This window comes from Molothrus ater, chromosome 11 (genome assembly GCF_012460135.2).
Source record: "Molothrus ater isolate BHLD 08-10-18 breed brown headed cowbird chromosome 11, BPBGC_Mater_1.1, whole genome shotgun sequence".
In the NCBI taxonomy this organism is placed as follows: Eukaryota; Metazoa; Chordata; class Aves; order Passeriformes; family Icteridae; genus Molothrus; species Molothrus ater.
The window spans coordinates 11,960,507-12,397,408 of record NC_050488.2 but is presented as its reverse complement, the minus strand read 5'-3'; the positions used below and the strand labels follow the sequence as shown (position 1 = coordinate 12,397,408).

The following is a 436,902-nucleotide window of genomic DNA, read 5'->3' as shown; positions in this document are numbered from 1 at the left end:
GCCTGGATGGTTCCGCTCTCTGGAAGACTGATGGGCGCCCGCCGCTCTGCGCCCGCCGGAGTCGTTAAACCCCGGTCACAGCGGGTTGGGCCGGCTGCGGGCGGTGTTGGGAAAGCTCCGGGCCACAGCTGGCGGCGGCATGTGGGGAGGGGCGCAGGTCAGGCAGGCGCCTCCCGGCCGTCGCTGCTGCGTCTTTATTTTTCTCTGATTTCACATCAGTGGCCCCGTACATTCATTCCTTGTCAGAATCACAGAACAATTAGGCTGGAAAAGTCCTCTGACATCAGCGAGTTCAGCTTTGACCAAACACCACCGTGTCTAGACCATGACACCGAGTGCCACATCCAGCCTTTAATCCTTAAACACATCCAGGGACGGTGACGCCATCTGATAATAATAAAGCATTACAGATAAGAATTTCAGAAAAATTAAACACAGAATCATAGAATGGGTTGGAAGGAACCCTAAAGGTCACTTAGTTCCAAACCCTCTGCCATGGTCAGGAGCACCTTCCACAAGACCAGGTTGCTCCAAGCCTCATCCGATCTGGCCTTGAACACTTCCAGGCATGGGGCATCCACAGCTCTGCATGACCTGTGCCAGTGCCTCATCACCTACATCACTGCTAATATATTTAAGGCCATTCAAATGTCCTTAAATGCTCTTTATTCAGATTTTTTCTTGTGCTTGTTGTACAAAACCTGTTATCTGTGTGTACAAGGGAGGTTTGGCAGATGCCCAGGGGGTGCTGAGAAGCTCCTCTTGGGACAAAACAGACCTGTGCAAACATGACTCAAGGAGAATACGGACGTTGGCTTAGTGACACCGCTGCATGTTGTCACTGTACGTATTTTTATTTAATTCTTCTTTTGTTTCAACAATAAAACACAAATCAACTCGTTCTCAAAATATAAAATTTCACTTAGAAGCCCAGAATTGGCTGAGGCAGCGTACTGTGTGTTTTGGTTTTGTTTGCTCGTGTGCCAAAGAGTCCCCTCGCTCATCCAGCTGGTTCTCACTGCACTCCCAGATCAAGGCAGCCTGTGCATCCCTGCTGCATGGAGGGCACTGTGGCAGTGCCAGAGCACCACATCCAGGGCTTTTCCTGGTGGTTCTCACTGAGGGAGGCCACTTGCAAATCTCATGGCACATAAAGGTGTTCTTTGTGATGCAGCTCCCATATTTGGATGCGGAGTAAGATTACATTGTGTATCCATACAAAGTGAAAAAAATTTTTTAAAAGCACAGGAGTTAGATTTGCCACATCTCATCAGTTTATCCAAAGATTTTGTATGAAGTCATTTCTCTTAATTTCTATTCTTTTCTACAGCAAGAACAGCATTTGCTCTATTGCCTTTTTCAAAAGATAATTGATGCTGATTTTTTGTTTGCCATTCCTACCATTATTATGTGTCTGATGGTCTCAAACATTACGAGAGCACATTTACCTGCTCAATAAATGTACTTTAGCTATTGACACAACTGGTACAGAGAAAGATTCTGATCAATGTGAAAACTATGGTTAGTCCCCCCAAAAAGTTAAGATTTCTGACAAGATCTTCCCTTTGCTGATTGGGTGCTGAAGATATTGCTGGTGATGAAGAGGTAAAAATGAAATTTTAAAAATTCTGTAAAAATGTTAAAACAAAATATCAGTAAAAAGCACTGGCAAGAAGGTTCAAAGGAAGAAAGGGAAAGTCTAATTCCAAGGGAGTACACTTATTTTTCTTTCCCACTTTTTTGCACAACAGCCTTACAATTGCCTGCTTTTGGCATTAGTCAGCTCTTGTATTAACTTTTAATATTTATTGATAATTTTGTGTCATTTGTGCCGTGAATAGTAATCTAGTTATTTATTTGAAAAAAAAAGTGTTACCAGTAAATATTGTTAAGTCTCTGAAGGGCTACATTGTATTGGCCTTCTGATATTTATATGTCCACACACAACTAATCAGCTTCAGGGGAAAGTAAAGAGCACAGCTCTGTTTATTCTCTTCCTGAAGGTCAACGGACAAAATCAAAAGCATCCAAGGTCACACAAAGTGCATTTTCAAGTTGATTTATGCCACAGTTTATCCTGGTTTTTATATACCTTTTTTTTTTGGTAAACATCAGAACTGAAGGCACAAATATGCAAGAAGCTTGTCGGCAATGAACTAAATTGTTACAGTGCCTGCTGTGCATACAGAGAGCACATCATGTGCTTGCTTTCTCCCTGAATTTGCATAACTTTTAAAATTATTACTATAATAAGCATTCACATTAAAAGAATGTTAGAAAATAAATTAGAAAATCCACTTGCAGCCTTAATTTGATCCTCTTTGTAATAACATTTTTAATTCAGGCAGCATGACCAATGCAATTTCTTTCCTCTGGCTTCATGGCATGTTCAGCACCTAGTATGGAGTTAGATAAGACTTGTGAGGCTGATGAAGCTGGTCCCCACAGCATTCCTATCAATATATATATATATATATTTCAGTATAGAGTTCTCCTAATTATTTCTTAGCTATTCCCATATATACTATGTGTCTGTGCTCCCAAATGGTGAAGTCTCTTCCCTTTACTCTGCCTGTTCTACCCAGGTCTGTGTGACTTTGATGTGTCATTAGTGAAACTGTTGTGGAGCTCCAGTGCTTGTCCTGCTCAGGCAGGAGCTGCAACGTTGCCAGCAGAGAAAGCAAAATGGTCTGTGTAGTCTTGCACTGGGGAAAAATAATCAGATTAAACTTCCCGACTGGCTCCTTAAAAAGTAAAATAAATCCTTTTATAATGAGTAATAATTCACTTCTCATAAACCTGTCAGCACCAGCCAGAGCTCAGACACTATATAAACATATGTACATCTTGGATGAATTACAATTGCCTTCAAATTCCATACAAGGATCATGCAAGAAAACACTAAATATTCTGATGACAGTTTTTAGTGAACACAGCCTCACGTTTTCCACATCCCCCTGGTGCTGAAGCCAGCAACCAAGGTTTGTCACAGCAGCAAGTTCCAGAAGTTAAATACCTGTTAGATAAAGCAGCACTTCTTTTCTAAGATCTGGAGCACTCTTCCCAGATTTACGAAGTTCCTCCTACTCCTGGTACTGCAGGATTTGGCAAATTATATTTCTACCTGTGTTTTATCTGCTACTTTGTGATTTTGTAAACCTCGATCTTACCTCAGCCCTCTCAAAATTAAGGTCTGACAGTCCTACTGGTCTCTCCTCCAAAAGCAGCTGCTTCCCCAGGATGACATGAAATGTTCCTTTCTGTAGCTGCTCAGCTCCTCCATGCCTTTCATGAGCTCTGTGTGCAGTTCTGGTCTCCACAGCCCAAAACGTGGGCTCACCCTGGTTTTACACAGCTCTGTCTATTTTGTTCTCCAACGCTTTTCCTTGGATTTTTTGGCTGCCACATCATTATGAACTGAATGTATCCAGTCTTCATTTTAAGATATAAAGAGATGAAAAAAATCCCAAAAATCCCATTTCCCTTGCTCTGTTGCTCCTATGGCTGACCACCCCCGTTGTAAAAAAACATGCTGAGTTTTGCATTTGAAGTTTTCTATGTTTAACATTCAAATGTTTTTCTACCCACTGCTTGTTCCAGTTGCTGCAAATGTGCATAAACGTCATGTAACTTTGTGCATAATGTACACAAACCTTCTGAGTTTGCATTTTACCAGGAGTAATAGCAACAAACAAGCGATCCTGGGCTTAAAAACCAGGATGTGGGGATCCTTGAACACCATGTGCTAGATGAAACTGCTTCTCCTGCCTCTCTGTGGTTCCTTCTCAGGAAAGTGCTAAACCTCAGAAACCAAACTTAGGTGCTCTAACCAGTAGGTTTGCTTGTGACATTAAGCAAGATTTAGTATGTATTTTGTTAGCATTTAGAGTGAATAGCTTGAGTACTGTATACTTTAGCAAATCATGCGGGACTGTCTATCAATAGTACAAAGACAGGAGAAAAAAATCAACCTTTTTTTAAATAAATGCATATCAATACTTGTGTCAGCTTGAAATTTGTTACCTTGACCCTACCTTTAGTCCATCAAAAATATTTTGGGTAATTTTAAGAAAGATACCTTGCTGCATTTGTTGATAAATGTCAGAGTATCAAGTTGGGAGAAACATCTGTATAAATGTCCAGATTTTCATTGGTATATTTTAGTTTATGAACACAGAAAGCGCTAATTCTGTTGGTAACAATTACAAATTTTCAGGTGGTAGAAAACACCAAGCTTAAAATACCTGATTTTGTAAATCATCTGACCTAGGTGTTACCTAGATGTAAAAAGAAATACCTCTGACTATCATGTCATATTTGTGATGTAAAATGGCACGTGTTTGAATCTAGATAAAAGTAGTATCTGTGACATAAGACGTGTGGGATGACCACATTGTTTAAACTCCCCTGAGCAACACTGCATAGCAGATGTAGAGATTATGGTTGCCACGTCACAGCAGCCCTGAGCAACGGCCCCGCTGTGCAAACAGGGGATATTCAAATAAGGACTTGGCTAAGCCCTTGCTTCTCTTGCATACAAAGTGGTAGCTGTACCCATTTTGGTTGTACTTTCATTTCTGGCCCCAGCACTGCAAACATTACATTAAGACCTCCTCCACAGAGGTTGGTGTGAGTTCTGGGCAGGGGGAACTGCTGGGAACAGACCTTTGTGTGTGTCCTGTTGTAGCCAGTCCCTCACTGGGTAGCCCTGATCCTGCTGGAGGGCTGTGTTGGCCTTAGAGACACAGACATGGCTACTAAACAAAGATAGAAGGTTTTCAGATTGCTTTGTTTTAAGAGAAGAAAGAAAATTAACCTCCCTGTGACTTGTTCAAAGACTAATCTGAATCCAAACTATCAATTGCTGTCTGTGTTTTCCAGCAGAACCTGTTCAAACACAAACTGGTTGATGTTGAGGGGTTTGTCATACAAAGAGCTCTGAAATTTATTTTTCCCTTGAGCCTTTGCTTGAAAATCAGCAAAATCTTTTGCTGGCTGTACAAACTTCTCCCATCCCCATCTTCTCACATTTCCACCTGACAGAGTTCAGGTTATGAGCATTTCTGTACTGGATCCCAACCTGCCACTACCCAGACATTTATGGCTTTGTCACTGTTGCTACAGCTCCTGTTTTCACATCTTCTGTTGGCCCCTTTGTAGACTGATTGTTATTAACCGTTACTCACACTTGGCATTTGCCCATTTGTCATGTATCTTCACCAGATGCTTGTAAAATAACAATTGCCCTTCCCCTCACCTCCAAGGTTTATCCTATATCCACAATCTATCCCTCACCCCAGCTTGCTTATCTCCCCTGGGGGCACCTTGAGCCTCCTTCCAGATCTCTCTCTCCACTTGCAGAACCTGATCTCCCACTGAGACAGAAGCCACTGCTCCTTTGCTCTTTGGCCATGTTTTCTGGTGTCCAGCAGAAGCCATTGACACATTTCACTGTTCCCAGTGTTTGTGTCCTGCCCTTTGGTGTTCACAGATCCATCCCAGGCACAAAAGTGCTGTACACAAACATTGGGCAATATTATGATGAAGGGCTCATTTTTCAGGTCAGCATGGTGCAAATTTTGATATTTACCTCTGAAAACCCTTTTGTTGGCTTCATTACAGCTGTTAGCACTTGTTTTAATTAAACTCATAGTGCAGTATGAAGATCAGTTAACCAGTTTTCAGAGAAAATCAGTAAGCAGTTCCTATTCTATTTTACTGTCATTCTTCACATCCTGTGCTTTGGTGTTCATTATGAAAATGCTGGTAGAGAATTCTGTATCTCAGGGGAGGATAATCGAGCCATGAAACTTCTCACTTCTAGGCTGGTTCTCCAATTCAGTTTAGGTTCTTAAGTTTTATGCAAGTATTTGATGCTTGACTGCAGCTTGGATGTCTTCATTCAAGGAAACAGGTGGTCTTATCATCCAAGGCAGAGGATTATAAGGCCACCTCACCATGTCCAGATCCCTCTTTGTCAGTCTCAGCAAAAAATGATTGGTTTGTAGAGCTGAAAAATGCTTGCTGCCTTCAACTATGACTTAAATCATGTCTGTATATGAAACTAATTGAATGGGTGTTCTGTGTAAAGTGCTGCTCCTGAGGGGGGTTTTGACTTTAATTCCCAAGGCTATCAGCCCAGAAGAGTTGCATTAGGAAAAGAAGAATCTGGTTTTAGAGAATGCAGCAGCACTGCCTTTTGTTGCAGTTGCTTTGAAGTGTCTCTCCATTGACATCTAGTGTCCGTGAAGGAAGATCTTTAGATTCCTCACAGCCGTGCTGGCAATATTTATCTATAATTTTTTAATTTTTTTTCCCTGTGTAGTTATTAAAAGCTCTTATTGATCATACCAAGTCAGCCAGTATGTGAGACTGAGGGTGCAAACACAGCAATCTCCCTACTCCTGACAGTGACATCAGAGACATTCTTGTATGTCTATGTTCTGAATGGCTACAGGAATACTTTTCAATGCTTTGCAGTACAAAAATATTATCCCTTTTTAATTTTTTCTGTAAATACCTGCAAAATATTTTAAATCTGTATATCTTTCCTCAGAGCATGCAAGCAATTGTGAACCAATGAGTATTCAATATAGGTCTTAAGAAGTATTGTACTTTGTAGTCAGGCATTATTCTAATCATATTTAATTAAAGAAGAGTCTTTTAAATTATAGAAATCTCTTTTTTACACTCTATTTTATCACTGAAAGATACTTAATAAAGTGTCTTTATTCTTCAAATGGTGGGAGTTATTTTCATATTTATTTATTTATACTGTTGGAATCCCAAGTTTTTCCAAAACCATTTGTTGTTCTGCTTTTGCAAAATCTTGAACAATGGCGGTGAGCAATTAATCGTGTTATTACTGTGCACTTTGCTCTGTGAGCAGCTCTACCTTTGCAGTACTTCCTCGTGCTGCTCCAGTCAGCCTGAAGTGCTTCTGTTGGGCTGTGCCAGAGTCACAGCCACACCATGCTTGGTCCTAGACTGATGTGAAGTCCTCCCCTTCCCCCTGATGTGAAAACACCCTGTACATCCATACTTGGATCATTTCCATTGTTATCTGCTCACAAAGGCAGTTATTCCAAATAAGTTATATTATGAAAGCTTGAAAAGATGTGTTATCCTAAACTTTGTGTTGCAGCTTCAGGAAAAGACAACTGGTTCAAGGATGCACAACAGACACAGCTTCTGTCCATGATGGACTCTGTGTATCCAGGGGGCTCAGGGGCTCCATCATTTCTTGGCAGTGAATGATTCATCCCTTTCCAGCCTTTCCTCAATGTCTCATAAGCCCTAGGTGAGCTCTCTCTTGTGAGAGAGCTGGTGATACCTGACATAGTAGGGTCCTATCCTTGCTGTCTGGTGGAAGTTACTAGTGTGAAAATAATAGATCTTTGCCTTGGAACAGCAGGAAACCTGCTGGAAAAGAGCTAAAACAGCCTTGAAATTCTCCTGTGAAAGTCAGAGGAGAGTGAAGCAGTATTTTCCACCATTTCTGGAAAAGGAGCAGTCATCAGTTTCTGTGGATGGTCACATATTTTCCCTCTTTCTCCTTTCAGTGTTCTGTTATTTAAAAATGCTCATTACATTAACTGTCAGAGAGTCTGTGTTGAAAGAACCTGCTGAATCAATACATCCAGAATAAGAATGACAGCATCATTAAGATGTATCCTGCTTGGATTATTCATAATTTAACTATAAAGCAAAACATGTGATCGTGAGTAATAAAGGAATGTGACATAAGTGATTTCATTCAGAGCAGTGCATTAATGCAGGCACTGGCAAAGCTGCTGCAACAGCAGCTGGAGCCTTTAATTGCAGCTGCTTTAATTGAGGTTACAGATAGGTGTTAATGCCTGGTTTTGCCATGATCCTTTGGCCACCCCAACTTTTCATCCCCAATAGGACTCGGTGCTTCCAGCAGCCCCAGATTTTCCCTCCATGGCGTCAACGGAAGGAGGCAGGAGCCAAGAGCATCGTGTTGCTATGGCAACGCATCCCACTTCCCTGGGGACGATGTTGCCTCGGCGACACCGGGCGGGCAATGCCGGTGGATCAAATCGCCTTGGAGCAGCTGCTGTGGAGAGCAGGACAGGCCCCGGAGAGCAGGACAGGCTCTGGAGAGCAGGACAGGCCCTGGAGAGCAGGACAAGCCATGGAGAGCAGGACAGGCTCCAGAGAGCAGGACAGGCCATGGAGAGCAGGACAGGCCATGGAGAGCAGGACAGGCCCCAAAGAGCAGGACAGGCCATGGAGAGCAGGACAGGCCCCGGAGAGCAGGACAGGCCATGGAGAGCAGGACAGGCCATGGAGAGCAGGACAGGCCCCAGAGAGCAGGACAGGCCCCAGAGAGCAGGACAGGCCCCAGAGAGCAGGACAGGCCGGGGAGAGCAGGACAGGCCATGGAGAGCAGGACAGGCCCCAGAGAGCAGGACAGGCCCTGGAGAGCAGGACAGGCCCTGGAGAGCAGGACAGGCCATGGAGAGCAGGACAGGCCGGGAAGAGCAGGACAGGCCATGGAGAGCAGGACAGGCCATGGAGAGCAGGACAGGCCGGGAAGAGCAGGACAGGCCGGGGAGAGCAGGACAGGCCATGGAGAGCAGGACAGGCCATGGAGAGCAGGACAGGCCCCAGAGAGCAGGACAGGCCATGGAGAGCAGGACAGGCCCCGGAGAGCAGGACAGGCCATGGAGAGCAGGACAGGCCATGGAGAGCAGGACAGGCCATGGATGCAGGACAGGCCCCAGAGAGCAGGACAGGCCATGGAGAGCAGGACAGGCCGGGGAGAGCAGGACAGGCCATGGAGAGCAGGACAGGCCCCAAAGAGCAGGACAGGCCCCAGAGAGCAGGACAGGCCATGGAGAGCAGGACAGGCCCCAGAGAGCAGGACAGGCTCTGGAGAGCAGGACAGGCCATGGAGAGCAGGACAGGCCATGGAGAGCAGGACAGGCCCCAGAGAGCAGGACAGGCCCTGGAGAGCAGGACAGCTCCAGCTCCTGACCCAGAGCAGCTGCCATGGAAAGCAGTGCAGCCCCTGAGGAGCAGGACAGCCCCGTCTCCAGTGGCATGGGAGCCCAGAGGTTCCTGGCTGCTGCATTTAGGACCCTGCACCCACAGCAGGCTCTGGGCAGAGAGGCTGACTTGTCTGTGTGCTCCTTCACGTACTGAGCCAAAGCTACAGCCACAAGGAGCTTCCCATCATCACCTGGTGTGTTAAAGTAAGATGGATGGCAGGAAAGGCAGTGTCAGTGGGAGGGTTCTGCTGAAGGCAGCAAATGCTTGGGGCCACTGTCCTTGGTTTGTATGATCAGCACCTGCAAACATAACACAACACCAGAAGTCATTGTTGCACAATCCATCTGTGAATGGAGGTGAACTTGTACACTGATTTTCGGGTGGTCCAGTGCTGCTTTTCACTGTGTCACATCCAGTACCCAGCACCAGGTAGGCAGAGGATTAAAGATCAATTTACATAGGCAAATGCCTGTGCTAATGCTTTGAGCACAGAGCCTCCCTCCTGTGTGCCTGCAGGCACTCCAGCAACCAGCCCCAATCCACAGGAAAGCAGTGACAGGATCTCAAGAGCCCCCAGACCCTTTGTCACAAAAGAGGTTTTGGATATCTGCACCAAACCTTCTCTGGACTTCACTGGAGCCCTCTGTGTAGCTGCCAGGAAGAAGAGGGGGTTCAAAGCTCAGTGCATGGACTCCAGTTATGGACACCAGTGATCCACAGCTCCTGGAGAGCTATTTGAGAAGCAGGAAGATGATAAAGGACAGACAAAATTGCACAAGACAGGTAAATTCCTTCTAGTTTGTCTGTTCTTACAAGAGTCTATTCTCCCTTCACGCTGTTGCATTAAGAAGCCTCTTGCCTACTGTAATTAGCCCTTGAATAAACACCATGTCTGCAACACAAGCCTCTTGTCCTGATTTTGTGAGTTAGCAGTGTTTTGCTTTTTTTTAAACCTTACACTAATTATTGCAGAAGAGCAGAGCCTGCTGCAGGGAGTCTGGTGTTACTTTTTGCCTGTGGAAGTATTACCAAATGCTGCAGAACTGTGCTCAGTGGTGTTAACACACCTGGCTTTAAGCAGATATTGTTTGTACTTGCAGCTACGCCACACTACTTGCTCTATCCTTGTATTTCTGTATTTTTTACTCTCTCTGAGCCATTCTGTGTGCATTTTCCACACAACATTAGCTCTCTTTCTTCTCACAATCAGAGCTGTGGTTAATTGTGTTTACAAAGGATTCCTGAACTGTGGGAAATATTCCTCAGAATGTGCAGTTTTGCATCATTTAGCCTTGAAAGGATGCTGCTTCCCCTGACCTCTTGTTGATTTTTTCTCAGTGACTCTGGTAATTACATCAGTAGCCTTGGGAATCACATTTTCCTTTCACATCTAGGAAAGATCCAACCCTTTCTTACCCTTTCTCAGTGGGATCACATGTCCAGTCCCTCCTGTTTTCTGTGGATCAACCACACCAGCTCTTTTTCTGGCTTCTTGTTTCACCCTTGTCCTAAATAAACTCTGCCACTTTCCTGGGTCATCATTTCCACCACTCTACTTTTCTATGAAATTCTCAGTCTTTCTTCTCCTCTCCTGCATCAGACACATTTCTTATCTTCTCCTTTGGCTTCCTTTGCAACCAATCTTCAGTTAGGTCTGTCAGCATTTGTTCTCACAGCACTGTCCCCAAAATTCTGACAGCGTTTTGACACCACATCAAACAGATGTGTCAGTGGTTTTCCACACCTCCCAACTACAGCTGGGCAGAGCTCTCCAGAAACATCTGCAAGGAGGATTTGGGGCACAAAGACCAGCATGGTCCCACATGCTCCCTCCTGCTGAGGGGATTCATCTGCCGTGTTTCACTTATATTTAAAATCAAACTCCCTTGAGAAAGGGCTTTTTTTGCTTCAGCACACTGAGAAAGTGAAAATTGGCAGCCAGGAGTGCCCCTCAAACCCACACATTTCAGGTTCTGATGTCACCTCACAGCCCCTCAGTCCCCACCCTGCTGTTCCACACTCTCTGCAGTTGTGTATGGGAGTTCCCTTTCAAACACACGCAAGCAATGTCAGGTCCTTGAGGCTAAGCTGCACTCAGCAAGAAGCTGTAGGCAACATGCAGAGAAAAAACCTGTTTCCTCTCTCTCTTCACACCTCTTTAAAGGAGACTGGTTTTTCTGAGTCACAGCTAATGCAAACCTGTTGGAAAAGATTCAGTCTAGATTTACATCATGGCTCAGAGGAACATGAAAGACCATTTAGTGTTCAAAGTATTATTTTTAATTATTAATCAAGCTCCCTGTCTGGCTGAGCTCTGTCAGGCCCTTCTTTGGGTTTTGTAGAGTTTATTCCTCTTGTCATCCTGAGCAGCCTGATGTGCAGAACATGGGCTTGCTGCTGAAATGAGAAGATTGCTGGCAAAGTTTGGCTCTGTCTCTGCATTTGCAGTAGGATCTCAGTGCAGGGGATATGCACTGCAGTAGTTCTTTTGTTCATATTTAATCATACAAGAAAGAAGAAAGTAATTAAGGCCTGTCTCCCTCAATCTCCTCCCTGCCTCAGAGTATTTCAACCCTTTGAGATAAAGGAAATGGAGCTTTTTCTGACAGCAAAGTGCAGCCCAGAGCATATCAGGAGTGATTCTGCCCCCATCATTCCACAGTTTCCATTTGACAACATTTTCCCTCTGAGCAGTTTCCTATTTGAAGGAGCACAACCATTAGAAACAGCACTGCAAGTACCAAAATCTGATCAAAGCTGGAAGCACAATGTTTGCTCTTGGTTTTCTTTGCACCTTTGACAGCCCAGCTTGCTTCACTGTCCCCCTCAATAGCTGACTGATTTCTCTTTAGCTGAAAACACCCTTAGGCAGTTACTAGATTTCAGGATGCAGCATCAAAAGGGGTCTTGGCTCAGAAATATCTTTTTTTTTTTCCATTTAGCTATTTTAGCTGTTTATTGTCTGTTTTGCTTTTTATCTCAAGTTAAAATCACTTCATTTGTGCTCTAAACCCACCAAATGCTTCAAAGCCCAGCACAGGGTTATGAAAAATTTACTGCTGAAGAATCCTGAAAATTGGAAATGTTTCATTGAAAAGGGTGTTTCAAGCCTGCAATTTTGGTTGGCCTTGGGCTGAAATGAAACCTTATCAGCAAAGACAAGAAATGACTGGAAGGGGCAGAGAAGGATGAGTGGACCCACCTGGCCCCAGGCTGAGGAGTTGGGCAGGCAGCAGGGGGAGGTGGCCCAGGATGGGGAGGGATGGTGTTCCACCAGACCAAGCAGAAACATCCCAAGCCTGAGTGAACCCTGCCAGAGAGCTACAGAAAAACAGTCAGTGAGAAGACTGTTGATTGGTGATTTGCCTGAAATGAGGAAGGAAGGAGGAGGCTCTAATGTGTAAACACCTTAATTGCAATGTTGTTTATTCTGAGCTTTCCTAAGAACTGACAGGGTAAGTGTTATTGCTGCTTCCCAGGCTATATAACAGGCACAAAGACTGACAGAGAAGTTTTCCACTTAGTGGCAGGGTTATTAAATTATAAAAAAGAAAAGGGTTTATCACAGAAGCAATAAGCTGCTATTCTCTCAAGACTTTGCTGCTGAACTTTGGAAGAAATGCTGTGGAAATCAAAGCAGTACTCAAAAGGGAGAAATCTGCTACAGAAAAAAATGCTGATTTAAATCTTGCTTCAATTTGCAAAACTGTTTTTACCTACAGAGAGGCTTTAAAAAAGGGAAAAATACATTGCAGTTGCTTGACATCAAAATCCAAGTCTCAGAAACACAAAGACTAGTCCAGAGGGAGAAGCTGCTGAAAAAAGCCATGGCAAGTGAGGGACTCAATGGGCATGTAAAGTGAAGGGGAAAAAAAGGACAAAACAATAGAAAATGTTCTTGCAGTAGCAAAAGTGCAGTTAAAACATGAGATTTGACTATGTGGAGAAGAAACAAATGGTTATATGGGAGGATTTCTTGGGAGTTAGGGGGTCTGAAGGTTGCACAGTGGCAGTGCTGGTGCTTAGAAGGAAATCTGCAAGAAGGTTGGTTGGGCTGGGAAGAGGTATTCCATGGTGGAGGAACACAGACATGATGAGCCCAGGAAAGATGAGTAAATCAAATGGAAAGGATAACATGAAATGGAAGTAGAGGCCAGTGCTGGGTGCCCACAGTGGGAATGTGTGTCCTGCTGCAGCCAAGCTCAGGCAGGGAGCGTGGCCATGCCTGGGTCTGCCTGGGGCAGGGGTCACAGCCCAGCACTGCAGGGGTGCACAGGGAGCTGGACCAGGCTCTGCTGCTCAGCATCCTGCCATTGGCACAGTCCTCCTGTCTGCTCAGACCTCCTTGGACCCCCCTCAGGCATGGGGCAGCCCCTTCCCTCACAGGGGTTGTCTCTATCCACAGCAGCACATCTGAAGCTTTAAAAAAAAAAAAAACCCAAATAATTATTAACTAGCCTTTAAACTTAGATATTAGAAGATCAAAAAAAAAATAAAGCAACAAAGGCAAAAATGACAAAACTGAAAAACTGTTAGCCTACTTCAGGAAAGTATTTGATGAAGTGGCAGACAAGGAAGGTCTGCTCCAGCTGCTGTTTTCTGCAGCTGGAGCAAAGAAAGACTTGCACTGTGCTGGTGGCCTTCAGACTGAGGCTGTGTGTAAGAGTAGTGATGGTATCTCTTGTTAAAGGACGCAGTTTCTTTCCCAGTTATCCCTATCACAGGACTCAGTTTCTGCTCACAGTCAAAAGCAAACAGTTTAAAATACACATTAAACTAGGCCAGTACTTTGGGAAAGGTCAAATTCTGTTTGGAATTCCGAGGAGTATATATTTTTACAGGAAAAGACCCAATAAAGAAGGAAAAATAGAGGAGGCAGCAGGCACTCACTGTATCAGCAATTCAGGCTCCCAGACTGCTGAGGCAAACTGCCTTCAGGGAAATGAGATTATACTTTACCTCTGACATATATGGAATAACAGATTTCTCATTCATCTCTAAATTCATATTCAAACCGATTAGGCAAGAGCTCCTGGAACAGGAGGAAAATCATGACCAAGCCTTAGAAGCAGAATTTGTTTGCCAGATGAAGTCTCAGGGAACATTCTTTTGGAAATGAATACTGCAGTCCCTGGAAGAAGTTAGAGAAATTAAGGATGACTGCTTCATGCTTTCTGTAAACGGAAACCTACTTATTTACTCATTTTTATGAAGACAAATTGCTTAAGCAATATTTAGGGTAAAGAAGGTCCTTATTTATTTTAGAGAAAAAAAAATAAGGGTAATCAAGAATGAGTAAAAAATTAAATAGTAAATAAATTCTTAAAATCAGAATTTTTTTGAAGTTTATTTAGAATGAATTTAATTTGAGCTTCATGGCATATGACAAGAAAATCTGGTCTCTTACGAAAATGGAAATCAAGTGGTAAGGATCATTATTGTCAACATTGAAGAGCACCAGTGTTTTCAGTAACATAGTTACATATTGTAGCAAAATGTGTACTGGTGTTGATTACTTACTCAAAAAAAGGTTTATATTTGAGATATTTTGACAAAAACAAAAAAGATGTAACAGGAAAATAAGAAAAAAACCACCCAAATTTAGAATGCTGTAAGAACAGAGGATGTTATGGATTATGCCTTCCCAGCTGGATTCTACCAAGCATTTTAAATTTTGAGGGGCACTTGAGTTGGCATCCTGTGTGCCACAAGCTTACACGTGAAAATGAGCCTCTTCCCCCCAAGATATGTCACCTCCTAATTCACCTGTAGCCTTTGTGGAGTCTGAGAAGGTGCCCTGTCCTGTCAGAGGCAAATGGTGCTGCAGAGTGCCGAGGGGAGTCGTGTCCCCTGCAGGAGCTGCAGGCTGTGCCCTGGCTCTGAGCAGAGCCCAGGGGGCTGTGCAGAGCTGGGCAGGGAACCTGCAGCCACAGCTCCAAGAGCTGGTTCTGACATTTGGCACAGAAAAGGCTCTGAAGGGCTGGGGCAGAGTCCCCTCCAGAGAATTTCCTCCTCATCCTCCCCATCAGTAAATGATGCAGACAAAGTGGGTCACTGGTTGACAAGGCTTCGGCCAAATGTTCTGTGGATCTAAGGGTTTATGAATCCCAGAGTTATTATTCATCTGTGTACATAGCAAAGCTGAAATTCTTGTTTTCATCACCAGGTCACCCATGTGGGGTGGGCACTGCAGCTCACCCTCACATTCCTGGACACATTCATCCCAGGATACCAGGGATTTTGGAAAGATCTTTTCCTTAGAAGCTATATTGTAGGAAATTTCAGAAGTGACACCCAATTGCCAAAGATCTTGGGAAAATACTTGTGGGCAAACATTTAACAGTTCTCAAGGCTCCTAGCAATCATGTTTCAGGGAGGGTAAAACTGCCATGTGGCTAATGTGATCAGCAGCTCTGCCTGCAAGTAAAACATGAGAGACATGAGAATCAAGATGAGCCTTTTCCATGGGCACCTCACTTCAAGATCTTGCCATTATTCTGAGCAAAGCTTTAGCAGGTGAGTTGAAGTGTGAATAAAAGGGACACCAAGCAAGAAGGAAACACCCTAAATGCAGCAGGCTGGACTTTGTCAGTTTTGCCACCACCAGCAACAGTCAGGATGGAGTAAGGCCAGGCAATCTTTTGTTCAGAAAAACAGAGCTTGTTTATTGATGGTGTAAATGTTGCTAAGCAATATGAATTAAATTAAACCCCTCATCCTTCCCCAATGTGTACACCACGTTCAGCAAAGAATGGTCTGTGAATATAGTAAAAGTTGGGGTGTTATTCCAGATCAGTCTAATTTAATTATAGAGGAACCTATAGAAGACAGATTATCAGCCAGCTACTCAATAAAGACACTTTTAAGCATATTTAGAGATCAATACCCGTTTTGTTAACCAGATGTGCCAGTGCAAGAGGAAACTAATAGAGAATAGAATAAAAATATCAATATGGCTGGTAAAATTATATTTTTATTAAAAAATGGTATGTAGAATAAATACAAAATAGGGGGAAAGGCATTATATAAGGATAGGCTAAATAAGACATCAGCTTGGAAAAGAACCCAAAGGAGAAGGGCCCAGAAAGTTAAAAACTATTGCAGGAAGGACAAAGGGAAACAATATGTTATTATTTCTCACAAGACAAAATTTAAGTAATGTCAGTGAAACCATTCAGCCAATCTGAAACAAAGCAGCACATAATTAAACAGTGCTGCTCACTGCCATCAGACACTGGACAGGCCAAGCCCAGCAAGGTGTCTGGAAGATAATTGTATTTAAAACAAGCCCAGAGCTCTGGGTGTGGATTCAGGCTGCAGCCCAGTAAATCCCAGCCGGTGGCTGTGGAGGGCAGAGCTGATGGCAGCACCCTGGGGAGGCACAGCTGGGTGCTTTGTGCCCCCTGCTCTTCCCTCTGCAGGCAGAGCTTTGGGCTGGGACACCCTCAGTCTGAGGCCCAAACCCATTCTTAATGGCACAGCCTGCTTTTATCTTTCCCAGAAAGAGTACCCTGAGCTGTACTAAAATTCTGTTTGCTGAGGGAGGGAGGTGGAGGAGCCGTGCTTCACCCCCCAGCTCCCTTTGGGACAGGTCTCTGCAGACATTCTCACCAGCCCTGTGCCCGGAGGAGCACGGAATGAAGCAGGGGAGAGGGGAGAGGTCAGCACAGAGCTGTCCTCGGGAAGGGCTGCTTTTCTGGGAAGGTCTGCTCTCCCAAAACAGCAGGCAGCTCTGGCATCTCTGGACATGCCCACACTGGAGAGCAGGACAGCTGCAAGCTGCATTTTGTGAGCATTCATGAGAGAAATGCCAAGAACAGTCTGTGCTTTTGGGGCAAACCCTGTGGATGCTTCATCCTCTGAGCTGCACCCATAGAGAAGGAAATGGGGAAACCCCCAACAATTTGTCACCAGCACCTCAGAGATTCATCCACAGCACAAGGAATTGCTCGTGTTGGGAGAGAGGGACATTTCACAGCAGTGCCATGTCACCGTGCCTCATCCATCATCCCCAGCAGGCACAGAAACACCCACAGGGGCCTCCCCAGCCCGGGCAGCCAAGCTGCCCTCCATGGAAGCCTGATGGAGTTTGGGTGGGGGCTCTGAACTTCCCTGTCCGATGGAGTTTGGGTGGGGGGTCTGGACCAGCCTCTTCCCCCTGCAGTGGGTGAGCAAGGACAGAGATACCCAGGGGTACCCAGGGCTGTGCCCGCTGGCAGTCCCTATTGGAATATTTCCCAATATAGCCGGATGGGACATGCCTGAGCTTGTCTGGCCCTTGCTGCTGAACCAGATATTGGCACTGTGGTGTTTTTATCCCAGAGACACCTTTGGCTATACTGGGTGCTGCAGCTGGGCACTTGGGGACAAGTCCAGGCTGGCAGGAGCTCAGGTTTACCTTGGTGGAGAAGTTTAAGGTGATGGTGAAGGAAAGGGTTTGGATCCAGAGCTTTATTCCTGGCCCACAGGCCTCTGAATCCAGCAACAGCTCCAACAGAACTCCCAAACCGCGTGGTTGCTGTTCCTTTTAACCCTGGGGAGAGGGAAGGGGTAGAAATCCTACTAACCATATACATAGAAGGAGGTCTCAAGGAAAGGACACCTGGATGGCCCAATGTCCCCCAGGGGTAGGGGGCATCCTTTGAATCTGCCCAATCACTCGATGCCCTTCTGGAGTGCCAGGATTGACAGACAGAGCTCGGCAGGGTCAGGGGAGGGGGAAGGAGAGGAGACTGACACACCTGGCAGGGAATTATCTGGGAGGAACCCGGGGTATCTGAGACAAACCACGACATCACAAAGCAACAATTCCCCATCTCGGCAGATGCTGCTCCCGGGGATGCTGGCAGAGCAAGGGGAGCCCCTGCTCGGCTCCTGCCCACCGCATCCAGGCTCCTTCCCGGGAGAGGCTCTGCAGCAGGAGCCAGGGCAGGAGCTGGGCTCACAGCTGGGCACGGCTGCTCCCATGGGAGATGGGTGCCGGGCCGGGAGAACAGCGAGTTCCCTCCGCCGAGCGATCTCCTGCCATCCGCTGCCAGATCCTGAACTTTGGCTCGGGCCAGGAGGCAGCGAAGGGAGCAGATAATTGCTTGGCAGGGAGCGATAGGGAGCCAAGGGTGAGCGGGCAGGCAGGGGCGGGGGATGAGCCGCAGGATTATGTTTCAGAGGGAAGTATTTTTTTAGGATTTGTCTATGCAGGCATTCAGGAGCTTTTCTGAATCACATGGGCTTAGCCCCAGGAGAAGGAGAACTCGCTGTAATTTTACACCTTTTCAGCGTTTCAGCTGATTCTGCTGAAATCTGTGTAGGGATTAAAGATGGGAAGGGACAGAGCATTGATTTCCTCGCCTTTAGTCTCCAGGACAAACATTCAAAGCTAAATCACAGTTTAGAATTTTTTGACGGCGTGAGCGGAGAGAGGAAGGAGCCAGCAGCTGACAGTAATAAATAACTATTAGGAAACAGTATTAGGAAATAGTACCAAGGAGAAATGTCTCTGCTGGGATATGCTTTCAGCCTTGGGGAATCCATATCCAGGCAGCTCAACATTTACTTCAGTACCCAGAGCTTGTGTGCAGCTTCTCTCAGGCCCAGCAGGGCTGAGGGAGCAGCCTGAGCTCAGGGCTCCAGGGAAGGAGGGAAGTCAGCTCATTGCACACACAAACATCTCAGGCTTCCACCCTCCGTGCCAAGGGTCAGCAACAGCCCCGTGTCCTTCAGCAAACCAACACTCCAACTGTCACCTGCAAAGGGAAATGGAGCTTATCTGCAGCCTATTGCTAAAACTTTGATACTGATCTTTACAGCCATGTAAGCCTAGGGACAGCCTGTGCATCATAAACTGCTGAAAAGGATCTGTCTGAGCTTGAACTGAACTGTCTCAACTTAAACTGGTGTCCGAATTCAGGGACAGATGTTAGTAAAAATCCAGTCCAATGTCTCCTTAATGGTTACATTTTTACCAGGTTTGAGACACACTTGCAGAACTATTCTAATACATTGAGGTAACGGAAAATGTCCTCGGTTTTATACACAAATCTCCCTAAATTAGAAATGGTTTTCCATTTCAAGCATCCAGCACCAGGCAGCCTGTTTCCCCCCTTCCCTGGACAGTTTTCTCAGGGCAGGGTCTGCTGGGCAGAAAGACAAAGTGTGGTAAAATGGGGTCAGAGAGAGCCAAACTCAGAGCCCAACGTTGTGAATGAGCACAGCTGCCTGTGATCCACTCACCCAAAAGGCATCCTGGAGAGCAGAGAAGAGGCAGAAATCCCAGCAATCCCTACACCCACCCTCCTGGGAAGCCCCCAGCTCCAAGGCAGGCATTTCCCTGCCATCATCTGAGTCAGGAGCAAAAATCCCCAGGATGCAGCTGCCAGGGCAGCCAGGTCTATTTTCAGCCAGCACCATGGAAAGCCTTGGGTGCAGAGCACCCTGGGTGCCACTGTCACAGTGCCACTGTCACAGTGCCACAGCATGCATGGCTTCATGCCACTGACTCAGCAGGCATTTTAGCCTGTGGCCTGGACAAGCCTGGACCAGCAGCGGGGTCACACCTTCCAGCTGGAGCAGGATGTCATGAGGAGGAGAACACAGGCCACCAATATGCCCTTGTGGCAAAGAATGCCACCAGCCTGCTGGGCTGCTCTAGGAGAGCATCACCACCAGGCCTGGGGACAGGAACCTTCCCTGCTCTGAGCGCTGCTGGAGTGCAGGGTCCAGCTCTGGGCTCCCAGCACAGGAGAGGCATTGATGATACACTGGGCAGTCCAGGGAGCCCTGCAGAGAAGGAGAAGGAACTGGAGCATTTGCAGTATGAGGAGACCAGGAGAGATGGAATTGTTCAGCATGGAGGAGGCTTCATGAGGATCTTACTGATGGGTATGGATCCCTGATCAGAGAAGGTTTAGAAGGTGGAGCCAGACTCTTCTCAGTGATATCTAGTGACACTGAAATACATCAAGTTCCTCTTAGACATAAGAGAACTTGTTTTTTTTTTATGAAGCTGGAACTGGTTGCCCCAAGAAGCTGTGAAGTTTCTATCTTTGGAGACATTAAGAACCCAGCTGAACCTGGGCAACCTGCTCTAGTGGGCCCTGCCCTGAGCAGGGGGGCTGCACTGGACGGTCCAGAGATGCCTTCCAGCCTCAACTGCTCTGTCATCCTCTGAGCTACATGGTGGTGAAAACCACTTTGCTCAGGCTGTGCACAAGGCTGGTCTCTCACTGGCACAAACAGGATATTGACATAGCAGTCCTCTTGTCCAAGAGGCAGCAGATAAAAAGAACAATGTAGAAATGGAAAACTGAACCATTAGAGGCCAACTGGGCACATGCAAAGCTATAGGTGGTGCTGTGTCCTAGTGCATGTTGTTATTTGAAGGTACATAGCAGCTCAACCTCCTCTGTGCAGACCCCACAGAACTAGTCATTGTTTGACCATAATTTTGTAAAAACACCAGCCAAACTGATGAAGATCAGATTGGAAGCCTGTCTCTTCCTCTGCCCAGCAGTGTTCAGCAGCAGATGCTTACAGAAATAACACAAGAAATAAAACACTTGTGCCTTCCCTAGCACACCCTCCAAATCCCATCAACAGCAATTCAGGAACACCCTGTGCCAAGGCTTTGCAGCCCTATCAGTTTTCAGTAGATCCTGATGAACTGTTCTTCTGTGATTTTTTTTTTTTTTTGCATTCTGTTTAAATATTGCTTGATCTCCTCATTGTATATCTTGTCCTGTGAGAAATATGAGTAAATGCACCCTCTTGACATTGCTCACCATTTGTAAGATCTACCTTGCAATGCCCTTTTTCAAACTGGAGAGTTTGTACTGAATGTGCCTCCCACAGGCAGCTTCCTTTAATTAGACAAATTTGATCAAGACTGACTTGTCAGGGGTGTTCCAAGGACCTTTCTGTCACTGTAGCAATGCTGAGTGTGCACAAAAAAGTCACTCACCCACAATGGGCAGAGAAATGCAAGCACAGATTTATCTGTCATGGATTACTTCCAGACACCTTGAATCACCACTGGAAAAATCACTTGCATCAAAGCAGAAGGGGCCAGGAGGATGGACAGCACAGGAGTCTCGGGGCACTGATTTTGATATAGCAAACCAAGATGTTATCAGCACAAGGAGCATAAAGAAAATTATCATTGGTATCACTGGCTGGCACCAGTGTACCAGCTGCTGCTGTGTGCCCTAAACAGCAGATACACTGCCTGAATTCACACAAGAACCTGGGCAATTAGAAAATAACATTTGAATGCAAATCTAGGCCTCTGAAAGCAAAAGAGTCCTCAGGGTATAGAAAATTATGCTTGTGCTAAAATCCTTCTCTCTTTCTGAGGCTGCACACATTAGAGGCAAGGAATTGGCAAATTTTGTATGGCAGAATCTTTAGAGATATGAGCAGCTTTTTAAATATTTCCAGGGTGCCTGGGTTTCAGTTTTTGAATAAGCAAGCAGATGTGTCTGATGAGCCTTTGCAAAGCTCTTCTTCTTCTGCCATTGCTGTTGGAAAGCAGCCCCTCATTCCTGATTGTCTTCTGCCATATTTTACTTAGCTAAAAGCACCAAATTAAATCAACCATGGTAAACAACAGAATGTTATCACACAAAATACAAAGCTCTGCAAAAACCTTAGAGTGGGGAAGATATAGAATAGAATATAATTAGGAGAAGTCAGGATCTGAAATGTTTAAGAAAAAGTGTTAAAAGGGATAGTTTGGCAGAAGAAAAAGTCTACAATTACTGCTAACAACTGAAAAAGTAGAGAGTGAAGGGAACATTTCAGTCTTCAGAGCAAGGACTGCCTAAGGCCACAGACTGGAGAGACTCAGCTGGTGACAGCAGAGCCAAGGTAAAGTTTGCTAAGCACCAAGCCAGAGGCCAGGACACAGACTGAGAGTGGGCTCCTTGCTGCTCAAATGCAGGAGCTGTGCTCTCAAACCCAGCAGCTCAATCCAAGGCACTACTTGTCCCTGATTTGATCTCCAAGAATTTTGTTTTTCACAGTCTGCAACACTTGGGATTGATAGGACTGGGGTGGGAGAGAGCACTAACCACAGAGCACAGCTCATGACCAAGCCTTGGGGATCTCAGCCTTCCTCTGCTCCAGCTCTCCCAGCTTTCTGGGAGCTTAGGAGGTCAGCAGGATGCAGGTGACAGGGCAGCTGGAATGGGCAGCTTTAAGCATCACTGCCTGCAATTTTATGAAAGAATATACACTTCTGCTCCTCCCAAGAAGTGTCAGTATTTCTGAGCACATAAATAGAATTGAAAATAAAATTCAGCTTTATAATACTACTTAAAGCTGGAAGTTGCTCCTAGGTACCACAGCCTCAGCATGAAAATCAGAAAGAAGCCAGAGCAGCCACCAAAGCAGCACAGGGCAGCATTCTGTGGTGAGGCAGCACAGAGCCATCAGAACAGACCTGATCAGCTTGAAACTAGCTGGGAATTGGCCTCAGTAAACCCAGAACTGTGTTTAAAACCATTTGAGAGGTTTATATCCTGTAATCACTTCCCCAAATCAGTACTAACTCAGTGTTCACACTAAGTATTGCAGTCACCAGAGGAGGGACAGCAGCTGCTCCTGAGCACTGAGGAGCAGGGAAGGCCCTTGGTGGGTACAGTGGCAGTGAAATGCAGAAGCAGCTCCATGTGACTCAGATTTTCCCACACCAGGGCCACCCCTCCTGCCCTGTAAAACACCAGAGGTGGACTCTGAGGAAGGCAGGTTTCCTTCTGGTCTTTCCAAAAAAACTGGGAAGGAAAGTAGAATTCAAGGCTTCTCCACAGCATGGGGTAGAAGTTTTTAGGGCTGTCCTGCCTGTGGAAAGCTGAGGTGAAGGCTGTGTCCTCATGGTACAGGTCAAGAGACCACTCCAGGTACTTTCCACAAAGTATGTGTTATTTGTTCCAAATGTGCTATTTAGTGTGTTGCTTTATAGCTAAAAATTTGCATCCACAATGCAGCACCTAAAAGGACTTTTATGGCAAACATGCCAAGTGCAGAATATTCCTTTCCATAGCTCATGTCAGAAATTGAAAAGCTAAAAGGCAAAGGGTTAGCAATCAAAGACAGCACAGCACAGCTTATTTACCAACCAATCTGGGAATTAAGAATTGGAAAACTTTTGCAAAACTAAGCATGCATGACCATGCAAAAAGTAAATGAACCAAAGCACACATTCTAGCCAAGCAGCACCTAGTTTTATTGAGTTCCAGTAACACTGCATCACAACAAAAAGAAATTAAAATTTGCTATTTGCTTCTCAGTATTAGTCACTTCTCAAATGAAAATGTGATCATGTTTAATAAGAGAAAACCAAAGAATAGGAGAAAGAATAAAGTTAGTCAAAATTGCAGAGCCAGTGTCCTCTTCATGTGTCCCCCTCATGTCAGAGAAATTCAGTTCTTGGATGTGCCATTAAATTTTCTCACGTCGGTGTCAGGGATTGAATGCCAGCACACAGTATTTGATGAATCAAACATATCACAGATCGCTATGAGCTGTGCTATACTTTTGAAATCAGATTTGGGTTCTCTTCAATGGGACAGAAAGGATTTGAGAGAACAGTTCAGGTTAATCAAACACATTTCCCCACTGGCTCCCTCAGTAAAGCTTAGTACAAATGTTAAACATAATGCATTTTGTGTCCTAGTTCCACAGAAAAGATCAGTGTGCAGGACCTGATATGGTACCTGCAACACCTCTAAACCCACTGGGACATAGCTCTGGCCTCCCCTGCTGAGTTGTGTTTGCTGCTGCACATGCACAGGAGATTAAAACCAGTGTTAACACAGAAACAGCCACAAGTGACAAACTACAGGAGATGAGAACATTGCCTGACATTGCCTGCAGACACAACCACGTGCAGCTGCTGACTTATGCCCTGAGAGTTAAGTACATGCTGCCAAAAATAATTTAAAGGAGGTTTTTCAGCATTAATGCTACATGTTTCTTCAGTAAATAAAGAACTACATTTTAAGATGTGTCCCCTTCTTCCATGAGGAAGTACTTAAGGTAGCACGTGTGATAGTGACAGCTGTGTGTTAGCAGTGTCACTGCTGTGGTTGGCTCAGGAGATTTGTCACCCCTAGCTCCTCACCAACTCTGTCAGAGTTACAGCTTGCATTTCTGACTGGCACATAGCACCACCTAAAGAATGTGAGAAAGGCAAAAAGGCATTAGGCAAACAATTATTCCTGAAATATTAAGTGATCATTAATTTATTCCTGTGAGGCAGATTTGCACTCTCTTCCTTCTCCTCTCTCGTTTCCAGACTTCCTAGTCTTCATAGACCAGGTGCAACCCAGTTAAGAAACTTCATAGCGACTTCAAAACCAAGAAAACATGCCTGGAAAAGAGAACACAGAACAAATAAGGATTCTAACAATCTCTTTCAAGCAAGGCTTTTGAACTGCTGCACTATGAACACCTAATGTGCTTTATATGGAAGGAGGAAGAGGACCAAAAAAGTCTTGACCCAGAAGCAGGAATTCTACTGTATCCCTCCACACAAAGGCTGAACTTTGGCTCTGTTAGGCTCATTATTTATTGAAGGGAAAGTGAGTCCAAACTTATTCCATCTTCTACAGCTAAAAACCAGTAGCTAAAAACTATCAGAGAAAGTCAACACAGAGCTTTCATGCAAAGCTTTGAAGAAAGATTTACTTGTTGCTCCTAGATTAAAGCACAGTTTCAGAATCTGAACACCAACAGTCAAAAGTACCTGCAGTGACAAGAACCTCTCTGGAATGGTGCACTTGTGTCCCCTCCAGACTGCAAACACTCACTGTGAGCACCCCAAGCCCAGCCGGGATCCCGGCGCACTCACCGCGTTGGCAGGAAAGGCCCTGATCATCACAGCTGTGAAGCCCTTGTACAGAGATGCAACTCCTTCCTCTCTGATGAGCTCCCTCAGCACATCTCTAAAGCCATTGGGGTATTTTCCTGCAGGAGCTGAAAGGGATGCACAACACATTAGTCCAGATGTGTGGCAGTGGCGAGGGCTGAAGGCTGTGCCACAGGTAACAGCCCAGGGTTTTCTAGAGGTTCTCACTGCTACAGCAAACAGACAAGAGAGCTCAGCAAGGCTCAGTGAACAGAAGTTGGTTTGTAAACCAAAGAATTTACACCATCAAGTCATTGCAGGCAGGGAAGAAAGGAGAGTAACTTTTGTCAGGGTTGGAAGTCTGAGCTGTTACTTGCACTGCTGATCACAGCTCTCTCAAGAGCTGCACTTAGGTGATAGGAATGTCAGATACAAAAACTGATGAAGCTGGTTAATAAGAAAATGATCCTATCATATGCCCCAGCCAAGAGCACCGACAGACTTCAAATGAAAAGCACAGGATGTTCCAAAGCTGATGTTACGTGGATATGCTGAGGTGTTTTTTAAAAGCTACTCTATTCAAAACACAATTTCTTTCTTCTCCTGACACTGCCCTGGGAAATTCTGCCTCTGCCAGCCCTCTGAAAAGGTAGCCACAGATCAGCCCAGTTAAACTGAACCACCATGAACCCATGTCATCCACACAGCAGCACTGGAGACTGTGTGGAGACTCAGTAGAACAAAGCTGTGATGGGCTTCCCTCTCAGCCCTTGGTATGGTACAAACAACCACAGCAGCCATTGCTCAGAGAAAAAGAAATGAGGTTTCCTCATGATAATCATGAGGAAATGATTATCATGATTTGTGACTCAAGAAAAATGGTCACTATCCAATGGAGAGTTGAGTCCACAGAGACCATGGGGAGCCTTAACAAAAATATTCACTGACAGGACTGGCAGAGAAACCAAGGAAAAACCTGTCCAACTCTGCTGAAGCACAAGGTCTGGGGTCATTCTAACTGTAATTAGGCCACAGACATTAAAGAGCAGAGCTGCCAGTCCAAAAGCAATGTTCTCAGCACCCTGTTACTATAAACTGCAGATAGCACAGGCTACAATTTATACAATTGTGTCTGAGGTGAAATAATAAAACTTCTCAAAAAATTACATTTGTTATAAAACAGCCATTACAATTCTACTATTATGAGTTCTATGCTTAGGTTTCAAATCAGGTACCTCAAATCAAGATCATTATATTATCAAGGATTCAGAAACAGAGCAGTGCAGCCTGATGTGCCAAAAATTTGTGAGGAAACCAACTAGAATGCTAGGAACACCCGTGGGTTTTCATGCAGTTGTCTCAAGCACCACTCAAGACCTTCCATCCCTGCCCAGCCCATTCCCAGGAGCACCACAGGAGTGTGGCTGTGACACCCTGGAATGCAACTCACCAGTCTGGAAACGTGATTTCAGCACGTCTGGTGGGATGGCAACTGCCCAGTTGAAGATCCCAGCCAGGCCTCCAGCAAAGAGGATCCTAGGCACACTGAGGTCACTCACACTGTGGCAGGATCAGAGTGGGGTGGGAGGAAAAAGTGAAAAAAAGATTTAAAAAGGAGAAAAAGTAAAACTTTTTGTTTTGACTAAGGTGACAATCAAAAAGACAGCCTGGCTGGCAGCCAGAAGGCAGCACAATGCTGCAGACAGAGACAGTGCAGTATCTGAGCAACCTTTCCAAGATGGACCAACTACACCCTAAAGATTCAAATATTTTTATTTAGCAGCACACACACACATGCTCTGGGGAAAAAAAAAAAAAAAAACCAACAAAAAAACAAAAACCAAACCAACCAACCAACTAAACCCCCCAAAAAAATCCAGCAAAGCTCTCCAGCATTTCCAAATCTCACACAGCTCTCTGTGTGCATACAGGGTTGAAACTACTTTAAGTATTCCTTACTTGGCTAATAAGATCCAAACTGGAATCTGAGAGAAACTCAGAATATTATTTTAATTGTCAGCTAACCCCAGACCAAACCAGTTCAACTCACTAGATGAGCAACCATTCTTCTCTTTTTAAAATTTGTTTTGATGATACTGCTGTAAATCTCTTCGTAGCTGGGGAGATGAATCAGCAGTGTCTGGGAAGTGCAGAGAGTGGTGACTGTGAGATTTCACTGACCTCTTTCCCTGAGGGGTCAGAATGTTCTTGAGCCACTCGTACGTCATGAAGTACATTCCGCTGGCCGGGACGTCTGGTGGGTAAACAGCAAAGGCTCTGAGGAGTGGGAAACCAAAGGAAGCCCAGAGGCACCAGCCCCATGCCAGCCCAGCAGCACCACTAAGCACATACAGATTTTTTTTCTGAACCTCTTCTACAAACAAAATAAAAATCTTCTGCTGCCTTAGACAGAGGAGGCTGAACTTTCCCATGGAGAGCAGGTGCTAATGGCAAGAACTGGAAAATAACTTTTCTGTCAGCAGCCTATCAAGCCAGGCTGTAACCTGGTTACATTACACTAATGATGAGACAGCTCTAAACTGTCCAAATTTCTGCACAGCACATCACAGCAGCGCAGGAACTTCATGAATTTTGCACACTATTAGTTCTAATGATTCTGTTTGGGGATTTCTTTCTGCAGGTGATGGGTCTTGTTTTGGTTTTTTTTAAGCTACTCCCACAGCCTATTCTTATCCCGTGCCTAAACTGGAGAACCAGCCCCTATCTAGGGACACTGCCAGAGTTACACTGCAGGCTGCTACACTTGTGTGAGAAGCAGAGGATAGAACCAATTCCTAAACTGAAGTAACAAAATACAGAAATTTCAGTTTTTCAAAGTGGAATTACTAAAATACATAAAGGATTCTGGGTCTGGCACAATTACTTAGTTGTTGTTGTATTTGAGAGAGGGGTCATGACATCCCAGTTCAAAATAACCCAGTCTCAAAAGGGTAGAAAGCATGACTGCTGCCACCACATTTTTTAAAGCAGTCAGTATTATACAGCAACAGTAACAGACAGGCACAATCTTTCTCTCAAGGAGAAAAAAAGAAGAAAAAAAGAAGAAAATAATTTTTTTAAAAGGCCCACTTCTGCATTTTTCTCTTCTCTTTGTTCTCTCTGCTCCTCTCCTGAAGTCTCTCATTCCTCTTGGCTCCTCAGATCTTAATTACTTCCTATATCCCTCTGATCCTTGTCATCTAATCTCTTCCTCACCCACTGAGAATCTCATGTTTATTTCTCAGGCCCTTTGAGGCACTGGAGTAGCTCTGCAGACTGAAAAAAAAAAAAAAAAAAAAGAAAAAGAAAAAAGAAAATGGGTGACACAACCCCTCCAATTGCCTAAAGGGACAGTGAGATCTCCCATCCTGTGTCAGGCTTGCCATCCTGCAGCCCCCCAGCAGGGATGGGCCAGCCCTGTCCCTCACCTCTCATGAGGGTCAGCACGGTTCCCTTGTACACGCCGCGGATCCCGGACTCGCGGTACAGCTGCTTGGCACAGTCCAGGGAGCCACTGTACTTGGTTTCACCTGTAGCTGCCTGGATCTGCAGGGTTAAAGTGAGAGTTTCTGACCACTGAAGGTTTCTGGTCAATGCAGAATTGTTCAGCCAAGGGTTAGAGAGCCTCACATGTGTTTCCAGAGAGGAAGGAGCACACGCTCCTGCCTAGGGAGCCTCTGCCTCACTTCCTCCAGCAGCTCTCACGTTAAAGCTGAGGCTGTGGTTACTGCTCCATGCAGAGAATAGATTCTCCTTTATTTTTTTCACAGTGTAAGTTTGAAATAACTCAAGTCACTTAGATAATTCCACACAGAGAAAAAGTAGTCTTCAAATAGTGAAATTCAAAGCCATTTGTATGTGTATAAAACCTTCCATGATAATATCCTGTCTGTCAGAACTAACATGTGACCACCCATCACTGTATTAACAGAGTTCAACACAGTCTGAAACAAGCAGAACTTCCCACACCTGCTAAAGATGGCATTTCATTTGTTCAGGTTTGCATTTTTCAACAATACTTTCAAACCCCCGCAGAAGGTGCAGAGCTAACAGCCACCCAAATGTCAGAACACTGTTTGGAAATGCATTCCTTAACTCTGCATGGGAACTGTCAAGGTAACAGAACTTCTTTGCACCAGAAAGAGTCTCATGATCTAGCAAGTTTACACCTTTTTTTTTTTTAAGGAAAACTTTCATTCAAAAAAAGTTGACTTTTCCATACTTTGAAGTGGACTGAGGTATCTATGGAAGCCTCATGTAGTGTCCCACAGCATAAGGCTTGGGCTGTGTAAAATGAATAGAGCAACTAATGCTGTGTGTACTTATACTGTCATGGTGGGTTTGTTTAATGCTTCTTCATGACACAGCTGCATTAAATGACAGTTGTCTCAGTCCTGTCAAAAAACAGAACAGAGTAAATGCACTAACCAAAGAAATTCCTGCTATGGAAAGACAAGACCCCTAAAATTAAATTCCCATCACCACCATCCAATGCCTTACCTGTAAAAGGCACTTGATTCTCTCTCCTGGAGCCATGATTACTGTTGTGAACACTCCTGACAACATGCCAGCAGCAAACAGCTGAGGATATCTGCCCCAAGGAAACAGAAAAGACCCTAACACAACACAGCACACAGGAAATGAAGGGCAGAAAGATCCCTACATCCCCAGGTGATGCTGCTCCACATCAGTGGAACTTGAAATGCAAACACTGCTTTTATCAGTGCAGAAGTGCCTTGTCAATGCAGAGCTAAACATTTAAGATCTCTAGGACTCAAAGCACTGGTTCCTACAGCAACCACAACTCAGCTCTTCATATCCATTCTATTTGCTAATACCCCTTCTACTTACATTTTTTGCTATAGCATTCCCCATTCATTTTTATTCCCTTTCACTTCAGTCTCTTCCTCCTCCAATCCCCCATACTCTTCTCAGTGACCCCAGCAGCCTCCTTTCCATAATCTCTCACTCCTCCAGCCTCTGCCAAAGTTGAGTCTTTCCTACCAACCTGTCATTATCCCAAACACTCAGCACCTGCTTTCACATGGCAAAGTCTCCATGACAAGAATCCCTTAAACAAGTTGAGTTTCTCCATCACAAAACTATCTTTACATCCAGCCTCCTACTACCTCCCCTAGGAAGAAGGCCTAACATCTCAATGTAATCAAATTCCACACCTTCCACTTCTCTCCACTTGCCCAAGAGATGGCATTCTATTCCAATTCTTGCACCTTTCTCTACTCTAATTCCCATGATATCTTCCAGACCATTCAGACCTCCCTTGCCACTCCACACCTCCTACTCAAACTAAGTTTAGAGGTTTTTAGCTCACCTTGGGATCATTCAGCCCCAGAAAAGGCAGGATAGGCTCCTCAGGTTTCTCTTCATCTTCTTCCTTCCACAACTTCCCTTCAAAATCAGCATGGGAAATACAACCATCCAGCCTGCCTCTAGACCCATAACCACAGCACCAGGAGTCTGACCTTTATTTTTGGGTCTCATGTCCCAAGCTCACTGTACCTTCACTGTGTCAGGTCTGCACCCACAGAACAGCTCAGCTGAGCACAGTGACACTACATACACTATTTGTACTTTTCCACTGCTCTGCTCTGTAGAATTCCTCTGCTGAGAGGAATTCTACATAAAGACTCCAAAAACTACTGTCCTTCTCCAGCTTGCTCCTTAAAACTTCCTGTGGGCACCATGTGTATAAAACACAAGGCACTGAGGTGATAATAAGTTCATGGTGCACTTGTTGTTCAGTCCCTACTGTTGCCCTGTCCTTTCCCTTCAGTCTTGCCTGCATGAGGACACTGCCATGGTGTGAGAGAGGGTAAGTGAGAGTTCCCCAGCACCTCAGCACTGCTTCACCCTGAGCAATGGCAGCTGTGTTGGCAGCAGCTCGTGTTGCAGGGCCAGCTGTGCTCACACTAGCCCTATGCAGACAAGGCTCCAACAGAAACCAAAACACCCCACCACAGCTGGCTTTACATGATGGGCTCCTGCTTTCTGACAGAGCTCCTACCTAGCACACAAATAATGGGATAAAATCTTGCTAAGCTACAGCCCAGTCCCTGTGGAGCTGTAAATCACAGCTCAACAAGCCCATTACAGGAGTACCTAATGGCAGGGGGGCTTTCTTCATGCACAGGTTGGCTTGTAGAAAGCCCCACCAAGTTTTCTGAGCTTCCTATTGCTGTTTCTGAAGGTCAGGCATGCCTGAGAGGAGGGCTGCTCATAAACACCTCTTTTCAGAAATACTAATAAAACATTTTATAGCTGTTTTCACATCCTAATGAAGGGCCACAAGAAGACTCATAACTAACAGGGAAAGGAGAATCAGGGCTGTAAATGTTATCAATTCATCCTTGACCATGAATTTATTGCTCCCATAGTTTCTGTTAATAGCAAGCCTGTTGGCAGGCAATCATTACATAACTCTCACTGTGCTCATCCACACCGGAATTGTTCCTTCATGGCTCCTTCTTGCGTAGAGAGGGAATTGCATCTCACCTGCCCACACAGTGCCTGTTTTAGCCTGTGCTATCACTCCCACGCTTCCAGAAGCATTAAAACATGAGTGGTTTATCTTTCAGAACTATATTTATAACCTAGGAGAAGACACCAATTTACACCACAACTCAACGTGTGACAATGCAGCCTCAGAATGCCTTTCCCAACCGTCTGATTAACCAGGAACTCACGTCAAAACATCGTCAGGATTTCTCTGCTGGAGTCTCTTTCCCAAGCCAAATCCAAAGAAGCACACAGCAAACATGGGTGTCACCCCGATGATAGGAGCTGCCATTCCTCTGTATAAGCCTTGGACTCCCTGCAAGAAACATTATCACAGGAATTACTTGGTTTGGCATAAACTTTGCACACATTTCAGCTTGTTGAGAAGGGAAAGGCAACAATCCAGGATAGGATCTATCTAACAGTCAAATTGATCAGAGGAATAAAGGGGCTTATTGCTCATTTGCAGTTATACATGTTTAGCTGAGGCTCAGGGACTGCTGCAGAGGAAAGCTATCCTTCCTGGGAAACCCTGGGACCACTGATGCCCTTCTAGAGCAATACTCATCATCTGCACGTTCATCTCAGGTATGAGGAAGTGAAGTCAAAAGCCCCCTGAATAAAAGCCTTAATAGATATGTCAAGAGAGAGCACTCTCAGCTGCACACCTGTGTTTTATTGGTAACTTGTCAAATGCAGTAGTGTAAAATCCTGACACTGAACCTGAGAACACTGAAAGGAATTCACTTTTTAACTAAAGGAAGAGCTGGGGAGAGCAGCTGGAATTCCTTCAGTCCCCACATGAATTCACTTTGCAACAGAGTCAAGAGCAAATTATTTTTTGTTTCCTACGCTAAATCAAAACTTTTCCCCCACACACCATCATATTCCTGATGTTTCCTTCCATAGACTACACATATGAAAAAGTACTAATGCAGACCCCAGCAGCTGTATTATTTTCACTTATCTTGCCTTTAAGTCGAATTTTGTCCAATAAAAAGGAGAGTTATCTTCCTAGATAAAGGCTAGACATATAAATCAAATATTTGCTGGTCTCTGCACCCCTTTCTTCCCCCTGTCCCAATAAACCAGCTCATCCCAGTACCTTCTGAAGTCTTACAGGCACAACTGGCTCTGCCATGAAATTGCACCTGGCTGAGAGATCAGCCACTGCTGCTCAACCTCCCCTTGGGCACTGGGAAGCAAAAGGCCTTGGCAGAGAGGGTTAGTAGTTTTCCTCACAGAAATGGATGAGTATTGAGTAGGAGTGGAGAGGCAGCAGTGCTTTTGAACTTCCCATCACAAGGCTGTTATTATGGCTCAGCTCTGACGTCCGTGCTGCAGCAGGGGTGTTAAAAACTGCCAGGGATTCAGAGCTGGCACAGCATTCCACTCCTTTGTGGGAGAGACCAGGCAAACAAGATTTGGTTTGGTTATATAACAACCTGTTAATACCACAATGGAAGGAGATTTCAGATTTTGAGGCAGATCTTTCATTCAACAAGGAGTTACCTAACGAGATCCAGCACTTAGAAATGAGACTTTAGGCAAGCAAATAAACAGCTGGGCTTTACAGCCATAATTTCCAAATGGTAAATAGCTGCTGAGAAAACTTAAAAAGCAGAAAATTGGACTATCTGTCAATTAAAGACTTTAAAGCAAGGCTGTGTGCCTTTCTAAAAGCAAAACAAGACTAGCTCAACAGCATGATCATGATGATTCAGGAGTAAAAAACACTGTCCACCTTCTAGAGAAGGTTGAACAATTACTATAATTGACACTCTGCTCTCAAAGAAAGAAAAAGAAAAAAAAATCTATAAATTAAAGATCTTCTGCCTTCTCATAGGTGGCATTTCTTAGCAAAACAAAGATACATATACCAGGAGCACGTGTATACTAAGTATTCCCCAAGCTTTGTAATCTGCTTAAAAATGTTAATTTAACTGACAACCCAGGAACTGTAGGGTTTCTCTGTAGGATTCATTCCTACAATGTACAGAAACAACTGATACATCTGGCAGGTGTCACAGTACCTCTCCAACAAGAGTCTTTCTGAAGCAGTCAAAGGTCCCAGAATAGAGCGGGGCCTGGCCAGGCTGTGGCTTAGGCTGGGTTTGCAGTCGGACCTAGTAAGAGGGAGAGGAAAACATGATTTGATTAAATATTTCATTCTAAACTTTGCTCGACAGAAACACCTCTGGCTACTATGGAGTACGTTTTGTGACTGGACCTAAAGATCATGATAGAAACACCGACATCACTTTAGCCCTCTACAGAAGAGAAGAGGTTGAATTTTAATGTCATGAGTAGTGAATGTATTTAACTAATTAATTGCTGGGATAATGTCCGGATGAGGACCCCAGCTCCCTGGACCCCACAGGGTCACTCGGGGCCTCCCCCTGAAGCAAGGGAGCGGGGTCCCGCCGGGCTGGCGGGCCCATCCCATCTCCCATCTCTCTCCAGCACCGGGAGCACCGAGGCTCTTTAACCGCGGCTCTTTTGCCGGTTTTTCACTAAAACCGGCATCGCCACACGCCCGGCCACCGCGCCGCCAGGGGGCGCCCTAGAGAGGCCCGGCGCGGCCTCCCCGCGGCGGTACCGAGCCCCGCCCCCCGCGCAGTGCCTGCCGGGAGCTGTAGTTCTGCCACAGCGCCCACCGGGACCCGCGCCGCTCCCGCGCAGTTTCTGCCGGGAGCTGTAGTCCATCCTCCGGTGCCCCGACCGCACCGAGCACCGGCCGCCTCCCTCGTTCCCGGGCGCCCCGCGCCACTTTACCTTGATGGTGTCCAGCGGGTGCCCGACGAACACCAGGCAGACGCCCCCGAAACCGCCAGCGAAGAAGTTCTTCAAGGGGCTGATGGGCTGCGGCTGCTTCGCCATGGTGGCGGCGGCGGCGGCGGCGGCGAAGGGTGAGAAGCGGGACCGGGACCAGGGTCGGGGCGCTGCGTCCCCGCCGAGCCAATGCTGCCCCCTCCGCGCCGCGACCTTTAGCCCAGTGCGGGGCACGCCGGGAAGCGGGCGCGGGGCGGGCCGGGACGGCGGCGGTGCGAGGGGCCGCTCCCGGCGCGGCCACTGGGCGCTGTCACCGGCCGAGCCCGGCCCGGGGGCCGCTCCTCAGGCCGCGGGGCCGCTTCCCCCCGCACACCCGCAGTGGTTCAGCCGCTCCCCCCCCCCCGCCCCAGAGCCGTGGCCCGGCCCGGCCCCGCCCCGCCCGGCGGAGGTGACGCACCGGGCCCGGCGGTTCCGGCGCGCTGAGGGAGCCCGGGGCGCCGCTCTCGCCGCCCGCCCGGTAAGTGCGGGGCCCGGCCGCGCCGGGGCTGGCGCGGGTCCGGCGGGAGGGATGCGGGGCCGCTTATCCGTGCCCGGTGCTGAGCTCGGCGCTCCGCCCCGGCGGAAGCCGCAGCCCGAAGCTTTCGGGCTCTGGGCGGCCGTGCGGGGGCCCCTCCTCGCCCCGCCGCCGCCCGGGCTTCCCCGCGCGGCTTCTCTCCCGCCGCGCTCCTCGCTGCCCTCCCGCGAGCCTGCGGCGCTCCGGTGTGCGGGACGGGCGAGGGACTGGTCTCGATCCCATTCCGAAAGAATGGAGCCGAGGTAACTTAAACGCGCTGGGTGCCCGAGCCCGGAGGTGCCCTGGAATACGCAGGTATCCGTAAAACAACTTGTTAAAAGTGACGGTAGGTTAGAAAGGGCAGGAGTGAAATGGATAAGTTGGCAAAGACAAGGCAGCCGTGGGAATGTGAACCAAGGCTGGCAGGAGGAAGGAAAGCAGGTTTGTCCCTGGGGAAGTGCGGTACAGCTGCAAGGAGGTCCCTGCAGTCATCTGTGGTGAAAAGGGTCAGGCATCTTCTGGTTTCTCAGTCTTGGATGAAAAATTCCTACCTAAAAAACAGTGGAGAAGGAACAGCGAGGTGTGCACTGCATAGGTGAGGAGGCAGTTGGGGATGATCCACAAATTATGGGTTTGGGTGGCATAGATGAAGATGCAGTTAGCGTTGATGGCCACCATGGAGCTGAGGCTGTGGATGGTTTCAGGGAAAAGGAAGAGTGTTAGCCTGTCTAAAGGTTACATGGATAAGGAGTCCAGGAAGCAGACTTAAGTTGCACTTTCTCTGTTTCAGATAAATAAGGAGGTGAAAGAAGAAAAAAACGTATGAAATGGTTGTGAAATATCAACAGAAAAAGAGGAGGAGCATTCTCCAATTGGAGGAGTCTCCACCAAAAGAGTTATTAGAGGAATCCCACAAGGGTCTGAATAAGAAAAGAGTGATGTAGTTGGACTAGGAATGAGGTGGTATCACATAATGTGGTGGAAGGCATTTTGTTTCAATAGACCTTGTTAAGAATTGTGTTGCAAAGCAGGAGTCAGGGAAAGGGCACTGTTGGAGGTGATAGATAGCAGAGGGTAGGGGTGGGTGTGTTCAGGAGTTCCTGCAAGAGACTGGAGCGAGAGGTGACTAAATTGTATCAGTGTTAGTGAAGATACAGGAGTATCTTGGATTAAGGTGGTTAAGGAGGAGATCATCCTCCCTTGGATTGGAAAGTGATCTAAGTGTGGTTTAAAAATTTATAATTTGGTCTTGGGAGTTATGGTCGTTATTTAATCTAAATAAACCTGGCTTTTTGACCCTATCTTTTGAGCTTAACATCTTTATTATCTTAAAAATTAGTGCTATCAAGTAGTAGCTCTGCCTTGTCTTTGTATTCAAGGAGTTTGATTTGGGCATTGGGCTGAGTATAGGTGAGGTGAGTTTTGTTCCTGGTTTTCCAAGTACCCTCCTTTGCTTTGTCCACAGAGCATGTGCCTTATGCTTCCTTTCCCTTCACTTGTGTCACTGTGGTGTCCAGTTATGCTGGAAGTGAGCTCTTTCCTAGAATCTTGGGACAGGAGTCACAGAAGTCACCCAGTCCTGCAGACTGCTTTCCACTTGATAAATCCACGTGTCCATTTCCTGTGCAAACAGTTCCTCTGTTTGCTCACAAAACTGTGCCAGTGGCACGCTGAGACATCTCTGCACTCTTCTGAGCCCCTTCCCAGGGACTGGTGTGCAACTGGGAGGTACTGGGCAGGCCCCTGTTCTACCTGGATATCTACAAACATCTGAGTGCTTGGGTGTGACTTGCCATGTGTTGGAATAGCAGAGGGCCCAGTGTTTTCATGGGTTTTTTCTCTCTCTAGAGTGTGGAATGATCTGAGTGAGTTTGAGAAGTTCCCTGGCCTGTGAGACTTGCTCAGGCTTTGTGGTGGCTGAACAAAGTTGTTGCACTCTGAGCTGTTGATGGTCCACACTGGGGTTAGAGGCTCAATAAGTAATTCTTTCAACATAAGTTTTAGCAGGTAAAGATCCATTACTCCTTTGATGCAAGAGCTCAGTGTCAGTGCAGATTAAGCCCAGACTCTAAGCAGGGTAGAGGGAATGATGAGGGTTTGCCTTGTGTCTGCCAAATCAGATTTCACATCTGCCTCCTTCCAGTATGGAGAGACTGTGTCTGTTCCTCTGAAGTCCTGTGGAAAGCAGTGCTGTAAATTGTTTGTGTGCTGCATATGCTGTGGATAGCTAAGGAATCAAGAGGCAAATGAAAGGAATGAAATACCTCCAGAATTCAGGAGGTAATTTAATTAGGTACTAGTCTTCAGCCTCTCTGGAGGTTTGTACCTCCTGAAATCACTGAAGCCCCTCAAATTAATTGTACATCACATCTCTTCCTGGTTATTCTCTGCTGCCTGGTCAAGTGACTGGAAACAGGAAAAAAAAAAAAAGAGTTGAGGAAAAATAATGAAAATTTGTGGTTAAGATTTCCTGTACTCTAAAGTCAGGATTATCAAAGCTTGATTATGGTTTCCCCAGCAGCTACAAATTGCAATACTGAGGGAATATATTTGAGTGGCAGAGCTGACAACATAGTCATGCAGAATGGGAGTGTTTTTAAGGAACCAAATACATGCTGCTTGTGGAAAATAGACCTTTGATTTTAATACATGTTTTTATATGTAAAATATGGTTACAGCATTGTTTTAATTCTTCTCTATTTAATATATTCTCTCTAAATGAAATAATTTGGTTAAATGGAAATTTACGACTAAATATGAGATGACCATAATTCAAGGTTGATTCATGCTTTACTGCTGAATCTTTTAGAGCTCAAATTCATATGGTTCAGTTACACAAGCAGAAGATTTGTAGTTCAGATAAGTATCAGATGTGTGAATTTTCCAAAACAAGTGACAATCTTAAAAAAAAAGTTAGCTGTTCTGATTCTTCTTCAATAACAGCTATCAACACCTGAGCATAAATTTGTACATTCAAAAGGTAAGAAGTATATCTTGGGAAGGCAATAAATAATAATTTTATTTCCCCCTTCAGATATAAGGTCCAAGCCACATCACATCCAGTAGAACCAATTTAAAGGGATGAACTAGCATCACAATTTCTTTTGAGATGATATTGAAGACTGTTAAATTGGGTGCATGTGAGAGATCTGTTTGCTGGTCTTATTTTCCTAAGTCTCACTTAATGTCTGTGGTCCTGAAGCAATATGGATTTGTACAGAATATCACAGGTTGCCTTTCTAGCTACTATGGCCATAGTTAAGGGGTTTGTGTTTTTCCTGTTAATTAGAGAGGATGCTACAGTATTGCAGGCTGTTGATAAAGAACTTTGTGATAAATTCAGTTTTTTCTCTGAGAAGATCTTTAGTGAAGGTTATGCAGCCAGTTTCCAAGTGTCAGAGTCACGGGGCCTGCACTGGGGACTAGGATGCAGTGTAATAACCCAATCTCCAAGGATCTGAACCTGTCCTGTAAGAGCAGCCTTGCTTTGGAGGTGCAAGAGTCACAATGGATCCAAACCAGGGACATGCACAGCAGAATCCTCTTTACTGGGCCCTTGGGTTGGTCTGTTCCTACCTGCTTGATCACCTATTTGTTGTTGACGTGGCACCTCTTACAATTTCTTAGGCACAGAAAAAACTGTTTTTCCTCCCTTAGGAGACAGAGCTCAGATGAAATCAAAAGAACGATAAAGTTTGGAGGAAAAAAAAGAAGCTGCACTTGCTTTCCTGGTCTGCAGTTGGGCAGGGCATTAAGATGTCCGTGGACATGAACAGCCAGGGCTCTGACAGCAATGAAGAGGATTATGACCCTAATTGCGAGGAGGAGGAAGAGGATGAGGATCCTGGGGATATTGAGGATTATTATGATGGGGTAGCTAACGACGTGGAGCAGCAGGGAGCAGATGCCTTTGATCCAGAGGAATATCAGTTCACCTGCTTGACTTACAAGGAGTCGGAGAGCACTCTCAATGAACACATGGCCAGCTTGGCTGCCACGTTAAAGGTGAGGAAAGGTTTCTGCATTCACACAGCTGTGAGCCACGTCTGTGGTTGAACAGGCAAACGCTGAGATCACAGTTCTAATGAAAGCTGTGGCAACATTGCTGTTCCGGGGGGTTGGAGGAGCGTTGTTGAAGGTCCCTTGTTCCAAACTGACTCAAAGCTTTACAATTGTGACATACTGGGGCCTGAAAAATCTTCCTTATTGAATGTTGATTCTTTTTTTTTTTACAGAGCTGAGCTTCATGACCAAAATGCCTGAGTTATAACTCTGCATTAACACAGTGCAAAGAGGGTATATAGAAAAGAAACAAATCAAACCATAAGTGGTGCAGTTTGGTACACCTGTGTTTGAGAAGATAACTGACAAATAGGAAGACATGCTAAAACTCTGTAATTCTAACAAAACCACTTTTCTTGGTTGGTTCTGAGAGAATAATCACAGTTTTTCAAAGACAGATCAGCTGTCATGCCAGTTGTTAACCCTGCTGTTGCAGTGACAGTTCCAGTACAGTGAACTTGCCACCTCTTGGAGCAAGTGTGACTTAATTCATCACGGAAAAATCTCACTCAGAGCCAGCTCCATTGTATTATGCTCAATAAGATTTTTGTGATGTCTTCTTTCTCTTTTTGTAACTGATTAGTGTAGTGTCAGTCAAAAGAGGAGTCAGGCCCGAGGAAAGCAGAATTTTCTAGGCTCTAGATGTGGACACTGGGTTGAAATTACTGCTGCATCTACTTTGTAACAGACCAGGTCTTCTAGTGCTTGCTCTTGTCTGGAGCAGCCCCTGAAAGCAGGACAGGTGATGACTGCAGCATGTCAAAAAAACGTGTTGGGTAGGTTTTGATTCCAACTCATTCTGTCTGAATCAAATCTAGTTTTAAAAATAAGAGGGATCTCTTGATCTTTATTTGCACATCAATGTCCCGTAGAAGGAGTATAACCATAAAGCCTGAAGTCTGTGAACCATAAACAACAGGTTTTAAAAAGCACCCATAATTTGGTGATTTTGCCATCTGTTGTGCTTGTTCCCAGCATTTACCACCTCAGAAAATGAAGTTGTACTTTTTCTTGCTCTTAAACTTCTCTGTAATTACCTCAAAATATGCATTCTGAGCTCTGAATGCCTGCAGTTCGCTACATATTGTCAGAAACTGGAGGCAATAGAAAAGTACAAATGAGAATAGTTGGTCAGCACTTGTGGTCCAGCTGCCTGTTGCTTTTGGTTCTTAGCAATTAAGATTTAGAACAGCTTTTCTGTGCCTTATTTTCTGCCTTCAAATGGAACACCTCCCTAAAAGGTGACCCCTGCCATACTGTTCTCTTGAATTAAATTACAGAAAGCAGTAGTTTTTGTCCTTAAAATCAGGCTTCCAGTGTTAAAATAAAATTTTCAGGAGTTTTGAAGGTCTCATTGAGCATATGTTGTAGTTGCCCAGACTATACCAACCTGCTAGCTCAAATCTCATCCCAAATGGTACTCAAGGAGAGAAAATCTAGATATTTTTAATATCAGAAATATGCCTGCATATTTACTGTTAAAATTAAGTGCTACAGACTTTGGTTTGTGCCTAAGAAGATGAAATTGAATTTGGGTAGCAGTTTGGAATGATGTGATCTTGTAAGCCACACACTCAGGCTTTAACCCTTGAAGTGCCACATTAACTCTTTTCTCCAGCAGCAATAGTCCCACAGTTGCACTTTTATTGGATATCTCTTATGTGTCTGCAATATTTGCTTTTTGCTTCCTGGCATACTTGCTTACAATTCTTCAACAACCCTGTCTTCCTTCCCCTCTCTCTTCCCAAAGGAAACTTGTGATTTTGTTAGTTTTGAGCCAAAATGGAATAGAAAGAATTAGTATGGAATTAGCAAGCAGAGAAAAGAAAGAAATGGTATGGAGCATGCTGAACTATTTATCATAATTATTTTCAATGGACTTAATGGATATGAGTAAACAGGGGTAGGCTTTTAAAGAATTGTATTAACTTCTTTTCTATTTGCTTGAGCTGTAAAAACTGCTTTTTCTTTTTAAAACTGCCTTTCACAATGTCTCAGGTTTCCTTGGATAGTGATGATTGTTCTTCTGGAGCATCTAGTTAATTTTGATTTCATCTCCTTTACTCCTTTATGATAGATACTGATTACATGGTGCTTTTTCAGCACTAGCCTGTATTTAAGGCAGAGTGTTTGCCCCAACAGGGAAGGCTGAAGGTAAATGAAATATTATCTTCAGGAGGTACAGTGTTGAAGCCAATGGATGACTTGGTATTTGAGTGATTTACTATCACAGATTAATTGATTAACACAATTCCCTAAAGGGGATAAAAAATAAATGCAATGAATGGGCTTAAAGCTGGGTTGGAATGTTCTACCACTGTCTGTTCTCAGGAGGTGTTTCACTTTCTGAAGGTTAAACTCCAGGACACAAACATGTGTATTGAGTGGCTTTTTTCTTTGTGACATATTGTCTACACACTTTAAAGACCAGAAACAGAATTTCAGAGCTTTACATCTTCATATTTGCTATCTGTGCTGGTAGTGGCTAATAAGAGTTTAAATAGATAGTATTTCATTTGCTCTGCTCATTAACCTCAATACTTGTTTTTCAAATTGTTTTGCTCAGCTATTTCAGACTGATTGTTAAATTCCTATTTTATTTTAAAGCATTGTAGTGAAGGGTGGTCTTTGGAAACCTTCTTGGCTGTTTGCATTCCCCATGAGTTATAGCTGACCTTGTTCTCATTCTTGCTGAAGGCACTGAACTGAGCAAACCTTGCACTGGCTGGTTAATGTCAGGTCAGGTGTGAGCACCCTGCACATGTTTAAAAGTTTTCATGAAATATTGAAAGAGAATCTCTCTTAAACAAAATGCTTGTGTTTTGTTTACCTCAATTAGAAACAGCACTCAGTTAAAATCTGGAGTCTGATACAAGCATGAGACCCTGCATGTAGGTAAATGTGTGTCCTTGTATCTCTTACTGTTGTAGGAAACTTTTGCCTCAAAATCTTCTGACTTGCTTTTTGTCAGTGGGGAAATCTGAATAGAAACATTGGTGCAAACAAGGCAGCAGTAGGTCAAACCAGCTGTGCTGTGTGACAGGCCTGCAGCTGCATTAGTGGTTATTCCAGAACCATACAGAAGCTGGAGAGATAGAATAAGTGTTACTCTGAAAGTTTCTCCTTAATTTTGGTTTTAGTAAGAACTGTGAGTTCATTGGTGTTCAAGGAAAAGAAGAGGAAATCTTTGCTCCTTGGTTGGAGCTGTTAATATGAAGATCTGAGGAAGGTTCTGTTAATACCCTGAGTAAAATTAAGACAGGCTATCTCTGTTGAAACATACCAGAAGAAAATCTTGAACGAATACCCAAAACTGTGCTTCTCTGACCAAAAGGCCTGTGAATTGAAGCAGGTCACTTTTAATTCCTCAAGAGGTCACTTGACTGCAGTCAACACTTGCAAAGGACAATGCTCACAAAAGCAGAGTGGCCTGTATTGCCTGCAGACCAGCAAGTGAATTCACAACAGTTCTTTTTAAGAAATACATAGAATTATAAGATACAGTATCTTTCAAAAATAATGAATTAAAATGGTATAGTAGTAGCTATGCTTTCGAGATAACTCTGTCAGTTGTCATTGAGGGATTGTGGCTTCTGGAGTGGCTTATCAGTACATGCAAACAGTGTGATACTCAGCAGTTGTACAAACAAAGCTGAGCCTGTCACTGGCAAGCAGTAAAGTGTGTGATGATGTCATATTGTTTTTGTTTGTTAATGATGCTTCCTGGCTCTGCTGAGGGTCTCCATACATGCATGGAGTATCTAATGTTTCAAATAACTGGCAGTGGTTCTCTGTTCCAGTGATGAGGTGGATTTTTCTAGTGTTACCTTTTTTTATTTTCTTGATAAACCACTAGATAAAACAACTGCAATTAGAATTTATGAAAAAAAAAATTTACCTTGACTTTAGGTGTTAGCTGATTGTCATGAGGAAGCTGTGATCTTTCTGCATATGCAAGCTAGCAAGGGAAGGTAGTCATGGGGTTCTACAGGCAATTGGAACTGATGTCTTTCCACTAAAACCAAAGAAATTGTAAGGCTGAAGAACTTGTACTTCTCACTTCACTAATTTGAGTGATCTGCAAGTATTTATCAGAGAGCAAAAAGCTTATTTCCTGTGCTTCCTGAAATTACAGCTTTTGATGTGGGTTTTTTTAGCTCTGTCCCTTGAAGAGTAAATCTTGGTAGATGCAAAAAGTATTTGATATCATGATATAATTATGTTATTCTATGTTATCTCTACTGATCTTTCAGAGATAAACCAGTTTTCATATATTCTGGCTCACCATACTGATGTTGCATCTTTTCATGGAACCAGATAAGTTTTTACTCATGAGGCTGCTCCACACACTCAAATTGCCCTGATACAGAGCAGTTAGTTTGTAGAGCTGCTTGGTGAGAGCTGGCAGTGCTCCTTTGGAAATGCCGTCTCCAGCAGAGCCAGGGTCATGTGCATGGGGCTGGCAGCCCTGTGTGAGCAGCCCTCCTGAAGGAGCCTTGTGCAACCACAAAGTGTCTGTAAAGAGCTCTGTGCCAGGAGCCTGGTGTCTGTGTGTGTCTGTGTCTGTGTCTGTGTCTGTCTCTGTGTGTTTGTCTGTGTGTGCCCTGCTGTATTGCTGTTCAAACCGTGCCCCAGAGTCTGCTGTGGGTGCTGCTTATCTGAACCAACCTGCAGTGCCATCCTTTCAATGCCGTAAGGACTTCATGGAACTTTCTGCAATGTAAAATGCCACTGTTAAAGCCTCACTGTGCCTGGGTACCTCATGTGCAGGAGAGGGGATTAAAGGCCCTTAATGTATTAAAATGCATGTACATAAGAGCAGTGTTTCAAAAATTTATGTTCAAAGTTTAAATCCATAAGCAACAACATTGGTAAGCATTAGTAAGCAGCAAATATTTAAATATATTTTTTTATAAATGGCAGAACCTGATAGGCAAATTTGACTTTTTTACAGAACCCCTGTGGTGCTGTTTGGCAAAGATAACATGCTGTATTAAAGTACCAATAAACCCCCAGATGAGTCAGGGCGTGCAGGTTTATATCTATACTGTGCTCTGTATTTAACACCAAGCCAACATTATGTGGGACATCCAGTCTGAAGCTGTAACCGTTAGGATCACTGGTATTTGAGACATACCTTTGTCCTTTACCTGTTTTTTCTTCCTGAACAGAAAGATCCTGAAAGTTCTGCAATGCAAAGTTTTGGTTTTGCCTACGCATTCACAATGCCTGTACTTCAGTAGTATCAAGAGGATATAAATGTGTCAAATATTTTTGTTTTTTTAAAAATGTATTAAATTTTTGTAAACTTCCGGTCTGCAGAACAAGAGAACTGGCCCAGACCTTGCAACCTTGTGACACTTTCCTGGAGTCATTTGAGGAGAGAAAACAATTTTGTTACTTATTGCCCAGGACTGCTGAAATTCTCAACTTGACTGAAAAAATGAGCCACAAATGTGTAGGGTGATTACAGCCCACACATTTCTTTGTGATTCACACCTTAAGTGTATTTTAGCATTAGTATGACTCTGCAGCGAGGAGAATAATCTGTTCACAGCTGTTGATGAGTGTGATCTTGGTGGGAGGTAGAGGCAAGACACAAGTCAATAAAAATGCCAAAACAATCTTTCAGTAACTGTTTCAGGTTGCAAGCTTACAGCTGGACATCACGATCACAGCAGCAGCATGGAGCAGCTGAACACTTTGCCAAGTTTGTGCTGTGCCTATTAAGGATGGTGCAGCAGAAAGGAGCTGTGCTGTGCACTGTGAAACATGGTTGTGCAAAGCAGATGTTCCTCCTCTTCATCTTTGTATATCACCAGTAAAATGCCTCAGAGCTGGGGTTGTTGAGTGAAGGACTGTGTTATTTGGGGCTGAGCAGGGATTACTCACTGCAAAGTTCCCTAAGCCCTGCCCCACTGTGGCTGTGTGCACACACCAGTGCTCCCAGTTTGGAGCTGGCTGCCCAGTGTTCTGAGCCACAATTCTGTGGGTTCAGGTTATTACCAGACCTTTGCTTCTTCCCTGTGCACCTTCTGCATCATCCTCTCTGTCAGCCAGAAGGAATTGTCCCCTCGTGCTGTGCTGGGAGAGCACCTGGGCAGGGGCTGTGCAGTGGGGTGAGGTGCTGGGGTTGGCAGCACTCAGGGAGCTCAGTGCAGCACTGGTGTTTCACACTGTGTTGCTTTGGGAATAATAACTGCAGGGAGGACAGCTGGGGACTCTCATGTCAATCTTATATCTGTGTGCTGTCTTACAGCTCTCTTGCTGCATTTCTCTCGCTCTAAATCTTTCAAAGAAGGGATCTCATAGCTGTTTTGTAATAATGCCTTCTGGCATACCAGCTTGCTTCAATGTTTCTGTTCTTTTAATATTTATTTCTGAATTTCCTCAGGAAGAATAGCCTAACAGCTTGAGAAATACGTATGTTGAAATTTCCTAGCTGAGTCCTACTGATCCTGTTTGCTGGCAGCTGCAGCTGAAAATTGTTGCTGTCCTTGTGTAGGAGAGCAGATGGATTAAAGCCATGTGTAAATGTGGGGAAAGAGGTAGAATTTAACCCCAGATCCCCTTTCTTCAGTATGTGGCCAACTAGGTTATGCACCAACAGCTTCTCAACAGTGGTGTAACCCCAGCAGTGTTTGTCATCCCCAAAATGCAGTCTGCCTCCTAAATATGCTTCTAATCTTGCAGACTGGCACCAGGTCTCTGCATGCCAGAAGGTGAGTGACAGGGTACAGATTAAAACCCTGTGATGAAGCAGAGCTTATGGAGTGCTGGTTGACAAAACCTTTCCATGGTATTGAGAGTGCAGCTACAGTCTCTTAAATGGCATTTCTTACCTGCTGCAGCCCGCAGTCTGTAATCAGGAGAGGGCCTGAAATGTCAGACAAATCATAATCTATCCTCTGTGTGAAACCTAAAGGTGAAGGGCTTTTTCTCACTTTTTAAAAAAATTGACTGAACACAGGAGAAAAAAGAAATACAGTATATATGTTTTTGTTGTAAGACTATCTGGTTTTCCTGTTAGATGAAATTAATTTGAGTTCAATTTTGAAAACAATCTTCTTATGCTCAGAAACCTGTAATAGATATGAAAGATTTTGCTACAAGACTGAACACTTGGGATGTTTATGGCAGGTGATGTGAATCTTCATCAGTTTTCTACAAGGATTACATATTGGAAGTCTGCTTACAAGAGGTAGATCAAAGGACAAAGTATGGTCCAAAAAAAAGCTTTAGGTTGCCCTTTCTTAATTCTTGATACTGCAACAGTTTTTTGACAAACCCTCCAGTAAAAACAGGGCAGTCACATAAGTTTTCCAGTGGGGCATGGAGGGAGTCAGATCTACTTTCCACAAGAAAAAACAAGTATAAAATTATTTTTTTCCATTTGTGGGTTACTTTCCTTACCTCAGTGTACTGAAGTAAAGCATGTCTGAAGGGATTTTTTTCTTCAGTGAAATTACTCAATACAAATTATGGTTTCTTTATAAGGTGTTACTCTACTGCCAGCTCAGCTCAGTCTCTATTTTGCCATAGTTTCTCACCAACAGAAACAATTTCAGAGGCTTTTGCTCTGTGTGCCTTTCCTGTTGTAAAGAATTTTAGTGTGTTTTTAGAGGTTTGGGTGCAACACACAAACTAGTATCTTTTGAAGTTCATCCTTTCATTGTAGAACTAGCAAAAACTATTTGTGGATTAAAGCAAATACTTCTCAAGATTAATCCTATTTGTTTAAATCTATTCGTATAAAAACCTTTGATTAGGGAAAATAAAAGAAGTGGAAGCTACATTTCTTTATGCCAGATTTGTGTTCTTCTTGGGCAGACATTTCAGTGCAATCCTGATCTAACAGGAATTGTCAGCTTGGTGCAAAGCTGTGGGGTGTCAGCTCCAACCAGACTCTATCATCACCAACTCATTCTGAATTGAATCTTTTTAAGAATCATGTGATGATCATTGTTTTAAATTCCTGATACCACCATATCTCTGTAAAAATGAGGATTGAAATGCACCTCCAAAAAATAGGCCTTCCCTTTGAGAAAATGAGTGAACTGATGAGATATGCATGTGATATAAATATGCTTGAGCAATTTCTGTAGAATATAAGCTCTACAAAAGATGGTGGTTTTTTTAGCTTTCAGGAAACATTTTTGTCTGATTTAGCAATTGTTAAGGTGGCATGGCTGAAAAGATTTTCTGTTGTAAAGAGATGAAATATCAGCTCTCCAAACACCTTGGCTTATCTAAGGCAGCAAGTTGAGACAATTGTTTTAGATCCCTCTGAACACAGCAAGGGACCTGCACAAATTCTTTGCAAAGTCTTTTGATATTGTCTTATCCTAAAGAGTGCTAGACTCTCTTTCACACTTCAGAAGTGTGAGAATTTTGCTTATCTTGGAGACTAAAGAACCTAGAAGATAAATGGAGATGGAAATAATAATGAAAAAAAAATATTGTGCAGTCTTCCAGAAAATGGATGCATTTGTGTTTGATGCAATGGCATTATGATTTTGTTCCACTTTCAGAATCTGATTTTGTTCAGCATTATGTAAAATCTTCGACTTTTTCTACAATTCCTGTAGAGCCTTTTTCTTATGCAGAACAGCTTCCTCATGGCACCCTTGCTCTGTGCAGAGGCACTGTGCCCCTTTTCCAGTGCACTGATCAACATTTGGTGCCATTCCTGGCAAACAGCAGCCCTCCATAAATCAGAGTTAAACTGGTGGAGGTTTGGAAGAGGCTTTGGCGATGATAAAGTTCCTGTTTTAAAATAAAGCTGGAAATGGCAGATTGGATGAGATTCAGTCTGTTCAGCTTTGCTGCCACATCATGGAGAAAGAAGTTTGGTCTTCAGTCTGACATGTTCCAGGTTCAGATTTGGACCGGGCTTATCTTTGATATTAAAGTTTTAAGCTGTTGGTGCAGAAATGAGAATGAGGAAAAGAAAAAAAAAATAGCATGAATATTGCTTTCAGCTTCTAAACTTTAATAAATTTAATCCCAGATAGAGGAGTTTGGGAGAAGTCAGGCTGTATAGAAGTCCTGGCTGGGACAAATAATTGATGGGTTGCAGGCAAATACTGGAAGAGTGCAACATATAGAATAAACATTCCCCTTTGCACTGGGGTCTGTAGAAGTATTTCACTGAAAGAAGCTGCTGCCAGCAAGACACCAAGTGGGCTGTGTTACTGCCTTTTTTGGTTCTTAGGATTCTGAAATGAGAATAGAAAAGTTTAAACAAAGCAGACAATTTATCAGAGGCCTATTTTTTTTAATGTGTTTTGTCTGAGACAAAGCATTTCTGTTCCTGAGATCTTGTGGCACCCAGTGATTGATAGGGGACTGAATCAATGCTCTTTCTGAAGTGTTTTGTAAGTTTGAGATACTTCATTGGGTGAAACTTCTGCCTGTCAGGGAAATGCTTCATTGGACAGTGTGCCAGCAGTATCAGCTTCTGTATGTTGCTTCTTCAGTACTGTAAGATACTGAGTATGTACACATGGACCAAACTTCTGATTGCAATGGTGTTTTTCTGTGTTCAGCATGTTTTTGCTCCTGCTTACAAAGAAATACTTCAACTGCTCTGGGGTGTTATTGTGGAAGAACTGGCTGACTTGGTACAATCATTCAGTCATTGTGAGTATGCAGTCATTGAAGAGAGGCTGGGGAGCGCTGCTAATCAATAGAAGCAGGCTTTTGTTAAACAATTGTTTTTCTTCTCATGCTTGTTTTCTGGAATCTCCTCAGTAGTGTTGGCCCCTGATGGTATTTACATTTGTAAATTCTTCTGAATTCCCAGCCTTGCTGTCGGTGAGCAGGACATAGCATGTGGTGAGACTCCACTCAGCAGGCACAGCCCCGGCATCATCAGCTGTTTGCTCCTCTCCCATCCCTCGTCCTTACAGTCTGAATGTAACCTGTCTTTAATCTGTGAGAACTGGTGCTTTGTGCCAAGGAGAGTGTGCATTTGTTGCTGCAACTCTCTGACTCTGGGACTTCTGTTTTGCTCTGATCAGGTAGTATCAAACATTTTTCTGCTTTAGGGCTTTTATGAAAGTGGTCTAATGTCATGGATCAGGCTTTATGAATTGAAAATTTCTGGTTTTTGTATTCTTGTGTGCTTTTATGATGAAAGTACTAAAATTAGCACTAGAGCTGATCCAGTCAGTGCTTGTAGTTGGAGTTAAATAGGAATAGTCACAGAAGCTTTGTTATTCTTCTAGATCTGTTAGTCTGGCATCCTTTTGGAACATTAATTCCACATTTTGCCTGATGTATAATTTGGCTCAAAAGCATTTGTGCATATTGTGTTAGGATAGTTTGTTAGATTTCAGAAATGTCTACTGGTATTTGTCTTTCTCTTTCCATACATCTTCAGTCTTAAATGCACTTGACTCCTCCTCAGGGAACAACTAATTCCATGGAATTGTGATGCTGCAACAAATGCTATACCTCAGGCTCTGAAAATCCTACTGAAAAATACTAATTTTCCTATGTTACAAATCAGCTTCCCATTTAAGTCCAGCAGTTTGTTTTCTTCTGTCAGTTCTTCCTTCCTGCTTCTGAGAAATAGTTTCATTACTGCTAAAGAATGATTCATTAGCATGTGGTTTGCATTTGTAGGAAGCCAGTCTTGTAGAGACCGCATTCCTGGTGCTTGTTTGTTTTACAGACTCGAATGCAGATGTTTTCCTTGTACAGACAAGTCAGAGGTGTCTGTCTGGGTCTGCCAGGCTGGGGGCTTAAGATAACAACCCATCCCAGGCTGGCAGTGTCACTGCATCCATGCAGACTGTGTGTGTTGGCAGCAGCAGCCCCGTGTGCCACGCTCCATCTAATCACAGGCTTCTGTGCTGGGAGGGAGGGAGGGCAATGCTGCCTGGCAGCCTTTGTTTTCAGAGGGTCACATCACATTGCTGCTAAAGTTGAGGAAGGTGACATGTCAGATCTTGCACAGCATGAGCTAATGCTTTGGTTCTCCTAGAAAAAGGGTTATTTGTATATTGAAAATTGCTCTTTTGTTAGTGGGATTTCTTAGTGGCCAGCAAAGTGGGCACATCAGAATGTAGAGATGATAGGAGTCAATTAAAAACCACATCTGCTTTGTGTGTTGGTGTTGCCCTGGTTTAATTCACTGACCCAACTGTCCAGCACTGAAAAATGCCAGTGCAGGATCAGGGCAGTATCATGTGGCAGCAATAGGTCAGTTGTGTTGTGAAACTGCACCTCTTCAGCTGGGTTGACTTAGGAAAGCAATGAATATGCTGCTTCTGGGTGTGCAGAGCCTGACTGTTTTTGTAGGAGTGACCATTGCTTGTTTTTCCTTCCAGTATTGTGTTGGTGTGCTGTCTGTACTACATCACATGCTGTGATTCACCTGTAGCAGGGTTCAAGAGGGCCTGTGGCATTTCAGCCAATGATTGGGACTGACAGCTTCTCTAGGAGAAAAAAACCCCAACTTTTCCTGCAGCTAGAACAGAAGGAGTTGTTTTCTGTGAGCAAAGTAGAGAGATGGCTTGGTGATAGCTCATCTTGGAGTGAGGGAAGCAGAGCCCTTTAGTGTCAGAGGGTGTTTGAGTGCAGAAGTGCAGACACTGAACTTGCCCAGGTGCTTCCTAGCACAGATAGCAGTGAGGAGACAGGCATTGTCAGCCCTCTGAATTCCCCTGGAAAAGGTCTGTTGTTTGGAGGACACCTGCTTTGTTTGAGCTCTAGGACCTGAAGGGCTTGAGAAGCAGGGTGAAGGTCTATCAGCTCAGCAGATGTCTGTCCTCTTGGTGGCTAGGAGTCTTTTTGTGCAAGCAGGGAAGTCTTTTTTCTTCTGAAATAAACTAATACATAAAATGAAGGAGAACTTGTTTGCTTGTACCCTTGTAGCATGACTTTAAATGTCACATTGCATACTCTGGTGGTGCTCAGGCTAGCACGGATTGTGCTGCTGTTTGCCAAGAGTCCACGTAATGCAAGCAGCTCTCATGGAAACAGGGCCTGTCGCTGGAGTTTTCTATCTTCCTCTCCACTCCAGCATGTAACTTTCTTCTCTACAGTGAAGGGTTGGCAAAATGTTTTGTCTTTTCCCCATACCCTTTGCTGTCACAGTTTGCCTGTCACATTTGCTGTCACATTTGCAACCTGTTGCTGCTTCTCCACCTCATTAAGGGGTATCTGTCTGCCCTGGGGTTCCTACTTTGCATTTTTGGTGAGGACCCTGATTGCAGTCTAGTGTGGCCCTCTGGAGTGGTGCTGACAGTTAGGACTGAATGTGGGGCTCCCATGAGCAGTTAAGCTAATCCAGTGCATTCTTGATTCCTTCCTCTCTGTGCTATTGTAACCAAGTACATGAGTTAGTTTTTGGTACACCCATACTGCATTCCAGCTTTTGTATTGCAGATGTTGCTGGCTGTGAGCATCATGTCCAGCAATTTGATATGAATTGGTTATCACTGGGATACTGTACTGAGATTGTACAATTTTTATATGAAAATCATAATCCTAAGCAGAAGTGTGGCTTCAAAATGTGCGAAGTTTGACCTTTTATTTCTTTTATTTTCCACCTAGGTATCACATGCTGTTGCAAAGCTAGTATTAGTTAGTTTCCACTGGCAAATCTCAGAGATTTTGGAAAGGTAAGTGTAAATAGTCTTATCTCATCTGTGCTTAGTGCTTTCCCTCTGGCTTTGCAGAAATGCTCAGGGTGCTCCATAGGTATTTTTGGCAAGTGTCTTTGGACCTGGAAGCAGGACACACAGTACATTTTAGGGAGCAGAGGAAAGCTACTGATTTGTTGAGGCTACACTGCCTGTAAGAAATTTTTAAGCAGGGAGAGGGTAGTAATAGTAAATGTCTTTCAGTTTAGGAATTATTGTTATGCTAGGAACCCTCTAGATAGATTTATCTTAAATTTTGAGATAGCAGATTGAGAGTGCTGCATCTATATTTATTTAATAGACATAAAGATAACATATGTTCTGCTTTGAACACAGGTGCCATAAATCATAAAGGAGCACTGACCCTATACTGATGTAGTCTTTAGTAGTACACTCACACTGAAGTTTTTGTTCCTTTTGACCTTAAGTGATGTTTTTTTTCCCGAGCTGGCCAGCATTTGGAGAGCAGAGAAGATAAAGTGAGAGAACTGAGCACTGCAGCTCCCTTGTTTGGTCAGTGTCACTGTAATTAACAAAGCTCTCCAGCTGATTTCAAAAAGAGGGTTCAGACTCAACCCAAACATATGTGGGAAGTGCATTGGGAGGCACTGCTGGCTGCAGCCCCACCACAGAACATTGGCTCAGAACTGAACATTGTCTGAAAATAGAGAGCATATCAGCTTGACTCATTCTGCCCAGACATTTTTGGCCCTGTAGCCAGCAACTTTATCCAGAGAATGTATGGAAAATGCATCCTGTCTATGGATGCTGTTGCCTCCTTGGTTACCCTGGATCCTGTGAAACCTTTCCCTGGTGTTCAAGGAGGGTGAGATTCCTGCATAGCAGCTCTGGGTGATACTGTAGGTTAACTGATAAGGCTTAAACAAGAGGAAATTTGGGGAAGGGTTTACTTCTAAAGTGATGAATTTCTCCAGTTGATCTAGTCCTCAAACTTCTCTCTTGGTAGAAAATGAATTGTCGAAAGAAAGCTCACTAGTACAACTAAGAAGTGCTGGTGAGGAGGGAGGACTTACAGCAAGGCCACAACAGTGATGCTGCTGTTTCTGAATTCAGTGGGATATAAACATTTGTCTGCAAAGGAAATCACAAACAGCAAAATGTGTTTAATTATATGGCTGCTGATAGACAGCTTCATATGCCCAAAGGGTGATAATCTGTCACAGAGTAATCACTTAAATAGAAAATAGTCTGGAGTTAAAGTGAGACTTAACCAGGACAGCTTAATTTTGCAGAGGAATAGGAGACAGTCCAGAGCCTCACTGATGTGGGTTATTGTGGACAGTGGCTTAGGACTGCTCTAGGAGTGTAGATAGAAAATCTTAGCTTAAAAATAATTTTTCAGGGAAGGGAGATAGTTGTAGAAAAATATTCATCAAGATATATAAGGGAAAAGTTAATCCATTACCAGGAGAAGTAGTATTTCTGGTTCTGAATAAAATCTCATAAGGTTTTGTTGATGAGAGCTCAGCTCTCTGTATGAAGGAGCCCTCACACAGGAGACATTTCCACTTTCCTTGTTGAAACCTACCCTACTATTTGCACAGAGACAACTGTTTATTCAGGCAAGAAGGATCAATTCAACAATGTAAAATGTATTCAGAACTTGATTTGATCATTCTTCAATTGCCTTTTCAGGCACAAGTCTAATCCTGCCCAGTTGCTAGTAGAAGCTCGAGTTCAGCCCACCTCATCCAAACATGTAAGTATGCAAACCATCCCGTCTGTTCCCTTGGCAGACACCTCTGACCCCCCTCCTGGGGGATTGCATTACTAATGGCATCCTCTGCCCAATGTTAACCCTTTGCAAGCTCTGGTCTGACACCCTGATTCATTGCTGGGTTTACTTCTGAAATGAGAATGCATTCAAGAGGTCTCTAATATTTAAATAGCAGCTTTGCTCTTGGCTTGCAGGTAGTGTTCAAGAATTACTTTCTTCAAGAAAATTAGGATCTTTTTTTGGCACAAGTGATGGCAGACAATGGAAGGAGCAGAGTGCAGGGGCTTGGCTGCCTTTTCCAATTCTGTAAAGACACTGAAGGGAAGTTCTGGCTGCACAGAGTGAGCAGAGCTTGTCTGTGTCTGGAACAGATTTTTTAGATTTTTTTTTGTCTTTTACCTTTTTTATCTTTTTTATCTATTTGCACTGCTCAGCTCAGGGATGCTTAAGCTAAATTTCCCAGTGAATTGTGTTGCTGCTGAGTCAGTCAGTGCTGATATTTGAAACAGCAACTTGTTTTTTGTAGCTAGGGCTACACAGATCTTCAGATACTTCCCACCCCCTTTAAATAGAAACTTCCTGTTGCATGCTTATGGATTTCGTTCACAGTGGGTGTCTTGGTACAATGAAGAATTACCCTAGGAACACATTGCCATGTGTCAGATTATGGGTGATAAAATACTACATCTGGGAAGCATTCAGGGTTGTGGGGGAGAGGAGATCTTAAAAGTCTGATTTGGCATCTGAGCTCTCTTGTAACTAGCAGATAGTGAAAAAGCTAAGTTGACAGAAGTGTAAGCTTCATGGGCTCAAATTATCTGCTAAAAGTCCAGAAAAATAAAACCTTTCTAATTTGACATACCTGAAAATTAGTCTGTGTATTTCAAGATTTATCCAAGTCTTGTATCAGCTGTCCCTTGATTATTCCCCCTGCAATGGGCCATTCCAACCTCCTTGGCAGGCAAGGTGAAGACCACCAGCACATCATTTCAGTCAGGGTCCTGGGTTTGGACCGAACACTTTCCCAAATTTAATTTACAATAACTTCATATTTTGCTCCAAGGAGGTAGGAACTGGTATGGGAATCTTTTTCACCCAATATGGCAACCCAAAACAATGCTTGAGGCAAAACTGCTAAACTGAAACAAAACATTACAAATATAAACATGACAAAACTACTGAGACAAAATGCATGCAAATAATCCATGCATTGAAGGACAGTGTAACTCTTCAGTCCTGTTGCCACTTCATCTTCTCATGAAATACCTGTAAGAGGAAAGAGAAAAGAAATCCCAGTCCCACTTGGACTGGTTTTAAAAAGAAAGAACTCTCCATCTGGTGTTAATTTTGTGTTCTCTGCCATGGGTATCTGTGGCTACCCATGGGATCCATGAGCTTTGCCCTTTGTACAGCAGTCTGACTCCTCATTTGCAACAAATCCTACTTATGACAGCTGGCATAGGTTACCAGCTGTCCCCATGTAAGAGCAGGTCCTGTCTGCAGTCCACCCTCACAAGCAGCTCTAAGCAGTTGAGTTGCCTAAAGCTTCATGAGTCAGGTAGTCCTTTAATCAGGGGGTTTATTCTCTGGCTCAGCAAACAACAGCATGGGAGAAGACTGAGAGGTTGCAAGACCCCCCCTCATGTATCAGTTGGAGGCAAGCAGCCTATTGCACACCCTTGGTCGGATCACCCAGTGCTGGAGTGGGGGTACAGATGGGTTCTCCCCTCCCCAGGAGGTCTAAACCTCCTGCCCAGTGAGCTGTCCTGTGGGTCAGAGACTGGGGCTCTCTGCCATTATGCATTGTGAAGGACACTCTGGGACCCCAGGGTCCTTGTGTTTCATCCTCCAACAGCTTTATGCTGTCTCCCCCATCAGTGAAATCCTCCACACATAATGTTTTAGTTTCCTTTGCATGCCTGCTGTATTTTTCTTGCAGCTGAGCCAGCTCAGTTGCAGAATAAGGCATTTGTTTAGTTGTTGCAGTGGGTGCTGCCTCTTCATGCTCCATCTCATAAACAGCATCAGTCTTTATAAGTGGGCAGAGTTTAGGGAGAGGTTGGGGGTCTGACTTTGCTGTATCAAGCTCCTCCCAAGGATAAAGGCAAGTGACATCATTGTCAGTAAGGTGTCCCTCTTAAGTGAGTCTGGAAAGCCTCAGAGGCTCCAGGCTCCAGTAGGTGGGATGTGGAGCAGTGACCACCCCACCTTCACAGACCTTGCCCTGCCCCCACCCAAACACACACTTTAGTTGTTTTGAGCTAGTCATAATTTCTCCAGTCTCCTACAAACTCTGATTTTATTTTAGGGAGAAAGATGATATGGTTAAAAGGTTAACTTAAACTTGATTTGCTAGGCAATTCATGACAGTCTGTGTGTGCTAGAGCTTTGTGCTTCAGCTTGTAATGCAGGATGATTCTGGGGACAGATGCTCCTAGTGAGTGTCTGTAGAGGGACTGACCCTGTAGGGAGAAGCTGTAGTGGTGAGCTCAGGGAGGCAGTTGCAAGAGTTTGAGGTAGCACATGAGCTTTTCAGGCTGAGCAGCTGATCCAGGTAATCAGTGCAATTACAGACTCAGTGAATCTTGTTCTGGTCTGGAAGTGAGGCCATTTAGAACAAATTTTCATTACTTCCTCTTTGATGTGGCCATGCCATGGAATCAAGCTCTGTCAGTCATGGTGCTGCTGCTCCATGTCTCCAGCACAGAGGTCAGCCTGGAAACTGATGGCAGGCTGACACCAGCTTCTCCACCAGAAGCAAAGTGATTATATGACTTCTTTGTGAAAGGAAGACTGCAGCTGACAGCTTTGTAGAGCCTTGGTTTTGATGATGCTGGGCTAGACCTAGTTCTGCAGGCCCCAGGGGTGAGTGGAGCCGTGTTGAAGGCTGGATCTGTTGTCTAGGGATCAGCTCTGCACTACATAGGAGGAAACCAGACTACTTTCAGTGGTTTGGTGAAGCAATAACAGTTCTGCCTGATTTGAAACAAACCCTCTTAATCCTTTTCAGCTGAGGGGACGATGCCTGTTTTGCCAAATGTAGCATAGGCAGAAGATAAGAGATGGGAGGTGATAGTTTGTGAATTCCCTTTCCTCTCCATATAAACACTCTACAATTATGTCTTCCATTACTCTAAATTACTGTCTGGTAAAAGGGCATTGCTAAGCCTGTTTGCAGTGACAGCTGCTCTCCAGAGCCTGTGGAGATAGTCTGGCCCAGCTAACAAAGAATATCAGTAAATCCAGGGAAGGACTAGCACAATGACATATTTCAAACAAGGACCAGAGTAAGAACCAGAAAAGTAAAGGGGAGTTCTGGGCAGCACTAGAGGAGAGGCAGACACTCTTCAGTGACTGTCAGCTTGTGCTCTGTGAGATTAGAGGTTCTTGAGAAGGACCGACTGTTTGGGGCAGTGCAGCACCTTAGCACACCAGCTGCTCATGAACCTGTTCTGGCCTGGACCTCCATGGAGACCATTGTCACAGTGAGGGTGATGCAGGTGTGTGAGGATGAGCTGAAGACGCTCTGGGAGCTCTGGGATGCTTTCCCTGCATTGCTGATTTGTCTCTCCCCAGGCAATGGTACATTCCTCCCACCACTGCGCCGTGTGCATGCAGTTTGTCCGGAAGGAGAACTTGCTCTCCCTGGCCTGTCAGCACCAGTTCTGCCGCAGCTGCTGGGAGCAGCACTGTACAGTGCTCGTCAAGGATGGCGTTGGAGTCGGTGAGTTCAGGCTGGATCTGCCCCACTGGCCATTCTGATGAGTCAAGAGCATGACTGTAACAAGTTAAAAACTGCAAATCTGTTGAACAGAATTTGCATCTGTGATGATGTACTGTTGCAATGCCCCTGGAGTGCTTGTGGATGCAAACATCTGTTCCCTTTGTGCTGGGGAGAAGCCAGTAGTTGCCAGAGCTGCTTTGGGCTTTTCCAAGCCTGTCTTTCATGTTGGCATGGCAGTAACATGTAATTTTCTAATTTAAGTATCTGACCTTGTAAATACTGGTTGAAGCACTCACTGGTCCTGGATGCACATGTGCCCTGTCATTTTTTTGGTGAAGACAGTTGGGCTTCAGCTTTTCAGCCGCCCTGATTTGTTTCACAGTTATATCCCTCTTGCCACAACAACAGATGGCACTGAGGAAACTGTGCTGAGTGCTCTCTGTGCATTCACCCCTTAGTATAAGCTGCACTGTTCTAAGATGCTGCTTTCTCTTCTCAGGGGTGTCCTGCATGGCTCAGGACTGTCTACTCCGGACACCAGAAGACTTTGTGTTTCCATTGCTGCCTAGTGAAGAGCTGAAAGACAAATACAGGCGCTACCTCTTCAGGGACTATGTGGAGGTCGTAGATTTTTTCAGTTTTAAAATACCCTGGGTCAAATCACCAATGACTTGCAGAAATTTTGTTTGAAGTGTCTTGCATTTTTGATTAGAACTGCAGTAGCTGCAGCAAAATTGTCCTCAATAGACATGATCTGGCTGCTTCTGTAGGACAGGTTCACTGACAAAATGCTCTAGCAGGTTGCCAAAGTAAATTCTGCTGTAAGGTCATCTACTAACTCCTTGGCTGGGGCTTCAGAATTCTCAGAGTGTTGCAGCTGAGAATTTCAAAACTTCAATCTGATTATTCTAGTCCTTCTTGTTCTTACATAAATATTTTTAGGTTCAGAAAAACAGGTCCCTCAGCTTAGGGTAGTCCAGCTGAATTGGCTTACTCAATTACATTTTATGTGAGTTTTTTTTTAATTAAAGCAGCAGTTGTTAAGGTTAAATATGCAGGAGTATTCTGATAACTGTAAACAGACAAGGAACACTAAAAAAGCAGCAAAGCAATATGAAAGCATGGTGTCACCTCTTCTTGATAAGAGACCCTTTGGGAAGAAATGGCCACTACAGGAGAGCAGCTATATAGCTTCTGGAAGATCAGGATAAGATGGGGAAAGAGCTCAAATGGAGTAAAATAGTTTGTTTAGTGTCATTGTGGGGTTTTGTTTGTTGTGCTGACTTAGTTTTTAACCATCCATTTGAATTCCCTGTTCTAGAGAAGCTGTAAGTAACTAACAAACCTCTTCCATACTCGGAAGGGCAGGATCTGCTCTGATAGCCAAGACCTGGTGACACTTTCCACTAATTTTTAACACAAAACAACTGCCTTGTATGTTTTTGAGGATAGGAATGGTTAAAATTGAACAGATAATGGTCTCTTCCACCCACTGCTGATGTTACTCCCTTGTTGTGTCCACAGAGCCATTACCAGCTGCAGCTGTGCCCTGGTGCAGATTGCCCTATGGTCATACAGGTACAAGAGCCAAAGGCCCGGCGAGTGCAGTGCAATCGTTGCAATGAGGTCTTCTGGTAAGAAACAGAGAAGGTTACAGATCACAGGGAAAGTGTGTGCTGTCCTCAGGGCCAACCCTTTCGCTTGCCAACAGTTTGGGTGTGTAGAAGCATCTGAAATGCTTTGCTAGTGTTGTTTGTAACTTGAGTTAGCCTGGGTAATTGGATACTTGTGATCTGACTTCTGCAGGTGGTCACATGTCCCCTTGCTTCCTAAACTCCTGGGAACTTGGGTGTTCTGACAACCAGGGAGCACAGCTTGAGTAACCAATCTACAAATCTACCATTCTCACATTTTGGCTAGGTTAAAAATTTTCCTACAGAGACATTGATTGATATAGATTCTGGTAGTAAACATGGAGTCCTTCTTGCTATCTGCTGGTATTGAGTTTTTAAGTTTATTAAAAACCGTTGACTCTCAGTTTAGAGACCCAGCTTTCTGGTATCTCCATGCAATGGCCCTTACTCACCTGGGGTTGTCAAGTTGTGCTAATACAGATGCCTGATATCTGCCACTGGAGTCAGGCTACTTGTAAGTGACTGGTCCACCCCAGAACTCTGCAGTCATGTTAGAGGAGACATAGGTGGGCTCTAGGAAGGGACAAGTCAGCCCTCAGACACATGATTTGTCAGGCCTGGGTTCACTTCCATCCTCACTCTTCCTTTTACACAAGAAGGGGGAATTGGAGTTCAGTTTTGGTCTTCACGCTCTACTAATAGACAAGAGCATTTCCATCCCTTACTGGGCCCCCAGATTTTGGTCAGGAAAACCTCAATCCTTGAGTCATTTCTGTAGAAATTGATATGTCTTTTTCTTTTTTCCCCCCCCTTTTAAGCTTTAAGTGTCGGCAGATGTACCACGCACCCACAGACTGCGCTACCATTCGGAAATGGCTCACCAAGTGTGCAGATGACTCTGAAACAGCCAACTACATCAGTGCTCACACTAAAGATGTAAGGACAGGCACCTGCATGTTATTTCTTGTCCTCTTGCCTTGCCTGGAAACCAGGATAGAATTCTATACACACATAGCATTGTGTTCTTCTTTTTTGCAGACTGCAAATCCTTACAGCTCCCTAGGGACTGTCAAGAAGCTTCTGTCAGAAGCTACTGTCATATGTGAGCTAATTACATCCCTATGGCAGTGGTGTAACTCAACTGAATGCCTTGGGAAAGCTTTGTGTGGGAGGCTCAGCTGCCCTCCTGCAGTAAGGACCTGGTGGTCCTTATTCCAGACCTGGTGTGAATGTCTTTGACTGCCAAGTTTGTTGTCCTCCCACACGCAAAAGAACTGTGGGTACTTTGAAATGATCAGTGGAGATGTATTTAAAATGGAAGGAGAGGCTGTGCAAAGTCAGTACCAAATAAGGCACCAGTGGTGTTTAAGTCTGCAAAACTTTGTGCAGTACTGTTAGCTGGAGGGCAAGGGAAAAAGTCTTGATTTGGCAAGGACTGCAAAATGGAGTAGTTGAAATCTGTAAATTAGACATTGGAGTACTTCTAGTAGGTTTAGACCCAAGACAAAGAAATAGTATTACATATGGTGCACACTAGCCTACCTACTATAGAATTGTTGTATAAATATACTATCTTTATCCTCTAAATTACCTGTCTGAGATTGAAACTTTTAATGTCTTTTGGGTATTTTGTGGCCTGACTTCAAAATAGTTCTTGGCTACATTTGTGCTGCCATGGCCAGTGGCAATTGTGACAGTGGTGATTAGCTGCAAGCTTCAGTTATGTTAGGAAAGGGGGTCAGAGATTAGATGGACCAGAGATTTCAAGTTCCCTTCCTTCTCTGGAGAAGGTGTCAGCACCTGATGGTATTGTTTCTGCTATGCTTATTTGTAGAAATTTTATTTTATTGAGCACTGTCCTGACATACATTTTGCCTGACATGAAAATTTATACAAAGTAGCAGAACTTAGTTCCTCCTTTTTACCTATGCAGCCCAAAAAATGTATCTGGACATTCCAGGGTATCTGTGGAGTGGGGATATGTGCAGCTTTCCTGTGGTTAGGCAGATTCTGTGCAGGTAGCTGAGATGTCATTTGTTAGTGGCTGCTGAAGGCAGAATATAGTGACAATTATCTGTAGTCAAATGATACACTGTCAATCATGTCCCTGTGCCTGAGTAACTGCAGAGGGGTAACTCAGCAAGACCTTCAGTTTTACATGGAGTAACAACAGTAAATTTGTTTTCTTGAGCAAACAGTCCAGTGCTGCTGTGAAACTTCCTGACTTTGCCTTTCTGCCATCTTTTAAGTGGAGCTGTCAGGAGCTGGTGGGAAGCAGGGTGAAAATGCTAATATTCTTATATGAGAATATTTCTCATACATGAATTCATATTTTTAAGAAAAAAAGGCAGAGAGGAATAATCACACAAGTGCTGTCATTCTTCAGAAGGTTGCTAGAGTTGGATCTAACAATTGTGTCTGTTTCCTCAGTGTCCCAAGTGCAATATCTGTATTGAAAAGAACGGAGGCTGCAATCACATGGTGAGTAATTCCCTGAACACGTCAAACCTCCCTTGTTCTAAGTGGAATTTTTTTCCCACACTTTCTGCTAACCAAATGCCTCTTGTCTCTTCTTTTTCAGCAATGTTCCAAATGCAAGCATGGTAAGTTGGGCTTGGAAGCTGTTTTCTCTGCAATGTTTGTCAGTGGTGATGATCTCTTCTATTTTTTTTGTGATATTAAGACAAATTGTGAACACAGGCTGAAATATTTTGTCCCTAGTAAAAGCTGAACAGGATATTAATTACAGATTTCTGTGTGATAGCTTTTTTTTCTCCCCACTGGCTGTGATCTCAGCTGAGTTCTGCAGTGCTGTTTTGGCTTTTGCCCCTGATGTCTATTGGATATGAGAAGTCTTCATAATATTAACAGTGGAATCCATCTCACAGGAGAGCTTTCCATATAATTGTGTTTTTAATCAGCTGAAAATATTGTCAAACGTAGCCATTTACTCAGATCAGCTTAAGTCCTTCTGCTTAGTGATGGAAATAATGAGCTTCAGCTCAGATGAAACTGCAGGAGCTGTGAATTGTTATATGGAGCAGCAGATATTGAACTTCTCAGTCCACTCTTGTGCAATTAGCAGCCTGAGTGTCTTTGGCCCATTGTGTGGCCCTGTTCTTGCACTTACCTTTTCATGGCAGAATTAATTTCTGTTGCCTTGGAGTGAGATAACTCAGAGGGCTGAATACAACTAAGTGTACCCCTAGAAACTATTGTAATATCAGAACCTTATTGGGAAGGTGATTAAAGATAACTGTCCTCTCATTTCCTTTGGGGTTCTTGGCAGCACTGGATGTGCTTTGATGGAGCTCTGTGACAAGGGGGAGCAGGCAAGTGCCAAGATACCATGGTGATTTAGCACTTGAGAAGGCTGATGAACTTGGAATTACAGTTTTCAGTCTCATTATCATAAGTAACACAGAAGGGATTCTTATTGTAGCAACTTAGTCTCTATCTTTTTTCCTTTGCAGCAGAACACTCACAGCCTCACTCCGAAATCAGAAAATTGCCATGTTTTGCTATTTTTATTATTGCTCTCTTTACTCTGCCTTCTTCCTATTTCAGCTGCTTCTAACTCGAAGTGTCATAAGCCAGTGGCATCTGACCTGGGTTGTTCCCTCCTGGAGAGAACTGAGGGCAGGCTTTCTTTTGCATTACTTAGTTCACTTTTGGATCCAATTGTTTTATTCAGACCGAGGTTTGCATGGGGCAGTGTGCCCATGGTGGGGAGGGTGCAACTCACAAAAGAGACTGCCAGCCTCTTTTCTAACCCAGTGACAGTATGTGCAGGGTGCAAGTGCAGTTCTGCCCAGTGGTTTTGGTGTACAGGATGCAGAGCTTCAAGATTTACTTTCCATAGTTGAATGAGAGGCTGTGCAATTAAAAATCTTCAAGACAGGCTGGTATTTTTGGCTCACTGTTGAGTTCTGTTTTGCAAGATGATACAAAACGTGTGTGTTTCTTGGCTTAGCAGAAATATCTGAACACAGATGGGCTCTGTCTCCTGAAGTTTTTCTTTCTCAGAGATTTTTTTTCTGTGCATCACAGTGGGTTTTTTGCTGTTTTCTACAGACTTCTGCTGGATGTGTCTGGGAGACTGGAAGACTCATGGCAGCGAGTACTACGAATGCAGTCGGTACAAAGAGAATCCTGATATTGTAAACCAGAGTCAGCAAGCACAGGCCAGGGAGGCCCTTAAGAAGTACTTGTTCTATTTTGAGAGGGTAGGAGACATCTCCTTGGCCAGAGCTGCTGTAGCCTTTTAATGCTCCCTGCCTGGTGCAAAGGTCATTGCCAGCAATCTCCGTGCAAGAAAGTGCCCAAAGAGAATCTGTGCAGAATTTTCAGGCCCTGTTGTTTTTCACTCAAAATCCTGCCCTGAAAGTCCCATCCAAACCAGTGATGTCATACCCAAAGCAATTTGTATTCACTCCTATATTCCCTTGTGCTAGAGAAAATGAGAATTATCTATGTGCCACTGTACTATGTACCTGCAGGCTGAGTGCTGCTGCAGTAGATAGATATTGCTCCAATCATTTCCTTTCAGGACTGAGGAACTTCTGTTCCTTGCAGTACATCTTTATACAGATAAAAACTAAATAAGTTGTACCACATTCAAAGCTCCATTGGCTGTAGCAAAGTCTTTACTAAAATTTCATGTAATCACATTTTTAAAAGTTGCTATCAGAGCATGTCTGTCCACACAGCAGGCTCCATGCACCTGGCCATGCAGAGCAACTCTACAGCAGTGTCTCTAGAAGAGAATGTGGTAGATGTTAAATACTGCTGCGTTTCAGTTTCCCCATTAAAATGAGTTTATCCTTCACAGCATGAGCCAAGTACTGTCATAAAATAAATGCCTTCATTCCTGGCTCTCCAGACCAACAGGCTTTGGGAAATAGCCATGTTTACAATGTGCACATGGATACTGGAGTTCACTGAGCCCATGTCAAATGTTAATTTAATCTCTTGACCTTCCTATAGAAATCCTTTAAGTAGAGGAATCACCATGACTTTCCCCTTGTTAGACACGAGGTCACTGTGTGACCAGAGGGCATTCCCACTCGGAGGAGCTGGGTTTGCTCCCTGTTCTTGCTGCTGTCAGTCTGTTGTCTACAGCCTCTGCCACTTGCTACTGGAGGTGCTGTCTTGCCATTCTTTCCCACAGCATGTCTTGCCTTGCTGGACTCCTGCCCCACTCCAATTTCTGCTTGCTAGAGCTTGTGCTTTTACAGCAGTAGTACTCTGTTCTCATGCTGGTTTTTTCCTTTCCCTGTCTCCCCACCTCTTGCAGTGGGAGAATCACAATAAAAGCCTACAGCTGGAGGCACAGACATACCAACGAATCCAGGAGAAAATCCAAGAAAGAGTTATGAACAACTTGGGCACATGGATAGATTGGCAATACCTACAGAATGCTGCAAAACTACTTGCAAAGGTGAGGAATTGTCTCTTGTTCGGCACAGCGAAGAGAATACCTGCCAGAATGCTAAATTCATGACGCCAAGTGAGGCAGGAAATTTAAGAGTTGTGGTTATCTGGGACAGTACTTCTGGTGTAGGACATGAACAAACCAAAAATCATCTAGGACTGACCTCTGTGAAGTCATGCTCCACAGCACACAGACCTTCCAAGGAAGGTGTAGTAAATTCTACCTGCACAAGTCCTTCCAAGGAAGGTGTAGTAAATTCTACCAAGAAGTCTCCAGTTGTCAGGAGGTAGCTTCTTAGCCTGTAGTGGTTGCATAAATATGACTGTGCTGACTTCCAAGACTGAGACTCCTGTCTTTTCTCTCTCTCTCTCTCTCCCACTCTTGGACAGTGTCGTTACACCCTGCAGTACACATATCCATATGCCTACTACATGGAGTCTGGTCCCAGAAAGAAGCTGGTAAGATGTTCTGCTCTTATTTTGCTGATAACTTTTTGGGGTATAGCTGGCAGCATGCTGGGCTGAATTCCAGAGCTGGGCAGTGTCTGAAATACTAGTCCTGAGTCTGAGGTAAGGACAGGATAAATAGGTGGGTTTGCACCTTTCTTCTTCACTTCAAGTCGACCAGCAGCTCTGTCCTCTTATACATTACATTATTTTCCCAGGGGACTTCACTGCACTTTCACTAACAAGCCATTTATCCAGAATGTTTTGAGGCTGGAAGTGTGCATTTATTTCTTGGTAAGATTTATCACAATGCTGTGGCCATATTTCCTGTGAAGAGCTGCTGGAGGAGAGCTTTTCCTTGGATCAGGGTGTAGCTTTGCTTTTTATTCCTGCTATAAGTTCCTTGCTAACTTGGTGCATCTCATGGGCTGAAAAAGTACAAAAAAACCCCTTGAATTCAGGAAAAGTTTTTTCTTTGACTCAGCTGTCCTGTAAAACCTGTTACAGAATCTTTCTTCATGGCATCCCGTGTTCTCTAAGGCTGTGGACAGATGTTCTCTTCTGGATCTGACTGTGCCTGTGGAACAAGTTGCTGCTCCCAGCAGTGGTTAACAGTCCCTTCACTCTGCCTGCAGAGCTACTTATGAGAGCATCTTGTGACCTGTTTATGGCAAAATAAGCTGAATTAGAAGATACTTGTCACGTGCAGTGTTTTTAGGCTGACTGGGTTAATTTTGAGTGATGCAGGTTGGGGAGTGCTTACACAAGAAAAGCCCAAAAGGGGTGATCCCATCTAGGTGAAGGTGGATAAGGAGGAGACACAATCCTGCTCTGCCAGCACAGCAGGACACATTTGTCTGCTCCTCAAGTGTAATGAAACTGCTCCACTAAACTAGTTTCTTGTTGATATCTCTTATTTTGCTCTTTGCAGTTTGAATACCAGCAGGCCCAGCTGGAAGCTGAAATTGAAAATCTCTCATGGAAGGTGGAGCGAGCAGACAGCTATGACAGAGGGGTGAGTGTTCTGATTGCTTGAGCTTGTTGGCCAGATTTTGTTTGTTGGGCTTAACGCTTCTGCAGGAGCACTGAGGCTGTCAGGTGAGGGTCTGAGAAACTAGATCCAGAAACCACCTTTAGCCAGCAGATGATGTAGAAGCAGAGTGCTCACTGCCTTGTGGGAGAGGAGGGAGGGCTGCAGGGATTCCTGCACAATGAAACAAGTCCCATGCAGCTCTGGAGGAGACTGCGTGCAGCCTTGTGGTGAAAAGCAGGTTTCTTAAGTGTGTGTAGCATTTTAGACAGAGCTAGGTAACTGCAGAGGGAGCCCACATAAAAAGGAAGAGGATCTGGGATCTTGTAATCCAGAGTGTGCATGAAGTGTGTGATGGTTCATGCTTCTCAAGCTGGAGTTCAGTGTCCCCTAAGGCAAATGAGGTCTTCTCCAGGGATTTTATGCTAACAGTTTGTACCTTCTCTTTTACCAGGACTTAGAGAATCAGATGCACATAGCAGAGCAGAGACGGAGGACCCTGCTGAAAGACTTCCATGACACATAAGAGAGGAGGAAGTGACAGTGCAGGGGTGAGAGCAGCAGTGAAGTGATGGTAGCTTCACTGGGATAAGCAGGCACTGCCTCTGGGAGAACACGGCCAAGGACAAAGCCACCCCTCCCCTTGCAAGTCAGACACATGCAAACACCACCTCTTAGTCCAGTTTGTTCTCTTATCTTTCTGTTTCTGTTTCTGCCAGGCTAGAGGCCAGAGCTCAGATTGGCATATTTCCTGGGCCATTTCCCTCCTGCCCTTGATGGTTTCAGAAGGGGAGGGAGTTTTTTTCTGAATGGCTGTTAATAGTGTTAGATCATTACAGTTTATGTAATTTTCAACGGTTGTACAATTATACAGACAAACCTTAGAATAACACAAAACCCTTTTTAAAAATAAATTGGCAGTGGAGTGTTTTTCCTTAATCTGCTTGTAAATTTAATGGGCTTTTCCCCCTCTCCTTCTCCCTTCCTCTGACCCAAAAATCCTCCTAGTCGTTGAAGGAGGTTAAAAAATATCTCAGCTAGATTTTCCAATGCTCCTTTAACCAGGGCGTTGCAGCATTGGCATTGCATGAGGAGAGTGGCTGGTGTTAAGGGTGGCTGCTGCTGTGTCTGGTCTGACAGTACCAGCAGTGGCTGTGATTCAGTATGATCACATGTGACATCTCTTTTTCTTGTAAATCAGCTGTGCAAAATCCAGCTACACAAACAAAAGCAAACAGAGGAATTGTAGGGGACAGACCGGGTTAACATTGGGGAATATGCTTGAGTTTGAGAGAAATTGAGAGAAATCAGATTCTGCATTTGATGAATTTAGGTCTTCCATGTAGATTTTTGCTTTACTTGTTTTTGTGGGGAGGATGTTGTATTGCCAAAGTGAGTGATGAGGGAGTAGTAGCATACAGTTGTTAATCAAGGCTTGGGGCTTTTGCAGAGTGAAAGAATCCATGTTATAACAGTGCCATGCAGCCTGATAAAGATTATTTGTGCCTGCTGGGTAGCATGGCTGAGAAAAATTGATCTCGTTCATCAAAGTGAGACTAAACACCACTACATTGAGGAGGAAAGATAATGTACAACACACTCCCTGGCACGTGTTGGCAATGTGGACGGGCACTTGAATACAGGTGCCCTGCTTGTGCAGAGCCTGCACCAAGCCAGGCAGAAAAATAACTAGCAAAATTAATTTATTTGTATATTAGTATTGATGCTGGTGGGAATTTATCAGAAAATTGATTGTTAGGAGCATGTGGAGCTTTTTTATTAACATTCTCTTTTCTAATGTAAAATATACACTAAAATAAAAATATGAAAAACCTAGTTCATCTTAGTAGGGGTTAACATGAAAAAGGTTACTTAAATGCTGACTCTTGCCTGTTTGCTACAGGAAGCAGGCCATATATTAGGATTTCACAGATATCTGTGTCACTTGCACCAGGAACTTCTTGTTTGCAGCCAGATGCAGCTGGAGTCTGATTCGAGGAAATTTTCACCTCTGTGGGGAACTCATGGGATTATCTTCTATGCTGTATTTGGAAGTGTTGCCTTTGATGCATCCCTGTATTGTTCTTATGCAATGTCACTTGATAAAGATTAAACTGGAGGGGGGAAAAGTGCTAAATTCCTCGTGTCAGAATAAGCTAACTCTGCTGTTGGAGCCTCTTTCATGTACCTGAGACGTGCCCCAGGTATTTGCAGCAGGTGCAATTGGGCTTATAGATTTTATCAAGACTGATGCATTAGTTTAAACAAGGAGTAGCTGTCATAGGAGCTAATCCTGTGGCCATGCTTGTTGTACACAGCAGAAAATTTCAAACTTAGAGGCCTTTTCCTTCCTCCCTCCCATCCCTGGTGTGGGATCTATCCTCAGGGAACGAGGGGATGCACTGCGAGGAGCTGCTGGCCTTGGAGTGAGTGTTACAGCAGAAGCAGCTGAGGTAGGGCAGGTTGTGGAGGGATGGCTGGAGCCAGGGAGAGGGCAGGGAAGGGAGCTGTGGTTTCTGGGAGCAGCACTGCTTGCTGTGCAGGAAATCTCCATAGCCATGGCTCCTTACGTTCCTGCTCTGTCCTGCTCTGGCTCCCCTCGAGGCTGGAGCTGTAGAGATAGATCTGGCCTTGCTCCAGCCACTGTCTCTTGATTTCATTCCTTACTCTGCACCCAGCAGCAGCCTCTCTGTGCCCTCCTCATGATATATCCTAGAGGTCAGTCTCTCTTCCTCTCCCCTTCCCAAATGATTGTCTTGGCATGCTGCTTCCACGGGAGGGGATAGTGGAGGGAGGAAGGTTTGCTGAGACCCAGCAGTTTGCAGTGAATACAACCAATGTTTAAACTATTCTTTAAAAATGTAATGTGCAAAATACTGATTAGGATAAAAGCTGGTGTTCTTGTTGTCTAAACATAACTATTTTAACACCTAATCCCTTTACAGAGCAGGTATGTGGAGTTTCCTAATCCCAAAGAATTTTCACTTCTGTTACATAATTGTCCAGCTTTGAGCTAAATGAGAATGAGGTTTTGTCTCTCCTTCTCTCTTTCCTTCCCTCCCTCCCTCTTCTATGCCCCCACAAAATATTTTGCTATGAATTCTTGTTTGTAGACAAGCCAGACCATATAGCTGTGGTGAGGCTTACTGAACAGGCTGCTGAGATGCTTGGCTGAGGAACAGTAATAAAGATTGCACAGTGCACCCACTAATTCTTTCAAATTTTCTGAAACTACAGCTTTGTCAACAGTTCCATTTATTATTAAACAAACCATCCTTTCTGAAAATGGTGAACGCCCTGGGTTGCACCCACAAATCCTATTGCCATACTCTGGGAAAACAACAGGAATTGCTTTTGCAGCCCAGGAAGGACCACTTCTGTGTTGGTGTTGTACAGAAAGTCGTGGACTGCAAGACAAAGTGTGCAGGGCACAGGGGCTGCTGGCTCTGTGTGTAAGGTGAATGACACTGCTCAGGAGGCAGGCGACAGGAAGGAAATGAGGGTTCTCAACACCAGAAGAAAAGGCCATTTCCCCCCATGTAATAAATACATGGCCCTCTTTGAGTTAGCAAGGTTATATAGATGTAGGTAATAAAAAGTGGCTCAGGAGTCATTAATTCTGAGGTACAAGTTTCCCTTTGATGCGTTAACTGCTACAGACGTGGAATGTTTGCTCTCTTTTTTCTTTTTTGCACTTGTTTCCAGCTCCTGCGCCAGCCCGACACCTCTCCATCCTTGCATCTGGTACTCTTTTATTTGGGCCTCGCTTGTGTTAGTGCATTGGCTGCCTCATCTCTGTTCGTCCTCAGGCTTCCCAGACTGTAACAAAACGTTTTCTACTGACACCATAAACTGCATGACTGCTGCCCCGCGCAGCGAAGTCTCTGTGCCCGCCCGCAGAGGGGGCAGCAGGAGGTTTCTGTACTATAGTCTTGCACTCTAAATTTTAGACTTTTTAAGCAGGTGAAAAATAGAACTTTATTTTTAAATGAGGCACTTGTTCTGGGAATTCCTTTCTCGGCCCCGGTCTGGTTGGGGCTGTGGGACAGCGCTGAGGCGTGTGGGAGGGCACAGGACTGCTCCCACCCCTCGCTTTTCTTCGCAGGCACCAGAGAGGGGCAGGGGCGGCGGAAACCGCCCGGGAGACGGTTGCCAGAGGTGTGCCCGTGGTTTATTTGAAATAAATTGTGACTTTCTAACTTCGGCAGTGTCCCGGCTGTTCTTATCGGTGGCGCGGGGAGGGCCGGGGGGGGCTCGCGTCGCTGTCCCCGCCCCGCTGTCCCCGCCCCGCGGTGACGCAGCCCCGCCGGGCCGTTGCCGTGGTGACGCGGGGCCGGGCGGGCCGGGGCGATGGCGGCGGCGGAGGCGCGGGCCGAGGGGCCCCCGCTGCCCGGCCCGCCGGGGGGCCGCCCGCGGCCCGTCTGCTCCCGGCCCTACTTCCTCGTCCTCATGGTCTTCGCGCACCTCTACGTCCTCAACGTCCTGGGGCTGCTGCTCTTCGTGCACCTCAGCGCCGGCGAGCCCGGCGGGCCGCCCGCCGCCCCCCCGCCGCCGCCGCCGCCGCCCGCCCGCGCCCTCCCGCGCCTCGAGGGCATCAAGGCAAGGCCGCGACCGGGGACCGGGGCCGGGGCCGCCGAGCGCTGGGCGCTGACCGCTGCTCTCCCCGCAGGTGGGCCACACGCAGCGGGTGGAGCTGGTGCCCGGCAGGGCCCACGCCGTGCGCACTCTCAGCCTCAAGCCGCTCCTGTTCGGTGAGTACCGGCCCCGCCGGGGCAGCGGCTGCCGGGCCCGGGCACGCCGGTAGCGGGGGGGTTTCCGCCCTGCCGGCGGGGCGGGGGCTGTGTGCGTGTCTGTCTGACACCGCCGCTGCCTTACACCCACCCGGGGGAACATGACTCCCCGCGCCTCGGCATCACCGCCCGGTGCTGATGTTCCTCGGGGCTGCGTTAAACTGAGTGTGGTATCCTTCAAGGTATGTTGATGTTGATACAAAATTGGCAGAGGTTACGTGTTCTGGATGGCCCACTTTGAAGAATTTGGAAGATGAACCTTTCCAGGTTTTTCAGGTTTCTGTAAAATACTAGTTATAGACAGCAGATCGCTGGCAAGAACCTTGAAGAAGCTGCTCAATACAAGGAAAAGACAAACTTTTGTTAATAAATTATTAAAAAACAATTTAGTATTGATGCTTCAGCACTGAGGAAATGAATAACAGGAGAATTGGTGGATTTAAATTCTTCCACCATTTTGTGTCCTGTTCTAGATTTATCTCTATTTTTGGCTTCTCTGATGCACAACCACACAACATCTGCCTTTCAGATATTTTTAAATCTTCTTTACCTTTCTGTGATGCTTTGCTGTCACTGGTCAAGTCTCACTAATTGAACTCTGTGTTCTGGAAAGTCACTGACAACATGCTAAATAATTTGAGGGGTAGGAGTCAATCATTACAAAATTCCTACTATTGCAAAGTCAGAGAAAACCTGTTGTTTCTGAAAAGATAGCACAGAGAATCTTTCAGATTCTCAATAAAGGGATTTTTTCTGATTCCAAATAGATCATATACACTGAAAACCTCACCATGAATTTCTGTCTGACATTCACTAAACAGACACACCAACCTTGAACTGATAACCCCACAGCATCACAAAACTGGTGTCATTTCCAGAACCACAGTCTGAGGCAATTGCTTTGGTTCTCACTGGGGAAAACTCCTGTTTCCTCTTTCCCTGCCTTTCCAGTACCACTGAAGTGAAACAGTTGGTCCTGGCCCCCAAGGAAGGTGCTGAAGATGATAAAAGGCAGGTTTGTCCTGGCAGCAGTAATCCTGCAGTTTTTGGCTTCTTGTTCCAGCACCTCCATTGGTTTTGAGGGAAACTTTGCTCCCTGAGGATGCCATCACAGACAGTGACAGACATTCTCCATTTGAGATGCCATGAGTCTGTTCTCCTTTGTCCTCTGATAAGGAGTCCCTTATTTAGAAACTGCAAGTTGCAAGACAGTTCTTATCTCCTGGATGAACCTGCCAGGAGCCAGCTCTGACTTTAAAAGACTTCCAGAGACTTCTCTATCTATGCAAGCAGTACCAATATATTTCAACTGGTTTAAAAAAAATTCATTGTATCTCTGTTACTTAAATTAGTGGAAGTGTGTATTTAACTTAATTGTGTTTGGTGAATACAGAAGCCCTTAGCAAAGACTCTTGAATTTCTGGGGATTTAACACAAAATGCGGCAGCATACAAGAGCCAATTTAAGGAAACAGGAAAGTGCCTGATCTGTCATCTTTGCTTTCAGCAGAGCAGGCTGCAGTGGGACCACAGCAGCAGACACTCATGAATGATTTAATGTGTTCTCTGGGCTTCAGAGCATGGGCTGGGCACTGTAGGGGAACTTTAGGTTTGGTTTTTAGTTGTGGCTAAGTCACATCTGCATGGAACCCAAGCGTATTTTATGGAGCTATGAAAAAATCCCTGCCCTATTTTCCCCCCCTCTGTCTACAAGGCATCATTTCTAAAGCTTGTAAATCAGACCATCTGTGCAGTTTTCAGTTGGGAAACTCTAGTAATCAAACAACCCTACTAATGGAAAACAAATCAGACAAAGCCTTTTCAACCTTCAGAGCTTTTATGTGTTTTGTTTTGCAAACGCAGTCTGTTCAGAAGATACTGCCATTGCAGGGACCACCTGACAGCAGATTCAGTGGATTGGGCAGCAGTTTCTAAGACAAGACAGTGGAGAGGAATAAAAATAGGAAATTTGGTTGTATTTTTCTTCTGAGCCTCGGGGAAGAGAAGTAAGCACTGCACAAATGTCAGGGCGTAGCTGAATTGCAGTGTGTGTGTCTGAGCGCTCGTTCCAGCCCGCACCAGTGTGAGGAGGAGCTCGCAGCGAGGGTTGCCGGTGTGCCCTGTGAACACGGGGAGGCGATGTGTGCCCTGTGAACACGGGGACAATGTGTGTGTGTGCCCTGTGAACACCGGCACAATGTGTGTGTGCCCTGTGAACACGGGGACAATGTGTGTGTGTGCCCTGTGAACACCGGCACAATGTGTGTGTGCCCTGTGAACACGGGGACAATGTGTGTGTGTGCCCTGTGAACACGGGGACAATGTGTGTGTGTGCCCTGTGAACACGGGGAGGCGATGTGTGCCCTGTGAACACGGGGACAATGTGTGTGTGTGCCCTGTGAACACGGGGACAATGTGTGTGTGCCCTGTGAACACCGGCACAATGTGTGTGTGCCCTGTGAACACGGGGACAGTGTGTGTGTGTGCCCTGTGAACACGGGGACAATGTGTGTGTGCCCTGTGAACACCGGCACAATGTGTGTGTGTGCCCTGTGAACACGGGGACAATGTGTGTGTGTGCCCTGTGAACACGGGGACAGTGTGTGTGTGTGCCCTGTGAACACGGGGACAATGTGTGTGTGTGCCCTGTGAACACGGGGAGGCGATGTCTCCCCAGCAGACCGATGTGTCCCCAGCAGACCGATGTGTCTCCCGCAGACTGGCTGTCTCTGCACGGCGTCACCAGCAGGGCAGAAAGCATTCCTCCCAAAGGCTGCTTTTCCCGCTTGTTTTGGTTTTTTATTTCAGCCACAGGTTTCAACCAATATAGAAAACTTTCCATGGACAGTGCTTTGTAGAAATCCTACTTGTTTCCTCATTTGGGGGTTTGCTCTTTTCTGCTCTGTGGTCTGGAGCACAGAGTGTGCCCCTGCAGGGAGTGACAGTCCTGCTCGAGTGAGACAGTGAGCTGCAGAGAGACTGAGTTTTCCGATATTTTTCCCATATTTTCTATCTTCCTTATGTACAGATGGAAAGCCAGGCAGCTGTGAAAGGTTTCTCCCCTGCTCCCATATCAAAACTGCAATATCCTACTGTGCTTGGGCTGGAAATCACCTCCCAGTCCCGAGCAAAGCTGCTGTTCACACCAGAGCAGAGCTTTGAACAGCTGATGTCTCACTCCTGCTCTGCTTTTCTCAAGGTTCTTGTGATATCCCCAGTTACCAGAATCTTCTCATCCACACTGAATTTCTGATGTTGAAAAACAGGTTTTTTCCCTGTTATGTAGAAACCCTCAGCTATCTGCTCTGTGCCTTTCCTGTTTGAGAATGGCTCAATTTCCTTTTGCTTGTGTGGGTGCTCATCAACTCTCAGAGCAGGAAGCTGAAGGGACAGCCTGAATCAAGAGCAGACTTGAGCATGCAGTTTTTAAGGGGCTGGGCATAGCCAGGGTGGGTTCCTCTCCCCATTAATTTACCTCAGACTGTTCAAGAGTAAAGTATTTGCTCCATTACGTAAAAAGTATCACTTCACAGTCAGGGAGACTCATGTAATCTCTGGACAGAAAATAAGCAGGCACTTGGACAGCATCAATGTCTCAGGGTCAAATAATGAATCTGAAATACCAGCTCTGATAATGAGAACGAGAAGGAACTGTTATTAAACGTTTCTTCTAGTTTGTCCTCACCTGCATAGTTTTGTTGTGATGTTGGATCCTATGCAAAGCTGAACATAGCACATACTGGATCTACAGAGCATTGTGAGAGGAACATGTTAAACCTGCATCCTTAAGCTCTGTCTTGGTAAAACAGGGATCTGTAGTGAAGCCCTATCTGTGCACTATGACTGCTTCAAATCACCTAGAAATATCACTGTACATCTCCAAAACACCACCTGCCAGGGAAAGGAGTTTTCTAGCCATAGGGAGGGGAGCAGTTTCTTGTTGCTGGAGTTGAGCTTTTTCAGACCTTCCATCCTGCCTGTTCAGGGCAGCGGTGATGTTTCCACCTCCTCACTGCCTGGTGCAGGTTCCTGTTCCTCTTCTGCCAGGCATAGGCCTTGTTCACCACCACTTTGTCACTCTGCACGTCACCACTGACAACGAAGACCCCTGCCTGAGTGCCTCGCATGATGTTGTGGGCGCAGGTGGCATCTATGTCCAGCCACTGCTGGAGCCTGGCAGGGATTTCAGTTCTGAGCAGTGGGCCGTGCTTCAGCACCTCCACTTTGGAGGGGTCCAGGTCAAAGTCTGAGATGGTGGTGGTGGTGTTCCTCCTCAGGATTCGGATTTTCACTGCTGCAGGGGTTGGAAAAAGAGCTGTGAGTTCTGTTTACTCTTCATAGCTCTCTCCTACCTCAAGACATAGAGCCAGCTCAAGGCTTCTCTGTTGTCTCTGTAATGTGAGGAAGTATCTCTCCAAGCTTTTCCAATTGCAGTGAACTTCTAAAAGTTCTCATTTGTGGTTAGTCTCCAGTACTGAACACTGTTCATAGAGTCACAGAATTATTTAGGTTGGAAAGTACCTCAGAGATCAAGTTCAACCACTGACCCAGCGCTGCCCAGTTCACCACTAAACCATGTCCTCAAGTGCCACAACCACATGTCTTTGAAATACCTTCGGGGTGGTGACTCAAGCCCTTCCCTGGGCAGCTGGTTCCAGTGCTTGATAATTCCTTTGGTGAAGAAATTTTTCCTATTACCCAATCTGAACCTCTCCACTGCAACTTGAAGCCATTTTCTCTTGTTCTTGTTACATGGGAGAAAAGGCCTCCTTCTCCTTCTCAATCCATTTCCCTTCTAAGAGTGGCAAAGATGTATCAGTACCACTGCAGAAACCCTGGAGGAATCATGGGCACAAGCAGGCAGATGCATCAAAGTCCTGGTCTTGTGCAAATTACTTGACTTTTCTCTGAGCAGAGATTTCAGGAAGTGACATGAATGACAGCTGCTCAGGATTTGTAACCTTTTTTATTGAAAAATATCTTTATTTTGCTATATATGTGCCTGTATTCAGGACAGTATCTTGAAAACTTCCTGCCATGTGATTGAGCAGCACCAGTGCTGCTGCTTGCTTGGGCTAGGAGAGGAAGAGTCACAATACTAGAACAACACTATTAAAGTTTGAAATAGCTAGTGTGGAATTTGCTAAAGATTCTTATAGGCACTGATTGAAATGTTTGTCTGCAAGGGAAAACTAGAGTACTGCTTGTTTTTAGCACTCACAGACCAAAACCAAACCAGAGCCCACAGAAATAAATCAGATCTTCACTTTCAGTGCTGCAGGAGCTGGGTCCTCCTGCTACCTCACAGGTAAGGTGGAAACTGAAAATCCCTGAGATCTGCTGTAAAAGTTGCAGTTTCTCCAAGTCAGTGTGTTATGGCAAAGCTATTTTCTGTCCATGGCACTGCTTGGCTGCTGGAGGGAGTGGTGGCAGTTGAGAGGAAAAGGAGTGTACTCACCAAAATCATTTGCACAGAGGCTTTCCAGGATCTCCCTGGCAGTGCTGGCCTCCTCAAGCTCACAGTCCTTGCAGCTGGCTCGGGGCACTGCTGCAACAGAAATGAGGTTATAACACCCTTGTCAAGCTTCACTGGAAAAGGCACAATGAAATTTTGAGATCTGCAACTGGTGGCTTGCTGTTTATTAGTGATGCTTCTTCCTAAGCTACCCAAGCCCTGGAGAAGTACCTCAGACAGGCAAGGTGGGAAATATTAGACTCTCCTTCCTGTGAAGGCAGACACTGCTTGTCAGTGCTTTGTTCAGGCTTGTGTGTGTTGCTGCATGTTAAAGCAGCAGTGAAAATGCGTAATGAAGATCTCCTAATTTGGATGAAACAGCAAAACCAGTGGTATGGCCAGACTCCATCCAGTGATGCTGAAATGATGTTGAAATATCTGTTCTCCCCTTAACTGCTCTTGAATCTCCCCAGTGTTCATCAGGATCTGGGTGTTAATTGAGTCCTTCAGACAGACTTTTTTCCAGTGTAACTCATGTCTGCAGAGGCTCATGTCCCTTCATGATGTTTCTAATGTTTAGAGAGAAAGCTTGCAAAACATTTCTTTTTGCATGTTTTTAAGCCCTAGACACAGCTGAAAGATCCAGGCTGCAGCTCCATAGCTGCACTGGAAGCACATCTCACTCACTGCTGGGAGTCTGCACTCCATGAGCTCTCCCACTGTGCCTGGGCCGGAGGCTTTGCAGCCTTTCCTCCCCCCTGCCCCAAACCCTGCGGGGTCTGATGGCACCCAGGGAGATAATGAATACAGCAGAGAAAGGAACAAGCCACAGCCAATGTTATGCTAATTTTCTATACACGGTTCCCAGAGAGAACAAAACCAGAATTTGTATTTTTTTTTAAATACAGCTTAAAACCAGAAATATGCAGAATAGAAACAAATATGCAGAATAGAAACAAGTCATAGGATCATCCTTTTGAGCTTTCAGTGTTATATATGGGAAAATACATGAAGAAAAAAAACCTCTTACTTCTCCTGCTTGAGGAATTTTCATCCATGGAGACTGCTGCAATGCACAGCTCATGATCTGCAGGGAACTTGTTGCAGTTGAGGATTTCGGGCCAGGGGTAGCCGTAACAAGCCATGACGGGCGCACAGCTTCTCTTGACGGCTTCGCAGAGGCTGCGGCAGGGAAAGATGAGCCTGGGGAGGGGATGGGCATTCAGCGCCTCCGTGTGCCTGCCCGGAGGCTGAGGGTCGAGCCCTAACACTGCTGCCTAACAGGGCTGTGTGAAGGGTTAGCAGGCAGTTTGGGGATCTTTGACTTTTTTTTTTGAACATTCATGTCCAGGAAGTAAGTGAGGAATTTTTGAGGACAGGAGGGATGAGGCAAGCTGCCAGAAGCCCTTCACCTTAGGGGTCTTCTCTAGTTGTGCAAAGACTGCTTACCTGGTGCCTGATTAAACACCAAATTTCTTAGCAGCTTTGTACTTTGAGAACTGCACCAAAACTGGGGATTTCTTTCTACTGCTGGAACTGTTGGGAAACTGAGAAACCATATGTTGGGGACAGGAGCTGGGGTGAGGGGCTGCACAGGAGGTGGGAGGTGGAGCTGGTGTGTGCCAGCAGCTACTGCAGTGTATGAGGGGCTGGCCAGGGCATGTGGCAGCAGTGCCTTGGGTGAGAGAGCAGAAGAACCCCAAGGAGGGAACGTATTTCTGCTCCTGTGATGTGAAATGCTCATGTTTTGCTTTCAGAGGAATGATCCCTGCTGAGTAATCCAGTTGTCCCTTGCCGAGAGCAGCAGCACTGCTTGTTGGGCACTGCACAGATCACATTGAATGCATTTTCTCTCGGGAGGCACACGGAGTCATGCTCCTGCAGGGAGTTAACTTACACTGAAATAACTCATAAAAGCATCTTACCTGTCCAAACAGATGGGTGCAAAGAGGGAGCAGAGGAAAATCCTAGCGTCTGGGTGGCACTCCCTGGCTAGCAAGGGCAGCCAGCTGGAAGACTGCTGGATGACTTCTGTCATGGTCTCATGCTCCAGCAGGTTGGGGATCCTCATGTCGGAGTAGCCGATGTCGTAGCACAAGGCCATGCGCTGAGGGATGGGCATGCAGCTGGAGGATCTCCTCAGGTAGCTCGCCCAGGCGCCTGGAGAGCCCCAGAGCAGCAGGCGGGCCAGGAGACCCAGCAGCCACGGGCCACCCAACCTCCAGGGGTGCCTGCCAAGGGACCTGACCATGCTTGGAGCGAGTGAACCAACAGCACACCCCGGACTGAGCTGCTCCTGACTGTGGAATGCCTTTTATAGCCTACGAGCCACCTCTTTGTCAATCCAACCTCATTAAGTGCGGCCCTTTCAGAGCCCTCATGGGGAAGACAATGCTCCAATTTTCATTTGCCAGAGGCCCCGATTGTTTGTATTTTAGCAGGGGTTTGGCTTAGATCAGCAGGTGTGGAAATGAGGGCAGTTGGGGAGGGGTGAATGACTTGGCCCATGTGTCTTGGGGCTCTTTCAGCCAAGATTGAATCTCTGTTTGACACCAGCGCTCCAACCCATCCCCTTTCTCTTGCTCCAGGATTAGTCATTATTTCATAAACTGTAATGTTTTCCTCTCTTTTGTTTTTTGTAAAAGCAATCAAGTGTTGCTTAAAGTCAATTAGGAGGCATTTGTTTAGCTGGATCTATTGTTGAGCAGGCAGGGAGATAGGATGGTCTCACAGCCACAAGTTAACTGTTTGGGAGAGCTTAGGGCAGAGAGGAACTAATTTGCAGCTGTGGAGCCAAGTTGTTTGCAGACAGATTTGGCAGCACTCAGCTGGAAACCCCTCACCTTGCAACCCTGCATGACCACACACTTTCCAGTTAACAGAATTCCTGCTTCATTCTGAAATCCCCTTACTGCCACTGAAGAATGGAATTGTCCTTCCTCCAGCATGTAATTAAGGTTCCGTCAGCCATCATTATTGTAGCCCAGTTTGGGGAACTGGAAATACTGGGGGTGTTGGTTGCCAGTGCACATGGTTCATTTGGACCTGGTGCTGTGCCATGGGGTTCAAACTGGTCAGTAGAAGCTCCAGCTCTGAAGCACCCTCTGGCACAAGGACCCTGTGCTGCCTGTGGCAGAAATTGTTTCCTTGGAGTGTGTTATGGATACAGCTGGCTGCATTGTGTTCCTGGGACTTCCCAGGAACAGCTCATTTTCTACAGGCCTGGTTCTGGTCTGTGCTTAGCAGGAAGCCAACTGCTTATTGACAGCTTGAGCCGATAGGGTTGATTTCAGGTCATGAAAGTAATTAATTTTTCCCTCCATTTGAGGACTGCTGCTGTAGTTGATCTATAACATGTCCTTGGCACATACCTGCAGGAGCTCTAGGGAGCTGCAATTTGGAGAGCAGGACCTTGGGTCTGGGAGCACTTAACCTGTCCTGCATTGGTGGTTTTCCTTTCCCTTTTCAAAAGTCTCAGCAGCTCATAACAAGGTCACCATAGCTGTGACAGACACCAGCCAGGAGGATCCTCTGAACCTCCTGGGCCACAGTGCAACTGTGCTCTGGAATGGGACCTTGCCAGTGCTTTCCAAGTGTGTGCCCAGTGTACCATGCAGCTAGAATTCTCCCAGCCTCATGGCCATCCATGGATTTCTCTGCACTTTAATTTGCTTGGGATTGTGGAATTGCCTGATTGCTGCTGGGTTTGTGCTGCAAAGGAAAGCTGGAGATACCCGAGTATGGAGTCTGGCATCATCCACATCCAATATTTTCCTCTTAACACTGCATTTGAAGACCATTTTTAGTGGGAGAATCAAGAGAATGAGTGGGAGTAAGTTAGAATTTTTCTCCTTTCTGTTTGAGTTTCATAATAGAGCACTGTGCCATGCTCCCCTGAAAGGGATTTGGTTTTGTGCACACTGCCATCCTCTCCACATGAGAGCAAGGAAGTCTGAAACCCTGGCCATCACCACTGCCCACTGTAATGATTTTTGGCCTCCCTTCCGGTAAAGCAGCAGTTCCCAGACTGTGATCCACATGGCACCTTTGAAATGGTAATATGCACTGATATGCACGTGTTTGTTCACTCCTTTGTCCATTGTGGTATCTGTGAGAGAGTTTAAGGGCTTGACCCCAGGATCCAAACATTTAGGAACTGCTGCTATAAAAATACCTGCCTCCAGCAGCTCAGGTGTGTGGTGTATGCTCTTTGAGAGCCCTTTTGGTAGAAGGGTGGATGTTTTTGAAAGTCCCAAACTTAGTTCCTAAATTTTCCCCCTACTTATTTTGATTTTTTTTCCTGAGAGTCCTGCTACCAGCATGGGATCCCACTGCAACAGTTCCTCAGTCTCTGTTCCTGCTCACACTTTTGCTGCAGAAATCCCTGACTTCCTGACAGAGGAGGAGTGCAAGCTCATTGTCCATCTGGCAAAGCTAAAGGGACTACAGAAGAGCCAGATCCTACCAACAGAGGACTATGAGGAAGCCATGGAAATGATCGAAATCAGCCAGATGGACATTTTCAATCTGCTGGATCACAATCAGGATGGGCAGCTGCAGCTCAAAGAGGTAGAGTGTGGGCAGACTGGGGAAGGTGTGCTGGAGACCCTCTGGCACATCCCCTCATCAGATGCTTTCTTGGTTACTCATGTGCTTGGGTGGGGCCAGACCCCAGGATATACCAATCACAATTTGCTTAATTTTAATGCCTCAGAATTTGTGCTGGCCTTCAGAATGGAAGCTTCTGGGCAATGTGCAGCAGCTGTCATGCTATTGGGAGGCAGCAACAGTCCTTGGCAGCATATTTTGAATATGCTGGATAAAATGTTCCTGTGCTGTGGGTTGTTGCCTCTTGCTGTGTGTCCTGGGAAGTGAGTTTGTCACGTAGACCCTGCTTTGTGCAGCTTGTGGGGAACTTACTGTGTGAATTCACAAGCCCCAGCAAAGCCACCCCTATTGATGAGCCAAGGGGAATAATAAGCCTCTTGTCCACAGCTCTTCAGCACCCTTGTCCTGCATGGCAGGGTGCATCAGGGCAGGTACTGACAGTTCAAGTGTCTCCCTCCTCAGGCTCCCATTCCAGGTGAAGCTGGGAGTCTGAACCTCCCTGTGCACCATGAGTGCTGTGGAGTATGGGGAGCTGTACCAGTGACAGCCCAGGGCAAGGCTCCTTTCTCTCAAGGTCAGAGCCTGCTGAGAGCTGTTCAGGCTTCTGCCTCTCTCTGTTCATGTTGAAGGGAAGAATTTTGTTCCAAGCCCTTACCTTGGATAAGTAAAAGCATTCACTCATCAATATCAATATTATCAATAGCTTTACTTTCCCTTCAAGAGAAAGCTGTGCTCTCTCCACCTCAGGGCTGGTTAACCAAGTCCCAGCAGTCATTTGCCATGACCTAAACTGGAAATAACAGCACTCATCAGCAGCACTCTGTGTGTGGCTGCCAGATGATTCTCACTGCAGTCGTCTTTCTGCAGAAATGTGCTGATGCCTGTCTGGCTGATGTGCTGTGGAAGAGATCCCACCAGGCCTCCTGCAGGGAATCTGTAGGGTCTCAGGAGTGCAAGAAACCAGTGGGTTTTTTTGATCCATTTATGAATTTCAGGTGTTGACCCATACCCGACTTGGAAACGGCAGGTGGATGACCCCTGAGAACATCCGGGAGATGTACACAGCGGTCAAAGCTGATCCTGATGGGAATGGTAAGAGCAGCTCCATGGAAATCCCTTTACCCTCAGCACCTTGGACACCTTGCACAGCCATATGGGACAAAGCAAGAGCTGTGTCCCTGCCCAGGCCTTTTTTTCTGGCTGAATTCTTTGAAGGGAAGTAGCACTGCCCTAGACACCTTCTCAGGGAAGTACATGCAGGGTAACCCTCTTACTGCAGCACTCCTGCATCACCACTCTAGTGACTAACTGGTCCCACTACCTGGGCTTGGATCTTGCTGGAGCAGGACCAGACCACAACTCTGCACTCCCTTTCCCCTGTCAGACCTGCCTTGGTTCATGCCCTGCTGCAACAGGGTCTTAGGATCTTCTGATACAGAGCTTTTGTTACCTGGGATGCAGGTGTTCAGGCACACATTGCATGTGCCCCCGTTTTCAGGGAGACCTTTGCAGCAGGCCAAGAGGCCCATGTCACTGTGAGGGGAGAGGGGAATAAGTGGAGGTGGGGGTGATCTTGTCTGTCAGCCTTTGGGGCTGAGTCCCCTCTCTGCCACTGCAACCTCTCTGTATTCCATGAGGCCACTCCTGCCCCTGGCCTCCCAAGGGCTCCTGCTGGTCCGGACATACACTCTAACCTCTGCTGCTCTAATTAGAGTGGCCTCAATTAAGCAACACTCCATTTCCTAATCAAATTAAGTGAATGCACAGTCTCTTCCAGTGACCTGGCATTGAGAGCTGCCCAGGAGGAGCTGCTTTGGAGTTGAAGCAGTAGCAGTGTGAAAGCATAAATATCCGGAGGGCACCCTGTGCAACTCTCCTTCAGGCTGGTGGCATTCTTGGCAGGGGTCTGACTGAGTCCTCAGTGGCTTTTCCACCATTCTGGACATTAACAAATGAAAGGTCCTGTTAAAGGGCTATTGGCAGGACCTTGCTTCCAGAGTGCTGCTTCTCTCTGTTGTTAGATTGGTACATGACACTGGGAGACCAGGTCACAACCTGGATGTGGCACTGCGTCATGAAAGACTGTGGGAAGTAAGGGGAAGTGCAGACAGAGAGACACTAGGAATAATAACAGTGGATCATTTGGTCATGACCTGAGGATATGGCACCTGAGGAACTGTCCCTGGCTGACCCTTGTGGCTGGTCCTTCCTCCTGCCAGGGGGTGCTCGTGCCCAGGGAGCAGAGCTGGCACCCAGCAGCACTGGGTTTGCTGCCTGAGTGAGCTCCTCTCCCAGCCCAGGGTGTGTGCAGGGCAGCCCAGGGCAGTGCACTGCTTGCTGCTATCAGGGAGCTGTGCAAGGCTTCCCTTCTCCAGAAAGAGGAAACAACAAATGTAAGGATTTTCCTGAAGCTGAGAAAGAGTCCACCCCTTGCTGATTCCAGCTGAGTGCAAACAAGAAATACCTGTTTTAGGAGAAACTGCTTTATACTTCTTTCTTTTCTGTTACTTCTATTTACGCAAGACCATACTGTCATGCATTCCTCATTTATGTTTTGAAGTTACACAAATGCAGGAGAATGTACTGCTTGTTTTGGGTTTGGCTTTTTCTTAATTACCCTGCAAGATCATATAGAAAATGTGGTGTGAGGTCCCACTCTGCCCTTAAACATGTTGATTTAAATATCTAAATAATAAGCCTCAGGACACTGGGTGGCACAGACTTTCTTGTGCATATCAGAACTGTAGTGTCTGTTTCTCTCTTTTGATACATTGATTTGTGGGTTTCAGGAGCTTTTTAAAGTTTAAAATGGTGTTTTGCCTGTCCCAGTTCTGACCCTGCACAGTTCACTTTGGCAGGTTGCTCTGTGTCCCCTGCTGCAGGCGAGAGCACTGCTGGAGCCCATGATCATGGGCAGAAGGGGTTCAGCCTGTGCTGCACACAGTGAGCCCTGACTGGGGTCTGTGTGAGGAAGGCAGTTTCTGCAGTGCCCTCAGCTGGTGGTTCTCCAAGTACAAGATGCAAGAACCGTTACCTGCACCAGAGTCAGGTGGCTTTTCCTGTGTTCCCATAGGTGTGCTAAGTTTGGAGGAGTTCAAGCAGTTGAATATCCGTGATTTCCACAAGTACATGGGAAGCCAGAAAGTGAAGATGAGTGACTTGGTGCGCAACAGCCAGCACACCTGGCTGTACCAGGGCGAGGGGGCACACCAGGTCATGAGAGCCATTCGGCAAAGGTAAGGGCCAGGGAGCTGAGGGGAGGTTGGGTTTGGGTAGGCACAAGCATCACCTATGTGCTGGGAGAGGCAGTGGCAGACTTGCTAATATTCACACTTCCTAATTGTGTGAAAAGTCCTTGGAGTATAAACAATGAACACAGACACAAAATGGAGAGAGGAGGTTTTCATTAGAAGAAGAATTTGCATTGTCCTGTGGAAAGGGAAAAAGAAAAAATCGAGCCTTTCAGCATCTCCATTCACTTTTGGGAACAGCCCTATAAAACCAGGAAGATTTGGCAGTATATGAAGTCATTCATTCTAATTAGTAACTGAGCTTACTGGGAGAAACTGCCCGGTTCCAATGCTGTCTAGGTGCCAGCAGTTACTGTCATTTGCTTTAGTTACTCATGCATTTCACTGAAATTTGTCTTTGCTGTTCAGAGCTGACTTTTTAAAAAGCACGACTTCACCTTAAATTAGTCAAGTTAGTTTAATCCTCCAAGCACACATATTGTAGGGCAGCTCATGGCAGATGGGAGAACTTCTTACCTTTCCCTTCATCTCAGATTTGGTACTGAGAAGAGCTGAAGCTCAGCACAAAGGCCAAATCATGTAGCTGTAGTGAGTTTCAGATAATTGGCTGGAGACTCGCTTGTTCTTGTGGTGCTGGTCCTCACCCCAGAACATGGGTGGGTAAAATCTGTCCTGAGGCCTGAAAAACAGCTGTTGGCCCCTCCTTTTCTTCAGTGCATGCCAGTGGGAAAATAGGGTCACATATTGCCTTGATTAGAGCAGACTGTGGCTGTCACCTTCTCTATGCCAGCTAGCCAGCACACACAGGCATTGGCATTCTGCTTGCACGCTCTGCAGTTGGCCACTGTCAGGAGGATGTGAAGACACAGCACTGAAGGAGGCTGTTGGTCCTCCTGGGACCAGGCAGCGCCTGCAGGGGCTTTGCCATCCTGCCCAGGTGCCACATTGTCCTCGCACCTGCCCCAGGGGCTTCACCAGTCCGGATTCTCAGAGCTCTGAGTGTTCTTTGGCAGGTCTCAAGACGTACCTGCTTGCCTTGGGGATGATCTCAGATGTAGCAGTGGAAAAATCCCAGAGCAGGAGGGCTCCGGTCTCCTTGATCACTTCCAGTGCCCCTCTGCCCTGGGGGAGGCTGCTGAAAAGGCAACAGGGAAAGGTGAGTTAGGTGACAAGACTGTTCCTAGAGCTAGTCTCTCGTTCACTCTCAGCAGGGGTCCTGTGCTTTGCTAACTGTCCCTGAGGTCTGTAGGTGGTGTGCAGGAGTCCAGAGAAGTGATGAAATGGCACATGAAGGCTCCAGGGACATGCACAGAAGGGATCTTGCTGAGCAAGCAAAGTCTTCCTGAGAGCAGTCCTGCTAGAGATGCTTCCTTCAGTTTTGTTTTGGTTTTTTATTAACCCTGATGAGGGTTTTCTGAGCCGATGCTGATGGTCCAACAGATGAGTAAGGACCTGGTTGTCTCTTGGCATGCTCGCTGCAGCCCATCCGTCTCTCCGGTCTTTTGGGAAGGGGGTTCTCTTTCTCTGGGTTTATTCACTGCTTGGGAGTAGTGGCTGACTGGGGTGAGGGTGGCTTTGCACTCAGCAGCTCTGCTCCTCCCCAGGGTAATGCGCCTCACTCGCTTGCCCCCCGAGATCGTGGAGCACAGCGAGCCCCTGCAGGTTGTGCGCTATGACCAGGGAGGGCACTACCACGCCCACATGGACAGCGGCCCCGTGTTCCCCGAGACTGCCTGCAGCCACACCAAGCTTGTTGCCAATGAAAGTGCTCCCTTTGAGACCTCCTGCCGGTAAGCTCTGCCCTGAGCACCTTTGACAAGGGGTGTGAAGAGCCATTTTGCCTTGCCTCATCTCACCTGGGACTCAGTGCTCAGGTTGTGGGCTCACAAACCAGCTCAGGACATCACAGGCATGAAGGGGTTTTAAAGGGGACGTGGGCAAATCCCACCTGGGTCCATGCAAGGAAGGTGGAGTGGGTTGGCCTGTCCCAGCAGAGCCTACAAGCACACTCCTTACTCTGGGTATGGGTTTTCTTTGTTGTCCTTGTGTTACTCTTGGAGCAAAGCTGATGGCGTAAATCACGTGCAGTGTGATGTCTTGGAGGAGCCACGGTATTTATAGAGGAGCAGCTTGGCATGGGGAGTCCCTGTGCATCTCCTCCTGCTCCAGGTGTGTCTCCTGACAGTCTCTTCTTGCAGGTATGTGACCGTGCTGTTCTACCTGAACAATGTGACTGGGGGAGGTGAAACAGTCTTTCCTATTGCTGATAACAGGACGTACGAAGAGATGGTAAACTAACCTCCCTACGTGTTACCCCTGGGGATTCTGAGTCCCTCTTGGAATGTCTTTATTCATTGTGGCTGCAGAAGGGGTCTGGTGTGTTGGGTTGGTGTGCATTAGCATTTGCAGCTAGAGCACTGGGGAGACCATGCTCCACTTAGAGTCTTTTTCCTCTGAGGACAGGGGAGGAGGCACAGAGCTTTGACAGCTCAGCTCTCCCTGCTCAGAGGTGTGAGGTGTCAGGCAAAGTGTTAAGAAATGGCAGCTGCTCAGAAACAGGTTATGAACCTCCTGGGGCCTGAAACTGGCTGCTCCAGGGAGGTTATGAAAGCTCCTGCATCAACCTTAAGCCATCCTGTGGAACACTCAGGCAAGGGTGAAGGGCAGGGGCAACCCAGTGCTTGTGCCTTGTTCCAGCCCTGTTTGTGACATCTTCCCTATGGTTTCTGTCCAGTCTTTGATCCAGAACGACATTGACCTGCGAGATACTCGGAAAAACTGTGACAAGGGCAATTTGCGAGTGAAACCTCAGCAAGGCACTGCTGTCTTCTGGTACAACTACCTGTCAGATGGAGAAGGTACAGGCTCACTTCAAAACTGGGATCTTGGGAGGGGTGGGACTGCAGTAGGTGACAGCCATCATCTCCTTGCTGCAGCTGGGAGCTCGAAGAGCAGCCAGAAAAAGGGTGGTAGCTGCCTGCTAGTGGGAACTGTAGAGTCTTTTTGTCAACAGCTGAGTAGGAGCTTCCTGACTCTGAAAGGCCTTTGTTTACAGGCAGTAGGTCAGTGGCTCCTGATGTCTTTGGGGGACAGGACTAGCTAGCAAACAAAGACCTTGGCTGCACTCGCCATCACCAGCTGCCTTCCATCCCACTGTGCAAGCTGAAACTCCTGCTGGAACTTGGTCTGCAATTCAAAATGTGTCACTGATGTGGTGTTGCCCAAAGGGGTGGGGAGGGGAGGTAGACAAAGGCACAACCATCAGCTCTGCAGCATGAGGACACATGGGCCACCCCATGCCACGCTTGGGGCCAGTGCCTGCTTTGTAGCTCAGCCGCAGCCCCACAATGTGTCCTTGGGCTGTTTTTGTCACGAAGCGCAGTGCGGTTTTCCCTGACATGCTGGGAATGAACATGAATCTTTAGGGCTGCTGGTGAGTTTGGCTCCAGAGGATTTCCATGGCAGATTTTGAGCTTTGGTTGGAGGAAGGAGTGTAATGTCCCAGGTCCCCTGAGAGCAGCCCATGTTTCCATCTCCAGAAAATCCACAGAGGAGGTCACAAGACCAGTGTTTGGGGTGTTGGGTGGTAATAGCAAGAATTGTCGCTCTCCTACTAGAAGAGCCCTGTTGTGTTTTTACGAGCAATTTGTTCCTAAATGGAAAGTGGCTGCTGATGCAAGTCTGCCACAGAAAAACGATAGGGTCATTGTAAACAGATCATTTAGAACTGCTGAAATGCAATCTCTAAAACGGCTTCAAGCCTCTGGCTTCTTCAGGCCTTCTAGTGGCAGAACCCATCTCTTCTATTCCAGCCTTCCTTTTTCCAAGAGAGCTGAAAAAGACAGGCTGTGATCAGGATCACAATCTGGGGGATTGTGAGAGCCACTTGTGCTGAGTGCAGAGATGGAGGCAGTGGGCATTTTGCACTCAGGGAGCCTGCCCTGATGAACTCCTTGCAGGCGCTAGGGTGAGATAGCGCTAAGATGAAGGGGTGCAAGGAAAAGTAACTGCTGGAAGATGTATCTGAGCTCAAATCCAAGCAGATAGTGCAGGCAGGAGAGATGGAATCGGTGTTTGCTGGCCTTGTGTTCCTGTGTGGTCCCAGCTGTGTCTGCCTTCCTAAGCCACAGTCTAACTCTGCTCCGCAGGCTGGGTGGGGGAGCTGGACGACTTCGCTCTGCACGGGGGCTGCCTGGTCACCCAAGGCACCAAGTGGATCGCCAACAACTGGATCAACGTGGACCCCAACCGCCGGCGGCAGCAGCAGTTCCAGCAGGAGATGGAGCGCTTTGCGGGGTCCGAGCCGGGGCCCGGGGCCGGAGCCCCGGGCGAGTGGACAGTGGACAAGGCCTACAGCGGGGTGCACCTGGAGCTGTAGTGCCGGGAATGCTGCGCGTGCCCTTTTTCCGCGCAGGGCGGGGGGGGCGGGGCCGCGGGCCGAGTGCGCGGCGGGGCCGCGTCGCGCGCCAATAAAGCGTGGAAGACACCGGCGGCGCCTCCGCGTGCTCGGGGCGGGGCGGCGGGACCGGCCAATGGGCGGGGGCGGGGCGGGGCAACGTGGGACTCGGCCAATGAGCGCTGAGGGGGGGCGGGGGCGGGGTTGGTGCGGCCAAGATGGAGTCGGTGGCTCTGGTGGCCCCGGTGACAGCGCTGGAGTTCGCGGGGGACGTGCTGTTGGCGGGTGAGCGCTGGGACCGTACCGGGGCGGGCGGCGGGGCCAGCGGCAGCGGCTGACGCGGTGTCCCGCAGGTACAGGCCCGGAGGTGGTGGCGTTTCGGCTGAGCGGCGGCGGGCCAGCGGCGGCGGCGGGCCGGCGGAGCGTGCTGCGTGAGGCCAGCGTGCAGGGGCTGCGGACCGAGCCGGGGCCCGGACCGGCGGCGCGAGTAGCGGTGTTCGGCGGGCGCTGGCTGGCAGTGCTGGCGGTGCGGCGCGGCGGAGCGGGCGCTGGGCCGCTGCTGGCGGCGTGCGGCGGCGGGGCCGCGCGCGAGCTCCGGGCGCGGGTGTGGGAGGCGCGGTGGGCGGCGGGCGGGCGGCTGGCGCTGGCGCTGGGCGGCGGGACCGTGGCGCTCTACGAGTGGTGGGGTGGCGGGCGCTGGCTGCGGCAGGCGAGCTGTGGCGGGGCCGGGGCGCTGCGCTGCGCCGTGCTGGCGGGGGTGAGCTGGGGGCGGCTGGCGCTGGCGGCCGGCACGGCCACGGGGAACGTGGTGGTTTGGCGGGCGGCGGCGGCCACGGCCCCGCAGCGTCAGCTGTGCGGGCACCGGGGCGCGGTGCTGGCGCTCTGCTACGCGGCGTCGCGGGGGCTGCTCGCCTCCGCCTCCGAAGACCGCAGCGTGCGCCTGTGGGCCGTGGGCGAGTTGGGCGGCGGGGACGGGGCCGGCACCTGCCTGCTGGTGTGTTACGGGCACGGGGCGCGAGTGGCCGCCGTGGTGCTGCGGGGGCCGCTCCCGGTCAGCGCTGGGGAGGACGGCGCCTGCCTGGAGTGGGGCGGCGGCGGCACCGTGCGGCGGGCGCGGCGCGGGCACCGCGGGGCCCTGCGCGCCCTGGCCCTGCGCCCCGCCGGCGGCCGCGTGGCCACGGGCGGCGACGACGGCGGCGTCCGGCTCTGGCAGCCCCGGCGGGAGGCTACGGAGGCGGTCCCCGCGGTTGCGGCGCTGGGGGCCCGGGAGCGGCCGCGGGCCGTGCTGCTGGTGGGGCCGCGGCGGGTGCTGGTGCTGGACGAGGCGGGCGGGCTGGAGGCATTCGAGGTGGCTCAGGGTTGCTGGACGCCGGTGCTGCACCCCGCTGCCAGCGGGCCCCGCGCCGTGCTGGCGGCCGCCCCGCTGCACGGATGGGACGAGACGCTCTGCGCCGTGGCCGGCGGCGACGGGCGCCTCCTCCTTTTCGCCTTGAGCTGCCCCGGGGCCGCCACCAAGCTCACGCTGTTCGAGGGGGCCGTGCACGGGCTGAGCTGGGCCCCCAGTCCCGGGCTGCCCCCCGACACCGCTGCTGCTCTTCTGGCCTCTGGTCCCGACGGGGAGATGCTCTGGCTGGACGTCACGCACCGCCCCGGGCAGGCACCTTGGGTGCGGCTCATGGGTCGGTACCTGCTGCCCCCCTGCAAGCAGCGCTGGCACACCTGTGCTGCCTTCTTGCCCCAGGAAGGGCTCCTGGTCTGTGGGGACCGCCGGGGCTCCCTCCTCCTCTTCCGTTGCAGCAGTTCCTTGGGGTGGGCTGCAGAAAGCACCAGCATTGTCAATGGTGGCACTGACCCCGTTATTAAGGACTCCAGTAATGAGCTGGAGCCCTCTTGCTCGTTGCACAAAGGATCTCTTCCTCTTGAGTCCCCACTGTCAGTGCTCTTTGGACTCCACGGGAAGACAGGAGTTACCTCGGTGACCATCCACGGGGGCTACATTTACAGCACAGGCCGGGATGGTGTCTACCGCCAGCTCCGCCTGCGGGACCAGCAGCTGGAGGTCCTGCAGAAGCACAGGCCCTGCAAAGGGCTGCAATGGATTGAGGAGCTGCACTTCACCTCGGATGGGGACCTGCTTGTGCTGGGCTTTCACGCTGACAACTTTGTGGTGTGGAGCAGCAGGACCGGCGAGAACATCCACTGCATCCCCTGCGGGGGTGGGCATCGCTCCTGGAGCTACTGCAGCAGCCCCTCGACCGAGGTGTTTGCCTTCATCAAGTCTGGGGATGTGATGCTGTACCACCGTGAGGCCGAGCCCTGCGAGCAGCAAGTGCTGCTGGAATCCCTGCACGGGCGGGAGATCACCTGCGTGCGGCGCCTGGGGGCCGTGCAGGTGCCCGGCCGTGCCACCGTTAACATGTTTGTCACCGGCAGTGAGGACACCACGACCTGTGTCCTGGTGCTCAGTGAGAACTCTCGGGCAGCTGTGCCCCTTGCCCGCCTCAGTGACCACATTTCCAGTGTGAGGACGTTGGCATTCGCCATGGGACCTGGAGATGAGGGCTTTGGTGATGAGGGCTTGTCTGCCCTGCTCTTCTCTGCAGGCGGCCGCGCACAGATCGAGTGCTACCGGCTGCTGTGCACTGGGGACACGGCAGCTCAGAGTGCTGTGGCCTGCCAGGTCATGCATGTGGCCTCCCACCGGCTGGACAAGCACTGGGAGAAGAAGAAGAACAGGCACAAGCTTGTCAAGATGGACCCAGAGACAAGGTGATGATCAGGGACTGCCCAAGGCAGGATTAGTAGTGATCACAGTGTGGGAGGGTGTTGGGAGCTGTACAGGCCTCCACTGGAATACCTGCTCTGTGCAGCTGTAGGTTCAGCTGAGGCAAAGAGGGCCGGCGTGGCTTCGTGTGTGATTCCTGGTGTGCAGTGCCCTGTGGGCCTCAAGGGGCTTTTGGTGTAAGGGAAAGGCTCAGGGCTGCTCTCCTGGGCCACCCAGCTCCATGGGGCCAGAGAGGTGTTGGTGAATGTTGTGTCTTTGCTGCAGGTACATGTCCCTGTCAGTTGTGCCTGGGACGAGCACCAAGCAGCTGCCAACACCCTGGAAATTCCTGGCTGCTGCCTGCAGCGATGGATCAGTCCGGTGAGGAGCCATCATGGGGCCTGACAGGGAGAATGGAGCTGGTGATGGCAGCAGAGCAGGCTCAAAACAGGAGGCTGCTGCCATGGGATGTGGCCTGCTCTGAGCTGGCCATAAGACAGCGCATGGTGGGAAATGGGCCAGAAGCTCCTACACTCCCACAGCCCTCTGCTCCATTACAGGATCTTTGGGCTGCTAGAGGCTGCTCGGAAGTTGGTGCTGGTGGCAGAGTCATTTCACCACCAGCGCTGCGTGCTGAAGGTGGAAGCATTCTGCACACATGGGCAGGAGGAGAGAGGTGAGCCCTGAATGCTGGGCTGCCATCGATGGGCTCTGGGTAGAAATGTCAGTCCTTGCAGAGATGGCAGCTCTGCAGGCAGAGGGAAGGGAGAAGTTAATCCCTGGGGGCTGTTCTGCCATTTCCATGGATCTCAGTGGGAACCCCCAGGGCTGCAGCCACAGACTCCCTCTACACTCCCCATTCTAGGAGGCACCTCCTGTGCAGCGCAGCCACTGATGGCAGCATTGCCTTTTGGGACATCACCGGCCCCATCATGGATGCGGCAGACGCCCTGCACCAAGCAGAGGGAGAGATGCAGCCCTTGGGTGAGTGCTGCTGCCCAGCAGCTCTTCTGCTCCCTCTAACAAGGTGAGCATTGCTCTCCTGACCCAGCCCGTTTTTCCCAGCTCTGGAGGCCCCGCTGGTCACGGTCATGGCGCACAGCTGCGGTGTCAACAGCCTTCACATCCGCCAGACGCCCGAGGGACGGTACCTGGTGGCCAGCGGCAGTGACGATGGCTCCATCCATGTCTGCCTGCTGGAGGTAGCCCTGGGCAGGGCTGAGGCCACGGCAGGGACCTGCCTGCGGGTCCTGGAGCGGGTGTGCAGGCCCTGTGCCCACGCTGCCCATGTGACGGGGATCCGGGTGCTGCGGCCAGACCTGCTGCTCTCTGCCTCGGTGGACCAGCGCCTGACGCTGTGGAACTGCTGCCCAGGCGAGCTGGTGCCCCTCAGCACCACCTTCTTCCACGTGCCTGACCTAGCTGAGCTGGACTGCTGGGAGGTGGACGAGGCCGGGGGGCGAGCTGCGGTACTACTGCGTGCTCTGTGGGCAGGGCCTGGAGATGCTGTGTGGCACAGCCTCCCCCAAACCTCCTCCACAAAAGGCTCCTCAGTAATGGGGCAGGTGTATGACACATCTGGGTCCCTGCCTGCATTTGGAGGGCACCCTGCATGTGGGCTTTGCCCGTCACTGTGGTCCCTGCCTCCAGCCTGCACACTCATGTGTCTTGTCCTGAGGGGACAGACATACTTGGCTCCTTCAAGCACATGCCATAGTTGTGGTGCTCGAGGCCAGTGGTCTCTGGGAAGAAGGCAGATGTGATCCCTCCAGACAAGCCTAGGGCTTCCCCATGCAGTAAGGAAGTGGGGCTGTTAGCCCCTGCTGCCCAAGAGCAGCTCTTCCTCTGCAAGGTGTGAAGGATCAATGTCAGCTTTCCAGTCTTGGTCTCAGAGAGGAACCATGCTTGGGAGGCACTGAAGATATGGCCTAGTCCTGGGAGCTTGAGAGCAGTAGGAGGCCAGGAAGGGTCAGGGACTGGTGTGACACATGGTGGGCTGCAGTCCTGTGTGTCCACAGACAGCCCTGTGTGACAGTCTTGACCCTGCAGAGCTGAAATCCACAGGGACACTGATCCTCCACAGCAGCACCCTTGTGGCATGGGGGTGGCTGGGCTGCCCACAAATACCACCCCACTCAGGCCAAGTGGGTTTTTCCTGCATAGAAACAGGATCCAGGACAGTCAGACCAAAGAAAGGAAGGAAGGACAAACAACCCTGAGGTCAGACACATAGAGGAGTTGTCCAGCAACAAGTGTATTGGACCCCAGTACTGGGGCCTGGCTCAGAGCCCAACAGGAGCAAAGAGCCTCAGGAGCTCCCTGCCAGCACAGAGCACCTTTCAATAAAGTTTTGAGGGAAATGAAGTTGGCATTTTTCTTTGTGGTGACTGGTCCCTGCTGCCACCTCCCCAGTAATCCCAGCCCAGCTTCTGGGGTGCCACAGGAGCCCTTTTCCCTTCTGCTGGTGTGGATGTGGAGGGGCACCCATGTCCCACACTGGACAAAGCTGCAGAGAGCACAGACCAATCCCCAAACACCATGGGAAGGGAAATGCCTCCATGGGGCTGAACTGTGCCTTGCTGCCACTGGAGCAGCCCTTGCCCTGCCAGGACAATGTGCCCTGTTCTCCCCCCCAACGTGTGGTGTGTAGGTGACTGTCACACCATGGTCTAGCTCTTCAGGGGTGGCTCAGATCTGGCTGAGAGGAGGGAGGTGCAGGGTTGCCAGGGCACTGTGGAACACATCTCTCACTGCTCCCAGCAGCTGGAGGCGAGCAAACATCTGGTCAAAGAGATGAGGGAATGGCTCCTGCAGGGAGAAAGGCAGCTTGGGACTGGTGGCCAAACTACCCCTTGACAGGCTGGCCCTGCAGGCACTGCTGCCTGTGCTCTCTTGGAGGATGGGACAGGGGGACATCACACTCCTGGCACCATTCCCCACATGGCTGCCCCCCAAGAGCAGTGCAGCCCCAAAAGGACTGCAGGGGCACAAGGTTGAGGCTGGCACACCTAACTCACCCCCAGGATGTGCACCCGGTTGTAGTAGGAGCTGAAATCCATGCTGAGCTGGATCAGGAACTTGCACACCTACAAGGCAGAGACATTCTCATGGTACAGTGAAGTCTGGCTGGTCTTGGGCCCTCACCCACCCCAAGCAAAGCAGGAACTGCCCCAGGGGCATGGCCATCTATTCTCTCAGCACTGTGCCTGTCTTGCTCACTGATGGGGAGCACCTGTTGGCCTGAAGCTTTGCCCTGGGCTGGGACTGCTGGAGCAGCAGCCATGGATGCTGTGGCACATGGCACTTACTGTCTCTGTGCTGGCAGTGATCCGGATCCCCTTGGAGGGTGGGGGCAGCTGTGCTGCCTGCTGCAGGACTTCAGGGAAGGGCAGGAGATAGTTGAAGAGTAGGAGCCATTCACCCTGTGAAGGGATTACATGTCTAAGTGTCAGATCCTCTTGGGCCACAGCATCCATCACCAGAGCCAAGAGTGCACAGATCCCCCCATTCCTCATCTCAGCACTCACCTCTTCTCGGAGGCAGGAGAAGTTCAGTTCAGACACTGGTGGCAGAGGTGGATATGTGCCTGGAAAGCAGGGAGACTGTTGTGCCCAAAGAAGCCCCTGTGGCTCCAGCAGTGGCTGTCAGAGGAGGGTGTTGAGGCTGGTGCTCACCCTGCTCCACAGTCCGCTGGAAGGTGCTGAAGAGCGTGGCCAGTCGGGCACAGTTGTACATCACAAAGGCACCACTCTTTGTTCCTTTTGTGGAGATGCTGTTGTTCTCCAGGTCCAGGGTGATCTGAGGGCAGGCAGAAGCCACAGTCCAGGCTGCTCAGCACAGATCCACTCCACTCTTCCCACAACCCGCCAGCCCTGGCTCCATGCAAGCCACTGTCCTACCTGACTCCGGTGAGCAGTGCTCAGCATCTCAAACCTGATGGCAGCCACTGTCAGGGTATCAATCACCTCTGTCCAGGCCTCATCTGTGGAGAAGGCAGGTGCCATCAGGGACAGCTTGCTCCATTCCCATGTACTGATATCCCCAGCACCCAGGCAGGACACCCCTGGTTGAGCACCACCACAGCACCAGCCCTGGCTCCCATCAGGAGTTGCTCTGTGCCAGTGCCCTGAACCTTCAAATGCCTTCCCAAAGCGAGGGCAACACCTGGCTCGGTCCTGGAGGGGAGAAGGAGCACCCTGCAGGTGCAGCCCCACTCATGGGAGCAATGAGGATGGGATGGAGCAGCATCCCCATGGAGCCCCAGCTCTCACCTTGTGCAAGCTCCCCATACTTGATCACAGAGGCCTCATACATCTGGCGCCTCCGGAGTCTGGGACAAACACAGACAGAGCCACCCACTGTGGGCTGAGCTGGCCCACAGGGAGCCTTAGCAGCAGAGAAAGCAGCAGGTGCCTTGCACAGCAACTTACTGGAAGTACTGGTCTGCCCCAATGGGTGATGAGGGGCTGGTCACCTTCACTGGCCCACAGACAAGGTGTTTCTGAAAGACACAGAGGCTGAAGCTGGGAATGGAGTGAAATCCAGCCCTGTTCTAAACCTAGAGCCAAGGATGGATGCTGGGGGCCACACTGAGAAGGGTTAGAGGTTGCTCTTGCTCACCTGCAAAGCTGTGTGGGCTCCCGGATCCAAAATCCTCCAGAGCACATCCAGCTGCTGCTGCTGGAATTCCTCCTCACAGTTCACCACATGCACGATGCTGCAGCAACTACTCTGGCCTTTGGCCTGCAGCAGAGCAATACAGGGAGCTCAATCCCATTGCCTGCCAGAAGGAAGGGACACTTGGGAAGCGAGAGGCAGGCAGTGCTGTGGGGTCACTCACTGGGCACTGCAGAACAGCTTCCTGCAGCTCAGCCAAGGACCGCAGTGTGCTCTCTGTCACTGAAAGAAGGAGGGACACACAGTGGGACATGGCGTTCTCCACCCTCCAGCATCGGGTCTGCCCCAGGATCAAACCAGATTGAAGGAGAACAAGAGGGGCAAGCCACTTGTGTCCACCACCCCACCTTATTTTTGTTAAAAACAGCTTAAAGGAAACAGGCCTATTTGCACCCATTCCACCCCCACTGCCACACCTGAGCTGCTGTACATGTGAGGCTCACCGAGAAGCACATCTAGATTGGGGTCGTAGCCCAACAAGCCCTGCTGCTCCACGAAGCTCTTCAGGTGCACCTTTGAGAGGACACCTTCGGCTGTACCTGGCCCCTGCTCACAGGCTGTGGCACAGGGGCACCGGCCCAGCGCTGCCTTCAAGGTCGAGATGGCATCAGTGAGGGCCGAGCCACCGGAGCCGGAGGGCCAGCAGATGCGGAGCTGCCGCAGGACGTCCCAGCTCCTCTCCTCGCTGAGGGCAGGGACCAGTCGCACGTCGACCCTGCGAGAGAGGGCAAGGCAGGCGCTGAGAGCGGCGGGCGCTGCGGCGGGGACCGGGAGCAGGACTGGCCGGAGGCACTCACCCCTGGGCGCGCAGCAGCTGGGCCAGGTGGTCGGCCAGCAGGACGGAGCGGAGGTGGCGGGGCCGCAGGGCAGCGGGGCTGCTGCGCAGGGCCGGGCAGTGCAGCACCACGCAGCCCGTGCGCGGCCCCGCCGCGGGGGCAGGCGGGCCGGGCAGAGGCCCCAGCAGGCGCTGGAAGGCCTCGGGGCGGTGCACCTGCACCGCCAGCCCCGCCGGCGTCTGCCGGCAGATCCGCAGCGGCAGCACCGCCGGGCCTCGCAGCGACGGCACCGCCGACACGGCCTCGGGGGGCACCTGCGGGCGGAGGGCGAGGAGCGGTCCGGGCTGCACGGGCACAGGACGGCCCCAGCCCCGGCCCCATCAAACCGCTCCCGCAAATCCCGCTCCCTACCCAGCCCTGCCCACGCCGCCACGGCCTACCTGCCCTCCGGGAAAGGCGGCGCTCAGCGCGGCCCGCGGCGCCAGGAAATCCCGGTGGCGCAGGTTGCGGGCGCCGCTCTCCTTCACCCAGAGCGCGGCGGGCCGCCCCAGGGCCCCGTTCAGCGCCCGCAGCGTCGCCGCCACCCCCGGGCGGCCCTCGCCCATCTCCTCGCCCATCGCGCGCTTCCGTAACCGCGGCCGGAACTGATGTCACGCCTCCCCCAGAAGGCCGCCATGTTGCGTGCGGCGCTCCCGGGCGGCCATCTTGGTGACGGGCGCGTTGGCCGGGCAGGGCGGCCATCTTGGGGGGACGGGTGCGGAGCCGCCATGGTGGGTGTGGCGGGCAGCGGGCGCCGCCATGATGGGTGTGTCAGGTCAGGACCACAGAGCTGCAAGCAGGCACCCCGAATGGCCCGAAAGGGTGTCAGTCCCGCTCAGCCTCACCCCAGCGGGGCCATGGTGTCACCCTGAGGTGTGTAGGAGTGGTGTCCTCTCTTCTCCAAAACCGGGGAGCCCAGACCTAAAACCCTAAGGAACTGAGCAGGAGCAGGAGCCAGAGGCTGTGCCAGGATCAGAGAGGCCCGGGCAGAAAGGGCTGCCCGGGGCAGGGAGTGCAGCACAGCCGTGGGCATGGCCCAGCCCAGAGCACAGCCTGGTGGTCCCTGGGCTGCTGGGGACAACAAGGGGCCCTGGGAGCAGGTCCAGCAGCCTGAACTGTGGTGGGAAGGGAGGTTTGGATGGGCTGGAGTGTGTGAGACCAGCTGTGGGCATGGTGTCACTGGCAGGCCCTGGCTGGGCAGTCCAGCCTGTCCACCATGAGCCCCAGGGCTTGGCTGGACTCTGACACGATGGCTGAGGAACGTGAGCAGCACCCACGTGCCTGCGGCATGGCCTCTGCGTGGCACAGCGATGAGCAGCTGTGCATGCACGCCCTGCCGTGTTCTCCAGGCCCACCCTAGAGGGCTGCTCTCCTGTCCAGCACATGAGCACTGTCCCCCTTATCAGCCCCAGGAAGGAAGGGGAAGCGATTAGATCGTGGTCTTGATTACATCTGCAGAGCTGAGCTGCTCCACAGCAATGGTTGAAGCACAGATCTGACAGAGAGCTCACACTGCTGGCAGCCCCATGACAAGTGTGCCAGTGGCTGCTGAACTGGCGACAGGCCAAGGGCCCAGCACAGCCCCAGCCCCATGGCACCAAACCTGACTGACAGGAGGAGGAAGCGCCAAACCCCACCACAGCACAGAGTTAGGGACCTCCCTTTCTGCTGTGCCCTTCCTGCCCTCCCCGTTAGGCAGGTGGGGGCTGCGGGGAAAGGAAGGAGCTCTGCCCGCAGGGCCCAAACCGGTTCCTCCAGGGCTTGTGTGCGTGGGGGAAAGAGGGGGGAGCAGGGTGAGGGCAGATCCTGCTGCATGGGCTCTTCCAGGAATGCAACAACTGCCTTTGGGGCTCCTCAGTCAGCTCTGGAGCCCCAGGGCTGCAGCCCACAGCCAGTGAGAATCTGCAGCCCCAGGGCAGGAGTGAGAACACGTCCATGCCATGGTGGGGTGCTCCCTGCACCACCCACAGCCAAGAGGTGATCTGAGAATCGCTGCTCACACCAGACCAACTGCTGACTGTCCGCAGTGCAGGAGCTGCTCAGGACCCCTGCCCGGCCAGGGGGACTTGCTGGACCTTGTGTCACCACTCAAGATGGGTCTAGGCTGGATCCGTCCACATCCTCAGAGCGTCTCGCAGGCCGCCCACATGGGCCCCGGCAGCGCAGTGGCCCGGGGAGGGCTCTCGGAGGCGCCGAAAGAGCTTTGGAAAGACACGACATCCCCGATGGCTCTCTGGCTGCTGGCTCAGCGGGAGTGATCGTGTCATTCCAAAGCCATCTCTCTCCAAGGGCTGGATCCTGCCCAGCCCTGCAGGCACTAGGGTGCTGCGAGGGCCAGGGAGAGCCGGCATGGGCAGGAAGTTTGGCAGTGTCACAGCCTGCACCGCCGTGGTTCAGGGGACCACATCCACGCTGTGGCAAAGCAGCCATGCTCCCCATACTCTCCCAGGAAGCCAGCTGCTATTTTTAGCTGTTGGGGGCACAAGAAACAGAAGCGCCCCCCAGCCCGGTGCAGGGGCTGAGCCACGAGGCTGGGCACCGGCGATCCCCCATTCTGACACCACCCTTCTTCCAGCGTGGCCCCAGGCGCTGCCCCAGCCCCGGCAGGGGCTGCAGTGGGACACGCGGCTCTTGCCCAGCACGGGGAGGTGGGCAGGGGTGGGGTGGGGGGGTGTGCGGCGAGGCGGTGGCGGGAGCGCGGGTAACGAAACCCCAGGGCAGCTGGGCACAGTGGGAACAGCTGCTTTTGGGATTCCGTTGCCCGCGCTGGCGCCGCGGAGGGATGGGCACGGGCACCACGGCCATGCCACCCCAACCCTGGGGCAGTCGGTGGGCCAGGAGGGGAGAGGGCGACTTACCGGCGGGGAGCGGGGCGGAGGAGGTGAGTGGGAGCCACCGCCGGGCCGTTGTGATCGGGGGTGTCGACAGAGACCGGGGTTGTGCTGCCGGCTCCCCCCGCGCCGCGGGCCGGGTGCCAAGGGGAGGGCGGCACGGCCGAGCCAAAAGGAAACGGCTCCGAACAAAGCCCCGGTGGGGCTGGAGCAACTGGTGCCAGCCCATCAGCCCCCGACGGGGCCCGGAAACACGAGCCGTCCCCGAGGGAGGGCACCTGCCCCGGCACCTGCGCCTAGAGGCGGCACGGCCCGGCCCGCCGCTGCCAGCGCCTCCGGCCCCCGCCCCGGCGAGGAGCCCTCGGCAACGCCACGGGGGGAATTCAAACCGCGCGGGGAACCCCACCGGCCCCGTGCGGAGCTCCCGCGGTGCTGCCCGGGGATCCCTGGGACCCTGCGCTGGCCAAGGCTGCCGGCTGTGGGAATTCCTGATGCCTCCGGCACGGCACGGTGGCGGGAAATGCTCCGCCGCCACTGCCAGGGAGCTTCCCGGTGGCCCCCGCAATGTCAGGCTACGGCTGGCCCCGGGGGGGGTGACACAGGTGGGGACGTGGGTCCCCTGTCCCAGGGCACCTCTGAGCCCGAAATGCCACCGGCCGCACCGAGCGCGGCAGGAGGAGGGTGAGGGTGCAGCGGGAGGTGCCGGCGGCGGCGGCTCCGGGCGTTCAGCCCCGACTGGCAACAGCCGCCCGCAGCGAGGCACACGGGGGCCCAGGGCGCCGTGCCGAGCCTGGGGCAGCCCAGGGGCACCGGCGGGGCCGGGCCAGGAGCGCAGCCGAGACCCGGGCCCGCTCCCTCCCGCCCGGGGAGCCGCCCGCTCCCCTCTCACCTCCGGCCCCGCAGCCTTCGGCACAGCAGCCCCTCCCGGCGGCGGGGTCGGGGAGGCTCCAGCGGGACACCCCGCTCCCGCCGTGCCGCTCCCGCCCCGCCACCGGCCGCTTTCGGTTTCGCTCCGGCGCCCATCTGGGCTCTGCAGGTCGGGGCGCGCCCGGGCCCGGAGGCAGCAGGTGTGTGAGTGTCGCCGCCCTCCCGTCCCTCAGGACCCCGGGCGGGGGGACCCCGAGGGCTCCCTGGGAGCCCCACTCCGATCCCTCTCCCCCAGTGGCGCTGTCCCGGCCCCGGCCGCCAGTGGGCAGTAGCGGCGGGGGCGGGGCCGCCCGGTGGTTCCGGCGGGGTCGCGGCCATGGCGGCGCTGCGGCGGCTCGTGCCGGCGGTGGGGCGGGCGGCGGGCAGGTACCGGCACCGGCAACCGGCACCGCCGCTGCCCTGCGACCGGGGGAGGTGCCTGTGGGATGCCGTAGGGTGTCCGGGAGGTGTCCGTGGGTCCCCCGTGTCCCAGCTGCTCACTCTCCCCGCAGAGCGCCGTACCGGGGTCACCGGCTCACTCCGGCGGATGATGAGATGTACCAGCGGACGCGGGTGATGGTGCTGCAGCCGGAGTCCCCCAACATCATGTTCATCGAGGGCTACAGCACCCGCGGCTTCACCATCAGCGGAGACCTGGTGGTGGGGCCCTGCGCCGTCCTGCCCCGCAGCATCCTCCAGTGGAACGTGAGTGCCCGGCGGCGGGGCCGGGGCTGCCGGGCGCCACCGCGCGCCGGGGGCAGCTCCCCTCAACGCCCGCCGTGTCCCCGCAGGTTGGCTCCCACCGCGACATCTCTATCGAGAGTCTGTCGCTGTTCCGGCTGCTGGAGCCCCAGATTGGTACGCGGGGCAGGAGGGGCGCGGGCTGCCCCCCTTCGGGCTCCTGTAGGGGTGGCTGTGCGGGAACCATTGGTGCCTGCAGGAAGGGCAGCTCTGGACCGAGGCAGCTCGAATGCTGCCCTGCTCACCCTTGTCTTGCCCTGGTTGCAGAGATCCTGGTGCTGGGCACGGGGGACAGGGTGGAGCGGCTGCACCCTGCCATGATGAAGCAGATGCGGGAGTGCGGGATTGCTGTGGAGGTGCAGGACACGGTAAGGGTGGGCATAGGCAGCACCCCACTGAAAGGGAGGGAGGGAAGGAGGGAGGGGGTCATGTGCCATGTGGGGAAGGGCCGAGTCTCCTTTCTGAGGGCCGGAGCTTCGCTCACTCCCTTTTCTATTCACAGGCGAATGCATGTGCAACCTTCAACTTCCTCATGAATGACAGGCGCGTGGTGGCTGCTGGGCTCATCCCCCCGCGGGGCACCTAAGGCGTGTAGGCACTGCCTGCCATGCCCATGGGCTGAGTGGTTCCTCCCCTGCCCGCCTGAAGCCCGCGAGGGTCACTGCTCCATAGTGAACTGTGGAGCTGTCGGCTCAGTGATGACTCTACCACAGGAGGGATGTGAAATACACGGGCTTAGCTCCTGCCTGCAGTCTCTGGCTTCTTGGCCTCCCTGCCAAATCTGAGCTGGAGACTGTGGGGCACAGCACAAGGCTTTGCTGGTGGCACTGCTCCCACAGCCCTGCCAAGGTCATGCCCCACACCTTGGCAGCAAGAGGCCTCACCTGAGGGAGGGTAAAGGCTGGTGGGGTGAGCTGTACATCCCCAGGCACACCCGGAGCTCCACGAGGAAAATAAAAGTAAGCGGGAAGTACAAGAAATTGTGTGGTGGTTAATGCACAATGCATTGAGGCTGTAACAAATTGAGGGGGCATGTGCTCACCTTGGGCACTAGGCAGCATGTGTGGTGGTGGGATGCCATGTGCCAGCCAGCTTCCTGACCACAGCACAAGCAACTTGTGTGTCCCAGGTGGTGCTGCATCCTCTTTCATCTCAAGCTCCAGCAGGGGACTTGGAAAGGGTCCGTGTCCTGAACTGGATGGTTCATAGTTGGGGATGTCACCTCTGGGGAAGAGGGTACATGTACCTAATGGAAGCCTCATGCCCTGAACTCTGCCACCTTGCCAGGCAAAGGCAGGGGATGCAGCTGCAAGGTTTGGGTGGCTTTGCTTAGCAAGTGTCTCACAGGTAAACCTGCCAAGCCAGGGAAGGTTGCACTGCTCAGGCCTGCAGAAATGCAGACCAGCTCCTTTATAAACTTGTGCCCCTCCCAGTGCATTGCCCACCTTCCAGCAAACAACTGCTCTGTTGGAGCCTGGGCAGGTCCTCCACAGTGAACAGCCCAAGGGGGTGCAGCCACTGAGCCTGGAGGTGTGGCAGCTACAAGATGTTTAGGGGAAGAATGAAGCAGCTGCACCAGGAATGGGGGCCTGCAGCATCCTGGCTGCTGCCACAGCTGGGTTTGGCAGCTGCTAGCAGGAGATGATGGCAATGTTAAACTGTTTGCTTTCTTGCCCAGCAGTCCAGCCCTTGTTTTCTGCTCTCAGGAAGGATTTGTAAAGAAACCACACTGTTACCCACTCAGCCCTGTCTCAGGGCTCTCCCTTCCCTGCTGCCCTTCACATGCACAAAGTCCCTTCTGGGGTTATCAGCTGCCTCTGACAGTGTGGGAAGCAAGGGACAGAGCCAAGGACAGAGACCAAGGGAGGTAAAGAAGGAAGAGGGGCTCTGGGCTGACACCAGCTGCACATCTTTTCATTTTTTTATTGTAAAACATGGCCAACACGTGCAAGGCTCCAGCCCAGGCTCAGCTCCTGGGTGGAAGGCGGGCCCCGCAGGTGGTCAGAAAGCAGCCAAGGGACAGCAGGAGCTCCAGGCAGCCCAGAATAATGGCACTTCTGCAGCAAGAGCAGCTCCCACGCAGAGCAGCGCAGGGCTGGGTGGCACAGGGACAGACACAGATCTGTCTCAGAAGAGGCGTTTCTCATACCTGTGAGAAAGCAGCACCAGGGAGCCCCTTTATGACCCACCTCACTCAGGGCAGGGACCAAGGTGCAGTATGGAACAGATCCTCCCAGCCCAGGGAGGGGAACAGCCTCAGCACCCTGAAAGGCCAGGGCTTGGCCCAGCTGTGGTGCCAGGGCAAGCCAATGAATGGCACACCAAGCCAAGGGCATGGCAGCTGAGGTACAGAGTGGCTGTTCCTCACCCCAACAGCCCCCAGGGTGACAAGGATCCTGCCAGAAGCACTTACGAGTGGAGGCCGTGCACCCCTCCTTCAACCTGGGCAGATGTTGTCCTCTTCTCAAATTTCAGCTCTCCCGAGTACATCATGGCTCTGAGGGGGAAGAACACCTGTCACAAGCCAGGCAGAGTCCAGGGAAGACAGTGCTCTGGCACATGCTGAGCTGGAACATCTGGGATGAGGGTCACTGGTTCCTCCAGCTGTGGCCAGAATGGTCTTTGCTGTGCTCCCAAGAACCAGATTGGGTAATGTAATCCCAACATTTGAGCCCAGCCAGCTGAATATGCCACAACAGACCATACTCCTGTGTCCCTGGGGCTGGCAGATCCATTATGCACTGCCCACTGGAGATGAGGGAAGAGAGCTACAAATTATACAAATTATACACACCACAGCTTGAGTACAGCTACACAGGGACTCCAGACAGCAGCACCATGACCCAACCAGAGCACAGGCAGGGGGGAAGCACTCACCGGACTTGGGTCAGGCTCTTGGCACCGATATCCTGGCAGGAATGCTGGATCCCAGCAATTAGGTATGGAATGAATTTATGGATAGAGCCTTTGTCTTGCACTGCACCGGAGACCCCCTGGGCCACTTTAATTTTGTCTGTCTCACTGCATGAAAGCACAAATCAAGAATATTTGTGAAGCATAGAAACCCCAAAAGCTTGATCTGCTGCCCCAAAGCACCATCTCTGACCTGAAATACCGATTCTGGCTGCCCAAGTTCTTGTCCATGGCATCTAGGGAGCCCATGCCGCGGTATTTCTTCAGCCTGATGCCATCCGAGAAGAAGTACTCGCCTGGGGCCTCCGTGGTGGCAGCCAGGAGAGAGCCCATCATCACTGGACAAGATATCACCAGGAACAGCACATCAGTGGCAGTGGCTGCAAAACCCCTCAGGGTTCCTGGCCACAGCACTGGCTGCAGCCCTGTGCCCCCAGCCACCTGCAGGTAAAGGCCCTCATGCCCAGTGTGATGCCATATGGAAACACCTCCTGGGAGATTGCCCACAGTGGAGCTCACCTGTGGAGGCCCCCAGTGCCAGGGCCTTGGCGATGTGCCCAACCGTCTGGATGCCTCCGTCGGCGATGACGGGGACGCCGAACCTGCGCGCGTACTCGGACACCTTGTACACCGCCGTGGCCTGGGGACGGCCGCACGCCAGCACTGCAGGGACAGACACACAGCTCAGCCCCAGCCTGCAGCACGGCCCCGTCCCAGCAGGCTCGCTCAGGCTCCCGGCACACACATGCTCCAGCACTCAGAACGCACAAATCCCTGGGTGCTCCTTCCCTAGGCTGAGTCCAAGAGAAGCAGATGCCCGGGAGGTGCCTGCTGAGACGTCCTCACAGCCCTTGGCTCCAAAAAGCTGGGAGTGACCTCAGGACTGGGGGCTTTGGTTGGATGCCTGGGATCAGACAAGACTCGTGGCTCAATCCTTGTGCAGAGCAGACATGTGGGGAGCTTGGGAAGGAAATAAAGCAAACTCCAAAAGCCCCTCTCCAAAGCATCCCTGGCATGTAGCCATGTCCCACTGCTGGCTCTCTCCTGGAGCTGCCAGACCCCTTGTCCATGTACCCAGCATCTGTAAGATGTGCCTCTTGAATGGAAAGGCAGTTGGCTAGGAGAGAGCTCATATGCCTGTATATGCTATAGATATAAATATATCTATGCATACAGGTCTGCATATACACACAAACACACATGCAGCAGTGGAAAAGGAAAGAGGCAGAATGGTTTGGTAATAATTTATCTTCCTGCCCTGCAATGTAGCAAGGGATCTATCAAGTTTAGCTGCCCCATGAGGAGAGAGTTTGGATTTACTTGTTCTTCCCAGTCAGTAGCAGTTAAGCTTCCCGTTATGTGAGGAAAACCAGCACAAGGCATGTCTTGTAACATGTTTGTCAGCCACAGGCATGCAAGAACACTGATATAAGCTTCTCTCAGGGAGACGTCCCTTCCCCACCATCAACTGGAAGCCTTTTCTTCAGTCATGGTTAGTCCCATAAACTGGGAAAGATTAAGGCCATTCAGTATTAGTACTTTGGAGTGTGAAATCCGGGTGTGGTTCAGCCTGCACGCGGCAGTGCTGGCAGCATGTCCCTGGCAGAAGCCTGCAGAGGCCAGGAGGCTACAGTTTCTCTACTCCCAGCACTCAGCAGCAGCTGCTGAGGAGGGCAGCCAGACTGCAGACTGAGATTGTGACAGAACTAAATTTAATCAGACCCCAGCGTTCAGCTCAGGCTCAGCCAGCCAGGGAGAGGCTGCCAGCTTCATCATCAATGCCCTTAAAGAGATGGTCTTGCAGTTCTGCACTGCTGAAGGCCACAGTGCAGCTGCAAAATGCTGCTGTGGAGAGAAACACCCATTTCTGAAGGGTTTTGAGTCCAGGGTCTATGGGAGTGTGCCATAGACAGTGCAGGGCCTGCAGAAACCTCTCAAGCACAGAGACCAGCCCTTTTAAGGCACAGCTGGGCTCAGGGCCCCTGGGAGCATCCGAGTGTCCCAGTGCCCAGTGCCACAGCCCCGCAGCGCAGGCGTCCCAAGCAGGGTTCTGAGCACACACACACATCACACGGTCAGGGAAGGGTTTGTCCCTTTCAGTGCATTGGCAAAGGGTGGCCCTACAAAATCATCTGCTAGAGAAAACCTTCCAGGATCTGCAAGAGTAAACCTCTCCCTTTGGGGTGTGTCAGAACTAGGAGAAAGGACAAAGCCTAAGGCTTGCCTTGCAGGGGCTGCTTGGTCAGAGCATCAGAGCAGAGAACCCTGCACCCTGTGCTGGGCAGGCAAAAGCTCCTTCTCTCCACAGGACTTGGTGGGGAAAAGATGGAACACAGCTGCCAAGGTGGCCATGTGCAGTGAATTCCCTCTGTAACTCAGGGGAGCCAGCTCCATGGGAAGGGAGCACAACTTGCCCAGAACTAGGGCTACATTTTGAGCACGATCAAGAACTGCTCAGGGATCACCTCCCAGTACTGGATCAGCAGGAGCATGCCTGGCTAGGGATCCAAAAGGTGCAGTCAGGCTCCTAACTGGAATTTGGAGTGGAGAGAGGACAGGCCTGAGTTCCTTCAGCTTGGACGGTTCAGATTCTGCTTTATGAAATTAGAGAGGTTTCTCAGATTTAATTTTAGATTCAAAACCAGTATCCAAAGCCACAAAACCCCAAGTGCATCTACAGCTAAATTATTCTCAAACAAGCAGTAGGGCCATGTGCAGCCAAATCAGGGTCCTGCTTCAAGACACATAATTAGGGTTGGGAACAGGGCAAGTGACTTACTATAGGTGCCCGTGACAGTAGAAGGGCATTTGGGGCTGTGGGACTTTAGGTCTGGAGGGATCTTTGGAGCAGCTAAACAAAAACAAACACACACATTTTAGAGACAGAAGAACAGCAGCAGAACAAAGGACCCCAGAAATGACCTGCTACTGGGCAGAGCATACGGTGTGGGACAGAGCTGACTTTGCAGACCCTTCCTAGCCTGAGCCAAGCCAGAGGCCAGATCCAAGGCAGCCAGGCCTGGCTGTGCACAGCGCATGCTCGCCCTACCCCAGCAGCCACCCAGAGAGGTGACCCCTACCCCAAAAAGTCAGAGTTCTTTCCCTTAGCAGTGCCAAAAACCTGGGAAGCTGCAGGCAAGAGTTCTGCAACCACATCTCCTGTGAAGTGCCACATTCTACCTCTGCTCTACACCTTCACCAAAACCAGCACCCAAGCCCATTCCCAGGGCAGCTGGAGGAACCCCAGGGACATTCACCAGTCTGCAGATCAGAGCATGCCTTTGCCTCAGAGCCAGGGTAGGACATGTGTGTCCTGGCTCTGCTCTGGCTAAGGAAGTGTCAGCCCAAGGATACTCCTCCCTCCTCAGAAAGCTGACCTGAAACACACTGCCCTGACTGGGAACTCCTGCAGCCAGGCAAAGCAGGAACACAGCACAGGTCCAGGGCTGCTCACAGGCTCCATGCTGGAAAGGGCAGAGCGAAAGCAGCTCCTACAGCCAAGCAGCTGCTCACTTGCTGCCTCCTGTGGCACAGGCTAAGGACCAAAGCAGTGAGGGGCTGTGCTCATGGACTGCAGCGCCTTGCTGCACCACCACTCTGCACAAGGACTGAGTCTGTCCTCAAGACAGACTTTCTTCAGGCCCTGGGGGATGCCCCTCTTCCCTTTTAGCTAAGGGTGGAACAGCCTCTGCTCCACACAAGCTCTAACTGCAGAGACAAACGCAAGAAATCCCATTTTGGCCTGGAAACTGCAAAGGCATCAAGCCCAGATCAATAGTCAAGCATCACGCACACTGCTGCCAGAGGAAAGGGAGCACAGACAGCCCAGTGTGCTTCACCCATCAGCACTGGGGATCCAGTAAGCCCCTCTCCCTGCAGAGCTGCCTGCCAGCCCCATTCCACACCGAGCCAACAGCTCCCCTCGGGCAAAGCCACCATCTGCCACACCGGCTCTACTCAGTCTCGGTCAGTCCTGGGAAATGCCTTTGCTGCTGCTGCCACCCCAAGGGTTGGAAGTCCTGGACAAAGGGGGTGAAAGACGTCTTCCTGATGGACACTGCCCTCAAAGGAAAATTCCATCCCAGCCATGCTGCTTTTCAGCGGGGAATTTCTACTAAACATGTGTCTTCAGCCTATTTAGGAGGCAGGCGGATCTCTCTCACCTTCCTGTGTGATGCAGATGGAGCCACTGCCCATCCCGACCCTCAGGGCATCAACCCCCGCGTCAATCAGGTTCTTGGCCTGAGCTGCAGTCACCACTGTGGAGAGCAAAAATCGGTTTGAAAACAGAAAAACACAGCAAACAACACTTCTCTGTCCTGGAGGTTCCCCCACCCTGGGCAAGAGCCTGTGGCAGAGCCAGGCCTGTCAGGGAGAAGCAGTGAGTTTCTGTTCCAGTGGCCACAGTGGATGAGGTGACACTGCCCCTTTAGGCTATTCTGCAACTTCTACCCAAAGGCTGAGGCAGCAGAAGTCATGGCACGGTCCCAAACACTCTGCACCGCACGAGGTAGGGAGGGCAGAGTACAGGGTAACAGCAGCATCAAGTAAAGACAAGGACCACTGGGCTCTGCTGTCGAGAGACAGGGAAAATTGCCACTAGATTTCCACATCAAGCAGTATTCATTACTAAGCAAAATTTTAAACTGGTGTGTAAAATAAGCTAATGCATAATGTGCTATGGAGGACTGTAACACACTGTGCTGCAGAACAAAGGTTTCTAAGTACCTGCAGCAGTAAGGTACTGCCCTGTGTCTGCAGTGGTCCTGCTCCATTCCACAAGTCAGAGGAAACCATTTTAAGCTCACAGAAATGTATCAAGATGATAGTTTCATTCACATTCCTGCAGCTCCCTCTGTGTCTAAGAAACAAATGTCATTTAAAGACAAGAGTCTTCAACACATGCCTACCATTTCCTCCAATAACTTGTAGGTTGGGATATTTCTCCTTAATATATTTAATCATATTGATCTGGAAGATGGAATTCCCCTGAGAGGAATCCTGCAACAGAAAGAAAATCAGTTTCAACCACAATTTCTGCAGATTACAAATGCAGCTTCAGAAAAGTTTCAGATTTTCACTCTGCTTGCTGGGGTCTCTGCTAAGCTGAGTAATGGGCAAAATGACTCCCTAAATTGGGCATGGAACCCCAGCAGAAGCTGCTGCCAAGACAGGAATGTACTTCCCTGCACAAGGGAAGCACATTGTAAAGACTTCAGTATTGTAAAGACTTCAGTAATATCCTTCAGGTTTAATCCTGTAGCTTCTACAGAAGGCAACAAGCAGAACATCTGGCTGTGCATAAGAACCATCTGGCTCTATCAGCAGGACACTGTCAGCCCTGTCTCAAACTACAGGTGAAATGGAGAATGTTCCTTGTGAAACCCAGGAGGGCTGGTGGGGGGATGCACCTCCTTACTGTGCAGCAGAGCAGCTCAAATACCAGATGTGGGGCACTGAGCCCTCAGTCCCTGCCAATCTCTGTGACCCAGTCAAATGATGTCTGTTAAACATTTCCCACTGCACAGCCGTGCCCTCAGAGCACAGCACACCCACAGTATCACAATCGATGAGAAAACCATGTGCAAATACAGGCACTGACAACTGTGCCTGAAAGTTTACAGGCCAGAAAGGGAGACCAGCAGAGCAGCTCTGGGCTCACTGATCACTCCTGAACATCAGTAAGAGAGAAACACAGTAACAAACACCAAAGGGACGAAGGGAAACTGATAAGCTGAATATTCAAAACTAGTCAGGAACATCAGAGAAGCTGGTGGCAGAGTGCAAGAGGTATTTGTAGAAGATTCTGCATTAACTGACAATGTTTCTCTTCACAGCCTTCAGGGCTTCAATGCACCCTACCAACTTCTTCAGGTCACATAAATCTCCAAGGAAGAGGAATCCCTCCAATCTGAGGATTCTAACCTGAACAAGACTGAGAGGTCAACAAACTGCCACATTCTAACACAGAAAGGCCTGTGACAAAGACAGTGACATTCATCCAGCCTGAGGACTCAACCCCCAGGGTGCCAGGCTGACACAGTGCCCATGGGTGCCCAGGGGTGCTCACCAGCACGACAGCGTCCACGCCAGCCTGCACCAGCAGGTCCAGCCGGTACTTGTCATCCTCATGGGTCCCGATAGCGGCACCGCACAGCAGCTGCTTCTTGGAGTCCTTGGAAGCCAGAGGGTAATCCCTGTTCTTCTTGAGATCAGTGCGGGCAATGATCGCCACCAGCTCGTCATCTTCATTAACAATTGGCAGCTTGCCTGGAAACAGACAGAAAGAACATCACTGCAGATTTCTGCAGGAGACAGGCATTAGCTCAGAGCAGTGCAGCAGTGGGCAGGCAAAAACTGCTACAAGATGGAGACTCAGATGTGTTACCAAATCTTGCTTGGCCATGGATGCCAGCAGCTCTGGCTCAAGAAACAGAGAAAGGAGTTTATAGGACTGGAGAAGGACTCAGTATTTTTACATCAACCATAGGAAACGTGTGCATTTTTTAATAATTAGACGCACAACACCCTATTAAAAGTCAAACTACTAAACCCTAAGAGGGATGAACTGAGCACTGAAATGCGAAGGCCAGGCTAGAAAATCAAAGACATATGGCTGGACAGCCGAACACTGGGCTGCCAAGAATCCCTCAACTCCAAACACATTTGAGATGAAGGCATGTGAACTCTGTACCCAAGCAGAGGGCTGCAGGCACTGTGTTCACCGTTGTCTCCCATGTTTCACCCACACAGGGACTGTGTGCCCACATTCACCCAGCACTTCCACAGCTCTCCCTTGTGCCACAGACAGCCACAGGTACCTTTTTTACTCCTTTGCAGAATTTCATTCGCTTCCTTCAACATTACACCAGCTGGGGCCACAACAAGATCCTCCCGCTTTGTCATAATCTAGTGGGTGGGAGAAGATAAAAAGTCACAAGAACTCCTTCACACTGATCTGAAAATACCAAACCCCCCCGCCCACGTGAAACATTCTGCAGTGGCCGTGCAGGAGTGCTCCTCAAAGAGCCCACAGCACAGCAACACGCCTCCAGGAACACACAGGAAAAGCCTCCAGTGTGCTGTCCCCATGCAGGCTCTGGCATCAGGCCCCAAGCCCATCAGTGCACTGAAAACAGGAGATGGCAGAAGGCCTCAGGAAGACAAGTGAAAGCACCTGGAAACAAGGGACAACTCTCAGATGACCCTTGTTTGATATATCACCCTAAGAGCTCTCCCTTTCATTGGAGCACACGCAAATAAGGGCTGGAGACGCCTTGGGAGTCTCATGCTGTGCTGGCAGAAAGGCAGTGCCCTCAATCTTGTTTTCAGGCAGCATCTCCAGTGCACAGGCCCTGGAAGGGCTCCGCCCAGAATAACCCACTGCTGCTGCTGGTAAGGTCAGTGGGGCAAATATGCTCAGCCACACTCACTCTGACAAACAAGCACCAAAACACAGTGGAAAGCAAAGGGCAGTGCTGAACATCTGACCTGGTATGGTGGTTTTCATCACAACAGTACTCTCCCACTGGGGGAGCAGCTCAGAGAGATAATGAAATCTCCATCCTTGGAGATTTAGACACAGCCCCACAAAACCTCCTTGGAGATTTAGACACAGCCCCACAAAACCTCCTCCAGCTCAACGTGCCTTGAGCAGGTGGCTTGACAAGAGACCTCCAAGTCCCTTTCCAACCACAGCATTCTGTGATCATCAAGTCCCCATGAAAGGTTATTTGAGAACGCTGGGCAAAGCTAAAAGGGAGCATTCTCTAACCCTTCAGGAAGGTAGGTCAGTTGTATACAAAGAAGGAGCATTTCAGTTATTTATACCTTAAGAACAGACATTTTGTATCAGAAAGAGGCTGACCATGCCTCCATCTACCGAAAATGCTGTGACAGAACCCACATTTTAAGAGAAGCCTGAGACATCACAGACATATCACAGAACCACTAGGTTAGAAGAGACCTTCAAGATAATTGAGTCCAACCCATGCCCTAATACCTCAATTAAACCATGGCACTGAGTGCCACGTCCAGTCTTTTTTAAAACACATCCAGAGATGGTGACTCCACCACCTCCCCAGGCAGACCAGTCCAGTGCTTTATCACTCTTTCTGTAAAAATCTTTCCTAATATTCAACCTAAATTTCCCTTGGCACAGCTTAAGACTGTGTCCTCTGGTTCTGTCAGTGCTGCCTGAAGAAAGAGACCAACCTCCATCTGACTACAGCCACCTTTCAGGGAGTTGTAGAGAGTGATAAGGTCACATCTGAATCCCTTTTTCTCCAGGCTGAACACTCCCAGATCCCTCAGTCATTCCCCACAGGGTTTGTGTTCCAAGGCCCTCACCAGCCTTGTTGCCTCCTCTAGACATACTCCAGTGTCTCAGCATCCTTCCCAAACTGAGGGCCCAGAACTGGACACAGCACTCAGGGTGTGGCCTCACCACACTGAGTGCAGGGGCAGAATGACCTCCCTGCTCCTGCTGGCCACACCATTCCTGATCCAGGCCAGGAGCTGTTGGCCTTCTTGGCCAGCAGGGCACACTGCTGGCTCGTGTTCAGTCCGCTGTCACCAGTACCCCAGGTCCCTTTGTGCCTGGGCACTGTCCAGCCAATCCATCCCCAGCCAAGAGCACTGCAGGGTTATTGTGGCCAAATGCAGGACTGGGCACTTGGACTTATTAAACTTCATCTTATTGGACTCTGCCCATCCATCCAACTGTTCCAGGTCTCCCTGCAGAGCCCTCCTACCCTCGAACAGATGGACATGTGCTCCCAGCTTAGTGTCATCCACAAATTTACCAATGACAGACTCAATCCCCTCATCCATGTTGTTAATGAAGATATTGAACAGAGCTGGCCTCAGCATAGAGCCCTGAGGGACACTACTGCTGACTGGCTGCCAGCTGGATGCAGCACTGCTCACCACCACTCTGGGCCTGGCCATCCAGCCAGTTCTGAACCCAGCACAGAGTGCTCCTGTCCCAGCCCTGGGCTGCAGCTTCTCCAGGAGTGTGCTGTGGGACACAGTGCCAAAGGCCTTGCTGGAGTCCAAACAGACACATCCACAGCTCTTCCTGCATCCACCAGGAGGGCCACCTGGTCATGAAAGGAGACCAGGTTGGTCAAACACGACCGTACCCCTCCTAAATCCCTGCTGGCTAGCTCTGATACCCTGGCCATCCTGTGAGTGCTGTGTGATGAAACTCAGTATAAACTGCTCCATTACCTTACTGGGTACTGAGGTCAGGCTAACTGGCCTATAATTACCAGGATCCTCCTTCCCACCCTTGTTGTGAATGGGTGTCACATTGGCCAGCTTCCAGTCATCTGGAACAAGCACCACACACTGACAGCAGAAAGTTTCCTGCTCTGCAGTGCTGAATGACCCAAAGAAAGTATGAGGAAAGATCCTTATCTGGCTCCTCTGATAGGCAGCATTGCCTCAAAGGGCCACATGCACTTTTATAACCTGCTCCTAGTCTAAGGCTCTTGTATCATTATCTTGTATTTATAGCTGATTTCAAACCAAACAGGGATCAGCATGTGACACCACGTTTGGTCAGCAAGAGCTAAAAATATTTGTGAGCCAAGAGGAAAGCATGGCCAAGAGGCACTGGTGGTGTAACCTGACAGCACCGCAGATCTCCAGTTACACAGCTTGTGTAACTGGAATCACAGAACGTTGTCCTGCATGAGGGGAGTCTGACAGTGAAGCATTATGAAAGCCAGACTGCCAGTTAAGGGGGTTATTTGAAAGAACAAGTAATCCAGATGATGCACAGAGGGAGAGGCAGTCCAGAAAAGGAAGCTCAGCACTTGGAGGGTTTGCTGGGCAGAGCACAGCTGCTACAAAGCTGGCCAGTGCCAGCATGTGGGACTACAGCAGCAGCCATAAATGCCAGCAATTAATTAGTGAAGCAGGGCTGAGGTTCCACAGCACTGAAAGATAATCCTTATGATTCACATGAACTGCATGGTCTGCACTGCAGGAGTCGCTCAGAGAGTGCAAACAAGCAAGACACTCTCTCCTGGAAACGCACTCACAGACAGATCTGCTGAGCTAAGCTGGAGCTGCTCCCTCCCACTGGCAGAACACCCTCACAGCCACACACTCACCCTTATCCTTATCACAGGCCACATGGCTTCCTAACATAGTGTTCACACCCCTCAGGTGTGAGCACTTCTCACCTCACCGAGGGGCAGGTCATGCTCTGACTCTTTCAGGAAATCAATATCTCTGGACGAGATGATCCCAACCAGCTTGCCCCCCATCTTCCCATTGTCCGTGATGGGAATCCCACAAAATCCATGACGAGCTTTTGCTTCAAACACATCTCGCACTCGGTCATTGGGGCTCAGCACCACGGGGTCTGTGATGAATCCTTGCTCGTATTTCTGAAAGGAAGCAGATCCAGCAGCCAGGCTGAGTGGCACTGCCAGGCCAGACAGGAGCGAGGCACGTGCCTGCAGGTTACTGCAGCCACTCACACGGGTCTGCCATCACCCAGCCTAGCCACATGCTCACCAACAGGACGACTCTCAAACCAGCAACAAGGCTCACCCAAATAACGCTAACATCGAAGAGCTTCCAGGCTAACCTCCTCCCTGAAATGATGGGGAATATTCCCACACCAGGAGGACTCAAGTCCCAGGCTGACCACAGACAGCGCCTGGCACACAACAAGAGGGCTGTGCCTGCAAACCCTGGCGGCACTACAGCTCTGAAACACGAAGATCGGGCACACGTCAGCAATCTCCTCACACAGCTCATTCAGCGAGGCCAGACCCGCTCCCACCTCCACAGAGCGCCCTGTGCCAGCACGGTTTGGTGCTGCCGTTACAAGCACTCACCTTCACCTTCCGCACCTCGTTGGCCTGGAACTCCGGGGTGCAGTTGTGGTGGATGAACCCGATTCCTCCGGTCAGCTGGGGACACAAAGGCGGCTGTGAGTCACCGCAGACCCTGCTGCCCGGTGCTGCACCAGCCGGCTGCAGCAGCGGGGCCGGCACCGATGGAGCTCCGGGCCCGGCCTCGCTCCGAGGCGCTGCGGGACCCCGGGGCAGCCACGCGGGCGCCTCAGGCCCCACCAGCCCGGTGAGGGCGGCACAGGGGACCCGCCCGCGGGGCCGCACTCACCGCCATGGCGATGGCCATGCTGGCCTCGGTGACCGTGTCCATGGGCGAGGAGACCAGCGGTGTCTTCAGGGTGATTCTCTTGGTCAGCGCCGAGGTCAGGTCCTGGCGGGGAGGCAGGCGGCGGCGGCGGGTGAGCGGCGGCACCGGCGCAACCCCCGGCCCGGCCCCCGGCCCGCTCCCCCGCCCCGGCCACTCACCACCTGGTCCGCCGTGAAGTCGATGTACCCCGGGAGGATGAGGAAATCGCTGCGGAGGAACGAGGGGAGACGCGTCAGCCACCGCGGCGGCCCCGCGCCCCAGGTCCCGGTCCCGGTCCCACCCCCGTGCCGGCCGCACTCACTTGTAGGTGAGGCCATCGCCGCAGCTGAAGAGCTGCTGAGCCGTCAGCCCGTCGTCGGGCACGTAGCCGGTGCCGCCGCTGATCAGGTAGTCCGCCATGGCCCCGCCGCGTGCCCGCCCCGCCACACCGAGCGCACGCGCGCCCCGACGGCCGCCGGGAGGGACCCGCTGTGCCCGCCCCGCCACGGCGTGGACAGAGCGCCTCCGGCAGGGTCGGCGCCGACAGCGCCCCCTGGCGCCGCGGAGGGCCCCGGAGCGGAGGAGCACAGCCGCGGCCCTCGGCCTGCGCTGCGCCGGGCGGCAGCGGGCACACACCGGGCACACACCGGGCACGGCTGTCGCTCTCAGCACCTCCTGAGCAGCTTCTCAGCATCGAGCCCGTACGTCTTCAGCCCGGTGACATCGGGTCATGGCGGCTGTTCCGTGCTCAGGCCGAGCAGCTGGGTCCGTATACCGGCAGGAGGCAACAGGAGAGAGCTGAACTCCAGTGCAGCCCAGTGGGCACTGCATGCCAGGCTCTGCCTTAGCTGGCACCAGCTTGTGGCACCAGTACAGTGCGATACCTGCTATAAGACCACCTAAGAAAGCCCAGCTACGGGTAGCATGGTGACATGCACAGACTGAGTTGGGAGCTGAGTCCAGGTACTCCTGCAGCTTGAGAAGACAAGAATGGACTTGTTGGGTTGGTGAATGCAGAGCTGGGACAAACCAGCAGAATCCAAAGCAGTTTTGTAAGTCAAAGGGAGCTACACGAAGGATGAAAGTCAAGAGGCAGCAGCGAGGCCAGTCTTGCACCTTGAGGGGAATGAAAGGCAGAGAGGCAGCAGTCTCACCAGAGAGGATCCAAGGTGATCCCAGCTAGGCATTAGCCCCCTCTTCCCAAAGTCACCAGGCCAGGCTGTACAAACAAGCAGTGTGAAGAGGACAGCTGCACACTGGGGATGGGGGTCTAACACCTTTAAATTTGTGCCACAGACTGGGGCTAGAGGGAGGATTTTGGAGAAGAGCAGGGGGACTGTGCCAGGAGGAGCAGAACAGGCACAAACACAGATCTGCCTCAAAGGAGCCTTACAGGACAGAGCAGTTGGCTTTTTCCAGGATGAGATGTTCCCATCCCTGCAGTTCCACTTGAGTATCAGGAAAAGTTCCTGTACTGCAGGGTTACTGAACAACTTCCTCCTCCTGGTTTACTTGTGACATTCCAGATTCAGCCTCAGAGCATGAGGTACATGAGACAACCACACCCCTTCTGATCTGCTCCCCATAACACCCTGCCCAAGGCAACCCCCTGTCTAACACTAACTATTTCAGGGACTAAAGTACAGTGCAGTGCTCCTGTGCCTACAGCTCCCTGCTGTTCAAAGATTAGAAAGCAGCTTCAAGAAATGTGTTCCTCATGTTGCCCTGTAGGACACAGGAAATGTGAACAGAGATCGGAAAGCGCCGCCTGCCAAGGACACGCACTCTCGAGTCAGCATCACCTGTCACAGGATCAGCACAACAGGAGGCATTGTGCCAGACCAAGATCAGCATGACAGGTCTCTCTACCCTTATTTTAAAAAAGAACAGGCTAACAAAGGTTTGCTGAGCCTACCTGGGAGGGACACACGGATCTGAGCTGTTGTGCTACGGGCACAGGCACAGCAGTAAACAGGCGTGTTGGCTTCTGTTCCAACAGAAACATCAGGCAAAGTTTAATGGTTCTCAAACAGACTACAACAAAGGCTGCAGGGAAAAACATTTTATTTCCAAGCAGATTACAAAGAGCAGAGAATATAAGAGTAAAATTAAATTAAAAAAATAGTTGAGTGCATCTCTTTAAAATGATTTGTAGTGTGAGTTACTCACGGGGCAAAGCTACTGGAGAGTTCTGAAGGTCACTTTGCAGGATGCCAATCACATGTGCTGTTTAGACCTGGGTCAACACAGGAGGGACAGACAAGATGTATTTTGCATATAGGCTGCACACTCATTATCAAGCGAGGTTTTGGGCTGCAACTGGACCCTGCCTTTTTGAGACATCCCCTCCACCTCATTCTCTCCTGCAGTTCCCTCGAGCTCTAGACATGGTTTATTGCTGCTGTAAGTGGGTTTAATCTGCCTTCCCGTTCTGATGAGCTCCAACGCCAAAGGAGAAGCAGGCAAACGTGTCTGCCATGCACAAGGTTACAGGGAATGTGACTGCAGTGTCAGAGCAGAGCTTCAGCCACGCAGCAAAGGAAACCGACAAGTAGGGACACAGCAATCGCTTCAGAGATTTGGGGGAAGCATGGCAGCAAGACTTCTGGAAGAATTGAGATGTTCCTTAAGGTAGGAAGAGGTATAAGCAAGAAGGGCTCTTTCCTAAGCATTGGCACCAACGAAACAGAAGAGGCTGAATCATCAGGATAAGGTGCATTCCCTGTAATGTTTTAGAGGAGCAGCTCCAGCAATAAGATGGGGAGAAAAGCCCCATATAGGGTGGAAGACAGTTGATATCCCACTTTAATAGTGATTTAGGAGTCCAAGCACTAATTCCAAGTCAGTCAGTATTAAACTTGGGTAAGAATGTGGTATGGCTGGACAGCTGCACAGCCATTCAGTGTCCAGCAGCACTCAGTCCAGCAAGAGGATGAGCAACTACAGTACCAGCAATCCTCCACCCCCTCTACACTCAACGGGCTCTTTTCTACCATTTCTGGATCTGCTCTTATCACAGCATAGGAATATTTGAAGCCTCATCCCTTCTATGTATGCCAAGGCAGACAGTAGCCCTGATGCAGCTGAGAACAAGACTGGCTTAATTTCTGCCCTAGCAGCAACAGTGCAGGAGAGGATTCTTATTTAGAAATCAGATTAAGTCTTTTTGTATTGTCCAAGGCAGAACAGTTCAGGAACTACTTCAGATCTTGTGACCCGTCTGAAGTCTAGACCTCTAGGGGAGAGGCAGCCAACAGGTGAGAGCCCAATGAAGTTCTTAGACCATTCCCTTTATACACTGCTTTAGACAGGAGTGAAGAACCACTCCCTAGTCTGCTCTCCGCTGCTTCAGCCATTACCACCTAAAGAGGAAATGCTTGACCTCTTGAAAGCAAATGAAAATCTAATGGTGCTGTGGACACGTGTAAGAGGCTACAAGTTTCCTAAAGAAAGCAACACTGTTAAATGTCAAGAGCTTGGACAATACATAAGTCTTATGTCAGAATGTGAGGTGCTTTACAACAGTCAGTCTCTGCTTTCTATGGTTCCTTTCACACCAAAGTGACAAGATGGGCACAGTTCAAAATCAACAACACAGGGTCTCTAGCTTGACTTCTCAGCTCTATTTATTTAGAGATGGATGCATTTTGAGCCTGTCTCGTACAAGGCATAGGGCACGGAGAGTTCCTGTCAATATATACACACATACAAGAGCAGTACAAGCAGTTTGGCACTCTCAGAGCCAAGGGGGAATGCCCTTTAAGCAGCAGTCAAGCTGGTTATAGGAAAGTGTTAAAAAGCTATTTTACATGTTTGACTGGGAACATTTCCCAGAATGTGGATAGCAACCCTAAGCCACAGCACTCTTCTGTGCTACTCTGTGCACATCTTCCTACGAGCCCCTACAAGGGAGCAGATCATGTTCTTCACTAGCAAAGAACATAGTATTTATATTCTAGAAATACTGTACCTTTTAAACTAGCTCCAGAGAGACAGACTAGAAGCCAGATCCAGGAAAATAATCCTTAAGTCACAGTATATCGATTGTCTCTAAAAATAGGGAATGAAGTGAACACAGTGGACATTCTGATGAGACAGTACAGAACAGTGCAGCAGTCCACGTCTGCATCAGCAGATCCTCTCCTATGTACATGTGGACAATGAGAAAGAAATGGAAACGCTCCAGTCCATCAATCATCAGGAGATCTCCATAGCTCACCATGTGCCTAGTTTCCCTGTTCTTAACCAGTATCCTCCAAGGAGAACTCTTCCCCCTACAAACACTTGAGATCATCTTGCAGGTAAGAGTAGTAAGGAAAGTGCACAATCTAGAATTTTAAGGTAACATGGAATTTTGTTTCCCCAGAAAGCTCAGCTGAAGTTCCTGTCAATGTGTAGTGTTAAGACGTGACTCTCAAGGCTGCCCAGTAAAGCAACTGGTACAGTGTGTATTGGGCAGATTGTTTAATATCTGCTGTATTTTGATAGAGACAGCCAAGGCAGCAGGATTTCCAACTCTGCTCTGATGATGGGACAAACTGCTCAAAAGAAAGGGAAAGCCACTCTGTGCATGCCTATTGAGCATACTCTGTGCAGCAGGCACATGCAAACTGCTTGGAATAATGGAGCCTGCCCCAACCATGTCTCCAAAGACTTAAAACAGGGACAAAGATGGACATGCCAGTCACTACGATATGGTGAAAGGATTAGAGGTTTCTGACAGCTGAAGTACTGGTGATCCGAAGAGCCACCCTACAATGGGGCAACTGCTGGCTCCCAGCAGACAAACTGAGATCTCAGTACTTGCTGCCAGCACTACACCCACCCTAAGCACCATCTTCCCAGCTGACCCACTGGGATCTGGGCAGTGATCCCAGGCTGTTTTCCTCTGGCCTAGTTCTGAGGGCAGACACTGAGCTAAGAGTCTAAAACAAAACAACAGTGCATTGCTACTTCACCTCTCTGCACACACCTACTTGAGCACAGAGTCCTGTAGAGGGAACAAACTGCTCATACTGACACTAACTCAAGCACACCTGCCTCCTCAGGAACACCAACATCAATGTGAAGCATCAGGGGCTTGGGAAGTCTCTCTAAGCTGCACACCTCAACACTGCTCACAAGCACAAAGACAGGAAACATTGGCTACTCTCATCAATTTACACTCTTGCACAACCAACAGAGAGGGCAGACCTTCCTTCTCAGTACAGATAGGTGCTGGACAACAGAGGCTTCAGGAAAGTTGCTTGCCTGTACACAAGTTTAAGTTATTTTACTGTAATATATATCTAAATATTTATCTGTGTATTTTGGAACAGGGAAGGGACGTGAGGTGGAGAAGCAGGGAAGACAATTTCAAGAAGCAGAGTCATTTCTCTGCATCCAAGAAGCTGGTGGCACAAGTAACAAGCCTGGCAAGTGATCTCCCATTTCAAGCACAGTTGGCTACCTGCTGGCTTCAAAAGAGCAGACTATTTGTTAATGATATAAAATACAGCAACCATTTAAGATGCAGCAAGGCAAGGCTACAGGGCTGGGGATTATGATCATGAATGATGCCAAAAGCTACACAGCTGTGTTAAAAACTGTGAAAAGGCTGTTAAACAGCAGGAGTAAGCCATATGCTGCTCCTGGAAGGCCTTTTCCCTCCACTACCCCTCCATCATGCCGTTGTTGTGATGCATTTGAAAAGGTGGAAAGAGGGGGATTTGCCTAGGGGTAAAGCCACAGAATATTAGGACAGTCTGATCTGGTCTCACAGATCCCACGTTCCTAGCCTGGAACTGAGCTTCCATCAGCAAGCAGACATTCAGGTCCTTCAACAGAAGTGTATGCCCTTCTACCTTCGTAAGTTGTAGGGGTGAAAGAAATCCAGCAGAGTTGAGCTGGAAAGCATGAACAGGGATGAAAACAACCAGTTTGCATACTGATCTTTGTATAATGACCCCCCCCACCCTCACAGCTCACTCTTCCCCAAATAAAGACACATTGTTCAATGGCATGTTGAAAAGACGTGCTCGTCATTCTTAATAAACAACTAGAGTAAGAATACATAAGAGAAACAGGGTGGTATCTTTATATGATACACAAGTGTATGTTACAAGAATTCCATCAGGCACAGAAGCCTCAAGCTTTAAGGCCTCAATGTTAGGCCAAAAAAGAAGAGTGTGGTAAAGTTTGTACTTTTAACATCTAAAAATGTCACTTAAAGGTCTGAATAGAAATTGTTGGTTTGTTTTTTTGTATAAATCATAATTGCAGTTCACTCTCTCCTCTTTCTTCCAAGATAACAGCAAATTAACGTCCAAGCACAAGAAAAGAAGATGCCTGCCTCTCCTCCACTGGCTGAGCAGGTCCATCCATCATTCTGTGCCCTCTAGGCTGCACGTGCTCCAAGGAGACAGAGGCCCCAGCCAACCAGGCCAATCCTGTAGTTCATGTTTTCTACATCATAAAAAAAAACCCAGAGTCAACCAGCAGCTTTCCACAGCTCCCAGCTTGCAGGGGATATGCAGCCTCCAATGGTTCCAACAGTTTGGTGTGTTGGGTAGGATACACAATGGGTAGGTTTTCCTTTAGATTCTTTTAAAGAGAAGAAGCCTAAAAGGGCTTCATAACTACACCAATAAAAAACCAAAAACTTAGGCATCTCCTTTAGTGTAAAAGTCTGTACAATTTCTCTTTGCTTGTCCCTCCCCCATCACCCTGCCCCACCCCATCTGAGCCACGAAGGATGCCTTAGTGCATGGTGCTGGCATTAGCCACGGCAAGAGCTTCCTGAATCTCTCGTATGACCAGGATCCGGGTGAGCATCTGCTCCATCTGCTCTCTGCTGATCGGCTGGATGGAATACCAGATCGGGCTGTTGGGGGCCACCACTGGCTCCGGGGTCAAGTAAAATGTGTCATTCCGGCCTTTCACACTCTGGGGGCTGTGTGAGGAAGATCAGAAATAACCAGACTAACAAAATGTCCTGGAACAGAGATACCACCACTGTCCTCACCCCAGGCTTCACAAATCCTGACAGTGAACATCTGGCTGATGACACACGAAGGTACAGAGATACATCTAGGGGCAACATTCATTCCAAAGTTTTAGGACGTGGCAAGGTTAAAAAGCCATGGTGAGGACTACAACAAAGTAGTTTTTATTTCACACTGGTAAGCATAACACACACATGACTTTAGGGGTCCTGCAGAGTGAAGAAAGGATGCGGCATTTTCACACTCAGACTACCTGCAGATCCATCTGTGCAGATGAACCATTATATTAAATTTCAGAATCATCATAATTTAGAGATTAGTCCTTTAAGGCACCCTCCAATCTCCACAGCAAGTCCTTCTTTTTGTTCAGAAGCTAGTTTGAATAGGACCCTAACCCTACCTTCAGTAGTGGATGCTTCCAGATGATTTGCAACTCACAAGCAGAAGAACAAGTTCATGTCAACACAGCAAACGTCCAAGATTAAGAGCAGCCAGTTCACAAATCAGGATTTGTCTCTTAAATACCCCAAAAATTCTATTTCCATGCCATAAGAGTTAATCCCACTCTCTCGCATCAGCACCCCTCTCTATTTAAGTAAATTTATGACAATATAGAAATTGTGCCAGTGCTATCACACAGCACTGAAAACTCAGCCAGGCACAGGGTGCAGCTCCCCAGTCACAGAAAACAAGCACCATACACACGACGAGAGCTCTCACCATTTGAAGAGGTAGAAGTCATACAGCTTTATGGGACACCTCAGGGGGTTCTCTGGATTCTCGGTCTGCTCTGCATACATGTCATCTGTAACTACAAACCAGCCCCCCAGAAGTCTGTCAGACACTCTGTGTAAGCACAGCACACCGAGCAGTACCTTAGAGCCTCAACCCTGCAGCACCTTGTCACTGTACAAGAGCTAGCAAGAGACATATGGCTGTTCCAGGGCAGAGGCACCTGGCTATAAATGCCTAAAGCATTATGCAGAGCTTGCTAAATCTTAAAGCTATAGAAGATCACAACCTATCCATATCCTTCTTTCCATTTCTCCTCAACCAGTGCACAAAATGAGGGAAATATCACTACTGAGACTGCAAAGCCTCAGTTGCATCCTGTGCTTTTAAGAGGATAGATTGTACTTACATAGGAATTCTTATGAGTTCACATGAATCAAGGTAAGAGAAGCCCTCCCAAAGAATTTTCTCCATCTCTTCATAAGCACTTACACCCAATAGTCTCTTTGCCCATAAAAAAAAAAAAAAAAGAAAACCAACAAAAGTAACAAAAAAAATATCCTTAGTTCTTGATGAGTCCCACATGCCTCAGGTAAGGTATGTCCCCAGGGTTATGATTAGAAGGTACTATCCTCTCTTGGAGAGAATGTATGGAAAACACATACTGCCAGGCTCCAGGTAACTGGCAGAGCCTTGGATTCCCCACCTGCAAACATCTCCAGGTTCATCCACTTCTTCAAGCACAAGTAAGTAAAATATTACCAAAGAAACCTCCTAGACACTACCTTTCTGTCCTGTCTGGTGCATGCCTGGAGCCTTCATATAGCGGATACTCGTGCTTTTATCCTTGGGATTAGAAGGGTTCTTCTTGGTCTGCCTCAGCACCTTGGAGAAGGCCAGCTTCATGTGCTGGTCTACTGTTTTCAACAGGAAGTATCTGAGCAGCAAGAACAGAACACAGGACATTCAGAGGCAAGCAAGGGACATAGTCACAACAGCAAGGTAGTTATCTTTAGTCATCATGAGCAGGCTGAAGCTCAAACCAACCACTGGGCTAAGGACTCTTCCAGCAGCAAAGCATACAAAAGCCCCAGGTTCAGTCTGCCCTCTGCTAGCTCACTTCCTTTTTATACTGCATCTTTGTCTGATGAAGCTACAAGTGGGCTCTGTGTGCAACCATTTGAAACTTGTGATTTTGCCCTACGCAGTGCAGCAGTTTCAAACCAATCCTGTTAAGGTCTCTGAAGTTCTTTTATTCCCCAGAATTCCGTAAGACCTCAGTACTTACTTTGTATTAAAAAACATCAGTGTAGTGAGCAAGGTGGAAGGGGAGTGAGCTCCAAGCTGCTTACACTCCCACAGCATCTCTTCTGTTACATGACTGGAGAGGATGTAACCTGCAATAATCACAAGTCAGCATCATGCCAGGGGACAGACACAACATGAGCACAGGCAGCATTTTACAGTCTGTAAGTACTGGAGAGCATATAAATCTTAACAGAAGGAGAAAGAGGAAATTCCCACTAATGTCAAGATTCAGTGCTCTGCAAATAACTTCTTAAATAGCAGATACAGTTAGGAAACACTTGTAAATATCCATCAACCTCTAGCTGTGGAGAGTATGCTTGTGCAACATGCTTATACATCCCAGCCCATAGAGAAAAGAATATGCACTTAAAAGCTTTTAATTGTTGGCTTGACTCCAATGCAGATGCTCTTAATCCAATAATATGTGAAAGCAGGCAGGCCAGTGTAACAAATCAGTTCTTGGCCCCTGTGCACAGCTTCAGTGAGCACAGAGTGCCAAGTGATGTATTTGGACAAATGAGTAATCCTTTTGATTCTCAGATATTTTTTTCCCTTTGTGTAGAAGAAAAATACTACACTCCAAATACACAGATAAACAGTAAGACAGCAGTATGAACTCCAGGGCTTGTGGAATGTCAAAGCACTGATCGAACAGCCAGACTGAAAACAAAAAGATTCCAAAACTCATGGTACCACTTAGCCACCTAGCCTGTAACATCAGCTACTTTACTGAACATAAGAATTAATTTCTGCACTCGTGTCCAAACATATCAAAGGAAATGAAGCAATGAGAAACCAGGTTTCCATGCTCTGAAAATGCAATTTTTATCTAGTTCTCATACAGTTCTCTGTATTGCCTATATCTCAGTTCTCTAGAACTGCCTCCCCCATCCCTGTTGCCATGATCTCCTAAAGGTAAGGTTGAGCTGCAACTGACTGCAGCACTGGAGGTTTTACTCACTCATTGTTTTTTCCTTTCACTCTCAATTGGTTCTGCAGACAGTATCCATCTGGCTACATGGCACTAGGACAGTGCTGTATTATCTCCCAAAGAAACAATACATATTAGAGGCAGGATGTATTACCACTTCATATGAGGAAACCTGACTCAAATCAAGGATCAGCTGCCTGCCAAGTAAGTCAATCTTATGACACTACAAAGTCCCCACAATGTGCCTTCTGATTGGTGACAAGTGACAAATAATGCTCAATAACAGTCAGGGTTAGAGCCTCACAACTGCAGTAACCCCAGCATTCACTGCAAACATCACATTTTTCTCCCTGATCAGCATTAGCTAGCCTAGGGATGTTACATACTTAAAAAAGATTTCTATTCAGACTATGCTCATACTATAAATTCAGTTTAAACATTTCAAGCTCTGGAAAGTTTTAAAGTTCTTAAACAATGGCCCTTACCAAGAGGTGAAACACGGGGCTGTATGTCCTTAAGAACTTCATGCAGCCATTCAGTGAACCGAATGTAGTAGAGATCTGAGAAGATGTCATCAACTCGGCCATTTTCAAAGAGATACTGTAAGAGATCACAACACAACCCAGTACAGTGGGAGCAAGAGTGTGCCTCAGAGCAGACCTCATCCTAAGGGCCCACATCCTCAGGTGAGCATTTTACAACACAGCACTGAAGGCTAATACAGTTTACTTAAAGAGTGAATACTCTTGCACCAAGGTGAATACAGGGTAGGCAATCTCCATTACTACCATGGCAATGCCAGGACAGAAAAAGGAAAAACTATCTTACAAAGTAAAGCTGATTGGATTTCACCTTTTATTTCAGGTGTGTTCACTTCTAGTTATTTCACAAGACTAGTGGATGCTACTTTTTCAGGTTAACAACAAGGATGCTCGATTTCCCTGTCCAAGTATAGCTCTGTTCCTGTAGTTCTTCCAGAAAGCTCGTACTTCCCATAGCACATAAAGCTAAGTTCTTGCCTGTTAAAGCTTTAACTAAATTTATGTCTTGACATTGACAACTTCTTTAAACATCATCCAACCCTTCTCCTCCCCATCAAAAAAAGCTAAACTGATTTATTATTTTCACTGTGATACTGAACTCAGTTATTCACAAACTTAACTCATAGACTAAAGCATTGCTTGCACTAAGGACAGACAAGTCATCTCATGTTTTCAAGGTTTTTTAAGCAAAAAGATTTTTTTCTTATAAAATTGTTGGTAAGCTTAATAGAAGTCATAGTCTCTATTTTTATAACCAGGAGTCGCCCTACACATGCTGACAACAGGGACAGTTCTGCAGCACATACAGCTGTCCCATCCTACCTTCTGAATACACAGGAAGATATAGTAGAGCACATCTGGATCATAGGGTTCACCATCACCATTCCGAGCTTCTCGTGTCATTAAGCACAGACCATAATTCAGCTCAGCCACAGCTGAAGAGATGAGATCTTCCTGGAACCTCAGCAGCTGACGCCCTGAAAAAACAAAACAAAGCTATATTATTTAAGTGATAAAGCCATATTATTTCTTAACATTTCAGGAAAGATTTCCCACATCGCCATTCTATCTGGCAGGCCCAGCACTACCTTGTTCTCCCAGTATAGTAACGCAAGCTGAAATAAATCCGTATCTTAGGCTGTCAGAAATAATAAAAGATAAAACAGGCAGGAGTTTGATAAGAAGATCTTCTGCCAAATGTATGGCTATTGCCTTCTTTCACCATGTCCCCAGTGAAATGCTGCCCTGCAGCAACAGGAAAACAGCAACTCCATGAATGTTCTACCAGCTTGGACGGACAGTTTGTCCATCACCACAGCCATGCAGTGCCCTTTTCTATTGCTATCAGCCCAGGTGCTCAAGGGGGCTCAGCACAGAGCTAATACATGTCCTGTGGCACTGGGAATACACAATAATTAGTACTGCAGAGTAAATTAAAATTTAAATTTAGGAACAATCACTGATTAAACAAAAGGGTTTTCCAGAGCAGTACACACATAACATTTTAGTCACTCCTAATCCTACTTGAAAGGAAACAAAGGCCATATTGTCAACAGCACTTACTTCCAATAGGTGCTAGTCTATTTTGGGCTTCTTTTTCCAGCTCTGCATTCTTGGTCTGTGCCCAGCTTTTCCACACTTCAAGGCCTTCTTCTGGCTTCAGAGAATTTGGAAGTAGAAGTTCAGGTGAAGTCTGTGGCTGCGGCTGTGGTTCAACTTCAGCAACCTGAACAGTTTGAGCCTATGAAAGAAAACCCTTCAGTTTATACGCACACTTCAACATGCAACAGCTGGACAAAAACCAAGAATCCCACAATACCTGTAGCCCCAGGATACCAACCTTCTGCAACACTCCCAACAAGAAATTAATCCAAGGAATGCAACTTTTGCTGTTCGACCTGAATTGCTGCTCATGAAAGAATATTCTACACTCCAAAAACTCTTTCAGTTTGAATGGACAGATCTATCTTTTCAGCTCACTTGTCACTCTGAATCGCCACTGAAATCCATCTCACTACAAGAGCAGCCCACTGAGACCACCAGCCCCTGAACAGGAAGGTGGCAACAGCTTTTTCACCACTGTTGCTCCACACCTAGACTGCCCTAAGGAAGGTCCTGGGTACAATCACATGCCATACACCACTGGCAACCCTCCCTATCCAGACTCTCTTCTTTAAGCAGTACATAACAGACACACAGAATAAATACATTCTGTTCTTAGCATAAGTGATAAATAAGATTAATTCATTTGTAAAAGGTATAAAGCAGTAAGACTAGAACACAGCATCAAAACATCAATTCAATTTCAATGCAATGTTCTCAAAATACCAAATACTACTGATGGGGACTAGCTACTATTGTGTGAAGAGTGACTGCATGACTTATTACAGACCTAAGGCATCTCCAGACCATTTGGAAATTTACTTTGCAGTGGGACCTTAGGTCATCAAGAATTTCAATCTCAAACTGAAACTTATTTGTCAGACAACCAATAGCACCAATCTAAAACCTGCAGCAAGCCCTTCAGCTGCATTAATCGCTACAGGTTTTCCATTCTATGCCACAGTCTCATAGCTACCTCAATTAACAGCTTTACAGACCTTAGTCAAACTCTCACTGGTACCCTGAATGTTACAGAAATAACAATTCTTATATCAAAACAGTTTTGCTATTTCCTTCCTAAGACCTACTCCAAAAAGCAGCTTTTCCTTTGATACTGCTAAGTGTCAATATTAGTGGAAGTTGCTCTGACAGTACTAGAAACCATGGCATAGGAAAACAGCACAGAGACTTTAAACACCTGTACCTTACTTAGTATAAAAAACCAACAGCTTAATAGGCAAAGTCTGCAAGAGTCTCAGACTGAAGCCTTCCAACTCCCTCTGGCTGGCTTTTTATTCTCTGCATCAGTTCTTATTAGCTTTTTGCTTCTCAGCCCCTGCAGCTGCCGCAGGGAGCAGAGAGACTGACGGAAAAGGCCCAGCTTTAATCAAGGCAGATGGCGACTAAGTTGTGAAGCAAAGCCTCTCTCTGCCTTCACAAGTCCAAGGGTGAACTGACACCTTGTCTTTGTAGGAGCCAGGACTGAGCCTCTGCTCTCCTCCAGAGTGCTGCCACATTACTCTCCAGAGAGCTGAAAGCTTTCCAGAGCCAACTCCCTCTAACAGCCCAATCCAAGGGACAGTCTTGTGCCCAAACCTCACAGACATCTTTGTTCAGTGTGAAGGCTGGACATAGGCTGATGTAAATCTGCTGAACTGGCACATGCTCCTTACAAACCTGTATTTTTCACAAATAGAGCAAAATTGCTGCAACTTGCTGTGATCCCCTAGAAGCACAATGCCAGAGGACAGCACAGGGCAGGCAGGCAAATTCTTTCTCAGTTTCACAGTTTTGAGAGGGTCAACCCCAAAAAGCACGATGTTCACCTCTAGTAGCTTTATTGCCTCCCATAGAGAGAGAGTACATTCCTCCTGGAATTGTATATATATTTAGGGTATTTTATTTTAAATACCTTATGTACTCTAAAGTACATTTGATCCGGAAGTTTGCTCACAACTAGTCAGATTTCAATACTTTACCCAGGGCACCAGATCTGCTGTGGACTCCCATGTCCAACATAACACAAAGTAACTGATCATGACTAGTACATATTAGCACACTTTATTTGGCTGCAATTACCCCTACCTGTCCACTGCAACCCCTGGAACAGCTCAGGAAAATACTGCAGATCTCAGAATACCTGCTATGAAGAGTCTGGCAATCAGTATGCATCTATTAATTTTTAACACTAAGATCAAGACTGTACTTTTCTTTTGGAATGTTTTGAATCTTATAACTATGTACTAACATTATCACATGAAAGTCTTATACCCATCAGGAGTCAAGTGCCCTGTGTCACATTCAGGCTTCTGGGACAGATGCATCTCTGCTTCCCAGACACCAGCTGTCTGTTGGCATGCTCCCTCTCCAAAACATTTGTAAGTTGTTAATCACCAACTGAGACCAAGAGGCAGTTTTAACTTACTGAGCAAGTGACTTGTAGCTGCTGCTGCTGCCCCTGCTCTTGTGGTGTGGGTTGCTGCTGTTGCTGCTGTGGGTCCCATATGTGCACTGTCTGTGCTGTATTCTGGTATGTCCCTGCCACAGCCTGCACTGCCACTGGAATGTGGATGTTGCCATTCATAAACTGTGCTGGAAAGATCGAATTAGCAAGAGTCTGCACCACTTCCTCATGAGAGTTCTTCACTACTGAAGTACTTCCCACCATCTTATCCTTGTCATCTTCCAGCTTCACTGTAGCCAGAGTTGTGGGGGAGCCACTGACGTGGACGGCATTGTAGGCCTCCTGAGGGATGGCAATGTGGGTTATGTTTTGCTGCTGAAGGTCGCCACGTGGTTGAGCAGAGTAAACAGGGATGGTCCACGTCTCTCCAGTGGGGCTAGTAATGGTCCCAGTGGCACTGTACAGGTGGGCACTGTCCACTGTTAACAAGTCTGGCCTTAAAGAGACATAACTTTGCTGCTGGCCCTGAGGAATGGCCAGCACTGTGGCAACTGGCTGCCCTGAAATAGCATACGATACAGTAATAGGCATATCCACTTTACGTTTCTTCACTGGCTGCAGGACACTCGCAGAGCTGATCCGCCTCTCTCCCTCTCGTGGGGAGCCTTGTTGAGAAGGTGGGGGTGACAGTGCCCCAACTGTCTGGATCTGGATCTGCTGGCCACCAGTAATGGCCTGTCCTGCCACAAGCTGGGCCTGGATCTGCTGGTGTTGTATGTGTTCCTCCTGTAGCTCTGCAGCCTGGATCTGTTGGGCAGTCTGCACATGCTGCACTTGGATCTGAGCTGCCTGCAGCTGCGATGGGCTGGGGCTCTGAAGAGACTGACTCTGTATTGTCTGGGATGCCTGCTGCTGTGCCTGGCCCTGGATCTGCACCTGGACCTGTATTGGCTGCTCTGAAGCCTGATGGACAGAGAGCTGTGGAGAAAGCTGCTGGGCGGAGACCTGCTGCGGTGACTGCTGGACCTGGACCTGAACCTGCAACGACACCAAGCCACCAGTTAGAGATCAGCAAACATCAGTGATTCAGCAGAGATGGTCTGTGACTCAAGGGCTATGCTCCAGGTCTTTATGCTCCCTTTTGATTCCATGTATTAATCCATTAGTAAAGATTTCAGGAAAATGAAGCAGAGTTATTCTAGAAGTGCCTGGTTGATAACAGTGATACAGTAGATGTGTTTGCTCAGCACTGCATATGACTCCCAGGACAGAGAGAACAGCATGTGAGCTACATCTCCACCCTCAAAGCTCTATGGGCTCAAGCCAACAGATTCCATCCTTGGAATCCAAGACTCTTCAAAACAGTTTGCATTGCTAAAATGTTACTTTAGCACAGGTCTTGCAATACCAAGACTTAAAGGTCATTCACATTACACTCACAGGAGCTTGCCTCATTCTTACCATGCTCTAAAGATTGTTCTACTGCTGCCCACCCCCATCCCAAGATGGCCACAGGATCACTTGCTGGTGACAGGCAATAAGAAATATGGGTAAGTTGAAACCAGCACTTGGCTCTTTCCTCATAAAGCACAGGAATATTACTCTGAAACCCATCATTAATAGTAACACTACTCAAGCGGGTACCAACACAGAATGTGGCAAGTTCAACCTCAATCTTTGTCATGCATTAATGGCCTATGCTGCAGCATGTTTTATAAACTCTAGAAGAATTTCTTTGGCAATAATAATTAAAACCAACCTTTTTTTTCATTATTTACTTATTCCATTTAATACCATTTATTGTCCAAACTACTCAGTTTTATTTTCCAGCTCACGCACTTAGACAATGCTGAATAACACAGACAAATCTGTTGACTTGATTCCCAACCAGTTCCATTATTTTCGAGGAAAAAAAAAAATAAAAAATCACACCCTCTCATTTTAATGCTCATTTGTCCAAGGTCTGCCCAACAGCTTCACATCCCTTGTCCAGACACTTCATTTTTCCTCACATTTACAGAGACAACTTGTTACATTTGCCTTGTCCTAGAAGCATATCCCAGGTACTCATGACCATCTGTTTCTCTAGGTTTCATTAACACTTCATCTTAAGGGAGGCAATTAATTACTCAACACCTCTTTCTGAAGCCAACACGGACTTATTTAGTTGCAAGACTAAATGTCTTCCTACTCACAGTTCTCTCACCTTTTTCTACCTCACTTCCTGGATCCAGGCAGACTAATGCAGCATTTGCACAGAGACAGCACACTAGTCTGACAATACCAAAAGGAACTACCATGCAGGCCTGCTGTGCACAAAATCTCACTTCCCAGCATCACTGCTAAGAATTCTTGAAAAATGTTAAGGACCCATTTACAGCCAATTAAGAGTTGCTAAGGAAAAAAACTGGGGTAGCAAAATGCCCCACTGGCAGGCCATTTATAAGTCACGTCCTGTTAAGAATTAATTTATTTCCAGGAAGAACAGGGTATAGTTCCTTCTGGGAACTCTGTGCAGTATACTGTAATCCAGATGACGTGGTGAGTCTATAATAATTTCCTGCAAGGTAACAAGAAGCATGTGACCTTATGTCAGCATTACAGTTTAAAAAGCTTCATCAGTGAGTGATTTGATCAGGCAGTCAATTGAAAAAGATGAACTCACCTATGGGATGTTTCCTCAGTTCTATTTGATATTGTTCTGCCCTGGAGCATGAGTACTGCCTCGGGCAAACAGGCCCAAACACGGATACCAGGTAAGGGCTCAGTTTAAGAAAGCCAGTTGTAATCACACCCCTAAAGCAAGAATTCTCCAAAATATTTCACTTTAAAAATCACTAATATTGTCTTTACTATTAATTTAAATCCTTGTTCAGAAGATTACCTGCAAGGCAAAAGCCAAAGATTGAACAAATTACATGTTTTATTGCACTGCTGTTTTTGGTCTCACACAAGACACATTTGCTCTATCTGCTATGATTACAGGCCTTACCCTGGTCTGAGACCAGAGGCTTCTAATATTGACCTTATTGTCTAACTTGCCATCTGAGGAAAAAAAGGACAAAGAATTACACTCAGCAGCAGCAGACTTTATAAAAGACTCTGTACAAAGGGGAATGTTTTAAATTTACAGGCCAAGACCAACAGGGGACTTTAAATCTTCATTTTATGCTGAAAATTAAAGTAAAAACATGTTATGCTGGCAATTCCTGGGTTACTGGTGCAAGAAAGGAACATGCCAAGTTACCAGTACTGAAATACTATTTATTGCCAAAAGTCTGGATCCAACAGCATGAAAGAATCACCTCCCAGCAGGCTACCATGACACAGAGAAATGCCTTTTCACCATGAAGTAGCTGGAAGCTGGACCAAGTACTGCCTAGAAAACCAAAAGTGTCAGAAATCAACCCTGTATCGTAACAGGAGAGCAGAACTAAATTCACTTAAAGGAAATCTTCTGTCACATCAAGCCCAAAAACATATTCTGTCCTGAACTGAGCAAATGCAAGAGTAAATATGTAACCCTGGACCATGAGAACATCTGAAGCCTGGTTGCCAAAACTTTTTTTCCTAATGGTTGATAGACAAACTTTCAAGTAGGAGCCATAACATGTCTGCCCTGTGTGGATTCTCTGCCCAAAAAGGAATCGCACTCAGTTGTTTCAGAACAGCAGTTCTGAAACAACTGAGATTTTCTTTGCTTGTTAATTCTTTCATCTGCAGACTGACTGGATTCTAATATTTCCTAAAACCTACCTCTAAACGAGCACACAGAGCAACTCTTTCCTGAGTGGATTTTTTATATGTAGCTTTCCATAGAGCACCAGACAGGCTCTTCAATGCACCTTTTCACAAAGAAGATCTTGGTTTCTGAAGCAGTTTTTAAACCAGCAAGCAGTAGTACACACCAAGAGCAGATCTTCAGAGCAGGACTGGAGATGTACCAACATGTCCACACTATGCCTTCCAGAAGACTGTTTCAAATTTAGCTCTAGTTTTGCCCACCAGCCAAGTTTGACATCACCAAAACACAAGACTGCATCTTACAGCTTAGTTTCATCTGGAGGGAACCCCAAATGACAGGCTCCAAACCTACAAGAGGTAAGAAGGCTTCGGCAGGTGGCCAACTTGCAGCAGGAAGTATGCTCCAAATGCCCCCAGAAGTAATGTGGATGCATCTCAAACTTCCCACACAAAGTCAAATACTTGGGAAAAAAGTTAGTGAGAGCATGAGAAGAGTAACCTCAGGGTTTTTAAGCCAAATTTAAGGACAGAAGACTTAAAATACAGTTCCCTAAAGAATAGCCCTAAGCTAAAGCAAGTCCAGCACTAAAAACTAACACTGTAACAAAGAGTTCCCTCAAAAGCTACACCAGAAAGTGTACAAGCAAGTACAGAACAGATATGAAAAGTGTAAGTGAAGAGTAAGTGAAAAGACTGATCAGTGAAGTAGCAGGAAGTATCAGAACCTGTTATTTAACTACTTTACAGGAAGTCCTCTCTATCTAAGTAAACAAGGTCTATGGGAAGGGTGCGAGTCAGCTTTTCAGAACAACTGCCAGACTGACTCTCACTCCAGGCTTTTCCTCTGCTCATTCATCAACATCAGAGAGAGAATTCCATCAGCTAAATTAGGCCTTGGGTGTGTTTAAACAGTTACAATATCAAGATTATGCTGTCAAGCTGTACACTGGGGAGGGATTTAGGTCTAAGACAGTTAAAACACATGAACCAAGGAAAAACAGCTTACCTCTCCAACAGAAGAGTACTTCCATATACAAGTAGATGCTACCTCTAAAACACCACTCTTGACTATAACCACTCTTTGAATTGTCCCTCTCAGCCCTAGGAAATGCTAATTAATACCTGCTGCTACACTAAAATCATTCTGGCATGTTTTTCAAACGTAAGCAAATAGGAACTCTACCTTCAAGCTAAACTTCAGAACCAGTACAGAGGCAAGAGGAAGGTACAGCCATCAGAAGCAAAGATGCATTCTGTGCAGAGACAGAGATGAGACTTTTTTCTAAGCTATTTAAGGGCATCTTTCCTTGCCTTGTGTCATTAATAATGTCCAGCCTCCTATAAAGGCCTGAAGTCACAGAATAGAGTGAACAGTAAACACATAAGGAATTGAGCAATTAGAAAGACACAAGTATTAAATGAAAGATATTTTACACGGCATTCAACCATTCCCCATACAGTTCTGTGATCGTGCTCACATGTAGCAGCCCTCCCCCAAGCCCTGCCCAAGAAAATCTTGCCACCTAGACATCAGAGTGTTCATAAAAAGCTGAAACCGAGGATTTTCTTCACACACACCATAAGCAAAGATACTTTCTGTCCTCTGATATTCTTTCAGTTAAAGCTTCTTGGGTAAGAGGCACAAGAGGTACACTGACCTCTGCAAAAGCACCATATTTGGGAAGCAAGCAGCACTAAACACCTCACTGGCATCATCAATTCTATGGCCTCTATGCACAGGACCGACAAACAACAATCTCACCAAAAGCAGAGCTGATAAAACACTTCCTTGACTGGAGCAAAACACGGACCTTCCCTGCCACTCCCTGATCCACAACAAGGTATGACAACTTGACATACTGAATTCCTTCTCAAGGTCATTTATAGCACCCCTGTGATACTGGGTGTGGAAGGAGCTCCAGGACACTTAAACTGTAGCAATGACCAGTGTACATAACCCAACAGTTGCATCCACTCATCCTCTAAAATAAACATTTGCTAAGACTTTTTTGAGCCTTTTAGGCAAGAACACCTTAAGGCACAACTTCTCCAAAGAGCAAATTTATTTTTCTAGAATAAATAAAAGCAGCAAGCAGTGACACACTGTCTTTAGTTGTTCACAACAAGTAAAATCCACGATGAAACCTGAGCACTATCTCCATGATTGTAAGATCACAAGCAGCACTTTCAACTGTGAAGCCATCTGACTGGTCAAAGTGTTAGTCACCCCCAGCAGCACTGTCACAGTGCCAGACATAAGCATAGTCCCTCAAAGGGTCTTCCACTGACTTACAATTGGATTAGCAAGAACTAAACAGATTACCAATCCAAGCACCAGGATGACAAGTTTAATCAAAAGCTAAGAGGCTTCGGCAGATGACCAAAATTCATCATAATAAAACACAAGCAGTACTTCAGCACAGGGAGCCAGCTGGAGCAGGTGCACTGCTATGGTGGAACACTGTCACTCCCCAGAGTCACAACAAAATCCAGCTTTATCCAGAAGATGAGCTCTGCCACTGCTGCCACAGTGACAGTGCAGAGATGAGTGAACACTAAATAATGAGTTTAACATAAATTATGTCTCAATAAGAAATCCTGAAAAATGCAAAAAACACTCTTGCAAAGAGGTAAAGACATTCTTCTCCACCCTATTCTTGCAGAAAAACTAAGATAATTCTGAGCTAGCTGCTCAAATACACCTGAGTTCAGCTGCACTGCTGATACACAAAAGCTGCAGCCACATCTAGTACCAAATGTGTCACCTAAAGTGAGCAGCAGGGTAAGCAATACAAATAGTAATGATGATTTGTACAGATGGGAAAGCAGGTATCTAAAAGCGGAGGCACATCAAAAACAAGGAGAAGAGGGTAGAGAGCATTCTTCAGGAAAGCTGCTGAAATCTTTAATTTTGAGAAGCTTTTCATATTCAGGGTGCAGGTCACTCAGTTCCAAAATCAGAAACCAGTCTCTGGCAGCAACTCTATGCTTATTTACAAGAAGGTCAGGTTATTTTTCTCTGGAGCACAAGATATATGACCTCCCTCCCTATCTCTGTTACTAGAAGACTTGCAAGGGTCAAGCCTGAACAGTGGGTAGTTCTGAAACGAGGCAGCAAGAGTGAGAGGGGATAAAAAAGATTCCTTTTGACTTTTACAATTGGTCTGGGGGCTTTCCCCATCTTCAAGGCTGAGGCACTCAAAAGCCAACCCTCCTAGCTCTTCTGCTGTAAAAAAAAAAAAAACTTCTTCCAGAAAATATACTAGCTGGTAAAACCAAACACACTCTTGATCCATTTTAATAGCCTCATGCAGAGATCCAAGTCATGCCTGAAAGAGCTCAGGTTTTTGTTCTTCAAAAGCCTTTCAACACAAGTCACTGTAGGGCAACAGGTTACAGAAGTCCCAGTTAAGCATTCATTTATTCAATAGAGAGTAATTGGAGACAAGTTACCAGTGAAGGAGTTTTGTCTTTGCTGTAGGATAAAAACACACAAGTGAGCTGTTGACACAAGTCTACTGCACTGCAGCAAGTACACACTACCTGATCCCCAGTCATTTGTGACTCCATACCCACACTTGTTGTAAAAAAATCAAAAAAAAGAAAAGAGCTTGCAGCTTTACATTCTGCTACAGAAACCAGAAAGATTCATATCTCAAGTGCAGTGTATCAGAATTACAGCTATAGCCAGAGTTCAGCTGTTTAGAGACATATAGAAAAACTTTAGTAAATGCCCTGCCACCTATGAACTCTTCAAATTACAAAATGTATCTGAAGACAAAAGCAATTTCCTAAGTTATAAAATTGTTGGTTTTTTTCTCTGATAGTGGATTTGCTTACTTAACACTGAATAAAATATCTAATGTAATATCTACTTAAAAAAAAAAAACAAAAACAAAAAAGACAACTCCTTCCACTGTGCAAACATATAATCTACCTTGATCCATATGCATCCTTTAGAATTCCTTTCCAGTATCTTCCCCTGACTCATATCCTAAAGTTGACTCTCTTGCATTTCCTCCTTGCTTAAAAGTCAGTTTCAAGAACAACTTTTAGAATGTTCAAGTAAAACTATTTAAAGATTATTGATTTTATTAAGAAAAAAAAATTCCTTCAGGCAACCTCCATCCCACAGCCACCCTGAACAATCAGACAGTCAGAGGGAGCTGGTATTTATAGCAGCTTCAGAGCACAAGGCTTCTGGAGTTGTGTACATGCCAGAACTGTGACCGTTTCTCCAATAGGTGACACCACTCCATTGCTATGTATGCGGCTCCTCCTACAGCAGGGCTCCAGGGAGGCACAGGCAAGAGAGCAAATTTACTACCAAATTCCTTAAATGAAAGGGAAATATTGCTGTTCTATTTGAAGTTAATTGGCCCTGCCTCTTAAGTACTTGTCTGAGGCTTAAGGTTAAGACAGCACCTCTGAACACTGCTCCATCAGTTGGCAAATCACATATACATTCAGAGATTATTTCAGATGCTTACCTGCACTTGCTGGGGTTGCTGAACCTGTATCTGCTGCTCTGGCTGAGTTTGTTGCTGGATACTGGTTGTCACAGGACAAGCAAGTTCAAGCAAAGACCCAGCCACCTCTGTGCTGTCCGTGTAAATGCAGTTGCCACCTTGCTGATACACCATTGTGGTGGTGGCTGTCTGTTGAAACTCCTGGAGAGCTTCTGGCCCCTTGGAAGCAAGGGAGTCTAGAAACTCCTTCATCCTGTGCTGGGGGATCGTTCGCGCCTTCACACGGATGTATTCTTCAAAGGAAATGGTGTTCTCCAGAGAATTATTCATATTGCAAGGTCCTCAGGGTTCCTTAAGGAAAGAGAAAGTAAAAGTCTTAACTACAGCACTTCCTTGATGAAAGGATATTCTTAACTCCAGTAACTAATCTCTCATACCAAGTACTGTATGAAAACTGGCAAACATGCACAGCCAGATGCCCAGGACAGATGCTTTAGTTTTATGAGGCATTTTGTGCTACTACACATTTCTCAGATTAACCCTTGGCAGCTCAGGGGAGTCTGAATGATACCCTGGTGTGACTCCTCCTCCTCCCAGAGATCAGTGCCATGTAAACTCCCCTAGCTCTGTACTTCACCCAGACCAGGCAAGTCCTGTACCAGACAAATCCAGTCGTACATTCCATTTGTTTGCAGCATGCACTGTTAGCGAGAGAGGCTCAGAAATCAATAGCTGCGGCCCTGCTTTGCAGCCGCAGAGGTGGGAAACTGAGCAGTGTGTTCTATCAGGCCGTGCAGTTCTATTCTAGGCAGCTAATGGGAAGCACAACAGAAGAGCAACAGATGTAGCACTCAGCTCATTGCTATTAGGACTAGGACAGCCTCATCGATTTGAGCATAGCAAGCAAAAGGAGAGCGCTGGAATCGAGATATTTCCTCAAACTGGAAACTACACACATGGAGAAACAGAGCTCTGGAAATGACAAAGGCAACTGCAGCATCAGTTCTCGATGTCCTTTTAATATAGGAAGAGGTTAACATGAAACATGCCATGTGTGAAGACAACAGAAAGACAGAAAAAGAAGTTAAGATGATCAGGGCGGAAGTGAAAGCAAAGAAAAAACCACCACCACCAAAGATAACTCCACCTGAGAACACCAGACAGCTCTAGGGTATACTCTGACAGCATTCTTCTCTTATTGACTTCTCTTGTTTAAACCCACAAATTGTTTTTGCAGTGAGTATACTGGTTATTTCTAAGGCACTAATTTGCCTTGATATAGAGCATAAATACATTTGAGCTATAACATCACCAGATAGTGAGACAGTTGTGAAAAGATGTGAAACACCACAAGATCAGGACTAGAAGAGGTGATTCAGCACTACTAGGTCAAGCTGCATAAAGAAGGAAACACAGACAGACATCACTATGTACATTATGACTGTAGGTCTAAAGAGAACAGGTACAAAAACAGAGCTTTAGGTATCCTTTCACCATGATTTAACAAAGTAGAATTGAGACAGGGCTATCGTTGAACTTAAGGCTGCAAAAGCCTGTGTGAAAATAGGAGTTAACTCTAGGCTTTCACTGGCACTCAAGTACACTGGAAGTCCAGTGCGAGTTATCACCAAAACCTGGCAGAGCTGAAGCAAACACTAACCCCTCTTCACTGTTATGTGACAGCAGTACAAACATACAGTTTTTGTTTACATGGAGGTTCATGGCTAGTGCATTGGACCAGGCTCACAAGAGAAAAAAAATATTATCAAAGGTAACGGGAACACGCATGAGGTAACTTGCGCTCTATCTATGGTTTCTGAAGTCTTTAAGACATATTTGTTGCTGTATGAGATTTCTGTAGAAGATATTCTTAAAATATACAACATTCTTTAGGAAAAAACACCAAATAATGGTGTTCACATAGCAAATCCAACAGCTCTGCAAATATCAGCATACAGAAGCTCCTGTAGAGCCCACATCTGTACAGAACAAACATTCTTTCTGAGACACCAATCTGACATTTTCAAGCCAACTCTGGGTGACAGAGCCAGTAAGATTACTCACTTCTCCAGGAGCTACCCAAGAGTACTCTATACCTCTATAGCACACATAGCTAACCCCTTCCCAGGTAACCATATGGCCAGGGTGAAACCAAGGGAGAGCAACAATGTCAGTGCATCCATAGGGACTCAGGACTCAAGACAGCAGGCACACTGAAATGTGTTTTGCATCTAACTGCATGATGCTCCATTATATACTCTGAGGAAAACAGATTTTGAGCAATTAACTTGTCCCAGTCTTCTGCTTGGAGCTTTCAAGTATTTGACTTCAATACTACAGTGAGGCTTTCAGAAGAGCATCATCATTCTCCATGTCCACCCTGAGGGGCACTAGCAGATACAGCTTTGAGAGGGAAGACTCTTTTGAAGAATAAGCCTCAAGGATGCCATGCTGGGATCCCAGACATGAATGCCACAGATGTTCTTTGACAGCCAGCTGCTGCTAAATTGGATGGGCTCACCTCTCCCAGGTGCTCCCTTCCTGCTCCTGCATTGGTTTTTAGTACTTGTAACAACTCAGGGGATAGCTATCCACCTCCTGTTAATCTTGGCAAAGGAGAAAGTCAGGAGGTCAGCAGGGCCACTGTTCCCAATGGGAGCTGTTAGCCCTCACTTCTACTTTTGAAACTCCAACTCTTCTTTCACAAGCTACATCATTCTCCTGTGTAAGAGACCAAAAGCCACAAGACACCCAGAAGCATAAGCAGCAGAGATCCACCACCAATCACCAGCCTCTTCTGACCACCGAGCAAGCACTGATTTCTTAAATACAAATCTTAAAGCAAGCACTGCTTTCTTAAATACAAATCCTTCACCCTACTCAGCTGGTCCATTTCAATTAGTTCTTGTTAGCATCAAAATCAAGAGCCTACTAAGCCAGTCTTCCCCTACTAGCAAATCTTCCTCAATCACAATTTCTTCTGTCAGAAGAAATCTCTTTCCTTTCTTCTACCATGGAAAAAAATTCATTTACAATTTCTTGAAGTGACTATACTAAGAGCCACTAAGCTGAACCCCTGCAGTATTCCAAGTGCCAGGCATGGACCAGAGCCCCACCATGCCATGAGGATCTGTTCCTGCCCCAGAAGATCAGCAAGATCTTCCTTGGGTTTTCTCTACAGCTGCAGTTACAGACCCTGGAGGTAAAAGTGTCTCTCATTCATATCAGTTTTAAGGCTGCTTGAGATTATTTAACTAGAAGCACTGAAACACCCAAAGCTGCACTTCCCAAGACCCTGTGCAGCAGTGAGGTACCAGGTCCAGAGAAAGATTCAGAAATGTAATGCTGCACCCCCAGAAATTTTACTTATTAAAACTAAACCAACCTGCATTTATGGCAGAAAACCTCTGTAAGGCTCTAGGGTGTATTCAACAGGCTTCTGTAGGGCAACACATACAGCTTGCTGCTGTAGTCACTACTTTTAGTTATTAAAACACACTAATTTGTGCATTCCATTTATCCCACAGACACACACTGGAAACTGCAAACGTCCACCCTCACTGGATCTCAGCAGCATGTTTTTAATATTGCATTTTAAAATTAAAAAAAGAGCATCCAGGCAATAAGTTTCTCCAATAAAGGAAGATAATTCCTCTCTGTGCAGAATAACTGCATTTTTTCAAGAAGTAAGTTCAAGAAATTCTTTGAAGATTATGAGCACATACGGTTAGTTGATAAAACTTAGACTGAGGTTACTGAAAACACACACACAACTTGCAGCATGTGGACAATCTGGACTCACCAGTCACCATGTTGCATGTATTTCTGCTGCTCTTGTCCTGAGCTCTTAGACTTGTAACGTTCTGGAGAAGACAGAACAAAGAAGCCCTTTCCATCCCCAGTTCCTCTTTCTTTATTAAGTCATTTTATGTTTAATATGTATTCCATTAAGAAAAAAAATAAATCAGGAAACAAAGATATGATCATCCACGCAGCTAGCAGCTCCTACTGAGGAATTGCAAGATGCCCAATTTCTAACCATCGTATCATCCCTCAGCCTGGTGGTACTGAGAACGACTGTGCGAGCACATCTGTCACAGAGCGCCGTGCGGCGACAGGCGCGGCACGGTGGGTAACACCGGAGTTACTGGCACACAGAACTTAGAACAAGGCAGCAGCAGCAGTGACCGCATCCAGAGGCACCCCCCCCACCCCCTGCCCCCGCAGGTGTTCCCGGTGATGCCTCGAGAGACAGCCGGGAACGCTACGGACCGCTCGGCCACCCAGCCGAGACGAGGCGAAGCTCCGTGTTTAGGCCCTGAGACGTCGGCTGCAGCTCAGCCTCGGTCCTGCCCGAGCGGGGACGCGGAGCCCGTGGGGCTTCCCCCGCCCGCGGGGACCCGGCACTGCCCCAGCCGCTCCCGCCGCCTTTGTCTGTCGGCGGGGCGGCCGGGCCGGGCCCGCAGGCGGCGCCGTGACACCGCCTCCCCCGCCCCCCCGGCAGGAGCCATGTCGGGGGCTCCGCGAGGACGGGGCCGCCGAGGGCCGCGCACAGGCCGCGCCTTCCGGTGCCTCGCTGCCCGGGCGGGGGGGGGCGACGGGGACGCGCCCGGTTCACGGGGGGGGAAGAGCGGGGGGCGCGCCCGCGCGGGCCAGGAAAGCGCGCGCGCGCGCGCGCGGCAGGCGGGGCCGCCCCCTCCCCCTCCCCGCCGGGCCCGCGCCGCCCCCGGAACCGCCGCCTCCTCCTCCCGCGCCCGAAGGGGGGCCCCACCCAGCCCCGCCGCCGCCGCGCACTACCCCGGCCCGCCGGCCCGGCTGCGCCGCGGCGTGACCCGGCCCCGCCTCACCCCGGCCCTGTCGCCGCCGCCGCCTCGGCCCCGAGTCTTTTCCCCTCACAGCTCCCTGGGCGCCATCTTACATTCAACCCCCTGCAGCCAATCACGGCGCTGCCCCAGCCTCGCGAGAGCGCGGCTCCCAAGCCCCGCGAGAGCTCAGCTCCTAGGCCCGCCCCGCGCCTTAAAGGGGCCTGGCCGCGGCGGGGCGCGGGGAGGGTGCGGCCGCTGGGGGGCGCCCTGCGGGAGGGGCGTGCGGCCGCGGGGACACCGGAACGCGGCGGGGACACGGAGGGACAGGGACAGGGACAGAGCCCGCGCAGTCGGGATACCCGGGACGCCACCAGCACCGCGCGGCCGTGGAGCGACGCCGGCCGAGAGGCTCCGCGCGGCCGCTCCGCTCCTTCGCGGCATGCGGGTGCCGCCCGGTCCCCATCCCCACGCAGCAGCTGGGGCCAGGCTTCGAGTCGCGCCCGTCTGGGGCCGGACACGGCGGACGGGCTCCTCGGGAAGGGCGCCGAGGCCTGCGCGGCTTGTAGCGGAGGGGCTGCGCCCTGCCCCGGGCAGCATTGCGGAGCGAAGTGTCCCCATGGAGGCGGAGAACGCCCCGCGGGACCGTGCCGGGTCTGCTTTAACGGGCCCCCATGTGCTCGGCGCGGCCTCGCCAGCCCCGGCCCCGCTTAAGGTGGCCCGTGGGGCTGGGCAGGGTCTCCCTGCATTTGCTTCACCTGCAGGGGCACAGACACGGGGCTTAGGGCACGGGGTTCATGCCAGTTCCGCGGGGACACCGCTCTGACCCCAGCCCGGGGCGGAGCAGGGAGCACCCCGCTCGAGTCCACCTTAAGGGGGGAGGGCGCTCCGGCGGTGTTTGTACACAGTGTGCACACCCCGCCTGCAGCCCCCGTGCCCTGCTGCACAGCCCCTGCACCCGCCCATCCTGCCTGCACCTCTCGGAGACACCTCTCCCTTCCACCTCAACACCCTTGACCCCAGGCCAACCTTATGGTGCTGGCTGGGGCAGCTGCAGCTCCCGTGGGGGTCACATCAGTGCTACACAGCAGATAGGAGCAGACTCTGTGCCCCCAGAACAAGGGAGACACCCCACACACAGACCCTGCCAAAGCCCATCAGGGGGACAAACAGGAGACCACCCCCACCCCAGCACGCTAAGACTGAGCAGGAGAACAGGAGGCAGTGACAGTGCAGTGACAGGGCTGGGATCTCTGTTTATTGAGGCGATGCTGTGGGGCACCCCAGGGGACTGCACCAAGGCACGGTGGCACTGGGGGTATGCAAGGACCCCCAAGGAAGCAGCACCACGGTGGTGTAGCAGCAGCAGATCCCTCAGGCCTTGCCAGGGTCCTCCTTGAGCGTCACTGTGCGGTTGAACACCATCTGGGGAGAAACAGAGGGTCTGCTCAGAGCCCCATGGCGGGCAGGGGGTGCTTGCACACGTGTGTGCAGGCTGCCTCACTGCCCCCAGCCCACAGGGCTCACCTTCCCCTCCTCACTGTCGGGATCCACAGAGAAGTAGCCCAGGCGTTCAAACTGGAACTTGTCAAAGGGCCGAGCGGAGCGAACAGAGCTGTCGACCAGGGCATTGTGCACCACACGCAGGGAGTCCTGGCAGGGGGAACAGCTCAGCCAGCCCTACCCTTCTGTCCTCTGCACAGCCCAGCTCACCCCAGCTCCTCTTCCCCTTGAGACACAGTAAGGCCCTGCCCCAAGCGGGGTAGGGTGTTCATGGAAGTGGGTGCAGGAGGTCCCCACTTCCCCCCCGGGCCCATAACCTCAGCTGCTGCCACTACTCACAGGGTTGAGGTCACTCAGAAAGCCACCAGGTACCTCTGATGGGTCCTCAGGATTTTTGTGCAAAAACCTGCCATGAGATAAGAGTCTTATCCCAAAGCTGCCAAATGAGGGAACAGGGTGCCACTCATGGGACCCCCAAGCATCATCTTCCCCACCAAAGGTCTGGGGCAGACCCCAGCAGGGCCTGCTGCTGTACAGCTGTGCTGCTGCTCCAGCACCGCTGAGTTTGTGCTGGCCTTGGCTGGCAGTGGGATACTCACAGCCGTTCATAGAGCCGCACTTCACAGGCCAGTGGCACTGACACCCAGTGGATGAAAGCCTTGGGCTTTTCTGCCACATCTGACTTGGTGCAGGTCACCTCCAGCTCAATGACACGCCCACTGACGTCCTGAGGGAGAGGAGACAAGCTAAGCTGTCAGGCAGCAGTCTTATCCCATATGGCAGGCCCAGGGCTGAGCCCCCAGCCCCACAGCTCGGGGACACCTTGTTCCCCTCTGTAAGGGACAGGACAGGCAGACAGCAGCCACACAGGCAGCCTGAGCCCTCCCTGTGTCCAGAGCAGCCAGCATGACATGACCATAGAGCTGTTCTTCCCTGCTGGGGCATGGTCATGTCCTGACTTTCCACAGCCCAGCCTCATGTCACCAGTGCCCACAGCCACGCACCTTGATGACATTCTGGACAGTGATGATGTAGCCAGTGTGGCGCAGCCCCACCGGCTGCCCAGGGGCCAGGCGCTTGTAGCCCTTGTCTGCCTCCTGTAAAAGAGTTCACGGCTGCATGAGGGGTCCCAGCATGGGCAGCAGGTCCCCCTCTAGCACGTCTCTGCCAGCCCAGGGATCAGTGATCCAGGGCTGTTTGAACTCCCATGTTGCTGTGGGATGTTCCCACAGACAGGCCAGGCTGAGAACCATTGCTTGGACATGTCCTGGCCAGGCTGAGGCAGCATTTGTCCAGTGCCCATCAGAGCTGCTGGCCCATTTGGGAGTCACAGTCAGGTGCTCAACACCCACCAATGACCTCTGTGTGCAGCACGAACACCACTTCCAGGGCTGCCAGGCTCCTGCTGCACAAGGAATAGCTCCAGGAGTGAGGGTCGTATAGCCCAGTGGGCATGGCTTACCTCCCTGAAGTCTGTCTCCTCAATGTAGACAGTCTGGTGGAAGGGCACTTTGTGAAAACCACGGCTCTCATCGGCTGGAAAATTGGGCACAAGGACCTCCAGTGCCTGGGGAGAGAGAGGGCTTGAATGCTGATCTCAAGGAACCCCACTCCCACAACAGCCCACGGCAGTCTCACCTTTGGAGCAGGGAAGTTGGTGATGGTGACCTTGAGGGGCTCCAGGACAGCCATGGCACGGGGGGCCTGTTCATTCAGCACCTCCCGGGCACAAGCCTCCAGCAGATGTGGCTCCATTGTCGCCTGGGCCACTGTCACACCAACCTGAGGAACAGCGTGCTGTGACCATGCTGGCCAGGGGATGCAGCAATCTGCCCTGTCCTACCCCACCCAAAGCCTACCCGTGCACAGAAGTTGTTGATGGCCTCAGGGGGGAAGCCTCGCCGGCGCAGGGCTGTCAGCGTGAAGAGACGTGGGTCATCCCAGTCCCTGAGGAAACACCAGTGTGACACCAGGCATGCTGTGGGTGAGCCCCATCATGGCAGCTGGCCCTGCTCCTACCTCACAGCACCTGTCTCCACCAGGCGGATGATCTTTCTCTTGGAGACCACAGTGTAGAGCAGGTTCAGGCGCCCATATTCCCACTGCACAGGGCAGTAAACATCCAGAGCATTGCACAGCCAGAAGTAGGAGGAGCGCCTGCAAGGGAGGTACAGGCACAGCCCAGCTCAGCCACATGGACACACTGTCCCCCAGCACTCTGGCAGCCACCAGGTGCTGCTCCCAGGTCTAGCTCAGCCCTGGGCCATGCCATGCATGGTGCTCACCTGGCCTGGAACTCCTTGGTGCAGAGGGAGTGCGTGATGTTCTCGATGGAGTCGCAGAGGCAGTGTGTGTAGTCGTATGTGGGGTAGATGCACCTGCAAGGCAAATGGAGTCAGCTCGGGGCAGAGCACGGTGCTGCTCTACTCCTGATACCTCCTCACTACCAGGAGATCCAGATCCAGCCCCACCACATGTGCCAGGACATGGCAGGCCCTCCCTACCACTTGTCCCCAGTGCGGTGGTGTGGAGTGAACTTGACACGGTAGGCAACGGGATCCATCTTCCCATCCTCCATCACCAGCTTCATCCTCAGTGTGGCTTCCCCCTCCCCAAACTTCCCCTTTCTCATGTCCTGTGGAGACAGGGGAAGCTGTCAGCTGAGCCACAGATCCAGAGCCCAAAGGCACACAGCACCTGCCCCAGCTAGGAGTACCTCAAAGAGCAGGAGTGACTCCTCCACAGGCCGGTCCCGCCATGGCGAGGGTGGTGGGTTGTGGCCCTTGATCTCCTCAACCTTCTGATGGCAGACATATGCCTGACCCCTACGGAGAGGAAATGCCATCACCAGACTTGAGTGACCCTTCTCCTGGGCAAGGGGGAGCCCTGACCACGGTGCAGGATAACACCACCAGCCCAGCACATTCCTACTGCCCCACATGCTCACCTGCGGATGAGCTCCAGGGCCCAGGTGTAGAGTTGGTCAAAGTAATCCGACGCATGTGTCACTGCATAAGGCTGGTAGCCTGTGGAGATGGGTGAAATGGAACAGGTTGGAGGAGCCCCAAAGGTCCAGCAGCAAGACCTGAATGCAGGGGTGTCCCTGGCACCTAGCTTGACCTGCCCTCCCTGCCCTGAGCCATACCCAGCCACTCCACCATCTCCCGGATGGCTGTGAAGTATTTCTCCTCCTCCTTCTCGGGGTTGGTGTCATCATAGCGCAAGAAGCACACGCCACCATTGGCCTGGGGATGAAGAGACAGTGAGCAGTTGCTCCCTGAGGGACCAGCAGCCAAGCAGCAGGGAAAGGCAGGGGCCAGGGTGGCTTGGTGCTTTTTACCTTGGCATAACCAAAGTTGAAGTTGATGGCCTTGGCATGGCCAATGTGCAGGATCCCGTTAGGCTCAGGAGGGAAGCGTGTCCGTACCTGAAGAGGCAAAGGGGACACTTCTCTCCTTCAGCAGGAGATCTTTACCTTCTCTGACAGCAGTGACACTGACATGAGCCTCCGGCAATCGTGCAGAGCACCCTGTGCTGTGTGGGTGCTGCCTCTGCTGTGCCCCCTGTGAGCTGTGTGTTCCCCACCCACCCCAGCTGTGTCACTGTCACGTGGAACTGCTGGGCTGTGGGATACGGCCTCACCTGCCCACCCGTGATTGCCAGGTGCTGCTTCAGCAGGGCCATAGTGTTGGGTGTCACCACGTAGCCCTCAGTCTTGTAGTTCTCTCCTGCAGGCAGAGGATGCTCAGGGCTGCAGCAGTGCCCTAACCTTGCCAAGCCCAGCAGCCAGGGGGGAAGGACACAGGGCCTGTCAAGTTCTCTGCAGCACGGAGAGCTGGGACCAGGCAGAGCCAGTGGAGTGGCCCCATATATGGCAGCAGCACCTCGCACTCACCTGGCTTGTGGAACTTCAGGGCTTCTCCTCGCAGCTGCTCCAGCAGTGACTTTGTCTCTGTGCCCATGTCACCTGCAGGGAGATGGGGCTGAGCTCCCTGATCACAGCTCCCAGGGCCCAGCTCAGAAGCAGGTCCAGCAGGAACTAAAGGATTGGGGAAGAGGATAGTCTCTTACCATTCTCCACCACAGCCACCTTCTGTTTCTCTGCTGGGGCCAGACGGGCCTTTGCCACCTGCAGAGACCAGCACAGCATGCTGAATGCCCAGCTGCAGCACATACCTTCCCCTCCTGGCCCAGCCTGCTGGCCCCAGAGCTCCCTCTAGACCTGTACCCATGGTGGCAGAGCAGCTATTTGGGATCCTGTCGGGACACTTGGCAAGGAAATACCATCCAAGTCTGCAGCCTCCCCTTCTCCTTACCTTTGGTTTCTTTTCCAGATCAGCTTCTGTCTTTGGCCCAAGCAAATGCAGCACCTGGAGAAGAGTGACACAGTCAGGAGTCAAAAAGGCTCCTGGACTAGGTGTGTCCTAGTGTCCTGTCCAGTCATCACTCCACTCACCCTGCCTGCACCTAGGTGGGGCAGGCTGTCCCCAGGGCTGGGCACCCTAGGGGACTGGCTGACAGGTCACAGCACACCCAGGGGACCACAGCAGCACCTGACACAGTAACCTCACACCCACCTGCAGGTCCACCTCATTCTTGATGGTCTTCCCGTCTGCCCACCGCAGCTGGCTCCGTGCCTCCCCTGCAGACAGGGCACCCCGTGGGCAAGGGGCAGTGCCCAAGCCCGGGGGAGCTTCAGCCAGGGAGCTGATGCAGAATGCCACACCCTTTGCCCCAGGGCTGTCCCTGTTGCTGGGCACTATGGCCCTGCCTGTGTGTGGGATCTGGCAGGACGACATCTGCCCATGGCAAAGGGCTGGCTCTCGGGATTCAGGGGAGCACAGTGGCACTGGCAGTCAGGCACAGGGACGTGACAGCCACCAGCACCAGGCAGGGGCTGCCCCGGTGTCACCACTCACCCATCAGCAGCCCCATGTTGAAGTGGTAGCGCTCTGCCAGCAGCTCTGCTCGGTGCTTGTTGATCACAGCCTCCACCTGGGAGCAGCACAGGGATTCCGGGGTGAGCAAGGCAGGCAGGAGCACAGCAGGAGCCAGTCCAATGTCCCCTGTGCTGTCTCCACAGGGTCCCAGCCCCACTCACCGCCTCCTCGATCTGCTCGGGGGTGATGCAGACCCCCACACCGCAAGCCCGCTCAAAGTCTGCCACGTCCAGGGGCTCCAAGGGGTGGCTCCTCACGTACTCCAGGGCAGCTGGGGACAGAGCAGGGATGAAGAACGGTGCCCGCGGGGCCGGGACCGGGCGGGGCCAGGGCCGCACGGTACCGCTGAGCTGCAGGTCGGTGAGGATCTCCTTGCGAGCGATGTAGCCGACGAGGAAACCGAGGTGTTTCGGGTCCTTGAGGCGGGCGGCCGCGTTGTACAGAAGTGTCCCAGTGGCCTTGTCCAGCGCCGGGCCCAGCGCGCTCCGAGCCTGTCACCACCCCGGAGAGCATCAGGACAGGACCGAGGCCCGGCGAACCGGTGGCACCGGGGGAAAGAGCGGGACAGGGGAGTGCCAAGGGCCGGGAGGCTGGGGGATCCCGGCAAGGCTGGGGTCGAGGAGGTGACAGCGGGACCACGGTGCCAATGTACCCAGGTGACACCGGAGATCGGGTTACCGAGTGACACCGATACCGGGGTACCGAGTTTCCAGGGTGGCCGGGTCCCCAGGTGACATCGGGGTGACGGGGTACTGGAGATCGAGGACCGGGGACCAGGGTGCAGGCCAGCGGCGGACGCACCTGCAGCACAGCCCGGCGCAGCAGCGCGCTGAGTGCCCCGTTGCGCAGCGTCTCCCGCGCCTTGGCCTCGCTGAGGCCGATGCCCGTGAACAGCCCCAGCGCCTCCTCCACTTCCTCCGCCGCCATCGCTGCCGCCGCCGCCGCCATGCTGCCGCCTCCGCCCGGGGGCGGGGCCGTGCCCAGCCAACCGGCAGTGAGAGCGCTCCGTGCCGGCCAATGGCAGGCGGGGAACCGGCGCGGACCGGGCCAATGGGTGCGCGGGAGGCGGGCTCAGCGCGCGGGCGGTTGCATCATTTAAAGAGACCGGCGGCGGCGACCACGTGGGGGGCGGGGCTGGAGGCGGACCCGGGCGGGGCTGGAGGCGGACCCGGGGCGGGGCTGGAGGCGGACCCGGGGCGGGGCGGGGCGGGCGGGGCGGGGCGGGGCGGGGCGGGGCGGGGCGGGGCGGCTCCGATCCCGCCCGGCGCCTCCGCGCTCCGCGGCTGATGCCCGCACCTCCCGTGTGCCCTGTGAGTCTCTGTCTGCCCCGACGGGCACGGGCCCTGCGGCGAGCCCCTGGGGATACACGTGCCCAAGGTCCTGGGGTGGAGAGCGCGTCGCGGTGGCGGCTTCAGCACGGTGTATGCAGGGCTAGGCCGGCTCGGCGTCCCCGGCTCCCCCGGATCGTGCGTGGTCGTTTGGCCCTGCCAACCTAGTGTCCGCCCTCTTCCCATCTCCCCTGTCCCCCTCGCTGCCCTAGTACACCCCTCATCCCAATGTCCCCAGGCTTCCCTAGACCGGTGGAACTTTGGCTGCCTCAGCCCAGTGTCCTCCTGCCCCACCCCCCGCCCCATCTGATGTCTTGTCCAGTCTGGTGTCCCCAGCTCTCCCTTTGCCCCGCCAGCTTCCCCAGCCTGGTATACTCCAGCTCTTCCGGCCCGGTGTCCCCGGGTGTCCTCCACAACCCCACGTTTTCTGCCTCAGCCCGGGAGTCCCTGCCCCAACCCGATATCCACCTCCCAGCTTGGTGTCTCCTCTTAGCTCAGTGCCCCCCTAGCCCAGTGTCTCATCCATCCTACTCCCACCTCAGCCCGAGTAGCGGCAGACTCGAGTGGTTGTGGAAGGGGGTTTATTGGAAATACGAGGTGGGAGGAGGCACTAGCAGGTCCTGCCAGCCAGAGCCACCAGACACAACCAGACAAGGCAGGTTCTGGCTCCTCCATGGGTGGGTGCTGGAGTCAACGCTGGTGTCACAGTGAGTTCCACACCACGGAGGGAACAGCCATGGCTGAGCACCGGCACAGAGCTATAGTTCCATCCTGGTGCCAGGCACTGTGTCTGTCCCCTTGGTGGCCGCCTGCTCCCTGCCCAAAGCTGGCAGTGGCTTTAAGCTATAGCGGGCACTGACATTGGTACCTGAGACGCTGCGGTATTCGCCCATCTCCGTGCGCACGCTCTCGTTCTGGGTGATGGTGAGCAGCACAGGCACGGAGAGCGTCACCTCCTTCGAAGCACTTGGATGCTGAGCGCTGTGTGCGGGGGGATCTTGGCCGGCAGCTGCACCTCCACGCGCTGCCGGCGAGTGCTGCTTTCGCTGTGCCCTTTCTGCACCGTGAAGATGTTGGAGGCTTCCACGGTCAGTGTGAAGGAGAGCCCAGCTTTGAGGCTGGTGGCATTGCTGAAGTGGAAGCTCTGCCAGAGTGTGGTGCCGTACTCCCGGCTGCTGCTGGCCGCCAGCGCCTGCTCTGACTCGGTCTCGTTCACCCCCTCAATCTCATCCACCAGCACCTCCCGCTCCTCCTCCACCCGCTTCTGTTCCCAGAGGAGACGTGCTGAGACCAGGGGCCGCCCAGGCCGTAACGGGCGCAGGTGGGACAGCCGAGACTGAAAGTTCAGCTCCAGTTTGTAGTCGGCGAGGTGCTCCCCGGGCCACGCCAGGCAGTGCCAGCCGCCCCGGCCGGGGTGCTGGTAGAGCAGCCAGACCCCTCGCTGCACTGTGTGGGAGGCCACCCGGTCGTTGAAGTACCCATATGCCAAGTTGGTCTCCTCTGTCACCACCTTGCAGGCACCTTGGAAGTTGGGATGCTCGTAGAGGGTGATCTGGGGGTCCCCCAGGTCGTGGTGCACGAGGCGCAGTGCTGAGAAGCTGTTGGGCCGATCCACAGAGGGGTACTCACCCTCCTCGAAGGCGTACGGCTCCCCCTCGTATTTGGGGTCCGTGTAGGCAATCCATGGCTGCCCCTCCACCTTCAGGGAGGCGATGCAATTCCCAAAATCCAGCTCGTGCAGGTCAGGCACGTCGCAGGTGAACTCTCGGCTCAGCCCCTCGAAGTTGGCGCGCTCGTACACTGTGATCCGGTTCATGGCGCTGTGGGTGCCTGCCCCTGCCAGGGCACAACAGGGGCCACGTCCCCTCCTATGGGCTCAGGGGGTGCTACAGGAGACCCCTGAGGAAAGCCCAGCAGCAAACCTCGGCACCCCTTTAACTCTTGTCTTCTGCCTTTCCTTTGCCCACCTGCTGCCTGGGCCCCGTGCTCTCACCGTCTGTGCTGGCAGCACCCTGCAGCTGTGCCTTTTAGGAAGGGATGGTGGGACCAGGGCGTGCTGTGGCACGAAGCGAAGGCGATGACAGTGCTCGCCCCCGCACCCTGAGCCCAACCCTTGTCCCCACTTGGTGCTGGGGAGTCAGCCAGGCCCCGCACACCGGGATGCCAGCCGGTCCCACAGACCAGCCCTGCCGGAAAGTCCTGCCGTGCCCCAGGCACGTGAGGCTCCTGCTAAAGAGTCACCGCCAATTATCAGTGATGCTTCCGCCCTGCCCGCGCTAATTACAGTGTGCATCGCCGGTGGGGCAGGAACTGCTGGCTCACCCCACCAGGGTGAGAGGGCATCGTGGTGAGGCAAGCCAGCGCCCCAGAACAAGAGCCTCTGAACCCTGGTTATCCCAGCAATTGGATATGGACACCTGGCATGGTGGCACTGCTCCAGCCCAGTCTCTGAGGATGGCTGGGGCAGATGGGAACACTTCTTCCCCCTTGTCGCTTCATGGGGTGCCCAAGGCACTGCTGAGGTGGGATGCTGGGCACAGCAGGACACTGACATCAAACCGAGGCTTTGGCACATAGCCACTCCAAGCTGCCTGGTGGTTTTCCAGCCACAGCATGCTGGTGGTTTCCTCCGGGCTCCATGCAGATTGCCATGGCATGAACTGGAGCTGGCCTCCCCAGGAGCTACTGCTGTGGGGCACAGGGCACGTGCACTCCCTAGCTGGCACCCTGCTGAAACAGGGCTCAGGCAGCTCACAGCTTCTGGGGCAAGGTTAAGCCTTTGACTTCTGGCTACATGCCCAGAGGCTGCCTCATCCACTTGTCCACACAGCCCTCACCAGCCCAGGGTTTTTCCCAAGGCACAGTGCATGGAGTAGGGAGGCACAAGGCTGATACGAAAAGCTCCCGGTGGGGTACAGCTGGACCCTGACCCACCCCTTGGGGACAGTCAAAACCCTCAAAGCCTCTGGGCTAAAATCTGCCTCTTGGAGCTGATAAGCAAGGCCAGCCCTTGGCTGCATGGGGACCCCCAGTCCCACCAGGGTTTGGTACAGCCTGCAGGCACCCACATCCTGTGGTGGAGAAGGATGGAGACCCCATTGCTCCACCAACAGCCTGTACCCCGCAAGTCAGCGAGAGGAACCCAGGCGTCCCTGAATTCTTGAACCCGATTCCCTTCAAACCTCTTTCCCCCAAAGGCCAGTACCACCCCACACCTCACCCCTCAGTTGTCCGCTGCTGGTGCCCCACTTCCCCTGCCTGCAGTGCCAGGACTGCCAGGGTCTCCCAGTTTATTGCCAGATGTCGGGGCGGTTGGGGTTACACCAGACAAACGCTACGGGAAGCAGTTAGTGAGTGGGGGGCCATGGGGGCCGCGGGCAGGGGCCAGGGAAGGGCTGTCCCACTCGCTCCCCCAGCCGGCGGCCTCCCTGCCGTTCCCCCGGGCTGCCACGCTCCCCCGCGCCGGGGACCCCTCCTGTGCCCCGTGGCTGCCCTGGCTCCGTGGCCCCCAGCACCCCCCAGCTCGCTGTGTTCTCCCCCTGAGCGAGGCCGGCGGCCGGGGCGGCGCGGGGGGCACGGGGCAGCGTGGGTGGGTGGGAGGCGGTGCTGGCATTATTGCTATGGCGGGCGGGAGCAGCGCGACCCTCCCCACGCTCAGATCACAGTCTCGAAGAGCGTCGCCTTCTCCTTGGGGGGCTCTGGGGCCAGCAGCTTGGCTTCTGCCTCTGGCGTCAGGTACTCCAGGTGGTGTTGGCCCCAGATTGGAGTGGTCAGGAGCTGCCAGCGCTGTGGGGACATCGCGTCAGCGCCCAGAGACAACAGCACTGGGACTGCCTGGACCCAGCAATGCACAGGGAGAGGAAAGGGATGGGATTTGGGTGGGGGTGGAGGTGAGACTGGGACAGGAAAGGGATTGAAATGGGATTGAGAAAGAGAGAGAGATTGCACGGGGACAGGGATGGGACTGAGACTGACAGGATTACGACAGTGATGTCAGCAAGGATGGGGTTTGGGTGAGGCTGGGAGTAAGACAGCAGTGAGGATAGGAATCTGAAAGGAGTGAGAGAAATGAAGACAGGAAGAGGACTTGGATGGGGTGAGTCTAGGATGGGAAAAGGACTAAATGAGATTGAGAGAAGGACAGGAATTAAAAGGAGACAGTGATGGGGATGTGCACAGGATCTGACTGCAATAGGGATAGGGATAGGACTGAGACAGTGATGTAAGCATCGGTGGGAATCAAGTAAGAGTGGGAATAGACAGCAATGGGGACAGGGATGGGATTTGGGTGGGAGTGAGACAATAGGGACAGGCACATGATTTGGATGGGAATGATACAGTGATGAAAACAGGAATGAGACCTTGTTGTGGATGGGACTGTGATGGCAATGTGGATAGTGGTGGGATTTGAATGGGAATCAGACAGTGATAAAGACAGGAATGGGATCTGGTGGTGGAAGGGACTGAGATGGCAAGGTGGAATTTGACTGGGGCCGGGACTGGGCCATGGACAGGACTAAGAAGGGGACAACCATGGCTGAGAATGGGGTGGGGACAGAGGCGGGAGTGATCCCGCTGCACTGCCCTCACCTCGCGCAAGGAGCCTTTGCAGCGCAGGAGCTTGTAGATAACAGTGCAGGGGATGCAGAGCATGGAGGAGAGTGCCAGGACCCAGCCGATGGCTTCCCCCCACCACGGGTACACGTATGTCTTATTGTATGTCAGCGGCTTGTAGTTCACCACGTGGAACACGAAGACGCCCTGGGTGGAGAGAGGGAGGTGAGGTCCCCACCCCGACGCGGTCACCGCCGAGCCCCCGAGCCGCGCGCTCGCCCCACGGCAGCGACACGCGTGTGCCGGCAGCGGCCGCCGGGGGGCGCTCCGTGCCCACGGCGCAGCGCGGGGCGGGGGCACACGCGTGTCCCCACCCACGGTGGCCTCGCTCACCACGCAGACCAGCGGTGTCACCACAGCCCAGCACCACTTCATGACGGGCAGGGGCCGGTAGCCGATCATACGGGCCACATCGTCCATGAAGCGGTCGGCACCTATGGGGAGGAGGGCGTCAGCTGGGGCACTTGTGTCCCACCTTGTGTCCTCCCTTGTGTCCCCCTCCCCGTGTCCCCCTGGCCTCACCATAGACCCAGGCAATGACCACGCACTCCCAGAAAGCCTGCCACAGCAACGTGATCCCGCTGGCCGAGTAGTTGTCAAAGAGCTGGAATACGTACATGCCGCCCTGCCAGGAAGGTGCCCGTGTCACCAGCATTGTGCTGGCTGCCCAGCTCGCCGCCACACTGGCAAGTCATAGCCTTGCCAGCACCGGTACCTCGCCTGGCATTGTCACCCTGCATGCCATGGGCACCCTGCTCCCACAGCACCCCTACGCCACAGAGACCCCCGTGCCATGGGCAGCTCCATTGACACGAGGGCAGCAGCCCCAGTGAGCTCCCGCCCCACAGTGGGATATCATGGGGAGTGATGCCTCAGGAACAGGTACAGGTGGCCGGTGTGGGGCTGGCCGGCAGTGTCCCCCACCTGTGTGACCATGGAGAGGTCAATGAGGCAGCAGATGATGCAGCAGAGCGCAGCGGTGAGCTCACGGCGCAGGGAGCCAGCCCCCGGCTGGGGGAACAAGTCCAGGATGCCCGTGATGAAACCCTCCACACCGACAAACTGTGGCACAAAGCAGAGCTCAGTGGGGACGGGCCACCCATCCTCTCTCTGGTCCCCATCTCCCTGGTTGCCACAGCACCTGGCTGTCCAGCCCCAGCACGAGAAGCATGATGAAAAAGAGCGTGGCCCACAGCGGGGACAAGGGCATCAGCGTCACAGCTTTGGGGTAGGCGATGAAAGCCAGCCCGGGACCTGCAGGAGAGTGGGGTCAGAGATGCCACTCAAGGGGTGACACAGAGGACACAGTTGGCATCCAGCATCCATCACTTACCAGACTCGGCCACCTTGGAGATGTCCACGCCCTGCTCAGAGGCCATGAAGCCGAGCACAGAGAAGACAACGAAGCCGGCAAAGAAGCTGGTGCAGCTGTTGATCACAGCCAGGATGTAGGCATCCCTGTGGGCACAGCATCTAAGGAAGTGCTCGGGGGTACTGGGGGACACACCAGTGGGTCACTGGGGCACACTGGGGGGCCTGCCTGCAGCTGGCACAGCCCTACCTGTAGCAGTTGTTGTGGAAGCGGTTGTAACTGCCCAGTGCTGTCAGGGCGCCCAGCCCAATGGCGTAGGAGAAGAACACCTGGGTGCCAGCATCAATCCAGACCTGGGGTGTGAGGGAGGATGTCACGGGGTGATGGCAGTGCCAGGGCGTTGTCTAGCACCCAACTCCCTGCTGCTCTCCCCATTGCCCTCACCTGTGCCTCAACCAGCTTGGACCAGTCAGGTTTCAGGTAGTAGATGATGCCACCCAGAGCGCCAGGCAGTGTTACTCCGTGGACCAACAGGAGGATGAGGACCACATACGGGAAGAGTGCCGTGAAGTAGACAATCTGAAGAGCAGTGAGTGGCCATGAGACCCCCCCAGGCCAGGGCTCTCTGTCACATGCCACAGGTGTCCCAGCAGGACCAGAGCTTGGGAACATCCCCAGCAGCTGGAAGCACCTCCCGGACACATGGAGGACACAGGCCTCCCACCCCTGTGGGCTGTGGCACAGGAGGGCAGGAGCCAACAGTGCCACGTGTTGCAGTCTTCTCTCATGCCAGTGGCCCTGATGCATGTTCCCCCTGCCAGCATTACCTTCCCAGTCGACTTGACACCCTTCCAGATGCAGAAGTAGACAATGACCCAGGTGGTAAGCAAGCAGAGGATCATCTCCCAGTTCATCTCCCCTGGCTCGCTGAGTCCCCCAGAGAGACGCAGCACCTTGTTCCTGCAGAGTGGGGCTGTGCTGAGCACCAGCATGACACTCCTAGCCCCAGAGAACACCCTCCTGCTTCCCACACTCACTCCCAAAACTCAATGACAGGTGAGCGCTTGTTGGTCATGTTGGTGCAGCTGAAGTTGGAGGTCCAAGTGCTGGCAGTGGCGTTAATGCTGACATTTTGGCACAGGTCCAGGTTGAAGAGCTCCGTGCACTGCTCCGTGTTCCAAGAATGGCCACAGGTGGCCCAGGGCAGGGTGTCCGTCAGTGAATGCACCAGGTAAAAGAGCCCCCACACCAAGATCATGATGTAGTAGGAGTTGCAGAAGAAGACGATCACCATAGAGGCCAGGCCTAAACCTGTGGCACGGGGGGATCAGAGCCTGCAGGCACCTGTGGGCATCTGGCAGCCAGCATGGAGTGGGATATGGGGTGTTGTAGGGATGGGGGAGGACAGAGAACGGACAGGGACAGGACAGGGAAAGCTGGCAGTCCTGGACAGGACAGGAGAGAGCTGGTGGGAATGGGACAGGGAAGCTGGCAGCCCCAGGCAGGACAGGACAGGGTGGGGACAGCTGGAAGCATGGCACAGGACCAGGGGGGAGCCGGCAAGATACCTCTGGAGCTGGGGATCCAGCAGCTGCCCGGGATCCTGCAGCATGCAGGCAGGGAGCCACAGGGGCAGGCAAGGCAGGCAGGGCAGCACGGGGTGCCATGGGACACAGGTGCAGGCAGCTGCCATCCTTGGCCATGGCAAAGGGCGGCAGTGGGACGCGGGCAAGGTGCAGGGGAGCAGGCAGGGCGTGGGCAGGGTGCTGCCAGCCCCAGCAGGCTGTGTGCAGCCTGGCACAGTCAGGGTGCAGACAGGGTGCCGGGGGCCCTAGCCAGGGTGCAGGGGCCGCGGAAAGGGTGCAGGCAGGGCGCGGGCAGGGCGCGGCGTTACCCTTGAAGAGGGGGGCGATGTTCCAGGCGGCGATGCCCCCCTGCTTCATGAACTGTCCCAGAGCCACCTCCAAGAAGAAGATGGGGATGCCGCCCACGAAGACGATGAGCAGGTAGGGGATGAGGAAGACGCCTGGGGCCGGGGGCAGGGGGCCGGCTCAGCCGCCGCCGTCCCCCCGGCCCCCCCTTTCATTCCCCCCCTTCCCCGCGCCGCCCGCCCGGACGCAGCGAATGGCAAAGGCGCCTCCGCGCCCTCCCCTCGCCGCGATGTAGGTCAGCACGGGCAGGTAGTGGGGGGCTCCCGCGACCCCCCGCCCCGTGAGTGACTCCGGAACACCGCGGGCTGGCCCGGGAGCCCCTCGAAGGCGCAGGGCGAGCTGACCCAGCGTGGGGTGACCCCCAGGCACACACTCTGGGGCGGGAAGGGGGTGCCCCCCGCGCCGCGGGACGCACCCCCGCGGCGTGGGGCGAGCACGAGGCTCACCTCCGCCGTTCTTGTAGCACAGGTAGGGGAAGCGCCAGACGTTGCCCAGCCCCACGGCGAAGCCCACGCAGGACATGATGAAATCCATCTGCCGGGTCCATGTCTCCCGTTCGGGGGCGGCCTCTTTGGGGGGACCAGGGGGTCGCACCAGTGGTGCCGTCACTGTTCGCTCCTCGCCCGCCGTGGGGGGCTCTGGGCCCTCCGCCCCGCCGGGGCCTTCTGCCGAGACGGGGGTTGTGGGGATGCCCACGCCGCCGTCACGCGCGCCCGTGGGGGCGCCGTGGCGGGGGGGGAAAGCACCTCCCCCCCCCCGCGCGCCCCTCTCCGCGCGTAGGGGCGTGACGTCAGATGTCAGACCGGCGCGTGACGTCACAATGCAGAGCGGTGACTCACCCCGCGGCGGCGGGAGGGGGCGCGCCGCGGTCGCGCGTGGCCGTGGGCCCCCCTCTCTCCCTCCCCAAGCTCATCCCTCCCCGGCGTTCCCCGCTTACCGGAGCCCGCGGGGGCAGCGGCGGCCGCGGCTGTGGCGGTGGCGGCGTCGCGTCGCGGGGCGTCGGGCGGCTGCGGGGCGGCCGTGTCGGTGGGGACGGGGGGCATGTCGCGGGGGGCCGGGGAGCGGGGGCGGGTCGGGGGCGGCTCCGTGGCCGAGGGGGGCTCAGAAGCAATCCACGAAGCACTTGAAGGTGAGTCGGAAGAACCTCATTGAGGGTGGCGGGGCGCGGCGGGGCGGGCCGGGCCGGGCGGGCGGCTCAGAGCCGGGCTGCGGGGCCGGCGCCGCGCGGCCGCTCCGGGGCTCTCTGCGCCGCGGCACCGGGCGGCGGCGGAGGCAGCGACCGGCCGCACCGCCCCCCGAGCCCCATTGGCCGCGCCACCCGCCCGCGGCTTGACGGGACTTGCAGTTCCGACGCACTGGCACCGGCCGCGGGGCGAGGCGGGGGCACGGGGGTACGAGGCAGACCCGGCGGGATTCCGGGCACTATGGACAGCGAGGGACGGCGTTGGTAACGGGGGATACCGGGCACGAAGGACACAAGGCAGTAGGGCACGCCCGGGGACACCAGGGAGCGGAGCGCTAGGGACAGCAGGTGACAAGACAGGCAGCGGGGAACAAGGCACTTCAGCGCACAACAGGCACTGGAACTCCGGGACTTGCACGGCTCGTCCCACCAGCACCAGGGCACAGGAGAAGACACGAGGCACTAAAGCGGCAGGATTTGCACAGGGGACACGAGACAACAGGGTGCAGCCAGCAGCAGAGCACACAAGGCACCAGGGAACACTGTGTCCCCTGCCGCTGCTGTGGCGTGCACCCGGCAATGGCACCGGTCCCTGAGGGATATTAGGGGATAGCGAGCACCAAGTCACACCAGGGAACACTGGAGCAGGAGGGCACCTGTGGCAGCAGGGTGCTGGGGGTCCTAACAGCACACCGGGGACATGGTGCCTTGACTCACCAGGGGGCAGAGGGTCTGAATGGATAGCAGGCAGCAGAGGCGAGTGGAGTTCAGAGAGTTTAATGAGCGCAGGACAAACCCCGATTCCCCCATCCCCCCACCCCCCAGTGCCTGGCCTGGCCCACACCCCAGGCCAGGCCCCCCATGACACCCTAGTCGACTTCTTCCATGCTGCTGTAGGAGGGGGCTGGGCGCTCGGCGGGGCTGGCAAAACGCTCGGGGAGGCCTTCCGCAGCCAGCGGCGGGGCTCCTTCAGGGGCCAGGCCGGATCCGAACGGCACCGGGGGCAGTCCCTGCAAGCAGAAGGTGGGCATGAGAGGGAGACTTGCACCCTGCCCACCCATCTCCCTCCCTGCTCCCGGGGGGCTGGAGAGGTGCCTGGAGGGGACACAGCCCCACATGCAGAATGTGCAGCCCCTGGGCTTAGAGAGCAGCAGCTGGTGGCAAACCCCACGGCAGGGCAGAGGGAAGCACCGTGCCCAGGGCCGCTGGAGGCAGCCCCTCTGGCCGGACAGGAGGGCCAGGCTTCAGAACACTCCTTCCCCAGGGCGGAGCACAGCCCTGCACCCCAGCACGAGCAGCAGTAACGGGCCACAGGCACGCTGCCAGTGCCTGCTGGAGGTCTGAGGAACAGAGCAGGGCCAGAGGGGATTTCCAGGGCTGAGAGCACCTTGTCAGGCCTCACTGCCAGCCACCCACTGGCTGGTGAGGTCAGGCAGGTGCAGGCAGCGGCGTGTGGGCCCCAACCCTGGGGTGCCAGCACCAGCCGGAGCAGAGGTCAGCCCACCAGCGCCGGGCACTGACTCAGACCCACGAGGCCGGCACCGTGGGTGAGCGGGGGAAGCTGCTGAGACCCAGGGCTGCAGACAATGAGGCGACTGTTCCAGGACAGGCACCTCATGACCACGGCACGGCCCTGCCGCGCTCCCAGGCTGGAACCTGCTTGGGAGGGGAGTAAACCTCAGCACGTGGAGGAGGGGTGTGGGACAGAGGCAGGGGGAGTCCAGCTCAGGCCCCAGCCTAAAACGCAGACGAACCCCTTCACTGCAAAGCATCCCTCCCAGGCCAGCTGAGGGCACTGCCAGCAGAACAGCAGTGGAGACGGAAAAGAAAGTCACAGGGCTCTGAAGTCACCTCTCACACCCAGATACGCCAGAGCTGTCTGAGCCACACGCAGCCAAGGGCAACACGTCTCAATGTCAGACACTGTTGGAGCAGCAGCCTGTGCCCCAGCCTCAGGGGACTGCCTGCTCCTGGCCCTGCCGGGCTCCCCACACCCTGCACATGTCCCATGAGGCTACCACTCCACAGCCGGGACTGGAGCCCAGCCTGCGCCCCATGGCATGGGCAGGCGGAGCTCACTCCTGAGCCTGCTGCCACACAAGGTGCACCAGGCACCCAGCAAAGCCCAAGGGATGGTCCTGGTGCCAGCTGGGTCACATAGTGGCCTCAGGTGACCCCAGTGTGGAGTCCTCGCCTCTGTGTGGGAGTCCCAGCACACAGGACAGGAATGCTGCATTTCTTTGGAAAACCTGGCTTTATTAAAGCACCACAGCCATATCTGTGCTCCCTGACCCCATGCCTCTCCCGCAGCATGGGCAGCTGGTACCCTCGCAAATGAGGTGCTGCACCACACTGCCCTGAAGAGACCAACTCCCCCAGATGCTGCCAGCACACAGCCCCACGGACTGGTGGGCACAGAGATAGGTGCCCACTATGGGCACCTCAGTCTGGATTGCCAGGCTCCCCAGCACTGTCTGGGGCTGAGCAGGGAAGCACACAAGCCCTTGGTGACAAGCCCGTCCAACCCCAGCACAGGAGTGCAGCACACACTCCCAGCGCACAGGCAGCTGGCACCAGAAGGCTCAGCAGAAGGCTAGCAGGGCAGACTGGGCTGGCCAAGGACCGTGGGTAGCCCCAGCCCCAGGGGAGCTCAAGGCTCCTGCGGCAGCACAGCTGAGAGAGGTGGCCAGCCAGGGCCCGTGTCAGGGCATCCTGCCCTTGCTGCAGCCTCCCGGCAGGTCTCCATTTCCTTCTTGGGAGCCAAGCAGAGATGTTGATGTGCCCACAGGGCTCTGAAGCCCCAGCAACGCTGCAGCAGCAAAGTCCCTTCTTGAGCAGCAGGTAGCCTTGAGGCCTGCCCCACTCCTGGGGGCAGCAAGGAAGGGCAAAGGAGCTTCTGGTTCTGGGTTGTGCCTTGGCAAAGTAGCAGGCTGGCCACACAGGCCTGCCAGCTGGCACAGGAGATGCCAGAGCAGACAGACAGGAGCCGACAGCCCCATGTTTCCCTTGGCGAGTCTTTCCCAGTGATTTCTGTCCTGCTGCCTCATGTCTTGGTCTCAGAGCGTCCTAGGACGGCGCGTGCCCTGGCGGCCCTGCTCCCGCAGCTGGCCACGCGCCTGGGCCTATCTCCAGCGGGGCTGGTAAATGAGTGGGTAGAAGACGTTCAGGAAGAGAGCCACAATTGCAGCTGTGGTGGCCAGGACAAAGTATCTGACGCAGCCTTCATCTGGGTGCTGGGGGGTGCCCGGACTTCGCCTCTGGCCACAGGGCCTCCAAGAGTTTCTTGCAGGCCTTTGGGGTGCCTCAAGCTGCAGCTCTTGTTCTTCAGCCTCCAGTTCCTGCCAGATCAGAGAAGCCTGCGATGTGGAAACCTGCGTCAGCACTTGGAGAACACAACGGGCAACACCCCTTGCCATCCCCCGGGGCAGGCGGCTGCCTGCAAGCCCAGCCCCGTGCCCAGCCAGCCCGCCTCCCCATGCAGCACCGTCGCGGTCGCGCCCACCCCCGCAGCTCTTCGGGGTCTCTGGTGTGTGGGGCTCCGCTGGGTGGCTCTGTGGGAGGCAGCGTGGGCAGCTGCCGGGCAGGGTCTTCACGGGACTGCAGGGAGTGAAGCCAGCAGCTGGATCCCGATGGAGCAGATGCGCTTGCATTGGTGGGTCCGGGAGGCAAGGGAGCAGGCAGCAGCCAATCACAGCCCAGCTTCTGTGATCCCAACAGGATCTTTCAAATGACAGCCAATCCAGAGCCAGCTGGAGCAGCAGGAGCAGGAGGCACAGTGCCAGTACAGCCAGTCACAGCTCTGCTTTGGTGGGTAGGAATGCTCTGATAACCAACTGTAGCCCAGGTTCCAGGAGGATTTTCCACAGGCAGCCAACCACAGCTTGGCCCTTCATGGCGGTGATCATGCAGAGCAGCCAGTCAGGGAGCAGGTCTCTGAAGGGCACCCAGTGCCACGGAGGGTGCAGGTGGTCCAGGGTGCTTGGGGACCTGCTGAGCCCCACTGGGATCCAATGCATCCCATTACTGCAGGGGAACCGGTGCTGCCAGGGGCCCAATGAGCCCCAGTACCACAGAGCAACCTGATGAACCCCAGTGCCATGGGGCATACAGTGAGCCACAGTGCCAGTTTGGTCCCTGAAGCCTCTCACCACCAGTGTGTGAAAAGCAGCACAGCTTTCTCACTGCTCAGGGTGCCCCCAGTGAGCAGGGATGCTCCAGGACACACACGCAGGGCAGGAACAGCCCAAGCAGGCAGACACCAACATGCCGGATAGCCCTGCCGGCCTCAGAGACAGACAGCTTGTCCTCAGGCAAGAGGGCAGAGCTGGGATGCCTAACCAGCACCAGTCCACGGGGAGGATGAGCCGAGGGGCAGGGAGGCCAGGCCAGAAGGGCCCCTCTGGGCACACATGTGCAGTCATGCTGGAGATGAAGTGAGCATTGTCCTCAGACTCTGTGGGCCCACAGAGGTGCTGAGCACGGAGGGAATGTCTGCAGCACAATAGTGCATGGGGTCTCCAGCCTAGGCCTTCCTGACTTTCACAAGAAGATCAGCACAGCCATTCCCTACCACTGAAAGCATTCTGAAAGCACCCTGACGTCTGGCCCACCCCCAGTCCCTCCCTCCCAGGCCACCCAGCAACAGAGCTCACTCTGGCAGGTTTCTCTACAGCACCCTGTGAAGGCTGCCAGGCCTCTGGCTCAGCACTGGCATTTACCTTTTTTGCACTTGGCTTGGCCCTGAGTTGGGCCCCAGTAGAAAGTTCCCCACCCTGCCTTGAAAGCAGCTCTGGAGGGCAAGTTCTTACTGCTCCCTGGCACGACCAGATCCTACTGCACAGCTCACAGCCCCTCCTCCAATGCAGACCCCAGTGAGGCTGTGCCCTCCTTCTTCCTCTTCCAGTGCCCTCCCATCAGCACTTCCACACTGATGATGAAACCAGTTCTCCTGTGACCCCTCAGGACAGGGACTGTCCCAAGCCCACAGTGAGAACAAGGCAAGACAGGCTCCAATGCCCAGCTGACGCAAGCTCTCTGGTATCAAAGGGGTACAGGCACTGCACCACAGCTGCACCAGGCTCTGTGGGTGCAGGTAAAGACAGGCAGGGCCCTGCATGAGGGCCCCTGAGCACATTTCAAGCTCTGTGGCTCCAACAGCGGCGAAAAGGACGCAAGTGCTCACCTGGCTGGCAGCAGCTTCGGCAGAGGGGGTGCGCTCGGCGCGGTGGTCTGAGGGATGCCCTGGCAGGGGTCTCTCCACGGGAGAGTTCCTCCGGCGGTAGAAGAGGACATAGGCGTATCTGGTCACCACCTGGCTCTCATCCACCGTGGTGACTGTGCTGTCGTCAAAGAGCCGCCAGCCTGAGGAGGAGGAAGGGTTAAGCAAGCAGACAAGTCACGGCTGTGGGAGCAGAGGGGCGGCGAGGGTGACAGATGCTCACCCACGTCGCTGCGCTGGCTGTTCTTGTCGTTGGGCAGGCGGGCGTACGCTGTGTAGTGCCCTCCAATCATGCCTCCATAGTGGTTGATCACAGCATACAGGTCATACATAGGCAGCTGCTGCTCACCCTTCCGACCAATGCAGAACTTGCTCAGGTCCAGACTCCTGTAGAGAGATACAGTGACCGTCAAGGGTGATCAGTGTTATGCAGCCTGGGTTGCAGGTCAGCAGAGGCAGTGCCAACCCAGGCACATCATCCCCTGGGCTCTCACCGGACAGGAAAGTCCACCATGTCATTGATCTTGTCCCTCCAAATAAAGCTGCGGAAGGAGAAGCGCTTGAGCTGGATGATGAGGACGTTGGGCAGCCGCCACAGCATCAGCTGCTTGGAAGCCTCGCGGTGCTGCTTGCACTTGGGGCAGTACCTGGGGGAAGAGTGTGCTCGTTACTGGCATGGAAAGAGCCTCAGTCCTTGCAGCCCATTTCAGCCCCAGGGTCCCCACATGCAGGGCTGGCAAAGGGTATGTGGGAGGGCTCAGCCTGCTCTGTCAAGGGCAGGCCAGTACAGTCCTGCAGAGAACTAGCTTTGCTCCCTGCTGGCTTAGCCCTTCCGAGTGCACAGGCAAAGCCAGCCCATTGTTCCTGGCTGCCAGTAGTAACAGCGTGCAGGCCTGGGCAGCTCCTGGGAAACCCCTGCTGCTGTCTGGGCCTGTTGGCTGGAACCCACCCTGCTGCCTTCCTCACCACGCTTCCTCTGGGGCCAGGACTTCAGGCTTCGTGAAGAGATTGAGGCACTGCTCCAGGGTGAAGTGGCCAGCCCGGGCTGCTTCGCTGGCTGAGCCTGGATCCTCCACACACTCCAACTCCTTGGATTCTACCAACACGAATTCCTTGAGGCGCTCATTGTTCTTCCACACCAGGGCAAGAGAGCAGTCGTCTGTCAGATCCAGGGGGGTGTCACCTGTGAAGTGGCACAGACCTCAAACACTTACCCCACCAGGCTAGACCAGACCGCCTTGCTGGAGCAATCCTGCCCATCCCAGTTAGATACAGAGATCAAAAAATGCTGCCAGAAAGGGACAGGTACCCCCCTAGCCAGGTTCATCACGCAGAGCCCCTCAGCCTGCAGGGTGCAACACTGGCACAGCCCTCTTATCAGCAGCACCCTCACAACCAGCACTTGGTGTGGGCATCCTATTCAAACAAAGAGGTGACCCAGAGATCAGAGACCCTCTGAGAATACACGAGGTTGGAAGGAATTGGCCTATTTGCTGAGGAGAGCAGGAATGTCATGCCCAAGAAGAGCTTCTAGACAGAGACTCTGTGCAGCAGAGCCCTTCCCTCCCCTGTCATATGCAGCTTTTACTGTCCAGTGTGGACACCTGGGCTCATCTCGTGCCAGGCAGACTCTGGCACCCTGGCCAGGCAGATCCACTGCCCTGCCAGAGGCTGTAAGGGATGACTGTGGTACTTTACAGGGCTCTGGCTCACCTTTATCTTCCAGCTTGTGCTCTCGGTTGGCACCGTCGATCTTAGTGATGTAGAACTGTGTGGCGCGGGCACTCAGTGAGTCTGGAGTGTGTTGGTACCCAGGGATGGCAGCTGTGAAGAGGCAGGGACAGATTTGTGGTGGCACTGCCTGTCTGCCCTGCATAGGGGCCAAGAATTTGCAGTGCCCCCACCCCCACCTCACATGCTACAGCCTTGAAGGGACACAACCACGTGCCCGTGTCCTTGACTATTTTTAGCAGGCGCCTGCCCCTGGCAAGCTGTGCTCCTCTGCCTGCCTTGCCCCTTCACTGCACATTGCTGCCATCCTGAGACGAGTGTCTGGAAACGTGACAGCCAGGCAGCCGAGCGCAAGAGGCTGGTCCCATGCAGCTGAGTCAGAGCCAGCCAAGTGCTTTGCTCACAGCCCCCAGGGGCTCAGCCTGCACCAGCTCTGCCTTGCTCCCACAGGACTTCTGCCAGCCCCTGCATTCCCACCTCTCCCACAACAACACAGCACTCCAGCCTTTCTGCTCATCAGGTCTCTGCTCTACACCCTGGGCTTTGCCAGGGCAGGGCAGAGCGTGGGTAGACAGGCATTTCAGGTGAGGCAAGAGTACCAAAACAAAGCTCCCGTGGCCTCATCTGTGATCCAAGAGTCTCCAGACCAAGCTCACAAGGGGAGAAGAGATGCTGTGCTGGGAGGTCACCTCAAGAAGGGAGAATTGCCCGAGCTTCTGGCACAGACATAGCCAGCACTTCAGCACCTCTTACCTTCTGGCTTGAGGGCTCTCTCATAGGATGGCTCCTTCTCACAACAGCTGTCACCCTGCGATTCCATGTGCTCAGAGAACCCTGAATCCAAGCTCAGGAGGGAACTCCTGGCTGTCAGGACCTTGCTCCGGACAGTGGTAGTATCCCCCATCTCTGGCTGCAGCTCAGGCACAGCTGGGGAGAGTGGGGGCTCCTGAGGGAGGCTGGAAACCCTGTCCCCATCTCCCAGCTCGGGGGCAGAGGTGGCTGCTGCACAGCTGCTCTTGGCCAGGGGCTCCAGCTTGTCCGAGTGCAGAGGCTGCAGCCCCTGCTCCGGTGACATCCGGCCCAACTGGAACGGAGGCTGGAACACGCTGACTGAGTACCTGGGCATGGAGGTGGGAGTTAGGGCTGGCCAGACACGGGGCTGAGCTCAGCTCTGGGGCAGAAGCACCCTCCTCCTTCCCCAGACTCTCACCTGGCGTAGCCCTCCAGCAGCTGGGCCAGGCGGGCGTAGGTGAGGCGGGACTCGGGCACGCTGATGAGGAAGGGGAAACCGATGTTCTCAGGACGGCACGAAGCCTTGTGGTCTGGCCAGTGTGTTTTCTGACATGTCCTGTAACACACGCATGGCATGTCAGACATACATACAGCCCCTGCTGAACTCAGCGTCCTTGAACAGCCTGGGAGGGAGCAGTGCAGGGCCAGAGGAGTGTGCTGGGGACTAGGGGAACACCAGGAGTTCAACTGGCTCCATCCCAAAGGGCAGATCCATCCCACCTTCTCCCAGCAGGCAGAGCTCTCCCATCCAGCCCTTCACAGCAGGAGATCCTCCATCCCTGCCAGGCACCAAGCCAACTCACACGTTGCAGTAACCAACTCGATAGCACCTCGTGCAGCGCTTGAGCTTCTCATCCTCTGGCAGCTGCTTCTTCTGGCAGGCTGCACACTTGGCAACAGGGCCACTGGGCACCTGTGGACGCTGCAGGAGAAAGGACCCGTTGGACAGGGAAGGGCACCTGGGCAGGACAAGGCAGCGTCGGTGGGCATCCATGCTCACTGTAGCTAACTGCCCTTGTGTGCAGTTCTGCCCCTCCTGCTCAGCGCTCAGCCTTCCTGCATCCCTCCCAGTAGTCCCAACAGGCCTTCTTACCTGCTGGACCTGAAGCTCCACCACACGCTCCTTGGCCAGCTCTGGGGACAGCACCTCAAAGCACAGCAGCAGGTCCGTTGGCGAGACTGTGTCTAGTGAGTTAGAGGGCAGGAACATGCGGTGGAAGTGATTCTTGATCACCTGCCAGGAAAGCAGTGGAGCATGGCCGTGTGAGGGCTGCCCTATATGTCCTCTCCTCAGAGAGCCACAGAACCCAGTCTCACAGTGAGCTGTGGGAAGAGCAGCAGCCCAAGGATGCTGTGCTCAGCTCACCACCTCACAAGGGAAAAATGGGCATTCCCCAGGCCCTACTGTGGTGGCCCAACCCTCCAGAGCAGGTATCTGCCCAGCACTCTCACCTCTGCCAGGCGCAGGTTCTCTGGTTTCACACGCACACTGTGAGCAACTGAGTCAAGTACCTCCATGGCACTGGAGTTCTCCTTGCTGATACTCACGAGGAACTGCCACCGAGAAAGTGCCACATTAGTCACAGCACACTAAGGCATGAGGGCCCTTACTCAACACAGGGCTTAGCCAGTTGACACATGACCAGCTGCCTGGGGCACCTCCAGGAGCCTTCTTCGGCTCCCTCCCCAGGGCAGAAGGTATCCTTTACCTTGATGGGTTTCTTGTGTGGCTCCTTTGCAAAGTAGTAGACAGTCAGCACCTTTTGCTTCTGTGGGAGGGGCACGGGAAGGTACAGGAAGGGGTCAAAGGTAATAGACACCTGCAGAACAAAAACACACTCAGCTGTGGGAAGTGCTTGTGGCCGAGCAGCAGATCCAGTGGACCCAAGATCCAGCCTTGCCCTGTGACTTGTGTTCTCTGAGGGTCAGGAGCCTACTTCCGCACAACCAGGACAGGGACAGAATCTTCAGGGCTCTCCTACCTTGGAGCACATCGGGCAGACGAGCTTGGATTTGTACTGGCCCTGGAAGAGGTCTACTATGAATGAGTCATTCCTCATCTTGTGTCGTTGCCAAGCCTCCTCAGCTACCACCTGCAGGAAGAAAGGGCTTAGCATGTCATTAAACCACCCAGGCTGCTCTTCCCTGGTGACTTTGGGGGAGGAACACCCTCACCTCATCAGGCCTCCCATCCGAGTCAACAGTCTCTGTGTAGGGCTTGTTCTGGATGCGGTTGAGGTCCTCATGCAGGCCATCAAGCAGGAAGGCCATGAACTCCTGAGCATCATGCTGGGCATAGCCAGTGAACTGGCTGGCCTTGCTGGCCACAATTGCCTGGGGGGAGCACAGTAGTCAGGGCTGGTCAGCAGACCTCTGGCAGCACTGCCTGCCCCATGCACAAACCCTGGCTGCACCCACCCACACCCACAGCTCACTGTGACACTTGCAGGGCAGCCAGGTGCCCACAAAGGAATGCTGGAGACCCACAGTGCTCCTGTGAGCACCAATGCCAGGGGCCCTACCTTCAGTTTAGAGGGCTGGAAGGCATGGTGTGTGCCCTTCCACAGTGCTCTGAGCAGCATGGCAAAGCCAATGGCCAGGCGTCCACCCGTCCCCAGCGGGTTGTTATAGTTGATTTCTGACTCAAAGGACCGATCTGTAAGAGATGCAGAAGCTCAGGGTGGCTGCTGGCTTCATCATCTAAGTGGTCAAGCTCTGCTGGGCTCCCAGTGTGGGCTCACCATGGAAGTAGTCACGCAGCTCCCGGGTGTTGGACAGGGACTGGATGACGCTGTTCATGAAGCAGGTGTTGCCCAGGTTCACCAGACCTGTGAAGCCAGGCAGGCAGACCTTCTTCTTCTCATCCTCATCCTCATCATCCTCCACGCTCTCAGCACTCACTGGGCTGTGTGTCATCGGGGGCACCATACATGTTGGTTTGGGCTGTCAAAGCAGAGGAGGTGTGAGGGTGTGGCACTCAGGGAGTCTCTCTGGGAACACCAGAGGAACTCAAAAGCCCAAGAAAACTCCCAGAGAGGGCTGGAGCCATCACACTATCTCCCACATGGACTGGGACAGACAGGCCAACAGTTGCCCCCAATCCTGCCAACTATGAGTGAGGGGCACCACCTCCTCCTCCCAGAGTGGCACTGAGGAGGTGTCTCTCTTTCCCCTATCCAGGTCAGACCCAGTGTGACCACACTCACCGAAGGAATGTGTGGCTCTTGCTTCACTGCCAAGTGCTCTGGGGCCGTACGGGCTGCCACACCATCCAGAGCCCCATCTTCCACACGTGGCTTCTCTTTGTCGCTGGTTCGGGCCTCTTCCTTGCTGGAGAGGGGGTGCTGGTTACTGCCCGGAGGGTTCTTATCCAGAGGGGTAGGGCCTGTAGGCATGGCAACCTTTGCACCACCCACTGCACCTTAAAAAGGGGGAAGGGTGGGCCTGTGGTTAGCAGCACCACACACTGCCCACAGCGGGGCTGAACTGCTCAGTCCACACTTGCAGAGGCTCTCTCCTACCCGTGAGCAAAGGAAACAGCAGCGCCCTTCCCCTATCACTTGGCTCACACCCTGCCTCACATCCCTCCCACCTGCACCCACTCAGCCCCTCTCCTTCCCCACCATTCCATGCCAGAGAATGCAGCACCAGCTGGCAGCTGGCACTGGTGAGGAGGGCCCACGGCCCCCTGCAGTGCAGCAGGCAGGCAGGACAGAAGGCAGGACACGAAGGCAGGGTGCAGACCTCGTGTGGCTGGAGCCTCCAGCCCCCCCCAGCGCTGGCTCTGGCGTTTCTTCAGGCAGACATCAATGCGAGACACCGTGAAGTTGTATGTGCACTGGTCCGGCTCAATAAGGTTCCTACAAGGCACACAGCAAGTCAGAGGTGCCCCAGACCCCACAGCAGCCTCAGACATGTCAAAGCCTTTGCATAGCAGACCCATGGCCTCCAGGCAGTAGGGACCCTGCTAGCACCAATCCTGAGGTAGCCCTGACAAAGCAGGGTGAAACCCTTGAGCCTGGCCACACTGAGCACACAGAGCACCCCTTTTCTGACAGATCCATTCTGCTCGGCTCTCTCCTGCTGTACATCCTACCCAAAGGGCACAAGGCTGGTCTGGCTCTGTCCCCAAGAGCTCTAGAACAGCCTGGGGCACACTGCAGGCAAGGAGACACTGGGATTTCCTCCCCTGCAAGAGAGCACACAGCCAAGGCAGACCAGACTCAGGGCACCAGTGTAGCATGGTATAAGTGAAACCTCCAGATGAGGAAATGAGCATTCCCTATACAGAACCTCTAGATGGGACTGGTTCCTGCTCCAGCTCTGCACTCTCACCTCCCCTGCCCTGGTGTGGCTTAGAAGGACAGGACTCATACCTGAGCTTCACCTGCCACCGGAACACCGTGTGGGGCCCACAGCCAGGATGGAGACGAAGGAAGTTCGTATCACTGCAGAGAAATTGGGAGTGAGCAGAGGTGAACAAACAAGTAGCCCAGCCACAATCAGGAGCTCTGCAGTGGCCTGGCATCATCCCGAGGCAAACTTGTACCTCGTCTGGAACACTAGTGTGAAGTCTTGTTCCCGGAACAACACCTTGGATGTCTCCTTGTGGATCTCCTTCACATAGACATGCACCACCACCAGATCATTGCCCTTCTCATATGAGTCATTCTTGACAAAGGTCAGGCTTACAAAAGGCTCTGGCTCTGAGTAAGGAAAGCCACAGGGAGAGAGGTTATCTTCCTTGCATGTTGGAGCTGAAAGCTGACCCCGGAAAGGTCCTGAGCAGATGGACCTTCCTGACCAGGCTCACCCCATGGGCTCTGGCCACTCACCATCAGCTGCTGCTTCCAGAGCCACGTCGTCCTTGGACCAGTCCCTCTTCTCACCATCCCTGCCCATGGGAGGGGTGGCCACTGGGATGGCCTTAGAGCTCTCTCCCAGGACGGGCAGGCAGTCCCGGCTCCGCAAGGCCTCAGTAGGGCTGCCTGGCTGCAGGACTCTCTTCTCAACACAGGTGGCAACACGGTGGGGGAGCACCTCTGTGGTAGCTGCGAGAGGGGGCATCTCCACAGGAACAGTCTCTTTGGCCAAAACTACAGCCTTTCAATACAGAAAGACATAGTGAAACACAGACAGGGTCACCCCTGAGCTGCCCTGGCCCACCCACTGTGGCTCCTGCCAGCCAGTCAGGCACAGCTCCATACCACCTGCTTCCCCCACACATCCCATGCCAGCTCAGCCCCACTAGCACCACAGCACAGCAACTGCAGGGTCCTCACTTCCCTCACTCCTCCACCACAGGTCCTCCTATCAGCCCTCAGCATCCCGGACCCTACCTCATCCTCATCAGCAGGGATGGCTCCTGCATCCCCCGCACAGGGCAGAGGAAGCAGGGGCACCCGGCCCAGCCAGTCCCCAGGTACCTTCTCGAGCGGCAGTGCGAGGTCTGCAAGGGCCGCAGGTGCATCAGCCTGGCTGGCTCTGCCGTTGCGGCGGCTGCCGGCCCTCCCGCCGTGCCCTTTGCTGGGCTCTGTGCTCGCGCTGACCCTGGCGTTCGGCTCCTCTTCCGTGGGAGCTACTTTGAGGTACACTGCCCGCTTGGCACTGGGGCCACTCTGTGTCCCTGGGCTGGCTGGACTCTTCCCTCCCAGGACCTCACTTCTTCCTGGAGCACGCTTGGGGTTGGAGGGCTCCCGCCGGGATCTTGATGGCTCCGTGCCTTCAGCCCTCGGCTCTTCAGGGGTCATCTCTGCAGAAGCAGCCTTCTCCTTCCCGTTCTCCCAGCACACAGCCCCTTTGGCCACTTCTTTGGATCCATCTTTCCTTTTCTTCTGTAAAAAGCAATGCAGCACAGTGGGAAGGTACTCAGGTAGCAGCATCTTTCAGGATCCCTATCAATCCCTCACCCTCACTCCCCCTTCCCAGACTGCAGCAAGACTCTACTCCAGAACCTGGGAATGCGTAGCAGGCAGAAACAGGGGTATGACTCCCTGGGACAGTGGCAGATGGCTCATGCAGCAGGTAGATGAAGGATGTGTCCCATATTGCTCCCTGGGCAGCTCAACAGCAGGGACTCGGAGCTCACCCCAGCTCCCCAGGGCTCCACAAGTTCCCTTAACAGACAGATCATTCCCTCCTTACCAGAAGTGAAGACCAGTTATGGAGTGGGATCTTCTTCTGCAGCACAAGCTGTAGAAAGTTGCCCTTCTTGCACTGGATCTTGCTGCAGGAGCCCTCAATCTCCTCATAGAACTGACAGCTCCACTGGCGCCCATCTGTAAAGCAGAGGGGAACCACTACCTCAGGCAGTGCTCCAGGCAGCTGTCACCTAACCCACAGCCCCCTTTCACCTGCCCCCAGGATGAAGGAAGCACTCATTCAGAGCCAAGAAGGCTGCAGGCAGGCTGCCACCATACCCCAGGAGCCTTCCAGGGCTCCAGCCAGCTTCCCTGAACTTGCTTTGTACATCTGGCTGGCCTTCTTCCCAGCGGGAAGGCCCTGGGCCTCCCTGCCCTCAGGGGCACAGTCACTTTTCCAAAGGATACCCGGGACTGACTCAGCCATCCCAGCAAGCAGGGGACAGAGACGCACTGGCGCGGCTGTGGACATTTGTTCACTTGGCACAGAGGCCAGCTCCTGCCCTCCCCAGCTCTACAATGCTCTCCTATCGTCCCTGTCTGCTGCCTGAGTGTGTGCCAGCTGAGAGCAGGGCATTGCCTCTGAGGGAAAAGTTTGATGTCTGCCTGCAGCAACCCCGTGCTTGGCCCAGAGCTGTGCCAAATCCCAACGCATAAAAGCTTGCAGCAGTTGCTCTGTTCCCATACCTGGTAGTTTGACCACACAGTCCGTGTCAGTGAAATCAGCACGTACATCCTCTGCCTTCAAAGCTCCAGTGCCCAAATTCAACTTGATAATGATCTCATCGGCATTCTGCTTCCAGTCCAGCAGCAGCTCTAGGAAAAGGGAGGGAAGTGTCACCCACTTGCTGGGGAATGAGCCTGAAGTGCCCACTCCTTGGCTGGGGAATGCAAGCCTGAACACACACACAGTTAAGGAAGTCACCACAGGGAACACAGATCATGACAATTAAAAGGGACCTGCCCTCATCAGACAGGCCACAAACAAGAACGCATGTTGCAGCAGGGCAGATGAATCCCAGTGGGAACCAGAGAGATCAGAAAGGCAGCGCTGTTCTTGGCAGTGCCACAAGCAGCAGTGGCAGCTGGGAAGAGAGGGTGGCTCCTGCCAACGACAAAGCAATTACTGCTTTCCCAAGGAACGAGGAAGCCACAGAATTACTCTGGGGGATTTAGGTGGACTCTGACCACAATCAGAAATTGCCACTTCCCTTTTGCATATGCAAAACAAGCAGCCCAACTGCAACCATCAAAGCACTGTACTCCTGCCAGGTGAGTGTGGCTAACACAGATTAAAGATGGGCTGGCTGGCCAGGGGGAAAGTACACTGTAACGGGTGAGAAAAGAGTGCAGCAGTGATACTCTGGTGCAGGCAAAACTTCCATTGTGTGCCTGCCACGCTCCAGGTGTGGCCTTTGATGCCCTGAAGTCTTCAACACAAGGAAGTGATTTTGATCACCTTGACTTCAATCAGATTTGTTCTACCCCTGGGGCACAAGGACATCCTACTCTGTCCTCAAAGCAGGCCTGGACTGAGACAGAAACCAGCCAATGCTGCCCACAAAGTGACACAGCTTGGGATGTTCCCAGCACAGCATCATGTCCTACTCAGAAACAAGCAGAGCAGGTGTCAGCAGCGAGGCGTCCCAGGCTTGTGCTCAGTGGCACTGTGACCCCTGAGTTGCAAGCAGCCTGCCACATACCCAGGGCCTCTTCCTTGCAGACAGCCTTTCTCCACCCCGGGAAGGCCACATACTGTTAAGATAAACACTGAGGCAAGGGAGTGCTCATGTTAGCTCTGCTCAATGCCAGAGCACTGGACAACAAGGTGAGAGCTTCAGATCCCTTGGCAAGGGCACTCCATGGCCATGCACTGAGAGCTGGCACACACCTCGACTTACCCTCCTCTGAGTCCTTCTCCTGGGCAGTCTCAGCCTGCTCGAGCTCAGGGCGAGACACTGGTGGGCAGAGAAGCAGAGCGCAGGCAGGTCTGTCATTCTGTCACCTCACAACGTAGGCCAGCAAGCTGATGCTGAAAATTTCACGCATCACCTCTTTCTACCCTGAATCTGTGTCCAGGCCTTTCATCCTGCATGTGTTGCCCACCTGCCTCCTCTGCTTTCTCACATTTCTCCTTCCCCAGAGTCCTGCCCGCAGCACTGCAGCAAGTCAGTGCCAGGACAGCTGCTCTGGGCCACACCACCATATCCTACTCTAAACAGTACCAGAGTGGGAGCAACACAACAATTCTGCACCATGTAGGCACTGCTTTTTTGAGGCACATCTCATTGTGAGCTTTTGGCCTCCAGGCTCAGCTGTGTTGCCCAGCTCAGTACACCAGGTCCCCGCCTCCAGCCATATAGAGGAGTCCTGTCTTGATCTGACAGAAAGAACCTGGTGTTTGGTCATGCTCAAACTAATTCTGCTGTAACCAGAGAACCACGTGGCCCAGCTGCACTTTAACATTTCCATTCCTGCACAAGCTGCCAATGTCCACATCTGAAAACCTCCTTCCAGATCAGGGTTGGGAACCAAACTGACCTGACACCTAATCCCTGCTACTCACAGAATTATCTCCAACAGCCAGAAGTGTCTCTAGGCCTGCTCTAGCCCCACAGGATAGTGAACTCTGACAGGCAAGGAACCCACAGCGACAGCACCTTCTCCTGAAGCAGAGAAATAATGGCAACAGGAACCATGGTCTCCACTCAGGAACACTCAGAGGGCTGTCACTGCGTCCCTTGACTGGCTACAAACCAGTAGGAAACTTCTGCTGACCACCACAGCCACTGGTCCAAAGGTGCTGGTGGGGCTGGCAGCGTAAGAAGCATGGCAGTAGCACTGCCTGGAGGATCTACAGCTCCTCACCACCACTCACAGAGGGGACAGGGGCAGCACGGTTGCCCTCAAGATGGCCCCCACGTCAGAGGATGCAGAGTCAAGCCCTACCAGAGGCACACTCCTCCCACACAAGAGAAAGCACAGTGCTGTACTCTGCACTGTGGGATTTCACATCAGGGACTGTGCCCGGCCACTCTGGCACAGAGCTCACCAAGCACTCAATTACCTTGGCCTATAAAACACCCTGTGATTTTGAGGTTACAGTAATCATAACAGAGCAGGCACAGAAATCAAACAGCTTTCCAGAGCCACAGAAACTCTTGCAGGCATCCTGCCCACAGGCATTCCCTGCACCCGAAGCATCATTTTTGTCAAAGGATACATGACAGTTACAGAAGGAATTACTCTACAGCAACTACTTCACCTGAGCCACACCCTGTTCTGACTCAGAAGCTAAAGCACCAGCCCCACCCGCAGGCCTTGCACTCCTGGTCACTGCCTCACAACACTGGCAGCAAACTGATGGGAAAGAAGCAGCACTGCCTCCAGCTGCAAGAGCACTCACAGGTTTCAGTTCCACTATCGCTGGATTGGGGCAGATCACACCATGTCCAAAGCAGAGTCTAGAAATAATCACCAAGGCCCCCTCCAGACTTTAGCTAACAAGGCCACAGGCCCAACCTTCCTAACATTGCTGGGGCTAAGTAGTGCCCAAAGGAAGGAGGTTACAGGTCCAGGGAGGACACTGTGTCGAAGAAGATCCCACATCACACGGGTTACCATAAGCTGCAGGAAGTGATTAGTCAAATCTTCTTATCCTGCAGCAGATGGCTGAGAGGCTCCCAGGCTGCGGGGCTGAGACACCACAGGCCTGCTCACCAGGGATGCTGAGGGGCTCTCACCTTCCTTGCTTTCCTGATTGGCTCGATCCTTTTGCTTCTTCTTGTTGGTGGCATCATCCAAGCCCCGAGACGCTCTCCTCTGGCCAGGGGCATTTGTGCTGCTGGACATTTTCAGCCGTTTGGAGGACACAAACAGCCCGCCGGGGTCGGTAATGGAGTCTGGGTCAGGGGTGCGACGTTTTCTTCCTGGCCCAGCTATCTTGGCGACTCTCTGTGGTCAAACTCTCTGGCAAGGAAGTATTGGCCTAAAGAGAGGAAAGAGCAAGCATGGCAGGAGGAGCAGGTGGAAAAGGCCCAACAGCAGCAGGATCCACTCTTTGCCTCAGGGCCAGTGCCCTTACATGACCTTCACCATGTTGTTTATGGGAAGCCCCATGCAGCACTCAGTGAGGAAACCTACCTCATCACAGCTGCTACAATGCTTACTGCCAAAAGCATGGGCTTGTCAGAGCTCCCAACATACAATCAGGGGTCTTCAGTATGTGGCACGCATTAAAAACCTGGAAAGCAAGTGTCATGCTCATGGCTCCCACTATAGCAACACTGGCCCAGAGCAGCTGTTGGCACTAAAACCCAGAGACACAGCTGAGGGCAAGGACATGAGGAGGCCTGGATCTGCAAAATTAAGCCTCCAGAATCAACGGGGGGAGCCTGTCACACAGCTTGGAGCGACAGCTATTTCAGTCAAACAGTGTCCTGTGCGACAGCACCAGAATAGGAGCCAGTAACACCCTAAGAAGGAAGCAGACCTGGGACAGGCTCCCGTGACAGATGAGAGCAGAGCTCCCTGGCAAAAGGAGAGTTCCTCCCCCTTCTCCCACTAGCTGGGAACTTAAACAGCATGACTGCACCTTGAATATTTATCTCCCAGCCAGTTTACAGACAGCGTCAGCGGGGCCTGGCCTGGAAACAGGACACCTCTGCTCCTCATGCCCCAGGAAGAGAGTAGGCTGAGCAGGGCACGTAAATTGTTCACCCTGCCCCCTTTGTAGACATTCCCTCCCTACAAAGCCAGCTCCCCTATAGGGTTTGGGAGCTGCTGGCCCAGGTGCACTCATCAGTGTCACCCCACAGTGTTCAGGGCTTTGAGAGAGCAGAGCCAAAACAACCCACTGAAAACAGTCCCACTGGAGGTGTCTCCATGGAGGCGGTGAGAGCAGAGAGCTGGGAAGGTTTCCTCCCTCGCTGCCCTGGCTGCACACCCTGACCCTGGCAGTGCCTGCCAGCCTGCAGGGGTTTGGAGCACGGAAACAGGCCCAGCCACTCGGATCCTGCCCACTCCCAGGTGCCAGCTGCCTACCACAGCTCCCAGGGCACTGTTTCACAAGCCCAGCTCCCATGTGAGGACGTGGAGCCAAGCCCAACAACACCTTGGCTTAGCCCGGCTCCACTGAGCCTGCCTCTCCACCAGTGGGAGGCAAGCTGTCCCTCAGGAACACCCTGTTCTGCCTGCACCCATGTGCCAAGCACAGACCCCTTGCTGTGCATGGGCACGGCCAGTGGCAGGAGGCACCTCCAAGGGAGGCACCCTGACAGAGGAAGGACACTGCCAGCTCTGTCCTGCTGGCCCCATGTTGCCAGGGCATTTGTTGTCTAGAAATGTTTGGGGCAACAAGAAGCCACAAATGTGGAGCTGCAGCCACAAACTGAGAGGAACCCCAGAGAGCAAAGCAGCCTGGTCTTGCCCTCAGCTCTGGCAAAGCCAGCCCCATGACCGGTGCTGCATCCAAACCACTTCTCTTCAGGCCAACCCGCCCTCACAACCAAGAACCACTGAAGCCAAGTGAAAAGCTGAGTCCAGCCCAACTGCCTGGCACAGACAACTCCTGCCACCCACAGCAGAGAGGCCCAAGTGATCTGGAGACTGAGATGCTGAGCAGGGTCCAGCATCAGTCCCAAAGAGCTTGAAAGAGTGTGGGAGGACAGCAGCATCACCCCCATGCTGCTGCACTCACTGGGTCTCTCCAGGATGCAGAAGCATTTCTGGCTCCAGATGGAATGGGAAGGGCCCCCACAGCGGGGAAAGTGGCAGTGATTCACCAGGCTAGGCCTCTGATGCCAGCTGCATGCTGTCACTCAGCTCCAGTCCCCTGGTGCTGAAGAAGCTCATCTGGGCTTGGTAAACATGGGAAAGCATTTTTTGCTGTATTTCTTTTGCCTCCAGGGTGAAAACCCCAGGAGAAATAGGATTCAAGAAGCAGTGACTGCTTCATGCAGGGTCAGGCGAGGCCCTGTCACCTCCTTCCTGCACCTCCAAAGGGGTGGCAGAGGATAACTGCTGGGCAGGGCTGAAAGCAAGCTCTGAGAAGGGTCCTGGAGGGCTGAGAAAGGACAGGCCTCTGCCCAAGAAGGGGTGAGGAAGAGAGACAGGGTTGCATGCCTGCTTGTCACTCCTCCAGGAGAAGCCTGGTGCTCTCATGCCTCGCTGAGGCTCAGCTCCCCCGTGTGCTTTGCTGACAGCTACTCCTCACAGCAGGCAGGAACCAAGGGGGCTGGAGCCCTGCCCATTTCAGCTGCCAGACTGATGGCAGCCCGAGGCTGCTGCACACACCCCAAGGTTTTGGAGGAGTGAGGGCAAAGCACAGGTTCCTCAGGGATTAGAATAAGTGAATAAGAGACTTTTTGCCACCAGGAAATGCTCACATGGGCAGCATGTTCAGCCCTTGGGTGCACAAAGGTTTTGGCACCACTCCTGTTGGCACAGTAGGAGTCACTGCAGGGGAGAGATGGCGAAAGGCTGCTCTGGCTAGATGCCAGGTGAACCTCTGGGAAGCACCTGATGAGCTGGGCACTCCCACAAAACCTTACTCAATCCCCAGAGCCAGGGAAGCCTGGCCATGCTGCTGCAGAGAGCAGAAGTGCTTCCCTGTCCTCTGCTCTCCCTGCTGTGGGGTGAACCAGATCCAGATCCAGCCAGGGCTTTCTCCTAACTGTGTATTACCCCTGAGCAGTTTCCCAACCCAGCTCGTGCTGAGACTGCAAATATTTTGACTGGCCAGAGGAAAGGGAGCAAGAGGACAAGGAGAAGGGCCACTCCTCCCCAGAGCAGCACCAGACCAGGAAGGACTCTCATTGAGCAGAAAGGGCTCAATGAGATGCAATTTGTGTCCCATGCCTGGGGCAGGTTTAACACTTGGCAGGAGGAGCTCCCTGATTTTTGTCCACAGCACTCCCCATCAGTGCCCAAAGGCCTTTCCAGGGGTAGCTGCAGAGAAGGTTGGCTATCCCAACAGCATCATCTTTCCAGGAATTTTTGGATCCTCCATGTTCTAAACACAGCCAACAGAAACATGTCCCTCATGTACACAAATACTTCAGTCACCTTCTGTTTCTTGCTCCCCTGAGGGACCAGAAATCCCAAGGCTCAAGCTTGACTTTTACTTTTGTTTCTGGGCATGCCTGACACACGGGTGGAGCCGGGGCAAGCACAGAGTCCCCTGGGGCAGCTACTCAAGCCAGCACTGTCACACAAAATGTTTCCAACCCACGTGGAAATCACTGTGCACCCAACGCATTGTAACAGCAGTGAGCCTTCTGCTGAGTGGGGAACCCGGCAGGCCCAGCTCCCTCGTTCTGGGGACGATCACTGCATCACAGAATGGTGTGAGCTAGAAGCAGACCTTGAAAATCATCTAGTTCCAACCTGCCGGCTATGGGCAGGGATAGTGATGAGAGAGTCCAGACAGCAGCCGGCGGCCCCTGGCCTCCCGGGCGACGCTGCCCAGCCCCCGGCACCGAGAGAGGGCAAAAGGAATGTGACCGGTGTTTGTTTGTGTGAACGGTGTTTGTGTGAGCGGCCCCGGCGGGCAGAGCACGAGGTCACCGCGCCGGCTCCTGCCGGGGCTGCCGCGCTCGGCCCGTCCTGCCGAGCACCGCTCTCAGCCCCTGCGGGCCCAGCTCCGGCCGCCCCGCACGTTCTCTCCGCTCAGGCTCGGCACAGGCCGCCGCCACCGCCATCCGCTGCCTGCCTCGCTCTCCGCCGCCCCGGCTCCCGTGCCCACCGGCCGCATTCCGGTCTCCCTCCGCCCCCGGGCCCTACCCGCCACTGCGGCCCTCACCCCGCGCTGGCCCAGGTGCCGCTCGCCGCCCCCGGGCCCCGCCGCCGCCCCGGCCCGGCCGGCCCGGCCCTCCCCGCACTCACGGCCCCGCCCGCCGCTCCGGTCTGTTTGTGCCGCGCCGAAGTTCCGAGCGGGCCGACAACGGAGACAGGCCCGAGCCCGTGACGCACTTCCGGGAACCGCCGGGCACGCCCACGTGACACGGGAGCGCGCGGAGGGCGAGTCACGTGACACGGGCCGGGGGTGGTGCCGGCGCGTTCCCGCGGCACCGGGAGCGCGCGGGGCCCCGGGCCGGTCCGCGGGCGTTCCGGGGCTGATCCTGGGACTGCCGGGCTGCTCTGGGGTTCCCGGCTGTGTTGTGCCCTTCAGCCCCGCTGCCGATTCCCGCCCCGCTGTGCCCCCCAGTCCCGCTGCCGATTCCCGCCCCGCTGTGCCCCACACCCGGTGGCGGCCAGCTCCCACCCCGGGGGAGCACGGGGCGGAGGCGGGATTTGCTCTGCAACTTTATTCACACGGGGTACCCTGCAGCGCCCATCCCGCCTGCCGCTGCGGGGCAGGCGGAGGCCGGGCGGCAGGAGGCTGGGTGCTCCGGGGGGTCCAGGCCCCTCCGGGGATCACTGGCAGGTGTTGTAGATCTGGACCTGCTGGTTGATGGTGGCCAGCACCTCCCTCATTCTGGCCTCCAGCCCGCCCAGCTGGGCTGCTTTGGCATCCAGCACCCGCTCGTTCCGCTCGTACTCCTCCTCCAGCGCTGCAGGGACACGGGAACATGAGTCAGCCTGGCCTCCCACCGCTGCCCCCAGCCCCGCCCCAGCATCCCCGCTCCGGCCTCACCTCGCAGCCTCTGCAGCTTGCCCTGGGCGTCCTGCAGCAGCCCTGCGGCCTCCTCCCGCAACTGCTGTGCCCGGCTGCCCGCCTGCTGCACGCCCTGCGCCCGGTGCTCCACCAGCTCCTGTGCTGTCCGGTACCGGTCCCGAAGTGGCCCGTCCAGCACCTGCTGGGCAGCCGGGCTGGTCAGCAGGATCATCACGGGACCCCTGCTGCCACATTGTCCCCCTGATCACCCACCTGCTTGGCCTCGCCGGCCCGGTCCCGCGCAGTGCTGGCTGCCTCCTGGGCACGTGTGGCTGCCAAGCTGTTGTTTGCACGTTTCACCTTCAGGGCATCAGTGTGCCTGTCCAGGAGCCCGATCTGCTCCATGGCACCTGCCAGCTGCTGCTCTGCACTTCGTGTCTGGGTCTGCATCTGGGGATGGTGGCACGGGAGGTTGGTGATCGTACAGTGAGGATGGGGTCCCGTGGTCGTAGGGATGGGGCTCTCACCATGCCAAGGGCACTCTCGCTGTGCTGGATGTCACCGGCAGCTTGCTGCAGCGCCCGCTCAGCCATGCCCTGGGCTTGCCGTGCCTCCTCCAGCGCCTGCCGCACGGCCTCGGCCGTGCCCCGCACTCCCTCTGCCCGTGCCCTGCAGCCACATGGCAAGGCCTCAGCATGGCCTGGGCTGGGATCCCCAGAGGGACTGTGTCCTCACATCCCTGGACTCACCTGGCCCGCTGGGCATCCTGCAGCAGCTGCCCAGCCTGCTGCACGTCACTGGCTGTCTGCTCCAGGATGGCATCCACGCTGGCCAGGCTGCGCACCCGTGTCTTGATCTCCTCAGCCAGGCGGTGGATCTGGTCCGGTGCAGCGGGGAGTGACAGCTCCAGTACCCGACTGGCTACCACCTCAATGCTCTCAGGATCAGCCCCCTCCTCTGCAGGTGGAAGCAGTCAGTGTGTTCCCTACAGCACGCTGGGCTGCAGGGGGCAGGCAGACCAAAGGGCTTCCAGAGGGGAACATGGGACAGGGCAGGGGGGCAAGAGATGGCTGGAGGGCACAGGATGGCTGGGGGCAGGGCAGGGACCAGGCAATGCAGCATGGGGCAGGGGTGGCACAGCCCACATGCAGTGTTGGGACAGTGCAGTGCAGTGCAGTGCAGAGCAGGGTCAGTGCAGTGTGGTGCAGGTGCAGAGCCACAGAACCCACAGAGCATCCGGTAGGGATGGCCAGCCCTCCCGGCATGCCGGCACTCACGGCTCAGGAAGGCCTTGACATGGCTGATTAGCTCCCTCAGCTCCTTGTTGGAGCTCTCCACACGGGCCCTGGTCTGGTTCGCCTTGTCCAGGGCTGCCTGCGCTCGCAACCGGGCCTCGTCTGCCTTCCCCTTGGCCTCTGCCACCTGAGCATGGGCAGAGACCCTCGGTGTCAGCCCCAAGGGCTGCAGAGCGTGGCTGTGCCACCAGATGCCACCAGCACCCATGTGCCACACACCTTGTGGGAGAGCTGGGCCATGTCGCTGGCAGCCTGACGCAGCTCCTCCTGGGCATGGCGTGCCCGGTCCAGAGCACTGTCAGCATTGGACACGGCTCCACCACAGCTCAGACCACCACAGCGTCGTCCCCCATCCTCATCCCGGCACCCGGCACCGCCACAAGGGCTCTCAGCACAGGGCACATCTCCCACCACACCGCAGACCTGCAAGGCAGCACGGGATCAGGGCAGCTCTGGGTGCCATTCCCAGCTCCCTCCCTGTGTCCCACCTTCTCGTTGAGCGGCTGCAGGCTCAGTGCCTGTGCCCTCGCTGCCAGGTCCATCAGTGCCCGCCGGCTGGCTGCGTTGCGGCGGTTGAAGCCATCCCTCTGGCTGGCCAGGAGCTGCTCAGTGCGCTGCCGAGTGGCTGCCGAGGTGCTGACAGGGCTGGGCACGGCACGGGTGGAGGCATCCGCCCGGCGCTCGGCCTCCTGTGACTCCTTATAGGACTGACGAATACTGTCATAGGCACCTGGGGGGCAGGGACACTGTCAGACCCCTGGCCATGGCCTGACCACCCTGGCCTGGCTCTGTGGTGTGGCTCACCAAGGAAATTGGAGGTCTTGAGGGTGTGTAGCCGCTGTTCCAAGTCCTGCAGGCTGTGGTTGAGGGCGCGGGCACCCCGGTCCACAGTGTTCAGCACATGGCTGGCATTGAAGTTGGCATCCTGAGCAGCCGTCAGCTCCCCTTCCACCCGTGTCAGCCTCTCAGTTGCCTCCTCGATCTGCCGCCTGCAAAGCAAGGGGGTGAAAAGCTGCCCCTAGGCTACCCTGGGAGCCGTGCCCTGTGCCAGGTGCTCACCGCAGTCCCTCCATGGTGTGTGTCAGGTGGGCAGCAGTGGCAGCAGTGGTGTTGCGGGTGGCCACCACGTCACGTACAGTGGCCAGTTTCTCCTCCAGCTGCCGGAAGGTGCCCTCGAAGGCACCGGCAGCCCCGGTGTGCTGCAGGAGGCTGGCCCGCTCTGCCAGCGCTCGGGTACGGGCGGCCAGATCCTGCACCACACGGTCCCAGTCCCCAAAGCAGGGGTGGCAGGGCTGGCAGGCAGGGAAGGTACCAGCAAAGCCCCGGGCACACTGGTCACAGCGGACTCCAGAGATGCCAGGCCGGCAGTCGCAGTGGCCGCTGCTGCGGTGGCACTGGGCACTGGCTATGCCACGGGGGTCACAGTCGCAGGCTGCAGGAAAAGTAGTGTCAGGGCACCACAGGCTCCCCACTGTGGTCCCCCCACTGGAACTGGCTCTCACCTCGGCACTGCTGCCGTGGGTCACCCCAGTGGTTCTCCTGGCAGTCCGTGCAAGTGCGGCCACCAAAGCCTGGCCGGCAGGAGCACTGCCCTGTGAACTGACAGACATGGCATGGCCGAGGCTGGCACTGCTGCAGCACACCCCCAGCCCCATCCCATTCCCCAACTCCTGTCCCTGTCGTGTCTCACCTGGTTGCAGGTGGGTGTCAGGGAGTGCTGGGGGTGGCAGGCACAAGGCTGGCAGCCTTGCCCGCTGGCCAAGTTCCAGAAGTTGGGGCTGCAGCGGTCACAGCTCTGGCCCTCCACATGGGGCAGGCAGTGGCACTGCCCGCTGTGCCTGTCACAGTGGCACTGCTGGGGCCCACAGGTGCTGGCATCAGTGCCCAGGGGGTTGCAGGAGCAACCTGGAACCAAGAGGCACTGAGCAGAGATAGAGTTGAGGGAATGAGGTCAAGGATGGGAATGAGATTGGGATGGAAGTTCTGATGGGGACAGAGCAGGAGTGGGATGATGATGGATGAGGGTGGAAGCAGGATGGAGACAGAGATTGGACAAGGATGAGGTGGAGACTGGATGGAGATGGAATGTGTGTAGCATGAGGACCACTGGTGGGGATAGGATGGAGATGGGACCAGGGTCAGGATAGAGCTGGAATAAGGACAGGATGGGGACAGATGGATGGCAGTGGGGATGGGATGGCAATGGGGACAAGAATGGGCATGAGAATAGGATATAGATGGGAAGGAATAAGTTGGACATGGGGACAGGGACTGGGCCACAGTGCTGGGGCTGGGCAGAGGAGACAATCCTGTTACAGGGCAGGGCTGCAGGGACTCCACATCCCTGTGCACAAGCAGGGGCAGCCATTGGTGCACATGGTCCCCAAGGACGTGTTGGGCCCTGGAGGCAAGTCTGTGTCTGTCTTGGCAGGCAGTGGGTACTCACGCCTGCAGCTGTGTCGTGTGGCATCCCCGTAGAAGCCGGGCTGGCACTCGGCGCAGTGGGGCCCTGCGGTGTTGTAGAGGCAGCGCAGGCACTGCCCTGTGCGCCGGTCACACGCCTCCGGGTCCGTCACATCGATGTTATCGTGGCACTGGCAGGGCAGGCAGCGCCCGCCCTGCAGAGGGTCCCCATAGTACCCAGGGGCACACTCATCACAGCGGGAACCTGCTGACACAGAGCGCTGGGCAGTGCATGGGGACAGGGCACCCCAGCAGGCACTGGGTGTGCCCTGGTAGGTACCCACCTGTGTACCCAGGGCTGCAGTGGCAGATGACCTGCTGGGAGTGGCTGTCTTGGTAGCAGGAGGCAGCAAAGTGGCGGGGGGTGCTGGGCCCCTCAGGACAGGGGCAGGGCCGGCAGTGCTGCCCGGAACCAAGTGCTGGGTTCCCAAAGTGTCCGGCTGCACACCTGCAGGCAGGAGGTCAGCAGGAGCTGGGGCTGCTGGCAGCACCCTGCCCCAGTCTGGCCACATACCCCACCTACCTCTGGCACCTTTCCCCATCCGTGTGGTCACGGCAGCGCAGGCAGCTGCCTGTCTGAGGGTCACAGCTCTCAGCGTGCCCGTTGCACTGGCAGGGCTGGCAGACAGGGAAGCCCCAGTGGCCAGGCTGGCAGCGGTCACAACGTGGGCCATGGGTGCCTTCACGGCAGGGGCACTGCCCAGTGGTGCTATCACAGATGGTGCTCACTGAACCCTCACGGCTGCACTGGCATGCTGGAAAGCACAGCACCCACAGCGTCTGCTCCTGAGCTGTAGAGAGCACCCCTTCCTCATGCCCCCAGCCCTGGGATGCCCAGGCTCCTCTCCCACTGGCACTCACGTCGGCACCCGCCGGGCCCAAAGCCAAAGGTTCCTGGAGAACAGCGGTGACAGCGCCGTCCCATGACATTGGGTTTGCACTGGCACTGCCCGCCCTGGGGCTGGCACTCGGCACTGAGCGAGCCCTGGGGATCGCAGAGGCAGGCTGTAGGCAGAGAGCAGGGTCAGTGTCAGCTGCTGTGGGACAGGGGGCAGGACAGGGTGTGGGGCTTTACTCACGCAGCGCCCCGTCGTGCAGGATGGCCGAGAGGCTGTGCAGGAGGCTGGAGCAAGGCTCAGCCACAGGCGAGGGCCCTGCAGCGTGGAAAGGCTGGGCACAGTGGTACCGCTCAAAGGTTTCCCGGCGCTCCATGGAGCTGGGGTCACCCGCAATGAACATCTCCAGTGAGGAGTAACGGGGCAGGAGCACCAGCTGCGGGGCAAAGTCAGTGGGACATCACGTCCCTCTCTCCCTGTGTTCCCTATGGCTGCATCCTATCCCCCTAAAGGGTTGCTGTCCCCCATCCCACTGCCTGTCTGCCCCTCACCGAATCGATGAGCACACTGGCAGTGGGATCCTGATGAGCAGCAGCACAGCCCAGTTCCAGGCGGAGCGTGTAGGAGACACCCTGCTCCAGACAGATGGGCTGGGACAGCACCACATACCTGGATGAGGGCAAAACAGAGCAAGGGCAGCCATGTGCCTCCGGTGAGCCCCAGCACACCCCAACCCTACTGAGGTGTTTACCTGGCACCAGAGGGGAGGCTGGTGGAGAGCTGGTCATCGGCAGGGATGGTGTTTCCACAACGGCTGCTGGCGGAGACAGGGCTGGGGCGTAGCACCTTCAGCCTCACCTCCTGCCAGGCCTCTGGGTGCTGGCAGCCAAGAAGGGGCAGTGTCAAAAAGCCTCACCATCTGGAACTCCCCACCACTACCTCCCAATCTGGCAATATATCACACTGCTGGCTTCACCATCTGGTGCTCACCTGTGGCTCATAGCGGATGACCACATCGTACTCGGTGGAGAAGGGCACATCACTCACATGGAACTCTACCCAGCCGCCTTCCAACATGCGGGCAAAGCCTATTCCTGTCCAGGAAGCTGGACGGTCTGGGGGCAGCTCACGCTCCACCACTGAGCCCTGGTGCAAGCAGGTGTTGTGAGATGGGACCCTGAAAATCACCTTGGCCAGCAGGCACTGCTCTGCCCTGAGCAGGGAGGCAGACCACTGTCTGCTGGTCTGGGCACCCTGCAAAGGGGCGCCCACTGTGATGCTCTGCCTGATGTCCTCCCCAGGGATACCTGCATTCCTTACCTGATGCAGCCGTGCATCCTCCGCCTCATAGGTGTAATGATCCAGGTTGATGCGGTAGAAACCGGTCTCCACCTGTTCACACTGTCGTCCTATCACGTGGCTGTGGCACTGGCACTGCCCTGTCCCCATGGCACACCTGGTACCCCAGCAGCACCATCAGCCCTGATGCCAGGAGGGGTGCCCCTTGCCCTCTGCATCCCACAAAGACTCACAGGTTGTTGCGGGCACCTCCCACATCGCAGTCACAGGGCCGGCAGCCCGGGAGGTCGTGGCTCAGTCCCCAGTGCTCGGGCTGCAGGGGGTCACAGGGTGTTAAAGAGCAGCTGTCAATGTACTACAGTGCTGAGCACTGTGCAGGGGCCGTGGCACAGCCCCACTCACCAGGCACTGGCTGCAGCTGCCCCCAGTCACCAGCCGCTTGCAGAAGCACTCCCCACTGACAGGGTCACACCGGCTGCCATCAGCCACCGTGCCACGGGGGTCACATTGGCACCCTGCATGGAGAGCCAGCAGTTTCCAGCAATGCCAAACCACGTGCCCGATCCCAACAGGTGCCACCCTGGTACCTACTCCGGCAGCCTTGCAGGTTGTCGGCGCTGAGGCCGAAGAAGCCGGGTTTGCAGCGGTCACAGCGGGGACCAGCCACATGCTCCTTGCAGCGGCACTGCCCCGCAATCAGGCCCCTGGCTGGGTCATCAGCACCGTCACACAGCCCACCATCCAGAGAACCCTCAGGGTCACAGTCGCAGGCTGGGGAGACAGGCAGGGTGAGCACTGTGACCACCAAAGCACCCCCCTGCACAGCCTGTCCCACACTGACCTCGGCACACTGTGGGGTCCCGCAGGTCCTTGGTGGGGTCCTTGTAGTAGAAGGGCTTGCAGAGGTGACAGCGACGGCCCATGGTGTTGTGCTGGCAGCCATCACACACACCCCCACTGGTGTTCCCCGTGGCCAGGAACACGGCCATGTCAAAGTGGCACCGCCGTGAGTGCTCGTTGCAGTCACAGCCTGCAGGGACAGCACCGCTGCATGGCATGTGGCACCACAGCCCACACCTGGCAAGCAGCACCCCAAGTGCCAAAACTCCCCTGCCTGGGCTCTCCTTGCTGACATGTAGCACCACAATCCCAAACCTCCCCAAAGTACATCCCCCTGGCACCCTAGACCCCCTAAGCCAGTCTGCATGATGCCAGTCACCACCAAACCATATCCCACTGTACAACACCCCAAAACCCCTGGCGCAGCACAGACTGGCAGCTCTGGCACTGGGATCACTGTGCCAGGAGCTGGTGCCAGCAGGGCACTCACGGCGACAGGCGTTGGTGCTGGAGCCCTCGGCCGGGCGCCAGGGCAGGTCTTGGTAGAAATCCTCGCAGCGCTCGCAGTTCAGCCCCTGCGTGTGGTGTTTGCAGACACAGCGCCCGTGCACCTGCCAGGATGCCACAGTGAGGGGCTGTGGTCCTAGGTGGCACAGCTACCCAGCTCCAGCAGGGCACACAGGCCTGGCTTGCCCTACCATGCCATCGGTGGTGGCAGGGGCCCCGCTGAGCGGGGCGCACTCAGAGGCGTGCCCGTAGCAGAAGCAGTTCCCGCGCATCACCAGCTCGTAGAGCGCGTAGTAGTACTTCTCCCGGATCTCCCGCCGTGAGTCCAGCAGGTTGTCCCCCAGCGTGTGCAGCTTGGTGAGGTTCACACGCAGGTTGGTGACACGCAGCAGGTCTAGGGCAGGGAGAGACCCCTGTTGGCACAGGGTGGCTGGGCACGTCTATGCACAGCTCACCCCTGCCGGGCACAGCTGGGCTGGGCTGTGCATGGCACAGGGGGCTGTAGGTGCTTCAGACGAGCTGGGCATGGCTGGGGTGGGCTGTGCTTGGCATGGGGTGTCCATGCAGGGCTGCACAATATCAGGCTGGTCTTTTGTGGTTTTCTATATCACACAGTGTTGGCCCAGGCCTGTGCATGGTTTGGCTCACAGGCACGTGGTTGCATGTGGCCAGGCTGGGCTGCACGTAGCTGTGGGGGTTCAGCTCCCACACACGTAGCTGTGCACAGTCTGGCTGTGCGTGGGCAGGGCTCTGCATTCCCACAGCAGAGGCAGGCTGGGACCCCACCAGTGCAGAACAGCACCCTTGGCACAGCACCTTTACATGTCTCAGGACACTCACCATTGGGGGCCGTTCCCAGGAGATGGCTGTGCCTGGTGTGGTGGGTGCAGCCTGGGGCCTTGGGAACACAGGACAGCTTCCCCAGAACTGCAGTTTCCCAGAAGCCCTGCCCTGCCCTGCAGATTCCACCCCTCCTGCTCCCAATCTAAATTTAGCCTTGGGTGGGTGATTAACCCACTGTGTCCCATGCCCAGCCCAACTCCCCATCTCGAACCACAGCTGGTGTTGGGCTCAGCCATGGCACAGCCATCCTCCTCCATTTAACCCAACGCAGCCTGATCTTCAGCTGCTCTCACAGGGCAGGGTGCAGAGGGGCCCAAGACCCCACAGGCTGGATCAGGTCCTGATCCCTGTGTAGGGCCCAGAGCAGGGAGAGAGCAGCCAAAATAGCTACACCCAAAATAGAGCAGCCAAGCAGGAGCCCAGATGGCTGGCAACTCACTTTGGATGTCAGGGCTGTAGGGGTCCCGGATGGGAATGGCAGGGTCCAGCACCCGGTAGATGACCTGGAAGGGACAGCAAGGTGATGAGAGCAGTGCAGGGAATCCCCTGACTCTCCTAGGACACTACGAGGGCCTCACCTCCCCCTCAGTGGAGGGCTCGATGTCAGAGTAGCGGGACTCGCAGACGACATCATCGATGCGGCGTGGGGGCCCGTGGGGGACGTGGGGAAAAGAAGCAGCGCAGTCATAAGCGAAGTAGCGATACACCTTCCAGGTGTGCCCAAAGTCAGCTGAGCGCTCCACCAGCATGGCCGCGGGCCGGAACGTCTGCGAGACATCCAGGTGGGACAGGGGATAGCCCCACAGTCCCTCAGTCCCTGTGGGCATGATCAATCCTGTCCTGTCTCAGCCTGGATACCCACACGCTCGGACCCACCTTGAAGGTCATGATGAGATGGGTGAAGTGGAACTCGGCCTCCAGGTCCAGCTGGATGCTGACATGCTCCACACCTGGGGGTGAAAAGTGTGACAAATGGAAGCACCCACTCACAGGTCCCGGGGGCTCGTCCCCCCCACCCGGCAGTGGTCCAGGGGCGCGGCCACAGCCACAGGCTGAGTCACACTTCCTCAGTGTGGGAGGAAGGGAAGGAGAGCCCCCCGGGACAGGACAGGATGCTCCACCACCCCCACCCACTACTCACCGTTCTCTGACTGCCACCAGGCTTTCTTGGGGCGGGGGGCAAAGCTGGTGACCACATTCTGGATGCGGTGGCTGTTGGTGTTGGTGCGGGCATCGTAGGGCCGCCGGGAGTCGCAGATGAAGCACTTTTTCTCCTCCTGCGAGTTGGAAGGCTCAATGATGCGTGTCCCCAGCCGTGTCCCGTGCCCCTCATCCTTGTCTTGTCCCCCCAGGTCCCGTCCCACTCACCTGGAGGTGGCTGACAATGCAGTAGGGCTGGGGCCGGCGCAGCCCGCAGGTGGAGGTGGCACTTAGGCGGGCTGCTCGTCCCACCAGCAGGTCCCCGGTGGCCGGGTAGCAGCTGCCGCGGGCACAGCCCTGGGGGGAATCGGGGGCCAGGGCCACCCCCAGCCCTGCGGAGCGGCGGGCGGCTGAGGGCGCTGCGGGGCCGGGGGGGCCGGGGCCGGGTTTCCCCCCTCCGCGCCCGGGGCCCCTTCCGTGACCGCCCGGAAACGGGACGGCGGGGCCGGGCCGGACCCTGGTGCCCACCGGCCCCGCCGCGGCGCGGGGCGCGGACTCACCGGCCAGCAGCGGCAGCAGCAGGAGGACGGTGGGGCTCCGCTTCGCCGGGCTCCGCATCGCGGGGCGCGACGGGGCCAGACGGGACGGAAAGGGGCGCAAAGGGCGCGCAAAGGGGGCGCTCGGCAGGTGCCCGCCGGTCCCGTCCCGTCCCGTCCCGACTCACCGGTTCCCCTTCTCGTTCCCGTTCCCAGTCCCTTTCCCGTCCCCTTCCCGGTCCCTCCCGGCCCCTCCGAACTGGCGGCAGTCGCAGCTCTCGGGGCTGCGCGGAAAGCGCGGGGCGGATCCCGGCTGGAGCGGGGGAGCGGGCCGGCCGGGAGAGGCGGGAGGAGGCAGGAGAAGGCTGGACAGAAGGCATCGGACACAGGCACACACAGTTTAGGGCTTTATTTGCAGGCGCGCCCGCACTAAAGGCACCTGCAGAGTGGACGGGACTCCCGGGCTCGGGGACCTGCGGGGCGGCGGGGCAGGACCGGCCCCTGGTCCCGCCAGTGGTCCCTAGCAGGTGGCGTAAGCGTTGGCCCTCTCCTGGATCTCCTGCAACAGCCCGGTGACCTGCTCCTCCAAAGCCTGCAGTCGTGTCACCTTTGCCGCCATCATCCGTTCATTGGCCCCAAAGCGCTGCTCCAGGTCTGCGGAACGCACAACATGGTCACAGTACAGCATCCCACCATGTCCCCTGTCACCATCGGGACACCCGGTGGGACAGGCCCAGGGGGACACGGGGAGATGTATTATGGGGAGGTGGCAGGAAATGTACCCCACCATGTGCTCCCTCTCACCTTCCAGCTTCCTTTTGCTGTTGCTGGCCTTATCCAGGAGGTCTCGGGCTTCTGCCATCAGCTGCGACACACGCTGCAGGGCCCCACCAGACACCCTGTCCAGCGTGCCCACCCGGTTCTTCAGCACCACATAACGCTGTGTTACCTGGGCCAGGTCCTGGCGGCACAAGGGCATGGTGAGGCTGAGCACCTGCAGCACCCAGTACCTGCTTGCTGGCATGCATAACCAGGCAGGGATGGAGCTCACCTGGCTAAGCGTCCCCGAGGTGGTGGTGGCACGCTGTGCTGCATCCTTAGCTTGCTGGGCCATGTGGCGGGTACCCCGGCCATGCTCCTGCAGGCTGGTGATGCGCTGTGCCAGCTCCTGCAGCCGCCTCTGCGCCTGCGACTCCTTCCTGTCCAGCACCTGCAGCCTGCGCTCCGCCTGGCAGGGATGGACACCAGCTGCAGCAGGCACAGCAACCACCATGCCCATGGTGCCAGCCCCACTGCCCTGGCAACTGCCCAATGCCAGCCACATTTCCCCAGTGCCAGCCTCCCTACCCATAATGTGCCCAAGCCATGTCTTGCTCTGCACAGCACTGATCCCATTACTCCCAGTGGTACCAGCTCCACTCCCCGAGCCCATACTCCTCACCTTCCTGGCTCTCTTCTCAGCCACCTGGATGGCATCCCTGGCGCTCTGCAGGGTGCTCCCTGCTGTCATCGCCTGTGTCCGTGCCACCTCCAGTGCCTGCTGTGTCCCCGCCAGCTCATCCCTTATGCCTTCTGCTCGCTCCCTGCAGCAGCACAGGCATCTCCAGGCCCTGCCGCTGCAGGGGGACTGACCCTATCCCCTGCCTGCCCCAGCATGGCCCCACCACTTGCCTGGCCTCCTGTCCCTGTGCCAGCAGATCCCGTGCCACAGCCAGCCCCTCTGCTGTGCTGTTGAGAACTGCGTCCACCCCCTCTAGCTGGCTGATGCTCTCCTGCATCTCCCACAGCAGCTCCTGGATCTGTCCAGGGCTGCTGGGCAGGGAGATGTTCAGCACCTGCCGGGCCACCAGCTCGATGCTGCCTGGGTCAGCTCCCTCCTCTGCGGGGACAGGGGAGCAGGGTGGGCTCAGGGTGGGCTCGCTGAGTCCTGCCATACCCATGTGCCCACCCAGTGCTGTCACTACCTGCCAGGAAGGCCTTGATTCGGCGGATGAAGTCCCGTAGCTGGGCTGTTGCCTTCTCTGCACGGCTGCGTGCGGCCTGAGAGCGCCCCAGTGCCTCCTCTGCCCTGCTGCGTGCCCCCCGTGCCAGCTCCTGCACCTCCTGCATCTGAGGGGCACCTGGCTGAGCAGGGGGCACAGGGCAGCCCCGGGAGGGGGCATTTGGGATGAGCAGGGAGTATGAGGGGACAAGATGTGAGCCTGCAAAGGAGCATGCAAGGGGGGTGCAAGGGGAACAGAGGGTACAGCAGTGGCCCAAGGGGGCATGCACACAAGTGGCACAAGGGGCATCTCTGAATGGGCATAAGAGACACATACAGAGCTAACATGCTTGGGGACATGGAAAGAGAAAAAACAGGACATAGAAGGGGGCCATGCAAAGTGGCATGGAAAGGGCACCAACAGGATATGCAAAATGGACACAAGGGGACCCCAGAAAGTGCCATGGAGCAACCACCCCTACCTTCTGTGCCACAACATCCAGCTGCCCTAATGCCACCTCCAGCTGCTGAGAGGCATTATGAGCACTGCTCAGGGCTCGAGCTGAGACAGGCAATGCCCCTGCACACCCAGTACCACCGCAGTGCCTTGTCCCTGCACTGTCTCGGCACAAGGCTCCTCCGCAAGACGCATGCTCGCAGCTCCGGTCTCCAGGCGCCCCACAAATCTGTGATGGTGGAAATGGCAGCTCATTTCCTGGAGGGTGATGCCCACGCCGCTTCTGCCAGTCCTGCTCTCACCTTCTCGTTGATCCTGGCAATGCTGAGTCCCATCACCCGTTTTTGTGTCTCCCGCAAGGATTTCCGGGCTGCGGCTGTGCCACGGCGGAAGGTATCGCCCCGCTGCTGCAGCGCCCGCTCGGTCGCCCGCTGCGTCACCTGCGCCCTCCTGAGCTCACCAGCCGTGCCATTGACCATCACCTCCGCCTGCCGTGAGGCCTCCGCCAATGCCAGGATGCTGCGGTAAGACTCTGTGGGTGCAGGTGTTAGGCTTTGGCCAGGATGGCTGCCACCAAACCCAAACCTTGCTGGCTGCTCTTACCGCTGAATCCAGCTGCCGCTACAGTGCCGAGGAGGCTCTGAAGGTGGGAGGTGGTTTGGTTGAGACCTCCCAGCTCACGGCTCAGCTCAGCTAGCCGGCCATGGTGCTGCATATCTGCCTGCGTCAGCTGGTCTAGATGTTGCTCCAACTCTTGGAGGTGCTTCCCGAAATTGTCCAGCTCCATCCTTTGGGTAGGGAGGATGGCTTCAAACTTTCAGGTGGGGACAAGAGGGAGGTCCCTCCACCCTAGCCCTACATGCATACTTGCCTGGTGCCACCCAGCTGCCTGGGCAGTCCATCGAGGAGGGGACTACCAGGGCTGTGCCCCTCTCCCAGCAGCTGTTCCACGTGCCCCAGAGCCTCCTCAAGCTCCCGTAGGCGACGGGGGCTGAGTGGGAGTGCAGAGCCCCCCTCCCTCAGCACCTGCACCTGTGCCCCAAGGCGCTGCAGCCCTTCCCGCAGGCTGCCCACAGCCAGGTCCCAGCGCCCAAAGCAAGGGTGGCAGGGCGAGCACTGGGGGAAGGGCTCCTGGTAGCCCCGCTGGCAGCGGTCACAGCGCAGCCCCCCGAATCCTGGCCGGCAGCGGCACTGCCCGTTGTCCTGCTCGCACTGCGGGCTCTCAGCACCCAGCGGCTCACACTCACAGGCTGCAGAGACAGTTGGAGCTGTGTCCCAGCCTTTCCATGGAGTCCCATGCCCCCAGACTGCCACCATGTCCCAGCATCCCACCATATTCCCCTGTGTCTCCAGAATCCAGTCTATCCCCAGCATCTTCTATTGTTCCCACAGTTCCACCAAGTACTGGGTCCCCAAAGTCCTGCATGTCCCCAGAGACATACCATGTCCTCAGTGTTCCACCATGTCCCCAGCATCCCACTGTTCCCCAAGGTCCATCATGCCCACAGTGTCCCACCATGTTCCCAAGATCTCCTGAGTCCCTTGTGTCCCCAGTGTCCCACTGTCTCCTTAGTGTCCCATGTTCAGAGTCTCCCACCATGTCCCATTTCCCTAGAGTCTCACTATGCACCCAGAGTCCCCTCATATCCCCCATCCCCAGAGCCCCTGCTCCCCCAGTCCCTGGGGTGTGCTCCCACCTCGGCACTCCTGCTCGGGGTCTCCCCAGTGGTGCTCCTGGCACTGGGAACAGACACGACCCCCGAAGCCAGGCCGGCACTGGCACTGCCCTGTCACCTGCAGTGACAGCGCCATGCTCACTGTGCAGCTCACTGGGCCCCAGGAGGGCAGTGCAGCTGTAGCAGGGTGCCAGGAGACTCACAGTGTCACAGGCAGGGTGCAGGGCATGTGTGGGGTGGCAGCCACAGGGCTCACAGCCCCTTGGCCCCCCCAGCCTCCAGAAGTGGGGTGCGCAGCGATCACAGCTCTTGCCCACGACATTGGGCCGGCAGGCACAGGCTCCTGTGCCACGGTCACAGTCACAGGTGCCATCGGTGCAGTGGGAGGCCAGTGTGCCCCGTGGGTCACAGCCACAGCCTGCAGGAGGGTGGATGGCCACATGGGGCTCAGCCCATACCCGCTGCCCAGGCAGTGTGCTGCTGAACCCAGCACCCCAAATCTGCCTGACCCCAGTGTCCCCCAGTCTGCCAGGCCTCAAACCCCTGCACAGCCCCACCAACCCCGATCCCTGTCCCCTGCCCAGCCCCAACCCAGGCACAGCCCCACACCCCTTCTAACAGCCTCAAACCTCTCCTGGCCCTGAACCCTAGCCCTGCAACACCCCAAAATTCTCCCTGACCCAACCCCAATCACCCACACCCAACCACAGCCCCACACCTCATCCCTGTGTTGAGCCATTGCATCATTTCAACCCCCCATCCCAAACCCCTGTGCATCTGCAGCCCCGCAGCCCTGCAGCCCCATATCCCCGCAGCCCCGCAGCCCCTGCATCCCCGCAGCCCCGCAGCCCCTGCATCCCCGCAGCCCCGCAGCCCCGCAGCCCCTGCATCCCCGCAGCCCCTGCATCCCCACAGCCCCTGCAGCCCCACAGCCCCGCTCACGCCGGCAGCTGCGCTGCAGGGCATTGCCATAGTAGCCCGGCTGGCAGTGGGCACAGTGGGGCCCAGCTGTGTGGTACAGGCAGCGCAGGCACTGTCCCGTGCGGGGGTCGCAGCCCTCTGGGTCGCTGGTGTCGATGTTGTTGTTGCACTGGCAGGGCCGGCACTCCCCCCCATCCATCTCCGGAGCCCCAAAGTAACCAGGGGAGCAGCGGTCGCAGCGGGGCCCTGCAGAGAGGGGGCTGTAGGTGCTGGGGTCCCGCAGCCCCAGGCAGGGGGTCCCTGCTGGCCCGTGCCCGCTCTGGCCCTCACCCGCGTATCCAGGGGCACAGAGGCAGACGATGTGGTGTGTCTCATCGTCCGCATGGCAGGCGCTCCCATGGTAATGCCGTGTGCCAGGGTAGCCGGGGCAGGGGCAGGGCCGGCACTGCTGCCCAGAGCCCAGCACAGGGTTCCCATAGTAACCATCCTGGCACCTGAAAGGACGAGAGGGGACCCAGTGGGTCCCTCCAATCCATCATATACCATCCCACCATCCCATCCTATTCCATTGTATCCCGTACTATCATATCTCACCCTATCCTAGCCAATTGTATCCATCCCATTCCATCTCAATCTCATCCATCCCATCCCATCCCATCCCATCCCATCCCATCCCATCCCATCCCATCCATCCCATCCCATCCCATCCCATCCCACACCATGCAATCCCATTCTATTCTACCCCATCCCATCATATCTCTGCCAGCCCATCTCAATTCATATCTTATCCTGTCCTACTCCATTGTATCAACCCCATTCTATGCCACACCACCCCACACCACCCCACCCCACCCCCCCCCCACACCACACCACACCACTCCACGGCCTCCTCTGGGAGCTGGCCCACCTCTCACAGTGCCGGCCACTCGTGTGGTCGCGGCAGTGCAGGCAGGTGCCCGTCCGGGGGTCGCACTCCTCGGCGTGCCCGTTGCACTGGCAGGGCCGGCAGGCAGGGAAGCCCCAGTGGCCGGGCTGGCACTGGTCACACTGCCGGCCCACGGTGCCGGGCTGGCACCGGCACTGCCCGCTCACCTTGTCACACAGCTGGGACACTGAGCCCTCTGGGGAGCAGGTGCAGGCTGCAGGGCGGCACAACTCAGGTCAGGCACATGGGTGCAGGGACACAGGGGTGGACAGACAGACAGAGAGGCAGGCAGGGGACCAGCACCCAGAACATGCTCACTCCATGGGCTGTGGCACAGAAGGGCTTATGTGGACACACAGGTCCACAAGAGCATGGGTGGACAGACAGATGAGAGAGTGTAGGACAGCACAATGCTTACAGGGGGCTCATGTGGATGGATGGATGGATGGATGGATGGATGGATGGATGGATGGATGGATGGATGGATGGATGGATGGATGAATGGATGGATACCTGTGACTGAGCCCATGGGCTGCAGGACAGCAGGGCTGAGATGGACACATGCACAGACAGATGGACAGACAGACAAGTGAACAGGGCAGTGAAGAGGGCGCTGATGGCTGGACAGACAGACAGGAGAGACAGCAATTCCTGGCAGACGAAGATCCCAGTACTCACGGCTGCATCCCAGGGGCCCAAAGCCGAAGCTGCCTGGGGCACAGTGGTCGCAGCGTCGGCCGATGACGTGGGGCTTGCACTCACACTGCCCGCCCTGCACCTGGCACTCGCTGCTGCGGGAGCCCTGTGGGTCGCACTGGCAGGCTGTGGGAGAAGGACCAGCATGGGGCCAGGGCTGCCTTTTCTGCACCTGCCCACACCTGCCCACACCCTGCCCACGCCCTGCCACTGCTCTCCTGCCCACCATTCCATGGGCATGGGCATATCCTGACCCACTGCCCCGGCAGGGCTCCAGCCCTGCCCACTTCTGGATCCCATCCTGCAGGCTCCCCACTCACGCAGTGCCCCGCCGTGCATCAGGGCTGAGACGCTGCAGACCAGGCGGGCACAGGCCTCAGCCAGGGGGTGAGGGGGAGCCATGCGAAACACCTCCAGGCACTGGTACCGCTCCAGCTCCTCCTGGCGCGCTGCTGCCTCTGCCCCATGGAACCCTGGCAACTCTGACACCCGTGGCAGGAGCACCAGCTGGGGGAAGGGAAGAGGAGATGGGGCGGGGGGGCATAGCCAGCCTCCACTGTGGCACCTACCACTAGGCTGGATCCATGTGCTCCAGGACAGTCCCAATGATGCTGGGGTCAATTACCCCAGCTCCATCAACAGCCATGGACATCCCCAACCCCATTGATATTCCCATAAAAAGTGCCTTCCCCAGAAGCTTCCTTATTCCCTTCCACGCTGACATCCCTATGCCAACCCCAACTCTATCTAAATCCCCAGTCTCATTGATATTCCCTTCTATTCCCTTCCCCTTCAACATCTACTTCCCCATTCCCATCCCCATCCATCCCATCCTCATCTCATCCTCATCTCCATCCCACCCTATCTCATCCCATCTCATCCCCATCCTGACCCCAAGTGCATCCCCAGAGGGGGTCAGTTCTCACTCCAGCCTCTGTCCCTGTCCCTGCCCATGATCCCACCCCTGCCAGCCTCAGGCACAAGGGGCAGTGGGACTCCCCTCACCGAGTCAATGAGGATGAAGGCACCAGGGTGGCGCTGGGTGACGCCAGCCCGCTGAAGCCGCATGGTCACCTCATAAGGGGTGCTGGGCTCGAAGCAGAAGGGCCGGGACAGCAGCACATACCTGTACAGAGTCAGGTGTTGCATGGGCACAGCAGGGCCATGGAGACAGCAAAAGGACAGCAGCAGCAGGACCCAACCACCTCCCTTGTTCCCATCCCCAACGCCCCCCAGCCCATCCCATTGCACCTCTGGCTGTGGGGCAGACTCTGGCGGTACATCTGCTCGGAGGGCAGCAGGTTCCCACAGCGAGGGCTGGTGGGCAGCAGCCGGGAGCTGACACTGACCACGGCCTCCCAGTCCTCGGCTGACTGTGGTGACAGGCAAGGGCAGTGTCAGGGCTGAGCTGTGCCATACACGCCGTGGCCGTGGCTGTGGCCGTGCTCACCTCGGGCTCGTAGCGCAGCAGCAGCTCGTAGTCCATGGCGTAGGGCACGTTGTCCACGCGGAAGGTCAGGCCAGCCCCGTCCCGCACCCGGGCAAACCCCAAGCCTGTCCACGTCACCATGCGCCCGGCACTGTCCCGCACCACCTCCTCCACGTCCGGCTGGGCAGGGCACAGGCACAGTTTGGCCCTGGCTCTACCCCCAGCCACTTCTGCCCTGCAGTGCCTCACTGTGCCCTCCCCTACCACCTCACCTTGGGGGGCTGCTGGCGGCTGCGGCGTGAGGGGACAGGGGGCTGGGGAGCACGGAGGGGGCTGTGCTGATGCCGTGAGCGTCCCTTCCGCCCAACTGGCTCCCTGGTGTCGTACTCCAGGCAGTCCTGGGCCACCTCTACCCGAATGGCACCCTGCAGGGATGGGGTCAGGGGACGGTGGCCATGCACAGGGACAGTCATGCACGAGGATAGCCGTGTACAGGGCATGGTAACAGCCACATGCAGGACAGGGTGACAGCCATGCATAGAGCACAGCAGCAGCTATGCATGGAGCATGGTGAACAGTGACAGCCATGCACAAGTACAGTGACCCCCAAGGAGACTCACCGGGAGCTGAGGGTGGCTGTGGCCATGGCCGGTGGCCTGCTCGGCCTCATAGGTGTAGTAGTCAAGGGGGGCACAGAAGAAGCCGGGTTGTACCTGGTCACACTGCCGCCCCATGATGTGAGGACGGCAGGGACACGCCCCATCCTCCATGGAGCACCTGGGGATGACCATCCTGTCCTTTCATCTGTCCTTCTGTCTGTGTCATCATCCCTCCCTACTTCCATCTCTGTCCCCATCCCTCCCTCCCCCATGTGTGACTCCCAGCCCTGTCCCCACTCTCTTCCCCATCCCTGCCCCACGGGTGCTGTGCTGGACCCCACCGGTTGTTGTAGGCTCCCCCGAAGTCACAGGCGCAGGGCCGGCAGCCCCCCAGGTCGTAGCTCAGACCCCAGAACTCGGGCTGCAGTGAGGAGGGGACATGTAGGGCATGTGTGGTGCCAACCCAGCCCTGGGGGTTGCCATGGGGTTGGGGACAGTCCCTCACAGGTTGGGGTACTCACCACACATTGGCTGCAGGAGCGCCCAGCCACGAAGCGTTTGCAGTAGCAGTCCCCACTGATGGGGTCACACGGGGAACTGCCTGCCACCGTACCCCGCGGGTCACACCTGCATGCTGCCCCCACACATGCACATGTGAGGGGGTGCCAGTGGGACTACAGCCCACATGCTTCATGGCCTTCCTTCCCCATCCCATATCTATCCATCTTCATCCCTTCCATCCCCATCCTTCCATCACCATCCCTCTATCCATTCTCATACAACTATGCCATATCCCTCCATCCTACATCCCCCTCTATCCCAGATCCTTCCATCCTCATCCCTCCATCACCATACCTCTACCTCCATCCCTCCACCCTCATCCATCCCGTCCCCATTCCTCCATCAACATCTCTTCATTCCCCATCCCTCCAATTTCATCCCTTTCTCCCTACCCCTCCATCATCCCCCCATCCCCATCCCCTCTCCCACGCCATCACTGGCCCCCAGCTCACGCTGACAGCCCTGTGGGTCGCTGTGGCTGAGGCCATAGGCGCCGTGCCGGCAGCGGTCACAGCGGGGACCGGCCACGTTCTCCTTGCAGCGGCACTGGCCCGCAATCATGCCCAGCGCCATGTCCGTGTGCCCATCGCAGGCACCTCCATCCAGCGACCCTGCTGGGTCACAGTCACACGCTGCCAAGAGACAGGATCATCAGTAGTTCTGGCTGCTGGCACCAGGAACCATGAGACTGGGGCAGGTGGCACCAGGAGCCATAGGGCTGGGACAAGCCGTGGGGCTGGGGTCCCAGGACACTCACGGGCACAGGCAGTGGGGGACCGGATGTCGGAGCGAGGGTGCCGGTAGTAGAAGGGCTTGCAGAGGTGGCAGTGGCGGCCCATGGTGTTGTGCTGGCAGCCATCACACACACCCCCACTGGTGTTCCCCGTGGCCAGGAACACGGCCATGTCAAAGTGGCACCGCCGTGAGTGCTCGTTGCAGTCACAGCCTGCAGGGACAGCACCGTGGCATGGCACATGGCACCACAGCCCTCACCTGGTAGGCAGCACCCCAAGTGCCAAACCTCCCCTGTCTGGATCCCCCTTACTCTGATATGCAAAGCTCCCCAAAGTACAGCCCTGGCACCCCAAAATCCCTGGCACAGCACAGCCTGGCAACCCTGGCACTCACGGCGACAGGCGTTGGTGCTGGAGCCCTCAGCCGGGCGCCAGGGCAGGTCATGGTAGAAATCCTCGCAGCGCTCGCAGTTCAGCCCCTGCGTGTGGTGTTTGCAGACACAGCGCCCATGGATCTGGGGGGAGCACCCAGCTCAGTGTGGCTGCCAGGTCCCAAGGGGCAGTGCTGGGGGGTTTGTGCCTCACCATGCCAGGGACAGAGGGTGTCGGGGCACCCGGTGCTGGGGCACAGTGGGCAGCGTGGCCGTGGCAGAAGCAGCTCCCGCGCAGCACCAGTTCATCCACAGCGTAGTAGTACTTGTGCAGCACCTCCCGCCGTGAGTCCAGCAGGTTGTCCCCCAGTGTGTGCAGCTTGGTGAGGTTCACCCGCAGGTTGGTGACACGCAGCAGGTCTGGGGGCGTGTCACTGTTAGCACCTGCCCTGACACCAGCCCTGCATCCCCCACACCCCCGGCAACATACTCTGGATGTCTGGGCTGTAGGGATCAGCTACGGGAATGGAGGGGTCCAGCACCTTGAAGATGACCTGTGAGAAGGAAGGAATGGGTGATCCCATTCCACTCAGACCCCTGGCCCTGCTCTGAACCACACTATTCCTACGCACCTCCCCATGGCTGGACGGCTCAATCTCAGAGTAGCGCTGGTCACACAGCACCTCATCCACAAGCCCCAGGGAGTGGCTGGGGATTCCAGGGAAGAGCTTGGAGCAGTTGTAGGCAAAGTAGCGATACACCTTCCAGGTGCGCCCAAAGTCAGCTGAGCGCTCCACCAGCATGGCCGCAGGGCGGAAGGTCTGCAGGACACCCAGATGGGATGGGGACCAGACCCAGAGCCCCTCCAGATCCATCCCATCCCATCCCATCCCATCCCATCCCATCCCATCCCATCCCATCCCATCCCATCCCATCCCATCCCATCCCAGGCATCCGTGTGTCAGGACCCACTTTAAACTTCATAATAAGGTGGGTAAAGTGGAACTCGCCCTCCAGGTCCAGGCGGATGCTGACATGCTCCACACCTGGGAGACAAAGAGAGACAGAGATGGCTGAGGCTGGGGAAGACCCCCATGGCCATGCAGCCCCACAGCACATGCATATGGGGCAACCTCACTGCCACCCTGACCTCACCATTCTCCGACTGCCACCAGGTTCGTTTGTCATGGGGGCTGCTCAGGTAAATGACATTCTCGATGCGGTGGCTCTCAGGCAGGGATGGGTCACGTGAGTCACAGGTGAAACACTTCTCCGAGTCCTGTGCCAAGGAGTGGCACCATCAGGGATGGGTGACTGGAAGCTGCACTAGTGCCTGGCTGTGTGGGTCTGTGCTGGAGCTGTTCTGGGGCTGGGTGAGCTCACCTGGAGGTGGCTGACGATGCAGTACTCCTGGGGGCCATCCAGCCCACAGGTGGAGGTGGCACTCAGGCGGGAGGCTCGCCCCACCAGCAGGTTCCCAGTGGCTGGGTAGCAGCTGCTGCGGGCGCAGCCGTGGCTCAGGTCAGGCTCCTGCCAGCCCCCAGCCACCAGTCCCCCGACTGCAGAGAGCATGAGGGCACAGGCTGGGGGCTGCACTGGGGTGCCTGGGCACCCCCTGCTCCCCCATGCACCCACCCCACCCCCAGCTGTCCCATCCCATCCCATCCCTGCATCCCGACCCACTGATGCAGCATGAAGCTCCATGATCCGGAAAGGTGCTGGCAGCAGCACCGCAGCCTCGTGACCAGGGGCAGGGAGCGGGGTGACTGGGGGGCTGGGCTGCCCGTGCTCCTGGGGGCCCGGGCAGCCCCAGGGTGCTGAGAAGTGCCTCGGGGAGTCAGAAGCCAGGTCAGGCGCTTGCTAATCCCGACAGGGCTTAGTGCAGCCTGGATTCCCCGCTGGATTTTGCGGCAGTCAGGCTGTGGGCGCTGCCAGGCAGGGAGCATGGCCACCACCTCTGCTGCCCAGCACCCTCCACCCTGACTGGGGTCCCTGAACCACCACAGCTCCCAGCAGTGTAGGTATGCAGGGTGCCCCCAAGGCCAATGCTTACCCAGGAGGAAAGCAAGCACCAAGAGGTCCATGGGCAACCACGGGATCTGCCTGGTGGAACATGGAGATGGCACTGCGATAGGGCGCAGGGTATGGCATGGGGTGCAAATCAGCTGATGCCTGTCCTCTCCTGGCTCTAGCATGACTGTGCAGTCCAGGATGCACCCCCCCACACCGGCATGATGGTGCTTTCCAGGGACAACACGAGGAATCAGGGTCATTTGGGGCAGCTGGGTCTGAAAGTTCTCTGGGATGACATGCAGTGTCCACCTGAGCAGCTCTGCGGGACTGTCACACACACATCCAGGCACACAGCCATGCTATGCCCCACCAGAGCTGGCACGAACTGTGCCATGCCCCACCCTGCCTGGCTCAGAATGGATCTATCCTTTTGAGAGTCACTAGTGTCCCTGGGGGGTACCAGCATCGGGCCAGGGCCAGCTTGGGAGGGGAGCCAGGAACGCTGGAGCCGGCTGGGCAAGGGCGTCCCTGACTCTGGCCAGGGTCCCGCTGTTAAATTTAGGTTGGAGCTGTCTTTTGTGTTTCCTTCTCTCCCGGTACTTCCCGCTCTCAGCCTCACAAGTGCTGGATCAAAGCCGGGTCTCGGCTCTGCCCAAACACATCTCTCCTGTCCCCCGCACGGAGCCAGCCCAGGGCAAGGGGGCTCGGGGCGATGGGGGGAGCCGCGGCTCCGTTCTGGCACCCGCCCCGCTCGAAGCCATGCCAGGGCGATAGGCAAGGTGGTGCAGAGCCACGTGCTGGCACGAGGGTCCCCGAGCCCCCGAACCCCCTGTACCTGGCGTCCTGCGGCGTCCGGCGGGACCAAGGCCAGGGTCGAGGGCGGCGTGGGACCCGCTGCCCCCGGGCTGGGCGCGCAGAAATGAGCCGGGGCAAGGGCAGCGATGGGATGGCGGCTGGTGGCCCCCCTTCCCCGTGCACGATTCTTATTCAAATGGGCTGCCCGCTGAAAGGGACGGCGGTCTCCAGGCTACGGGAATGTCACTGCCGATTCCTTCTGCCTGGAGGCCCCCGCCGCCCGCCCGCCCGCGGAGGCCAGGCCGGCCAGGCGTCGGCAGCCCGGGCACGCCCCGGCCCCCAGGCGGCACGGTGGGCCCCGCCGGCGAACAAAAGGGCGCCTCGTGGGCTGGCGAGCCAGAGGCACCGCGTTCCCTGGGCTCCCTGCACGGCGCGGCAGGAACGTGCCGGCCGCCGCGGGCAGTGAGGCATGGGGGACAGCATGGTGGGATGGGTGGGTGCCCTGATGCTCCAGGAACCGGCGGGTGCAGCCACACAGGGGTCACTGCATCATCCTTCGCCTCAGGTGGGGATGGCCCATAGCGAAAGCACCTGCACGGCTACGCTGTAGGGTGGAGCCGTGCAGGGCATCTGCTCTACCAGGAACTCACCCGGGCACGGCGGCGATGCTGCCGGATGGGAACGTCCCCTCCCTCCCAAGGTACCTGTCCCTCCCCACTGCTACAGCTCCCTGGGCAAAGTCCGGCGCACGTCAGCCACAGGAACCGCATGGCAAGGGTGGGGGTACCCAACCTGTCACTGCCAAGGGACCCCACAGCTCCTTCCTTGAGTGCTGCCTCACGCCAGTTGCCAGCACCCAGCCCGTGCCATGGGCTGTGCCGAGTGCCAAGGGCTGTGCCATGCCCCAGAGCTGTGCCGTGCCCAGGATCTCCCCTACGGCGCACCGGCTCCTACCTGTGCCCGTGGGAGCCTGGGGCGCTGGGCAGGTGGCTGGTGGCCCGGGTGGGCTGCGGAGTCGGAGGCCCGCTGGGCTCGGGCTGGGCTCAGCTGCTGTTCCTGGAGGAGGGCGGCCGGTGCCTGTCTCCTCCTCCGGCAGCCGTGCCAGGCAAGGGGAGGGACCTGCCCGCACCGAGCTTTAGCCAAGGTGAGGCAGAGGAAGGTACACGCTGGCGGTGGCCCACGTGTGACACAGCAGTGTCCTGTGCCTAGGCTGGCCGGGAGAGCATTCCCGCAGGGCTGCTGTGCCCGGTTGTGCAGCACGTGGGGCTGCTGAGACAGGCAGCCTGGCTGGGACTCGCCCCGCACTGCACGGGCCCGTCTGTGCCTCTGCAGGGCGCGTCTCTAGCAGCGGTACCACAAGCCCTGCACTGCACTGCCCCGGTAGCCATGCCAAATGGATCCTGCTCACACCCAGTGCTGGCACTGCCATGCCCCACTCACCCTGTGCTGGTCGGTGCTGCGTGGGATCCGCTGGACTGGGTGCTGAGCCGGCAGCCCTGGAGCCCTGCAGGGAGCACGGCTGTGCACCAGGGCCGGGTGCCACAGAGCCCTCACTGTCACGCAGGGATAGTGCCTTTTATTAGCCAAGGCCGAGGGCAAAGGAAGGAAGAGGAGCTGTGTGCTCTCCACGCCAAGGCCACGCTCTGGCCACCTGCCGCCAAGCAAGGTCATGGGCAGACAAAGAAGCAGCTCTCAGCCATAGGGATGGCAAAACCCATGCCCCCAGGGACACCCTGAGACAGCCAGGCACCTCAGCAGGACAAGAGATGCTGTGCACAGTGCACTACCAGCTCCCTATAGCCATGCAAGGCACTTGGAAGGCTGGAGGAAGGTCCAGCAGGGCAGGCTGGTGGTCAGGCACCATTACCACCTTGTGAACTGGGAGACTGGCAGGAGATGAGCTGACAAAGAGCTATTAGAGCTGGCCAGCGTGTCTATGTCACGGGCTGCTCTGAGGAGATCCAAAGAGGCCTGATAAAGGCAACTGTAACAGGATCTCTAGCCTTGAAAAGCGAAGTAAAAGTGGGAGGGAAGGATTCTCAGCGGGATGTGAGGGATGAGAGAGGCATCTCAGTCCATATCCAGGCACCTCCTTGAAGGCTGCTCTGACTTCCCATGGCAAGCTGCAATCCCTTCCTCTGCCCCAGAGCCGAACGCGTGGGGGTGGCCCGGGTCTGCCCGGGGACACGGCCTGTCCGGGGGCAGCTCCACTGGCGGAGATCTGCCAGCAGCTCTGCCCTCCATCACCGGCGTCTGAACGCTGCCGAGCATTCCCCCGCTTCCTCGGGTGCCCACAGCCTCGCTGCCCCAGCACCTTTCAGCAGTGATCAGGGCACTCTTGCAGCAGCACAGAGACCCCTCCCCCTGCCCCCCCATCCTCGGCAGAGCCCCTGGGCTCCAGGGGCAGCCTCTCACGCCTGGCCAGCCCTGCTTGGACCGACTTCCGTGCACGCAGCAGGCAGCCAGCACTTTCCCGAACATCCTTAATGAGCAGAGAATTACTTAACCACTTCCCTTCTCGAGGAATGAGCTCCAGCACGGCACCGGAGCTGCTGTCTGCCCAGGGCCACGGTCCCACCAGCATTAGTGCTGGGTCAGTGCACTGACAGCCCTGCAGCACAAACTGGATCCAGATCGCAAACCGTGGAACAATGGTGCTTCTGTTGAATTAGCCGGGCAGAGGGTCCTGGCTGCGGAGTGGGCAGATCCAGAGAGAAGGCAGAGGGTGGGCAGGCAGGCTGGGGCTGGCAGAGAACCTGCGAGCACAGTGCCACCCTGCATGTTTCTAGGAACTAACCAGGAATGTGGATTTATCCCAGTTCGGCACCAGTGACATACATCCGGGGTATTTCCCACCCCAAACCAGGCAATCCTTAATGGAGTTTGAGTAACGCCAAACTTCCCTGGGAGATCTGGGGAGAAGAGCTGGGGGTGTGGTCTGCAGCTGAGCGTGCCCCATGCAGCAGCTGGGCACACGGGAGACACCATTCCATGGAGCTGACACAGGGCTGGGAGCAGGAGCCCAGGGAGGAGCTGTCTGTCATAGCCCAAAGAAACGCTGGACACATTGGGTGGTTCTGAGCACCATTTTACTGAAGGGCTGGACACCTGCTAGGACTTCATAACAAAAAGTTCACTTCATTTAAGAAAAAAGACAGTTTGTTTTTTGTCCCATTCCCTTCCAAAGAGTGAAATAATACTAACGCTGTCTTTTCACTAAGCAATGCCATTCCAAAATATACAACATTGAGTGTGGAACAGCCCAGCTTCATATTAACATTAAATATTATTAGAACTTCAGAAACATTCTACACAAACAAATGAAACAGTAAAAAGTTCACTCAAGAACAAGATGGTCATTTGTAAAATCATGATACAAAGTTTGTTACTCGCCCTCCTGCGGGTTGCAGTTGCTGTTCCCCGGCCATTGCTCGGGATGCCCCAACACCAAGGAATGCCACAGCAGAGCCCGTGCCGCTGCTCTCAGCCGGAGCAGGTCGGTGCAGCTGCATGGAGACGGCTCTCACAGAGATGCTGGTTGGCAGAGAGTGGCTGGGCAGTGCCCACCCAGAGCCCCTGTGTCACTCAGAGCAGCTGCCATGCCTCTGCTCAGGAAATGCTCCTCCTCAGCTCAGGAGTGCTGCACCAGAACCCAGGAGGCGAGAGGGCATCACACGGTGCCTTCCCCGCCATGAACAAACACTGACACTCGTTCACTCCCAATCTCAGCCTGGGCAGGGCGGTGGAGCAGGGGCAGGAGGGGAGGCATTTCTGGGGGTAGCTTTGCAGCACCTTCTCTTTTCAAACAGCACCACGTGCCTGTGTCTGTGGGAATCACCAGACACTCACAGGGGCTGCCTGTAGCCACAGGAACACAGGAATGGAAAGGGCTAATTAAGACAATAAGGAGAGAGTCCCAGACGATAATAAGGCCTTTAAGGGACTCTCTGGGGAAGGTATTTTGGAGGCCACGTCAGCAGTGCCAGATTGTGAGATTGATGAAGGATGGGAATGAAGGGTTGGGGGGGTGCCTGCTCCAAAAGGACTCCCACTCACCTGCAGCACCAGTGTCCATGTACTGCTGCCAGGCAGGGTAGGGGAAGCTCTGTGGCCAGGCAGGGATGGAGGGAAGACAGTGATGTGGAAAGCCACAGCCTTGGCTCCTCTGTTTGCACATCTCCTGCAGCAGACACAGAAGCAGCAGGCTGCTGGCTGTCCAGGTGCTGCTGGCATCTTTAGCTTTCCCTCCTCCCAGCTTCTCGCTTTCACCAGCCTTCCTTAGTGCTCCTAAGCAAAGGGAGGGGTCTGGCCTCAGCACCATGGCTTTGGAGGCAGCTGCTGGCCAACCTGCAAGTTCCAGCAGTGTCACAACTACAGACAAGCTTCATTCCACACTCAGGGATGACCTGGTGACTAAGGCTAGCCTCTCATGTCTTCTGGGACAAGATTCCTCCAAGGCACCTGGCACCTTCCTAACAGCACCCAGCTCCAGGCAGAACAGGCTGCAAGGAGAGGGAAACCCTAGCATGGTGCTCTCTAGCAGAGTCCAGAATGCGAGGGCTCACGAGCATCCTGCCCTGCTGTGCTCTCCACAGGTTGTGCCAGCCCACCCAGCTGGCAAAGCTGAGGGCTGCAGCATTGTCAGGAAGGTGCCAGATATCCCAAAACTGCTATCCTCTCCATGGGCCACCTCAGCTCCTGCAAGGCCATCCCCATCTGAGCACAGGAGCAAAGAGGACAGTGCCCTTTTGAAGACTGAAAAAGAAACTGTCACTTCCACAAAAACCAACCAGCCTGGCTGAGCAGCTGATGCTCCACAGCTCAGCACCAACCCTCTCAACCACAGACAAAAAAAGGATCCTCCCACCAAAATCTGCCTTCCTGCCTGGGAAGCTGCCCAGCTCGAGTCACACTGCCCAGCTGGAGCTGAGAGACAAACCTGTTCTCCATACCCAGGGATCCCTTGGGCCATGGCCAAAGGCCCAGCTTCTAGACAGGGCAGGGAACTTGGATCCAAAGGGGAAGAACTGCTGGGCTGGCTGAACCCCCCACATGCTGGCAAGTTCTGGCCATGAACACGGCACAAGTCACAATTTAAAGGGCACAAACTCTGTGCTCAATTCCAAAACTCAGAGCCTCCCAGCCCCTCTTGCCACAGCTGGAGCTGGGGTGAGAAATGCTCCTGGTGTACTGGGGGCCTGGAGGACAGGACACAAACCAAGGGCAGCTGTGGAGCAGGACCATGGAGCCACATGTGCAGCATCACCCATCTGTGTGGTGCTGCTGCCAACTGCCCTGGCATGTTCTTAGCTGGCAATTGGCTGAACTCCATGCAAGGAAGCACCAGACACAGGGGGGATCTCAGCCCACAAACCCCAGCCCTGGTAGTATGAACTGGTCTGAGAGCTGCCCAGTGGGGTGAGCTCTCCAGGGAGCACACCTCCTCCACACACTGAAATACCACTTGTGGGCTGCCAAGCAGGAGTAACAAAATAATCCCTTCTTTTTTTGCAAAAAAATGTGCTTAAGAAATTCTGTACAAGGATTGCTACAGCAGCTGGCTCATGGGGGATGCAAATAGTTTAGAAGCAGCAGCAGCAATACGCTACATGGCTTGCAGGGAAGAGGCTGAGGAGAAACTTCTGCAACCATAAGCAGTGGCAGATGGTGAAATCTGATCACAGTGGACATGAGCTTCAGAACATTTCTACCAATTAACATTGTGATTTCAACTGGTATCTGATGTCAGCTTCCCCTTCAGCTGCCTGCCGGACAAGCTGCTCTCCCCACGGACCTTGCTGACGGACATCTGAAGCATGCAGGAAGCTCAAGGACCTTGTCTGGTGGAGAGGAAGCATAAACTGCTTCTTGGCAGCTGAATAAAAGGAGAAATTATTTCCAAAAAATCAGTTGGAAGAACAGCCCTTTGACCGCTAGCCGAATCGTTTCTAGAAGTGACAGTGGCACAAATCCATGCGTTAAAAGCATTCCTAAGAGAGTCTCCAAAGCTCTCTGCTGTCACAGTGCCCAGAACAACACAGGCCAGGTTAGGCACTTGGATGAATTCAAAGTGACTAATACAGAAACAGGTCTGAACAAGGTGCATACCACATGCTCAGCAGAGACCACAGCGCTCTGGGCAATGCATTTTCTCTGTGCCTGCCAGTTACTGTTGCACAGGTCCCTGGAAGTGTTACTCAGCTGCCACAGAATAACACAGGATGGAAGGGACCTGTGGAGGAGACCTCTGGCTAGATCAGGTCTTAGGTAGCTCTGGTTTGATCAAACCCTTCATCTACCCTAAACAGCGGAGAGCAATATCCACAGAGAGCCCCTCTGCAGCCTTGTGCACATCAGTGTTACATGCCCAGGGCACCAGGAGCATCCACACCTGGGCATGAGCTGAAGGATGGGGAGCCAACCTTGCACCAGACTGAGGCACCCTCTCTGCCAGTGCTGGCTGGTACCAGGGCAGCAGTTGCTGGCATTGGCATAGAGGCTGTAAAGCCCCTCTCTACAACAACCTGCAACCCTTTCAGTCAAGTTCCCAAAGCACCTGCAAGAGGAGGAAGAGACAACAGGAGGGCAGGGAACGGAGGTTCAGCACTGCCCTGTTGCTCAGGGCCCTGTGGTCTGTTAGAGATGCACAGGAGTGCTGACAGAGAGGGGACTGATGATGAGCAAGTCCCTGAGCACACAGCTATGGAGTGCTCACTTCCCTGGCAGCAGTCTCAGTGATGCAGAGGTGTTTCCAAAGCTTGTCTCTCCCTGTGGAGCAGAACACCTTTTGCTGGTGGCCTGGAAGGACACAGGGCAAACTGTCACCACCAAGCACGCACAGAACTCAGCTCAGTGCTGGGAAAGGCACGGCAGCACAAAGGCTGGATGCTGTGCTGGATGTGTTAAGCAACAATACAAGTCAAGTCCTTGACTGGCAGAGACCCAAACTGTGAAAGACAAGATGTGATAGAAAAGAGTGAAGAGGCAGGCAGCAGTACAGCTGAGAGAAGACACACAGTGATGAGGAGGGATGTGCCCTGGTAAGTTGGCCTCAGGTGCTCAGCTTCCCACTCAGGCTGGAGGAAAAGAGGCTTCGACCTGGATTCAGCCTTGTTGATGCACATTGTTTTTCCCAGCGGAGGCCAAGTGCTCAGCTGGGACGCCTGCGCTGCATAAGGAGACTCCAAAGACAGCTCTCAGTGCCCTTATAAGGGTCTGGGAACAGGGGGAAGCTGCTGAGCAGCCTGACAGCAATACCACAGGCAGGAGTTCAGAGCCCTCCTCGGGAAACAGCCCAAAAGAGAAACACCAGTGCAGGACTTCAAGACCTGGCATTTGAGAGCGTGGGAATGAGAAAGGTCTGAAGGAGTGGGAACAAAAGGAACAAAGCAATTTTTGGCCAGTTGACAGTGATGGAGAGCCCCTGTTCATCCAGCACCAGGTCAGGACAGGGAACTCTCTGCCAGGGCATTTTAAAACACAGAAGCAGAAGAAAATATTTCCTCCTCCTTGGCAGCCAAGCAGTGGCATTCACAGGTCAGTCTCAAACACTGCAAGTTATGATCTCTGACAGCAACTCGGAACCCAAGTGTGGGGTTCAGGGCTTGCAATCATTCCCGGAATCATAAAATCACAGAAGGGCTTGGATTGGAAGGGATCTTAAAGATCATCTTGTTCCAACCAACCTGCCATGGGCAGGGACACTTTACACTAGACCAGGTTGCTTAGTGAAAGTGAACCTCCACCCTGCTCTTTGTGGGTGAGAAGAGAACCCAGATGCACCTCAGAACACTCAACTTCCCTGCCTGCTCACCCCATCATGAACCTCCTCTCTTCTCTCCATACCAGTCATCCTTTCTGTGCTGGGGATCAGACACCGACCCATTTTATAAACCACTGAAATCCAACCAGGTGCTTGGGGGGTGGGGCTCAAATATAAGGATCTGGGACTTCCCTGGGGAGCTCATCCCTTCAGCCAATGTCCACAGAGATTATTAGGTCAGACAACTGGTATTTTGAGCTGGTAAGAGAATGAGTGGATTACACTACTGCTGCAGACATCTGAGCAGACAGCGATATACAGAGCCAGGCCCATACCCAGCCCAATGCCTCTTCTTTTCCCCAGGACACCAGGTTGTCCCTTCCAGGTGACAGCAGCAGCACTAACTGCTCCAACGAGGTGTTTCTCCTGGGATTAGTAGATCCTTCCCTGTGGAGTGCAGAGAGCACAGAGCCGTGCTCCGATCCAACAGTGTGCCCCCGGTGCAGGGAGGTGACAGCAGCCGTGTGCAGCGGTTCTGCAGTGCCTCCTAGGGATGGCAGAGCCTGCACTCCTCCTTCCACACAGAGCTCTCACACCTGCCACACACCTTCTCACAACATCCCTGATGGCACAGCAAGGCTGTCACCCACCACATGATGCCCCTCTCCCCTCCTACTACATCCCCACAAACCACAGAAAGCGACTCTCTATGTTTAAGTACTGGTGTATGTCCTCCCAAATTTTTCACTTTTCTGCTTTAACTCAGGCTCAAGTATCCCACTGAGTCTGGGACTGGCAGTTTGTAGCTAAAGCATTCAAACACAGTGTGTGTTTCTGTTGTGTTTAACTCCAGCCAAAGCCAACAGTTCTCTACTGGCACCTGGGATCTGCTCCTGGAACACCCAGCAACAGCAGAGCAGTTACATGGAGGGCAGGACACTACACAATTCATGCTAACAATTCCAGCCCTTTGGCTCTAACAGTCACACTTCATGACCCATAGCTGCACCTGGGGTATAGGAGAGCAGAGTAATGCTGGGTGCTGAGGAGGAATCCTCTTTGGAGGCAAATCCCTACCATGTGTTCAAAACTTCTGTTACCCACAAAGGGAGGAGGTGCCTAAAGATGTCAGACAGACTTGCAGCCCTGTGACACTCCCCCACTGTTATGCAGAGGTTATACTGAAAACAGGATTAAAACTACCAGCTGGTAATAATTTTCCAGATTGTTTGGCATTCTGGAGACAAACAAGTGGCTACACTGCTGCTGCCTCTGAGCTGCTCAAGGGAGCCCAGGACAGACTGTCACAACAATGAACCATAAAGGAATTCTGGCACCTTTCAACAAAAGGCTAGCTGAAGGGAAAGAGGAACAAAAGCTATCAAACCCAATCCCAAAGGGATGGAGGAAGTGCATCTTCCCACAGTTCCTGGGCCATATGCACATATATGGATATATAGATATATAGATAATAAAGTTATAAAATTTGATCAAAATAAAACCAGTAAATGTACAGCTTGAAAAAGAGCAATATCACAGTGCATCAATGTCATGAGAAAGTCCTGTGTTCTCCCCTGCACAAGAGCACAGCCTGCCACGTTCAGGGGAGCGTGGTGAGAAGTGAACTCTCTGGCCTGCTCAGCTCAATGCTGGCCGGAGTCACTGTCTCACACTCCCAAACAGGGGTTTGGATTTCTGCAGCCAGTTCTGCACAGCAGTGGCAGACAGGCAGGAACAGTATGAGAGTGGGTTGCTCTGTCTGCAGGTTAGTGGGCATATTGGCACCAGAGACACAGAGTCACTCCTAAGCCTCTCTGTGCTCTGGTGCCAGGCTCGTATTTACTTACTTACAAAAAAAAGTGACAAAGTGAAGAAATTCAGGGGACACTATGAGAATGGGACAAGGGCTGAATTTGGATCACAGGGGACAAGTTGACCCTAAGAATCTTCTGTGCTCTCCTCCTCACTTCATCATCAGAGGAAGAGTTGCCCACCTTGATGGTCTGGAATTTCAGCAGGTTCAAAGTGCTCTGAGCCTTTGGAGTTTTCTTTCGGACAGGAATGGTATTTGCTTTTTTCCTCTGTGGTGCTTCTTTTGCCTCTGTAGCTCTCCTCTTCTTCTGCCTAGTGCCCTCCTGGTAAGTGCTGCTGTCCTTCCACTCTGTTTTTCCCAGCAGAACTTCCTTATCTTTGATTTTCAAGGTCTTGGGCTGTGGTGCTGTGGTGCAGTCCTGGGACGAGCTGCCTGCGACTCTCCCGTTGAGAACTCCGGAGGCTTTGCAGGCATTGCTCTCCTGCAGCACTCCACCCTTTGGTCCCTTCAGAAGCTTTAAAGCACGGGTGGCAGAATCAGGTGCTTTCTTAACCAAACGCTTGTACCCCTTGCCTTCGGTTATTTTAGTGCTCTTGCCTGAAGAAAACTGCCTTGGTGGACTTGAAGTCTTGAGGAGTTTAAGGTCTGAGGGAGAGATGCCAAGACGTCCCTGTGTGTACTTGGACTCCAAACAGGACGTTGCAGTTTTCAGTGGCACCAGGGCTTCCAGAACCACTGACAGTCTCATAGCTGGATACACGTCAGGATACATGCTTGTAGGGAAGCCCACTGCCGCTGCCTTGGATGTGCCAGATCCTGTCTGCTTCAAGGAGCTCAAGAGGAGATTTCTGGAATCCCCTTTGGAGACTTTCAAAGAGCTCACTGGAATGCTGGTGGGCAAAGGGGCCACTTTTGCCCCTGAGTTCCTGGCTGGACTCTGGGTGGGCTCAGTGGTGCTGGCACAGTTGCGCTGTGTGTTTTCTCCCATCTGACTCGGTGTGACTGCCGTGCACGAGCTGTACCCGTACACATCCTTACTCCTCAGAATTGTGGGCTGGTAGCCCTCCTCCTTCAGGCCTTGGATGAAGGCCACCAGCTGGGTCTCTGTGTCCGAAAGATCCTTGGACATCGGGTTGAAGACTCGGAGGGCTTCCTCCAGAACTTTCTGTCCTGCAGAGGAAATTCTTGACCAGGAATGGACAGCTTTTTCTTCCTCATTGTTCACTGCAATATTCATGGCATTAGGCAAGCAGGTGCTTCAAAAAGGTCCAAATTACTGGAAAAACAACCCTTGACACCTCAAAAGGAGAAAGAAGACAGTTAGCTTGCAGCAACTAAAATTATCCAAGTTTTTAATATGGGACCTGAAACCATTAAGCCCAGGCGTGGCTGGTCGCAAACCCTGGGTCAGATTCTGGGCTCAACCCAACACAGAAGCACCACCAAGAAAAACCTGTCACTCATTTATCTCTGAAATAAAACTAAAACATCTCTCACAAAAATATCTTCCAACCTAAACAAAGATTTCAGGAAATCCCATCCAATCCACCCCAAGATGAAGGACTCCAATGATTAACTCAACAAAATCTGCAGGTCGTTTCCAGTTTGAGTTTGACCCACCCCAGCTTTGGATAACCAGATCTCATTTTCCCTGGGAAAAACTGAACCCTCATTGAACCCTTTCCCTGTATACACACCTCAACCAGCACCACTGAGCCACCTCAACACTAAGAAATGCCTAAGTACTTCAACTGCATCCCAGCAGCACCTTCAATTTCTCAGCTTCTAAACTGATGCCGCTCAAAAATTGATTCTGAGTTCCCTGCCAAAGCTGCAGCTTCCTCCTGGAGACCTGGCAGCAGGGCTGGAGGCTGTTCCAGTTGTGCTTCATTGATGCTGAATGCTGTGGCAAGGCAGCACTGCTCCTTGCTGTTCTCTTGTTTGAACAACGGTCCACAACTTGCTGTCACAGCAAACTGGTGTTGATCCAAGGACACTTGCTGCCAAGTGAGGAGGAAGCAGGAAATTCAAGCAGGGCGGTATGAAGGAAACACACATCACCAGGGCCAAGTGTACAAAGGCCTGAGGGACAACACTGGGATCACACTCAGGGCACTGTGCAGCTGCCTGCCCAGCATATAAGCATCAATTATTGCTTTCAATAAAAAATAGGCACTAAAGGGCAGTCCAGGCAGGACTTGAAGGGCAGTCCTTCAAGAGAACTCTGATTCTGGTGGCCTCACAGCTCCACAGCTGGATGCTAGACCAACATAAAATCTTTAGCTTTATTGATATCTCTCAAAATAATAATGAAGATTCATTTAAAAACCCTCATCAGGGAAATGCAGGTGGTGCCAGAGATAGTTTTGGAGAGGGCAGTGTACAGGCAAGAAAGCTGTGACAGAGATGTCAGCGCCTGAGCAGCCAGAACAAGGAACTGCTCATGTTCCATGTTCCCCCCAGAACTCTGGTCTCACCACAGCACAGGAGCAGAGCCTGTGCTGCCGCCAGCTGCACAAGCAGGGAAGAGACACAAGCCAAGAGCAGCCACAGAAGGGAAAGCACAGGTCAGTGGGGGAGTAAGAACCTCCACATGACAGACTAATCTCAGTCAAGTGCTCTGCAGACGTCACGGCCAAAGAGGGATTTGGAGGAGGATAATGCAGTTGTTCAGAGGCAGGCAGGGGATCTCCCACGAAGGAGGGGAGGCAGGCAGGGAAGTGATCCCACAGAGCCCCAGCCAGCATCACCAGCCAGCAGTGAGTCACCACGTCCAAAGTGACCAAGCAGTGCCAGGCACAGGAAAGCCAGAGAAGGTGTAATGGTAATTTTGATGTGGTGAGGCAGAGACCAACGAAGAAGCACAAGTAACAACATGTGCTCAACAGGCTGCAAAATGGATCATCTTCAGCTGCAGCAAGCCCGGGAGCAGCTGGGACATCTGAAGGGGTGTTCTGGCTGTGACATTTCATGGGAACAGGACTTTCCACGATCCAACCGCTCGGTGCTGTTTGGTGCAGTGCCAGCCGTATTGGAGGAAAGCCGGCCACGAGCAGACGTACCCCGGGACAGTCTGACCTCCTGACAGCAGGTTCCCTTCCGTGACACACTGCTGTGGGGGGCTACGGGAGCACAGCACTCCCGGCGCAGTGCGAGCACAGCACCGCAAGATCGAGGCTAGCATCGGCTTAGAGGCCCGGCTCTCCGAGCATGGAAAGGGCTCTCCCGGCGCACCGCAGGGGGAAGCGGCTGCCGGCAGGGCCGAGACGCGGGACTGGGGCAGCCTGTGGAGCCGGAGGCCGGTGCGCAGTCCCAAGGAGGGCTCGACGGGGCCACCAGGTCCTCGCTCGGCCTCTCCTTCTGGCCCGCCCCTCGGCGCGGACGATGCCCCTTCCCGAGCGCCCGTCCCTCGCTCCCGCTGTACCCTCCCCACGGCTCGGCCCGCCGGCCGGAGGGACCCCGGGGCGGGCAGGCCGCCTGGGCCGGCCCCTCCCTGCAGGGCTACGGGAGGTGATTGGTGCAGACAGGGGGTGCGGCACCCGCGCTCGGCCCGCGCCGGCTCCCGGGACCGGGGGGGCGGGGGCCGGGGCGGGGCCCTCAGCGCCGCGGCTCCGCCTCCAGCGTTCCGAGGCCGCCCCAGCGGGCGGCTCGGCAGCGCCCTCGCCCGGGAGCCGGCGTGGGGCCCGGGCCCGCGGGCCCCAACCTACCGGCTGCCGCCAGACCCGTGCCCGCCGCTGCGCCGCACCCGCCGCTCCAACATGGCCGCCCGCGGGGCACCGGAAGCGGGGGCGCTTCCGCTTCCTGTCCCTTTCCGAGGACCGCGGTCACGCCCACAGTCACGGAGCCTTTTCGGTCACGCCCCCGCGCTCCGCCCCTCCGCCCCCGGCCCCGCCGTGACCACGGCAACGGCGGCGAGGTCCGTCCCGGGCCGGCAGGGGGCGCCGCGGGCGGAAGCGGCGCGGGCGGAAGCGGCGCCGTCACCAGGTAACGGGGTCGGTGTCGGGGCGATGAGCGGCGGGGCCGGGCGGCGGCGGCGCCTGGTTCTGCACGTGGACCTGAACAACACGGTGGTGGTGGCGGACACGGTGACGGGGCAGGCCCCACGAGCGGCGCTCAACACCTTTCTCAGCACTGTCACCTGGGGCCGCGCCGGGGCTGCCGGTGAGCGCCCGGGCCGGGAGTACGGGGGACCCGTGTGGCGGTGCAGGGGCTGAGCGCGTTCCTCTCTTCCAGGCGAGTGGGAGTGGGTGAGCGACCGCCCGTCCCTGCGCCCCCCGTGCCCCGGCGCCCTCAGCTACTACAGCCGCCACGGCCGGGACCCCGCCTTCACCGAGGCCGGCCCGGGCCGGCGCTTCCGTGACCTCCACGCCCGCCACCTGCGGCTGCTGGAGTGGCCGGGCCGGCCGCACGACGCCCTGTCGGTGCCAGGGGAGCCCGGCAAACGCTACCACCTGATTCTGCCCTCCTTCTTCCGCCTCCTGGACACGCTGCACCGGGATGGCAGGGCCTTCGCTGTTGTCTTCAGGACCTTCGGCACCGACCTGCCCCGCGCCCTGCAGGCCGTCAGCAGCGCTCTGGACGGTCAGCACCCGCAGTTCCCTGCCCTGCGGGACGTGGCGGTGAGTGGCGCCCTGAGGGTCCGTCGTGATGGGGAAGGGCAGCCGGATGGTCCCACGGAGCCCCCCCCCCACGTCAGACTGCTCTCCAGCTGCTTGGCCAGACTGCTTTTAAAAGCATCGAGTTCTCTGGATGAAGCTGTGAGCTGTGGGGGAGCATGTGTGTGCAGATCCGATGTGGAATGGTTTCCTCTTGGGGTATCCCGTGTTGGACAGAGCATGCCTTCTCCCCAGCAGGAGCTGCTGCAGCAGAGCAGGGCTCCCTGGCCCAGAGCCGATCACAGCTGCACTCTCCTCTCCTGGCAGCACACTGGGCAGGAGTGCTGGGAATGAGCTTTAGAAGATGCTTTAGTTATTCCTTGGAGTGTTTTCAGATAGCAGAGATTGAAATGGGGGCAGTGTGCAGCTAGGAGGACATTCCTTTCCATCCCTGGGGAAGTCATTCCTTTCCATCCCTGGGGAGGGGATGATTTTTGGTTGGATGCATTCCATGCCTCCTCTTGTCATCTTCCCAGCACCATCCTCCCACACTGTTAGTGGTGGGGAATCTCCACCCTGCTGCTTAGTGTCTGTGCCAGTGAAACAACCTGTCTGCTTTGGAAACTTTTCCTTCCCCATTTTCTGTGGTCCTGCAGCTCCCTGTGGACCTTACCCCTGGCCAGATACGCTGCAGCAAGAAAGAGGTGGTGCTAACACGGGGAGCAGAGCGTCTGGCCACACGGGAAGACAAAAGAAAGCTTTACAACTACTTCAGCTCCTTTGAGGGAATTGGAGGCTTCCAAGACCACTTTGACTGGTGAGAAAGAGGCCACTGAGAAAGTGGCTTGGGCATTATCTTCTTTCCTGTGATTCTCTTCGTTTCTGGGATAGCTCCTGGTTTTGAAGCCTTTATGTTGTTGGGGTCCCTATCACTTAGGCACTCCCCATTTTGCCTGTAAGCAGCCTGATAGGACTCTCACACCATTCTGGAGGTCCCCATCCCCTGGTGTACCTCCTGCTTTTCTCCAAAGGCCCCCTGATTTGTCACCTTGATGCAAAATGCCTCATTCCTAGGAGGGCATGGGCAGCAGGACAGGACATCTCTGTTCTGCTTCCCTGGCTCAGAGGGTGCCCTGGGCCTGCAGTACAGTCTGCCATTACCTGGGAGCTGTCACCCTCTCCCTGCCCTGACTGTTCCTTCTTCACTTACTGTTTCAGGTGGGCCAGAAATCAGTTCTCTTCCCGGGGTGGGAAGCCCCTGTTGATAGACCCCCATGATCCTGACATTCAGCACATCTTCATTGATGACAACATCCGGCTGGACGATGGAGACACCATTGTTCACCCCCAGGTAGGTGGCTGAAGGCCCCTCTGGCACCAGCAGCCTGCACTGGGGTATCCCTGGCAAGGTCAGACATGTTTTGTCCCCTTTGCATGAGGCTGCAAAGGGGAATTAAGGCATAGCCCTGATGTCACTGCATCATGTGCCACCAGTGTTGGTGGCAGCGATGCACAGGGAGGGTGAGATCAGCTGTCAGCAATGCACAGCGGGTGCTGGCTGCCTCTGCTCCCCTCTGAGTCAGCCCCGTGCCTGGAGGCAGCAGCAATATATCAGGGCTGCCAGCCTTGTCACCTGCCTGAGTGAAGGAAGGGGCAGTGTTTGTGGGGAACACACTTGGGAAACAGAATGTTTACACAGAAAGAACCGTGCCTGGCCATTGGACAGCTGTCAATGCTCAAACAAGAGCTGCAGGTCCATGGGTGATCCTCAACCCCTGCCTGCTTCCATCCATATGGAGACGGTGCAGGGGGGACACGGCAGCCAGTGAATTGTCTGCAGTGTTTGGCAGGCAGCCTGGGAATGGAAAGGGGTGGGATGCTCATTGGATGTTTCCTTCCATACAAGCTTTCTCAGCTTATACATTTGTAGTTAGTGGCAGGAATTGTTCCTGCCTGGACAGACTTGTCAGGACCAGGCTTTGGTCTGTGCCATGCCTGGTTGAGGGGAGCCTCTGCAATGGCATGCAGATCTGCAGCAGCTGGAGTGTGGCTCACACAGCTCCACTTGCTGCATTTCAGCATCAGGCTATCCTTGTGTGATCAAGGAGTTCCTCCTTTGGCATTGGTAGCCTGCACAGCTGGTCAGTCAGGCTGCTGTGCTAATCTCATGGCAGCGATGCAGCCAGCCCTGGGGCTGCTCCCAGGCTGGATCACACAGGTAGGATCCAGTTATGGTAGCAGCAGACCTCGTGGGTCTGCTTGCAGCAGCCAAGCATCTTCCCAGCAGGGCTCATCAGTCACTGCTGGGACCTTGCTGTCCTGCAGCCAGGATCGGTAGGTGGAAAGCCATTCTCCCCTCCTCTTGCATCACCAGCTCTGCAAGGCTGTCCCCATTTCAGTGATGGTGACAGAGCAGCACTAGGAGTGAAACAGATTGCCAGGTGTCTTTAAGCAGGCCATGGTGAAGACCAGAAGGTGAAGTCCCTGTTCCATCCTGTGGTAGCTAAAGGAAGAGCTGTTGGCAGAGGTTTGCCTGGAGTCAGCTGCTCCACAGAGCATTTTCTTCCAGCTGCATGGTGTGGCCTGTTTACTTAAGGGAGCATCAGGCACATGTGTGACATGCTGGCTCAAAGTCAAAGGCAATTTCTGGGAGAGGGGGAAATCTCAAGAAATTTCAACTGCTGTTGCATTGGAGATAGGATCACCCTGCCCTCTGCCTCTGACACAGACCATGGAGGCGCCTGGCTGAGGGGAGGGCAGAGCACACCACGGGGTGTGTGCATTGCTGCTAGGCTCTGCTCTCCCTGCAGGTGTTCTCAGAGCAGGGCAGCAGCAGTCCCAGGATCGTGCCCACCTCAGCACTGTACAACATTTGCCTGGTGCAAACCAATCTGCTGGAGGCCATTGCTGATGAGGACTATTTCCTGCACTGTGTGAGGAGGTGTGAGGAGAACTACGACCGCTACCTGGCCTGCGTGGAGAAGGACACCCCAAGCCAGCAGTGGGATGGACAGTGATAGCACCTCATGGGGCTGAGTGGCTCCAGACTGGGACACCACCCGCTTCCTGCTGCATGCAGTCAAAGTCCCAGATGGGCTCCTGCTTCGAGCTGTTACCTCTCCAATGTGCAATGTGGGCGTTCAGTCCTATCAGGACCTTCCATGAGCAAACACAAGCATCCTGGGAGCTTGTGTGATGGGATCTTTGGAGGAAATGGTTTTCCAGTCTTGGCAGTGTTGCCTGTGGTGCCCACTTCTGCATAAGGGCTGGGGCTCACTGTCCCTCTGCAGTCACCAGGCAGATCCCTTCCACCATCCTGTGATGCAGGCAGCCTCGCAGTGTTTGTGCCTCACTTCCTGCTCCTGCAGTGATGGCTGGTGCAGAGCAGGTGCCAGGATGAGTACAGTGTTAGCAGCAGCATCCCCAGGTGGCATTTGTGGTGTGGTGTTCTCGGCGGATGCCTTGTCACTTCTGTCTGTTTTTAAAGCAAACCTTTTTAGCTCATTTATGTGTGAGTTTCCTGCCTGCCCTTGGCTCTGCCTGTACTGGTGGGTGGGAAGTGCCTTTCCCAGCGTGTTCATTTGCCTGGCTCAGCCAAGTGGGGACAAAAGTGTTGGTGGAGGGTTTGAGACCCATGTGCACCTTTCCTGATGCTGCTGAGAGACCCCAGCAGGGTCGTGCTCAGAGTAGGGCTGAGCTGATGTTCTGTCCCTGCAGTGGTGACAGGATAGGGGTCATCTCTAGGGTAGGACGGTGGGTTCCCGACTCCTTGAGCCCAGCGCTGCGTGGCTCTGGCACCGGCAGCATACAGCAAGGGAGGGCAGATCCAGGGTCTCTCCAGTCCCTCTCCCTGCGATGGTTCCTTCCCGGCCAGGTGAACGCGGCAGGGGCACGGCGGGCCGGTGGCACCGGGAGGGCCGGGCGGAGGGGAGAGGGGCACGGCAGGAGGGCCGGGGCGGACGCGGCGCCGCCCCCACCGGCAGCGGGCGGGCCCGGGGCGGGCAGAGGCGCGGAGCGGCGGGGAGAGCGGCGGAGCGGGCGGAGAGGTGAGTGCGGTCCTGGTGCCAGTCCCGGTCCTGGTGCCTGCCCCTGTCCCTCTCCCAGCGGCGGCGCGGAGCGGAGCGGCCGTCCGGGGCTGCGGACGGGCATCCGGGGAGCGCCGGGGGCGCGAGCGTTGCAGCGGGAGCCCGGGGGACGCTGGTGCCAGCGAGCTGTGGGCGGGAGCCCTGTGGGTGCGGGCTGCGGGGCAGTGCGCCGGAGCGCCGGGGGTTGCGGGCGGGAGTGCGGGCAGCACCGGAGGTGAGGACGGTGCGCCGAGAGCAGGAACCTGCCGGCGTCCGGATTGTGAACGGGAAGCCGCTGCAGGGTACGGACCCGGGGGATGCGGGTAGAGAGCCCCGGGCGCGCGAGGGTCCCAGTGAGTGCGGGCTGTGTACCAGCAGCACCGGGTAGTGGGAGCCCGGGGTGCGGGAACCTCGGGGAGCAAGAGCGCTGGTACGTGCGGGCAGAGAGCCCCAGGGAGTGGGAGCCCGGAGGGGGCGGACAGGGAGCCGTGGGGCGCAATCGGGAGCCCGGATGGGGTGGGCAGGCAGCCCGGGGTGCAGTGCGGAGCCCCGCGAAGCAGGAGCTGTCGCACCGCCAAGAGGAACTGACTAGCTGGGGCTGGGGGAGCGATGGGTGCCTGGGCTCTGACTCGGATGCTCTCCCCGCAGGAGGCCGTGGGCCGGACCAGTGGCGAGCCGGGCCGGATGGGCGGCACGGCAGGGCCAGAGCCCGGGGACCCCCGAGGCGGCTGAGCTGGCCCATGGCGGCGGGCGCGAGCGCCTTCGCGTGGGCCACCTTCCCCGCCATGCCCACGCGGCGCGTGTACTGCAGCGCCGCGCACCGCGACGGGCAGCTCTTCGTGCTGGGCGGCTGCGGGGGCGGCGGGCGAGCCCTGGGAACTGCTGAGGTGCTCGACCTCCAAGCCCAGCGCTGGACCACGCTCCCACCACTGCCCACGCCGCGGGCTGGCGCTGCCGTCCTCGCCCTGGGCAAGCAGATCTTGGTGGTGGGAGGTGTGGATGCGGCACAGAGCCCCCTCGCCTCCGTTGAGGTTTACCACGTGGATGAGGGCAAATGGGAGAAGAAGGCGGCATTGGCTCAGCCCTCCATGGGCATCTCAGCTGTGCAGAGAGGTGAGGGATAGGAACATGTTGTGACTCTTGCCCAAAGTTTGCTAAGCATCCTTGGACTCTTGGTACAGCACAGCATGCCAGGAGCCAGGGTTGGTCCCTGTATGTGGTGCCCATGTCTACTTCCTGGACAGGGATGCTTGGTATGGACCAGGCTGCAGTGTGGTGGGCAGGACAGAAGAGATGTCAGGACAGTGGTGGGAGAGGGCCGGGGTGCCGGCCGCACTGGAAGCAGGATTTGGCAGTATGGCTGTGTTGCCATGGTGTCTCCAGGGAGATGATACTGCCGAGAATAATTAGAGGATGGCCCTGTGCTCTTGTCTGTGCCTGATGGATGGGATGGAGAGGGGGGTGAGAGGGTCCCAGTGCAGCCAGGGCATTGCCAGGCTCAGGCCTGGCTGTACTCACTGTCCCCTGGCTGCCCTGGAGCAGTGTCTGGCTGTGGGGCTCAGCAGTAGCACTGCTGCCTGCCCTGGGAGGCATGGAGGGACTCCCAGCCCTTCGGTGCTGCCCACAGATCCCCCTGCCTCACTACTGCCTCTTTTCCAGATGGGGCTGTCTACGCACTGGGGGGAATGGGTGCAGACACCTCTCCCCAGGCTCTGGTCCGTGTCTATGAGCCAGCAAAGGACCACTGGCAGCCCCTACCCTCCATGCCCACACCGTGTTATGGGGCCTCTGCCTTCCTGCAGGGAAACAAGATCTTCGTCCTTGGTAGGTGCTGCTGGGGCAAACCAAGCATCCCCTGTGCCTCTACCCTCTTCTTCCTCTGTTCCCAGGCCAGAGAATGACCTGGCGCACCCCAGGGTGGCTCCATAGTGCCCAGCACTGCAGCCAGCAGGCCCCATCCTGCTTGCTGAGCACACCAATAGTGCCAGCTTGGGGCACTGGCAGCTACATCTCCTCTGTGCATAGGAGGTCGGCAAGGCAAGCTGCCTGTCACCGCCTTCGAGGCTTTTGACCTGGAGACAAGGAGCTGGACACGCTACCCCAGCGTGCCCAGCCGCCGCGCCTTCGCTGCCTGTGCCATGGCTGATGGAGTTGTCTTCAGCCTGGGGGGGCTGCAGCAGCCAGGGCCCCACAACTTCTACTCCCGTCCCCATTTTGTCAACACCGTGGAGATGTTTGATCCTGCGCAGGGTGAGCTCCATGTCTCTGGGTGAGGTGGGAGCATCTTCTGTGGGTCCGGGATGATTCTGTGGGTTGGTGAGAAGTGTCTGTGCCTGAGGGACATAATTATATGGGCTCTGAACATTAGCCCCTTGTACCCATGGTGAATGAATCCTGTGCTCCCTGGTCCCAGGGAGTGATTAACCTGTGGGTGTTCTGGCCTTGTTGTATAGAGGGGAAACCCCAGCGGGCAATACTCACTCCATCTCATACCCAGGTGTGTGGAGAAAGCCAAATCGCACCATCCGTATGAAAGAGAAGAGAGCTGACTTCGTGGCTGGATGCCTGGGAGGAAGAGTGGTGGCTGTGGGTGGCCTCGGTAATGCTGGGGATAGGAGTGTGGCCGTGTTCCCATCCCCATTCTTTGGGGCACATCAGTGATCTGCATGGCAGTAGGGGGTTACTGCAACACTGTCTGCAGCAACATCTCTCTGTGCTCTCACAAGTGGTGAGGAGACCCTACTGCCCTGTTCCCCTGGCTGACCCACTGTGCCCCTTGCCCCTTTCACTCCCCAGCCAGGCTTTTCCCTGCTCATGTGCAGCGTTCTGGGCTCACACAGCCCATGGTGGCTCAGCTCCGCTGTGCAGAGTTGCAGTGCTGCATCCCTCTCCCGAGAGAGCTGGGGAAAGGTTAGAGCTGTCACTCAGCAGAGGGCATACAGCAGAAAGGGCTGCCTGGGGAGCTTGGTGCCAGCCACAGCACTGCCAGCCCTGCAGTAAGGGCTGCCAGACCCCCAAGATCACTCTGGGAATAGGGAATGGTGCTGGCTGCATCCCTGCAGTGTGGCATTGCTCCCGAGTCCTGCTGCAGCTGCAGCTGCCTTATCCCTGCAGAGTGCTGGCACGAGGAGGGAGGGAGGGCGAGGAGTGGTTGAGGAGGCAGAGCCAGCAGGTGTGGCATTTGTGCCAGCAGCCATCCCTATGGGGACTCTGCTAATCCTCTTGTGCCCCCACTAATTGCCTCTGGGATCTCAAAGCCTGTGCAGCTCAGGGCTCCTGTTGAGGCATCAAAGGGATGTGGAGGGGGAAAGGCAGAGCCTGGGGTGAGGGATGGGGAGCTGCACAGAGGCTGATGTGGTTCTGTCTTCCACAGGGAACCAGTCCTGCCCACTGGACTCAGTGGAAGGGTTCAGCCTCTCACAGAAAAAGTGGGAGCCGCTGCCCCCCATGCCCACTGGCCGCTGCTCCTGCTCCAGCTGCCCAGCACCCAGCCTGCTCTTCATCATCGGCGGTGTGGCCCAGGGTCCCAGTGGCGCTGTTGAGGCTCTGTGCCTGCGTGATGTGCCCTGAGTGGGACCCCGGGGACCAGCCCTGGCCAAGCACCAAGTGCCTGAAGACGGGGACAGGGTGTGTGAGCACCCATGTGTTCACCCAGGGTGACCTGGCTCCAGGAAGCCTCTGTCCCATGATGCCAGGCACCAGAGCAGCTGCGGTTGTGGGAACTCCCAGCTCCTGCAGCGCTGTGGCAATGAAGCCCAGGGCAAACTCCTGCCTGGTGGGATGGCCATCGCCAGCAGCGTGGAGGGAGCAGCGGTGGCAGGACTGCCGCTGGCCTCACTGCCCTGTCCGGCCCCATCTGTGCCACGGCGTATCTGTGCCGTGTGTGTAGCAGTGAGTGCTGTGTCGTCGTAGACCCAGTCGATGTCTCATGTAGCACAGAGGTGCCCTGTAGCTCAGTGCCTGGGAGGTGATGTAGCACCTCAAATAAATGAAACGTGGAGTTTTATCCTACTGGAGTCATGTCGTCTCTGGTTATCCTACTCCAGGCAAACACATGCTGCAGCCTGTCGGGAAAACCCCTCCCAAGGCAGAGTTCAGTGAGCCCATACGGTGGAGCAAGGGTAACTCTTGTTCTCCCCACCTCCAGGGTGAGCAGAGCAATGTGATGTAGAGATCCAGTCCCTGTTTGGAGAGGGGGAGCTAAGCAGTGACTGTCCTGCCTTGGCACAGCCTTGTTCCTGCTTGGCCTACTGTGGGTCCAGGCTGTGGGGGGATGAAGGCAGCAACAGAGGAAGGACTTTTTTGCAGTTATCCAGGGTGTGAGAGAGGCAGGGAATGTTGAGGGCTGCCAGAATGCTGAGAAGAAAGAAGAGATGGCGAATGTCAGGGCTCGTAGGCCCCATCCAGCACCACAGCCCCATCTCAAAGGATGAACCATGGCTGGTGTGGGAGAGAGCTGAGCCCAATTGTGTCCAGCTTCTGTAGGCAGGAGCACTGCAATCCTGCTTACTGGCAACCAGGAAGGGAATTTAAGCTCCATACTGGTGGTGTCTGTGGGTGGTGTTTAGGGGTGCACTGTGAGATCAAGGGAGGTAACACTTGAATTACCCAGTGCTATGGGCTCACCTGAACCTTGCTGCTCTTGGCTCCACACAGAGTCTCACACCCAAAGCAGAAAGCAGGTGAGAGATTTGATCCTTCATTGGTACACTAGAAAGACCTCACAAGTCTGGGTAAATATTAAGTACAGATGCCTGACCTTTCAGAGAAGACAGCCAGCGTGAGCCTCGGATGGGCTGCAAGGCTGTAGTGACAGGAGATTGAATCCCATCAGAGTGAGGCAGCATCCAACACACTGCTGGGGCAGGCTGTGCCATGTCCTGGGGGCATCACAGCATGGGAAAAGTGGGAAATTATTAATAAAAGAGCATTCAGAAGACATTTTCATGTTGCTACTCCATTGCCTCTGGTGCCCACCTGGCACAGTGACTGCAGGATCTGTCCTGATGCACTGCATGTCTGTTTGCCTGTGATTTGGGAGGAACAACTTGGGACACCTAATCTGGTGGTACCTCAGCTGGAAGCATCCCTGCATCTGCCTCTGGAGTTGCCATAGAAACCACAGTTGTGCCAGAGCCAGCATCAACACTGAGCCCCAAATTAGAGCTGGGAGGCAGCTGGGGAGGAGGTCAATGGTTTGTGCTGTGACTGGGGGCTGGACAGAGGGACACCTCCTCTGAGCGCAGTGTGCTCCAGCCTTCTCTGAGTATTTCACAGCACTCCCTAGTCTGTGCTCAAACCCTGGTGGGCTTGTCCTTCTCAGGGTCCTGGAAGGTGATAGACCCCTTGCTGCCAGTTTTGTATGTCTCCCCATCCTCACAGCTCTTTCCAGAATCCACCAAGGCATGTAATAATTCCAATCCTGCTAAACCTTTAGTCATGGGGGACCCTAAATCATGGAGCTGCATTGGAAACACAAGCCTGATTAATAAGCTTTTCCCGCAGGAGCGTTGCATGAGTGGGATAAATCAAGATGCTGAGTCACTGGCAAATTGACATCCCTATGTGCCAACTTCACAAGCTCCCTGCTGCTGATGGGGTGCCCAAGGCTACTTTTCTAAATTCAAGGCGGTGGCAGCTGCAAGAGCCAGAGGATGCTGGAGGGGGAAGCTGGAGCTCAGGAGTGCCTCACCGTTGTGGCGTTTCCAGCAGTGAGGCTGATGATCCCTGCCCCACAGGCATTTGCCCTCTGTCAGCAGCACTTTGCCTCCTGCACACACTTTCCTGGCACATCGACTCACTGGAGTGCCTTTTGTCTTGGCTCCTTCACCTGAGTTCAACAGGAATCCGTGACCTCTCATTAAGTGTGGAATTCTCACTCTTTTCTATCTCTGCTTTTGAGCACAAGACCAGAATCCCATTTGAATGAGGAGAGAAAAGTTACCAGGAGAATGTTCAAGGACATTTCAGGAATGGAGAGATGAGGGTCCTGGCCACTTTTGCAGACTGACATGTTATTAACTCAGAAACTCATGTGAATTTCTAATGAAATGTGCTATGAAGTCAAAAAAGTTGAGAAATGTACCAAGTATATTGCTGTCTATCTCCTGGAAACTTCTGCTAATTTTTACTAAAGGAAAGACTACTGGCTACCCTCCCTAATGCTAGAAGCACAGACTGTTATTTCAGATATAAGAAAAGCTATGAGCTAGTGCCTGGCAACGTGGTTCATCTCCCCAGAGCATGTTATGGATGGGGGAGATGGAAATGGAGGTAGCTGTCAGACCTATAATTAAAAAAATGTGTTTCCATATTGAAATTTCTTTCCGTTGTCAGGAGAGATGGAAATACAAAAATCTCATTTATCTTATTCCACAAACTTGCTAGACGTTCATACCAGAAGGCTCCAGCCACATCAGAAATAGGAATAGCTCTTTCTAAGTACCTAAAATAACATGTTGAGCCTTATCACCAGCGCACACAGCACCAGCAATTCCTTTTCTAATGGCAGTGGAAGCACTGCAAATGGGTACAGGACTCTACAGTCTCTTCTGCAGGGAGATCTGGGCCAACTTTTCAATCATGAGCAATAAAATTCTGGAAAATCACTGTTTATGACGCAGGACCATATAGGGCCTGGATGCACAGCAAGGCTTTCGGCAGCAGTGCCATGTACTTGCCTGTACAACAGAGCCATAGGCAGTTCAGGAGCAGAGCAAGGCTTTTATTTACTTAAAATTTGCAATAAACATTAACATTTCCATCGGCTTGGCATTCTGGAGGAAGGTTTGCCTTCCAGCCCATGGTTGCCTTGGACAGCCCAGCCACTATCCCATCCCTGAGGTAGGAACACAGCCCAAGCTGCAACTCCCTACTCTGGTCCTAGAAAATCAACACATCAGAGTCTCCTCATTGAACTGGGAGGTATCAAGGTGCCTTGATTAATCCAAGCTATTTAAACCAACCCTAGTGCTGTAATGTCAAGCAAAGCAATGCAGTGAAATTGCTCCAATAAGTTTTTTAATGGGTAAAAGACCAGAATTTTATTTTTTTATCTAAAGCGAAAGTTTTATCTACATGGGATTTGATTAGGAAACCAGATATATAAATCAAGAAAGCCATTATTTTGACACCCCTGAGCTCTGGGCTGCCTTTAATACTAAAGGCAGAAGAAAATAAAGGGGAATGTAAGTAATTCCCCTGATCTATCCATGAATTTATGTCAACCTTATTCCTCCAGTGGTTTAGTGCTTATGGAGTATCTTCAGAGCCAGGAGACAAACATTTTAACTAGTATTTAAATAGTTTTGAATTAAAGGAGGAAAAAATAGGCAAGCAAGCATGCCTGTTCTACATTCCTAAACATGGGTGTTATGGAACCACAAGGCAAAAAAAATCCAGTAAAACCATATTTGAGAATGTTTCTTTGGGGAATGTTTAGATGGTGGTTATTTTTGTCATATTTCTGATGGATGAAATTAAGTCCTTCTGCATTTCTGCCAGAGGTATTTACGTAAGAGACCACATAGACCCTGGAAATAAAGGAAATTGGTGCTGTGGCTGCCATGCTCACATGGGAGCAGCTCTCAGTGTGCCAGGTTCCAAGCTTTCGGCTTTCTCATCCTCCCAGTGTCCTGTGATGACCCCCTGTGCCTGGGGCTGTGCTTCCAGGTGAGGAGCAAGGGCTGGCATGCAGAGCGACCGGAGCTGGGGCTGATCCTGGGTCCATGGCCACAGGGTGAGATCCAGGGACCCTCAGCCCTGAGGTGACCACAGGGACCCTCATCTCCAGGGAAGGAGCCAGGGACACTCAGTTCCAGGGTGACCCCAGAGACCCCCAGAGGACCCTGAGGCATCTCAAGCCTCAGGGTGAGGCCCAGAGGTCCCCAGCCTTGAGGTGAAATCCAGGGACCTTCAGCCCTGGGATGAGACCCTGAGACCCCCGTAGGACTCTGAGGCCTCTCAGGCCTCAGAGTTTGATCCAGGAACTCTGAGTTTGGGGTGACCCCAAGGACCCTCAGGCCCAGATTGACCCCAGGGACTCCCAGCCCTGGGGTGAGACCCAGGCACTGCCGCAAGGGTCCCTCAGGCCCCACAGGTGGGCAGGCCCAGAGCTTGGCTGCGTCCCAGGCCTGTGGAGGGCCTCGGGCGGGCCTGCCCCGGGCCTGCAGGGCCGTGTCCCCCTGGGCTGTCCCCACAGCGACAGGAGACAGGTGATGCTGCCCTGAGTGGGACTGGTCATCTTCTTCCATCTCCCTCCTCCCTGCAAGGCACTGTGGCACCATGGCCACTGCGGGTGGGGAGAGGTCCTGAGGGCCACGGTGCTGTTTGGGGGTTCCCTTGCCAGGGTGTCAGCCCTGAGAACAACATGAACTTCAACGTCTGGAACATCAAGGAGATGCTGAGCACACCGACAGCCCTTGGGTGAGTGTGGGTGGGGGAAGATGGAGAAGGGATGGGGTATAAAACCAAACACTTGGCAGGGGTGATGAGAGGTGAGGTTAAACATGTCCAGAACTGATCTGTGGCTAATTAGGGAAGTCTAATGGAAATTCATTAGCCTGCCCTGGGATCCTGTTTATGTCCCCAGCCTGCCAGCACTGCCATAGATCCACCATTGGTGGGAATCTAAAAATCAGCATTAACTGGAAGCTGGACCCTTGTCTATTCAGAGTGTATTTGGGGAAGCCCTGTGAGCCGTGCTCATCTCATTAGATAAGTCAAGTGTTCCTCTTGCCTGTGCAGAGGGCAGATAGAACGAATCGTGATGTGCAGTATTATTGCACATTATGTAACTCAAAAATTATTCCATATCCTGCATTTATACACATGGCTTGTTTTCTTCCCAGCAGAAGCCAAAGAGCAGCTAGAGCTCCGCAAAGCTACAATCTACAGTGAAACAACAAATATTCCGATATAAACATCTGGAGGGCAAATATGTAAGACAAGCTGCAATTTGTACTTCAGAGCATCCTTTGTATCACATGGCTAAAAAAGGCAGTGGCACTCATCCCCTTTTTGACTCCAGAAAAGCTAATTGATGAATTTGGTACTCTGGCCCTCTGTTAGTTAAATAACCCACTTACATAACTAACTTGTTCAAATTCACAGTTTTAGTCATACTGTCTCTTCGGCCAGATGTTACCAAAGTGATGGATGATAATGAAAACATAATAGTCATTTTCTTGCCCATTATAGAAATGCTTGTCATATAGATATTAATTAACTGAATTTTGCACAGATGCAGGGGGCAAAGGGGAGCCAATTCAGGGGAAAATTTATTTCTATCTCTCACAGTTTTGTCTTTATAATTGGGCATTGCTTAACTCTATTGTCTTCTTGGTACCTGCAGATTAATTTTGTTTGCTTTATGGGAGGTCTGTTAGTTTTCAATAAGTTGTTTCTAAGTTTGAAGACCTGTGACTTTCTTTCAAGTCAGAGACTAAGGAGGGGAAGTTTAGAGAATATATTAAAAAGACATAATATATATAAAACATATAATTGCATTTTTATATTATATCCATGATATATAAGATCTATTTTTAAAATATATAAATAATTCTGTGGAGTTGTGCCATATGGAAGAAAATGAGTGGAAGTACAGATGCCTATTTGGAAAGGGATCACTTGGATTTCTTTCTCCAAAGTAGCCTATGACCTACAACATCTTCCCTTTTAACTCATTTATTAACGCAGGAAGAAAATATAGGCAAGATTTTAACACCCACTCCTCAGCATTTTCCACATTTTTTACGAGTGAGTTCAAAAGGGTCAAATAGGGCATAAAATATTACTGGAAATGCAGCTGGGTTTTTAGAGGAGGTAAGAAGGGGGAGAAAATTTTCTGTGGACAATTAACCTTTTCTAAAGGAAAGAAAAGTTTCCCACAGGAACATGTGAATGTGTGTGTGTATTTAAAAAGGGGGCAGAAGTGTTGATTACTTTTCCTTGGCTGACTTCTATTACTAGAAACCTTTCCCACCACAGCAGGGTATGCTGTTTAATCCCCAGAAAACTCTGTCAGGGAGCTTTAAAAATGAAACATAAAATCAGCGTATAATCTAGGCAGAGTATGACTCACTCTGTGAGTTCTTTGCAAGTTTGAGTCAGGGTGTTACTTCTGAGAGCAGCTGCCACCAGGTCCCCAGGAAATGCAGAGCTCCAGTGATGCATTGCCCTCACAGACACAGCTCTGCACAAGCCCAAAAGTGCTCTGTATTTTATTTGTTATCTGTCAGACACACAAGTGCTTCTCTGCAACCCTAACAGCCTGAGAAATAGGGTGTGAGGAACCAGAACCCCTGTTCCACCTGGTTTATGTATGAATATTGACATAACAGAGATTCGAGAAATGGAGCAGAGGGAATATGATCAGGTTGGACAATAGTATCAGGGTGCCAGTTATTTTAGAGGGTGGAAGGGGGACACTTAACAGCTATACTGGGAAAGCTTAGGCTCAATTTGAGTGTATTTGACAAAGAACACAGTTTTTATGGATTGAAATGGCAGCTTTCATTAGAGAAAGTGCCATGTTAGAGCAGCGCTGCTGCTTGCCCAGCCTGGAGGGCTGGCAGAGGGAGATCACAGAGGATGAGAGAACAGCAGCCACAAAAGCACTGATGCTTCAATCAGCCTTTGATTGACTGGATAAGCATCACAGGGGCGTGATGCTGAAAGTACATTTTCAGACACCATCAATACCTGCCTTGGCCAGGGAGCTCTCAGGGGAAGGGACACATCTTTCCTTGGCCCTGAACTGAGCACAAGATCCCTGTTCAGGCTATTTGCTCTTGTAGTGCTACCATGAGAGTGGCAGTAGGGAACTGGAGTCAGTATCTCTGCAGGAGCAGCAGAAGCCAAAAAATCCACTGCTGTTAATTAAAAGAAAAAAGACACTGGAATAGTAATAATAAACCTCAGTAAAAATGAAATTAAACTGTAGAGCCCAAAGGGTTAAATGCTTGCCTGAGGGAGAGAGATTATTTAGACTTGATTATATAGATTTGAAATTGAAGTTATGAGAAATTTCTTGTACCATGAGAAAAGAAGTAACTTGCTATATGCACAAAATCTATTCATATACTGACTTCCAAAGACATCAGAAGCAGAAAGCCTGACAGAGAATGTGTAAGGCCAAGAAATTATGAAAATATTAAAGAGGCATTCTAAACAACTTCTTGAAGTTAAGGCCTACTTGGGTCACTACTCTGTATGGTTTATTTCTGCAGTTGAGAATAACTTCCAAGTTTAAAAACCTCATTCAATCCATTATCCATGAAATTCCATCCCAAATCACAAGGTCACATATTTTGAAGTTCCATTAAGGTTCAAGAATAAGCAGAAAATGAAGAAGACAGCCAAGACAAAGACCAGGAGAGCAGCTGTAAAATTCTAGAGCCTCACAGGAATGAGAAACCAGGGCTGTAAGTGCAGGCTGGAAGATGGCTTCAGGCTAGAGAGGGGTAGCAAAAAAAATCAATCTCCAGATGCCTAACTTTTAATATGGTTGGGATGAATTTTGAGGGAGGAAACAGGGCTACTCTGCAGGAATGCCAATCTCTCTGAAGGAAAAGGCCCTGTTGTAACTGGCAACCAGCTCAGGACAAAGGGCTACATGGATGCCAAGGTAAGGATGTCTGGGCAGTATTGAATCACAGCTGAATGAATAATGAAGAAACTCATAGAAAGAAAAAATGACCTTGAAAAATTAAAATAAGACCAGAGGGATTTGGAACCTGAAATCTGGAAACTGGAGGCTGTGTTTGAGCTGAATAGCTGAGAGGGATTTCATCGCGGTTAATGCATTAGGGCCACTGCCAGAATGTGTTTGTAAAAATTCCTTTTAGGAAGTGGTGCAAGTTATTTCCAGCAAGCAGGTCATGCCATTCCAGAGGACAGGAAGCAGAATAATAATTTTCTGCTGTGACTGTTTCCAGTGAAGAGATGGCAAATGGCTGGAGGCTGCAATAGCAGATAAAACTCCTTGATTTTAACTCCTCCAGCTCCCCTGTACCCAAAGCCAAGGCTGATCCTTGCTCATTTGCTAAGCACATTGGCAGGCAGCTGATAGTGAGGATGAGAGCAGAATAGCAGAGCTAGAGACAGTTCCTATAGATACAGGCTAAAGGCAGGAGGGAGAGCAGGTGAATGGCAGCTCCCAGAATTTATACTGGATTTGTTGTGATTCAGCCCTGGTCCCTAAATGAGGAGGAGCAGAAAGGGCTCTGAGATTTTCTGGAGGGAAACCAGGAGAAGAGAGACTTTATGGCACTGATCCTACTCAAGACACTGCTACTAGGAGAGAAGGATTTCTTTGGGAAAGAGGCTTTACTGCACTTTGAAGAAATGTGTCAGAAAAGTGTAAGTGAGCTTCACCCACAGTGCTTGAGAAGAAGAAGGATATTGGCACAGGTTCAGTGGGGATGACAGAACCAGAGAAAATCAGTGCTTATAGCAGCACTGCAGATAAATGTTACATTGCATATTGTAGAAGTTTCAGTTTACTTTTTCAAATGACTCTTAAACCTTGGTGTTGACACATTAGGATGGATCCAAATAACAGAATACAAATATCAGTTCTTAAAAAAAGATTGATGAGGCCTATGGCAATTGACAGTTATGAAGCTTTAGTTTGTCAGTGTGCCTAGAATATCTAGGAAACTTTAAAAGAGGGTATTTATTGCATGCCATGTATGTTTTGAGGTAAGCCAGAACCTTTGAATGAAAAGTGAATGTTTGCATGTGTTTGTGTTGAATACTTGGAGTGGAAATCAGAAAATTAGAAAAATGAAAGAAGCTCCTGAAAGTTCTAACTCCTCCTATAAAGGGGGAATTTCCACTGACAACAAGGAAACAGAGCCTGGGAAGATCTAGCTGACCCCCCAGATATGCAGAACGCTGCAGATTTTTTAGATCATGCTCATATCACGAGAAAGGTTGGAGCTGCCAATATTGCAATACCTTGCATTAAGTTAGGTTGGAAAATGAAGTCATTTGACCATCAGTCAGCAGAGGATGATTTACCATTTTTTGGAGCTGTCAAGAACTTGTTTTACATATCTAAAGTTGGTTTTGCTTTGGATGCATATGCTAGTGCCAGTACCAAACGAATGTTATGTGCACCAACACAGACGATTTGGGGCACAGCTCATGTTAGCAGAAAGCCAGAAGTTCTCCTGAGGTAAACTATTGCACTCCTCACTTAGTAGGGACTGCTAAGTGCAACTGCATACCTGGGATGTTTCCTTGCTGTTTATGGGAAAGGGTTTATATTTAGGACAGAACATGCATCCCTGCATCTCAGGCATTCTGAAGGGAATGGTCAGGTGGTTAGAAGAGCTGCAGTTGCCTGATCATGGATCTGATCCCACATGTGATCATCATGGTCTGATCTCTCTCTCAGGGACAGGCCTGGGCCAAGCATGGCCAGGCTGATGGCTCGCCCAGATGGTCTTGTTAGTAAATTAATTGCCAGCAGTGTTAAGCAAGGGATAAAGAAATCCATTGCTCAGGGGAATGAGTGTATTCAAAAGAGACATCTGTTTCACCTCGCCCTTTAATTTGCAAAAGTGTCATCATTCCTAAACCAACTGCTGATGTAGTGGACTTAAGACAGAAAACTGGGCTCCAGAGCAGCCAACCTGCTGCCTTTGGTTGTAGTGCAGAGTTAGCCTAGGAAGTCGCTTGGCTCATAAAGTCCTGTCAGCTCAATACTCTTCATAAAATCTTTGTTATAAGAATCTTGGTGCTTCAGGTAGTAAATAACACAAAGCATCTGAGAAAACGAGCGTACTATGGGGTGTGATATTCACCAATTATACTGGACAATTTCAAAGGCGTTTCGTCAAGACCACAAAGCATCTGAAGATTATAAAAACCCTTCCTCAAACTAAGAGGCAGCTTTTTTGTCTGGAAGACAGAAGGATTTAGAAAACTGGTGCAGGAGATGTAATACTTACATTGCAGGCAGGGCCTCTGCCTGTGTGGGGTCAGGGCAGCCCATGTGCTCACATCTCCCCCACATACTGCCTGTAGATTAAGAATTTTTTTTTTTTTACAAAGCTTAGCTGAGATGGAAACAAGAAGCTGTGCAAGTAAAACTGTAGTCAGATTTTTTTCTTAGCAGATTTGGGGTCCAGAGAGGGATTAAGGGAGAAGGTTTGAATTCAGACAGACTTATCAGGCTTTTTGAGAATTCAGAAAGCCATACCTCATCTATTTTTGCCTGCAGCTCAGTGTAGTCAGTGAGCTTAAAGCCAAAAGCATTAATATGATATTGTCAGTGACACTACTGTATAATGGACACTGAGAAGTTCAAGTGCTGCTGCTAAACCCTTTCCCTGTTGTGTCTATGATGTTTGGGCTCCTTCCAAAACAGGGGATTAACCAAACACGTCACTGCTAATAAATGTTGAGGTGATCATCTCTTGTTATACACATGAGTTATTATCCTATTCCTTCTCCTTTACTTGTATCATTTGACATGGAAGAAAAATCTTGTGCAAATTTTTAATGAATTATTTTCATTTATTTTGGTCTCTAGTTCCCAGCTCCAAAGGCAGCAACACATCTCTCCATCTTGGTAGCTCAAAAAAAGCAAGAGCTGAGAATATAAACCTGGCACGTTTTTTTTTTGTGTTTGGTCCTAACCTAAACACTCTGCCAGACCTCGTGGATGTGGAGCAATGGAATAGTAATAATTGAAACTGAAAGATGGTAGATTTAGATTGATTGGTATGAAAAAATTCTTTCCTGTGACGATGATGAGGGACTGGCACTGGTTACCCAGAGAAGCTGTAGATGTCCCATCTCTGAAAATGTTCAAGGCCAGAAGGGATGGCATTTTAAATAACATCATGCAGTGGAAGGCGTCCCTGCCCATGGTGGGAGGATTGGAACTAAGTGATCTTTAAGGTCCCTTCTAACCCAAACCCTTCTACAATTCTTTGTGAAAAATGAAAGAAGTCTTTTATGTATACTTTTGCTAACAAAAAAATTGAAGTCAGCCTCCAACACAATGAGAAGCAGTGCAGCTGTGCAGGGAAGCCCTTGTCTGAGGGAAGCTGGTCCTGTGCCACAAGCCTAGTCCATAAAGCAGGAGAGGAGTATGAGAGTGCTTCTGAAGAGGAGTAGAATCAGAGTAACACAGCAGAAAATCAAGGGTATCTAGGAAAGATTTATTTGAGTAACGCTCAAGGGAAAGAAGAGCACTTTTGAGTAGCATGTTAATATGTTTGAAATACTTCCAACAATTCATATCAGTTCATCCAGCCATATGCTACCTCTATTTATTTGTTGTTCTACTGTGTCAGACTTAAGGCATCTGGAGAATAAATGCCCAAGAAATGTCAGCTATAAGTCAGAAAGCTTTATTGTTTATTCTCTTGGAGCTGCCTTCCAATTTATCGAATCAACACCTGAGTTACAGCAGAAATTGTTATCCAGAGTAGCACTTCCAGCAGGCCATATAGGGAATTTTGTTTGGCTTTTTAATTACTCCAGACTCATTCATATCCCTCTCTGCCCCATTTCAGGCCCAATAAGTTTTCAATGAGGAGCAGCACTGCCAGTGACCACTCCAATCTGAGTGATTCTCAGCTGCTCTTTGGCTCCCAGTTCTGCCCGGAGAACGTGCAGTTGGCAGCAGCACCGCTGGAGCTGGGCACGCAGCTGGGACAGCAGAACTCCCAGGATGTGAGTCTCACTCCTGTCAGCCCTTTGCAAGCACACAGACACCATTCAAAGTAAATGGAAAATGCTGAAATCAGGTGGTAACACTTGCAAATGTCAGTAACTGCTGAAATCAAGTTGTCTTCTTCCTACATACACATCCTTACTGTGACAAGACAAAGTAGCAGCCTGGTCAGATGAATGTGGTATTTATAACAGATTGCTATAAATTATTATTGAGATAGGTATTATTTTCTTCAAAACCATTTTTTAAGTTACTGAAATAATATGAAATTATTCTCAAGCTAATGTCTTTAGACCACCTACCTAGCTAAGTCAAAATATTACATCCATTTTTCTTTCAAAAATTATGTATTTCACTTCCTTAGCTTTCTGCAAGGATGACAGAGCTACTCAGTGTTTGCTTCCCTGCACTGACAATGACCTTGCTGCTCTGTTGTTAAGGTAGATGCTTGGATGATTTTGGATAGGGGTGAAGAGTTTCTATGCTCACAATATTCCTCCTACAGCTCATGGTTATTGTTTCTGGTGTTGCCAGCCTCCATTAAAATAGTTCCTGCACAGCTAACGGAATCAGATCAGAATAAACACACCTGGAGCAAAGATTAGGGAAGAGCAGTGGTGCCAGCTTGGAGGCCCCAGGCTGTCCTTCAGTTCCAGATGCTATCTGCTGTCCTATGTATTTTGCCTAGGAGCAGTTTTCATCAGACACAAAACAGGAAATTCACTTTTCACAATTAAAAAACATTGATGGAATTTGCATTTTTTTATGTTTTAAGGAAAAGGCATTGCCATTTTCATCACACAGTGTCTGGAAATTTTGTAGAATGAAGCTTTTATATTAATGTTAAATTTCTGTTCTAAAATGTGTATTGAAGCATGTGAAAAACTCATCTACAGTCTGTCGATGTTGCTAGTTGGCAGCAAAATGATGTCATCCACCAGGCAATTCAATAAGATTTTTTTTTTAGATTCCTGTACAGGGAGATTCTACTGACAACTTGAACTTTTCTACAATTTCAGGAACACTGAAATTCATTTATAGTCCCTGTCTTGAACATAGAAGGGAAAAAAACCCAGCACACCTTATAATTGTAGCAAACTGAAAATCCTCAAGATGAGAGAAAAGCCTCTGTCTGGAGGAATTTGGGCTGGGTCTCAGATCCACAGAGAGTTGATCTAACTAGGCACACTAAATGAGGCATAATCTCACAAAATTCTTAATCTCCTCATCCAATGTAATCTGTCATGTCCAATCACTGTGAAGTCTGTCTGCACTGGATAAACAAATGGTTTCTTCTAATTAATGTTCTGATTATTTTTGTACTTCAACAGTTTTCTTTTGTTTGTGTCACAGAGTGAGCCCAGTATTTTTACAAAATACCAGACAAAACCACAGTTATTTGATGAAGAAACAAGAGAAAAAGGTTCTCTTAATTTTGGTGCAGGAAGAGTAAAAAGTGTCTTGGAAAATTTTGAAGCAAATAAGAACAAAATAAAGGACAAATATGACCGGTATGTAGACATCCACTGGAAATTCTTTCTCTTCTGGTGGTTATCACTCTCTGCAGCTCCTTCTTCCCCTCTTACAAATCATACATGGCATATCTGCATATTTCTCCAAGAAAAGTATTTTCAGATTTTAAATAATTTCTAATTAGAAAGAGTTACAAGGTAAGAGAATAGTGTTTATTTCCAATTTATGTAACACATTCAGCCTTAAGCCCCACTGAACAGCAAAACTCTAACCTGAACTTACCTTTGTCTTTATCTAATCAGCGTTGTTTCTTTTTTCTGTATTGATTCTCTGTGAAAACCCTTTTTTCTTGAACTTTATAGGCTATGTGGGGAGTGATAAAAGGGACTCTGAGTATGGCCTTCACATTTGGGCCAGATGAGGGGATTGCCAATCACACATGTGTGCAGATTGCATCTTTATAAACCCACACATATCTCTAGAATTTTATTTCCATACAAGCTTTTTATGTATTGTTTTTTTGGTAACAGACAAGTGTTATTTGATAATGTAATTTGCATCTACTCTTTGTCAGATGTCAAGAATTACAGGCACCTGTAGGTCCTGAAGGACTTCAAGGAACAAGCCAGCAATTTGAAGCTCAAAAATGAAATATGGCAAACTCCCCAGTGCACCTATAAATAATTCTTAGCACTGTACATTTTGTAATGTAACATCCAAAGTGAAGTGTGTTTTTATTAAAAGCCTTTGATCAAATCTGGCTATGTATCTCTCTTGCCTTTTTAATGGGCACTGCATTTCTGATAAGACAAAATTTTATTCTCAATTGCCTATTGGAAGAAGATCTTTGTAATGAAATTATAAAGTATTTTTAAATGTTTAGGCATCACTCATAATTATTCCTTATTTTTTCTTTAAATGGATTATGCTTCTTCCTACACTCCAGACTTGCTCCCAGATTAGAAGCCTGTTTTTAGAAATAACTATATTATCTTTTCAAAGATAAGTGTATAATTTATCAATTTGTATCCCCCTCAAGTTTGACTAAGAAAATTAGTATCTTCCTTTCCATAAGGCTAGAGAGATTTCTTGTAACTAGATTCTACATGGCCTCTGCATATTTTTGGCTGTTGTAATTTAGATCACTCAAATGATTGACTTCAAATGACCCAAATCTTCAGAGAGGAAAAGGTTATCACTTTGCTTAGCAACCATCCGTGCATTTTGGTGTGGCAAGTTAATCATGAATATAGCCTGGTTCCTGATACGCTGGCTCAACTTAAAAGGGCAGATAACAGAAACCGCAGGCATAATCTCAGGAGAAAAGGATTTGCAGTATTTGTTCTTCCTGGCCTGGCCTTTGTTGATGCTGAAGCTTTTCCCGTGTTTTTCCCACAGTTATTTTAGTCCAAGCACAATACCCGTGTATCGCAGCAACTGGCACGTCACCGCACAGGCTGGGTCCTTCCGGAGCTGATAACACAGTGCTCACACCCCAGCAGCTAATGGACAGCTGGGTAAATGCCAACTAAAAATTTGAGAGAGAGGCCAAAAATCTTAGAGTAAAAACCCCATTACTTCATGTATTTGATATATATGAGCATGTGTGAATATGTATTTTTTTTCCCACTTTACATTGCAGAGTCCATGTTTTCCTGAAACAACTGAGGTGACTTCAAAGGGTTATGCCCCCTGAAGTAATCATGTTTCTGTGCTAACATTTCATACTACACTATGCCTTGCAGTGTTTCCTGTCTCATTTTTACAGTGATCTTTTCAATTTTTGTACACTTCAGTAATTTACATTGCTGGTTCATACTTGTTGGTTTTTTCCATTTTAGTGAAGTCCTAAGCACCTTCATTTCCAGCATCAAAGACAAGCTTCAAGAGGTAAGTTACTTCAAATTCAGAATGTAAAATAATGAAGAGTTAGAAATACTACAGACTCTTCAGTATTCACTTTCTCTCCTTTGCTATGCTGATATCTAAAATATTACATTCTGTGTCTTAAGCACTCAAATACTTTAAACCAACAACTGTAAGGGATTTTTTTTTGCATACACCATTGCCTTTGTGTCCTTAGGGTCAAGGTCTTTAGGGACTTGCCTCAGAGCCAGTGGTGGAATTTCTCTGGGTCTCTAGAGCAAAACAAGCTGTAGTGGCAGCCTGCAAATATCAGTTCTTTTCCCCTTCTGCCTGAAGAAAGCAGTCTACTCTCAGGATTAGTCATTGTGGTCTGAAGGTGAAGGTCTCTGACCGAATATTTCTAGAATTCATTTTATTAGTTATTATTAATCCTATTTTACAGATCAGTATCTCTTTTTTGAAAGATGTTCAGATTTCATGAGCCTCTTGAGCCATCCCAGATCTTCTTTGGGGTTGCAACCAACAGCTGGACAAATTGTTTCAAGTGACAGATAAACAACCATTTTCAGGCTGCTCCATTTCATGAATTGCAGTCATTGTTCTGTGGCATCTGGGGATGTGATTTTGCAAACAAAGAATAGGCAATGTTTTAATTTTCCCATTTACCTTTGTTTTTACAGCTGCCAGTGTGCTTCGAGAAGTTTGAAGAAATGCTTGATTCCAAACTCAAATCCAGTTTGGTTGGCCTAGAACCCCTTTTCAAGACATGTAAGTCCTTCCCGTGTTCCTGTTAACAGCAGAGGGCACAGTCAAACTGCCAAATGTCAGCGTGTTGTCTGGAGGTTGGAGTGAATTGGGCAAATCATTCTGCTCACAGCTGTTCTCCCTTAGGGAGGAGAGAAAATAAGATTTATCCATGGTATGGACTTGTCAGTTTTTCCATTCCTACTATCTCATTTTTTCCTTTTCTCCATTCTCTTGTACTTAGGTGTGGCATGGTTAGACACTGAGCTCAAATTGATAAACACACCTCTGGTTTTGGGTTTTGTCTGGAGTATGATAATTTTTAGGCTATCTGGAGTACGAATGGAATACACAGTAAAAAATAACTTAGATATTTATATCCTGAGTATCCACTTTCAGTTTTTAGGGCTTTCTCCAATTTTCATATGTTAGTTTGAAGTCTTCCATTGCTCCTCTGTGCTTGAAGTGATTAAGTTTGAGATGTAAACACAACTAGTATTGCTCATTTCTTGAATGAGAAGCACATAGTGAAGTACACTATTGCCATGATAAAAGGGTGACCTCCAGAAAAGCTAATAATATAAAATACTTTTGAACAACTCTGTCTCTCAAGTGGCTAATCACAGAATCTTTACTGAGGGAAAATGCTTCAAGAAATTGTTTCTAATTTAGCTTAGATCTGAGCCTTTGAAAGTACATTAATTTTTAATGCTGGTGTGATGCTTTATCAACACTCTGTCAGGACTGCTCAGAGCTTGCTCTGCTCTGTGCCAGAACAAGAGGCCATTTTCAATATACAAGAAACATGAAGTGAGTTGTATCTTGTGAGATGAAGGCAGCAGACCTTCACAAAAGCACAGTGGTATTTACTGTGTGGCAGAATGTGGCTTCCACAAAGCACATCTCTGACAGATAGCTTTTAAATCAACAGAGCCCTCTCAAGCAAAAAGAGTGGAGTCTGATTCATTATGCTGGAGGACATGATAGGCTGTACATTTGAAATACCATTCTCATTGTGCTAAGAACATTCCCTTGCTGTGCTTGGCAAGTGCTCTTGGTGGGACCCTAATGTAAACAAAAATCTGTCTGCTTTGGCCAGCACAGCAAATTCCCTCTTACACATTTTCCCACCTCCTAATTACTTCAGTGCCTCAACTTGTCCACTCTGCAGCAGGACTTTGCCTAATTTTGCATAGCTCATGAACAGAAATTGTTGTCATGGCACTGAAAATCAAATCTATTATTCATGGCTCCCCCTCTTCATTCCATACCATTTACTCAGTTGTCCTGTTTCCTCTCCATATCCATTTTCAATGAATGTGCCTTGAATGAAATGAGAAACCTCCCAGAGGTGCATACTGCTAGATTTTCAAAGCAATTGAAAAGAAAAATTGGCAGTTTCTGTAATGCATCATGCTGCAGAATGTTGAATATATAATGAAAATCATCACATGCTGCACAATGTTGTTCTTTTTATATTTCTGGGAGGTTCATCTGTCACTGGTTAATTGCAGATAAACACTGTCATTTGACTGATATCACAGTGATGGATAATTAAGTTCCCACTAAATAGATACCCATGCTAGTGCCTTGAAAAGAGGCAGTTCCCTTGAAAAACTGGTATAAAATTCCAAAACTCAGGTGAAAGAGCTAAATTCAGAGCTAATAAAGTTCTGAATGCCAGTGAGTGATGATACAGTACCTTGGGATGTGGGTGACATGGCAGAGATGTTAAATCACTGGCAGTGGAGGATTTCACAGGTAGGAGAGGAATGCAGAAGATGAAGAGAACTAGTGCACCAGAACATTGCAACAGCTCTGAAAAGCAAAGGAAGGTGGAACTTGAAATCAAGTCTGTCTTCATTAAAAGCTTATAAGGAGTATCTCAGGTTGCATTTTTAGCAGTGGGTAGCAAGCACATTTGGCATAGTCTGCACAGCCACCAGGCAAGAGCAAAACAGAAAATATTTTTCAAAATGTATTTCCAAAGCATTTCCAAGTGCTGTTGGGCTGGCATGGTCTGTGCAGGAACATTTTTTTAAATGTTCTCTTTTGAGTGTTTGTCCATATGTGCTTGCACACAGTGGATGGAGCTGTGTCTGGCCCTGGAGATGATACAAGGTTTGGCTGAGCAGCTTCCACAGAGGCACAGGTGCCTTGCTCACATCTTAGTGTGCAGTGCACAGGGAGGCAAAGAGGCAGACAGACCCTGTGGCCTCAGTTCTTCCACCTTATACACATACGGTTTCTCTGGTTGACTTGCCCACTCATTATTTTCTCTTTCCTCTGGTTTCCACTCCTGTAGCTTGTTTCTTTTCATATTTTCACATTTTAATTTTCAAAGCCACACTTCTAGTAAAGCCTTCTATTTTTTTATACAAATGTCAACTTTCACCACTCAGCCCTCTCTGTGCTGCTTTGCTGTTCTGTATCTGGTAGTTCCAGCTGTGACAGCTCAGAACAGCTGAATCCTCCACAACACCTTGTCTGCAGTGCACACGAGCAGCATCCTGAGTGCCACAGGCAATCCTCTGACACACTGCCATCAAGGGTGACAAAGTAATGTGCAATATGTCACTTGCAGAGGTATGAGGTGATGCAGTTCTCTGACAAGATGCAGGGCCCAGTGAGCAGTTTTCAAACATGACTTGCTTCCAGACTCCCCAGACCCAGCAGCTGCTGGCAAAGTTTCCAGGGGACATGGCTGTGTTTAAAATGGTGAGATTTGAGCTTGTTTACCTTGAACGGTATGGTCCAGACTGGGACACCCAATTCAGACTCCCTTATGTCTTGTATGGATTAAACAGTCAAAAAGTTTGAAACTGATTTAATTTATTTTTTTTTCCATGTAGCTCCTAACTAGCCATCCAGTGACTGACAAAGCTGTTGAGGGACTTAACCAGACTCCAAAACAGCTCAGTATGGATGGTGAGAGGAGGTGTGGATGTTCCAGTAGATACCGGAACCCCTCATTGTCACAATTCAGGGCTTGGAGCAGTGTGTGCTGTAGCACAGGGTGAGATCAGGGGCAGCTCATCCCACGGTCCCCTGATGCAGATGCTCTCCGATGTCTTGTGGAACGGGACCCAGGCTAAGCCAGCACAAACCTGCCAGATGACTGCTTGGAGTGTATCTGAGTAGGATGCAGCCATGTCAGCCCAACTCTCTCACCCTCTAGCACAGCTCCATGGCTGCCCAGGGAGAGCATGTAGTGCTCTGCTGAGCTCCAGAGCTGTCTTCCCTGCCTGTGTCTCACCAGGTTTATAGCACCTCCAATTTCCCCTACTGAATCTGGGCATGGGGGAACCAACCTCCTTCCAAAGTGTTATTTAAAGTGACTGTGCTGTTAGTGCCAATCTCAGGATGAGCTGCATAGATGATGATAGAGAGACATCAGAAGCAGTTGCTGTTTAATATTCCTAGGCTGGGAGGCTGGTGCTCCCTCCTTTGGCTGCTCAGGCTGTAGTTTTCAGCTGCTGGGAGTGCAGCTGCACCTGGGCACAGGCTGATTTGCAGGGAACTCTCTGCAGCACAGGGTGGCAGCCCTACCCCAAGGTCCTTCAGCCTTTTATCTCATGCCAGATTTCATATTCCAAATGTTGTTATTGTAAACAGCAGCATCTGAACACAAGGGTACAGCAAATCAAAACAAAGCAATGTTTCAGATTGTAAAAAACTGCTTTGTTTAAATTACCTCGGGAGAGGCACAAGTCTGTGCATAAGTCACCCATTAACTGAGTAAAGATTTCCTGTCTGTGATCAAGTTATTCAATAACTATCTGCTGCAGGGTTTATTTGAAGAAAACCTCTGAACCAGCCCTTCTTGATCATATTCAAAGAAAAAAGACTTAACAGAGTCCTTGATCTGATCTAATTTGGCTGTCTCAAAGCCTATATTTTTTGTAAGCCTTTATTAACACTTATTTTTACCTTGTTTATTAGTGTTTGACAAGTCTGAACACTTCTCTGGGTATGGAAGCAGGGAGGGAAGGAGAGTGCCCCTCCTCTGTACTGAGGGTTTTTTCTGCAGAATACTCCTACGCGTATAAACGAAACACGTTCAAAAGGCTGGCTGCTGCTTGCTTGCCGGCAGCACGCTGTGCTGAGTCAAATGTATGTGCAGATCACAAGCCCAGTGGATGCAGGACTATTTTTAGACTGAGGATAGTATGTTGAAGAAGAATAGATAGATTAGCGAAACCAGAAAGTTTCAAAAATAATTCTGAGCTAAAATTAAGCATATGGGGAAGAGCAGCAAGGTAAGCTTGCAGATGCTGCCCTTCCTGTATCTTCCTGATGTAGACATGGAAGGTGATAAAGTGACACCAAAGGAGTTTCTTCCTTTAGTCACTACTGTTTTCCTTCTCTTTGTAGGTTGGCAGGCTCCCCCAAAACCTCCTCTCAGATTGCAGGTAGCCTTTGTTTCCAATCAGGGAGATGAAATGTCTTAAAGGCCCACTCAAACATTCACTCCCCCGTTACATACCCATTCTACAAATTATAGATTTCCAGGTTTCTAAAACAGTCTAAATCTGTCAGAGCAAAACACTAAAAGATTAAAAACAACAACCAAACTGACTGCAACAGCATATTGTTAGAAATACCTGCAGATAATCCTCAGAAATCAGCCAAGCTCCTACAGAGAACAAGGCAAAGCCATGTGGTGATGTGCATCCTGAAATAATGGAGAAATTCCCCTCGAGCTCAAGTCTGGGAGGTGGTTTTAATTCAGTGTATGTGAGGATGATGCACAGATAAGGCAACTGCAGGGTTCTGTCTCCCAAATGACAGCTGTGCCCAGCAGGGCACAGAGGATTCCTGGTGCCAGGAGGTGCCATTCCCTGTGCCCATCCCTGAGCGGCACCTCCAGCCCTGCGCCATCCTGCGCCTCAGCTTTGCGTGGCTGAATGAGACAAACACTTTCAATCTCCTTTCATAAGAGGAGATTACCATGTAAGCACTTAATTAACTTGCAGCTTTTCTCTGCCCATGTCTAGCTCAGTCTCTTTCTTTCCTTGCACATAGACAGCTGGGAAGGAGTGTGGGCTTCCAGACATCCTGGGGAGCATAGCAGTTCTGTCAGCCAGAGCTGGTGCACTGCCACTCACCCCAGTGCCCAGTGTCACCTGTAGCCTCTGGTGCTGGCATTTGCATCCTTGTGTCACTTGCTAATTAACTGAATGCCCTTTGGCTTTTGCACCCAGGTGACTAGAGCAGATTTTAAGCCTGTTTGGCTCATGAGAAGGCCTTGATGAGCACCTGTCAGAGCTGCCTTGTCCCCTCATGCCACTCAGCTCAAGAGCTGATGTTTTCCCTTTAGTTGAGGCTTACTTTTTAAGCTTCCCCGTATTTTTTCTCCTTTTTTTTTATATTACATGACAACTTCCAGTGAAAAGCTTTGTTTGAATCTACAGAAAGGCCACTATGTTGTCTTTGACAAAGAAGTCACCTGCATTGTCTTAGAGCATTAAATCACAATCCACCTTTTATAAAATCTTATTCTTATTCTATTTCCCTTCTTATCTTTGAGTACTTTTCTCCTCAAAGTCTGTTCTAAAACATTGCACCATATGAGAACAAATTACTAAGCCCATAATTGCTCAGATTTTTTTCCTTTCTTTCTTCACAAAATTTCAAAAACATCCCTGTTTTTTCAGAAGTAAAGCCTATACAATCACTTTCTGTCTGCCGCTCCCTAATAGTTATTAGCTCTTTAACCAATTCCATCTACAGTTTGACAGAAGGCCACAGCTCACTGAGATAATTAAGTCCCTGGAAGCTTAATGAAAAGAGCTGAGCAGGAGGAGAAGGGATCCCCAGTGCCCTGCAGCTCTGCAGCCTTTGAGCACAGCACTGTGGGGCAAGAGGTGCTCAGCGAGGAGCTGAGATAAACACTGGTGAGCAGGAACAGCTTCAGATGGGCTCTCAGCTCCTCTAACACCAGTCAATCAAACACCTTGGATCTGTAGCAAAAGAAGATCCATTAATTGCAGAGCTCTTGTAGCAGCTTGTTGAAATGTAGGCTTTATTCTGATTTTTCTCAGGTATGTAGTGCTCCAGCACTCCAGGGTTTCAGTTATCTTGGCCCATTGGTTTGGCAGTGCTTTACCTTAGCAAGAGTGCTTTGGATCCTGTTCTGTACCAACCAGCCAACATTCCACACCATCTATACACACCTTCCTGCACCCTTCACAGGAAAGAACAGACATATTTAGCTCTTTCTCTCTGCTCTTTCTCAGCTCTTTCTCTCTGTCCTAATTTACAAATTTAAAGTAGACTTCCACAAGATTGCTAAAGATTTTTCATCTCCACACACAATGCAAACTGTGTTCCTACCCCATAGTGTATTAGGCACAGCAGTGGTTCCTATAAGAGTAATTGAAGCTGTATGGGGGGAGTTATATTGTTATACAATCATATAACACAAATCCCTGGGGTTTTATCAGTTTTTCAAAAAGACTGATGAAGCCAAGAGCAACTTACCCGAATTTAAAACCCTCCCAGGGAGCCTGTGCCTCCACAGGACTCTGCTGGGGCCCCCACTACTAAGTGCTGGATACAGCTGCCTGGTTCAGGTGATTTCTGACCCCATCTCTTCCTATGACCAGCAAATGAAATTCCAATTCTTTTGACAGTCCTTCATAATTTCTCTTTATCACTCTAGCAGTTTTCCTTCAGTTTTCAGCCTCCAGTGCATTTGTGACACAGTTTCTCTGGTTGCACTTCTTAGCCATTAACCTCTTACACCTCCATCCAGTTCAAGCCCCATTTCCCATCACCTGGTTGCATGAGAGTGTTGTTTATACAGAGGTGGATCAGCTATGCTGGGGTCCCCCTGCCTTGGCCATGCCTGTTGTGCACTTGGCAGACAACCAAGCCTCAGCCTTCCCTGCATTCAGCCTACCAAATTCTGCAGCTCTGCACAGCCTCTCTTCTCCAGCTGCCACATTAACAGAGGGCAGTAAATGAGGTTTGGACTATGTGCAGCATCTTATAAATGTCAAGTGCCTTCCATTAAAAATCCACCCCATTGTTCATTGCTCGGGGTTTGGGGAGATCACAGCAGGAGAATCATGTGGTGATTCATGCCAAGCCATGCAGAGAGTAGCAATAGTACTGATAGCACTTTATTCACATTTACAAATGAAAGACCAAATGTGGTTTTTATTGATTTCCCTATTTAGTGGAAGATGTTCTTCAAAGTCACTACAGCTTGGTGCTAAAAGCTTTGACAGAAAAAAGCCAAATGGAGCAGGCACTGCTGGAGATGGAGAGGAGACTTGCAGCCGTAAGTGAAGAAATTAATCTTTTATTCTGAATCCTCATTCTGAATTTCTCCTGCTTCTTCAAAATACTGACTGAATATTAAATTGCCTTCGAATGGTGGATTATAAAGCAGACTGCTCCTGTTATAATGAAGGGGAAAGACATTAAAAAGCTAATTCTAGGCCAGATACTGACAGAGGCTTACCTAAGCACTGGCTAACAGCGCTGTAAGCCTTGACAAAGCCCTGGTCGGTAAGAGAAGAAGCCAACAGTGCCTTGTTGTGGCAGGCTGTGATGGAGCACTCACTGCTTCCTCACCTGACACATGCCTTTGCTGGAGACATGGTACAGAGACTGTGAAGGGAGAGCACCTCATCCCTTCAGCACCTTGTCCTTTCAGCCAGGTGTGTCACAGGGAGAGGAAAAAAGACGTGAAAAGAAAACAAGTGGATGTGAGCAACACAAGAATGAACTGTCAGAGACCTCCTGATCAGGGCTGGTTTCTCCAAAGGCCCTGCTGCAGGAATTGCTTTTGGCAAGGATGTGTTGCACCAGCACATGAGAAGGCAGTGCTCCTAGGAGAGGGGGCACACACTGGGTTAGGGGGATGCTCCAGTCCCAAACCTCTCACCTTTGTGGGAGAGTTTGAGGATATCTATTACACAAGAAGATACAAATTGCTAAACTTTGGGTCGATACCAAACTGACACATAGTACCTAAAATTTCCTTACTATTGTGCCTTTTTGTGTGTTTTTTACTGCTTCTGCTCTGCTTTCTGCTTCCCCAGAAAGATGCTGAGATTTTGGATATGAAATCCAATATGCAGCTGCTAAAGGAGGGTCTGGAGTCCCTGCCAGCCCAGCTGAATGACCAGTTCCTGAAAACGTGCAAAGAACTTGGCTTCCTGAAGCCGTGTAATTCCTCAGCTGAGCAGCACATGCTTTTGTCTAGTGCCAGCCTGCCCCCTCACACGACAGATAAATCTTTCCAGACCTCCCCTGGGCTGTGCCAGCACTGTGTCCTGAGTGAGGAGTACCTGCACAAACCATGCTGCCCAGGCAGGGCTGTTTGCAGCTGTTCAGGCTGGTCTCATTTCCCCTGTGTGACAGTGGGACAGCAACACAGAGCCTCCCCTGGAAGGAACCAGGTCACTGGAGATGGCACATCTAAGGGTGACCTAAACCCAGCCTCAGAAGACAAAGCCAGCCCCATTGCTACAGCAGCCTGTGGCAGAGCAAACACCTTTTTGCAGGAGGTGAAATGCAGCTTGGAGACACAGAGCTGTGCTGCCCATCCTTGCATGTGCTGGGCTGGCGGACACTTTGTGGAGAGTAGTCAGAAGAAACAGTGTCCTGTACCACTGGAAGGGCCTCTACCAACCCCCCTGAGGAAGGCATTCAGGAGAGGCACTCGAGAGTTTAAACCCCTGACACTATCACAGCAGCAGCAGCCTCAAGTTTACCACCATTCTACACAGAAAGCTACACCTGGGCAAAGACACAGCAGCTGGTCCACAAACCATGAGGTGGAGAAGGCAGCTGTAGGGAACAAAACAAAACTGAGTCCAGGAAGGATGTCCTGGAAAAAAGCAATAAGGAGAAAGACAACGTACTCCAATAAGGGGAAAGGCGAACGCTCTGAATGTGCTGACAGTGGGCTGAAGCAGAGGAAGGCAACTGGGATTATTGACTTGGAAAGCTCCAGAAAAAATACCCTTCACAGCTACTTGGTTGATCTCAATTCAGAAAACTCTGACCTGGTTTTTGCAGCTCCCCATCAGCAGATCCTCGGCAGTGCTCAGATGGGGCTTACAAAGAATTTCACACCAGTGCCACACTCTGATAAAAGCCTGCAACAACCTGAAAGCAGAAGAAAGAGAAGTCTTGAAATTAAAAAAACAATTAATGCTTCCAGTGTAAAAAGGTATCTCTTGGATTCCTCTCCCGAGGAGGATGTACTTTCCCTGTGTAGCACAACAGGTGTAAAGCAAATGAGCTACCTTAGCCTCCAAAGCCCCTCAAGCTCCAAGAAACCACATCCTGTCAATCCACTGGCTCAGCAGAAAACAGCCTGTTGCTCTTTACTGTTAGATTGTGATTCTTCTGATTGAAGGGGCTTGTTTCATGCTCGGAGCCCTTAGAGCAGGATGACCATTTCAGTTGCAGTTTATTCCTCTAGGTGTGTTACTTGCATAGTAGAAGCAAGACTCAGGCCTGCATGCTTGAAAGTGCTATTGCCCAGTTGGAGATATTGTAAGGGTCTAAGCAGGGCTCTCCCCTGGCTTGGAAAGCTGAAGGGGTCTGTACTGCTTTACTTCCCTGCTCCCAGCAGAAATGTCATGGGCTTGAGTTACCATAGCATTTACACAGCAGTGAGTACCTGACATTCCCAGGGAGGACAGGGCTGGCAGAGCAGACTGTCAGCTCAGTCAGATTTGGCACTGAGGTCTACTGGAAATTCCTCAGCTAGATTGATACAATGCTATCTCTGTGGCCCGAGGCTTTACTCTATTTCTCGCTCGTAGTATCTCTGTTGGTTTGTTATGTAAAAGTTTAGGTTTTTAGAGTAGTGTTGTTCTGATTGATTTCGATCAGGTTCAGATTTGTCTCAGGAGTTGTTTGTGAACTTTGGGCAGGGAGAGGTTTAACTGAGGAAAACCAAACCCCAGGGTCTCAGGTTCGTCCAGTATTGTATCTCTTCTCCTTACAGGCTGAAATTCCTCAGTTTCAGAGATTCCAGGAAGTTATTTTGTTTCTACTTCATTTGTCTTTTGTATCTCTTGGCTGATTAAGGAATTCTCCAACATACCCTTTTCAAGGCCAGCAGTTCTCAGAAACCAAAGATACAACAGGCAGATCCAGCAGATGAGAGGTCTGCACAGTCCCAATTCCCACAGAGCAACTCTCTTCAGGGTGCCCAACTGTGGGCAGCTCCCACTGCTTGGGGCATTGGTATCACGTTTGATTTTTGATCTGAAATGTTACTAGCAAAAGAAACATTTTGGTGTTAACAAAACCAGAATGCCACAAATTCAAATTATCCAGCTTTGCCATACCAAAGGAAATGGCTGTGATCCCTTTCTTCTGGCTTTAATAAACTCATCTTCACCAGAGCCCAGTGTCTCTATGTTGGGGTTTTTGCTTTTGTTTTTTTTTGGGGGTTTTTTTGGTGGTTTTGTTTTGGGGGGGGCGGGGCGGGGGGGGGGGGTGTTGGGGAGGCAGAGTCCTGTTCCAGCAGGAGAACAGGTAACTGTTCTTTAGCTGTTTAACTCCCCTGGATCCTGGAATTGGGAGGATTCTTTTTTTAGCTCCTCTCTGGTGTTTAAAGACGGAAACCTTCACCCTTCCAGCTTATCATTGGTCCAGTGATATTAATTAACAAGGAGAAGCTGCGGGGGTGGTGGGATAGTTAGATATGGGGATCCCCCAGAACCTTGGGACCCCCCTCTCATTGAAGGGGGTTGGTGATGGCTGCCAGCAGGAGCGGCTCTTTGTTTACATTGCCCTTGTGTACCCGCCCCCCTGGCAGCCCCAGCACGCTGGGCAAAACCTGTTTGGTGGGCTTGCCACTCCGTGCGCTTTGGAATTAGCAAGGACCGGCGCAGGTCTCTGTGCAGCCCCTGGTGTGGATGCAGGGAGCTCGGCAGCACATGGCTGAGCTTGGAGGGACCTCTGGAGGTGTCTGCTGTAAGCCCCTGTGCAGAGGCAGAGCAGGGACTGGCTCTTTGGCATGCAGAGATGGAGCATCAGTGCCGTGGGGTGCAATGCAGGGCTGCCCTGGGGACCCTGCAGCTCCTTGCCACACACACGCTGGAACACAGTGCAAAACAAAATCCCTGGAGATGGAGGTGTAACAGCCAGAGCAGCCAGCAATGCCTCCCCTTGCACCGGACAACCTCCCTGGTGAATGGGATGAAGCCCCAGCATGCCACCCTGGCCCCCACAGTCCCCCTGTCTATTCCCACTCAGGGTCTCCTCCAGGGCTTTAGCTGCCAACAAGGGCATTTGTCCCAATACGGCTGTGAGGATGGCAGCTCCTCTCCCAGCCTTGCTGGACAAAAATGGAAGAGTGCGTGCTGCATGGCAGCAGATTTCCCAGATACTCTGCTTGCACCCTGGTGGAGCTGGTCCTGCCTCCCAGCCTGTACTCCCAGCTCACTGTCACTGGCTCCTTGCTGGATCAGCCATGCCCCAGGTATGTGTGGTTTCTCCTGGCCTTTGTGTCCACAGAGCTGCCAGTAACCAGTGTTTGTAAGGGTCTTGTCCCATCCTTCAGCCAGGGAAGGTGCCAGGGTGGTTCCTCCTGCATCATGGCCAAGAAGAACTGTGGAGGGCCCAGGGCAGAACCATAAAACACAAACAATGGCCATAAAAAAAGCAAAGCTGGGTTCCAGTCTGCCTGAAGGCATTTAATTTGGGCCATTTTCTCTGAAACTCGAGTTTTGGACCTTTCTTGGGGGCGAACCCAGGAGAAAGGGAAGAACAGTGATCAAAAGCCTGTGACACCCAGGTGGCCATGGGCATAGGGGTTGAGAGAACTGGATGGTGCATCCTCCACCCAGCATCCCCAGCTGTGCAGGCAGCAGGCACGTGGCTGCTGCAGCAGCACAGAGCAGGGGGCTCAGCTTTTCATCTGCCAGTGAGTCACTTGGCAGAGGAGGAAACCTCTGACAGCACCGAGGATGTGGAGGTGGCTGCTGTGCCCCTGCCTGGTGCTGAAGGTGCTCCAATGACTGTGGCATACAGGGCACAGCCAGCTCCCTTCCCACAGTCCCACTGCACACTCAGCACTGCAGCTGCACCTTCCTCAGGATGAGACCATCCAGCTGCAGTGGTGCCCAGTGCTGGCAGTGCATGGTGCAGGGCAGGATCACCTGCACTCTTCCTCTGTGCGGCCTCCCCAGCACTAATTCCCAGACCAGCTGCCTACCCTGCCTGCCTTCTGGGGCCCAGTGTGCCCAAATTGCCCAAATTCCCAGACCCTGCGCTGAGCTGGCTGCCACAGCCTCCTGACCCCACAGAGGAGGGGATCAGGGACCAGAAATGCCTCATGTGCTACCGGTGAACACAGTGCCCCGGGAATGGAGAGGTGGCAGGGAGCAGGAGTGGGGCACTGTGTGCTACTGCCAGCACACCGGTGCTCTCATGGGGACCTGAGGTGCCACATGTACCTGCTGGCCTGGTGAGAGAAGAGCGATGGTGATGACAGGACTTTGCCAAGGCTTTGGTGGCTCAGGCACTGCTGAGGTGCAGGCAGGGAGGAGCAGGGGTGAAGGCAGGGAGCTGGAGTGCAGGTGTCACCCTGCAGGATGGAGTCCTGAGCTGATGCGACTTTTTGACACTTGACCATTGCCAGCTCAAGCCCGGGCAGGGTGGGCAGTTTTCCAGCCGGACAATTAAGCAGATTAACTAATTACCTGAACCTTGGCAGGGTCCCACATCCCAGTGGCTGCCAGGGTGCTGCATATCCGTGCTGAGCGTTTGAGAGACAAGTGTGGGGCAGGGCCCCCTCAGACCTTCCTCAGGACCCTGCTAGTGGGTCCGACTGCCCCCTCCCTCCGCCTACCCTTGGCGGCCGCGGGACCAGCCTCGGCCGGGCAGCCCTGCCTGCCCCGCTGGCAGCATCCCCCCCTCCGCCGCCCCGCCGCGTCCTGACCCCGGGAACCTGCCCTGGTGCCCCTCCGGAATCCACGTCCCGGAGGAGCTGCGCCACGGAGAACCCGTCCCCGGGAGTCCACCCGAACCTGCCCCGGACTGAGCTGAGCCCCACGGACCCGCTGGCCCCCCTGGCCGGCCCTGCGGATCCCGTCCCGGCGGCGGCCCCGGCCGTGCCCCGCGCCCCCCCTCCCGGTGCGGGCGGGCTCCCGTGCGGGTGCCCGCGGCTCGGGGCGGCGCGTGACCGGCTGCCGCTGCCGCCGCCGCCCGCTCCGCCGCAGAGCCCGGCCCGCCCGCACCGGCACCGGCACCGGCAGGTCAGCGCGGGGAGCTGCGGCTCCCGGGGCACCAGTTCTGGGGCCGCCAGTGCTGCGGCGGGCGGCGGGAGGGGGCTGGCGGCACCGCGGCCCGCGCACCGCGCACCGGGCACCGAGCGGTGGAGCCGGCCCGGCGCGCTGCGGGTGGGGTCGGCGGGATGCGGCGGCCGCACCGGCCCCGCTGTGGTCCCGCACCGGCTGTGGTCCCGCACCGGCCGCGGCCCGACTTCGCTGCGCAGCCCCGCCGGTAATCCGCACCGCGCCGCGGGGCCGCCGCCGCAGCACCCTGGCGGTCCCGGCCCCGTTCCCGGCCCGGCGGGTCTGAGCCGTGTGTGCGGCGGCAGCGCGGGGCTCCGGGCCGAGCATCCCCGCCGGGATGCGGCCGGGACGCGCCAAGGTGAACGGTGCGCGGCGGAGCGGGGCCGCCGGCGGCGGGGACATCGGGCGAGGACACTGGGCATAGAGAACCGGGGAGGGGACACCGAGAGGGACGCCAGGACTGAGCTCCGGGGAGGCGACATTAAGGATGGGGCACTAGGAAAGGGACACCGTGGATGTTGGGGGTTGGGGCCACTAAGCACCAAGGGCAAACCCACACCGGAGACACCGGGATGGGGAACACCAGGGGACACTGGGAAAGGGAAGACTGGGAATGGGGCCACTGGGGACGGGCACAGCTGGGAACAGAGCCCAGGGCTACCCGGGAAGGGACAGCCAAGCCACTGTCTCTCTCCCTGGGCAGTGGGTGGCCAAGGGCACAGCAGCATCACGGCCATCTGCACAAGTTACCTGGCATCTGCCATGGATCCTGGCTCACCACATCCCCATTCCCACAGGCTCGACTCGGTACTCACCATGGCTGCAGCACAGCTCGTCACCTGGGGGATGCTCCTGGCCACTGGAGTCCCTGCCAAAGCCCAGGGGGTGCTGCCAGCAGGGCTGTCCTTAGGTGGGGACCCCTTGCACAGCCCTGCCTGGGGACAGCAGTGGCCAGGCCCATCCCCTGCCTGGGAGGCATCAGGGGAGCCCAGCGGTGCCGGGGCCCCAAGGAGTGAGCGCTGGGGGGTCAAGCACCCCGTGCACTGGTCGCTGCAGGCAGGGGATGGCACCAGGGCACCCCTGGAGATGGAAACCACTGTGACAGGTGCTGATAGCAAGGTCTGGAGGGACGGCAGCACAGTCCCGGCTGTGACAGAGGAGCTGCTTGTTGCCTGGCGAGGGCACGAAGCTGAAGTCCAGGACAGCTCCCTGCCCCACGGCTCTGCACTGGGTATGCCGGGCCCTGAGGTGCCCACGGACAGAGGGGCAGACTCTCCAGGGCCACCCTGGGCAGGGCAGGGCCTCTCGCTGTCCGGGCACAGCATCTCCAAGACAGCCAGCACCCCCAGCCCTCAGCAAACCGCATCCACCACTGCCCTGGACCCCACGCTGGCGGCGGGGATGAGGACAGCAGATGCCCACAGAGGGGGACACACAGCGGCAGAGGGACACACAGCAGTCCCGGGCCTCTCTCAGGATGCCAAACTCACTTCAGCCAGCAGCCAGTTGGTCCCGCCAGGCACAGCCCCCGATCCCACAGGCACGGGGCCAGCCTGGGGTCCCCCTGCCAGCCCTGGCTCTGTGCAGCTGGTGGGCAGCTGGGGGGACACGGGAGGGCCCCCCAGCCCCTCCCCGACTCTGCCCAGCTCTGCCCCACGGCTGCGCCACACTGCCCCGTCCTGGGGGCTGGCTGAGCCCTGGACTCGAGCGCTCCCTTCCCACCAGCGCAGCACCCGGAGGGCCCCACTCAGCCACGCCACCACCAGCCCTGGCGATGGAGGCCCCCGGACGGACCCTGGGACTATGGGGCAGCGGGGACCCCAGCCCGCCTCAGGGTCTGTCCTCAGCACCGGCCCTGCGCCACTCCCCGCCTCCAGCACGGCCACCCCCGGTACCCCGAGCAGAGGTAGGAGCCAGCGCAGTGCGGGGGGACCCCTTGGCTTGGGGGGGACCAGGCCCTGCAGGTGTCAGCGCCCTGCTCTGCTCTTTCTCGTAGGGCTGCTGCCCGAGGAGGACGTCGGCTCCCCGCAGCAGGTCCGGGGTGCCGTGGGCCCTGTGAGCGTCCAAAATGTCACCAAAACGACCTCACAGCCAACGACACATCCCACCACGGGGACGCTCGGGACAAGGCACCCAGGTGATACAGGGCTGCGTCCAAGCCCATCCGTTCTGCAGACGCTGTGGGAGCCCATCCCTGGGGCGTCGGGGCTGGCGGGGGGATGGCAGCTATCTTGGGCTGCCCAGCCGGGACACAGTGACACCTTCAATCAGGATTGCCACCTGACAGCGGCCCTAATCTACTCCTGCCCGCAGGGATTAGCGCTAAATGCTCGATGGGTGGGGGCTTCCCCAAGGGGGTGGGGGATGTGACCGGGGCTGTTCCACCCCTTGCACTGCGCGTCCTGAGAGAAAACCCCGGGAGGCACCGCTGGGCATAGCCCCAGCCAGCACAGGGCATGCCCCGCTGCAGTGCTGGGGTGCCACATTTGATGCAGCCAGTGCGGGGTACAGGTGTGGGCCGAGTGGCACCAAGGCCCCCACTTCCCCCGACTGTCCTCGTCCTTCCTACCTGCAGACACGCCGGAGACGCAGACCGCAGCCTCCAGCACTGCGGCCCCCTCGGCCACGTGGCGACGGGCAGGGATGACGCCTCAGCCGGTGCCCCGAGATCCATCATCGCCGCAGCCACAGCCCACAGCCCGTGCCCCCCCGGCGCTGGGGGCCAACGCGACCGGGCTGCGCTGGGCCGAGCTGCAGCACCAGCTGGGCTTCTCCTGGGAGGCCCATGTCTATGGAGTGGCTGCCGTGTTCCTGCTGCTGGCGCTGGGCTGCCTGGCCGGGCTGGCGGGGACAGCCATCCTGCGGCCCCCACACCTTCTCCACGTTGTGGGGGCCCACGGGCTGCTGCTGGCCGCCTGCCTGCTGCGGGCCACCTTCCTGCTGCTGGATCCCTATGGGGCACGGGGCCGTCTGCCCACTCCGGCGCTGCTGCTGCTCAACACGGCCCCTTTCCCCCTGCTGCTCGCCGCCTTTGCCCTCCTGCTCCAGCGGCTGCAGCGCCTGGCCCAGCTTCAGCTGCTGCCCTCCCGGCTGCGGGGGCTGCCAGCGCTGGGGGCTGCTGCTGCCCTGCAGGGTGCGGTGATGGGCGCCGCCGACCTGCTGCCGCCTCGGCTGGGGCTCACGGCCGCGCTGGGGCTGCAGGCGCTGGGCTGCGGGGCGGGGGCTCTGCTGCTGCTGGGGGGGCTCTGGGGGTGCTGGCGGGCGCTGCGGGCGCCCTGCGAGGGGCCGGGGCCGCAGCCGGGGGCGCGGGCGCTGCTGGCGGCAGCGGTGGCGGGGCTGCCGGTCTGCGGGCTGCAGCTCTTCAGCGCTGTGTGGCTGCGAGCACTCCTGGGGCCCCACGGGCGCTTCTCCCGGCCCAGCTGGGCGGCACAGCTCTGGCTGCGGATCGGCGAGCTGGGCACGGCCCTGGCGCTGCTGGCGGCCGCCGCCGAGCCCGTGTGCTGCCGGTGCCGCCGCCGGAGCCCCGCCGGCCACTCCTGCTGGGCCAAGGCACTGCGGTACTTCTGCGCCGGCCGCAAAGCTGAAGCACCCGAATACCCCAACAACTGCTACGACTGGGCCGGCGGCGGCACCGGCGGCAGCGGTGCGGAGCGGACACCCGCCAACGACATCTCCAAAAACCTCATCCGCAACCCGGCGGAGCAGCTGCCCCTGCGGGCTCTGAAGGACAGCAACGAGGTCTGGGCAGCTGGCACCGGGATGCCGGGGCTCAGCCCCAAGTGCCCCAACATGCTGGCCGCCCGCTCCTGCGCCGCCTTCGAGCAGGGCTCGTCCCCCTCCCTTGGGGAGCTGATCTTCCGCCCGCCGTCCCCCATCGACCTGCGCCGCAGCATCGACCAGGCGCTCTGCCGCCGCCACCTCCTGCACGACGGCCTCTTCGGCCGGGCCCGCCGCGGCTCCGGCTCCTCGCTGCACGGCTCCCCTGCCCCTGACAAGACCCCCAGCCTGGGGCGCATGGTGCGCTGCAGCTCGCTCACGGAGCTGCCCGGCCCCCGCCAGCCCCACGGCACCATCACTGTCACTGTCACTGCCTCGGCCAGCTCGCTGGAGAGCAGCTCGCTGAAGATCAGCTGGAACCCCTGGCGCCATGGGCTGTCCTCGCCCGACAGCCTGCCCCTGGACGAGGCGCCCAGCCGGGCCCCGCTCCTGGTGCCCGCCGGAGCTCCCGGCTGGGAGCGGGAGGGTCCCCGCGCCTTCCCAGCCCTCGGCAAGGCGCTGGACTCCCGCAGCCTCTCCAGCGACACCATTGAGCTCTGAGCCCGGGACAGGCAGAGACTGGGGGCGCAGAAGGACAACGTGAGGGTGAGGACACTGTGAGGGTGTGGGGGTCTGATCCTGCGCCCCTGTAGGGCTGGGCAGGGGCAGTTCCATTTGTGCCAAACGAGAGAAATAAAGAGTTTATGCTGGGAGGAGACAGTCCTGTTGGCATGTGAAAGAGATGGCGGGCAGCAGCACCCCCAATCCCCACCAATTCCTACTCTGAGCAGCCAAGCTGGGTGTGCAGAGCTTTATTTCCTGAGATATGGACACACGGACAGATGGGCACACCCCGACGGACAAACCACGGACAAATGCAATGGCCACACTCATGCATCCAGCAGGGCCCCCTAACCAGCACAGCACCCTGCCAGTGGTGAGGGGGCCCTGGCCCCCAGCCTGGGAGGGGAGATGGGCTCTGCCCAGGGATGGGGGGCAGCTCTCCCAGCCACACAGCTCAGGGCATGGGGGGACCCAGCCCCCCGCTCTCCCACAGGGAATGGCCTCATGGGAGGGGAATCCTACAGGGCCAGGAGCCCCAGCCTGGGGGCAGATAGCAGGTTCCCTCCCTCACCTGCCCCTCCACCCCCTCACCTGTCACAATGCCAGGCCTCTCCTCCAGAGCACGAGGAGCTGGGGGCAGCATGCTGTGCCCCCCACACGATGCTGCACTGCCTGGCATCACCCCTCCATCCAGAGGGGGCTGTGTGGGAGCCCCCAGGATCAGGTACTCCTGGCTCATTCTGCAGGGACAGGGAAAACAAGACCCTATGCTAAGGGGGGGCTGGGGGACGCATGCAGGGCACAGCATCATCTACAGGATGCAGCCTTGGCAGCCAGCCCTGCTTAGGGGAGGCCCTGCACCCCAAGCTGAGTCTGCCCCTCTGCTTGTGCCCAGCAGCTCCAGAGCTATCTGCCCTTCATGAAGCCATCGAGGACACGGTCACTGCGGTCAGAGAGCCAGTAGCCAGCCATGGCAGCCACGGCGCCAATGAAGATGGCGGTGAAGACCATGTCACCCTTGGCAGCCAGCGTGGCGAGGGCACAGATCATCACACCAAAGAACATCTGCTGCAGCACCACCACCTCGTCATCAGTCACGTCATCAAAGAAGCCCTTCTCTGGGGCATCTGCATGGACAACACTCATGGAAGGGCACAGCTGACCAGCAAGAGCCCCGCCCCCCCATGTCCCACATCCCCTGCCTAATGTCCCCCTGCACTGCATTAGGCCATACCAGGGGGCTTGTCCTCCACGCACTGCCCGTCTCGGCGGACGTGGCCTTGGGCACAGATGCACCGGTAGCTGCCCTCTGTGTTCTCACACACCTCCTGCACCCCTGTGCACACTGGCTCCTCGGCACTGGCACACTCATCCACGTCTGGGGGGGGAGACAGGGGTCAGGCAGGGATTGGGCAGTGAAGAGGGGGAAGTATGGCCCCCCAGTTCATGGGAGGCACTCACCCAGACACTTGGCTCCGTCCCGCCAGTAGCCCTTGTTGCATTTCTTGCAGCGAGCCGGCCCAGCGCCCATGCAGCCGATGCAAGCCGTGGAGCAGTCTGCCTCAGGGAATGGAGCCAGAGTTGCTGCCAGAGCTCCTTCCCAGCCCAGACAGGGTTGACCCCAAGCAGGGAAAGCCACCTGCATGAAAACCCCCCCTTCCCCCTGACCTCGGCACTCATAGGAGCCCTCTGTGTTGACGCAGTACTGGTTGGCTCGGCAGTGTGCCATCTCTGTGCCACACTCATCTATATCTGCAGGAGAGATGGGGATGGCCCTGCTGAGCCTCAGCTCCAGGAACGCAGCCCCCATGGCCCTGAGCTCACTCCTGGCCTTCACTCACCAATGCAGCGGTGCTCATGCAGCACCCAGCCCCTCTTGCAGCGAAGGCAGCTGGAGTCCTCGGGACCCGTGCAGCGCCCGCATGCCTGGTAGCACTCTGCGGGTAGTGACAGACACGTGGACACAGGCAGGGGAGAGCTGCCTGTAGCCAGGCTGGACAGCACCAGCAGAGCCCCCACCTACCAGCACACACGAGGTGGCTCTTGTTCCGCGAGGCCTCATAGTAGCCATCCCCGCACTCGGCGCAGAAGGGGCCGCCGTAGCCCGGGCTGCAGACGCAGAGGCCGGTGCCGCGGCGCGTGCCGTCCCCATCGCATCGCCCGTTGCCGCTGCAGGGCTGCCGGGGCCCGCCCGCACAGGCTGCACGGGGAGAGACCAGCCAGCTGGCACAGAGGGCAGCAGCCAGGGGAGCCCCTCCAGCCCCACCAGCACCCTGCTCACCCCACAGTTACTCACACCGGCAGTCCGGGCCGTAGGTGCCGGGCGGGCAGCAAAGCATCAGCCTGTCCACACACAGCCACTGGAAAAAGTCAGGGTGCTGCTGCTGCCTGGGGAGGGGAAGACACAGCACTCAGCCCCCTGCCATCCGCCTGTGCCCCTTGCCATCCCTCTGTCCTTGCCCCCACACTCACTCATGGAACCACCACTGCTCCACATGCTCCTCGCTCCGCTCCAGCAGCTGATGACAGGCGAAGTCTGAGGGTGCACAGACACCCTCCAGCACCTCCAGCAGACGGGTCTCACTGCAGGGACACAAGCCAGTGTGGGGTATGACTTCTGCAGCAGCTGGGCTGCCCCAGCCCCTCAATGGGATCATTTACCTGTGCTGGTACTTGGACAGCTTCTCCTCCTCCCAGGCTGTGTTACCCCCACCGAAGCCCTCATGCTCTGTCCGCTCCAGGCCCTGGGTGCATGGGGGAGCAGCAGTGCAGGCATGGAACCCTTCCCCCCAATAACCTCTCCATCCGTAGGGTTCCACGGGACACATCATCTCCGGGGACCTGCCACCCTCTCCCCTCCCCAGAGCCTAGGCATGGTGCCCCTGGGAAGGCTGTAGAAGTGCCTCCACTTCACCACTGTCCCCCGCAAACTATCCCTCTATCGGGCCCTGTCACCACCCTTATCCCCCCGGTCTGTGATTCCTCTGGGCCCCCCAACCACATCACCCGACCCAGAACCCCCCTCGTCCCCGCTCACTGTCACCTCCAGGCCATTTCCCCCACGTCTGCCACCCGTGGGCCCCTCCTGTCCCCTGACCCCCAGCTCCCCCACGAAGCCCCCCTCGGTGCTATTGCCCCCATGTGCCCCCTCGCCGCGGCCTCCATCATTCCTGTGCTCCCCCGCCGCGCACCCTGATGAAGCTGTCAGCGAGGCCGCGGCAGGCTCGGCACGGCTCAGCCCCGTCTCGGTGGGGGTCGGAGTCGGCGCGAACGGCCAGCAGGACCCCCCCGAGGAGGGCGGCCCCCAGGAGGGCCCCCCCCAGCCCGGGCCCCCTGCGCCGGGGCGAGCGCGGCAGCAGCGGCCCCATCGTCCGCCCGCCCCGCCCGCACCACGTGGGCCGCGCCCGCTGACTCAGCGCCGCCCGCCCCCGCCAATGGCCGCGCGCCGCCGCCGCCCGCCCCCCGCTCCCAGCCAATCAGCGCCGCGCCCTGGGCCCGCCCACCCGCGCCTTAAAGGGGCCGCGGGTTAAGGCCCGGGACGGGGGTGCGCGGACGGGCTGCAGTCGGTGACCCCGCACGGAGCGGGGTTGGCTGACCGCACCGCACCGCACCGCACCGCACCATCCCGTCCTCTCCTGGCCTGGGCGGGACCCTCTAAATATCCCTCCCACCCCCAGCCAAACCAGATGGGTTGACCTTTACCCCCTCCACTCAAGCTGGTCCAGTTCACTCTCACTGTACCCAAATTTGCCCAGTTCCCCCTCATCTCACCCTAAACTGGTCCAATTTGTTCTCACATTTTTCCCTCAAACTGTCCCAGTTGCCAATCATGCCCCAATGAGCTGGTCCAGTTCCCGATCACCACCCCGAATTGGTCCAGTTCCCCATCCACCCTCCAACCAAAAAACCTCCTTCCTCTTCACGCCCCAAACAGCCCAGCCCCCTTCCTGCCCCTATACTTCCCCATCATCCCTCTCCAAGCCATCCGAGTCCACCCCATCACCCCTTCCCAACCCATCCCAGTCCCTGCTGGGCTCAGAGCTGGACTCACACTCAGCAAAAGCATTGTCACCCCTTTATTCTCCTACCGCCCGCTGCAGAGCCTCAGCCACCGCCGCCACGTGTGGCTCTAGAGACCTGCCCCTCTGCCGAGCTGGGCCTGCCAGCGCCTGCAAGAACTGCTCCATCTCGCTGGGCAGTGCGAAGGCAGGGGCTGCCTGCAGCGCTGGGGGCACTGCTGGCACCAAGGCCTCCAGCCGGGCCACCACGTAGTGCCCGTGGGCCACCGCCAACACCGGCATGGCACAGGACAGAGCCGCCGCAAACACCTCGCAGGGTGCCACAGTGGGGAGATCGTCAGGGTCAGGGTTGTGCCAGGGCCCAAGGCTGCTTTCAGCGGCCCCGGACTCTGGCACAACCCTGGCCCCAGCGTCCCACTGCTGTGCAGCAGCCACAGCTGCTGGAGAGAGGAGGAGGATGATGGTGTCACTGTCACGCAGCGCCCGGTGGTGCTGGGCGTGCAGCCAGGGCAGTGGCCCCAAAGCTGCTACCCCGCTACCACCTCCCGGTGCTGCCACCACCGTCACCCCCAGTGAGTGCAGAGCTGCCATCAAGGCACACGCTGCCCGCTCCGCCACCGGCTCTGCTGCGTGCACCAGGAGGGCCCGCCGGCCCTGCAGCGGACCTGAGGGGGAGATCATCAGTGCTCGGATCCCTCTAGGCACCCTGTACCCACCCTGTGGTGGGAGCCATGCTGGGAAGCACCCACGATGGGGGAGACCATCCCCTGCCTCTGTCAGCCAAGCCCTGCAGCACCACCTGTACCCAAGCTAAAGAACAGCCACGATGGGAAGCAGCTGAGACCACCACTGACCCGAGTCCCCCAATCCCCTTGCCAAAACTTTTACCTACCCTAAGGGACAGACATGGTGGGAAGCAGGTTGCAATCTGCCCCCTCCCACCCCCCACAGGGTTCTCACCCTCTTCTCTGTTTCCCTACACCCCTACCTACCCTGTCAGGCAGGCAAACATGAACTAATCTGGGTGGGGGACCCCTCAGTCTGTCCTCTGAGCCCTCTGGGATAGGTACAGACTGCCCACTCCCCCCGAGGCCCCAGGCTCAACCCACACTCACCACTGGAGCCATAGCCAGCCCTCAGGGATTTCAGCCATCCTACAGGGAGGAAAGGCAGTGAGGTCCCAGGAGGGGTCCCAGGCCAGGCACAGCCCCCAGAAGTGCACCACTCACCTTTCATGTCCTCCTTCTTCATCAAGAGCAGCAGTAGGAGACAGGCAGCTCCCAGTAGCACCCCCATCCACACCAGTGCCCAGCGGGTACGCAGGTCTGCAGGGCAGGATCTGCATCCACGAAGGGCCCCCGGCACCCAACAAAGGTCTCTAGTGGCTCCACAGGGGGAGGGTCTCCAGTGACTCCACAGGGGGGGTTCCCTCCCTCCACAGGGGGGTTCCCTCCCTCAGCCCTCCTCTCCCCCACCGTGGCTGTCAACACTCACACTTGTGCAGGGGACAGGTCCAGAGTGTAACCCCAGTTCTGTTTGATGGGTGCCACAGCTGTGGGGGACACAGGGACATGTCAGACACTGCCCAGTCCCTGCCCACTGCCCACTCACACTGACCTGCTGGCACTGCCCCGCTGCCACATCCTGCTGCAGATCCTGCTCCAGCAGGCCAGGGGGCCCTGCTCCCTGCAACAACACAGCAGGTCAGACAGCAGTGCCACCACTGCTGGACACAGGGGTCCCTGTGCCACCAGTGCCACTCTGCCAGGACATGGGGGTCCCTTGCTCTTTACCCTGCTGGTGAAGCTGGCCAGGGGTGTGCAGGCACCCCTCTCCACGGCACACAGTGAGGCATTCCCCTCCCGCTCCAGCAGCAGGAGGTCATCAGGGTGGCCGGGCAGCGCTCCTGGGAATGTGCCAGAGGGCTGGGTACGTGGTGAGGGGAGGCCAAGGAGGGGTCCCCCCCCAGCTGCACCCACAGGCTGCCACTAACCTCCCACCCCAGCAATACTCACGGTCCCGCAGGCACTGGGTCAGCCGGACCTGCCCACCGCTCCACACCTGCCCAGAGAGTGGATTAACAGTGCTTGGGGGTGATGTGGGGCTGCCCATGGGGCAGTTGTGGGGCAGAGTGGTGTCCTACCTGCACGCAGAGGTTGGGGTGTGGCCGCAGCCCTCCAAACTCCTGTGGTCCCTGTGAGTGCAAGGGATGCTCCATAACTGTCACCACCATCCTTCCCAAAGCCCCCAGTGCCCCACAGAGCCCCTCACCTTCCCCCTGGCAGGTTGCTGCAGGCCAGGCAGGGGTTGGCAGGGCCCGGAGGGCACTGGCTGCCAGCAGGGCACCAGCTCAGCCAGGAGGTCACAGGGGGCTGAGAGGGAGCAGGTCAGCACCTGCCCCTCGATGTGCAGGACCAGCCGGCTCTGCGCCCACAGTCGCTCCCAGGCCTCAGCATCTGCAGCAGCACCAGGAGAGGAGTGTCACTCCTGGTGGTGTCCCCTCAAGTCCCCCTGTGTCCCAGCCCCCTAAAGCCCAGCCTCAGAGTGAAGGTACCGTGAGAGAAGGGGCACAGGGTGGCCCGTAGTGGGTCCTGGGTTTCTGGCCAGACCTGGGAGTGGGGAAGAAGACAAGAAAAGTATTCATGCTGTGACCGTGATCTGGCCGGCCCCTTTGGGATGCCAGAGGGAGATCTATGGAGCTTAGAGCCCCTCTTTAGTGGCCACTTATCCTGGCACTCCTGCAGTGCCCCGTCAGATGCCCACCTGCAGGCAGAGACAGGGCAGCACCTCATCAGCAGACAGGACATAGTTCATGGGACTGCTCTGCTACCAGCAACCAGATGTGGGTCACCCCGTGGCAAATCGCCACCAGCAGGGTCACCCAGGGGGATCTGCTCCCAGGGGACCCTCTCCCAGCAGACTGCCTATAACACAGACATGGCTTCTCGGGAACAGGGAGGAGGGCAGCAACCGGAGAACAGACAGGGTAGGGGGTCAGGGAATGGGGTGCATACTCACCATAGTCACCACACGCCCTGGCCCACTGGTGCCATGGCTATGGTTGTGGTAGAGCCAGAGTGTGTAGCTGTGCCCTGCTGCAGCCCCCTCCACCTCCACAACCACCTCCTTCTGCCCCAGGGAGACCCGCAGCCTGGGCACTGTGTGAGAGGCAGCTCAGGTAACCCCGGTCCTGGCACTGCCTGCCCAGCACCATGGCATGGGGCACGGCACCCCCAGGGTCACTCTCACCCCTGGTGTCCACTGCCCGGCTCTCCCCAGGGGATGCAAACCGAGGCGGGGTGATGCCAGCGCCTACCTTGGCACTGGGGGACAGCATCCTGTGCTGCAGGCCACGAACAGTCTGTGGGGACAGTGAATCAGTGGGCAGAGGGGCTGGGGCCACTGCAGGGGACGTGCCGGGGCTTACCTGGCACCCGCTGCTGCTGGCTCAGCCTCTGCCGGCCCCGTGAGTTCATGTATGCTGAGATGTGGAGTTCGGAGCCCAGCGGAGCCTCGAAGCACCGGAAGATCACCCAGCCCTGGGCAGGAAAACCACCACCCCACTGCGGTGAGGCACCAGCACTGCCAGCACCCACCCACCTCCCTGGGGCACAGGAACGGGACCCCCATGCCACAGAGATGCGCTGATGCCAGCACCCACATCCCCAGTGCCCAGGGACTGACAGTGCAGGGACACTGACCCCCGGTGCCCCACATCTACATACCACGGTTTGGCCGTGCAGTGTGGGGCCCAAGGGTGCCCAGACCTCCACGGCCACGCAGCGGGATGAGGCAAACGTGTGCCCAGAGAGCAGCAGCAGCCCAGTAACGTTGGGCTGGGACAGGGTGGCCCCAGTCGCTGGTGACCACTGTCCCCCATCACCGCTGTCCTCTGTCCCAGCGGTGCCCGGCTGCCCGGAGAGGCGGGACTCGGTGGCGGTGCCGGTGGCAGGTGGCAAGGCCAGACGCACCCGTGCCTCCAGGCAGGGCGCACAGGCCGTGGGCTCGGTGCAGCGCAGCGCCGGCTCCAGCCGCAGACGGGCCAGGGCCAGCTCCTGCCTGGGCCCCGGGGGCTCTGTCCCGCACAGCACATCGGTGTCTGGGGGGACACAGAGGGCAGTGTCGGGTGGAGTCCCCATGCCCCGGGTGGGGCGGGGGCCATGGCAGGGTGATGGCACTTACCCAAGAGGCGGCAGGTGAGGCCCTGGGGGAGGCAGGGGTGAGGCCGGCAGTGGTGCCAGGTGCCCGATGCCTGCGCGCTGGTGACACCAACCCACCTGGGAGCAGACCAGGGTGTCGCGGGGGTCCCCACGGCCACCTGCCAACCCCATCACCAGCACCAGCAGGAGCTGCCCCAGTGGGTGCATGGTGGGGCCGGGGCCTCGGGGTGCCCCGGCCCCACGCCGGCTACTCCCCGGCAGCCCTCTCCCGGCTCCACGGGCCCCACCGCCGCCAGCGGCTCCCGCTTCCTGCTCTGATCCCGGACACCCGGCTCCCTGCGTGGCGTCAGCAGCCGCCCTGGGGTGGGGCCTCCTGCGCCCGCACCGGCCGCGGAGGGCTCCGCGTCCCGCCACCCTTGCGGAGGGCTTGGGGCCCCACAGAGACGAGTCGGCTCCATGGCACGGGCACGGTGCCAGGCTGGCCCCAGGCAGCCGCCACGGCTGTGGGACACGGTGTGGCAGCCGTGCCGGTACAGGCTGTGCCCAGCCGGGTGCGTCCTCTTGCCCCTCCATGCTGCAGAGGAGCACTGGGCAGCCCCCGGTCCTCCAGGGCACCAACAGATCTCCCCCGGTACACCAGAGAGACAACAGGGCAGGGTGAAATGACACCTTTATTGCTTCCACCCCAGACCAAGTCCTGCTGGCAGTGTGGAGGCAAAGAGCCGGGCCGGGCTGAGCCCAGCACCCGCCCCTCCAGCCACCTGTGCATGGGCCAGGCAGGGAGCTTCCCCATCTCTCAGCTTCTTCCTGCACCACCCTAACTCCTCGCTCGGCTGTGCCGTCCAAAGGGGCTTCTACGGGCTCTCCTCTGTGGGAATAAAGCTGCCCCTGCTCGGGACAGCATCTCCGCTCCTGGCCACAGATGACAGCTGGATGCTCACTCCAGCCCCAGCAGCACACTCCATGGCTGAGGCCAGTCCTGCTTGGACCCCTGCCGCCCTTCCCGGGGCACCCACGGGTGCCCCTCCTGCCGCCGCAGTGGGCACACGCTCTCCTGAGCCCTGCCTTTTCCTGGCAGAACCCCTGCCCTCACCGGGGGGCTGCACCCAGCCCTGCACCCCCTGCAGCCATGCCCAGCTCAGGCCCAGCCTGGGCACTCAGGTGCCAGATGCTGCCCCGGGGGGCCGGGGTGGGGGACTGCCCTCCCTGGCCCCCATGTCCAGCAGCCGGTGCAGGAGGCCCCCTGCCCTGCCCCAGCGGCAGTGCCGAGGGGCCGGGGGGCTGCCCCGCAGGGCCCCCAGCAGCCCAGGCAGCTGTCGGGGCAGGCGGTAGGTGGGCAGGGGCCGAAGGGGTCGGGGGACGTCGCGGGGGCTGCAGAGCCGGCTGAAGTACGCCAGGACCCACCCGCCGCCGCGGCTCGCCGCCCCCAGCTCCCCATGCAGGCAGGCCATGGCTGCCCCAAAAATGTCATGGGCATCCCCAGGCGTCCCGTCAGCCATCCCGACCTGCCACCGATGGAAGAGCCGGGCACTGCCCCGGCTCCAGAGGAGCAGGACAGTGCCACGCTGGCGGCCCACGCGGCCCCGCTGGGCGTAGAGCCAGGGCAGGGCGCCCGCCTGGCCCAGGCCACCCGCTTCCCACAGGTCCAGGCGCACGTCACAGCCCAGCCCTGTGCGCAGCCGCTCGGCCAGGGCACACACCAGCCCCAGGTGCTCCTCTGAGTCGGGCGAGTACAGCAGCAGCACGGGGCGCCTGCCAGGGACACCTGCAGGGTGGAGGGGACAGTAGTGACAGCTCAGCTCCATGTCCTGGCATCCCCTGGGATGCAACAGCATGTGCCATACACCACCCTGGGACCCCCTGCAGCCCAGGAACTGGCACCCCCTGGCACTCCAGTCCCTCTTGCCATCCCTCCTGCAGCCCTCTTGGGTGCTCTTACCATCATTTGGCCTCCAGGCACCACGGCAGTTGAGGAGCAGCACAGTCACCACCAGTCCCAGTGCCAGCACCAGCCCCAGCAGCCCGAAGTGCCTGCGGGAGACTGGGAGAGGGGCAGTAAAGGGGCTGTCTGCCCATTTCCACTGCCCCCTGAGTCCCCTCCAGAACCCTCTCTCACCATCGGGACAGAGCAGCTGCTTCCGAGCAAAATGCACGTCCGAGCGCCACACCTGGGGAACGGGCTGGGTGAGAGGGGGACCATGTTGGGTCCCCCACAGCACAGATGACTGCACAAGGGTCACCTTACCAGCACACAGCTGCCCAGGACCTGCACTGGCAGCAGCAGCGCCAACTCCCCTGGAGCAGAGCCCTCTAGCTGCAAAGTACAAGGGCAGGGTTGGTGCAGGTCTGTCCCCACCACGTCCCCCCAGCCCTGCAGCACTCACCTGTGTGACAGTGTAGAGTGGGGCCTCGGGTTCACACTGCCCACCCCGGCGCTGGCACAGGGCTGCACTGAAGGCTGCAGGGATGCGGGAGGTGAGGTGCAGGTGCAGCTGGAGCCCCCAGACACTCACTGAGACATTCCAGGCAGTCTCTGTGGCCCTCAGAGAGAGAGGGGAGGTTGGAGGATGCCCAAGAGGGTGAGGGGTGCAAGGGACCCCAGGGCAGGGCTGTGCTTAGCCTAGGGCTGCCTCCTGCTCATAGGACTCACCTGACTGGTGGGGACACTCCACATGGCTGCTGTTCTTGTAGGAGAACTGAGGGGAGGTGGGATCAGCAAAGGGCAGGGTAAGCTGCCCTCACCCACCACAGCCCCTCAGCTCCTTCCGAGATGGTGCCCACCCACCCACAGAGACTTACTCGGAAGCAGAGCTGGGGGTGCACATCCACCTTGTCCAGTATGTACACCTGGAACAAATGGAGTGTGTCACAGTTACCATCTCTGACCCACACAGCCACAGTGCCCACCCACTGCCCTACAGGGACCCTGAGATCCAGGAGATGCCCCAGCAAGTGACATGGTCCCACATCCTGTGACACCTCAAGATCAGGAGCCCTCACCTGCTCATCCTCACTGGCCGTGGAATTGGGGATGTCGTGACAGGGTGCAGCCTCATCTGCTGCCTCCCTCCAGCAGAGGGTGGCCCGTGGGTGCAGGGCGCAGCTGGCACTCAGCACCATCGCCATCTGGTCCTTGCTGCTGGTGCTGAAGTCGTGGAAGTGCACCGAGGACCACAGCTCAGGGCCATCTGTGGGGCACCACATCAGTGGGGTGGGGTGACACCCAGGGATACCCTTGGGACTCAGCTCCCCTCCCCACAGGCACCAGGCACTCACAGGCATCTGGCCGGTCATGGAAGGGGCAGTGTTTGCTCCGTGGGCTGTCGTGGTGGGAGTAGGAGGCCTGGGGCAACAGAGCATGATAGTCAGAGCAGCATATGCCCCCCACCCCTCCTCATGCGAGGACAAAGGGGCTCTGATGGCCGTAGGGGAGGGCAACCCACCTCAATGCACAGGCAGGGCACCAGGAACTCATACGGCAGTGAGATGTGGTGGCCTCCGGGCACCAGCACCTGCAACATGGAGGGAGCATCAGCTGGCAGGGATTGTGTCCCTCCAGTCTGGGACGGGGGTGTCGGGGGGCAGAGCCGTTACCTGCTGGTGGAAGGGCCGGGGCAGCTCCTCACACTCCAGGGCCAGCTGGTGGCACAGCCGCACCATGAGGGGGGGACCCGCGGGCACCCGCACCTCAATGGCCCGAACCTCAGGGAGCCAAGCATGGGTAAAGACAGGCCCTGCAGAGCAGGCAGGGGGTCAGCTGGAACCGGCGTCCCCCCAGGACACCTCTCAAGCCCTTCAGTCTCACCGGGTGGCTCAGCGGTGACCGTATGGCTAGAGCTTAGGGCCAAGCCCCGATCTGGGATGGTGCGAAGGGAGACGTGGACTTGCCGCCCGCTCTCTGCCGGGAAGCAGTCGAACTGCACCTGCCACTGCGGGGAGCAGGGGGTCAGCGCAGGGTCCGGGCCTCGGTGCCCCGCTCCACGCCCAGCGCAGACTCACCGCTGAGCTGCCCGACACCCGGCGTCGCTGCCAAACCTGCAGCCAGCCAGCCCGGTTGGAGCCCAGCTCCAGGAATGTGAGGTGCAGTCCCCGGACACCGCCGAGCTCTGCGAGAAAGCGGCGTGGGTGCTGACATGGGTGGGGGGACTGGCTGTGTGTCCCCCGCCGCGGGGATGCCACCCCCGGCCGTACCTGAGGCGGGGAGGGCCAGGCGCACCCGCAGGCAGGGCTGGCAGGGCTGCGCGGGCAGGCACAGCCGGGCACGGCTCAGCGACAGCGCGGGCGGCTCCAGCGGCGGCCCGGGGCGGGAAGGGCGGCGGCAGCGGGGGCGGCTCAGCGTCCTGTCGGCTGCAGGGGGAGAGCAAACGGGGGGCGGCCGTGCGCCGGGGGTCCCGTAGGCAGCAGGAGCCCCGGGGACTGGGAGTGCTTGGAAAGGGGGGAGAGCCCCGGGGAGTGCCGGGGAGGTGTAGTCGGAAGGGAGGTGCCCCGGGGATCGAGAGTCCTGACAAACCAGGAGCCTCGGTGATTCAGAGTCCTCGGAAGCGGGAATCTTTGGGGGTCGGGAGTGCTCGGAAACAGGGAACCCCGGAGATCCGGAGCAGCCTTTGGAGGCGGGGAGCCCCAAGAGCCAGGAAGTTTCGGGGACCGGGAGTCCTCGGAAGCGGGGAGCCCGGTGCCCCAGAAACCTGGAGCGCCCCGCCCTCGCCCCCCCATCCTCCCGGCCCCAGTAGCCGCGGGCGGGGGAAGCCCCACAGTCCCGCCGCACCCCGGAGCCGGTATGGCCGGGCAGGAGCAGCTCCGCGCTGACAGCCCTGCCCCGCCGCTACTCACCGGTGGCCCGGCACTCCTGCAAGCAAAGAGACGGGGTGAGCGCGGAGCCGCCCGCCCCCCACCTTCCCCCGCCACTTCCCTTCCCCGGCGCTCACGAAGTTGGCGGAGACCCGCAGGCGGGTCACGGCAGCCCCGGTCCCGGACGGAAGCAGCAGCAGCAGCGGCAGCAGCGCGGCGGCAGCGGCGAGCAGCACCGGGCGCCCCATGGTCGAGCGCCGCCGCTCCCCGCCCCGCCCCGGGCCGGCCCCGCCGCATTCCTGCACCGGCACGTGCGGCCCCGCCGGCCCCCCCCACCCCGCCGGGCGGCGCTTCCTGCGGCGCAGACACGCGTGGGAGAGCGGACGGTGCTTTATTTCCATAGAGCAGCGCGCGAAGGAAGGGGCACGCACCCCAGGGACCCTCCACGGCCCCGGCCCTCGGGGGTCTCCCCCTTGCATGCGAGCCCGGGGCCGTGGTGTGGCTCAGACACCCACCCCGTGGTCCCCGGGGATCCCCCACCCACCGGAGCTGCGCCAGCGCTGCCCCACAGGACTGAACTGCAGAGCTTCAGCACCTCACGGAGCCCACCTATCCCCACTCATTTCTTCTTCTTCTCCTGCGTGCTAGTGAACCAGGAGTCCAGCAGCTTCTTGCTGTAGTAGAGTTGCCAGCCATGCACCTGCGCGGCCACCACCACCACCAGGTACATGACAGAGACGGCCGAGAAGCCGAAGATGAAGCGGTAAGCTTTGCCGTGGCGGTACAGCTGCTGTGCCATGGGGAACATCTCCATGGCCCCGTAGATGAGGGGAGCTATGGAGAAGAGGCCGGTGCTGATCATGGAGAGTACCAGGTAGCTGATGTTGTTGCGGGGGAAGGACAGGAGGCCCAGGAGGGAGGGCAGGATGCTGAGCAGGTAGGGATACTCCCACTGGTAGGGCATGGCCACCTGATCGTGGGGCAGCAGCTTGAGGTGCCCCACGACCATCTGGGTCAGGAGCAGCAGCCAGATGACCACATGCGTGTAGATCAGCTTCTTGATCTCCGACTTGAGCGTCACGCTGGGGAGAGAGTGCAGGGTTATCAGGGCCTGCTGGGGTCGCGTGTCCCCCCGGGATCCCGGGAAAGGGGACACCTACCTCATCTGGTAGTGCGAGGCCACGCGCTCCCGGTGCTGGAAGTCGCTGCCGTCGGTGCCGGCGGCGCGGGGACCCCCGCGGGAGGCCATGGTGCTGTCCTGGGGAGACACCGCGTCAGGCGGGGCCGCCCTCCCCGCCCGCCTCCCCTGCGCAGCCCCGCCACAAGCCCCCCGGGCCTCCCTCCCACAGCGACAGCCCCGGGGCTCCCTCCCCGTGTCCGCCCTGCCCTCCGGGACATCCCCGCGGTGACCCCCCCGGGGGTGACACCCCCGGCCCGCCGCTCCCCGCCGTGCCGCACCTGCGGGCGGGACCCTCTGCCCGCGCTTCCGCTGCTCTATGGCCGCGGCCGCCGGCTCCGGATGCCGGGGGCAGCGCTCGGCGCAGGCGCGGCCCCGCCGCCATGGCGGGCACCGGGAGCGCCGCCGCTGCTGCCGCCGCTGCCACCGCCGCGCGCGGGCTGGCGCGCCCGGGACTGGGAGTGCGCGCCGCGGGGTCAGCGGGGGGCAGGGGTGGATACAGGGGGTGCGTGCATGTGCGGGTGTACCGAGGTGCGTGTGTACGCTCAGGGGTGCACGCCCACGGGTGTGCTGGCACCTGGAGATGCACACGCGCGGGTACAGAGGGGTTATGAACTGGGGTTATGGGGGGGTTGGGGGATTGGGGACGTACCTGTGGGGTTGCAGATGTGCGAGCACAGAGGGGCCGGGGAAGCGTGAGGGTGCAGAGGCACGTGGAGAGGAGGGCGGACAGTGGTGGGTGAGATTTATGGACGCGCAGAGTGGGGTGCAGGGTAGGTACTGAAGGAAGTCCTATGTGTGTCCCCCTGCCCACTCCATCCCCTGCAGCTGGAGGCAGCTGCTGGGCCCCAAGGAGACGCTGAGGCTGCTGGAGGGCTCCGTGGTGCACCGGGAAGGTACCTGCGACAGGGGAAAATGGGGACAAGGGACACTGAGGGGGGTACATCCTGACCAGACTTTCCCTCACTAGGAGCCCTGCTGGCACTGAACAAACCCCCTGGCCTCCCCATTCTGGGTGAGTACAGGACAGCAGTGGAGGTCTGCAGGGGTGGGGATGTCTGCATGGGGGGCTCAGCAGGTGCTGACCTGCTGGCATCTCCACAGGGCGTCCTGGGGACCTGAGCCTGGATGTGCTGCTGCCGGCACTGAGACGACACCTGGGCCTCGATGCTGATCTCCACGTGGTGAAGGCTCCTGCCAGGTGTGGTAGGAGGGTTCAGGCTGGAGGTCCTGGGGTGGAGCTGGGGCTGCCTTTCCCCCTCCAGGTCTCAAGCAGCCGTGTCCCACAGGGAGTATTCTGGCCTTGTCCTCCTGTCCAGCTGCTACCACACCACTAAGAAGCTCCAACAGTTCTTCACTGATGCTCGTTGGAGAGGCCAGTACCCTGCCACATATCGGTGAGTCCTTGGGACCCTGCCATGCTGGCATGGGAGTCCTGTCCCCTTCTCACCACCTTACCCTGCAGTGCCATCACCGTGGGAGTCCCAGCAGAGGTGGAGGGTGAAATCTCCACAGGGCTGAGCTGGCAGCAGCAAGGGGACAGAGCCATGGTAAGGGGGTGCCAGTGGGCTGGGGGCATAGGGCATACCCCAGGGAGTGCTGAGGGCTGTGCTCTGCAGGTGGTGCCAGTCCCAGCCCCAGGACGCCGCAGCCTGGCCAGGAAGGATGTAAAGAGCACCCTGACACGCTACTGTGTGCTGAGTGCCGTGGGGGGCTGTGCCCTCCTCCAGCTCCAGCCCAGGACGGGTGAGTAGCCCCCAACACCTCCACCACCCCAGGCACCCTTCCTCACCCCTGCAATCTCACCTTGTCCCTGTTCCTCCCCAGCCTTCCCAGAACAGCTCCAGGTGCACCTGACGCTGCTGCTGTGTCCGGCCCTGGGTGACCACAAGCACTCCTCCCGCGTGGGCAGGGTGCTGGGAGTGCCCTTCTTTCTGAGCCCCGAATCTGCCCCCACCCACACACAGGTCCGTGGCCAGGCTGGGTGCTGGGTGCTGGGTGGGGCTTTCAGCACAGCCTTAGTGATCCCACTGAGCTGCCCACTCACATTGCAGGTACTGGACGAGGAGTTGCTGTCCCGGCTGGGGCTTTCTCCACGGCAGCTCCATCACCTCCCACTCCACATCCACCTGCAGGAGCTAGTGCTGCCTGAGGGCCCTCTCCGTGCCCCCCCACCACCATACTTCCTGCACACTCTGCGCTGTCTGGGGCTGCCTGAGCACTAGGAGCCATGGTGCTGCCATGGACACCCTTCTGCTCTCTGCCACCCTATTAAAATCCCCCCGTTGTCTGGGAGGCCCAGCACTCAGTTCTTTTCTTGGCACACAGAGGATGCATTTCTCCTGGCTGTGCCTCTGGGGGCACCAGCCCTGCCACCACTCTCTGCCTGCCCTGGTTCCAAGTGCTGGAATGCAGCAGCGTCATCACCCACCGCAGCTCTGTCTGGCAGGGGCAACCATAGGCAGGAGCTGAGGCAGCTTTTCCTGCCTGCTTTCTGCCCTGGCAGCCCCAGTTCCCACCCACAGCCCCATCCCAGGGGCAGTCCTAGCCCTCCCCACAGCTCTCACACACAGAAGGTCCAAGACAGACTCCTTATCACAGAATCATTTTAAAGCGTGGGAGGAGCTGGGTACCACGACACAGCAGTGGGATCTCTTTGGCATCAGAGGCAGCCGGTGTTGACTCAGCAAGGACAGGCAGGGTGCTGTCCACTCCTGGGGCTGTCTCAGTGTCCCAAGTCTTCTGCATCCCATTGGGAGCTGCTGTGTTCTTCTGCTCCAGGCATGGGGTGGTGCTCTGTGCAGACTGAGGTTGTTGCAGGGGCTTGGCAGGAGGGAAGGAGCGTGCAGAACCTTGGGTTAGCCAGGAGTTTCTGGGGGTTCCCCGGGGTGGTGGCATCGGCACCCAATCCAGGGGACAGACACTGATCCGGGGCTGCTCAGGTGGGTGACTGAGCCGTGGCAGCCCCTGGCTCCCAGCAGGGGAGGCCCAAGGCTTTGGTGGTGCTGGGGGGTCAGAGGTGGCGGAAGGGCAGTGGCTCTGTTGCTCCAGAGGAGGCAGCTTCTTTGTTGCTGCTCTTGGCTGGGTCCCCTGGGTGGTTCTGCCCGCTGGGGACACAGAGCACTTGTAGGCACTGGGCACTGTGGTAGGAGATCGATGCCGTGCTCTCCGGGGCACCTGGGTGGTTCTGGCCCCTGGGGACAGGGAGAGCTTGCGGGCACTGGGCCCAGAGTTGGAGAAATGGCGCTGTGCTCGCTTGCGTGCATGGGTGGCTCTGGCCCTTGGGGACACAGGGAGCTTGTGGGCACTGGGCGCAGTGGTGGAGAAATGACGCTGTGCTCGCTTGGGGACACGGGTGTCTCTGGCCCTTGGGGACACAGGGTCCTGAAGAGTGGTGGGGGGCTGGTCCTGGGCTTGCTCTTGTGCTGACTGGAGGCTCTTCAGGGAACAGCCTTTGACCAGCAGCTTCACACGTCCTGACAGAAGCTTGGGCACAGCTGCCTGCAGGGAGACAGCAGGTGTTGGGAGGGCTCAGGGTGTCTGGGGGGTGTGTTGGCCCCCTCCCCTCAGCCTACCTCCTTGTAGATGAGCTCAAACGCTCCAATGGGACAGGTGGGGTTGTCCTTGCGGTCCAGCACGAGGCACAGTGTGTCCCGCTGGACATTGGCACAGAGCTGTCGGGTCACTGCCGAGGAGGGGCTCATGGTGGGGCAGGAGTTGATCTCCAGCAGCCAGGGCTGGAGGTTCTCCCCAACAACAAAGTCGGCCCCATAGAGCTCGAAGTTGCCTTTGCGGAAGCGCACCCGGTCCCGGGCACTGCGCAGAGCGTTCAGGATCGCCGCCTTCATGCCGGGCACCAGCACCTTGTGCCAAGCATCCCCCTGCCCCACCTGTGCCAGATATTCCTGGAACTGCTTGTTTGACCAGATCTTGTCGGGGGGCACACGGGGGTCCTGGTCTGGTGACGTCTTGTACCACTTCTGGACGGAGACGTTGCAGAGGTGCCTGGCACTGGGGCAGGGAGAGCGGGGCTGGGTCAGGGGGTGCCGGGGTGCTGGGGAGCCACGGTGGGGGCACTCACCGCTCCAGGTGATGCAGGGAGAAGGGCCGGGAGCAAAAGCGCAGGTAGCAGTCTTGGTAGAACCAGACAGTCAGTGGCTTCCAGTCAGTCACAACAAACCATTGCCGGATGTCGAATTTAGTGCCAAAAATGGTCAGCAGCTGCTCCACGTACTTCTGCACCACCCATCTGCCCACCTGCACCGAGGGTGCTGTGCAGCTCCATGCCAGCTGCAGCATCTCCTCCAGCCGCGTCATGCAGATGATGCCTGGAAAAAACAGTCATAGTGGGACCCCTCCTAAATGGGGAACTTCTGTGTGCTCCCCACTTCCCCCAGCCTTACCCCTGCCTTGGGATTCAGCACCAGGCTTGAGGATCCAGACGTTGAGCTTGCCCTCCATGTCAAGCTGGGGCAGCTTCTCTGCCAGGCTCTGCAGCAGGTTCTGGCACTGCTTCCGCTGCTGCCTGGTCAGCACCAGCCCTGCCCCCTCACTGTGGGGGGAAGGGGGCCTCAGCAGCAGCCCTGCCATGGTGCCCCCTGTCCCCCCATCCTAGTCAGCACTCACTGTGCCACACGGTAGTATTGCTGCAGGAAGTTGTCCCAGTCGATGCATGTCCTGCAGGGGGATGGGGTGTTCCTGTCGATGTCCTCGTGCTGCAGAACACCCAGGTGCTGCTTACAGACCTCCAGGGCTTCCTCCACCAGCTCAGGGTACAGGGGGGAGCCTGGCTGTGCTGTAGAATGCTTGGGGTGAGATGTGACTCCTATGCCAGCTTTGGGGACAGAGCCTCCCTGTAGGATGGGTGGCTTTGGGTGCATGGGGATGGTATTGGGAGCAGAGCACCCATAAGCTGGGCTAGTAGGAGGTAGTGGGGGATCCCAGGCCACAGCCACAAGCAGGGGCTGTATCTCCAAGCTCAGCCATCCATTGTCCCTAACTCTATACTCTCTGCCATCATCCCCAGGCCCAGCTTCACGTACTCACCTTCCCCATTGTCAGAGTTTGGGACCTGCTCAGTCCTCACTGGCCTGTCCCCAGCCTCCTCCAGGGCCAGTTTGAGCAGGCTGCGTGCTGCTGTCAGGCGGAAATCCTCTGCAAGAGGGAGGCATCATCCCAGCCAGTCCTGCACAGGACACTGGGGCAGTGGGAGAACAAGGAGGGACAGGAGGGCAACAGGCTTCAGCTCACCAATGAAAGCTTCTCGATCATCTCTGGTCCCCAGGCGGTAGCACCGGGGGAAGAAGGCATTGGGGTCAGCTTGCTCAATCCACGGCAGGTTTTGTAGGCTGAGGCACAGGCCCTCCTGTTTAGAGGAAGTTGTCAGTGCCTACTGGACCCCATCCCCCTGCCCAAGGGCTCCAGCCTCCCACCTTGGTGGTGAATGCATCCACCCGGGCATAGTGGTTCAGCACGCTGTCATCTTGCAGCAGCTGGCGGTCAATGGTCTCAAGGAAGTTGGTCCAGATGAAGTTTGGCAACTGGTCCCGTGCCAGGTAGGACTGGCGGAGGGAGGAAGCCAGGGTGGGACACAGAGCCCCCATCCCACCCTCATGCCCTGTCCAAGGCTGTGCCCATGCCTGGGGCAGTGGCAGAGCTCAGCCCCAGCCCTCTGTGCTAACCATGAGGTCATGGATGCCGTGTGGGTCCTCATCACACTGCTCTTCCTCCTTCTCAGCAGGTAGCCACGGGTAGTGCAGGGGGTCTGTGGTCCCCAGAACAGGCTGTGCCACACCACGTGGGTTCAGCAGCACCTCCCTCTGCCTAGCACCACCACTGCCTGGCGCTGTCTGCAGGCGCTGCCTGCTTTGGTCACTGCAGTGCTGCTCCAGCTGCCTGCCCGTGCTGGGTGCCTTCCTCTCCACCCAGCCCCGGGCTCGCAGCAGGCGGCGGATGATGGGGTAGGGGCCCTGTACCATGAAGATCTTCTTCTCCTGTGCAGAGACCAGTGGGCTCAGCCTGCCCCAGTTCTTGTTCCTCTAGCTCGGCTCTCCTGAGCCAGAAACGCAATAAATGCAAGCAGGTGGCATTTGAGGGCTGTGAAATCGGGTCCCTCACCTTAACGGCCATCTCTACATGCAGCTTGGCCTTCTTGATCTGCTCAAGGTTAAGCAAGTGCTGGCAGCGAACCTGGTGGCTGGTGGTGGCTGCTGAATGCCCTGTGAGGACAGTCCTGTCTGAGCCCACTGTCCCCACTCCCACAGAGCAGGCATGGAGAGGTAGAAAGCACTGACCTGCCTGCCTCTGGCATGACCTTCGGGCCCTTGAAAGGGTAGTCTCCGACCTGCTGAGCCTTGTGCCAGCGTCCCAGCTGCAGTGCACAGTCCCAGGATACCCCACTGTACCCTTGTCCCCAGCCTCCTGGGCCATGAGGTGGCTGAAGTGTACCCTGCTCAAGTACTGTCCCTGTCTGGGGGACTGTGTGCCTGCAGTGCTGCTCTCTGGGTCACATTGTCCCATGGCAGCCTGAGGAGAGCTCTGGGTGGCTCTTCGTCCTCTGTGCCAAGCAGCTTGGCCTATTCCCCTGTCCTGCTGGGGACTGAAGTCAGAGTCCAGCACAGGACATGGCCTCTGAACCCCAGTACCACTGATGTTAGAATGCAGGACATGGCTCCCCAACGCCAGCACCACTGTGATGTCACAGCCCCAACTCCAGCCACCACGATGGCTCCACTGCACACAAGGGGGGACACAAACAGCCCCCTACATCCACAGCCAGCCATCCCCCATTCAAACCTCACACCCTGCACAAAATCCTTTTGTGCCCCACAACCCAAGCTCCTTGCTACCCCCAGGGCAACTTCAAGTCCTTTCATACTCTCCTGACACCCCCCATGGCCCCTCACACACCATCAGGGCTGACTCCACTGTTGGCTGTTGCTGGACTGTGCCCCTCCAGTTCCATTCCTGCTCCCATTCCATGCCCTCCCCCATCCCCCAGTGTGGCCCAGAGTGGCGGGAGGGAAGAGACAGAGGCGGTGGGTACAGCAAACAAGACCGTTTAAAAAACAAGACGAGACAGGGGCGGCGGCGGGGCCGCGCTGCCGCAAGCAGGGGCTGCTCCCGCCCAGCCCAGAGAGGGGCGGGCAGGGCCCGGCCCCGCCCGGCGATCCTCGAGAAACGGGAGCAGGCACAGGCACAGTGCCCGCTGGGCACAAGCACAAGGGAGCCACGGGGTCCTGCACCACGGCCTAAAACTGGAGAGAAAACACACAGCTGTTAGTCCAGTCCCTGCTTGCAGTGCTCTGAGAACCCTCACCACCCTCCTGGCACCTGGGATGGAGGCTAAGGGTGGCCACTGCTCACAGGGATTCATGCTCAGCTTCTCAGCTGCCTCCCCAGGCACTGCACATCCATCTCAGCACCCACCAAAAGGATCTCATCCCCTAAGGCTGCTGCTGCCACTGAGCAAGCTCTGGGGGTCTCAAAAGCTGGCACTTCATGAGCAAAGGGGATACAAGCACCTTTGACATCCTTTCCTCCCTGTCCCCAAGAGGTTCCTTGGGCAGGGTGTCACCCTGTCCTCACTAATGGGACTGGGGGACTCTGGGCACAAGGGCCACACTGGCTTTGACCCCACATCCCACTCCCAAAATCAGAGACCCCTCCTCCCATTTCAGAGTCTCACATTCTTAAGGAACTCCTCTGCCACGATGCGGGCCCTCGCATTGACAGAGAGTTTCATCTCGCTGATTTCCTTGTCAATCTCCTCCATGAAGTGGATGACAAAGTCCACCAGCTTGTGCTTGTACATCTGCTCCGTGTGGAAGTTTGTGATCAAGAAGCTGATATCATAACCCTGCACAAGAGAAAAGCACCCTAGGGTTTAGCACCCAAATGCTGGCCATGCAAGCTCACATCCCAGTTCTGCACTAGACACCCTCCCAGTGCCAGGAGCAGAGCCAGGAGTTGCTTTGTCCCCTCCCTGCCACCTCACCTCCACAGGCTTTCTGCGCAGAATAAAGAAGTTCTCAGCCCTCATCATCATAAAGCGCATGAATTTGTGGCACAAGATCTTCTCGATCTCGTCAGCCTGGAGAGACAAAAGGGAAGTGAGGCTTCCCCACGGGCTGAGCTGCCAGTCCCCTGCCCGAACCCCCCTCACCTGCTTCACGGCGATGCTGACGCGCACGGAGTTAATGGAGCCCTCGATGAGCACCTTCTCCTTCTCGTTCCTGCTGATGATCACCGGCTGCAACAGCAGCTCCTTGCTGCTCCTGCGAACAGAGGGAGGGCAGGAGTGACTCATTTACTGTGGGAAACAGGGAAGGGGAGCCGCAGGGATCAGGGGCATGTGGGGGCTTTGCTACAGGATGCTCCTGTGTCCCGAAGATGTTCCTCCTCAGGGCAGACATTTCCTCGGTCCCGAGCTAGATCCCCTTTCTCCTCCCCGCAGCTCCCCCGGCTCCCTGCCGGCACCGGCCTTGCGCCTAAGGGCTGGGGGGGGGGGGGGGCCAAGGCACGGCAGGAACGGGCCAGCGGCCCCCGGGGCGGGCAGCCAGGGCCCCGCAGGGCTCTCTTGGTGTTCCCTCCCGCCCCCGTACCTGACTTCCACCTCGGGCTTGTTGTGCCGCTCCACCACCTGCGAGGAGAAGTTCTCCAAGCACAGCGCGGCCTGCAGCGTAGCGCGCACCGCGTTCAGGTACGGGCGCAGCGTGGCAGTCTGCGGGGACACGGCGGCGGCGTCAGACCCCCGACCGGAGCCCAGGGTCGGGTCTTTCCCCCTGCCCCAGCCCCCGACCAGCAGCCCGCTGCCCCCGCAGCTCCGCTCACTCCGCCGGCCCCGGTTCCGAACCTCCCCGGCCTCCCCGCTGCCACCGCCCCTCACGGGGCGCCCCCCGCCCTACCATGGTGGCAGCGGAGCTCCGGGCCGGCCAGGCGGAAGTAGCTGATCACCTCTTCCGGGATGCGCGGCACCTCCCACTGCGGCGGGAGGGAGGGGGGGCGGCGGGAGGCTCCCGCCCTGCGGCCTGGCCCCCCCGCGGCACGGAGCCGGGTGGCGGCGGCGAGACTTCGCGCGGCTCCCCCCGCGCCGCGCCGCGCTTGGTACGGGCCTGTCAGCGCTTCCATATTAGGGAAGGGAGATGGAGGGCGGGCTGAGCCAATGAGCGGAGGCGCGGGGCGCGGTGCGGCCAATGGGTGACGAGGGGCGGGGCGCCCGCGGGGCCGGAAGGGGCGCCCGGCCCAGACCCGGCCCCGCGGCCTCCGCTGCGCCCCGGGGCCGCCCCCGCCGCGTCCCCGCCACCCCCCGGTGATCTCCCTCCGGTTCCCCGCGGTGATCCCCCCGCCGGGTTCCTCGGTGCTTCGGTGATTCCCCCCGCCTTGTTCCCTCAGCGCCCTGGTGATTCTCCCCACGTTCCTCTCAGCGCCCCGGTGATCCCTGCCCCGGTTCCACAGAGCCCCGATGCCCCCCGGCCCTCGTAGCCCCTCACTCCATTCCATTCCCTGCCGGCTTCCCCCGTCCCGCTCCCCGGCTCCCCCGTGTTCCCGTCGGTCCCCCAGAGCCCACTCGGTGCCCAGCCACCATGAGCGAGCTGAAGGACTGCCCGCTGCAGTTCCATGACTTCAAGTCGGTGGACCACGTGAAAGTGTGTCCCCGCTACACGGCCGTGCTGGCCCGCTCGGAGGACGATGGCATCGGCATCGAGGAGCTGGACACGCTGCAGCTGGAGCTGGAGACGCTGCTGTCCTCTGCCAGCCGCCGCCTTCGCGTCCTGGAGGCTGAGACACAGGTGCTGGGGCCGCCCGCGTTGGGTCAGGGACGGACTCTCTGTCTGGCTCCTTCCCACCGAGGGGCTGCCTCTGATCTGCCCCTGCCCAGTGCTGGGCACAGGACCTGATGGGACACCACTCTCTTCCAGATCCTGACGGACTGGCAGGATAAGAAGGGCGACCGGCGGTTCCTGAAGCTGAGCAAGGACCACGATGTGGGCCCATCTGTAAAACATGGGAAGCCCAAGAAGCAGAAGCTGGAGGGCAAAGGGGGCCATGGGACTGGGCCTGGGCCCGGCCGGCCCAAGTCTAAGAACCTGCAGCCCAAGATCCAGGAATACGAGTTCCAGGATGATCCCATTGATGTGCCCCGCATCCCCAAAAATGATGCTCCAAACAGGTGTGTGGGTGTTGGGAGGTGTTGGGATCATCTTTCTCCTTCCTTGGAGCACATGGCACAAGGGCTGCCTCTAGCCCGAGAGAAGAGGGGCCACATGGGGAAAGGGGACATGTGTCACCTTCCACATGCTCTCCTGCAGCTCCCTCTCACAGTTCATCCATTCTTGCAGGTTCTGGGCATCAGTGGAGCCGTACTGTGCTGATCTCACCAACGAGGAGGTCAGAGTCCTGGAGGAGCTGCTCAAGCCGCCGGAGGACGAGGCTGAGCATTACAAGGTGAAAAGCTCCTAAGCCCCTTCCTCTGCCCTCTCTCCCGTCCCCTCTGGCACCTCTCAGTGACTGTTCCTGCCTGGGATGCTGCCGTGGCACTGGTGAGTTGGGAGGCAAGGCAGAGGCTGCAGGAGCTGTGCTGAGCCTTGCTCTTGCAGATTCCACCTCTGGGGAAGCATTATTCCCAGCGCTGGGCACAAGAGGACTTGCTGGAGGAGCAGAAGGATGGAGCCCGGGCTGCAGCTGCTGCTGACAAGAAGAAAGGTGTCCTGGGGCCGCTGACTGAGCTGGACACTAAAGGTGCCCCAATCCCACCCCTGCCTTTGCCCAGAGGGGCTGGGAGTGCTTGTGCCCAATGGAGCCAGGCCCAAGAAAGGCTGAGGTTGCTCTGGCCCACTGCTCATCTCTGTGTCTTTGGGGTTGCTTTTCCCTCTCTCCCACTTGCTCCTAGATGTCGATGCCCTCCTGAAGAAGTCAGAAGCCCAGCACGAGCAGCCAGAGGATGGGTGTCCCTTTGGTCCCCTGACACAGCGTCTCCTGCAGGCCCTTGTGGAGGTGAGGGGCTCTGATGGTGCTGTGCCATGGTGGCCTGGCACTGTAGGGCATTGCAGCCAAAACCCAGCACTGTAACCTTTCCCTGGTGCTCCCTGTGCTAGGAGAACATCATCTCCCCTGTTGAGGACTCCCCCATCCCCGAGATCACCGGCAAGGACTCGGGAGCTGACGGTGCTGGCACATCTCCCCGCAGCCAGAACAAGCCCTTCAGGTGAGCAGCTGGGGTGGGCCCAGAGCTCAGCACTGCCCACGGGTGCACCGAGCACACCGCTGGCTCCCTGCCACTGCGAGTCACAGGGAGCAAAGGGCATGTGGTGGGCAGCAGCCACTCTCCACCCCGGCAGTGTCCCCCACACCAAGTCACTGGAGGGGCGGATCAAGGAGGAGCTGGTGGCCCAGGGCCTGCTGGAGTCAGAGGACCGTCCGGCTGAGGACTCGGAGGACGAGGTGCTGGCTGAGCTACGCAAGAGGCAGGCAGAGCTAAAGGCGCTCAGCGCACACAACCGCACCAAGAAGCACGAGCTGCTGAGGTGAGAGCCAGCAGGCTGGGGTGGGTGCAGGGAGGGAGCTGCCTGGCAGGGCCTGACACCCCCCTGTGCCCCCCAGGCTGGCCAAGGAGGAGCTGCATCGGCAGGAGCTGCGGCAGCGTGTCCGCATGGCAGACAACGAGGTGATGGATGCATTCCGCAAGATCATGGCTGCCCGGCAGAAGAAGCGCACGCCCACCAAAAAGGAAAAGGACCAGGCCTGGAAGACCCTGAAGGAGAGGGAGAGCATCCTCAAGCTGCTGGATGGGTAGCAGGGACCAAGGACCCCCCCACTGTGTGTGGACCTCACCCGCAGGGGGCTGCCCTGCCTGAGCCCTGCCACCACGGGACGGAACTGGCACAGCCTCCCCCACGCCCTGAGTGTGCTCAGCCTCCCTACTCGGATGAAGGAGCCCAGCTGCTGTCTCCTCCCTGTGTAGGGCTGTCACTGACCCAAGCTGGGCACCCCGTGGAGCTGTGGAGGTCCCTCCCTTCCACTCCCATGTCGCCCCTGCACTCCCCTGTTACTCGGGTGACATCAGCCAGGTCACTGCAGGGGCCAAATGTGATGGTGTGATTCCCACGGTCCCGTGTCCCTCTCTGTGATGCGGGGCAGGGCGAGATCCCAGCCCCACGGGTGGACTGGGGGGAGTGGTGAGGGGAAGCGGCTGGAGGGGTGAGGGGCCTGGTGTGTGGGTGGCCAAGCTCTCCATGTTCCGGTGGTTTCTATTGCCGCGAGCACCGGCAATAAAGGCAGCCGTGTGCAGGTGACGGTGTGGTGACATTGGGGGACAGCCCTGCCCGGCGGTGGGGGTTGGGCTCGGTCTGGGGAGGGGGGCGAGGAGTGGCGGGGCTGGGTCTGTCCTGCACTCTACTCGGGTCTCCCCAAGGGATGCTCTCGCATCCCCACAGCAGCTGCGGGGGGAGCCTGGGGGTGATGCCGCGCCGCGCTCGCCGCCCTCCCCGCGCTTTTCCCGCGTGTCCACGCGCGCCGCGGTCACGCGTGTCCTCCCCCCCCGACACCGCGGCCGAGCCGCCCCCTCCCATTGGCAGCGGCCGCGCGCTTGCCCGCCCCTCACCGTGACGTCAGCGCTGTCCGGCGGCGCCGCGCCGGGAGGAGTCGCCGCTGCTCCGCCGCGGGGCCCGGGGCCGGGGCCGTCGGTAAGGGCGGGCCGGGGCGGGGGCGGCGTGCCCACGCGCGGAGGTCGTGCCCACGCGGGACACTGAGTAGCGGCGGCGGAGCTGCGCATCACCCGCGCCACGCAGCTCCGCTCCCACGCGTGTCCCGTCCGGCGCCGCTGTGCCGGCTGGCGGGCGTGGGGAATGGCGGTGGGGACCCCCCGGGCACCTACGCGTGTGTCTGGAGCCCTCCCGCTGCCTGCCCGCCCCGCACCGCACCCGCCCCATGGGCGGGCATCGGGAGGGTCCCAGCACGTTCCCCCACTGGGACAATCTACGCCAAAACTCCTGCGTCGACACAGCTTGTTCCCATCACCCCAGGATGACAACCACCGCCCCATAGCACCCTGTCATCCCCGTGTCCCCATGCCATCCCAGCACGCTGACAACCTGTCCCCACTCGTGTCACAGGTGGGAGTGGGTGGCCCTACAGGGCACCATGCCGCTGGGGCAGGATGGGCCCAGCTGGAAGAAGAGGATCGAGGATATTCAGCGGATCTATGATTTCCGAGATGTCCTGGGCACGTGAGTTGCAGACTGGGGTGACACGCCAGTGACAGTGACTTCTAGTGATGGGTCTGGCCCCTCAGGCTTTGCCCAACCCTCCATATGGAACCAGCTCAAATCCTTGCCCAAGGTGGGACTTGCATTTGAGGGGACATGCTGTGGGGCACAGTTGCCACCTCCCTCTGGCACTGGCTGGTTCCTGGGCTGTGCTGAGGGTACCTGAGGGTGGTCCCCTTGCTGGCAGAGGGGTTCCTGGCAGTGCCCACGGCATGGTAAGGCTCTTAGGCTGGATTAGCAGGTTAATTATGTCAGGGCTTAGAGGCCAGCACAGCGGACACACTGCCTGTCCCTCCTGTCTCTTCACCACCTGGGCACTGCCAACAGCTCTGGCTGGCTCCTGGGTGGCCCTGGGTGTTCCAGGATGGCACAGCAGAGGGATACTGCAGCCAACCCACATGGGGGCTCAGCCCCAGCACAGCTCGACCTCGGCAACACCACAGCCTTACCCTGCCTGATATGGGGATGGTGCAGCCACCCTCGGAGGGCAGAGGGTTCCAGGCATCCTATCGCTGGCAGGGTCCATGTCCGGCCATCCCAGCCAGCCGCTCCTGCTTGCTTTTCTCCTATAAATAGCTGGACTTTCTGCCTGTCGCCATGACAATCGTGGCATGGCGGCATCGGCAGCTCTGCTCGGGCTGTGGCCGCCGTGCCCTGCTCATCCCTCACCCCCCTAGGGGGGCCTTCTCCGAGGTGGTCCTGGCGGAGGAGAAGGCGACGCGGAAGCTTGTGGCCATCAAGTGCATTGCCAAGAAGGCACTAGAGGGAAAGGAGACCAGCATTGAGAACGAGATTGCCGTCCTCCACAAGTAGGGGCCATCCCAGCACCGGGGTGGGGGTTTCTCTCTGTGCCCCCCACTCGGCACAGCCCCCCAGTGCCAGCACTCATTGCTGCGTGTTATTGCCAGTGCCCAAAATAGCCAGCGGCGCGTGATGACCTGTGGCACGGAGCCTGGCTGCTCCCTGTCCCCTGGGGGCTGGAGTGGGGGCAGCCCAGTGCCCTCTCACCACCCCCCTGTGCCTCCCCCTGCAGAATCAAGCACCCCAATATCGTGGCCTTGGATGACATCTACGAGAGTGGCACCCACCTCTACCTCATCATGCAGCTGTGAGTGACATTGTGGGGCTCCTGAGGGGCGGGGGGGGGCCATGCTGACAGGTGCTGCCCATCCCTGCAGGGTCTCGGGGGGGGAGCTCTTTGACCGCATTGTGGAGAAGGGTTTCTACACTGAGCGCGACGCCAGCGCCCTGATCCGGCAGATCCTCGACGCCGTCAAATACCTGCACGACATGGGCATCGTCCACCGTGACCTGAAGGTGAGCAGCTGAGGGGGGACACACACAGCACTGTCATGGCACCAGGCAGCAGGACACCCCAGTGTCACCCCTCCCTCTACCCTCCTCTCCTCACAGCCCGAGAACCTGCTCTATTACAGCATGGATGAGGACTCCAAGATCATGATCAGCGACTTCGGGCTGTCCAAGATCGAGGGCTGTGGCAGTGTCATGTCCACAGCCTGCGGCACCCCTGGCTATGTGGGTGAGCGCCTGCCATGGGCTGCCACCATCCTAGGTATGGGGTTGGGATCCCCACACAGGTTGGGGTCACCCCCTCACTGCTGCCATCCCCCCCAGCCCCTGAGGTGCTAGCACAGAAGCCCTACAGCAAAGCAGTGGATTGCTGGTCCATCGGAGTCATCGCCTACATCCTGTATGTATCCCCCCTCCCACTCCCCTCCCCTCCTGGAGGCCTGGCACCTTGGGGCTGCCTGGGACCAGCAGCCCCCTCCCCACTGCCCCTCTAGGCTCTGTGGTTACCCCCCTTTCTATGATGAGAACGATGCCAAGCTCTTCGAGCAGATCCTGCAGGCAGAGTACGAGTTTGACTCACCCTACTGGGATGATATCTCAGACTCAGGTGAGCTGGGACTACCAGGGCAGTGGGGCCTGTGAGCCTGGTGTGGCTTCACAGTACCCAGAGGAATAGAGGACACTCAGAGCTGCTCCATGCTCTGTTCCAGCCAAGGACTTTATCCAGCACCTGATGGAGAAAGACCCTGGCAAGCGATTCACCTGTGAGCAAGCCCTGCAGCATCCCTGGTAATGGCGAGACCTATTGCTGTCTGCCCCCCTCTCCAGCTCACCCCACAGCAGCCATGGGATTGGGGTGCCCTGGCTGACTTCTCTCTTGCTCCAGGATTGCCGGGGACACAGCCCTGGACAAGAACATCCACCAGTCAGTGAGCGAGCAGATCAAGAAGAATTTTGCAAAGAGCAAGTGGAAGGTGAGTGTGGGGTGCTGGTGGGTGCTAGGGGGTGCAGCAGCCCCTCAGGCACCCCATACAAGCTGACACTGGGGTCAGTAGCAAGCTTTCAATGCCACGGCGGTGGTGAGGCACATGAGAAAGCTGCAGCTGGGAACCAGCCAGGACATCCCTGGGCAGACAACGCCCACGAGCCCCGGTGAACCGTTGGTTGGGGGGACCAGCAATGGTGAGCCCCGAACCCCCTGTCCCCATCCCAGACCCCTCAGGGCTGCCACCAGGATCTCACCCTGTTCCTCCCTGCAGGGTCAGAGTGTGGGCACCCACCCCCAAGCAGAGCTCAGCGTCTCCCACCAGACTGAGCACGGCCCCACATAGCTGCCTCCAAGGGGGCCCAAGGGGGTCCAGCCATGTGGGGTGGGGGGCTCTGCAGTGCAGGAGCAGGGGAGATAGTGTGCAGGCACCCTGCTTGTCTTGTCCTGGTTATGTGGAGCTGCCCCCACTGCAGACTCACAGTAGAGTTTTGCATTGGGGCAGGAGCACATCACAGAGCCCCCCAGCTTGGGGCTTTGTCCCAGGCCCCTTCCCACACACCTTCCCTCCCTCCCTCCCTCCCTCCACACCTGGCCTGCCACTGTCTCACACCCCCAACCCCAGCATGTTCAAGAACAATTTTCCAAATGGATGTTTCTATTTTATTGCTTGTAATAAAGACAAGAGGCCAAAGGTGCTTGGCTCAGCTCTGCACTGAGGAAGCTGGACACAGCCCTGACCCCCCCTAGCTTCACTGCCCAGGGCAGCAGCCTCCCCCATGCACACAGCGGGCAAGCAACAGGCAGCGGCCCACACTCCTCCATCCCAGGCTGGCAGCAGGTGCAGTGTCCCACTCAAGTCTCTGTTCCTCCTGGGGTGTCCCTAGAGGAGTCCACCCCCATGGCTGTCCCAGCCTCAGCTCTCAGGCCTGATGCTGGCTGCCAGCTGGCTTCTGGCCCTTGCGGAGGTCAGCACAGAACAGGACCTGGAATGGGGAGATAATGGGGTGGGCATGGCTTGGGGTGGCGGGCAAGGGTGACAGGAAGGGGGGGTACTCACTGCCTGCGCCCAGCCGGCACGAGGGCCCCACAGCTCCCGGAAGAAGTCGCCTGCAGAAAGAGGGTGAACACCAGTGTGAGGGTACACTCGCACCATCTACCATCCCTGAGGGTCCCACACCAGGATGCAGCCCTGCCCTCACCGATCTCCTGGTAGGCCCGGGGGGTGAGGCTTTTGCCACCCAGCGCCACGCCATAGCGCTGCCGTGCGATTTGCCAGACATGGGTGTCCACAGGCACCGCCTCCGCCTTGTCCAGGGACAGCAGGCACACACAGTCGGCCACCTGCTACCAGCAGCATCCAGTCAGCCCCCAGTGCCTGCTTTCTGCTCCCTGTCCCACCCCCGTCCTGGCACCCACCTTAGCACCTACACCAGGCAGGGCACACAGCACCCTCCTGGCCTCGGCATAGGGCGCGCTGCGGAGCTGGCACAGCCCCTCGGGGCCAAGCCCCTCAGCGATGGCCCGCGCGCTGCCGCTGACAAACTTGGCCCGGTACCCAAAGCCCAGCGCCCGCAGCCGAGCCTCGGCATCAGCACCTGGGGGAGGCACAGCAGAGGGACGTGAGTGGGCGCAGGCGAGGCCATGGCGATATCGCAGCGGCAGCAGCGAGGTGGTGGTGCACCTGTGAGCGCCGAGAGGGATGGGAAGGCATGGAAGGGCCGGGAATCGAGGCAGCAGAGGCGGCGGCCGAAGGCCTGGCAGAGGCGCTCGATCATGGCAGTGATGCGGGAAATGTGGTTGTTGGAGGTGCAGATGAAGGAGAAGAGGCACTCGACGGGGTCCTGCCGCAGCACCCGCACCCCTGCAGGCAGGATGCGGTGAGGGGACGCCGAGCAGGTGCTATGGCCATCCCTTGTAGCTCCGCGGGGCCGCCTCACCTGGGAAGTCATTAGCCACCTTGCGGAACAGGGGATCGGCCGCCCCCCAGGCATGGTACAGGGCCGACAGCCCCACGTCCAGCTGGAAGTAGTCACGCAGGATCCGCTCCGTCTCTGCGGCGTTCAGCTTCGCTGTTCTGGTGGGGCACCCATCCCGCTCCTCCTCCTCCTCGTGTTCATCCTCCTCGCCGTACACCGTGTACCAGAGGCGGTCCCCGTCCTGCCGTAGTGTCCAGACGCGGCCCCCTAGCACACCCGTCCACGCCCCCGGGCTGCTCTCCCACCACCTGCCGCACACGGGGGGGTCGGGGCCGGCTCGGACGCGCCGATCTGGGCCGGGGCACACCCGAGACGCCCGGGCTGGCTCACCGGAAGCTCTGTCCCGAGGAGAGCACCAGGTCCAGGCGTAGCTCGGCCGGCGGGCACGGCAACCAGCGCCACAGGGACGGGCAGGAGGAAGGGGCGTCCCGCAGCTTCATGGGGGCCGGGGAGCAACCGCGCGCCGCTGCCCACGGGGGCGGCGGGTCAAGGCACCGCCCGGCGCTGCACCTCCAGCTACCCCACAGCCCCGGCCCGGCCCCACACCTCCTCAGAGCAGCCCAGCCCGTGCCCCCGGCCCCGCACCTCCCGGCTCGGCCCCGCCACTCCCCACCATAGAGACACCGCGTGGGCGGAGCGCCCGCCGCTCCCCGCCCCGGCTTCCGCTCGCAGCCGGAAGCGGGGCCGGTGCCGCCGCACATGGCCGCCCCACCTCTGCTCCCGCTCCCTCCCCGCCCGCAGCGGCCGCGGCTCCGCAGTGGAGGTTTATTTTCTAAGAATCAATAGATTTTTTTCTTCCTTCAAAATAAATACAAACAACGTCCGAGCGCGGGGCCGGCCAGGGGCTGGGCCCAGGGGTAGGGGGCAGCACGGGGGTGCGGGGCGCGGGGGGCCGCCCTGGGGCACGGCGGCGGCCAGAACAGCATCCCGGGGAGCGGCGGGCTGGGGGGAGCGGGCACCGGGAATGGGAGAGTGGGGGGGGCACGGGGGACCGGCCCCACCCCTCCCGGTCCCCCGGCCCCCCGTGGGTGCAGGCCAGCTGCACGGGGTGGGGGTCACCGAGCCCCGTTTGCCCTGAGATTCGGCGGGGGAGCGGCCGGCGGCACCGGCTCAGTCGCTCTCGCTAGAGTCGCTGCTCTGCTCGCCCTGCACCTTGTTGCGGTGCTGCATGGCGCGGTGGTAGGCGATCTGCACCGACTTGCGGATGTTGGACTTGCGGCCCTCCAGCATCTTCTCCTTGTCCAGGTCCTGGTTCACCCCCAGAGGCACCAGCTTCGTCCGGGGCAACCACTGCCTGTGGAGAGCGGGGGGCCACCTCGTTTGAGGGTTACAATCGTCTCTGGGGACCCCCCCAAAGCCCTCGGCCCCCTGGCCTTACCAAGTGCGCTTGTTGTCAAAGAAGAGGACAAGGTAGAGGTGCTCGCGTGCTTCCTGAGTCATCTGCTCCCCCAGCTTCAGCACCTCCAAGGGGGGCACGGGGATGGGGACCCCATGGTGGAACATGCCTTCCCGCGGCATCTTGGGGTCAATGATCTGTAAAACGAGCAGGGGAGGGCTGAGAGGAGAACAGGGACCCCAAGAGCCAGTCTGCAGGGAGGGGACATGGGTTTCAGAGGCCCCGATAACAGGCAGTACTCACCAACGCCGGGTAGGAGGGGTAGCCCCTGCACTTGGCCCACACCAGGTCCAGGGCATCCAGGGAAGAATCCTCATCCTCAGACAGCCACCCTGCGCCTCGCCCCATGCCCTTACGGACCACTGTACAGGGGGAGAGGGCAGTCAGCTGTGTCCCCCCAGGTGATGGTGCCAGCCAGGCACACAGCTGTGCAGCCACACTACTTACTGCCGTGCCCCACACCTCGTCCCGTGCCCACGGAGTAGGACTCGTTCTCTGTCCCTGATGTGTCCTCACTGCTGTCCTCTGGGAAGTTCACTCGGGAGAAGGAGGGTTTCCCTCTGCCCTGCTTGGAGGGTGTTGTGCTGCGAAGACAGGGAGCAGACTCACGTTAAGCTTCCAGAAACTGTTTTCCAGAGGGCCAGGATGGTGGGACACCAGGGCTTGTGGCCTCCAAATGCCAGCCTTGGCACCGGGAAGGACTTGGCAGCCTAGCAGGCAAAAAGGTGGGATGGTGCTTCTGCCAGGGTGCAAGCCAGACCCTCACCCAGTTCCACCTGGGAGGACCAGAAAATGTGCCCTGATCTGAATTACAGGCGCAGGCAGGAGGTTGCTGGAAGGGCCAATGACAGAGCAGCCACTGTGCCAACAGAATTCTCTAGTTCATGCTTCCTACTAGCCCTTTGCTGCACACTTGCACCTTTAGGTTTTACATTAAAAAAGGCACAAACCCCACAGACTTCTAGGGATTAGCAGCTGAGCTGCAGGATGAACGAGATGGGGACCACCAAACGGGGTGCTCGTCCAGAAACTCAAAGCTGAGAGCTGCCCACTGCAACCCTGGGCAGCACTGCTGTCAGCAGAGCTGGGCCAGGAGCAGTACCTGGTGCGGTCTGAGGCAGCACTGCTGCTGCTGCTGCTGCTGGACTCCGAGTCGGAGCTGCTCCGGGGAAGATTGCAGTCATTGCGGTACACCAGGAAGCTCTTCTTCACGGGCTGGTTCCCGCTGCTGAAACCGTTGGCTGGCAGGTCTGAAAAACACCCCAACAAAGAGCATTACCACTGCATCAGAGCCTGCCACGTGCTGCCAGTGGGACCACAGGTGGCCAGCTGCACTCACCCATGGTAGCATCCTCCGTGGATTTGTCACTGTCACTGTCAGAGCTGGAGCTGGGCCGCGGGCTCCGCCCTCGCTTCCTCTGCCGCTGGGAGGACCCCATTATTGGCAGCTGGGGGGGCCCAATGGGGCTGCTCCCATGCCCAGGGGGGATCTGGCTGTCTCGATTCTTTGGGGGGCGTCCTGGACGTTTTGGAGGGCCTGCAGTTTTAGGGTTCTTCTTGGAGAAGAGCACAGAGGTCCTCCTGCCAACTTCATGCGCTGGGGTAGAAGAAGAATTGGGACCCAGACCTGAAGAAGGAGGAGGTGTCAGATGCAGCCCTGATGGCAGGGACTGCATGGCAGTGGTATCACAAAACAGCTTTGTTTCTGGGGAACATGATCTCAGAAGATCCTCCCTCACTATAGGAAGAACCTGCTTTTTCCATGATTAGATGACAGGACTGGGATGCAGAGGTGGCAAATGCCCAGTGACACACGGTAGCTCTGCCTGGTGCTTTTGCAGTGCTCCCCAGAGCAGAGCCCAGCTCAGCATCTCCATCCAGGGAGCTGGCAGCTGGCCTGTTTGACTCTCAGCCCTGGGAGAGCACTTGGAGCTCAGCAGTCACTGCTGCTGTAACTCCCTCCCATGCCCTCTGGCAGGAAGGGACACCGAAGACAGCCTGCTCCACAATGCCCCTAGAAACCAAGAAACATGGCCAATCTGGTAGGCCCTATCAGAAAGAAACAATCCACGTCATGCTCCATGTCACACAGCTGAAACTGTGATCTCTGGAACAGCATCCAGTTCCTTGGCTGACAAAGAGATGAATTCACCAGGTGACTGCTGACCACAGCTGTGAACACCAACGACCTGCCAATCCTCCCCAGGGGCAAACACACATCAGGCTGTGGCTGTTCCAGACACAGGACGAGGCCTCCTTCGTCCAATCCCCCCTGCTTGGCTGGCACAGCTCACCACAAACTACCCAGTGAGCATGCTGGGAGGGAGCCCTGGGAGACACAGACATCATACCTGGCACCCGCTCCTAAGGGAGGCACTACAGGCAACAAGGAGTCCCCACAGGGGGATGTGGGATAAGGGACTGTCCCACAAGAGGCCACTGCCTCATTCCCATGGAGGAGTGAAGAGCAAGGTGTGTGTGGGGAGCTGCCCACACAGTCCTCCTGCCTAAGGAGACACCTGCCAGGGCAGCCTCTCCCCAGACAGGCCTGTCCAGAGGCAGCTCTCCATGGCTCCTCAGACTGGCAGTTCTGGAGGGAGTATTACCTTTGCCAGTCTCCTGGCTGCTGCTCTCCTCTGCAGCGCTGTCTGTCTGCAGGTCCTTCTCGCAGGGGTTGTGGGACTGCAGGACTCCCCTGGCAGAGGAGCTGTGCCGCTCCAGCCCCTCCCGGCCCAGGTCCCGCGGGTGAGCGAGCTTCCGCCGCAGCACTGTGATCTCCTTCTTGATCATCTTGGCCCGGCGGGACCGTCCTATGCTCTGCTTGCCAGCGTTGACCTCGTCCAACCGCTCCAGCAGGATCTTCAGCTGCTCTTCCAAAGGCAGGTGCTTCTGATTCTCTGAGAGCAGCAGCCGCACATCTTCTGGGGAAACAAAGAGGAGCAGATGGATTAAAGAAATCGGGAACTCCAGTGGAGCTCCTCTACCTGAAAGGGCATGAGGCAATCCAGGTTCTCTGCAGGGGAGAAGGAGCTGGCATGTCACCAAACCCTTTAGGGAAGTTATCCTAGAAGACCAAGAGAAAGAGCCCTCTGGGAACTCAGCCAGTTGGGGAAAGCTGGCTGATCAGCAGTGTGGAGAATACTGGAGTTCACATTGTCTGGAACAAGGATGCAACAGGAAAGAAAGGACACACAGACAAACCACAGCCCAGAACCAACCTAATGGGGCTGATAAGTACCTGGCTAGCAAAACCACCCCAGGTCTCCAGGGAGTGGGGACACACAGCCCAACATGTGACTTAACCTCCCAGAAGAGGCAGCTCAGACTCTAGAGTGCCTTGACTCTGCCCAGGCTTTACCTTTCAGTAGCCCTCGTACCCCAGGGCAGGGACCGAGTACCCACCGTCCTCAATGTCTTGGATCTGAGCCTCTTCCACTGTGACACAGTGGGGGAAGTGCATGCCTGTCTCGAAGTCAATGCCCATTTTCTCTGCCTGCCGGCGAGCCTGCCGGAGCACAGCACCTCCCTGCTCCCGCAGGCGGATGGCTGCCCGGTAGAAGATCGTGTCTTTGGCATTGTATTTCAAACAGTTGTTAATGATCAGGTTGAAATCCTCCTCAAAGTCATCAAAATTCAGATAGCGATAGGCTTCTAGATTTTGCTTCATTGTCTGAAAATCCATTGGCTTCTTGATGTGATCCAGGTAGTCTGGGACCTGCATGAGGAAAGAGGCAGAGTTAAGAGCCCAGCAGCCACAGTTAGCAGTACCTGCTCCAAGAAAACAGTTGTTAGAGGAATCAGGTATCCCTCCCTGTGCTCTGCCCAAATGCACATCAGGGAATGCCGTCTGCTTTTGCAGCTTGAGGAACAGCAACGCCTCCGGACTAGGAAGCCCATGTGCTGTGCTCAACCTGTTAGAGCGGATACGCACTCTGAAGCATTTTTACAGCTCCAGCACACATGCCAGCATCCTGTCCTCAACTCCTGCCTGCAGGCAGCTGGGATCCAGTATGCTACATGTTATTCCCTGGAGAGGGTGCTGCAAGTGCAGCCCCAGGGGTGAAGGTGAGTGCAGAAAGGTAAAACAGAGCTTTCCAGGTGGCAGGTGAGATGGTGCAGCCTTCCTCCCCAACTACTAAGATGCCTTCATGCTGACCTGCTGCCAGAACCTTGCAGAGACCATGTGGACTTTTGCCATGCTCCCAGGCAGGGACTCAGTGACAGTCTCAGTAATTATCTCTCCTGCCTGCAGCAGTGACACTCTAAGGGTCAAATCCATCTCTGTGCTGTGCTCAGTCATCTAGCAGAGGCCTTCACAAGAGCACAGGTAAGAGCACGCTGACTGCTAAGGGCTGGCACTTTGCCTTTCCCAGTGGGAATCCCCAACTGCTCACAGACCCTGGGATGTCACCAGTAACATACACAGAGGAAGAGTCAAGTGCTGTGCCCCAGCTGTCACCAGCTCAGCTGTTCTGTATTTGGCTCACCCAGGAGGGGCACTGCTGCACACCCCCTCTGGTGAGCGAGTGGTGCTGGCATGAACCAGCACCAGGCTGCTCAGAGTTCTTCTGGACCGGAACACACCCTGGGCAGCCCTTGGCACGAGCAAGGGACAAGTTTGAGTGAAATAGAAATCTGGGGAGGGGATTCTTACTTCGTAGATTTCTGTTACCTCAGACAGAGGGACCGGCTCACTGAAGATGTTGCCTGTGTCTTTCTCCTGCAGCTGCTCAAGTGTCTTGCGGAGGAGGATGAGGAAGGGGGTCAGCTGCATTTCCAGTGCCACCTGCTGCACTTTGATCTGAAACAAAGGAACAGAGCAGGGCTGAGCCCCTGGCCCCAGCCAGGCAGTGGGGACTGTCCCCAGGGAGCAGCAGTGCAGCCCTGCAGGACAGCAACCCCTCTCCTCTCCTTGCTCAGGGTAGGGAGTGCCCCTCAGCCCCGTTTCTGGGGAGCAGAGGTGAAACACCGGCTCCAGCACCTGTGCGTCCCACCTGTGCCTTGCAGAGCAGCCACCTTTGCTCGGAGCCATTGGAGCAGAGCGCAGCACAGCCGAGGGGACCCCGGCACACCTAGAGCACCCTAAGGAGCCCCTGCTGATGCCCACCCCAGCAGCTCCCCAAGGAGGGGCAGTCGTTACCGTCTCTCTCTTGAGCTTCTCCCGCTTGCGTATCAGCTCCACCAGCAAGCGCGCACGCTCGAGGTCATGGCGCAGGCGCTGCCATGACTTCAGCTGTTCCTTCAGGGCCCAGTTCTTATCCTCAGTGTCTCTCTGTGGGAACATCAGAGACCATGAGCTGATAGAAGATGTGCTCCCATCTCCACCTTCCTGACTGTGTGCTGGGGTTCTTCTCTGGCAAAGGGAACCACCATGCCTGACCTGCTGGTGCAGCAAAGGTCACAGCTCCTTTCTTGTAACCTAGGCAGGTGATTCAGTCTCACCTCTGGCAAGAGCTAAATACCTGCCCCTTGGTCATGGAGGATGTCAGGAGGTGAACATCCTGAGCCTCTGGAAACACTCTCCTAACATGACTGACTGACTGCAGCTGCCCAAGAGGTCTGTGCTGCTGCTCACAGCTCTGACAAAGCGCAACAGCTCAAGAAGGGAACAACAGCTCTACTTGCTTTCATTTTTGGAGCACCAAAAAAATTACAGCTTTTATCCTGCCATAGCCAAAACTGAGCATAAGCAGCCTCAACTCTTCTCCAGCAAAAATAATAAGAGCAGACAAAGGTAGGAGAAAACCCTGCCCACTCACAGTCATCAGAGGGCTCAGAAAGAAAGATTTACAGCTCAGATGGGGAGCCAGAAGAAAAAATCTTCCTCTCTGGCACCAGATTTCACATCTGTGAAGTGCTGACTGTGGGCTGGAAGCAGCACCCAGAAGGAGCACTCTTGGAGCAGTATCAGAAGCTAGAAGAGAGGCCTTGGTTCAGTCCAGACTGTTTCTAGAGATCCCTGGCCATCTCTCTCAACACTGCCTGGCACAGTGGCCTCATATTAGAGCCATTTCTGACAGGTTTGCCATCACTACTGGCTAAATGCAGGCACAAGAAAGGAAATACCTTCAGCGTGGCAGCTTGAGAGGGCAGGATTCCCTTCTTGTGGCAGGCTGCCAGTGGCGTCGCTGCCTGGCAATTCTCTGAACACTGAGAGCGGAGGAGAAGGTGAAGCAGCAAAAGCAGCTGGGGCTGCCCTTCCCTCATCTGAAAGCTCATACCCTTGACCCCCATTCTGCATCTGCAGGCATTGCATGCAGCAAAGGCTCCAAGCCCACAGCTCCAAAGGCGCAGGAAGCATGCACACAGCCAGGTTCCCTGCAGCCCCCACCAAGCAGCCCTTACCTGGTCGCAGTTTCTCTGTGACTGCAGGTGTGTCTGCAGGCGGCGGAGCAGGGGGACACCATTGCGGGACTGTCTCTTCAGAGTCCAGTAGCTGTGCAGCCTCTGCATGAACTGGCTCTTCCTCTGGATGGTTAAACGGTTTGTAATCTTACTGAGCCTGAGGAAAGGAGAAGAACCACAGAGTCCATCAACAAATCAAGCCTGGCTGCTGCAGGAGAAGCCCCAGCTAGGGACAAGTATCAGCAAGGCCATCCCAGCAGAGCTGAGAAGCTCCTCAAGCAGAGAACATCCTTTTATATAGCAGGACTTTCTGTAACACTAAGTCACACAGCCTAGGCACAACAGAGGATGCCAGGAAATGTGCAGCCTTGCCTCTCCATAACACACTTTTCCTTTCTACTTCCTGTCAACTTTTGGGCAAAGCCTGGGGCAGGTTGGGGTGCAAGACAGCCACACTGGGTGCTGGACCTTTAACAGCTCCCATGGTCCCTGAGACCACGAGTGTTATGGTGCTACTACCCCAAAACCATTATTTACCTGGCTGAGGGCCACTTGCTGTGACGGGGGAGTCTGGCCAAACTCTACCAGAGAAACTCAAACCCTGGCAAAGCACAAGGAGGGAGCAGGATGCACGAGTACAACAGACGTCCCATCCAAGACTATCCTGAACAGCCCAGAACACCACAAAAGGGATTGCTTACTTCCTACGACAGCAGATAGTCTGGAGGGGCTGGGACAGCCTTGTTCAGCAGAGTTGGACAGAGATGCCCTGCTAGTAGAGTGACAAAGGGATGAACCCTCAGCATCTGCCCACCTCCCAGGGACAGCTTTTCCCAAAGGATGACCCAACCTGCATCAGCCTCAGCTGAACAGACTGGGGACAGCAGCCTCATATGCCATCACTGGCCAAGTACAGCTCCCACAGGAAGACGTGGCATTCTGGCAACAGCCCCTGAAGAATAATTAATCCCAACAGGATTCTAGCTCAGTGTACTTTCACTGTGAACGCAAGAGCAGCAAGACCCTACAAACTGCCAACATGTCCACACATAAGAAAAAGAGGCTCTTGCTATGGAGCAAGCCCTGAATGAGCAAAAACATAAGTCTGGGACACAAACAGACCGTGGTAAAAAGCCAGCAGCCTTGTGGCAGACCTGTCTCCCCAAGTCACCAGAATGCTGCCCAGAGAGCATAGCCCATGGCTTCCATGTGCTCCTATCCAAGTGCACAGGAGAGAAGTCTTGAGGGTCTAAGGGTCTTGACAGTGTCCTATGGTCACAGCCTCAGCACAGCTCCTGCCACAGGAAGGAGACCTCAGCAGCTCAGGATTGGTAGCTCACCACCACAAAGGCAAATGCTTCCAAGCTCAACCTGTGCTCAACTGGGTGTCGCCTGCTGTAGGGTGACAATGAGATCCAAAAACATCCTAGGATGCCCTTACGTGCTTTTACATGCTGCTGAGGACATCCAGAGTTATAAACACTGACAAATTCTGGCAAGGCTCTTATATGCTCTGTTTTGGGACTTGCACGCCAGCCCAACAATCTAACAAGAGCAAGGCACAAAGCAGTTGCAACTGTAACTACAGGGTGTTTGCACCTTCCCATGAAACCACAGGTTTGGAATGTGACAGAAACAAAACCCCTCGTGAGGCCTCACACTGGGGAGTCAGCCTTAGGACCGTGGTGTTCCTTGGCAGGCAGGATCCTGGTGCTCTCCAGCCACCCCTCCTCACAGACAGCTTTCAGCACCCGTGGCTGCCCGGCCCTGCTCCAACAGGCAGCGCTGAAAGGGAGCAGCAGCTGCTGTGCCTGGCAGAGAGCACTGAGGCAGCCCAGCAAAGAGTACGTGGCTGCTGGGATGGATGAGCTCTGCTCAGCAGAGCACAGGGATCCCAACCCCAGACCTTTCTGCTCCAGAGCCAAAATAACCCCAGGATTAGCCCGTTTCCCAGGCCTGAATCACTCTCACACTTCTGTCTTTTGCTTGACACAGCCTCAGGAGAAAACAGACCTCAGCAGAAAGGAGAGCAGTTCCCTCCTCCTCCCCGCCTCATTTACTCCAGTGCCTGAGGTCAGCGCAACAGGAAATGAGTGCTGGGAACCTCCAGCTGCTTCCTGACACATCCGGCCAAGTTCATTCTCTACTGTTAAACTAACAACAGCTATTTCCTGCCATGCCGAGGGCCCAGACACCTTTGCAGGGCAGTGCATGGCCCTGCCTCTCTGCAGGACTCCCAGAGTAAACCACCACAGCTCTCTGCAGCAACAAAGTGAGAAGTACCTGAGCAAAAAGCTAGGGAGGGGAATAGGATAATGCCCACATGGGAAGCAGGACACAAAGCATGGAGGAAAGAAGAAATTCCTCCCCAGTCCAGGGAGGGCAGCAGGTCGTACCTGTGGGGGGGGATGCAGGGCACAGAAACCACAGGTGCTGCAGCTCGTTTCTCTGCCAGGATCTTCCGCGCCTTCTTCATCTTGATCCTAGACTTGGCCTTTGCTTTTTTGACTTTCTCAGAACTCCAGCCCTTCCCCTCCTCCTCTTCTTCCTCATCCTCCTCCTCCCCCTCACTGTGGGAGAGGGCGGGCAGCCTGCGCACGGAGCCTGGCGGTGTGTGGATGTCGCAGTAGGCGGTTTTGCGCACACTGAAGGAGGTACCATTGGCACCCGTCTCCCTGACGGGCTCCATCTTCATGTACAGCCCGGCCTGCTGGGCACAGGTGACATGGAAGGCAGTGTAGCAATTGGCTTTGTGACACTGGATGCAAGCCCCAGAGCCACGCTGCTTGCAAATATAACAGGTCAGCTTCCAGCGTGCGGGCGGGATGTGCTCGATGCTGTCTATGGGCTCCAGGAAGACGGTGTTGGCAAAGCACACCTCGGGGATCCAGAGGGCACAGACCACGTGTGCCCAGCGCCCATCGTCCGTCTGCTTGAAGGCCCCCCCCTTGTTTGGGCAGAGGGCGCAGTCCACAGCGCGCGAGGGTGACTGCAGGCACCGTCTGCAGAGCCACTGTCCCTCGGGGATGTAGGGCACCCCATAGCACTCCTGGTGCACGGCCAGGTTGCACATGTCGCAGAAGAGGATGACGTTGCTGTTCTGACACTCCCCGTCGTTGCAGATGCAGCAGACGGCATCCTCATCCACCAAGGCGTTTGGGTCCCCCTTGTTGTGGCTCTCGAAGTAGGACTCCTTCTCTAGGCGGTCCATCAGGTACTCAAAGATCTCCTGGGGAATAGGACTCACGCCTTCGTTCTTCCGCCTCTCATTCATGATGTCCAGCCAGATGTAATCCTCCTCATCCATGTCGTACTCCACCTCCTCGTCCAGCTCCTCTGCCGACTTCTCAATGTACCTGGTAGAACAGCATTAGAAAGTAAGGGCATGTTTGACATGTTTGGAGCTGCTGAGCCCCAACTCCAGGATTTGTCTGTGATTGAGGGAATGTTCAAATGCTCCAGCTGAGCCATAAGCCAAAATAAAGAAACAGGGACAAGGCAGGAATGTGCAGAAGCAGAAGGTGCTACTGCACGCTGACTAGCACAGAGGCACAACAGCAACTTGGAGACAAAACAACACTGGTCTAAGGAGCAAGGTCAGGCCTTGGAGACTCATCAGTGCAAGGAGGGGGCCTGCATGGGCCACCCAGCAAGTGCCAGTGCTCTGGAGAAAACAGCCTCACAACCAAGACACGATAACCACGCATGGAGGTGCCATGTTTCATTAATTCTGGTTAGGGGGCTCTGTTAACTCCTGCCTGAGGTATTAAGTGGGGCCACTGCATCACCAAATCTCTCACAAAGTACTGTAAGAAAACAAGAAGTATGCCCACAGACAGATCCTACAGGTACACCTTGGTGCTGAAGGGCTCTGAAAATATCTCAGCATACCTCCAAAGAGAGACTGAGAAGCAAAAGGACACATTGGGGTTCTGTTTTAAGTGCTGTTCCAGCAAGGAAAGAGCACAGCAATCAAACTGCTGGCAATGAGCTAAGCAGCAACTGAGAGCTCTGTAGATTCACAGACCTCTCAGAACTGTGATGTGACACCAGGCAGAGCCCCAGGAGCCTGAAGCCATGGAACAGCCACTTCTGTGAGACCTGGGAGAGGCAGACAAAGGCCATTTCCAGGAACCACAGGCAAGCCACTTCAACAGAGTGGGGCCAATTCCACCTCCAAACCCAGGGCATGAGCCTAGGAGTCTCCTTGCACCCAGCCACGGACAATACCTGTAGTACGAGGTGGGACGAGGCGGGGCATCAGGGGTGTCCTGCTCCAGCTCTCGGTACACCACCTCGGGCAGCTTGGGGGTAGTGCTGGCCGAGGCGTTGTGGTGATGGTGGTTGGAGTCCTTGCGCTTCTCCTTGTTCTTGTGCTTCCCAGATTTGGGCGGGACGCTCTGCGTCTCCGTGTTCTCCTTATTGCTCCCATTCTCGGGCACCTCCTCGGGAACATCCTCGTCCTCGGACACCACGTCGAGATTATCGAAGATGCTGATGCGGTGGACGCGGCCGTGCAGGTCCACCTCCACCATGCGCTGGGCCTGGGCGTAGGTCATCACCTCTCGGCCGGGCGACTGGGAGGTCTCGGAGGGGCTGGGCGACTGCTTGTTGGCGGCGCGGGCCTGGCGCCCCTTCTTCTTGTGCTTGCGCAGGGGGGTGTGCTGGGGCAGGGGCGGGTTGTCGTGGTCATAGTGGTACAGGTGGTACTCGATCCCGCTGTAGCTCTTGTAGATCTTGCGGCAGGTACCCACGGGGCACTCGTAGGGCGGCTTGGTGGCCCGCAGGTTGTGGCAGAAGGTCTTCACGTCGAAGTCTACGCCCATGGCTGGGCCGCGGGGGGCCGAGGCCGGGCCGGGCCGGGCCCCCCGCCCCGCCGCCCCCTCCCCGGGCCCCGGCCGCCCTGGCCTGGCTCCCCGCTGCCCGCTCCTTCCCTGCGGCGGCGCTCCCCGGCGCGGGGCCGCGCTCAGCGGGCGGGCGGCTCCATGGGCGGCGGCGGCGGCGGCGGCGGGCCCGGGCCGGCCCCAACAATGGAGCTGCGGCGGCGCCTGGCGCGGGGCGGCCCTGGGTAAAGCGCCGCGCCGCCCTTAGCAACCGCACTTTCGCCACGGCACCGCCGGGCAGCAGCACCGGGCGGGACCGGCGGCAGCGAGGACGGAGGGGACGGGGAAGGCGGCGGCGGCAGCGACGATAGCGCGGGGAGGCCACGTGGGAACGGCGGGAGCGGGCCGGGTCGCGCCGCGATGGCGGTGACGAATCTGCCGCCTCGAATCACAGACCCCGCTGCCACCGCCCGGCCCCGCCCCAGCCCGACCCCCCTCGCCCCCCTCACCCTTTCGGTCCTCCCGGTCCCTCCGGACCCCTCTGTCTCCCAGGTCACCCCAATTTTCAAGGTCCTCCCGGTTCCCCCGGCCTGGCTACACGCCCTCCGGTACCTTCGGCTCCCCGGCCACCCCCGCCCCACCGGTCCTCCCGCCCCCCTTGCTCTCCCCGCTCCCCCTGGCCCAGCACGGCAGCAGACCCGGTTGAGCAGTTTATTTACAGTCGGTAACGCAGTAGAGACCCGCCTGCCCTCCGCCCCGGCATCCCCCGGCGGCGGGAGCCCCGGCCGTGCGGCAGGGCGTGAGGCAGGCCGGGTTAGCAGAGCCGGAGGAGCGGGCACAGGCAGGAGCGGGGTGCAGGCAGGAATGGGGTGCAGGCAGGAGCAGGGCGAGGCCGCTGCCCCGAGGAGCAGCGGGGCTGAGACCCCCGGCAGGCACTCAGGGTCAGCCTTCCCCTGGGGCAGAGGCCAGGCTGCTCTCAGGGACACGCACACCGTGGCACACACCGTGTTCCCCCCGGCTGGCCCTGCCCGCACTGCCACGGTCCAGGGACAATCCCGCCTTGCTGCTGGACATCGGGCAGGAGGAAGGGGCAGCCGAGGATGTCCAGCCCTGTGGTCTCACTGCTAGAAGCGGGTCCCAGCCCCCCTGTTTTGACCAACCATAGCAGCTGATTATCTCCCTAAAGAGGCCACATCTCCATGGTTAAGCCCTGGGCCACCGGCAGAAAAAAGGTGACATATCCTCGCCCCACCAGTCAGTCCCATGGCTCGTGGAAGAGCTACTCGGGATCTGCCCGGCGAGGCTTGATGTCACGGGTCTTCATGTAAGAGAGCAGCTGCTCAGGGATCTCAGCCAGCACGTCCTTGGCCAGGCGGGCCATGCTCAGCACCTGGTTGCCTGAGTCGTCCACGTAATCCCGAAATGGCACAAACTTTGAGGGAAAAAAGTTCGCAGTGAGGTTGGAAACTCTAAAGTTCGCAGTGAGGTTGGAAACTCTATTGCTGTGGGGTTCAGCAAGGGGGACTGAGCATCTGTCACCCACAGCAGGTCTGGATTCAATGCCAGACTTACCTGTACAATGTCCCTCTCAGCATACCGTCCCCGGGAAGACAACCGTACCTCATCACCATCCAGCTCCTCCATGGCTGGGGGTGACAGCTGGTGTCACCAAGCCTCGGTGGGATGAACACCGGGGATGGAAACACCAGCCCTTTGGATGTCTTTGGCATCCCAGAGGAAGAGACAATGTTTCCATCCCTCTTCCGTGGTGTCCCCAAGTCCCAACTCACCCTCAAACTCAGCTGGGCCTACTCCCACGATGATGATGGACATGGGCAGGGAGGAAGCCTGTGGAGCAGAGGCAGGGTGTCAGCCAGAATAGTGTCCATGTGAGGTGAACTCAGAGTAACAAGGGTGCACTCACGGTGACAATGGCTTCCTTGGTCTGCAGCATGTCAGAGATGACACCGTCAGTGATGATGAGGAGGACGTGGTATTGTGAGCCATCGGTCACCTGGGCAGCTATCCTATGGGGAAAGGGATGGGGGCCCTCAAGCACCCCACTGGTGTTGGGCCATTGACCCTGCTGTGGGGACAGATGGCATTTGGGGATAGCAAAGGGGACAGTGCCCCAGTGCTCACCCAGCCACCTGGTTGATGACGGGAGCAAAGTTGGTAGGACCATAGAGCTGGACGGTGCGCAGGCTTTGGAGGTAGGACTCCAGCACGCCTTCAATGCCGGCACAGCTGGGGTTCTCCACATTGTTGTTCTGGGGGACAGAGATGGGGCACTTGGTGGGGGACCACAGGTCTTGGTGTCCCCCAGGCTGTGGGACGCTGGGGCAGAATGTTGCCAGGGTGCTTCCCCTCCCCGCCAAGCTGCTGTGGGCACCCGCAAGACCAGCTCTGCCCCACATCCAGGGGATCTGGGTTCACTCTCAGCCCCATCCCACAGGGAGGGCGCACCAGAGGAAACTGGTGGGAGATCTTGCCGTCAGGAGGGACTTTGGCACCAAAGCCGTAGGCAGGGAAGAGCTTGTCGCTGTCGTAGTCCTGGATGATTTCCCCCACTGCCTTCAGTGCCAGGGCATAGGCACTCAGCTGGTAGGGGCTCGCGTAGTGCAGCGAGGTGGGCTGTGATGGCAACCCTGCAGCACAGTACCCATCACACCCGCCCCATGCCCAGCCCCAGGGTGATGGGGACCCCCCAACACCAGGTGCACTCACCATTGGAGGCCGTGAAGTCAATGGCAACAGTGAAATTCAGCTGCGTCCTTAAGGGGGAGAGTGAGGGAGGCTGCCGGCCCCACAGCACAGGGACACCATCTTCCAGCCCCACAGTGCCAGAGTTTCCCTGCCCAGACCCATTGCCTCGGCCTCCCTTCCCCAGCCAGCACCCCACAGCCCCACGCCACCGTTCTGCATCTACTTCCCAGCCCCACTGTCCCCTGGTCACCCCCAGGCTGAACCTTCACTGTCACCACTGTCCTTGCCCCGAGACTCTCAGCCATGGGGGATCTCGAGGAGCCGGGGGGCTCCCGGCCCCCCACTCACCCGCCCCGTATGTAGTCAACGAAGGTGAACTCAGACTCAACAGAGAAGGAGAGCAGTGTCACCTGTGGGCACTGGGGATCAGATCTGGAGCCCCCTGAACCTGGCACACACAGCAGGTGGAGCCACACCAGACCCTGGCAGGCAGGAGGCCCAGGAACTCCCCAGCCCCACTCACAGTGCCAGAATTCACATATTTCTTCTTCTTGCATTTCTTCCTGGGGTTCAGCACCTGCAGGCACAGGGGTGAGTCAGTCCCAGCATGGAGTGCACCCTGCCCTCACCCTGCCCCACCACCCTACCTCATACACTGTGAACTGACTCTGTGCTCGAGAGAGCTCCCGGTAGCTGGTGGCAAATTCCCCAATGAAGTCGTGGCTGCAGGAGGAACACAGGCTCAGTACAGCCAGGCACCTGGGTGACAGGTGCCCTGGGAAGCTTCAGCAGCACCCTGGTGTGTAAGAATTTAGTGCAATACAACACTGGTGTCCCATCCCTCACCTCCCATCCCGGTCCCAGTCGTACACATCTATCTTCACCGTCCTGAAAGTGAAGGTACATAGGGTAAGCCACCAGCCAGGCTGGCACAGCCCCTCCAGCCCCTGATTTGGGGACACCCAGGCCCACAGCCCAACCCACAGAGAGCAACCTGCCCACCAAATTCCAGCAGAGCCGCCCTGCCTGCCCAGCCTGCGGCTCTGCCAGGAGGGAGCGGGAAATTTGGGTCATGGTGGGGGCCCTGGAAAGGAGGGGGATGCCTTTATGTAATTTGGGTTGCAAAAGAGAAAAAAACCCAATCGGGACCCAATTCTGAGCTGCCTGCTGCTGCGGGGCCAAGCCCACCAAGAACTGCTCACACCCTGCTCTGGCCCCATGGCTGCCCATGTCCCTGTCCCATCCCCGTTCCTGTACCGGTCGTAGTCGCCGTTGCAGAGGGCGCGCACGGGGATGGTGAAGGGCTGCCACACTGGGTTGAGTGTGTTCTTCACCACCTCTGTCTTATGGCAGATAGTAAAGCTGGGGGGACAGGGCAGGGTTGGACCACGCCGTCTGGTGACGTTGGCACCCTGTCTGCCCCACTGGGTCCCTGTGCTCACGTGCCATCCTCATTGCTACGATAGAAGACGAGGAAAGGATCGGATTTTCCAAAGAAGTCCTTCTTATCCAGCTTGTTGGCACACAGCTGCATTGTGACGATGTCCTGGGGACAGGGACTGTCACTGCCAGCCACCTCCCCACCCCTGGCACCAGCAGCTGCTGTACTGAGTGACCACCAGCCCTCTCCACCCTGCAGCCGATACAGGGGAACTCACCCGGCAGTTGCTCAGTTCCTCGGCCAGCAGCAAGATAGTCCCACATCGCTTCCCTGGGACACCCCTGGAACCAGAGGCACACAGTCAGCTTGGGGACAAGGAGGACAGTTCAGGGACAAGAGAAGAGGTCAGGGTTGGGGCTTCTGTCCCACAGCTGGTGGTGCTTGGCAGTGTGATCAGAATCCCCAGCACATGACATGCAGGGAGGGGTCCAGTGGAGCAGGTGTGGAGACACAGTGTGGGACCCTCCTGCCTCACCTCACCACACAGTGTGACTCACGTTAGGGGTCTCTCCAGGCGTCCCCGTTGGGACCCAATCACCTCTCCCAGTGCCACAAATGCCTGCCCCAGGAAGTCCTGTGCCCCAAACAAAGCACTATGAGACCATGTAGGGCGGTTTCCCCAGTCCCCTACCACCCACACCCACCACTTTTTCTCCCAATGCACCCATGAGACCTGCCAACAACTTGACTCTAGGCCACCCCATTTCCTGAAGCTGCACTGTGACCCAAGAGCCACCTTGCAGCCCAGGACCCATTGTGCATCCCCAGGACTACCCTAGGTGCCTGCTCCGTGTGCCTTACACTCATTCTGTGACCCCAGGGCCAGCCCACATCCCTGGACCCATCCTGTGTTGCCCCCCACAAACTGCTCTCCATGCCCTGACCTGTCCTGGACCCCTTGGGCCATCCTAGACCCATCTTACCCCTCAAAAGCCAACCCTATGGAGTGTCCCGGCCCCATATTGCCCCACCAGGCACTCCCAGGTTCAGGGTTCCCAGGGCAGAGCAGGGGCAGGTGTGTGGCAGGCACCTACCTTCTGCCAGTCCCCATGGGGCATGGAGAGATGGAGAGCAGGTTAGAGCCTGCCAATGAGCACTTGAACCCCCCCCCGACAGCACCCACACAGGGCACAGCCTCGGGGTGTCCCCCTGGCACAGGCTGTGCTCACCTGCTTTAAAATGGAGCAGCTCTTGGAGTCCACGTTGTAGCTGGTGTGGGAGAGCAGAGCCCTGAGCTGGCGCCTGCAGGGATGCTTCAGCACACAACCCTGCTTCCCCACCCATCCGTGCTATTCGACACTGTATTCTTATTTATTATCCTTATTCATTACTGACTCGGTGCTTTGTTCCACCCTCAGCGGGGCCAAGCCCTTCCCTGGCCCTCCTACTCACACATCGAAGCGCAGGTTTTGCTTCTCCTCGAAGTAGTAGTCGAGGACGAACTTGCGGACAAAGTCGGGGTTCAGGGTGTTGTCGATCACCTCGGTGCGTCCGAACTGCAGGGAGAGGGGTGAGGGCGGCCCCCCCAGGACCCGTCCCCATCGCAGCTGCCTCGGCGCTAATCCCGGTGGGGGATTAGCGCTGCTGGCGGGGCCGGATCATTAGCGTGGACGGGGAGGGATCATTAGCGTGGACACGGGCGGCCATATGGGCCCGTTTAACCCAGCCGGGGATTAGCCAGGAGAGGGGGCCATGCTCACCTCCTTCCACTCGCTGCTCCCCGAGACCTGCACAAAGAGGACCACCACTGCGGAGAGAGGAGCAGAGCCAGGCTGCCGTGCCGTGCCGTGTCTGTGCCACGCCATGCTCCCTGCCCGGCTCTGCCACCCACCTGGGTCAGACTTGGAGAAGGTGTCTAGGTCCAGTAGGTTTCTGGGGGAAGAGCCAGGCGTGAGCCAACCTGAGTGCCATCCACCTGGCCCAGCAACGGGTCCCCATGTCCATCCCCCTGATCACAGGTCAGCACCATGCCAGAAGGCCGTGCTGGCACCCATGGATAAGAGCATCGGCACTCCCAAGGAGACACGCTGGCTGCCTCTACAAGGTTCGGTGGGGCAGCAGAGCAAGCGGCAAGCAGCGTCTCCAGCGCTGATGATGATTGAACATGACAGGGAACCCATTTACAGGATGAAACCTTCCCCGGTGCCGCCGGCGCCGGCTGAGTGCCCGCCGCGCCCCGGCAGCAGGAGCTGGGCTAATGGCAGGGTGCAGAAGTGAGAAGAAAGGAGACACTTGGAGCAGGGGCTGAGCAGCCAGTGGGCATCCCCCGACACACCTACCGGCAGAGCGATTGATCGTCGTCCTGTGCGCGGTGTGACACCGGGAAGTGCCGGGGGATGCTACCGGCTCTGCTGGGATACTTCCCGCACCCCCGGGGCGGCAGCACAGAGTGGGCTGGGGCACGGCCGGGGGCTGGGGGCTAAGCCAGCTCCCCTGGCCCCAGCACGCAGAGGAAAGACCCCACCCTGGTCTGGGCTGGGTCCTCGGGCTGTGAAGCCGAAGGCTGCCCTGGGTTGTCTCCAGTTGTGACCCCCGGAGCCTGCCTGGAGCTGCCCGGTCCCGTGGACCCACAGTCCCTCTGCCTGCTGTGAGGGAAGCTGGCAGCGGGGGCCAGGGCTCAGCCGCGGGGAGGGCACAACAGCCCCCGGCCCGGCCCACAGTTTGCATAGCTCGGGGATGTGCTGGAGGTACCCACCCTGGTCGGGGCACTCCGTGCCACAGGACCCATGGCACGGGGACGCTCCCCCCCAGCAGGACGCCGGTGCCTGTCCCTGCGAGCGGGACCCCCGGCTGCAAGCAGCGGTGCCTCCGACGGGCTATATTTAGCCGCGGGCAGACCGGCTCAGCCGCCGCCGCTTGATCGGCGGACCCTGGCCAGAAGCTGGGGCACAGAGCAACCCCTCTCCCGCAGCCCCCATCCCGCTGCCACGTTCCCGGTCCCGCTGCCTTGCACCGAGCTCGCAGCCAGCGCCGGCACCCCGCGTCCCGCCACCATCACCCACCTCCCGCAAACATCGCCCGGCGAGCGGCCGTCCCGCGACCCAGCCGCGGGCATCGGGTCGCTTCACGCAGCCGTTCTCGCTGACAGCATCCCATGGGACCCCAGGAAGGGGACGGGACGGGTAGCAGCGGGGTAGAGGGACGCTGGGCATACGCCCTGGCACCGAGAGCTACCCGGGGAGAGAGGAGGACGCGCAGCTCACAACGCCTCGAGCCAGGGGCTGAGCGGCGGGCAGCGGGACGCAGCGAGCAGCCCCGCCGCGCATCCCCGTGCGTTTCGCACCCACCCGTCTCCACGGACTAGCCGCCGCCCTCCCGCTCCCTCGCCCGGCTCCCGGCTCACCGGCAGGACACGGTGAGCTCCACCTTGGTGCCCGGGACGCTGCCGGCCGCCGGCTCCAGAGCTCCCGGAGCCGCCATCCCCGCCCGGGCGCCGCCGATGCTCCGCGCCGCCTCCTCCCGCGCCGCCGAGGAGGCGCGCCCGGGGGCGGGTACGGCACGGGCACGGCTCGGCTCGGCACAGGCACGGCTCGGCACAGCTCGAGCACGACTGCCCTTCCCTGTCGGCAGCGGTGGCACCAACCCGGGCACCAGGGGGTTCGGCTCCTGGGGCTCGACTCCACCGGAACGTCCCGCCCGCGATTCCCAGTCAGGGACACAGGGGGCTCAGCCCCAATCCCGCCCCGCCGGGGGCTTCCTCCCGGGTTCCGTTCGGTGTTATTTCGGTGCCGACGCTCGCGAAGAGTGGGCCGGGCTATTTATAGTGAGCGGCTCCCCCGCGCCGCCCCCGCAGCCCCCGCCCGCAGCCCAGAGAGGAGGCAGGAGAGGGCACAGCTCGGGTCATTTACTGCAGAGACTCGCCGAAGACCCCGCACCCCCCAGCCCCAGGCAGGGGGGGCTGGCGGCGGGCGCTGGGTGCAGCAGGTGCCCGCACCAAGGAGAGGGTCCCAGGACTGCTGGGGGACGTGCCAGCCCCAGTTTTCCAGGCAGTGGTCTGGGAATGCCGTGTTCAAAGGGTGCTGCTGCCTCTCAGTCCCACGCCCCGCACAAACTGCTCGAGGAGGCCACCGATGGCCCCTGAGGGGCTGGGGGGCACGGCCTTGAGGCCGATGGTCCGGCTGTAGCTTGCCAGAAAAGCAGAACGCACTTCCTCCAGACGAGACTCACGGTCACTCGCTGACACCAGTCTAGGAGAGAGAAGGGGAGGTCAGTGACTGCAGCCATTTCTCTCCACATCCCAGCTCTCACTCCTCACACAGGGCTGTGGTGCTCAACGGGCTGCAGTGGCTAAGGCAGTGCAAGGCAAAGCGGCTCTGTCCACAGAGCTGGTGGCAGCTGGTGCCACTGACTCCTCATCCAACCCACAGAGCCAGCTGCAGCCTCAGTCTCCTGCTCCTCACAGGGTTTCCTCCTTCACACACCCCACTGTCCCCTGTTTCTCCCACCACCATAGTGTTCATAAGGCTGCAGTTCATAAACAAAGTGGTGCTTCAGCAAAGTGGCTGCTGACATCAGTCCCTACGCCAGCTCCCTCCCCTCCTCACACAGATGAAGCCTGTCCACATGTGCTGTGCCTGGACAGCTGCTTCCAACCTATCTGAAATCGTCCCTCACTTCCACCAGCCCCAGCCTCGTGTGCCTATGCCAGCACAGACAGCTCTGTGGAAGGGGGGATGAGAAGGAGCAGACAAGGTGACAAAAGCCCGAAGGAACACTCCAGCCATAGGAAGAGGAGAGCTGAGCAGCGCTTTACTTCTGCTCCCCAGCATGGCTGCTCTCGGCAAACAGGAGCAGAGTAGGGCACGACTTCCCATGGGACCTGCTCTCCTCTCCTGCTGATCCACACACCTGGTTAGGGGCAGGGGGAGAACAGCAGAAGGAAGGCAAGACTAGCCGAGGGAGCAGGGGAAAGCAAGACTGGGGCCCAGAGGCAGCTGTTCCAAGCTCTCCAGCCTCAAACGATCCTTGCTGTGGTGCCTCTGCGACATGCCAGTGGTTCCCAGAGAGATTAAGACATTCCTCAAAGGTCACTCCAAGGGCACAGTGCGAACCTTCCCCATAAAAAATTCTCTTTAATCTTCCAGTGCCTGGGCTGGCTATAAATTGGCACAGCTCATTTGAATGGAAGTGTTAACCACCCACAGCCAACAGCTTCGGTCCGGAAACAGCAGCAAGAGGATATGGTGGGAGGCCTATAAACAGCAAGCGATGCCGAGGCAGCCAACCAGGCCGCTGTTTACTGTGTCTGATAATAAAGAGAAGCCAGAGGGCAAAAAAAGGCAACAACATATCTAAACACATTAGCGATGCTTTTTGGCAACCTAATTAGGACGTGGAGCTCACAAACCTGCTAGCATTTAAAATAAACTCCGTGAAGGCAGGACTTACTTGCACCCGAGTACAGCGATCTCAGATGTCACGCGCAGAGGTAAGCGAGGGCGTGCAGCAGTGAGGTCCCGTGTCTTGTGGCTCTCACACCTCTTTACAAGGCAGATTTTGTATTTGGGTTTTTCGGTTTGTTTCGTGGAGCGAGACACTCCAAGGCACAGGGTCAAGCAGCCAGCCACTGCTCTACACCAAGCCCTGCAGACTGGCTGCAGCATTTCACCCTGAACTGCTCACCGCGGAGGCAGGTCGCGCTTCCCTGCCAAATCCACGGCACTCTGCCCCGCTACACTTCCTACAGCCTGCCCGCTTGCCTGCAGCTTGGGGTGCGGGATGAGAGGAGGCTGTCAAAGCCCCAGCTCGAAGGAAGCCCTGACAAGCCCCACACAAGCACAAGAAGTAGGCTGTGAAAAGCATACCTTCATCGAGCTGCTGCCAGTGAAGATGCAAAGTGGGAACTTAAATGGAATTAAAAGAAAAAAAATCATACTGTGTTGGGCTGCAAAAACTGGGATAAAACCACAATGGAGTCCTGAGCAAACAAGGCTGATACAGAACAGAGAGAGGGTAGAGGCTCTGGGTTAAGCTCAACACGACACCACTGGGAACTCTTCATCCTTTCAGTGCAGTGCCTGGTCCTAGCACCTTCAGTTGAGCAGTTCCCAGCCCTCAAGCAACCCACAGCTTTAGTGAATAGCTGAACAGGGCAGAGCACCCACAGGAGAAGCACCACTACTGTGCTCTTCCTTTTGAATCCACTGCTCCAAGCAGTCACTTTCCAAACTGCATAAGCCTAAGGCGTATCAACTTTGATTCATGTTTCTCTACTGAATTCCCTATTCTGACATTAGATCCAACTCCAAGGGCAGCAACAACTTGCTGGTGATCGGCAGTGACCAAGGACAGCCAGGCTCAGGACACAGTAAAGCAGTCACTATTCAATGCCCATCCTTCAGTCCCTTCTCCCTTGCCCATCTGCAAAATACTGCAGGAACAGCTCAGTGTGTCCTCAGGAAAGGAGAAGAACAAATCCTGGCCAGGCCATGTCCAACATCTCTTGCAATGTTTTGATCTATCAATTCATGGATCTTGTAGCTTCACTGTAACTTGAAGGCAGCTGCTCTGCTCTGTTCAGCAGCACAGCACGCAGCCACACGAGACACAGAGCCAGGGCAGGCAGCCTGTCTCACAGGACACACGGGTTTTCATGTCGCCTGCCCTCAGCCTCCAAAGCACGTACTCAGATCTCAGTAAGGGACTGAGCATCTGGCAGCACAGCTCTAGCATTGCTTGCTAGCAGCAGCCCCTGATCTGCCATTTCAGTTTCTTGATGAAGAGCTTGCAGCCTGAAGGCACAAACCAAGGCTCTCCTCTAACAGCAATTAAAGTGCATCTCCAGTCTTTCAAGCTTCCAGAGGTGGATTTCTATTTGGGGAGGAACATTTGCCTCCCAGCCATTTCACAAGGCAGGATGTGGCAGGACACAAGGTCTCTGTGGCTCTGCACCGGCCAGGCACAGCACCTGAAAATGATACTGCACAAGCCCAGACAAAATTTGGGTTACAGAAGGAAAGTCCTTCTCTTACTCCAGCAAGGATCTGACCCCAGTGGGGAGATGTAGGTGAGCAAAATCGAAAAGCAAGAAATCTGGGTTACCAGTCCTGTCCTGACAAACATGAATCCTCAACTGCACTCAATCATACCCAAATTCAGCATCTTCAAGGAAGAGAGAAAAACCACTTCTTCCTCCAGAAAGCAAAGAGCTCCCCCATCATTAGGCAGAGAAAGTGCCATTTTCTTTCCGTGTTCAGCATAAGCAAAGAGTGCTCAGGGACTGAGTTTGTGGATAGAAACCGTCTAGGCAGAGAAGGTGGAACAGTTCGTTATGGGCTCCCAGGCTTCTCCAAAAGTGCCAGAGTGATAAAGTTGCAGCGCTTGCAGGCAGCCAAGAGACCCAAGAGAGATCCTGCATTTAAGACACTTACAGGCAAGTGTTAGAGAACTCATCCGGGAAGCTGCAAGGGAGAGAGGCGTCTGCGCTCAGGATTGCCTGCTCCCGAATACTGCCACACCCTGTCACCATCTGCCAGCTGCCAAAGTCTGTGGAAACGGAAGATCCGGGCAGAGAATGGTCGGCCGATCTGGGGCAGAGAGAGAGGGAGACGGCGCCATCAGTCAGAGCATTCAGCCACGAGCTTCTCACTGCTGCTGCTGCCAGGGACCTGCCGGGCGTGCGGCCAGCACTGCCCGTGCCAGCACTGTTGACACGCGGGGACCAGGGCGCAACATGCAGCTCGAGCTGGGCCCCAGACCAAGCCTTTCCTTTGAAAGTGAAGGGAGAGCCAAGCTGGCTGGGGCCAACAAAGCAGCAGGAACACACCAGGAGCTGGACAGGAGAGAGCCAGAATGAAGCAGATGGCCATGCAGAACTGAGAAACCCATTAGTGAGATGGAGCAGCATATCCCGCCCTGAGTCCTTCACAGATGTGAAAGCTGTGCTGTACAAGGGACATTCCCCTGTTGCACATCCCAGGGCAGCAGGGCAAATCAAGGTTGTGACTTGGTTAGTGCTGGGAAAGACTTACAGCTCATTGTCCTGGCAGCAGTTAGAAAGCAGATCATTCCTGAGACATTACCACCAGATCTGAACAGAGCCAAGGCTCAAGGCATACCCAGGACACCTACCCCCTTCATTTCTGTATTAAAGAAAGGGCTGTGCCAGAAAGCAGGTGACAAAACATCTTCAGGACAGGCTAAATAGCCAAGGAAGAATAATTGTTTGATGTATGCAATCTCCCACCAGGAAAGAAAGAAGCATGAAACACGGCAAGTGAATCTGAGGAGTCCCTCCAAAATCTCAGAGAAGAGGGCACAATCACTTGAGACAAAGCCAGAGCTCTTGGCTTCCAAGGGAGCAAGCAATTATTAAGCCTTGCTGCACAGCAGAGTGTACATAGCTGGAAGCACAGCCTGTGGCAGAGCTGCTCAATTACACACTACCAAGATCTTCTGGATAATTTATCTGAGTTCTGCTGGGCAGAGAGCAGTGCTCCAGCTCTGCTGGGCCAGGTACTTGCACGCTGTCTTCACAGCTAAGAATAGCAGTGGCGCACTGCAGCTGCTCCCCAAGGGACCAAGAGAACAGCCACAAAGACAGGCTCTCCCACAGCAAGAAGGACCTGAGCTAGACTGGAAAGCAAGAGTGGGAAGAGATGCACAGCAGGAAACCTATTTGCAATCTCCATCTAATTCCAGGCCTGCCATTTAATTAGTCTGATCAATACAGCCAAGTTTGAGCAGTGTGAAATGTCCTGAGCTGGCTGTACAAGCACAGAAAGGGAGTCACACAATTCCCTGTGTATCAGCTTCCCATCATGGTTGCAAGTCTGGGGGTAATACCCCTGTGTGGCAGCTCAGGCTCTGAAAGGACATGACAGCAGAAATCAGGGAGAGCAGAGCTTCACCTGTCTCACACAGATCTTGTTCTCTGGCTGCTCAGTGAACAGAGGAGTGAGGGTCAGAGTATTGGGAGAACCCTGTATTGCTTTTCCTGGGGTATGTAATACCCAAGTAAGAATGAGGGCACTTCACTGAAAGCAAAAGCGAAGCACATACTGTTAAAAACACCTTCAGGACATCAGACAGGGATAACCTTCCCTGGAAAGCAAAGAATTTGTAAGCGAAGGGGAGCTGCCGTTCAGTGACATCTACCTCTCTCCACGCCTTTGGAAGATAAAGTGGAGGGAGTCAGTGTGAAGGAGAGCAGGCAGAGTGTTTGAGCCCACAGCGTTGTGCCATGATGGAATCACAGTGGGAACAGTGCAGGATGCCAGGGAGAAGCATGGAGGAATGCTGCTTCAGTGCAGAGTGAAGAGGAAGATGTCACCTCCCTGAGAGCACAGCACAGCCAGACAGGAAAAACAGGAGTGTCACACATGGTGACACAAAATTGAGCTAAAGGAGTAAAGAGATCTTTAGGCAATAGGCTTGGGCTGAAAGTAGGCAGAGACAGGATTCTGCCAGAAAAAGTAATTAGCTGCTGAACAGAGGACAGGTTTGTGGCCAGATAGAAACAAAGGTTTTGGAGAGGGCAAGCATGAATAGCAGAGGAGGGCCTGGACTACAGCAGGATCTCCAGAGAGAACAGAGTTCTGCAGCTCTTGCAAAGGGACAGTAGTATCTGTAGCCTACTCAGGAGACTCTGCCCACATGGCAAGCCATGATCCAGGGCACCAGGGATAGTAAAAACATCCCTCTGCCCAGTATCATCAACCACACCAGTCAGGTACATCTGTGCTAAAGAAGGTGAACAGAAAATTGTTTTTTGGTTTGGGTGTGTGGCCACAGCTTCCAGCTGCTGGTCACCTTCCATGTTTGTCAGCTAAGATTAAACTCATCTTACACCACCTCTTAGAGGTGGATCAAGTAATCTTTTGAATTCTGCCATGGACAGGCTGATAAAAGCACAGTGTATCTCCTGCAAGACTGACTTGGTGACTCTCTAGTCCTCCAGCCCTTCCTGGGGTCCCCAACCCTGTCAAGCAGCTGTGCAAACTTAGTAAGGTTTCATCTAATGCAACAACACTGGGGTCTAAGAGTTCAAGGCAGTCAATTCTGTGTCTTGCCTCCAGGCAGCAGAATAAACACTTGTCGATTCATTGAATAAACTGATTGACTCTGTAATGAGTCTAAGTAATTTCTTTCCTGGCCCAGAGATCTGAGCCTGGCCAGCAGAGGTAAGATACTGTGGCAGACCTTCCCCTCTATTCCCAAAGCCTTCTCAAGGGAGGCTCCTGAGGAAACGTCACAATCAATAAGCATCTTGAACAACCTCAAGAGACAGCAGGGGCTAAGCCTGGGAAGACACAGCATGGGAAATTTTGTGTTCTCACTGCAATGGCAGCAGAGCTTCTTAAAAGTTGAGCTTGGCTTGAGACCAAGACTAGATGGGGTGACTGCACCCCAATGCAATCCAGTCGCTGCCAGAGGTAAAAGTCTTCCTGTAATTTCTACCCTGAATATTTCTTGTAAAGTCTTACTGCAGAGCCCCAAAAGAGCTTCAGTGAGGCCCTGGGAACAAGCTGGAACTGCCAGGACACCAGAACCAGTTCCCAAGTCTGTAAGAACAGCATGCCTGCAATACATGACAGCCATGCCAGAGGCTGGCTAGGAGTGAGGGCAGCACAGAGTGTTGGGAAGCACCGGACAACAGCAGAGCTGACATGGTTAGAGGAGATGAGATACAGCCAATCTTCAAGTTGCTGTCTCTGCCACAGACATCTAATGGCAGACAGAAAAAGAATCAAAGTGAGCTTCACACACCCACCTCTTCAGGTCCACGAGTGGGAAGAAACTCCCTCAAAAGTGCAAGATTAACTAAATTAGATTAGCAAAACAGAGATGAGCTGCAAGCTGTTCCTTCACACAAGAAGGGACCTCTCACAGGCCATAAACTGGCAGCTCCTAACCTGGAATGGTTCCTTTTAATTAGGTCAGTGCTTTCCATGCAACACACAGCACAAGACAGCATTTCAGAGCACATGGACACTCACTTGCCTGCCAGAGAAGAGTCAATACTGGAGGCAGAGCAACAGTCAGGGATCCTTCTCTTTCTTAATACGTAACTGAGATGAGTGCCAAGTGCCAACAGCTAGGCTCCATCCTGCCCCTGCTGCTCCTGCTCACCTGACATATTTCCACACACCTAGGACTATTTGGGAAGCAGCTCATTTGCCAGCATATGCTCTTGCCTCAATCTGAAGCATTAAGTAGGTTCTGTATATACAGGCAGACTGTGGCAACCTGGAGTAAAGGGCAGCCCTTCCCACCTTTGCGTGGGCAATATTGGCAAGAAGTATGGCACCCTGCCAAGCACTGCAAATCCTGGCTGAATCCCAGACAGTTATCTACAGGCTGGGATAGTGCCCCAGCAGCCTGTTCTCTGTGAGCACCATTTCTGATTGCAGCACATAGTCATGTGCCAGCCAGCAAGCCCATTTTGTGGCATGGTCATGCAGTAATTCCAGAAAACATTCCTGTAAACAATTCCTCTCCTGCTGTGGCCACTACCCCAAGCTGTCACATTGCATGTACACCTTCCAAGTGAGGTGGCTGTAAGGAGCAAGACACACAGTGCACACACACTCTTCTCACCACTAACAAAGCACCCAAAGCCAAGGGGCAGCAGCTCCTCTGTCCCACTCTGCTCCCTCCAGACCCACAGCTCAGCCATCTGCAGCCCTTAAGTAAGGGAGTTCTCTGTGACTGCTGGTCAAAGCAGATCCTCTGCAATTTAACTCCTCCAGATCTCGACTCTCTAGATCATAGTACTTTGGGTTTTGTTTAATTGACTTAGCAAAAGCACATTCAACCAAAGATTATCCAGCTGCTAATCCACATTAGTGCTATGTAGACACACGCTAAATCCCTGACACAGATACAGAATTTTTCTGCAGTGTCATGGTACACTTAGATTGCTGGTGTCAAATGCAAATACAGAAAAGGCTGGCAAACTGCAACCCCACTGCATGCAGGGGGTTCAATCTGAGGCACATTGACTGCCATACTCAGAGTTCTCTGTAGAACAAGCAGCACGTTGCTCTACTCTGCAAACAGTCTATGCAATATCTTCCTCTGTGTTTGTCTTCTGCAGATGTGATCTTACCATCATGTTGAAATAAGCTAGAAAGACTGATAGGAATTGCCTTTGTACTGCTTTGCCTAAGAATCATCCTGGAATTTACTCAGGACCTCTGGATAAGAGCAAGATTCACAAGATGGGCTGGTAATGTGACAGCAGCAGCCTGTTGACATTGCCTGGCCTGGAGAGGGGCTTGGCTCCTAATGTCTGACTGGGCATTTGTGACCCCATCTTTCAGGGCAGTCCAGTTCCCCCCTCCCAGGCCATGCTCATGTCTCCTGCTGACTTGCCTTTTTGTTCCCTCCAGAGCCCCCCTGCCTGCCAGCACCTGGACTGGGCTGTTGACCTGAACTACCTGAAGGACACCTGCTGGCATTTTACAAGCAACCATTTTAACCACTGCAGCAGAAGTTGAGGAAAGTGTTTTGTTGCTATGGCCACGCAGAGGATTAGGAAGTCAAGTATAGTGGTTTCTTCATCTCAAGAGCCTTGGGTGTTGACCTGCCAGCAGCACTGCAGGAATAAAGGTATTTTTGGCATCCTGATCAGTCTCTGTGCTCCTGCTTTTCCATCTTAGTACCACAATTTTTCAGGAGGTGAAGAGACAGAAATTACCTCTTCCTCCCGTCACAGTCCTCCACCCAAAATGGGACCTACTGTTTCCTTCAGGGTAGAAAATGGTGGCTGAAGGTACTGTGTTACCTGCCAGACCAATTCAGACTACCACAGCTGAAGCAAGGAGACCAAAGGCCAAGTGGAATGACAGAACCTCTTTCAGGAGAAAACATACCATGCTTAGAATCCAGAAACTGCAACCCATGACAGTGTCTGATAAGGCAACCCTAACCCTCACTATGGTGCTCTTCCACCTACTCCTGTTTCTCCTCTTTGCTCTTGCAGAGCAGTCTGGCTGAAGCATTACAAACTGCTTCTTCCTGAGCACTGCTGCAAGCTTGCTACCAGCAAGCACTGAAAGCCTGTCAGACCTTGGGAATGGCATGGGACCACACACAGGAATTGTGGCACTACCACTGTGAACAATGCAGCTCCCAAGACAAGCTGTTTTCTTTCCAATATTTTCTTCTCTTCTCAGGAGATTCTTTCCATCTTACAGAAAATGCAGAGGTGGGCCCCAGCAACAATTCCAACCCCTCCTATTGATATCTCTCCCTGGGGAGAACAGTTACCCTCATTTATGAAAACTGTCAGACACTGGGGTTTTTCTCTGGAATCGTGAGACACTTGTTAAGAAAGTCTTATAAATTTTCAATGCTTTGCTTGTTTGTTATTTTATTTTCCATACGATGAGAGAGTACTCAGATTTGGCTGGTGGCTGATTCAGAATCACTACAAAAAGACTCATCAGAAAGCCTGCAGAGGCTACACGAGCATATGACGCTGTTAGCAACCTCTTATCTCAGGGTCTCTTTATTCCATGTTGGCCTGAACACACAGTGTTTGCTCCACAGGCTCTGCTCTTTCTTCCCCAGGCCAGCTCAGGGCTCAACGCTGCCCTATCGCAGTGTCAGACTCCAGAAGGGTGCCTTTGTTATGGTGTGAGATTAGGCTCAGGTCCAGGGTCCCCATTCCCCAGCAGGAACACTCAGCCTTCAGGGCAGAACTCCTTTGTGCTGGCACAGCGCTCAAAGCTTGCTCCCAGCAGATTCCTACCTCTGCTTGCCACCAGCACCCAGTTTTTTCCAACCTGTGTCATCAGGAGGGTCAGCAGGTGAAAAGGGGGACAGGATAGATGCAGAGTGAGGTCTGCTTGGTTTGAAAAGCTTCCTTCCCCAAACACCACAGCCATTTCAAACCCTGGTGGATGTGTTAGACAGAGAAAGTGCTGTGAGCTGCAAGCATGCAGGGCGCAGAGATGCCAGAGCTCAGAGTTGAGGCATGCGCTGAGGACAGGCATATGACAGCTGGCTGTTATCAGCACAGCTCCTTGCTCCTCTAGGGGCTCAGGCAGGAGTGTCTGTGTTCAAGGGCCAGCACTTCAGATAAGGTCAGACTAGAGAGGAACAGGCCTCCCGAGGTTTATCTGTAGACACAAACACAGGTGCTCCAGTGTTCTCAGAACCATACAAGTGCAGCCCTGCACTCCCTTTACCAGACACTCATTTTGCTGAGAAACGCCTTGCTCCCACCTCACCTGGATCTGGGCACTTCTAGTGGGCTGCTTCCAATCCTCAGGAAGTTATCAGAATGGGTTGATGAGGAGGAGCTGGAGGACTTGACTTCAACCATCCCTGTGGAAGGCAGCCTGTCATCAGACTGCTGTGCTCTGCTCCAGAGCACGGCTTGCGGTGACGATGCACAGCTCTTCCTCCTGAGGGATAGAGGACGTGGGTGAGAAAGCTGACTTTTCTATATACTCCAACTAGGAAGCCTTTCCACTGCAGGCTGGAGTTTAGCCCAGCAGCTACAAGCTCTTGTTTCACTGAACCCGCCCTCCTCCCTCCCAAGGAACCATGAGTCACGGTAAGGGCTCAGCGAGGGGGTACGCTGAGCTCAACCCATCTCAGCCCATTCTTTTATAGATCACCATCCACGTGACCTGCAAATCAGAGATGGGAGAATGCATCGGCCCACACACACACAGCGATTGCTTTGTTTAGTCTAGCAGCAAAAATGCCTTGAGCAAGGGGCCTCCCAGCGGGGAAAGACCATTTCAATCTGCTCCAACTCCTCAGTATCAGCCCAGGTGGGCGTTCGTGCGCACCGAGAGCGACAGGGACACACCACCAGCGTTATTTTCCCTTTCAGCAATTCCCTTTGGGCACCACTGACCACACTTCTGACCATGTGCCTAGAGCTGACACTCACTCCAGAGGTAGGTACACTTCAGTTCTTTCTCTGTCTATGCTGACAGCCCAAACTGCTCTGGCTTCTTTCCTAGCCAGCACATTCAGACTCAGTCATGATTCACTGTCCATTGCTACATCAGGCCTTAGCTCACAGTACCATCCAACTACATGCCAAACAAGTACACATCTAGGACTAATTCATATCACTTCTGCACGTTCAGAAGATTTTCCTTCTTACAGTTTGTTTGTTTTTTTTTTTTCCCTGGAAAAGTCACAAGAATTTCTCCCCTTCCAAGACCACACTGAATTGGACAAAGACTCTCTATGTAAAAAAGTAAAAAAGAAAAATTCTAAAGAAAATAAACTCTAGGGGAACTCTTCCTAAAACATGGAAGGGGATCTCAGCTTTGAAATCTCAAACACTGTCAGCAAGTGCAGCTAAAGACAGGCTCATTGTACAGTGGAAAGTGCGATATCCTCCCTTCATTTTTTGAAGGGTGTCCACCCTCAAACATCACACCACAGCCTCTCTTAAGCTTTATTCATCTCATGTTATCATAGCTGCCAACATCTCCAAGTACAGCCTGCAGAAACAGGTCTGAACAGCTAAAAATCAAATGCCTCTCCCTGCACAGAGACTGTGAGGCCACCTGTTTTCAGGGCAACACAATAAAGTGCATCCCCTCATGCTATGCAGAGCACAGCTCATCCAGCTTGCAGCAAGCCCTATGTATTCTCCAGACTACAGAGCCACAACAGCCTGCAGTAAAACGCCCGTGACCAGTCTTCTCACTGAGCACTCATGGCAAGGCTCACAACCTTCCCCTTTCCCAAGCTCATGCCCTCCAGCATGGCTCAAACCATCCCTGCAGAGCAGCTGCTGGCCCCATCACAGTCTGAGGTCTCTCACAGAAATAAAAGCAACCCAGAGTTAGGAAGCACATTGCAAAATCAAGCCCTGATCCACACAAGTGCAGATATCTCCTCCAGCATGCTCTGGTCACTTCACATCTTGTAAAAAAGCACACATAGGTTCTGTGCAGCAGAATCCAGTCTGTATGTCCTGAGCACTCAGAGCAACACAAATGCTTCCAGTTCACTACCCTGCAGCCCTGCAAGTGGAAAATTGTTCTCTACTCAATGCAGTCACTTTGATGTGGATAGGCAGGCTCTGTGTGTTAAGAGGACTCCGTGTTGCTCACTTGGCGAAGAGTTTGGGACATTCCATCTCCATTTTGTGATTCTGCAGGGATATTCTCCTTTCCCTTCTCAGCACTTTAGACTGAACATACAATGTGCTTTAGAAAGGCTGCTGCCACTAGCATGGCTGCAAGCTCAGTCCCAGAGGATTTCAAATGCCTCCAGCACAACCCAGATTTAATTTAAAATAATTGCAATATAAAATAGCATCTTCACATGTGCTGAGGGAGAGGAGAGAAAAATTAAACTGAGAGGGGCAACCCTACAGCAAGGCTCTGAAATCCCCAAACAGCACCAAAAATTCCACAAGCAAGTCCAAAACCTGTCCCAGAGCAGCAGAGTTGCCAGACACCTTCCCCTCTTCCAGACAGCCACCTGCATCCCCAGGAAAGTCCTCTGTGACCCTCTATCAAGAGGCAGTACCGAAAATTCTGTATTCTCCCCTGGAAATGTCTCTAAGCAGTGCTGCAGGCAGGAACCTGCTTTCAGCTCACACACCTCATGCTGGTAGAGGGGCTAAAATTTAGAGGGAATTTTTGGCCACCCAGCCCAGCTCCCACTAACTGCAGACACTCTCTGTGTATAATGTCTTTCCTAAACTCTGATTAAGCTTCATTTTAGGGCAGGTAAACCATCTCCACTTTTCCCTGGGGAGGCTGCTGTGAAATGTAATTTTTCTGGTAGTTTGGAACAATCTTTTAAAAGTAATAAAATCCTTTGTGGATGAAGTTTAACAGAAAAACTGGTGAAAATGAGACAAATGTGCTTTACTCTCATCTATGTACAAACTTTGGAGCATCCCTGCAGAACCCTGACAGCCTTTTAACATGGGGTGGCCTCCAACTTTGGATGCAGAAGCTCTGGAGTACAAATTGCAGCAAAGCTTCTGACAGCCAGATTCCTCCCCCCACTGTAAGGAATCCATGCTACAGAGAGCAAACCTGGAGGGCAAGACACTTCAGAAATATGTTTTCCATCAGCCAGCCCCTTTTGTTCAGCCCACCAAGTGGTTTTCTCCTCACCATGCTGCTTGAGCCTGTGCTCCTGCTGGCATCAGCTCCACTGCTTCATAGGTAAAGCTCCCAGCTGCTCCAGGGGAACTTTCCATCCCCAGGGAGAAGTCACTGCTCAGGCTTGTGGTGCTGCCTCGGTCTTTCTGCTCTAGAGAGAAGAAAACAGAGCTACCTGAAGACCAGCTTGGTTTCATTCACTTTCTCTCCCTTTCAGCAACACACTTTCCCATGCCCTGTGTTCTTGCAAGGCCCCACAGGCAGCACACCCATTTGGGGTCATCCTGAAGCTGGGAACCCAAGCCCACAAACAATGAACCATTAGCAGCACGCAGGGGCACTGATGCTTGACACTCACTGAGCATGCAGATCTCTTCCAGGGTGAAGCCAGGTGGCAAACTCTTCCTTCTGGGGAAGGAAAGACAAAGTTACCTCAAGCACACTTCAGGGCAGGCTGGCCACAGCCAGGTCTCTGTCACACACACAGCAGATCAGAGTAGTGGGGAATTAGCTATGCAGGGGCAGAGGGGAGAGGATGGGCCAGTGTGCACTGTCTGACTCCTAACAGTCCCCACCCAAACTCCCTATGCTGTGAGAAGGTGGCAACAGGCAACACTGCACATGATGTGCTTATTCAGAGCATCCAGGGTGGGCTTTGCTTCTTTCTGTCCCTTCTGAAATAAGGTTTTATGCTGGGCAGTCTGTTACAAACCAGCCACCCCTCTGTGCCCACCAGTGCCTGATGGAGCTTGCTGTGCAGCCTGCTTGAGCCAGAGCACACATCTCTGGGCTCACCTGTGCTAAAGCAGCCACGGACAGTCATTAGGCAGAGAGCACATTTCAGCATGGACAGTTTTTCAGAGCACAACGTGGCATCTCACAAGCCTCGGCCCCATTTTGCAGCCTTCAGAGTGCAGAATAAATTAAAGAAAACTGGGCCAGGACACCAGGGCTTCCATCTCCCCAAAGAAGCAGCACTAACAAGCTCCCTGGCTCTGTAGCCCATGCAGCAGCAAGCACAGGCTCCTTACCTCTGTGACTTCAGAGCAGAGAACTCCTCAGAGGTGATGTGCTTCAGAAAATTGAAGCAGAAAAAGAAAATCTGAGCAAAGGGAAAGAGAAAAGCGGTTCAGGAATGAACCCGAGGGCTCCATGAAGCCTCTTATCTTGATGAGGAGGTGCTGGCAGGAAGGAGATAGCAAAAAATCTGCAGCTACCAGCCTCCAGTGTGCCACGGGCTGCCAGCATCCCATCCTGGGCCTTCTCTTCCATGTAAACTGCCCCTCTGCTCCCTGCCACAGGGAGGCCCAGAAAGGAAGGGGAACAAGAAGTCTCCTTATCAATGCCTTGCACACATGCTGCAAGCCCACAGCAGGTACTTATGCCATCAGTGCAGAATGTACAGAGACGGGAGCAGCTGCTTATACACCCAGGTGAGCAGCAAACCCAGCAGCATTTGTGGCCCCAAGCTTGTGCCCTGCCACACCCCAGTCTGCTCTGCATCACTCACTGTGCCTCTGCCACCTCACCCACCCGTGCAGAGCTGTGCCCTTCTCCTGGGAGAAGTGGGGAGCAGGGAGTGCCAGAGGCAGCCAGGCACCCCCTGTCCTGCTGCAGACACTGACTCCACCCATGACCAAGCAGGCACCAGAGCAGAGCTCTCAGGCTTGAGCCAGCAGAACTCCAGGGAAGGAATGAATAGGAGGAATGATACTGACTCTTTCAGGGGATTCTGTACCCCTGAAAGATAGAAAATAGTCCAGAGCTGTGTCTCTGCTGTTTGAAAGCAGAAGATTCCTTAGTATGGTGAGAGTTCAAGGAGCAAGGGAATAGCAACAGGGTTAGACAAACACCCCACCTCTTTTCTATTCAGAAATGATAGTGCACTATACTGCAACTATAGTCAGAGCAATCTTTTCTTGTTGTTCAACAGTGAAAGATTTTGAAGAGAATTACTTCCACTAATTTTAAGTGTCCTCCAGACCCACATGTGCACCCACAGACACATCCCACCAAACTCACACACCAGAACCAGCACAAGCTGCTCCATGAGCCTGTGATGACATGCAAGCCACATGCAGCTGCAGCACCCAGGCAGGAGGGCTGGCACTCAGGACAAGCACACAAGACTATCCAGCTTTATTTTCAAGGAGTCACACACCTTAAGCATCCTTCTCACTGCTGAGCTGAACAGCAAGTCCTAGCACCCTCTGATGTGGGGCCTGAACACTAATGGCACAGGAAAGAAACTGACAGGAGTGACACCCCCCAACAAAACTGTAGCCTGAGAGAGAAGTGACCCCACAACTTATGCATTACAAAGTGACAGGGCAAGGCTCTTACCATGTATTTCCAGCACCCGAACAATCTTTTTAGAGCCCAGCCACACCACTGATACTACCAGGAGCAGGCAGTGAATGCTGCTACCATAAACAGCTATCCTGAGAACACAAAGCAGTGCTCAGCGACTGCCCCAGACCAACACTCACCTCTTCTCCTTTACTGAGTCGATCAACTAACATGTGCCTGAAAGAGAGCAAGGGAAGCTCAGTCACATGCCAGAATCAGCAGAAGAGCACAAGCTGCCAAGAACAGCCAGATGCCTCAGCCCTCAGGTAAAAAAAAAAAAAGGCATCAGCCCTTCTTGTCCCAGCTCATTGGGACCTGCTCAAACATCAACCTTTGGCTGTGAACAAATATCAAAATGACCCCTCAAGGCTTCTCCCCTGTTGCACAGGGATGCACATGTGAGTAAAACTTATCATGCCTACCCAAAGAGAAACCAGTCATAGGCCACTGTCAGGTAGAGAATCTCAGATGGCTCCAGGGACGTGTGGATCAGCCCATCCTGCAAAGCAAACAAAGCCTTCAGGCAGCAGCCCTGAGGACTAGAACTTAGGAAGTCATGATCTGCTGAAAATTGTCATTGTAATCCAGGGTGCCCATCTTCCTCTACCTGCCTGTGACAGCACATCCGAAGGAAGATTAACAGCTCCACCACCACTGCCTGGTGACAGTCACTCACCCTCCAAGCAATCAGGCCCAGAAACAGAGGAGGTCAGCCAGGTACTCACAGCCCATAAGGAGAGGCGCAGTAAGGAGATGAAGAGAGGCGTTCGATCCCAGCCGGATATACAGTGCACCAGGAGCCCGCTGTCATCTGCTCCAGCAGCAGGAAGGAGAAGGGAAAAAAAGGATGTTGCAATGAAAGGAATGATTTCTTTATGGCAAATCTGTAGAGACAAGCTACTCTCTGTACCCACAGACCAGGCTCAAGAGCAGAGCTCAGCCAGAACATTCTGTCTTAAATACAGCAGCCAGCCAATTGCTCAGAGTGTCCTGGGCTGTCAGTGGCACCAGCTGATGTGCTGTCCTGGTCCTGACAGCTGCTCAGGACACAGAGTCATTAGGTATGAACATCACTTTACTACCCTGAACATACACCTACCCAGCTGTAACCCACTATCACAATCTATTCCTACACTGGTGAGAAAACAGCTTCAACTGAACATTTTTTTCAGTCTCACTACTCTTCCTACTGCACACTGAGCAGAGGCACACAAAAGGCACAAATCCTACACCCTACAGAAAACCTGCAGTGTGTCCCAACACAGCTACTGCATGAGACTATAGCTGGCCATGCTGTCAGAGCCAGCCATGGCTCCATCCATCAGTGCTAGGTCACAGTGCCCAGAGGGAATGGAATGCCACACAGGGCAACAGACACTCTTTGGAGAGTTGGGATTGTCCATGGTGAAAGGGGGTGGAAGGGGCTCTTAAACAGGCACCAAATGAGATCCTGTGTTGGTGAAACAAAACACAGGTAACCAGCAAAACAAGAGTCAAAAAGTAAAGACACAATGTTCCTACTCTTCAGGTTTAAAGTAGTAAAACAATAGGCTAAGTTTTCAGATATCCCTTCATATTCAGGAGGAAAGGGTTTTCAAGGAATCAGCAAGTTCCTCTCTAAGAGGCGAGTTGGAGTTCTGAGATGGTAGGACCATCACCCTGTTTTGAAGGGAGAGAATTAAAAGTGACTTCTGTACTGGGAGCTGATCCACAGTGGCACTAATACCATCAGCTGTTCTTCCAGGGACAGTGACTGCTCCAGTTACACTGCTGGGAGCCAGGAGTTTGCCTTACCATCACTATTGATAATGGAGATCAGCAGCTTCAGGTAGTTCTGTGTCTGCTGTACGAGGTCCCAGCTCTGCAGGAAGAGGAATGTTGATGGTAAGGGTCACAGCCAAAGGCTGCTCTGCAGTTCAGAGCTGCTCTATCCAGAACAGCAGCAAAGCAGAAATAACCACATAGCCATTCCTCAAAGTGACAGACTTCCCCATTGTATCAATTCCCCCATCCTCTGCAAAAGGCACTCTGGGACAAGATAACAGGTAGACAAATAAAACAATAAAAGGCCATCTCTGCTGTCTTCCTGGCTGGCAGAGGACCTGCTTTGCTTGCAGCCCCAAAGCTGCAAGCAGCCCCTGCTCAGAGAGGCAGCAAACACCTGCAGAGCACTGGCCCAGTTCTGCACACGTGCACTTTTCCAAGTGGCTGAGCCACATTCCAGCCACATGTGCAACAGCAGCAGCACAATGGGATGTGCAGGCCAAGGCCAGAGGGCTGTTCCCACAACCCAAGCACTTTGCTCAAAACTCTGTGGTCCTTGAAAATATCCCCAGCTGGCTGCTGACCCTCACCCACCCTCCAGACAGGCATTGGACTTCTTCAGTAACCCCCAAGTAGCAGCAGAACTACAGAAGGGCTCTGAACTCAAGAGAACTCCAGTACTACAGGACATACAGGTGAAGAACATCAGAACAAACCCAAGCTTGTCACTTGACCATCATGTCATGAGCAGATGCAGGGAAATTCAGTGGTTTGATCAGAATCAGGACTAGCTCAAGGGAAATAAGATAGCATGGGCAAGGAAAAAGCAGAGTGGGACACATTTCATGGCAGAAATGTTAGTGGTGCAAGCGACATGTGACCACAAGCAACAGAACCCTTGCTGTGTGCCTGCACGTGTGCACATCTGTGTGTAACCACACTGAAGACTAGAGTCAGACACAGAGCATATTGCTCAGCCATGAAGCCTGCAGAGCCACAAAACGTTAGGGAAACGGGGAACACAGTCAGCCTGCAGCAGAAAAACACATAATTACAAAATCTTTTATCTGCCCAATTCAATCCATCTTCTGCTTATTTTAGAAGGCATCATCCAATTATCCAGTCTGATCCCTCTGTATCACGAATGAGAAAGTTTCCTTCAGTTGCCCCACGTAAAGCCTGAGGCTTGCACTTGGCAACATCTTTGCCCAGAGAAGCATCTCAAAAGGGGTGACAGCTCATTACTCCTTTGGCAGCATGTTCCAGCAGATTATCCTCAAAAGTAATGTGCAAGACTCCTTTTCCTTATCTGAAGTCTTGATTTCAGATGCAGATATTGCTTCCTGTGCAGCTCTTCTTCCCCAGATTGAAGAGTGCTTTAGAATTACTATTTTCTCCCTAAAAATGTACTTATACATTAATCACCTTAGTGATTAGCTAAACAGACTGACAACTTCAGTTTTGAGTGAAGCATGTTCTCCAGGCCTCAAATAATTTCTGCATCTATTTATTACACCCTCTTCAATTTTTAATATCCTTTTTAAAATACGGGCTGCTCAGTATTCTAGTGAACAAATTTCTAGCCATACACAAGCTCTACTTCTATTAGTTCTGCTTCAACTTTTCTGTGATTCCGCTTATGCTGGCACTTAAACAGTATTTACATCACTGACAACAAACACTGGCCCAGCGCAGGGAGCTCTGCTGGTTCTGTGGTGCTTCCAGCCACAGGGCACAATAACGTGACATGCTCCAGCACAGTCAATCCCCACAAAACCTGGTAGATCCACTGATGTGTGAAATTGAGCATACTAATCAGTAGTATAAGGTGATACTCCCTGTTGTGAACAAAGGTAGACTTTGAAGCTTGAGCAAACAGAAGAGTTCAATTACTGTTTGCCACGCTGTCCATAGTACAGAGTGGAGACCTGCCATGGCCAGTTATGATTATCTGCTCCTCTCCCATAGGAAGGCACCTTGCAGGGCCATGAAGAAGGTGCCCAGCCCCTTGGCTCTGCCCACAGAGGAGAAGGCTGACCTCTCTCAAGACTTCCCACAACCAAGGCAGTCTGCCCAGGGCAGGTCCATGTTGAGCTGAGACTGAGAACAGGTAATACTGCTTTCTGTTTCCTGTCTTGCTCTTTACCTTTGTTAGCAACCTATCTCCCTAATGGATTGCAAATTTTTGAAAGCTACAAAAAAAGGTTTGACTTTACAGTCAGCTGCCTCGGGGCACAGCAAGCCACAGAGCTTTTGGGTACAGGATTTCCACTGCTGTTCTGAACTGTCAAGCAGCCTTGCCCCCACTGGGATGCTATGAAGTGAGCCAGATTACAGCAATAGGAGCAAGTCAGATTTCAAACCTCTCCTGATCCCTCCTGAATGCATCCCTGACCTCCCACAGAGACATCCACTTTGCTCACCTGGTACTCACTCCAATCAATATTCAGAGACTGGGTCAGAGAGACTGGGATATTTAATGGAGCATCTACATAGTCCTGTAAAAAAACCCAAACACAGTTGGTCAGAGAAAAGTCACGACTCAAAGAGACTGAGTTCCAGAAAAAAAAAAAACAAGACAACAAATGCCAAATGGTGCATGAGAAGAAAACATCTCAGCAAAGCATCTTTGGATGCAAAGTCCTGAAAACGTAAGAATAAACTCAGACTCTTGGAAGGACTAATGGACCAGAGGAGCTTTTATGTGCTCCCAGCAGTGACATCTGGGCATATTAGTCTCTGAATTTCTATAAGACTGCCCCACTCAAGCATCCTCTCAGCAGGAGACAAAAAATGAACTGTCTGAAGGCAGTTCAGAACTGAGAACCAAGGCTATCAATAAGGTCAGAATTCAAAACTGGGAGCAACCCATACCTTCCATGAGAGGTCAAGCATCCTAGACTTCAGGATAATGATTCATTTATTTTACATATGAATTTTACAATCAATAATTTAGTACATTCCATATCTGTTTTGTTTATCCTGCTGATTTCCTCCTTGTGATTAGAAATAGGCACATGACATACAGACCATCACTGAGGAACTGGGAGGCAAGACTTAAACCCAGTAAAACACACAGCTCTCCATTTTGTAACATCCGTGTACCTGTTTCCAGTTAAATATGAGACCTTCAGCTGTATAATCCCGGTCTTTGTAGTCTTTAAAAAATTCACAGCCTGCAAGAAAAGGAGATAATGAACAACGATTCAGCTAACTGGTATCTAACTAGTGAAGTGCCTGTGGGACTAGGAGTGCTGGCAGCCCCAGGCTCCAGAAATCCAAACCAATCAAAACTGCTGCCTGTGGGAAGAGAAGAGCAGTAATTCTCAGTACACTGTGCAGCAGGCCTCCAGCAACAACAGCCCAGGGCACTCAGCAGTACAGACACTCACACAGCAAAGGGCAAACTCCAAATGCAGCAAATGGGGAGCTTGAGGGACTGATTTAATTTTTTTCCTGAACAAAAGGTTTCAGCAAGGAACTATGTTTTGCAGGGCCTTGGACTTTTGCACAGATCTAAGGCATCAGCTTGACATGCTGAGTGAGAAGGAAGCACCAAAAGAAGGTGCTGGCAGAGCCCCGGGGAAAGCCAATTTTCACAGGGCATCTGCTGCAGGGAACAAGAGAGGGCTCTGTCAGACGTGGCTTGATTTCTCTCACATTACTAAATCTTCTCTTTCAAACACGGGATTTACCCTATCTGAAGGAAGGGGGTACATAACCACTCCCAAGCTGTCCCCCAAGCCCTTCCCTCCTGAAGTGTGTCCTTTGGCTCGGCTCTTCTCAACAACTATTTGAAGTCTTTGCTGCAAGCTGCAGTCACTTAGTCACAGCTGAGCAGCACCATTAGCACTGCAGCTGCCTGCAGGCTACAGAAAACACCTCTGCCAGTGTGCTGTGCACACCTCAGCAGTGCCACAGAGCCCACACCACCCAGACACCCCTGTGTCAGGCACAGATATGGAGAGAGATTCCCACCCTGCAAGTCACAAGTAACTTCAGTGGAAAAAAAATTAAGGAAAGAATCTGTGCAAGGACAGGACTAATCCTCAAATATGCAGTCAGGACACAGTCTGCCCGTTGAGATTTAACTCAAATTAAACAATGACTTCGTGCAAAGAATGGGGGATTATGGCATAAGTGTTGGCATCCACAAATACCAAATGCTTCTACAGATACCCCATTTTAACTCAAGTCTTTCACTCCAGACAGTTCTTACTCTTCACTTGGTAAAATCTGTCTGGATGGCTGAGCCCAAAGAGTGGTGGTGAACAGAGTTAAATCCAGTTGCTATTTGGTCCCCAGGTTTTGTGGTATTCCCCCTGGCTCACTACTGGGGCCTGTTTAATATATTAACTGATGATCTGGATGAGGGGACCAAGTGCACCCTCTGCAAGGAGTGGAGTCACCAGCCCTGGAGGTACTTAAAAGACAGGAAGATGTGGCACTCAGGGACATGGCTTAGTGGGGGACTGGGCAGCATTGAGTTAATGACTGGACTCTATGATCTTAAAGGTCTTTTCCAACCACAATTCTATGACTGCGTTTGGACACTGCCTTGCTCACCTAAGGCAAAAGGATCTCAGAATAACTTCAGAAACAAATTACAAAACAGAAATTCTTTCAGTGCAACCCTGGAAACATCAATAAGAATGTATCACAGCATTTGGCCAGTCACTAGAGGGGTTGCTGATCCTTAGATGTGTATGCCTTAGATTTAACAGAATGACAACATTCCCCCATGGACCAGCACTGCTGAAATCAGGCAACATCTGCAGGGAGTATTTGCAGTTTTATAAGGTTTATCTCTAGCGTGGCAGTGAAGAGCTGCTAAAAGAAAGCAGCTGTCCCAGAGGGCAGAAGAGGAAGGACCATCACTGAATAAGATTGCTTACCATATGCAGATCCTCATACAGAAACAACTCTGCAGCTTAACTCTATAGAGTCACTTCTTCATTCCTTACAGCCCTACAGAAGACCTGTGTACACAGTCTTTGTCATGTTCCAAGTCTGGCGATGTGTGCAGCAGCAACATGTATCTGTGCTATGTACTACAGAAAGCAGTAATACTCTTATTTCTGTACACTTTGGCAACCTGCATGGCAAACTTGATAAAAATCTTCATGCAGACTCTCTGAATTGTCACTAATTTCTGTATAAAAGGAAATATACTTAAAAAATATTTAAGAGCAACAACTAGCAATCAAGGAAAAGTCTTGGTCTGGATCATCCACCAGAGTTTTCCTGGTTTTGCTTTTTTCTCCTCTCCCTTTCTTTGTGCAGTAGGGAGAAAGAAGAGTCTGCAGACAGACCTCAGCACAGCAGCCTCCCATCTGATCCTGTCGCCAAGCCTGACATCAGCAGGCAGCAGGAATATTCAGTTCATCTGTAAGAGTGTGAGTGACCCAGCAGTGGTTGCTAGGCACGGGGATGGATATAGCCAAGGAGACAGGCTGCAAAGGGCTGCCTCTGTTGAACACTGCAGGCTCAGGTGAACTGTTCTGCAAGCACTGAGGATTTCTTACAGTGGAGCTCTGGAACACTAGACTAGAAATTACCCTCAAGAATTGGGTCTTTACATAACAAAGAACAAGATATGTATTTCGCATCAAGTAGTAGTTTAGAGTTGCAGAGATGTCAAAGGCCATCTTAACCAGCTCCACCTCTGGGAGTTTTCCTCTGTGCTTGAATTAATAAGGACTGCTGGGAAATTATTTTGCCACCTCAAAGAGTGCCTCATGCTGACTCTGACAGAGCATCTAGGTTCATTGCACTGTTCTCAGCTTAAAGGAGTTTTTTCTCCAGAAGGAACATAGGAAACATTAAGCAAGTCATGGTCATTTACATATACACACCCAGAGTTATTTCCCAGTGCCCAGAAACAGACTGTCACCTGTCCCTTGTGAATCCCTCTGGACATCATTCCTGTACCTGGATATGGGATGGAGAGAAGTGTGAAATCAGCGTAACGTTGAGCTTTGTCCACCTTCTCAGAAGACGTCACACTGCACAGAACAAACAGAGAACAGCAGATATTCACAGAGTGTTTTTTGCACAGACACCAGCACCCAAAAATCCACCTGTTGCATCTCCCTGGGCTATGACTTGACTCAGCTGTGAGCAGGGGCAGAACTTACTCAACACATCCACATAAATAGGTACAGCCCAAAATCACTAAGGCTTTTCTCTAAGATAAGTAGGAGAAACTGCTCCCTCTCTTCCTATGCACAGAGGGCTCCGTTGCTGTCTCCCTTCTGAAGGGGTGACTGTCTCATTGCTATAAGCTCTACAGGGAAAAAGCCACTCAGACTGCAGAAGACAGATGAAAGCAGCTATGTTGCCCATTGATACAGTTTTCTGTGGCCTAAAACCTTGGGGTTTTCTTTACAGCATCAACTAACCTATCCTGCTGTAGAATTCTTCCAGAAACTGCTCCCAGGATGCTGAGTGCACACCTGACAGCAATTCACATGTAAGGGCTACACTATCTGCAAACCAAAGCCTGCAAAAAAGCAAAAGAACCCAGACTCACTTCAAGCCAAATTTCACCTTCTTGTTTTCCACCATCAGGTCACAGATGTATCGGACAGACAGGTATCGTAGCAGCTTGATGTCGTGCCCTCTGACCTTGTCAAACAGCTGGGAGTCTGCATTTCTGCAAGACAGAATGAGGCAAGCAAGGTGAGCATGGAAGACTGACCAAGCTGAGTCTGATTCTTCCAGCTGAGCCACAGTTCTTCCCTGAACCACTTCTAGCTGTAAGCAGCACAGCATGAGCCAAGTCAGACTCTGTAAACTGACACTGCAACCTTTGTGCTCATGGTTCCTTCCCACATCTCACTCCGCTCTGGAACAAACACATGAGATACAACACAATTTCTACAGCCTGGAGATGTACTTTTAGGTGAAGTAAACACAGCCATGCCCTTCAAATGCATTTTTAATGGGTCTACATATTCCTGTGTCCAGCCCTTCCTCTGAAAATAGATTAGCAAGCTTCAGCCAGCCATTAATACTCAAGACTCTTTTCTAAAAGCAAGGAAAGTAAGACCCTGAGCCTCCTGATGGGTCTCAAGCCTGTGCTCAAAACCCAAACTAGAAAAGAGCAGAACTGAATGGCTGAGCCAGTCAGCAAACTCCCTTTTCCTCACCCCAATCATGCATACAAACCTAAACGCAGAGTCTTCCTCGGAAATGTCTTCTGCATCTGCCCAAGCATCATCAGAACCTCCTGCAAGAAAGGCATTCAGAAGTGAAGCTTTTGTGAACCAGCTTGATCCTCAATCTGACAAGATATGTATACAAACAAAAAGGTCATGGCTTAATGCCTAAGTGTGGTTCCCCATTATCCCTCTTCCTGAAAATCTTGTTTTCTAATGTAGCCCACACTTTCCTTGTCATTGCAAAGTACCTGGGCAGGTCAAACCCATGACTGACAGCCAGAGGACACCTCAAAAATGATATGCAGTGTTTTTTTAAGCCAAGCTTCAGCTCTCACACTATAGACACCCATTACTCCCCTAAGAGCTTTCCCTGGAGTCCAGTGTATCTCACCATTAGCAGCATTGATTCCCAATGATTACTCAAGCAACAGCAAGTTGTAATCCTCTTTCCTCCATTATTCCCATCCCCAGTGTTTGGGAATTGCTACCCTGAATCCTCTGGGATGCCTTTATTTGCCTATATATTTCCTGTAACTCACTCTTCAACCTCAAGCTCTTTCATCACTGAGGTTCTTTCGAGCTGTGGCACTGTCCCGTATACAGTGCTTGGAAATGGACATGAAGTTTCATTCTTTGCTCTGTTATGCTAAGCCTGATACAAGCAGCCCATGCTAGAGCTCCCACTGGTTTTGGGAAGAGCTTGGCCTCATGTGTAGCTCTCTGTCCCAGCACTGACCAGCCTTACCATGCAGACAGTGACAAACGGCTCCTCACTCACCAGAGAAGATGTAGTTGTAGCCAGTGCGCCCATAGAGCTCTCCCCAGCCAGCCAGTGTTGCTGATCTGCAAATATGCTGGAGAAAGATTTTTTTTATTAATCACACAGGCTCCATGAGTCCTTCCCTTATCATGCCTCTTTGCTGTCAGGTTACATAGAAAGGGTTGGTATCTACAGCTATCACCTCTCAGCTGTCTGCTCTGCAACCCTGGTCCATACTGAGTTCTCCAAACACAGCAAACTCCCAAGTGCCTTCATCTGTAGCTAGTTTTTAAATCATATTTTCATCTCCAGTTCTCCAATGCATTAATACAGTCAGTTCCTGCCAAGTTTGCAACACATGCTCTGTTAATACCCTGCTTGAGCCGTATTCCCACATTCTTCTGGATGAGATTATGGATGGTCTCAAGATGACTCTGGGCAGTTCACTCCTGCAAAAAGGTCAGCAGATGCACCCCACAATGGCTTCAGTCAAGCCAGATTAAAATTGTCACAGGTATGATTTTGCTATTCATACAGTGTTTCTAAATTCAACTGAGAAAACTGAATTAAGCTACTTAAATTCTAAGTGAGACTATTCCTACACGGCTTCAACACAGTTTAAGTAATTCACATAAAAATGAATCTAATTTCACTTTCTTACAGATCCCCTTGCAGACAAGCCCACATTCATAAGACCATTTATGCAATCTTGCTTCCCAAGGGAACAGACAAAGGAAACTTCTCTGGAGAGAGGAAAGTTACTCAAAGAGAGCTGCTGGGAAGAGTAAGGGACAAACAGGGACAATAATTATCTTTCCCCTCTGAAATGCCAAATATCGTAAGGACTTCAGAAAGGATGTATATAAGAGAAAAAAAAAGTTAGTCCTTTTGTGCAAGGCTCATGATTTGGTGAGGGAGAAGAGCCTGAAGTGCCTACAGACAACTTATGCAGCCTAGACAGCAAATGCTACCTGCTACTACAGGCTGCCTGCTTGTACCTAAGCACAGATTTTTACACCATTTGGAAAAGTGACAAGTGACTGAAGGCATGGCTGCACGGCTCAAATGGCAGAGAGAAAGGTCATTTTCTCAGTAAAGACAGGCAACTCATGAAACTTTACCTTTCCCTTGTACAGAATGACTGGGCAAACAAAGCGTCCTCTACACCTGGCCATCTTACTCCGGTTGATGAGGTCCTGCAGTTTGCCAACCTGCACAGTGCTCTCATACCTAGTGGGCAGAAATTCAGGTCAGTACACAGAGCATCTTCCCACACGTCTTTCAGCAAAGCCACCACAGAAACCCTGGGCTGCAATCCCATCCCTTTCCCTAGAAGTCAGCTCTGAAGTTGGTAAGCATGAAAACACTTTGAGAATTGCTTCTGCTGCTGTACAACACATTTGGACACTTTTCTGGCTCCTTTTCTTGATTTGAAGGACCGGTGCACAGTACGTGATGGCACCATCAGGAACTGGCAAACATGAGCACCACCAGTAGGGTCTGCCACAGACTAACATGTGGATTACTAGGGAAGGACAGTCAGTGACTACAAAAATACATGTTCTGTTTGCCCTGCTATCACCTTTCCATTCAGAAGCAGCTCAGCACTACTATCACAGTGAATTCACTATCAGAGGGATAGTTTTGCAAGAAAAAAAGAAATATAATAGAAAATCAAATCTTGAACACTCCATGATCCTCAAGCATTTGTGTTGCGAGGTAATTAAACAATTAAATCAGCTAGTGGGTTGAGCAGGGTACTTGAGATTAATGTCAGCTGCATCTGCAGAGATACATTTTGTTTGGTTTTCTTGAAGTTAAAATAGAATTGTGTTTCATATTGGGAGACATTTTGGAAACATGTTAAAATTGCTCCAGTTTGTCTAAGTATCAGCCCACATTTGACAGGAATCCAAACTCCTTTCTGAACTACACAGACCTCAAGGGGGAACTGTCAACGTAAAGAGGACTAGAGCTGGAATTGGAGAAGCATCCAGAGTGATGTATTAGAAACAAGGTTAAGTCTGGACATACAAAACTGCATGGCTATGCACCTGGAGATGTTTAACAAGAATTTCCAGTTAGCCTTTCCAGTAATGGAACACAGTAGAAGAGGCAGATGAACTGCCTGATCTCTGGATGTTAATACTTTATCAACATGGTAAATATAAAAAAGGGGAAAAATAAGATCATGGGAAATTCCCTAGAGGTGTAGAAGTACCAGCATTACTGTGCAGAGCACAGGCTCTCAGCTGAGATAAAGCATCTGATTCAAGTGACCCACCCCTGCCTGAAGAGGCACAGGAAGATGAGTTGGAGAGTCTATGCTGCAAGAGAAACCACCAGGGTCAGATGGAAAGAGCAGATGAAGATGAGCAGATGCACAGCAATATGTGCATCAGGGTGAAGGAGAGTACAATGGAGGAAGAGAACTCATACACAAAGGACAACACTGGCCTAAGAACAAATTAATACCTTTATAATGGAGTTAATGAAAGTTGCTAAACTTCAGAATCACTTAGAGTGTGGAGCAATGTACCAGCAGCTGCCATTCTGGGAAGGATTAAAAAAAATAACCTATTATTAAAATGGAAATCAATCTGTTTATGGAAAATATTATACAAGGTGGTGCCAGTAAAAGCGGGGAAACAGAAAACATGTCTTCCAAGCACTTTTTTTTTTAATAGAAGGATTTGGTTCTCAGAATTCATAGTGGTGGTTCAAGTTTTTTCATGTTTTTCTGCATACATAATTATTTTGCTATTCAGCTCCAAAGACCTTTGACATACACCAGAATTTAAAGAAAAAAAACCTAAGCTAATCTTCTTTAAACAATGTGAACATGAGGGTGCTAATTGGAAAGGCAGGAAAATGTGAGCAAGTGTGAAAAGAGATGACTTCACATATAATTCCCAACACCAAACTATTTTGAAACTCAAAAGATTCTGAGGCACAAATTTGGTTGTGGGGCTGTTTTTAAATGAATGCATGCAATTAAGAGAGATTCCTGCACTCTGCTCCAGTTCTCTTTATGTTTCCTTTGCAAAAGCAAATACAGAGGGAAACAAAAACTTAAATGCAGTGTTACCAAAATAGCTCCATGGCACTGCTTCCAAGTCCAGAAGATGAGAGTTAGCAAAACTGAAATACCCAAAAGACCAGAAATTATAAGAGAAGAACCTCTCTGGGAGCTGAGACAAGACAACAGGTCTCACTCACTGCATTTCCCTGGAGAGGTTTCTGCAGCACCTGCAAATGAGTGTGAGCAGCTTGGCAGGAGCCCCGGACACGGGGTGAGCAGGAAGCCCTGCACTCTGCTGGGGACATGGAAGGACAAGCCCCTCTCCCAGGCACACCACCCCTGTTCCTTGGGAAGCCTGCACACACATTGGAGAGACCCATCTGCCATCAGTCATGGCTGTGCTACAAATAAGGCTCTCAGATCTCCTCTCAATAACCACCCTCAGTAATGCAAGAGATGAACATAGTAAAACAAACACAGTTGTATCAAGACTCCTGTAGCAAGGGGGAAGCTGCTCTGAAGAACAGGTGTAATGCTTTTACAGGATTAGTGATTAAATGCAGCATAAATAGGAGTAAAATCTAAAGCAAAAGGTTCAAAACACACAGAATTCCTCCTGCACCTGCCTGGATTTCAGAGTACTGTTAGCAAACTTTGATCAAGCAAAGTCCTTTCTTCCCCCAGCTGCCCAGCTACAGAATGAACTGATTTGGGTTAAAAAATATCAATTTTTTGCTTTTTCCTCACATGGCTCCAGAAGCAGCTGTACTGACAGAAATGATGGTACAGCAAAGAGTTTGTACATGTGAGAACTGCTTCCAAAGCACCTCAGTATTCTCAGAGTTGAGAAGCTTCAAGTAGATCTTACCAGCTGATTGAAAACATTACAAAGATAAAAACAGAAGCCTTTGAGGCCAGGTTGGATGGCGCCCTCAGCAACCTGATCTAGTGGAAGTTATCCCTGCCCATGGCAGTAGGGATTGGAACTGGATGATCTTTAAGATCCTTTCCAACTCAAACCATTCTACGGTTCCACAAGAGGCAGCCAAAGAGACTCAGTCCCGGATGGAGTGCTCTGCTCACTGGAAGAGGTTCTTTCCTTCCATAACACAAGAAGTGCAATGGTCTCTATTTCATAATTATTCCATAGGAGTAAAATGATTAAACTAAAACCTGAATTTGTCTAAAAATGACTTGGCAGCTTTTACAAAAATCATCATGCTGAAATCAGGAAGTGTAGTCTGGTTTTGTGACTCTCTTTCAGACAGTAAATCAAAACTCACCAATAATCAGTATAAATACAGTTAATTGTCACTGCTGGCTTGCAAAGGTCACAGAAGAAAATGGGGTACCAAGTGTAGGTACTCTTGTTTTGAATACTTGTCAGAAAAATTAAGCATCCTTTCCTCTTGCAAGAGCAGGAAAAGCAGAAGCACTCAGTTTCTCTTCCCTAAAGCTTCCCCTAGTTACACTTAACAGCTTCAAACTTCAGTTTCCTATTTTTTGCAGCAAGGGGTTTAATCTTTTCTAGTCTCATCCAACTGTTAGGCAGAAGCTCTCCCACCTGGCAGTCAGTTGTGGCTGGTTTCCAAAGACCCCCTCCTACAGCACCCAGCCTACGTGTCAGCATGGCAGCTGATGGTTTTCCTTCCTCAGGCAAAGCAGCTGGACATGTGAGAAGGACTTGTTGACCCTCCTTTTGAACACATCACTCTTGTCATGGACACACAGTCAAGACTGCAAAACTGCATTATGTTTTGTTGAAGGAAAAGGTAAAAATGAGAGGCTGTGGTTGGAGCTGGAAGCAGCAGCTCATACTCAGCCAGAAGTGAGACCAACATGATCCTGAGCTTGTGGGTCAAAGTCCAGAGATGTGTTGGCTCAGATGTGCACCAAACTGAACAAATGTTTCCCATTAGCTCACTAAACCTCAGTGCCCACTGACCTGTTCACCATGGCGGGGAGAGACAAAATAATCTGGAACCTGGTCTGGAATGGCAGAAATATCTGTCTAGACTGTCTCGTCTGCCTAGCCCCTATCAGCCAGCCCCCTGCCCCGAGATGATTTGCACACTAAAATTTCCCACATCAGAGGCCTTGCTGCAAGACCACAGGTACTTCATCAAGGCGGGGAGAGCATCACACAGGCTTGCTCACAACCTTGAGCCTTCGGGCAAGCTGCAACACAACAATCAGCAGGAGCCAAGGCTGCGCTCGGGTTTGCTCCAGGGCCACATGCAGCAGAGCTGGTGCTGCCCTGGAGCAGCCCCGTTTCCTTCTCAGCCCCCGAGTAACAGGTTCAGCTTGGCAGCTTTCCCCAGGGCGGCCCAAGAGCCCTGGGAGGAGCCCCACGGGAGCCCCGGCAGGCAGCGAGGGGAGTCCCGGGAGCGGCTGACACCACCGGCTATAATTAGCGCAGCGCAGTCCGCAGGGCTTCCCCCGGCCGGCGGGAGCCTCGGAGCGCCGGGCGCGGAAGCTCCCTGGGACAACAACTCCGCCGGGCGTCACTGCCCGGGACGGGACACGGGAACCGGGGGCCTTACGAGTCACGGCTGGCGCCGGCGTCGCGCTCCAGCAGGACGATGTGCCGCGGATAGTGGGCGCAGACCTCGCCGTGCACGTTGGGGATCACGCTGTAGCGATAATCGCGGCCGAAGAGCTCCAGGCACCGCCGCTCGATCCGCTCCACCTGCGCAGAGCCACCGCTCAATGCCCGCCGCGCCGCTCCCCGCTCCCCGCGCCCCCCGAGCCCCGGTGCCCTCACCTTGGCAGCGGCGACACCGCCGCCGTCCTTGGCGCGGTACTGTGCCCGGGAGAACTCCAGTAGCAGCTCGGCCAGGGAGCGGTCCCCGGAGCCCGCCGGGGGGCAGCCGCGGGCCGCCGCCGCCGCCATACCCGCGCCGCTCACCGCCGCCTCGGGCCCATTGTCCCGCCCGCCGCTTCCGCCCGCCCGCGACGCGCCCCTTCCGCCCGCTCCCGGCGTCATCGGGGCGCGCCGCGCTCCGCCCCGGGGTACCGTGCCCCGCTCCGGGGGTACCGGGGTCTGCTGCGGCCCCGCGTTTACACCCGCAGCGAGACGCGGCAAACGCTGTCAGGCCTCACCGAGTGGGTCCGACCGTGGCGTTGGCGGGCGAGCCCAGGGCGCTGCCCGAAAGAAAGAATCCCGAAACGGGTTTTAATTAAAGAAGCCCCTCCCGCAGTGTGGTCGCGCACACTGAGCCCGTGGCAGAGGAGCTGCGGGGTGAGCGGTATCGCTGCCCGGACACGGCTGAGGGCGGCACTGGCTCGTGTGCCTGGGCAGTGTCACGGGCTGTGCGTGCCGAGGGTGACGGGCACTGCCCGTGCCCAGCCGGAGGCACACGGCTCCTTGGCTCTTGCAGGGGAATAAAATGTGGTTTTCATCTGCATTTGTCTGATTTGCAAATCAGCTGCGAATTTCACAAACATTTAATGACAGCCGAGTTCAACTGCGGCTAGCGCGGTGCATCTCGTTGCCTGAGGATGAAACTGGCCCGACATGGTTTGGTCTCTGCTGGGTTTGGGACAGCTGTGAGGGTGACGGGGCGGTGGCAGGATTTCGCACGGGCACCTGCCGGCATACAAGTGCTGACAGCCTGTGTGACACTTCTGGCATAGCTGTTTACCCCAGCCCAGCCATTCACCACACCTAGCCTGGCGCACGCTGTGCACCCCAGCCCTTCCACCACATCTGAGCTGGCACAGCCGTGTACCTGGCCTCGCTCTGTCAGAGATTTTGGGTCGACTTCTGCTGTCCCAGAGGGGGTGCAGCCACAGTGGTGGCACCTTACTGGCTCCGTCCCCGCCAGAAGGGTGGGGAAGGTTTGCTGCCCGTCCGGGGGGCTACGCCGGCACCCCGTGGGCCTCCCCCGGACTCGTGAAGGGTGTGGGAGGATGGACGCGCTCCCTGCGGGCGCACTCCGGCCAAAGGCTCTACCCCGGGCGGGATCGGTCGGGGGAACGGTCCTGCCGGACCGGGGGAGAGGAATGGGCCCGGTGCCCCGGACCGAGCCAAGCCGAGTAGATGAGAGACGAACCGAGACGAGCCCATCGCTCAGCCGAGCCCGAGGCGAGCGCAGCAGAAGGCGGCGGAGCGGATCCCCGGGGGGCGGGCTCGGGGGGTCTCGGTTCGGCTCGGGCTCGGCTGGGCTCTGGCTGGGCTGGGCTGGACGGGGCTGGACGGGTTCTAGCCCGGGCTCGGCTGGGCTCGGCTCCGCAGTGGCGGGGGGGCGCACGGCCGCGCGCGCGCGGCGGGAGCGCGCGGGGCGCAGAGGCGGCAGCCAAGATGGCGGCGCGGGTGTCGCAGGGCCCGGCAGCCCGCGGGCGCTCTTAGGCCGCGGGCCCCCCGCCCCGCCGACCCCGGGCGGGCTCCCCGCCGCCCCGGCCCCTCCCGCCCTCCGGCAGCGGCGGCCGGCAGGATGCTGCCCTCGCAGGAAGCCTCCAAGCTGTACCATGACAACTACGTGCGGAACTCGCGCGCCATCGGCGTGCTCTGGGCCATCTTCACCATCTGCTTCGCCATCATCAACGTGGTGGTCTTCATCCAGCCCTACTGGGTGGGCGACAGCGTTAACACGCCCAAGCCCGGGTACTTCGGGCTGTTCCACTACTGCGTGGGCAGCGGGCTGGCGGGCCGGGAGCTGTCGTGCCGTGGCTCCTTCACCGACTTCAGCACCATCCCCTCGGGCGCCTTCCAGGCGGCCGCGTTCTTCGTGCTGCTCTCCATGGTGCTGACGCTGGGCTGCATCACCTGCTTCGCCCTGTTCTTCTTCTGCAACACCGCCACCGTCTACAAGATCTGCGCCTGGATGCAGCTGCTGGCAGGTACACACCGGCACCGGGAACCACCGGCACCGGGAACACCGGCCTGCCCCGGGTCTGGCGGCGGGGAGGGGTGGGGAGAATGTGGGCAGCGCTGAGCGTGCGGCACCCGCAGAACCCCCGGCAGTGGGAGTGGGGTCCCTGGCTACAGGGAGCAGCAAGGTTGCTCAAGGAAGCTGGGCTGAGTCCAAGCACTGCAGGGCCGTGGATCCAGGAGCCAGCCCCACAGTTTCTTGGGACACCCAGGCCAGGTGCTAGTGCTGACAGATGAGCACCTGTTTGGGACACTGGCACCGAGGGCTCCCTGGTATCCCCTGGCCACAAGGAACACAAGGGCTGCTCCAGAAAGCTGGGCTGGGTACAGGTACTGTGTATCCATAGGGCATCCCAGCCAGGAGCTGGCCTTAAGATGTCCCAGGCCTTCCTGGGACAAACAGGCCGGACACTGGCACTGACAGAGCACCACAAACAGGTGCTGACTCCAGGCACTGGCTCCTGGGTCTCCCCAGGCAGAGGTTGGCCACAGGGAACATTGGGATCACTCAAGGAAGCTGGACAGGTACAAATGTTGTAGGGCCATGGGTCTTCTCAGCCAAGAAATGTCCTCAGGACACTCCGGGGCTTCCTGGGACATCCAGACCAGGCACTGGCACCAGGAATGGTCACCCCTGCTCGGGGCACTGGAGCCTGGGATTCCCCAGGCAAGGTCTGACCCTAGGGAAACATAAGGTTCCCTGGGACACAGCCATAGAGCTGGATCAGGGACTCATGTCAGGTGACCCCAGAACAGGTACCGACCCTGAGACACCTGGGCTGTCTGGACAGTCTGGACCCTCAGGATATCCTGGGCTAGGGACTCACCTTGGGGCACTTCAGTACACTCCAGTCAAGGACCAGCATTGGGACACCCTACAACATGGCCTAGGACACACTGGATCAGCCCCCTGAATCCCTGGGGATTCAGACACCCCAGCACACTCCATATCAAGGACTAGTCTCCCATCAACCCCAGAGATGTGGGATTGTCCCCAAGAGATAGTCATTTTAGAGGAACACTCAGCCCCCAAAGGGATCCCACCACTGGAAGAAGCCCGTGCATGGATCCCCCATCCCTGTAAAAGCACCCTTCAGCTCCCCCTTACAGCCATATTGTATCCAGGCCCCCTCTCTCCTGCATCATGAAAGGGCTATGAGGACAGGCCTCTCCCAGCTCTCTCCAGTGCTTCCCACAGAGGTACACCATACATCTCCCCAGACATGACCACTCAAGCCCAGTAATTAACCCGCCCCAGTCGTGATCCTGTCTATAGATCCTCCTTAGGTCCCTCCACAAATGAAACCCCACTGTAGATGTACCCCAAGACTGTCACAGACTCACTCCTCAAAGTGACACTGTACAATAACTCAGACCTTTCCTCAGAAGGGGACCTGATGCCTATATTGATAGGGATCCCAAGTATCCCCCTATGCACAGACTTCCAAAGTGTCCTCACATAGGGTCTGTCCTTTTGGGAGAAAGGTCCTGAGGAATGATCTTGAACTTCCCTTGTAGCAACACCCTTCACTTCCTTCTCTGCACAGTTTTACCAGGTGTGGACAAACACTTACTCTCCCCTGCATACTAAGTGTGAATAGACCTTGAGCTTCCACTGGAAGGACCTACAGTGCCCCTTATTCCTAATGGAAGGACCCCATTCATCCCCTCTGTGAGAAGAGCCCCAGTCCTTGATGTGGAAGGATACAGCCCCTCTGTGTGAGGACCTTTCAGCTAGCCCAGTTCTTTCCTTTGCAGCTGGCTTGGGCTGGAAAGCCTGACCTCCCCTCACCCAGATCTAGACCTGGAGCTGCCTTGGCTTATCAGGAAATTCCCTCATCTTTAATTTTCCCCGTCCTGAAGATTTATCAGTTTAAAGCAAGCTCAGAACTCAAATCCTACCGATTGTCGGCAGCTTAATCAAGTGGTGTGGAGTGCCCAGCTGCTACTGCTGCACAGGGAGCTGTGTGGCAGAGGGCACTGCACTGGAGGCAGCTCTGGGTCTTCTCTCCAGTGCCTCCTGTCCTGTCCTGGCTCAGGTTTGGGTGGCCATGACAGCACTTTGCTGTTGTCACCCCTTCACCTTGCCTTGGGGCTTGTCCTTGGTCACACTTTGCACCTTGTAATTACACATGTTGCTGACAACTGCACTTGTGAGAACCCTGAGTGCTCAGCTCAGTGGGGCTATGGGCTGGCTCTTCTGGCCCCAGCCAGGCCAGGTTGGCCTGGAGCTCTCCCAGGGCAGCATGGCTCCATGGCTTCTCTGTTGGGGAAAGTCCAAGGCACCATTAATAGACTGGCCCTCCACCCTACCCTGAGACAGGACAGCCTGAGAGAGCTGCTGTCCTACAGGACAGGCTGATGTTCCTGTCAGAGAGGGCCTGGATGCAGAGGTGGTGGTGTGGTGTGTCTCAGCAAGAGAGGCTTGTCTGGCAGGGTCAGGCATTCCCTGGGAATGTCTGAGGCAGCCACAGGTGGATGTGTTACCTTGTGCATGGAGAATGAGCTGCCATGACCTATAGAGAGAGTACCATAGGCCAGATCTTACTGCAGGGACATAGCCTGATACAGGCTCTGGCACATCATGGTGGCAAACTTCAGAGATTCACCTGGCTGGGAGGTTGGAGGATTCTGTCAGAGCAGAGAGTTTGTAGGAGCAGAGAAGGAAAGGAAATTCCTCCTGCCTCAGTGAGGGTTTGGCTGAAGAAGGACTTGCACTACAACCGCAGAAGCAACTGTGAGGCACAAAGTCTCTTGGTCTCACTGGTGAAGGCCAGGTGAGGCAGGTGATGGGCAGAGAGATGGAGCAGAGGTGTCCCCACCCCACCCCTGTGGGATGGCAGGTGCAGAGTAACGAGCTGCTGATTGTGGGCATGGATGGGCTCTTCAGAGGAGAAAAACCAAGTGCAGGAGTGTGGGAGAGGAGGATGAGGAATTCAGGATCTCTTTCAAAAAATCAAAAAACCAACAAACTTAAAATCATCGATGTCTAATTAGTGGACAACAATCAAGGCAGGGTTTAATTAGAGCTTGACAGAAAGCTCCAGCTCAAAAGCCACTGCCCCCCTTGGAGGAAACTGGATCTAATTAAGAGGAAAGACTCTGCTTTATCGCAAATTGAAATGTGGCCATCTGCCCTGTTCAAAATCCCAGTAACGCAAAACTGGAGATTTTGCTAAATCCTTCTGTTATAAAACCAGAGATGGGCCCTTAACATGAGCATGTCAACAACTGTATGACTGACAGCACCTGATGCCACCCCACTACTCCAAATTAGCAGAGGAGCACCTTCAGAAAGTTCCATGGGATGATGCTTGAAGAGAAATGGGCTGTGAGGGTGATCCCCCCTTGGGATTTGTCTGCAGGAAATCAGAGCGTAGGAATACACCACCACCAGACCATCCAGGAGCCTGAGCATTTCCTCTGATTCACCAATACTCTGCTGTAGCATAAGACACACTCACCCTGTGAGTTAACTCCGAGCTTTGAACAAAGTTGTCCTGGTGCCCAGCACTAATGCTCCTCAAGACAGCCCAGCCAGCTCTGAGTGACACTGCATCCATGTGCCTCCCATCAGGATGATTACCCTCAGTGGTACCCGGGGTTGCATCCAGAGGGTCTTTAGTTTTGTACTTAGAGTCCATTGAGGGTCAAAAGAGGCAGCAAGCTGAGCACACCATCCTGCTTGCATGGAAGAATTGGCTGGCCACATTTCAAGGTGTTTCCCTGTGTTCCAGGTCCAGCAGTCAGTGTGATAAGACCTTCACACTCCCTCCCTTAGGGATACACAACACACGGGGTGCCTTCCCACCTGGGGTCATGCTCTTGGCCTTAGGGCTGGGCTTTTTCCTTATCGGTGGCATTTTGGCATTGATTGTGCCATGTCCGGCCACCCTTCCTGATGAAGAATTTGGTGATACATATCCATCTGAACTCTCTTCTTTGGGAGACTCCCTTCAGAGCTACACTCATCTCTTGGATGGGCCCTTCCAAGGCCTGAGAGCAGAGGCAGCTCCCTAAGCAGGGCTTCATCTTCTGCACCTCAGCTGTGTTTGCTACAGTCTCAGAGGGGATCCCTTGCATGGCATGGTTTTGGTGTACCCATGGAGAGGAGTAATGAGGGAATTGTTGCCAGCTGCTGGGCTGAGCATAGTGGGGCTGTGTGGTGGTGTGGCCTCAGCCCCAGGATCTGGCCTGGGTGAGTGCTCCAGCCCCAAGACCCTCCCTGGTTCTGGCCGCAATGCAGTGGCTCTGCTGAACCACATCAGGACAGGCTCATCTTCCTGACTGTGACTTGCTGGAGACCCAAGTCCTTTCAGAGACTTTGAGGTTTCAAAATACTGTTTTCATGGATATAAAAGTCATTCATTGAAATTCTTAATGAAAAAATATGAGGCAGATACCACTGCTGCAAACCAGCTTGGAGTGTAACTGGGACAGCTGCTGAGCATGAGACTGCCCAGGGAAGTTGTGGGGTTTCTGTCTCTGGAGTCATTCAAAACCCATCTGGACACGTTCCTGTATCACCTGCTCTAGGTCACCCTTGGCAAGAGGGTTGGAAGGGACAGAGGTCCCTTCCAGCCTTAACTATCCTGTGACTCTGCAGTTTATCCTCAGGCCCTTTCTCTGTCAAAAGGAGAAGTATTGCCCATATACAAACCACTTCCACCTGCTGACCTTGCAGCAAAAATAACAACACTGCTAAACCCCTCAGCATTTGCTGAATTACTGCCTTCTGGACCCCCAAAAAAGCTTTCCTGAAGATTCCCCTCTTCCCCCCCTACCACCCAGAGGTCTTGCAGAGGGGACAGGAGCAGGGCTGCAGCCCATCCCTCGCATCCGTGCAGCGCCGTGTGCGCGGCAGCGCAGCCCTCCCGTGGCGGCTCTCAATGTGCCTGGCTACGCGCGGGGAGGGGCTGAGCCGCTCGTGTCCTGGAGCTTACATCCCTGAACTGTTGTTCCAGATAAAGTAACTGTCAGTTCTGATTCATACAAACTCATAACTCTATTCTGAATCCTGCTGATTTTTTGGCACAAAAGCAGCCTGTGGAGCAAAACGCCGTAAGGGAGCTCGTGTCTGTGTAAATGGCCGGTGCTCGCTGTCCAGAGCACGTGGCCCTAAGTGTTGATTTATTTTTGAGGGATTTCAGTTTTTAGGGGGAGGAGGGGGGACTGTGTTTGTCCCCTTTCATTTTGGTACTCAGCTCTCAGGAGGTTTTCTGGTGAGAAGCAGCCACTCTAGACCCCAACAGCACAGCCCAGCCCCTGTTCCCCAGGGCTTTTGGATGTGCTGTCCCCACACCAGTTTAAAAAGCCCTTTCTGGATGCAGTGATTGCTGGTTTCCCCCCATTACCTCACATCTCCCCGTTTGTGTGTTCTGTGGCGGTGTGATGCTCTGGGGGAGGTCACATCTCAGCTGCAGGGCATGTCCTGAGCTCCTTCCACCCATGGCAGGCAGAAGCAGTAAAAGCCAGTTTTCATTCACACCTGCAGACTAAACTAGACAGAAAAAGTAATACAGAAAATCAGATTTTAATCCTGCAGGCACAGCTGCTCAGGAGAGGGGCAGTGGTACTCAGCAAACATGGGGGTTACTCAGACAGTCCAAAGTAGCTAAATGCACCTTGTACCGGGAGATGTTGTCCTGCCAGGAGGAGCCTCCTCTTTCTGCTCAAATCTTGCTCCAGTGTTGCAGCCTGAGTCATAACATTGCATTCCCTTTGATTAATTTATTTTGTGAGGATATCAAAAGCCCTTGAGATGCCCATGTTGTTTCTAATGGACCTTGACAAGGGAGCACTGAGGAGTGAGAAGCCATGAACCAGCTGTAAAGCCAAGAAATGCCAGCTTTATGGGGTCAGAGCCCCAGCCCCAGCAGGATCTCATCCCTCTGCATGCACCCTGTCCCACTGATCACTGAAGTGCCTGCTCTCAAAACTGTCTTTACAATTGGAAAAACTCTAGGGAAGGGAGTTGTAGCCCAGGGCCCAGGATGGCAGCTATGGGGTGTGACAGACCAGCCCGCCATTCTTGGTGCCACTGACAGTGAGGACTGGCACCACATGCTCAGAAGAACAGGAATTAAAAAGCAAAATGGACAGGAGTTGGGTTATTTTTTCCTCTTTAATAGTGGCTCTCCATAGGAGTCATCACCTGGTGTTTTTCTTGTGGTTGCAAGGCATAGAAATTTGCTATTTTAAACAAAACCCAAGGTTTTCCTGCAGGTCTGCAAGAGGTCTTGGGGCATTTGGAGGTAGGTGCTGGCAGAATGGTGCCAGAGGGATGGGCAGGCAGAGCTCCTGACCCTGCATCCCTCAGACCTGTTGGAGAAGCCAGCACCGAGGCCTGTGCACTGTGTGGGCATCCCCTCCTTGTTCTTGCTCTGCTTTTCAAAGTCACTCCTTGCTGCAGGCACGGGAAGGTGTTTCCAGGACACTGGGTGGCCTGGGGAGTGTAGAAAAGGGAATTGTTTGTGACAGAGCAGAGGACTCAGCTTGCTGCTGGGGACACGTGGGGCAGATGGGAAGAGGAGAGCACTGAGCTGCTCTTCACCAGGAGAGCACCTGCCTTCAGTAGCTCAGCCACTTCCAGGGAGCTGTAGAGCAGTGAGGGGTTTTTGGGAAGAGGCCAGTCACCCTCAGGCAGAGGCATTTGGGTATGTGTGGTGACTTGGGCACACACCTCTCCCCAGTGGTAAATTTGTTGTTTAATTCTGTCAAATGGGCTGTGTGGGCATGGGCAGAGATCCTGCAACTGCTCGGTGGGACAGGGCACAGAATCCCTTTGCCCTGGTGCAGTACAGAGCAGCACACGGGGATGAGAGGGATCAGAACAAGCAGACACAGGCTGGAGCCAGGCAGTGCCCTGGCAGTGGCCATCAGTGCACATCCTCCATGACTGTGCTGTCACAACCCACCACACAAGTGTCTCCCATACCTTTTCAGCCACCCTACTTTTGCCTTAAACCCTCTCTCTCCTGTCCTCCATGAGTACCATGACATCACTGCCTGTCCTGACATTTTTGGGACCTGCAGATGTCCTGGGAGACCCTCTCACCTGCGGTGTTTTCAGAGCAGTGAGCTCTTGGCAGGTTTCTGCTTCACCTGGGCAGCTGGACCCACCTTTACCCTGAATAATAGCTCAGGAATGCTCCAGGGACAGACCCAGGGCCTGCTGTTCTGCTCCTGTGAAGGACTGGCTGAGGGCTGTGCACAAAGGCTGGGAGCCTGCCCAAGCCCTTGCTGGTGTAGGTAAAATTGGTGCCTGACTTTTAAACTCATAATTGCCTACTGTCTTGGGCACAGCCCTGTTCTCCTTTGGGCCCAGAGTGGCTGTTGCTGAGGTCTGCTGCCCACCCAGGCAGCTGGAGCTGCTGCTTTCTGTGTTTTCCCCCAGCCTCACTGTGTACCTGTAGTCCTTTCCTCCTCCTCTATGATTTCAGCAGATTTCTTATAACTGTGCCCATTTCCAGGCTGGGTTGTGCCAGTCTGAGCAGTGCTGTGGGGGTCAACCCACCCCTTGCTGGGGATTGTCACAGAGCACCTTAGCTTGTTTCACAGCTGCACTGCACTGGGAGCTCAGGGGATCCTAAAATCCTCTTAGCATCTCTGCTTTCACAGGAACAATCCCTGGCACAGGTCTGCTGCACCTGATCCCCTTTAATTCAGGCCCTCAGCTGAATTAATGCCATCCTCTTCCAAGGTGCCCAGGTCAGCAGCAGGCCAGGCTGCTCCTCACCATTTACCATGCAGTGCACGGTGTTGGTGCTGACTGTGTTTCCTTGCAGAGGGATGGTTTTGGGTTGGCCCAGTCCCAGACAGGCTGTGCTTGGCTGGGAGTCCCTGGTGATGATGTGCTGGAGTTTGGCTCTGTGCAGCCATGGGTGCTGGGGTGGCACCAGGGCTGTGCACTGCAGTAAATCAGAATGCAGGGCTTGCCACTGTCCACAGACACTTGTACCAAGGGGGCTTGCTATGTGTGTGGAGGAGTCAGAGACCAGGCAGCAGCTGCTGCATGACATTATGTGCCAGCATCCCTGTCCTTTCCTGGGTGCAGTGTGATGCCCTGCAGGCACTTACCTCCCTCCTGGGATTTCCCTTCCCCATAGAAAGCAGTGCAAAACACATGCCAGCACCCAGAAAGCTCATGCCAGACCGCCAGCTGCCTGCCTGCAGGGTGTTTGCTGAAAGGGATGGAGAGAGAGCTTCTTACTGGTGTGGGCACAAACCTCTTGTTTCTTCCTTAACTCAGGGCAAAACTGTCTGCAGGGCACCACAGCCAACATCATTACTATTTTTAGCTTTTCCAGCTGATATGGGGTGAGGAGCTTTTGTACTTGCTGTAGTCAGAAAAAGTCACCTCCTTACCTTGATAGTCACAGGCTTTGTCTTGGCATTTCCATCCCTGTGTTCCCTGATGTCTCCTTGCTCAGCACAGTGTGCTGGGTGGGGGCCTGCTGGGAAGGTGACCCCTCTCCTCTGGGAGTGGTGCTTGCAGGCTGTGGGGTGCTCAGGTGTGGGGGCTCCTGGGGATGCCAGTCCTCTCCACAGGCAGCATCCCTGCCCACAGTGCACCGGTAGCTCCTGCCCACGTGCAGGGAGCTTGTAGTGATGAGGAAAGCCCGTGGGCAGCCACCGATCCTGTGGCTGATGCTGGTAGGAACCGAGAGCCTGAAGTCCCTATTTGTGCGTGGGCCGGGTTTGGGACAGCCAAAAACGCAGTCCTGGGGCTCCTGAGGCAGTGGTGGCTGTCACCTGCCACGTTGCCGGGCTGTCATGGGGCCAAGATGGGCTCCCTGCCAGACATGGGCTGCACTTACTTACTGACTGGGGGGCTCAGCACGAGCACTGCCGCTCCATTGTCTCTGATGCTTCCCCCTCCTCTCCCTCTTGCAGCGCTCTGCCTGGTGCTGGGCTGCATGATCTTTCCCGATGGCTGGGATGCAGAGACCATACGGGACATGTGTGGGGAGAAGACAGGGAAGTACTCCCTGGGCGACTGCTCTGTACGCTGGGCTTATATCCTGGCCATCATCGGCATCCTCAACGCCCTTATCCTCTCCTTCCTGGCCTTTGTTCTCGGCAACCGGCAGAACGACCTGCTGCACGAGGAGCTCAAGACAGAGAGCAAAGGTCAGCACCGTGCTGCTGGGGGGATCCTGGGGGGGAGCAGCCTGGGGAGGGGGTTTGGCCCCTTTGGCAGCCTTGCAAGGGTCCTGTTGGCTTAAATGTCACCTACAAGGCAAGCCAGGCTGGGCAGGGTGGGAGGGAGCTGCTGAGCCTCTGCTCTGCCTGACTTATCTCTCTTCTGTTTCCACAGATTTTGTTGGCACTGCGGTAAGCCATGAGTGTCACTGTCCTGTCCCCTGTCCCTCTGTGGTGTCTCTGGGTGTGACTGTGTTTGGTGTCTGTGTGGGATGGGATGGGATGGGATGGGATGGGATGAGGGACCCTGGCTGTGCAGGCAGCAGGGCTGGGGCAGTGGGGAAGGGAGGCAGCAGAGACAGGGTGGCAGGGATGGGGACAGGCATATGCCTGGCACATGCAAGTAGCACGATAGTGCAGTAAGAGCAGCCCAAGTCCATCCCCAACCTGCTGTGCTTTCCCTGCAGAGGATATAAGGCCGACCATCCGCAGCAGGACCCTCTTCCCATGGCCGGCAGCCCGGGCGCTCCCTCCCTGTCCTGCCCTTCATTTGCTGCCAGCGGCCACACAGCGTCCCGCGCCGCCCTCCGGGCCCCGGTGCCCGTGCCAGGGATGCGCCAGCCGCCCGCCGCATCCATGGCCACCTCCATGTCCACGCCGGCACCACCATCCCACGCACCCTGCCAGCTCCGTACCCACCGCTGCCTGCGGGCCGCCGCCGGGGGAGGATGCCTCAAACCCGCTTTGTTCAAGAACAGAATCCAGCTGCGGTTTTGTTTCAAGGAAAAAACAGTCTTGGAGTTTTTAACAGATTTCTACATCCCCAGGACTCCTGACCTGCTGCCTCCCACCCGAACGCGCACCCAGTGACGCCCCGTGCCGGCTGCTCCGGGTCCCGGACCCCTCCCCACTCCCATTTTGTACAGCTCCGTGATCCTGTCTCCACAACCAGGGGACCCGGTGGCCGAGATGGGGCCCAACCCCTACTTTTACATGTAAATTCATATTCTCTAAACAGGGTAAAGTGACTCGAGCCCCCTCTCCCCCCGCCCCGGGAGTCCAGCCCAGGACATGGTGTTTCCTGGTGCGTGGCTGGGGCCGCAGGCTGCTGCTCGCTCCCCTCAGCACGGGGACCGCAGGGGCCTCGCTGCTGCCGGCCGTGGGACACCCGACTCGCGCCGCCGTTGAATGTAAGCCCTGGTAAGTGGGAGCAGCTGAACATGCAAAACCCCCGGGCGGGCACAGGAGGACCCCCCCGCCAAGACCCCTCCCCGAGCCGGCCGCGGGCTGTTGCCAAACGCCTTCCCTCCCCATCCCCATACGGTGCTTTATCTCCACTGGTGACAGCAAGGCTTTCCCTGCCGCACGGCACGGCCGGGTGTACCTGAGCACTCCTGTACCCCCCCGGCCTCTTGGCTGTACCTCGCTGGCCCGCGGTGATGGCGTGCGGGGAGCCGGTGGCTGCTGCCCCGGGCAGCGCCGGCGGCCTCCGAGGCCCGCACACAGCACCCGAGAGCCGACACCCGGCACGGGTGGCTGCAGCCTGGCTGTGGCTCTGCTGGCCAGACCAGCGTGTGTGTGGGCTTCCCCTGGCCACAGGGGCTTGGGTCACCACAGCCCTCCAATGCAATAAAGTCCTCAGCACTGGCCGTGTCTCAGTGCGAGCAGCTGGGGCTCCTTGCAGGGCCCAGGGCAGGGCCCCCAGGGGCTTGTGGAGCCCTGGCAGGGCTGGACCGAGACACTGGGCAAGGCCAGGGAACAGGCGAGTGGGAGCCGGGAGCAGAGTGGGATCACGGTCCTGGGATGGGGCCACGGAGCGTGGAGGCTGCTGGGGGACGGCAGTGAAGGGCTCTGCGGGACCCAGCGCCTCAGCAGGCACCGGGGCGGGCTGGAGCAGGTAAGTGGTGCCCTAAGGCCCTGCGGGGGGGCGGTGGGGGATGGAGCTGTGCCGAAACACCATCTGGGAGCCAAAGCCACCCGGGATGGAGTGCGTGCCAGCACTCCTGCCAGTGCCCTCCGCCAGCCATGAGCCCAGCGGCACCCACGTCCCTCTGACAGCTGCCCCCCAGAACGAGGTCAACAGGAACTCGCAGCGCCCGGGTCTTGCCAGCTTGAGAGTGCTGTTGCCAGATGAATTGGAAAAACAAACCAAGAAAATCAGTGGAGAAAGGAATACAGTAGCTGTAATATATCTGTATTTTAGTACAAAGTTTGATACAGTGTTTCACAAAACCTTATTGAAAAATATAATTCAAACCAGACGAGCTCGGAGCCCTGTGTTGTGGGGAGGGTTGGGATGGGTTCCTCCTAGCCATCAGCAAAGGAGGTGGGAGGCCACAGAAGCCCCTGTGAGTGTCTTGAGCTGTGGTGGGGAGCCCACCCTGCAGCCTGTGGAGCTGAGCCTCCGCCCACATGGGCTGGCACACAAGGAGGGGCTCTGGCCAGAGGGAGTCCCCAGAGAAAGGGTCTGTCCCACAGACAGAGCAGAGGGTGGAGCAGGATCCCATACATCCCAAGGAGCCTTTGAACTCCCTTCTGCCTGTCCACAGTGCACGATGAATCCTCTGTCAGCTCACTGACTAACATAGACTGATAGGAAAATCCATGAAATTAATCAAAAAACTCCTGAAATTCATCAAATTCCAGTGTCTTGATGAAAAAAAAAACTATATGGCCAGCTCAGTTTAATGGCATGCTCTGGTAGAGGAGTGGGGAGAGCATTCCAGGCTGTGTGAGGGCAACACGGGGAGCTCTGGGACTTGCAGAGAGCTTTGGCCAGGTCTGGCTCCCCTGATGTGGGACACACTCACAGCCCAGGTGAGCCCTGCAGATGGCAGAAGAGCAGGGTTGGTGCTACCCACAGCTGCTTTCAGGGAAGGAGTAGTGGATGTGGAGCCACCCTTTTGGGGGACAAAGGGACAAAAACCATGACAGATGCTGTCCCACAGTGTCAGGGGGAACGTTCTCACATGTGAGGGAAGTTGAAGACCAGAAGCCGTGGGCACCTCAAACCAGTGCTTGCAAACACACCTGGAAGGCCCCATGCCAGCCCATGTCAGGCTTCCTAAGGAAAAGGCAAGCAGTATGAAAACCCTGGAAACCAGAAAACAGGTTTTAAAGCAGGTGCAGGAGACATCCTCCAAATCCATCTCCTCCCCAAATGAGCTTGGGCAAGAAGAACAGCAGCAGCAGAGCCAAAAATCTCACAACCTCAGCCAGAAGCTCAGGGAATTTCGTAAGGAACAGCAGCTCCCAGCCTCACCTGGCAGAAGGCAGCAGGGAGGTCTGCAAGGCTGCTCCTGCAAGGATTTGCTTACCCTGCAGGAGACAGGGAAGAGAGACTTACATGCCCTCACCCTCTCACCCTATGTCCTGGGCACCAGTGCTCAAGGTGGTAAGAAATTCAGCAATACTAGTTTTCAAGTTAAGTATTTTTATTATCAAAATTATTACATCTCTTGTGAAAGTTCAAATGTTACAGCATGGTGTAAAAACTCCACTAGAGTAAGAAGCTACAGCCCCCACCTTTCCTAGAGCTTTCCAGGGTCCCTCCTTCCTGCCCCCCTGCTGCGCCCGAAGGTGCTGGAGCCTCTGGGCAGGGCCCCCCGGGCCCCCTCCCGCCGCCTGGCAGGGCAGAGCCCGTCTGCCCCGTGCTGCTCAGAGCACGAAAGGGGAGGCTGCACCTCCAGGGCTAAGCCAAGTGAAGTTTACACCTATGTTATACAGTATACAGACACCCAACTGCGGGGTGACAAGTTCCATCCCAACACGCTCACAGCCAGACAGTGTGAGAAAGCTACTCTTTGTTTCAATATTTTAAAAGTCTCCCCTAGGCTGAACAAACACCTGATTTCAATTGTGAATTAGAGAAATCTGTAACAGTCCTAAAAAAAGAGGAAGAAGACTGTGCATCTGCAAGGAGAGGGGAGACAGACTCACAGCATTATGTTATCCAAGAGAAAGGAGAAGTTCCACTGCAGCACCAGGGATGACACCTGTCATATATTAGCTAACCTACTATGGTTATAACTGAATATAAAATTAGATAAATAAAAACACGCCCGATATTACAGTAAACAAGTGAGAAAGAAGCTGGCAATCGTATGGAATTGAACACACAGCGCACTGTGTCTGGGCTGGCTCTCCTGCCACGCTCGGTGGGTGACAGTGGCTGGGAAAGACCCCACATGGCACTGCCTGGAGAGCCTCTGGCTCAGCACAGACCAGGGTGCCCACCCTCCACCCCACCACTGCCCCTTGCAACCTCCCGTGTGCCGCAGCATCATTTGACTGCTCAGGCCCCCGGCCATCCCCTGTGCGTTGCGCACCAGCAGCCAGAGAGCCCCGGCGCGGCAGCACGTGGCAGCACGGCCCCAGCCGTGCTCCTGTTCACAGATTCCTTAAGCGACCTCAAAAACACTCGTTCACCACAGACCTGCAATGAAGCAGTACAGGACAGCGCACCCCGGATCCTCTGCAGCCACAGGCACACGCTCCAACCCCTCCCGTGCTGTTTGCATTTGTGGAGACTCTCCCGTCCTGGAAAAGCTCCGACGGCGGCAGTGGCGACCCAAGCCCAAAGGCAGCCGTGTGCGCTCGTCTGCTTGTGACTGGAATGATCGTAACGGATTAAAGCCCTCCCCAGAACGCACTGAGAACCTGACCTATAAAGAGATGGGAGTTAACTTCCCCCAACGTTTCCTTTAAACTGCTTTTGAATTCAGAACTGTGTCCGTGCTGCATGTGTGACTGTGGCCATGGGCACGGACCAGAGACAGAGGCTGTGCCACAGTCATTGCACTTGAACCATTTTCTTTTTTTTTCTTTTTTTTTTCTTTTTTTCTGTTTGTTTCTTTTTGTTTTTGCAATGTACCCACATGTCAGGGAACTGCTTTGCTACAGTCTCTGCCTCAGAGAAATCTGTGTTCTCCTACCAGGCCAGAGGCCAATACTGCTCACAAATCTCACCCGTGCATTTTCGACCTCAGCCTCCAACCCCTGGCACCCCAGCATCAGGTGCAAGCTTTCAACACCAGCCCAGGAGCCACTTCCAGGGGTGACTGGAAGGAGCTATGGGCAGTTTTGTCCTCCCGAAGTCCAGGCAGCCCTAGGAAAGTCCTGTTTGAGTCTTTACTCCAGAGCCTTGAAGCTGCTGCAGTCTGTACTGATGGACACTGCCTCCCCCGCGGTGCGGATAGTGTTGTGCATTGGAAATCACTGCGCCCCGGGAGCCCTGGTAGAGCACAGACTGCCCCGAGCTCGGCAGGCTGATAGTCCGCAAGTCTGACTGTAGTGAGCGAGCGCTTTGGGGAGCGGAGGAAGAGCCCGACACGCCTGTGCAGGGCTGGGAGCCCGACTCCGAGGAGAGAGAGTCCACAGCTGGCTGCTGTGCCGGGCTGGCAGCCGCAGGGCAGCTCTTCCTCAGGAGGCTGCTGCTGACGCTGCCAGAGTGCTGCTGGCTGCTGAAATACCCCGAATTCCCTGCAAACAGGGCAGAGGAGTCTGTGGAGACCGAGTGGGCAGGGCTGGAATATGAGGTGGAGGAGAGGGATGTTTCCGAGGAACCGTGGGACAGGCTGTGTCCTGTCCTCTGTGCTGCTGCTCGGTAGCTGTATCCAGGAGATGCGAGGTGCCCTCTGTACGGGGAGGAGTTCTGCTGGAGCAGGGTCTGTGATTCTGCCTGGGGACTGTCAGACTGCAGCAGCTGAACAAGGCATGTGGGAAAAAAGGAAAATGCACGTCAGGCTGACTTCCCCGTTTCCTACCTGCTTCATCCTAAGGTGCTTAGTACAGCACTGTGAAGAATGGCAGCTAAGCACTGTTTCCCTCCTTATAAAAGCTTTATTTCAGAATGGACAGATAAGATATGAAAGCATTTACCTGGTAGCTGTATCGAGAAGGACTGTAAACTGCTGGTCCTTTGTGGGCTTCTGGAGTGTCTCCTTCTGCTGCATCTGCAATGTACAGGCAAGATGTTAAAGCTCACCCGACCGACTGAGGCCACAGCAGCTCCTTCTCACATGCCACTGCACAGTCCAGCCCTTGTGTTCCAGTCTCCCCAGCCACCACCATTTCAGAAACTGAAGAAACCCAGCAAAAGACAATTGGGAAACCTTAACATGTGTGAACAGCCACATGTGTAAGAGTGGCCGCTCCCCTCACACCAGTGTGCTCTGGTTTATCACAAAGCCGAGCTGCCTTGGACCAGCCTGTCTGAATGACCACACCTGGAGATAATGCACAGACACAGGCAGGGCTTCCCCAGCTCTTTAGTGTATGAGAGGCAGAAGATGGTTTCTAGGGACTCGGTAATTTCTCACTCAGTCTTGGTTACAGGAATCCACACTGGATACAGCAACATCTCAGGAGACAAAACTGCCCTGCATAGAGGGCTGTCAGCAGGATCCTGTGGTGGGTTTTCCTCAAAGGCAGATCCAAATGCTTCCAAAGACAGACATCCCATGCTGCCATTTTGGGGACTACGGTTTACAAGCCAACTGAGCTGCTACAAACAGAGATACTCCTGGAACTCAGAAATGCCTATTTTTCTAACAAGCCAAGATGATGGAAATGCTTTGAGGTTTGAAGGGCGCCGGCAGCATACAACACACTCTGATCCACCTCAGATATGTGAGAGACCAAGAGGAATAAAATGCTTCCTGACAGAGTAAGGCTTTCCTGCACTTCAAGGGTGGGTGAGCTTCTTGTCCTACCGTATCACTGAACTTGACCTGGGGTAGGCAAGAGGCACTTACTGCAGTGACACAGCCACTGTGTGCCAACTGTGTGCTTCAGCTGCTACCCCTGTAACCATGGCTGGTGATCCTGCTTTCTGCAGGAGGGGTGAAGCTGCTGAGACCAGATGATTTCACATCAGAATTCTCTGCAGACTAATGAGACAGAACTGTTTATCTGCAGCATCTCAGGAATTCTCAGCAGCCGTGTTTGAAATGCCTTGGTGGAACAGTGTTGGGATTAGTATCAAATTTATATGACAGATGTGTCTCAGTCATGAAACAGGACACACTGCCTCAGTCTGCTCTGTACTTCTGCCAGACAAGTCTGGCTTTGCCCCAGCTGCACTGACACAAGCATCAGCGCCAGTAGGCCCCGTGGTTCTGCTGCCATTGTCCTCTCTGTGCTATACCACTTAGCTAACACGGATCTGGATGGAGCCCTTGCCTGTTCTTGAGGCTCAGAAATTCCCTCAGGGCACAGGCCTGCACAGAGACTGGGGTGTGAAGCTTCCAGCATGTGTCCTGTGCCACCTTCCATTTCTGAAATGTCATTGATGCAGCAAGGGGCTGTTTGGTGACATTCCAAGTGATGCCTTAAGTTTTAGCTTTTATATTTTTCAGATTCTGTGCTGCTTTAGTGTGTAGCTGTAAGCTTCATATTACGTGTTAGCAAGTTCTCTTCACAGGGTAGGTAGACAAAACAATCCTTTTCCAGCTTGTCCAAGGACAACTGTTACAAGCTCCAGGCCCAAAAAGTATAAACAACAGTGAATTGAAAAGAGAAAAACAAGGAGGATGGAACTTCATAAGCTAAAGCTATAATTGCACAATTAACTCCAATATGCAAATGGACCAAAATTTATAAAAGTGTGAGACCTTGTGACTGGTCATCCATTTTTGGTTCATCTTGGGTGTGGCCTGGCCAGGCTCTTGTGCTGCCCAAGGTGTATCCACCATTAAGGACTTTTAATAAATCCCTACTTTATTCTTTAACTCTGTCTAGCCTCTGTTCTAGGTCAGCTTTCTCAAGGCATTACAAGTACTGCAGAATGGCAAAATTCAGAAGTTTAGGGTATGTTTTGTTAAAAAGTCATGCACAGAAGAGCTGCTCAATTCAGACATTGTTGTGATTAACAGAACTCAAGTATGAGAATCACAAGAAATCTAAAGATTTCTGGAAGAAACTGTTTTCTTAAAAGGCTGGGCACACCAGTAGGGCTAGGCAATTTACTGGCATTGCCTGTTTCCAGAAAGAAACCTTGACAAGTTAAAGCCTACTGAAAGACTAAATTACAAATGGTAAATAAACTATGACCTTTCTGAATTTGCTTTATGTAAACTCAAAAGCTAGAGCCAACATCATCCTCCCCTACTCTCAATACCTGCACAAGGGAAGGACATGAATAACTGCTTTTCTTGGCTGTACTAGCCTGTGTCAACCTAAAGCATATATGAAGTGACAGGTTTTGCTGAGAGCAGATGCAGTTCTCAGAAGCGTGCAGTGCACACAAATTACACAAATTCCATTTCATTGCTACATGCTTCATCAGCAAACCCTCCAACTTTGGGATTTTTTAGTTCCTGTTAATATTATGTTACAGCAGCAGCAAGTGAAAATGTGCCTCTTCATAACTCCTCCAGGTGCTACCAGGAACAGCAGGGACTCAGCCACCCATTTGTTTCACTAAGAAGCAGAGCAGCAACTGGGGGAGGGGAGGTGGCTCAAAGAATCTAAACAAGAATCTAAACAAGCTGCTGAAGAAATTGCCAGAGCAAGCAATAAAAGAAAAAAAGTACTTTGCTGTGCTAGGATGAAGGAAACAAGATGACTTTTGTCAGCTGCAGCATTAGGTTTTCACAACTCAGAATGGGATGGGGTTTATGTAACAAGAAAGAATTTATCACTGCAGATAAAAGTTTAACTCCATCCTAAGTCTTAGGGTGACACTGAAGAGCCAGAGCTGTACAAGTTACATTGGGCAAAGACCTGTTCCAAGAGCCTGGACTTTGCCTACCCCTCCAAAAAATAACCAGGAAAACCACTTCCACTGGTATGGGAAAGACAGGGAAAAGACTCCCAATGGGGTCCCATGAAAATGTGACATACTTGATAGGGAAGAGGACTTCCTCTCAAGACTAGATGAAGAAAAAGCACTGAAAGAATGAGCTTAGGTGTACAAAACCAGGAGAAGTCCAAACGAGAAGCCAATTTTCAAAGCTGGTCTCAAACACATCTTACTACAGCCTGATTTGGAAAGAAGGAAATACATACTTGCCCTAAACTGCTCAGAAACAAGGTAATACACTTGTCTGAATGTTCACCCAATGTCCATTAAATGACAGCTCTTTCAGAGCATAGGAGGTGCACCCATCTGTCCAAGGACAAAGAAGCTGTCCCTGTCAGAGTCAAGGTGCAGGGAGTCTTGGATTCAATCCCTAGGAAAAAATCTAGAAGTCTTCCAGGTCCAACAGGAGAGGGATACAGGCTCAAGCAATATCTGAATAACAGTAAAGTTTGGTTTGCAGAAGACAATGATAATGTCAAAGATGAAGGTACAACTAACCAACTTCACAGACAAGCTGGCAAAGTTATCCAAGCACATCATGTCCCACCAAGCAAACATGCCCAAGTTTCACCATCCTACCTGCATCTCTCTCAGGAGCACCGTCCTGGGTAGGGGAGGATTCGTGTCTCTGGGCCACCTTGGCCCCGCTCCGCAGCACCTTCTCCAGCATCCCCCGGCCCTCCCGCAGCCGCTCCACCGACGTCGGCACCATCCTGCAACAAAACCCAGCTGAGGAGGGAGCAACATCCCCAATGCACAGGGGATCAGAGACCACCAGCTCTTTAGATGCATGAGGAACAAACTTCTGAACTGCTTGTGCCATGTAAAAAACCTCCAGTGGGGTTTCAGACTGCTGGTCCCTGCTATCATGATGCCACTGCCCTCAGAACACCAAGTCTTTAATCAAAAACATGGTATGAGCATCCAGTTCAGTAAATCACCCGGTTACAGAAAAATTTGAGTTTCAAACCTTTTTTTGAAAATCCTGGTATTGGCTTAAGATTAACTGCAGCTATTTTGCATAATTACATTCATTCAAACTAAGCAGAGGCAAACTCAATACCTTTATGATAATACAGTGCCAAGACAATATAGTTGGATACTGCAATATTCCGGAGCAGAGCTAGCTGGGCCATTGTGCCCACTAATGCCACTTTGTCCTGTTAATTTTGTAGTGTGAAAACGCTCCACTCAAGATTAATGCTAGATATTGTTCCATTTTATAAGTGTCTTGTCTAAGGGTGACAAAGAGGTGAAGTGGCTTTCCTAAAGCCAAACTGTTGAAGAAAAACAAGAGCTACAGACAAACCTCAGGCCCCTGGGTCAACATTCCATCTACCATGCACAGAACCATCCAAATCTCTTTGGAAATATGTCTTTTAACCTAGAGACAGCATCACCATGACTAGGGATTTACAATGCCTTTACTCTAGACACTGGTGAATTTGTGCCTTACACATGCCTGAATTTAAATATTTAGGTTATGGTAAATGCATTGCATATGATGGAAGCATGCATATTAACTGGATATTGACTGATTTCTGTATTTAATTTTTGTTAATATATTGAATACTGTGTTTTCCATTAGGGTTTTTTATTATTTTGTTTGCTTGGAGACTTGTTTTCTACAAGGCTGGCTTTACTGGGCAGCAGCACATCTGTTTACATTGTGATGGCTTTATCCTGGCAACTGAAATAGAAAAACCATTGTGGTTTTCTTTTTTTTTTTTAATGAAAGCTATTCTCAATTATTGCAGAATTCAGCAAAAATCTGGAAGATTCTACACATTAAGGCATGGAATTTTAGTTCTCGCCAATTTCTTCTGTTCCTAATATTGTGAATGTCTGGAAATGTATCTGATGTATAAGCACGCGGAGTAAAGACAAAACTGGGTCACTTTACCTCAGTAACAGGTTCTAATAGATTTTTAAAAGTAGAAAGTGAGTGTACGTTTGTCAGCCATGCCCATTAAAACAGAGAAACCCAAGGATTTAAAAGGCATCAAATCTGCTTAATCCCACTTCAAAACATATCAGCATGGTTTCAACTTTATATCCAGTGTGCCATAACAATAGGATCTTTATACCCACACAATACTTACTCCTGAAACCATGTGGGAAACTGAAGCCAGAGCAGGACCTGCTGAGGGAGCAGCAGATGAAGCTCAGAGAACACAAAAGATGGTACTAAAGCAAGGATGCCACACTGACACCTCACCCTGAACTAGTTTTAGTTCATTCAGCTGGTTGGCTTTTTTCCTGCTCTTTTACAGGCAGAAGGAAGTAGCACAGGAGGAGAACAACATGGGCTATTACCACTTTTATAGAATATTTGAAAATAAAATAATGATGATAAACTAATCATTAGCAGACTGCCTCAGCTGTGGCCAGTCCCAATATCTGGCAGAAGGTCCTCTGGTAGACAAAAAACTGTCAGAGAGGTAAAAGACAAATTGTTTCCATTAAACTCTGTTTGAAAAGTGATGGAAAAAGGAAGGAAACAGATCTATTACTCCTCCAAATTCACCCAAGTGCTTTCAACACAAACTTCATACTTCTCATTGCCCTCAGCACTGCTTTGAATTTCTCCTCATGCCAACCCCCTGCCATTACCCGAGCAGTGACCCAACCATGTATGTGGAGATCAGCATCAGAAAAGGGGGTGTGTGTCTGTGTGTGCCTTTCTGCTGATGGTGTGCACAAACCAGGGCAGCAGAGCCAGTGCCCTACACAGATCCAGTCAGCAGAACCTCCCAGCCATCACTGGCACCATAATGCCACACTTGGCAATTCAGTGCACCACTTCATGTTTTGGACCAGGTTCGAAATTTTTGAAGACCTTCCCTTTATCAAACCTTCTCAGGGTAACCATGATAAAGGTGGTTTGTCCATGCCTTAGGCATGCCAGAGTCTGGTAAATTAGCAAAGCTGGAGCTGTTGCACAGTCCCTGCTTCTCAAGTGCAAAGCTACAGAGGTCTGCGAGCTTTCCTTCAGAACAGAAGCGGACTTAGTATCACTCATGTCCAAGAAGAGTGAAGGCTCAGCCAAAAAAGACCTGCATTAGACTTTCATTGCCTGGCCAAGACTTTACAACCCAAGACCTCAAAATGGAACTTGTGGAAGAGCACCAGCTGCTTAAGTTTGTACCTTTCAATACAGATTTTTGATATCTAAACCAAGAACTAAAAGACAGGCTGAGAAGAGTGCTGGTATCCTTCACAGTTGTTTAGCAATTATGAAAGAGAACAATACCAAGAGACCCAAATGAATCCATCTCACTGCACATATTGTTATGGAAATGCCCCCTGGGGAGTTTGGTCCTCCCCTTGGGGGAATCTCAGGCTTGCTTGGAAGGATAACACTCACCACCTACTGCTGATGCTCTCCTGGGATTTACTGAGCGATGATGAGGAACTACAGCCCCTTGAGTCTGGTGGGCTGACGTCCTCTACGTGAGGCAGGGAGGGATGAGAAGGGGAGAAGCCACTTTGTGGGGAGGACGGAGTTCGTGCTGTGGAGCCCGAGGGGCCGTTCCCGTCCGTGTCGGCCCCGGAGCCGCCGCTGCCCTGCCGGGTGGGGGTCCCCGCGCCGCGCCCGCCGTCGCCGCCCTCCTTGGCCTCCTGCTTCCGCTTGCGGTACTCGAGCAGCGACACCTGGGGAGGAAATACAGCCATGGGCCAGGGAACACAGAGCACCAGGACACGGGCAGGAGCAGGCCCACACACCGTCCAAAAACATCTTCTGGGTCTGCAGGTAAAACTCGAAAAGCATATTGGGATTATCAACTCTTGGTGGATCTGCAAATGCTCCAGAAAAGAGCTAAGTGGTGCAAATTCAGACTGCCATGATCACCCTCCTTTTACTTTTTATGACCAATACAGTAGTAGAAACATCCAGCTTGTTTGCTTCTCTAACCACCTGGATTTTCACATTACTTCGGGAGATGGATATTCAAAAAACAAGCTGCTATAACCTCCCTCCTCTCAAAACCCTCCATACAGACTGTAACTTTTTTCAATATCTGTACATCACCAAAACAGGTAATGACTCTTTTTCACAAAACTGGTATCTTCAGTGCCCAGTTCATCTGCACTAGTTCAGCCACATTAACACTAAAAGCTTGGTGAAGCCTTGCGCCGAATTTTAACTTGCTTAGAGCAGGTTCCTGCTATGGAGGCATTGCAAACTTCAGCCCTACCACCAAAACAAACTGCTTGTAGCCAAGGTAGAATGTGTTTTGGGCAAAGCAGTCTCAGATTTATCAAAGACACCAACCAAAGATAAAAGCAGCCTCGGAACACAAGGTCAGCAGAACCAAAAAGAAACAAATATTTCCAGCTGAGCACTTACCTTTCAGCCTGCCTTCTCTCAAAGTTATTATAAGGAAAGGAGCCATAAAGGACACACAGAAGGCAGCTCTGCTGAAGAATTTATCAGCTATGACTCAATGCCCATACAGAAGGCTTTATGATGCTAAAATATTGAACAAGTTATTTCCAAAAGTAACTCAACATATGAAGGTTTTAAGTTAAATGTAATTTTAAAAGAAAAAACAAAGAAAAAAAATCAAGAGACTCCAGAAATGGAAAAGAAATAAGATATTCCATCCAGCTGGGCCCTTTTACAAGTTATCTCAGTTACCACACTTGCCATAAAAAAAAATTCCAAGCACAGGAAAAGGCACTGATAATTTGTCCCATGAGTACCCAATTTTATCACAGCACTACCTTGACTTAACATTTTACCTCAGTTTTAGTCCCATGAGGGTAACTGGCCTGCTGTAAGAAACCAGTATGTATTTACTTTTTTTAAACTATATTCCTGTGTTTTTAGTTTCAAAGAGCTAAAATTTAAATAACCTTCATCTTACTTTTGTTGCAATGTTATGGAAATGTTCTAGTATGTTCTAGTAAACAGCCTATGTTTTCTTTTGAAACATTAGCCTCTCTTTCCCAGTAAGAACCCTTTTCATCCTGATAAATAACACCTTCACCAGCTGTACAGCTGCACTGTGTTATTGCTTTGGGTCTTGTCTCAGTTTAACAACTGTTAATGAAAGCTGCCAGCATCCTGCTCTTTTTTCTGTGATCCCAGAAGAGGTATTTGCACCATGGTGTCTTTTTTTCCACTTCTCATATCAAAATCTTGCCTAAAGGGTAGCTCTCCCTCTTGTCACTGTTTTCACCCAGGCATTGGATGCCTGGATAACTTGCCCAGACTCTCTCTCTGTTCTGCCTGTCTTTGCAGTAATCTGAGTGGGAACAGTAAACCTCACAGCAATGGAAGGACTTCTTTTACAGGAGTACTTGCCTTCTTCCTTTGTGGCGGATTCTGGGGAGCAGCTCTGGTGCCTTCAGCAGCCCTCTCGCTGCAGGGGGACATGGACCCATGTGCTGTCTCTTTGAGCAGCCCTGACTCGTGTCTGCTGAAATACCCTTCTGCAGGAGAGCTGCAGCATCCTGCATCCGAATTCATGGGCTTCCTGTCAGCCAAAGGAGGAGAGCCCCGCAGCAGCCCATCCACGCGGGGCATAGCGTTCAATGGGGAGAAGGCATACATTAAATTAAACTCTGTCCGAAAAGCCTGATCAGAGCTTCGTAGCAGCATCTGTGCTTCCCCACTTTTCCCTGGGAAGTTCATCTCTGAAGTAGAGTTTATGGAGGATTGTGGAGCCACATCAGAGGATGCAAAGCTGAGCAGCGACGGCCGTTCCTGGCAGGTGTTTGCACTGGAATCCAGGTACCCACCCTTGGAATCCAGGTCGGATCGGAGGCAGACCTGGGAAATCCGAGAAGGATACAGGAAGGGGGTGGGTTGTCAGGAAAAAGGTCAAGCAAAGGTAGGGAGAGAAATTTAAGTCAGAAAACCTTCTGTACAATGCTAGCTTCCCTTTCCCCATTCCTTTCTAAATACCCCTTTGGTTCTTTCCTGCACTGTTCTGCCCATTCAACAGGGGAATGACTGAGACTAAACAATGATCAGTTCAGCTGTGCAATACAGGATGCCCCTTCCCCTTCAGCAGTCTTTCTGCAGCAAGAGGATAAAGCTCAACACTATCCCCAGGCAGTTAATGAATTAAACTCAGCATTTTCAATTGCCTCATACATCAGAGGCATACTGCTCATACAGAGCAGTAGCCAGGAGAGAATAGAACAGACCTGCTGTCCTTCTGCTATTTTATTAGCCAAGTTCTTGCCTGTCCCAAGTCAGCCACTACTAACTTCCTAACAATAAAATACCCAGGACCTCTAAGCCATTTGTTTCACTTATTGTGAACTTTGGAAATCTCTAACAATAGTACATTCATTTAATTTTTACTGCATTTTTACATTTCAGAGTTTCCAACAAAACCACAATGGCATCATCTTTGTGCTGTCAGAGTTTGTGGAGCACTAGGCAATAATACAACACTATATTCATTTATCTACTTAAAGTGCCAAAAACCCTCCAGGACAGCAGAATAATCATCTCCTTCACCACATTAATATGTCAGGATCTCAAACAATGAGTGTAACTGACAAGATTTCATCCTCTTTGCAGGACTACAGTGCAGAGGGAAAAACACAGCAGCACCAGGCATCAGCTCTGCCCTCCTGCTGTTGCTGAGAACATTTCCCTGCTGTATTACAGCTCCCAGTAATCCACCACATTGGAGATGAGCAGGAATTTTCTACTATGAAACAGTCACTGAGCAAGGCAGTTCATCTCGTCTTTTACAACAGGCTAAGCTGTCAGGCTAAGCAAAATAGGACATTTTACCATCTCCTCAACATTTTCAGTCTGCAAGTGAGTAGGTGGTAAGTCAAGGCTGAAGAGAGCATTTCAGGTGTACCACTGTGTGCTTGTAAGTCAAAAATAGTGGTGAATGCTTTCCCTTCCCCAGCAGTCACTTGGCCACTACTCAGTAAATTTCACAGACCACTCATGGGCTGGGCTGAGTCTGAATTGGTGATGGCAATTCCAGGGTCCCCAAATCTCTTGCCTGCATCTCAGTAGCTGAAACATACTGAGTCTTTGCACTGTCTGATTCCCACCAGGGTCAGCAAACGAATCAAATTCCAGTCTTCAATTTGTTTGTTTTGTTGTGATAACCTTGAAAACTCTCCTCAGCCTTACTGTGACTAAAGCTCCACCCTTACTCCCAGTGCCTGCACACTCCTCCCTCCCCTCCCAGCACGCTCCCATAATTACCTCAGGTGACATGGACTCGGGCCTGTGCGCAGGGGAGCTCTCGGGGGAGGACACGTTCTAGAGGAGGGAAAAGCATCTAGTTATTCATCTACTTCAAAAGTCAAGAGGCAATTACAATGTACAAAAGCACACAGGTTAGTAATGGCTATTCTAAACAACTGGCCCCAGCCTGGACAGCATCATGGTTGGTTAAGTAGTTTCTAAAGCTTCCTGGAAGCACAGACAGGACTGGGTTACTGCATCTCATGATGCAACTTAGTACCCAAACCAGAGCACATGAATGTTGAGAAAAGCAGCAGCTACCTCTATATTTCTGATGCTGTCACACAGACTTTGCACCATGAAGTATAGAGAAAGACACTTATGGTTTTTAGTCTGAGAATATGGGAGAGAAGAAAAGCCTAGTTTAGCCCCGAAAGTAAACTAAGATCCCCCAAAGACTAAGATGACCTTTCAGAGACATATACTATAAAACAAACATGTCTCTTTCAATCCACTGTGGGCCACCTTTCAGCTCAAGTCAAGAGAAGAGGTGTGAGCAGCCAGCTTTGTGAAATGTTGTATCATCTGGGCACCTGTATCAGTGAAGGCAGTGTATGCACGTGACAGCACCGTTAAGGGCTCTTCCAACCACTTCCCTTTGCATGCTACTGAGCAGGCCTAAAATAGAATCAGAGAGGCAGGGTTCCCAGAGCTATGCTGCTATCAGAAATATAGCAGGAGTCACTGTTTTCTGCAAAGCAGAAAACCAAGGAATCTCAGAAATTTCTTAAAAAAAGTTGTGACAAACTCCACAAAAAAAGCAGAAGCATCATGCTTTTGGCCACTCTTATGAATATGGAGGAGGCAAGCATCCTCTAAATTACTTCCACTCTAAAAAGATCACAAAATTGAGTCTGAAAAACCTCAGGCTGTAAAACCAAAGAATACAGTGAAGACAACATGAAGTAACACTACCATACTCTGAGTTACTGAAAGCTGTTTGAGGAAAGAGGAGCCAAGGATGCTTTACAGCCTCTGAGAAATGGAATACTTGTACCCTTTGGAAATGGCAGGGTGAAAACCCCATTGGCACAGAGATCTGAAGTGGGGGAGATGATTAAAGGTCACTGAAAAACATGAGAAATTAGGAGCTACTTTGCAGAAATAGAAAAAAAAGATAAGACTAATGTTACTGATAGCTACAAAGTGAGGGCAGGCTGGGCTGTAGGAAAGTTTGACATTTCACAGAGCAGGAGATCTGTCCAGAAGTGAAGCAGAAGAGCAAGGCAGCAGTGCTCTTGAGGCTGAGACTGTGATGCTGCTCAGGAATGCATACTCAAAAAGGAAGGTCCTAGTGCCAGCTCTGCTGCAAATATTGCTGTTTTGTTTTCAGCACACCCAGTCCCGGGCAGATTTACCTCGAACTGTAGTGGAGTATTGCAGCGGCTGGCAGCCAGAGAGGGGATGGGTGAGAACATGATGCCGTAGCCATTGCGAGTCTCCTCCTCGCCGGGCAGAGACGAGCAGGGCGTGGCCAGCTGAGGGCTCGCAGCGCCGGGGACCGGAGGGACAGGAGGAGGGGGCGTGACAGGGGACAGCGGCCGCAGCAGCTTCTTCACGTTCTGCTCCATCAAGTAGCGAGACTTCCATTTCTTCAGGGGACTCAGCAAGTCTGAAACACAAACTGAGCTGAGGACATGGCTGACCCACTGAAGATGAGCACATCACATGCTGTCCTCTTCCCTCTGTCCCAGCCCAAATGAAACCCAGGAGTCTTCGACTCCCAAAAATGAAGTACCTCTGAGTTACTTCTACATCAAAGTCTAGAGACTGGTAACAGAACAATACAACATCAGGAACATGCACTGAACAAGGAAAGCAAATATTTCAACTAGAAGCAAGCACAAGAGGGAGCTAGGGGAAAGGAAGGCAAGAAAGGTTAAAAAGAGGAGAGAGAGAATAGAGGTCAGAGAACATGTCATTGTGATTCTTACAAACAAATCAGAGACAGCTCCATTATCATTACCTGAACCTAACAGTTCCCTATAGGCTACATCAATACAGCCCAAGCACACGTCCACTTCCCCTAAGGATTAAAACCTTTCCCTCAGGCCTACCTCTCCTCAAAATAATAATATTTTTTGATGCTTAGTTAAAAAAAAAAAAACCAAAACCAAATCACAGTAAATTCTACAGGTTAGGTCTTGCTCGAAAGGTACATTTATTGGTTCTGGCATTCTGTTTATTTCCTACTCATCTCACCTTTCAATAATCAAATTTGTATCATTTGTGTGATGTCTAGCTTCCTGTCTGTCATCCTTGGAAAACTGATCCCTGACTGGGCTGAGCTGCACTCTCTTTCTCTGTAAATTCAGACACAATATTTAACCCTTCTGTTGCTTTACTCAGAGATTTTAGCTTCTCCATACTTGAGACTTACTTAATGATTTGTTTATTGCACACATGCCTGTAAGACTTTGCTACACCTTCCCACAGTCAGCAAGTATTTAGTTGACCTTCCAACAGCACCTTGCTGAAAAGAGATGATCCTGGGCTCTCTTCCCTCTAACCCCTCCCTTCCATTGTTGAAGACATCCCAGAGCACTGAGATTGATAATGCAATGTTAAGTGATTATCTTTTGACAAGAAAATACTGAGAAACTTCACAAATGCTCAAGCTAGAATGAGTCTGCAGAAATTTGAATGAACAGCAAAGCAACATTCTCACCTAGCCCATAAGCTGTGCCATCGGGCAGCAGGACATGTTAAGATGTCACTTGTACAGCTCCCTTTGGTAGTCAGAACCTTCCTCCAGTCTGACTCCAGTGCCCATGCTGCCCTGATGGTGCTGAGCACTTACCTGTGTCATCTTTGCAGATGCTGGAGGAGCTGCTGTTCTCATTGCTTTGGTATAGACACTGGGTCCTGTTCTCTTGCGGAGCTGCTGAGGTCTGAGTCATCCCCTCTTCCAGGGCTTGTTTGATCCAGCGCTGAAACAGAACGAGACTGCATAAACGTGAAACTCCTCGGGTACTTTCTCTGCAGTCCTGCAGGATGCACTCCAACTCCCACACTGCTGTGGAGCAGGGCAGGCTGCTCAGAAGCCTGGAGTTACCTCGCTGGTGTGCGCTCAGGTGGGAGCGCGTTAGAACACGGCTGTCAGCACTGAGCCGCTACCTACTGTGCTGGGGCTGTGCCCTTCCTGACACGAGCTCTGGGAGCAGCAATCATCAACAGTAACAGAGATAACTGAAGAGCAAATTATAACTATAAAAATGCTGGATGGTGGCTCCTAAAACTATTAAAACAATAGTAATTTAAAAGAAAAGGGACACGAATATAATGAACTATGTACAACCACTGATTTTTGCAAAAAAGCCGTTTCCTGTCAAGGAGAGCAAATTTGAGCAAAAAAAAAATCTGATTAAAACGCAAGCAGCAGTTTTAAAGGAGCATAAACCAAGAAAAGAATAATAAAAGCAAATATTTTCTTCAGCTTCTAATAAAAAGGTAAGTCACAGTAGTCTTCTGAACACGGACAATTAAGAATGTTTCTCACACAAGCGAACATGAACTGAAGCCTCAGCAAATCAGCTGCTGCAGTGGGTGTGCTAGCCCTGTATCTTGATACAGACTGATTCCTGATGGCAGGCAGGAACCTTTGCTTATTCTACTGTAAAGGTAACTGCCACAACATAAGGGAAAACACTCAGGTGATCCAGTGAAATGACAGCAAACTGCAGAAAAAAATCAAACAGCAATTTTCATTTGTGTAGTTTACCAGGGGACTCCTGTACCAGACTCCTCTTGTCCTAGAGAGGTTTAAAATTGTACTTTTACCTTTCAGGAATCCACAGTTCATCTGCATGCCAGCAATGTGTATCCTATTAGAGATACACGTGTGTGTCTTATGACTCCTCAAAGCTATCGTGAAAGTACATCACAAACTCAGTGGCCACAATCCTCAAAGTGAAAACTTCAACGCGAGGATGAAGAGCAGGTGACAGGATCTATTTTGATGGCCTTCACTACCGTACAGCAGACGCTTCTTCTCTGTTCAAATGGAACTCAAGGCTTTCCACTGTGGCCGCCAGCAAAAGGGAGAAGTGGCAGCCAGTCTGGAGCACCTCTACCTCAAAGGTGGCATCTGATCTGACAGCCAAGTCACTGCACAGGGTGTGATTAACGTGAGAGCAGGTTACAGTTCAGTTTCCTTGCGAGGTTCAGACACTGCCATGCTTTGGATGCAAACTGACATCATCAGCTGAGTTTTTTGGCACAGTTCTCAGTAGTTTAAGGATGAGGCCTGCTGACAATCCAAGAAAATATGTGATCTATTTCAACAGCCTTTATAAATCAACCTCCTTGGCTGAGTAGTCAAAAGTAGACAAGACACAGATCAGGTCTTGAGAGAGCGTATCTATCATCAAGTTCTGGACCATTTCTAGACCTCAGCTGGCTGAAAAGAAGGTATTCCCTGTGAGTTTTCTAAGCATTCCTGAACATAAGAAGCAGATTTCTAGATCTCTAGATGGTTAAATCATAAAACCACCAAATGCTAAAAATAATTTTCCAAGAAAAAGCCGGGGATCTCCTACAAAATGGATGAAACCTCTCACTAGAACAGATAACAATTATTTACATTCAGAAAGTAGAAATCTAACAAATTATTTCTGCAACCTCTGTTCTGGACACAGCAACTTTCAATACCTTATTAACTATTTAATGCAATAGATACTGTATTTAAGTTTTCAGATTACGAAACAAGAATGCTAGATGACGCCATTAAAAATTTCCCTACTAAATTGGGAAATGGATAGGGAAAAACACGACAGAGCTTAGCAGAGTCTAGAACAATCACTTCTACAATTACAGGCTACCAAACCAATGGGTTGTTCTAACAACATACAAAATCACAAACTGAACATGAGTTTAAATCAACCTGTTAAAGAAAACTCAGTCATACTGGGATGCACAAAATGGGTACAGGTCAGAAGACACAAAGCAACTTTTCTGCTTTGAAAATGTCCCAGCTGCAACACAACACCCAGTTTTGGACACAACTTCAAAGAAGGTGTGGACTAAACAGAAGTCATCAATAGTGAGACTAGTCCACTCCCTGTCCAGCAGTGAGAATTAACGTTTGACTAGAAAAGAGTCAAATGCAGCAACAGATTGAAAGACTTGTTCCATGACAATAGTTTTCCCTCAGTTTTGAACTTGCTGGCCAGTTGTACAGCAACAGCACCAAGCACCGAACTCCAAATAACTCTGCCAGCTTTTCTCTGGGTGTTTCTCTTTTCCCTGGGGCTCAAAGACACTGTTAAGGTTCAAAAGAAGCTCAAACCTTGCAGTTCTCAGCTTAAAGATGCATGAGGAGGTTGCCCAGGCATACAGAAACAGACAAGGTGTTGTCATACCTCTACATACGAACCATGAAGAGCTTTACCTATGAAGGAAATACTGAAGAGACTATTAGGGCATGACAACAAATTGGCTGAAGGTGGAAAACAGTCAAGTCCAAAGATTCTCTCTGGAAAAATACCCTCAAACAAAGGAAGGCAAAGAAACCAGGACATGGTACCTGAAAGCCACCAAGACAGGGAGAGCAGAAAAGATTTCTGTATAATTGTCCTCAGGTAATCACACAGGAACTGGAAAGTCTCTGAGCAAAACCAGCAGGCAACAGGAAAGATGGATTCCAATACAAATCTGACTGAGTGAATGACCCTGCCTTCCCTGCAGATGAGTAAATAGTGGCATTTACTGGTCATCTCTGGAGGAACTAAATCCTTAGCTGGGCAGGCCCAGCTTCCTGCATGGCCTCGAGTATCTGCTGTAGACAGGCAGTCTGTGATGCCAAACAAAGAGCTGTGGACTTGTTCTTGTGAACAGGCAAACTCAAAGCTTTTAAACCACAAAGGCTCTCCGAAGACAATGAACCTTAACTGAGGCACTGGATTCTTGAGGTCCTCTGCAACACTGTCCTATCCCCACAATGCCAACCATCCTCTGACTGTGAAAGCAGTAATATTAAACTTTCTAAGGGAAGCAATCAACACTCTTTGAATTGTGTATGCTGGAAAATAAACAGCCACTGCAGATCTGAAAGTACATGTTTCTAAAAGGGCAGTCACAGAACAGTTGTTCTACCACGGCAAAAGGCAAGGATGAAAACTGAACTCTGGCAAGGAGGCCAGCAGTCATAGCCTGGACATTGCATCAACACATTAGCTCAGTAGGAATACACAGAAATAAACTCCAAAAGGACACAACAACTTTACAAGAGAGCCAGTAAGATGAGCACACATTGTGTAAAGGTAAGACACGAGCAAACATACCTTCTTACAGGAGCTGTAAATGCCATCCAGCAGGAAGGGCCTTCGACGTCTCTCAGGGTTGAAAGGTGAACCAAAGCGAATGTAGTGTTTAGGTGTGGTACAAATCAGTGGGGAGTGCACGAGACCTGGCAACATATTTAGGGTAGTTGCCAAAACTGTTGGGTCTGTAGTAATGCGCAGAGGACACTCAATTGGACACTCCTGCTTTTCTGCCTTGTCATTCAGCCATTCGGTAACCAGGTACTGAAGGAGGAAACACACAGGTCAGTGCAATCAGCACAGGTGAAGAAGAAAGGGAACATGGCACAATGGTGTATGGGAAGCAATGCTCAAGTCAGCCCACTGCTAAAACCCTCCTCCTTCTCAACAGAAAGGACTTCCTGTGTCAAACCCAATTCTCACCTGTTGGAGACACAACCCAATGTCACAGAAGTAGTTTGATTTTATGCCCCATTCATCTTATTAGAGATTCTCCAAAAACTTGATCACCCTGTTCAAAACTAGTTTCTAAACACAAACAGCTAATTTATGCCCAGTATGTGGCAGCTGCCTGTTAGCTTCTGCAATTTTTCCTCCCTTCCAACTTTATTCTAGCTTGTACATGACAGCTGCAGTCACATTCCTTCTTGGTCTTCAATTCTAAGCTGAAAGTTAACCTCTCTGCTGCACCCTAAATGAATACCTGCCATCCTGACATCACAACTTTGAGCACTTGGTCATATTTACCTTTTTTGTTTTGGGGTACTTTACTGCAGCTTTAGACTGGGATCCTGTAGCCAGGATAGCAGTTGGGTCAGATCCCGTCAACTGTCTGCCTTCTCCTGGCCCTTCCACATTGCTGACATCTGTTGTGGTTACCAAGCTGGCAGTGCTTCCTTCCTCTGGGACAGCCTGTGTGAGTTCAGCTTGCTGGGAACTGGCTTGTTTCTGCCTTCTCAGTCTTTGTGCTGAACTGGTCCGGTATCGAGAGAAGCGACTTTTTGGTCGGGGCCTGGAGGGTTTTGCTGGAGCTGGCTTAGCCACTGTTTTTTCAGGGACAGCATCCTACAAAATAAACTGTCATTAGTCTGAGCACCTCTAAGAGTATTCCTTTTCTCTGCATACAGGATCAAGAATTGAGATTTATTTATTGACACTACCTGACTCTCAAAATCTTGTTGGACTCTGTGTTGGTTCATAAGATGGCCTTGGGGACCCTTCAACACTGGCACATTATCGTTTTGTCTTCTGCATTCTTAAAGGACAGAACATGGGTCTTTAGGAAGAAAGCAGCAATAGGAAACTTGCTGCTTGTCTCAAGATAACTGCTCTTATTCCTGACCTGAGCTGACATGGAGCACTCCAGGCAAGTGTCTGAGCCCTGCCATAAAATGGGAACACATGCATCCAAAGTAGACTGGGTCAAAAAAAGCCCAAACAAAAAGAAAATAACTTTCCATCACTGCACTTACGCATCCAACTTAAGCTCACACCAGTTCTCTTCCTTGGAGAAGGAGCTGGGCTTGTTCAGCCCAGAGAGGACTGAGGGAGATGTAACAGCAGTCTTCCTACAAACAGCCTGAAGCCACTAAGAAGATGCAGTGGTGCATCAATGGACATACACTGAAATGAGAGGTTCAGACTGGATACACAGCAAATTTTTCTCAACCTAACAGTCATGACCTGGAAGAGATGCAATCTCCATCCCTGGAGGCTTTCAAGAGAAGACTGGGTAAAACACTGGCCAGCCTGGTCTAGCTTCAGAGCTGTCCCTACCTAACTCAGAATGGGCTAGAAAGCCCACAAAGCTCCTCCCCACCTGAATGATCTTATGCTCAGAAATGCTGCACCTGAGCTTTGTACAAGATAGCAAACAGTTCTATCTTCATCTTACCGCTACTTGTGAGGAGCGTCGTGTGTTCACCCCAGTACTGCTGGTACTGTTAGAAACAGGAGGAGCAGGAGGAGCAGGAGGAGCAGGAGGAGGAGGAGCCGGAGGAGCAGGAGGAGCACTCAGTGCTGAACTTCCATCTTCAGTTTCAGGAGTCTCTGTTTTCACTTCTTCCAGCTCAGGAGCTTCAGAATTGACGTTGATTTCAGCATCAGTGCTGTTACGGTCTGATGGTTGCTCTCGTCTCCTCTTTCTCTTTTCTAAGTTCTCAAACATGTGCATGATGGCTTCCACCTTCCTGTCTTCCCGGGACTACAACACAAGGGAAATTGAAGTAAGCACGGTGAATTATGCACATAAACAAGGCAAGAACAGATATGGGAAGCAGCACAAAGAGAACAACCGCCAAATAGCAATGACAAAAGCCAGACAGAGGACAGAGAAAAGCAGTTCTTATCAGTTATTTGCATTTTTCAATATGGCAAATTTCCCAGAATAACAACATAATCATGTGTTTGTAGTGCAAGTAGAAGAACTTGACTTTGTTCTTAAATAGGACCACTTAGATACTACTGAGTTATATTAATAAAACAGCCACAAGAAATGCATAATTTTGAAGAATTAAAAAGCGTAAGAAAGTATAAGTAGAGTGGAGAGATGACTTGGAAACAAATACAGCTATTTGCCAATGACCAACCAAAGAGAAGCCAGGGGCAATAGATGTACATGATTAAGTAATTTGCAGCAAGTGTAATACACCACACAAACTGATAAAAATGTTCCAGATTCATTCTTTTCCCAGCAAGAATGTCAGAAGATGAACCAGCTCAAAAATAAAAGCTCTGGTCTAAGCAGCTTACATAGTGGATAAGAAAAACAGAACATGAGAGAATAGAGAGGCAAAACAAGTCAATTTATTAGGTAAACACAAAGGACAGGAAATCTTATCACCAGGCTGTGTCAGGAATAATTGGTACCTATGCTATAAAAAGCCCAGTACAATAATGTTGCAGTGACTGGCGAGAATCAAGAGGGTTTAAAGAAGTGGGGTCAAGTGTCTTCTGAGATTTATAATGAAGAAAGTATCTTGGAGTCCATGGCCTGGCCTTTACAGTTTTCTATTAAAAAATACTACACACACACACACACACACACACACACAGACCGGGGAAACTACAGAGATGGGTATTTACCTGATGCCAAGTATAGAAAACTGAATCGCATTAAAGCAGATTAACTGGTGCAACCTACAGGAACAGGCCTTACAGGCTGACAGGAAACTAACACTTCACTTAGGCTCACTGAACTATTCTGTCCCAAAAAGAGATCAGCCTCCCTGCATTAAAATGAAATCTTCCCTCCAAAGCTTTAAGGCCAATCTGACGGATGACTGCTCTCATTGAAATTTCAGTGGAAACCGACTGCTTTATCTCATCTGTTCTAAAAAAATCCATCAGTTAATCCAAGCATCTCTCCACTGGATGGCCCTTGGCTCTCCAGGTTGCTGCACTATCTTAACATTTAAAGCATTCTCAGGAAATTTACACTTGGCAGATTCATATTCCTGACTAGAGGAAGACAGGTGATTATGATACTGGTGAGCAAAGAAGAACAGGGAATTCCTAGCTTCAATACATTTGTTGGCTGGTTAAAGGATGGGAGCAATTTTTCTGTTTTTCTTCCTTGGGTTTCTGGTTGGTTGGTTGTTTTATTTGTGTATTTGCATTTTTGTTTGGATTTTTCTCTTGTTTATTTAAATTAACGAATTAGGAGCCAGAACTGCTCCATTCACATGCATAAAACATTCTAATCCAGGCAGCAATCCCAGGAGCCATAAGCAACACAAGAAAAAAACCACCAGCTCTACTCAGTAAAGATGAAGCCTAAAATAATCTCTGTATAATAATATATAAATAATCTCTGTATTATCAAATATATATAATAATAGAAAAATAATATAAAAATAATCTCTGTATTATCAAAGATCCCAGAGCACTAAGATATAAGTAAGTAATATATTAAGTAAGTGCCAATACTACTGGTGGTCTACTCCTCTTACTGACTTTTGCAACTCGATCCCACTCTTTTCCCCACATGGCAACATGTTTATGAAACCATACACTGAACAGATACCTGTTTACAAACCTAACCCAGCAAAAATGACCAAGTTTTAAGAAAAATCAGGTTCTGGTTCATGGTATGATTGAAGATATCCCTGCTGACTGAGGTGGGGTAGGAAGTAACTGACCTTTGATAGTCCTTTCCAACTCAAACTATGCTATGGTTCTATATAGCGCCATAAATTCTTGTACTGGCAATAAGGAAGGGCAGCAGGAACATAAAAAAGGTCCAACTGCCTTTTTGAAATCTAGTGCTGATGGTTCTGCTAAAGGTGTGTTTTAGACTATAGAACAGCCCTGAAAGTAACACTTAAACCTTTCAATGAGGAAACAAATCCATAGTGTATCTCCTAATCTGCAGCACCCTAATCCTGTGACTTGAAGTCAACCAAACCTCGGTGGTTTTTTGCTCCCCCCTTTTTTTCTTTTGCTGTTGCTAATCAAATTACTGAAGATTGCTAACAGATGGGATTTGTGTTCAAACAAGTGAAATATCCAACTGGACCTGTTGGTCACTGAATGAAGTAAGTCCTAAAGAGGGTGATACCCAGACAGAGAGAGCTACTTGCCCGTCTGCTGTGGACCAAGGCTCCCTGTTCATCTACAGGCTCCTCTTTCTCCCCTTCTTGTTTCTCCTCCTTCTCTGGCACCTGAGAGAGAAACCCAGATTAAGTAACCCAGTACTGTTCCAAAGTTACCAAAAATTCTATGGTAATTTAAGGCACTAAAGGTTTAAAAAAAGGCTTCCTGCAGTTTCTGTTCTGCAGATTCCAATGCTATTGGATCAGACTCCTGCAGCACTGAATGCTAACATATATAACAAGGGGGCAAAGGTTTTACCTCATTGTCACTGACTGCTGCAGGTCCCTCAGGAACCTCCTCAGTTTGCTGAGTGCCGTTCTCCTCCGACGCAAGGCTCTGCTGCTCCATTTCCAGCTCCTTTCGTCGGGCCTTTCGCCGGCGTGTTTCTGCCCCAATCAGTGTGCCTAAAACAGGTGGAGGTAGGTGTTCTGCAGCATTTGGGCTACGTTTCTGCACAGGGCAATTCCGGTTCCCCTTGTGACACGCACAGTCCACTTTATAATTGCTGCTCCAAAACACAAACATAATTCGTGTCACTCTTCATTTCTCAACCCCTGCACAGAGACATTCAATACATCTCCTACTAAACATCTCACCACGTGCCAAAGCAAGGACAGCAGGCTACCTTATGGCCTCTATTGGAGAATATGCCAGCAGAACTGGACAGAATAGCCGGGAAATGCAACTCAGTAGAAAACGGAGCAATATGTAGAATGCGAGGAAAGGGCTGGAGGAAGATGTCCAGTCCAGGAGGGCAGTGGAGAGCTCCTGGGCGAGGTGAAGGACTCACCAAATGTTGTACTCATAGTCAAAGGCGATGGTAACCTCTGTGTCCTTGGCAATGGTGGCAACAGCATAGATGCACAGGTGGATCATCCCATCAGCAATCACATGACGAACCTTGTTAAACGAAGTAGAAAGAAGCTGACATCTGCACAGGTTGCATTTCCTACTTCCAAGACTGAAGTCTCCTTTTGCAAAGTAGCTCTTATTCTACTCTATGAGTAATTATCCCAAATTCTCCATAGGGAAAAGCCTGCTTCACTGCTCTTGTCTCATACTGTGCTTTTCCACTTACAACTACTACCACCTGCTTACCCTCAGTATCATCGTGCAGCCAAAGGAAAGACATAAGAGAAATCTTTCTCTTCCAAAAAAACCTCCCTCATGTTCCCAAACTGTCTCATATTCCAAGTATAAACCATCAAACAGGCAAGTGACACAGAGAATTTACTGTATTTAGTGCATTTTAAGTTAGGGAAAGCACTAAGCTTATGTAAAACATGTATTTGCAGTAACAGTGATGATGAAAAGAGAATTTACCTCTGCATTTGGAGTGCAGGACCGCCTGATGAACCTGGCATCATTACCAAAGGTGCGGGCATCAACACACATCTCAACGCCATTGAACTTGGAGTAGAACAGCACAAAGGGATATGGCCTGCAGAAACAACAGAACATCTCAGTCCCAAAATAGCCAATTCCCAAAGCACTGTTGTTAACAAGTCCCTCACTTCACTGGAAGCAGAACTTCCATCAGCACTACTGCTCTGGGGTTAGGTACTTCCAACTATTTAAAAGATCAATTTCAGAGGGTTTGGTCCATAAGCAGAGCATCAAGCTGAGGTGATATATCTGATTTCCCACTTCTATGGAAGGCACAGCTGACAGGACCCTCTAAGTGAGCACTATCCCATAGAGACACCAGTCTCTCTGTGCCACGATGCTCTCATACCCATCATTTCATAGTACTCTTACTTTTTGAAGAAATGCCCATTGACCTCGAATTGCTGCCGTAACATAACTTTCCCTCGATACTCAATTATAAGGGTATCTAGTGCCAAGTCTCTTGCTGCCCTCAGGATCTTCCGGTGCTTCTGAACCCGAGTCACCCTTCCCAGCTGCAGCTGTAACAAAAACCAGAGCAAAAGAGGAACATTTGAACCAAAGGCCTCTAACTCATGAAGAATATTTTACCTATATAAAAAGAAAATATATTCTAATAGCAACACACAGAAACTCTGCCAGGTGAATATGTTGGTTATTTTATAATAATTTAGTAATGACCAATAACCTTGATAATATTTATCAAAAGCAAACAGTATTTATTCATTTCCTTCAACAATAGTCTGACAAATCTATCAGACTGAGTATTTCAGTCTTGTAGCTAGGAGGCATAACCAGACCTGTCACTTGCTACTAACTGGGAATTGCTTTGCAATTATGGCCACTTTCACAGCCAGAATAATTGAGATCTTCCCTAAATTGTGGGTTGTCACACATTCAGAGGAAAAAAAATGCAAGCTTTTCCTTCTGCAAGGATGGTAAATTCCAGCAAACAGGCCAAAGACTTAAGCTGGCAATTTCCATCTCCATCTAGAAACTTCTCTGTATATCTCTGCTCAGCTAGTGCTGTTGATTTAATTTTTTTTTTAACATGAGGAACTAAATTTTTAATGAAGTAGTGACAGTTCATTAAAACATACGTTAAAGTCTACAGCTCTATTACAACTGATTTTCACAACCATGTGTTTCATGTGACAGCATGAAACCACAACATTCTTTAAGTACAGACATCCAAATATGATATATTTTATGGAATAATGTAAGGGATATTATAAGCAGTAGGGTATAGGAAAGACTTATTCCATAAAAACTAAGTACTTTTCTTACTTAACAGATGAAACTTCTCTGTAAGTAAAGATTATCTGAAGATGACTGGCTGCCTCACCACCACTGCTGTGCCTGTTCCTTCCTAAGCATTCTATTCCCTGCTCATAAGGGCCCAGTTTTGATACTTTTCCAAAGTGAACTGAAGCATAAGTGTTCTGACTTCGGTAATAATGACAATTATGTATCTAAATTAGGAGTAAACCACAAAATTTTACTGAAAGCACATTCTCAACTTTTCCTGAGAGAACTTTCATTAGAAACAGCTACTGAGCACTCTGCTGAAATGGATAAAAATTAGTTTAAGGGGCTCAGCCTAAATAATGACAGAACACATGATGTTCTAACCTTGTGGAAATAAAAGTTAATGTCTTAAGGCAGTACTCAGCACTGGGAACCCAGCAAAACCCTCATACTGAGCACATGAAAATATTAAACCAGAGCCTTTTAAACTTTTTTCTGACTGGGATCTTCTATCTCCTCTGTTTAAAACCCTCTCAAGAAAATGACTTCTGTTGTTTCTATAAGACATTATACTGCAGATCTTGGACGAGCTAGTAAAGTAACATATATTTGTTGACTTCTCTCACTCAGATGCAGGATAAAGACAGCTTTATAAAAATATTTATTTGAAACCTATTCAGATGGGAGTAATGGTCCAGAACTCCTCTTGAGATACAATCCAGTGCCACATTTGCCATGCCCATGGGGTTTATCTGTCTTACACCAGCAATGGTAGCAATGTCTATCTGCCAGCAATTGGGAAAACCTGGATATATGTACTGGAGACTCTGAAGAGCCTTGCAGGGTGTTCATCTCTTCAGGTCTTGGTCCTGACAGAGGCTCACAGAGGATTCCCTAAGTCCACAGAAACATGTTATTTCCAGTCTAAGAAGCCACACTGTTGGTCCTGATTTCTGATCAACAAACCCATGATATGAGCAAGCTGTAGGATGAGACTGTTTACACTACATGGAGTAGTGGCTAAATTACTTTTAGCACTCTACTATCCAACTGTGGCAACAAAGAATAAATAAATGGGACCAGATTTCCTAGTGTATGACAGTACATAAGAAGAAAGTATCTGAAGCTATTAGATAAATTAGGACCCAGTGTGTTTCCAGTTGAATAATTCTGTTTCTATACTATCACTGATTTGTTTTTATACCTTCTCATCTAAGCTGGCCCTGCACAGGAGGGTTGGACCAGATGACCTTCAGTGGTTCCTCCCAATCTAAACTGTTCTACTACTCTAAGAGCATAACAAGATAGTATCTTTCAGAAGTTAATGTCTGGTAGCCTTCACTCTCACCTCTGCCCCATGACTGACTGCCCCACTACTCTTCACCTCATGCCAGAAAACAGCTTGGAGAATATAGGTGGGATAAAGTGGGGTGGTCAGAGGAGGAGAAAGTCCATGCAGGAAAGAGAAACTCTGCATCTGTGTAACTTATTTATCTGAGTTTGGTGAAACAGGAATGATCTCACAGCTCTTCTGGTAAGACACAGCTCAGCTTGTTTTCATTTTCTGAATTTAGAAATATGAAGTGGATTAGCTGCCATGCTTTCATGTGTGAAAAGAACAAATGATTTTATTCATGTCACAGGCTAGGGACTGCTGACTGCTAATCAGCCAAAACTGTTCTGATATGTTTGCAGAGCAGCATCTGCATAATACTCAGTGGCTTTATTTTATAAAGGCCCTTTTGCTCTTCACTTCAGAATGTGAAATCAGTCAGGGTTTTGAGCTCAAGTCAGCAATTATCAGAGGCAGCAAAGGGCAAATACTAACCCTGGGTTTGGCTTGGCAACAGCAGTCAGGAAAGTGATTCACAGCTTTCAGTTTGTCGAGCAACTGGCAGTAGCCAGGACTAAGATGATTTTATTCATAACACTAAACAGCTTCATATTTTCACAACTTTCCCTTTGCATCATGAGGACAGCTGAGAACTGGTTTATCATAAAATCACAGAATCATTTAGGTTAGAAAAGCCCTCTAAGACCGAGTTCAACTGTTAAGCCACCACTGTCCAGTCCATTACTAACCCATATCCTGCAGTGTCACATCCACAAGTCTTTTAACCTCCAGGAATACTGACTCCACCACTCCCCCAGGCAGCTATTCCAGTTTGGTAAACCTTCTGGTAAAAAAAAAGAAATCCTAATATCTAATGTAAACCTCCGCTGGTGCAACTTGAGATCATTTCCTCTTGTCTTATGCAAAATATTCCAATGAACAAAATCCCATATCCTCCATGTATAACTCTTAACCCATCTTTCCCTACTCTTCCTGATTTGAGGAAGCTTTTAGGTCACATCTCAATCTCTTTTCAGTATATACTTGCATCACTGTTGACTGAAGTCAAATGACTCTCTGAACTATTAAGAGTATGCAGGGCATAATAAAACATTATTTTTATTCCTTTCTCCTCTCTTCAGAGTCTTCATGGCCAAAGAGAGCAGCAACAATATTACTACACAGCTGGCAAATGTATACTTGCACAGCCTCCTCATTTTTTTCTAGCTCAAAGTACCTATTTTCCTTTATCTCACAGAAAAGCTATTTTTGTATTCAATAATGATACCTAGTTAATAGACAACTGATGCAAACCAAGAAGCCTTCTCAGTTTGCCTACCAAAGGTGAAGACGAGTGAAACAAAAATAGAACACAGTGCACGAGAGCACGTGCTCCACACCTATGCAGGTGCCCTCCTCACAACACTCCACAGCCACCTCCTGAGCAGAGACAGCAGGACACAGGAGTGACAAGCAGCAACCCAGGACAGGCACCTGTTTTTTTCTCAGTGTCCAACGGAAATACAAAGTCCCCTAACACCTTCCCAGCATGTGCAATGACAAGTACCTGCCAACAGCTTGTTTACAGTAACTACAGATCACTAACAAGTTTTCCAAGTTTCAACTTTTTTGTTTCTTTGGCATGTATCACATTTGGAGTCTTCTGATTTGGAATGCTGGCCACATTTTCCTATGGGAAAACCTAAGCCTGTACTGGGAAGGGAGAGGCTGAAAGAACATGGCAAGAACAAGCACATTATATATGTGTATTTTATAGTCTTGTGTTGTGCTGTACACATATCAAGAAACACAGCATGTGTTTTATTACTTATTTCAGGACTTCTCCTAAAACCCATGTGAGGCAGACAGAATTGGTTACATTTAGTCTCCAAAAATATTAAGATTTCTAGAGAAGTAGAACTTTCTCATATCTGCATTTCCTCAGCTGTTTTCTTTAGAAAATCTATCAAGAACTGTTTCTTACCCCCCCCACCCCACCCCCACAAGAAATCTTATTTATTGCAGAACCAGAGGCAAGAATGGAAGAAAGTTTAGTCCAAAGTCCTCTTTCTGCACTCTCCCTTACTGGCAATATCTGTGCTCTGCCTGAAGTGCTTCACCTGCATGAAGGCAGAGGGAAAGGCAGGAGGGAGCACATGAACTTCACTGAGTGAGTCAGCTGATATAAACAAGAATGATTCAAGCACAAACATATGCCTGATATTCAGGTTTCTGACTTTGCTCCTTTTACACTGAGGAAATGCCCCCCTTCTCTTTTGGAGCCCACCCTTTCAGATGCAACTATCTCCATTCTCCTGGACAAGGAAGGCCCAGAAAAGCCTAAAGTGGGTAGGAAGGCTGTACTTTGTTCAATAAAGCACAGATAAGATGAAACAACAGCTAACAAGAGTATGAATGGGGAAGACATACACCACACAAACACATTGTTTTCCTGTTTCTGCTTGTTTACATGCACTCCATAAAGATGGCAAGACACCAACCACTGCTCATCGTTGGCAAATTAGGGAGAGACCAGATTCCTAAAATCAGTTGTAGTTCTGCAGTATTTGGAAGTTACAAGAGTCCAAATAATCCAAAATACTGAAATAATGCTGAAAGGTTCTTTAAAATAGCCTTCCACACAACACAAGTCAAGAAATAAAATAAAAAATAAATTAAGGGGACTGGAAAACTCAGGTGGAAAGCAGGAAATTTCCTATCTCCAGCAAGTGACATATCTGGTTCTGTCTCAGGCCGCTCAGTGACCAAGGTATTTATGGCAACATACCTGTTAACCACATTACAGAAATGTGCAAAATATCCCCAACTTTGCATCACTAATTTAGTTTAATGCAAATATTTGTTAATCTCTCTCTGACTAGCATGATTTCTGATTCACTATGTATCAAATCTGTGCCTGTTGGCCTGAGCTACAATACTGCTCACCCATGCCCTGACCTACTCCCCGCTCTGTCCTGCTTGTTCTTACCTGCATCTGGGACCCAATGACAGTATTATTGCAGGCCAGCTCTGTTTTGTTGATTGTGTCCAGCATAGCAGTTTTGCCCACATAGTCTTTATTAGAGTTGAGGTGACGCTCCAGCAAGTTCTGCACATCAGCACTGTACTGGTTGGTGAAGGCTTCCTCGTACTGGTCCGTCCAGAGGCGAATCCGATTCTCCCACCCTTCAGCTGTGTTTTCATCCAAGGCATGTGCTTCAGAAGGGGAATTCTGCACCAAACAGCAAAGAATGAATGGATAGTACACAGCAGGAAAACCTATCCACAGTGCTCCAAGCACATGAATAAGCTACAAAAAAAGGCAAATCAGTGCCAAGCTATGTAAGTGTTGGTTATGAGGACACATTTTTCAGCATCTGCACCCTCCAGAACATTGTACAACAGTGTCACTCAGAAATCTACTGAGATTTCTGTGCAGAACTAAGACCTCTTGAAAGTTGGTACTTGGCACTGCTACATAAAATAAAATTAGGCTAGCACATGGCCGGAAAAAAAATTTAAGCCACTTTGGAAAAATAATTAAGTACATTAAAAAAGCAAAGGCACAGAACACACAAAGGCAAATAAATTTCATGTAGGCTTGTCCTGCAGTCAACCCACTCATGGCTAACACAGTGCTCAATGATGCTGACTGCATCTCAATCTTTGCAGTGACTGATCCAAAAATAGTCCTGAACCTTCTAGCTAAATGGTCACCAGAGTTTCAAGAAACTGAATGTAGAGCATAAGCTAATACCCACAGGGTTAAAACTGCAAGTCCTAAGCAGAGTAAAGAAGAGAGGGCAAAATCAGGTAATCCGTTTAGACTGTCTTGTAAAGGAGGGGAAAACAGAAGCTGGTAGAAAGAAAAAGGCTTAAGCTTCATTCTTTACTTGGCAGTAGTTGAAGTAGTTCAACAAATACTCCAGAGCTCAGCAACTCAACTGGCTTCATAAAGCACTGAGACACATATGACACTGAGGTCTTAGTAACAAGGACAAGTGAAGAGCAATCATTATTTTAATCACATATATTAAAAACAGTAAGAGTTGCCATGCATTTTTACCCTCTCAAGTCACTTGCATACTATGGAGATGGTGCATAGGGTCACCACAGTACTGTTCTCTTTTCTCTGAGCCACCTGCCAGAAGCCACTGCCAGTGGCACGACTGGGGTCAGGTGGAACTGAGCAAACCTTAAGACACCTCTTGTGTGTCTAGAAATAAATGCAGCTCACAATCCAAGTCTACTTTTTTTGTCAAATAACCTTCCTATTCAATGGCCACACCTACCACTACTGCAGGAAGTCAGAGATAAATATATTGTCCCATCCATTCCTAGTAAGAGGATGTGGAGACAAACAAGGCAGCACTACTAGGGACTCCCAATATTAAACTTGTGAACTACTTTGATGTCCAAGCTTGAAATAGCTTTGATGCAATCAAACAACAACTGCCCTCACAGAAGAGCAGCCACAACCAGTTCTACATCCCTTACATCAAACACCCCACTCCCAAGTGCCGTGAATCAATCACCTCTCGGGACTGGATTGCATTATCTGACTGGAAGCTATCAGAAGCAAATGGAAGGTTCAAGGGGCAATTCCTGTGAAAGCCTTTTGAATAGGCCTCCTTGGGGTGCGCTGTAAGGTTTGAGTTTATTACAAGGCTGGCCCCACAATCAGAAATTTCCCAGGGAAAGCAAAAGAGGGACAAAATAAAGGGGGAAAAACCCCACCACCAACACAGAGGGTTGTCATTTCTACTCACCTTCATCCTCAGAGACTTTCGTGAGCCCTCTCGAAAAGCCTGTCCCCCAGACAAGGAGAGAGAGAAAAAAACAAAGTATTATAAATTTCCTAAGAATTAGGATCCCAGAACCACACTAAATCTTACTCCAATTCTTAATAAAAGATGGCAAGAATTACAGGAAAACCTACACAAGAAACAATGAACCTGAACAAAAAGAGACTCTGCAATGCAAATCCAGTGGAAGCTGCTGAAAAGCTGGATGGCCAGGATTTCTGAACTAAAAAAGCCTGCCTCACACTTAGTAAAAACATCAAGATCAAAACCAAAACTTTCCCAACTAACCTCACTTGCTTTGATAAAAGAAAGGTCCAGCAACAGAATTAAGGTGGTTCACAACAACAAAACAACCCCTCCAGACCACACATAGCTCCTGCCCCCAGCGTTTTATTTAATTGGTGCCTACCAGAAGAACTTCAAGGGAAACCTAGCCTGTGGAAAATCATGGTAAAGCTGGCAGATGATGGGAAAGAACCAGCTGCTCACACACTTGCATTCCAATATAAGCAATTCAAAATTATTTCAGTCCCCAGATCCTCATAAACAAGACAGTAAAGTCATCCCTCAACAAATGTTCATCACTACCTACATAGTTTTCCACACAGGCACTATCTCTGTCCCTGAAGAACAGTGCCAAGAAGCTCTGCAGCCCAAATTCCTCAACAAAGCCTGCTAAAAAATACCATGCTCCCTTCATTTTTCATTCTATTCACAGACTGACCCTTTCCCACAAACAGCCAGACTCCAAAAGCTACTTCCCCAAATCCTAATACAGCAAAAGGAAAAAATATGTAATTGAGTCCAAGCGCTGAGCATGAATGGACAGCATTGGGAAATAAGGGTGGAGCTCCAGCAAGGTAATTTTTAAACCAACAGCCACGTACTCCAGCAGGTCACAAATACAAGGCGTCCCATTATTACACCCGAGAGAGCAATTCTTGAAGAACAAAAATATCTTGTCTACTGCCCGCTTGTCAACCTGCTCATAACAACACTCTGTACAGCATTTGGTAGGAACTGCAGCAACCTTGTCTCTCTCCACATACCTTGATCTTTTTGGCCTTTGGAGCAGCACGAGCCTTTTCTGTACTCCTCTTCCTCTTCTTGGGTTTGCTCCTGCGGACGCGGTTGACGGTCAGCGTGATGCTGGTCGGCGTGTGCTGCGTGGCCGTGTACAGCACTGTGGAGGGAGAGAGTTCTTCATCCCAGCTCTCAGTGGCACTGCTGTCCCCGCCTAGAGAGACAAGTGCTTCATGAGAACAGCTTCTCATCCCTGAGAGCACAGCTTACCCTTATGTCCATTTTCATCAAGACAACTTGCTGCCCCTGCATAGCTCTTCCCTGAGAGAATTATACCATCTCTGTTTTCCCACCCAAACTGGGAACAGGTGTTCCAAACTTCTGATATGTCACAGAATGGCACTGATGAAAACTCTCCTTTTCTGTTCACAAGATAATCTGATTTCCCCTAGAGCTAACTGAGGTGAAGCGTAAGGAGAGGAGAAAATCCCAGTGGTTGGGAGGCAAAGAACATTAGCTGGCACTGATCACAGTTAAATGATTACAGCATCCAAAAGACAAAGGTCTTGAAGAAAGAAAATAAAAGTCGCTGTTATCAGAATTATAACCTCAAACTCACCTGACACGTTGTCCTGCTTCCGGTGGCGGAGTCTGATCACCTTCCCCCTGCTCATTCCTCTGCCAAAGGAGAATGCACAATTGAAGCTGGTTTGTAGGAGTAAAGTCACTTGAAATTCAACAGGATGTCACAAGATGCGTGCCCTCAGTGGGGCCCAGGATGATAAGAACATCGATTTAACATCCTCATCTCCACTCCTGGTGCCACCAACACTTGTCAGGCTGACAACGCAAAGGAGGAGGGTCAATACTGGGTAAAGCACTGGAAAGAACGCTCCAGTTAGCAAAAGGAAGTCTGTCCCACAGCCCAAAGGTGACACGGTTCAGTATGAGCAGTCAAGACAAGGAGCAGCCCAGATCTGCACTGCACCAAAGCTTACCTGCACTTTTCACACTTGAGGAGGAAACCATCTTGAGAGACACTGCAGTGGCACCAAGTGGGAATTGATTCTCCTTCTGAGGAGCTCTCACTATCCCCGGAGTTCTCCTCATCAGGCGAGTGCAGGCCATTCAGTTCTGCACGAGGTATAATGGTCTGGACAGGAGGAGAGGCTGGCGGCGTTGGAGGAGGAGGGGCTCCATAATTATGATCCTGAAAATGAGTATTTGCAGTACTACTTTTAATGTGAAGATATGATGCCTAGAAACTGAAGTCCCAAATCCACAGTTCCCAGGTTAATATTTAACTGGCGTAAAACAATAGCCCGAATTCCTCAACCTATCAAGAAGGTACAGTAATAGCTCTGAAACATGTAAATTATTTCCTTCAGCACCAATGAATTAAACTCAAAACCTATGAAAACAACCAGGCTATTTCGACATTAACTGTTGTACTGCTAATAATCTGAGATGACATAAGTGTTTAAACAGTGGAACCAGCTGCCCTGAGATGTAGAGTTTCTGTCTGTTGAGATATTCAAAACGCAACTGGACATGGTCTTGAGCAACCTGCTCAGGCAGAGTCAGCTTGAACAGGGAAGTTGGATTATGTGATCTCAAGAGGCCCCTTCCAACCTCAGTGATTCTGTGACACCCTGTTCATCCCACAGCTTCAAGCCATGCTCCCACTCCCATGCTCCTGACTGCTCCTTGATCCTCGTTCCTTTAAGTTACCACTGTGAAAATCTGTGCAGTTGAAACAAGTATAAATAGTGCACAATAAACCAAATGAGGCATAAAATTACCACCAGGAAAATATTATATATTCATATATATTCACACTTCATTCATTTACTTCATTCAGTTAAAAATCTATCACCTAGAACACTAATAAAGTTTGCTGTAGAGTATGCAAGACTTCACAAACAATAAACACAGAAATGAAAAACGTATGGCAGAGCTCAGCTCTAACTCAGCGTTCCCTAAGAAATAAGCCAAAATTCCTAAGGCTTAATAGGCAAAGAACTATGGAACAAGCAGAAAAGAGTAAAAGTAGACAGTAAAGAGCTGATTCACTGCAGAGAGAGTACTCACTGCGTAAGGCAGCCCGCGATAGCTGTGTTTCTGGGTGGCCCCATAGCCGTGGCTGGAGTACACATTCTTCTCACTGACAGCTGGACTAGCTTCCACAGACTCTGGGCTGCAGAAAGGGCCAGAAGTAAAACCCATCAATACAACATCATTTTTTTTAGTGCCAGTATTTCACTGCTCTTTTCTATTGAACACATGAGCTCTGAATGAAGAAACTCCATGAAATTGAGGTGGTGTCATGCGTTTCACCGAGCATCATGTGTGCAGAAGCTGTACAGGATGAACCTGCTCTCAGAGGGAAGGAACTGAGTAAGGGCCACCCTATATAGTTCATTAAAACTAGGTCTCAGTCTGGGAAGTTAAAAAGGTAATTAGCATGTAAGAAGCTCAGTTTCCTTATTGTTGAGGAAATTGGGTCTAGTTCAGCATTCGCATCTGAACCCAGCTAGCCTAATCTCAAAGCCACTGAACAGTACTGCCATTTTATCTCTGCAACAGCTTATTTCAACTGCAGCTAAGCAGCTTTCCTGCACCTGCGCTTGCTTCTCTCTCCCTCAGATACCAATTGTTACTGAGTCCAACATCCTGTGATAAAGCCTGCATGAAAACTGCAGCTATCCTGACAGCAACTACCAGGAACTGGAGATTCCTGTTACAAAGAGACAACAAAATCCATGTCCTGGACAGACAGTGGCCACAGACAGATCAGATTCACCCTGTGCTTTCTATACAGCAGCCTGCAACGAGCAGAACAGGAAATCTGCTGCTAAGGTACAATGCACTCTTCCACCACAGGGTGGTGAAAAAAAACAGCTAAAAATCAAAGCTATATCCTCAGCAGAAAGCTGCAGAAAACCTACTCAGAGAAGGGACAGCTGCAATTCAATGCAGGGGATATTAGATAATGAGGCTACAGACAGAACACCAGCAAGGAAACATGCTGTCTTCTGTTACAAGGAGAAGATACAAGAAGTCAGATAACCTGCACAGATCAGAAGCAGGGCCTGTATCAGAGTATGGCAGAATATTACTGAATCATGCCTGCAGATGGAATCTTCATCAAAATTACAGCATGGAGCTGAGCAAGCAGGGAAGAAAAATATAGAAAAGGAAAACTTTATCTCAGACCTCTGCTGCTCTGGTGAGATCTCACAGGATTCTCAGTGGGTCCTACATAGTCAGCATGAATCAGGCACCATCAAACAATGGCCAGCAATCACACGTGGGGCAGTGCTTAGGCACCCAAGAAGAGTAACCCCTTGCCCTTTGGACTTCCTATTAGCTCTTGAAATCTCTGCTGCACTGAAGTTTGCCCCACCCTGCCACTCAACCTCATCTATTCTCCAAGGCATCAACCTCTGAGCTTCTGGCTTATTCTGGAATAAGGTGGATCTGTCTTTGCCACATAAAGGAGCAATAATTTATCGTACAAAGAACTGCAGAAAGTAGAAGACATTACACCTATGCAAAAAACACCTCTGTAGCTCAGGATTTAGATGCATGACATGATAAATTCAGTCAGTTTTCAATGTGACTACAGCCAGGTAAACTGTCAGAAGCAGGAGATAGAGATGTTCTCTCTCAAAGGATGTATTTCTTAATAAAAGGTACCATGTAGAGCTTGCCACATAATCCAGCCTTTGCAACAATCCTTTAGGACTTTCAGATTGGTACAGTGTCAAATCCATTCAGGTTTAATAACCCTTTCAGAAATATTTCAGTATTAGAAGGAAAAGAGCCTAAACAGTCTAAACAGCAGATATGTCCTCTGTCCAAGTCACCCACATTCCTAACCACAGTCAGACTGGAATACCAGCAATGCTGCCGCAAGCATTAGCAATAAAACTTCAGAATTGTTGGTGCAACGGTGTCCAGGGGCAACAACACTGGGGCCCATGCTTCCTCAGCAGCAGCATGCCAAGGAGCTTCCACACCTTCCAATATGCAGTCAGACTAACACAGCAAAACTACTCTGCAGCCTCCATATCACCCTCAGATGAACAGCAACACCCTACACCATTTTCACCTCCTCTCTATATCAGAGGCTGGGGAAGATGCTAAAGCTCAGCCTGTAAAGAGGATCAGCTCGTTTCCTTTTACCTTCCCCACTGCCTTCATGATGTACATCTTGGAATCAATTCCTTTTAAGAGGTACGAAGCTCAGGTACCCCAGACTTTATGTATCAAACCAAAGAGTTTCAAAGGCAAAGTGAAGGACAGCCTTAACTTTGAACAGGCCCACGAAGGACACTTCAGCAGTAACAGCGCATTGATGCAAAGCCTGGAGAATGAAGTCCTGGCATTCCCAATTTTTAGAAAACAGGCAGAGAAACCAATTCAGAAACCTTCAAACACCTTTTCTCGAAGCACTCCAGCCTAGCCTCAAGTTGGACCTACAAATTTCTTACAAGGGAGAAAGAAAATGCTTTGCAGAAGGTTTACAGTCAGTCTTTTTGATACTTAAATGCTACAAGGGACACATGCGCAGACACATCTGGCTCTTCTCCCTACCACGCTCAGCTTCGAAAGCAAAGTACATGAGCAAACTATTTAGCACTCTTCCTCCTGCCATAAACAGTTTAAAATTCCTGCATGTTGAGTCTTCAAAGTGCTGCTGTGGGAGAAGCAGGGTGACAAGCAGTACCTAAATGACAGATCTTGAAAAGTGAAGGATCATGTAACCAGTGCAAATGAGTGACTTACTAGATTCTGATTCTCTGTTTAAAAACAACATGTAAAAATGTGGGCTTTAGGATGGAATGAAGCATCACAAAGAAGAATGGCTAGAATGGGGCCAGTGCCAAGACAGACAAAAAAGAGCATTAGCAGTCTTGCAGAGAGTATAACCATGTAGTCAAACTCTATGCATAGTCGAATCAGGGTGAGATGGAAGGGAAAAACAGTGATTCAAACCTGAGCCCACTGCTCTTACAGATCAAAATCAATAGTCTGGAGCAATTTCTGTTCTACACTGATCCAGCTGACATGCAGGTATTTGCACAGTAGATACCTCTAGATAATACATGGGAGAAATCTACCTCCAAAACATCATTTGTAGATTTTTGTAAAGAGATACTACAGTCTGTGTTTCAAAGAAGGATGCAGGCAAGCAGGAGGTAGAAGCACACAGAAATAAACTTCAGCCCTTGCTCTCATCCCTGACAAAAACATACTCTAATCCTAGCTGACATCATTCTAACAAGGGTTTTAGGAAGAGATCACAATGCAGTATTTCCTGATTTTGAAATGCTCCTGACTCTGCAGAAGCAGAATGTTTTTAAAGAAATTTAAGTCCCCTCCAACAGGCCTCAGAGGTACGGCTGCAGTGAGAGCCCTGCACATGGTCCTGTGGTGGGGACTCCAAAGGATGCTCTCTGAGATGTGCTCCTTGGAGTCTGGTCAGGGGCAGAAACAAAGTAAAGGTGCCTACCCAGGCTGATGCTGTCTCACATCTCTGTCAAACTCCAAAGATCTCCACAAATCAGTCACACAAGATTGGTACCAAGTCTGAGCTAATAGGCTCTACTGAGAGGAAGGTTCAGCATGCTGATCCCTCACATTGCAGCTGTTGAAAAAGGAGCTGGTTTGTATCATGCCAATGTCAAGCCTGGGTACAGCAAACGCACGACTGCCTGCACTTGAGTATAGATTTACCAGCCAAGCTGATAAAAAACCCAAGGTTGAGTGCCTCATACTGTCGGAATTGTCCTTTTCCCCATATCCTCTGTCAAACTTACCAATTTCCATAACACTGCATTTGTTAATACCCATCTCTCATACAGCCAGTGGACCAGCAGCCCCTTTCTCCTGAGTGGAGAAAGCACTGGCACCAATCCTACAGCCCAGCTCCAGGTCGGCCCTCTGGCACCCTCCCGCTCTCCTTTCTCCTCATCCGTGGGGTAACACTCACTCCGATCCTGCAGCCATGTCGGAGTAGGACGTATCTGGTGTGGTGACTCCCAGAGGGATTGCAATGCTCATGACGCCCGTCGGGGATCACGGAGTCCAGAGGGCAGCGACTGGCCGCTCCGAGGGCGGAGAGGAGCCGCAGAGCCTCGGCCAACACGTCACGGACATGGGGAAACCTACCGGGGTAGAAACAAAGCATTGCATCTCTGTTATGGGGTGAGGTCTCCCTGTATGCCTCTAAAGAAGGTTTTCACAGCAAAGAAAAGCAGAAATAGATTTCCATCAGTGACATGCCACATCATTTTTACTTCATTTTCATATGTAGGGCCAGGGAAGAGTTAGATGGCAGAAGTTTGGTGGGGAGGTTGGGGGTTTTTTACAGTGTTGGACTGGCATGCAATGAGCTGCTTTGCCTTAAAGCTGATAATGACAGTTCCCTCCTCCCCCAAGTAAACTTAGGACTAATTATCAGATAAGTAATCTATTAGCTCCTTCTGCATATAAGCAGCAGCTGTCACCTATCACTCACAGCCCTCCATCAGCATTTCCTAACTCTTTCCCCAAACAAGCTGCAGGTAAAATCCCATCTCTGTGGACAACTAGACAATGCCGGGGTGGACCGAGCTGAGACCTCTCCCTGGAGATCAGTTTGTACGTGCACTCGCAAGGCCTACTGCACAGGTGAGTGTGAGCGGCAGAGCAGCTGCTCCCACAGCACCGAGGGCTGCCCAGGGCCACGAGGCCCATCCCGGACTGCGCGGCGTGGCTCAGGGAGCCCTGACACAGCGGCCTCGGCTGTCCCTGACACCTCCCCGCGGCAGAGCCACGTCAGACGCCTGGGGAATGCGGCGGGACCATTGGCTGTGTGCGGGGAGCCGGGTGAGTCACGGCGGCACCGGGGCGCAGCCGCCGGCCGTGAGGGGAAGCCCGGGCTCCACCTTCCCTGCTGACCACAGCGCTTTGTACGGCCGCGAGAGAAATCGCCGATAAACGCGGAGTTCCTCGGGTCGGATGGCGGCCGGAGGTGAAATGGGATCAGCTCCTCGTTATGTAAATAGCCTCAGTAACACAGATGAGCATAAAGGAGCTATTATTCTACACAGCTCGAGAGAACCCCCCACAACACAGAGAGAAGCTGCACTTCTGCAAGCAGCAAAGGTAGCTCCAAAACCAAAGAAAAACGGTGACAACCACCCTCTCTGCACGTTAAACTTTAAGGGCAGCCTTGAATACTTTCCACTGCCTTTCCCTGGCTCCGGCAGCACAGACAAGCCAGCCTGCTGTCACATGCTCCCCGGCATCTCGGGGCTCTGCCAGCAAACCCTCCTGGGCTACAGAGAGGCCGTGAGCCAAGTTTTCCTGTGGGTAGTGAATTTCTCACAGGGAACTGCCTTTGGACACCACAGTCCAGCCATTGTTTAATACACAAAACCCCCAGAAAGACAAAAACACACACTCACTATAAGGGCAAATGAAGAGTGAGAGTCAGAAAGTTTAAACGCTACATGCTTATGTTGCCTTTTCCTGTCTTAAAAGGCAGGTCACTTCTCTTGGCACAAGGAAATACTTTCCTTCTTCAGCATACATCCCTATGGAAAATCTTTCAGAGAGTATGACAGGCATACAGTGAATTACAGAAGTAGCACATAAAGATTTCTAAGTGGTCTATGGCAATTCCCTGTTATGCCCCAAAGCAATGGTCTCACAGGGAGGTGGGAGATGAAAAAGGAAACAGGCAGGACTAAGCTCACAAGCAGTTCCAACCCAAGACAGCCCAGTGTCCTTGAGTGTGTTTTCTGGGAAAAAAAAAAGGAAAAATAAAAGGACCTTCCAGACGTGTTTTATTTACCCTTTCTTGTGCTTGTGACAAGAGTTGTGATTTCTACGCTGCCACAAGATGAGACAAACTGCACCTAAAATACAGCTAAAAGCTACAGACATCAATCCCTGCTTCAACCGAGTCACGTAAAACTCTAGCACAAGGTTAAAAGCAATAAGACAAGTTTCTCAGTGTCTGAAGCATCCTTCCCTTTAAGGAACATGGAAAACTCTTCCTCACCCCAAACCCAGTAATCTTTCTAAATACTTGTTTAGATGTTTTCCCTCTATTGATCTCATGCCTTTGCCAATGACTGTACCCAGCTGGCAGCAGCCTGACAGTTCAGGATGAATTCCAGCCTCCCGCCTGCCTGTGACTCAGCAGAACTGGAGGATTTCAGGTGCAGCTTCTGGACTGGAGAGTCACAGGATACCTGGGCAGTCCAGGAGTAATTGGGACAAGTTTTCACCCACTTCTCATAGAAAACCCTCTTTCTATCAGTACTGTACAAATGCTGCTGCACTGATATGGTCTGAACTCCCATTTTTAGGAAGGAGATTACTGGAGAAACATGAAATAGCAAACCGAAAGGTTAAACAAGGCAAATTCCACTTCACTTTTATGTTGACCCAGCAATACTTGCCCAACTATCACCCATGTTCAGATTTTACTGTTTGGTGCTATTTTATGTGTACTTTCAACTGTGACAATGTGACAATTCAAATTGAATTGCTGAGACCAGCTTCAAGTGCTGTCCAAGACCACATCACCTTCAGGCTACATTACAGTCTGGACTCCATGACACTTGGCCTGCTAACATGCAAAACATCAGCCTGACAGAAAACTCTGGGGTTGAGATCTACATGTTCACCTACCAAACTGGGCAATTTCCTTTATATTCAATCCCCAATGTCCCTCCTACCTCTACCCCCAAAAATACAGCTGAAGAAGAAAAAAAACAGAAGTCACACCCAGTTCTCTCAGCTGCCACTGGAAGAAGTTTTACTAAATTCAAAGTCTTAATTAAAATCTAATGAGCTTCAGACCACAGCAAAAATCTGTCTGCCTTACAACACAATTCTTCTTGAAATCAAATGGAAACGGGAATTTTGATGGCCTAACAGGTAGGTAATATTTAGCTGGTTTTGAAAGTGCAGCATTTAAAGATATTTTCCCCCCACATTTGGCACTTACACACCAGCCTCCTTAACCAGTCAGACTGGTATAAAGATACTTGGTCTTCCCCAACATCATCAGAACAGCCCAGATGAGCATCCACCTACACAGCCAGCCCAGCTGGGATCCCCAGTTCTCTCTCAGCACAGGTCACATGCCAAGGGACTGAGCCACTGTGAGTGGCTGCCTTGGCTACACTGTGAATATATGCTATTCAGTTATTTCAGGTAACATCCTGCATTGACAGAAAGGACTGTAATAAATCTAAGCTGGCCAAGCGAAGGTTAAGCAACACCTGCTGCTGTAACAGTGAATTGAATTTTCAGAACACTGTTTAGGATGCAATGGCTGCAGTGCTGCATTGGCTCACTTCCACAGCCAGTGCCATCCATGTACAAATAAAGCAGATGCAGAAAATTTACTGCTGGAAACTCACTTTATTACTTGTGGTGTTAAAAGTCTGTACTAACAGGGACAATCAAGCATGGTGAGTCAAAGAGCTCACCAGAGCTTCCTCTTTCAAGATGTGGTTGTACCTGTCTTCACTCATGTCCCAGTCATACACACACCTCCGGGCACCCATGGTGCGCAACATCTGCTGACAGACTCTACAAAGTATTTGTGAGCGTCTTGAAAAATTCACCTGCAGAGAAAAAACCCCGGGCACAGCCTCACAGATTGCATGTGCTACCTAAGTTCAGACTCCATCACCCTTTGGTGCTGCTCAGGTGATGCTGACAATGTCAGGGGGGACAGAACGTGTCCCTTGCACTGTCCCACGGTCACAGATTCAAGGGCAATGCAGTTACCAAGCAGGGGGAGGACAGAGATTCATCCTGCTCCTCAGCAGGGTCAGTGCACATCTGTGAGTCTGTGGCCACAGAGAACCTGAAATACTTTACCATTGTGCATCCAGTGTCTTATGCATGGCCAAAAAAGATAAAAAGGTAACACTGGTAAAACCGTATCGTGGACAAACTGACAAAAGCTTTTTCTGATTATGCAGAACTTCAACATGTGAGCCAGGGCAGGGAGAACAGGGAAATCACCTCTATGTGCAATGACAGCAACCACTTCTTGTTTGCAGACAGTAAAGGACAGACAAAGCACTTCCTTTACCTCTCGCCACACTTCCCAACATCTCCAGTTATTGAAGTCCCAAACTGGAAACAGATTCCAGACTTATGACAACCCAGAATTACTAGTGTCTGAACAATAACCACCATCATCTCTATGCTCAGCAATGGGCCTGTAAGTCACCTACAAAGGATGAGCTCTGTGTATAATGAGTTGCAGATTTTTTAAGCTCCCACGCCACTACCAGTCATATCAAATTCAAAGCACTTTCTTCTCCTGCACCTCATACTACCACAGGTCAGTCCAGAGCTGGTGGAAAACTGGTAACAGCAGCTCTGCCATGCAGCCTTCTTTGGCATCCTCTCAGCCAGCCTCATTTGGGACAGAAACAGCAAGGTCTCATGAGTTCATACTTACACTGTCATCTGCACCAGTGGCAAATCACTTGGCATGTGGAGCAGTGTAACAAGTGTTAGCATCTTAGATTTTCATCATTCATCTTTTCCCCTGGAAATTTCAGAATAATCAAAATCTATGGGACATCTAATGTAAACAGGAACAGCTTCCATTACCATGCTGAAATAGTCCTCTCATCAGCCAGTGCCACTCAAATATGTGCACAGTCCACCTGAGTCCAATCAAGCACTCCCTGTACATGCACAAACCTCATGTCAAGGTCAGATCCTTAACAGAAGGGAAAGCACCTTTAGAGCAAACAGAAACAGATCAAGGTTTTCTGTATTTAACAGTTAGGTCAAAAAAAATGCATCAAATTCCCTGAATTTCAGACATGTTGTTCTATAAGGACATCTACACAGACATAGGGGCAGAGCAGATAAAGCCTTAGATAATTTAGCTCCAACTGCCTGTGAAACAGATTGCTAAAAGTACTTGAATTGTGCCTCAATCTACCAATATGAATGCTTAGCTCTGCTCTGAAAACAAGCTGGGTTCACTAAGCAGCAAGGAAACAACTGTGCCAGTTTCAAAGAATGAAATACTGATATAAGTATTCACTATTATCATTAGATCCATACATCATCTGCTGGTGGGCTGACAAAGCAAGACAGCAATTCCATCCCACAGGGTCTGGGAGAACTCAGTCCTGGTCTACAACAGGAAGGATCAAAGTAACAGGCAACACTGGAATTCATTACTAGCTATGTATACCATGATAACCAAATTATTGACAAGTACAGCACAATGGTTAAAGATTTGTCTTAGGCCTTTCTCAAAATTGTCCCCTGGTTTACATGTATCCAACCATATGCAAAAAGAAATGCTTATATGTACATATTTGGTTCAGAGTTCATTTTGCTCTCTGGGATCTAGAAAACCTTGAAAAAACACCAACAAGCTCTTACAACAAGAATAACAGCATTTTAAAATTGTAAAATGTCAAAAAGCAAGAACCCAGTGAGAGCTGTTCCTGCTCATCACACTCACAAGAGCTGGAGTCAAAGATCAGGGAATAGCAAGACTACTGCTTTTAGAATATGGATGATTAAAAATGCTTTTGGTATCCATGGGCCTATGCATCAGTCAAGTTGTTCCCTACAAGATATGAAATCATATTAACAATTCCCATTATTCTTGAAGTGGTCTGTGAAAGCACTAACACTACCTCAACACATGTTTATGCATACACCTACTTAGCCAACGTCAGCATGATAAAGTTGTTCAGGGAAGGCTATGTAAGCCATTATTAAAATTGAGGTACAAGCAAGTTAAACTGATTTTGATAAAATTTGGAAACAGATGGAAAGTAAGTAAATTTAATAAAAAAATTAAACTAGGTTTAAGCCATTTTAAGGCAATTTTCACAATATCCATCCACACAATTCCATCGTTTTATCTCATGAAGGAAACATCAATTTTAGTTAAACTCCTCTGTGAACTACACCTTAAGGGACTACAAATAACAAGAGAGCAACTGATAGAAATTAAACCAAGCAGAGAAATTACAAAATGCATAGTCAAGTACTCTTAGCAACTGACCCAAGACTGCAGAAATTACTTTGAAAAGCAAAAAGAATAACCTCAAAACTTTGCTGCTGCTTTGACAGTCAAGATATTATGCAAACCAAAACAAAATCCTGTTTTTCTTTTGAAATCATTAAAGAATTCAGCTACTATGATAAAAAATAGAAGAGAAATTTAGTAAGAGACAAAAAAAGGGCAGGTAAGACTTTGCCTCCAGAAATACTTTGTCCTGGACTATTCATTCACATCCTTGACCGTTCAATATGCTCCAGAGGTAAAGATGCCAGACAAGGGTTTGTTTGGACTTTCTTAAAACATCCAAATTGCATCACAGAACCTTACTGTAAAGTTTAATTTCTATTGATTGTAAATTGGTTGAAGAGTCATTCATAAGGCTAATTCCATAAAAATGCCGTATTAGAAAGCAGAAGCAAATTGCAGAGTAGCAGTGATCCATGGCAGACCAAATTATTCTGAGGTATGCTTATATAGAGGTGGCAGGCACACGCCAGGGAACTTTGCCTGCACCCCACACTGATGAGAAGGGACCTGGCAGCATCTGCATGGTCTGCACACACAGTGTGCTGAGCAGGTGACACAGACAATGTTTTAAAGGCAGGACAACAATGCAATGCAAAAAGGACTATCCCAACCAGGAACGTCATATTAAAGCCCACATAACTTTAAGGGTCATAAACAGAGGAAGTCTTCAAGAAAACATCACAACACTATGAAAATCTGAAATCATCAAAATAAAATTAAATTAATAACAGAAATAGTGGAGAAATTCAGAAAAATCCCAGACTCAAAAAGAACCCCTTTCTATGCTAAAAACATTACTTTACAGTGGCTCTATCTCACAGCATTCCAAGCTGCTGGTGAAGGTGACAAATTATTCTAATAATGAAGCATTTAAAATTGTATTTTTAAATTTAGTATATTTTATTATATTTATTACATTTTATTTTTGCAAATACAGTTCTCTACTATTTTCTGGAAAATATATAGTAATACAAGAGAAAAAAAGGATTACACATAAGACACCACAGTTGAAGACACAGAAACTACTAAAGTACATGGAATAGGAGAGAGGAAAAATATCCCTTTTCTCTTCCAGTTCCACAAACTTTTGATTTTGTAACAGTCATGGGGCAAAACTATTCTGCAGGGAACACATCCTAATTGCTATGCTGGTCCTATACTGTGAGGTTGCTGCTCTCTTTTCCCATGAGGTGAAGGAGAACAGTCAAATGCCTGTATGTCACAAAAATGCAAACAAAAAGGTTCAGAACAGATACTCTGAGATTAAGAGTTTGACAACCAACCTCCAGTGAATCCAGCTGTGGCAGCTGATGTTACTGCTGCGACCGTCTCCTCTAAGTCTTTGCCAAAACAGGTGGCAGGAAGGAAACACTGCCATGTCTTATCAATTGCAGCTGATGCCAAGAAGACTGGACTAAAAGCAGAAACAGGTAAAATATATATTCCCATTTAGACACTGTTCTAGGGGCAATCAATTTCTTCAATGGGGCTGATAACAATGAACAGCAATAATGGAAACACCACTGCTCAGTTCACCACACCTTGTCCATATATATCCCTATGTTTTCAGGTTTTAAGAGACCTGCCTACACCAGAAAACTGCTACAGATCAAGTAAGACTCAAGATTCATTTAAATAATGTAAATAACATTGGTTCAATCTCAGCAGACCAAAGTGCTTCCTTGTTCTAAATTCTGTTGCTTGTGGATGCAATAGTATTCACATGAATGGTTTAATCCATGCAACTATTAAACTTTCCTAAGCAGACAAACCTTAAATTTAAAAGCTTGTTAGACAACCCCCCCACAAAAAGAAAAAACCTTTAGACCCTGAAATTGCGTTTTGAAGGTATTTCAGAGAGAAAAGCCTGTACCACATGCAAGGTCAGGGGGAAACTCAGCAATAAAGGGCAATAACTAGGATCAAATCCAAAGCCAGAGAATTACAGTTCCCATGAGAATTCAGACAGTCCAGAGTCACGGGAAGTCGCTGAATATAGAAGGGGAATCAGCAGGATTTACTGGCACAGAGCAGTATCCTGAACTTACAACCAGTGGAAGCCTAACCACTAACAAGTTGCCAGGAGTAGGACTGCAACCTCCAGTCCCAGTATCGGAAAAAAGATTTCTGCATAATCCCACTAAATACTCTCTGCCTGTGCCTCGAGGTCTCGCTGTACGTCCTTTATACATCTATTTAGGGCCTCCACGTGACAGGGCTGCCTGCCCGGCCACTCCCCGCCGGGGCAAACAACCCAGCTTCAGAGGAGACTCCGGCAGCGCTTCCAAGGCAGACGTTGCATCAGCCAGGTGTGCAGGAAGCGGCGGAGAAAAAGCAGCTGTTGACGAGGGGGCTGTCGGACGGAGGCCGCTTCAGGAATCTCATGGAAAGGACGACAGGAAGGAGAGAGACGCTCCGCACACAGAACAAGCTTCATCGGCTTCAGAAAGCCTTTGTGCTGGGGCTCCGGACCTGGCCTTTCTCCCAGAGATGATGCAACACTAAGGAACAAGGTCTGTGCCAGAGAAAACTATTCACAGGCTATGCAGATGGCAAGGCAGCCAAAGGCTCTGGGATCAAAACATGCCAGAGTCCCCCAGGCCCGGCAAGCCCCCCCAGGCCTTCCTTCATGCCCTTAGGATTCTCCATTTCACACTGCAGCCTCGCTCCTAGCACGACCCCGGCTTAAGGCAGAATGAAGAACTTTACAAGGGAGAGAATAAAGTAAAAAAAAAAAAAAAAAAAAAAAAAAAGGTGTTTTAAAGTCCTGCAAAAATCACAGCCTTTTCTCTGATCTGTTGGGAGGGAAGAGATGGGGAAAAGACTGAGCTCAAAGCCTCCAATCTCCCACACAGGGATCCTCCCATCACCGCGGCTTGCCAGCGCACGCCTGAGCTCCCCAAACACGTAGGGCAGCTCTGCGCTCGCCGGCAGCCTCGGCCTGCTCTCACACATCAGGAAACCACGCAGGGACTGCCCAGGCAGCCATGGCAACATCACACAGTGTGGCAATTATGGAGCCGCAGCTCCCACGCGAAGGTTCAGCCCTGCTTTCCATTACAGGACTCGTTTTGACCCTTCGCTCCTGCCCAAAGCATCACCGAGTGCCATTCCAGCTCCAACCGGGCCTCTGTGGTTTGTGACTGGCAAGTTTTGCAGCCTTGCACCTGGGCTCGATATCATGCAAATACATTTTTCTCCGTGTTGTAAGGAAGTTACTCCAGGCTTGTGTAATGCTCTTGAGCCACGTTCCACAAACACCAGTCTGTCTGATGGGCCTCGAGTGAGAAACCGGGTGACAAAATCACCTGCAACCCATGCTGCACATGGCAAGAGTCAGATCCATTACCGAGCTACATAATCACTGTTAGGCATTAAAATCCAGTGAATTTTACAGGATTTTGGCAATATTCCCACATTGAGATACGTTTCAAGACTCAGCCCACTGCACTGTCCCACCACATCACTGTCTCAGGGACATCTTTCTAGGAGACATCACCAACTGTAGCCCAGGACCTGGTGCCCAGTTGCACTCATGGTCATGTAAGATGGTTCTGGGACTCCTAGCAAATTCACACATTTCTGGCAAATGTGCTTTTCCCAGCCCAAAACCTGTTAGAGAGCAGACTGAGTCAGTAGGACAGTGGTGGAGAGCACTCATGAGGCCCAAAGGCAGCATCAGCCAAAAACCCTTAGCTCCCCTTCTGGGGCTTCCAGCCACTCAATGATGCTGAACAGTGTCCAAGAGATGTTCTTTATCATGTTTCACTTTTCTGGATGAGTTGCATCTCACATTATATGGTATTTTGGCACTGGTAAGATATGCACTGGTCCCAAAATGCAGGTACCACTGACTCAGCATGCCCCAGCTCTGCATGTTGGATCCTCCATGCAGAGAGGATGTTCACCCAGTAGTCAGATTTACAGAATAAGACAGCAGCAGCAATACATTGGCCCAACCAGATTTAAGGAATATAAATTTTTAAAAGTCACTTTGGTATGTTTTTTTTATAAAACAATATAATCACAGACTTGCTCTTACAATCGCAGAGAAAAAGGTGTAATGCTTATTCAGGAAACTCCCAAATACCTACTTCCTAACTGCTGGCAAGAAATGCAAAGCTTGGCGAGACAGTGCTGAGAGCCATGATCACTTTTTTGAATAGCCCATTTTTTTATTAACAAGATAAAAAGCAGATAATCCAGTTGAACACATTTTCAAAGTAAATGCAGATGACCAGAAATTAGCAGTCAAACACCTGCAACCAGTGACTGAAAAAAGACAGAAATCACTTAAACCTGACTTATTTCTGATGACTTGCACATAAATTAGTAATTTCTTCCTTTGAGAAGAGCACAGCACACCAACAACCACCTTAACTGCTTGTGGGTGGTAACACAGGAGCATTGACATCAAACAGTTGGCCAAGAGTGCTCACCTAAAGCTCACACGAAAGCCATGCTGAGTGAGTGGTTCTGTAATACATCTTTGTAATGCTATCTGCTACCTCCATCTTTTTTGAATGTTGAATTATGAGCAGAGTAATACATTCAGGGTATTTTTCATGATTATCATAAATGCAACTAAGCACATGTATGTACAACCACAGGACGAAACAAAGAGGTTGAAATGTGAAAAGTTGCTCAGGCTGAACAGACTGACAGCCCTTCTCCAGCAGGTCCTCTCCATCAGCCTCGTGATGCTGTGGAGAGGGGGACAGTGACACATCTGAGAGGGAAGGCAAGGAAGAGGCAGATTTCCCTACTCTTAAACTGAGCCCTCACAACCTCTTTTGTGTGCAGCTGTGACTTTTTCCTGCAAGCTGCTCATGCAGGTTAAGGCAGACAGGGCTGTCTGGACAAGGTGAGTAGCAGGGGTTGCTACACTTGATCTCGAAGCTGGAGGTCTTTGCTTTATGCTGTGTAGTGCCCCAACACGTTCCTGCAGTTTGCTATCCCTCTAGCCCTAAGCAAGGAAACTTCCAGCTGCCAGACAACTTATTTCCCACCTCAGAAACAGCACAATTTATGTGACAAATTGATAGAAAATGTTCAGAAAAACGTTCAGCTGCCTTTTCTTCCATAGGACATAGAAGCATTTTCTTACTGCACAGCTGCAGAGGTGACAGCAATGGGGCTCCTCCCTTACTGGACCTGGAGGAGGAAGAGAGGAGAGGCAGGAATGCAGCCACACAGGAGAAAAGAGCAGCCCAGGTAGCTCAAGGTCCTCCTCTGCACAGGCAAGGACGAGCATGCACTCAGGCAGAACCAACCGCGAGAGCTCCACCTGCACAAAGCAGCAGATTTTGAGAGCTGCCAGCAGGGAATTTAAGAGCTCTGCATGTCTGCAAAGGCATCTGGAACAAGGTAATCTATGGAAATACAGAAACTTGGCAGCCGTCAAGGGAGTGGTGGAATGCACAACTGCAAATAAAAAGTAGAAGCATGATCTGGAGCCATTACCAAACTGAGTCACTCGATTCCCCAGGTGAATTTACAATGTGATGGACAAGTAGAATTGCTAAAGTACTCTCATTTGGACAGCATGAAAACCAGCAAACAAGTGCCATCAGAACACCACTTCTTACAATTATTTGTTTCAAACACAAATAAACTTTCTGAACAAGTCCAGTTAACTTGAGAGATAGATAATATCCTACATTCATTTAAGAATGAAACCTACCAGGAGAGTTTGTGCTTACTATCAGAAGAATTATAATCATATTGCCATTGTGCAATTTTTTTTATACTGTTTCTAAAAAAGGATGAGAAAGATTTACAGACTTCTGCTGCGGCCAACCAGAATGCAGGAATGCTCATCTGAATACCGTGAGTGTACACAGTTACATCAGGGCTTCTCTGTAGGGGCTTTCAGAAAGCCTTAACCATATCTTAAACATCTGAAGAAACACAGTATGGGAAAGAGCTGCGTTCCAGTGATGCAGACCACAAAGCATTAAATTTCAGAGTTCCCTTCACATCTCATGTGTGTTATGCAAGGCAGTATTCTAGCACCAGCTTAACTATTTCTCCTCTAAATTCATCTTAATTTCACGATCTTGGCTGTGACTGCAAGTTCACGTACCTGAACTTGCACCAACTGATCATGGCACAAAATCTCCAAAGATTCTTAAACCCCAGTGTCAGGAAAGGCATATTATCATAATTTTAAAAAATAAATTGCAATGTATTTTCTCCAAAAATAACTAAGTTGGGCCTTTCGTAAAAGACTAAGATGAATGTTTGCTCCTTTCCCCTTGTCTGTAAACAAATCTGATGTTTAATTACTATCATTGTGATGAAACTGTACTTCAAAATTGAATTTGTCTAACCTCAGTTGATATTGCTATGTCTTTGTCAGCAAATCTCACAAGTCCTTTTACAGAAAGATCAAGTCCTCTCTCAATTGTCTTTTCAATAAGCTGAGTAAGTTGAGCTCCTTTAAACCTCACATCATGAGGCTTATTTTCCAGTCCCTGGATCATTTCTGCAGCTGTCCTTTGAATTCTCTCCTAATACACTGGCATTCTTCTTGAAGCATGGAAACCAAAATTCAATTCCAGTATCAGTCTCAACACTGCTGTGTTTATAAGATTACTTATTTTGCTTCACATTCCTTTCCCCCCTTTTTCCCCCCTCCTCTTCAATATGTCCAGGAATCACATTAACACTTTTAAATAAAATAATGGCCCAAGTACAATGTAGAGGCAACAAGCTGTAAAGACCTTAAAGCCCTTTGAGCTACTGCTTTTCAAGACGCTGTTTCACAATTTATAGGTGGGTCTGCTGTTTTGATAACAAATGCATCACCTTGCATCTGGATGGATTCACATCTTTGGTTGAAATGTGGCAAAACAATTCAGAGATCCCTAAATATACTTTATTACCCAATAGCACCTCTCTAGTGATCAAGAATCATCAAATATTTTATGCTATGCAGATGAAAAGAATCTAAAGAACAGTGAATTAAAATCTGGTTTCATCTCACAAACATCTATAAAGTTAGGTGTGTCCTTGCCAAGTTCCAGTCTCAGATATTTCAGGTCTCCACTGTTAATGCAATTTCTCCAGCACAAATATTTCCAGTATCAGAGTATGGCCTTCCTCCTCCCATCTTTTGCCCTCTCCACCTAAAACAGGCATGTCCCCCCAGACCTCCTACACCCAGTCTTGCATTAAACCACTGAATAATCCAGATTTGAAGGGGACCACTGAAAGTTAAACTGACTGAAACACTGTCTTCCTACCCCCAAAGCAGGGGCCAACTTGGATCAGTTGCTCAGGGCATTGCTCATTTCTTCTCCAGGGTCACTAAGTCTTTGCGTAACTATGTATTTTAAGGCCAAAAATAACCTTCTGATGATCTGACTTTCCACCTAACAAAGAATGGAAAATCTCACCTAGTCATTTTTACACATGGCATTGCAGTTTACATGAGAGCTAGGCCATGTTTGTCAAGCACAGCCTGAAAAACAGTATATGGATTTACCACAAAAATCATGCAATGCACTGCAGCCTTGAGGTCCCCAAGCAGCATCAACCCAAGCTATTAAGTCTTCACAGTGAGCACAGTGTATCTGTAGTTCTTATGAAAAAAAACTGTAGAACTTTTATTTTAGAACTAAAACTACATCAAACACTTTCTCAGAAGCCTTTGAAGAATGGCTCCAACTACCCAAGTGAAGCACAGCTCCAAGTACCCCTCCTAAGGAGACCTTCCCTTGCATACATATGTGACTGAAGATGCCAGCTTCCCCAGTTTCATGAAATGTGTACTAATGGGAAATGTATTGAAAAATTTTAAAAGTCATCTTCTATGTCCACAGTCATAAGATTTATCAACACCTCTCTTTATCAATACATTTAACAACACACTCAGCAGTGTTGCTGCTGTACAACATCAGTTTTCTTGCCTACCTAAACAAGGCTGTCCATCATCCCTTAACTAGCACAGAATATCTCTCAACTCACACATGCCAGTTCCTACAAAGCTTACAAGTTCCTGCTTGTCACTAAGAAAAATCTCCCCCACCCCTCCAAAACCTCCATAATTATATAAACAAAGGACCTGTGTGGAAACACATTTATCCATATAAAAGCATTTCATAATAGTCAAGTTATCCCCCTTTCCTTAAAGAACAGCTATGTGAAATCCCAGTGACTAAGAGCAGGGCTGCATGTAATGTAACAGCAGGAACTACTACACTGAAATTAGTAACATTAGCCAAGATCCTGTGATCTCCTCACCTTACATTCTTCCTCAAACATCAATTTTTGGCCCTGTCACAGGCGAACAAAACCTTCAGTCTGATTCAAGAGTCACCCCTGTTCTCACGTTACGTTCTCTGCTCTCCTGTCTGGAATTATTAGTGCTGTATTCTCTGCCAACAGCAAGGAATCTCTCTAAGCTTGAAAAAAATGTGGAACAGAATAAAATAAAAAAAATCCCATCACATGAGTAAATGAGGCTTGACAGCATGATGGATGCTGCAGGTTCCCAAGTATGAAGGTACTCCTAAGATGATGCCTTGCGCCTGTTACAGCTTCCTATCTTCACACAGGCATAAAAGGTTTGCCGCATTCAGGAGGGAGATGCTCAACTATTTAGACTGGATGCATTTTATATAAGACTGAAGATGACTAAGTCACAGCTGGACAGATTATGTTCTAGAAACAAGTTACTTGTTCCTCCCTGTACCTTAAACAACAGCATTTCCTCATCTGCATCTTTTCTCCTTTCTCTTTCAAACACAAGACGTTGAATTCTCACAAGAAAAATAAAAACAGCCTGGAAATATTCAGGGCAATGTACTTTAACCAAAAGGAATTTCACATGCACCACTCATAGGGCTAATTTGATTTTGTCATTATGGAAAAACTGAGAACTATTGAGACCTCAGCTGGGTAAGAGTTGGATAGGAGAATGATCTAAACACAGAAGGAAAATAGCACAGACAAGAATTATCTTCCTGAGTAATGCAGATAGATTTTGTGCACACTACATATCCAAACACAGTTTGCCTAAGTACTCTGAAGGCCCCTTTACATAGCTTATCAGTCCTGTGGCTACAAATCAGTAGCAGCATTGTTCATAACCCAAACTACCTTGGAGCATTACAAAACTAGTGAAAACAGACAGGGAAAACACCCTGGCTCATACTACCATGCTTCCCCATCATCAACTCACACAGATGTTTTCACCTGTATCCACTACGCAATGCACTCCCCACCACACCTACTAACAGCAGTATTAAAACCACTGACAGCTTTACTGAAAGAAAGTGAAGGTACATAGAGAAGGAACACAACACTACAGAACATGGACATGTAGGCAGAGGTGATGACTGGTGTGGGTGAGAGAGCCACCTAAAACTGCAATTAGCACCGCTAGACCAAAAGCCAAAAACACCCCCAAACCAAATATGTAGTACATCCACACTGCTTATAAGATGTCCTATGCAAGTCCTTTTTTGTGCCTTAATATTTTTACCAGTAAAATCAAAATACCACTCCTGAGATGTCACATACAATGTTTCTAGACATGAAAGCCAGGGCTGTATCTAGCTCTAAGCAGAACAGGTGTGGGAGCCCTTCATCTTGCCAGCACTTCATCTTGAACTTTCAGGGTGAAAAACATTTCAGCCACTGGCCATTTCACACGTTTGATTCCTGGTCAGTAAAAGCTAAGGACCCACACACATATCCTGGGAGGGAAGCATCAGACTTCAGAAATCAGCAATGATCAGTGTAACTGCAGAGATTTTAACCTAAACTAAATGATACCTTTTCAGTACTAACAGAATTTCATAGAAAGTCCAATTGTTTAAGACAAATTTCTACATTTTAAAATCATGTACCATTTCAGTAAAACCATCCCTCAACAACTTCAACAAAAAGTTTCCAACATTTTTTAAATATGTGTCAAAGCTACTTTTTTCCTCCTTCACAACCTTCTCTTCATGTGAAACTGAAAATTTTAGAATTCCTTTCAAGTATTGCCTCAGCCCAGTGACTCTCATGGGAACAGACTGCTTCACTATTACTCAGAAAAAGGAATGACGCCTAAACTCTGACACTGGAAGAGCAACAGAAAGCTACAAACTTTGCTTACAGGAACAGCCTGCTCCCCATCCATCTCTGCTGTGCGACACTGTTTAAAAACTGTTAAAAAAAAATTTTCAAATGAAGGATTTCACGGAGAGGAACCTGCTTACACTTTCATACAGTTCTGCAAAAACCATGTAACTTAGATGAACATTTGAACATCCCATTTCATTCTCCCTGGGATTCTCTTTGCACGTGTGATTCAACAAATTTCTGCTGACCAGCTTCAAGCTGACAGTCCCAAACTGCATCCAAGAGAGGCTTAACTAATGACTGCAGGTTTCAATGCATAGTCTCACTTTTAGAACATGCTAGTGCTTTATTCTTCATTAATTTATTACTGCTGTCTGCACATGTAAGACTTAGAAATGCTGGAGCAGGAAACAGGAACTGTGACACATCAATTTCAACTCTTATGTTGTTCCATGGCAGCCTGTGGGGAAAGTCTTTCCCCAGTTTGGGAGTTTTTAATCTTCTTACAAATTCTGTACCTGAACATTTCATAAAAGATACTTTGAACCTATAGTGGCCAAAGAGAATCCACCAGAGATCAAACTTGTGTTGTCAGATGCAAACACTTCTGTGCTCAGCTTCTTGACTTTGAGCACACCATGCTCCAAGTGTTTCAGGAGCTAAGCTGAAAGGTAACAAGCACCACTCTCAGCAGCACTGATGGTGATTTCCACAGGTGTGGAAAGAATGCCAACAGCCTTGGGACTTGGGCATCCAAGTGCCTCCCACCTCAGGCAGAGCAGGCAAGAAACAGCCCCTCCGAACAGCACCACTGCAGGGTAGAGTTAAGGTATTTCCTTTGCCTATCTCACAAGTCACAGCTTTAACCTCAGCAGAGACCTTCCTACTGATAAGGGACATATCTAAAGAGACAGATTTGGGATGGCATACCCCAAAAGGCAACGTCCTAGAATAACTTTCCACCTCCTGCCCAGCCTGTCACAGATAAATGATGTGTTCCAAGCCTGAGACCTTAGCCTGGGGCATGGGTGGGGAGCAGACAAAAGCACTCAGATGGAGTCCCCAGAGCTCTCCATACACATCACCCAGTGCTCACCTGGGCGTTCAGCTCCACACTGCAAAACCTCACAACTGCTGTCGCTGTAAAGATAAGGCAGCACATACACTCTGCTTGGTTCTCTTATGGCAAAATGATTGATTTGGGGCTATTTGCAAATGTTTTCATTAAATAAAAGATTACCCTTGCAACAGATGAGATTTCTTGCTTATGAGACATACTGCTCACACCCATCATGAATTTTTTTTGCACAGCAATACGCGTTTGGAGATGTCATGACATGCTAACATTTAAATACCTTTATTCAAACACAAACAGCCAAAATGCTGCCTCAAGTTCTGTTAAACCAAGTAGTCTCACTAGGTTTGAGACAAAGCCTCAGCTTACAGTGAGCAGACAGAGCAGCACACAGGATCTGTGTGCACAGACAATTGCTTTATTTCAAATTCGCTATAACCAAGTTTTCCATATTGAAGAAACAGGATTGAAGTTTCTGCTGCAACTGACCTTGGCTGAATTACATTTTTGTGTTGTTCCAGTCATACTTTATTTATTTTCAGTGAACTTATATGGAATTCACACCATTATCTTTTTTTATACATTTGACAGTGTATCTTCAGTAATTTATAATTTTCTGCACACCTTGATATTTCATTACCCGTAACAACTGGCAAGCAAATACAAAACAAAGACTTTCTAATTCCAAGGTAAAAAAAAAAAAAAAAAATAAATAAATATATATATATATATAAGAAGCATTGTGTGGTGCATTTACTTACACAGATTAGTAATATTTTTATACTAATTAACTTTTTTCCATCTTCCAAAATGAGCCATCACTCCAGCTTTCAGCTGTATTGACTTTCTGCAAAAGTATACCTACAATATTTTGCTGGTTTGAAACAGTTAAGCAGCAAGCTTAGGCTGTAGCACTTCTCCACCATCACAGATCAAGCCTACATTAAAACCCACATCTGACCAGCTTCTCAAACAAACAAGAACAGATGAAGGCAAGACTACATCACCAATTTTCAAGCAGGGAGCTAAGGGTTTGTCTAAATAAAGCGCTCCACACACAGTGATCGAGGGCACAAACTCAGGGACTGGCACAGGTTTGTCAGCATGCAGGGATGGTGGCTCACTCTCCTTTCAGAGGAGTGTGAACTTACAGGGGACAGCCTGAGCTGGCCACACTGGGTGCGGCACCGAAAGGCGGAGACCCTGTTCCCCTTCTCCGGTCCCCACCACATCCTCTGCACTTCCACCCATATGCTCTCCCCTATTTATTTTGTGAGGGCTCTGGATGCCTGACAAGTCTCTCAGTGAGCCAGTTCAGTTCACTATCTTGGCAAAAAATAATCCAGCAAAACCCAAAACATAAAATAACCCCAACACAGCTTTCTGCTGGGTTAGCAAGCCGGAGGAGTTCAGGAAAGGAATCCAGCAGGAACCAGAGCTGGCAGACAAAAAAGGCAGAACTCCCCGTTGGGTGAGAGAGCAAGGGGGAACAAAACTTCCCCCATTCAGCAGCAGAGCAGTTGGATATGCTCAGCTGTCTCGTGTAACTTCACCCGGAGTAACCTCGCTCACAGGGTGCAGTTCTGCAATAGTTTCAAGCTGACTTCAGCTGGCACGGCTTCAGTGCAGCCTCCCCATCCCTCCCTGCACTGGTGCTACCCTGACCCCACAGTCAAGCAGTTCAGGCAGAAGCCAGCAGAAAACTCTTCCTTTCAAAAATGAAATGCACTTGTTTTCTGAATGGTAATCTTCCTGAATAGTTCACTACTGGGGCAGGCATGGGCCAGAAGAGAGGCAAAAGTGACATTGGGAAGAACAGGGCTGTCAGCCTGAACTGCCACGGAACACAACTGTGCACCAAAAACCTGCACAAAGCTGTACAGTGAATATACTGTGCGTCATGAACACCCATTCCAGTTTAACACATAAATTTCCATATACAAGCAAAGCCTGAGGTGGAAATTAGAAGAACCGCACAACAAAGCGAGTTTGTGACAAGCTCAGAACCTGACTTTCACCCTGCAAGCATGCTTGTTCCCTCTTAACTTCCAGGCCATCTCAAACTCCAACATCCTTAAGTTCATAAAACTGCAAGAGAACTCTGAACCAGCAAGCCAGTCACCTCTGCAGTCAAACAGAGCCTACTTAACTCCATCAAGCAGTCATCTTTTCTTCAAAGGTTCACTTCAGATGTATTTATACAGGAAGCTTCCAGATCTTAGCTGTAGTGAAAGTTAATCTACAGCCACGTTACTGAAAGCATTCTTGTAACATTATAAGCTATTCAAATTCAATGCCACTGAAACACAGCAAATAATGTTTTAGTGTCTTTAAAGGCCACACAAATGCAAAAGGCTTGTGCACTCTTCCAAGTATCTATAAATTGATAGTGCAGCTCAGGTTGAGGCATGCTATTTTAAGGGCTCCATGTTGAACCCCCAGGGCACTTCAGTTTCCCAAATCACTGGTTCTCAAACTTTTCCCAGTGTACTCCTTCCTGCCTACAAGCAAGGATACGTTCTCACCTCCTCACTCTCTCCCATAAAAACAGTTGAGAACTGCTCCTTGGCAGCAGTTTCCACACCAGCATCCTGCAGGGGTTCCAGTCCTAAAGTCTGACTTAAAGCATTCCCAGAAAGATGTAATTTGGGCAGAAGCAGCGCTGGGAAACATGACCACACTGAAAAATATGCCTCTGTTCCCATTCTCTGCACTACCTGGAGCTGTGATGAGAAGTTTCAGTCTTCCTGGTCCTATCCTTCCACCAGCTATAACCTCCGCACCTCCCATATTCTGCTCCCAGAAGCGACTTCTGTCCTACAGTGTGAGCAATATTGTCTTATGTGGGCTTCCTTATCCAAATAAGACCATCAACATAATCCTCAAAAATTCTCTGCCACTTATTTTCATGATTCAAAGTCATGCAAAACCAAGAGGCCACATAATCTGATGCCAATGAACTAAAACTCCAAGCTGCATCCTCTTTTTCTCTTTTTTTTCCCTTTACTGAATCAGTAGCAGCAGGCATGTTCTGTTAAAAAGTTCGGTGGCAGGGTCTCACACGCCTTCCCTATCAACAAGTTGCATTTCAAACTGCTTGCTTTAAAGTCAAGAAAGAAAGAAAGTATCAGAAAGAACTTCAAACTGTTTTCCAGGTTGCTGGCACGGTCACTGAAAACATTTTGTCCTATAAATCAGCAAGGCTGCAGAAGAAAACTCTGGTATGAGTTCTGTGAGGACAACAGGAATAGGCCTGAGTCACTAAATGAGCAGCTACCAAATCCAGACAATATCTTCTTGTCAATGTGTATGATTGCAATTGTAATCATGTTCTAAATATGAACACATCAAAAGCACCGTGACCTTTCTACTATGAAATTACTTTGAAATATTTTAGGGCATTTTGGTTTTAAAGCTAACTCACATTCTGCCTCAAAAGGCTGCTTGTAAGTGAAAAAAAAAAAACCCACCAAAAAAAACTACACCAAAAAACAAACCCTAGGCTTGTTTAGAACAGGATGAAAACAGAAAAGTTTCCTGCCTTGAAAACTAGATATATCTGAGTGTTTGGGATACCTCCCCTTTGCTAAACTTAGCCCTTCTGTGACCCTCAGGGAGGAATGCAAGACCTGTCTACGTTATCAAGTTTATAAGGATTACACTTTAGCATAAACAACAGATCATTTCTGAACTTCACTCTAAAAGTCAAATTCCTGACCATTTCTCAATGCCACTCTTCTACGTTCCTCTCTCTCAGTCCCCCTTGTTTCTTCATGTTTGGTGAATGTGAGACTATTAGATTCCTGACCACAAAAGAAATTACTTCTCCCGCTCACTAAAAGCTTGCCACTCAAACCGCTGACAAATCCTCCCACATTTTTCCACCTTTAAGTCTGAGTACATCAGTACACTTTGCTCATTAAAATAATTTGGGTTTGTGCATGTCTGGCAGGAGGGAAATAAAACTCACCAAGAAATACTTTATTTCTCAAATATATTATTTAAAATATAGTTTGTTCTACTTGTTTCAGCATTTAAATTAGATTTAAGGATCAGAATGAAGCAGATTTACAATTTAAAGAACCATATTGATGCTCCTATAGGACTTGTGGCAACAGAAACTAGCATTAAGACTATTATTTGCTGAAGGTTTCTTTTTTTGGGCTACAGCTTTTCAAGTTCAGACTCATCAGTTGAAGTGAGGGAAAAATCTCTTTAGCTATTTTTGTTACAGGAAAATACTACTTCACCACTGGCTCGGGAGGGGGGAAGGGGGACGATGAACCAGAACCTCCTGATTTGTCCCACAGATCGTCCTTCAAGACAAAGAGCATCTTTGCTAATTACAGAAAAAAAATTTAAACTAGGAGCAGTTGAAAAACTGTTTCTCAGCATGCTCAGCGGGCATTAGCTGCGATTTCAGCAGCTTAGCAAGTCCCACCCCTGTGTGAGCTCAGCAGGGAGGCCTGGAGCACTGCACATTCTCCCTGCTCAGCAGGGACAGGGGCTGCAGCTCGGCTGATTTGCTACAGGAATACTGGAAAATTGCCACCAAAATAGCAAATCCTGTGGAAAAAAAAAACCAACCCTAACCAAGATCCCCCAAGCAACTTCAATAAGGAATTAAAAGGAAAAAAAGGAAAAAAAAAAATCTCAGCTCCCACAGTTTCAAAATGCTGAACTCTTGCTGCATTATGGTCTGGGGCTTTTTCCATGATCAAAATGAGCAAAAGGTTTAGGTTAAGCCAGATTTATACAAACCCCTCCCTAACAATGCAAGTGCAAACTTACTGTGCTAACTCTTGCCACAAGTTGGTCATGGGAGCCAAAGACTGGCTGTAGAATCTCTAACAGCTGTAATACCCATAGCTATTTTTCTTTTAATTTGGAAGAGGGAAAAAAAAAACTAAATAGACAAGTAAAACACAACACAATTTTTATTTTAAAATCAAATAGCAGCTGAAGTTTCATAGGGGCAACTGAGACTTAACAGCTTACACACTATACACTTAAGCACATTAAACATTTCAACTCAAGCACTGCTACTACATCTTGTACACATAAAGAACAGTTTGCCTATTGCAATCTTTCTCATACACTGCACACAACACAGCATTTCATTGGCAAAATTTCAGAGTTACACACACAAGCAGCACCAGAGTAAAAGCACAAATGTGCTTTTGTAATACAGCAATAATGTCATGAGAACAATGATTTTTGAATTTTCAAACCTCTGAACAGTCATTATGTTTGTTTTAATATTGCCAGAATAGATAGAAACATTTTTATCTCATCACATCATTCAACACAAGTTTGAAAAAGTCTGGTCATCCAAAATGAGAGAAAGCACAGACTGGACAGATTAATAAATTACATGTCTGGGACATCACACATTTAGTTCTCCCTTGCACATTTTGCACCTGGAACTTTGAATAAAAAATGTTTTTTTTTTTTTTTTTTTTTTTACTTCAAGGAACATTTGGAAAATTTAAACCCATTATTGCTGGTTGGGTTTTCTCCCTCCAGGAAAAAAAAGAGCATAACTTTTGCATGTTCTGAGATTCCAGTTCAATGCCATCCCTCTCCTGTGTTTTTGCAACTTTGACCTGTTAGTTTTAAAATAAAATCTTGCAGTAACTGAGGCTCTTTAAAAAAGTGATTCAAATGTACATGGGATTTCATCACCCCACCTTGCAGTAGGGAAATATCAGACAACATTAGCTAAGGAATATTACTTTCAGGTCACTTGGGATTTGACAGTAAAATGAAGAGCCAGGGCCTTGTCAAAGCAGTGCCAGTTATCCAACAGAATGTGAGGCAATGGACCAATTCCCATTATAACCTACAGAGAGACTGTAAACAACCTACAGAGAGACTGTAAACAAAGACTAAAGGGCCATGAAGATCATTTTCTGTACTTCATTAAAACAAGGAGCAGTTTTCATACTCACAAAATTCAGAGTTCAGTACTGGTGTCATGTCACTCCAGGTTAGGCAGCAGATGACACCTCCAGCCCCAAAGACTGATGTGTTTTAAGGGGGTTAAAACTTGCTCACCCCACCTTGTGAGGCAATTTGTGTGCTACAGATCCTCAAATATAAAAGCTACTCAGAGTTTGGCATCTACCACATGATTGCTGCCAGTCAAGTGGATTTAAGGGCATAATTTAATCTCTCACATTATTCTGGTCCTGGAATTTTTTGCTTCGAGCTCACAGTAATTCTGAGTTGGGTAACTCAGGCCAGGGCAAGGGGCTCCCCATGATAGGTGTTAGTTTACAAAGATGGCAGTGTTTTCTAATGCTAATGTATTCCCATGCTGCATACCTCAACTAACAGTTTCATCTCTAACAAACGAACTGGAATATGCTGATAGCTCTAACTCGACAGCACAATATCATACAGACAGGGGCCAGTGCCAAATGGTTAGTTAAGCAGATAAGAAAGGCACTCATTCTTCCTTAAAAAAAAAAAAAGGAAGCTATTGCAGTCAGGCAGACAGAGTGTGGATGGGAGCTGGCAGATTCCACAATACAGAGTCACGTCAAAAATGGCCTCCTGCAAACTGTTCCTTCCAGCATTTGAGTCAACCGAAAGGGAGGAATCTTTCCCATTATCCACAGGAGTTTTACCTCCCTGTTCCACAACAGAGCAACATTTCCTATACATTTTGACATAAAAGCACGTAAGAAGCTCAGAGAATAAATTGTACTCTGCAGCAGAGGAAAACTCCTCTCCCCACTTTTTGTTTCCAGTCCTAAAGTTGAGTCGGGACTTTATTTTGACAGTTCCCTGGTCTGTGAATGGAAAATCCCTCCTCAGCACTAGCAAGCTGGTGTCTGCTGCACACACCCACTGCACACAGCAGAAATTCCAGTCAATAAGGCAAGTGGGGCCCAGGCGCTGGGAGGGGAGGAAGGAGACATACAAACAATAAGAAAAGCATCTGGCTCTGTTACTGGCTGGGAAGGAGACTGGAGTTCAAAAAAGACACAACTGCAGCCTTCACTTCACAGGAAGATCATATCAATTCTTGCTGCCCTACTTTTCACACAGACCAAAATATGTGGAGAGGGTAACTTGGGGCTTCCAACCCACACTTTATTGCAATTCCATTAACTCAAGAACGGTGGTGAAACCCACCTTGGACATTTTTGTCCCACAGGACCAAAACATATCCCTGCTCCTGCTTTAGGCCTGTGGAAACAGCCCAAAAAGTAAAGCCCTTTGCTGAACATGAGTGAGCCATCCCTCTACCACCACACTAATGGAGGCTGCTCTGCTGTCCTTCCCTGGAGATAGCAGCCAAGTCTAGTGAAGCTTTTCTCATAGCAACCAGAGCTCCAGAGCCAACAGCAGCTGCTGTCACTGCCTTCAACGCTTACCCACAGGATCCAGAGCACAGCAACACCCTCCTCCCTGCACCTCTACAGCAAAAAAAAGCCCTGAATGCCAGCAACAAGATGACTTCCTGGGTCAACCACAAGAAGAAGAAAAAAAGAAATCCTAGTATTTCCTATACAAGTGAAAAGAGGAATCTCTGATTATTGAAAAAAAAAAAAAATTCCTTTTTTGGGTTTAGATTCCGGCAGCAACACCCAGCCAGGGTGGGGGCAACTGCCTGAAATCCATAATGTACCAGCACACCATCAGACACCAACATCAAGTTCTTCCCTCACCCAAGGAGAGAGATTCGCCCCCGCCGTACCCCCAACGCTCTCATTACATCATGGCCCGAGCCCGCAGCAGCCCCAGGAGCCCTGCAGCACCCCGTGACCTCTCCAGCCCCGCAGAACACGCTCTGCCCCCCCAGCAGCAAAGCCAGGATCTCAGCTGGTGTCAGAGGAACACGAGGACACGGCCGGGAAGGGGCTGCGAGCCCCCCCTCGCTGCTACACCCATTTCCCCCGCTTGCACAGGGCCACACGCGGCCTCGCCTCTCTCCCTCCCCCCGGGACGGCGAGACGCTGCCCGGCGCCGCTTCCCCACTCGGCCCAGCGGTGAACTCCGGTCACCGGCACCCAAGGACGAGCCGCCGGTCGACAGTGACCTTGCCGGTGCCGTCGGGGGTCGGAGCGGGGCCGGGGCGCGGGCAGCGCGGCGGGGAACCCCCCCTGCGCCGGCGGCGGCCGCGGTGACGGGCGAGGAAATGCGGGAGGATCCGCGCTGCAGCCGCCGGCGCCGGGAGCGGGGGTTACGGAGGAAGGCGCCGCGCGGGCACCATGAGAAAGCAGAAAATGCAGGTCAAACACCGCCTCCACCGAGGCCTGGAGGGGCCGGCGGTTCGGGGCGGGCAGCCACAGCCCGGAGGCTGCCCTGAGCCGGACAACGACCGCCGCGGCCCCTCGGGACAATGCGAGGACACGGGGGCGCGGAGAAGGCCGGGCTGCAGCGGGGCTTCCCCGCCGCTCGCCTTCACCGACAAAGCCCCGCGGCCGCTCCAGCCCCAACTCCGGCCCTGGCACTGCACCGGCCGCCAGCGTCCCGAGCCCGCGCACCGTCGGGCCCGCCATGATGCCCGCACACCGCGCCGGACCGGGTCAGCTCGGGCCGGGCCTCCGGGGGCACGGCGGGGCGCTGCCGACCGGGCTGCCAAGGCAGCGCAGGGCAGAGCGTCAGGCCGAGGGCCGTGCAGGAACCCCCGCAGCCGTCCGCCCAGCCGCCCGCCCCAGCGTTCCCTCCCGCCGCCGGGTACGGCCAGTTCCCGCCTGCCCGCGCCTACCTGGCCGGCCCGTTCCCCGGGCCCCTGCGCGGCACCAGGCCCGGCTCGGCGCCACGGCGTGTCCCGGGCAGCCGGCGAGAGCGAGCGCTCAGCCGCGGCAGCGGCGGCCCCTCCCCCGGCGGCAGCGGCGGCTTTTCCCCGGGCCGGGCGGAAACGGCACTGGGTACACGGGGATCCCCGGCGCCGGCGCCAGGGGCGCCCCGGGCACGCCCACCCCACTCCCCGTTGGCTGTCACGCCGCCGCGTCCCGCCCCGCCGGGGCGCCCGCCGCCGCCACAGCCCCGCCTTCCCGCCTTCGCCATTGGCGACCTCGCCTGGCGGCCCCGCCTTTGCTGCCGCCTCATTGGGCTCCACGCGTCCGCCCCGCCGCGCGCCCCACGGTCCCGGCGCCCCATTGGCGCGCGGGGCTGCCACTCGGCGCGGGGAGCAGGGGGGCGGCCGCCGGCAGCGTCGACGCGATGCGGGGCGGGCGGGCTGCGACAGCGCCCGCCGGGCGAGCCGCGCTACGTGCCGAGGGGCGGGGCCGGCGGGGCGCGATCGCTCGGCGCGGGGCGACTCCCGCGTCGGGACACGTGGCAGAACGAAGGGGCGGTGCGGGGGGCGGCCGGGAGCTCTGGGCGGAGGGGGGCGCAGGGCGCCTGCGCAGCGGCACGCGCGCGGGGCCTGCCGCGCGGCACGTCCGCGCGCGCGGGTTTGAGTGGGAGGGAGGCTGGGCCGAGGGTCCCGTCACGGGGTCCCGGCGGGGCCGCCCGGGGCTCAGACCGCCCCTGCTCGGGCCGGGCTGGCGAGACAGCGCTCCCACAGCTGGCCGGTCGCTGTCCCTGGAGCCCCGAACAAAGGCCACGGGGCAGTGAGGCGGAGGGACGGCCCCTCCGCGGTAGGAGGGGCGGCCGAGCCGGGCAGGAGGGGCCCCGCGGTGCTCGGTGCCCAAGCTCGGCCCAGGGGCTCCGCCCGGTTCCGGTGCCCGCGGCTGCGGCTGCTCGCAGTGAGCGATGCGTGCGGTCCGCAGCGCTGCAGGGCCGTAGGAGGAGGGGAGTGGAGCTCGGGCGCGGAGGGAGCCGCGGGATCACGCAGGGGCTGCGCAGCCGCCGCCCCGCTGCGGGGTCGCTTGGCAGAGGCGGCGCTCGGGGGTTGCGGGCGGGCAGCCGCCCCCGGCGCGACAGCCGGCCCGGCCCCGCCGCCCCCGCGGGAGGGTGGTGCGGTCGCTGCGGCGGGTCCCGCGGTGCCGCGAGGCGGGGACAGCCAGCTCGGGTCACGGTGCGGTGATCCAGGCGTGCCGCAGGCTCTGCGCGGCGCTGGCGCGGCGCTCGGGCGCGTAGTGCAGCGCGGGCAGCAGGAAGGCGGCGAAGGCGGCCGCGTCCTGCGGTGTCCAGCCGTGCCGGTCCGCCAGGATGCCGGGGAGGCTGCGGGGAAAGAGCCGGGAGAGCCGCAGGAGCGCGCCTGGCAGAAACAGCGTGGGCACAGCGCCTCAGTCACACCGGCACGGCTGGGGCTGCCGCGCCTCGCCTCAGAATTAACCCAAAGCATCCCGAAAGATCTTTGTCTTCTTCTTGCAATTATCTCTGTAAGCTCCATCTGCGCTGCCCCTTGGGGGTTTGGCTCTCGGGTGCTTCTCAGGAACCACATTTTCAAGCTAGTGTTTGGCGTCTCCCTGATCCTGAGTACTTTTCTTAGGTGAGAACGTGCCAAGAGTGCACAAAGTGTTCCCAGAATAACCATGCCAGAGCCATTGCTGCTTGTACCCGGTGCCTGCCCACAGGCACCCGGATGCATCATGCTATTTCGGTGTCAGAGCCTGCTAGACTCTTGTTGAATTTGTTACGTGCCAGCCAGCTCTGTGGGGCCCAGCAGAATGTATGGCTGAGCAAGAAGCAACTGTCGTCCTGGGGAGTGCACGGTGTAAATACAGTGATTCAAGTTAGGCATGTGTGGTCAGGCCTGGTTGGTTCACAGGGAGAGTGAATGTAGAACTAGTTTTGACTCATTTCTTTTGAGCACCATAGAAGACATAAGTGTGAGCAAAGGATGTGGATGTGCGGGGAGGTGCTTGTTAAATTCCAGCCTGGGACCAGTGCTAAGCACTGAATGAACTGTGGGTAGGCTGGTAAGCATGAAAGCAGAGAAGGATGATAGGCCAAATTGCAGAAGGGTGGAGTCATGTGATGCCTTGTGGTTAAAGAAGGGTTTCAAGACTCATGAGTCAAAGGGAAAGGAACTGGGGAGAATAAAACAGAAGAGATGTTGCAGTTGGGTCAGAGGACTAAATATAGCAGCCACATTGGAAGGATATGAGTGTCCCATTCCTAGTCATCATTGTTCTCTGTCAGTGAATGGGTGAAGTGCAGCCTGTTAGACACTCTTCAGCCTTCCTGGCATGGAACTGTTTCCTGTCTGTATTTCCATTTTCTCCAAATCCAAAGGAGAAATAATGGAAATGCTTTCCCTGTTTGGCGTTTGCTATGACCATTTTTCAGGATTTTGCATTCGTCCCTGGAATGCTCGTGGATTGCAAAGAGGGCAGGGCAGGGAGTGCTACTGCTCTTTATGAAATTTCCATTTATGTTCCATCCCTGCTTGTAGCCTGCATTGTGTGAGTAACTTTTGGAGGAGTTCAGCATGAGCTGAGTAGGAGTGTGTCAGAGATCTGCAGTGATTTTTAAAATAAACTTCCTTATGCCAGTTCTTACCTGGCCTGCTGAAAAATTTTGTTGACTTGTTCCATGAGAAAACAATTTGAGGAGGAATTCTTCCCAAGAGTTCAATAATACGAGCAACATGATCTAGATGGAGGGAGGGAAGACAAATTTAGATACAGACTGTGACACTTCCGTCAGTGAAATGAATAAAACTCATGGAGTCCTACCATCATCTCTGGAGAAGTATTTTCCAGGTTGAGGATCAAATAGACACTCTCCAGTTGCCATTTCAAAAGCCTAGAAATGGAGTAGCACTGTTAATTCACTAATTGTATTGGAGTTTTCCTTGCCCAGTAACTGATATTGCCCTCTTTATCACACAAAACTGATCCTAAAATGTGGAAATATTCTCACTGGCTTGATCTGTACCACAGAGAAACAACACCTTTAGCTCCATCAGGATGAAAAGCAGCCTGTGCCTGATGCAGGCAAGAGTCTGAGCTAATCTTCATGGAGTGTGAATTGCCTTCGAGCTTAAACTAAATTAGGAGTGGGTTGTACCAGCAGCAGACTTTTGCCCTAAAGTGAGTGAGTGCCAGCAGCCCCTTCTGCCTTCTCGGAGAGGAAGCTTTCTGTACAAGGACAGGTGGATGCTAAGGACATGCTGCCCTGGCCAGGTCAGGTCTGTCCCCTCCCCTGCAGGCAGTGTTGTCCCAGTCCTACCAGGCAGGCTGTGCTCCAGATATCCGCAGGGGTGCCGTAGTCTAATCCAAGGAGCACTTCCAGGGCCCGGTACGGCTGGGTCTGTATCTCCTTGGAAAAAGGCTTGTACTAAAACAGAAACAAACTCCTTAAACCAGTCACAGCAACACTGGGGACACAAGCTTCTTGTGCAGTGACAGGACATTGGGGACACAAATGAATGTGTGTTCTCAGCTCTGTGCAGGGCACAGCCAGCACATTCCTGGCCCCACTGACACCAGTGGGAATCTACCTCCCACCATTTCACACTGAACATAATTATACATTTCTAATTGTAGGGACTAACTGCAAGCTGGAGAAACATCCAAAACTGACAGTGGCTCAGGGAAGACCGTGCACGGCTTGGAGCTGAGAGTGGCAAACAAAACACCCCCCAATATCAGCATCTCTGAAATAGCTGTTCAGCTGTAAAGGGACAGACAGACACACAGTGTGGGATGGAAAGAAGCACACAGCATCCCACAGTGTCATGGGATTGAGACTTGGAGCAGACTCACTGTCCAGCATGCGCTTCCTAGATCTGCAATTTTCACCTCTATGCTCATTAAATCAGATTCCTCCAACTGATTGCCAAGATCACCTCCTAGATGGAAAGGACAAAGAGAAATCAGGTCTTTCCAAACCAGCAGGTACACACCACTCACCACAGGAGGGGTATGTCTGCCTTCCCTTAACTAAAAGCTCCTAAATACTTTGTATCATAAATGCCACCCCTCTTTTTTGAAGGAACACAAAAAAAGACCTGGTATCAGTAAAAATGAGAGAATTGGAGAACAGTAGCTTGGAGTGGAACAGTGTGACCATATGCTCCCGTCCTGCTGTAGGGTTCCTCTAGCACCAAGGTTAAATTACTGTGGGCCCAGAGGAGAGCACCAGTCAGAACCAAAACAGCTGTAATTTCTCCTCAGCCTTCAGCAACCCTGGCTGTCACAGGCCTTGGACACAGCCTGCTTGGCAAGCAATGTGGAGGTTATGCTTCCATATGATCCCAGAAAAAGGTAATTCCTGGCTTAGTGTCTTACAGTGGGCTGTCAGCCTATGCTTAACATTGTGCTTTTCTGCTCCAAGCAAAAGACTCGGTCACTAATTTAGCATTCCCTGATTGCCCCAGAGTTTGAGAGACAAAACAACACTGTCATGGGAGAAATGCTCACAGGAGAACATAGTGCAAGGATAATATGAAAGGTCTCACTGCTGGGAGATGAGATAATCTCTCGTGAAACTCTCCAGCCCTACATCTTATTCAATTTTCACACCATTCTGTGCACATAAATTATGTCTCAGAAAGCCTTGAAGGTTAGCAGCACATACAAGTCTCCCACAAACCTCAGAAATGAGGGAAATAAAGAGCAGGAGTGTCATACAGCTTTCTGATCAAGCCTTTTTGTATGTAAACCTTTCAGCAGCTGAAAACATCAGACACAGGGAACTGTCCCGTACCTAAAGCCTTGAGAGTGAGCTCTGAGGTTGTGGTGGGGCTGTCAACAGATCAAGATATCTGGGCCCTGTAGTTGTCCTTCACACAAACCCACCACACTTCTGTAGGTGCCTTGAGCCCAGCCTGGTGTTTGTGTTAAGCAGAGAAAGGAGAGGCCTTTCAGCACCATCAGCTGCCTATAATGTTTTATACTGGCTGTCATGTTTTGCACTGGCTGTTGTAGGAGATGTGAACCTTTCCTAAGGCATCTGTACCTGCTGCTTCTCATTTCTCTCCTGCCAATAAACACCTAAGTCTGTTTTGTTTTTTTTTGGTTTTTTTTTTTGTTAAAAAAGCCCTGGAGTGCTCACCTGCTCCCTCTAGCCTCCCTCCTGTTCCCTGGTCGCAGTGGAGTGTAGCCATGAGAAGCCTTTGGAGCCTTTTGCTGTGCCCACAGAGCAGGATGTTCTCCGGTTTGATGTCTGCGTGGATGATGCGGCAGCACTTGTGCAGGAAGTGCAGCCCTGCCAGCACCTGGCCAATGAGGCAGCACTGTCACACCAGCCCTGGCAGGGTCCCCACTGCCTCTCCTGCCCCAGCTCTCTCCCCCCAGAGTGGGCAGGCACAGCGGGGGTGCAGGTCAGGGACAGTCTGGGCACCGGTGGTAACTCCTGGCAATAAATGGTTCCTGTTGGGGTGGACTATGGGAGCAGGCACAAGGGTTTCATCACCCCACACAACAGCAGAGCCCCAGGAGCAAGTGGAGGCCTGGACAGCCCAGTGAGGAAAGGGCTGTTTGGGGTGACACACAGCAAGAGGCAGTGTGACAATCCACAGATACCAGCACAGATGGGCAAGCCCAGGGAGGTGGGAGGAGGGAGGGGGCTATGAGGAGGCTATTATGATTACAAAGCTGAACTTTCTCCTGAAAAAACATTCTTGTTTGTATGGCTGTTGTGTCCTGGGACCTCTGTGTCTTGCCACTGATTATAACCAGCCCCCAACTTCCATTTGAATGACAGTGACATGTAAAGGGACTGGTGTCAATGACAGGCATGAGAGGGTGTCCCATCATACAAGGAAAGAAGAAGACACAGGATAACACAGACAGGAAGGGGAGAGACCATGAGTGAGTGCAGAGAGAGGATTTCAGGGCCCTGCAGGAGAGCCATGTAGGGAAAGAACAGCTTGTGATGCAGCAGGGAGAGCCTGGCCTGTCACAGGGGAAAGATAAACAACACCTACCAGAGATGAACACTCATTATCAGAAATCAATAACAGAGAAAAGGCTATGGGGAGATTTAGGTTTGTTTTTTAACACTCTGGTCAGTCATAAAGGACTGGTAAATATTCTCTGTATTATCAAATTCTATTCTGGGATGAACACCAGCCCCAGGGAAATATCAGCCTTAAATGGTAACTGTGAAATGTGGGGAAAGATTTAAATAACTAAACTGGAATGAATCAGAAGTAAATACTGCCCTGGTGCTGATCTGAAGGGGGAAAACAGAACCGAGATTTTACAATTAAAGCAGATAATGTATGAAGCAAAAGCCTGAGTATGAAAGGGAGCATAGAAGTAATGTCACTACCTTTTTGTGTAACTTACTCAGGTGTCAGTGGAGCTTCTTTAGAGGAAGGAGAGGCTACTACAGAAAATAGGATGAAGGAGGAAGCAATTTTCTTTCTTAGTATCCCTAGAAGGGCACAGGAATCAGGGTAGCAAATCTTCATCTTGGCAAGTGTGCAGACTTCTGATGAATCTCAGCACAAGAGGCAAAAAGTAATTTTAACTATTCTGAGGCCTCACTCAGGTTTCCCATTCCTTAAGCAGAGCCAGCCCTGAAGAAATTAATTTTTCACCATCTTTTAAATAGGAACAACACATCCTTACAGGGGATGAAGGAAAAGTTGGCTCTGCACAGGGAAACCTCAGCATGGAAAGAGAACCAGCTGACCAAATCAGCAATTTAGAAATTCATGTAAAGATGGAAGGGAGACCTTGAGCAGCCTTCAGTGGTACCATGCAAAAGCTGCTGGACTGACAGTGCTACCCACGGCTGGATGCCAAGGCAAATGCCAGCAGTCTGGCATTACTGCCAGAGGGGACTTCTCTGGGCAGCAGGAGGGCAGAGATGGTTTGCCCACAAGAAGTAGAACTATGGCAGCCTGTTTGTCCCCTGCTACTTCTACAAGCAGCAGAGAACCTAATGATTACTGAGCTGATGGGAACAGAAGTTCCAGCCCTGACTCCCTGGTGTACATCTGCAGGCTTTTGGCACTTTGTGGCCCTGACTGCTTCCCAAACCTGAGGAGGCTGCAGGCTTAGGCAGTAACACCCAAGTCCTTCCCCTTAGGAGAAAGACTGTGGCATGTCCCACAGCCAACAACCCCTTGGCACCCTTGCCTGATTGCAGCTGAATTCTCACCTGCTGTAAAGACTTTTTCACAAAAGGCAAGGGCAGTCCCTGGGCTGTGTAGTTTCCCATCAGACATCGAATGGAAGGACCCAGCACCTCAAACACCAGGCAAGCATGTGGGAAAGAGTTAGGGATTCACTAACAAGGAAAGGTGTTACCACCAACCCTTTGCCTTTCACCAAAGCAACCAAATGCCTCCTGGTTCAGCCTCTCCCCTCCAGCCCTGGTCCAGCTGCAGCCCTGCTCATCCTCCTCATGGCAGCGCAGCACTCAGGTTTACACCATCCTGTGGCTCTCCAAGGCAAGCCCAGGCTTTGCTGGCCCAGAAAAGCACTCTCCACAGAAGGATATGGAAACCATTCTCTCCAATCATTCTGAAGTCATCTAACAAACAGACGATGTTTTCTCCTGCCAGGTCCTTCTTCTTCATGCAGCTTACCTGAGGGGGAGAATTCCAAGAAAGCTGCAATCAGAGACATATATGTGCACAAGGACACTTTGCACCTGTTTTATCCTGTCTGACAGACTTTCTCTTCTAGCACTTTGTGATAAATCCCATGAAAACAACATCAGGAAAACCAGGAATGAGTTTCTGCATGTTTTGTCTTGCTCTTGACCAGGTGGGACCATCACAAGGTCACAAGGAGGTGCTCTCCCAGGGGGCTTGCTTTCCCAGAACACTTATCCTGGTACAGCAATTCATGCTGGTTTTTTCCCCTCTTCATGGCCACAACTGCCAGGGTTTTGGTTGGATCTGGCTCATTTTGCAGATGCCAGATCCACCTGCATCGGTGCCAGAAGGTTTGTTCTGGCACAACAGAAGTGAGCAGCCCTGGAAGCAGAGACCAGATCATCTCTTCCGGCAGCTCTGCAGGCACCAAGCCCCACTGCTGGTGGGAACAAGCCTTGGGAAACAGCTGTATGCTGCTGAATGGGCAGGCATGTCTCTCAGAATTAATAATAAATCAGGGGTAAGCCTCACTCTCTACACAGGGTTGTGCTGATGTGTGGAAAAGCAGCCCTCTGATTACATTAAATTAGTGCCACTTGGTACTTCCTCTTGCATCACTGCATCTGGCTCATCTCCTTTTAGATAGGGCCTACAGATTTACAGGTGTTAACTAAATCTTTCTCAAACCTGTTAGAGAAAGGCCACAGTAATTTAAAATGCAGAATTTAATAGCTTTTACTCATCTGAAGCTGATGTAACTTTGTATTTGAACAAACTTGAAGAATTGTAACCACAAGCTTTCAAGAACTAGCAGTTCAAGCCAACTTCAAAGGCAACTTGCTACAACCCAGATATAGGCATCTAATTATCACCTCCATTAGCAGAGGCCAGAAGAAGCTTTCTGACTTCAGATGTTTATTGTGTTTTGGTACATAGTATCTTTTTCTTTTGCAGATATTTCCTTTTACTTCAGTATCAGTGTTGTGGTACAGCAATGTCCCCTGAGTGATGTTCCTCTGTGAATGATACAGGTATAGAAGACATGCTCCCATCTCCTGCTTAAGGTCATTACCACTTTCTTCTGTTGATTATCCACCTTATCATTCTGCAGATTCCTCCTTTTTGCTGGATTTCTGTCTCACCTAAAAGAAATGGGCTGACAGGGCAAGTGGGACATGTCCCAGTATGATACAGAAAGGAGAAAAATGCCTGTTTCAGAAACCAGTGATTTCTATTAATTTCCCAGCTTTTGGGTTTTTTTTTCCTATTCCCCACCTAGCTCCTTGGACTGAGACCTGCAGGCAGAGGGGATGATGAGGCTGACACTCAAACCTGGACTCAGTGGCCACTGGCTGGAGCACAGCACAGACCCACAGAATACACTTACACAGCGGAGGAAAGCAACCTCATCCTGGGCATTCTCAGCAAAGCCTTCCCTGCTTTTCAGAACCTTCACAGCTACCTGCTTCTTCCTCCTAGGAAATGAACCACAGCTGTCAGCCAGTGCATGTCAGTGGCCCTGACCAGCAACACTTGCCTTTCTCCCAGTCAGCCAGCCCTGGGCTCCCTGGGGAAGGTGCTGCCCTTCTGCAAGAACACTTGGCCTTGGTTTGTAGCACGCCAGGCCCATGGGCATCCCTCCCTCTGGCATCTGGCAGCACAACTGCCCCAGGGACCAGCAAGAGACTGAGAAAAAAAGCACATGGATACTGCAGGGTCTAAACAAGAAAAGAAAATGTAGAGCAAGGGCTGATCCCACCTTATTTACATTCTTTGATTTCTGGGGACCAGCTCTGCTTGTTGCACCCCACTGATCTTGCTGTCAGGTTTTCCCATGTGCTCAGGGATGCCTGGCATGTTCCCAGACTGTGCTCTGCTGTTTCTGCAAGAGGGGCCAGCCCCGCCCAGGACATCAGCCACCCCTTTCCACCTCCCTGAATGGCACTCAGCCCCTCACCTCATGTCCTGGCACAGCCAGACAGTGGCAAAGGCGCCACATCCCAGCTTGTGCAGCACCTGGTATCGTGTGTTGAACACCTCTCCCTCCTGCATGGGGTAGTGGCCTCCTGTGGAAAACCATCACCAAGAGATATTAATGACATCTCTAAATGCTCTTAGACTGAAGGAGCAGCTGAGGACAGGCTGACAGGTCCCAGTGGCCTCCTCTAGCCTGGGAAGAGCCTGACATGATCTCATCTCTGGAGCCTCATGGCCAAGGACTGACCTGTGTGCTGGGCTGATGGCATCTCCTGCTGCACCTGCTCCTCCATGGCCCTGGAGCACAGACAGGTCCTGACACAAGGGGATGGAGGCAGTGGGACACCAAGCTGTGGGACACGGGCAGTGTGAGCTTCAGCACTTTATTCCTTTCAAGAGACCTGCAGGGTGGCCATACCCCTGCAGTGCCCTCACCCCTTTCCTTCCCATTCCCTTCAGCAGCTCTTGGAGTCAGGCTGTTACAAACACTTTTGGCACTTCAGGGAGATAGGGATTATTTTAAGAGTTCAGAAGAGGAAAGCTGGCAGGCTGGTCCCAGGCCAGGGCCAGGTGGGAGTCTCAGGTTTCCTAGTGTGTATTTTCAGGGGCTTAGCGGGGTCTGTGGGATCCCCTCCCACAGCCAGGGAAAGCACCCCCTCCCTACCCCCATCCTGGCTGAGGAGGGAATTTGGGCTTTGGCTGGCAGGAGAAGGCTCCTGCTCCAGAGGGGTGTGAAACAGAACTTGCATTCTAAACATTACAGTGCTGCTCCCTCTGCCCACAGTGCAGCCCTGGGGCTGGAGCACGGGTTTGTCACTGACCATCCTGTGACATCCCAGCAAGGCCATAGGACATCCTGGCAAGGGGCTGCTCCTGGGGTTTGTTACTATGACAGTCCAAAGCATAAACACCAAGGCAGCACAGACAGACTGATCCAACTGCTGTCCCCCAGTGCTGCAGCACTGAGGCAGGACTGGATTCAGTAGTGGTCACCTGAAATAGCAGCCCAGAGCCCTTGTTGCTAATGAAATACAGATTTAAGCCACAGTAGCTTGGGCACTTCCAACCCAGCCTTTCATAATTTGGAAATGTCACTTGCTGTACAGCTGAAGCTTCAGGCTAACACACACTGTCAGAGCTCGAGACAGGTGATAGTAATGCCCACAGAGCATTAGCACAGGTAGAAATATTAAACTTTAAATCCTCCAAATCAGGTCACTAAAGCTAAGAACTCATCTGAACCAGAAGATTTTCAGAAATAGTTATAGAGGGCTGGCAGTGCCGGTGGCCGGGAGTTGTTCTGGAGCTGTAACATCTTCCAGCTGCTGAGACAGAGCACCTGTTTTGACTCAATGTTTTGACTTTTCAAAACATTGAAGTTTCTTTCCATGTGCTGATGTTCCTCTCCCAGCACAGCAGTCAGAGGCACAGCCTGCCTTTGGCACCCAGCAAGCTCTGGGTTACTCTGTTTACCCATGTCTGCACAGAAGTCTGAAAGGAGCTCAAAAAGCCTCCCCTTCCTCACATTTCTACATCTCTAACCCTTACATTTATGCTGTTCAGAATCAATCTCCTTGGGTATAAACCCCCTGGATGCTGCATGTCTGCATGGCCACTCTTTACAGTAAATCTCCCTGACATCTCTATGAAACAGAACTGAAGTCAAAATTTTCCTTATTTGTGCACAGACTAAGCTGATCAGTACCCTCACACACTCCTGCACCACCAGCATCTGCCTGAGCCTTCTTCACTCACATCATGAGGACAGCAGGGCCTGAGCTGAGAGCAAGCAAGCTTTAATCATGCAGCTTACCGTTCACCTTTTCAAAGGAAAACTCATGGGTGTGTGGAGATGGGAGTTCAACAGCTTCTTCCCTTGGTGGAGTGTTCTGGTGACAGGAGATTTCAGTCAGAAAATAGGACCCAGAGGCAGACCCAAAGTGTAAGACTCAGTCCTAGGGTGGATGGAGCTTTTGGACAGTTCAGGCCCTGGTGGTCTTGTTGTTGCAGAGGCAAGCCAAGTCTATCCTCAGGCATGCAAGATTTACCTCCATCCACCCTCTCTGGATGGAAGCACTGGCAAAAGATGAAGGGTGTTGCTATGCAACTTGGTAAGGAAAGTGAAATGCACTTTTCTAAGCTTTGTGATAAAGGACAATTGGTGCTTTTAATCCTTCATTTCTTGACACCTTTCACATTAAATACAACTTATTTTGCTTTTGTCATTCCAACTATTTTGTGCAGAACCTACTGAATTGCTGCAGGCCTGGACTAGGTCAGAGAACTTCAGCCTAAGAACTGTTCCTGCCTGGTTTGTGAGAGCCATGGACAAGGAGTGATGCTTCACATCTGGCCTGGACTCCTCCACCCAATCTGCATGGAACAATGTACAGACCTGCCCAACACCAGTCATGCCTTATGACACCTGGACCTTTGGAGTGGCAGAACTCACCAGAGCAATACACACTTTCAGCTCCTGCACCATCACAGAGCTACAAGCCCTGGCTGAGCACAGCAGCCCTGCAAGTCACAGCATGCAGCACACAAGCAGCTCCAGCAGGGCTCTGAGCCCCAGGGCCCAGCACAGACTCACCCTGCAGCAGCTCACAGGCAGGACACGCCATTCCCTTTGTCATCTGGCTGGCTCTGAGCTCCCCAAACTGAGATACCAGCTGGTCCTGCTCTGATTTTAGTCTGCACTGCCCCAGGAGGGATGGCCTTGAGCCCACCAAACTTCTGCATTGCTGGATGGACGTGGTGAGGAGTGGGGCAGGGTATCAGATCACAGCACCACTTCTGGGAACAACCTTGGCTTTGGGAGAGCAGGAGACCTCAGACAGCTGCGGTGGATTCACTTTACTGCTGGCCTCTCCCTGCCTCCCTGGCAGCAGGCCTGTCAGCCTGCAGGAGATTCACAGTCTCCACAGCAACTATTTATAGCGGGAAATTCACAGCTCTACCAAGATGGAAACAGAGAAATCCTCCCCCTCTGCTCTGCCTTCTCCAGACCCAGAAACCGTGGGGCTGCCTGACTCTGCCCCCTGCTCCCAGCAGTGTGTCAGCAGGACTTGCTCTGCTGCACCATCTTCTGCCTGGCAGAGCCATCCCTGCTCCCAGACCAGCCCGTGTGCCACACTGCCAGACCTGAGGAACCTCAGCCTCTCCAGCAGTGCCTGCACACAGTCAACACCACCTCAGCATGGTGCTGGTGGCCACAGAGCCCCTGCTTCCCCTGTTCCTGTCTCTTGGAGAGCAAGCACAGCAGCATCCTCCCCACAGCCCTGGGGGGACACGAGCATCCCAGCACCACACAACACAGGGGAGGAAAAGGCCACACACAGTAAGAATCACATTTTTTCCCCCACTGCCACAAGCTGCAGCCTCACACCGGAGCTGGGCATGGCTGGGCCTCCCCCTCACAGGGGCCCTGGGCTCGCACAGCTCGGGTTTCCTGGCTGAGGCTGCAGAGAGCAGGCCCCAGCCCTGCAGCAAAGGGTTAACCCTGCCTGCAGTAGCTCTGCTGCAGCTCCAGGCTGCCAAACCCAGGCCAGGGCCTCCCAGAGTGGCTCTCCCCCTGCCTGTGCCCCTCTGCTCTCACCTGCCTTCCCTGCACTAAAAATACCAAGGGAGGCGGCAGAGGCTGCCCCAGGCCGGGCGCTGAGGCCTGCCGGGCAGCAGGCAGGGGACAAGTGGCTTGTGACCCCTGAAAGGGCAACAAGGACACACAGAGTACAGAGAGCAGGGACTAAAAGAGGGGGAGAAGCAGACTGTACAAAACTCTGCTAATAAAGGAAGGGGAGGGAAGAAAAGAGGACAGATGGGCCAGAAGCCAGATTGCTGTCTGGGAAGAACTGTGAAATTCACTTACGAATTAAGTTGTTTTGGTAAATTAGGAGCACCACTTTCTGCCTCACGCTGGTGGACAGCAGTGACCAACAGTGACAACAGTGAAGGTTCAGCAACCCTTACCCGCAGTGAGACCACAGCCAGGGCACCATGTGGCCCCAGGGCCAGGCC

The 436,902-nt window shown here is 52.4% G+C and overlaps 36 protein-coding genes and 1 pseudogene across 65 annotated transcripts; 13 read left to right on the top strand and 24 right to left on the bottom strand.

The window, feature by feature from the left end:
* Positions 1–23,212: 23,212 nt before the first annotated feature.
* Positions 23,213–34,258, bottom strand: SLC25A20 (solute carrier family 25 member 20). Its single transcript, XM_036391322.2, has 9 exons — positions 34,151–34,258; positions 33,409–33,501; positions 31,564–31,691; positions 29,360–29,450; positions 28,288–28,405; positions 27,041–27,113; positions 26,310–26,419; positions 24,863–24,987; positions 23,213–24,382 (listed from the first exon to the last, which is right to left on the bottom strand). Exons 1-9 carry the CDS (start codon positions 34,253–34,255, stop codon positions 24,320–24,322), a joined length of 906 nt encoding a protein of 301 aa, XP_036247215.1. The 5' UTR covers positions 34,256–34,258; the 3' UTR covers positions 23,213–24,319.
* Positions 34,199–69,620, top strand: ARIH2 (ariadne RBR E3 ubiquitin protein ligase 2). 3 transcript variants are annotated; one of them, XM_036391320.2, is made up of 15 exons: positions 34,199–34,284; positions 38,358–38,705; positions 51,327–51,394; positions 53,072–53,135; positions 56,730–56,877; positions 57,377–57,498; positions 58,402–58,511; positions 59,330–59,447; positions 60,942–60,992; positions 61,093–61,114; positions 62,586–62,737; positions 63,808–63,951; positions 64,335–64,403; positions 65,323–65,406; positions 65,876–69,620. In XM_036391320.2, exons 2-15 carry the CDS (start codon positions 38,457–38,459, stop codon positions 65,945–65,947), a joined length of 1,473 nt encoding a protein of 490 aa, XP_036247213.1. In that variant the 5' UTR covers positions 34,199–34,284; positions 38,358–38,456; the 3' UTR covers positions 65,948–69,620. The 3 variants fall into 3 exon arrangements, with proteins under 3 accessions (XP_036247213.1, XP_036247212.1, XP_036247214.1); XM_036391319.2 differs by lacking the exon at positions 34,199–34,284 and adding an exon at positions 34,573–34,664; XM_036391321.2 differs by lacking the exons at positions 34,199–34,284; positions 38,358–38,705 and adding an exon at positions 34,629–34,664.
* A 150-nt stretch (positions 69,621–69,770) lies between these two features.
* On the top strand, positions 69,771–88,010 carry P4HTM (prolyl 4-hydroxylase, transmembrane). Its single transcript, XM_036391206.2, has 9 exons — positions 69,771–70,020; positions 70,091–70,172; positions 80,044–80,234; positions 81,269–81,365; positions 83,347–83,509; positions 85,129–85,314; positions 85,723–85,813; positions 86,259–86,382; positions 87,673–88,010. The coding sequence occupies exons 1-9, from the start codon at positions 69,772–69,774 to the stop codon at positions 87,900–87,902; spliced, it is 1,413 nt and encodes a 470-aa protein (XP_036247099.1). The 5' UTR covers position 69,771; the 3' UTR covers positions 87,903–88,010.
* Positions 74,170–77,916, bottom strand: LOC129046791 (secreted frizzled-related protein 5-like). The gene is made up of 4 exons (XM_054516039.1): positions 77,591–77,916; positions 76,696–76,868; positions 75,669–75,758; positions 74,170–74,504 (listed from the first exon to the last, which is right to left on the bottom strand). Exons 1-4 carry the CDS (start codon positions 77,914–77,916, stop codon positions 74,170–74,172), a joined length of 924 nt encoding a protein of 307 aa, XP_054372014.1.
* A 118-nt stretch (positions 88,011–88,128) lies between the features above and the next one.
* On the top strand, positions 88,129–101,634 carry NDUFAF3 (NADH:ubiquinone oxidoreductase complex assembly factor 3). Of its 2 annotated transcripts, none has more exons than XM_036390713.1 (5): positions 88,129–88,205; positions 100,426–100,618; positions 100,705–100,771; positions 100,922–101,022; positions 101,157–101,634. In XM_036390713.1, the coding sequence occupies exons 2-5, from the start codon at positions 100,469–100,471 to the stop codon at positions 101,238–101,240; spliced, it is 402 nt and encodes a 133-aa protein (XP_036246606.1). In that variant the 5' UTR covers positions 88,129–88,205; positions 100,426–100,468; the 3' UTR covers positions 101,241–101,634. The 2 variants fall into 2 exon arrangements, with proteins under 2 accessions (XP_036246606.1, XP_036246607.2); XM_036390714.2 differs by lacking the exon at positions 88,129–88,205 and adding an exon at positions 100,163–100,300.
* On the top strand, positions 88,139–93,048 carry WDR6 (WD repeat domain 6). The gene is made up of 6 exons (XM_036391205.1): positions 88,139–88,205; positions 88,274–90,689; positions 90,970–91,065; positions 91,245–91,364; positions 91,550–91,668; positions 91,750–93,048. The coding sequence occupies exons 1-6, from the start codon at positions 88,139–88,141 to the stop codon at positions 92,445–92,447; spliced, it is 3,516 nt and encodes a 1,171-aa protein (XP_036247098.1). The 3' UTR covers positions 92,448–93,048.
* On the bottom strand, positions 92,919–97,854 carry DALRD3 (DALR anticodon binding domain containing 3). The gene is given in 16 exon segments (XM_036390706.2): positions 92,919–93,492; positions 93,702–93,770; positions 93,993–94,106; positions 94,212–94,270; positions 94,359–94,482; positions 94,584–94,666; positions 94,956–95,014; positions 95,115–95,185; positions 95,305–95,427; positions 95,525–95,583; positions 95,778–96,076; positions 96,159–96,451; positions 96,578–96,747; positions 96,750–96,797; positions 96,800–96,817; positions 96,820–97,854. Coding segments are annotated over 16 exon segments (1,827 nt in total). The 5' UTR covers positions 96,938–97,854; the 3' UTR covers positions 92,919–93,372.
* Positions 101,635–102,547: 913 nt separating the features above from the next.
* IMPDH2 (inosine monophosphate dehydrogenase 2) lies at positions 102,548–115,183 on the bottom strand. Of its 3 annotated transcripts, XM_036390708.2 has the most exons (15): positions 115,050–115,183; positions 114,907–114,955; positions 114,710–114,811; positions 114,424–114,498; positions 113,761–113,967; positions 110,389–110,476; positions 109,638–109,837; positions 108,478–108,568; positions 107,731–107,826; positions 106,347–106,418; positions 104,087–104,230; positions 103,761–103,905; positions 103,532–103,675; positions 103,068–103,151; positions 102,548–102,803 (listed from the first exon to the last, which is right to left on the bottom strand). In XM_036390708.2, the coding sequence occupies exons 1-15, from the start codon at positions 115,145–115,147 to the stop codon at positions 102,782–102,784; spliced, it is 1,617 nt and encodes a 538-aa protein (XP_036246601.1). In that variant the 5' UTR covers positions 115,148–115,183; the 3' UTR covers positions 102,548–102,781. The 3 variants fall into 3 exon arrangements, with proteins under 3 accessions (XP_036246601.1, XP_036246603.1, XP_036246602.1); XM_036390710.2 differs by lacking the exon at positions 113,761–113,967; XM_036390709.2 differs by lacking the exon at positions 106,347–106,418 and having other exon boundaries at positions 115,050–115,182.
* A 1,591-nt stretch (positions 115,184–116,774) lies between these two features.
* Positions 116,775–142,382, bottom strand: QRICH1 (glutamine rich 1). Of its 3 annotated transcripts, XM_036390773.2 has the most exons (11): positions 142,290–142,371; positions 141,245–141,305; positions 137,464–137,793; positions 129,251–130,267; positions 126,787–126,964; positions 126,046–126,200; positions 125,167–125,281; positions 123,731–123,839; positions 123,228–123,379; positions 122,431–122,521; positions 116,775–121,658 (listed from the first exon to the last, which is right to left on the bottom strand). In XM_036390773.2, the coding sequence occupies exons 3-11, from the start codon at positions 137,770–137,772 to the stop codon at positions 121,466–121,468; spliced, it is 2,319 nt and encodes a 772-aa protein (XP_036246666.1). In that variant the 5' UTR covers positions 137,773–137,793; positions 141,245–141,305; positions 142,290–142,371; the 3' UTR covers positions 116,775–121,465. The 3 variants fall into 3 exon arrangements, with proteins under 3 accessions (XP_036246666.1, XP_036246667.1, XP_036246665.1); XM_036390774.2 differs by lacking the exon at positions 141,245–141,305 and having other exon boundaries at positions 142,290–142,382; XM_036390772.2 differs by lacking the exon at positions 142,290–142,371 and having other exon boundaries at positions 141,245–141,613.
* LOC118691798 (skin secretory protein xP2-like) lies at positions 141,682–142,958 on the top strand. The gene is made up of 2 exons (XM_036391204.1): positions 141,682–142,125; positions 142,377–142,958. Exons 1-2 carry the CDS (start codon positions 141,682–141,684, stop codon positions 142,956–142,958), a joined length of 1,026 nt encoding a protein of 341 aa, XP_036247097.1.
* A 522-nt stretch (positions 142,959–143,480) lies between these two features.
* Positions 143,481–149,636, bottom strand: QARS1 (glutaminyl-tRNA synthetase 1). The gene is made up of 24 exons (XM_036391300.2): positions 149,489–149,636; positions 149,031–149,178; positions 148,849–148,958; positions 148,667–148,742; positions 148,325–148,389; positions 148,064–148,117; positions 147,819–147,876; positions 147,643–147,714; positions 147,390–147,475; positions 147,088–147,174; positions 146,893–146,992; positions 146,695–146,773; positions 146,464–146,572; positions 146,252–146,382; positions 146,033–146,125; positions 145,767–145,904; positions 145,607–145,694; positions 145,386–145,529; positions 145,210–145,314; positions 144,752–144,844; positions 144,347–144,474; positions 144,087–144,153; positions 143,772–143,897; positions 143,481–143,669 (listed from the first exon to the last, which is right to left on the bottom strand). Exons 1-24 carry the CDS (start codon positions 149,633–149,635, stop codon positions 143,619–143,621), a joined length of 2,355 nt encoding a protein of 784 aa, XP_036247193.1. The 5' UTR covers position 149,636; the 3' UTR covers positions 143,481–143,618.
* A 943-nt stretch (positions 149,637–150,579) lies between these two features.
* Positions 150,580–153,187, bottom strand: LOC118691618 (epidermal differentiation-specific protein-like; annotated as a pseudogene).
* A 101-nt stretch (positions 153,188–153,288) lies between these two features.
* Positions 153,289–159,081, bottom strand: SLC6A8 (solute carrier family 6 member 8). Of its 3 annotated transcripts, none has more exons than XM_036390920.2 (14): positions 158,810–159,081; positions 158,319–158,537; positions 157,836–157,967; positions 156,979–157,252; positions 156,769–156,901; positions 156,386–156,520; positions 156,191–156,294; positions 155,963–156,087; positions 155,771–155,883; positions 155,554–155,691; positions 155,152–155,254; positions 154,963–155,063; positions 154,606–154,776; positions 153,289–153,801 (listed from the first exon to the last, which is right to left on the bottom strand). In XM_036390920.2, the coding sequence occupies exons 1-14, from the start codon at positions 158,913–158,915 to the stop codon at positions 153,670–153,672; spliced, it is 1,986 nt and encodes a 661-aa protein (XP_036246813.1). In that variant the 5' UTR covers positions 158,916–159,081; the 3' UTR covers positions 153,289–153,669. The 3 variants fall into 3 exon arrangements, with proteins under 3 accessions (XP_036246813.1, XP_054372006.1, XP_054372007.1); XM_054516031.1 differs by having other exon boundaries at positions 158,319–158,534; XM_054516032.1 differs by having other exon boundaries at positions 158,319–158,441; positions 158,810–159,079.
* An 801-nt stretch (positions 159,082–159,882) lies between these two features.
* Positions 159,883–180,908, bottom strand: USP19 (ubiquitin specific peptidase 19). Of its 7 annotated transcripts, none has more exons than XM_054516024.1 (27): positions 177,080–180,553; positions 176,680–176,924; positions 174,838–174,894; positions 173,624–173,752; positions 172,941–173,074; positions 172,223–172,630; positions 171,632–171,899; positions 171,346–171,502; positions 171,173–171,244; positions 170,541–170,656; positions 170,003–170,217; positions 169,538–169,739; positions 169,319–169,452; positions 168,972–169,130; positions 168,779–168,889; positions 168,506–168,616; positions 168,249–168,350; positions 167,890–168,030; positions 167,600–167,718; positions 167,215–167,352; positions 166,758–167,122; positions 165,987–166,097; positions 165,240–165,456; positions 164,768–164,920; positions 164,497–164,660; positions 164,238–164,416; positions 159,883–160,065 (listed from the first exon to the last, which is right to left on the bottom strand). In XM_054516024.1, exons 2-27 carry the CDS (start codon positions 176,786–176,788, stop codon positions 159,925–159,927), a joined length of 4,212 nt encoding a protein of 1,403 aa, XP_054371999.1. In that variant the 5' UTR covers positions 176,789–176,924; positions 177,080–180,553; the 3' UTR covers positions 159,883–159,924. The 7 variants fall into 7 exon arrangements, with proteins under 7 accessions (XP_054371999.1, XP_054372000.1, XP_054371996.1 ...); XM_054516025.1 differs by having other exon boundaries at positions 159,884–160,065; positions 170,003–170,211; XM_054516021.1 differs by lacking the exons at positions 159,883–160,065; positions 177,080–180,553 and adding exons at positions 161,291–162,411; positions 180,821–180,908.
* A 319-nt stretch (positions 180,909–181,227) lies between these two features.
* On the bottom strand, positions 181,228–191,488 carry LAMB2 (laminin subunit beta 2). The gene is made up of 33 exons (XM_036390987.1): positions 191,316–191,488; positions 190,984–191,147; positions 190,757–190,892; positions 190,492–190,565; positions 190,194–190,382; positions 190,055–190,118; positions 188,964–189,166; positions 188,756–188,876; positions 188,267–188,455; positions 188,017–188,196; positions 187,828–187,940; positions 187,659–187,738; positions 187,447–187,582; positions 187,117–187,272; positions 186,878–187,005; positions 186,678–186,795; positions 186,370–186,562; positions 186,152–186,295; positions 185,814–186,045; positions 185,575–185,738; positions 185,274–185,495; positions 184,518–184,732; positions 184,330–184,426; positions 183,887–184,259; positions 183,632–183,816; positions 183,316–183,557; positions 183,047–183,250; positions 182,810–182,954; positions 182,282–182,489; positions 182,060–182,201; positions 181,806–181,982; positions 181,572–181,731; positions 181,228–181,488 (listed from the first exon to the last, which is right to left on the bottom strand). Exons 1-33 carry the CDS (start codon positions 191,371–191,373, stop codon positions 181,352–181,354), a joined length of 5,349 nt encoding a protein of 1,782 aa, XP_036246880.1. The 5' UTR covers positions 191,374–191,488; the 3' UTR covers positions 181,228–181,351.
* A 197-nt stretch (positions 191,489–191,685) lies between these two features.
* Positions 191,686–204,672, bottom strand: LOC118691652 (laminin subunit beta-1-like). The gene is made up of 35 exons (XM_054516066.1): positions 204,490–204,672; positions 203,695–203,744; positions 203,025–203,200; positions 202,797–202,920; positions 202,614–202,687; positions 202,274–202,462; positions 202,132–202,195; positions 201,856–202,061; positions 201,665–201,785; positions 201,294–201,482; positions 200,989–201,168; positions 200,497–200,609; positions 200,317–200,396; positions 199,997–200,153; positions 199,649–199,801; positions 199,398–199,556; positions 199,199–199,320; positions 198,953–199,073; positions 198,268–198,454; positions 197,930–198,073; positions 197,234–197,465; positions 196,657–196,820; positions 196,348–196,572; positions 195,609–195,823; positions 195,427–195,523; positions 194,601–194,979; positions 194,333–194,517; positions 194,032–194,261; positions 193,755–193,958; positions 193,256–193,415; positions 192,959–193,170; positions 192,733–192,870; positions 192,343–192,519; positions 192,096–192,252; positions 191,686–191,945 (listed from the first exon to the last, which is right to left on the bottom strand). The coding sequence occupies exons 2-35, from the start codon at positions 203,723–203,725 to the stop codon at positions 191,812–191,814; spliced, it is 5,499 nt and encodes a 1,832-aa protein (XP_054372041.1). The 5' UTR covers positions 203,726–203,744; positions 204,490–204,672; the 3' UTR covers positions 191,686–191,811.
* Positions 204,673–207,521: 2,849 nt separating this feature from the next.
* CCDC71 (coiled-coil domain containing 71) lies at positions 207,522–217,782 on the bottom strand. Its single transcript, XM_036390993.2, has 2 exons — positions 217,732–217,782; positions 207,522–215,322 (listed from the first exon to the last, which is right to left on the bottom strand). The coding sequence occupies exon 2, from the start codon at positions 215,259–215,261 to the stop codon at positions 214,089–214,091; it is 1,173 nt and encodes a 390-aa protein (XP_036246886.1). The 5' UTR covers positions 215,262–215,322; positions 217,732–217,782; the 3' UTR covers positions 207,522–214,088.
* Positions 217,783–218,017: 235 nt separating this feature from the next.
* LOC118691657 (uncharacterized) lies at positions 218,018–222,123 on the top strand. Its single transcript, XM_036390994.1, has 5 exons — positions 218,018–218,185; positions 218,258–218,643; positions 219,276–219,436; positions 219,838–219,970; positions 221,430–222,123. Exons 1-5 carry the CDS (start codon positions 218,032–218,034, stop codon positions 221,634–221,636), a joined length of 1,041 nt encoding a protein of 346 aa, XP_036246887.1. The 5' UTR covers positions 218,018–218,031; the 3' UTR covers positions 221,637–222,123.
* Positions 222,077–226,694, top strand: KLHDC8B (kelch domain containing 8B). Of its 4 annotated transcripts, none has more exons than XM_036390992.2 (6): positions 222,077–222,665; positions 223,332–223,796; positions 224,343–224,507; positions 224,709–224,933; positions 225,181–225,282; positions 226,057–226,694. In XM_036390992.2, exons 1-6 carry the CDS (start codon positions 222,077–222,079, stop codon positions 226,251–226,253), a joined length of 1,743 nt encoding a protein of 580 aa, XP_036246885.2. In that variant the 3' UTR covers positions 226,254–226,694. The 4 variants fall into 4 exon arrangements, with proteins under 4 accessions (XP_036246885.2, XP_036246882.1, XP_036246881.1 ...); XM_036390989.2 differs by having other exon boundaries at positions 222,372–222,493; XM_036390990.2 differs by lacking the exon at positions 222,077–222,665 and adding an exon at positions 222,684–222,985.
* An 11,136-nt stretch (positions 226,695–237,830) lies between these two features.
* IHO1 (interactor of HORMAD1 1) lies at positions 237,831–252,829 on the top strand. Its single transcript, XM_036390716.1, has 6 exons — positions 237,831–238,376; positions 239,731–239,888; positions 241,692–241,740; positions 242,397–242,484; positions 249,645–249,748; positions 250,515–252,829. Exons 1-6 carry the CDS (start codon positions 238,233–238,235, stop codon positions 251,835–251,837), a joined length of 1,866 nt encoding a protein of 621 aa, XP_036246609.1. The 5' UTR covers positions 237,831–238,232; the 3' UTR covers positions 251,838–252,829.
* Positions 252,830–255,616: 2,787 nt separating this feature from the next.
* PRRT3 (proline rich transmembrane protein 3) lies at positions 255,617–260,206 on the top strand. Of its 2 annotated transcripts, XM_036391152.2 has the most exons (4): positions 255,617–255,698; positions 256,535–257,643; positions 257,734–257,874; positions 258,313–260,206. In XM_036391152.2, exons 2-4 carry the CDS (start codon positions 256,554–256,556, stop codon positions 260,052–260,054), a joined length of 2,973 nt encoding a protein of 990 aa, XP_036247045.1. In that variant the 5' UTR covers positions 255,617–255,698; positions 256,535–256,553; the 3' UTR covers positions 260,055–260,206. The 2 variants fall into 2 exon arrangements, with proteins under 2 accessions (XP_036247045.1, XP_036247044.1); XM_036391151.2 differs by lacking the exon at positions 255,617–255,698 and having other exon boundaries at positions 256,412–257,643.
* An 84-nt stretch (positions 260,207–260,290) lies between these two features.
* CRELD1 (cysteine rich with EGF like domains 1) lies at positions 260,291–263,425 on the bottom strand. Its single transcript, XM_036391153.2, has 10 exons — positions 263,249–263,425; positions 262,719–262,801; positions 262,530–262,640; positions 262,354–262,445; positions 262,081–262,257; positions 261,899–261,994; positions 261,726–261,809; positions 261,519–261,614; positions 261,292–261,435; positions 260,291–261,184 (listed from the first exon to the last, which is right to left on the bottom strand). Exons 1-10 carry the CDS (start codon positions 263,423–263,425, stop codon positions 260,964–260,966), a joined length of 1,281 nt encoding a protein of 426 aa, XP_036247046.1. The 3' UTR covers positions 260,291–260,963.
* Positions 263,426–264,133: 708 nt separating this feature from the next.
* Positions 264,134–269,031, bottom strand: IL17RC (interleukin 17 receptor C). Its single transcript, XM_036391026.2, is given in 20 exon segments — positions 264,134–264,741; positions 265,192–265,230; positions 265,306–265,401; positions 265,571–265,628; positions 265,694–265,762; positions 265,870–265,982; positions 266,092–266,137; positions 266,220–266,270; positions 266,348–266,532; positions 266,631–266,685; positions 266,840–266,899; positions 267,095–267,234; positions 267,393–267,437; positions 267,504–267,615; positions 267,802–268,175; positions 268,259–268,280; positions 268,354–268,493; positions 268,496–268,655; positions 268,657–268,986; positions 268,988–269,031. Coding segments are annotated over 20 exon segments (2,745 nt in total). The 5' UTR covers positions 269,030–269,031.
* Positions 268,890–273,297, bottom strand: IL17RE (interleukin 17 receptor E). The gene is made up of 15 exons (XM_036391054.2): positions 273,162–273,297; positions 273,067–273,082; positions 272,428–272,583; positions 272,236–272,342; positions 272,042–272,165; positions 271,831–271,970; positions 271,680–271,748; positions 271,513–271,579; positions 271,237–271,424; positions 271,036–271,083; positions 270,887–270,932; positions 270,621–270,769; positions 270,482–270,550; positions 270,176–270,404; positions 268,890–270,001 (listed from the first exon to the last, which is right to left on the bottom strand). The coding sequence occupies exons 1-15, from the start codon at positions 273,270–273,272 to the stop codon at positions 269,394–269,396; spliced, it is 2,127 nt and encodes a 708-aa protein (XP_036246947.1). The 5' UTR covers positions 273,273–273,297; the 3' UTR covers positions 268,890–269,393.
* A 99-nt stretch (positions 273,298–273,396) lies between these two features.
* JAGN1 (jagunal homolog 1) lies at positions 273,397–274,579 on the bottom strand. The gene is made up of 3 exons (XM_036391052.2): positions 274,483–274,579; positions 274,185–274,282; positions 273,397–274,106 (listed from the first exon to the last, which is right to left on the bottom strand). The coding sequence occupies exons 2-3, from the start codon at positions 274,271–274,273 to the stop codon at positions 273,644–273,646; spliced, it is 552 nt and encodes a 183-aa protein (XP_036246945.1). The 5' UTR covers positions 274,274–274,282; positions 274,483–274,579; the 3' UTR covers positions 273,397–273,643.
* On the top strand, positions 273,717–276,505 carry RPUSD3 (RNA pseudouridine synthase D3). 2 transcript variants are annotated; one of them, XM_036391050.2, is made up of 9 exons: positions 273,717–273,787; positions 275,030–275,097; positions 275,172–275,216; positions 275,306–275,402; positions 275,491–275,598; positions 275,667–275,751; positions 275,821–275,947; positions 276,029–276,168; positions 276,256–276,505. In XM_036391050.2, exons 1-9 carry the CDS (start codon positions 273,753–273,755, stop codon positions 276,424–276,426), a joined length of 876 nt encoding a protein of 291 aa, XP_036246943.1. In that variant the 5' UTR covers positions 273,717–273,752; the 3' UTR covers positions 276,427–276,505. The 2 variants fall into 2 exon arrangements, with proteins under 2 accessions (XP_036246943.1, XP_036246942.1); XM_036391049.1 differs by lacking the exon at positions 273,717–273,787 and adding an exon at positions 274,570–274,676.
* Positions 276,506–276,796: 291 nt separating this feature from the next.
* On the bottom strand, positions 276,797–280,852 carry TTLL3 (tubulin tyrosine ligase like 3). The gene is made up of 10 exons (XM_036391202.1): positions 280,319–280,852; positions 279,883–280,194; positions 279,634–279,762; positions 279,452–279,566; positions 279,248–279,355; positions 278,828–278,996; positions 278,605–278,753; positions 278,283–278,529; positions 277,777–278,212; positions 276,797–277,702 (listed from the first exon to the last, which is right to left on the bottom strand). Exons 1-10 carry the CDS (start codon positions 280,718–280,720, stop codon positions 276,797–276,799), a joined length of 2,973 nt encoding a protein of 990 aa, XP_036247095.1. The 5' UTR covers positions 280,721–280,852.
* A 391-nt stretch (positions 280,853–281,243) lies between these two features.
* ARPC4 (actin related protein 2/3 complex subunit 4) lies at positions 281,244–283,212 on the bottom strand. Its single transcript, XM_036391053.2, has 6 exons — positions 283,108–283,212; positions 282,805–282,923; positions 282,366–282,477; positions 282,198–282,293; positions 281,889–282,059; positions 281,244–281,457 (listed from the first exon to the last, which is right to left on the bottom strand). The coding sequence occupies exons 1-6, from the start codon at positions 283,108–283,110 to the stop codon at positions 281,452–281,454; spliced, it is 507 nt and encodes a 168-aa protein (XP_036246946.1). The 5' UTR covers positions 283,111–283,212; the 3' UTR covers positions 281,244–281,451.
* A 217-nt stretch (positions 283,213–283,429) lies between these two features.
* TADA3 (transcriptional adaptor 3) lies at positions 283,430–286,494 on the top strand. The gene is made up of 8 exons (XM_036391044.2): positions 283,430–283,992; positions 284,122–284,372; positions 284,542–284,647; positions 284,800–284,941; positions 285,093–285,196; positions 285,298–285,407; positions 285,541–285,726; positions 285,803–286,494. The coding sequence occupies exons 1-8, from the start codon at positions 283,786–283,788 to the stop codon at positions 285,993–285,995; spliced, it is 1,299 nt and encodes a 432-aa protein (XP_036246937.1). The 5' UTR covers positions 283,430–283,785; the 3' UTR covers positions 285,996–286,494.
* Positions 286,495–286,765: 271 nt separating this feature from the next.
* On the top strand, positions 286,766–290,456 carry CAMK1 (calcium/calmodulin dependent protein kinase I). Its single transcript, XM_036391048.1, has 12 exons — positions 286,766–286,884; positions 287,314–287,427; positions 288,144–288,275; positions 288,500–288,574; positions 288,645–288,783; positions 288,880–289,006; positions 289,102–289,177; positions 289,272–289,384; positions 289,488–289,566; positions 289,664–289,751; positions 289,833–289,959; positions 290,037–290,456. Exons 2-12 carry the CDS (start codon positions 287,342–287,344, stop codon positions 290,090–290,092), a joined length of 1,098 nt encoding a protein of 365 aa, XP_036246941.1. The 5' UTR covers positions 286,766–286,884; positions 287,314–287,341; the 3' UTR covers positions 290,093–290,456.
* OGG1 (8-oxoguanine DNA glycosylase) lies at positions 290,403–292,457 on the bottom strand. Of its 2 annotated transcripts, none has more exons than XM_036391045.1 (7): positions 292,072–292,457; positions 291,703–291,989; positions 291,447–291,626; positions 291,182–291,360; positions 290,965–291,109; positions 290,823–290,872; positions 290,403–290,748 (listed from the first exon to the last, which is right to left on the bottom strand). In XM_036391045.1, exons 1-7 carry the CDS (start codon positions 292,440–292,442, stop codon positions 290,686–290,688), a joined length of 1,275 nt encoding a protein of 424 aa, XP_036246938.1. In that variant the 5' UTR covers positions 292,443–292,457; the 3' UTR covers positions 290,403–290,685. The 2 variants fall into 2 exon arrangements, with proteins under 2 accessions (XP_036246938.1, XP_036246940.1); XM_036391047.1 differs by having other exon boundaries at positions 290,965–291,106.
* Positions 292,458–292,492: 35 nt separating this feature from the next.
* Positions 292,493–304,512, bottom strand: BRPF1 (bromodomain and PHD finger containing 1). 3 transcript variants are annotated; one of them, XM_036391036.2, is made up of 13 exons: positions 303,713–304,512; positions 301,879–302,838; positions 299,483–299,639; positions 298,278–298,409; positions 297,810–297,938; positions 296,540–296,852; positions 295,744–296,058; positions 294,477–294,764; positions 294,240–294,387; positions 293,585–293,721; positions 293,381–293,499; positions 293,120–293,274; positions 292,493–293,035 (listed from the first exon to the last, which is right to left on the bottom strand). In XM_036391036.2, exons 1-13 carry the CDS (start codon positions 304,306–304,308, stop codon positions 292,852–292,854), a joined length of 3,633 nt encoding a protein of 1,210 aa, XP_036246929.1. In that variant the 5' UTR covers positions 304,309–304,512; the 3' UTR covers positions 292,493–292,851. The 3 variants fall into 3 exon arrangements, with proteins under 3 accessions (XP_036246929.1, XP_036246931.1, XP_036246930.1); XM_036391038.2 differs by having other exon boundaries at positions 293,600–293,721; XM_036391037.2 differs by having other exon boundaries at positions 295,744–296,055.
* A 490-nt stretch (positions 304,513–305,002) lies between these two features.
* On the bottom strand, positions 305,003–312,206 carry CPNE9 (copine family member 9). 4 transcript variants are annotated; one of them, XM_054516059.1, is made up of 20 exons: positions 311,796–312,196; positions 310,284–310,324; positions 310,153–310,199; positions 309,845–309,948; positions 309,622–309,661; positions 308,950–309,026; positions 308,670–308,733; positions 308,454–308,557; positions 308,269–308,373; positions 307,858–307,899; positions 307,659–307,734; positions 307,535–307,588; positions 307,360–307,421; positions 307,033–307,079; positions 306,772–306,953; positions 306,448–306,575; positions 306,230–306,332; positions 306,096–306,153; positions 305,878–305,951; positions 305,003–305,737 (listed from the first exon to the last, which is right to left on the bottom strand). In XM_054516059.1, exons 1-20 carry the CDS (start codon positions 311,870–311,872, stop codon positions 305,585–305,587), a joined length of 1,638 nt encoding a protein of 545 aa, XP_054372034.1. In that variant the 5' UTR covers positions 311,873–312,196; the 3' UTR covers positions 305,003–305,584. The 4 variants fall into 4 exon arrangements, 3 of the variants coding, with proteins under 3 accessions (XP_054372034.1, XP_054372035.1, XP_054372036.1); XM_054516060.1 differs by lacking the exon at positions 311,796–312,196 and adding an exon at positions 311,455–311,731; XR_008508569.1 differs by having other exon boundaries at positions 305,624–305,737; positions 305,878–305,964; positions 311,796–312,206.
* A 70-nt stretch (positions 312,207–312,276) lies between these two features.
* MTMR14 (myotubularin related protein 14) lies at positions 312,277–343,476 on the bottom strand. Of its 2 annotated transcripts, XM_036391039.2 has the most exons (19): positions 343,317–343,476; positions 343,096–343,241; positions 338,652–338,760; positions 337,549–337,624; positions 336,778–336,838; positions 336,140–336,262; positions 335,539–335,612; positions 332,713–332,783; positions 332,031–332,105; positions 329,638–329,704; positions 328,569–328,654; positions 328,266–328,342; positions 327,984–328,020; positions 326,526–326,596; positions 325,853–325,902; positions 325,507–325,645; positions 322,630–322,806; positions 315,823–315,978; positions 312,277–312,639 (listed from the first exon to the last, which is right to left on the bottom strand). In XM_036391039.2, exons 1-19 carry the CDS (start codon positions 343,443–343,445, stop codon positions 312,462–312,464), a joined length of 1,902 nt encoding a protein of 633 aa, XP_036246932.1. In that variant the 5' UTR covers positions 343,446–343,476; the 3' UTR covers positions 312,277–312,461. The 2 variants fall into 2 exon arrangements, with proteins under 2 accessions (XP_036246932.1, XP_036246933.1); XM_036391040.2 differs by lacking the exon at positions 315,823–315,978.
* Positions 343,477–344,856: 1,380 nt separating this feature from the next.
* Positions 344,857–356,833, top strand: LHFPL4 (LHFPL tetraspan subfamily member 4). Its single transcript, XM_036391051.2, has 4 exons — positions 344,857–345,394; positions 354,321–354,557; positions 354,745–354,761; positions 355,037–356,833. The coding sequence occupies exons 1-4, from the start codon at positions 344,989–344,991 to the stop codon at positions 355,043–355,045; spliced, it is 669 nt and encodes a 222-aa protein (XP_036246944.1). The 5' UTR covers positions 344,857–344,988; the 3' UTR covers positions 355,046–356,833.
* Positions 356,834–357,985: 1,152 nt separating this feature from the next.
* Positions 357,986–423,375, bottom strand: SETD5 (SET domain containing 5). 3 transcript variants are annotated; one of them, XM_036391033.2, is made up of 24 exons: positions 423,223–423,308; positions 397,253–397,427; positions 393,346–393,451; positions 392,253–392,464; positions 391,874–391,932; positions 391,281–391,468; positions 390,196–390,234; positions 388,416–388,658; positions 383,218–383,366; positions 382,783–382,900; positions 382,250–382,359; positions 381,718–381,964; positions 381,447–381,527; positions 378,761–379,069; positions 377,614–377,931; positions 376,888–377,130; positions 373,407–373,536; positions 371,965–372,218; positions 370,565–370,621; positions 368,684–369,151; positions 366,740–367,026; positions 363,952–364,085; positions 360,450–360,523; positions 357,986–360,273 (listed from the first exon to the last, which is right to left on the bottom strand). In XM_036391033.2, exons 2-24 carry the CDS (start codon positions 397,321–397,323, stop codon positions 359,677–359,679), a joined length of 4,494 nt encoding a protein of 1,497 aa, XP_036246926.1. In that variant the 5' UTR covers positions 397,324–397,427; positions 423,223–423,308; the 3' UTR covers positions 357,986–359,676. The 3 variants fall into 3 exon arrangements, with proteins under 3 accessions (XP_036246926.1, XP_036246927.1, XP_036246928.1); XM_036391034.2 differs by having other exon boundaries at positions 391,281–391,414; XM_036391035.2 differs by lacking the exon at positions 397,253–397,427 and having other exon boundaries at positions 423,223–423,375.
* Positions 423,376–424,474: 1,099 nt separating this feature from the next.
* Positions 424,475–433,223, bottom strand: LOC118691516 (SRSF protein kinase 3-like). The gene is made up of 11 exons (XM_036390717.1): positions 433,133–433,223; positions 432,866–432,974; positions 432,296–432,383; positions 430,809–430,896; positions 430,467–430,573; positions 428,409–428,571; positions 427,118–427,203; positions 426,582–426,689; positions 426,086–426,155; positions 425,910–426,002; positions 424,475–424,662 (listed from the first exon to the last, which is right to left on the bottom strand). The coding sequence occupies exons 1-11, from the start codon at positions 433,176–433,178 to the stop codon at positions 424,475–424,477; spliced, it is 1,146 nt and encodes a 381-aa protein (XP_036246610.1). The 5' UTR covers positions 433,179–433,223.
* Between the last annotated feature and the right edge of the window lie 3,679 nt (positions 433,224–436,902).

What these genes read in the sequence shown, in the direction of transcription:
- SLC25A20 (XM_036391322.2), bottom strand. Translation starts at nt 34,255, where the DNA reads ATGGCGAAGCAGCCGCAGCCCATCAGCCCCTTGAAGAACTTCTTCGCT. An exon ending in GAAAGACTCTTGTTGGAGAG is followed by an intron (nt 31,692 to 33,408) that starts GTACTGTGACAC and finishes TGTTTCTTGCAG; the next exon opens with GGAGTCCAAGGCTTATACAG. An exon ending in CGTGCTGACCCTCATGAGAG is followed by an intron (nt 27,114 to 28,287) that starts GTGAGGGACAGG and finishes TTTACCCACCAG; the next exon opens with ACGTCCCGGCCAGCGGAATG.
- ARIH2 (XM_036391320.2), top strand. Translation starts at nt 38,457, where the DNA reads ATGTCCGTGGACATGAACAGCCAGGGCTCTGACAGCAATGAAGAGGAT. An exon ending in ACTTGTTCTATTTTGAGAGG is followed by an intron (nt 62,738 to 63,807) that starts GTAGGAGACATC and finishes CACCTCTTGCAG; the next exon opens with TGGGAGAATCACAATAAAAG. An exon ending in CTGCAAAACTACTTGCAAAG is followed by an intron (nt 63,952 to 64,334) that starts GTGAGGAATTGT and finishes ACTCTTGGACAG; the next exon opens with TGTCGTTACACCCTGCAGTA.
- P4HTM (XM_036391206.2), top strand. Translation starts at nt 69,772, where the DNA reads ATGGCGGCGGCGGAGGCGCGGGCCGAGGGGCCCCCGCTGCCCGGCCCG. An exon ending in ATGAGAGCCATTCGGCAAAG is followed by an intron (nt 83,510 to 85,128) that starts GTAAGGGCCAGG and finishes GCTCCTCCCCAG; the next exon opens with GGTAATGCGCCTCACTCGCT. An exon ending in CCCTTTGAGACCTCCTGCCG is followed by an intron (nt 85,315 to 85,722) that starts GTAAGCTCTGCC and finishes CTCTTCTTGCAG; the next exon opens with GTATGTGACCGTGCTGTTCT.
- LOC129046791 (XM_054516039.1), bottom strand. Translation starts at nt 77,916, where the DNA reads ATGGTCAGGTCCCTTGGCAGGCACCCCTGGAGGTTGGGTGGCCCGTGG. An exon ending in GCACCCATCTGTTTGGACAG is followed by an intron (nt 76,869 to 77,590) that starts GTAAGATGCTTT and finishes TCCCCTCCCCAG; the next exon opens with GCTCATCTTTCCCTGCCGCA. An exon ending in AAATTCCTCAAGCAGGAGAA is followed by an intron (nt 75,759 to 76,695) that starts GTAAGAGGTTTT and finishes TTTCTGTTGCAG; the next exon opens with CAGTGCCCCGAGCCAGCTGC.
- WDR6 (XM_036391205.1), top strand. Translation starts at nt 88,139, where the DNA reads ATGGAGTCGGTGGCTCTGGTGGCCCCGGTGACAGCGCTGGAGTTCGCG. An exon ending in TGCAGCGATGGATCAGTCCG is followed by an intron (nt 91,066 to 91,244) that starts GTGAGGAGCCAT and finishes GCTCCATTACAG; the next exon opens with GATCTTTGGGCTGCTAGAGG. An exon ending in GGGCAGGAGGAGAGAGGTGA is followed by an intron (nt 91,365 to 91,549) that starts GCCCTGAATGCT and finishes TCCCCATTCTAG; the next exon opens with GAGGCACCTCCTGTGCAGCG.
- NDUFAF3 (XM_036390714.2), top strand. Translation starts at nt 100,251, where the DNA reads ATGGCGGCGCTGCGGCGGCTCGTGCCGGCGGTGGGGCGGGCGGCGGGC. An exon ending in GCTGCTGGAGCCCCAGATTG is followed by an intron (nt 100,772 to 100,921) that starts GTACGCGGGGCA and finishes CCCTGGTTGCAG; the next exon opens with AGATCCTGGTGCTGGGCACG. An exon ending in CTGTGGAGGTGCAGGACACG is followed by an intron (nt 101,023 to 101,156) that starts GTAAGGGTGGGC and finishes TTCTATTCACAG; the next exon opens with GCGAATGCATGTGCAACCTT.
- IMPDH2 (XM_036390708.2), bottom strand. Translation starts at nt 115,147, where the DNA reads ATGGCGGACTACCTGATCAGCGGCGGCACCGGCTACGTGCCCGACGAC. An exon ending in GCATGGCCATCGCCATGGCG is followed by an intron (nt 114,499 to 114,709) that starts GTGAGTGCGGCC and finishes TTGTGTCCCCAG; the next exon opens with CTGACCGGAGGAATCGGGTT. An exon ending in CATCTGCATCACACAGGAAG is followed by an intron (nt 106,419 to 107,730) that starts GTGAGAGAGATC and finishes GTTTTTGTTTAG; the next exon opens with CTGCTCCAAAGATCCCTCCA.
- QRICH1 (XM_036390774.2), bottom strand. Translation starts at nt 137,772, where the DNA reads ATGAATAATTCTCTGGAGAACACCATTTCCTTTGAAGAATACATCCGT. An exon ending in GCCCCGTGTTTCACCTCTTG is followed by an intron (nt 123,840 to 125,166) that starts GTAAGGGCCATT and finishes TGATTATTGCAG; the next exon opens with GTTACATCCTCTCCAGTCAT. An exon ending in GCACCAGACAGGACAGAAAG is followed by an intron (nt 122,522 to 123,227) that starts GTAGTGTCTAGG and finishes GCTGGTTTGTAG; the next exon opens with TTACAGATGACATGTATGCA.
- LOC118691798 (XM_036391204.1), top strand. Translation starts at nt 141,682, where the DNA reads ATGCCTCGAGAGACAGCCGGGAACGCTACGGACCGCTCGGCCACCCAG. An exon ending in CGCGCGCGCGCGCGCGGCAG is followed by an intron (nt 142,126 to 142,376) that starts GCGGGGCCGCCC and finishes AACCCCCTGCAG; the next exon opens with CCAATCACGGCGCTGCCCCA.
- QARS1 (XM_036391300.2), bottom strand. Translation starts at nt 149,635, where the DNA reads ATGGCGGCGGCGGCGGCAGCGATGGCGGCGGAGGAAGTGGAGGAGGCG. An exon ending in ATCTGGAAAAGAAACCAAAG is followed by an intron (nt 147,877 to 148,063) that starts GTAAGGAGAAGG and finishes TGGTCTCTGCAG; the next exon opens with GTGGCAAAGGCCCGTCTGGC. An exon ending in TGGCAATCACGGGTGGGCAG is followed by an intron (nt 147,175 to 147,389) that starts GTGAGGCCGTAT and finishes TTGCCTCTTCAG; the next exon opens with GTACGGACACGCTTCCCTCC.
- SLC6A8 (XM_036390920.2), bottom strand. Translation starts at nt 158,915, where the DNA reads ATGCCCCCCGTCCCCACCGACACGGCCGCCCCGCAGCCGCCCGACGCC. An exon ending in GTGCTACAAGAACGGCGGAG is followed by an intron (nt 157,968 to 158,318) that starts GTGAGCCTCGTG and finishes CCCCGGCCCCAG; the next exon opens with GCGTCTTCCTCATCCCCTAC. An exon ending in GGTCATTGCCTGGGTCTATG is followed by an intron (nt 155,064 to 155,151) that starts GTGAGGCCAGGG and finishes TCCTCCCCATAG; the next exon opens with GTGCCGACCGCTTCATGGAC.
- USP19 (XM_054516021.1), bottom strand. Translation starts at nt 176,788, where the DNA reads ATGTCCAGCAGCACAAATGCCCCTGGCCAGAGGAGAGCGTCTCGGGGC. An exon ending in CGGATGGGAGGCCTGATGAG is followed by an intron (nt 168,890 to 168,971) that starts GTGAGGGTGTTC and finishes TTCTTCCTGCAG; the next exon opens with GTGGTAGCTGAGGAGGCTTG. An exon ending in AGAACCTGCGCCTGGCAGAG is followed by an intron (nt 168,031 to 168,248) that starts GTGAGAGTGCTG and finishes CTTTCCTGGCAG; the next exon opens with GTGATCAAGAATCACTTCCA.
- LAMB2 (XM_036390987.1), bottom strand. Translation starts at nt 191,373, where the DNA reads ATGCGGAGCCCGGCGAAGCGGAGCCCCACCGTCCTCCTGCTGCTGCCG. An exon ending in CTACAGCCCTGACATCCAAA is followed by an intron (nt 189,167 to 190,054) that starts GTGAGTTGCCAG and finishes TCCCTGCCCTAG; the next exon opens with ACCTGCTGCGTGTCACCAAC. An exon ending in CCTGCACGACGGGGCGCTGC is followed by an intron (nt 186,296 to 186,369) that starts GTGAGTAAAGCC and finishes CTCTGCCTACAG; the next exon opens with CCTGCCTCTGCGATCCCCAG.
- LOC118691652 (XM_054516066.1), bottom strand. Translation starts at nt 203,725, where the DNA reads ATGGACCTCTTGGTGCTTGCTTTCCTCCTGG. An exon ending in AGTCTGCCCCACAGCCAGAG is followed by an intron (nt 199,074 to 199,198) that starts GTGCAATGGGAT and finishes GACTCTGTACAG; the next exon opens with GTATGTGCTGCTGTCCCGGC. An exon ending in CTGAGAAGAGAGCCAGGAAG is followed by an intron (nt 192,520 to 192,732) that starts GTGAGGAGTATG and finishes CATCCCTGCCAG; the next exon opens with GCGGAGCGCAGGCTGCAGGT.
- CCDC71 (XM_036390993.2), bottom strand. Translation starts at nt 215,261, where the DNA reads ATGAATATTGCAGTGAACAATGAGGAAGAAAAAGCTGTCCATTCCTGG.
- LOC118691657 (XM_036390994.1), top strand. Translation starts at nt 218,032, where the DNA reads ATGAGCGGCGGGGCCGGGCGGCGGCGGCGCCTGGTTCTGCACGTGGAC. An exon ending in CTGCCCTGCGGGACGTGGCG is followed by an intron (nt 218,644 to 219,275) that starts GTGAGTGGCGCC and finishes GTGGTCCTGCAG; the next exon opens with CTCCCTGTGGACCTTACCCC. An exon ending in TTCCAAGACCACTTTGACTG is followed by an intron (nt 219,437 to 219,837) that starts GTGAGAAAGAGG and finishes TTACTGTTTCAG; the next exon opens with GTGGGCCAGAAATCAGTTCT.
- KLHDC8B (XM_036390992.2), top strand. Translation starts at nt 222,077, where the DNA reads ATGCCTTGTCACTTCTGTCTGTTTTTAAAGCAAACCTTTTTAGCTCAT. An exon ending in GCGGCGGAGCGGGCGGAGAG is followed by an intron (nt 222,666 to 223,331) that starts GTGAGTGCGGTC and finishes CTCTCCCCGCAG; the next exon opens with GAGGCCGTGGGCCGGACCAG. An exon ending in GATGTTTGATCCTGCGCAGG is followed by an intron (nt 224,934 to 225,180) that starts GTGAGCTCCATG and finishes TCTCATACCCAG; the next exon opens with GTGTGTGGAGAAAGCCAAAT.
- IHO1 (XM_036390716.1), top strand. Translation starts at nt 238,233, where the DNA reads ATGAGGAGCAGCACTGCCAGTGACCACTCCAATCTGAGTGATTCTCAG. An exon ending in GACAGCAGAACTCCCAGGAT is followed by an intron (nt 238,377 to 239,730) that starts GTGAGTCTCACT and finishes TTTGTGTCACAG; the next exon opens with AGTGAGCCCAGTATTTTTAC. An exon ending in AGAACCCCTTTTCAAGACAT is followed by an intron (nt 242,485 to 249,644) that starts GTAAGTCCTTCC and finishes TTCCCTATTTAG; the next exon opens with TGGAAGATGTTCTTCAAAGT.
- PRRT3 (XM_036391151.2), top strand. Translation starts at nt 256,500, where the DNA reads ATGGATCCTGGCTCACCACATCCCCATTCCCACAGGCTCGACTCGGTA. An exon ending in CCCCGGTACCCCGAGCAGAG is followed by an intron (nt 257,644 to 257,733) that starts GTAGGAGCCAGC and finishes TCTTTCTCGTAG; the next exon opens with GGCTGCTGCCCGAGGAGGAC. An exon ending in GCTCGGGACAAGGCACCCAG is followed by an intron (nt 257,875 to 258,312) that starts GTGATACAGGGC and finishes TCCTACCTGCAG; the next exon opens with ACACGCCGGAGACGCAGACC.
- CRELD1 (XM_036391153.2), bottom strand. Translation starts at nt 263,425, where the DNA reads ATGGGGCCGCTGCTGCCGCGCTCGCCCCGGCGCAGGGGGCCCGGGCTG. An exon ending in GCATGAGCACCGCTGCATTG is followed by an intron (nt 261,810 to 261,898) that starts GTGAGTGAAGGC and finishes TCTCTCCTGCAG; the next exon opens with ATATAGATGAGTGTGGCACA. An exon ending in CGTGGAGGACAAGCCCCCTG is followed by an intron (nt 261,185 to 261,291) that starts GTATGGCCTAAT and finishes TTGTCCATGCAG; the next exon opens with ATGCCCCAGAGAAGGGCTTC.
- IL17RE (XM_036391054.2), bottom strand. Translation starts at nt 273,272, where the DNA reads ATGGGGCGCCCGGTGCTGCTCGCCGCTGCCGCCGCGCTGCTGCCGCTG. An exon ending in GGGTGTCGGGCAGCTCAGCG is followed by an intron (nt 272,166 to 272,235) that starts GTGAGTCTGCGC and finishes TGCTCCCCGCAG; the next exon opens with TGGCAGGTGCAGTTCGACTG. An exon ending in TGCCTGGAGGCCAAATGATG is followed by an intron (nt 270,002 to 270,175) that starts GTAAGAGCACCC and finishes TCCACCCTGCAG; the next exon opens with GTGTCCCTGGCAGGCGCCCC.
- JAGN1 (XM_036391052.2), bottom strand. Translation starts at nt 274,273, where the DNA reads ATGGCCTCCCGCGGGGGTCCCCGCGCCGCCGGCACCGACGGCAGCGAC. An exon ending in GCCTCGCACTACCAGATGAG is followed by an intron (nt 274,107 to 274,184) that starts GTAGGTGTCCCC and finishes CTCTCTCCCCAG; the next exon opens with CGTGACGCTCAAGTCGGAGA.
- RPUSD3 (XM_036391049.1), top strand. Translation starts at nt 274,585, where the DNA reads ATGGCGGGCACCGGGAGCGCCGCCGCTGCTGCCGCCGCTGCCACCGCC. An exon ending in CTGGGAGTGCGCGCCGCGGG is followed by an intron (nt 274,677 to 275,029) that starts GTCAGCGGGGGG and finishes CATCCCCTGCAG; the next exon opens with CTGGAGGCAGCTGCTGGGCC. An exon ending in CTGCCCCCACCCACACACAG is followed by an intron (nt 276,169 to 276,255) that starts GTCCGTGGCCAG and finishes CTCACATTGCAG; the next exon opens with GTACTGGACGAGGAGTTGCT.
- TTLL3 (XM_036391202.1), bottom strand. Translation starts at nt 280,720, where the DNA reads ATGGGACAATGTGACCCAGAGAGCAGCACTGCAGGCACACAGTCCCCC. An exon ending in TGATCGAGAAGCTTTCATTG is followed by an intron (nt 279,356 to 279,451) that starts GTGAGCTGAAGC and finishes TCCCTCTTGCAG; the next exon opens with AGGATTTCCGCCTGACAGCA. An exon ending in TTGAGCTCATCTACAAGGAG is followed by an intron (nt 277,703 to 277,776) that starts GTAGGCTGAGGG and finishes GTCTCCCTGCAG; the next exon opens with GCAGCTGTGCCCAAGCTTCT.
- ARPC4 (XM_036391053.2), bottom strand. An exon ending in TCAGCATCGCCGTGAAGCAG is followed by an intron (nt 282,294 to 282,365) that starts GTGAGGGGGGTT and finishes TTGTCTCTCCAG; the next exon opens with GCTGACGAGATCGAGAAGAT. An exon ending in TGCGCAGAAAGCCTGTGGAG is followed by an intron (nt 282,060 to 282,197) that starts GTGAGGTGGCAG and finishes TCTCTTGTGCAG; the next exon opens with GGTTATGATATCAGCTTCTT.
- TADA3 (XM_036391044.2), top strand. Translation starts at nt 283,786, where the DNA reads ATGAGCGAGCTGAAGGACTGCCCGCTGCAGTTCCATGACTTCAAGTCG. An exon ending in ACGAGGCTGAGCATTACAAG is followed by an intron (nt 284,648 to 284,799) that starts GTGAAAAGCTCC and finishes TTGCTCTTGCAG; the next exon opens with ATTCCACCTCTGGGGAAGCA. An exon ending in GACTGAGCTGGACACTAAAG is followed by an intron (nt 284,942 to 285,092) that starts GTGCCCCAATCC and finishes ACTTGCTCCTAG; the next exon opens with ATGTCGATGCCCTCCTGAAG.
- CAMK1 (XM_036391048.1), top strand. Translation starts at nt 287,342, where the DNA reads ATGCCGCTGGGGCAGGATGGGCCCAGCTGGAAGAAGAGGATCGAGGAT. An exon ending in GGAGTCATCGCCTACATCCT is followed by an intron (nt 289,178 to 289,271) that starts GTATGTATCCCC and finishes CTGCCCCTCTAG; the next exon opens with GCTCTGTGGTTACCCCCCTT. An exon ending in TTGCAAAGAGCAAGTGGAAG is followed by an intron (nt 289,752 to 289,832) that starts GTGAGTGTGGGG and finishes TGGGGTCAGTAG; the next exon opens with CAAGCTTTCAATGCCACGGC.
- OGG1 (XM_036391045.1), bottom strand. Translation starts at nt 292,442, where the DNA reads ATGTGCGGCGGCACCGGCCCCGCTTCCGGCTGCGAGCGGAAGCCGGGG. An exon ending in GGTGGCTAATGACTTCCCAG is followed by an intron (nt 291,627 to 291,702) that starts GTGAGGCGGCCC and finishes TCCTGCCTGCAG; the next exon opens with GGGTGCGGGTGCTGCGGCAG. An exon ending in TGCCTGGTGTAGGTGCTAAG is followed by an intron (nt 291,110 to 291,181) that starts GTGGGTGCCAGG and finishes TGCTGCTGGTAG; the next exon opens with CAGGTGGCCGACTGTGTGTG.
- BRPF1 (XM_036391036.2), bottom strand. Translation starts at nt 304,308, where the DNA reads ATGGGCGTAGACTTCGACGTGAAGACCTTCTGCCACAACCTGCGGGCC. An exon ending in CACAGAGAAACTGCGACCAG is followed by an intron (nt 298,410 to 299,482) that starts GTAAGGGCTGCT and finishes ATGTTCCCACAG; the next exon opens with AGAGACACTGAGGATAAGAA. An exon ending in TTTGACAACAAGCGCACTTG is followed by an intron (nt 293,036 to 293,119) that starts GTAAGGCCAGGG and finishes CGCTCTCCACAG; the next exon opens with GCAGTGGTTGCCCCGGACGA.
- CPNE9 (XM_054516059.1), bottom strand. Translation starts at nt 311,872, where the DNA reads ATGGCGGCTCCGGGAGCTCTGGAGCCGGCGGCCGGCAGCGTCCCGGGC. An exon ending in CGTAGCAATGAGGATGGCAC is followed by an intron (nt 308,374 to 308,453) that starts GTGAGCACAGGG and finishes CTGTCCCCCCAG; the next exon opens with CTTTACTATCTGCCATAAGA. An exon ending in CTGAGAGGGACATTGTACAG is followed by an intron (nt 305,738 to 305,877) that starts GTAAGTCTGGCA and finishes TTTCCCTCAAAG; the next exon opens with TTTGTGCCATTTCGGGATTA.
- MTMR14 (XM_036391039.2), bottom strand. Translation starts at nt 343,445, where the DNA reads ATGGCGGCGGCGGCGGCCCGCGGCTGCCCCCCGGCGGGCTCCGGGGAC. An exon ending in GCGGTGTCGCCGCTGCCAAG is followed by an intron (nt 343,242 to 343,316) that starts GTGAGGGCACCG and finishes GGCTCTGCGCAG; the next exon opens with GTGGAGCGGATCGAGCGGCG. An exon ending in GAGTTCTCTAACACTTGCCT is followed by an intron (nt 312,640 to 315,822) that starts GTAAGTGTCTTA and finishes TCTCTCTCCTAG; the next exon opens with ACTGGTGTCAGCGAGTGACC.
- LHFPL4 (XM_036391051.2), top strand. Translation starts at nt 344,989, where the DNA reads ATGCTGCCCTCGCAGGAAGCCTCCAAGCTGTACCATGACAACTACGTG. An exon ending in CTGGATGCAGCTGCTGGCAG is followed by an intron (nt 345,395 to 354,320) that starts GTACACACCGGC and finishes TCCCTCTTGCAG; the next exon opens with CGCTCTGCCTGGTGCTGGGC.
- SETD5 (XM_036391033.2), bottom strand. Translation starts at nt 397,323, where the DNA reads ATGAGCATTGCAATCCCTCTGGGAGTCACCACACCAGATACGTCCTAC. An exon ending in TTTACAGCTCCTGTAAGAAG is followed by an intron (nt 373,537 to 376,887) that starts GTATGTTTGCTC and finishes GTTCTGTTTCAG; the next exon opens with CGCTGGATCAAACAAGCCCT. An exon ending in ATCCGCCACAAAGGAAGAAG is followed by an intron (nt 367,027 to 368,683) that starts GCAAGTACTCCT and finishes TTTCCTCCCCAG; the next exon opens with GTGTCGCTGCTCGAGTACCG.
- LOC118691516 (XM_036390717.1), bottom strand. Translation starts at nt 433,178, where the DNA reads ATGGAGGAGCAGGTGCAGCAGGAGATGCCATCAGCCCAGCACACAG. An exon ending in TAGGAAGCGCATGCTGGACA is followed by an intron (nt 426,690 to 427,117) that starts GTGAGTCTGCTC and finishes TTTCTGTTTTAG; the next exon opens with TACAAGCCTTTTTCCAAGGA. An exon ending in TCTGGAGCACAGCCTGCCTG is followed by an intron (nt 426,156 to 426,581) that starts GTAGGACTGGGA and finishes CTCCATTTCTAG; the next exon opens with GCTTTTGAAATGGCAACTGG.